General features: G+C 45.0%; 5 protein-coding genes, 4 long non-coding RNA genes and 1 other non-coding gene across 28 annotated transcripts; 5 read left to right on the forward strand and 5 right to left on the reverse strand.

The window, feature by feature from the left end:
* Positions 1–106,405: 106,405 nt before the first annotated feature.
* Positions 106,406–160,038, forward strand: SIM2 (SIM bHLH transcription factor 2). Of its 3 annotated transcripts, none has more exons than XM_024997028.2 (11): positions 106,406–107,198; positions 115,635–115,717; positions 118,714–118,803; positions 126,026–126,134; positions 129,794–129,879; positions 133,381–133,580; positions 140,390–140,496; positions 152,697–152,844; positions 154,243–154,411; positions 154,973–155,381; positions 157,569–158,277. In XM_024997028.2, the coding sequence occupies exons 1-11, from the start codon at positions 107,024–107,026 to the stop codon at positions 158,012–158,014; spliced, it is 2,022 nt and encodes a 673-aa protein (XP_024852796.1). In that variant the 5' UTR covers positions 106,406–107,023; the 3' UTR covers positions 158,015–158,277. The 3 variants fall into 3 exon arrangements, with proteins under 3 accessions (XP_024852796.1, XP_024852800.1, XP_015329618.2); XM_015474132.3 differs by having other exon boundaries at positions 106,411–107,198; positions 158,185–160,038; XM_024997032.2 differs by lacking the exon at positions 157,569–158,277 and having other exon boundaries at positions 106,408–107,198; positions 154,976–157,381.
* On the reverse strand, positions 156,026–157,574 carry LOC132346054 (uncharacterized). Its single transcript, XR_009495770.1, has 3 exons — positions 157,388–157,574; positions 156,323–156,525; positions 156,026–156,111 (listed from the first exon to the last, which is right to left on the reverse strand). It is a non-coding gene; the product is annotated as an uncharacterized lncRNA (long non-coding RNA).
* A 1,562-nt stretch (positions 160,039–161,600) lies between the features above and the next one.
* Positions 161,601–376,340, reverse strand: HLCS (holocarboxylase synthetase). Of its 2 annotated transcripts, none has more exons than XM_059889582.1 (11): positions 376,140–376,340; positions 350,696–350,833; positions 333,750–333,912; positions 331,985–332,922; positions 325,823–326,005; positions 293,541–293,812; positions 172,646–172,713; positions 170,970–171,130; positions 169,139–169,253; positions 166,738–166,951; positions 161,601–164,952 (listed from the first exon to the last, which is right to left on the reverse strand). In XM_059889582.1, the coding sequence occupies exons 1-11, from the start codon at positions 376,323–376,325 to the stop codon at positions 164,781–164,783; spliced, it is 2,610 nt and encodes an 869-aa protein (XP_059745565.1). In that variant the 5' UTR covers positions 376,326–376,340; the 3' UTR covers positions 161,601–164,780. The 2 variants fall into 2 exon arrangements, with proteins under 2 accessions (XP_059745565.1, XP_005202184.1); XM_005202127.5 differs by lacking the exon at positions 376,140–376,340 and adding an exon at positions 354,900–355,115.
* Positions 189,397–191,465, reverse strand: LOC112448077 (uncharacterized). The gene is made up of 2 exons (XR_003036443.2): positions 190,566–191,465; positions 189,397–189,938 (listed from the first exon to the last, which is right to left on the reverse strand). It is a non-coding gene; the product is annotated as an uncharacterized lncRNA (long non-coding RNA).
* On the forward strand, positions 365,088–369,791 carry LOC112448075 (uncharacterized). Its single transcript, XR_003036442.2, has 2 exons — positions 365,088–365,241; positions 369,485–369,791. It is a non-coding gene; the product is annotated as an uncharacterized lncRNA (long non-coding RNA).
* A 16,171-nt stretch (positions 376,341–392,511) lies between the features above and the next one.
* Positions 392,512–403,635, forward strand: RIPPLY3 (ripply transcriptional repressor 3). The gene is made up of 4 exons (XM_003585709.5): positions 392,512–392,867; positions 393,773–393,839; positions 398,257–398,324; positions 402,011–403,635. The coding sequence occupies exons 1-4, from the start codon at positions 392,764–392,766 to the stop codon at positions 402,309–402,311; spliced, it is 540 nt and encodes a 179-aa protein (XP_003585757.2). The 5' UTR covers positions 392,512–392,763; the 3' UTR covers positions 402,312–403,635.
* Positions 403,636–407,309: 3,674 nt separating this feature from the next.
* LOC112448285 (U6 spliceosomal RNA) lies at positions 407,310–407,416 on the reverse strand. Its single transcript, XR_003036656.1, has one exon. It is a non-coding gene; the product is annotated as a U6 spliceosomal RNA (small nuclear RNA).
* An 8,472-nt stretch (positions 407,417–415,888) lies between these two features.
* LOC132346063 (uncharacterized) lies at positions 415,889–416,473 on the forward strand. Its single transcript, XR_009495771.1, has 2 exons — positions 415,889–416,004; positions 416,158–416,473. It is a non-coding gene; the product is annotated as an uncharacterized lncRNA (long non-coding RNA).
* Positions 416,474–438,646: 22,173 nt separating this feature from the next.
* On the reverse strand, positions 438,647–451,361 carry PIGP (phosphatidylinositol glycan anchor biosynthesis class P). Of its 3 annotated transcripts, none has more exons than XM_010801718.3 (5): positions 450,964–451,361; positions 450,728–450,831; positions 441,874–441,946; positions 439,669–439,787; positions 438,647–438,843 (listed from the first exon to the last, which is right to left on the reverse strand). In XM_010801718.3, exons 2-5 carry the CDS (start codon positions 450,807–450,809, stop codon positions 438,731–438,733), a joined length of 387 nt encoding a protein of 128 aa, XP_010800020.1. In that variant the 5' UTR covers positions 450,810–450,831; positions 450,964–451,361; the 3' UTR covers positions 438,647–438,730.
* A 262-nt stretch (positions 451,362–451,623) lies between these two features.
* Positions 451,624–571,406, forward strand: TTC3 (tetratricopeptide repeat domain 3). Of its 14 annotated transcripts, none has more exons than XM_005202056.5 (46): positions 451,624–451,801; positions 464,287–464,435; positions 465,394–465,436; positions 465,744–465,894; positions 466,312–466,399; positions 467,980–468,033; positions 469,027–469,147; positions 471,200–471,285; positions 472,805–472,899; positions 474,072–474,134; positions 484,992–485,046; positions 492,949–493,111; positions 494,339–494,384; positions 495,384–495,504; positions 496,037–496,100; positions 498,231–498,291; positions 501,258–501,342; positions 507,406–507,540; positions 508,270–508,350; positions 510,443–510,555; positions 513,255–513,375; positions 515,787–515,909; positions 516,806–516,907; positions 518,440–518,532; positions 519,203–519,267; positions 520,262–520,398; positions 522,421–522,747; positions 525,586–525,837; positions 528,311–528,357; positions 529,333–529,389; positions 531,285–531,358; positions 532,633–532,797; positions 535,918–536,965; positions 538,448–538,513; positions 540,790–540,939; positions 551,453–551,592; positions 553,935–554,003; positions 554,718–554,814; positions 556,484–556,584; positions 559,126–559,216; positions 559,655–559,756; positions 561,647–561,984; positions 563,912–564,038; positions 564,210–564,344; positions 567,727–567,819; positions 569,922–571,406. In XM_005202056.5, exons 2-46 carry the CDS (start codon positions 464,298–464,300, stop codon positions 569,994–569,996), a joined length of 5,958 nt encoding a protein of 1,985 aa, XP_005202113.1. In that variant the 5' UTR covers positions 451,624–451,801; positions 464,287–464,297; the 3' UTR covers positions 569,997–571,406.
* Positions 571,407–576,716: the final 5,310 nt, after the last annotated feature.

A 576,716-nucleotide genomic window follows, 5' to 3' on the forward strand; every position in this document is an offset into this window, starting at 1 on the left:
GAATCCTCATGGACAGAGGAACCTGGTGGGCTACAGTCCATGGGATTGCAAAGAGTCGGACACGACTGAGCGACTAAGCTCATAAGCATGTGAGCCAATTCCTTAAAATATCTGTCTGTCTATCTATCTATCTCTTAGTCAGTGTTCTCCAGAGAAACAGAACAATGAGACACACAGACAGGCTCTTTTATTGTGCTTTGCTTTATTGCCCATCAAAGATATTGCGTGTGTTGGTAGGGGGAGTTGTTTGTTTTTACACACTGAAGGTTTGTGGCAGTCTTACACAGAAAGCAATTCTCTTGGTACCATTTTTCCAACAGCACTGGCTCACTTCCTGTCTCTGGGTCACATTTTGGTGCTTCTCACAATACTTCAAACTTGTTTATTATTATTATATGTGTTATGGTGATCAGTGATCTCTGGTGTTATTATTGTCGTTGTTTGGGGGCACCACAAACCGTGCCCCTATAAGATAAAAAACTTAATTGATGATGGTGTGTGTGTGTGTGTGTTCTGAATGCTCCACCAGTTGGCTTTTCCACATCTCTCTCTCTCCCCTCAGGTCTCCTAGTCCCAGAGACAAAACAATATTGAAATTAGGCTAATGAATAATCCTACAATGGCCTCTAAAGTGATCCAGAGAAAGGAACAGTCACATGTCTCTTACTTTAAATAAAAAATTAGAGATGATTAAGCTCAGTCAGGAAGACATGTCAAAAGGTGACATGGGCCAAAAGTTAGACCTCTTGTACCCAACAGCCAAGTTGTGACGGCAAAGAAAAAGTTCTTGAAGGAAACTGAAAGCGCTGCTCCAGTGAATACACAAATGATAAGAAAGCACCTCAGCCTTATTGTTGATCCAGAGAAAGTTTTAGTGGTCTGGACAGAAGATCGAACCAGCCATAGCATTGTGTGCATACTCAATCGCTCAGTCACGCCTGACTCCTTGCAAGCCCATGGACTGTAGCCTGCCAGTCTCCTCTATCCAGGGCATTCTCCAGGCTAGAATTCTGGAGTGGGTTGCCATGCCCTTCTCCAGGGGATCTTCCCGACCCAGCGATCAAACCCACATCTCTTGTATCTCCTGCACTGGCAGGCAGATTCTTTACCACTGAGCCACCTGGGGAGCCCGCAGCCATAGAATTCAGTTCAGTTCAGTTCAGTACAGTCGCTCAGTCGTGTCTGACTCTTTGCCCCATGGACTGCAGCACTCCAGGCCTCCCTGTCCATCACCAACTCCCAGAGTTTACTCAAACTCATTGTTTTAAGCCAAAGCCTCATCCAGAACAAGACCGTAACTCTCTCCAGTTTTGTGAGGGCTGAGAGAGGTGAAGAAGCTCAAGAAGGAAAGTTTGAAACCAGCAGAGGTTGGCTCATGAATTCTAAGGAAAGAAACTGTTTTTCCATGACTTAAAAGTACAAGGTAAGGCAGCAAATGCTGATGTATTTAGCAGTTGCAGCAAATTATCCAGAAAGATCTAGCTAAGATCATTAATGAAGGTGGCTACACTAAGCAAGAGATCTTCAATGAAGATGAAAGAACCTTATATTGGAAGGAGATGCCACCTAGGACTTCCATAGCTAGAGAGAAGGCAATGCCTGGCTTCAAAGCTTCAAAGAACAGCCCAATCCTCTTGTTGGGAGCTGATACAGCTAGTGGCTTTAAGTTGAAGCCAATACTCATTTAGCATTCCCAAAATCCTAAGGTCCTGAAGAATTATGCTCAATCTACTCTCCCCATGCTGTCTAGATGGAATAACAAAGCCTGGATGACAGCACGTCTACTTACAACCTGGCTTACTGAGTGCTTTAAGCCCACTGCCGAGACCTACTGCTCAGAAAAAAAATATTACTGCTCATTGACAATGCACCTGGTCGCCCAGGAGCTCTGATGGGGACGCACAATGAGGTTAATGTTGTTTTCCTGTCTGCCAACCCAGCAATACAGAATCCATTCTGCAGCCCGTGGATCAAGGAGCCATTTTGACTTTCGAGCCTTACTATTCAAGAAGCACACTTTGTAAGGCAACAACTGCCATAGATAAGTGATTCCTCAGATGGATCTGGGCCAAGTAAATGGAAACCTCTGGAAGGGATTCACCATTCTAGGTGCCATTAAGAACATTTGCGATTCATGGGAAGAGGTCAAAATATCAACATTGACAGGAGCGTGGAAGAAGTGATTCCAGCCCTCATGGGTGACTTTGAGGGGATTAAGACTTCAGCTAAGAAAGTAACTGCAGGTGGGGTGGAAATAACAAGAGAACTGGAATTAGAAACGGAGTCCAGGGAAGGGGGAGGGCGTGAGGAAGGAGAGGGTGAGACGAATGGAGAGAGTAGCATGGATACATATACACTACCATATGTAAAATAGTCAATGGGAGTTTGCTGTGTGACTCAGGGAACTCACACCGGGGCTCTGTAATAACCTAGAGGGGTGGGAAAGGGAGTGAGGTGGGAGGGAGGTCCCAGAGGGAAGGATCCATGTACACCTATGGCCAATTCATGTTGATGCATGGCAGAAATCAAACCAACACTGTAAAGCAATTATCCTTCAATTAAAAATAAATTTAAAAAAAGAAATGGAGTCTAAAGATGTGAAGTGCTGCAGTCTGACAATAAAACTTTAACAAATGAAGAGTTACTTCTTATGGATGAACAAAAACAGTAGTTTACTGCGATGGAATCTGCTCCTATGAAGATGCTGTGAAGATTGTTAAAATGACAACAAATAGCTTAGAATATTACATGAACTTAGTTGATAAAGAAGCATCGGGGTTTGAGAGGATTGATTCCAGTTTTGAAAGAAGTTCTACTGTTTATAAAATGCTATCGGCAGCATGACTTGCTCCAGAGAAAGCGTTCTTAAAAGGAAGAGTCAATTAACGCAGCTAATTTCATGGTTGTCTTATTTTAAGAAAATGCCATGCCCGCCCCAACCTTCAGCAACCACCACCGTGATCAGTCAGCAGCTATCAACATCCAGGCAAGGCCTTCCATCAGCAAAAGTATTATGATTTGCTGAAGACTCAGATGATAGCTAGTGATTTGTTTTTTTTTAAGCCATAAAGTATTTTTCAATTAGGTATGTGCATTGTTTTTTGACATAATGCTATTGCACACTTAATAGATTACAGAATAGTATAAACATATCTTTTCTACACACTGGGAAAACAAACAATTCATGTGACGCTTTATTGCAATATTTGCTTTATTTTGTTGGCCTGGAACCAAGCATGCTCTATGTCCAATATATTCCTGTATATAAACATATAGAAGATTTATTAGAGGAATTTGCTCGTGAGATTATGAAGGCTAAGTCAAGTCCCATGACCTGCCATCTGCAGGCTAGAGGCCCAGAAAAGCCAGGGGTGTAATTCCAGTCCAAGCCCAAAAGCCTGAGAACCAGGAGTGCTGATGCGGAAGGCCAGGAGCGCAGATTCGCCCTTCTTCTGCCTTTTTGTTCTGTTTGGACCCTCAGTGGATCGGGTGAGGCCCGCCTGCTCTGGTGAAGGCAATCAGCTTTACTCGGTCTACCAATTCAAAAGTGCTCTTTCAGAAACCCCCTCACAGATGCACCCAGAAAAATGTTTCACCAGCTCTTCTGGGCATCCGTTAGTCCAGTCAAGGTGACGCATACAATTTAGCATCACAATATATGAATACACATCCTACTCATTCTGGTTTTCTGGAGAACCCTGACTGATACGCTCTGACCAGCCTCCATAGAACAGCTGGGGAACATCAGTGCAAAGTCTGAGGAAGGATCTTGTCACTGACGCAGTGGGGATCTCCAAGAGCCCCGCCAGGCAGGCTGTCGAGGGCCAGAGAGACACACAGACCAAGTCAAGAGGCTTCAAACACGTAGTTCATTAGATCAACTCAGAACACGCAGCCAGAAGCAAGGGGAGAGGTCTGGGGGTGGTTGATTCCATCTGGGTCAGGTGCTGGTGGGGTGGGAGGACCATACGCCTGAATCCTGGGCCTCGCGGTGTTCACTCGACCCCTCCATCTGCCACGCCAGCCCTCCTCCTGATGGTGCGGTTACCGGGACCAGCCTACAGTCGAACCAGGAGGCTGAGCGGACGGTAAGTAACCTTGCTCTCTGAAGAATCAAAGGAGCGCATCCACTGAGCCAGTAGCTGCAGCTCATCCAGGAGCCTGTGAAGCAGCTGGGGGATTTACCTGCATTTTGAGCAGCTGAGCACACGCAGATGCAGAGAGAGTGACACCAGTGGGTGGCTGAGTTAAGACCTCGTGAATCCTGAATTCCTCGTGGATATTTTCTTCCATCCCTTCCAACTCCATTCAGTGCACAAGGTCTACTTTGTCTACGACTAATGGGTCTCACGGCTTCCCAGGTAGCGCTAGTGGTAAAGAACCCACTTGCCAATGCAGGAGACATAGGAGATGCGGGTTTGATCCCTGGGTTAGGAAGATCCCCTGGAGAATGGCGTGGCAACCCACTCCAGTGTCCTTGCCTGGAAAATCCCTACAGACAGAGGAGTCTGGCGAGTTATAGTCCATCATGTCGCAAAGAGTCAGTCATGACTGAGCGACTGAGCACACAGAGATGAAGGAAAAGCAAGTGGTTTTTATTTCATGAAGGTTAGAATCTGCCTTCAAAACATACCAGAAGCTGTGAATTTTTTTAAAATGATCATTTTTGAGCAGAGTGAAGACGTTTTAGAAGGTGACATTTGGGGAATTCCCTGGTGGTCCAGTGGTTAGGACTCTGCACTTTCACCAATGAGGGTGAGGGTTCGATCCCTGGTTAGGGAACTAAGATCTCCACAAGCCACATGGTGTAGCCAAAGGGGGGAGTGGGAAGCAACCTCATATAGAAAGTGACATTTCAACCAGGAAAATGGAATGCACTGGGCAGAGGAAGGGAAAGGGCAGCCCAGTGTGCTGAATGCTTACCAGGGATTCTAACCGGCCAGCGGGGGATGCGGAGGCGGGGTGGGGAGGAGAGCGAGGCAATGCAATAAATTTACAGAGAGAGACAGATGCATATGTAAGTTATAAATCTCAGAGAAGATAAATAAAAGATTAGGAGTGAGAAATGCGAAGGCTGAGAGGTGTTATCTGAATGAATACATTGAATGGAGAAAAAAATTCCACAACAGGATTAGCTAGAAAAATGCAACGTTCCCCCGCTTTAACCAAAGGAGGCAAGGATGTTCCAAAGAAATGTATTCCACTTGAGAATGGCCAGGGTAATTTTTCAGCAATGGAATCAGACATTTTTGAGGGGGGAAACCTAATAAATGGCCTCGCTGTCAGTGGTCAGAGGAGGTCTTTTGGAGGATGGAAAACAGAATCCAAAGGCAGGCATTGATTCCCCAGAGGAGAAAGGATAAAGCTGAGATGAAAATCAGGCCAGCACTGAGGGCTAAGCATTTGAATGTCCAAGGTCAACTTCAGTCTGCTAATTCCTGCCTCTCCTCCACTCAAGGACGGGTTCCAAGAGGCAGCCAGCAGCCCGCCAGCGTGGACCACTGAGTCTCCATCTGTTGTTGACCAACACAATCCGCTTGGCCTCAGACCAGGAATTTGACACACATTTCTTCCCAGGTGGCTCAGCGGTAAAGAATCTGCCTGCCAATGCAGGAGATTCTGGTTTGATCCTTGGGTGGGGAAGATCCCCTGGGGAAGGAAATGGTGACCCACTCCAGTATTCTTGTCTGGAAAATTCCAAGGAGAGGAGAGTCTGGTGGGCTACAGTTCACGGGGTCATAAAGAGCTGGACACGACTGAAGTGACTCACCACAGCACACACACAGCACAGCACAGCACCTCCAAGGAGAGGTTAGAGCTCTAGCAATGGAAGCTTCTCTGCAGTAACTTCCATGATCTTGAACATTAAACTTGGCAACAACTGATGCTGAGGCTGAAACTCCAATACTTTGGCCACCTGACTCGAAGAGCTGATTCATTAGGAATGACCCTGATGATGGAAAACAGCTGAAGGCAAAAGGAGAAGAGGGTGGCAGAGGATGAGATGGTTAGATAGCATCACCCACACAACGGCATGAATTTGAGCAAACTCCGGGAGATGGCGATGGACAGGGAAGCCTGGTGTGCCGTGGTCCACTGGGCTGCAAACAGCTGGACATGACTTACCGACTGAACAGCAACAAAGGCATACAGGACCTGCAGCTCCGGTCCCCTGTCCTCAGCCCCCGTGAAGTTAAAAGTGATAGCACAGCGCCTTGCCAAGGCCTTGAATGAGCTGTCAGCTCCTCAGTAGCAGCTGGAAGGTTACGAGGGCATCCTTTAATGACTCTTCGGGAATTCCCAAACCAGCTCGGTCCACACGGCGCAGGTCTTTACAGCCCCTTCCGGCCCTCCCGTGGTTGGAGCTGAGTTAAGAGTCTCAGCCAGGTTCCCCCTCCAGTCAAGCCTAAGCCCAGGGAAGAGAGTCAGAGATGCTGGGCTGGAAGGAGGATGGAAGGAAAACCCTTCTGTTACATGTAAGATGCAGGGAGAGCGGCCTCAAGGGTCCTGAACAGCCTTTGGGGGCCTGTCTGGCCACTCTCCACAGCAGCCCAGGCGGAATCCAGGTGTTTCCATAGACAAATCACTCCCATCGTGGATGTGATTGACAAGCTGGGGGTGGGGGCTGCAAGCCTCTAGGAGATGGTAGAGTCTCACTAGAAGTTAAGCCACAGGGCATCCCACCTCTGGCCGTCATCCTGGGTGGGTCCAGTGACACCTGATTCTTGCCATTCCTTCAGCTTCCCTCCACCAAAGAAATTCTACCTCCTGCTTTGAGGCCCACATGCTGACCTTGCCGTCCTAAAGCCTTCAGGAGAGAATCCTTGCTGGCCCCTCTGGCTCAGCTGTTTGTGGACAATCCCTGGTGTTTTGTTTGGCTTGTGGCTGTGTAACCCCAGGCTCTGCTTCCTCATCTCGTGGCGCTCTGCCTGGGCCTGTGTCTCTGTGTCTGCGTTTCTGTCTTCTTATAAGGACGCACTGGGAATTTTGGAGGCAGGGCCCACCTTAATCCAGGATGTTCTTACCTTCACTTGATCACATCTGCAAAGACCCTACAACCTGAAGCTCCTTTTGAGACAAGAATTTTATGAGCATACTACTCAATCCAGTGAAAGAAGCCAGAACATCTAACTTAGCAGGTATAGCCCACTTTTATTATATATCCCATCATCCTCCCCAGAGCACTCTGAAGTGACCAGGAGTCTCCCCTTTCCATTCCGTAAATCTGGTCCAGCACAGACAGGGCTCAGCTTTCACATAAAGGAGTTTTCCAGGTGACTGCAGGCAAGGACCTGTGTCAGCAGTGGCTCCTGGCAAGGCCGGTAGAGGGTGACTGTGGGAAGCCCCTCAGGACTTCTTCCGGGTGAAAGGGTGCATCGGCGTAACTTCTGGCTCTCTGCCCATCCCTCACTTTCCTTCCTGGATGGTGTGCTTGGAATGGGCCTGGGCAGGGAGAGATCCCCTCTTTGGAGTGTGCTGTACCTCTCCAGCACACCCCAGGTGGCTCAATGGGAAAGAACCTGCCTGCCCAGTGTAGAAGCTGCAGGAGACGTGGGTTCGATCCCTGGGTCGGGAAGATTCCCTGGAGGAGGGCATGGCAACCCACTTCAGTATTCCTGCCTGGAGAATCCCAGGGACAGAGGAGACTGGTGTGCTACAGTCCACGGGATGAGAAAGAGTTGGACAGAACTATAGCGACTGAGCACACACTCATATACCTCCGTGGGGTGGGGTAGGGACTGCCCAGATCCACCACACACCCCTCTGAAGTTGGACTTCGGTATTAGAGAACTTACTTACTCACAGCTCATCTTTATCTGTGGTTCAGTTATGAAGGTGGTCTTTGGGGTCCCTTACCCTTCATCTCATCTCTCAACTGGTTCAGAATGTGGGCAGGAAGGAACACGCTGTTCGGGGGGGAAACCCCAGACAGAGACACACACTGCTCACTTGTGTGTGTGTGTTAGTCACTAAGTCGTGTTCAACTCTGTGTGACCCCATGGACTGTAGCCTGCCAGGCTCCTCAGTCCATGGGATTCTGTAGGCAAGAATACTAGAGTGGGTTGCCACTCCCTTCTCCAGGGGACTTTCCCGAACCAGGGATCGAACCTGGGTGTCCTGCACTGGAATGTGGGTTCTTTACTGTCTGAGACACCAAGGAAGCCCACTTTTAACATCAGTCAACTTAGCACTTCACACACAGCCCACTCACATCAGTCCTTAACGTGCCAAAAAACATACCTGAGTCTGAAAAGTGCAGGGCCCGCCCCCAGTGAGCTTGAAGGCTCCATAAAGGGCCCAGGAGGGAATTGATTTCTCCTCCTGTTTTATTACTCCACAATAGCTGGTATGCACTCCAAATAAGGCAACAAAGGAACCAGGCCACGCTGGGGAAAGGAGTTTAAGAGAAAATCTGCCAAATGCCAGAAACTCTCAAAGGGGAGGAAGTAGCTGGCCACCCCCTGGGCTCCGGTTCACCGTCACAGGGTCAGTTTCTATACAGCAGGCTTCCACGACTATCTCTCTGCAGAGCTGTACAAACACGGCCAGCGTACTCTGTGCCCGTGGAAAGACCTGGATCAATAGGAGTAACAGGAGAATGAAGGGAAGAGGAAAAAAAGATTTTATCAAACCTATTTGCTTTAAAGATGCCCTAAAGACCTGCACAAACACACCTGCTTCTTCAGCGCCCGGCAGGAACAGAGCAAACATCTCTCCTTTAAAAGAAAGGGCAGAGAAGAGAGACACTACAGCTCCAGAGCCGGTCCCCCGGGTTAGGCACTCCCATCTTAGCAAGTGAGAGCAAGAAACCTAACCTTCGGGTCATGACGCGCTAAACATGAGCCCGTGATCACTGTAAAACCCTGATCACCAAAGGCTTCTAAGTTAGTTCTACATCATACTGGGGACGGTGTGGTGCCGGGGAGCCTTCAGCAACTGGACCTCTGGGGGAAAGGACCCTGATCTATAACATCTGCCAGTATCTGTGGTGTAAATACCCCACCGTAGCTGATTTCCAGCTCCCCGTGTGACTCATGGAAGGGAGATTTGGAGTTGTTGCCGATCCATGTTGACGCAACAAACACAAACCACATCTCAGCACAGGGAACCGGAAAAAGTACTAAAATGGTTAGGAAGTGATACGTTGTGAGGATTTATGACCTGTGTTTTAAATATCATTTATTTAATTGTAAGCATATACATTTTAATTTTTAATAGTGACTGTCCAATGATCAACTCACAAAAATCAACCCTAGTTGAAATAAGACGTTCAGCACACCACTGCCTAGGGACCTTTTTGGAAATACCAAGACCCCACCCCCACCTTATAAATGCCCAAGACATTGGTGGGGACCACACAGATTTTTAAAAGCTCACCAGTGTGGTTCCAATGGGCATCCTCCACTGAGACATTCTGATGCATCTCTACAGAAAGGAAACTGAGGTTCAGAGGTTTAAATGTCCCAGTTGATGCTTCACCAAGGTGGAGAATGACCATGACCATGAGTTAGGTGTCATTTCTTCCCCCAGGCCTTCCCACGATGGTTATGTGCAAGGAGGAGAGGTGGAGACAGAGGATGAGATGGTTGGATGTCATCATCGATTCAGTGGACGTTGTGCAAACTGCAGGAGACACTGAAGGACCGGGAAGCCTGGCGTGCTGAAGTCCACGGGGTCACAAAGAGTCAGACATGACTGAGCAACTGAACAGCAACAACATGTGTATACATATATATGTGGGCTTCCCTGGTGGCTCAGGTGGTAAAGAATCTGCCTGCAATGCAGGATTTGCAATTTCAGTCCTTAGGTCGGGAAGATCCCCTGGAGGAGGAAATGGCAACCAACTTCAGTATTCTTGCCTGGGAAATCCCATGGAGAGAGGAGCCTGGCGGCTACTGTTCACGGGGTCACAAAGAGTCGGACACAACTGAAGTGACTGAGCATGAGCATGCATGCATACATGTGTGTGTGTGTGTGTGTGTGTGTGTATTATTGAATATAGTTCCCTGTGCTATACGGGGGTAGGGGTAGTCCTCATTGGTTATCTGCTTTATATACAGTAGTTCAGTTCAGTTCAGTCACTCAGTCGTGTCCGACTCTCTGCGACCCCATGAATCGCAGCACGCCAGGCCTCCCTGTCCATCACCAACTCCCAGAGTTCACTCAGACTCACATCCATCGAATCAGTGATGCCATCCAGCCATCTCATCCTCTGTCGTCCCCTTCTCCTCCTGCCCCCAATCCCTCCCAGCATCAGTCTTTTCCAATGAGTCAACTCTTCACGTGAGGTGGCCAAAGTACTGGTGTTTCAGCTTTAGCATCATTCCCTCCAAAGAAATCCCAGGGCTGATCTCCTTCAGAATGGACTGGTTGGATCTCCTTGCGGTCCAAGGGACTCTCAAGAGTCTTCTCCAACACCACAGTTCAAAAGCATCAATTCTTTGGCACTCGGCCTTCTTCACAGTCCAAATCTCACATCCATACATGACCACAGGAAAAACCATAGCCTTGACTAGATGGACCTTTGTTGGCAAAGTAATGTCTCTGCTTTTGAATATGCTATCTAGGTTGGTCATAACTTTCCTTCCAAGGAGTAAGCGTCTTTTAATTTCATGGCTGCAGTCACCATCTGCAGTGATTTTGGAGCTCCAAAAAATAAAGTCTGACACTGTTTCCCCATCTATTTGCCATGAAGTGATGGGACCAGATGCCATGATCTTCGTTTTCTGAATGTTGAGCTTTAAGCCAACTCTTTCACTCTCCACTTTCACCTTCATCAAGAGGCTTTTTAGTTCCTCTTCCCTTTCTGCCATAAGAGTGGTGTCATCTGCATATTTGAGGTTATTGACATTTCTCCCGGCAATCTTCATTCCAGCTTGTGTTTCTTCCAGTCCAGCATTTCTCATGATGTACTCTGCATAGAAGTTAAATAAGCAGGGTTACAATATACAGCCTTGATGTACTCCTTTTCCTGTTTGGAACCAGTCTGTTGTTTCATGTCCAGTTCTAACTCTTGCTTCCTGACCTGCATACAGATTTCTCAAGAAGCAGGTCAGGTGGTCTGGTATTCCCATCTCTTGAAGAATTTTCCACAGTTTATTGTTATCCACACAGTCAAAGGCTTTGGCATAGTCAATAAAGCAGAAATAGATGTTTTTCTGGAACTCTCTTGCTTTTTCCATGATCCAGCAGATGTTGGCAATTTGATCTCTGGTTCCTCTGCCTTTTCTAAAACCAGCTTGAACATCAGGAAGTTCACGGTTCACATATTGCTGAAGCCTGGCTTGGAGAAGATGAGTGCAATTGTGCGGTAGTTTGAGCATTCTTTGGCATTGCCTTTCTTTGGGATTGGAATGAAAACTGACCTTTCTCAGTCCTGTGGCCACTGCTGAGTTTTCCAAATGTGCTGGCATATTGAGTGCAGCACTTTCACAGCATCATCTTTCAGGATTTGAAATAGCTCAACTGGAATTCCATCACGTCCACTAGCTTTGTTCGTAGTGACGCTTTCTAAGGCCCACTTGACTTCACATTCCAGGCTGTCTGGCTCTAGATGAGTGATCACCCCATCGTGATTATCTGGGTCGTGAAGATCTTTTTTGTACAGTTCTTCTGTTCATTCTTGCCACCTCTTCTTAACATCTTCTTCTTCTGTTGGGTCCATACTTTTTAGTTCCTCTTTGCTTTCTGCCATAAGGGTGGTGTCATCTGCATATCTGAGGTTATTGATATTTCTCCCGGCAATCTGGATTCCAGCTTGTGCTTCACCCAGCCTGGCATTTCGCATGATCTCCTCTGCATATAAGGTAAATAAGCTGTATATATTTATACAGCTGTATATTTATATATATATGACGTCCTTCTTTCCCAACAGAGTGACTCTGTCACTGTTTTGTAGATAAGTTCATTTGTGTCATTTTTTAGTCCCACGTACAATTAATGTCGTATTTGTCTTTGTCTGACTCTGCTTAGTAGGAATCTCTAGCTCCATCTATATTGCTGCAGAGGGCATTATTTCATTCCTTTTTATGGCTGAGTCGTGTCGGACACGACTGAGCGACTTCACTTTCACTTTTCACTTTCACGCATTGGAGAAGGCAATGGCAACCCACTCCAGTGTTCTAGCCTGGAGAATCCCAGGGACTGGGGAGCCTGGTGGGCTGCCGTCTATGGGGTCGCACAGAGTTGGACGCGACTGAAGTGACTTAGCATAGTGCAATATTTGAGTAGTGCAGTTTTTTGAGGTATTGACCCTTATGTTAGGAGTCATGCAGAAAATCTCACTTTTTAATTATTTAACAAGAGCAGAACTAAAGTTTACCTTTAGACTACCTATAGACGGCAGAGGATGAGATGTTGGATAGCATCACTGACTTGATGGACATGTGTTTGAGCAAGCTCTGGGAGCTGGTGATGGACAGGGAAGCCTGGCATGCTGCAGTCCATGGGATAGCAAAGAGTTGGACACAACCAAGTGACTGAACTGAACTGATCTATAAAAAAAGGGAGCTTAACAAAGCAATGCATAGGTAAGGAGACTAAAAGGAGACATCAGTGACTTCAAGCGTATTTTAAAACCAGCTCTGTATCTATCTTTATACAAACCATTTGTTAATAGCAAATGATTCTCATCTACTCACCCACAAAGGGCTGGCTGAGCTTGTAATGTTCAGTTAGTGGTTAGTTTAAGTTATTCTTTTTACTGAAAAAATGAAATTTGCTCTGGCTAGCAAGATTATGGGTGATTTTTATTCACAATGATTTACTCTTCTGCATTTTTCCTGAATTCTCTTCAGCAAGCAGAATGTCATAATGCCAGTATATATTGATACTTTTAAAATGTTTTTATGATCGGGGGAAGTTGACATTATTTAAAAAAAAAAAAACAAAATCTACTCTGTTTCTTTCTGCATGCAGGCTGTTCACCAATGCAGTCTGATTTCTCTCCCAAATATCCTAAAGAGAAGAGTGAGAGGTTTTAACTGAGCCTGCAGCTCCTTCAAACTTTCAGGGCTTTTCCTGACTCTTCCTGGGGAGTTGACGATAACTTCCTCTGAATTCCTGTGGGGTCCCCACGGGATAGGACATGGTTCCTGGCAACAGGTCCCAGGCCAGTTTCTCCCTCTCCTGCTGCTGGTTGAGAGAATGTCGCACTGTGAACCCCTTCTCCAAAGAGACGAAACCTGAGTTTCAGTGGCAGTGGGTCCAATTAAGCTGCTAAGAATGAGATCTGCCGATTCCAGCATCTCCCTGGTCCATCCTGAGAGGACATCCTTGCCTCGTCCTGTTCCTGCAGAGGAAGGGTTGGTAAGGGTGGTGGGGGGGCGGTGGTGGTTGACAGGGCTGGGGAGCCGAGTGGTCAGGGCAGTGGATGCTGGGCTGGGCTCAAGGCTCCTGCGTTTTTCCTTAGAACGAGCACACACCTTGTGTCACTTTCTCTTCCAGGCAGGCCAGACTCCATGAAAGCCTTTTCTTTCTACACCCTTAGCAGCTCTGGTCTCCAAAGCCACACAGATCCTAGCCCCCTTCTAAGCCACACTGATTAAAGCCCAGTTCTTTTTGTCCCAAAGCCTTTTTACTTTTGGCCGCACTGAGCCTTCCTTGCTCGTGTGTGGGCTTTCTTTAGTTGCACCTCTGGTTGTGACGCGTGGGCTTCTCACTGAGGTGGCTTCTCTTGTGGCAGAGTGCATCCTACGGGGCTCCGGGGCTTCAGTAGACGCAGCCCACGGGCCCAGGAGCTGTGGCTCGCCGGCCTGAAGCCCGATTCTAAGCCCGACTCCCCGACGCTGGATCTCCCTGTGGACGCCACGTCCAGTGGCAGGTTTCTCACCAGAACACTTCCACACCCACCCTCCTGACACACCTCACCCCACCCTGGGCAGGGGCCAGGGGGGCAAGGGGAAGGGGGCTCCTGCAGACGGCTGTGGAAGAGTCACATCAGAGACCCCTCTCATGTGTGCAAAAAGGGAACCCTCTTACACTGTTGGTGGGAATGCAAACTAGTACAGCCACTATGGAAAACAGAGTGGAGAGTCCTTAAAAAACTGGAAATAGAACTGCCATACGACCCAGCAATCCCACTGCTGGGCAGGCACACTGGGGAAACCAGAATTGAAAGAGACACGTGTACCCCAATGTTCATCGCAGCACTGCTTACAATAGCTAGGACATGGAAGCAACCTAGATGTCCATCGGCAGACAAGTGGGTAAGAAAGTTGTGTACATACACACAATGGAATATTACTCAGCTATTAAAAAGAATGCATTTGAATCAGTTCTAATGAGGTGGACGAAACTGGAGCCTATTATACAGAGTGAAAGTAAGTCAGAAAGAAAAACACCAATACAGTATATTAATACATATATATGGAATTTATAAAGACGGTAATGATGTGAGACAGCAAAAGAGATACAGACGTAAAGAACAGACTTTTGGACTCTGTGGGAGAAGGTGAGGGTGGGATGATTTCAGAGAATAGCATTGAAACATGTATATTACCATATGTGATCTATTTCACATAGATCACCAGTCTAGGTTTGATGCATGAGATAGGGTGCTCAGGGCTGGTGCACTGGGATGACCCAGAGGGATGGGATGGGGAGAGAGGTGGGTTCAGAATGGGGGACACATGTACACCCATGGCTGATTCATGTCAATGTATGGCAAAAACCACAACAATATTGTAAAATAATTAGCCTCCAGTTAAAGTATATAAAGTAATTTTTTTAAAAAAAAGAAAAGCAAAAAGTAAAAAAAAAAGAGACCCCTCTCCTGTCCCTATGGGATGTGTGTTTGGAGGAAATTCCATGACCTCTCAGGACCTCAGTGGCCTCACCAGCCAGCTGGTGACAGTGATGTTCACCCACAGATCAGTGTGATCAGATTTGAGAAGTTACTGCATATGGCTAATGGTGCCAATGTCAGAGGCTCCACCAATGCCCGAAAGGCACGTCTCCTTCCCTGTGGACCCCTCCTCTGGGGTCCCCTCTGTCCCCGCACAGGCATCATCCGTCATGTTTCCCTGATATCGGTAGGGTTGCCAGATAAAAAAACAGGACATCCGGTTCAACTTGAATTTCAAATAACAATTAACTTTCAGCATAAGTATACCCCGTGCAACATTTTTATTTGCTAAATCAGGCACCCTTAATTCAAGGAGAGAACGTGCTTCCTGGAGCAGGACACCAAGCCTGACTCACGCCTTCCCAACCCTCTCTCTCCCTCCCCAGCCTGGCACAACACCAGGCACACTCTCACACACTGGCCGACAGACATGAGACCCCAAAAGGGGCAGTCCTGCCCCCTAGAGGCTGTTTTGGAGAATGGAGGAGGCATTTTTGATTGGCACCATCAGGGAGCCACCACTTAATTGCTTCCCAGGAGGTGCTAGTGGTAAAGAGCCAGCCTGCCAATGCAAGAGACATAAGAGACTCGAACTTGGGTTCAGTCCCTGGGGTCGGGAAGATCCCCTGGAGGAGGGCATGGCAACCCACTCCAGTATTCTTTTCCTGGAGAATCCCCATGGACAGAGGAGCCTGGCGGGCTACAGTCCGTGGGGTCGCAAAGAGTCAGACATGACCAGAGCAACTTAGCACACGCACATCAGGGTGCAGGAGGCGACAGGGGAAAGGGCCCCCCCAAACATCTAAGGGATAGGAGCCAGGGACCCGTCAGGCACAGAACAACCCTCAGCAAAAAGTTGTCCCTGGCCCTACACACCATTCCTGCTTCTGAGTGTCTGAGCCTACCCGATGGGTAGGAGGATTAATTTAGTTACTTTTTGATAAAACACTAGACCATGGCACATAGTAATGCTATGTATAGATGCAATTAAATATACTCTTAATTTTTTAGAGCACAGAGGAATAAAAGAGGGTCTGCAACTACCCAGACGGGAGAAGCATGAGACGGGGGTGTGAGACCAGTATGCCCTTCAAGCAGAGGGCCCCAACTCTGGAGGGTCACCAGGTCAGCAGCATGTACCCCTTCCAAGGAGAGCTGGGCTCCCCTGCAACCCTCTCTTTACCTAAGGGGTTGCCTCGTCCTTACCCAGGCAGAGGGTAAAGCCCTTAGAGACCCCCAGTCAGCCGTGGGTGGTAACTGTCCCCTTGGGCAACTGAGGCTCCTGGACGGACGAGGAGGAGCATGTTGGGAAATAGTCTATGGCTGACTGTGCCTGGGGTGTCTTCTGAGGACTCCTGGGTGGCTAGGGTTAAAGGGCAGCATGTCTCTACCATCTGCCCTGGAGACACAGCAACTCTGAGGGGCCTCTGGAGCCAGGTGCCCCCCGAGGCAGCCCTCTGGTAACTCTCAGCTCCATCCTGCTTGTCCAGGCAGGTCCACAGCCACAGGCTGGCCTCTCAGAGCCAGGGTATCCTCTAAACAGCCCAGTGAGGGAGTCTATCAGGCTCTCTGCTCTGGGCTTCTTCCTTCTCTATTTCCCCGGGAAATAAGGACGCCATGTTTCTTTTTACCCATGCTCCTCAGGTCACCTCACATCCCAGGAAAACGCCTCATGTCTTCCCTTTTCAGGCAATGCCCCCTCTTCACTGCCTACAACGGGGAGCAAACTTTCTCTAAAGAGCCAGATGGTGACTATTTGGGACTTCGTAGGCTATAAGCGGGATCTCTGTCACAACTGTGAATGGGTGTGACTATGTTCCAATAAAACTTTATTGATAAAAACGTGCAAGGGGCCAGATTTGACCTGGAGGTCATACTTTACCAGTTGCTGGCCTTTGAGGTTAAGGAATGTAAAAGGGCAGAAGCTTTTCTGTTGGAATCCCTGAAGGACAGCACGGGCTCCCTTTCCATTTTCCTAGCTGAGTTGCTTGGGCTGTTCTTCATCTTTGAACCCCAAGGAAAGCAGGTAGGTCTCATACTGCTCTGCTGGTCAGAGCAGCCTCCAAAAGACTAACAAGACTTGTTCCTCTTTCCCTTCAAGTTCTTTGAAGCTCACCCTGCTGCTTGTTAAAAATCCAGAACCTCCCTTAGCGAGTGCGCTCCTCTCCGTGTGTTTTATGAACACTCGCGAACTGGCCCCATTTTGAAAGAGTTTTATTACTACCTCTTGCTGAGTGAATGCCAAGCCTGTCAAGATACAGGGAGAGGAGATTCAGTTCTTTTTGTTTTATAGAAAAGAACAATCTCCTGGGCCTACAGGCTTTCTGGTTCCTTCTTCAGTAGCCTGAGCAGACCAGCTCCAGTGGCTAACACCAGTGACCAAAGGACCTATCCCTGGGACAGAGCTGGGCCATCTGGAGATCTTGTTATGATAGAAGCAGTTCCAAATACTGAGGATCCCCGGGGCTTTGTGAATGTATTTTCTGACTGTTAGACAAAACAGCAGTGTTTCGAAGCCGAAGAAACACAGGGTCTCTTCCTATATGATAGATTATGTTTCCAAGGAGAGTTTGGGTCTTGCTTTAATTTAATCTGACGAACAAGGTTTGAAGCCAATGCTTTTCCCTCAAAGCAGAGTCTTTGGAATGGGACTTTAAAACCCCTTCAAGTGGCTTAGAGAGAGATTTTTTTCCCTGAGTTGAAGGACGTATTTGACATGTACTGAACAGGCTGGATTTCCTGAGTAGGTGATGTACAGCCTAGCAGGCGAATAAGAAAAGTCTGGAAATGATGATTTCCAAAGGACCTCTGAAAAGACAAGGAAGAAAGAGAGGAGCGGGCGGGGAAGGAGGCAATTTTTCACTTCCTAACTTCCCATATTCTTTTGTTTTCTGAACCACGCAACTCTAGTATCCAGAACCCCCTACCACGCTCCCCCACAAAAAAAGCTAATTTTAAAATAGTATAAGAATGAAACTGTTCACTGCCTCTGCAGTCCAGTTGGGCCCCTCGATCACCTCCTTTGCCCTGGGCAGGGGACTGCTGGTCCAAGCCTTGCTGGGCGTGGGGCTGAAGAGCAGCGCCCCCTGGAGGTGAGCTGTGTCCTAGCTCTGGTTTTAAGACGCTGCCTGGGCCTTACCCCAGTTCCAGTCAAAGGTATCCAGCAATTTTCAGAAACATTTAAATTTCCTGATTTATTGCTAAATGAGTTCTTCTAAGAACGGCCAATAGTTTCAGCAGGGCTGTATGGCCATCAAGGAGATCTCAGAGCCGTGAGGACAGAGGCAAGGAACTTGGGAGTCTCCAGGCCTAGATTCCATCTATCACAAAATGAGGACAAATCTCCAGTCTTGCGGACTTGTGAAGAGACGCCAGGGGATGCCCGGAAGTCCCTTAGTAGATCAGCTGCTGCCGCAGTTTACTCGCCCAATTCTGTCCGACTCTTCGCCACCCCATGGACTGTAGCCTGCCAGGCTCCCCTGTGCATGGGATTTCCCAGGTAAGAATCCTGGAGTGGGTTGCCACTTCCTTCTTCCAGAGAATCTTCCCAACCCAGGGATCGAACCCCGTGTCTCCTGCCTTGGCAGGCACGTTGTTTACCACTGGGTCACCGGGGAAACCCCAGGCAATGAGCAGGCTCTCAGTAAAAGAAGCTAACGCCAGCAGGGCCCTCGGAGGGAAGACCCCCGGGAAAAGAGCTCACGGCACCCTGCCCGCCCGCCCATCACATCCTGGTACCCGGCCTCTCCTGCTCGTGTGGCCCACAGGCTTGCTGGGTCCGCCAGCTCCCCAGCCATCCCAGGCCCCGCCCCTTCCGGTCCCCCCATAGCCAACCCTCCACGCCCCTCCCCAGAACGCCTGCCTTCCCAGGGCCCCACCGTGGCCTCCCTGGAGGCGGGAAGGGCTGAGGGGGTCGGAGTGGACTCCCGGGCCCCCCACACACTCGCACACCCAGAGGCCTGCAGAGTCCAGGCTGGTCTCCAGATGACTCCGGCAGAAAACAACCACAGCCAACCGGTGCTTAGGGAACAGAGGGGCTTTTGACCTAATTATTCCCCATCACTGGCCTCCATCGATCACCTTCTCCCGATAATTGCCCGCCGCCCCACATCTCTCGTGGGATAAATGGGGTGTGACGCTGAGAACCAGCAGTCCTCACTTTGCACACACTGGGCCTTTGTGGAAGAGGGTTTTGTTTACCGCCGTTAAAACGGAAGAAACACAACCAGGGGGTGCTGGGGAACAGGAGGCTCCTGAGGGGGTGAGCTGCTGGTAGAAGCTGAGCAGGGCCTGGACCCCGGGAGACCCCTGCCGCCTGGCTCAGACCCCACTCACTTGCTCACTCACTGGTGTTTGCACACCTTATCATTCCCTCCCTGACCCCAGCGTATGAGGACTTCCCCCTCCTGGCCTGGCACTCAAGGCTCCTCCACACGCCGCCCCTTAGCTCTCCGCTTCATCTCCCACCGGTCCCTCCAGTGGCCAGGCGGCCCTGTTCCAGCTCAGTCCACTATTTCCCGGCAGGACAGTGAATTGCCGCCTCGGCCCCTTCGCTTGGCTGGCGTGTCCCCACTCTGCCTTGCCTCCTCTGCCCTAACACCCACACACACGCTCTCCAGCTCTGTGTTGCCCTCTCTGGGGGTGGGCGCTTGCCCAGCCCCTCTGGACCTGCCAAGTACCCCCTCCATCCCACAGTGCTGCACTGGAGTGCCCCCTTTTCTGTTTCTCCTGGCCTCAGCCAGCCCGGGAACCCCGGGCCTTCGAGATCCCCGCATCGCGAGCACACCGCACGTGTGCAGAGCACATGCATCTGCATCTGGTGGCTGATGAAATAACCAGGCGACAGGTGCGTTCCCGTGACATTTACCCCACTGAGGCACTTCCTTTACAGAGCAGGCCCAGGCCTTCCACGCTCCTCCCTCTAAACCCATTGAGACACCTCTGAGCTGTCTGGGGCTCCCAAAGCTAGCCTAGCAAGAGGCTTCAGCAGCGAACTGGAGCCTCACCCTGACCGAGTCTGATTCCTCTGTGCCAAGAATCCCATGGATGGCTGACTGAGAAGAACATCTTGAAAATCAAACGCAAACAGAATGGGTTGGGACTTAATGGAGACCTTTTCATGGAACCCGACAGAGGACTCGCAAACTGACCTCTCCCCTCCTTACCTCTTCCCGTAGTCCCTCCAAACTGAGCTGATTGGACATCCTGGCCCATGTGGGTTCCCAGCCTCAGTGTGGGAGTCGATCAGCGTGGCTCGAGGAACCTTACAACTTGTGTGTTTATGACGTCTGCTGCTGCTGCTGCTGCTGCTGCTGCGTCGCTTCAGTCCTGTCCGACTCTGTGCGACCCATAGATGGCAGCCCACCAGGCTCCCCCGTTCCTGGGATTCTCCAGGCAAGAACACTGGAGTGGGTTGCCATTTCCTTCTCCAATGCGTGAAAGTGAAGTCGCTCAGTCGTGTCCAACTCTTAGTGACCCCATGGACTGCAGCCTACCAGGCTCCTCTGTCCATGGGATTTTCTAGGCAAAAGTACTGGAGTGGGGTGCCATTGCCTTCTCCGTTTATGACGTCTACGCTCCCCAAATCTGTGGTTCTCAACCCGGCCAGGGTGATCTCTGCCCCCAGGGGACAATGTCTGGAAACATTTGCGGTTATTACCACCCAGGGGGAGGGGAGGAGACATGCTGGGTGGAGGTGGGGGTGCTGCTATACACACCACAGTGCACAGAACAGCCCCCCTTTAAGAAGGACTCAGCCATAAATGTCCATTGTGCAGAGGGTGGGCGCCTTGCAAGAGTTCTGTAACACACGTAGGAAAAGATCACAGCGTGCGTTTTCTAGACGCCCCATCTGTTTGATTTGAACTCTGGGTTGACATCTTCTGCTGGTCTTCCTTGTCCAGGGAGCTGCCAACGTCATCCTGGAGGAACAGAGAGCAGGAGGAAACTTCTAACTTGGAGAGAAGCCCAAAGGTGCAGACACCATAAGGGCAAGTGACTCGGGATGCAGGCAGTCCGGGTGCGTTCCCGGGAGCCTTCTTTTGAAATTCAGAGCACTCCTTCAATCCAGCTCACAGGAAGCCTCCGGATGAAAGGTCGATGAGAGACGTGTAAAGAGAGTACTTTTGTTTCGAAGCTTACAGGGAAGGGCGGGGAATGTTCTGAACGGAGCCAAACCACACACACCTCTATTGGGCCGTGAAAAATGCGCACATCAACAGGACAAAATAATGCACGTGATTCAGCTTTTCAGGCGCACAGCACACATGGCTTACCCAACGAAATGTGAAGGCTTATTTGTTTAGTGGAAATTCTCAAAGAATGGCTCTGCCTGTTGCAACAAGTAGAACGTGTAGTGTAATTGTGCTGGAGTTTTTCAACACAGGATTTCTCTGTCTGACAATATTTGAACAGATGGTGTGTAGGCCAGCACCCATGACAGCGAGAGGCCCAAGCGGTTTCCAGCCTGAGACCTGGACCCGGACTCTCACTGTTGGCCGATGTGCTTATAGAGCTCGGCAAGCTCAGAGATCTTTCCTGCCTTCTGTGTCACTAAGATTCCAAAGGTCTTATTTTTGCTGACACTTTCTCTTGTCCTTTACCGACCGTATCTGTCAGGACTGCCTTCAGCTGAAAGTTACAGTGACCCTATCTAAGAGGGACTTGAGCAATAAAGACCCTCGATTCTATCTTGTCACAAGTGAGAAGTAGAAAACAGCAGGGTTGTTCTTGTGTGGCTCAGGCATGTCACTGAGGATTCTTTTCCTATTTTGTTGCTGTTGCTGGACTTCTGCTTATTGTTACTGTACAGTCACTCAGTCCTGTCCGACTCTTTGCAACCCCGTGGACTGCAGCACGCCAGGCTCCCCTGTCCTTCACTGTCTCCCAGAGTTTGCTCAAACTCGTATCCATTGAGTCAGCAATGCCATCCAACCATCTCATCCTCTGTTGTCCCCTTCTCCTCCCGCCTTCAATCTTTCCCAGCTTCAGGGTCTTTTCCAATGAGTCAGGTCTTCACATCAGGTGGCCAAAGTATTGGAGCTTCAGCTTCAGCATCTGCCCTTTCAATTAATATTCAAGATTGATTTCCTTTAGGATTGACTGGCTGGATCTCCTTGCTGTCCAAGGGACTCTCAAGAGTCTTCTCCAACATCACAGTCCAAAAGCATCAATTCTTCGGTGCTCAGCCTTCTTTGTTCTCAATGATTTAGATTTTCGTCCTCAAACACATCATCTTGTGGTCCTAAGATGTTGCTGCCGCTGTAAACACAACGTCTCAAACAGGAAAGAAAAGGTGGTCAAGGGCTTCCCGGCTGGTAGAGCGGTTAAGAACCCACCCGTGCATGCAGGAGACACAGGTTAATAGAGCCCTGGGCGGGGGAAGATTCCAGATGCCACAGAGCAGCTAAACCTGGGCGCCACGAATATGGCGCCGGTGCTCTAGAGCTGGCGAGCTGCAGCTACTGAAGCCTGCATGCCCTAGAGGCTGTGTTCCGCAATAAGAGAAGCCACCACAATGAGAAGCCCAAGCTCTGAAATTGGAGAGTAGCCCCCACTTGCCATAACTAGAGAAAGCCCACACGTCACAATGAAGACCAAGTACAACCAAAAATACATAAAATAATTAAAAAAAAAAAAAGTTGGTCGACATCCCTCATTGCCCAGGACTGAATGGAGGTTTCTCTGGCAGACTGGGACACATTGGCCCTCATTCATAGGGGGGCATCTCCTCCAGGAGTCCCAGCACACTGCCCTTGTGTCTTGGATCACACCCTCACCACTAGGCCAGTGCCTGGAAAGAGGCCCAGGACCCCGTCATGGTTCACCCCTTCCCCTGGCCTTGCCCACCACTCAGATAGAGTTGGTGTTCTATTGGCCAGAAAGAAAGCAAGGACCCAAACATCTGCCAGAGTGCTCCTGAAAAACTGGAATATCCCAATTAACCATATCTTACCAACTGAGTGAAGTCTGATGGACTACTCGTTCATTCATTGATTCGTTCGTTGAAAAAGTATGGGTTTTATGACCAACCCAGACAGCATATTAAAAAGCAGAGACATTACTTTGCCTACAAAGGTCTGTCTAGTCAAAGCTGTGGTTTTTCCAATGGTCATGTATGGGTGTGAGTTGAACTATAAAGAAAGCTGAGTGCCAAAGAACTGATGCTTTTGAACTGTGGTGTTGGAGAAGACTCTTGAGAGTCCCTTGGACTGCAAGAAGATCCAACCAGTCCATCCTAAAGAAAATCAGCCATGAATATTCATTGGAAAGACTGATGCTGAAGCTGAAACTCCAATACTTTGGCCACCTGATGGGAAGAACCGACTCATTTGAAAAGACCGTGATACTGAGAAAGATTGAGGGCAGGAGGAGAAGGGGATGACAGAGAATGAGATGGTTGGATGGCACCACCAACTCAATGGACATGAGTTTGAATAAACTCCTGGAGTTGGTGATGGACAGGGAGGCCTGGCGTGCTGCAGTCCATGGGGTCACAAGAGTCGGACACAACTGAGCGACTGAACTGAGGAAGCAGAAGGACAAGGAATTAACAGGATTTGACCAAGTGACTTATGACCACAATTAGTCTCCTGTGTTGGTCATCCCTCCCATTGTCCAGCATGGGACTCTCTGCTGCATCTTTCATTAACCATTTCTGGCTGGCAAACTGCCCTGTGGGCTTCCCTGGTGGCTCAGATGGTAAAGAATCCGCCTGCAATGCAGGAGACCCAGGGTCAATCCCTGGGTCAGGAAGATCCCCTGGAGAAGGGAATGGCTACCCACTCCAGTATTCTTACCTGGGAAATCCTCCATGGACAGAGGAGCCTGGTGGGCTACAGTCCATGGGGTCACAAAGAGTCAGACACGATTGAGCAACTTTCACTCATCAACTACCTTGTAGGAAGCTACAGAAACACTCCTGTCAACTGCTTCTTCAGGACTGAGCCCCCAGGAAAATGACTCAGCCTGTGAGCTCTAACCCCAAAATGGATCTAACTCTGTATATAGTACACACCACACACCGAGGGTCATCCTTTAAAATGCTTCAGAACAAGCCAGACTAACAAGCACCCCCCACACATGCACTTTTTGAATTAAAATAGTATAAAATCTAAGTTCCTATTTCCCCTGAATATAGCAGAGGAGACTCGGTAAATCTGATCTCTGTAATACTCCAGCCAAGGAGGAAAAACTCTGATGACCTGATATTCTATCTGTCAAAGTGAAGGAAATGACACAGAGCTTTTAATCAATATTTATGTAACACTCACCAAAAGCTGTACTTGCTGAAGTAAAATCTAACCTCTCTCTCTTTAAACACCTTTTACTTGTTATTCGGATAGGAAGTTATTCTTTCAGAATTAGCTACATCTGTCAACCCGGCATTCCTGGCTGCCACATATAAAGTCCCTACCATTTCCCACCTTCTCAATAACCTTCTCTTTAGCTTAGATTTTATTTATTTTTGACAACTCCCTGGGGTTTCCTGACAGGAGAAATCTTTAAGACGGAAGCAATATTGTTTTCACATTCAGAGCTACACTATTTTTTTATTGGTGTTTTCAACTCAGGAGAAGACAATGGGACAAATCCATGCCAAATGCAGTGAGTTTTTTTATTGTTATTATTAATAATAATAATTTACTTTAAACCTTAATGTTCCAAATCAACATTTACTTTAAACCTTAATGTTCCAACTTTCTTGTCTCTTTTGTCAGTTTAAGAGGCGCCCAGCGTGTGCTCAAATGTGTTTTCGTTGGATCGGCATAGGTTAGATCTCTTTGGCAGGAAAGCGTGGGGGAAGCAGATGAGAATCCATCAGAGTCTCTCTGTGCACAGCTCCATGGCCTTACTACCGTTGTTCAGTTCAGTTCAGTTCAGTTCAGTCGCTCAGTTGTGTCCGACTCTCTGCGACCCCATGAATCACAGCACACCAGGCCTCCCTGTCCATCTTTTCGTTATATTGCCATAAATTGATCAGAATGAATCTGTCCCCTTTCTGCCTCTGATCATGGCTTACAATCCATTATCAAAGACAGCATCAGCGACTCAATGGACATGAATTTGAGTCAACTCTGGGAGACAGTGGAAGACAGAGGAGCCTGGCGTGCTGCAGTCCGTAGGGTCACAATAAACAGCTGGACATGACTTAGCAACTTAACAGCAACTATCAAACACGGGGTTTTGAGCCTTAGTCCTTGGCTGAAAAACACAGATTATCTCCTCCTGCCTCTGACTTGTGCCTAATCCAGTGTCTGTAGCTCTCGCATCTGCCAAGGATACCCCTCCCTGTTATACTTAAACCCTATCATTCAAGTGACACAGAACTATTAGTAGTGAGGTTAGCCTTGGCGTCTCTCCAACAGAATTGCGCCCCTAAAGCAATGGCAGGGTTGAGATTTTCCTTACTTTCCTGGGGAGAACCTTACAGAGAGGGTCACAGTGTGTCTCTGGGGGAGGGTGGTCCTAAAAGAGGAGGATGGTTTGCGTACAAGAGAAAGGAAGAGTTTGATGAATTTGGCCTCAGAAGCTCTGATGTCCACATACCTCTGGCATTCCCTTTGGGGTTTTCTGGATGTCATCTGATCTAAGTGGAAATCAGAGAGGTAGAAACTGAGCTCTTGAAAGACCGAAAGCAAATGGATTGGGTGAGGTCTTAAATCAGCTTTTTCTTTTCTTTTCTTTTTTTTAACGAAATTGCAAACCACTCTGCCTGCTGCACAGACACAGCCGTTGCTAGGTTCTTGGTTGAAGAACCGCCCAGGCCCTAACTAGCAGGCTCCCTGTGATATAGTCCAGATTTAATTTTAAAATATATATTCTTTATTGTACCCTGCCTTGTTCCAGAAGGCGTTTAAGGCAGCTAGCTGAAATATATAATCATGAAAAGCTGATTCAACTTCTTATTTGGCAAAAGACGTCCTGCTGTAAATGGGGGGAGAAAATTTGAAATCCTTTTTCATTATAAAGTGAGTTATTTGAGGTGATTACCTTATTTTACAACAAACAGACATTTCCAGTAATTGAACACAGTTAAGTATCTGTCCAAAAATTTCCTTTGTACCTTGTAAATTATGGCTAATACTGCTAATATATAGTGTTTTCATTCCTTCTGAACCACCAGGAAATCTGATGTCATTGTATAGACCATGCAGAAGAAATGTTTAGCACAGGCGAGGCTGGACAGTCACCAAATTTGAATCACCTGAGGTTAGTGCTTTGCCTGTGGGATGAAGGGTCTTCAAGGGCTCTGACCCCTCTCAGGGTTATTTCATTTTATTTTATTCAACATTGAGGGGCACGGGTTTCTAATTTTTTCCTTCCACGAGTTACTTAAAATACCATGTTTCTGTGATTTATTAAAGTATTCCAATGTCATTCTTTTACATCAATTTAATAAATGAACTCTTGCCCGTATTCATAGCACAGAGCAGAGTCTGCACAGTCTCTGGCTGGCTTCAGTGGGGCCCCATGGCAGTCAGTTCCACTCTATTGGTCATTTCTGTCATTTCCTGAATTGATGGACAGGTTCTGGAGAAAGAAGGAGAGGAGAGATGCTATGGCGTTGGGTGGAGATGGACACCTTGGCTCAGGTGTGGGTGGGGCAACATCTGGACTCCGTGGTCCCCTCTGAGTGCCTGGTGTTTGAGGGGACACACTGCCCGCCAGCCCTCCATTATTCCTGCCTTATTCCTGAACAGACAACACCAGGTAAGCCAGGCTTAAGGAAGAGGTGACAGGGGCGGTCAGGGGGAGAGGAAGCGCTTTCCTGGGTGGGTGTTGGGCCCATTGGTGCTGAGGATGGCAGGGGGTCTTAGAAAGTGGTTCCAACCAGGCCTACATCCAACCATATTCAGGCCACCCGGAGGCTGCTGGAGCCCGGACTCTGGAGACTGTATCATCTGAGGTTGAGGGGTTTTTATTATTATTTTTGCTTGTTTAATAAAAGACAGAACAGGGACCTCCTTGGCAGTCCAGCAGTTAAGACTCTGCACTTCCAAAGCAAGGGATGCAAGTTCACCCCTGGTCAATGAACTAAGATCCCACATGCTGCAGGGCACGGCCAAAACTTATTTTAAAAAAAAAGTCATAAGAGTACATCAAGGAACAAAACAGAAAGAGGGAAGGACTCACAGGGGCCAACTTCTTTTTAGAGATCTTTCCTGATATCTTGAGCTCAGTGGGCCAGGGCAAGTGCTGAGGGACTCACACACAGAATTGCTCTGTGGAGGAGACACCATCATCCATGTTTTACAGATGAGGAAGCAAGACCCAGAGAAGCCAGGATGTTCTGAAGATCTGTTTGTTTTAATCAGTGGACCATAAAGAAGGTTGAACGTTGAAGAATTGATGCTTTTGAGTGGTGGTGCTGGAGAAGACTCTTGATAGTCCCTTGGACTGCAAGGATAACAAACAAGTCCATCCTAAAGGAAATTAACACTGAATTTTCACTGGAAGGACCGATGCTGAAGCTGAAGCTCCAATACTTTGGCCACCTGATGCAAAGAGCCGACTCATTGGAAAAGACTCTGAAGCTGGGAAAGATTGAGTGAAAGGTGCTCAGTCGTGTCCGACTGTTTGTGACCACATGGACTACACAGTCCATGGAATTCTCCAGGCCAGAATACTGAAGTGGGTAGCCTTTCCCTTCTCCAGAGGATCTTCCCAACCCAGGGATTGAACCCAGGTCTCCTGCATTGCAGGCAGATGCTTTACCAGCTGAGCCACAAGGGAAGCCCAGGGAAAATTAAAGGCAAAAGGAAAAGAGGGCTGCAGAGGCAGAGATGGTTGGATGGCATCACCAACTCGATGTACATGAATTTGAGCAAACTCCGGGAGTTGGTGATGGACAGGGAGGCCTGGCATGCTGCAGTCCATGGGGTCCCAAAAAGTCAAACACAACCTGCCAACTGAACAACAAAGCACAAAGACCCAGAAATGACTATGAGAGAGGAAGGAGTTTATACTCACAGCTTCTGAGAAGCAGGGGGCATGGGACACTGTGTAGGGTGACCCAGGGATGTGGTGGATCAGTCATGGGCAAAGGACAAGGGAAGAGAAGCTTGGTTCACAGCCTTTACTAGGGTTTTGCCGGGAGGCAGGGCAGGGCACAGCAAACAGTTTAGGATGGGTGAGTTTGAGTAACTACAGCAGGCTCTAGGCCATAGGGCTGTCCCTGATTGTCTGGATCCTGACTCTAGGGTAATTTAGAGTAGGGGAATATTGACACAGTCTGTGCCAGGTAGATGTAGGAGATGGTTAAGATGTGAGCTCTGGATTGGATGGTTTCTCTGTCAAAGACAGGCTTGCAGGGGAGCTGTTTACTGTCTGTAAGAATTAGCTGGGCTTCCCTGTTGGCTCTGTGGTGAAGAATCCACCTGCCAATGCAGGAGACACAGGTTTGATCCATGGGTCGGGAAGATCCCCTGGAGGAGGGCATGGCAATCCACTCTAGTATTCTTGCCCGGGAAATCCCACGGACAGAGGAGCCTGGCCAGCTATAGTCCATGGGGTCACATAAGAGTTGGACATGGTTTAGCGACTAAACAACAACAAAAAAGAATTAGCTAGCTCTGGGAGGAGCAGCCTCTCCAGGTTCAAGTCTCCAGATGCTGGAGCATCAAGAATACAGAAAACAGGAAAATACAGTCAATATGCAGCTAATAAGCGACAGAGCCAGGGTTCAGACCCAGGCTGCCTGAGTCCAGGCCCTTCATCGGATTCAACCTGTGAGAAGTTTCTCATCTCCCACCCCAGCCAGCTGCTGCTGCTGCTGCTTAATCACTTCAGTCGTGTCCGACACTTTGCGACCCCATGGACTGTAGTCCGCCAGGCTTCTCTGTCTATGGGATTCTCCAGGCAAGAATACTGGAGTGGGTAGCCATTCCCTCCTCTGGGGGATCTTCCTGACCCAGGAAGATCGAACCTAGGTCTCCTGCATTGCAGACAGATTCTTTACCAGCTGAGCCACCAGGGAAGCCCCAGCCAGCTAACAGGAGCCAACTAATCCTCAGGTCCTGCTCTTAGGAGCTTGTTTTGGTTAGAGAGTAAAAGTCAGAAGGAAAACATGAATATAAGATGAGATAATCTCCCCTGGAAAAGTCACTGCAGCAGAGCAAATGGTATTTTAAATGCTTCAGGGACATTTCTGTTTTTAAGGAGGCTCATGATTCATTTTTTCCCCTATAAATTATCAACAGTTTCCTTGGTTTCCTTTCTTCTTGCATCTTTGGGCCGGGGAGTCAGATTTACTAAGAACACGTCTGTTTAACCAATATTTACGTGTGTACCTGGAAAATTTCTGAGGCAGAAGTGGCTGTCGGAGCTTGAGTTTCTGGAGGGTTCTCCCACTTGCTGGAGCACCACCGCCCTGGCTGTCCTCTGTGCCACTGTCCACATGCAGGCCCACTGTCCCCATGACCAACACACACATGCACGGGTGTCTGCAGAGCCAACGAAACAAATGAGAAGCGTATCGGGAGAAACAAATGAGGGAGAGAGGTCTAGGTCAGCCCCACCTGACAAGACGTGTCATGGGGTTCTCCAGGCCAGAACACTGGAGCGGGTAGCCGTTCCCTTCTCCAGGGGATCTTCCCAACCCAGGGATCGAACCCAGGTCTCCCGCATTGCAGGCGAATTCTTTACCAGCTGAGCCACAAGAGAAGCCCATTCACACCTCAGATGTATTTAAAATTCTCCAGTAGCTATATAAAAAAGATAAAAATAAACAGATGAAGAAATATTTAGAAATCTGTTCTATTTAAACCTGATGTATCTGAAGCATTATCATTTCAACTCGTAATCATGTCAATATTTAAGATGCATTTAACAAAAATTATTAACGAGATATTTGACATTACTCTTTTCTTATGAAGTCTTTAAACCGGTGTGTATTTTACACTCACAGTATCTCTCAGTTCACACCAGCCACATTTCACACGCTGATATCACATCTCATGTGGCTGGTGGCTTTCACCCTGGATATAGAACGACAAGTACCAGGCCATTTGGCCTCACAGTTTTCTCCACTGATGTATGGGCCCTGGTTCAACACCTCCTTCAGCTAGTCTGCAGGTCTTTTTCAATGTTGTGATATGTAAGCAATCCCAGGTTTTGAAGATGTTCACATATCTTCATTTGTCTGAAGCATTTCCTCAGGACAGATTACAGGGAAGGTTTTAAAAGACTGTGTCATCACGCAGGTGACACTGGGCCTCACTCTCTGAGGGTTAAAACACCCATATCACGATAAGTGTACAACCTGTATTCTTGGCTTGTCCAGACCTGCCAGAAAGGACCCTCAAACCTCCTCAAAGCATGCCCCCTAAACTCTCCACCTAGGGAGAAGGATGTGGGCCTTTAAGGCCTCCCTGTGGCTTCATCTGTTTTTTTCTGCTCACTTTCCCTGCGCCCATCTTATGAGATATCTGTGGGCCAGTTCCCCACGCTAAGGGCCCAACTCGCACCTCTGGGCTGATGGAGGAACGGCAAAGTCATTCCCAGCTCTGCCACATGCGGGCCAAGCTCAGCACTGCCTTGGCTCCCGTGTCTCTGTCCACAGACACCAGAGCTGGGCAGGCCTAGAACATTCCAGAACCCACCCACTAGGACAGCTTTATTACGCTCAGGCAGACTGGAATATCTGCCAGCCCTTAACTGTGGATGAAATTAAAAGATGCTTACTCCTCAGAAGAAAAGTTATGATCGACATAGACAGCATATTAAAAAGCAGAGACATTACTTTGCCATCAAAGGTCCGTCTAATCAAGAATATGGTTTTTCCAGTGGTCATGTATGGATGTGAGAGTTGGACTGTAAAGAAAGCTGAGTGCCAAAGAATTGATACTTTTGAACTGTGGTGTTGGAGAAGACTCTTGAGAGTCCCTTGGACTGCAAGGAGATCTAACCAGTCCATCCTAAGGGAGATCAATCCTGAGTATTCATTGGATGGACTGATGCTGAAGCTGAAACTCCAATACTTTGGCCACCTGATGTGAAAAACTGACTCATTGGAAAAGCTGGGAAAGATTGAAGGCGGGAGGAAAAGGGGATGACAGAGAATGAGATGGTTGAATGGCATAACCAACTCAATGGACATGAGTTTGAGTAAACTCTGGGTGTTGGTGATGTACAGGAAGGCCTGGTGTGCTGCAGTCCATGGGGTTGCAAAGAGTCGGACATGACTGAGCGACTGAACTGAACTAAGTGTGAATGGGTTCTTTCCAAGGGAACTCTCTCAGGCCTCTAGACTCCCAGCCTCCTGACTCAACCACCCACGAGCTTCAGAAATGCCCAAAACCCATCTACGTCCTAGAGTGAGCCAGTTCAGGTTCTTGTTGCGTCCCCCACCACAGACCATTGACCCTCTATCTATTGGCAGTGACAAAGGGCTACCTGGAGATTTTGTGGGAAGGAGTATCAAGGGCATCTCTGTGTGCCCAAGGCTGATGAGGATGGAGAGACTCAAGGGGACAACTCAGAGCTGGGGTCAGATGCACTTAAGAATGTGGGAATGTTAGAGCAGGAGGGAGACTTGAGCTGGTGTATCAGTCAGTGTTGCTGCAGTAACAAACAGCCCCAAATTTTCCATGGCTACGACAGGAAAGACGTCTTTCTAGCTACATAACTGGGCCCACTGCTGTGGCACCGGTCTGCCCATCTTCTCATCCCAGGATACAGGCTCAAGCAGCAGCTTCTTCTGTCTCTCAAGGCAGAGGAAGAGAGCAGGAAAGAGGGCAGCTGCTTCTGCAGTGCCTCCTAGAAAGAGTTTGTGCCCACATGGGACTTAAGTCCATGGATTCATGTTCCATTGGCTGAAAGATACCCTGTGGATAAGCCCAAAGTCAGTGGGGCAGGGGGTCTAAACCTTTAACAGCGGAGGGAGAGTGATTAACTATGAACACCAAGTCTAAGTACCACAGACACCACATCCCCAATTCTGTTACACACCTGGGGAAACTGAGGCACAGTAAAAGAAAGTGGCTTGCCCAAGTCCACATGCCAGGTAAGAGCAGAACCAGGGCTAGCACGGAATCTCTGGTGATCAACCCAGTGTTCTTGATACTACCCTCAGAGTTTCCCAAAACTTATCCCTTGTGTTCCAAGGGATATCAATAAGGGTCTTTACTGTGAAACATCTCAGAGCCTTTTAATATGCCACTGAGAATTATGACTCTGCCAATCAAGGAAGTGGGTTCTAACTTTTTCTGATTTTTTTTTTTTTTTACCACAAAACCCACAGAACCAGCTGAAGAGCAGTTTGTACAGTGGCCCTACCAGGAACACACTTTGGGACACACAGCAACCCCACACCAGCTAATCAAAGGGACTCTAATTAGCCATCAAGAACTTGAGGTTTTATGTTGCTAAAAGGAATGTGTTAATATAACCTTCCTATAAATTCTTCAAAGCTTAGAAATAGACACAGCTCTCCATTTTTAGAAGGTTCACATAGCTTTGTGAGGCCATCATTAATTTTGATTATTTTTTCCACTTTCTTTTTTCAGTTGTAGCAGAAAATGTAATAAATGTAATGAAACTGATCTTCATAAAGTCTTTGGTGGATGAATCATAGGTCCCTGAAAATGTGTTTGCCTGTCTACAATGTCTTCTTTTTTTTTCTTTGATAAAAACAACAAATGTTACACATCACTTCTCAACAATAAAAATATGTTTCAACAAAATGAAAACGTGTGCTTTGGTGTGATAATGACGACACATGTCATTCTCGAGACATCTCGAGGAGTCATAAATGATCTCCAGTTGAGGCCATGGAACTATTCTGAAAAAAGCATGAGAATTAGATCATCTCAAATCATGAGAGTATTTCTTTCCATGATGAATCTTTTGATCTGTAACATATGTGAAATTAAAATCAATGTCACACAGTTTTAGATTTCCCCAAAGCCTTCAGAAAGTAAAAGCCTATTCAAATGGCTCCAAAATAAAACTATGAAATACACTGCAGTCACCCTTTAAAATAATTTTCTGACACACTCGAATAGATAGTAACTCAGGCCAGGAGGGACTTCCCTGGTGGCTCAGCCAGCAAAAAACCTGCTTGCGATGCAGGAGACCCAGGTTTGATCCCTGGGTTTGGAAGTCCACATGCTAGGTAACAGCAGAACCAGGGCTAGCACTCAATCTCTGGCAATCAACCCAGCATTCTTAATCCTACTCAGAGTTTTCCAAAAGAAGGAAATGGCAACCCACTCCAGTATTCTTGCCTGGAGAATCCTGTGGACAGAAGAGCCTGGCGGGGGTAGAGTCCATGGGGTTGCAAAGACTCAGACCCGACTGAGCGACTAAGCATACACACATGCAGGCCGGGAGGGTTGGCTCCTTTTTCCAAGGCTCTCAGGCAGGTAGCCCCAAAGATCACAAACTTTTGAAACAGAAGAAGCCTGAAAGCCACCAACCTGCTCACTTGGGACCTGGGTCCTCCCTGATAAGTCCCTCTAGGTCATAGCATGGGTCCCAGGACAGGCACCTTCCTTGGGATAGATCAGGTGGTACCAAACTATCCAACTACTTATTTGGCTGTGCTGGGTCTTCATTACTGTGCATGGGTTTTTCCTAGTCCCCTGATCAGGGATCAAACCCATATCCCCTGCATTGGCAAGCAGGTTCTTAACCACTAGATCACCAAGGGAGTCCCCAGAGCTGTTTGTTATGTGCAATCAAGACACAGCTTCCCTTAGGTTCCAACCCTTGGGGAAGGAGAAAGTGAGTCTAGTTCCTCTGTTCCATGACCATCCCTTCAAATACGTCAGGACCGCCATCTTCCTCCCAGTCTTCTCTTCTCCATGTCAAATACCGGCTGGTCCCAGGCTGCTCCTGGCATGAATGTCTCTAAGGCCCTTCAGCTGCTGGAGACAGACGTTAGCCTAAAGGAGCCTCATGCGTCCAGGACTCCAGACAGGGCAGAGACAACCGAGGGCTGCTGTACACCAGGAAGTGGGGACATGTGGCATCAGAGCCACATGGGGCTGGAGGGCCTTTGTCTTCTTCATCTCTCTGTGTCTCCATGACTGGGACCCACGCTGCTATGATGGGGACCAAACACTGGCTATGTGGGGATGTTTCTTCCTGCAGCAACGCTGACTCATATACCATCAGCATATAATATATGTACAACTTAGCTCACCAGTAGATCACATTCATAGATTTGCAAAATATTTCTATTACCATTCCAGGATGAAGTAGTTTGTCATTTTTACTGGGGGACTGAACCAAATCTAGAATTTCAGGTTGTTTTCTGATAGTATTGAAAATGTGTTTAAAATAATTAAATCTTTTCCACGTGGTGTCAAAATAAAAGTCCAGCCAAATTGTTGTCCTGTCAAAGTATAGACTTCTACAAATAATATACGGGTTTCTTTTCTCTCCAGGGCTCCCTTTGCATCCCAGACAATCGTGCTTCTACAACAGTTGAGAGAAGGAAGAAAAATCGTTTGGAGAAGAGAGTTTGGTCAGCCTTCCATCTCTGTCAGGGCCTGCTCGGGGAACCTACCGAATTTCATTCCATGATCCCAAAGGCTACCATGTCTCTGTCCCCACATCCATACCCGGGTGAGCTGGAGCCCTCTGCTAACTGCTGGGGTCTGCCACCTTCCAGCCTCCTTGGGGGACAGTGAGCCTTTGTTTTTGTGAAGGAGAAAATGATGTTTAATGAGACCACACACACCCTCAGCCTTCTCTGCCAGGGTCTCATCTTGAAGGACACAGTCAGGGCAGTGAAATGCAGTTGTCCTGGGCCCCCAGGAGCCCACTCACCTGAGGTCACAGCTCCCCCACAACCCCCACTCCTGCAGGGGTCACCTCGGGTCCCCGGGTACCCTGTCCCCCTGAAACTGGACTCCATGGGACATGACCGCAGGGAGTATTGGTAGCAACAAAACATAAGTCACTTGCTTTTCCTCCCTTCTTCTGGAAGCAGCCAGTCAATTAGCCATCTAACCGACGTGCTGGAAATTGCAACATGCTGAAATGTCTCGATGATTATCAAGGTCTCAGCATCAGCTTTGTCAGGAGAACCCTGAACTTGCCAAGGGGACACCCAAGATGCCAGCCTCCCTGCCCCACTCCACACATCCATTCTGTTTCCATAACAGCAAGTGTGATGGGGAAAAACCTTTTGTATCCTATTACAAGTTAATCAATAAAGGGCTGTTGCCTATAAGCTTAAATTACCCATAACGACTCATCTCTGGGAACCTGCCTCCCAGGTAATGAACATGAAGCTTCAATTTAAAAAATTAATTAATTAAAAAAAAATACCTTTGTTTAGCTCACAGGAAACCTGACTAGGCCCCACCTACAAATGCCTGTAGGAAGTAAGAAACTAACATATCCCCTCCGGAGGCTGATGGGAACCAGGAAGTGTTTGACTTTACGCTTCCCTTTTAGTATAAAAGGAGGCTGAAGTCTTAACTCAGGCAAGATGGTTCTTTGGGGGCCATGAGCTTGCTGTCTTCTCAGGTTGCTGGCTTTCCGAGTAAAGTCGTTATTCCTTGACCCAACAATTCATCTCTGAATTAATGGCCCATCTTGTGGCGACCAGCACACTCTCAGTCTCAGTAACACAAAGGCTGCAGAAACCAGCACCCTGGGCTCAGTGTGAATTTGATCACAATTACATCTCTCACTGGTGCTTATAAGCAATGAGGATTCAGCATGTCGAGCGTGTAAGGACAGGCTACTTGCTATGTTCCTATGTCCTGAAATAGGAAGGTTGCCCCAAAAACAAATACAGGGAGGAGGGTTCCCCGCCATCGTCCCCTGGGACCAGCCATCAGGAAGCTTTCGAAGCATCAACACATGTGTGTGCAGGCAGGTTCTGAAGCTGTGCCTCCCAGAATCCTTGTGCCACTCAGGACCCCTGGCATCTACCCGGCCTTGCCTGAGGGTGGTCTCCAGTCCTAAGTGGACTGACGTCCCATCCCGTCATGAGGCCCACATGCAAGAAACACCACTACCTGTACCCCATGGATGAGTTGCTTCAGCATGTTTGTGTATATAGTTACATCTTTAGACTTTATTGAGGTCATTACAAGAAGCAGCTCAATGAGAACGGCTTCTGCATTTGGGCGGATATCACTGTCAAGGGCAGGGCTCTATTTGTCACCCAGTGAGCCCAGTAGAGGTCCCAGGAAAGATTTAAATTTTTTAATGAATGTAATGCCACAGGGGAAAGGCCTTTGTGAAGATTGCAGGCTCCCCTCCTTCTGATAATGAATATTATGCAACCCAGTGGCTCCTAGGACATTTAGAGCCGCGGTCAAGGATAAGCCTTGGAATGGTCTGCTTACTATATCTGCTTCCTTCTCCTTTGCAAGGTCTTGGAGGTTTTTGTTGTTGATGCATTAACATCGCCATAATAAACCTAAACCAAATAATGTTATTTGGTTTGTGAACAGCAGATTCCAAGGTTTTTTGGAAGGAGATGGAGTATAAGTAAATAGAGCTAGATATTACTAGCTCCATAAATAAGCTTAGCCCTCCCTGTACGTCTGTAAGAATCCCCTGAAGTTTCAGGTCTGGAGACACCATCACAGCAAAACGGGTGGTCCTCATTAGTAAAAGTCGCCAAGACATTTGCAAATCATAGAAAAGTGGGGAGAAGGAAGCCCTATCACCTGAACATAGGAACTCTGATTTTGTGGCTGGAGGCCAAAGAGCAACAAGTCTCTTGAAAATGGCCATCTCCCCACCTAGTTCTGGGAAATGATGGAACAGGCTGCAGTACCTTCTCTAAGAAATATTTCCGTTTTTTAAATTAATTTATTTCTTTTTCACTGACCACGCAGTGCAGCATGTGGTATCCTAGTTCCCTGACCAGGGATCAAACTTTCTGCAGTGGAAGCAGAGTCTTAACCATGGACCCCCAGGGAAATCCCAAGAAACATTTTCTATAAGAGAATATGCCTACTTCATCCCTCCCCAAAATACTCATTTTTTGAAAATTCCTAGTTAGAAACGCTACATCATCACTGACTGAAAATAAAAGTTTCTCAAAGAAAAGACTGACAGATACAGGGAACAAGCTAGTCGTTACCAGTGGCAAGGGGGTAAGCAGGAGGACCCACACAGGGTAAGGAGGAAAAAGGGTTATTACAGGATTATATGAAATGAGGTGTGGGAAACTTTTGAAAACTGTAAACCACTATAGAATTTAAAGAATCTTTCCTTCAATTGAAAACTATAAAAAATGACTAAATAAAAAATATTTCCAGAAGGCAACTAGCATGCTAAAGCAGAAGTCTCTTAGGTTATTAGAGCTTGGTGGTTTCCCCTGTTTTCCGTGACATAACCAGGGGCTTCCCTGGTGGGTCAGATGGTAAAGAATCTGCCTGCAATGTGGGAGACCAGGGTTCAATCCCTGGGTGGGGAAGGTCCTCTGGAGAAGGGAAGAGCAACTCACTCCAGGATTCTAGCCTGCAAAATCCCATGGACAGAGGAGCCTGGCCGGCTACAATCCATGGGGTCGCAAAGAGTCAGACACAACTGAGTGACTTTCACTTCACTTCACTTCACCTAGTAAGTGGGCTTCCCAGGGGGTGCTAATGGTAAAGAATCCACCTGCCAATACAGGAGACATAAGAGATGTGAGTTTGATCCCTGGGTCGGGAAGCTCCCCTGGAGGAGGGCATGGCAACCCACTCCAGTATTCTTGCCTAGAGAATCCCATGGACAGAGGAGCCTGGTGGGCTACAGTCCAAAGGTTTGCAGAGTTGGACACAACTGAAGCGATTTATGGATTTTCCAGTGGTAATGTATGGATGTGAGAATTGGACTATAAAGAAGGCTGAGCCCCGAAGAATTGATGCTTTTGAACTGTGGTGTTGGAGAAGACTCTTGAGAGTCCCTTGGACTGTAAGGAGATCCCACCAGTCCATCCTAAAGGAGATCAGTCCTGGGTGTTCATTGGAGGGACTGATGTTGAAGCTGAAACTCCAATACTTTGGCCACCTGATGAGAAGAGCTGACTCATTTGAAAAGACCCTGACACTGGGAAAGATTGAGGGCAGGAGAAGAAGGGGACGACAGAGGATGAGATGGTTGGATGGCATCACCAACTAGATGGACATAGGTTTGGGTGGACTCCGGGAGTTGGTGATGGACAGGGAGGCCTGACGTGCTGTGATTCATGGGGTCGCAGAGTCAGGCACGACTGAGCAACTGAACTGAACTGAACTGAAGCAACTTAGCACACACCCAATATCTCACCCATCATCAATTACATAAGGATCTGGGGAGAGGCCTAAAATTATCCCACCCCCAGCTGAAGATATTTTCAGTTAAAGACAGGAGGAGGCTCCAAGGACCCAATTCTTCATGGTGTTAAATGATCCTCAGTGTTCTGTTAGATAACCAATAGTTCTAAGCTGCTCTGCCCTTAATTAGCTCTATGACCATGGAAATGTCCCTTTTCTTCTTGGCCTCCATTTCCTTATCTTTGAAAACAGAGACACGTCTTGGATGATCTTAACATCCTCTTTTATTCTGAGCCTGTTGCATCCTGGTGGAGCCAACCTTTTCTAGAATTGCCAGCAAGCGCCTCTTGCTTTCCTAAGGGGAGTAGTCAACAATGTCCACCAGGGGGCGCCTGGTTCACTGCAAGCTGTGGCCCTGGGGTTCCGGACACCCTGTGGGCAGGTGGGGTGACCCCAGCTTTCCCATCCAACCCTGGAAGGATTCCAGGCATCTAGGGATGGAAGGTCCTCCTAGGGGGTTAGGCTAGAATGGCATCATGTCCTCTACTAACCTGTTTGGCCATTTATCTCCACCTCTGAACAGCTGGTCTGGACATCTGTATTTCTGAAATTTCTGGTATTTGGTAATTTGGGACCAGCTGCCTATGTGAGAAGCTTTTCAGTTCATTCACTTCTGATCCATCAGAAGCCAAGAATCTAGGAGCTGGTTGAAGCTGGAAAAAAAAAAAAATCTGCCTCTTACCCTCAATCCCTGGGTGCTGAGATCTGGGCTCACGACCAGCATTTAGAGGGGGTGGTGATTTAGAGGGGTGGTCAAAGAGAGTCCTGGGCAATGGGAGGGGGGCAGGGGGCTGAGGATGGGGGTGTGTTGGTGCTGTTCTCCCAAGATGGCCTGAATGTCTCTCCACTCACGAAGGCTACAGTCAACCCTGGATAAAATATGGGGCTTTGGCCCCTCTATCTGTAGCTGGAACTCAAGCCACATGGGAATTCTCCAAGTATAAATACAATCAGACACAACATTCCCTGTGCTCCCAATGAAGTTTCTTGGATTCTTGGGACTGCTGTTTCTAAGGCTCTTGAAGAACTTCGCCAGCTCTGTAGAAGATGTTTCTTACAGATTGTTATTCCCTCAAAAATATATGTTGAAATTTCAGCCATTGGTACCTGTGAATGTGATGTTATTTGGAAACCGAGTCATTGCAGATGGAACTGGTTATGTTAAGGTGAGGTCATTCAGGTGGGTTTTCAATCCAACGTGCCCACTCAGTCGTGTCTGAGTCTTTGTGACCCCATGGACTGTAGCCTGCCAGGTTCCTCTGTTCATGGAATTTTTTTCAGGCAGGAATACTGGAGTGAGTAGCCATTTCCTTCTCCAGGGGATCTTCCCGACCCAGGAATTGAACCTGGGTCTCCTGCACGGCAGGCAGATTCTTCACCATCTGAGCTACCGGGGAAGCTCTTGGCTCTTACTAAACTGAACAAAAGGTAGCCCTGCCTATTATCTCCAAACTTCCTCCATGGACTGTTTTCCAGTCAACCCCTGCCCTTCCAACATCACCAACCTTTTCTTCTCCTCTGTTTCTTCCATTGCTTCTAAACAAAGATTGAAACAAATCATTAACCTTTATACATATTTTCTCTTCTTTCACTGTCAAAAATGTCAGTCTATGGTCATACTGGGTTGACTGGTGGCCCTACCAAAATTCACATCACCTGGAACCTAAGAATGTGACCTTAGCTTTGAATAACAGTTTTTGCCGACGTAATTGGGCTTCCCAGGTGGCTCAGCAATAAAGAATCTGCCTGCAATGCTGGAGACACAGGAGACTCGGGTTCGACCCTTGGGTCAGGAAGATCCCCTGGAGGAGGGCATGGCAACCCACCCCAGTATTCTTGCCTGGAGAATCCCGTGGACAGAGGAGCCTGGCGGGCTACAGTCCATGGGGTTGCAAAGAGTCGGACACGACTGAAGCGACTGAGCACACGTGCACACAGACATTATTAAGGTAAGCGTCTCAAGATGACATCATCCTCATTGTGGATGGTGGTGAGCCTGAAGCCCAATGACAGGTGTCCCTGGAAGAGTCAGAAAGGGAAAGAGCACAAGAAGAGACAGGGGGGAGAAGCACTGTATAGACAGAGGCGAAGGCTGAAGTGATGCATCCACAAGCCAAGGCGTGCCAGGGCCCACAGAGAGCTGGAAGAGGCAAGGAAGGACGCCTCCCTAAAGCCTTTAGGAGGAGCGTGGGGACTTCCTTGGTGGTCCAGTGGCTAAGAATCTGCCTTGCCATGCAGGGGATGCATGTTCGATCCCCAGTCAGGCAACAAAGATCCCAACATGCTGTGGAGCAGCTAAGCCTGAGTGTCACAGCTACTGAGCCTGCGCCACAACTAGAGAGTCCCTGCGTCACCGTGAAATGTCCGGATGCTGCAACTAAGACCTGGTGCCGCCAAATACATAAATAATTTTTGTAGAAAGGACTGTTGCTTCTTGACACCTGAGTTTCAGACTTTTGGTCTCCGTAACCGTGAGAGGATAAATTTCTGTTGTATTAAGGCACAGTGGCTTGTGGCCATCTGTGCAGCTGCCCCAGGAACCTGATATGATCCAAGAAGGTGTACAGTTGCTGCTCCCAGGTAGACCACTTCCCTTCCTGAAACACTCTCAACCTTGGCTGCAGAGACTATGCCCGCTCTTTTCCTTCCAGCACTAAACACGCACTGGCCAAGCGCCTACTCTGTGCCAGGCACACTGCAGGGCCCAGGGCTGCGGCTGCAGTGACGGGTGGTCCCTGCCCCAGGGAGCTTAGGTTCTTCTGCCAGTGCGCCTCTCCTCCTTGGGTCCTCCTCCCACTAACCGGGGCATATTCCCTGCTCCCTCTGCCCCGCAAAGCTTCTGTCACAAGAACAACCCCCGAATCTACAACTGTATCTTCTGCCTGTGTCTCCTAGCTTCCAGACCAGACCTGCCTCCTTTGGCTGCTCCGTGACTCCTCCTGGGGCCTCTGGAGATGGCAAATGCCCCCTTCCCTCTAAGCAGCTCTATCCCCATCTATATAACCCGGCTCTCCTGCAGAGTGCCCCTCGGCCTACAGGCAGGTACCTTGACACTCCTCCTGATGTCCCCATACCCAGGCCCGGCCCAGGCCTGCCCCGCCTCCTACCCTCCCCCTCCCGCCCGCCCCCGGCTCATCCCTTATCACCCCCTGTCCTCTGTGTGTCCCTCACACAGACTAGGAGTCTGAACGCCTCACTGTCACAGGCAGGCTTCCCATCAAAGACCCCTGATGGCCCTGGCCGGACTCCGGAATACCGTCTAGCTCCTTGGTGGGGGCAGCCACAGCCCTCCTTAAAGGGAGCCCAGCACACGTGCCCCTGAGGGCTTCCACCAACCTGGACCCTTCACATCCTTTAATACTCCCAGGCCTGTCCTCCCCTTGCCTCCCTGCCCAGAGCCCTCTAACTTCCCTCAATCCAGCCCTTCCAACCACCAGCCCAGCCTCAAGCTGGCCTCTACGGGGGACGGTGTTCTCTCCTTCCCCGGGATGCTGGTGAGGCCCTGGAGCAGGCTCTGACCTGTTGTCTGGGCCACGTCCCGTCTTCCACCTCCACATTCTCCGACCTGAACCTGGCGGGAGCCACGGCCACACCGCCGCCCACCCCTCCCAGCTGCCCCTACAGGAGCGGACCCAGCAACCAGCCTCAAGGTGGACGAGTCCCACCAAGAGCTGTGGAATCAGAACGGGCGAGTTCAGCTCTTGGGGCACATTTTATCCTCCTGCAAGTGAAGCATGATTCTCTTGAAGAAATGCGGGTCCACTGGTGAAGACTCCTTGCTTCCAGTGCAGGGGGCACAGGTTCAATCCCTGGTCGGAGAACTACGCTCCAGCACACCGCACCCTGCGGCCAAGGTGGAAAGAAGGTGACAAGCTCCGTGTGAGGATGAGAACTGTCCCCAGCAGACGATTTCCCACCCTCATCACCCAGACTGTCAAAGACTGCGCCCCCCACCCCAAGGCCTCCTGCTATGAGCTGAAATTCACATGTTGAAGTCCTAACCCCCCGACCTCGGACTATGACTGTCTTTGGACACGAAGTCATTGCAATTACACAGATGTCATTAATTAAGATGAGATCATCCTGAAGTATGGGGGCCCTTGATCCAAAATGACTGATGTCTATAAAAAGGGGAAATAGGACACAGACACACAGAGAGGGCAGACCCCATGAGGACGTAGGAAGCAGACCAACATCTACCAGCCAAAGAGAGGGCCTCAGAAGACACCCACCCTGCTGGCATCCTGATTTCAGACTTTTATCCTCCACCACTGCAAGGCATTTCTGTTACTGAAGTCACCCAGTTATGGAGGGACATTTACCAAATGTCCTTCCAACCCTCTGTCCTAAAGGGCTGCATTTGCTCCCAGGACCCTCAACAAGGGACGTGCTTAATTCCTAAAGGGCAGTTACCCAGCTCCAGTAGGGGCTAATTACCCGTCTTTTCATGGTGGGTTGGGGAAGGCAGGCGTGGAAGAGCCCTGTCTCCCCTCTTCCTTTGTCGTCCCCTTTTCTTCTGGGGTCCCTTGGGCATTTCTCCATCCAGCCAACACCAAGGGAAGGCCTGCCATATACAACAAGGCCTGCAGTATGCAAACATACCGCTGGCCCACGTGTTACACCCTGACGTGAAAAGACCAGTGCACCTTGGGAACCTCATCGTGATCCCATATGCCTGGCTAGCCAGTCGGCGCGTTTCCTCTGGACCCTGAGTCCAGCCCTGGCGTAGCAGTTGCCCATGAGAACACAAGTCTTCTTGGGTGCAGAGCATTATGTACAAATATCCCAACTTTATGCTGTTCTTCAAAGGAAAAGAGGAGATCCACTCCCCCTTCTCTTGGGAGGTTGCATCTCACAGAGGCAAAGAATGGACAGCATTTTCCCCAAAGGGTGGACTGGTGGTTCTTCCTGGGAGGCTCCTGGGCCCAGCAGTGGTGGGAGGCTCTGGCTGTGGGTCTTCACACCGGAGACCAGGCCAGAGAATGCGGGCTGGGATGACTGAGCCCTGGACCCCCGGCAGGGCAGGGGGTTAGGGCTGGACAGAAGGCCAGCAGGGAGCAGGGCCAGGGAGGGAGGGGGTCCAGATGAGCAGAGAGAGCCCAGCCCACCACCGTGCAGGCCTGGGGAGTCCTGGCCAGGACCCAGGAGGAGAGGAGGGTCCAGGATCTAGAAGCAGGCAGCTGGGCTGGGAGACGGCCACAGCAGGTCACAGGCCCGCAGTTCAGGAAGGGAACGTCAGACCTAGGTGGAGAGGGGGTGTTTGAGGGTGAGCAAGGCCAGGTCTCCCAAGGATAGACTGGGAAGCCCCCCAGCATGGGGGCAGTGGTCCCGAGAGCAGGACCTCAGCCTTGGCTCCTGGCCAGGATGAGAGAAAGGAACCGTGTCTCTGAAAATAAGAGGAAAGCCCACATTTCCAGAAGCAGACCGGCAGAAGCCGCGATTTGAGAGGCCAGCCTCCTGAATGGGGGGCAAGTGCTTTCCACCTGAGGTCAGGACCCAACTAGGACACGAGGGGACCACGGGAGGGATTGGGGGGGATGGGGGAGGGAAGGGCAGGTGCACCGAGCTCGGAGCGAGCAGGGCTGGGGGACCACACCAGCCCAAGGGCCGTGCTTTTGGAAGCCAAGCATTCTGATGGTCTTTGCACTGTCCCCAAATCCACTGACTTTCCCCAGACACTTCGACGACTTAGCACCAGCTCTCAGACTGCCTCTTCCACCCAGGCAACAATCTTCCGAGGCTCACAGGGGTTTGGAAAGCACTCTTACTGCCTAAGACTCTCAGGTTGCAGGACTGGTCAGCAGTCAACCCCCAGCCAACACAAGGCCAGCCTGGAGCGTAGGCGGCCCCGATCAGGAAGGGTTTTACTTGGTCTCCCATCTGAGGTCTTGGGAGAGGTGGAAAGGAGTGGGTGGTTGAGCAGGTGACCTGGAAAGGTGACCTGAGTTGATGTTTGAATTGTGAAAACCCATTAACCAGAAGACTAATGTTTAGCCTGCTGCTGCTGTTGATAAGAGCAGGGTGCTTGAAAGTTGCACCTTCTACCATTTTCTGAGCTGGAATAAAAAGAGGATCTTTGTTCCATCACTAAACAGACAAATTTGGGGTTTCATCCTTCAGTGAGTCTAATCAACCTACATAATTGTTCATCTTTCCCTGTAATTCTAAAACCAGAAAAAAGATGAAGAGAAGCCAGTTGTGACATTTAAAAGGATAAGGAATTGGCAGGAGTCACCTGCATTTTTGCAGTGTCTGCCTCCTCTTTCCCCTCCCCACCGTCCACTAGTCTATTTTGGAGAAGCGCAGGCAGGGGTCATTTGTGGATTAGAAATTTCATGACCCCACAGACTCAACAGCTAGAGTGAGCACAGTGAGTAAGAATGACTGCCTCTTAGTAAGTCTGAGAACCAGAAACCAACAAGAGAAATGGCCTCTTCTGCCTCTGGAGCCGGCTGTCTGAGGGATCGAGCAGCCAGACAGATGTTCCCCTGGACGTGAAGGCTGATCCTCCACGGTGACAGACACGCAGAGAATCCACGACACCCGGATGCGCCCCCTCCTCCAATAGGTTCCACAAGCGAGGGGGACCCTCATTGGTTCAGTCACCCGGATCCTGCTCACCAGGCTTTGCATGAGACACAGACACGGGCAATGAGGATGCGCTGGTGGAAATCTCCCCAGTCATCGGTGCCTGCGGTTGTTTTAAATTTTTTTTTTCCCCCAAGAAGGCCAGAAGCTAAACAGCAGGGCAGAAGACCCAGGGACCTGAGATCTTAGTCCCAGAAGCTGGCCCTGACCAACACCTGTGGGAGAAGCTCCCCATTGTTATTTCAGGCTGTCCTTGACTCTTCACCCCTGGGGTCCCTGAACCCCACCTGTGTGGATGGAATGTTTTGGAAGAATGAGAACTTGGGGGCCCTCCTTGGTGGTCCAGTGGTTAAGACTTGGCCTTCTTCCAGTGCAAGGGTGCAGCTTCCACCCCTGGTCGGGGAGCGAAGATCCCATGTGCCTCACAGTCAAAAAAACAAAACTTGAAACAGAAGCGAGAGTGCAACAAATTCCATAAAGACTTTAAAAACTGTCCAAGATTCAGAATGGGGAACACATGTACACCCGTGGCTGATTCATGTCAATGTATGGCAAAAACCACTACAATATTGTAAAGTACTTAGCCTCCAATTAAAATGAATAAATTTTTAAAAAGTCCAAGAATCTTTAAAAAAAAAAAGACAGAACTTGCTCGTTCCCCAACCCACTCTGCTCAGGGCCTGCACACAGCACTGCTTTGCACAGCGTGTCCCAAGGCAGATCCATGGGGCTGTGAGAAGAAGCTTTTGTCCCAAAGCTGCCAGGGAAGGGTTTGGCTTCCTGACCCACTTTTGGGACCCAAAGCCTCCGCAGAAAGTTCCAGGTGGGATCCTGGAGGCGGGGAAGCCAGCCAGGCTGCTGGGCCTGGGTGACCACTTAGTGACACCTTTGGGTGCTGGGGTTGCAGGGTCTGCCAGGAGCACCCTGGAAGGAGAACGCCATTCCCTCTGGCCCTCAGCTCATCCACCCCACCTCGGGCCTCTGTGGAGCCTCAGGGGGGTCCATCTGCTCTCTTACCCCACACCTCACATCCCACCTGAGCTCCCTGACCCAGGCCGGCCCCAGGGGAGGGGAGGAACCCTCCTTGGACACATAAAGGCCCGCAGGCTACTCCCTGGGAAAGAGCCCTGGGGCAGGTCGCTGATGCTCTCCAAGTTCCCCATCTCCTGCCTAATAAAGAACACCAGAGCCACCTCCGTCACGGTAAAAATCAGACAGCTGGAGCACACGACAGTTCTCAGGGCAGGGAACACAGAAAAGGCTTCCCTCCTCAAAGGCAGAAGAGGGCTCTTGGCTTCACTGCTTCTCAAGCCTGGGTGCTCCAGGTTTGCCCTCGGAACACAAAACCGGGCAGCGATTAAGGAATTAGGGTGTATATGAATGCATCACATGTATTTTATTTTATAATTATGCATATATTAGTGCATGTATCGGAGAAGACAATGGCACCCCACTCCAGTACTCTTGCCTGGAAAATCCCATGGACAGAGGAGCCATGGGCTGCAGTCCATGGGGTCACTAAGAGTTGGACACGACTGAGCGACTTCACTTTCACTTTTCACTTTCATGCATTGGAGAAGGAAATGGCAACCCACTCCAGTGTTCTTGCCTGGAGAATCCCAGGGACGGGGGAGCCTGGTGGGCTGCCGTCTGCGGGGTTGCACAGAGTCAGACACGACTGAAGCGACTTAGCAGCAGCAGCAGCAGCAGCAGCAGCAGCAGCAGCAGCAGCACATATATGTGGAATCTAGAAAAATGGTGCAGATGAACTTACCTGGAAAGAAGAAATAGAGACACAGATGTAGAGAGCGCAATTTCTGGCACTGTGGAGTAGCTGTAAGACTTTGGACCCATTTCATAACTTCCATGCCTCAGTTTCCTTGTGTATAAATTGGGATTATAATGATGTATTGGTAGTAAGCCCACTCAGGGTAATTGTGAGGAGGACATTTGTTCAGGAAAAGTGTTCAGAAGAGTACCTGGTATTTTTCCCCCCGAATTTTTGGCACGTATTGTACACCCTGAACAGCCACCAGCTCTCCATTTGATGCAGCTTGTGGGTGGATTCCAGAGGGCATGGGCTGGGGCAGCAAGGCTCTCTCCCTTCAGATCTCTGATGGCAACCATCCCCTTGGCCCTTCACAGGTCCATGTCCAGGAGATAGCAGGAGGAGTCCAAGGTTCCCCTTTTCGGAGCTACTAGAAAGGACTTGGAGCATGCGTTGAGCAGTCAGCAAAGGTGAGGGGCAGACTGCTCAGACCACCCAGGGTCTGAGGTCTGCGGCAGCTGCGGATGTCCATCTACGGATGGACACCACAGGTGAGCTTTAGTGGATGGTTTCAGGTGCTGGCAGTTGCTATTAAACTAGCATAATAAGAGCAAAATGTTTTCCAAAAGCAAGTGGAAACGTTTTCCGGGAGAATCTGGGGTTTCATCCGGACAGACATGTTGTGAGGTTTTTCATCAGCACTTCTCTGTGGAGGATCAAGACGTCAGGATGGACCCTCTCCACCTGCCCCCCAGACCTCACAGCTGGGCACCACTGCGTTGGTGCAAGCTTACAACGGCACCTGGCATTTTGTAAGCTCTCAATAACTGCTGGTTACGACTGCCATTGTTTTACTGGAGCATACCCTGAAGTAATTTTTCAAGATAGACTCCATGGAAGGGAAAACTTTGAGTCTTTTTTCATGTATGAGATGTCGTTATTTTGCCTTCTCATTTGATTGACAGGTTGTGAGATACAAAGTTCTATGTTTGAAATCACTTTCCTTCGGTGATTCAAAATCCTTTCCCTTGAAGGCATCGTCTCACTGTTTTCTCCCACCCAAGTACTAACCAGGCCCGACCCTGTTTAGCTGATGAGATCAGATGAGATCAGGCACATTCAGGGTGATCTGGCCACGGACTGTCTTCCTGTTTGCTAATATCCAGTGTTGCTAATGAGAAATTCCATGCAAATGTGATTCTTGTACCTTTGTATATAACTGTTTCTTGTATTTGTGACTTTTTAAGGTCTCCTCTTTATGTTTGGTGTTTGGAAAATTCACAAGGATGTGTCTAAGGGTGAAATTTGACCTCTTCAACTTGCCCAATATTTGTCGAACACTTTAGCTGAGCCTGTGTTTCTCTTCAGCTCTGAAAGACTTTAGATCAGATCAGATCAGTCGCTCAGTTGTGTCTGACTCTTTGCGACCCCATGAACCGCAGCACGCCTGAAAGACTTAAGTTCTGATAATTTCCTTTTATCATTTTTTCTGAATATTTCTTCCTTTCAATTTTCTTCTTTTGCACTTTTGGAACTCTCATCTGATAAAATACTGGACTTACTGCAAACTGGTACAGCCGCTATGGAGTACAGTGTGGAGATGCCTTAGAAAACTGGAAATAGAACTGCCATATGACCCAGCCTGAGCATACAAAACAAGGAAACCAGAACTGAGACACATGTACCCCAATGTTCACTGCAGCACTGTTAAAAATAGCTAGGACATGGAAGCCACCTAGATGTCCACTGGCAGGCGAATGGATAAGGAAGTTGTGGTACATATACACAACGGAATATTACTCAGCTATGAAAAAGAATAGGGGCTTCCCTGATAGTTCAGTTGGTAAAGAATTCGCCTGCAATGCAGGAGACTGCAGTTAGATTTCTGGGTCAGGAAGATAAAAAAGAATGCATTTGAATCTTTTCTAATGAGGTGGACAAAACTGGATCCTATCATACAGAGTGAAGTAAGTCAGAAACAGAAACACCAATACAGTATATTAACACATATATATGGAATTTAGAAGGATGGTAATGATGATCCTGTATGCAAGGGAGCAAAAGAGACACAGATGTAAAGAATAGACTTTTGGACTCTGTGGGAGAAGGGGAGGGTGGGATGATTTGAGAGAACAGCATTGAAGCATGTATATTACCATATATGAAATAGATGACCAGTGCAAGTTTGATGCATGAAGCAGGGCACTCAAAGCCAGTGCACTGGGATGACCCAGAGGGATGGGGGAGGGTGGTGGGAGGGGGGTTCAGGATGGGGGGACACATGTGCACCTGTGGGTGATTCATGTCAATGTATGGCAAGAACCACCACAATATTGTAAAGTAATTATCCTCCAATTAAAATAAATTAATTAATTTTTTAAAATACTGGACTTACTTAATTGATCTTCTATGTCATCTACATTTTCTTTCTTAATTTCCATCTTTTTATTCTGGAAGACTGCCTTTGTTGTTCCTTCCAAGTCTTTTATTACAGGTTTTATTTTGATAATAATAGTTTTCAATGTCAAGAACTCTTCCTTATTCTCTAAGTGCTCCTTTTTTCAGAGCAACTGTTCTCATTTTACAACTTTCAAAAACTGTGATACCTTCAAAAATTCCTCTAATATGCCTATTGGAAGGTTGGATACAAATTTTATTTTGAGTTCTTCTCTGTTGCCTAGTTTATCTATTCTTTCTCTTGCATTAGTTTTTTTTTTTTTTTTTTTTTAATTATCTAGGTCCTCCTGCTTGGCCCATTTCTCCTTGTAAAGTATGGTGCTCCTCAGTTGCCCTTCATATTTAGACACCAGAAGAGTTGGTTAGTGCAGGTAGCTATTTTCTCTGTTCTTTTTTTTTTTTTAACATCAAAAAAATAGTTGTAAATGTTTGTTAGAGATATTTTTTATTTTAATTGGCGGCTAATTACTTAACAATATTGTAAAGAGTCCCTTGGACTGCAAGGAGATCCAATCAGTCCATCCTAAAGGAAATCAGTCCTGAATATTCATTAAAAGGACTGATGCTGAAACTGAAACTCCAATACTTTGGCCATGTGATGCGAAGAACTGACTCATTGGAAAAGACCTTGATGCTGGGAAAGATTGAAGGCTGGAGGAGAAGGGGACGACAGAGGATGAGATGGTTGAATGGCATCACCGACTCAATGGACATGAGTTTGGGTAAACTCCGGGAGTTGGTGATGGACAGGGAGGCCTGGAGGGCTGCACTCCATGGGGTCGCAAAGAGTCGGACATGACTGAGGGACTGAACTGAACTGAACTGATTGCAGTGGTTTTTGCTGAACACTGACATGAATCAGCCTTGGGTGCATCTGTGTCCCCTGTCCTGAACCCCGCTCCCACCTCCCTCCCCACCCATCCCTCTGATCTGCTGCCTGGATAGGCTAGGTGGGAATTGGGAAGCACGGGTTCTCTCTTCTGTCGTATCTGTCACCTCTCCCCTTCTCCCCACAGAGACCACTCCCTCTTTCCCTCTACTGCATTCTTCTCCTCCCCAACCCCCCAGCAACTAGCCCGTCTAACAACCGCAGCAAGTCCACACCTACAGTGTGAGCCAGCCTAAAATATCTCCGCAAGGGCTTTGGTGTCGCTGGACCAGCTCCCACGGATACCCCCTTGGTGCCAGGTTATCTCCTTTCCCAGGTGCCCAGTAGATACATGTTGCCCGCCCAGTTGAATATCAGCATTTTGTGGATGGGGTACTAGAAGCCCTGAAGTTAATGCACCCAAGCAGCTCAAAGCAGCCCGTACAGTCTGCTGGTGTCTACACATCCCCTATCTAGAGGTGCCACGGTCTTCCTTTCCAGTACAAGGAGTCCATTTGGGACAGCGGCTCCTGGAGAACCACTATGGCACTGCCAGACTGTGGCGCAGTGGTAAAGAGTCCGCCTGCCAACGCATGCACAGGAGACGTGGGTTCGATCCCTGGGTCAGGAAGATTCCCTGGAGACGGAAACGGCAACCCCCTCCAGTATGCTTGCCTGGGAAATTCCGTGGACAGAGGAGCCTGGTGGCTCCTACAGTGCAGGGGGTGCAAAAGAGTCAGACAGGACTGAGTGACTGAGCAAGCACACAGCACGGACCACTGCAGGGCCACCCACAGGCATCACAGTGGATCCTGCGTTTTGAGATTTAAGGCACTGACATGGAATTTAATAAGACTCATCGTCCTAGATTCATGCCTGAAGCTGAAATGGTATTTTCATTTCTTTCTTCCTTTTCTGTGTAGTGGGATCTCAACAAACTGAGGGCTGGAGATAGACCTATTCCTAGGAGCCAGAAAACTATTTCGAATGGCCAACACATTCCTGTGACTAACATGTAAGATACTTGGATACATTTTCCACTCTGAGGAGGCTTCAGGGGGGACTGAGTACAGGTTAGTGACAATCAACAAACTAATTTACTATCAACTTTACTGTAGAATTACATTTCAAGCTGAACTCAGAAAGCAAGAGAAAGGATGCAGCTCCAAAACAATTTCCCAGCGAGTGAGTTTTTTTTTTTTAATCCATTGGTTTCAATGGCCATGGTAAATCAAGGACATTTTGAACTCTGTGCAACCAAAGAATTCAATGATCTGCAAGTCTTGTCCCACTTGACTAGTTCTCCAACTAAACTAGTTAACACCAGAGACTGAACCAAGCATGAGAGCCGTATCTGTCTTGCCTAGTTCTTTGTTCTGATTAAAAACACAAATATCTAAACTCAACCCCCAACCCCCTTATTATTAATTCATAGTATCCGTTTAACCACTACCGATAAGTTTTCCCACTCATTTTTTAAAACACAAGTTCAATTTAATTGTTCCAGGCTAAAAATATTCAGCTCCCAGCTTCTCCTAGAAACTGGAAGTTGAAGAATCCCTTTGTTTCTCCGAATGAGTTACTGTAATAATAATAATAATAAATTAGCACTACTGTATTACTTTCCTCAGTCAGTTCAGTTGCTTGATCATGTCCGACTCTCTGTGACCCCATGGACTGCAGCACTCCAGGCTTCCCTGTCCAGCAACAACTCCTGGAGCTTGCTCCAACTCAAGTCCATGGAGTCAGTGATGCCATCCAACCATCTCATCTTCTGTCGTTCCCTTCTCCTCCTGCCTTCAATCTTGCCCAGCATCAGGGTCTTTTCCAAGGAGTCAGTTCTTCACATCAGGTGGCTTCAGCTTCAGCATCAGTCCTTAATGTAAATATTCAGGACTGATTTCCTTTAGGACTGACTGGTTGGCTCTCTTTGCAGTCCAAGGGACTCTCAAGAGTCTTCTCCAAAACCACAGTTCAAAAGCATCAAGTCTTTGAAATTCTTTATAAAGCACTCAGCTTTCTTTACAGTCCGTATATAACTCTCACATCCATACATGACTACTTGAAAAAGCACAGTTTTGACTAGATGGATCTTTGTTGGCAAAGTAATGTCTCAGCTTTTTAATATGCTATGTAGGAATATTACTTTCCTAGAGCTTCCATAGAGTTGGACATGACTGAGCGACTGAACTGAACTGAACTGAGAGCTTCCATAACAAAGTACAACAAGCTGAGTGACTTAAAACAGCAGAAATTTATTCTCTCATGTTTTTTTAATTTAAATTTATCTATTTTAATTGGAGGCTAATTACTTTACAATATTGTATTGGTTTTGCCGTACATCAATAAGGGCCAGAAATCCAGAATTAAGTTGTGGGCGGGACTGACTTTTTCTTGGGGGCTCAAAGAGAATGCCCACTCATGCCTCTCTCCTCATTTCTGGTGGCTGCTGGCAATCCTTGGAATCCCCTGGCTTGTAGCAACATAGCTCCCATCACTGCCTCTATTGTCACGTGACTGTCTTCCCTCCACGTGTCTATGCCTTTACATGCTGGCTTCTGCTATATGTGTCTGTCCATTCTCTTCTTCCTATAACTTGCATCTTTTAATTACATCTGCAAAGACCCTATTTCCAAATAAGGTCACATTCCCAGGTGTCAGGGTTTAGGACTTGATCTTCTGGGAGGACCCAACCCACAACAACCGCCTACAAAGTCCCACGAACATTGGTCTGGTTACCCTGCAGGAGGTGGGCATCCAGGGCTATCAGACAAAAGCATCTTCAGGATACAAAAGCATCTTCAATCTTGATCCCAGGTCCTCAGTCTGTGACTATGCATACTGTTTCTAACAATGATGTAAGATCCTGAAGGAACTCAATCCTGAATATTCACTGGAAGGACTGATGCTGAGGCTGAAGCTCCAATACTTTGGGCACTTGATGCAAAGAGCTGACTCATTGGAAAAGACCCTGATGCTGGAAAAGATTGAAGGCAGGAGGAGAAGGGGATGGCAGAGAATGAGATGGTGGGATGTCATCACTGACTCAATGGACGTGAGTTTGGGTAAACTCCGGGAGTTGGTGATGGACAGGGAAGCCTAGCGTGCTGCAGTCCATGGGGTCCCAAGAGTTGGACACGACTGAGCGACTGAACAACAACAAGAACCCTAAAGATGGGTTATGTTGAAATCTGCGAAAGACCTCTAACTCTAGGACTCAGAAAACCCAGGAATCCAAGCTCTCAGTCCTGCTCCTGAAAGCAGCTCATTTTCTGGGCCATGAGGCTGTGTGGAGACGGCCCTGATGGTCTCCTGTCCATGGAATCAGCCCTGCAGATTTCCTCCGCAGCCTACAGAGCCATGTGCCATACGTCGTGCTGCTCTGAGCACCTAACAAACGGCAGGATGTGGCTTTGCATGGTAGTTTGAAATGATCAAAAAAATACATATTTACCAAAATATGAGCTGAACTAGGCCATCCGGATGCTGGGTGTCAATGCACCATGGATCAGTGTTTAACAGCCAGGGCCATTGGTTTCACAGAACTGATTCGAATGTTTCCAACCGTACAGGCAACGCAGGAAAAACTGGCACACAGATTGGCTTATAGGAAAACATTTAATGGAGAGGTAAAGAAAAAAAAAAAACGGAGTGCGAGGGGAGAAAAAGGCTAAAAGGAAAATAAATGTACAAGTGAAACTCTTTAAGTCTCACAAATCTGCAGGGATTTGTAACTCAGGAAAACCCTAAAGTGAAACACAAATCAAAAAGTGACCGAGAGCCATAATCCACATTCCTAAATAAGTTGTCTTTTCCGGTAATGAAAAAGAATAAGACTGTAAATATAAAATATCTCTCTCCATCGTTGTGGCTTCTTTCATTTCTTTCTTAAAATATTACAAAGCAAACAAATCCTGCATTCTAATCCATTATAAACCAGTTCCATATCTAATCAACTTGAAGCCAAAGCCATATGGGCTGTGCAAACATAAAAAAAAAAAAGTAATTCTAAGATAAGCAAAACAGGAAATTGGAGGTTGATGATGCTGAAACTGATATCCGAGTGGTAATCTGAGCAGTGAAGTCACTAAACCCTTCCTGCACCATAAACAGAGTTTCTCGGGGTGTGTTTCATTTTCCTTCCCTTGAGATTTGGCGGTGGGTTACACCAGTTAGTGAAAATCATCGTCTTTTGCTTTCTTACCCCCACATCGGCAGAATGTGTTGGGGGCACCAGGCGTGGCCATCTGCTCAGCTAAACGCTGTGTGGTCCACCCTTCAGCCGAAGCCCAGGGAAAAGGCAGATGGATCCACCTTGGTTTCCCAGTGTCTGCGAAAGCCAGTCTGCCTATCTAGACCAGGCTTATCAGCCACGGCTCTTGTCACACTTTGGCCAGGATTTGTCTGTCGTGGGCGGGCCATCCTGAGCGTTGTTGAATCTTTAGTCACACCCCCAGCCTCTACCCACTAGATGCCAGTAGCAATTCCTTCAGTCGTGATAATCAAAAATATTTCCAGCCATGGCCAGACAGGTCCCTGGGGAGCTGGGGCGGGGGGTGGACATGGGCAACAGAGAACCTCTTATTTAAAGGAACATTTGCTGGAAAGAGCTCAAATCATGCATTTCAGGAAGTGTTACTTCGTAAGACTTCACAGAGGGAATTAGCTATATGATGCTTTGAACTTGAATGTCACCTTCTGCATAAGACCTCCTCTGACTGCCCTATTAACTCTCACGTACTATTTCTGTTTGATCCCTGACTCGGGAAGATCCCCTGGAGAAGGAAATGGCCATCCACTCCAGTATTCTTGCCTGGAAAATCCCATGGACCGAGGAGCCTGGCGGGGCTACAGTCCAGGGGGGTGCAAAAGAGTCAGACACAACGTAACGACTAAATGACAGTTCAGTCAGTTCAGTCGCTCAGTTGTGTCGCTCTTTGCGACCCCATGAATCGCAGCACGCCAGGCCTCCCTGTCCATCACCAACTCCCGGAGTTCACTCAAACTCACGTCCATCGAGTCAGTGATGCCATCCAGCCATCTCATCCTCTGTCATCCCCTTCTCCTCCTGCCCCCAATCCCTCCCAGCATCAGAGTCTTTTCCAATGAGTCAACTCTTCGCATGAGGTGGCCAAAATACTGGAGTTTCAGCTTTAGCATCAGTCCTTCCAAAGAAATCTCAGGGCTGATCTCCTTCAGAATGGACTGGTTGGATCTCCTTGCAGTCCAAGGGACTCTCAAGAGTCTTCTCCAACACCACAGTTCAAAAGCATCAATTCTTCAGTGTTCAGCTTTCTTCACAGTCCAACTCACATCCATACAGCAGAAATAGATGTTTTTCTGGAACTCTCTTGCTTTTTCCATGATCCAGCAGATGTTGGCAATTTGATCTGCTCCCTCTGCCTTTTCTAAAACCAGCTTGAACATCTGGAAGTTCATGGTTCATGTATTGCTGAAGCCTGGCTTGGAGAATTTTGAGCATTACTTTACTAGCATGTGAGATGAGTGCAATTGTGCAGTAGTTTGAGCATTCTTTGGCATTGCCTTTCTTTGGGATTGGAATGAAAACTGACCTTTTCCAGTCCTGTGGCCACTGCTCAGTTTTCCAAATGTGCTGGCATATTGAGTGCAGCACTTTCACAGCATCATCTTTCAGGATTTGAAATAGCTCAACTGGAATTCCATCACCTCCACTAGCTTTGTTCATAGCAATGCTTTCTAAGGCCCACTTGACTTCACATTCCAGGATGTCTGGCTCTAGGTGAGTGATCACACCATCGTGATTATCTGGGTCGTGAAGATCTTTTTTTGTACAGTTCTTCTGTGTATTCTTGCTACCTCTTCTTAATATCTTCTGCTTCTGTTAGGTCCATACCATTTCTGTCCTTTATTAAGCCCATCTTTGCATGAAATGTTCCCTTGGTATCTCTAGTTTTCTTGAAGAGATCTCTAGTCTTTCCCATTCTGTTGTTTTCCTCTATTTCTTTGCATGGATTGCTGAGGAAGGCTTTCTTATCTCTTCTTGCTATTCTTTGGAACTCTGCATTCAGATGCTTATATCTTTCCTTTTCTCCTTTGCTTTTTGCTTCTCTTCTTTTCACAGCTATTTGTAAGGCCTCCTCAGACAGCCATTATGCTTTTTTGCATTTCTTTTCCAGGGGGATGGTCTTGATCCCTGTCTCCTGTACAATGTCACGAACCTCCGTCCATATTTCATCAGGCACTGTATCAGATCTAGGCCCTTAAATCTATTTCTCACTTCCACTGTATAATCATAAGGGATTTGATTTAGGTCATACCTGAATGGTCTAGTGGTTTTCCCCACTTTCTTCAATTTAAGTCTGAATTTGGCAATAAGGAGTTCATGATCTGCGCCACAGTCAGCTCCCGGTCTTGTTTTTACTGACTGTGTAGAGCTTCTCCATATTTGGCTGCAAAGAATATAATCAATCTGATTTTGGTGTTGACCATCTGGTGATGTCCACGTGTAGAGTCTTCTCTTGTGTTGTTGGAAGAGGGTGTTTGCTATAACTAGTGCGTTCTCTTGGCAAAACTCTATTAGCCTTTGCCCTGCTTCATTCCATATTCCAAGGCCAAATTTGCCTCTTACTCCAGGAGTTTCTTGACTTCCTACTTTTGCCTTCCAGTTCCCTATCATGAAAAGGACATCTTTTTTGGGTGTTAGTTCTAAAAGGTCTTGTAGGTCTTCATAGAACCATTCAACTTCAGCTTCTTCAGCATTACTGGTTGGGGCATAGGCTTGGATCACCATGATATTGAATGGTTTGCCTTGGAAATGAACAGAGATCATTCTGTCATTTTTGAGATTGCATCCAAGTACTGCATTTTGGACTCTTTTGTTGACCATGATGGCTACTCCATTTCTTCTAAGGGATTCCTGCCCGCAGTAGTAGATATAATGGTTATCTGAGTTAAATTAACCCATTCCAGTCCATTTCAGTTCGCTGATTCCTAGAATGTCGACATTCACTCTTGCCATCTCTTGTTTGACCACTTCCAATTTGCCTTGATTCATGGACCTGACATTCCAGGTTCCTATGCAATATTGCTCTTTACAGCATCAGACCTTGCTTCTATCACCAGTCACATCCACAACTGGGTGTTGATTTTGCTTTGGCTGCATCCCTTCATTCTTCCTGGAGTTATTTCCCCACTGATCTCCAGTAGCATATTGGGCACCTACCGACCCGGGGAGTTCCTCTTTCAGTATCCTATCATTTTGCCTTTTCATACTGTTCATGGGGTTCTCAAGGCAAGAATACTGAAGTGGTTTGCCATTCCCTTCTCCAGTGGACCACATTCTGTCAGACCTCTCCACCATGACCCGCCCTTCTTGGGTGTCCCCACAGGGCATGGCTTAGTTTCATTGAGTTAGACAAGGCTGTGGTCTGTGTGATCAGATTGGCTAGTTTTCTGTGATTATGGTTTCAGTGTGTCTGCCCTCTGATGCCTCTCGCAACACCTACCGTCTTACTTGGGTTTCTCTTACCTTGGACGTGGGGTATCTCTTCACGGCTGCTCCAGCAAAGCACAGCCACTGCTCCTTACCTTGAACAAGGGGTATCTCCTCACGGCCATCCCTCCTGACCTTGAACGTGGAGTAGCTCCTCTTGGCCCTCCTGCGCCCGTGCAGCCACTGCTGCTTGGACGTAGGGTTGCTCCTCTCGGCTGCCGCCCCTGACCTCAGACATGGGGTAGCTCCTCTCGGCCGCTGCCCCTGACCTTGGGCGAGGCGTAGCTCCTCTCAGCCACGCTTCTGCACAGTCCGTTGCAGCCAACACCTGCAACTATTTCTGTTACTTACTTATCATATTTAGTTTGATATTCTTTCTTGCCTGTTAGAATACATGCAATTCTGGGCACACAGTAGGTGCTTAAAATCAATGGTTCAATAAATGAATGGATGAAGGCCATTCCATATGGTGTAAACAATGATGAGATGTGTTCCCCACATAACCAGCATCACCAATGTGTTGGGTGAAGCAGCTCCAGGGTTTGTTGAGCCAGTGGGGCCACAGACCCAGGGGTCTTCCTTCTCAGTAGACACATGGGTGCCCCATGAGGACTCAGTCTGCGATGTGCCCACAGCATCCCCATCAGGAGTGCCATTTGTCACTCTGGGATGAGCCACAGTTTTTTTCCACTTCGGCTTCAGCACTGCAGAGGGTGGAGCTTGTCACAGGACACCCCTGCTTGGGTCACTGATGTCCTTACAGCAGAGGGTCTGTCAAGGGTTTCAGAGGGCAGCGTGGGGTTGTGAGCTCACCCCATGAGCCCGTCCCTTCCCCACCCTGCTGGTCAGGGTGAGAATGCCCGCCCCTCACCATCCCCCTGTGAGAGCCGACTGGAACAGCTCACAGAGTTAATCCCCAGCCTGACAGATCCAGGAAGACACTGATACCGCCAGTCAGGAAGTCACATGCCTCCTTCTGTTGGCACTTATTGAGCACCTTCTGTGTGCCAGCCCTGATACACTGAAATGGCCAATCAGGAAGTCACATTCCTCTTTTGTCGGCACTTATTAAACACCTTCTGTGTGCCAGCCCCTGCTAGAGGTGCTAAACTAACACAGCCCTGCCTACCCAACAGGAGACTTGCGGAAATTTGATTTATTTTTGGAGTTTTGATAGCTTCAGAGTCCTGGTCACAGAGGAAAACTCAATAAAGATCTTAAATTAAATTGCATGTTTGCGAGTGAGAACGAGAGGAAAAAAGAGGGAACATGAGTGAGAGAATTAGCTCCTGCTGTGCCCAGTGAAAGAAAGTGAAAGTGTCAGTCACTCAGTTGTGTCCAACTCTTTGTGACTCCATGGACTTTAGCCCACCAGGCTCCTCTGTCCATGGGATTCTCCAGACAATACTGGAGTGGGTTACCATGCCCTTCTCCAGGTATCTTCCTGACATAGGATCGAACCCAGGTCTCCAGCACTGCAGGCAGATTTTTTTTTACCATCTGAGCCACCAGGGAAGCCCCGCTGTGCCCAGTAGGACCATTAAGAAGCAAACCTCCATCCCTAGTTTATCCAACAATCATCCCCAACATTTCAGCAGGGAGAGAAAACAACTCATTTCCGTCTTTAGAGTCAGTACAGTATTGTTTTTTAATGTTTTAAACCCATAAACAAACAGCCCCATTTATATAAATGATCCATCTTCATCTCAAATGCCCATTTATGTTTCTTGGTCAAAATAAACCCAAAAAACCAAAACACTAAAGAGGATTTTGTGACCATTCCTTCAAACCTGAGAGGACAGAGGAGGCCTCAGCTTTCAGCTTTCAACTTACCTTGTTGGAAGGGGCTCTGACGTGGGTTAGGGTGTCACCAAGCACAGGAGAAAAAGTGGCTGGGAAGAGGAGTGTCCTGATGGAAACTCTAAGCAGGACATTGAAAAGTTCAGGAAAATCCTGAGTTGTCATAGCAAGATAGGTTTAATAACAGCCTCACAAGTAGGAAAGATCCACTGCAGAAGGGACTGGCAACCCACTCCAGTATTCTTGCCTGGAGAGTCCTACATTCAGAGGAGCCTGTTGGGCTGCAGTCTATGAGGTTGCAAAGAGTCGGACACGACTGAGTGACTAACGCTTTCACTTACAAGCATCCCCAAGTGAGAAACCCTTCCTCCCAATGACAGAGACTCCATTAAAATTTTTTTTTCATTTTATTTATTTATTTTTGTCTGTGCTGGGTCTTTGTTGCAGCTCGCAGGCTTTTCTCTAGTTGCAGCGAGCTGGGGCTACTCTCTGGTTGCGACGTGCAGGGGGTTCTCCTACTGGGGAACACAGGTTCTAGGCGCATGGGTTTCAGAAGTCGCAGCACGCCGGCTCTAGAGTGCAGGCTCAATAGCTGTGGCACATGGACTGGTGTCCCCTGCATTGGGAGGTGGATTCCTCTCCACTGCACCCCACCAGGAAAATCCACTTTTAAAAAATATTTATTTTCCATTTGAAGTATAGTTGATTAAGGATGCTGTGTTAGTTTCAGGCGGACGGCACAGTGATCCAGGTATACAGTATGCATGCATCTATTCTTTTTCAAATTCTTTTCCCATTCAGGTACAGAACATTGAGTAGCATTCCTTCTGCCATATAGGAGGTCCTTGTTGGCGGTCTATTGTAAATAGCTCTGCATATATACAGCCCATCCCAAACTCCCTAACTATCCCTCCCCCAGCACCACTCTCGCCACGTAACCGTAAGTCCATTCTCTGGGTCTGGAAATCTGTTTCTGTTTTGTAATTAAGTTTGTTTACATCACTTTTTAAAAGATTCCGCACATAAGCAATAGCATATGATGTTTGTCTTTCTCTAACTTTCTTCACTTAGTGTGATAGTCTTCAGGTCCATGCATGTTGCTGCAAATGGCGTTATTTCATTCTTTTTTGTGGCTGAGTAATATTCCATTGTGTTAGTACGTGTGAGAGACTCCATTTATGTAATTCCACAACTGTCTCTTTGAGAGTTTCCCAAATCATTTCCTTTAGGAGCCCACCCCAAGGACGCTAATTGAATTACCTTTTCCTTAACCTGCCAGAATTCCAGCTGCGGACTTAGGTCTCTGTTCACTGCCTAATTCTGAGGGACTGAAACGCCATTTCCAGCAGTGGACGCAGGTTTTGAACGCCTGCAGCACAAGCCTCTCTGAGGCACCGTCTTACGTCTGCTCCTGACACAGCCTTCGTGTGCCGCTGCAGATGCTTCTTGGCTATCTAATTCTGCCCCATTGTGTTTCCAAGGTGGAGGTGGAAGGGAATTTCAACACGCCATTCCGTCACATCCTGGCCAGAGAGCCACCTTTTGCCGTGTGCACAAAATCAGCCAGAAGCCAGTGCTGACAAGACTACCCAGTCACAAATGACTAAAGGAACAGACTCAAAGTAGCTTCATAAAAAAGAAACCACACATGCTCCATAAACATAGGTGGAATATTACGCAGCCACGAAAATGAAAGGCACAGAGTGGTACCCGCTGCCATGCTGATGAATCTTGAAGTCAAGAAGCCAGATGCAAAAGACCTCATATGGTATGATGGCATTTATATGAAATACCCAGAACAGGCAAATATATATAGAGAGATGGAAAGTGGTGGGGGTGCTGGGGAGAGAGAACGTGGTGCAACAGCTTAATTGGTTTCCTTTTGGGATGAGGAAAGTGTTGTGCAAGTAAACACAGGAGTGGTCGCACAGGATTGTGAATGTGCTAAGTGCCACTGAGTTTTCCATTTTAAAATGGTTACTATTAAGTTATGTGAATTTTGCCTCAATAAACATACACATACTTGTTACTGGCAACCTGAAAAGAGGCTGTAGTTTTAACCTTTTGGTGTCACCTGGGTGTTTTCTGTAAGTTGTATGTATGGCTTAATAACGAAATTCCTTCCATTATATACATAAGACACATCCCTGGATTTTGAATATATGTATATGTATATTTAATTTATATTGGCCTCACCATGTGGCTTGTGTAATCTTACTTCCCCACCAGGGATTGAACCCAGCCCCACTGAAGGGAAAGCATCAAGTCCTAACCAGTGGACCTCCAGGGAACTCCAGATACTTTTTTTTTTTTTTAAAGAGGAGTAACAATTGATGCAGGGGCTCAGTTTCTAATTCTCTGTCTGCAGTGGGGTCATACACTGACAAGTCTTGATAAGAATAATTTGCTCAAGGGGGAAAAAGAGCACAATTCCAGAACGTATGGAGCTCTCCTCTCTAAGACAAACATCATCAACTCAGCAATAGGGGTGCTGAGGGAAGAACGTTTATTTGGGGAGTGTCTCCACCACGCCTGCGCCCCCCGTGCGTGGATGTCCCTTTAGCAGCACGTGGTCGTGACGACAGACTTTGCTGATTGCCTTGCACATCTGTGTTAGGGCTAGGGTCTCGTTTCAGTGCTTGACAATCGACACGGGACGTCAGATGTCACAAGGCATTAAGTAAAACCCAAAAGAGAAAGATATTGGTACCATGTTTATTTGAAGTGCCAACAACTGCTTAATTGCAATTTTGTAGCAACAAACTATTGGCTGAGAGTTATGTTTATCAAACAGGTTCTTTGTTTCTGCCATTTCCAGGTAGTTGAGCCTCAAGTACCAAGGCTGTTCCTCCGAGGCTGGAGTCATTTCTCACTCGGGCTGCAGGGCAGATGGCATTTGGTGAGCAGCTCATCACAGGTCCTGCCAACGGACCCTGCTTTGTCTCACTGCTGCCCCAGGCTTCCGCCCTTCCTTGTTGTCAAGGAAGCTTGGGGCTCATCCCTCTGTTTTAGATGGAGGGCCACCACCGACTGTCCACCCTCGACTGTCCCAAAGCCGACTTCCCCAGTTTGGGACTCCTTCTGGGTTCTTGCTTCCTTCCCCTCCTACTCCTCTACCCCTTCTGCCATGGGATCAGGCGAGTCAGCCAAAGGGAGAGAAAAATCCAGAGAAGCCCACTCTACTGCTTTCCATCCAGAAACAGGAGAGTTGTGAACAGGGAGGGAGGTGACATAATTTGCAGGGTCCAGTGAAAAATAAGAATGCAGGGATGCTTATTCAAAACTTGTTGAGAATTTCAAGATGGTGCTATAAGAGCTTCAGAGCAAGGGCAGGTCCTGCTAAGCACAGGGCCCTTGGGGCCAAGCACAGGTCTAGGCCCCTGTTGCTGGTGAGGCAGTGCAAGAGGAAGGAAGGTTGAAACACAAGAAACTCTAGTTATTCAAGCCACGTCCTGAGTTAAGGGGACCCAAGTACCAGGAACAGTACCCAAGACAGGGTAGATTGGAATAAACCAAGATGGGACATCCCAGCGGAGAAGTCAGCTGTGGGTAACAGAACTGCCCCTGACCTTGAGTTGCCCAACAGCCCCACTGCCCAGCCTCCTGGCACAGCAAGTCCAGCAGAGACAACCTCTCCCATTTTCTGCCAAACAAAAGTCCCAAGAGACACTGATGGACCCAGCTTCAGGCAAGGGTCCATCCCTGAACCAGCTACTATGGCCAGGGGACCAGGGACTCTGAATGGTCAAGTCTGGGTCACATGCTCCACCCATGCAGTCTGGAGAGGGTAGGGCACCTCGATTGGCAGCTCCAACAGAAATCACAGGGAATAAGGGCTGGTTTCCAAAGGCAAAGTGTATGCTGCAACCAGAAGGGCAATGGAAAGGTGTGTTCAATCCAAAAAAAAAAAAAAAACAAATAAAGCCAACCACAACAACTCAAGCTAAATTATACAAAAATGAAATTTAATTGCATGAAAAATTGGGAATCCTGAGTAGGGTTAGCCTCAGAGAGCCCAGGAACTCACATATAACACCAGAACTCCTACCTATCTGGTTAACTATTCATCCATCCATCCATCCACCCACCTGTCCATCTGTCTTTCTCACGGTCCTGCTTCTATCTATGTATTATTAAGGCACAAGGCTCTGAAGCCAAACTACTGAGGTTCAAGTCCAGATTCCATAACTTATAGGTGTGTGGCCTTAGGGCAATTTACTTAAACCCTCTGAACCTCAGTTTCTCCATCTGCAAAATGGGTATAATAAACTATCTCATAAGACTGATGTGGGGATTAATGGAATTATTCTTGTAAAGTACTGAGAACAGCATCTGAAAAAGTGAAAGTTGCTCAGTCCGTGGACTGTAGCCCATCAGGCTCCTCTGTCCATAGGATTCTCCAGGCAAGAATACTGGAGTGGGTTGCCATGCCCTCCTCGAGGGGTCTTCCCAACCCTTTCTTTCACTTATGACTTTTTATTTTTATTTATTTTTATTTTTTTAAAATTTTTTAATATTAATTTTATTTTATTTTTAAACTTTACATAATTGTATTAGTTTTGCCAAATATCAAAATGAATCCACCACAGGTATACTCACTTACTTATCCAGCTTTTATAGGCATTGGCATCCAGATGTGTTCCATACCAGCTTTGTCCACCATGTTGCCAAAACCAGATGTGCAGGCAGACACTCAGCAAGACAGTTGTCAAAATTCTGAAAAACAGAGAAATGAGCTGTCATCTCAGAAAAGGGGAATGATTGTGCTTAGGCTGCCCGCCAGCCCTATTATTCTGCAACTATTTGAAAGATAATATGGAGAACATTACAGGTGCCATCCATATTTTCCTTTTCCGTTTGGCTTATGAGTTTGTTCATTCAGTCGCTTAGTCGTGTCCGACTCCTTGCAACCTCGTGGATTGCAGCACACCAGGCTGGCTTGACCTTCACTATCTACCGGAGTTTCCTCAATTTCATGTCCATTGAGTTGGGAATGCCATCCAGCCATCTCACCCACTGTGTCTTATGAGTTGGCCCTCATCAACTAAGAGAAAAGAACAGCCCAAGGTCGCTGTCATTAGCAACAATACAGATTGCCACTCTAGACAGCACTGATTCACCATGCACCAGCTCCTCTTCCTAGCACAGAACTATGTTAACATTTTTGGAGGCTTTCCTTGACTCACGCTCATCCCTCCCTCACCTCCATTTACCAGCTTCTTTTCCCTGCCCTAGAGTAAAGTTGTTGAAGCCTGAAACGCCCATGCTCTGGTTCAGGAGTTAAATGGCTCATCCCTAGAATGTTCACAAGGTGAGGAATATCAGTAATGCCCTCTCCTTTCTCCCAGTCTCCCACCCTTCCCCCAAGTCCAAGTCTAGCACAAGGGCTAACTCTGGATTCTGGGTCTGCACCGGAAGGTAAGTTGGGCCTTGGGGTATGCCCTCTCCCCTAGTCCACACGTGAGCTTGCCTCTGCCTCTTGGCACAAACACAGACCCAAGTTTGCCTTCTGGAGACCACAGTCCCAGAGAGAGATCAGGGTCAGAATCAGACTCCACCAGCAGGAGTAGAAAGTCAGCCGTCTAGAGCCCTATCAGCTCGAGGCTCTGGATCTCTAGGGTAATCTCAAGAGCACCCTTCCATGAATTAGAGAACTGGATGAATGAGGGGAGAGGATACCCAAAAAAGTCTTCACACCAAAACTTTCAACACACCGGACTGAAACCATCTGTGCACACACCTTTCTGCTGGCCCCTGCATCTCTGCCCCTTCCTGAGACCTGCTCAGTCTTCTCTTTTCCGATAACTTTCCTCTTTCCTAGATTAGTTTGATGAAAGTGAAAGAGGAGAGGGGGAAAGTTGGCTCAAAGCTCAACATTCAGAAAACTAAGATCATGGCATCCAGTCCCATCACTTCATGGCAACTAGATGGGGAAACAGTGGAAACAGTGACTGACTTTATTTTCCTGGGCTCCAAAATCACTGCAGATGGTGACTGTAGCCATGAAATTAAGAGACGCTTACTCCTTGGAAGGAAAGTTATGTCCAACCTAGACAGCATATTAAAAAGCAGAGACATTACCTTGTCAACAAAGGTCCATCTAGTCAAGGCTATGGTTTTTCCTGTGGTCATGTATGGATGTGAGAGTTGGACTGTGAAGAAAGCTGAGTGCCAAAGAATTGATGCTTTTGAACTACGGTGTTGGAGAAGACTCTTGAGATTCCCTTGGACTGCAAGGAGATCCAACCAGTCCATCCTAAAGGAGATCAGTCCTGGGTGTTCACTGGAGGGACTGATGCTAAAGCTGAAACTCCAATACTTTGGCCACCTCACGCGAAGAGTTGACTCATTTGAAAAGACCCTGATGCTGGGAAAGATTGAGGGCAGGAGGAGAAGGGGATGACAGAGGATGAGATGGCTGGATGGCATCACCAACTCTATGGACATGAGTTTGGGTAAACTCTGGGAGTTGGTGACGGACAGGGAGGCCTGGTGTGCTGCGGTTCACAAAGTGGCAAAGAATCAGACACGACTGAGTGACTGAACTGAACTGAGATCAGTTTTTCTCTCCAAAGCTTTATCCCTCCCTATTTGATGTCCCAGAGCTGGATCTAAAAGAAAGATGTGCAGACATTTCTTCTCTACCTCAACCTCAGCTTCGCCATTGTACACCATGTCCCCTGCTGGCCCCCTGCCAACGCACATACACCTGACAATTGACAAAGGTAGGCATCTTTGCCACTGGAGACCAGTGGCATTTGCAAAGGTTATTGCTCTTACAGTAAACTGTGTAGCCCAGGGACAGTCACCTTGTGGGCTTCTTTATTCATGAATCCTCAGGATGGATGGGTGACAGTTCCTCCTTCTGAGCCTTTCTTATATATGTTTACAGTAGTTTCTGAAGTACATCCTTAATCAAAGGGGCCATGACTCGTTGACACATCTTTGGAATATTACTGAGTAACTCATTAAAATGTTAATAGCTTCTGTCCAGATATATTGATCTTGATGTCAACTCTTCTTGGAATAATAAATAAAGTTGAGTCTTTAAATTTTATCTTTCAACCGTGCTGAGTGATAAGTGAGCAAAGGAGTGTCTGAGGGGAAATACGTTACTTGGAGGCCTCCAGGTGGACTAGGATCAAATAAAGAGGGATCTTTAAGTGCTGTGATGAAAAATCTCACGGCAGGCCGAGTCAAGCTCCAACCCAGAGTAAGGGAAAATACCCAAAATCCACCACGGACCATGTTTTTTTCCCCAAGATGTTTCTAGGTAAACCAATCAACAAGGATGATTTGGGGGGACTTCCCTGGTGGTCCAGTGGTTAAGAATCCACCTTGCAATGCAGGGGATACAGGCTCAATCCCTGATCCAGGAACTAACCTCCCACATGCTGCAGGACAAACTGACCTGTGAGCTGCTACTAGAGATCCTGCATGATAAAGAAGATTCTTTGTGTGCCAATTAAGACCCAATTCAGCCAAATAAATAAATAAATATTTTTTAAAAACCCAAGAATGATTTTATACCAACTACCTGCGCCAGGCTCCTCTGTCCATGGATTTTCCAGGCAAGAATACTGGAGTCAGTAGCCATTCCCTTCTCTAGGAGATCTTCCTGACCCTGGGATTGAACCTGGGTTTCCTGCACTGCAGGCGAACTCTTTACCATCTGAGCCACCAGAGAAGCCCTAAATAAATAAAACTGAGAGAAAAAAACAAAAAAACAAAAAAACACGTGGATGATTTTGGATCAACAACCTGACAAATACCTCCTGGCTTTCCCAAGTGTTCTCAGTGATGGAGATCTGGGCAACTTCAGACTGAGAGGGGCCAGCGGTCCAGGAGCCATCCTGTTTCCCGAGAGCAAAGTCCAGGGAGGGTGTGCCCTGGTGCTCCGACCACTGACTCATTACTCTCAGGCTCTCCCACCCCTCTCTTTCTACCTTTTTGATCTTTGAACACACCATATTCATATCACACTCCTAACCTCCCTCTGCCTTCTGCCTGGAAAGGTTCTTTGGGTCTCAGGTGTTCCCAAGGCTGTGGAAGGCTGGCTCCTTCCTGCCAGTCAGCTCTCAACCCACCTGTCCTTCCTGGAGATGCTTCCTGGATTTCCCATCCTCCAACATGCCCTTCATCCGCAATCTAAACCTTCCCTAATGAGAACCCGCCCAATTTTAAATGCCACACCCTTCTCTGAAGTCATCCTTGCTCTTGGTCCACTTGATTTTGCACGTTTCCTCCCAGGAGAGTGAACAGGGACTCTGTGTCTATCTGATCCGTCACTGTAACCCCAGCCTCTCATCTGGGCCAGGGACATAGTAAGCCCTCAGTCAATACTGGTTGAATAAATGAGGAGTTCCCTAAAACAAGGAAGAGATCCTGGGATGCCCAGAAGGCAATTAAGCTGAAAGGGGCTCCACTAAGCAAAGCGGGAGAGAGGCTGGGAAGGGACCAGTGTGGAAAAATCCACAGGCGATGTTTCCTACTCAGAGGATGGGGAGGAGGAAGGGATTTGTTTGGAATGCACACCAAAAACTCCAATGGAAAAAAAAAAAGAACAACTCCAGTGACTACTTGGAGCTCAAGTCAAGAGGGAAAAATCCTTCACGTGGCTCCGTGACCTGGGACTTGAGTGCCATGGTTTAAAGACCTGCTTGAACCTTAAGTCAATGTTTCCAGAACAAACACCCACAACCCAAAGTGGCCAGGACCACTGACACATCACCCTGCTCTCTCGGGCTGGGGCAAGTTCTGGGACATTATTATCATTTCTGACGATCCCGCCATCCCAGCCCTGGCCGCTCTGATACCCATCAATGGGCCCATTCAGATGGAGCTCCGTTTTGCATATTATTCTTAATAAACATTCATAGTACAAGCCATAATGGCCCTTTCAAGGCTGCTGCTTTGAATGCATGTTAACAACAGAGTGTCTTTGTGTACTTACATGTAAAAATACACTGGCCACCCTGTTGATATGCGGCATATATATTTATAAATATTTATCACTGAGTCACGGCTGACATTTTCAAAAGGCTGCATTTGAACTAGGACCTTGGTTTTTTTTCTGTCTCCCGAGCCGAGGGGCCAGACGAGGTTAATTAATCCAATTTTGCCTAATAATGTGCGGGTAATGATCTCCATGCCCTGGTTTTATTTGTCAAGGGGGAGGGGCCCCAAGGAAGGAGGGGTTTCCCAACTCCAGGCTTGATCTCCAGCCAGCCTGGGGCGATGGAAACGTGCCCCCGGCACCTTCTGGGGAAGCAAGAAAGAGAAGAAGCCAGTCGCACATAAAATCCAGGGCCCTGGACATGGGTTATTCCCCGGGGAAGGGATAAAGTGACCTAATGAGTTTCTCTCCCGATTCTGTCCCCAGAATCTGTCCCCGAGCCCCTGGGAGATTCCGATGACTCAGACATGACATTCCAAATGCACTCAGATGGACTGGGATGAAACTCCTTGCTCTTTGTAATGTGGTTGATATGAGAACACTTGCACCCCTGGCTAGGACAAAACATGTATTGGCTCTGATAAGGACTGGCTGACAGAAATACCTGTTTTTAGAGAAAAAAAAAAAAAAACTGGGGGAGGAGGGAGGTAGAGTGCGTGGTGTAAATGCTTTGACCTCCTGCGCTGGGTTGGTTCACAAATCACTGTGCACTGAAGACCCTTCTGCAAATCTCTCCATTTCCCCCAGAAGGGCTTCCTGCTGTGTGCATTTTGATCCCTGTTCAGATTCATCTCCTAATTCTTGAAGCTGAGCAGCATCTAGGAATGGACACAGTCTTGCAAGGAGGTCTTCAAAGTGTGTCTAAATCCCTTGAATGCTTGCTCATCTCTACTCATCTCCAGTTGGGGTCTCGGTTTTGCTTGGGTACTGCAGGTGCCTCTCTCTTCCCTGTGATGTCCCACTGGGGTCTCAGGAATCCTCTTTGCCCACCCCTGCTCTCCTTCCCCAGGTGGCCTCCCAGCTCTCAGAACAGACCTCACAGATGATAGCTCCAAGCTCATTCTGCCTGGTCACCTCCAGGTTTCCCCTATCCAGCTCTATGGGTTCAGGAAGCTTCCCTATCCCCACACTACCCTCCACCCTCACTCACCTCCATCAGGCAAACCTGGGCTGCCAAATCCCAACACAACAGTCCCACTTAACCCTGACTGACCAAAACCTAAGAAGAGCAGTGTTCTATCAATACTTTAAAAAAAAGTCAAACACAGGCACCAGATTAGATTTTAAGTCATCTGTTCTTTGGATCACCTCTGTGCGACGGAGGCTCATTCTTCATGAGGCTTAAGTAACAGATGTCTTAACACACCCTCACAAATGGCGTGACTGCCCAGAGGGTATTCACCCCACCCGTGTTCTCTTCCTTATGCTCTATGGCCAGGAAAACAGCAATGGACTTGAAGTCAGAAACCTGGGGGAAAAAATCCCAACTTTGCTGCCTAAAAGCTGCATGACCTGACTGTGGGCACATTACCTAACCTGTATGAAACAGAGGTTATAAACTTATTCCACAGGATCATGGTGAGTTCTGAATAAGACAACTTAAGGAAGCACCCAGAGGGACTTCCCTGGTGGTCCAGTGGTTAAGATTCTGCTTTTCCAATGCAGGGAGTGCAGGTTTGATCCCTGGTCCAGGAACTAAGATCCCACAAGTAGGGTGGCCCGTTTAAAAAAGAAAAGAAAGCACCCAGCATGGAGCCAGGCCATAGTAAGTTCTCAGTTCTCAATAAAACATTGAAGAGATCACTGAAGGAGGAAGTCAAATCTAGAAATGCCTTTATTTTTGTTACTTAAAATCAGATTCAATAACACTTCGAGAGTGCCAGCAGCTAAGACTTAACTCATAAAGCTGATGTTGTTCAATCAGTCGTGTCCAACTCTTTGCGGCCCCATGGACTGCAGCACGCCAGCTTCCCTGTCCTTCAGCATCTTTCAGAGCTGGCTCAAACTCATGTCCATTGAGTCGGTTATGCCATCCAACCATCTCATCCTCTGTGACCCCCTTCTCTTCCTGCCCTCAATCTTTCCCAGCATCAGGGTCTCTTCCAAAGAATCAGCTCTTCGAATCAGGTGGCCAAAGTATTGGAGCTTCAGCTTTATGGACTCAGTGAAAAAAAAAAAAGAGAGAGAGAGAGATGAAATGCTCACTGCAGGGCCCAGGGGCTGACTCCTCTCTGACAGGGAAGGAGTTGCATGTGGCAACTGGTTGTAGAGGGGAGTTAGCTCCCCAAGGGGTAGTCATAGACCAAGGGGAAGGAGGAGATGAGAGGCAGAGGGATGATGAGCGGCTTCTCTCTCTCCATCCGGGGAACTGGACTGAGAAACAGTGATATCCCACAGAGCTGAAAAGCACATGGGCTGACCCACTACGGTAAGTTCCCTACGAGCCTTTCAAGTTGTGAACTTTCACAGACGAGAATGCGCATTCTATCAGCGTCAGGCATGAGTGACATTGCCGCTCGCCCTCCGTCTCCGAGAGCTGACCATCCTTCAGCTCTGCCATCTCCCACCTCCGCCCCCTCCTCCAGTCAGTCAGTCAGTCTTCTTGCCCCTTCACTCAACGCCAGCCCCTGTGTGCCAGCTGTTGTACTGTGCCACTGTACTTTCCAAGGTACTGTACTGTAAGATTTAAATGCTTTCTTCATGTGTTTTTTGGAATGTTCATTGGAAGGACTGATGTTGAAGCTGAAATTCCAATACTTTGGCCACCTGATGCAAGGAGCTGACTTATTGGAAAAGACCCTGATGCTGGGAAAGATTGAAGGTGAGAGGAAAAGGGGGCAACAGAGGATGAGATAGTTGGATGGCATCACCGACTCAATGGACATGAGTTTGAGTAAGCTCCAGGAGTGGGCGATGGACAGGGAGGCCTGGCATGCTGCAGTCCATGGGGTCGCAAAGAGTCAGACATGACTTAGCGACTGAACTGAACTGAACTGTTTTTACGTATTATTTGTAGAGTGAAGTACTATATAGCGACCGTATTAGTTGGGTACCTAGGCTAACTTTGTTGGACTTAAACAAACGTGCTCTTGGAACAGAACTTGTTTGTATGCAGGGGACTACTGTGGTTCTGTCTTCACATCGACACCTTGCTTCCCACCCTCCTCGCCTCCACTCCCCCTTCCCTCACTCACTGCCCTGAGACTACACCTCCCCTCCATAAAAAAGCATTAATACTGAATCTTGGCTTTAGGCTCAATTTCTTAGGGAAACTGGACCAAGACAGGTTGTTTTAAAGAGGCACATGCTGAAGAGCAGGGGGAAGGGCTCCTGAATTGAGACTGTGAAGGAGACAGGTTGAGACTGTTCGTGAGTCCATTCAGTTGATTTCATTAAACCGCCTGGTTCACATGGAGCAATGGACTGAATGTCTGTATTCGTCCCCCTGCCACCCCCAAACTCACCTGCTGAAAGCCGTCTCCAGTGTGGAGGTATTGGGAAGGAGGACCTCAAGGAGGTAATTAGGTCATGAGGGTGGAGCCGTCATGAATAGGATTAGTGCCCTTTTAAGAAGAGTCACCAGAGAAGGCACGGCACCCCACTCCAGTACTCTTGCCTGGAAACTCCCATGGATGGAGGAGCCTGGTAGGCTGCAGCCCATGGGGTCACTAAGAGTCGGACACGACTGAGCGAATTCCCTTTCACTTTCCACTTTCATGCATTGGAGAAGGAAATGGCAACCCACTCCAGTGTTCTTGCCTTGAGAATCCCAGGGATGGAGGAGCCTGATGGGCTGCCGTCTATGGGGTCGCACAGAGTGGGACATGACTGAAGCAACTTAGCAGCAGCAGCAGCAGCAGCAGCAAGAAGAGTCACAGGGAGTTCCCTGGTGGTCCAGTGGTTAAGAATCTGCCTTGGAATGCAGGGGGTGTGGGTTCGATCCCTGGTCAGAAAACTAAGATCCCACATGGCTTGGAGCAACTAAGCCCTTGCATCGTAATTACTGAGCCAGAGAGCCCGCTAATGTCTGTGCACCGCAAATAAAGATCTCGTGTGATGCAACTAAGAGCCAGTGCAGCAAACAACCAAATATATTCACAAAAGAGCTTGCTCTCGCTCTCTTTCTGCCTCATGAGGACACAGCAAGAAGGGAGCCTTCTCCAGTCTGGGAAATAGGCTCTCACCAGGAATCCAGCTGCCCAGCCCTTTTGGCCTCAAGAACTATGAGAAGTAAATTTCTGTTGTTGAAGCCTGGGAGCCCAAGCTGACTAAGACATGCAGTCACACCAGTTACCCCTTGAAGTCCATGTCCTCAGAAAAGCAGGGACATCAGGCCGTGGGCCCCACCTGCCAGCTCACCTTGCTGGCTCTGGATGGCCCCACAGGGATGGTCTTGGAAACCCCGTTCCCAGCCCCTTTGCCTGAGGCTGAATCTTCTTTAGCTGCTCAAGCTCAGCCAGAAAACCCAATCAAGGGCAAAGCATCAGACCTTTTCTCTTCTTAGCCTGGCGTTATTTTTATTTACTTTTTTATTGGAGTATAATTGCTTTACAATGCTATGTTAGTTTCTGCTGTACAATGAAGTGAATCAGCTATTTGCATACATATATCCCCTCCCTCTAAAGCCTCCCTGCTTCCCTCCCACCCATCTAGGTCATCACAGAGCACCAAACTGAGCTCCCTGTGCTACACCTTGTACTATTGTTAAATAATTAATACAGATGTGGTCATGAGCAAAAGAGTTTGACTCTCATGCTGTGATGAAAATATGGTCAGATCAAGGTCGATGAGTCAGGGGGACAGGCAGACGGCCTGCCCTTTGCACACACCTACTCTCTCACTCTCTTTTTCCTCTGAAGTAGGCTGATCCACAACAGGGATTTCATCTTAATTTTGTTCCTGGAAGAATTCGCAAGATCACAAGCCCAGCTGTGCTCCTTCTTGGCCAGGCCCCATTCACCATCCCACAAAAAGAGGGAAGAGCACGGCTCCTTTTAAAAGAAGCCAATTGAGGCCTCTCGTAAGTAAACTTGGGCTTCCCAGGTGGCCCTAGTGGTAAAGAATTTGCCTGCAGTGCAGGTGGAGGTGGGGGGGGAGCGTTGATCTCTGGGTCAGGAACATCTCCTAGAGAAGGAAATGGCAAAACCCATTCCAGTATTCTTGCCTGGGAAATCCCATGAACAGAGGAGCCTGGCGGGCTACAGTCCATGGGGTACAGAGTCAGACACGACTGGGCATCTGAACACAATAAGTAAACTAGCAATTAAATCCAGAAGCCAGTAGATAATTCCTTTAACAATAAAAACAGTAGCACATACCTTAGATATAGCACCACACCTTTTCAAAATTCTTTTTCAGGTGTTGTTCAGTTTGACTGTAACTACAGAAGCCACAAACCTACGTAGCAGTTTTGTATTGAGTTGAACCATATGACCAGTTTTGTAATTCAAAAATGGTTGAATGTGTTTCAAATACACTGAACAGTGTATTTTGACAACCAATGTCAAAATTCCGTCTGACAGCCAATGTCAAAATTCTGTGTATTTGACAGCCAATGTCAAAATTCTGTAAGAGAAAGCAACATTAGTAAGCAAGAGGCCTTGAGAAGGTCAGGGCTAGAAAAAGAGATGCAGAAAAGGAAGAGAAATGGGCATTAAATTAAACGGTACCAACAATTACCTCTTTTCTTAGTAATAAGAGTTCAGTGTGGTTTTGAGGTTTGAAATTTAATCTGTATTCCTTCAACCAAATAATCTTATTCCTACAATTAACACATTTTAAAGTGGGTATTTAACAAGTACTTGGTGACTGATGAATGGACACGAAGGTCAACATCAGGAAGAGGGCTACCAGCACTCCAAAATGAAAGGGTTGAGAGTAAAAACATGGCTTGTTTGTCTAAGTGATGGTGGGGCTTAAGCAATCGTGGTTTCTAATGCAGAATAATTTGTCAGGTGACCTTGAATGAGACTGTTAACCCTCTTCTTGTTGCTATGAGAAAGGGGGATAATACTTATTCCATACAGGGCAGTGCTGAAGGGGTAAACATGATTGATCACTGTGAGTTCGGGGACGGAAGACGGTGTAATAAATACTAATTATAATAACCGTTCCTGGCTTGTAAGAAAAATGCCTCCTTTTAAAAAAGGAAGGAAGGAAAGAAAAATTCCACACAAAGAGGGTCTCATGGGGAAGTCATAGGGTGTCATGGCCTTATGCTCTTCAGAATAAATCTAAAGGGTAAAAGGCTTGGTTACAGTTCACAACAGTCAGAGAAGGTCGAAAATATTCTTTTAAAAAATTCTCCTTCCATAAATGCATTTCACATTTTGGTGATCAAACTTGCACAGTTTTAGATTAATATATCAGATTATATTAATTGCAATTAATTAATTGTTCATAAGCACACATCTTCATAAATGCTAAATAAAAAGCATTCAAAATGTAAATTTCATAAATTCGCCTCCTACGATAGCTCAGCTATACATGAGTATGTGTGTGTGTTCAGTTGCTCAGTTGCGTCTGGCTCTTTGTGACCCCATGCCCTGTAGCCTGCCAGGCTCCTCTTGTCCATGGAATTTTCCAGGCAAAATACTGGAGTGGGTTGCCACATCCTACTCCAGGGGACCTTCCTGACTCCGGGATTGAACCTGCATCTCCTGCACTGCAGGCAGATTCTTAGGCACTGCACCACCCAAGAAGCCCCTCAGCTATACGTTGTGGTGTGTATTTCATCAGCACCCCCTGGGCCTCTTGTGGATGGTTGTATTCTTTTTCTTTTTTTCTTTCAATTTTTATTGGACTATAGTTGCTTTACAATGCTGTTATTTTCTGCTGTACAGCCGAGTAAACCAGCCATACATTATCTTGAATGGATTTCTTCATGCAACCGTGGCTTCCAATCATACGTACTCAAACATCCCATAGCGCAATCTCAAAACAATGGGAACAACACCTGAATTTTCAAGATGAATTTTCCAACCCTTTAGGTTCTCCCCCCTCAGCTTTTTGGGTCCCCCCTGTTTCTCCCTGACGCTGCACAAGGTTTATAGGGCTTCCAGCCCAAACAGAACATGCTCTACAGGGAAGGGGGCTGATTGGTTTAGTTTGCGGGCAGCCCCGTAAGGGGTGGTAATCGACACTGTAACGTATGACATGTTGCGTTCCTTCATCTTGCAGCTGTAATTGAATACACATGAACCACCCCCCGCCCCCACTGCACTGGTGACCCCGGAGTGTGCCACACACCTGGAAGTAGTGAGGTTCAATTAATGTGTCACCGCCACTAATAGCGGCTACCAGTGAGAACCACCAGCAGCCGGGGCACAAAGCCGAGAGCAGGGCGGCGTAAACCCCAGGAGCGCCACTCCCCAGCTGAGCTGCCCTGCACCAGCTCTTAAAACCTGGTTTTCCCAGGAAAACGATTTGCTTTTAATTACTCCAATTAATTTTACCTAATGGCTTTGCTCATCACTCACTCAAAGAGTTATTTTGGGGCCAACGTACCAAGTCAATGGAAAGGAAATGACAATGGCTCGAGTAAATTTCCGTGATAACACTTTTTAATAAAGAAACAGATGAGAGATTGAATATGATTTGAAAGGCGGGACTCGAGCTGAGGAAATGCAGAATTAGCATGACGAATTCCACCCCTTCTTTCTTTGGCTCCTTCCCTGAGTATTCGCAGAGTGCTTATGACGGTCCAGGGACCCTGCAGGGATTAGTGCGGAGGGGTCTCTGCCTCCCCAGAACCCAGGGCCTTGGGGTGAGTCAGAGCAGTTATGGGGCCCCAGGGCCAGGAGGCAGAGGAGAGGCAGTTGGAGCGAGTGGCCGCCTGCCTGCAGGTCTGGGGGTGCTCCAGGAGGAAGCAACACCTGAGCTCAAGGAGGAGTTGGAGTTCACCAGGGAAGGGGGAAGGGAGAGAAGAGTTTTTCGGGGCAAAACCTCACATGTGGAGACACGGGAGGCCAGAGAGAAATTGAAATAACCCGGTGGGCTTCCCAAGTGGTGCTAGTGGTAAAGAACCCACCTGCCATGCAGGAGACATGAAGATCCCCTGGAGGAGGGCATGGCTACCCACTCCAGTTTTCTTGCCTGGAGAATCCCTGTGCACAGAGGAGCCTGGCGGGCTACAGTCCACAGGGTCACAAAGAGTTGGACAAGACTGAGCAACTTATCCAGCACGCACGCACGCATGCACAGGCGACAAAGAAGGGGCCAAGCTGAGGTGGGGGGTGGGGGTCTTTGCTGGAAGAACGTGAGGGGGAGGACCCAGGCGAGAGCTGCCACCTCCTAGTCTTCTGGAAGACGAGAGTTTGGGCTTCAGTGTCAGAGTCTAGTTACACTTTTTCCACAGCCAAATAGCCTTTCTCTTTCTTAAATACACACACACACACACACAGTGGGGGGAGCACTAACATTAGAACTCAAAAAGAAGGCAAGACTACAATTTTGATATATCCTTGAAAGAAAAGTATATTGCATTGTATTTGCTAAATTTCATTTAATCTAAATTAATTAATTTAGTTAATTGCAGCGATTTCTGAAACAGTGAAAATAACACCAAAGCTGGACAGCAGCCCTGTTCTACAGAAGGCGCCAACTGAGTTTCCCTGACCACTCTCTACTCCTCCTTGTCTGTGGCCACGCCCAGGCAGCTGTCACTCTGACCACGCCCAGTCCTCATTGGCTGTGACCACGCCCAGGCAGCTGTCACTCTGACCACGCCCTGTCCTCATTGGCTGTGACCACGCCCAAGGCAGCTGTCACTCTGACCACGCCCAGTCCTCGAGGGCCCTGGCCACGCCCATGCTTTCTTCTTTCCCAACAAATACACAGCCCTGTCATTTTGCTGACTGGCAAGGACTGCTTGGTTCCTGGCCTTGGGCTCCCCTGTGACACAGCAGGGGTGTAACCCAGATAAGTGTGCACGTTAGCGTGCTGGTTGACCTCCAAGGAGAACAGGCCTCCAGGAACCCCCGCTCGCTCTCTGATCCACTCCTGGCCCTTAAGTCGCCTGAGGAGGAAGGCCTCCTCCATCTAGGAGCCAGCCTGGGTGTCCCTAGACATGGAGGTCGTGTAGGTGTGCTTATGGGTGAACCTCTGGGCTGGAGTGCAGACGTGTTTATCGCTACACCCTCCTCACATCCCTCCAAAGTGGCAGAAAAGGCAGGAGAACCAAGGAGTGTCTCCCAAGGACAAAAAGGTCAGGAGAAGAAGCATCAGAAGAGAAGAATTTGTGAGGTGAATACTGACTGGAAAAATGGTACCTGACTTAGCAGGAGGGAGAAAGATGGCCCCTGCCCGCTGGAGGGAGGTGGTGGGAGGGTCGTCATAAGAGACAAAATGATCCCTTCAGAGCTGTGGAAAGGCTCAGGACTTGGGGCAGGCAGTTACTTCTGAAGGCGAGGGTGCCATGCCACGTTGGAAACCGGAGGACAGGTGCGGGAGTGGTGGGGCCCACAGGCCCGCTCCTCCAGTGCATGTTTGTGGTTCTGCACCCGAATGGCCTGCTACCCACCTTGTCTTGGAATGTCTGCTCTCTGCCCACCCCTTTAGGATACTAGAAGTTTCCTCAGTGACTGGTTGAACCAGAGACTCAGAGCACCAGACTCAGTGGAGGGCTAGCACACTCACCCCTTCTAATGGCATTGCAAAGTGTGGGGTAGCCTTGGAGGGGATGGCCTTCCTGAATTGGTAGGGTGGAATTCATAGTTTGCCCCTTTCAAATCTGGTGAGCTGGGACTTCTCTGGAAATCCAGGTATTAACACTCTGAGCTTCCACTGAAGAGTGTGCAGTGTTCCATCCCTGGTCAGGAACTAAGATCCCACATGTCATGGGGTGCAGCCAAAAAAAAAACCCTGCTGAGCTGACTGCTCTCTCACCTGGATCCCCACATGTTAACATGCAAGGGAACTTTCTAGCCTCTGAGAGCGGAGGAGTTTTGTGTAGGGGCTTGCAGGAGAAAAGAACAAGAGAAGGGTGAGAAAAGTGGAGGAACCAGCTGAAAACTACCTCTCCCTGTCTGCTGAGCTGATGTGCGTGTCAGTGGAGAGTTGTGTTGAGACCCAGCCCGGGCGATGTGCCTTCAGAGCCCCATTGTGGGGCTTCCCTAGTGTTCTCGTTGTTAAGAATACACCTGCCAAGGCAGGGAACATAGGTTCAATCCCTGATCTAGGAAGACACCACGTAGTTCAAGGCAGCTAAGCACAGGCTTCTCACTGTGGTGGCTTCTCCTGTTGCCGAGCACAGGCTCCAGGGCACTGGGGCTTCAGTAGTTGTGGTTCCAGCCTCTAGATCAAGGCCCAGTAGTTGTGGCACACGAGCTGAGTTGCCCTGTGCCATGTAGGATCCTCTTGGACCGTGGATGGAACCCATGTCTCCTGCATTTGCAGGCAGACTCTTTACCACTGAGCCACCAGGGAAGCCCATGGCCAAATTTTTTTTGCACAGAATTACCAGATTGGCTAAAATTTAAAGGACTGACAGTACCGAGTGTTGCCAAAGATTGGAGCAACTAGAAGTCTCACATTGCTAGTGGGAGACGTAAGATGTTACAACCACGTTGGAAAACGTGTGGCAGTGTTTACTAAACTAAACCCACAGGCTCTCTGTCCCAGTGGATCCATTGGAAAACGTGTGGCAGTGTTTACTAAACTAAACCCACAGGCTCTCTGTCCCAGCGGATCCACTCTTGCACATACACCCAAGGATGCAGGTACTTGGGTGCACAAAACACACACAAAACAGTTCATGGCAGCTGTATTCACAATAGCCCAAGGTAGCAAACAACCCAAATGTCCACTAAGAGTTGAAATGAATTTGTAAATGATCTGATATATATACAACAGAATGCTGGGGAAAATTGAAGGCAAAAGGAGAAAAGGGCTGCAGGGGATGAGATGGTTAGATATCATTACTGACTCATTGGACATGAATTTGAGCAAACTCCAGAAGATAGTGAAGGACAGGGAAGCCTGGAGTGCTGCAGTCCATGGGGCCATAAAGAGTCAGACCCGACTTAGCAACCGAACAACAAAAACTAGCAAACTATTTCTAAAAGCAAAAACATCTCACAAGCATAATGTTGAACAAAAGAAGTCATACCCTAAAGAGTACACAGTGTGAGACTCCATCTATGTGAAATTCAAGAACAGGCAAAGCAGATCTACAGTGAGAAGAGTAGTTACTTTTCAGGATGGTTTGAGAGTGGCGTGGGTGAGTGAGCCTGCTGGGGAGTTAGATATGTTCTATAGCTTGATCTCAGTGGTGTTTACAGAGAGATATACAAATAGAGATCATTGTCAAGTTGTTTGCTTAACTTTGGTGTACTTTATGTAATTTAAACCTCAATGAAAAATGAAGGGGAGATTGCTCAGACATCTCCTGTCTGGTTTGGGTTCTTCTGGAGGCAGATCCTGAGACTGAGACTGGAGGCATGTGGTTTATTATTTCAGAGGTAAAAAAACAATTGTGAGATAATAGAAAATACGTATATTGGTCTCTCCCCTCCATTCCTGGCCCAGAGCTCCTGAAACCCTTGTAATTTCTTGGGTGATGGGAGTGTCTTTTGTTCTAAGTGGGTGGGCTTCTGGATGAGGGCTGGTTACAGAAAGAACAAATTGTGGTTAGAAGCTGGGGATTTTCAGCCCTGCACCCCCAGTCTCTTGAGAAGGGAGAAGGGCTATAAATGGAATTAAAGATGGATCATACTCATATGATGAAGCCTCCATAAAAATCCCCAAATCCCAAAAGTACAGGGTTTGGAGAGCTTCCGGGTTGATGAACATTATGACGTGAAAACTCTGCCCCTTCCCACTTGCCTCAAGCCTGCGTATCTCTTGGCTGTTCATCTGTATCCTTCATCATGTCCTTTAACACACTGGTAAATGTAACTTAGTGTTTCCCTGAGTTCTGTGAGCCTCTCTAGCAGATTAATCAGACAGGCAGGGGGTGTCATGGGTACCTCTGATCTGTAGCCAAATCAGACAGCAGTTGTAGGTAACCTGGGGTCCCACCACTTACAACTGGCCTCTGATGTAGCATAGGAGCAGTCTCATGGGACTGAGCCCTTAGCCTGTGGAATCTGATATTATCTAGGCAGATAGTTCGGAGAAGGCAATGGCAACCCACTCCAGCACTCTTGCCTGGAGAATCCCATGGACAGAGGAGCCTGGAGGGCTGCAGTCCATGGGGTCGCAAAGAGTTGGACACGACTGAGCACACAGCCCAGGGAGGTAGTAGGTTGTAGGACACCCAGCTGGGGTAGCAGAGAATTGCTTGGTGGTGAGCAAACTACCTCCCTGACACTCTATGATTGGCTCTTAGAATCATTTCCTCACAGGTAGCAAGGAAAGGAGTTACAGGAATGATACAAGGTGAACTGTGGAACCAGCTCTCATGGTTGGTCATTGGGCTTAACTCCTCAAGGAAACTTGGGGAAACTTGCAGAACACACACAGAATTATCCCATCTAAGCGGGGAGGGAGCTGGGGTATTTATACACCTACTCCATGGAGTCAGAACTCAAGGGCAACCAGGGCCAGGTGCAGTGTCCTGGCACTTCTGGCCTGAAGGCTGGTGGGGCGGGTGAGCCCTCAGGCAGAAGGAAGTCAGACAGAGCACACAGAGGGACAACGACGAGGCCCTGACAACACCTGTCACACTCTCATATCATACAAGTCACACTGATAGTGCCCAAAGAGAATTTGTGTGTGTGTGAGTCTGTGTGCTCAGCTGTGTTTGACTCTTTGTGACCCCCTGGGCTGCAGTCTCCAAGTCTTCTCCATCCATGGAATTTTCCAGGCAAAACTACTGGAGTGGGTCGCCATTTCCCCCTCCAGAGGATGTTCCCAACCCAGGGATCGAACCTGCGTCTCCTGCATTGACAAGCGGATTCTTTACTACTGTGCCACCTAGGAAGAGAATTTACCGTGACAAAAAATAAACTGAATTCCCAGAGGATCTTGAAATAAATGTGTACTTAAGTCCATCACATCTGCGACATTGGAAAGGCAGAGGTACAAATGTGCTTTCGAGAAACATCATTCGTGAAATCTCAGGGCCTCCTGGAGGGTCTCAGGCCCCGAGTAGTCCATGTATCAGCTACTGGTGCTCTTTCTATTATGAAGTGAGCCAGCTGCCCCCTCCAAGCCAGAGCTGCTAGGGCCAGGGAGCTGGGGAGGGAGGCATCTTGATGGCTTGATCACTAGATGATAAAGACACATTTTGGTATTATCAAAGTCTGAATTAAATGGGTACCCCAAATGATTATTGGGGCTTCCATGGTGACTCAGACGGTAAAGAATCTGCCTGCAATGCAGGAGCAGGTTCAATCCCTGGGTTGGGAAGATCCCCTGGATAAGTAAATGGCTACCCCCTCTAGTATTCTTGTCTGGAGAATCCCGTGGACAGAGGAGCCTAATGGGCTACAGTCCATGGGGTTGCAAAGGGTTGGACACCACTGAGGTAGTCGCCATTTAAAACACAGTCGTGGATTTTCCTGGTGGTTCAGTTGTTAAAAATCCTCCTGCCAAGGCAGGGGACATGGGTTCGATTTCTGGTCCAGGAAGATCTCACATGCTGTGGAGCATCTAAGCCTGTGCACCTCAGCTACTGAGATCGTGTGCCCTAGAGCCTGGGCTCTGCAACAAGAGAAGCCCCCACAATGAGAAGCCGGCACAGCTCAACTAGCGAGTAGCCCCTGCTCGCCACAACTAGAGAAAGCCCATTCACTGCAGTGAAGATCCAGTGCAGTCAAAAATAAATAAATTAAAAAAAAAATACAGTCACTTTGAAGAATCTCTTCAGATAAGTCGGGTTGGTTCTCAGGACAGTTCCACACTTAAGTCTTAGATGATCCCGGGGGCTTCTGCTCCCTGTCTTCCCACTCTGGTTGCTCCTTTTCCTGGTGTTAGTGATGCCCTAGCAATGATTCCACCCCTGTTCCATCCAGTCTGGTTCCCAGTCCCGTGACCTATATCTACACAGGCCCCTCCCCTCAGGGACCCAGTGCCTAGCACTGAACAACAACCCCCCTCCAACAGACACAGAAATATTCACCCCTCACCCATTCCCCATTGGGCTGCAAGAGGGGACGTCTAGGGCTCCATCCAGGGCTCAGTGCCTGGTCACCTTCTCTCTTCCCATCCCCACATGCTGCAGGCTTCGGTGTTTTGTCTACACAAAGAAGCCATTCTCCCGTCTGGGTTGTGGACCAAATGCGAGACCCCAGGAGGGGCCCCACTGCTTGACTGTACATGTGGGTTCCATGCACACATGACCTCGATCCATTCCTCTTCCAGCAAAATTCGATTTGACAACAGCCCAAGGTCTCTTCTCGCTAATGAGTCTTTTCTTCCGCTGGTCACGTCCAAAGAGAGCAGCATCCCCCGGTGCCTGTTTTGTCTGTTAAAGAATCTTTTTCTCCTTCCCAACTCTCTATTCGTGCACTGTGAACCCAAAGGGAATTTCTCTTTATGATGTCTAATCAAATGCAGAAATAAGAGAGAAATCTTGAACCCGCCGGAGAGCAGGGTTGGATACGCAATGAAACAGGATGGGAGACACCATCTATGCAGACACAGGGACAAGGGGAAAACAGAAAAGGACGAGCACTCAGGGTGACAGCCAAGGAGCCGAAGTGAGAATGACGTGGGTGGGACACTGATGGTAACCATCTAAGCAGCATCCCCGGCGCCCGAGTTGTAGCAGCGGGACCTGGGCGGGGTGCATATAAGCCTTTCAGTTCAGTCCCTCAGTCATGTCTGACTCTGCGACCCCATGGACTGCCGCACGCCAGGCCTCCCTGTCCATTGTCAACTCCCGGAGTTTACTCAAACTCACGTCCATTGAGTCGGTGATGCCATCCAACCATCTCATCTTCTGTCGTCCCCTTCTCCTGCCCTCAATCTTTCCCAGCATCAGGGTCTTTTCAAATTAGTCAGTTCTTCGCATCAGGTGGCCAAAGTATTGGAATTTCAGCTTCAACATCAGTCCTTCCAATGAATATTCAGGATATTTACCACCCACCCCCCACCATTTCTGGAAGTCCATAAAGCAAGAGGACTCTGACACTGGCCAGAACCTCCATGAGGCCTGACTCAGTTTATGTGGCCCCCTGATCTGCCCAGATCGAACCTGGGTCTCCTGCATTGGCAGGCGGATTCTTTACCCTCTGAGCCCCCAGGGAAGCCCTTGTTCCCTGGAGCAGTGGTTAAACACAACCTCAAGCTGTGGCCGGCTGGGTAATGACCCACCTGTGTTTTCTCCTCTCCCTTTTGGCCCCACTCCCCTTCGCCCTCACTCTGGCTTCCCTGGGATTGTACTACCATCCCCACCCCCAGAAAAGTATTTGCACACAGGTTGTGCTGCAGGCTGTTTTCTGCGGCACCTGGACAAGCTTTGCCCCAGCAAACCGGCACCCTCAGCACCACAGTGAGGAGCTGGACCCTGGGATATAAACTACGCCTACCCAGTCGGACCTGGGTTTGATCCCTGGCTGGGGAAGATCCCCTGGAAAGGGAATGGCAACCCACTCCAGTTCTCCTGCCTGGAGAGTCCCCATGGGCAGAAGAGCCTGGCGGGCTACAGTCCATGGGGTTGCAAAGAGTGGGACACGACTTAGCAACTAAACAACAATGAAAACAACTGGGAACAAACTGGGTAGGTGTTTGTTTATATCCTGATCTCATCCGTTTCCTGGAACTGGGTGTTTGAGGCATAGTCATCTATATCCATTTCCCAGGATGTGACGAATTGTAACAAAGGACCACACACTGAATGGCTTCAAACAACCAACATTTATTCGCTCATAGTTCTGGAGGACAGAGGTCAGAGGTCAAGGCCCTGGCAGGGCTGTGCTCCCTCCCAGGATCCCGGGGGAGAAGCTCTCCTCTCCTCTTCGAGCCTCTGGGGGTGGACAGGCCCTCCTCGGCCTCCTTGGCTTGTGGACGCATCCCTCCGTCTCTGCCCCCATCTTCCCGTCGTTGCTCCCTCTGTGCATCTGCCTGCCCCCTCTGCCTCTGTCCCTTAAGGACCCTCGTGATGGCATTTAGGGCCCACCTGGATAATCACTGCAGATGGTGACTGCAGCCATGAAATTAAAAGACACTTACTCCTTGGAAGGAAAGTTATGACCTAGACAGCATATTAAAAAGCAGAGATTACTTTGCCAACAAAGGTCCGTCTAGTCAAGGCTATGGTTTTTCTACTAGTCATGTATGGATGTGAAAGTTGGACTGTAAAGAAAGCTGAGCACCGAAGAATTGATGCTTTTGAACTGTGGTGTTGGAGAAGACTCTTGAGAGTCCCTTGGACTGCAGGGAGATGCCACCAGTCCATCCTAAAGGAGATCAGTCCTGAGTGTTCACTGGTAGGACTGATGTTGAAGCTGAAACTCCAATACTTTAGCCACCTGATGCGAAGAGCCGACTCATTTGAAAAGACCCTGATGCTGGGAAAGATTGAAGGCAGGAGGAGAAGGGGACGACAGAAGATGAGATGGTTGGATGGCATCACCAACTCGATGGACATGAGTTTGGGTAAACTCTGGGAGTTGGTGATGGACAGGGAGGCCTGGTGTGCTGCAGTCCATGGGGTCGCAAAGAGTCGGACACAACTGAGCAACTGAACTGAACTGAACTGGATGATCCAGGATGACGGTCTCCTCTCAAGATGCTGAACTTACACCTTCAAAATCCTTTTACCAAACATGGTCTCACTCACAGGTTCAAGGGACTAAAATGTCAACATATCTTGAGGTGGGTGGCATTTTCCAATCGCCCGAAGAATTGAAGCTTTTGAACTGTGGTGTTGGAGAAGACTCTTGAGAGTCCCCTGGACTGCAAGGAGATCCAAGCAGTCCATCCTAAAGGGAATCAGCATCCTCCCGCTTCTGGTTGGAATACACAATAAAGAGAAAGAAATTTTAAAAATCCAGTGAAATGCTAACCTTATCACCAAACAGTTCTAGGGAGAAGCATGAGCAGGAAAGAAGTGTGAATGTTTCCATTTCTGGGGCCATCTAGGGCACAGGAGAGACCCCACTTTCAATCTTCATGTCAACATGCGTTATTTCTTTCTCGAGAGAAACAAAACGGAATAATCCAGCATCGCCGGGTAGAGGAGCTCAGAAGCGCAAGAGCCAGGGCTGGCTGCCCACACCTGGCCCTTGGCAGTGGGGTCCCCCCACGCACCACCCCCCTTGCCTCCCACCAGCTCATTTCGGCTCCTCTGGGCCTGAAAGACCCCAGCCCTACCATAGCTGGAGTGGAACTGTCAGTCCCCTCATTTAAAACCCATCTGCGAGAGGCTCATAAATCACACCCTCGGAAAACTCACTCCTCATTATAACTCAGCAGAGAACAGCTCTGTTCAGAGATTTAAATAAATATGAGCACATAGTTAAGTTGGTTGTTTTTTCAGTGGGGGGTTCTATGTAAGGGGATTTTTGCGTCATATTCTTTCAGCTGTTCATGTTAATAGAGCCAGGAATAATGACAGGCCTGTCTCCACATGCAGCCATCCCTACTGTTGATTAAGCAAGTGGCCACTGAATACTTAATGTGATTTCAGGGGAGCCAAAAAGGTCCCCCAATAACTCTCTCCCTTCTGACCCTGCAAAACAACTCTGTCAATGTCCCAAATTCTACAATTAGAGCTTCCTTCCTTTGGGCTTCTGTTGTGGCTCAACTGATAAAGAATCTGCCTGTGATGCGGAAGACCTGGGTTCCATCCCTGGGTTGGGAAGATCCCCTGGAGAAGGGAAAGGCTACCCACTCCAGTATTCCGGCCTGGAGAATTCCATGGACTGTATAGTCCATGAGGTCGCAAAGAATCAGACACAACTGAGCGACTTTCACTTTCACTTTTCTTTGGACTGCCCCTGGTCAAAACTGATACCACGGGACTTCCCTGGCGGTCCAGTAGTTAAGATTCTGCCCTTCCAACGTAGGGGCTGCAGGTCTGATCCCTGGTTGGGAAACTAAGACCCCACATGCCACGTGGCCTGAACAAATTAAAAAAACAAAAAGCCACACTGGTGTCACTAACAAGGGGCCATGCGGTTTTTTTATTTGGCTATGCCAGGTCTTAGTTGCAGCATGTGGGATCTAGTTCCCTGACCAGGGATTGAACCTAGGCTCCCTGCACTGGGAGCTCAGAGTCTTAGCCACCGGACCACCAGGGGAGTCCCCTGCTGGGGACTATTAAGCAGGGTTCACGTACACATTTATCCTAGCATTTCCTCAGAGCAAGGGTTACGGTGGCCGTGCAGGATAATCCCCTGGGTGGACAGGGAGCCACGATTGAGGGGAAGGTGAAGAATCAAACGCAAGACTGAATCCCGGAGGAGGTCCCTGTGATTCTAATTTCACACATGAATGTATGAAGTGCCTACCTTGTGTCCAGGGAGCTGTTCCATCCTCAGGACCACCTGTGGGGTAGGGACCAAGGCTCTTCCATTTATGAGCAGCGTTGGGTGTAAGTCCATGTTTTCCCACCTAAAGTGACACCCAACAAGTTACCAAGGTGTATATTCCTTGTTGAGGTAAGTTCCACAAAAGAACAGTCTCCACACTCTGAGCAAGTAGGTGTGTTGGGGCTGACCTGCTTCACAAGATCTATTCACAGAACAGACAGATGGACACCCAAAGGAACGCTGAATCTAAGAGGGGGCTGGGAAGAAGAGAGGGAACTGGGGGTCTCCAGTTTTCTGACCAGAAGCTGAGCAGGAATCACCAAGAATGAGGACAGGAATGGGCAGGAGCTGGCTGGAAGGCCAGGAGGGAGACAAGGCTGGTGTAACCAGGAATCTGAGTGGTGGAAACTGACCTGAACCATGGCAACAGGGAGTGGGTGGGGCTGTCCTGAGGTAGGGTGTGTGTGTGTGTACTCAGTCAGGTCTTGCTCTTTGCGACCCCATGAACGGTAGCCCGCCAGGCTCCTCTGTCCATGGGATCTTCCAGGCAAGGATACTGAAGGAGGTTGCCATCTCCTTCTCCAGGGGATCTTCCCAACCCAAGGATCAAACCAGCATCTCCTGCATTGGCAGGCAGATTCTTTACCACTGAACCACCTGGGAAGCCCCAGAGAGGGACCCAAATCTGAGATTCTCACCCAAAAAAACTCTGAATAATTCCAAGGTGAACTGTATGGACAAGAGGGAGCTTCCCCATCTGTTTGGCAAAAGCAGGCGTAGATCCTCTTTGGCGGGAAGGCTTCTCAGGTTAGTCTGCAGGAATCCTACAAATTAAAATTCAGCACAAACAAAATCAACAAATATTTGCAAGTCACTATGAACAAAAGCTAACAGAAACAAGAAGCAACAGCTGTAGGTCCCCAAGGACAACAGATCTTTCTATTGTAGCAACAGCATGCAGAATTGTGAAAAATAAAACATCTAAAAAAAGGATACACTTATAATTTATGAATAAACAACAGGAAAATATTAAATATCAGTTGGTAGAATCGGGGAAAAACACACAGAACTTTTCAAATTAATAACATAACTGTTGGATAAAAAACTAAACTCAGTGGGTGTGTTAAACAGTAGATCACACTGTTAAAGAGAGCGTTCATGAATTGGAAAATATATCTGAATAACCTTTCTAGAATTTAGCAGAGTCAGAGGGATAAAGATATGAAAAAGTATAAAAGAGATAGAAAAAGAACAAGATCTAGCACAGAGCTTGGCACACCTCAGCCTGTGTGTCAAATCCAGCTGGCCACCTGCTTTTAATAAATAAAGTTTTAATGGCATCACCACACAAATTTGATTGTGTGTTGCCTATGGCTTTTTTCACAATACAATAGAGCTGTGTATTGGAGACAAAGATCTTATGGCCTCCAAAGCCTAAAATATTTACTCAGTGGCCTTTTATAGAAAAAAAAATGCCCCTGGACTAGTACATACATGACTGGGAACCCAGGAGGAAAATATAATATTTTAAAATATAATGACTACATTTTCTAGAACTGTTTAAAACATGTAGCCACATTGCCAGAAAGTACAATATATTCCAAGTAGGATAATTAAAAAGACTCATGTTTGCAGGATGGATTGAACTGTGTCCCTCAAAGATTCATCCAAGTCCTCAACCTCAATACCTGTGAACATGACCTTATTTGGAAACGGGGTCTCTGCAAATGCAGCCAAGTTAAGGTCTTGAATGATATCATCCTGAATTTGAGATGGGTGCTAAATTCAATTGCTAAGTGTCCTTACAAGGAAAAAGGAGAAAGAGAGAGAAGGGAAGGGTACCAGGGGGCTCAGTGGTAAAGAGTCCATCTGAAATACAGGAGATGCAGGAGATGCGAGTTTGATCCCTGGGTAGAGGAGATTCCCCTGGGGGAGGAAATGGCAACCCACTCCAGTATTCATGCCTGGAAAATCCCATGGACAGAGGAGCCTGATGGGCTACAGTCTGTGGAATCACAACGAGTCAGACCCAACTGAGCACATGCACACACACACATACACACACACACACACACACACACACACACACACACACACAAGCAGTGATACAGATGCCAGGAAGGCCGTGTGAAGACAGAGGCAGAGACTAGAATGATGTAGCCACAAGCCAAGGGATGCTTGGAGCCATCTGAAGCTGGACAGAGCAAGGAAAGAGCCCTCTCTAGAGCCTTTGGAGGGAATGCAGCTCTGCCCACACCTTGATTTTGGATTCTATCCTTCAAAACTATGAGAAAATAAATTTTTGTTGTTTCAAGCCACCAAGTTTCTGGTCTTTTGTTATCGCAGTCCCTGGCAACTAACGGATTTTGTTTAGTGTGGAAGAATAAAGATGACTCCAAGTTGTTTGGCATTCTCCATACCAAGAGATGATATTATCTCCCCTCTTCTTGAATCTGTGTGTTGGCCTGTGACTGTCTTAACCAATAGAATATGGCAGGAGACTTCAGAAACCCTGGCAGATTTGTGTTGGCCTGTGACTGTCTTAACCAACAGAATATGGCAGGAGACTTCAGAAACCCTGGCAGATTTTGCTTTTATGCTTCTGGGAGCCTTGACCTGCCTCATAGAGGTGCAGCCACCTGCTGAAAAGAGCCCATGGAGAAGCCAGAGGAGAGAGAGGGAGGCCCTGGGCCTTAATGGAGAAAGAAAGAAAGGCCCCGCTGTCCACCATTCCAGCCAGCCCAGCTGTCTAGACGTCCCAGCCACCCAACACTTTGGAGCTGGCTTCTTGCTTTGCCCCGCTCCTGTCCCCTTCCACAAGCCCGGTTCTCAAAATGAGAACCTCTCATGCCTTCTCAACCCCAAGGAACTTCTCCAGAGAAAGTCCTGCCCAGAAGGTCCTATCACAGGTGAGTGAGCCGTCTCGGTTGTCCCAGCCCAGTCGAGCCCCAAGAGGAGTGCAGTCCTAGACAGCAGAAGAACCACCCAGCTGATCCCAGTCACTTCACAGAATCACAAGCAGATGAGGCATTGACAAATTTGAAAAAGAGATGTCCCTACAGATATAGGAACTGCAGGCCAAACAAAGCAGAGACGAATGGCTGGTTCTTCATTCCTATTCTCAGTAGATGAACTTATAATAATAAACTCTTAGACATGTATGAGTAGGAAATTTACAGGCAAAGTTAACTCTTGGGTCTTAGTATCGTATGACTCTAGTTTTGTCAACCATATACAAGGAGTGTATTATTATTATCATCATTCACCTCTTTGGTACCGATGTAGATAAAACTACTAATCAAATAAAACTAAACCCATCCAGACAGTGTATTAAAAAGCAGAGACATTACTTTGTTTACAAAGTTTCGTCTAGTCAAAGCTACGGTTTTTCTACTACTAGTCATGTATGGATGTAAGAGTTGGACTATAAAGAAAGCTGAGTGCCAAAGAATTGATGCTTTTGAACTGTGGTGTTGGAGAAGACTCTTGAGAGTCCCTTGGACTGCAAGGAGATCAAATCAGTCAATCCTAAAGGAGATCAGTCCTGAATATTCATTGGAAGGACTGATGCTGAAGCTGAAACTCCAATACTTTGGCCACCTGATGCGAAGAACTGACTCATTGGAAAAGACCCTGATGTTGGGAAAGATTGAAGGTGGGAGGAGAAGGGGATGACAGAGGATGAGATGGTTGGATGGCATCACTGACTCAATGGACATGAGTTTGAGTAAATTCCGGGAGTTGGTGATGGACAGGGAGGCCTGGCGTGTTGCAGTCCATGGGGTCACAAAGAGTCGGACACAACTGAGCAACTGAACTAAATGAAACATCAAATGAATAAATACTGAGTCTAAAAAATTAGTAAAACAAACTCACATGGTTAAATATGTGCCTCAGGACCAGAAACCTGCCTTCTTGAAGCCTGACCACCAGATGGAACTGTAGAAGTGAAATGGCATCTCACTTTGGGTAATCATACACACCTCATCTCATAGTCAGAAAGGAAAAAACACATTGTACCTGAGAGAAACAAACAAAACAGGGTCAGGGAAATAAAAGAAATCTTGAGCCTTTCCTGTAAGTTACTTCTGCTGTTGCTGCTGCTAAGTCGCTTCAGTCGTGTCTGACTCTGTGTGACCCCATAGATGGCAGCCCACCAGGCTCCCCCGTGTAAGTTACTAGCTACCTAGCAAAAACAACTTTCTCCCAGACTTCTGCAATGCTGCTGCTTGGAGATTTGTCAGGACCTTTGTGGATATGACAATCATGTGATAAATTTGCTATTTTTCTGCCATGCACAGACCAACTGTAATCTCAGTAACTTTGGTAATTTTGAGAATTTTTTTACCTTTAGATACATGTATATTTTTTTGATGATCTAATCCTTTTAGCCCGTGGAGATTCTTAACAGATCTTTTTCAAGTAGACTTCTTTTCTAAATACTTTTGTCTCCAAATCTTCCATTTGTGGAGTCCCCAAACTCAGGCAAAGCAGGCAGAGCAGAAGGTGAGAGCAGAAACCTGGATGGAAAATAGAAGAATTAAGTGAACATCTATATGTTGAACAGCTGTCTCTCCCACTTAAGTTCCCAGAAAACTGGAATGAGGTGCATTTTCCCCAGACAAGAAATGGGAGGATTTGACCAAAAAGAAACTAAATGGCCCTAGTTAAAACAATTATGGGCCTTCCCTGGTAGCTCAGCTGGTAAAGAATCCACCTGCAATGCAGGAGACCCTGGTTTGATTCCTGAGTTGGGAAGATCCCTGGGAGAAGGGTTAGGCTACCCACTCCAGTATTCTTGGGCTTCCCTGGTAGCTCAGCTGGTAAAGAATCTGCCCACAATATGGCGGACCTGGGTTCGATCCCTGGGTTGGAAAGATCCCCCGGAGGAGGGAATAGCAACCCACTCCAGTTCTTGCCTGGAGAATCCCATGGACAGAGGAGCTTGGTGGGCTACAGCCTATGGAGTCACAAAGAGTCAAACACGACTGAGCGACTAATGCATACACACACGAAATGATTATCGATACTCATAGCTGGGGCCCCCAGAGAAAAAGCCGAATAGCTTCTCAACCGCCCCACATGGAAGCCCAGCTGCCCACATGTGCTTCCAAACAGCTTAGAACTTTCAATCAGACCCATTCTCTGATCTGGCCAAGATCTCTTCCTCTTCTTTGTTTGTTTGCTTTGCTTTCTGTTTTTGTTCTATGCTCCATTTTTGTCTTATCATTGACACTGTCCTCTAACATCAGGTTACAGGTTTGGTTTTTTTTCTAGCATTCTAACATGACGTGGCCTCTAACATGATAGGTAGAAAACAAATCAACAGGGGAAAAAAGAGATATATGTGAGCAGCAGAATCAGAGCAGTAAGCGGTGTACTCCCAAATTCCAAGAACTTCAGTGAGTAACCTTACCTGGACACGTAAGTAGTTAGTTTATCTTGAGATGAAATTATCCTGATTCAGTGTTAGTCGCTCAGTTGTGTCCGACTCTTTGTGACCCCATGGACCACAGACCACCAGGCTCATCTGTCCATGGGATTCCCCAGGCAAGAATACTGGAGCAGGTTGCCATTCCCTTCTCCAGGGGATCTTCCTGACCCAGGGATCGAACCCGGGTCTCTGGCACTGCAGGCAGATTCTTTACTTCCTGAGCCACTAGGGAAGCCCATTGTGATTCAGAGTGGGCCCTAAATTCCATGACTGGCCTCCTTATAGGAAGAGAGGAGGACACAGAGACACACAGGAAGAGACCCTGTGAGAATGGAGCCAGCGATCAGGGTTTTGCAGCTACAAATCCAGGAATGCTTGGAGCCACCAGAAGATGGAAGAGGCATGGAAGGATTCTTCCTGAGAGCTTTCAGAGGGAGCATGGCCCTCATGACATCTTGATACCTGATCTCCAGAACTGCAGGGGAATAAATTTCTATTGTTTTTAAGCCACCAAGTTTGTGGTAATTTGTTACAGCAATGCCAGGAAACTAACGCAAGCCATACTGCTAGAGATGCAAAAAATTAGAATCCCAGGCCTGCAAGAGAGGAGGGGCCTTGAGGCTTTCTGAGGCTCGGGACTGATAAAAGCTTTCAACTGAGACCTCAGGTCTATACCCTGAGAGAAAGGGAAATCAGATTTAGTCTGAACACTGGACCAGATCGCAAGCATGAACAATGCAAAAACATTCATACGAAACATGTGGAGCTCACTGTAAGATCTAACATAGGTATAACTGGAGTGGGGGCAAGATGATGGAGGGGATAAAGAGGGGTGATATTTGAAGATAGACTGAGAATTTTCTAAAATGACAAGAGACATCAAACCACAGAGTCAAGCATGATTAAATAACTACAACAAAAAAAGAGCATTTCTAGGCAAATCAGTAAAACTAATGAAAACCAAAGACAATGCCTTCTATTAGCCATTGATGATGAGGTGACCTTTGATGAAATCCATAATTTCATCAGAGGTTTACAACATGACATATCCTAATTCTATCCTGGCTTCCTTTATAGACAGTATAGTCAAATACTTTTACACAGAGATTTCCCCCTGTTAACCTGTTTGCTTACCTCAGATTTATTTATACTACTGTATTTTAGCACCTCATCCACGTTCTTTATTATCATTCTTGTCCTTCATGATTGGCAGTTTGATTTCTTTCGGTATCTGGTTGAATCTAAAGACCCACACTTTCACAGCATCTAATGATTCCTTTCTATTTCTATTACATTGCATTCACGAAGTCTATGATCCTCTTTCACCATTTTCTACTGACTTTCCAAAATTAATTAGGGAGGGATGCAATAAAATATTCAAAGACTTCGACAAAGCCCACTGAACAAGCAAAGAACACAGTCTGCTGAAACTGTTCTGTGGACCAGCAGGGACCACCACCAGACAAAAGCTCAGAAAGCTCCTCCAACAGCTGATGCCCCTGAGGCCCGGTGTGATGGGTCACATACAGTGTGGGAGTAGAGGATGCACAAAGTCAAATGCATGAATCTGTGCTCAGCTAGAGAGTCCTATCCCCAGTGACCCCAGGGCAGCTGCAATTGGCAGCTGAGATATTATTTCTCCAGAAGCACAAGCCTCCCTCCTCAATATGCAAGTCCTCATTTCCTACCAGGACTCAAGTAGTAGAATGGGGTAGACATGGAAATCCCTGTGGATATTCACTTCCTCATTTCAAGTAATTGACATTCAACCTATGTATCTTTCAACTCAGAGTACATAGGGACATGCGAGCATTTTATTTTATGGTTATATCTATAGCCTTTTAGCATTTGATGCTGTGAGTTGAACTCATGTTTAATGCATAAACTCAGGGAAAATCTGGTTGATAGGATAGATTGCTAATAGATTTAAGGAATCATTTCTAGTTATCAAGCTAGACTCAGAAGAGCGGAAACTCTCTCCAAATAAATGAATAAGTGGCAAGTCCTTTACAAACTGAATAACTCAGCAAGTACTCGACAGGAAAGGAAAAGCTCTCCGAGTGAGTAATCTTGGCTTTCGCTCATGCTCCTCCTGACCCATTAAATTATACAAGGGCATCAGTCATTGAAAGCTAAAATTAACACCTATGGGTCCTGCCAGAGAGCTCTGATATCTCCAGTGGGAACTTTCCGTGCACTTGTGACAGGCCAACAGCCATTGGTGTTGCCATGGGGAAAAAATAAGAATTGAGTTTCCTGCCTTGGTTTTTCCAGCAACTGCCAAGTGGGCAGTCTGCTTGGCCTTTGGCAATAACTCTGCTCTGGTAACACTGACTCAACCAATATTTACTGGCCATCTACTACACGACCAGTACAATGCTGGGAGCTAGGGGTAAAGAGGGGCACAGGACGGACGGAGCATGCACCCCAGGTCCAGGAGGCCTGAGCCCCTAGACCAGCCCCAGTACTCATCCGCCACATGGTTCAGGCAGATCCTAGGCACTGGAAGAGTTCCCAGTGAAAGTCACACTCCACACCGAGTGAGTAAGAGCTGGATTAAACTCCAGTTCTGTCCCTTACCAGCTGTGTGGCCCGTCTCTGTGGTCATTTAGAAACAGCCAGAAAGGCAGAAGTAGTTGGGATGGCTGAGTTAAAACGGTAATCTGATTATAATTTCTGCCTGGTTATAATTTCTTTTTTTCTTTAATTGGAGAGTAATTTTCATATAACTAAATAGTATATACAAGTTTTAAGTATGCAGCTTGATGAATTTTTCACATGAATCTCATGTAACCATCACCCAGATCAAGATCCAGAACATTCCCAACACCCAGGAGATACAATTTCTAAAGGGAAAATGTCAAAAGTCAAATCTCAGGACCTCTGTTAAGTCCCCACAATCAGTGCTACCAACCACAGGGCTGTTTTCTGACTAGCTGTTGTTGTTTAGCCACTCAGTCATGTCCAATTTTTTTGCAGTCCCACGCACTGTAGCCTGACCGTGGGATTTCCCAGGCAAGAGCAGAGATGAGCTTATAGTCTTATCTTTCTAGTGACCAAGTCCACTTATTATAAACTAGTCTGCTGGACATAAGGGTACAGATGAAACCTGTAAATGCAGCTTGGAACAGTTTGAATGTGTACTGAGCTAACTGACCAATATAGGATGAAATCTATAATCTTGCCCTATTCTTAACACCAGACTCAAATGTACTAGTTACCCAGGCCAGATTCTCCTTGCTATAAAATTTACACAATATCGCTTCCCTCACAGCTCAGTTGGTAAAGAATTCACCTGCAACGCAGAGGACCCCAGTTCGATTCCTGGGTCAAGAAGATCCGCTGGAGAAGGGATAAGCTACCCACTCCAGTATTCTTGGGCTCTCCTGGTGGCTCAGTTGGTAAAGAATCCACCTGCAATGCGGGAGGCCTGGGTTCGATCCATGGGTTGGGAAGATCCCCTAGAGAAGGGAAAACTACCCACTCCAGTATTCTGGCCTGGAGAATTCCATGGACTCTACAGTCCATGGGGTCAGAAACAGTTGGACACAACTGAGCAAATTTCACTTTCAAAATTGTTACAGGAACAAAATAAAAGTTGGAGGGACATTATTCATCGTAGCCAAAAGGTGGAAACAAAACACACGATCATCAACAAACAGATAAAGAAAATGTGGACTTCCCGAGCAGTCCAGTGGCTAAGACTCCATGCTCCCATGCGGGGGGCCTGAGTTTGATCCCAGTCAGAGAACTAGATCCCATGTGCTGCAACTAAGAGTTTGAATGCTGTAACTAATAGATTCTGTATGCCACAACTACAGACCCCACATGCTGCAACAAACTGAGGATTCCAAGTGCCAAAAATAAGAGCTGGTACAGTCAAATAAATAAAATATTTTTAAAAAAGAAAGTGTGGTATATCCATACAATGGAATATTATTTGACCATAAAAAAGAATGAAGTCCTGATACACGCTACAACGTCGATGAACTGTGAAAAGATCATGCTAATTGGAAGAGGCCAGACACATAAGACCACATGCTATAGGATTCTATTCATGTGAGAGTCTAGAAATGCAGAGAAAGAAAGTAGGTTAGTGGTTGCTTTGTGCTACTGGTAGGGGTGGGAGGATTGGGAGTTAATAGCTAGTGGGGTTTCTTTTGGAGGTGATAAAAGTGTTCTAAAACTGATTTGTGAGGATGATTGCACATATAGGAGGATATATACTAAAAACCACTGAACTGTACACTTCACATGGGTGAATCATATGTTTTTGCTGTTGTTCAGTCACTAAGTCATGTCCAGTTCTTTGTGACTCCAAGGACTGCAGCACACCGGTCTCCTCTGTCCTCCACTATCTCTCAGAGTTGCTCAAATTCATGTCCATTGAGTTGGTGATGCTAATCAACCATCTCATTGTGTCACCCCCTTCTCCTTTTGCCTTCGATCTTTCCCAGCATCAGGGTCTTTTCCAATGAGTTGGCTTTTCCCATCAGGTGGCCAAAGCATTGGAGCTTCAGCTGAAGCTCCAGTCCTTCCAATTCAAGGTTGAGATGGGCTTCCCCGGTGGCTCAGATGGAAAAGAATCTGCCTGTAATGCAGGAGACCTAGGTTCAATCCCTGGGCTGGGAAGATCCCCCAGAGAAGGAAATGACAACCCACTCCAGTATACTTGCCTGGAGAATCCCATGGGCAGAGGAGCCTGGCAGGCTACAGTCCAGAGGGTCACAAAGAACTGGACACGACTGAATGACTACACATTCACTTTCTTTTTCCTTTAGGGTTGACTGGTTTGAATTATATGGTACCTGATTTTAGTTAAAAATCACAACCCTGTTAAAGGTAGCTATTATCCCCATTGTACAGATCACAAAACCAAGGCTTAGAGAGAAACCAAACTAGATGTGACACGAAAGCTTGCATTCTTAACCATTATGCAAGAACTCATTTAAAGAAAAACTAACAACAACAAAAAAAGCTTATTGTCATATTAGAAATCATTTCCATACGACAAATGACGAGAAACAGAAGTTCTAGCTTAAAAGCTATGAACATTTCTAAGGTCCTTGATACACATTAGTAGGCCAGATTCTCACAGGCAGGCAGAATGGACTGACTCCACGGCAGGGACTCTTACCAAGTGAATGCGTGGCTGGGTGCCTGGCACACTGTGGCCCCCCAGGAATGTCTCCTGAATGAGTAACAGCCTGTCTGCAAGCAGGAGAGAGGGAGGCCTCCCCAGTTCAAAGAAGGACAGTCCTTCTGAAGCATAATGTACAAGCTACTTCTAAGTGAGGCCAGCCCTAGACTACTTATAATAGCCAGCACCTGGAATACGCAGCCGACCTATCTGTTGCAGCCACCTTCACACGCCAGGTGACTCATCACACAGGCTCCTGGTTTAGCTGACTGTGAAGAGGTAAAAAACGACCTAATAAAGTGTGCCGCAGTGCATGTGGGTGAGCACGAATGGCCTAGAGACTGCAGCTGTTCTTTCCGTGAGTAGTTCAGTGGGAGCAGTCTTTAGTGAGCTCGAGGGCTTCTGTCTGGATTGTTTCATACGTACACTGCCCTGGTAAATGCTGGTTCTCCATACAAATATTAGCAGCTCACATACTGTCACAGTCTACGAGAGCCCAAGGTAAGTCAGGCTGTAAACCCCATGCCTTCGGAAGCTGCATTAGCCAGTGTAGGCTACTACACAGCCTCGACAAGCCCTGCCCTACAAACCTTTGGACCTCAATGAACTGCTTTTTCCTGCAGAGCCAAGTCTGGTAGCAACAGAGTCTGTCTTGAGAATTTCACCACCAAGATACCAACCTGTGGGACATCATCTGACTGTGGGTATGTTCCAATGGGTTCATTCAATCTTTCACTCTATCACATGGGATTTTTCACCATCTTTATTCCCCCTTTAAGAAAAAAAAAAAAGCCCAAACCCTATGGGTATTAAAGATGCCCATTTTAGTGCTACTTTACGCACCTCGTGGACTACACTTTGTAGGAGTCTTTAAAAGGACAGAATTATACTTTGTATTTTCAATACAGGAAATATCTAGAGAAAATGGAGGTCCCCTTCGGCTCATACTCCACAGGTGGCTCTCACATTCATGAAGCTCTATCAGATCCTCCTGGCACTGTCAAAGGAAGGCAGGGAGGCAGTCTTACCCAACCAGACCTTAATGGTTTTATTTATTCCACATGGTCAAAAAAACATGTTCGAACATAACTTGCCATAATTTTTCTGGTGATTTCTATGCATCACTTTTTAATTATGAATAATGTTTTCAGAGGCACTCCTGAGAAATTTTACCCAAGGTTCCCTTGACAACCAACCTCATAAAGTATCGAAAGTGAAGCTGCTTCCATGACCAACAGGGAACATCAACTTTAAAGCATAGATTCCTCAAAGATCCATTACTCATCTTTGCTGAGAATGAATCTCAGATTCACAAGTGCAAAGGGTCTCAGAGAAATTCAGATCCACCCACATAACTAACAAAATATATTTACTGTCAAACAAGGTTCAAAGAATTTTTGTACAAAAATAAATTTCCTAGCTTTTACTTGGAGCATTTTTTCTTTTTTTCTAGCAAGGGATTTTCTCTGTGTGTCTAAATTATTGCCTTTCTATCCTCTGCTGAAAGTCGTCAGTTTTTATAGGATGTGCTGTGGCCATGGCAGGAAGAATCCTTTCCTCTTGACTCAATCCAGGCCACTCAGAAATTTAAATGTTTGTGCATGTTAATGAGCACGAATTTCCCTTTCTGGGGTTTACTTAGGAAAATCCAAGTAACTCCTGGATCTCAAACGACTAAGTAAGAAAGGTCCAAGCACAGGTAAAGGACAGTGGGGTGGGGTTGGCCTGGGAATTCCAGCACTTTGCAGGTGCAGCTTCCCTGGCTTCCACTTTCCTTCCTTTGTCAGAGTTGACAGCTTCTGCAAAAAGAACGATGCAGACATCAAGCTGAACTGAAACGTAAATAGGTCAATTAGCTTTCAATGGAGCACTCTTTATGTGGGTTAGACAGGGAGGTACTTTCTGGTCAATTACTTTAAGTAGACATCAATAAACACTAAAATTATTTGTGCACCGGGAGTCATGGCGCTGGACTTTTTCCCTCCCTGGTCCTCAACTCTCCAGGAAGTAAAGCAAATTCATACAGGAGCTTTGCAGTGCTCACTGCGGATATTTAAGGCGTTCAACAAGTGTTTTCGGTTATCACTTTTGGTCTAGACCGCGCGGTGAGAGCCCCCGAAAGACGTGGAACCTGACGCCTGTTGTCTCGCCAGGTCGCCAGACCACGCTCCAACGACTGCGTTCACCACCGCGCATTTCTCTCCCCATGCCTGCTTGTATTTATTCAAAAGTTAGATTTCGCAATAAACTCCTAGCGCCCCCCCACCCACCCCTCGCCCCATGCCAGCTCATGGCTTAGCAATCAATGGGAACGCTCCAGAATGAAATGCAAGATTGAAACTAAGTCTCACACCACTGGAAGAAAAGCGTAATTAGCTTCGATCGGAGCGGAGTAGCATTTGCACAACTCCACGCAGCCACTGCGCACACTCACACCCTGATCGCCCCTGCCGTCAGAGGGAAAGCGACAACAAAGTACCCTTGAACTTGAAAATCCGCCGGTGCCCGAGGGCTCGCCTGGTTCAAAAGCTTCTCGGGGATAAAAACTGAGAATTCCGTAGTCAGATTAAATAATGTCTTTGTCTGCACCCTTTGGTCGAAAAGAACGTCGGTGCTGTAACCAAGATTTTTTGTTTGTTTCTGCTCTCAAAAAAACGAAGACGGTGCTGGAGTTGGGGCCAAAAATAGTCCCAAACCGCAGTTTGAATTCACCCTGTAGTTTATCCGCTAACCGATACTTTTGCCAGGGAAAATACTCTTGAACTGAGAAAAAGTGTTATGTGAAAAAGTCCCCATTTATGCGAAAACGTGCTCCTCCTCCTGGGTATTTGTTCTGGCAACTAAAAGGAATTCTGTCTTGGGGCAGTTAAGAGGGGGCGAGGGACGGCGTAGGGGAGTCGCACCTCCCTCCTCAATCGGGGTACCACGCCGGACCTCCCTCCCAGAAGGCGGAACCGCCAGCCTGAAAACCCGACTCCGGATCCGGGCTGCGGACGAGCGCGCGAACCGGGGACGGCTCAGGGATCTTTGGCGAAGCCGAGATGAAAGTACTGGCCTGTTTCCACCAGACTTCCATCCATCAACACGCGCGGGCTCTCACCCTCTCCCCAGACCTCACGCGGACCCCAGATCCCTCCTTTCCACGACGAAAGGCTCTGGGGAGAGGGTCAGACCGAGTACGGGGAGGATGAGAGGAGGGCACGATGAGAGGCGGGCACGCGCTGGACAACGCCCGCATCCCTCACGCACGCCTGTGAGCGTCCCGCACACCTCCCAGCGCGCACAGCCTCAAGCGCTCCAGCTCCGCGCAGGCTTCCCTCCTTGCAAACGCGGGCCCTGACCGGTTGTAGGCTGCGCCCCCGCTGTGAGCGCAGCGCGCAGGTTTGCTCCAGGGCTTCCTCGTGCTTTGCGCCCCCAACCCCCTGCCCAAGTGTACTGACACCACCTCCCCGTGCGCGCGGGTCTGCCACTGTTCGCAGAGCCCTGTACCCTCCGCGTTGACTCAGCCTCTCCTGCGGCCGTGCGCATTGCGCCCCCTTCTGCCAACCTGCCCACGGCCGGGTTTGTAACCACGCGGGCGGTCCCGAGGCTCTGACCCCGCAAAGGGCGGGAACCCCATCGCAAAGTCCAGCCGCAAGGATCTCTTTCCGGGCCCGCACCTAGAGTAGGAGTCCCGAGTCCCTTCTGCGGAATTCAGATGATCTCTGGTGACGGGCATGCGTGAAGCTCGGCCTGTGGCTCTGAAGGGGAACAGCAACTTCCAAAACCAGATTTCCTCCTGCGTACCCTGCGAGATAGGGTGCGGTCCCCTACCGGGTGCCCACCCCCCAGCCTTTCTGCAGTCCGGCTTTAGCGTCCGAAACCTCAGACGCGGGATAGCTCTCTGCTTTAGGCGTCGCCACCTTCTCCTCCTGGGATGGAAGAGTGTATTCCCGGACACACACACCTCTCAGGAAACCCGCCTTCCATGCTAGCCCTTAAAATGAAAGAAAAAAAAAAAAATTTGCGCGAAGCAGGAAGACGATCACGCCCCGGGTTGGGGCGGCCGCGCGCGCTCAGGCCAGGCTAGAGAGAGCGGGTTCTGCCTGCCCGCCCACCCGCTGGCCTTGTGGAACTTTACTAAACCACGAATGAACGAGCGTACCTCTTCCTACAGATTTGTTTAGATCAGGCCGGTTTCCCTCCATGTTCGCTTCGCTGTGCAAATAGTCCCTTGTTAATTAAATATTAATAAAACGACTTTGTGTCCTCAAAAGTATTTTAAGAGCCTTATATTATAGTCAGGCTTACGTTAAAGGTTGGCGATTACTATTACTACGCGCTAGGGAAAAAAACTGCTTTCTTCGATGTGCAAAAATTGTCTCTGGTGGGGAGATTCGGGTTTTGTTTTTTTTTAAGGAAGAGTTTTGGCTGATGTTTTTGAAAGGAGGTTTCAGCGCTGTCGTTAATGAACTAATTGGTTTTCGGATTTCAAGGCGGTCTGTAACTGGTATACCTATTGAGGAATTTCAGTTTACACCGGACTGGTAAGACTCCTCCAGCACAAGGGTTTCCAGACGCGATCGCGGGCCCGCTGGAGGCGAAAAGCGAGGTTTTGCCCGGGAGTCGATAGGCCGCCTCTCCTCGAACCAGGATTTTGAGGCGACGTTTCTGTTAAGCCGGGGCGAGAGCACGCTGGGAGTGTGTTTCGCAGGCTTCGTGCCGCTGGGCCGTGGAAGGGTGGGAGGAGGCCAGGGCTGGACATTCAGCGCCCCTCTCCTTCGGCTGGGATTCCTGGCGGGTCGCTGAGCGCCGCGTGCGCTCCCACAGGACCCTTGCGCTCTCCCCAGGGCACTGGATGTCTGTGTGCACCGCGAGGGTGCCAAAGCGCCGTGCACCTTCTCAGAGAGAGGGGAGAAATCGAGGCTAGGTCTGGGAGGCAGGGAAGGAATGCAGAAGCAAGGGCTCCCCTCACCATCCCACCCCCACCCCCAGGTAAAATTAGAAGCAGCGTGTGGCCGTGTCTCCAAACCTGACCGCGGCTTCAGTGGCTCGCCGCGGCCCTCGCTGGGGACTGTGCTAATCACTGTAATTACTAGTGGCACTGATTTTGACCCCTAAATGCATTCGCCTTGAGGGAGGGAGAGAAGCAGGCAGCAGCTACTCTTTTCCTTGGATAGGTGGTCCCCTCTAGCACGCAATCCAAGAACCAAGTCCAAGAAGGACAGCGCTCTTTTCGGATTTCCAGGAGGCAGAGTCAGCCTTGAGCAGGCGGGGATAGGCGACTGGGAGATGGGACTAATCCCCCGCTGGGTGGTGCCTCCTTCCCTCCCCCCTCCCACCCAGGAGAGCCACTTAGGACACACACCCAGCGGAGGACCGAACACTCAAGCACCAAGGGACCCCAGGACCCCGTGCACGAGGGCGGATCTGTCCTAGTTACTGAGACATAATCAGATAATCAGAAAGAAGCCGACAAACTCCAAAGCAAACACTTTTCTCCTTCGGGGTAGCTACCAGTGAAATAACGTATTAAAAGCAAAACAAAAGGCAACTTCTCTCTTTTCACTACTTGGGAATGAGTGAGCAGAGTGAGTTACTGTCTGGGCTTCTCGAAGAATGAATAACATCATGAAATTGCTCTGGATACCTGGAATTACTTTTATACGACAGGGTAACATTGTAATTGTTGTCCGATCCTTTCTGGGAGGAGCAATGAGCCCAGGAAAAGTTGGTGACATCTCCATTGTCTTCCAATGGAAAGGAAGTGAAAAATCGAAGGGAAAGGAGTGAAAAATCGAAGTACGTTTTTTGGATAGCTCAGACCAAAAACACCTGGCAGCCATGAAATAGTTATATATGTGAGGACGAACCCGAGCTGGATTTTCTGGAGTAACAGCATCGTGCTAATCGCCTGTGTAGACAAAGGCTTTATAAACCGAAGAGGTTCACACCTCGGTCGTCCCGGGTTTTCTGCTGGCTAAGCTTGTCGGGCGGTTGGCGTTCTCCCTAAACACCGCTTCAGAGATTTCAACTCCCTCCTCCAAATCGAGTGCGAGGCCTTCGAGAAGTCCTCTCCTCCCCGCCTCCTTAAGGACAAAGTCTTTGATCCCCTTCTGCCCCCGCAGCAGCCCATCCCTGGTGGAACGTCTGCGCGTTTCCGCCTTGATCTCACGCGAAAGTCGGTTTCCGCGGGGGATGGGCCGCAGGTAGGGGCCGGGCGCGGCCTGGAGGAGAAACAGTTGCGGAGCATCTGAAGCGGAAAATCCAAGCAGATGTGGGTCGGCGGGGCCCCTCCCCCTTCCTCTCCGGGCCTCAATTTCTTCCAGATCAGTTTCCTAATGGAAAATTTCTAAGAGGTGTTGGGGGCGGGGGGGGGGGGCGGCGTGCAGAGGCGTGCTCGTGCGCCTCGGAGTGCGCCTAAGCTCTGGAAGCAGGACAGGCGGGGACTGGTGGCGCCCCCCAAGCAGGCCCCCGGCAAGCGCGGCAGAAGTTTCTTGGACTCGAGGTGTCCCACCTGCCCTCTTCCGGGCCCCCAGCCTCCACACATTCCAGACTCTGCCCACTCCTTCCGGGCCAGGAGGACTGTTTCTGGGTGATGCCCGCGACAGTGGGGTCTTTCGTTGCCCCTGCGAGCCCGTCTCTGTGCTCTGAGCGACGCGCTCGGCTCTGAAAACAGACGAGGAGGGACTCCCTGCCCCCCAGGAGCCGTGGAGCAAGGAATATGTACTGGGTGTCCCCGCCGGCAGCCGCCGGCTGACATTGCAGTTAGCGCGGGGTTAGTGCTTTTCCCAATTTACAGAGAGCTTCTATCCTGTGGGTGCCGTCCCAAGTGTCTCCTGGGCCCCAGGTTTTTCCCTTCGGTGGGGAGTGCCCTGGGACCACCTCGGCTAGGCTCAGGGGTCCCTCCTTCGCCATCCCACGCAGACAGCTCTAGGCTTCCCCGCTGGGGAAACCCCGAGGTCTGCGCCGAAGTACTTTAAGTTATTTCGGGGCTGCTGTGTGAGAGTCCAGGCCCGTCACCGCGCGGTGTGTGCGTGTGCGTTTTGAATGAATATATTGCGGGTGGGGGTGATACAGTGCCCGCTTGGACGTTTGCTAGGGCAGACTGTGGTCCCAGACAGGACCCCACAATCCCCCGTGTGCAAATCTTCAATCGCCCCGCTATGCTACATCTCACACCACACGATGCGAACCTGTATCACCAGCGCCCACTGTGCAGACCGGGTATTGACATCTCCAGGACCGTTTCCCGTAAAATCCGGGAACTTTGGTTTCAGGAACGTTTCTGTTCCTGTTACCTTGTTGAACTTCTCCCACTTCCACTTATCCATGTTTCTGCGATCCGGGTAATCCCTTTCAAGCTCAGACGGAATTCTCCCGGGTCCATAATTGAGGATCGGAAATCGTGGGGGTGATGGGAAGCCTTAAATCCCCCCCGAAGCCAGGAAGGTGCCTGAGCGCACTCGGGGCGCGGCCTGTGCTAGGGCGGCGGGGCCCAGCGGGCAGTTCGTCCCCTCCTGGAGCCCCTTCTCCCAGAAAGCGGGGGACCACCGCTGTCCGCGCAACCGGATGCGGGATTCCCGGCCCAGAAGCGGGCCGGGTGGTGTCTTGAGTTTGGGCACTGCCTAACCGCGCCGCTCGCGCGACGGCCCGACCCTCTGCGCTCACGGCTGGAAACAGGAAAGCGCTCCTGGATCCGAGACCCCAAAGAAAAGGGCTAGTTCCTTCGTGCGCCGGGCACTTGTTTGGTAGCAGGCCACCAACTCCGAAACTCCATTGGCTCGATGGTTTCGAGTAAGACCACGGCTGTGGGTTCCGCGGGACGCTGGAGCAGGCGGGGGCCAAGACGCGGTCTGCGCACCCTGTCCCGCCCACCGAGGCAGCTACGGCGTCTCCAACGCCATGGAACTTCTGACCTTCAAAGGGGTCCCTGGAAAAAGTCAGGGGCGCCTGCAGCCGACTAGGTGGCCGAAGGGCCTGCCCTCCAGACCCCGGGGAGGGAGGCAAGTTCCAGGTCACTGTACGGCAGTGGTCGCGCTGAGTAGGCTGCTCCCAGGCCAGGGAAGAGAAGCCACCAAGGACGGAGATCCTAGAGCCTGGCCCCGCGACTCCGGAGTCTCCCCTCCCGAGCTGACCTCTGGATCGGGGTGCACCTTACAGCCCCAAGTCCACAGCCTCAGCACGTGGCCGAGGGACCCCAGGATCCGTTGCCCTGCGTCCACTGCGGCTGCCCTCTGACCCCGCGCGCCAGGAAGAGTCCTCCTAGTGCCTGCGTCCACACCGCGTCCAGAAGGTTCAGGCTTCTGGAAGGGATGGGGGTGTGTGCGACCTTCGCGACCAGGGTACTTAGGAGGACCCCCGGGGTTGCAGGCAGGGGGTTGGGATGGGAGGGGATACGAGAGGAGGTCCAGGCTGGCCCTGAGGGAAAGCGCGCAGGAGTCCTATGCCCCGCGGCCGGCCGCGTCTCCGAGGGCGCCTCCCTATTCCGGCCTGCCTCCTGCCCGCATCACCTCGGCCCCAGCAACGCTCGTCCGATGCGCCTCCCTCGGTGCCCGTCGCCCCCCGCAGCACCCGCTCCAGCTGCGCTTCCCTGAAATTCCTGCTGCTCTGGATCGGGCTTCGAGAGCGGCTACCGGTGAACCCCGTTCTCTCCGCCGCCCAGGGCAAGGCCTCAGCGGTAGGTTCGGCTCCCCCCACCAGGCCCCTCTTTCCGTGCGATCCGCGCATCTCCGCGGCCTCCGACCCCTCCAGGGCAGGCGCTAATCTTTGGCTCTCGCGTTTCGAGGAGAGAAAGGGAAGAAGGGTCACTTCCGAGCCTCATTCGCGCCGTTTCCTGAGATGGGGGGCACTGGGGGGAGGCGCTTTTCTTCCCCCTCTGGCCTCCCCGCCACACTTTCGGCTCTCCCTGCGAACTGGGGAGAAGCGGGGGCCCCGCACGGCCTCGGGGACTCATCCTCCACCGCGGGGCACTCGGGTCGCGCCTCCCTGTAGTTACCCGGGAGCCACCGAGAAGGTCCCGGCACCCCTTTCCCCCTCCTTCGTCCTCCAGCGCCCCCCCCATCCCCCGCCCCGGTGTCCAGGTCCCGCGACCCGCTCGCCCGAGCCCGTCCCCGCCGCGCGCCCCGGGCACTCACCGCCACTTCCTCGAGGCCCGGAGCGCCCGGGTCTCTCCCGGGAGAGTCCCTGGAGGCGGAGGCGCGCCTGTGACTCCGGGGCCGCGGCGGGGTCTGGAGGCGAGGTTGCCCGCCCCCGCCCCCGCCGCGGTCCCTCCTCCCCCCCTCTTTCCGCCCCCCCTCCCCACTTCCCCGGGCCGCGGCGCCCGAGCGCTCCGCCCGAAGGCGGGTCCGCCATAAACAAACGCGTCTCGGCCGCACGTGGACCGCGGAACTTCTGCGCCTGGCGGCAGATCGCGGGCTCCGGGCGCCGCAGCTGCGGGCACAGGGTACCGCCAGGGAGGGCAAGCGAGCGCTCCCGGGCCGGGCCCAGCCGCCTCCGCTCCCCCTCCGCCCCATGGCTCCTCGGCCGCCGCCGCCCGTGCCGCCCTCCAGTCCGGAGGGGCCTCGCGGCAGCGGGTACAAACACTCTGTCAAGGACTAAAAGCACAGCACCGCCGCTTCCTCGCCGGCCACTCTCCAGCCCTGGAAGGAAAGCCCGCGCGGCCCAGGGAAACGAGAGGGAAGGAAGGCAGAGTGCGGCCGAAGCGAGCGGGAGCCGGGGCTCCGGTTCGCCGCGGGACAGTTCGGCCCGGAGGAGGCTGCGCCCCGGGGCGGCGGCGGCGGCGGGCGGAGCGCGGGGCGGCGCCGCCGGGTTGCGCCGACCTCCCGGCCCGCGCGGCTGCAGAGAGGCGCCCCGGTGTCCCCCGGGTCGGCCCCACGCACCTGCTGGCGCGGCCGGCGCCCCCGACCCCCACTGCCAGGTATCCCGCGCCCCCTTCCCCATAGCCGCCGCTGCAGCCGGAGCGCGGCTCCGCGGGCCTGGAGCACCGCCGGGTCTAATATGCCCGGAGCCGAGGCGCGATGAAGGAGAAGTCCAAGAATGCGGCCAAGACCAGGAGGGAGAAGGAAAATGGCGAGTTTTACGAGCTGGCCAAGCTGCTCCCGCTACCATCGGCCATCACCTCGCAGTTGGACAAGGCGTCCATCATCCGACTCACCACGAGCTACCTGAAGATGCGCGCCGTCTTTCCCGAAGGTGAGAGGCCCGCAGGTGGGCGGCCGGGAGCTCTAGGAGGCCCAAACCGGAGCCGGAGCTCTCCCGGAGGGGCGGCTTTAGTTTCCCGGGCCGCTGCCGGAACATCTGGCGGAGGTCGCCGAGGGGAACTTCGGCTCCTCCTGGAGTTGAGGGGCCAGGGGCCTGGTGCGCAGACTACCAGACCATCCTCTGGCCCAGGACTGGAGAGGGACGAACCAGGAATCGCTGCATGAGTGTGCGAGTCCAGCCTGGCCTTCTTTCCTTTCCTCTTTCCCTTCTTCGTTTCTTTAACTCCTCTTTTATTTTTTCTTTTTTACTTCTCTTTGCGTGAAGGGGGAAGGGCAGTGTACCCCGGCGGGAACTGAAGGGTGTTTGCTGGTCGCAGCTGGGAGAGACTGGAGTACATATCGGGAGGCCCTGCAGGCCGAGCTCCCAGCAGAGCACCTGGGGAGCCTGGGGCTCAGACTCGGGCCTCCCCGGTTGTCTGTTCTCTGCTGAGCTTTCTCGGTGCTGGGATTCCAGAGGTCAGGGTGGGAGAGACCCCGCTCAAGGAGGTGAGCCCAGATGAGGCAGGAGAGACAGAGGGAGGTGGTTCGTTTGGAAGTGGCAGGCGGGCCTGAGCAGTCTTCTTTTCTAGATTGGAATTAACAAGCCCAGGAGGGGCAGGTGCCCTGGTGGTCAAGGGTCACCAGGACCCTCCAGTCCTGGCAGGCCCTCCGTGATCAGACATGGTGGTCCACTGGGCAGGGCACTCCCTGCCCCAACCGGCCTGTGGGTGCGTCGCGGGCACCTCTGGGCTGGAAGAGGCCTGATCACCGCAGCGGCCCTTTTGGCGTCCCTGTAAATCTGAACCGATGCCTTTCTGGCGTCTCTGTGCCCAGCCACAGGGGCTGCGGCCTGGCAGAAGGGATTAGGACCCTTGTCTGAGACTCTGCTCTGGAGTCTGAGGGGCACAACCCCCACAGAGACCTGCAGGCCTCGGTGTCCCAAGAGCTCCGCCAGGACTAGGGAGATGCCTTCGGCCACAGGGCACAGGAAAGGATCGAGGCAGCGTCGCGACAGGTGTCCCTCCAGCAAAGAGCACCTCTGTTAAGGCGGTTCCAGGCCAGGTGATCGACCTGAAGTCGGTAAACCCGACCTTTGTATGGTGGGTGCCCCTGAGCCTGCTGTTTGGCATCGTCTCTGGGTCTTAAGCTGCCTTTCACACCGCCTCCTGCGTGGAGTGCGGAGGGCCTGTCCTCGGGCTCCGCAGCAGGCGGCTTGGAGCCCAGCACCACACAGGACGCAGAGCCCAGAGGACTGGAAGCGGTGGCCTGTCCCCGCCGGCGGGCGCCCTGTGCCTTCCAGCTGCGCCGTGCAGCCGACTGGCGCGTTTCTGCCAGGATCAGGAGCCCGTGAGACCTGACCGCCAGAACCCCAAGCTCTTAGAAGGGAAAGTTCTTTTCCTTTCCCACCAACCCCCCCACCCAGAGGCCCCCAACTCAACTCGACTCCTCCCTTTGGGAGCTTCAGTGGCCGGCGGGTAGTGATCACTCATCTTGTCCATCTTCCACCGAAGTAGAGATGATTCCTCGCCTGCTGAAGTTTCAGTGAAAGTTAGAGGAGAATTAGGTTTTGTAAAAGCCGAGTCTCCTTCCAACCCAGGGAGGAGGGATGGCAACTGGTTTGCCATAGTGAGCCGGTCAGTAATCCGCACGCTACAAAGCAGGTGCGGAGTCCAGACGGGACGGAAGCCTCCTCTCCCGTCCCAAGGTTAAATGATTTTCAAGCAAGTCAGAACTGAGTTAGAGGTTCGGAGAAAGGGGTAACTTGCAGGCCATTCATTGTTTGGCGATTTCCAGGAAAGCAGGTTACAAATTGGGAACTGGTGGGTGGACTGCTGCTGCAAGTACTTCAACTAAGGCTGCAGGTTTCAGCTCTGGCAAGCAAGTCTCCAGGCCTTGGGGCCCAGAATGTCTTGGCCCTGAGGCTGAACGAGATAAAGAACCCGCCTGCCAATGCAGGAGACTGGAGTTTGATCCCTCAGGTTGGGAAGATCCCCTGGAGGAGGGCATGGCAACCCACTCCAGCATTCTTGCCAGGGAAAATCCTATGGACAGAGGAGCCTGGCGGGCTGCAGTCCGTGGGGTCACAGAAGAGTCGGACAGGACTGAGACGACGGAGCGTAGAGCTGGCTGCAGGGATGGGTGGGCTGCGGTCTGGCCCCTGAGCACAGGCCCTGGTGTTTTGTTCCTAGTGATCTGTGCATCTCCTGGAGGTGTCGGGGCGGGGGTGGGGGGGGACCATCCAGATTGGAACTCCAGGAGGGGTCGGGGATTGCAGTTTGGTCCTAGAGTTTGGTAAATAGTACTGGACCTATGGGGGGTCCCAGTTCATCCAAAATGGGGAGCAGGAGGAGGTCTACCCCAGCGGTCCAGCAGTGATGATGCTGGGGTCCTGGCCTGCCTCGTGGGCGGCAGCCTGGGGGACTCCTCCCTGGGCTCAGAGACTGGGCCCTGCTGCTCTGGTGGCGACACTACACCCTACCCCAACCCCAAGTGAGTCTGGGACTGGAGGGGTGCCTAGGGCAGAGAAAAGGATGAGTTTAGAAAGACCTCAACTGTGCAAAATGACTGGTTCCCCTCTCCGGTAGCTCAGAAGGGCGGGGAGTTTGGAAGTAGCACCCGAAATCAATTTAAGGTGTTCCGGAGGGACCGCTGGGAGGTGGTACGGGGTTGCGATGGGGGCTGGTGGAACCGAGAGGGGTCTCGAGGCAGGCTTTAGTGAGGTTTCAGGACCACCCCAGTCCTGCGACGTGGTGGGAGCTCCAGGATCTGCTCCAGGTCTCAGGGCAAATGGAAAGATACGGAAACACCCTCGCTGTTGGGTGGCCTGGGAGCAGGCGGGATCCCCAGGTGAAGAAAAATCTAGAGACCACATTAGGACTAAGGGAGTTAGCACATGAATAGCACAGGCTGAAGGAACCACGGGGATCCTCAGACTAACGCTTTGCATTTGAGGAAATTGAGGCCAGAGCGGGACGGGCTTTCCCCAGATCCCCTTTGACCTGGCGAGGACCAGGCAGGTGGTGCCCGCTGCGGGCACGGAGGCCAGTACTGGAGAGGCCGCCGGGCCTCAGTTCTGTTCATCCTGAGACCGCAGGGTGGAAGGAGAGAAAGAGGAGACACCCCAGCATGGGGACAGGGGGAGGCAACTGGAACCAGGTAGACACTCCCAGGGGAGGCCAGTCTGCAAGCTGGACGGTGCTGGCAGCCCAGACAGCCGGTCCAAGGCTCGACGCTGTCGGGCTGCCCTGCTGGGCCTTGGTTTTCTTGTCTGTAAAATGGGCCCATCAGCAACTCCATGGCTGCGCAAGGTTCCTGGGATGCTGGGGTGTGAGGAGGCAGGCCAAGCAGGTGGAGGTGTTCCTCCTCCAGTCTGCATCCTTCCCGTGAGCTTGCTGCCTTCCCCTGCCCCAGCCATATGTGGCTTGAATGCTGTCGGCCCTACTGGGCAGACTTCTGGGACCCACCGCCTGGAGTTGGAAGAGGAGTGGTTTTCAGGGTCCCCACCAGTTCTTCCCCTTTAACTGCAAGCTGAGAAGTGGTGAGGTAGATGGGCAGGCAAGAGGGCAAGGGAGCCAGGCCGGCTTTGGCAGGGACTCAGAATCAAAAGCTTAGTGGGTGGGAAGGCCAGGTGCTCCCAGGGAGCAGGGTCTACCTGGCCTGTTATCACTGTGCCCTTCCCTTCAGGGGAAGGGGGGTGGCTTTGGAAACACAGAAGTACCTCGGGTGGGCCATCACTGCGTGTGACCACGCTAGGCAGGATGTATTCTGCTGTTTGGTGATCCGTGCTGGGCCTGGGGAGGCTGGGGTCGGAGCTGGGAGAGCTTGGGGTGGCCAGTCACTAGGGTTAGGCCCCCTTCCCTGGAGCCGGGGTTCCCAGGGAGTGGCCTCCTTCTGGACACTTGTCCAGAAACTCTTGCAGAAGAGACTGGCTTCACGTCCCCAGTTGAGGAGCGGAGCTGGAAACAGGCTGGTTATGGGGAGAGAACAGAGACCCTCCTCCCACCACCCGCCCCCCAAGACCCCAGACAGGTGTGAGCGCATGAGAGAGGCAGGGACCACAGCACACGTGACAACCTTTTACTCCAGAGAAGTGAGCTTGTCACACGCACAGTTAAGTGGGGTTGGAGGCCTGTGTTATTCCAGTGGCCGGATTTGTCTGGGTTTGGGTTCAGGCAGAACCTTTCCCGCCCACCCAGCCCCGCCACACCTGAGTGCCAAGGGGAGGGTTGGGGTGGGGGACGTCCTAGAAACAGTTGCTGGGGATGGAAACGCTTTGATTTAGAGGCTTTGGTAAGGAGAAACACGCCCTAAACTGACCTGGGGTCACAGATCCAAGGCCTTTCTCTACTGCAGCCCGAAATAGTGTAGGGTGTTTTTTTTTTTTAAGTAGACATATTTTTTTAGAAGAAAGTGGGTTTTTACAACCCTCTCTCTCGATCTCTACTTGGAAGTTTGCCAGGATGTGCTCGAGGTCTGGGAGAGGACGCTCACAGAGCAGGAGACTCCGGCGGGTGATGGGAACACCAGAGATGCAGGGCCCAGGTGGTTGGGGGCGCTCAGATTCACCTCTGAGGGGTTGACCAGTGCTCTAGAACGGCTGGGGGGCTCCGGGGTGCGCACTCAGAAGCCTGGCGGGGCATGCGCTGGCCATGAGGCCTTACCACCCCCCCATCCTTCAAGGGTAGACATCAGACAAGGTTCAAGGTCGCTGGTCGCTTCCAGTTGTCTGTGGTCTGAACGAGGTACAACGCTGACTCTTGGCCAAGTAGGACAGGCTGGAAGCCCCCCTTCCCCTACCCCGACCCAGAGCCAGGCTCTGGGACCTCTCTACCAAGCGCTCCCCTCAATACCCACTCTCCTCCGCTGTGCAGCTGTTGGTTTAGAAGAGAGTTCTAGGGCCTGGATTTTCAGGGAGCCCAGTGACAATGAACCATTCCAAGGCTGGGAAAGAACTGAATTACCCCCATTTTCGGTACCCAAGGTTGCGCTGGGGGAACTGTGAGAATCACCGTCGGTCAGGAAGTTCTTATCCAAGTCTGGACCCATTTATTTGTCACTGAATACAGTGGGTTCTGCTCCTGGATCCAGAGGAGCAGATCCAACTGCCTCCTTTGGGTCTCCACGTGTGTGTCCCTTCATCTGAGAGGGTGAGACCCGATCCCTCTGCGAGGGAACCCCTCCAGTCTCCCGCCTCAGCAAGGAATCCACTTACTTATGTGATCTGATGTTTATGGCCTATGACCTGCACCCAGGCACAGCTGGTGCCTTTTCAAAAGTTGTATGTTGACTGACTACCTGAGCACCCAGAGAGGAGAGACCATATTTAGGTAGCTTCTGTGGCGGGCTTGCCAAGTGGCTCAGATGGTAAAAAAAAAAAAAAAAAATCTGCCTGCAATGCAGGAGACCAGGGTTCAGTCCTTGGATTGGGAAGATCCCCTGGAGAAGGAAATAGCAACCCACTTTAGTATTCTTGCCTGGGAAATCCCATGGACAGAGGAGCTTGGCGGGCTGCAGTCCATGGGGTCACAAAGAGTCACACAAGACTGAGCGACTAATGACTAACACTGGCAGGCTGGGCCTGGCAGGGTTGAAACCAAATAGCCCGCTGAGTGTGGGTACAAGGTCACCCACAGATCTTTGGAGGCAGGGGGAGAAAGGGGATACCTGTCTCCCTTTCCCTGTGACCTTGTGGCTGACCGCCCCCCCCCCAAAATGGCCTAGCCATCTAGATTCCCAGCATCAGACAGTGCCCCCCGCTGCCGACACACGTAGGGCACTCGGACCCCAAACCCTGGTTGGAAACCACAGGCCAGGTTGGGAACCCCATTTGCTCCAGTCATTGGTATGGTTGCAGGGATTTCCCAGAATCAGGCAAGACAGACCGCCAACGACATAAACCTGGAGGAGCTCAGCCCAGCCTTTTCTTACACTCTTCCCTCATTTTTCTAACAAACGAAGCTTTTTGTCAGATCCAAATAAAGACCACATATCCAGCACCTCACTTTTTCAGGAGTATATATGGCTTTATGGTAACGAGATGATTTTTTTTTTGGTTACAAACCTTACCTTCTTTAGTCTCTGCATCCAGCCCAAAGTAGATTTTTATGGGCCCAGGGAAAAGGCCTCGTGCACAGCGGTTTCTAATGGAAGAGCTGGCAGCCCCATCACCCTGTGAGGTGGCCTGGGGGCAGGGAAGTTCGAGGAGAGCCTCCCACCGCCCACCCCGTCATGCCAGGTCCAAATCTCCCCTGGCAAAGCAAAGACGTGGAGAAACCGAGAAATCGTAGGAAACGTTATAATAAGAGGACAGGCTCTGCTGATGTATCCAGCTATTTGAATTACACAGAAAGTTGGCCTGTGTAGCCAGTGCACTTTGGTGTGTGAGGCTGGAAGGCTTTGGGGAGACCCAGGGAGTCTGGTGTGGGGGGCTCATTCCCAAAGGTGCAGATTTCCCCACGTCTCTCAGACCCAGGCGTTCTGAGGAGTGAGGGCCAGGGACTGTGCCCACTGTCCACAGAGAGCCAGGCAGAGGTGGCCTGGCCCAGACCGGGGAACAGGACCAGGAGCGGGCTAAAGGACAGTTTAGCAGCTGCGTTTGCCGACTGGCGGACATCAGAATTCCTGGACCCTGATTACACTTTTTTTTTTATTTAAACCCCCAAGGACTTCAAATGTTGGTTCTTTCCATTTCTGGTTAAAGGAAGTAAATGCCAGCACCAGCAGGCTCTCGGGTCTTGGGGAGGAAGGCCCTACCGATGGCCCTGTACTGTGGTCACCGTGGTCATCCTTGGGGATGGGGTCGACGGGGGTTTCCTGAGGTTAAAGAGACACCCCATTCCACTCTGAGGTGGGGTCTGGGGAGTTGGGTGGGAGTGGTGATGGTATTTGGGAGATCGGGCTATGCGGAAATGAACCAATTCCTTATGGGGAGATCAGGATAAACCTCCAAGGAGACATAAAGGCCATACCTTTCTTAGTTGCTTGGTAGAATTGGCCGGTAGAGGGGTCTCCAGCGTCTCTGGGGGACCCTGGGCCTGGAGGTGCTCTGGGCCCTGCAGCACCCAGGCACTGGGGGGGGGGGGTGCGTTTTCTGCCTGCTGGGATTGAAAGTTCCAGAAGCTGCGGTGCTCCTGGTGCCCCGCAGGGACAGCAGGGAGACCCAAGTGCCTGCGCACCACTCAGGGGGACTGTCCTGGGAGTGGTCCTCGGATTCGCTCTGGCCCGGGTCGGGCCCACACTCCCGGGAGCTGCAGCCAGGGGGCCAGTCTGCCCTGGAGGAAGGGGACGCCCTCTGACCCAGAGACAAGACCCCAGCTCATCTTGTAAGGTCGCAGTTTAGGTGGGAGGGAGTGGGGTCCTAGGACAGCGGTGACCGGCCTTCGCCACGTCACATCGGCACCAGCCTCGGCGATCGCTGGAGGGTTTCAGGCCAGGCCACCGGCAGGAAGGACTCCAGGGAGCGGCTTGGGGGTCCCTCTGAGCTGGCACTTAGCGCTGCAATCTCACCGGGCTTTCCTGCTTCCTGCAGAGAAAGCCTGGAAGCCCCCGGGGTCACAGCGGCTGAGCCGAGGGCACTCGAGAAGGGTATTCTGCTGAGCAGGGCTGCCTTTCCCCTGGTGCACTTTCTGCAACTCCAGTGGCCTTCCCAGAGGTTGTGGGGAGCCACCGGAAGCTTTGGGGGACAGTTAAGAAGCGGAGGGGCTGCAAGACCCCGATTGTGTGACAACAAACACTTCCCAGGTTTGTCTAGTATATACACAGCCCTCCCGGCCCTCAGGCCATCCCCTGCCCCGCCCCCAGCTGTTGGGGAGTTAGGAGTTCACCTTGGGGAAGCCCCCAGGAACCCCTTTCCAGGTTGGGGCTCCTGGATTGGAAGAAGGTCAGTGCTTCTGGGGCCTGTGAGGGGGTTGCTGAAAAGTCAGGGAGTTGGGAGGATTCCAGGAGATTGAAAAAGATTTTTTTAAAAAAACCAGAAAAGCCGCCTCTAAGATGGCCAGGGCTCTAAGTGTGGGCTGCTCTGTCTTTGGGAAAATACATAGCTGCCAGCTTCGCAGGGGAGGGAGAAAGGAGGTACCTTTGGAGGTAATATTTACTGGTTGAATCCATATCCCCATTTGGATAGGAGGATGGCCGATTTCAAAGGAGATTAGATTACCTTGTGGCATGTCAAATAAAACGGCAATTTCAGAGCGGTGAGCCTCCGGGCGACCCAGAGGAGCTGCCTACGGGCCAGGTGGCCTTGGACCTGGAGGCCTCTGTGGGAATTTCTCCTCTGCCCTCTTTTCTTTTTGATCGAAGGCCAAGGAAGGGGTGACTGGGGGCGGGCCCTGGGGGCGGAGGTCGCTGGCTGGGTGCTGCCGTTTACCGGTTTGCTTTGGTTCCCGTCCAGGTTTAGGAGACGCGTGGGGACAGCCCAGCCGCGCGGGGCCCCTGGACGGTGTCGCCAAGGAGCTGGGATCGCACTTGCTGCAGGTAGTGGGGTCGCCACGCAAGGGGAGGGGGAGGTGAAGCACTGTGCCCCCCAAGGCCCTGCGCCCCATGGGGCCTCCCTTCCGACCTGCCACGCCAGTCTTGGAGGGGGCTCCCTTCTCAGGGAGCCTCTGGAGGGTCCATTGACCAACCCCCAGGCTGAAGAGGACAACAATGATCAGACTTCGGGCCAATAGACTCCCCATAACTCCTCTTCTGGGGAGGAGGACTCCAGGGCCCCATGTGGGTTCTGCACAGCCAGTGCAACCTCGGGTTGGCCCCCCCATGAACCCCACACCTAGCCTCCTTTCAATTCCTGCCCCCAGGACTCTCTAGCCCTTGAGACCTAGGGGAAGGGTGAAGTCCTCTACAACCTGATTTTCCTCAGTACACTGTTTTGGAGCGCTTGCTCTGTGCCTGACACCCTGCCAGGCTCTGGAGCCAGAGAAGGAAGGCGCAAGGACACTCTAAGCCAGAGAGAGGGAGCAATGAAGTGCTTGATGCTTGGGTGTGTGTCTGGAGAAGTTGCAGTCGAGACAGCATCCATAACTGAATCTCAGCAGTTGACGGCAGAGGACCGGTTCACTGCCGGGCCCAGATTCTATTCTAAATCTACTATATCATCTCTTGGCTTAGAAGTGTGTTCTATTTTTAACTGCATTTTTTTCAGAGGAAGCAGTCGAGGCACAGAAAGGTTAAGCCGCAGGCCTGAGGTCACACCACACCGGGCGGAGCCTTGTTCCACCCGAGTGGTCCAGCTCTTAAGTGGGGGCAGCTCAGGACATGGTGCGGCGCCCCTGGCTTACCGAGGAAGCCCTGACTTGGTCTGTGGTCCGCCGCTTAGCGCCCCCAGCCCGCAGCCATTCAGCCAGGGGCTGTTAAACCGCCCTGACCTCGGGTTTCCCCCCCGCGGTGTCTGGGGCCGGGGCAGAGTGACCAGGCGCACGACCGGCCACTTCCAAGTCCGGGGCTGGCGCTAGGTGGGGACAGCAAGTCCTGGTGTCTCAGAGTCTTTCAAATGCCCTTTACAGAGCCTCATCAACGACCCGATTCATTCCCCCCTCCCGTCATTTGTCTCTGCCACCGAAAAATGCCTACCGAGAGCTATTTTGCATTTCCTCCTTCTATTTTGTGTTTTCTTAAAAAAAAAAAAAAAAGTTGGCTTCGAAACTCAGGGACTTAGGTCCGCGCTTCGAAAAAGCAGATCTGTTCAAAACTCTTTTGCCCCCAGATGCCCTAGTGTGATTTTTTTTTTTTTTTTAAACGCACGCGCTGGGGAAGAGAAGCTCCCGGGATATGTTTGAAACCCGAGGCGTTTCCAACATAGAGCCAGCGGTGCGCGAGCCCGCCCGGGAATGGCGCTGTTGGAGCCCTTTCCCCTGCGCGCTGCCTCCACGCTCACGTCCAGCGCCGCGCGCGGTATTTTGCGTGCTTGATGCTCCTTCATATTACAAGGGACACTAATATCAGGGACAACTAAGTGCCAAGGAGCGCCACTGAAAACCTGGCGGCAAAGTCAAAGCCAAGTTTCTCCACTGTACATTTATTTAATTCCGAAGTGTGTCTGTGGATGGGCGGCTTTGCAGTTAATATACATGCAAACGCATTAGGTCATTTGCAGCTCTGAAGGCAGAACCAACATTTTCCATTAAGAGTATTATTTTTTAAGCTACTACTGGCAACGTTCAGAATTTAATTATGATACAACTTTTTTTCTTTTCCTCATACAGCCGCTATTATTTCATTTCGTGATTTTTGGAGTTAAGCATGCAAAATGGGCGAACATGGTGATAACTTTAGAAATTGCTAGTTCATATCTTTGAAAAAGAGTTTAGTTGGTGAAATATTTCGTAGCTGATTTAGAAACATGAAAGTCGGGCTCTTGATCAAGGTGTTGATTTCAACCTCAGCACAAGGAAAGTTAATGATAGTTCAGTTGGCAAAGAAGTTTTTGCAGCAAAACTGTATTTGAGACAGCCGAATGTAAGGATATCTTTCAAGTTTCACTTCTATATTCTTTTTTAGGCAACCCCCCCTCCAAAGAGGGGGCGGATTTAGAAAAACCAAAGGTAATCTGGTTTCAATTACATGCTGTAAAAATAGAATTTGTGGCCAGAAATTAATTTGGAATATTTTTTATGGGGGCGACGTTGTGGGTTGTATGGGTCTTTCACCAACTTTATTGCTTTTCTTTGGTTCTGGATCTAAAATATGAATGGGTAAATAAAATGCAGTTTCCTTTTTCAAAAATAATTTAGTCCCTTTATCCTAGCCACACATAAATGCAATCATTACCTTTCATTTGACTTAATTACATCTTATAATTTTACTTTATTTTTTTGAGGGCTAGCCAGCTTTGGCAAAAATCAGAATATCCTTTGGGTGGTTTTAATTGTTCAGAAATTGATCCTTCTTCTCCCTGAATTTTGCAAAGGTCGTTTGATCTCTTGCAAATTCTAAATAATTAATTCTGTAGACATAGTCTGTTAAAAATAACTGGGTATTTTCTTTTATTTTCTGGGGAGTGGGAGGGTTCAGAATTTATTATTCAAATGGTACTTAGGGATAACTAGAAAATTGTGGCAAATAAAGCATATGTTCTAGTGGTTTAAACGGCTGCCAATTATGACATAAAATGGTCTATACAGTGGTAGATTTTCCCCTAAGTACCATAGAACTCCGGATTTGTGCTAAGTGCTAAAATAACCCCAACAATAAAGCTACTACGTTTAAACTGAGCTTGATAGGAATTCTCAAATGTTTTGCATGATTTTTGTGATGTAGATGTAAGGCTGTTTTTAAAGTCCTTTAAAAGTATTTGAGAGCCTGGCTGGGGAACGAAACCTAACGTCTGTCTCACGGCTCCAGGGCTCCTCTTTTACGTTTAACCGTATACGTTGATTATAATATTTTATACATTGCTCCATCCCAGTGACCGTATGATGACCAGCTTTAACTCTAACCTATCGTCTCTTACCCTGATGCTTTTTCTTTTACAGACTTTGGATGGATTTGTTTTTGTGGTAGCATCTGATGGCAAAATCATGTATATTTCGGAAACAGCTTCTGTACATTTAGGCTTGTCCCAGGTGGGTATCATCTAATTTTATGTACAATTAAAATAATAAATTAAGCGTTGGCGGATCTTGACAGCCTTGAAAATGAGTCTGTCCAAGATTCTGCTTTTGTGTATGAACCTAATCCAAAATTGCAAAATCGTTCTTTTTTTTCCCGCCGACAGGCTAGGTTTTTCTTCTCCGTGTTACATTTCACTTTTCCACTTTCTTTTTCCTTTGGGGCTAATGCCTAGTAATATCTTTGCAACAGTCAGCTTTGTCTGTTCGCCTGGATTCTGCTTATACTGTAAAGCTCCCTGCCACTAACAAGAACTTCACAAAGGGAGATTTTTCAGGGCACGCTTGATGGTCTACATGTGGTATTGTGAGTTGCTATGAAAGAAAGAGGCAAGCTGATGTAGAACGTGGATTTTATGCAGAATGTGCTTTGGGGAGAGAGAAAAGGGGGGTAGATTTATGAGTGTTCACATGGAATTCAGGGTAATTTTTCCTGAGTTTTTCCAGTTCAGTGGTCGTTTCAGTAAAGCATTTTATATGCTTGTGATAGAAACTCATAAAACTCAGTTTACTACTGTTTTTTTGCACAGCAAGGTCCTGGTTTCTTTAGAACATTTGAATATTACCGATTTTCCTGGAGCCATCTTCTAAAAAGGAGGTCATTCCCTAGAGGAGAGAGGGGCACTCGGTTTTATCTATCCCCGTCAAGCCAAGGGTTTGGTGGAGGATTTGGCTGCTTTCTGGGCTGTGGCCAGTCTGGATTACGGGGGAGTCTACTGATGGTTGCCCATTTACATTTCTGATTTAACAAGCCTGGATCATGGTTCTAAGAGTCACACTGTTTAATACATGTAGGGGCTAAATATTTCTTTACATTGTGAGTGATCGGAGTGCTTTTTTTCATTACAACTGAAGACACACCAGAATTAATTAGATACAGGAAATAGGCTCCCAGGAGGCAGATGAATAATCTGTGTTGCACCACTCTCCTCCTGTAGTTAAGCCAAAGTAAAACATGCCAATTAAAGTGGCTTGAGTTTTCTCATTGAAAAACAGAATTACCAATTTGGAAACCTGCATCTGGTATATTCTTTTTTTTTCTTCTGCCAAGATGTTTCTTAAACTTTCCATTTGTTTACAGCCTTCTTTCCCAGTGGATGTACATCCTTAGCCAGGTCCAAGGGGGTTTCTGTGCCTGTATATTTCTTCTGCAGAGTCTTCTAAAATGAATCACATATTAAAATTGTCCAGTATTTTCTGTTCTCTTCCTCTTCTCTTCTTTTATGATACCAGGCCTCCCAGATAAGATTTAATAAGGTTTTTGACTCTTTGACCTATGTGACTCATGGGATTAGTGTACTGGTAGAATGGGAAACACTATCGGAAATATGAAGTTTTCTCTTTTTATCTTTTCTAGGGTTGTTATTCTCTGAATTTTCACCTTATTAATCTCTGAATGGTTAGAATTATTTAAGACCCTTTAGTTGGACCCAGCCTGGTTTCTACTCCTGACTTGATCTGTGGCTGAGTGCCCTTGATCAGATTTCTTTTTTTTTTTTTCAGATTTCTTAACTTTTTAAATGTAACTTACAATAACTTTTGATTAGCCTTATAATAATGTCACAAACAAGACAAAACGTTTCGCATACTTTTTAAAAATTTATTTTTAATTGGAGAATAATTGCTTTACAGTGTTGTGCTGATTTTTGCCATATAACGTGAATCAGCCATAAGTGTACACGTCACCTCCCCCTTGAACCTCCTTCCCACCCCCACCCATTTCACATACTTTTAAAATGATTGGCCAAATATACTTTAAACTGGTTAGAATCACTTTAACTGAACATTAAATTCAGATCTGAGCTCCCTAGCAGCCAAAGCAAAAAAGGAAATGCATTTAGTTGTATGGTTTTCATTGTCTGATAAGGGTTGGCAGTTAATCTCTCTGAACCATAATTTAAATAAGAAAGCAACGCCTACTGTACCGCTTCTTTAGAATCACGGTGAAAATCATACCAAAGGCCCATCTTGTGTGATTTATAAACTATAGGGAGCTACACAAAGCCAAGCAGTATCACAGCTAGAACTGCACTTCAATTAGCATCCTTTGGTGGGCACATATTAGGGATACTTAGTCATGGGAAATGTCCTGACACATCAAAAGGCTCTACCAGTGTACATACCAGGGCATTCCAGTTCATCCCATCAGGCTGTTCTGTCTGGCATCCTATATCCTTCTGTCATTTTTCTCTTTTCATATGGGAAATAAAAATGATTGGTTTTGAACACGATAATTAAAAATGACCAAAATACTGGCTAGGTAACATATACAGCTCGTGTTCATGATAAACGCCACAAATGGAAATCTAATCAGAATCACAATTTAAACTATATTTCCTCTCAGTCATAACGCAGACATAAAAGTTTGTATATCATAATTTTGAAAGGGGAGGGAGTTACACGCTACCATTTTCCAAGAAAGCTGTAGAGATGCCTTTTGTCTGTATGTTGCCCAGAGAAGTGTCCATTTCAAGTAAGTCAAACTGAGCGTCTCTGAGCCTGGCTGATTTTTTTCTGATCTCCTGGCGGGACTATCCCAGTGTCAGCCTCCAGCTACAAAAACACTTTCCCGGCGACGTCTGGGGAGTGTTTCATGGTGAACTGTTTAAATAAGCAACAACAAACTTTCCCCTCAAATTTACCTCCTGTTCACGATTAACTCTGCAGAAGGAAACCTAGGCCGAATCACAAAGTGTATTTTTTTATGTCTTCTTAAATAGTAAAATAAGGTATTGAAAATAATGTCAAACACCCAACTTCTCTTTAAAAAAATGTTTGCACCTTTTGGATTATTTTTATTAGTGGTAACAACTCAGACAAATATATCAAACATGAAAACTTAAAATAGGCCTCAAGATTTTTTAAATCACCAGAGATAAAAGTGTTGATAAAATTTTACCCACTAGTCAAGAGTAACCTTTTAAAAAGGTTTTCTGATGAATAAGGGTGATAATAGCTTATATTTACACTATGCCCTCTGTGTTCCCAGAAGTTTCAGTTACTCTCAATAATAATTTTTCTTTAAGTAATGACTCTTTCACCTTAATTTGGGGGTTAAAATCTATGTTAGCAGCTCCTAGGAAATATAAACTCCTAGGTTTGCCATAATTGTGTGATAATTCGTAGCAAAGTGTTTTGTTTTTTTTAATCTACACTATCTAAATAACTGAATTATCTGAGAGTATAAAAATGATTCTTTATGTGTTAATAAACCCATCCCAGTTCAAAGCCCTTTATTAAACTTTTTTAAAAGCACATATTGGAGTAAGTCTACTTCATTTGGCAGAGTTTATTCATTTATTTTTGCTTTTGAATTAGTAAATGTGGCCATCCTTGCTTTCAGACTTTGGTACCAAAAAAATGACAGAGAGGACCCCCAAATTCAAATTATCTCCTCAGCCCATAATTCAAGTGTTGGGGGGAAAAAGTCAGGCTTCGACTTGAAATTCTATTTGGTATATGCCACGCTCATAATCCAAAGTAATTCGTGAAGACAAACTTACATCTGCTTGGAAGAGGTAGAGTTGAGGAAGCACTCCTTATCTGCCAAGTTTATTAAATGATTTAGTTTCACGGTTTTTTGATTAATTAACTTACATTTGAAGCAGGAAAAAAGCCTTGCATACCTGCTGTGTATTTCTTCAAACATTTTAAAGTATCCTTGCGGTTTAAGTTTCCTTACCAAAGTTGCATATGGTATGTAACATCTAGGTAACTAACATGCATTCTCACATAATATAAATACGTATGAAATAGCCGTTCACAAGCTACACAAAGGAAAATGTAATATTTGAGAGTGTGGCCGGAAGCACAACTGTAAAAATAACCATGGTGTTGTTTGGAGCCATAAGACTTAATCCTTTCACTTTTGAAATAAAGAGAAAGAACAGCGTTTAATGTTTGTTGACATAACTTGAACTCTGAAACCCAAACCATTTTATTTTAAAATGCTTAATTTACCATAGTCAGCAAAACACCCAAAGCAGAGCAATGTGTATTTCCAGAGTACTAGGTGAGTTTCCCCTCCGACCCAGAATATATCCATTTAGAGCTGTATTTATCATATGCAGTTCTCTTGGCAGGAAGAAAAGCTATTCAGCAAAACATAAAAAAGCTCTTAGAAGGAAAGCAATTCATTTTGTAGTTAGCTGGGTTTTACAAATACTAAAATATCACATTGAGGGTCTGTTTTAATAAGGTTGATGTATGAGAGCTGGGAGTTTTATAGAGACAACCATAATTTTCTTTTTTTTTCTGGTGAGGTAGTCACATTTCTTTCAACATTCAAAAGCACGAATAGATATCTCAATACAGGAAACACCATGTCAACCATAATTTTGAGTCAAGGTCAGCACTGTTTTATCATTCCCAAATTTGTTCTTTAAAAACATTTCCGTGATTTGAAGACTGTTTTACTTCCTAGACAGCCTTAGAGGTTTATCACGAACCTGAGTGTACAGAAAACCAAGCTTTTTCATTCATGGACTGCACTATTCTCATTCTCCAAAGGCATGCGATGAGAACAGGCTCTTTGGGAACAGATGAAGCTACTTCGGGGATTAAAACACAAATCAAATCCCTGTGAGCCCAGATGCAAGTCCTTTTGCAAATGTATGAAGATGTTTCTCTACAAAGACATCAGTTACTTTTTCTAAAAGCAAACTCCAAGCAAACCAGAGTTGTCATTTTTCTCTAAAAACCCGGGTTAAGGGAGAAATGATAGGCTAACACACACACACACACACACACACACACACACACACGCTATTTATTTTTTCATTTTTAAAAATAGGCCACTGGAATTGTGAATCCTTTAAAGAAAAAAATAGCTTTCTTATTGATTAGCCTCCATTACTCCCCACCTGACAGAATCTCTAGGGCTGCCCTCAGGAAACAGCTGACTTGAGTGTTGCTGGTTTGTTTAAACTTTTAAAAGATTAACAGGACTGACTTAAAAGAAGGATATTTCATTTTTACTCTTTTATTTTTAACGAAGTCATGTACTAACTTTTTAAAAATAAAACTTGGCACAGAGTAGGTTCTTGTCTTTTTTTTTAATATCTGTGGCTGTGTTGGGTCTTAGTTGCGGCATGCAGGATCTTTAGTTGAAGCATGTGGGATCTAGCTCCCCATCAGGAAATTGAACCCAGGCCCCCTGCACTGGGAGCTCGGGGTCCTTAGCCGCTGGACCACCAGGGAAGGCCCTGACAGAGTAACTTTCTACATAGGCAAATATCCATTTGGGTCATCAGGAAAGTGCCAGGTTGGGGAGGTAGAGAGGGAGGCTTTCTGTTAGCAGATTCTCTCTATTGGTCTTTATAATGTTGGGGAAAACATTCCACGAATAATACAGAAAGTAGAACTGAGAAAACCATTTTTTTAGGGACCAAGATTACTTAGCGGACCAGAAACATAATTTGTTCTGAATAAAAAGACAACTCTTAAACATCTCAACACGTTGGAGAAAGTGGGTGGGAAGAGTCGGTTGAACCCCTTCCCCTCTCTGGTGCCCCCCTAGTTTGATGATGGCCTTGACCCTGGTTTGGAACGGTAGCTCCCGGGAGAACCTCTCCTTTAAACCACTTGCTGGGGCTGCACAAGGGGGCGCCGTCGGGGCTCCCCTTTTCAGAAGGTCTCTGCTCTGATTAAGAACAGCCACGAAGGGGTGGTTGGGACAGGCCTGCCTTTGCTGTCAGATGGCGCCCTCTCCCCTGGGGGCAGGGCCGAGAAGGTTCCTCAGACCCACCTAAGGTTCTGTGCCACCCAAAGGCAGTTAGTTCCTCACCTCTCTGCGTCTTCCCGCACTGGGCTGTGGGGCTCCCACTGGCTGTAGTAGAAATACCACCACCGCCCCAGGGGCCCTGACCGATAGATACCAGGTGCGTTGATTCGCTAACCTGGCCTGCACTGTCAATCTCTGAAAGAGGATCCGCCACCACTGCTCCAAAAGGTGGTAGCTTTTGGAACATTCTATATTACGGCCCATCTTCCGATGGGAGAGCGGGCCCAGGTCCTGAGGATCTCTGTCATCCCCTATCGTGACACTTGTGTTCGGGAGAACAATCCAGAAGTTCTCAAGGTTAGGATCTGTGAGTCATCTACAGGGACCTCTGTGGAAAGACAGTGACTGTGGTACTTTCCTGGGGAGGCCCATGCCTAAATGCAAAAAGCCGAGTCTGATCCAGCAGGGACATGGCCTCCAGGCCTGCGTGGGCTCCTCCCTGGGGTGTGTCTGGAAGTAGGTGGTGTGTGAATATCAGGGGAGCAGCCCTCAGGTCACGTGGCTCACTGGAGTGGTCCACCCCCTCCCAGAGGTCACTCAGCCAACCAGCAGCACCCACAAGTGGGAACCATGGGGTTAACACAGTGATCCTGGACCAGACGCATTTCTGGCCATGTGAAGGAGGCCTGGCGGTGGTCCCAGGGGAAGGACCCTGTTGGGGAGAGTTGTCCTTAATCAAAGGGAGCCCCCAGGTTTCTCCTCTCAGCCCCTGAGGTCAGGAGCTGTCTGCTCTGGGCGTCTCCTGGCTACCTATTCCCGAGGGCAGCAGGTCAAGGATGCGCGTGGCTCCGGTCTGATTTTTCTTTTTTTTTTTTCCCAAGATTTATTTATTTATTTTACTTATTTTATTTATTTCTGGCTGTGCTGGGTCTTCATTGCTATGTGCAGGCTTCTTGCTGCAGTAGCTTCTCTTCCTGTGGAGAACAGGCTCCAGAGCACCCGCTCAGTAGTCGTGGGCTTAGTTGCTCTGAGGCATGTGGGATATTCCCAGACCAGGGATCGAAGCTGTGTCCCCCGCATTGGCAAACAGTTTCTTAACCTCTGCACCACCAGGGAAGCCCCTTCAGTCTGATTTAAGGTACCTCCCGTGTGAAGGATGCTGCCCAGACTGGGAGGGTCCCTCGATCCATGGTGCACCTTTTCCATCCTTCATTCTACTTCCTCCTGCTTGGGACTCTCCTGGCCCTTTTGGGAGACAGTTGAGTGCTGACTGAAAAAAGGCAAACGTTTCTGTCGGGGTCGGGGGTGGGGAGGGCGTGGGTTGTAAGCTGAGAACAAGGTCCTGCTTCCCCCTGGAGGGTGCACACCTGTGATACAACTTCACCTCCTCCCTCCCCACCTCCCCAAAGTCCTAGAGAAGATTCCTGACCCTTCCCCCTTTCCTTTCCATGGCAGGTGGAGCTCACGGGCAACAGCATTTATGAGTATATCCATCCTTCCGACCATGATGAGATGACTGCTGTCCTGGCAGCTCACCAGCCTCTTCACCATCATTTGCTCCAAGGTATTTCCTTCGGACGAAAAGAAACCAGAATGAACTCCAGACGATGCTCTTTGTTATGACCTAAGGGCTCTGTTTCCCACACTGCCCATCCAGGGTCCCTCCAGCAAACATGCAGTGTCCACGGAATAGGGGTTTGCTCTTATGCCTCTGTCCTTTAAAGCAATACTGCTGATCTCCTTTCATGTGCTGGAGACTGTGAGAGGTGCAGAGCAGGAGACAGAGAACAGTGGTCCAAACCTTCCCCCCTAAGGTGCTCCTGGTTTAGAAAGCCAACAACCCAGGTCTAGATCTGGGCTTCTTAACCACAGGGTCTGAGGATAAAACTAGGGGAGACCATGAAATTGCATGAGATAAGTACATCTATTCCCTATTTAGTTGAGACCTAGCGTTTCCTTTGCCTGTAGACTGTAGACAGCAAGCCATCTTACTATCACTAATACCTGTGGCTTTGACTACAACAGAAATCACAGGTATTTTCACTTCATGTTATAGTTGTTGCAGGTATTTAAACATATTGGTTATGCTCACCACTGCTTTGAAATTGCAGGAGTTGTGATTCTGTTGCGGGATCTTGTTATTTTATGTGTTAATAAAGTAGCACATTTATAGCCCACTGTGATAAGCACCCTTAGACTAGATGTGGCATGGCTGTTCCATGGACAATGTGGAACCAGTCTTCACACAAAAGACTCCTTAATTTACAACTGCTACACGTGCTAGGAAGACACAGAAAGACTTCATACAAGGGCCCTGGCCTTGTAATTCCTTCCCATGGTCCAATGAGATCAACCAGTATGCTGACCAATATGTCACTTGTCTGCTTTGGGCTATGGAATTCCAACTCAGCCAAAATTCCACAGTGAGATAAAATGCCAAAGAAGAAGTGTCAAATGTGATGAGAATGGGGTAGCCAGCTACAGGGGGAAAGAAAATGGATTCCATTCTTACTGCTTCTTCCTGGGATGGGTCCTTCTAAGGCTAGGAGAGAACACAGACCAGCACTCTCAGTTTTAAAACCGCTTGCAGATCCAGCTCTGCGGCCCTCCTGTTTTAGCCCCAGAAATAGTCACCATGAGTCCACCAAGCATGGACACTGGTAAGCTGGTTTCTGAGATGAGATGGGGCCTTAATTGTAGCTGTGACCTCTGGTGCTTAAGTCCTTGGAAATGGTCTGGCTGCATAAATGAACAGGAATACAACTCTAAAGAAGTAATTTCTAACAAAATGAGAGCTAGAAGAGCACGCTGCTGCTGAATCTAGTGCTTTCCCTGTGCGGTTGTTTAAAGTTGGACAATGACCGCTGGAATCTTAAGAGAATCCCTCAGAACGTTATGTTGTGTGTGTTTGTTTTAATTGAAGTATAGGGGCTCACAATGTTAAGTTTCAGGTGACAGCAAAGTGATAACGCTTTTATATATATTCTTTGTCAGATTCTTTTTCACTACAGGCTTTTACAAGATATTGGATGTGTTATTGTTTTAAAAATTACAGTGAGTTGATTGCAGGGGAGTGGGCTTTCCGCCATTAGCTCTGGTTTCATTTTACCTTCCATGCCTTTAAAAAGTGTTTGGACAATGACAGTAAATGAGAGTTGGGATTATGGCGAGACACATCCAGTTTCCCCGTGGGGTTCACGTCTGAGGTGAGCCAACAACACAGTAGGAGTGGGTCTGGGAGAGGTGGGGTCTGTGTGGGACTCATTTCCACAGCCAACCGAGTGTTCAGGCTTTGAGGTTCACAAGCGGTTAGTTTTCTCCCCGATTTCTCATCTTCAGAGTTATTTTTTGGGGTCTGAACTGATCTCATTGTTTTATGGTAATTGTGTGAGACGTGGGGCTCTCCCCCAAACTGTATAATTTCCGGGGGTGATGTTTTTTAGACCTGAGCATGGAAACGTGACAGACTGGCCGCCATGTTAAAGGGAAGCTCCCCGGCCCCAGCCTGGGCGGAGGAATTATGGGTAAACGTGAAAGCCCCACCCACTGGGGGAGTCGGGGCCTCTGAGGCGACTGGGAGGGGCACAAGGCATTCCATTCCCCGTGGTGACCTTTCTTTAAAAATTAATTTATTAACCACCACCAAATGGCTGTTTATTTAGAGTGGACTGACCTCACTCTCACCCGGGGCGAGGACGCTCTACCGTCCGTGCCCAGAGAGCTGATGTCCGCTCAGTAAGGCGGAGGGTGTTTCCTCAGGTTGTTTAGTCACCTCAGTCGTATCCGACTGTGAGACCCCCATGGACTGTAGCCCGCCAGGCTCCTGCATCCATGGGATTTCCCAGGCAAGAATCCTAGAGTGGGTAGCCATTTCCTTCTCCAAGAGATCTTCCCAACGCAGGGATTGAACCCAAGTCTCCTGCGTTGGCAGGTGGATTCTTTGCCACTGAGCCACATGGGAAGCCCGTTTTCTTGGGGGATGTCTGCATTTGTAATAGTAAGGTGGAGATTTGTGTGTGAGGGCTTGGAAGGGAATGAAGGAAAGGCTTGGGCAGCCAGAGAAGGAGTGGGTGGGGAGCGGGGTCCACCCAGTGCTGTAACTCAGGGAGAACGCTTTGATCAGGCCCAGTGGGTTCACTGGGCCGTGTGCCCAGTCCCATGTGGCTGGGCAGTCCTGGTGCCCATGGTCATGGGCACACTGGTGGGAGGCACCCTGGGGCTGGCTCCCTCTGCCAAAGAAAAGCCTGCACTTCTGAGTCCTGGTCAGATGCGGGAAGTCAGATGCTTCTAAGCTACCAGGCAGGCACAGCACCAGCCCGGGGCTGGCCAAGGCAATTCTCTGGGCACCAGGCCTCTCCATGGCTGCCACAGGGACCACAGGCAGGTTGAGCTGGGCAGGGTCCCTACACAGAGGTTCTCACCTTGGCCCCAGGCTGGTGTTTCCGAGGTTCTTGGGATGGCCATGTTTCCGGAGCACATGGAAGCCACACAGGGCCAGGCTAGTCTCCTCAACCCACTGGAGGCCTGAAAGTGAAAGTGTTAGTCTCTCAGTCGTGTCCGACTGTTTACGACCCCATGGACTGTGTAACCTGCCAGGTTCCTCTGTCCATGGAATTCTCCAGGCAGGATCCCTTCTCCAAGGGATCCTCCCAACCCAGGGATTGAACCTGGTTCTCCCGCATTGCAGGTGGATTCTTTACCTTCTGAGCCACCAACCAGGGCCTCAGTTCAGTTCAGTCGCTCAGTCGTGTCCGACTCTTTGCGACCCCATGAGTCACAGCATGCCAGGCCTCCTTGTCTATCACCAACTCCCAGAGTTCACTTAGGCTCATGTCCATTGAGTCGGTGATGCCATCCAGCCATCTCATCCTCTGTCATCCCCTTTTCCTCCTGCCTCCAATCCCTCCCAGCATCAGAGTCTTTTCCAATGAGTCAACTCTTCGCATGAGGTGGCCAAAGTACTGGAGTTTCAGCTTTAGCATCATTCCTTCCAAAGAACATCCAGGACTGATCTCCATTAGAATGGACTGGTTGGATCTCCTTGCAGTCCAAGGGACTTTTCCTGGTCACCAGCAAAAGTGCTCTGGCTGGGGGTCTGGGCGGCCCTGAGCGGAGGACTCTAGATGCTGGATCCGGCCCTGAGGGTTTATTGAGAGCCTGGGGATGAAGTCAGGGAAAACATTGTGGGACAGTTTGCCAACCTAACCTCCTGCCTGCTTTCAGAGTATGAGATCGAGAGGTCATTCTTTCTTCGAATGAAGTGTGTCTTGGCGAAAAGAAACGCTGGCTTGACATGCAGTGGATACAAGGTACCCAGCCTCGGGGCTCACAGGTAGAGAGGGGGCGGTGGAGGGTCTTCACTGTGCTTTGTGTTTTGCTTCACATTCAGGAATATCTGCAGACAGGCAGGTGGGGGGACCTAAGCGTTCTATACCGCCTAATGTAGAACTTTCTAGGGACACTACTCGTAGCAAATGCGAAAGCTGGCGTTTTACAAGGACATCCCAGGCAGGCTGGATTGCATTGTCTGAGACCAGGAATACATGGAGCTAAGGGTAATATTTGGCTTTGGCACCTGCAGGTTCTACTCTGCACACAGGGCAGTCCCTCTAGAGTAGCCACATCTAGACTTTGTCCTGCCGCAGAGAAAAGGATCCTAAGCCCATCACTCTGGAGCGAAAGGTGGACAGGAGCCTTTTTATTTTTTCAGGTTTTTCACTTTGTATCGGGGTGTAGCCAGTTAACAATGTTAAGATAGTTTCAGGTGAACCAGTGAATTGATACAGCCATTCGTATACATGTATCCCTTCTCCCCCAGATTCCCCTCCCATCCAGGCTGCCACATGACGTTGAGCAGAATTCCCTGTGTTGTACAGTAGGACCTTATTGATTATCCATTTTAAATATGGCAGTGTGTACATGTCATCCCAAACGCCCTAACTATCCCTTCAGAAAGGAGCCTTTTTGCAGGAGAATTTGTATAAAAGGAGGGAGGGGTGAAGTGAAAAGAGAGGGGATGGTTTTGTGCCTTTGTCCTCTCTTTCTGGAATACCCTTCTCCCTTCCTCTCCATCCCAGGGTCTGCCTTTCCCCAGCCTCTCCTCAGCCCCCTCCTTTGAGCCTCACTCCTAGCTCCTCCCTTTGACCTTCACCTCAAGCTTATTTCATAATCTGGGCAATGAGTTTCATATCTGCTGTCCCAGCACCCCAGCCTCAGAGATGGGAGCCTCCAGCACTGCCCTACACATAGTAGCTATTCTTCTGGAGACTTGGGTCCTGAGTTGTTTCTGACTCTTCTTACCCATCCGACTGGCTCATCTTAAGTAAAACCCATCACCCACCTTGTCCTCAATTTCCTCATCAGTAAAATGGGAGAATAGGTTTCATGGGTAAGGTTTGTTCCAGCTCCAAAGACTGAGTGCATTTGGGAATACTGGAGGAAAGTTTTTGAAAAGAGAATATTTTAGCTGCTCATCACTACTGTTAGGATGATCTTGAGCCTTTCAAGATTTTACTGACTGTAACTTACGTAAATGCTTCCAATATTGAGGTTTAAAGCTGTGCGCATGTTTCAGTTTGACATCTGCCACTCTACAAACACTTGCTTGTATACGGTTCTTGGCTAGAACAGATGTTAATAGAAGGGTTTCTCTATAGCCACTCTGAATTTTTGCTTATTGTTGTTGTTGTGCAGTCGCTCAGTCATGTCTGACTCTCTGTGACCCCATGGACTGCAGCACGCCAGGCTTCCCTGTCCTTCATTATCTCCCGAAGTTTGCTCAAACTCATGTCCATTGAGTTGGTGATGCCATCCGACCGTCTTCCTCTGTCACACCCTTCTCCTCCTGCCCTCTATCTTTCCAAGCATCAGAGTCTTTTCCAGTGACTTGACTGTTCGCATCAGGTGCCCAAAGTATTGGAACTTCAGCTTCAGTATCAGTCCTTCCAATGAATACTTGGTGTTGATTTCCTTTCGGATTGACTGGTTTGATCTCCCTGCTGTCTAAGGGACTCTCAAGAGTCTTCTCCAGCACCACAGTTCTGAAGCATCAATTCTTGGCACTCAACCTTCTTTATGATCCAACTTTCACATCCCTACATGTACGTGAACTTGAAGTCGCTCAGTCGTGTCCAACTCTTTGCAACCCCATGGACTGTAGCCTACCAGGCTCCTCTGTCCATGGGATTTTCCAGGCAATAGTACTGGAGTGGATTGCCATTTCCTTCTCCAAGGGATCTTCCCAACCCAGGGGTCGAACCTGGGTCTCCCACATTGTAGACAGACGCTTTACCATCTGAGCCACCAGGGAAGTCCCTACATGACTACTGGAAAAATTATAGCTTTGACTATATGGACCTTTGTCAGCAAAGTGGTGTCTCTGGTTTTTAATATGCTGCCTAGGTTTATCATAGCTTTTCTTCCAAGAAACAACCATCTTTTTTTGCTTATTACCAGTAGATAAAATCTTAAATTATAAATAAGGTAAATAGGGACTTCCTTGATGGTCCGGTAGTTAAGAATCCATCTTCCAGGACAGGAGATGCAGGTTTGATTCCTGGTCAGGAAACTAAGATCTCACACACTGTGGGGCAACTAAACCGACATTCCACAACTAAGACCCAGCACAGCCAAATCAATAAATATTTCCAAAAAATAAATAAGGTAAAATTTAAAATGAGGACTTTTTGCACTGAAAGAATTCTTCATTTACTGGAGTGATATAGTTTGTCAAATTAAATCAATGTCAAGTTAACAGTTGCCAAGTTCATCCTCATCAGGGGGTGATAAGCATAAGAATCATTACTGAAATAAACATTATGGAACAAAAAGTTCAGTTCAGTTGCTAAGTTATGTCCAACTCTTTGCAACCCCATGGACTACAGTATACCAGGCTTCCCTGTCTATCACCAACTCCCAGAGCTTGCTCAAACTCATGTCCATCAAGTCAGTGATGCCATCCAACCATCTCGTTCTCTGTCATCCCCTTCTCCTCCCGCCTTCAGTCTTTCCCAGAATCAGGATCTTTTCCGATGAGTCAGTTCTCATCAGGTGGTCAAAGTATTGGAACTTCAGCTTCAGCATCAGTCCTTCCAATAATATTCAGGACTGATTTCCTTTAGGATGGACTGGTTGGATCTCCTTGCAGTCCAAGGGACTCCCAAGAGTCTTCTCCAACACCACAGTTCAAAAGCATCAATTCTTTGGCGCTTAGCTTTCTTTATAGTCCAACTCTCACATCCATACATAACTATTGGAGAAACCATAGCTTCCCAAAATGTCTTTGTGTGCCATCTAATTGCAACTTGGCCCTGAGTTAAAGTGAAAGTGCTAGACACTCAGTCGTGTCTGACTCTGCAACTCCATGGACTGTAGTCTGCCAGGCTCCTCTGTTCATGGACTTCTCCAGGTGAGAATACTGGAGTGAGTTGCCATTTCCTTCTCCAGGAGATCTTCCTGACCCGGGGATCAAACCTGGGTCTTCTGCATTGCAGGTGGATTCTTTACCATCTGAGCCACAGGGGAAGCCTGTTAATTATGCCTAAATCCATTTTGCAGTACATTAGAATCCCCTCTTGTGGAGTTACCTAAGCATAGTCAATTACATAAGACAAACCTTATATTTAATTATGATATTACCTCCTAAGAAAGAAGCAGAGTTCATTTCTTCCAAGCAGTGAATCAGGCATCTGTCAGCATGTTGGCCACGGGGCTCAGTAGAGGCTGGGCTCGGGGATATTCCAGCTCATTCCAGAAAGCAAGCAGGCCCAGAGTCAGGAAGGTATGAGGCTGACCCTGCCTCTCTTTCCCAGGTCATCCATTGCAGCGGCTACCTGAAGATCAGGCAGTATATGCTGGACATGTCCCTGTACGACTCGTGCTACCAGATCGTGGGGCTGGTGGCTGTGGGCCAGTCGCTGCCGCCCAGCGCCATCACCGAGATCAAGCTGCATAGCAACATGTTCATGTTCAGGGCCAGCCTCGACCTGAAGCTGATATTCTTGGATTCCAGGTGAGTCTGGCACCTGCTGCAGCAAAGTTCCGGAAGATTCTGATGGTGGAAACCAGACCCTGGAAGCTACACTATTAAACCAAAATGTAACAAGCAGGAAGCCATACTCAGAATGCGAATTAGAAAGAGATTTAGTGAAAAGAAGTGAAGAATTGAAAGAATTAGTATCAGCCTTAATATTCAGGAGTGACTGGCTTCTCCAGCTTATAGGTACTTGTTTTTTTGTTTATATTTTCATTATCTCACTGGAGTTTGAACTGGAAGTACGTGTTGTAGGCAACAGCCTTTTCTGCAGGCCCGCAATGTCAGGATTCTGCCTCATATCTCCGTCAAGTTGGTAGGACATTAAAACAAACAGAAAGTTTCCACTCTGAGTGGTGTGTGTTGCGGGAGGCCTTCCAGCGCCAGCTGGCGGGAAGCCAGGCTCTGACGGTCACCACAGGACGGGGCAGCAGGCAGAGAGGTGGCCTTCGCCTGGGGAAGAGCTTTGGGCTCAGCTCCACAGGCAGCTTTCGGGGCCTGGGCTGGGAGGCCATCTCCAGTGGATGGGGAGGGGGCACTGCAGCCCCCAGACTGTTTGCCACTGGGCAAAGCCCAGCGATTTGAGAATCTCTTCTCAGAGAGAGGAGGGAAGGTGGACGGGGCAGAGGCACTGACCTGTTGTCTTGCTCGGCCTGGGGGAGCCTGCTGGCAGGGGGAGGCCTGAGGGGGACACTCCCTGGGCTTCCATTTTCTTCATTCACTCGGCTGCCCACGGGGCTGTTAAGGAAAGATGAAACTAGATGGTAGATGGGAAGTGTTTGTAAAAGGAAAAAATCTGATATACCTGCAAGGTGAGTCATCTTGCTTCCTGGCCTTTTAGATACCTCGGCTGTACAGACAGGAACAAGTGGTCAGAGACCCCACTCCTGACTTTTGGTGTGTGTAGCTGAGCTTTCTTGGAGAAAAATTAATATATATGTATATACACTTACGGCACTAGTGTATATATGCACATATGGTAATAGTGGTGAAGATCCCGCCTGCCATGCAGGAGACATAAGAGATATGGGTTTGATCCCTGGATCAGGAAGATCCCCTGGAGGAGGGCATGGCAACCCACTGTAGTATTCTTATCTGGAGAATCCCATGGACAGAGGAGCCTGGCAGGTGACAGTCCATAGGGTTGCAGAGTCAGACCCAACTGAAGTGACTTAGCAAGCAGGCATGCACATATATGTATGTGTATATAAATACACATATGTATAGCACATTTTCCCTGTATGTCTTGAAGCTAGGATTTATTGATTTTTTCCACTTCTTTTTTTAAAAGATTTGTTAAAATTTACAGCAGTTGTAGCGCACAGGCTTAGTAGCCCTGAGACGTGTGGGATCTTCCCAAACCAGGGATCGAACCCATGTCCCCTGCATTGGCAGGCAGATTCTTAACCACTGGACCACCAGGGAGGTCTTTTTTCCACTTTTAAAACATTGCAGTAAAATATACATAACATAAACTTGATCATTTTACCCATTCATGGAATAAAAGTAAACTTACTTGGCTAAGGATGGGAGATGAAGACATTAATTAGTTTAGTTACTCATAAATGCATCTCAGAACCACTCAGAGGTAGAGGCATGGCAAGGCATGGCCTTACAAAGTCGTCATCATGCTCCCAGAAACTCTAAGCCAAAGAGGAAACAACTCCTTGGGGGAAGGATGCCGGCGGGATGCTGCCCGGGGATGTTTCCCTGCAGTAAAGATGGGAGCACCTGCAGGGGAGGAGCCAGGCGTGGGGTAGACAGCACCACCCACAGTGACAGAGCAGCTCTCTCTAGACTTAGGAACCACTTCTAAAAGGGACTTCCTTCCCTGGTGGTCCGGTGATTAAGATTCCATGCTCCCAATGCAGGGGGTATGGATTCGATTCCTAGTTAGAAAACTAATATCCTTGCATTCTGCAAAACATAGCCAAAAAGACCAAAAAAAAGTGGACTGCAAGAAAATCCACTGGCTGTGTTTATTATTGTAGAAATTTGGGAGAATATGACAGGTTTCTCCTTTGTTTTGTTTCCCACTTTTAGCCATCCTGGGGAAGGCCTCTGAAGCTCAGTGAATTCTCTAGAAGAGGAAAGAGGGGTGTTTCCCCAGAGGAGAGAGTTCGGGTCTTCTCGAGCTGTTCCATCCACACAGCTCTGACACGGGAGGGACAAAGGGAAGGCTTTATGGAAGAGGGTGTGCGACCTTAGCTCAGAGGCCGGCTTCCTCCCGAAGGGACCTCAGATGCGAGTTTTCCTCTGCTTTGGGGTGTGAGGGCCAGGCCCCTGAGTGGGTTGAAAGCAAGGGGGTCATGCCAAGGAAGACTTCCTGTCTCTATAGGAAGCTCTTCTTGCCAAGTACAAGGAAACGTCTAGCAAAGCCTTGAGGTGCTTCTGAACCCCAGCCACCCAGGAGGTCCTTAAGATGGTCTGAAATTTGCCGGGAAATTCTTCACACTCTGGCCTTCAGGTGGTTGTAGCAGTTGAAAGGCCACTGGGCCGGGGGACAGAGGAGCCGGCCCAGTGCTGGGTGGGCAGCAGAATGGCCTGGTGGTGTGACATCACTTCCTACATCCAAACCCCAGAAGCCACAGAGAGGGGTTGGCCTGAAGCCCAGTAGCTCTAAAGTCACAAGGGCCAGGGTGGTGGGCCTCTTGGAGGGGGCCCAGCCGCCCCCCACCCACCCACCCAGCATAATCCCAGAGAAAACTGAACTCGACAAAACCTGAAATTCGGTTCATAGGGGTTTTGTGGTATTTCACTTTGAAACTGTAGCTGGTGCTTTTGCTAAGGATGGGTGAACCCGACGATGTTTGGGGTTTGGCAAATCCCCCTGACAGGTCTTCAGACACTAGAGGGTTGGAAAAAACCAAGAAGGCATGCTGCCAAAGCCTTCCCTTCCCTTTAATTTTTTAAAGCCAGCGTGTACTTTGATGAGAAACTTAATACATGTGTTTCTGATTCATTTACACGTTCGGGACCGTTGTTCTGAAACTTTACGTCTAACGGGTCTGGGAATCCTCTTTCATCCCCACACGGTAGAGATGCCTGGTTTTCTTCTTGGGTGGGGGGAGCCAGACGTCTCAATTTTCCTGCCACACAGAGGCAGACTCCAGTGGGGCCTGAAGTTCTAGGTGGCCCTCGGACAGGTCCCCCGGGCCCTGAGAGGCTCTGGCTTGTGCAAATTCCCTTTCTACCCACCTCGAGCCCCATCTCCTTCCTGCCCTGGAGGAACACCATGGAAATGTGTACACCAAATAGTGAATGATTCCAGGGAAATATGAGGCTCACAGAGATTTACGACCCGAAGCCCATGCAGAGCTCAACAGAAAGGGGAGCGGGTTAGGGAATGAAAGTGAGGTCAAATTTCCCCATTTAATTTACAACTAGCGTTTCAGATCCGGGCCAGCAGGGCCCCCAGTCCGTGCCACCCTCAGTCCCCACTTACTTCTCCCCGTGGCCTCACCGCCCTTGGAATCTCCTCTCGTCCCCTTCTTTCATCTGTTCTTGAATATCTGTCACCAAGATGTTGGGGCCACCTCCTCCTGGGACGTGGTTCCCAACACAGTTGCTCAAGGCCTGGGAGTCAATATCACAGCCACATGCAGTTCTTACCTGCGAGTGGAGCCATCCATGTGCTAGTGATGATGCCATCGTGGGAGCTGGGAACTACTCTTCTTCAAAGAGCTAAAGTGGGAAATCAGTATGCCTGAGGCTTAATGAAAATAAGAACAAAGTAGGGGCGTATAAGCACCAGGAGAGTGTTTTCATGTCCACGGTGAGCTTAAGGCTTGCTTTCAGTCACAACAGTTTGGGATATTGTTTTACTATTTCTGGGGGCTCTAAGACAGTCCTCCATTGATAAAGAGGCCTCAGTGTCTCCATTATTCCCCATATCTCATCCATCGGAATCACCCCATCATAGCATTATCACCCTGAGACCAGCTGTGCCAGTTAACTGTCCAGTGTGGACGGGAGGGTTACAGGTTTGCACACGCAATAGGCGAGATGTGAAATCAACCCAAGTGTCCATCATTAGGTGAAAGGATAAACAAAATGTAGTGTCTACATAAAGTAGAATGTTACACAACCATTAAAAGGAATGACATTCTGATAGATGCTATGGCAGGAACGAACCGTGAGAGCATGTTAAGTGAAAAAGAAGCCAGAAGCAAAAGGTCAAATATTATATCCCTCCTCTTAGATGAAATTTCTAGAGTAGACAAATACACAGAGATAGAAAGTAGAAGAGAAATTGCCAGGGACTTGGGGAGGGGAAGGGGGGAATCGTTGTTTAATGGATACAGTTTCTGTTCTGGGTGGTGAAAAGTTCTGGAAGTGGAAGTGGTGATGGTCATTGTGAATTGTACCCTTTAATATGGTTAAAATGGTAAATTTTATGTTGTGCATATTTTAACTACAAGGATTTTTAAAGGATTCACAGTAATTTTTAAAACGTTCTCTTTCCCAAAAGCCCTAGCGAGAGGACATTTTCTCACCTTGGCAGCTTCTGATATTAGTAACAAGTTCACTCTTTTTTAAAAAAATATATATATATTTATTTATTAATGTATTTATCCATTTGGCTGCACCAGGTCTTAGTGGTGGCACGTGGGATCTAGTTCCCTGACCCCGGATGGAACCCAGGCTCCTTGCATTTGGGAGTGCAGTGGTTAGCCACTGGACCATGAGGGAAGTACCAACAAGTTCACTGTTAAACATCCTCTGATAAGCTTTACTCTGAAAACGGATACAGTCTTCAGTTCAGTTCAGTCGCTCAGTCGTGTCCGACTCTTTGGGACCCCATGAATCACAGCACACCAGGCCTCCCTGTCCATCACCAACTCCCAGAGTTCACTCAAACTCATGTCCATCGAGTCAGTGATGCCATCCAGCCATCTCATCCTCTGTCATCCCCTTCTCCTCTTGCCCCCAATCCCTCCCAGCATCAGACTCTTTTCCAATGAGTCAACACTTCGCATGAGGTGGCCAGAGTACTAGAGCTTCAGCTTTAGCATCATTCCTTCCAAAGAAATCCCAGGGCTGATCACCTTCAGAATGGACTGGTTGGATCTCCTTGCAGTCCAAGGGACTCTCAAGAGTCTTCTCCAACACCACAGTTCAAAAGCATCAATTCTTTGGCACTCAGCCTTCTTCACAGTCCAACTCTCACATCCATACATGACCACAGGAAAAACCATAGCCTTGACTAGACGAACCTTTGTTGGCAAAGTAATGTCTCTGCTTTTGAATATGCTATCTAGGTTGGTCATAACTTTTCTTCCAAGGAGTAAGCGTCTTTTAATTTCATGGCTGCAGTCACCATCTGCAGTGATTTTGGAGCCCAGAAAAATAAAGTCTGACACTGTTTCCACTGTTCCTGCTTCTATTTGCCATGAAGTGATGGGACCAGATGCCATGATCTTCGTTTTCCGAATGTTGAGCTTTAAGCCAACTTTTTCACTCTCCACTTGGACTTTCATCAAGAGGCTCTTTAGTTCCTCTTCACTTTCTGCCATAAGGGTGGTGTCATCTGCATATCTGAGGTTATTGATATTTCTCCCAGCAATCTTGATTCCAGCTTGTGCTTCTTCCAGCCCAGCGTTTCTCATGATGTACTCTGCATATAAGTTAAATAAGCAGGGTGACAATATGCAGCCTTGACGTACTCCTTTTCCTATTTGGAACCAGTCTGTTGTTCCATGTCCAGTTCTAACTGTTGCTTCCTAACCTGCATATAGGTTTCTCAAGAGGCAGATCAGGTGGTCTGGTATTCCCATATCTTTCAGAATTTTCCACAGTTTGTTGTGATCCACACAAAGGCTTTGGCATAGTCAGTAAAGCAGAAATAGATGTTTTTCTGGAATTCTCTTGCTTTTTCGATGACCCAGCAATTTCGATGATGTTGGCAATTTGATCTCTGGTTCCTCTGCCTTTTCTAAAACCAGCTTGAACATCTGGAAGTTCACAGTTCACGTATTGCTGAAGCCTGGCTTGGAGAATTCTGATCGTTACTTTGCTAGCGTGTGAGATGAGGGCAATTGTGCAGTAGTTTGAGCATTCTTTGGCATTGCCTTTCTTTGGGATTAGAATGAAAACTGACCTTTTCCAGTCCTGTGGCCACTGCTGAGTTTTGATACAGTTTTAAGTCATTCCAAATCTTTTTTTTTTTTTTTTAGCACCTCCTGCAGTTGCTTGCTTAAGACTGTTATTGAAACTCTTAAATATTCTACAGATTTCAGAAAATAACTCCTTTTTTATAATTTTATTTATTTTTATTTTTGTCTGCTCTGGGTCTTTGTTGCTGCATGGGCTTTTCTCTCATTGTGGCAAGTGGGAGCTGGTCTTCATTGTGGTGCACAGGCTTGGGCTCCAGGCATGCAGGCTTCAGTCCTTGCGGCTCTCAAACTCTAGTGCACAGGCTCAACAGTTGTGGTGCACAGGCTTAGTTCCTTAGAGACATGTGGGACCTTCCCACATGGGACCAGGGATTGAACCCATGTCTCCTACCTTGGCAGGCAGATTCCTATCCACTGAGCCACCAGCAAAGCCCCCAAACCTTCTTCTAACTAGTAGTTTCAGAAGGACATTCCTGCTCATGAAGAGTGTGGCATCCTGCAGCAGGCTGGAGTTCATAGACTTCCTTCCTGTAAAGAAGATCATACTTAGTTTCCAACATCAACAACTTCACCAAGCCGTTTCAAATGATTGGTTGGCAAAACTGACATTAGTGTAAATGAAAGGCAATCTCAGGGCTGTATAACTCACCGGGAGCTGCCGTCCTCCCCTAGGGTGACGGAGCTGACCGGGTACGAGCCTCAGGACCTGATTGAGAAGACCCTGTACCATCACGTGCACGGCTGTGACGTCTTCCACCTCCGCTACGCGCACCACCTCCGTGAGTACCACGTCACCCTGGCCGGGAGCCCTGGCAGCTGGGAAGGGGCGCCACACAGTGGGGACGGTACCCGGGCAGCCAGGAGGGGGCGCCACAGAGTCCGGAAGGTGCCCTGGTTTGCTGCAGTGACTCCCCATCCCGTACACACGGATCTGAGGCCTCAGATCTGTCTCTGGGCAGCCCTGGATTTCAGCACAGCCCCTTGTCAGCTCTCAAACATCTAAGGAATCCCTGGCAGGTGTGGGATGGCTGCTGGAGTATGGATGTGGAACCTCAATTGCTCTGGATGGCCATCTGGATGCCAGTTATGGATAACAACCAAAGCAGAAGAACTGATCACTTACAGGGAACTTACTACCATCCAGCTCTAGTTTAAGGGATTAAATACGTTACCAAGCCAGTGAGGGAGGTTCTTATGTGCGTGATCCTCCTTTTACTGTTGAGAACATTGAGGTTCAGAGAGGTTGCCCATGGTCACACAGCAAAGAGGGGGCAGAGCTGGGTGCTGAATCCAGCGAATTTGGTCTCCAATGGCTGGGAAGCTCAGGGAGACCACAGGTTCCTAGGATGGGAGAAATTCATATGGAAAGAGAAAATAAACAGTACTCCATTTGCAAATGGAGGCGGTTTGGGGACCATACAATGGGAGGGTGGGGGCGCTATTCACTTAAATGTCTAGACAAGTATCGCTTTCTTTTCTAGAATCCAAATTGAGGCAGCAGATAACTGGGATGGAGTAGAATACCTTATCCCCCCAGTGTCTACCCCTGCCACGCTGATGGCCGGTTCAGAGGTGCTTGTTCGTGGGGGTGAAGAGGGCTGGGGAAGCCAGAGATGCTGTGACACGGCCCCAGTGGCACATCCTGTTTCTTGCTGTGTGAGGAGGACTGAGAGGTGTCAGAGGACAGGTTGCTGGGGTGGGCCGGAGGTGGACGGTGGGTCTAGGGGCTGCCTGGCCATTTGGTGACAACTGGGACCTGGTCAGCCCGGCAAATGCTAGGGTGTCGCTGTTCTTTTGTCCTGAGTCACTCAGGGCAGAGACGCGTGATGACCGGGACATTGGCTGGGCAGACCCGTCGCTTCTTCCTGTTCCTCGTTAAGTCACGTGGAAAGAACTCTACCTGCTCAGAGACACGGAACTGTGAGCAGGCTTTTCTTTATTTTAGTACAAATGGCCAATCATGCTCTCGTATAAACACCCCTGACCTTCTTAAAGCCCGGCTTGGTAGGAAGCAGCTGCCTAATATTGGGATGGGTTTTTAGGTCGGAGTCACTGATTCAGGAGCCAGATGGCTTCCTTGTGCAAACAGGGTGGGAAGTGTCCAATACAGAGTGAGATCTTTGAGGGCCTGTACGGGCAGGCAGTAGAGGGGAGCAGTGGGGAGTATGTGCTCTGGAGCAAGGAGAGTGGACTGGGACGTGGAAGACATTGTGCACCACGAAGCAATCTAGAAGGGAGGACAGCTGGGGACAGGGGACCAAAGGGGAGCGTTCACACCTCCACACCGCCCCACTGACCATTGTTGGGATATCCGAGGGGAAGCCCCAGCCCTGGGGTTCCCAGCCCCATCTCCCTGAGACAGGAGGGCTTGGGAGCCTCTCTCTGCAGCATAGGAGTTAACAGTAAATCCTTGAATTACATGGAGGGAGAGTTGTTCCCCAAAGAGTGGAAGCAAGTTGGGAAATCTGACCTGGAAATGCAGAGAGAGGAAGCTAACAGAATTAAAAGTCTTTGTTTTAAATACCATTTTTTAATATCTCTCACACTGCCTAGCTAACAGAGGGGAGCAGGGGATTTTTCAGGCAGAATAAATTCAACTCGGGCTTTGGAAACTGGCCATGGTGGTGGCCAGTAGGAGGCTCCCAGGTTCCCCAATGTGGACCGAATGCGTTTCACCTATCGAACCTGAGGGCCATTGGGCCAGGTGGGCCGGGTGGGCCAGGAGGTGGAGAGGCCTGTGGGTGGGACTGGCCCCCCCTGGGCCTGTTGGGCACTCTGGTCTTCAGTGGTTCTAACCACTCGATGGGTCTCCAGCATGTCCACCAGGAGCCCCTGGTCTTCCCCAGCTCATGTGACTTCCCAGAACCGGAAGAGGGTGTGTTTGTGAGGTCTCCTGCGATTCACGTGATGAGTTCACCTTCCTTCATTTGGAATGGGGATTTCCAGACCTTGCGGTTATCAAAGGGACCCTGAGAGGGAAGGTGCACCCAGGCATCTCAGAGACACGCAGAAAAGGTGGAGGGTTTACATACCAGAGGGAGAACGGCTTTCTTTCCCAAATGAGCTGTAGAATTGGTCAATCAAAGACGGAGAACAGCGGTATTGACAGTGATTGCTGTGTGACTCCGACCTTCACTGTGGCCGAGAAGCCTCTGCAGAGGCAGGAGGCCCAGAGCAGGGGGCAGCGGGCCCCGGGGTGGACGGGTGTGGCCTCAGATCCAACCCGGCTCCCCTCCACCAGCTTCCCTGCACCCCATATCAGTGTGTCAGCAAAGTGGCAGCCCAGGCTCCTACCCACACACGGGGCAAAGGTGGGTCTCAGCCTTGGCTCCAGCCTTGGGACCCACCCCCCTCCAGACGCCCCCTCCCAGCAGCCAGGACACCACCCTGAAGGTCACTGACCCTCAGAGCTGGAGCTTTGGATGAGGAACGCGATGATGGTCCTCAACCGGGGCAGGTGTTTGGAGGCAGGTCTTCGTAGAGCTCGGGCGATGCTGAACGTGTGGTCCCCGAGGCCTCGCTCTCTTTCCTGGGCTTCCTGTTCCCACCTCTCCACCCCCAGGAAGGCTTGGCGTTGCCTTACCTTCCTTAAACTCCAGAAGCTGAGTTAGGTCCAAGGGCAGCAGGTTATCTAGACGGTCGCCAAAGCAGGGTAGTGAGTGGGAAGGACCTGCGGAAGGGAGGGAGCCCCTGAGGGAGGCAGCATGTCAGCCGGCGTTGCTGACGGGCCCTCCATGCCCCGGGGACCCTAAGCCGGGTAGGACCCCTGCCCCTGGTGGGTGCTGAGGGGAGAGGGGGTGCAGGTACTTACACCCCGGCAGGCATCAGCCAGGCACTCTTGGGATGTCGAGTCTGCCTGCTTATCTGTCCTCTGTCAGCATGGGCTCGGCCTAAGAAGGGCCAGGAGTGGGGGGTCTGGGAGGAGGGGAGGGGGGTCTGGGGAGTAGGGGGGACCACCAGGGAGGAAGAGGGGGGTCTCTGGGAGTTTCTGGTGCGTCGGCCCACGTGACGGTCCTCTCTCCACAGCGTCTGCTCAGCTTCCCCACTCCCTGGCCTCATGGTCCTCTCTCCGCAAGCTGCCCTCGCTTCCTGCGCAGGCCGGTCTCCTCGCTCACTCTCTCTCTCTGTCTCTGTCTGTCTGTCTCTCTCTCTCTCTCTCTCGGGGGGACAGGCCCTTACCGCCCCAGGTCCCCGTCAGGTGGGGGAGTGTTCTCCACACACGAGCTCCCGAGGCCAGGCTGAGGCGCGCCACCCCTGGGCCCGGGCTCGGGGAGGTGCCCCTGGGCTGGGCTGGGCTCTTTCTGACGGCTTGCCCTCCTCTCGGCTCCCGCATGGACTGCATGAGTCAGCCCTGACAGAACTCCACCGACTGGGCGAGGAGCCGCACAAGAGTGTTTTCTCACTGAGCTGGAGGCCAGAAGTCAAGGTCGGGGGTCACGGGGCTGGGTTCTGTCCTCTCTCCTTGGCGTGTGGATGCTCGGACGTTTTCTCCCTATGTCCTCCTCCTGTGTCTGGGTCGCTTTCTCCTCTCTTCTTTCTGAGGACCTGGTCACATGGGGTCAGGCTCTCCCATGTGACTTCATGTTATCCGATCACCTCTTTAAAGGCCCTGTCTCCAGACAGTCATGTTTGTGATGCTGGGGTTGGGATGTCAACATGTGAACTTGTCAGTCAGGGGGACACAATTCAGCCCATGAAAAGGGCTTCTTTTCAGTGTCTCTGTGTCCTCGCCTGGGGGGTGGGCACAGTTCTGTTCCCACTGGACACCCTGGCTTGGGGAGGACAGGAGAGGAGACGGAGGAGGTGGGATGCGTCCCTTCACCAGGTAACATTTTGGTCGTGTCTCCGGCCGCTCTGGTGGCTCAGCGGCCCAGCCGACCTCCCGCCCTGCAGGCTCCCCACGAGTCCCCATGATGGCCCCTGGGGATGGGGCTTCGGGTCCTTCAGTCCAGCCACACCCAGAGCTGCCCTGGGGGCTGCCTGGGACCTGGGCGGCCACTTGGCTTTGGCTGCTTCTCCCCTAGCCGCCGTAGCTGAACGCGGCCACAGTGACCCTCTCGCTGGGCCCCTCAGGCCTCCAAGGCCCCTGGGGGAGCCGCTTCCTGTGAGATGCACGGACCTTCTGTCTTTGCAGTTCATGAGGTAATTCAGCTTGGGAAGAAAATTAACAGCTGTGGACACCCAGGACCAAAGGAGGTCACCCTCTGGTTCTCCCAGGTCAAGCTGTCTCCTCCATACTGCGATCCGAAACCGAGGAGCCAGGCGCAGGGCTCTGCTAGAGGCCTGATCGGACGTCATGAACGGAGGCTCTAGAGGACCGTGGTCAGCCATACGGTTTTCACACATTCTTCAAAATATTATCTTAACCGGGAGCAGGAGTCCACAGTCTGAAGAAAGCACAGCCCCTAAAGACAGAATCAACGCCTTCCAGAAACACAGCCTTGCGAGGAGTAGCAGGGCTGGCCAGTGTGGTTCTGGGGAGCTCGGCCTTCCAGAGGGCCTGAGACAAGGGGGCAGGGATGGCCCCAGCACCTCACGGCACTTCAGCCTGTGGTCAGTGGGGTCCTGGGCATTCCCAGCTGAGCTTTCCAAGGGAGACTGTGCCAGTGCTCCCCCTAGAACATTCTGTGAGGGGGTCCTCTAGGGCAGGGGTCCCCAACCTCTGTGATCTAATGCCTGATGATCTGAGGTGGAGCTGATGTAATAAAAATAGAAATAAAGTGCACAATAAATGTGATATACTTGAATCATCACAAAATCATCTCCTCCACTCCGCCTCAGTTTGTGGAAAAAATGTCTTCCACAAAACTGGTCCCTGATGCTCAAAGGTTGGGGACCGCTGTTCCAGGGGCTTCTCTGGGAAATGTCTTGGGCCCTCCTGGCTCGTTCCCCTCACTGCCTCCTGGTGGCTGAGGGGCAGTCCTGCAGCCCCATTACAGGGCCGTGGGGACAGGCTCCCCAGCTGGAGCTTGCCCCCTTGCTGCCTTCGTGAAGCATTTGGGGACTCTTTCTTGTATGTGGGGGGCTTGACCTGCAGGTCCTGGAGGTGGGCAGGGGGCAGCCTGGTGCACAGGTGGGGCAGGGATCAATACTGGTAGACCCGAAGGTGTGTGTCAAGGGACACTGAGCAGAGTTCTTGTGGACACAGTGTTTAGGACGAACCTAATGTCTGCATAGCTGTTCATCCAAAGTAGTGGAGAATCTCACCTACTTCCCTAGGGAGGCGCCTGTCCAGAGTGGGCCAAGCCCCAATGCCAAAGAGAACACAGGCTGTGTCCAACCATCAAAACATTTCAGTGTTCCGAAAAGGCTTTGAAGCCTTAACACGTGGAACATATTTCAAGCAACTGTCATAACAAAATTATAAAGCCTTTGACCGTGTGGATCACAACATATTGTGGAAAATTCTTCAAGTGATGGGAATACCAGACCACCTGGCCTGCCTCCTGCATACAGAGAAATCTGTATGCAGGTCAAGAAGCAACAGTTAGAACTGGACAAGGAACAACAGACTGGTTCCAAATCGGGAAAGGAATACGTCAAGGCTGTATAGCGTCACCCTGCTTATTTAACTTCTATGCAGAGTACATCATGAGAAACGCTGGGCTGGATGAAGCACAAGCTGGAATCAAAATTGCCAGGAGAAATATCATAACTTCACATATGCAGATGACACCACCCTTATGGCAGAAAGCGAAGAACTAAAGAGCCTTTTGATGAAAGTGAAAGAGGAGAGTGAAAAAGTTGGCTTAAAGCTCAACATTCAGAAAACTAAGATCATGGCATCTGGTCCCATCACTTCATGGCAGATAGATGGGCAAACAATGGAAACAGTGACAGACTTTATTTTGGGGGGATCCAAAATCATTGCAGATGATGACTGCAGCCATGAAATTAAAATATGCTTGCTCCTTGGAAGAAAAGTTATGACCAACCTAGACAGCATATTAAAAAGCAGAGACATTACTTTACCAACAAAGGTCCATCTAGTCAAGGCTATGGTTTTTCCAGTAGTCATGTGTGGATGTGACAGTTGGACTATAAAGAAAGCTGAGTGCCAAAGAATTGATGCTTTTGAACTGTGGTGTTGGAGAAGACTCTTGAGAGTGGCTTGGACTGCAAGGAGATCCAATTAGTCAATACTAAAGGAAATCAGTCCTGAATATTCATTGGAAGCTGAAACTCCAATATTTTGGCCACCTGGTGCGAAGAACTGACTCATTGGAAAAGACCCTGATGCTGGGAAAGATTGAAGGCAGGAGGAGAAGAGGATGACAGAGGATGAGATGGTTGGATAGCATCACTGACTTGATGGACATGAGTTTGAGCAAGCTGCGGGGGGTTGGTGATCCACAGGGAAGCCTGGCATACTGCAGTCCATGGGGTCGCAATGGGTTGGACACGACTGAGCGGCTGAACTGAGATAAGGCAACTGGTGTAGACCTGTGGAGAACACACTAAATGACACACAAGAGTCATAGACTCAAATGCAGGCATGTAACATGAATGTATGAACGGGCTCAGGGAAAGAGAGTGGAGCTTATGGTCAACTGGAGAACATATGACCCACCCAAGGGTGTTCTGGTCGTAACGGCAACTCTGTGCCATCAACATAGCGTGTCTGTGGACACGTGTCCATGGGATGTCAGCTGGTCTTCAGATAGAAGATACACTTGAGGGCTTCCCTGGTGGCTCAGTGGTAAAGAATCCCATCCGCCAGTGCAGGAGACACAGGTTCGATCCCTGATCTGGGAAGATCCCTTAATTGATGTGGAGCAGTGAAGCCTTCGTGCCACAACTTCTGCGCCTATCCTCTGGAGCTTGCAAGCCGTAACTGCTGAAGCCTTCGAGCTCTAGAACCCATGCTCTGCAACAAGAGAACCCGCTGCAGTGAGAGGCCTGCACGCCACCACCGGAGAGTAGCCACATGTAGAGAAAAGCCCGCACTGCCACAAAGATCCAACGCGGCCAAAAAACACATAAATAAAACTGGTTTTACACTTAAAGGAGTACTCCAATTTCCAGTGAGGACTTTAGATTGATGTTCCGGGGAGATTGGCTTCTGCTGCTGGCTTCTCTGGCCTCTGGACTGAAACGGACAACGGAGCTTAACTCACACACAGATCCCTTCCATATGCTGCCCTCCAAGCAGAGTCTGGAGGTTGAAGCAGCTCTGCCTTGCTGACGAAGGTGTGGGGAGCCCATGCCTTAACTGGGAGCCATGAGCCAGGAAACAGGAAGTAATCTAGAAAGCACAGTGCCGTCTACATGCCGCCCTGCCCCCCGGGAGCAGTTTCGGGCGTTTATAGGTGTGACCCGATGGGTCTGTGGAGCCTGTCCTCTGTGCTGTCTCACTGTGCAGATGTTGCATGGTGTGGCCTTCTGGAAGTTCCTCCCGCCGCCCGCCCCCTGCCCCCTGAACTTTACAGATCTTCTTACCAACCAGACTGCCTCCAGCAGCAGGTGTAGAGCAGTGGGGTGTTGGGGGGCATGTGGGCACACCGAGACCCGCTCCCCTAAGGACCACGTGGCTTGTCCTCAGTCTTGCCATCTGCAGTCTCCCTGGGGCCCCATTGGCAGCAGAGACTGAGAGTCCAGAAGAACACGGGGACCGCACTTACATCTTCCCCACGGGGGTGGTTTAGTCTTCCGTGGCAGCAGTAAAAAGTGAAAGTGGTAGTGACTCCGTCGTGTCCCACTCTTTGTGACCCCATGGACTGGGGCCCGCCAGGCTCCTCTGTCCACGGGATTTCACAGGCAAGAATACCGGGGTGGATTGCCATTTCTTTTTCCAAGGGATCTCCCCACCCAGGGATCGAAACCGAGTCTACCGCATTGCGGCCGTAACCAAACAGCAAAACCGAGTAGCATGAAGTAACAGAAACGTCTTGCCTCACAGTCCTGGAGGCCAGAAGTCCCACGTCACGGCGTCGGCAGGGCCGGCTTTCCTCTGGAGCTTCTGGGGTCAGAGCCTTCCTGCCTCCTCCAGGTTTTGGTGGCTGCTGGCATCCCTGGCTGGTGGCCTCCTACTCCGTCCTCTGCCTTCGTCTCCCTCTGTGGGTCTGTGTCTTGTCCTTTCTGTCTCCTACAGGGACACGTTATTAAATTTACTGCCCTCCTCCTAATCCAGAATGATAACATCCTTAAGATCCTTATTTACATCTACAAAGACGCTTTTCCCGGGTATGAGTCACATTCACAGGTTCTTGAATTTAGAATATAGAATATATCTTTTTAAGGGGATGCTATTCAACCCATGACAGGTGGTAAAGTGAAGTGAAAGTCCCACTCAGTCGTGTCTGAGTCTTCTCGACCCTGTGGACTATAGTCCACCAGGCTCCTCTGTACGTGGAATGCTCCAGGCCAGAATACCGGAGTGGGTAGCTGTTCCCTTCTCCAGCAGATCTTCCCAACCCAGGAATTGAACTGGGGCCTCCTGCACTGCAGGCAGATTCTTTACCAGCTGAGCCACCAGGGAAGCCCACAGTGTCACTGGCATCCTTTTAGCTCTTAAAATTCAAAACAGAAATGGAACTTATGCTTGTGGCCAAAGTTTACTTTCCTTCCAGAGGCCAGCTCATTGACCTGGCTCTGCCTCCAGGGAAAATTCTGGAAGCAGGAGGAGTTCTGGAGGAACCAGGAAGGCTATCTGTCTTTCTGGATAGAGCATTTGTGGAACCGAAAGTTCTATTCCTAAGTGGCCTTGGAAAACCGTGACCATTGGCTCTCATCTGGACATGGGTCTCCTGATGTGGGAGACACTGCAGCCCAGATGGAGGGGCAGCTGAAGGCTTTGGGGACATCTCCCCCCGACCCCCACGAACCACCACAGTTAGCAGGGCCTTACACCATAGCCCTCACCTGGGCAACTGTCATATGGCTGATGCAGTCCGACAGATTAGATGAGGAGCTCCAACAAACCAGGAACGTTGTAACTAAGTATCTAGGATTTCAACTTATATCAATATGTTGATTATCAGCATGAGTCACAGAGAAGAAAAAAAGTTTTTTTTTTTAAACATATACCTATGTTTGTTTGGTCTCTGTACCTAAGTTTAATCTTAGCAGAATCAGGAAGGGTCAGAGCTAATAAAACAGCTGCAAATTCTGCCGTTTGAATCCTCATCTAAAACAGTTGGGATAAATATTCTAATATTCATCGTATCTAGCTTAAGGTGATTATGAGGAGATTTTTAGGAATATTGTAAGGATTAAGGGGAAGCCTAAAGTATAAGATAAGAAAAAGGAAAAGTATACTGTCATAGTCCCAGGGGCTTTATAGATACTGCAAGGAATAGATTTCAAAGCCAAAGAGATTAACGAGCGTTTCAGTTGAAGAAGGAATGACACCTCAGGAAATCCACAGACAGGCCCTCAGTTTGACCCTGTGGCCTCTCTTTGGGGGGCCATGAACAAATTGTTAACTGAGTTTCCTCTGTGCGTTGGCTCACACCCATCCCTGTAAGTAGCTTTGCAGAACCTTTGAAAGGCCCACTGCCCCATCCTGCCTCAGCAGGCCTGGAGAAACGAGAGTCAGAGCACCTGGCTTGGGCCTCAGCCATGCTCTCAAGCTGTGTTAGCCCTGGTTTCCTGGTGATGCCCACCTGCCATGGTGTAGGGGAATAAATGAGGCAGTGCATGAGAAAATGAGCTGGAACTAGAAACCTTGTATTTTGTTCTTCAAATAGTAACCCTTTGGACTTCCCTGGAAGTCCAGTGGCTAAGACTCCACACTTCCACTGCAGGGGGCATAGGTTCGGTCCCTGATCTGGGAACTAAGATTCCCTGTGCCCAGCCCCAAAATAAAAACATAAAAAAGCGATCCTCAGAAAGAAGCGCTGGAAAGACTCTCTTCTTACCTACTACCTTGGGCTGTACTCTTCAGCGTGGGATCTTGTTCCTGCCCACTGAGCCCACTGAGGTGCAGACATTAAGCCCGGGAGGGAAGGAGTTGGCCTCTGTGCTATACCAGAGCTCAGCCTCGGCTTCTGGGCCGGACGGTGGTTACTCGTTTGTCCCTGGCTTCATCCCTAAGGAGTGGGGATACTCATAGACCTTGTATTTTCACTTCCCACTCCCACACAGACTGTTTGCCTACATGAAAAATAAGTTTTCCTTCTGTTTTTAAAACTTAACACCCCGTGCTTGTTGGAAATTTAGAGAATCAGGAAGAGAAAATGAAAATTGCCTGTAATTGTATCAGTCTGATAAGTGCGAGCTGGTATGTACAGAGCCCTTCACGCACGTCTGCCATGGTTCTAAATCTTCATGTAGATGCTCTAACCCTCACAGCACCCAGTGGGGTAGGAACTGTGACTGTCTTTCTGTTGCTGCTGCTGCTGCTGCTAAGTCACTTCAGTCGTGTCTGACTCTGTGCGACCCCATAGACGGCAGCACACCAGGCTCCCCCATCCCTGGGATTCTCCAGGCAAGAACACTGGAGTGGGTTGCCATTTCCTTCTCCAGTGCATGAAAATGAAAGTGAAGTTGCTCGGTCGTGTCTGACTCTTCGAGACCCCATGGACTGCAGCCCACCAGGCTCCTCCATCCATGGGATTTTCCAGGCAAGAGTACTGGAGTGGGGTGCCATTGCCTTCTCCTGTGACAACCAGGGTAACTCAGGGAGTTAGTAACTTGCTCAGGATCATACAGTTAGCTGTGTGTGAGTGTGTGCACATACTTTTTCATAATTAGAATTATACTCTATGCAGTTCTGAGTCTTGTCTTTTCTTTATTTAACATTATATCATACATATTCCCTATCACATGATAAATTCTTACCCATCATCATTTGGCTGTGTCTTTGGGTCTCCCATTGCGGTACACGGGCTTAGTTGCCCCAAGGCATGTAGGGTCTTAGTTCCCCGACCAGGGATCGAACCCATAATCCACTGCATTGGAAGGCAGATTATTAACCACTGAACCACCAGGGAAGTTCCCTCAGTCATCATTCTAATGGCTGCTTGGTACTCCACAATTTATTTATCCTCCTCCCTGTTATCAGAGAGTTACCTCTCTCTCCCTTTTCTCCTGAAATCTAAGCAGGACTACAAGGGATCTCTGGGCCCTTGAGTCTTTGCCACGGGAACCTCACTGATTCCTCTCCCCCCTGACCCCCACAGCCCCGCCTCCCTGCACCCCTGAAGGCCCTGCGGAGAACCAGTGCAGTGTAGGAGTCCCTGGAGGCTTGACAAGTGGTTCTCCAGCAGTCCAGAGTCTGCAGCCTTGCGGAGAAGATGGGTCCACAGGCCCAATTTTCAGCAACTTCATAGCCGTGTAGGGGTCTCTCCTATCTGAGCAACATGGGAAATTCATGGGCCGAGGGAGAACTAGGGTTAACGTGAGTGCTTGCTCAGTCGCGTCCCACTCTCTGCAGCCATGTGGACTGGCTCCCCTGTCTATGGGATTTCCCAGGCAGGAATACTGGAAAGTATAAATGGCAATAGACTAACAGACAGAGCACACCCTGTGCACACACACAAGTTCTGGGGAGCAGCGAAGATCCCTTTCTTGAACGCACTTAACTTACTGCTGTGTTTAAATAACTACATCACTCCCCATTCCTTATACCTATTAAGAGTTCCAGGGATTTTAGCATAATTATGGCATTTTGGAAACTAAAAAGCAAAACCAGTTTTATCCCTCTGCCAGGTGACAGTGTTGTCTGGGGACTGATGCTTCTCCCGGTGAAAGCAGTTAAATTAGAGCTCTTCACACGGGAGGGGAGAGGCTGCTCCGTGGGCCCCATAAAATTGGAAGCGAAAACCCTGCGTGTGTGCGTGTGTGTGTGTGTGAGTGCACGCACACGCGCATGCATCCTCCTTTGGAGAAAGCTCACACCCTTTGTCAAGTTCTCAAAGGTGTCCTCGGCCCCAGAAAGGTCTGGAACCGGAGCTCGAGGTCGTCCGCGGGGGGCAGCCTCTGCACGGGCGGGTCCGGCTAACCGTCCCTCGGGACTCCTGTCCCCTTGTGCTTGCAGTGCTGGTGAAGGGCCAGGTCACCACCAAGTACTACCGGCTGCTGTCCAAGCTGGGCGGCTGGGTGTGGGTGCAGAGCTACGCCACCGTCGTGCACAACAGCCGCTCGTCCCGGCCGCACTGCATCGTGAGTGTCAATTATGTCCTCACGTAAGTCAGACGTATTTGTTTCTCTCCTTGCTCTCTCCTTCCCACCGCCCTACCCCCCGCCACCCCATCCTGCATCCAATCGGTCCTATACGCTCCATCTCTCCCTCCCTGTCTCTTTCTGGAACTGTTCATTTGTCTCCTGCTCTGTTCTATTGGACAGTCTGGTTGTCTGGGAGGTTCTGAACGATTTTTGTGTCAGCATCGAGGGCAGCGGTGGGAACATGCTCCTGCCCTGGACACAGCGGCCCCGGGTGCGGGGATGTGAGCGGCAGAGGGCGAGCAGGCGATGCCACCCTATCTTGAACACGACAGAAAGGGGGTGCACATCCCAGACCGAGAATACAAAGATAACACTCTCTGGGACCACTAACATTCGGGCCATCATGCTTGCTCCTCCCACTTTTTCCATGTCTGCCTATACAGCCTGTCGTAAATGGTAATGAATATTTACTGCCTTTAAGTCCTCAGAAGTTAAGTTCAGTGGCAGTTAAGACCGTCAGAAGCCACAGGACACAAGTCTACCTGGAACCAAATATTACTTCTGCCCGCCATGCTGTTACGTGCTATCTCTCTTTGTACCCAGCTCTGACCTTGAGCTCCATGTTCCCCCAGACACAGCCTGCACGGGGTCCTCTCGTGTCTTTCTGTCTGATGCAGTGAGGTTTGGGGCTCTCTGTTCTTTCACAGAATGATTGTCAGGTTGCTTGGGGTTTGGGCGAGGGGAGTGTTGGGAGGTGGGTGTTTGGTTTTTTTTTTGTTTGTTTGTTTGTTTGAGGCAGAGTGATTTTAGCAGAACTGTAGGGAAGAAAGCATTTTGGTCCCGTGATGATTCTTCCTGAGCCAACTTGCATGGGCTGGGGCTGGTCCTTGGGGCAACTTCCCCTCCCATGAGTGTGCCAGTGCCTGGCTGGCTCTTCAGGGCAGAAATGGGTCCCAAATGTGGAAGTGGACGAGGCTAGAAGCCAGGCTCCGGGACCCTCAAGGGACCCCTATTTACCTCCCTGGTGCTAAATAGGGAAGCAGCCGGGCCACAGACACTCAGTTGATCACGAGCGGTTTCTGCCTTTTCCTTGTTGCCCTGACATCCTGCCTCGTGGTGCATGGTGTCCCCAGGAAACGTGCCTGGGGGCCCCGTTAGGTGGGAGAGAGCTATTCCATGCTCCCTGTCTTCCTGCCACGGAACACCGGGCTCGCTCAGCATCTCCTGGGGTCTCCAAACCCGAGGCTGCAGGTGGCTTTTTACAATGAGGGGAGGGGGGCCACCCCTCAAAGCCCAGCACATCCGCTTAGTGCAGTGACACGAAGGAGCTTCTCAAATGAACTCGCCCCAGGAACGGGCCTGGGAGGGCGTCCCTCCTCGTGGCCCATGGACATGACCTGTCCCGTCTGGCTCCTCAGGGACATCGAGTACAAGGAATTGCAGCTGTCCCTGGACCAGGTGTCCACGTCCAAGTCCCAGGACTCCTGGAGGACCGCCTTGCCTACCTCACAAGAAACTAGGAAGTTAGCTAAGCCCAAAAACACGAAGATGAAGACGAAGCTGAGAGCAAACCCTTACCCCGCACAGGTAACAGCCACCACCCGCCAGGGCTCGGGGCACCTGAATGAAGTGTGAGGCCTCGGCCGCGTTCAGGGGTCTCTCTGCCTGGGAGTTTCTCTGGGGGAGGCAAAGTCCCTCTGGCCGTCCTGCCCCCAGGGTAGAGAGTCGGCCTGGGGGACACAGGCCAAGCTGATGGCCAGGTGAGTGAGTCAGATCTTGGAGACAGAAGACTCCCTCAGAGAGGCTGATCAGAGTCCGTGCAGTCGGGGCTCAGGACTCTGGGGCCCCATGTTTCCAGAGCGTTTTTGTCTGGAATGGAAACACTTCCATCTCTTTTTTTAAAAAAGGCTTTTGCAAGCTCTCCGAAGGTGCAAGTGGCTTGTGTTGTCACTTGGGGGTGAGGCGATCTCTTTCCACGCGGGGTGGGGGTAGTAGGGGGTTCCCCGGAGGGCTGTCGGCCGGCCGCCTGTCCCATGTGGGACCGCGCCAGTGGCCCTGGGACACCGGCAGGCACCATGGGGTGGGCAGGCAGCTTGCCGCCGGCCGCCTGCCCCGGCAGGCCCTTCATCTGTCTTCTTTGCTTGGCAGCAGTACGGCTCGTTCCAAATGGACAAACTGGAGTGCGGCCAGCTCGGAAGCTGGAGGGCCAGCCCCCCTGCCCACGGCCCAGCTCCCCCAGAACAGCAGCTCCATTCAGAAGGCGGCGACCTTCTGTACGCCCCGTCCTACGGCCTGCCCTTCTCCTACCACTATGGACCCTTCCCTCTAGACTCTCACGTCTTCAGCAGCAAGAAGCCTGTGCTGCCGGCCAAGTTCGGGCAGCCCCAGGGACCCCCGTGCGAGGTGGCGCGCTTTCTTCTGAGCACCCTGCCAGCCGGCGGCGAGTGCCAGTGGCACTACGCCAGCCCCATAGTGCCCGGCAGCCCGTCTCCGGCTAAGAGCTTTTCCGAGCCGCCGGTGAACCCTGCTCGGCACAGCCTGATGCCAAACTACGAAGGTGGGTCCTGTTTACACGAGGGGTGCGGGCAGGACAGTGGACGGAAGTGGCGGTGGGTGGCAGACGGAGAAAGGATGCCCAGGCTCTGGGCAAACACGCCTTTCCTTCTGCCTCTGAGCGGGAGTGGCCGTGCCTTCCCGCCCTCACTGCGAGCGCTTCCCGAGGCTGCGACCATGCCCATGCGCCTCATGGGCACCAGGGACGGTGGAGATGGGGTGTTGGGCCACCCTCCCTAAAAGTCCCGGACCCCCTTTGCTCCCTAAAAGGGAGGCAACGTGATTTTCCTATATGGTTTCCCAGGTGGTGCTAGTGGTTAAAAAAAAAAAAAAATCTACCTGCCAGTGCAGGAGACACAAAAGATGCAGGTTCGATCCCTGGGCTGGGAAGATTCCCCTGGAGAAGGAAATGGCAACCCACTCCAGTATTCTTGCTCTGGGGAAATCCCATGGACAGAGGAGCCGGGCGGGCTATGGTCCATGGGGCCACAGAGGGTCGGACATGACTGAGCAGTTTAGCACAGCACATGTATCCCGAGAACCCCCAAGTGTATTTATTTTATGATTACTTTCTACTCCACCCCAACATGAACATGAGACACTATTGGTTTTCTTCTCATGCCAGTTTTCAAAGCGTGGGAAGCAGTGGTGGAAAATCACGGGCTCAGGGACAGAAATGCCGATGCCCACCCTAAGGCAAATAGCACAGGTCCTCCAGGACTCAGTTTCTTCATCTGTAAGATGGGAGCAAGAGCCATGAGGATCATACCTACCACAGGGCTTGGCAGGCAGACAGGATTGGCCATCCAGCGAGCAGCCAAGCAGAGGTCCTCTGTGGAGGTTTCACCAGCTGCCCCCAGGCCCAGAGAGGCCCCTGCTTCCTTCCCAGGGCAACCCCAGGCAGAGGGTAGGAGGAGGGGGTGGAGGGTTAGCTGCCGCTCAGACCTGAGACTGTAGAGACTGTAGAGCAGGTTTGTGCAAGAGTCCCGCAGGACCACTGAAGGCTGGGGGGACATTACAAGCCCCCAGAAGAGTGACCTGCCTGGTGTCCCCTCCTCTCCTTCGCTCTTTGGAGGCAGGTCGGGCTCTGCTGCTCCCACGGCTGCTGAGCAAACTTCTTGCCCTGTGCTGTGCCCGTCTTCACAAGCCTTTGAGATACAGAAGAAGAGGGCTAGTGACATTCTCGGAGATTACCAGGACGTGTTTTTTAAAAGTAACCAGTTCAGAAAACAATATGCCAGCAACCAGGGCAGGGCAGGCCTGAGATTTGCATTCCTAATAACCATCAGTGCACTGGGTCCCCCAAATAACCACAGCAGGGATTTCCTTGGCACAGCCCGGGGAAAGAAAAAGCAAAGGGATTGTCCTAACTGGTTATTACCCACTGGAGAGGGGACTTGAAAGAATTACTTTTCTTTGTGTGGGGGTGTTGACCAATGAGATAAAACAGTATTTGATTTTTTTTTTCTCATTGCTATTGTGGAAGTGAAAGAGGTTAATAACCACTTCATTTGCCAGATACTTGGTAAAAACTGGACCAGAGGTGCTAATTGGGGGCAATTTGTAATCGATTTCCTAGTCTTTTTGATATTAAAGGAAGACAGGATGTCTGAAGGTTTAAAAGTGGGAAGGGGAGCTAACTGATTCTAGACCGTCTAATTGGTGATGCTGGTTATGACATTAATTAGGACAGTACTAAAGGGAGCAGGGTGATTACCACTCCACCCTCCCCACTGAGGGAAACGCAAAACACACAAACAAAAAAAATCGTGGCCGACTGGGGCCACCTAAGAATAGGGCCGGGGGAAAGAAGCCTGTAGACCAATGCTGTCCAGCATGGTGGCCACCAGCCCCGGGTGGCCAGTGCGGTGAGAGGGGGTCCTAGCGTCTCCCCCGCGTTTGGAAGGCAGAAAGGAAGACCGCCTTATCTGCTTTTTATACTGCTCACACACTGAACTAATCTTCGGCTCTGTAGCATTAAATCAAGGCTCTTGCTAACATTAAGTCCACCTGTTTCTCTTCACTGCTTCCTGCGGCTCCTAGAACAGGCCACTTGGATCTTGCGATTGGACTTGGCGGAGTGCGGGCGGCTCCGGGCGGGTGGCGGCCCCAGGCCCCCCGGGGGGGTGTCGCTTGGGGCGGGCCCCCTCCTCCCCCGCGCGGGCGTCTAACGTGTCGCCTGTCCCCGCAGCGCCCGCCGCCGCGCGCAGGTTCGGCGAGGACACCGCGCCGCCGCCGCCGCCGCCGAGCTTCCCGAGCTGCGGCCACTACCGCGAGGAGCCGGCGCCGGGCCCGGCCAAGGCCGCCCGGCAGGCCGCCCGGGACGGGGCGCGGCTGGCGCTGGGCCGCGCGCCCCCCGAGTGCTGCGCGCCGCCGGCCCCCGCGCCCCCGGGCGCGCCCGCGCAGCTGCCGCTGGTGCTGCTCAACTACCACCGCGTGCTGGCGCGGCGCGGGCCGCTGGGGGGCGCGGCGCCCGGCACCCCCGGCCTGGCCGGCGGCCCCGGCGCCCCCGAGGCGGCGGGCGGCGCGCTGCGAGCCCGGGCCCCCGGCCCCGCCGGCCCCGCCGCCGCCCCGCCGCCGGGCGCGCCGCGGCCACACTATCTGGGCGCCTCGGTCATCATCACCAACGGCAGGTGACCCTCCCGGCCGCCCGCGCGGAGAAGCCATAGGCCGGCCTCCTGGGCTCCCTGCCTCACCGAGTCCACGGGGCCGAGCTGTGTATGCACGGTTTAAATTAATTTATACAGAGACGACTATTTTACTAGAACTCCGCCGCCGACTTCTAGATTTTTTTTTTTAAACCGTAGATGCCATAAACGCCCACGTAGAGGACAGAAGCGGCGACGTCTGGGACACCCTGACCGCCCGACGTTTTGTTCTCCAAGAGCTGGGTTTTCTGAAAAGGCGACCGCCCAAGGGTGGCCCCAACTACTCCGTCCTTGGGGGGGACTTGGTTTTCTCGCCTTGAAATCAGGCCTGCGCGCCCCCGATGCTCAGTAGCAGACCCGCTTTTGGCGGGGGGCGGGGTGGGGGGCGTGGAGAAGGCAATGGCACCCCACTCCAGTGCTCTTTCCTGGAAAATCCCATGGACGGAGGAGCCTGGTAGGCTGCAGTCCATGGGGTCGCTAGGAGTCGGACACGACTGAGAGACTTCACTTTCCCTTTTCACTTTCATGCATTGGAGAAGGAAATGGCAACCCACTCCAGTGTTCTTGCCTGGAGAATCCCAGGGACGGCGGAGCCTGGTGGGCTGCCGTCTATGGGGTCGCACAGAGTCGGACACGACTGAAGTGACTTAGCAGGGGTGGGGGGCGGGTAGCAGTTGTAATATCTCCAGACACCCTCCATTTTGCGAAGGTCACCCCACCCGAAGATGGTCAGATAGATGGGCCAGCCCGGGAAGCCTCCTGTGTTCATTGCCCTTTAGGTTTTTAAGTCAACGGCAGAATGTGATGATTTAAGTTCCCTGAATGCAGGACAACTCCGCAGTTTTCAAGTCATTCATGAGTCTCATGAAACGTTTTTGTTTGAATTTAACCCTTGAATATAAACATCGACAAGCCGAGACCAAGGGGGTGAATGTGGATGTACGTCTCAAGTGCATTCACAAAGTTTTTATTCCCTCCCAACCTCGTGAACTCTTGAGAATAGCACCTTCAGAATATATTGAATAGGCATTAAATGCAAATATATATATATATAGCCAAATATTTTATGAGAGTGACAGGTGGATGATTTCCGTGCCCAGTGGATTGGCTACCCCTGTCAAGTCTGATGACAAGCAAAGTCCCTCTGGCCCACACAGACCTGTAATTCCCTAGGCTCGTGTTTGCTACAAGTAGTGCTAATAAAGTTAGATAAATTGCATGTGCAATATGGAAACTTGTCAGTGGACTGCGCCTCGCGGAAGAAAACATGCTAAAGGGATGTAACGAAAATAATGTACACGTCTTCAGCATTTTCTGCATTTTCTACAGAGTAAGAAAACTCCATATGAACATGTCATGTGTGTAACAGGTGAACAGGAATCTTTTTATAAAGCACCAGCAGTGTTTTTAAAATAAACTCCCATTAATTTTTATTTTTATACTTTTGCTTCAAGATTTCCCTGTTTAAAAATCCTTTCATGGCTCCAAAGTGGATCAATGCATTGAACCACACTTTTTCAATCTGCTACTCACTATAAACGCTCCCTCATTTTGCTGCTTTTTCAAAGATGGTTTACTTTTAGGAAACTATGTCCACCTTTCAGCGTGGAAAATTTGTTCACCAATGTCTCCAGCTCACTGTTCCTTGAATCCGCGTGCACCTACATGTACTGTTCTCAAAATGTGAAAGGACCTGCCGCCCAGCCAGTGCCACTCTGAGGCCCTGCCTGCTTCCCTGGGATGGGTCAGTTGCCTTAGGGTCCAGTTTGCAAATTTAGGAACATGTGTTTTGCAGTGAAGAGGCGAGGTCAGAAGAATCCAGTGCGTACACCTCTACACGCTTAGCCACAACTCATGAGCAGCTTGCTCTGAGTGTAGATACACAGAAAATAAGCCTGGGGTAATGTTTTTATGCTGTCAAGACCCATAATTAAACCCATGATTCCTGGAAGGTGCAGGTTTGATGAGCAGGAGATTCACTTGACGTTTTTCAATAAAGTACCATAAAATACATTTGTGTCTTATCTTGTTATTAATCATTGGGGGCTGTATAAAATAAATACAACTGTGAGGACTTCCGGAGCAATTTAAGACCAGATGTTACTGTTCGCAAAGAAAACTGTTACAGATTTATAAACCTTAACATAAATAGGCTTAATGATGAGGGTATGTGTACTTGAAAAATAAAATGTGTACTAGGAAAAACTTCCTTGCCTAAACAATGCAGTTTTCATAACCTAGAACATGAAGGAGGATCCCATGCAAGCTGGCTTCCAGGCGGACAGCAGCTCTGTGCAGAGTTAGCAGGGCAGTTACTACGGCAACCTGACATTGTTACCTCCATCTTTTAGTCTGCACATTTAAGCTTGGGGATGTTGTTTCTCAACTTCGTGAGGCTCTGGAAGAGAAAGCATGTTAATAGATACGCATGCCTTTCACAGAAGAAGAAAAATGCAGTGGTTCCTAACATGTTGACATAAAAATGCCAGATGAAATGGATTTCAAGAATAAGCCCAGTTCAAGACTGGTTTGGCCCTCCTTCCACTGGGCCTCCAAGGGAACGGAATTCCTTTATGTTCTTGGAAGCCCTTTCTAGAAAAGCCATTCCATTCATACCTTTGTAGAGAAGCGAACAGGGTGTGAAGTGCTGCTCTGAGGAAATCTGTAAAAGCCTGTATTTTCTGCTCCCTCACCCCCACCCCTTTGATCATATTAAGTCCAACGGCCATGTCTTCCTCCCTTGGATCCTAAGGATGGGAGAGGTTTACTCCATCAATGAATCCTGTATAAAGTATACTGTAGTTTATGATGGCTCAGACAGTAAAGAACCTTCCTATAATACAGGAGACCTGGGTTTGATTCCCTGGAGAAAGGAATGGCTACCCACTCCAGTATTCTTGCCTGGAGAATTCCACGGGCAGAGGAGCCTGGCGGGCTACAGTTCATGGGGTCACAAAGAGTTGGACATGACTGAGCAACTAACACTTTCAAGACGGTTAGGTAGACTGTGGGGGCTGCTACAGATAAAAGAAAAATTTCAAATAAATTCCATAAAATTACTGTGGAAATTTTAGTGAATTGTAGCCCTTGAGTTATCAAAGATGCATTATTCAAGCTATTCCTAAACTTAAGTATGATAAATAAGATTGAAATCTTGGGGAAGAACTGTGGAAACAAAAGTCAAGTAGTTCTCACAAAATAGGAAGAACAATTGGACAAGAACAGAACATGTTCTTATATTAAACTTGTTAAAATTTTTAAACTAAAAAATTTACATTATTAAATGTATTTCTCACTTTAATTAAATTTTTTTGAACTTTTGGGATTTGCTGACTTTCATTCTTTGGAGTAATATGACTTGTCTTTTGTATGATACATAACACATTTTTCACAACTACATTTTTAAAAAAGCAACCAGCTTCTTAATACTTACATATACCTATTCCTTCTGATGTAAAACTATTTATTTTTTAAAATGTTTAAATGTGAATTAAAAAAAATATTGTAACCGAAAGGAATTGCTTATTTTGACGAATGAAACATGGTAAAAATAAAAAATAAGCCCAAACTACAGAGAAGGTCTCAAAGTTTATTTTGGTAGACTTGCTTTTTATAGGCATCGGTTTAAAGTGATTATGTTTCAGAGATGAGTCCTTGAAAAACTAAAAATGCAGAGGTTTAACGCTTTATTTCAAATATGCATAGTAGTTAGGAATACCGATTTCTCAATTCTTTGCCCATTAAGACCAAACAGACCTACAGAACGTAAGCCTAAAACGTCTCCTTTATGGATTCTGAAACGGCTGGCTGAGGCTGGCTTCTCTCCTGGTTCCCAGACTCGAGGGTGAGGGGTGCCCACGTAGTCCTCCCCGTGTGTGTAGGTGGTGGGGGTGGGGGCAGGGTTGGAGGTGCATGGTACCCCAGGCCTGGTCCTGCGGACCCACCCCTCCTTGGACCACTTGCTCCCACACCTGGCAGTCTGCTATGCTGTAGCAGAGAGCCCCTGGGGGACACAGATCCTTCCGACTGTGCCCCAGCACTGTACATGCTGCCAGGATGACCAGTGCCAAGGAGTGTTGCGGGGGCAGGGGAGGGGCACAGAAAGCCCAGCTATGGCTGGGTCCTATTTTAGAATTCCTCTGAAATTTGCTACCAGCCCCGAGGGGTTGCCGTCCTTCCTGCCTTTCACGTAACTCGGTAGATGCTCAATGCGCAGCCTCTACGCTAGGGCACAATTCAAATATCCCAAAGCACATGCCAATCCTGAGTTTAGGTGCTATGTTTTAAAGATTAAGAGGAAAACTCGAAGTTCTCGTTAAGACTTTAAAGCTCCTTGAGATCCTAGATCGCTGGGTGCATAAACTGCACCCAAATTAACAAGTGCAGTATAGCAAGTTTTCCTAATGCTAACAGCTGTAAGCAAAATGCCTTTATTCAGCTGTTCTATAGGAAGCAGAATTTCAAAAGTCTTTGGTTCATCTGAGGCAAAGTCAGGTTTATGCAAAACGCAGCATCTGCTCCAAGTCTATTTTGCCTCCCTCAAGACAACTGGGTGTCGGCACAAGTAAGAAATAAGAACAGTCTTGAAAGCGCAGGAGCAAAGCGATACGCCCAGAGCATCTCCATCTGCTGTGACATGGCCACACTTCATTAGTTTTAATTTACCAAAAGGAAATTAAATGATAACATTATTTTTTCCCTAAAGCAGACTGTCTAGAGTAGGACTTCAGCTTAAAACAAATCATAGCATGTTTTTCATTAAATAACCCCCCAAAGAAATGCAAAAAGTTAACGATGGCAGCTCTGAGAGATGGCTTGCCTTATATTACAGAGTTTGAGAAGTCAAACTTGCAACATTAGCCTGAGAACTTTCTTCTTAATGATATTTTGCAGATGCCCTCTCCAGGGTGAGTCCATTTGGTAAATTTGGGGTGCTGTGGACTTCAAACTTTTATTTAGACTTGGGCATTTAGGAAAGAGTGTTTTGTTTTGTTAAGAAAAATAATTCTAGTTGAAGCCTTATTTGTAAAATATGACTTCTGAAATCTTTTCAAGTTACATTTCCAAAACATACATATTGGGTTAGTGTACTTGACTAAACATGTTATTTTTTTCCATCTACGGGGTTGCCTGTGCCTGGCTAAAGGTAGACAGATTTTTATACCGAAAACCGCAACTTTCTGGAGTTAGCCTGACCGGTTAAAGCTGGAGAAAGACAGTGCTAGGGCACAATAAGGGAGTTCTGTTCAGAGCTGAGAGCCTCATCAACTTTTCTTCTCACTAATTTCAGTTGGGATTGGCAGGAAGAGAGAAAAGCGGACAAAAAGTGGCCTCTTCGGGCTGAAAAGCAATGTGTTATGAGTCTCAAGTTCAGTGGAGATAAGAGTTACATGGAAAAAGCATGGAATACATCTGGAAAGAGCAAATGCATATCAAAAGGCTTCCTTTCTTTTGTTCTTTCATAGAGATTCATAGGGCATCAGATTTTGAACATCTTCTTTTAAGACTTCACACACACACACACACACACACACACACACACACACACGTGCGCGCGCGCGCTCTTAACTGACGGTATGCAATAGCAATAACTTTTTTTGGCAATGTGAAAAGGGGGCAAAAAACTGTGACTTAGCAATAAAATGCCATGTACGTCTATACTGTGTACGTCTATACAGTCCTGCAGGAATGCTCTATATTTCAAAGCAAGCCCGCAGCTGGCTTAAAGCTCCAAATCCTCCTTTGCATGTGGTATGAGAGGGAGACTTCATCTCCAGCTGTTGGAGCCAAATCACCCACCCTCACATCCAAGCAATTACCTAATCAATGCTTTAAGGATCTTGAACTTGATCCCATCACGGCAGAATAGTCCATCAATTTAAAGTTAGGAAAGCTCATTAATTAATGTCAAAGTAATGAACTGATTCCTTCTACGAGGTCATTACAGCCAGAGCTGCGAGGGTGCCTCTGTAGCCATGTAGACACTGCTATTGGACCACAAACCACCAGGCTGAGAATAAGGCTTAGAAACCTACCTTCTCTTTTCTTCACTAAACAAACAAAAAATGATGACTAAGGACCAGTGTATGTTCCTATAGGAAAACATCTCCCTGGATTCTTGTAAACAGTGTTACCATACTCCTAACTCACCAATGACCAGGGCCTGAAAGCTTTTAAAAAAATTTTTTTAATAGTCTACGGATAAAGATCTTCACTGGGCTTCCCAGGTGGCTAGTGGCAAATAATCCACCTGCCATTGCAGGATATGCAAGAGAGGCAATACCTGGGCCGGGAAGATCCCCTGGAGGAGGGCATGGCAACCCACTCCAGTATCCTTGCCTGGAGAATCCCACGGACAGAGGAGCCTGGTGAGCTACAGTCCGTGGGGTTGCAAAGAGTCGGACGTGACTGAGCACGCACAAAGATCTCCTCTACTGGGAAAACGTGAATTATTCCATTGCTGTTTCCATGTAAAAACTTTTTTTTTTTTGCCAATTAACACACATCCAATTTCAAGAGGGGAGAACAAATCTCATATCTATGGCAGGTCTTTACCTGAACTAAATCTTTTCAGTGATCGACCCTCTACCCTGAACAAAATTTAAGAATGAACAGGTTAATTGGAGGAAAAAAAATCATCAACAACTCTGATTTAGTTTTTCCGGCTCCACGGGCTAGGAAAGGCGACAGAAATCCAAGGGGAAGCCTCCCGCTCAGTTCTGCCCTTCAGTCTGTCCGTCAGTCCCCAGCCGGGACTACTGCTGTTTGGGGACGATGAGGTTTCTCAGCATGTCGAAGGAGTTGCCGTCGGGATGCACCGTGACCACATCACCGTCTTCCTGGTGGACCAGAAGGAACCCGGAGTCATCCAGGCCAGCTATCCACGCCTGTGGTCCCTCAGCGCTTCCCAGGCAGACTTGCTGAGCGCTGAAAAGGAAGAACAGCCCTCGGTCACTGGGGCATGTGAGAGGCAGCGGAGGCTTGAGATGATTAGTTAAGTCCGTTATAGCAAAGGATTCGGGGCTGGCGGGAGAGAGGAGGCTGGGCTGGATACAGTTAAAATGCATCTGGGTCTGAGCTCTGCCTTTCACTGGTCCCGCGTGAACTGTCTCAGTGACTACAAGAATATAACCAAGTCCAATAGGGAGTTAGGAGCTGCTTCTCCTGCAAACACTGTCACTCCTAATTCTGAACATCCAGAAGGATTTTTTTGCGCCACTTCCTTCACTCTCTAGCACTTTAAAGAAACACTGCAACCCTCCAGGCTTTTTGGCTGAGATAAGATTGGCCTCTTTCTAGCTGTTCTGAAAAGAAGACTTTTATTGAGTTGGGGTGCATCAATTATAAGTTAAATGCATGCTAATTTGACTTGTTTTCAATATTTTTCCAAATGCACCTACTGAGTTATAGCCTTAACAGTTTTAAATGTATAGAAGCTGCACCTCCCCCATTTTTATTTTGAAGAATTTCAGACCGACAGAAAAGCGGGAACATAGTACAACAAACCTCACGTGCCCTCTTCACTTACACTCACTGATAACACTTTCCACGTTTGCAGTTCTTCCTCAGTGTGCGTGCGCACACGCTCTTTTATGCGGGGTGGAGGGGGGTTCCTGATATTTAAAAATAAGTTGTAGGCATCATGACACTTTAAATATTTCGGCAAGTATAAGAATAATCTTCTTAAATCCAGAATATCATTATCACTCTCAAGAAATGTGATCTTGACACATTATTGATTATCTGTCCCTGTGCAAAAGTCCCCATCATCCCATTAATGTCTTCTGTGGGTACTCTCTCCCTTCCAGGATCTGATTATGAACCTCATATTGCATTCAGCTGTCATGCCTCGTGAGTCTTCTTTAATCTCAAAAATCTCCTACCTTCTCTTTGTTTCTAAGACCTTGACATTGCTAAAAGGTAGAGGCCCCTATTGGTCAGCATCAGTACTTTTCAAACTAAGGTGCCTGAAAGCTTGCTGGAGCCCTCGTTAAAACAGGAATGCTGGGCCCCAGCCCCAGGGGAGGAGTCAAGAATTTGCATTTCTGCATGTACATTACCATACATAAAATAGACAGCCTAGTGGGAAACTGCTCTATAACACAGGGAGCTCAACATGGTGCTCGGTGACAACCTAGAGGGTGGGTGGGGGGGGGGAGGTTCAAGAGGGACGGGACATATGTATACCTGTGGGATACATAGGTATGCATACAACATGAATGTTGTACGGGAGGAACCAGCACAACATTGCAAAGCAATTATCCTCCAAATAAAAAATTTTTAATTAAAGAAACAGAAGTTAGCAAAGGAGAAAAACAGAATTTGAACACAGAAAAAAAAAAAATTTGTGTTTCTAACAAAGTTCTCAGGTCAGGCTGAGGCTGGGAGGTCTCCCTTTGAAAATGATAGTTACCAAGAATGTTCCCCAATTTAAGATTTGCCTGATGCCTCACAATCAGATTCGGTTTAAACACACACTGGGGCAGGAAAGCCTTCAGTGATGCAGTGTCCTTCCCAGCGCGTCCCACCTGGAGGCACGGGATTGCCCGTTTGTCCCCATTCTTGGTGACGCTCACTCAAGGTGGTATCCCCCAGGTTTATCCATCAGTCAAAGAGGATTACCCAGACCTGTGTTTATTTTCTTGCTTTAAGATGTTAAACTATTGCCTTAGTAAAGGGATTTTAAGAGGATGCAGACAAGCCAGCACTGACCTGTGTACCCAGTACTTATAGTAGAGAGGAAGAACGCCGTTGGGCCCCTGGTCCTGAAACACGTCAATCAGCTTCTCCAGCACGGTCACCGTTCGGGCGATGAGACAGTCGGCTCTCAGGGGCTGTAGCTGTGCCCCATGTTCCTTATTGTATTCTGTGATGAGATCATTGATGCATATGGTAGGGTTGCTGTTCGTCACGTTAAATCCACAGCCTGAACGGAGAGAAACGATGGACAAGGTGAGCAGCTCAACCTACTGAGACATCACACGTCTCTCTCGACTGCCTGGATAAAGTTACAGCTTTTACGCTCAACTTGCTGCTTTCTTGTCCTCATTTCGAGTTTTTTTTTTTTTTTTTTGTCTCTGGCCAATTAGAGAAGGACTTATATCTCAGAGTCCATCTTTCTTTTTCATCCTTCCCTTACTATCCTCATCAAACCAGAGCCATTCCAAATGTATTACACATCAGTTGGAAAAGAAAAAAAAAGCAAGTCACATTGGATTCAATTAAGCAGAAAGGGATGAACAGGACAAAACAGAGTTGCTTCTTAAATGATACTTCCTGTGGTCTAGCCAAGAATTGGAGCTCAGTGCTGAACCAGATATAAAATAAAATCTCTTGTTTCTTTTTCTACTTGAATAACAGAACACATGCTTGAAAATAAAGAATTTTATTCAGGTCTTAAGGAATAAACTCTGGATTCAGAGACTTCCAACCTCGATCATGGCATAACCCCAAACACATCTTTTAATGCTTTATCCTTGCAAGTCTTTGGTGCTAGGGTTACATTGTTGGCAGAGAGCCAACCCACGTTCAGTGGCTCTTTCACAGGCCCCTAAACCAAGGCTTCAGGAGAGAGTTACCGGCTTATCTCTGTCGTTACTTAACACCGCTGTTCTCTACCGGCTGGGGGTGAGGGGGGTCTTCAGAAAAGCTGAGACTTAGTTTTCAACAGGGCCTGAATCAGCCTCAAAGAGGGCTTCAATAAGAAGTGAAATACTGCAAGAACTAGGCAAGTGAGCCGACCATCTTTCCAGGGCCTCTGAGAAGAAAAGTTCCCAAATACTTGTCTTAGATAGACAACAGTACTTTTTGATAAATGTTCTGAGCTGTTTTCGGTATGAAGGGAAGGCTTGGCTGGCCCAAGGTTGTTGTTATTTTTTTTTAATATACTGGCTACTAAAATACAAACCAGTGTAAATGACACCTGGGGAAAAAAACAACTACAAAGCAGGGAAGACTTTGCAGTCATTCGTTCGCACTTTCACCAACAAGACACAACAGCGGAGTACCTGTGCCGGTACACGGCATTCACCTAAGCGTCTGCAGCGCTGAAAAACTCCCGTGTACCCAGAAAGTGCACGGTCCTGGGAAAAGAGCCACGTGGACTGCTGTCAGCTTAGGCTGTGTCTTTCTAAGGACCAGCAGGCGCCACTGATGGTGACTTCTTGAATCTTTCCCCAAAGATGCCCTCTGTGCCCCCTGCTCACCTCCCACGGCCTTAAGACGTCAATAAAAGCTATGGATTCTATCAGAAGCAAGTTTCGTTTCCCCTCACTGACAGAGAGTTCCTCAGCTCCCTGAAGCCATCATTTGTCCCTATTCAGAACCTCTGTATCCAGCCCAGTTACTCATTTACACATGGGAGACGGAGCTTGGAGGGGAGGAAATAACTTCCCTCGAATAACACTGCCAGTTGGCAGCAGCGCTGGAAACACACGCCGTGTCTTCTCTGGCTGGCACTGCCCACACACCATCACACGTTTTCTGTCCACTGCTGATTTCTGAACCCCACTCCAGTTCCTCTGGGCATTAGGGAGAAGGTGATGCTTGGATGATCAGGGACACCTAGGACTTCTCGAACTGCTTCTGAATCCACCCCCTTGACTGATGAGGAAGTGCTGAGGTGAAACGGGGAATCTTTACCTCACCCTGACCAGCCTGGAGTGTCTTCTGAAGGTCAAAAAGAAGGCAAATTTTCCATGGCCTGGGAAGGTCAGATTAAGAATGCAAGGACACCCATCCTTGAAATCAACTTTTCTTTTCTTATTACCAAGCAACAAAGTGGATATTTTCATCATGTCTAATTCAACAAGAAGCGGGAGTGTAGAGAGGTGTAAGAAAACGCCTGTTTGATGAGATACCCATGTGGTGGTTTCCACGGCCAGAGGTACAAATGCTAAACTCTCTGAAAGGCTTTCTACCCACCTGGCCTGTTCTGCATACATATTGTGTTCTGTAAGTCAAAGCTCAAAGAAAAAGAAATCCCAGATGATAATCCACTCCCCTCAATGGAGCCATGTGTGAGCCATTTTATTTCTATAATCTAAAAATTATAGAACTAATTAATAGGACTATTAATCTAAAAATTCTGGGGGTAAGGGCTTTAAGAACTTACCAATAAGTATATAGAATGTTTCTCCCATAAGTGTTGAGTTAACCAAAACTCCACCAAGCTTCATGAGGTCACTGTAATAAATATCATTGGGCCACTTCACTCGCAAATTGATGTCCTAAAAGGAGAATCTGCGAATTAATCAAGCAGTCTCAAGACACAAAGGGACTGGGAGAGGTCATCCAACTTAAAAAAGAAAACACTGGGACGACCCAGAGGGAGGGTAGGGGAGGGAGGAGGGAGGAGGGTTCAGGATGGGGAACATGGGTATACCTGTGGCGGATTCATTTCGATATTTGGCAAAACTAATACAATATTGTAAAGTTTAAAAATAAAATAAAATTAAAAAAAGAAAACACAAAGATGAGCAGAATATTCTAGAAACGGGCAGGAATAGGGAGTCTCGTGCTCTCTTCTTTTTCAGACAGCCGATAACCTCTTTGGAGCAATACTTGGAGTATTAAAGTTCCCCGCGGGGCTAGAGGAAGGAGACCTAAAGAACACAGGAATCTCAGTCTCCTCTCCCTCATCACTGTGTGCCGCCATCAGAAACACTCTGAAGACACCCATCTTGGGAATTAAATTGATTATCCCAAGATCCATAACCACAGCACAGGGGACCATCATGTGCTAGGGAGGAGGGCGGGGGGGTGGGGTGGGGTGGGGGTGGGGCTTAAGGCAGGGAACAATACTCTTGGGGGCTCTTTTTCCTTAAGGACCTCCTGCTCCAGAGTGAAGGATGGTCCTGAACCAACCAGAGTCAAGCAGAAATGTCTTGAGTAGAATGCTATGGAGATACACAGGAGCAACGCATTTTACTGAGTCATATCACATCATGCATGGATGTGAGAGTCGGACTATAAAGAAAGCTGAGCACCGAAGAATTGATGCTTTTGAACTGTGGTGATGGAGAAGACTCTTGAGAGTCCCTTGGACTGCAAGGAGGTCCAACCAGTCCATCCTAAAGGAGATCAGTCCTGGGTGTTCATTGGAAGGACTGATGCTGAAGCTGAAGCTCTAATACTTTGGCCACCTGATGTGAAGAGCTGACTCACTGGAAAAGACCCTGATGCTGAGAAAGATTGAAGGCAGGAGGAGAAGGGGACAACAGAGAATGAGATGGCTGGATGGCATCACCGACTCAATGGGCATGAGTTTGGGTAAATTCCAGGAGTTGGTGATGGACAGGGAGGCCTGGTGTGCTGTGGTCCATGGGGTTGCAAAGAGTCGGACACAACTGAGTAACTGAACTGAACTGACTGATTAGAGGATACTGAGTTTATTAGTCTCCATGAAGTGCCAGCAGTCAACCTGGGTAACAGAAACAGAGCGGTCCAGTGGCCGGGGCAAGGCTGCCTGTGCCCTCTGGGGAATGGCCCACGAGTAGACACTGCCTTGAACTGGGCCACCTGGAACCCCACCTCCTGCCATGACTGTGAAGTTGAGGCACACAGACTGGGTGCCCGAGGTTTGTTTAGGCCTATAAAAAAAAGTCTTTTCACCAGAAAACACGATGGATAAATAGACTCACCCAGTCCAATGTGCTTCAGTCAAAAAGAAAGAAAAGGAAAAGAAAGGCCTGCCTTTACTAGGACATTGGACACATCTCTCAACAGCACAGAAGGGAAATTCTGGGAAATGAACACATTCCAGCAAGCCCGAAGCTGCTATCAAACACTTTTAAAACTCCAGGAGCTCTCTGCTGCCAGCTTTACAAAAAGCAGGCTGAGGCTCCACGCACAGCAGTCATTCAGACACGCACACACACTACAAACACGCCTAAACAGAGATGTGCGTGCATGGCAGGGGTGTATCAGTGATGAACTGCACATACCTGGTACCCGGGGATGGATCTTACCGCCTCTACGACGGCCAGGGACATCAGATGCTGGACAAACGGAATCCTCTGTCCCAGCGCGGATCTCAGTGGGATGCAGACCAGCAGGGTGGAAAGGGCGCATCCCAAGGGGCTCAGCCAAGCATTCTTTCCCCGCCCTGGAACACAAGCCCCGTCAGGAAACTGGCCAGCCTGCCCTGTGAGCAGACTGAGGTGCACATAATGCCAGAAAAAATGTGGAGGGCTCAGAAACACAAATGGAGGATCTGTCCCGCTGGAACAAACCAGGACTGATGAAAACGCCTGGAGATTCTGGGGTTAACTCAACAATAGAGAAGCTGTTTAAAATCTGAAGCTCTGTGGCTGAACAAGTTCCCGATAATTAGCATAATGTTCTGCCTCATATCATCCATGCTTTGATGATTCAAAGTCTTACACAGTGTCTGAACCTCACTCTCGGTTTAATTCTCACCATAAGGCAACTCAGGCAGAAACAGAGACAGTGGGGAAACTGGACCGAACCTACACTGATCCAGGAGAGGTCCTGGAAGCCACGTTTTTTAGAAGTGATCTCAATTGTGATGGTCTCACAAAACCATTGAATTGTACACTTTAAGTGGGGGGACTGGATGGTATATGACTCACAGCTTGCTGTTATTTATTTATTTATTTTTTAAAGGAAGCTGAATTTGAAAAATGATTCCTGATATTAACCCTTGAGTTATTTTTCTTAAAAAAGAAGTTGAGGAAATAAAAGAGAGAGTATACATCTCTCAAAAGAGAGGTATAACATAATTTCTTCCCTGGCTCTTTGTTTTTTTTTTTAAACTACCTTATTGAGCACCACAGCCTCGAATAATATTTTTTTCTTTCTTTGAGTTATGTTCAAAAGACATGCTCAGGAGAAAGAAGTGGAAACAGTGGATTTCTCATTTCATTGCTTCTTCTGGAAAGGGTATAAGAGCCTCTGAGAGTTAAAAGTTGGGGGTCTGCCTGGTACTTGCTGGGGGTGGGGAGGGGCAGGGGACAGTGGCCCACGTATGACCCCTGAGCAGGAATAATCTGCTTGCAGCTGGACCCCAAGTGGATTCTGGGAGGATGTGGGCTCCTTCCTCTGAAGGTCAGCAGCAGGTGGAAGCTCTGGACAGCCCTCTGCTCCTTGGTGGGCACTCAGTGAATAGGCACTGCCCACTGATCGAGGGCCCACTCCATGCAAACTCCAGTGCCAGCCAGGGTGGGGGCTGGCAGATGAAAGACATGTGACACTCGGTCTAGACACGGAAGGCACCTCCCAGAGAACCTTCGGGAAAATAAATGCCTCTCTAACATAGTTATTATTCACAAACGGCAACGCATTTGTGACACGAACGGCAATGTGTCAGGAAGAGGAATTTACAAGATGTAGGTTAAAGAACATTAAAACAATCACAGGCGGTTGTCAAGTGATTTAATAAACATCTTGGTTGGAGGGTACACTTGAATTCTACTGAAGTTCAGTCTTCTAATCAATTTCCCTTCCTCTTCCTCCATTTTAGGGCAATGTGAAAACAAACAACTTCTGACTTGAGTCAGCTCGAGGATCAGCACATGCAATCAATTGGCCCTCTGGCCACGAGAGAGTCACAGATTTTAGAAAACAAAAACAACAGAAACAGTAACAAAAGATGACTGACCTTTGCCCTGCGTCTGGCGGACTGCGATGGCTATTAAACCCATTTCCTGCGGCATCTCAAACATCAACCTGCAAACGATGGGAAAGACCGGTGAGCCAGAACTGGGACAGGACGTGGGAGCCTCCGGCTCAAGGTGGGGGACGCTGCTTGCTTCCATTCGCGAAAGTGTTAGTAAGCAAGGGCCGTCTTCCGGGTTTCAAGGGATACTGAGCCCATTCCCAGCTTCTAGAGTGAGAATGATGGGAAAGGGATGCAGGAAACACCATTTAATAAGGAAAAAAAGGTGGGCTCGGGGGTGGGGCACGTGTACCTGCCCAAGCTATCATTCAGTTTATCCAAGACATTGTTAGGTTATATTTCTTCAGAATATCCTATCAAATTCCTCCTTCCCCCGGTGGTGTCCCCTTCTGCGAGTGACAACTAGCAATTCCTGACATTTGTTTCTACTTAGGGCGTGTTTCTGTCTGCACACTGGAGCATAATCATAACAGAAGTTTCTGATTATTCAGAAAACTAATATGGTGGCAATAAAGCCGTTTAAAAGACACACTATCCCCCGAGAACTAATTATGTTTTAACTATAGTAAATAAATCTACACCTTCTGAGAACTCAGGAGAACCTTGGATCCTTTTAGGCTTGAGTTCGGCTTTTAAAATGGTTTTTATTTAAAAGAATACAAACTTCCCTTTGGGGGAAGGGTAGAAATGTGCACTGTATCTCCAGCAAAAGAGTCAACATAAACTTTTTTTTCCCCCAAGAAAAGGAAAGCGGGGGTGGGGGGGAAACCCTCACTCTGAGAATTTCCTCAGCTCCATTCTACCTGTTTAACTCACAGGGGGAAGGTTTTCCTCTGCATTCCCAGGAAATGAGCAGGCATAGCTCTCGGTGCCTGCTAAGTCGCTTCAGTCGTGTCTGCCTCTTTGCGACCCCATGGACTGTAGCCCGCCAGGCTCCTCTGTCCCTGGGATTCTCCAGGCAAGAATCCTGGAGTGGGTTGCCGCGCCCTTCTCTAGGGGATCTTCCCAACCCAGGGATCGAACCTGTGGTCTCCTGCACTGGCAGGCGGGTTCTTTCCCACTAGTGCCACCTGGGAAGCCCCCTAGCTCTCAGTAGGACTTGTTAAAGTCAAAAATCAGACCCGTCAGTGCAGCCGCCAGGATGTCTCTGAAATACTTTCTGGGCGTGAGGGTAGTAGCAGGGCGGAGGTGACAGTGAGGTGGTACTCTGTTCAGAGGGTGGGTTCCAGAGCACCCCTGCGCTGAGAAGAGGGACCACGCTCAGAAAGCGCTTCCTCCTCTGTCTGGCTCGGGGAACGGAGTGGAGCGTTAGACACAGTGAGAAAAGTAGAATACTTAAAGGCCAAAACACCCAGAGCGCCTCTCTGTGACCCTGGCGGGCAGAGCCTCGTGGTGCCCAGGTGCGGTGAGGGGGAGCCCTTGGCTGGCTAAGAAGAGCCTGGCCACCCGGGGCAAGGGCCGGGCCGGGCCAACAGGCACAGGGCATGCCAGCGAGCAGGCAGCCCCCTTGTCTGGGTGCCAAGCCCACTTCCATCTCACATGAAATACAGCTCCAGAGGTATTTCTCTTGGACACCATGAATAACCCATTGAGATCGGCTCTGCTTATACGCTGCTGGGCTCCAAGAATAAAGCGTCCTTTTCTTGCGTGGAAAATCCAAAGAAGGAAGCTTTGTCCACGCGGGGAGATAACATTGTCTTCTCTGGCTCAGCAGAAACCCAGCTACCTTCACCTAGGCTCCGAAGGCTGCTGGGCTCTGGGGTAGGGGGGCAACACCTAACAAAGTTTTCTATGCAAAGGGGATTGGGGGGGTGGTGATTTTGCATGTGTGAGTAGATTGCAAAGGCTCTTTCCATCTCGGATGTTCTGTAAATAAATAGGTAGATGGTAGACAGTCATGTCTAGAGCCAGCCACGGTGATGGTGGAATTAGGCATGGGGAGGTGGGAAGGTTCAGAAACCAAACACAGGCTTCCAGAACAAAGAAAAATGATGAAGGGAACATACGCACTAAACTACTGGAGGCTTGGCAGCAGTGCACAGGGCATATTGATGAGAAGACTGAGCTTGTGAAGCTGAAGGCCAAGAGGAAATTCTGCGAGGAGGGAAACAATGAATGGGGCGGGCGGGGGGATGGGGAATGCTTAGTTTGAGCCAGGTGAAGACGGCTAGGTTTATTTGTGCGATCTGAGATAGCTCTGGGGGCAGAACCACACGGCTCACGGTCCACAAAGAAGCATTTATGAACTTTGGCAAAATGGAAAATTTGCATCTCCGAAGGTGGAGTCGCTAGGTTGCCTTAGCAGAAAGGAGACACCCTAAATGCATTTCTAACCCGAGCTGATGTTGTTCTGACAAAAGGAAAGAGAAAAAGGGGGGGAAGGCGGGGAGCAGGTTACATAACAACACCTCCCCACCTCTGTGGTTTTTTTCTTTGTTGGAAAAGGCTGTTTGGTAAACGGTTCCTGTGATCAGCAGCCAGGGGCAGGCACTGGGTACCACCGGGACACGGGAGGAGACTGCTCTGTTTTGGTACACTTCCCTTCTAGCTCAGTGGTAAAGAATCCGCCTGCCAATTCAGAAGACACAGGTTTGGTCCACAGGGCGGGAAGATCCCCGGGAGGAGGAAATGGCAATCTACTCCAGTATGCTTGCCTAGGGGGTCCCATGGGCAGAGGAGCCCGGTGGGTTATCCTCCACGGGGTCACTAGAGAGTCAGACACGACTTAGCAACTAAACAACAGCAGCTTCGGGCTGAAATACGCGGAGCCCCAAGGCTCACCTGGCAAACAGGACAGGGCCAGGGACACCTTGTTACTGAGGACATCGCAGTTCCGGCTGCGTGCTCTGCCAGCCAGAACCCCCCGAATGTCACGTGGCTGTGGGAGTTAAGTTTCAATATTTAAAACTAACCTAGAAGACAGACCAGGATAAGCTGGTGAAAGTTTAGGGTGAACAGAAGTTTATATTCAGAGTCAAATCAATCTACTTTGAGGATTCAAACCTAAAGACATAGTCCACACTCACCACAGTGCTATGAAAGTGAAAGTTTGGAAAAAACATAAGAGTTCACTGGGGAAATGAGGCCGGTGGGACAATCTGCAGTCATCATAAATGATAATTATGAAGATTACATAACAACACAGAAAAATGCTTGCAATAAATTTTCAATTTTAAAAAACAGGATATGAAACCCACATACACTTGTACCCCAACTGTGTAAAATTCACAGAAAAGCAAGGGAGGGAGATTCGGCAAAAGAATAATTGTGGCTATATTAGGATGATTTTATTTTTTAAACTTTCTTTAAGGTGACTGCTTACCTGTTTTTTTTTTATTTTATTTTTAATTAGAGGATAATTGCTTTACAGTTTGTGTTGGTTTCTGCCGTACAACATGAATCAGCCACAGGTACACACCTGTCCCCTCCCTCTTGAACCCCCCTCCCACCTCCCACCTCCCACCCCATCCCACCCCTCAAGGTTGTCACTGGGCACCAGGTTGAGCTCCCTGTATTACACGCAACTTCCCGTTAGCTAGCTATCTTACATGTGGTAATGTATATATATCAGTGCCACGTTCTCAGTTCAGCCCACCCTCTCCTTTCCCCACTGTATTCCTGCCCTGCAAATAGATTCATCAGTACCATTTTTCCAGATTCCATATATGTGTGTTAATATACGACATTTGTTTTTCTCATTCCACCTCACTAGAAGTGACTCAAATTCATTCCTTTTGATGGCTGAGTGACATTCCATTATATATATATACACACACACCACAACCTCTTTATCCACTGATGACTGCTTGCATTTAATTTGAGAAGCATTTTTGAAAAATTTGGGGGAAAGAAACATGGTTTTTATGTTTAGATATAATATTTGTTGGCAACCCACTCCAGTATTCTTGCCTGGAGAATCCCATGGACAGAGGAGCCTGGAGGGCTACTGTCCACTGGGTCTCAAAGAGTCAGACACAACTGAAGTGACTTAGCACACATTCGTAATATTTGTAAATATGTCAAAGAATAGGACTAAAAGACCAGCTTTAAAAATAAGATAATAACAGTCACCTGTAGCATCCATTTTATTATAACCAATGAACAAGACTTTATTTAATTTGTAACTAAAGAGCAGAAATTCTTAAAACCAGTCTGTTCATCTGCAATGGGAGCCTTAAAATTTTTATACCTTCTCACCCAGTGACTATATCCCTAAGATTGAATTCTAAGGAGTATTCAGACAGGGAAGCAATAATTAAGGGTCACAGCTATTTCCTCACAGCACTGCACAGTGAAAAAAATCATAAATAGTACATACAGCCCACAATAGAGGAAAGAAAAAAAATCATAGTATCCCCAACATGAAAAAATATCATAACGCCATCAGTGATACAGGCAAATGCCCGCTGAACACCATTAGAAGATTTAAAGAGTGTGGAAATTCCTACATGCAGCATGATTCCACAGGTGCTTTAAAATATACTTTTAAAAATTATTAGGAAATATACCAAAATATTAGCTGTGGTTACTTTAAGTTATGAGTGTAGTTACTGGAAAAACACAGGAAAGTACAAAGCAGAAAAGTCATCCAAAGAAGTCCTTCTTAGAAATGTATATTCTTCTATACTTTTCGTCTTAAAAATACGACACACACACATACACACACACAATATATTATACAAAATATTTTCTGATGATTGGAAGGATTGCTCATTTTGGATCTTCTTTCTTTCTTTCTTATTAATCTTTGGCTACACCAACCAGGGAACGCATGCCCTATGCAGTGAAAGCAGAGTCTTAACCAATGGACCACCAGGGAAGCCCCTGAACTCTTAAAATGAAGTAGATATTTAGTTATGGACATTTTTATTTTGTTGGTAATAAAAAAAAAAGGCTTAAAAACAGCATCATGATATGATCCCACCTATGTAAGCTATGTACTCCTATGTGCATTCTTAGACAAACACAGGACACCTATTAACGTTGGCTACCTCCAGAAGGCGGATGTAGAATGATACCACGGTTTTAGTTTCTTCATTGTGCTCTTCTGCGTAATCTCTGGGAGTTAAGATTCCAAGTGGTTTTTAGTTTCATTATATTTGTGCAAATTTTCCACTATTTCTATACTTGGAGTGCATTCATTTCATCATCAGGGGAAAAAAAATGGTTTTTCAAATGTAGTACATTGGGAACACCAACCGTTATATCTGAGCATCACTGTTTTTAAAAAAAAAGTTCAAAAGCTAAAATTTAAGGATTTTAAAAAAAAGTTTCACTCTAAAAGTACAATCAATTTTTTAAAAAGTTGCCTTCTATTCAAGAATGCACAGTATCGCTTTTGGAAAGAAAATGAATAGTGTTTTCTGTTCCCAAGAACGTGCATACTGGAGCGAGGAGGGTGACATGCTCTGACATGCTCAGGGAGATGGTCTAGGGTGAAAGATGCTGGACCCTGGACCAGCGGCTTCAGAATGGAGAGCCAGGCATTCAGGGGCCAAGCGGAGACCAGCAGTCCCAGAGGAGCACGGGGTTATCGAGGGACCAGGGGGTTATTGCTCCTGGCGGGAAAGGAAAGGTTCCACTTGAGACATGTCACGACAGAGGTGACTCAGGAAATGGGACAGGTCCGGATTTGAACCCCAGTGTTGACATGAACTAACATGGAGTGACGGGCTCCTCCTCTCTCCATCTCTCGGTCGCCTAGGAAACGGAACACCTGGCGCGGTCTCAGGCTCCCTAAGAAGGAAGCGTGAAGATACACAAGATGCTCTGTCACAGCGTCGGTGCTTAAACCTTCCTCTTGGTTGTAGATCCCAGAACTTCGTACTTCCAGCACAGAGGAAGGCTTTGCATTTCCTCCTCTTGGGGTAAGGAGGGTGGTCAAGGAGAAGGAGAGGAGAAGAAGGCGTAGAACAAGTCTGTTTTTGGACCGTTCACAAAGTCTAGAGGTAACGTCTCTTCCCCGAACCTCTCGCCCCCTCTCCCATCTCTCTTACACACACATACTAACCTGATCTGAAGCCGGGCTAAAAAGCGTTTAGATTAACACAGCTGGGTTGCAAAAAATCTTCATTTCCAGTTTGAGGGACTCCGAACTCACTTAGCAAAGGTATAAACAGTTGGTTGAACTAGCTATTTGACTTTTTAAAGATAATACGTTTTTAGGTTATTGCTTTTAGAGATGACACATTTGTATGTTACTGCTTACAAATAATTGTGGTCAGTGACACACACAGGCACAGCAGTGTTACTACTGTAGTTCTTCTGTTATCTTCTGGGTTTGACATTTAAAGCTACCCATCATCAATCTACCTTTCTGGAATGCTATTAAAGAAGTAAGCTCTAGATCATTTTCCCTTAGCCGTGTTTGGTGTATAATATAACAGGAGGAGCACTTATTTCAGTTACAGGCAAAGTGGGAATGTGGACTGCCCAAGAGTAGAACCATCACGCCTCCCCTGGGTGCGCCCCAGAAGCAGAGGCCCCACCTGTCCTCCTGTTGAAGGATGTCTGGGGTCAGCTGCTCTGGTAGGCTTCCATATCTCCTAGCATCCCAGGCACTCATAGGTTTTTATCTAATCTTCTCCATTTCCAACCTCATACAGAGCAGCATCCATTCTACTGCCAAATCACTTAACTGCTCACGGGGAGGGCGTCCTGTGGACTCAGCTTTCAGACTGAGGCACCTTCCTAGTCCATCAAGCATTTATTGTCTTTGGTCTGTATTACTCAAGATAAACTCAAACCATTGTTTCTTACCCCTGATATTGCTCCATAAATACCAGATGTCTGAGCATCACCTCCATGGACAGAGGAGCCTGGCAGGCTACAGTCCATGGGGTCAAAAAGAGAGAGACATGATTTAGCGAGTAAACAGCAACAACAGTAACGATTTCACCTGCAACCTTAGACCAATGCTGTTATAGAACTCACAGGGGGCATCCCTGATGGCTCAGTGGTAAAGAACCTGCCTGCAATGCAGGAGATGCAGCTTTGATCCCTGGTTGCAGAAGAGCCCCTGCAGGAGGAAATGGCAATACACTCCAGTATTCTTGCCTGGAAGAGTCCATGGACAGAGGAGCCTGACAGGCTATAGTCGATGGAGTCACAAAAAGAGTTGAACGTGACTTCGTGACTAAACAACAACAACCTCTCAGGCCCAGTTTCCAAGGCAGTCCTGATCCTAGATCCTCAGCATAACATTGCCACCACACATGGGAACTCAGACCATGTCCTAACCCCTCCACTAGGAGTCCCCAGATCACAGCAAGCATCTTCTCAACGCTCCTCTCAGGCTGATCAGAGTCCATCATCTTCAACTGGAGCCATCATCATGGCTCACTTACCCCAACAGAGGGCCTTTTGTTTGGAAACGCGGCTGCCATTTCAGAACATGGACTGACTCATCTTGACCATAAGGAAAGCAGACATCTGGGAATCATTTTCCTGAAGGCACTGTAGACCTTTCAGCTTGGTCACCTGGAATCAATGCTGATTTTCTACACTACAAGTCACCCTTTACAGGCATTATCTCATCTACGCTTTACAAGTCAGATGAGGACACAGTCTTGGAAAGGCGAAACCACTTCTCTGAGGCCACGGAGCCAGCATATCAGGGATTCAAGTTCTGGTTGGTTCTAAGGCCCATGATCTTTTGTTCTTCGTTTTGCTTTCAACCTTTTACTTTGAATAAAACCAGACTCACAGAAAACTTGTGAGGATACTGTATGATGAACTCCTACCTGCCCTTCCACCCAGCATCACCGACTCGACGGACATGAGTTTGGGTAAACTCCAGGAGTTGGTGAGGGACAGGGAAGCCTGGTGTGCTGCAGTCCATGGGGTCACTGAGAGTCAGACACGACTGAGTGACTGAACTGAACTGAACTTCACCCAGCACCCAGATTTCCCAAATGTTGACTTTTTTACCACATAGGATACTCCATAGTCTGTCCATAATTGTTTTTTCCAAACTATGTGAGAGTAAGTTGCAGCCATAATGTCTCTTTATCCCTATATTCTTCGGTGTATCTTTCCGAAAAAGTAAGGGTATGATTTAACATTAACCAACATACAATGATCAAAATCAAGAACTTGACATTGGCACAACACTGTTATCGAACTCGGGGATCAGCAAACTTTTTTCTGTAAAGACTAGACAGTAAATATTATATAGTCTTTTGTGAGCCACACTGTTTCCATGGCAACTATTCAACCCTTCTGTCTAAGCACAAAAGCAACTATACACAACATGTAAATACGTCTGGCTGTGTTTCGATGAAATTTTACTGACACAGAAATCTGAATTTCATATAATGCTTGTGTCACAATCTAGAATTTATTTTAATTAATAGACTCTATTTTTTGAGTGGCTTTAGGTTTATTTAAAAAAAAAAAAAAATCAGGGACTTCCCTGGGGGTCCAGTAGTTGGCACTCCGAGCTCCCACCGTAGGGGACACCGGGTGAATCCCTGGTTGGGGAACTAAGACCCCTGCACGCCACACAGTGTGACCAAAACAACAACGACGACGAGACCCTGAAGAATGAAAGAAAGACTGAGCAGAACGCACAGGGTTCCATATACTCCCGCAACCACACCCCAGCGGGTTTCCCTATAATTAACATCTTATGTCAGCGTGGTACATCTCCTATCATCGTGGCTGTTGTTCAGTCACTCAGGCACGTCCGACTCTTTGCAACCACGTGGACTGCAGCACTTCAGGCTCCCCTGTCCTTCACTATCTCCTGGGGTTTGCTCAAATTCATGTCTTGGGTGTATGATGCCATCTCATCCTCTGTCACCCCCTTCTCCTCTTGCCCTAGGTCTCTTCCAGCACAGGATCTTAGCGACTAAACAACCACCACCTTCTCAATGCCCCGCGTCAGGAAGCACCTGGTGTTGCCGGCCCCAGGACTGGTGCGTTACCGTTGACCCACTTGGGTAAGGTGGGGTGTGCGAGGGGGTTTCCACCGCCAAGCTGCCAGTTTCCCACTGTAGTTAATTAAGTACTTGTGGGGAGACAAATATCCCATTTCCCATGAAATTTAATCTACTAGTCTTAGCATCTGTAGATGATGATTTTATTCACATCAGTTATTTATTGGATGCTGCTAAAGAGTGGTTTCTCTGACTCCATCATTTCCTCCAGGTGTACTTGTTGCAAGCTACTATAAGGAAGAGCTTTTTATTCTCCTCGCACATGCTTTTCTTTCTTCCTTTCTAGCAGAGTGAACTTGTGGAGTCTTCTTTATTCCGTAGATTTTTCCTATCATTGTTTATTTTCATGCCCCTATTACCCCAGATTTGGCAAGTAGAAGCTTCTTCAAGCTGATGTCTGTCTGCTGCTGACAAAGCCCTGTCATCTTTCAGCACTTCCTTACTTTTTGGCAATAAGAAGAGGTTCCACACCCATCCTGAACTTTCCCAGGACCAGCCCAGGACCTGGTCTTTTCTCCAAGGAGCTATAGTTCCTTTTAGAGGAGAATGGTGTTTAAAAAACAAATCTGGGTGTTAGGAAAGAACAAAAAAGTGCATATGTTTCCTTCCTTTTTTTCCATCTGTCCAGCCATCCTAAAACCCATGAATTAAAAAAAAAACCCAACACCATTAATTAATTGAAAATTCTCAGTTCCAACCCAACAGCACCAGGTCCATTTTACTCTCCTTTATTTTATTATTTTATTTCACTTTGTTTTGCCACACTGAGCAGCAGGTGGGATCCTAGTTCCCCAACCAGGGTTGGAAACTGCAGCCCCTGCATTGAAAGCATGGAATCTTAACCACTGGGCCTCCAGGGAAGTTCCTCTTCTCCCCCTTTCTGTATTTGTAACCTCCTTCTCAAATAATGAGAAATCTGGCTCCCATTATCTCAAATATATTTACTTATTTGCTCAACACTCTGACACACAGAAAGTGGTTTCAGAATTGCTGACCTGTGCTACTGTGAAGAACAAATGCACTAACTAGGCTTCTCCAGGTCTTGTCTTTAGCCTGAGGGTATATAGTCAGCGACTGTGCTTTAAAGTTCATAGGGTTTGTTCTTTTTCTCTTTTACCCGAGCGCAGCTATGTTAGTCTTCAGAAACAAGGTGAGGTTGAACTGCACTTTTGTGTTCCATCACAGGGTCACCCTGCCATTCCTGTTTCTTTATTCTTTAACTTGATCCCAAGAGTTAAAACTGTACAGAAAAGGAAACTCTGAGAAGTGTCACTTTCCTCCCACTTATTCCTTCTACTTAAGTCTTCCCATCAAACTTCTTTCTACAATTAACAATTCAGCTAGTCTTAGTTTCCGGTTTATTGTTCTCGTGATTCTTTCTGAACACGGGAACAGATAACTGCATATTTTTCTTTCTCGTGCTCCCTTACAGAAAGTCACCACTTTGTCAGTGATTATTTTCTTGTGTTTGGCCATGCGGAATCAGATTTTAGTTCCCTGACCAGGGACTGAACCTGTGCCCTTGGACAGAACTGACATCTTGGGGTGTTGAGTTGTCCTGTCTAGGAGCAAGGAATGGCTTATATCTGTTCATAGGTATACTTTTTCTGAAAAGTTATGAAAATTTATATTCAAGAGTAAAATCAAAATGGGGTCCTTTTTTAAGAATGGAAATAGTGTCGTCCTAAATGTTTAAAAACCAAACACCACCACGCTTGCTCCAAAGTCCATTACGTCTGCGGCGCGTGTCTGCAGAGGTATTCTTCCCTGCTCTATACACGTTCAGTCTCAAACATTCTATTCTTTCCTAACTAGATTTACATAAAGCACTGTAATAAGCAGTTTCCTTGCCTGCAGAGCCAAGTGGCTGCTGAAACATCTGGGCAGACAAAGCAACGTGAAGGTAATGAATTTCTTCCTCTAGAAAGGGAGGCTCCACCCTGCCACTTAAAGGCCCTTCCTGGGCACTGGTTTTTCCACCCCAAGATGGTTGCCATTTCAAGGGTAATTACAAGGAAGAAATCTCTGCCCCTGCCAGCTGGCCCCCAAACCACTGATCCTTTCACCACCCTGCTGCCCTAGATGTCACCCTTCTCCCCTCTCGTGCTCAGACCTCTCTCTGGAGCCTCTCATGCACCCCACCCCGCAGAGAGCAAGCAGCGTGCCAGAGCTTGCTCGACCAGGAAGCTTAGCACCAGCTTAACTCTTCACTCAATGGGACAAGGGGCCTCTTTCTTTAATGCAGGGCTTTGCTCCATGATATGCTGGGTATATCGTCCCCATGAACCAAACCTGGTGCAGAGTCCAATTCTAGAACAGATTTTCCTTCAAATGGTCATTTTCCAGCCCCCTGCTTCCCCAATCCAACTCTGTTGACCCGAGATTGGTTTCTGCTTGGGCTCCTTGCTAGTAGAACATTTTATAGCCTGCTCCCTTACTGAATTCTTAGTTTGTTTTGTCATTGATTCTCTAAGGTTTCCCAGGTATGCTATCATATCAGCTGCAAGGAGAGATAGTTTTACTTCTCTCTCCATTTTGGTGGCTGTTATTTTCTCATAAAGCCATATTGGGCTCTTTTACGACCCCTGGACTGTAGCCCACCAGGCTCCTCTGTCCATGGGACTTCCCAGGCAAGAATACTAGAGTGGTTTGCCATCTCCTCCTCCAGGGGATCTTCCCGACCTAGGGATCGAACCAGTGGCTCCTGCTTTGGCAGGCAGACTCTTTACCACTGAGCAACCAGAGAAGCCCTTTCTCAGTTTGTATGCTTCTAATTGACTACTCTTGTCCGTCTGAATTGGCCAACATTTCTAGGATGATGTTAAACGGAAGTGCGGGTTGTTGACTAGAACTGCCCTTGTTCCTGTCTCATTGAGTAGAACACGAGCTTTAGGTCTCAGAGCATCTCACTCCCTCTTTCCCAGCGCTGGGACTCAGTCTCTACTCACACAGATTCTCCAGGGGGTTCTGGGAGATACTATTTCATCCCTTGTCCCTTCAGACCCAGGGGTGACAAGGGATTCCTTCTGCGGCATCTCTAGAGACCCTCCACACATAAAGCCTATCACCCTCCCTCACCTCCACAAGCTTTCCCATCGCCTCAGCTGGACTCTGTCTGTGGTCCTTGTGACTGCCCATCCCCACCACGTGCCCAGGGCAGTGGAGGTACAGTATTCTCAACCCTAAGTCATCAGGACGCTTGTGCGTGGAGAGGAGAAGGCACACAGATGAAACGTCAGCCTTCCTAGGGTTTGTCGTGAAAACACTCCTCTCCTGGTATCCTTGTCTTCATCCCCTACCTCTTAAAAAGGAAGCGCTTTCTCGGGCTTCCCTGGTGGTCTCGTGGTTAGCAAGCTGCCTTGCAATGCAGAGGACAGCGGTTCGATCCCCGGTTCGGGAGAATCCTGCCTGCCACGGGGGAACTGAGCCCGTGAGCCACAGCTGCTGAGGCCACGGGCAGCAGCTACTGAAGCCAGGCTCCACAACAAGAGACCCCACGGCAGTGAGAAGGCCGCGCGCTGCAACTCGAGAGGCGCTGCTGCTCATCGCAGCCGGAGAAAGCCCACATCCAGCGATTAAGACCCAGTGCAACTACAACTAAATATTAAAAAAAAAAAAGAATTTCCTTGCTTTAAAAATAAAGTGCTTCTCATTTGATAACTTTTGAGTTTCACTGTCCTTTTATTTTGCTGGACATTTCAGAATCAATCTTCTGCATATGTTTATATATGCTTTTCTATTTAAACTTCTTTTTTTTTTTTTAAATCTAAAAAACATAGTACCATACCGCCAAAGGTGTTAGGAAACATGCTCAAATAAGGACGGGCTCCAAAGACTGCTCTGCCAACAAAATGCCAGTAAAATCTGAAACCCGGGTTCAGACACACTGGGAGCGTTCCAAAATTTAAAACTTAAAGAACTTCTTTATTCCAGTAAATCAGCTTCCCTGTGAATACCATCAAAATCCTATGCTTTAATGAGTGAGGGAATATCAGAGGAAGGGGTGGAGAAGGAAAGGATTTGGACGAGTATGAAATTTAATTTAAAAACTATTATGAGGAGTTTAATTTCCCCCTCCCCCAACTAAATACATAAATCTTTCCCATGCATTTTCTTTGTTTCCTTTTCCTTTGAAAAAACTTTTTTTAAAGGCATCCTGAACCATCTGAAACCATAACAGAGTACGTCCAACAGGGCGGAGTTTTTAATAATAAATACAGTTACTGGATTCCTGTTAATTAAAATGCCATGTTAGATATATGGAAGATATATGCGAAGAAACGTTACATAATGGTGTGTTCTCATTGAATGTTTAATCAAACCAAGGAGAAAAAGACCTCGGCAGCAAGGACAGTCAGCAACACAAGGCCATGCGGGCCATCTAAGTCCTAGGGACAATAAGAGGCATCAAGAGTAAGGGGGAGATGGCTCACTTCCTGAAGGGTAGAGTCGGGGGACAGAGGACAAGGCACATGGATTGCATTTAAAGATGTGAACACGTGTGGAAACTAAGCTGGCCTTGGTTGGTGGGCACTAGGGCACTGTCACTTCTGCTCCAAGCCCTGATGTAACTCGGGATGCTCTTCTAAGGGCGTCTCCCAGGTGGGATGGGGCACCATTGTCAGTGAGTTCAGTTGCTCAGTCGTGTCTGACTCTTTGCAACCCCATGGACCACAGCACGCCAGGCCTGCCTGTCCATCATCAACTCCCAGAGTTTACTCAAACTCATGTCCACTGAGTCAGTGATGCCATCCAACCATTTCGTCCTCTGTCATCCCCCTCTCCTCCTGTCCTCAGTCTTTCCCAGCATCAGGGTCTTCTCCAACGAGTCAGTTCTCTGCACATCAGGTGGCCTAAGTATCGGAGTTTCAGTCAATACTTTTCAGCCAATACCATTTTCATCTTAGCAGAAAACTGGCAATGGAGTGTCTGCCTTTGAGAGAGTGCCAGGCCATTCCAGCTCCAGCACAACCACCATTTAGGGGGCACTTGGTTCGACCAGCCTGAGGGGCTGCTGGAGCAGGGATCCTCTACCACAGTGGGGATCACAGAAAACCCAACGTAGGTGCTTTTGCTGGGGGGGGGGTGCATCCCTGGGGTCACCTGTCTATGCCAAGTCCCTGTCCCTGTGCATAAAACTGGGCTTTATCTCTTCACAGGGCCCTGGGAGGAAGGAACAGGTCACCCTGCATGGGCACCCTGAGCAGAGTACCGAGCACACTGCAGTCTTTAGTTAACCCACTGGGATAAGAGATGGACCACTCCCCACAGTGAGCCCTCAAGGAGAGCTGGCAACTTGAGCGCTCTGGATTAACACAGGCATTCTCCACCCAAGGTGCTCTCTCATAAAGACATTCTGGAAAAAGAGGAATCATCTGATGTCTCCTTCTTACATCACTGACTGTAAAGAAGATTAAGAGAAAAGACCCTGGAAACACCTGATAAAGCCATCCAGGGCTGCCTAACGCTGGTGCTCATCATCCCCAGGCCGATTAAGGCCAAGACTGGCTGTGCTGAAGACAAGACCAGAAACCATTTCTGCTGTTATCTAGTTAGTACAGTTCAGTCACTCAGTCGTGTCCGACTCTTTGCGACCCCATGGACTGCAGCACACCAGGCTTCCCTGTCTATCACCAACTCCCGGAGCTTACTCAAATTCATGTCCATCAAGTCGGTGATGCCATCCAACCATCTCATCCTCTGTCATCCCCTTCTCCTCCCGCCTTCAATCTTTCCCAGCATCATGGTCTTTTCAAATGAGTCAGTCCTTCCCATCATCAGGTGGCCAAAGTACTGGAGTTTCAGCTTCAACATCAGTCCTTCCAATGATATTCAGGACTGATTTCCTTTAGGATGGACTGGTTGGATCTCCTTGCTGTCCAAGGGACTCTCAAGAGTGACCTAGTTAATGGTGTCCATTAACTATGAGGGTTGTCAGGGTTCCCAGTGGATCCTAGCAGCCCAGCGTATATTTCTTTGACTGTTATAGCTCGGCTTGCCTGGAGTTGGGTCACAGGTTTTTCTGTTTCCGTTCTGTTGCATGCACTCAACTCCGTCTAGTGAGCTGTTTGGTCATCACGCCCCATAAGACCATGGCATCTCCTAGGGATGGCACTTGGTCTTCCTGAAGCGGTACTGTGCACACGTCCCCTCTGCAACCATCCTAAATGCCTGCACAATGCACCTCGAGGGACACACACACAGCCAGCCAATCTGCAGGATACCTCGGACGATGACCCACCACGCCCAGTGACCTGGGTCCACATGCTGCTGGGACACATAGGCGCAGAGCAAAGCAGCGGAGCACGCAGGACCAGAGTTGGTTCTTCTGCGGATCATGGTATCGACAGAACCTCGGACCTGCTGCTCACGCTGCTCCAGCGAATGACCCTCAGGCGAGCCAAGAGCGGTGGGCTGAACTTAGCATCCTAATGAAATGGAGATTGCTGGTGTGCCTCCATGTAATGAAGCTGCCTGGAACTTCTCAGACCGCTTTTTACGATAAGCATTAAAAGGCAAGGAGGAAGACGAAAGTTCCCCCTGCAGACCCCGTCTGTAACGGGGGGCTAAGGAGGCCTTCAGGGCGGGGTCTGGGAGAGAGGTTTATGGACTGGGTTACAGTCGGAGGTCATTATAGAAAAGGAGTGTGTTATTAAAAGTATCCTGAAGTTATAAAAACTCAGAGGATTTTTTAGCGAGGATGAATAACATCTTTGGTAAAGATGAAGTCATGATACTCTGGAGCAGGGGCGGGAGCTCTGATTGCAGTCACCCCTTTTCCTATAAACTGGGGTGCAGCCGTATGCAGTTCTTGCTGGCAGTGGATTTTGTTGTTTTTGCAGGGCAGTGTGAGGAGTATATTCTTCGAAAAAGAAAGTTCTAGTGGGTATGAGAGAGTCCCTCCAGTTAGCAAATGAATGCATCGATTGTCCTATTAGAAAAGGGCAACAAAACAGTCCATTTCCTACAGCCATGCACGCCATCTGACATGACCTGCTTTTTCTTCTTAAACACTTCCACACCACCTCCTCCAGTAATTGTCAAAAAGAGAATGAAAATGTTGAGTCAGACAACGGTAGTCTGGTGTGGTGGGGAAAAAGTCTTCTAATACAGTTCTACTTCTTACAAATGAATTCAGTTAACTAAAGTATGCTAAAAAAAAAAAAATGACTGGGCTTAAACTACGAAAGTAATTTAAATATTTTGCCTATAATTTTGTCTGTGCCCATCAACAGAGGAAATTCCAATTTAACCTCTGTCCAGATAGTAATCGTAAATTCTAAATTCATGGCGGTTAAATTAATATTTTCCCTTAACAATGGTTAGAGGTATGCAGGATTTTTAATTTATGAAAGTAATCATACTATATAGGTAGTTTGGAAAACAGAAATGAAAGCTTTAATTATTTATCCTAACAACTATTATTACTTTCCCATATTTCCCATATTTTCTAGTCCTTTCATGCATGTACGTTTCAAAGGTTTTAATCTTCTAACTATAATTTAATGGCTCTGGCCATTTCTCTACATTGTTAGTCTTTCTGTTGATGGATAACATTCCCAGTGATTGTGTACTATTTATTTAATTATAAATTAAATTACTGATTGTGTACTATTCCTATTTGATTATAAATCTTCCAGAGGATGGATTTTCGCATATACCTGACTATTTCTAGATTACTAGAAGTAGGATTATTGGGTCAAAGAATATGATCTTTGATTCCTGATGCCTACTTCCAAATTGCTTTTTGAAAGGATTTTCCAATTTGCATGTCCACCAAGATTTAAAACAAGATTTAAGAGTATCCATACCTGTTTTATTATATCTCTGCCCATCTTGAAAAACATGGGTTTTTGTTTGGGTTCTGTGTTTTTTTTTTTTCTGGTGGCTAATTTAGTGGGTGAAAAATGAAGTTCAAGGAATTGTAAAGTAGGGCCCTATGATGTCATCTTGGCTCCTATATTCAGAGTAAAGACAAAAATAATCGCAATGACATAGTCCGTGTTTGGCTGCTTTTCTCTGAGTCTTATGTTTCTACTCATCCACAAAGAAAGATCCAGAAGGCAGCAGGAATGTTCCAATCTGGTCTGTCAAGACTCAGACAAGCAAGGGGGGCTGTCTGCACTGGAACGAGGGTCAGGCGATGCTGTATAACCCTTCTGGCAAGCCGTCAATTCCTCAGCCTGCAGAACGCTTGAGTTTCCAGAAGCACAAGATGGTAATTCTGGTGTTCTCTCCATTTAAAAACAATTACGGAGTCAGCAGAATTGTTGAAGTGGCACTGGCTTGGCTTCTGTTTTTTTAAAAAGCAACGAATTCAGGTGTTGGACAGTGTGCTTTGTAAATAGAATAAAATGAAGTAATAAATTAAGGTGTGCCTTTGTTTGAGCTTGCTTATATTTAAAGTGGGTTAAATATAACTTCTTGGAGATCTTCTGGAACATGAATCATAGTAGAAGAGATTTCACACTGGGAAAAAATAGCAAGGTATGGGCTTGTCCAAAACAAAATCCATACATACCTTGCTGTGCCTTGGGTAACTCTTAAAAAATACTCGATTATAAATAAATTTCAGACATAGAGCAACTAGCAAAAACTGTGTAAGGAGCCCCCACGCCACACTGTCTGTGTCCACACTGCTAAGCCCTTTAACTCTTGCAGACTGGAATGGCACGCCCAGCCCTCCCAGCCCGCCTCCGGGCCAGGCACCCAGTCCCCCGCAGCAGCCAGTGACTCTCAGCGAGGCAGCTTTGAGCGTTTGCGAGAAGCATCGCCTTCAGCTGCCAAATTCCTGCTGGGTCGGCCAAGAGGTATGAACCAAAAATGAAAAAAACATGAAGGATTTGTTTTTTAAAAGCAATACATCAAACATAAAAAGAGCTCTTTTGTAGGAGAATTTTCGCTGTGGGAGCCAGAGGGGAGACGATCGTTTGCCCTCCCAGGAGGAAGCAGTCTGACCTCACCTGCGACTTTTCTCTTCCAGTGTGGATTTTTCTCACCCCATTAAATGTAACCTATTCTAGGTTGGGTTTGCACCGTATGAGAGAAATAGAGAGTGATGGGGAAACCGCCAACGGCCAGGCTGGGGCTCAGACCAGCACCACCTGGGCACCCTGGAAGGCCGGCCCTCTCGGGGCACGTGAGCAGGGCGGGGGGGCTACGGGGCCACGTGAGCAGGGGGCTACGGGGCCACGTGGAGTGCGGCTGCGTCACAAGGGCCTGTTTGCGAGAAGCACAAGGATTCAGTTTCCGTGGCTTCAGAAACCTTGTGGGGAGCACCCCCCCCCCCGAAGAAAAAAACATCTTTGCAAAGGGAAGAGAAAAAAGCAAAGAGGGGGGAAAGGATGAAAAAAACGCCAGGTTAGAAAGGGTGTTCTCACATCACTTAGAAAGGGCCACTTGGAATGGATGGAGCAGGTTTCCGCAGTGACTCCCCCACCACCCCAGAGGAAAAGCGGCAAAATAAAAGCAGTGTCCAGGAAGGCACGGCGCAGCCGTGTAAAGGCAGGAGCGTGCGCCTTGACACCCAGGCTGCCTGTGGCCAAGGCACGCAGGACTATGCTGCGCGGAGCAGGAAAAGGCAGTCTCGTTGCCGGGTCCCTAAATCCCCATCCCATTAGCCAGGTGCCCAGAGTGAAACCTGCAAAAGGACCCTGGTTAAATCACCGGGCGGCCACTCCACCGGCGCCCAGAGCTAATCCCTGGGGGCCGGCAGCCTTTTTTTTTTTTTGGTCACAAGGCACGAAGACGAAGCTTGCTCTGGGACCAGCTGCCACCTGCTGACAAACAGCTGGTTGTTATAGGGCAGAGGACTGGGTGGAGCCACAGGAAATCACTGCCATTCCTCTGGTTTTGACAGACCTGCAACAGTGACGCTTTCCTGGGATTCCCGCCGAGGAGGAGCCTCATCTGCAACTGGTTTCATTCCATCAGCCCAGGTGAGCCCCTGCTGGTGATCTCATTCAATCCTCAGGACGCGGCTCCACATTGGGGAACAGTATTGATCTTAATGCAACCCCACTTGCAGATGGAGAAGCTGAAGTTACTCATTCAGAGTCACAGAGCTAGCACAAGGCATGCCTGGTATGTGAGTGCCAGGTCCCTTCAGTCATGTCTGATTCTTTGTGACCCTATGGACCGCAGCCTGCCAGGATCCTCTGTCCATGGGACTCTCCAGGCACCAGTACTGGAGTGGGATGCCGTGCCCTCCTCCACAGGATCTTCTCGACCCAGGGACCAAACCCCGTTCTCTTAAGTCTCCTGCATTGGCAGATGGGTTCTTTACCACTAGCGCCACCTGGGGAAGCCTGGTAGCCACATCAAATAAATGCTCTCAAATAATGAAACCTACAGCTATTGTCTCATCTCAGAACCATGGCACTATTAAGACACGTGGTGCTTCTTGGAACTACAGCCAAGGGAGGGAAAAGGAAGATGGCGGAAAGCCTCCGGGAAGAGAAGCCTTCTCACAATCTGTTAAGAACACCCCGAGGCTCGTGCCCATCAGAGGGTTCACGAAAACACAGGATAACAGGGTGCATCCTCACTAGTGCATTCGAGTTACTCCAAGAAGCAAAACACTGAGTAAGCCCAGAGATAGGTTAAGGTAGTATTTTTATATTGAAACAAATACACACGAGAATTACGGAGTAGAAATCATGGAAAATTTGCGAAAATGTTGAACATAAATCAGACTCCAAAGAAATATGCCTGCAGTGAGAAAAGACACTGTTAGAACAAATGGTCGGTTTCTCTTGTCTCCGATATTTCCAGCCAAGAATCCTGGGCAACTTCATAACCTCTGTGAGCCTCAGGTTCGTCAGCTATCAAATGGGGGTAACTGCTGCCTCATTCATAGGGGTGCTATGAGGGTCCGCTAAGTTAGGACCTACATGGACAGACAGCTGGAGCCCATGACATGCCTATGTAAAAAGCAGCTTGCTTTTCCATAGAATGTGTTCTCCAGCTCACCCTAGATGCAAACGGGGCCGCCCATTGTGGACTCCCTGGAACAACTTTTCCCAAGGGGCAAGCTCCTTAAGCTCCTTGGGTCACATCGGCCTGGATACGTCCAGTTCAGCGAATGCGGACTACGTGCCAGGCCCTCATCCAGGCTCTAGATGGGTTGTTACAGTGAAAATGCTCTGTCCTTGCTCCCGACGAAGCACTCCTGTTAGGGGAGAGGGGTGGGCATGGCAGTGAGGGGGTGGTGTGCAAATTAACAGGTAAATACAAGATTGTCAACGTGGTTAAAATAAAAGAGTGACAGGGAAAGAAAGGGACAGGGACAGGGTGTTGTTTTTGTGTTGAAAGGTCAAGCAAGACTCTGCTGATCAGACCTTTGATAGACCGCAGAAGGGCAGTGAGAGAGTTCGCCGAGAAGGTGTCTGAAAGAGGAGAGCTCAGGCAGTGTGGACAGGAAGGCCAAAGGCGCAGAACCGTCAGAGGAAGAACAAAGTGACCAAGGTGCTAAGTGCGTTTTGCAGGGGAAGGCATGTGAGCTGGGGGTGCAGGGGGGCATGTGAGCTGGGGGTGCAGGGGAAGGCATGTGAGCTGGGGGTGCAGGGGGGCATGTGAGCTGGGGGGTGCAGGGGGGCATGTGAGCTGGGGGGTGCAGGGGAAGGCATGTGAGCTGGGGGGTGCAGGGGGGCATGTGAGCTGGGGGTGCAGGGGGGCATGTGAGCTGGGGGGTGCAGGGGGGCATGTGAGCTGGGGGGTGCAGGGGAAGGCATGTGAGCTGGGGGGTGCAGGGGGGCATGTGAGCTGGGGGGTGCAGGGGGGCATGTGAGCTGGGGGGTGCAGGGGAAGGCATGTGAGCTGGGGGTGCAGGGGGGCATGTGAGCTGGGGGTGCAGGGGGGCATGTGAGCTGGGGGGTGCGAGGGGGCATGTGAGCTGGGGGTGCGGGGGGGCATGTGAGCTGGGGGGTGCAGGGGGGCATGTGAGCTGGGGGGTGCAGGGGGGCATGTGAGCTGGGGGGTGCAGGGGGGCATGTGAGCTGGGGGGTGCAGGGGGGCATGTGAGCTGGGGGGTGCAGGGGGAGGCATGTGAGCTGGGGGGTGCAGGGGGGCATGTGAGCTGGGGGGTGCAGGGGGAGGCATGTGAGCTGGGGGGTGCAGGGGAAGGCATGTGAGCTGGGGGGTGCAGGGGAAGGCATGTGAGCTGGGGGGTACAGGGGGGCATGGAGAAGGCAGGTTAGGGCTTTGTGGGTCTGGATTCCGGATTTTTATACTGAATAAAGGAAGCAGCAATCCTGAGGCCTTCTAAGCAGAAAGATGATAAGTCTGATTTGTGTTTAAAAGGACTCACATGGCGGTCAGGCTTCCCAGGTGGAGCTAGTGGTAAAGAACCCACCTGCCAGTGAGGAGATTTAAGAGACCCAGGTTTGATCCAGGGGTTGGGAAGATCCCTTGGAGAAGGAAATGGGAACCCACTCCAGTATTCTTTTTTTTTAATTAATTTATTTTAATTGGAGGCTAATTACAATATTGTAGTGGTTTTTGCCATACATTGACATGAATCAGCCATGGATGTACATGCGTCCCCTATCCTGAACCCCCCTCCCACCTCCCTCCCACTGCAGTATTCTTGCCTGGAGAATCTCATGGATAGACAGCCTGGTGGGCTATGGTCCTTGGGGTCTCAAACAGTCAGGCACGACTGAAGCAACTTAGCGTGACTTAGCATGCACACACTCATTTGGGAACCATTATTGTGGAGATGGTACTTACAGCCCTGAGACCAGACCATGAAAGGTCAGCAGGGGAGTGAGTAAGTCCAGCGAAAGGAAGACATCTGACTTTGCTTCTCTGGCTGAGGCGCCAGGCTAAGACTTTAGAAACCCCTGATTTCTTTTTAAAACCACAAAGCATGGAAACAGTGGGATGTCATCACACCTGGGCTGCAAACATGGAAAAAAAGGTAGAACTGCGTCTCCTGTTCGGAGAAGGCAATGGCACCCCACTCCAGTACTCTTGCCTGGAAAATCCCATGGACAGAGGAGCCTGGTGGGCTGCAGTCCATGGGGTTGCGAAGAGTTGGACACGACTGAGCGACTTCACTTTCACTTTTCACTTTCATGCACTGGAGAAGGAAATGGCAACCCACTCCACTGTTCTTGCCTGGAGAATCCCAGGGATGGCAGAGCCTGGTGGGCTGCCCTCTCTGGGGTCGCACAGAGTCGGACACGACTGAAGTGACTTAGCAGCAGCAGCAGCAGCGTCTCTTGTTATGCTTAAGAAATATGGATGGTGCTCAGTGACAAGCATCTGTGAACTCGTGGGCACAGCAGGGCTGGAAGGAATTGGAAACACAGGGGTCTCCTCCAGAGCAGCTCATGCCTTCAAACACAGTTTAATATATTCAAAATGGGAGCAAATGATGACAGTATGCAGATGCCAAAGTACTAACAACCTTTGACACAAATTACTGAAATCGACAGCTTCCCTGGTGGCTCAATGGTCAAGAATCTGCCTGCTGAAGACACAAGCTGGATCAGGAAGATCCCCTTGGAGGAGGAAATGACAACCCACTCCAGTATTTCTTGTGTATGAAATCCCATGGCCAGAGAAGCCTGGCAGGCTATATAGTCCATGGGGTTGCAAAGAGTTGGACACAAGTAAATGCATGTGCGCTGAAATCGACTTCACAGTTTCTGTGCCACACACACTGCCAAGCATATAGTACATACTTCACACACATACGAAGAATGACTATGGATGTTTCTAACCGAAGCTAGGAAATTTGGGACCGTGATTCCTTTATGGCTCAATAAACAAATTATTATTTCATGAGAGACAAACGTCTGAAAGTCCCACATGGTTCAAGCCCTTTCTTTCACAGAATGAGACATACTGCCTTGGGTAGTAATAACTGGTGAGCGAACCCTGGAACAAATGAGGGCATGGTTCTTGCCATTCATCTCTCCCCCAGCCTGGGATAATGCCCTGTGCAGAGCAAATACCTAATAAATCTAAATGCATGTCTAATGAATGAGTGGATAAATATTCATTAAAAATTAACTCGACAGTTAATTTAGGTCACTCACTGGAAAAAAGAAAAACAGGAAAACTAGAAAAGTATCTTTTTAATTTAAAAGGTTAATTAAGGACAAGGTTTTAAAAAAATATTTTGGTGGCTTAAGTAAACTGAGCACAACTGGGGTTCAAAACAGCTGCAATTAGTAACTCTGAAAACATTCCATTATGTTCCACAAATTAGAAAAAGGGGGAAAACTGCCTGATTCACTTCATGATTCTAGAATAATCTCAGTTCTAAGTAAGTAAGCAAGAAAAAAAAAAAAGAGGCCCTCTTCACTTATAAACATTGATGTGAAAATTCTAAATGAGATGCTGGCTAACCAAATTCAATGGTGCATCTTATGTATAATACATGGTAATCAAGTAGTGTTCATCCTAGAAATGCAAGGATGGTTTAATGTCAGAAAAAAATTTATCAGTGTAATCCATCATAAGGAGGAAAATCATGAGACATTCTCAGTAGATACAGAAAAGACGTGATAAATGTCAATAGGTCTAGGTCAATTCTCCAAATGACCTATTAGTCAGATGATCAATTTCCTGAATTTACAAAATTTTCTGGTAAAAGCATGTTTCTTTTTACTATTAAGATATGACAGCAATTTGATGACAATCTCTCAACACTATTTGTAAATTAAGGCTGTGACACTCAAAGACAGTATTTTGTGCTATGTCTAAAATCTTCTAATCTGGCATAAAATAAATTTTCTGCAACAGAATGGGGAACAATGTCAGAAAACAGGGTTGGTTCCATGTCCACAGTTCTTTTAATAGCATTTAAAAGACCAAAATTTTATAAATATTATGAAAACTGTTTTTTCCTAGTTTTGGCTTATATATGTATATTTTTATAAGTGGCGCAATGGGATGAGGAAGCATACTAAAAGCCAGCACGCTGCTTCTCAGTCGCTCAGTCGTGTCTGACTCTGCAACCCTGTGAACTGGAGCCTGCCAGGCTCCTCTGTTCACGGAATTTTCCAGGCAAGGATACTGGAATAAGTTGCCATTTCCTTCTCCCGGGGATCTTCCGGATCCAGGGATCGAACCGTCATCTCCTGCATTGGCAGGCGGATTCTTTACAACTGAGCCACCTGGGAAGCCCCAAGTCGGTATGCTACGCATCATTTAACGAGTTGCTTGTGTAAAAAGCTCTATGTTAATACCGTTGCCCATTTTAACATGAAATGAAGTATTAAAGGCATCTGCACTCCTTCCTGGTGTGCATGTCATCAGTTTCTCAGAGTCAGAGCCAGTCCAGCACATGAATGAATGAAAAGGCAGACAAGGGGAAAGCTGCTAACGGAACTCAGTGACATATATCTTGACACGTCACACAAAATCTCATCCTATCCTTCTGCCTACATTCTGAATTGTGTTCCTTCATATTCATTACTTAGCAATTACTTATTGAGAATGCATAAAGATAACACTAGTTTCCAGGGGACAAGAAGTACAACAGTAAACAGAACAGGCGTAATCCTGGAAGGAGGCAGATATTAAACAAACATACAAATAAATACATTACATATTAGGTAAGGAGGTAAGAGAAGGAGTAGTGGATGCTGTCTTCTGTTTTATAAAGGATGGACAGGAGAGGCCTCTCTCATAAGGTGATGTGTGAACAGAGATCTGAAGGAAACACGAGCAGGCAAGGTATTTGGGAGAGGAATGGTCTAGGCAGGGGAGGACCTGAGTTAGGGAGTGTGCTTGCCATTTCTGAGGCCTCACACCTATGTGTGCATATGTGTGTCTAGGAGAAAGGGATGTAAAACTTCTGAGCAGGTAAGAACTATGGGTTTTCACTGAGCACAGTATTTCTGAGGCCCATGCATGCTGTTGCATGTACTAATATTCTGCACCTTTAACTTGCTGAGAAGTATCCCAGCAACCTGTCTGTCAATTACAACTTAACAAATATTTGGGTTTCCTGTTTGGAGCTATTATGAATGAAGCTGCCACGAACAACCATGTACAAGTCTTTGTGTGGACTGTTTTCACTTGTCTGGGGCAAATCCCCAGGAGTAATGTTGCTGGGTCGTATGGTGAGTGTATGTTAACTTCATATTTCCAGAATGTTTTCAGAACTGTGAGAATCCAAACATCAGGTAATGTAAAGTTGAAAGCCATCACTTTAGAGTTGATATTTAAAGCAGGGGGCCAGGGTACACACCGCAATGCTCATGCCCCTTACCATGCTGTGGTCAGCTTGAACTAAAACAGTAGTCTCCCCAACATTTCTGATCTGAAAGAATTTGGGTTCCTATCCCTAATGGGGCTCACAGGGTTCAGTACAACTCTTGTCTGGATCTGCCAGCTTTCTAAGGACCAAAAACCTGGACTTTATGAATCAGAGTCCCAGATTCAGCCCAGGAAGTAACTCCAGTTTCAAAATCTCAGTTCTCAAATTTGAGAAGAGGGCAACACAGTAATTAGCCCAAATCACAGGGCTGTGCAACCAATTACAGTAGAATGGTAAGTTCAGTGGTGGCTACAATTCCTTTACTTTGGGCTGTGGATTCTGTCCACCACTTTTGCAAGGAGAGAACAATGTTGAAGGAAAGAATCGAGATTCAAACCTTGAAGTCAGTTCTTCGTGAAGCACTTGAAGCTGCTGTGGCCATATCATCAGTGGGGGCATTTGCCTCGGTGGAAATTTCTGCTGTGGCTGTAGTACATGGATAGTTAATTCAGAGGGATGAAGCTGGCAGGAAATGGTATTTGGCTGGACATATTCACACAGCAGAGTTAAAGACTGGTAAGTCACTGTTAAACCATGAAAGCCTGAATAATCATTCGTGTGATGCACGCCAGCCCAAACACACCCAGTTCACAACAGAGACACATCATTTTTCAACCTGCAACAACCTACAAGAAATTGATTTCAGTAGTTGCTGCCCTGTGACATCTCAGAAATCAGATTCTCGTACATAATTAGGTCCCTGGGCAATCATCTGAGTCACATTCTGTTGTAACAATGGGGAGGGGGTATGATAGTCCAGAAAAAGAAAAAGCCAATTCAATCTTAACGATGAAAGTAATTTGAAAGAAAGAAAAAAGGTCTCATTTCAAGGCACATTCCTATCACATCTGCAAAGTTCTTAGCACTATATGCCTGCCATGTGGTAAAAGTGCTTAATCAATGGCACTTAATATTATTTTATTATTATTAATGTTTCCAGCAGGAATTCACCCCTCACTGAGTCTATTAATTTCTCCTGTTGGTCAAGATATGCACAAAAATTTAGTAAAATTTAACATATGGACTTGCTTCATTGTGAATAATTGTTTCCTATATTAAAAATTGCAAGTACATTGATTTTCACTTGTACTTTTTTTTACAATAATGTCATATATAGGGTATAAATGGCCTTCAACAACAGTATGTTATATTTATAATAGGTATAATGCAAAGTACATAAAAATAAAATTATACATTAATGGTAGCAAATAATATTCTTTTCCAAAAATTGTGATTCATCAGGGTATGCTAACATTAGCTCAAACAATTCCAAGTGCAATGCACAAGTCCAAGGCTAGTCAGGTGGCTGTCCTCCAAGTGGTGACTCAGGGGCAAGCCTTTCCCAACTTGTGACACCACCATTTTCCCACAGGACCTCCAAGATCACAGTGGAGCGGGAGAGTGGGAGACTCCTCTGGGCCAGGCCTGGAACATGCACACTTCACATCCATCCCGAACCCTGGCCACCCACACAACACCAACCCGGCTGAAAGGAGGTGTGTGTGCCCAGGAGGGAAATGAAACACGGTTAGGAGTCATGTAATATTTCCTCTGCCACAAATATTCTCTACATATACAATTGACATTTGCCTTGGATTTCACTCATGTTTACCTGCAACTTTTGAATGATGCCTTACTTACTCATGACTAGAAAAAGCTGATGAGTGGCCACTGTTATTACCATCTTACAGATAAAGAAACTGAAGCTTGTAGAAGTCATTTAGTGTTAGTCAAATAGTGGTTGCCTGGGGCTAGACTACTGTTCATGGGATTCTCATCACCAACTTAGATAGCATATTAAAAAGTAGAGACATTACTTTACCAACAAAGGTCCACCTTGTCAAAGCTATGGTTCTTCCAGTAGTCATGTATGGATGTGGGAGTTGGACCATAAAGAAAACTGAGCACCAAAGAATTGATGCTTTTGAACTGTGGTGTTGGAGAAGACTCTTGAGAGTCCCTTGGACTGCAAGGAGATCCAACCAGTACATCCTAAAGGAAATCAGTCCTGAATATTCATTGGAAGGACTGATGCTGAAGCTGAAACTCCAATACTTTGGCCACCTGATGCAAAGACCTGATTCATTGGAAAGGACCCTGATGCTGGGAAAGATTGAAGGTGGAAGGAGAAGGGGACGACAGAGGATGAGATGGTTGGATGGCATCACCAACCTGATGGACTGAGTTTGAGCAAGCTCTGGGAGTTGGTGATGGACAGGGAAGCCTGGTGTGCTGCAGTCCATGGGGTCACAAAGAGTTGGACACGACTGAGCGATTGAACTGAACTGATACGTCTGTCATAGCTTTCCTTCCAAGGAGCAAGCATCTTTTAATTTTCATGGCTGCAGTCATCTACAGTGATTTTGGAGCCCAAGAAAATAAAGTCTGTCAGTGTTTCCGTTGTTTCCCCTTCTATTTGCCATGAAGTGATGAGACCAGATGCAATGATCTTAGTTTTTTGAATGCTGTGTTTTGATTTATAAAAGAAGTAGCTTTTTGTAGTACAAAACGAAGTAGGTCACAGGCTAACAGAGTTTTGTCAAGAGAACGCACTGGTCATAGCAAACACCCTCTTCCAACAGCACAAGAGATGACTCTACACATGGTCATCACCAGATGGTCAATACCAAAATCAGATTCATTATATTCTTTGCAGCCTTAGATGGAGAAGCTCTATACAGTCAGCAAAAACAAGACCAGGAGCTGACTGTGGCTCAGATCATGAACTCCTTATTGCCAAATTCAGACTTAAATTAAAGAAAGTAGGGAAAACCACCAGACCATACAGGTATGACCTAAATCAAATCCCTTATGACTATACAGTAGAAGTGACAAATAGATTCAAGGGACTAGATCTTACAGAGTGCCTGAAGAACTGTGGATGGAGGTTTGTGACATTGTACAGGAGGCGGTGATCAAGACCATTCCAAAGAAAAAGAAACAAAAAGAAAGAAAAAGGCAAAATGCTTCTCTGAAGAGGCCTTACAAATAGCTGAGAAAAGAAGAGAAGTGAAAGGCAAAGGAGAGAAGGAAAGATATACCCATTTGAATGCAGAGTTCCAAAGAATATCACAGAGAGACAAGAAAGCCTTCCGCAGTGATCAATGCAAAGAAATAGAGGAAAACAATAGAATGGGAAAGACTAGAGGTCTCTTTAAGAAAATACCAAGGGAACATTTCATGCAAAGATGAGCACAATAAAGGACAGAAATGGTATGGACTGAACAGAAGCAGAAGATATTAAGAAGAGGTGGCAAGAATACACAGAAGAACTGTACAAAAAAGATCTTCACAACCCAGATAATCACGATGGTGTGATCACTCACCTAGAGCCAGACATCCTGAAATGTGAAGTAAAGTGGGCCTTAGGAAGCATCACTATGAACAAAGCTAGTGGAGGTGATGGAATTCCAGTTGAACGATTTCAAATCTTAAAGATGATGCTGTGAAAGTGCTGCACTTAATATGCCAGCAAATCTGGAAAACACAGCAGTGGCCACAGGACTGGAAAAGGTCAGTTTTCATTCCAATCCCAAAGAAAGGCAATGCCAAAGAATGCTCAAACTCCCACACAATTGCACTCACTCTCACACGCTAGTAAAGTAATGATAAAAAGTCTCCAAGCCAGGCTTCAGCAATATGTGAACCGTGAACCTCCAGATGTTCAAGCTGGTTTTAGAAAAGGCAGAGGAACCACAGATCAAATTGCCAACATGTGTTGGATCATCAAAAAAGCAAGAGAGTTCCAGAAAAACATCTATTTCTGCTTTATTGACTATGCCAAAGCCTTTGACTGTGTGGGCAACAATAAACTGTGAAAAATTCTTCAAGAGATGGGAATACCAGACCACCTGATATGCCTCCTGAGAAATCTGTGTGCAGGTCAAGAAACAACAGTTAGAACTGGACATGGAACAACAGACTGGTTCCAAATCCAGAAAGGAGTATGTCATGGCGATATACTGTCACTCTGCTTATTTAACTTATATGCAGAGTATATCATGAGAAATGCTGGGCTGGAAGAAGCACAAGCTGGAATCAAGACTGCCAGGAGAGAGATTAATAACCTCAGATGTGCAGATGACACCATACTTATGGTAAAAAGCAAAGAAGAACTAAAGAGCCTCTTGATGAAGGTGAAAGAGGAGAGGGAAAAGGTTGCTTAAAACTCAACATTCAGAAAACTAAGATCATGGCATCTGGTCCCATCACTTCATGGCAAATAGATGGGCAAACAATGGAAACAGTGACAGATTTTTGGGAAGGAGGGGGGCTCCAAAATCATTGCAGATGGTGACTGCAGCCATGAAATTAAAAGACACTTGCTCTTTGGAAGAAAAGCTATGATCAACCTAGACAGCATATTCAAAAGCAGAGACGTTACTTTGCCAACAAAGGTGCATCTAGTCAAGGCTGTGGTTTTTCCAGTAGTCACATATGGATGTGAGAGTTGGACTGTGAAGAAAGCTGAGCACTGAAGAACTGATGCTTTTGAACTGTGGTGTTGGAGAAGACTCTTGAGAGTCCCTTGGACTGCAAGGAGATCCAACCAGTCCATCCTAAAGGAGATTAGTCCTGAGTGTTCATTGGAAGGACTGATGATGAAGGTGAAACTCCAATACTTTGGGCACCTGATGTGAAGCACTGACTCACTTGAAAAGACCCTGATGCTGGGAAAGATTGAAGGCGGGAGGAGAGGGGACAACAGAGGATGAGATGGTTGGATGGCATCACCGACTTGATGGACATGAGTTTGGGTAAACTCTGGGAGTTGGTGATGGACAGAGAGGCCTGGTGTGCTGCAGTTCATGGCGTCACAAAGAGTCAAACACCACTGAGCAACTGAACTGAACTGAATATTAGTTATTTCAGGGAGTGTTTGGAAAATAAAATAGGAATATGACAACAAACCCAAAATGTGACCTCCAATTCTTATTTTGGAGATGCAGACATAAGTACAGGCATGGGTAAGTATGATTGAATTGAAAATGAAGGATGTGAGAAAAGAACTCTGTGCAGAGTCAAGTTCCTAACCTTATGAAAGTGAAAGTGAAGGTCACTCAGTCGTGTCCGACTCTTTACGGCTTTATGGTCTATACAGTCCATGGAATTCTCCAGGCCAGAACACTGGAGCAGGTAGACTTTCCCTTCTCCAGGAGAATCTACCCAACCCAGGGATTGAACCCAGGTCTCCCACATTGCAGGCAGACTCTTTACCAGCTGAGCCACAAGGGATGCCCTTATACATTGAACTAAAAGTGAATCCCACACCTAACATTGGTTGTCATGGTGACAGTGAGCAGGCTGGAACTTGAAGATAGGCCTGGACACACTGCTAGGAATCCAAAGGCCAAGGTACCCAGAGCTTGCCATAGAAGTAGCTATCCTGCACACCAGCCTTTAATGACAAGATGATCTTCTCGATATAAAAGTTAAAGCACCACCATAGAGAATGAGGTGCATGCTGGTTGGCCAGGAGCCAGGCAGATAAACTGCCCACAGCCTCCTTCTCCATATTCTGTGTCTAGCATCAATATTTCCACATTGAGGATGGAACAGATTTTCCTAGCATTTAATGTCATGCTTTCTCCTTTCAGAACAAGGAAGCATGTGTAGTATTAAATCTGGATTCCAGAGACCCTGGCATGGGGTGACCTAGTGTCCAGAAGTTTATTGCCAAGGTTCCAGTTTATGCCCACCAGGCCCAGAGCAAAGTTCCGGATGAGCCAGCAGCTTTTGGCTCCAGTGGGTTTTGGCTGCAGTAACGATCTGGTGACTGATTTACTCCACCCTTTCAGTTCTTTACTCTTCATCAAAATAATTCTGCACAAATCATTTCCATGTTTCCAAAGCAAAAGTTGGGGGGAGAAAAACCACAAGTTAAAAAATAAAAGATCCTGCAAACAGGGAAGGATTTGCTCTCCAACAGTCGTTTCAGGAAACCATCAGGTGGAATTAAGCGATAAAATGGGCAGTTTGGTCTTGACTTCCCATCAGAAACAAGGCTGCACACCCACACAGACACACACGTCCACTCCCAGGCGACGCCCCGCACCGGACCATGGGCTTCCACTGAGACCGAATTCCTGTCAGGAGGGCGGTTTCCTTTTTGCTATGCCAACATGATGCTTCATTACACCAAGACACAGAATGCTCCAATCTGCCAGGTAAGTGGAGGGATTGGGGGCAGGAGGAGAAGGGGACGACAGAGGATGAGATGGCTGGATGGCATAACCAACTCGATGGACATGAGTTTGAGTGAACTCCGGGAGTTGGTGATGGACAGGGAGGCCTGGTGTGCTGCGATTCATGGGGTCACAGAGTCGGACACGACTGAGTGACTGAACTGAACATTTAAAATGCTGAGCATTTCCGTCTTAAGTGAGCGTGCGCTCTACCAAGCTCTTCCCATGGCGAGGCTCCACAAGGCCCATTAGTTCTTCCTGGGCAGTCCCCCAGCTCAGTGCAACGCTCCCAGCAGGTGCTGTAACTGTCAACTCATTGACATGTGACATTTTGGGGCTTCCCTGGTGGCTCAGATAGTAAAGAATCCACAGGAGACCTGGGTTCAATCCCTGGGTCAGGAAAATCCCCTGAAGAAGGGAATGACAACCTATTCTAGTATTCTTACCTGGGGAATTTCATGGACACAGGAGCCTGGCAGGCTACAGTCCATGGGGTCACAAAGAGTCGGACACAACCGAGCGACTAACATTTTAGTGTGACGCTGCATCGCCAACAAGGGCATGGGGAGCTGCCTCCACTTTTGCTGATCACCAGAAAGAATTTCAAGCCACTTGAGGTAAGTAAATCTAGTTTACTCATTGGAATCAGTAAAGATGCTAGGTTTGTCATAAGCCATCAGAGGCAAGGCTCACTCGCCGAGAAGTAATCAAGGCAGTTTGAGGACTTCACAGTGGACCTTCCTACTGAAATTACTGGCCCTGAACCACAGAAATGTTGAAATGAAACATCCCACCCTCAGTTCCTCCAATTAAATGGGGGGACCTGGAAGTCCATCCTGAAGGAGATCAGCCCTGGGATTTCTTTGGAAGGAATGATACTAAAGCTGAAACTCCAGTACTTTGGCCACCTCATGTGAAGAGTTGACTCATTGGAAAAGACTCTGATGCTGGGAGGGATTGGGGGCAGGAGGAGAAGAGGACGACAGAGGATGAGATGGCTGGATGGCATCACTGACTCGATGGACGTGAGTCTCAATGAACTCGGGGACTTGGTGATGGACAGGGAGGCCTGGTGTGCTGCGATTCATGGGGTCGCAAAGAGTCGGACATGACTGAGCGACTGATCTGATCTGATCTGATCTGGAAGGTCTTATGACTAAATGAGGAGTCACACTGAGCTAAGCTCCTCCTGCACTGACCCACTCTGTATACCATGGTCCTTAATGTGCATTAGAGTCTCCTGGCCAGAATTTAAAAGAAGTACTTATATTTTCTACTTATTAAATGCTGCAATATTAGATCGCATTTCTAGGAAAATATTGGCTTGCCCAATATAAAATATCTACCAACCCCACCAGGCTTTAGTATGGGGACCATTGGCCTTCGCAGGTGGCGCAATGGTAAAGAATCCGCCTGCTGACGCAAGAGACTTTAGAGACACGGGTTGGGAAGATCCCCTGGAACAGGAAATGGCAGCCCACTCCAGTATTCTCGCCTGGAAAATTCCAGGGACAGAGGAGCCTGGTGGGCTATAGTCCATGGGGTCGCAAAGAGTCAGACGCGACTGGGCCACTGGGCACTAAGATCACAAGCACAAATGTGATCATTAAAATAAATACCGATCTTGGCTATAAGAAATGAGTCAACTAAAAGCAACCCAATCCTGATGTTCAATAATACCACCTCAGATTTGAACAGTACTTGACACTTTGCAAACTGTTTCTATATTAGATCTTCCTAATAGCTTGCCCGGGTAGGTGGGGCTACAATCACCTCCATTTTGCAGTGGAACAACTTGCAGTGAGGAGAGACATAGACAGGCCTCAAAGCCAGTGAGAAATTCTAACTTTGGCCACATGGTTCTGTACAATGGCCATCGGCAGGCCTCAGCCATGCAGGAAATGGGGCAACAAGAGATTGCTTTTAATACCAAAGAAAGTCAGTGTGATGGCCACTTGGGGAAATATGAAGTTGGGAAAGATAAAAAGATGCCTCCAAATTTTAAAGGAAAAAAAAATCCAATCTCGATGAACCTTCACGACTCCATCATCAATAAAAGCAACACTCGGGGATCCCCCGGACCTGTGTCAGGCCCAGGCCTGTGTCTGGCCTCATCTCAGGCCGTGCAGACATCTGGGCCCGGCTGCGGGTTCTATGTTTATGGGAGGCGGGTGAGGACATGACCACCTAGGCCCCGGGGCGGGTTAAGCAGCCTGATTGAACGTCGCTGCTAATTAAGGGCCCCTGTCATCTGGCAGGACCGCCGGGGTACCTTCTGCACTTGTTCATGACCACAGCACCTCACTCAGAAATTAACTCTTGATGAGTGCAGACAGGGGCCCAGCTGGTCCTCCGAGTCCTGCCAAGCAGATAAATGAAATGTAATCAGGATGCTGCTGACTGCCAAGAGAAGAGGGGCTCTCCGTGACCTCTTGGTGAAACCCAGAGTCTACTTTCAGCGTGACTTAATTCTCTGCACTAGAGACACTTAATGCAGCCAGGAATGGTGTGAATAGGCCCGTGGCCACAGGGAGGGCACTGGGAAGTCCATCCTCAAATGTCCACTTTATTAAGTATAAGCTAAAAGAATAAAGAGGCAGTGCAGGAGAATCTAATTTTCAATTGGCAGATACTTTCTCTAGGAGAGAGGTGCTATTTTCTTCATGACTCTTCACAGGTCTGGGGACGATGGTGGCTTGTTACAGTTTGCAAATTGTAGAATCATTTCGCTTGGGTTTAAAATGTCGAACACTCATTTTTCTAGCACTTGTGCAGGAACGCTTGCCCCTAAGTTCTGTTTAAAAAGAGGAAAGTAGTGGTTATTACTGCCTGGGCCTTCCAGACACAGAAACTAGATAGAGAGATACATTCTGGCTTGCACAGCAAAGCTGCAGCTCGGGGCAGGAGACTAGAATCCAGGAGTCTCGCACCTCGGTTTTGGACACTCTGGTCAGAGCGTTCGCCACCACTTTATTTCAGAAAGTCAACGTGTAGCAGGTGATGATGGGGAGGGCGTGGGGCCAGGAGACTGGACAGCGAGCAGGGTCGCAGCCTCACTGCACCGGCCCCTGGAGAACGACTCCACGGGTGGCTCCTGCATGTGACATACTCCTTGAGAAGGGACGAGAAAGGCAGGCTGCAGACCATGGCTCCAGACCACAAGGAAGATGCGTCTCTCTATGACTTCCGAAAGGCACGGAGACGGCCTCCAAAGAAAAGGATGAAATGACGGCAAGAGTCATCTTTTGCTAACACATCTAAAAAGTGGTGACTGGGCCGGAAGCAAAGGGAAAATGAAGAAATGGGCAGGAAAGGCATTTGATGCCCTGATAAAACATTTTAAAAAACTAAAAAGGTGTTGGGGAGAAACTGTAACAACTCCCAAAGGACTAAAGGTGGAGGTGGGGTAAGGTGGGAGGAGTCAGGAAAGGTACTCAATTGCTTGAGAGAATGTCATGGTTTCCTACTGGCGCACAGCAAAGCAACCCCACACTGAGCAGCCCAAGGGCTTCTCAGGTGGCACTAGTGGTAAAGAAGCGGTCTGCCAATGCAGGAGATAAGAGATGTGGGTTTGATCCCTAGGTCGGGAAGATCCCCTGGAGAAAGGCATGGCAACCCACTTCAGTAATCTTGCCATGGACAGAGGGGCCTGGTGGGCTACAGTTCACAGGGTTGCAAAGAGTCGGTCGGACACAAATGAAGTGACTAGCATACATGAACAGCTTAAAACTACACACAGCAACCGTCTCCTAGTTTCTGGGAATCAAGAGTCTGGGAGTGGCTCAGTTGGCTACTTTTAGCTCAATAGCCCCAGGTGTCAGCTACGGAATGGTCATCGCAAGGCTTGACTGGGGAGGGTTCCCTTCCAAGCTCACTTTCATGGGCGCCGGGAGGTCTCAGCTTCCCATGAAAGCGAACAATCTTTTTCTGCCATGTGGGCCTCCCCATCGGACTAGTCACTGCCCATTAGCTTGCTCCTCCCTTAGTGACAACTCCAAAAGACAGAGAGGGTGAGAAAAAGCTAGCAGGACAGAAGTCACGGTCTTTTTTGTAACGTAACCTCAGAAGTGATGTTCCATTACTTTGTCATATTTGGTTTGTTAAATGCGAGCCATGAGGTCCAGCCCACACTCAAGTAGTGGGGCTTACAGAAGAGCATGAAGACCCGAAGGCAGATCACTGGGATCATCCCAAAGGCAGCTTACCAAAGAGATTCCTTACTCCTTGGATAAACCTAGAGAGGCACTCTTCCACAGTGAGCCTCTACAGCTCAGTCACTCTGCTGTGTCCAGCTCTTTTTGACCCCATGGACTGCAGCGCTCTCCAGACTATATGATTAGGCTATGCCAGGAGAAATCTCAATAACCTCAGATATGCAGATGACACCACACTTATGGCAGAAAGTGAAGAACTAAACCTCTTGATGAAAGTGAAAGAGGAAAGTGAAAATGTTGGCTTAAAACTCAACATTCAGAAAACTAAGATTATGACATCTGGTCCCATCACTCACTTCATGGCAAATAGATGGGGAAACAATGGAAACAGTGAGAGATTTTATTTTGGGGGGCTCCAAAATGACTGCAGATGGTGACTGCAGCCATGAAATTAAAAGACGCTTGCTATTTGGAAGAAAAGCTATGACCAACCTAGACAGCATATTAAAAAGCAAGAGACATTACTTTGCCAACAAAGGTCCATCTAGTCAAAGCTATGGTTTTTCCAGTAGTCATGTATGGATGTGAGAGTTGGACTATAAAGAAAGCTGAGCGCCAAAGAATTGATGCTTTTGAACTGTGGTGTTGGAGAACACTCTTGAGAGTCCCTTGGACTGCAAGGAGATCCAACCAGTCCATCCTAAAGGAAATCAGTCCTAAATATTCACTGGAAGGACTGATGCTAAAGCTGAAACTCCAATACCTTGGCCACCTGATGCAAAGAACTGATTCCTTTGGGAAAGACCCTGATGCTGGGAAAGATTGAAGGCGGGAGGAGAGGGGACAACAGAGGATAAGATGGTTGGATGGCATCACCGACTCAATGGACATGAGTTTGGGTAAGCTCCAGGAGTTGATGATGAACAGGGAGGTCTGGTGTGCTGCAGTCCTTGGGGTCACAAAGAGTCAGACACAACTAAGCAACTGAACTGAACTAATCAGCATTATCATCTTCACATTCATCATTTATTCTCACACCGCAAGGACATCTTCAGTGAAGGTGTGGAGTTTTAAATTTAAGGAAAACGGGGTACACATGCCAGACTGATGTTGCTGTTTAAACACAGCTTCCCAAAACTGGCTGTCCAGAGTGCTGTCAGAGGCTCTTCCTTTCGTGTGATCTGCCCACGGACTACAGTGCCCCCTGAGGGCTCAGCTCTGCACCCTTCCAGAAGAGTCTGTACCAAGATATACATCCATCCTCACAGTAACAACCACTAGTGTTTGCTGAGAGTGCATGATAGCCAAGTACTGAGTCCAGACTTTACATCCATCACCACCATTCATCCTTACAACGACCTTCTCTAGAGATGAGAAAGTGCGATGTCGAGCAGGAGAATTTCCCATTGTCAGGAATCCATCAATTAGTGTACTTAGTGCTGAGCAGGTCCTGGGCAATTAGTTACCTATTGCATTAAGGTAGACAGACGAGAAGAAACTGAATGACTGTATTATGTGCATACCACATGACCGTACACTTTTAAAAATCAGTGAAAAATTATTAGAATAAAATTAAACTTAGTAAGTAAAGTGAAAGTCACTCAGTTGTGTCTGACTCTCTGCGACCTCATGGACTGGGGCCTGCCAGGCTGTTCTGTCCACGGAATTTCCAGGCCAGAACACTGGAGTGGGTTGCCATTCCTTCTCCAGGGGATCTTCCTGACCCAGGGATCAAACCTGGGTCTCCCGCATCGCAGGCGGATTCTTTACCATCTGAGCCACCAGGGAAGCCCAAACTTAGTCAAGTATTATATAAAATTAGAATACAGAGAAACTAAGTGTTCCTGTATGACTATGTACTAGCAGTAACTAAAAAACAGATTTTATGATAACCCATTGTAGAAAATCTAGGAAATGTAAGAAAGTAAGACTAAGACATGAAGTTACTTGTGATTCTACCACCAAAAGGTATTTTGGAACATACCTTTTAGCCTTTTTTCTATATTGTATGAGAGTGTGAATATATCATATCTTTTAAAAATTATTGTTGTACTATAGTGGCTGAATATACCACTTTTTCCATGTTATACAACATTGGGAGTGTTTTTCATATATTAATGATCCCCCCCCCCCCCCAAAAATCAGTTTTAAATGGCTACCATCATATTATTCTAATCTAATTTTTAAAAACTATTTCCTTGTATTCCTTTAATGGGTCAAAACCGCCAGAACTATGGTCCTCTGTTTCTCATTTCCTGCCTTTTAAAAAATTATTTGAATATCCATTTTTAATTTTTCTACTGACTTTTCAGCTACATTCTTTTACTTTTTGAAGTGGCTACCCCAAGGATTATAATATACACTATAATTTTTCATAGTCCACTTACAGTCAATATTGTACCATTTCCTGTAAAATATAGAAAACTTGCAACAATAGGTCCATATCTATTTTTATGGTTGTTATATGTACCATATCTACAAATGTTATAAGCCCCACAACATACTTATAATTTTTGCTTTATATAGTTGAATGGTTAATAAAGAAATTGAGGCAGAAAAGCACAAACAAAAAGCCAGTATTTCGTATTTACCTCAATATTCACGATATCCAATGCTTTTAATTTTTCTGGAAGGATCTGAGTTTCTACCTGGTGTCGTGTTCCTTTGCCTTTAACATCGGGAAGTACAGCTCTGTTGGTGGTAAATTGTCATCATTTTCTTTACATGAAAAGGTCCTTATTTTCCCTTCATTCTTCTTTAAAAATTTTGTTTTGTGGTAAAATACATATGACAAAGAATTCACCACTTAATCCATTTTTAAAGGTATAATTCAGTGGCATTAGGTACATTCTTGTACAACAGTCAGTACCTCCGACCTCTGAACTCTGTCATCATCCCAATCTCTTCATTCTGGAAGAATCCTTTTACTGGACATAACAGTTTTCTTTCAGAGCTTGACAGACACTCTTCTGGCTTGCATGTCTTCTGAAGGCAGCCACTGATTGGCTGGGGTTCCCCTGTATTCTTCCCCTCTTGCTGCTTTCAAGCTTTGTGCTTTACCTCTGGTTTTCAAGAGGTTGAAAGAGTCAGCATGGGCTTTTTGTATTTACCTGATGTTCCTTCACCACCTTGCATATGTAAACTCCTATTCTGCATAGAATTTTGAGAAAGTTTAGCTTTTATTACTTCTAAGATTGTTTCCTGTTCCATCTTCACTCTCCTCTGTCATTTCCTTTTGTCAGTAAAGTCCACCCAGCATATTTCGAACTTCAGATATTGTACTGTCAGTTCTACCAATTCTATTTTTTAAGTCACTTCTGTGTCACTAATGGGATACCTTGTCTGTTCCTTCACTGTGGGCACTACTGTTTTACATCATTTAGCACAGTTATTCATCTTGGGCTTGGACTCAGTTGATTTTCCTTTCTTCTGAGAGAGTGCTCTACTTTCTTGGTCTGTTAGTTGTTGAGTATTTTATCTTCATGTCCTAGACATGATGAGTGTTAAATTGTATAGATTCTGGATTTTGTTACCTTTCTTTAATGAGTGCTGTTTGTTTTGTTTGGCAATTATTGAATTAATGTTTATATAAGAAACAATGGCATTGTGCTGATGTAGGAGAAAGTCTTTATTGGTAAGAGATGTGTGTCAAAGTCTTTAGAGGTGACGTGTAAAGATGTTTTAAGGACTTTCAAATGTTCTATACAAACCAAGAAATAAAGAGGGCTTCCCTAGTGGCTCAGTGGTAAAGAATCTGCCTGTCAATCCAGGAGACAAGGGTTTGATCCCTGGTCCAGGAAGATCCCACATGCTGTGCAGCAGCTAAGCCGGCGTACCACAATTATTGAGCCTGTGCTCTAGAACCCGGGAGCTGCAACTCCTGAGCCCATGCCCACTAGAGCCCGAGCTCCACAGCAAGAGAAGCCTGAGAACGCCAATGAAGAGCAGCCCTGCTCTACACAGTTAGACAAAAGCCCACTCGGGCAGCAATGAAGACCCAGGATGGCCAAAATTTAGTAAATAAAGAGATATCTTTTGAAAAAGAAACAAAATAAATGGGAAAAAAGGACAAAACAGAAACTAGGTGTTGGACATACCAGTGCACGCGGTATTGTGTTCTTCAACTCTCCCGTGTGTGTAAATTTGTTCATAATGAAAGTCTGCAGGAAAAATTCTAGTTCACTCTTTCACATGGTGTGACTTTAAACCTGGGATTACACTCAGACGAAAGTGATTTTTGCGGTCACTCTTGTAATGATATCTAGGTGACAAGCCACTGGCACTGTCTACTCTGAAAGTGACTTAGAAAATAGTAATCAGTAGGTAATTCTTGTCCTTCAAAATTCTCAACAACGTGTTGACTCAAGACATTGGGAAAATAAAACGCGGTACATCTAAGAAGGCTGACTAGGACCACTGCATGCAAGTGAGGTTTCAATGCTATTAATTCACTTATTCACAAATTGGCCTGTAATATGTCAGGTGTTGGGTTAAGCACTGGGGATAAATTCCAGCCCTCAAGGAGCTACAGTGTCATCAGAAAGAGAAGAAAATAGGCCACGACAAGTAGTGGAATAAATAGGATGATTAGCCATGAAATTAAAAGACACTTGCTCCTTGGAAGAAAAGCTATGACAAACCTCGACAGTATATTAAAAACCAGAGACATTACTTTGCCAACAAAGGTCCATAGAATCAAAGCTATGGTTTTTCTAGTAGTCATGTACAGATGTGAGAGTTAGACCATAATGAAGGCTGAGAGCAGAGGAATTGATGCTTTTGAACTATTGTGTTGGAGAAGACTCTCGAGAGTCCCTTGGACAGCAAGGAGATCAAGCCAGTCATTCCTAAAGGAAATCAACCCTGAATATTCATTGGAAGGACTGACGCTAAAGCTGAAGCTCCAATATTTTAGCTACCTGATTTGAAGGGCCAACTCATTGGAAAAGGTCCTGATGCTGGGAAAGATTGAGGGTAAGAGAAGGGGACAACAGAGGATGATATGGTTGGATAGCATCATTGACTCAGTGGCCATGAATTTGAGCAAACTCCAGGAGTTGGTGATGGACAGGGAAGCCTGGCGTGCTACAGTCCACGGGGTTGCAAAGAGTCGGACATGACTAAGTGACTGAACTGAACTGAACTGTACTAGAAAGCTGAGTCCACAGGACGCCCTCCCCGTGAGCAGTTAAGTGATTTGGCAGTAGAGTGGATGCTGCTCTGTTTGAGGTTGGAAATGGAGAAGATTAGATAAAAACCTATGAGTGCCTGGGATGCTAGGAGATATGGAAGCCTACCAGAGCAGCTGATCCCAGACATCCTTCAACAGGAGGACAGGTGGGGCCTCTGCTTCTGGGGCGCACCCAGGGGAGGCGTGATGGTTCTACTCTTGGGCAGTCCACATTCCCACTTTGCCTCTAACTGAAATAAGTGCTCCTCCTGTTATATTATACACCAAACACGGCTAAAGGAAAATGATCTAGAGCTTACTTATTATTTGACAGCATTCCAGAAGGGTAGATTGATGATGGGTAGCTTTAAATGTCAAACCCAGAAGATAACAGAAGAACTACAGTAGTAACACTGCTGTGCCTGTGTGTGTCACTGACCACAATTATTTGTAAGCAGTAACATACAAATGTGTCATCTCTAAGAGCAATAACCTAAAAACGTATTGTCTTTAAAAAGTCAAATAGCTACTTCAACCGTTTATAGCTTTACTAACTGAAGGATAGGGAAGCCTGGCGTGCTGCAGTTGCAATGAGTCAGACACGACTGAGCAACCGAACAAGAAAGTTAACTGGAGAGCAAAACTAGAAGGAGTAAGAGGAAAGGGGGAAAAAAGCAGCAGCAGCACTGTGATAGGGGAGTTACCACTCAGATCTACAAGAAAATCCAGTTGACTGACAACCTCCAGCCCCTCCCAGGATACAGTGCAGTTCCAGGCCCACACATTAGTTAAACAGCCAGAGTTTAGTAAAAATAATAATAATGATAAATCCCCATCACCCATGGTCTTCCTGGTCCCCACCAGTACTTTAGATAACTGTGATGCTCACCTAGGTCTCAGTTCTGATGACCTAATATTAGATAACAAACCACCCCAACAGATAGGGGCTTAAACAATCCCATCAATCAGTTTGCTCACAGATCTGTGATCTGGGAAGACGTGAGCAGTAGTGTCATCTGGGGAGGCCACAGTGGATGTACAGGAGGAACGAGCAAGATGGCGCATGCACACGACTGGCTGGTTGGTGCCCGCTGAGAATTCAGCTGAAGCTGAACCAAGAACTTGGCTCTCCAGAGAGTGATATGGGCTTTCTCACACCATGATGACTGGGTTCAAGAGCAAGTGTCCTGAGAGACAAGAAGTGGAAGTCACCAATCTTCCGAAGCCTGGGCCCAGAAATCAGTACCGTGTCTCTTGTACCAGATTCTATTGGCCCAAGCAGTCAGAGCCCACCCACACCGGAGGAGAGGTACAAACCCCACCTAGCCAAAGGAGGACCTATCCTGGCCACATTCTCTTATTTTAGGCTACTTAGGAAGTGAAAAGGTGTATTTACCTCGAACCAGAGTATACACGTACACATCAACAGTCACTCAGTGTGGCATTTGTGACCTCGAGTTTGGTAACAAATCAGGGACTCTCCTCACCAAGTCAAAGAAGGCTTTGGGAATGAATGTACCTTGTCTTCCAGCATAACAGCAAAACTGACAAAAGTCTCCTTAACTAAAACCCAATGATATTCATTCATTCATTTATAGAAATGACTACATGTTATCTTAGGAGCTGCAGGGAAGACAGAGTTAACCAAATATGGTCATTAAATTCAAATTCCCAATCTAGCAGGGAGCTAAAGACACATACAACTAACTCGGGCTTCCCTGGTGGCTCAGCAATAAAGAATCTGTCTGCATTTCAGGAACTGCAGGAGACCTGGGTTTGATCCCTGAGTCAGGAACATGCCCTGGAGGAGGGCATGGCACCCTACTCCAGTATTCTTGCCTGGAGAATCCCATGGACAGAGGAGCCCGGTGAGTTGCAGTCCGCAGGGTCACAAAGAGTCGGACACGACTAAAGTGACTCAGCACGCACACACCCACAATTCCCTCTGATGGGATGGAAATCATGGATGCCAAGAGTGAGCAAAGCCCAAGGACCCAAGCAGCGAAGGTAGAGGGCGCGGCCATCCCCTACATCCACCCAGAAGGAGTCCACTCGTGTCTCCATCTCTCTCTGTCACCTCTTCAAGGGCTGAGGGGCAGAAAAGGCCGAGTACCAGGGAAGCCACAGCAGCTAGTGTGGATTGGCCACTCACCAGATGGCTAGAGAGAGATGACTACACACCCCGGAGTCTTGGTTTCTTAACCTGTAAAACCAGAGGGCTGAGGAAGAATTTGTGGAGGTCCCTTCTTTCTCTGAAGTTCTGTGATTTTTTTTCCACTGGTCTGAAATGGCTGGGGTGCCGAGAGCATTGGACAGGTCCTTCCACCCTACTATGGTCACTCTGCAGAGTAAGTAGGTACCTGCAAGACATACAAGCTAGCCTCATGCACACAGGGACAGATGTCCCTCGACAAAGGACAAGGGGCCTGTATAGTCAGGTCAAGGTGAAAACTCAGTCTTAGACAATCAACTGGACCTAAAATCTATTTATTAGATGTTTCCTGCCTCTAACCTTTTTAGAGTCTGCTCATAAAGTTATTTCATACAGAGGGAAGAAAAGATCTACCTTCTCTGGTATTATTTATAATTTTTATAACATATAGTGTGCTAACAACATTTTACACTTGAATATCCCTTATTTTATTCATGCTATATTTTATCCTTTGACTTCTGATCAATTATTAGTTATATAATAAGACTGCATAATACTGAAATCTACAAAGTTACCTTATCATTTTAAATTTTAAAGTAAGTTTTAAAATTGTGATGTGAGGGTTCATAAGCTCCCAAATGCACGTTAACTCTCATTATTTTGACTTCAATTGTTTGCTTAAATTGTTAAGAAAATTATTTTCTCAACAAACAAATACTATTTTTCAAATAAGTGAGTTGAAAATGAGAAATTATATATGAGTGAGTGAGTGAGTGAAGTCGCTCAGTCGTGTCTGACTCTTTGCAACCCCATGGACTGTAGCCCACCGGGCTCCTCCGCCCATGGGATTCTCCAGACAAGAATACTGGAGTGAGTTGCCATTTCTTTCTCCAAATTATATATGAAAGAGCAAGCAAAAGACCAGAAAAGATGGGAAAAGAAAATTATTTTTAAAAGATAAAGAAAATTATTCAAGTGTTCATTTCTGACTTTTCTCTCAAAAATCAAAACAAAGCATATACACACAGAGTCTTGAATTTCCATTTTCAGGCAAAACTCAAATATATTTGCAAATACATAAACTTGATGGGTGATTCTGCTGCAGCTAAGAATATTTCTTTACTGGATTATAAATTTAGTCAGAATTCCAGGGTACAACCTACTTTATGATACTAAGCAACGCAAACACACTGCCAAACAACTGATGTTTTAATATTCTAACTTCCATTTCTTCCACAACATAATTTCCTGTAATAATCTCTCTCATGCCTGAGGTCCAAAGACATTCTTATTTATGATATTCAGGTCAGTATGCCATTAGCAGGAACATGTATTCTTCAAAGACTGGGCTTTTAGAATGAGTCCTGAAAGCATTCTACCATCACTGCTTTGTGGTAGAAAGTATTCTACCACACAGGGATAATGTACAAAAGCAAATTTTAAAGAAAATGGTTGTAACGCGATTTTTAGTTAAAAGCATTGGGAGATCGAGTAATATGCCAATTTCTTTCAAATATCGCCAACATTTGATGCCAACACAATTACAAGTTGGAAAAATGTATAATGAATGAGGCAGCTCATAATTTCCCTTAGAATATGTATGCACAACACATTAAGTGGCATAAAGAGCAAAGAGTCATGGCAAATGTTGAAACCTTAAATCTGTGAATCGTTGCTTTAGGGCATTTGAGTCAAACTCCATCATCTGGAAGTGGCTAACAATACGAATATTAGGTCATGAGCTGTTTTAGAAACACCTGCAAACCTTCACCTAATGAGGTGAATAAACAACAGCTTCATGTTTCTCATCAAATAAGAAAACTTAACAGGTTTAATAATATAATAATATATTAAAGTTAATAATAAAGTTAGAACCCTGAATAAATGAAAATACTCACATGGAGAGGGTTTCCTCCCAGATTTTGCTGTTCAGCTCTGCCAGCTCCCTCACCTAAAGCCACCTGGTAGAAAAATGTGCCCCCTTATTCTAGGTTGGCATGAGTTTTTCCAGAGTATGGCTTATTTTGATAATCTTAGGAGGCTCAGAAAGAATAAAGTTTTCTTTGATGTCCCCCTTCCCCATCCACCCCACCCCCCAGCACACTTCACACCCACAACCTAGGTCAGGAAAAAGATGCTACTCAAAATCCCAAATTCCATCCCATGGAAAGTACCAGCTCAGGCAAAGGTAGGAACATGAATGGATGACTTACCAGGCTCCCCCTCTACTCTAAAATCAATTGTTTGAAAGGGAAAGGGGTAGTCGCTCAGTTGTGTCTGACTCTTTGTGACCCCATGGACTGTAGCCCACTAGGCTAGTTTGTCCATGGAATTATCCAGGCAAGAATACTGGAGTGGGTAGCCATTCCCTTCTCCAGGGGATCTTCCCAACCCAGGGATCGAACCCAGGTCTCCTGCATTGCAGGCAGATTCTTTACCTTCTGAGCCACCAGGGAAGCCCAGATGTATACTAATACTTTCTCCCCAAAAGGGTTATACTTTCATTTTCTTCCAACTAGGGTTGCCAGATTTTGCAAAGAAAAATACAGAATGTCCATGCTCACTTTGGCAATACATATACTAAAAACACGGAATGTCTAGATAAATGTGAATTTCAGATAAACAGAAGGTAAGTTATTAGTAAAGTATGTTCCAAATTTAAACTACTCAATCCATGGATGAACATGAATAGGATGTCTGTATTCGTTGTCTATTCAATTCAGGACACTTGTGTAGGGTTTTAAGTTTTGGGCAAATTGTTTTTCCTTAACTCAGGGAGCTCAAATATGCGATGGTCAAGACTATCAGAATTCACCTGCTGTGCGAGAAACACTGGCTGCAGCGCTCACGGCTGGTGCCCCAGGTCACATAACCACTCGTAGCCTGTTTCCACATCTGTAAAAAGGAGTGGATACCACTGCATCTGACTCGCTGTGAGGGATTACTGAAAAAACTGTGTCAAGTACCAGCACAGTACTTAGGAAGCATTTGATAACCTCCATGTTAATATGTTCTCATTACTACTGTGGTAGTCACTGTTATTTCGCTACTTTGCATGAAGTTTTGAATTGTTCAATACCACCCTGAAACCACAGACTAGTCACTTAGATTACATTACCTCCTCGCATTTAGCCTGTCTAGAGATAAAGCCAAGGCTCTAGCTGGGCCCAAGGATGTACAGTTCTGCATGTGAGTTGATATGGCCAGCAGAATGTGTTGATAGAGATAATGATCTATCTCAAATATTTATTTTGGAAATGGAGAGATTAAAGTTTCCCAGATGACAATAGTGGAAAAGAATCTGCCTGCCAATGCAGGAGACGTAAGAGATGCTGGTTTGATCCCTAGGTCAGGAAGATCCCTTGGATGAGGGCATGGCAACCCACTCCAGTATTCTTGCCTGGAGAATCCCACGGACAGAGAAGCCTGTCAGGCTACAGTCCATGGGGTCGTAGAGTCGGGCACAACTGAAGCGACTTGGCACGCACGCATGGAGATATGAATACACAGCTTTGACTGGTACACACAGAGTCTCGATCCACTAAATCCTAAATGCATACAAACGCATTTATTTAATAAAAGAGAACCCGTTTTTCCACATTAGAGTTCAATGTTTCAGAACCAGCCGATGCTCCACCTGACAAATTTCAGAAACAGAGATGACAGTGTCTGGGTCACAAGCACGTAACAGATTATGCCCCAGGAAGAAGGTGAGAGTCACAATTCAACTTGCTTTATCAATAGCCACAACTACACGTAAGGATAGCAAACTTCCTTTCCCCAGACGCTATACTGGTGTGAGGGATGGCCTGGCACTGGAGCGAGGCAGCAGGACCCGAGCTGACCCCAGAGGAGGGTCAGAACACGCCTGCAGTCTCACATGTCACAAGGACGCTGCCAACCGCAAGAAGGCCACAGCTGCCCGTCATCTAAGCGCCCCCACGCCCCTGCTTTTTGCTCTATATCCCCAGGTGTGAGAGAAATAGGTGTGAGAGAAAATGTTTCCTTTTCCATGATTAGTAACCTTTCTCAAAAAGTCAGAGAGTTACACTGATTACTCAAGCAAAGGATCAGAGAAGTCAGCTGTTGCCACTGCTCAGATCTCGGTAAGACTTCCATTAGCGAAAATTATAGCTGGCTTTCCTCCTTCCTGGCAATCATTCAGGGCGACCTTGTTTGGCTGCTCTACGCCATGGCTGTCGTAGGAACTTTCCAGAGCGAAGAGTTGATACAGATAAAGATTAGATTAAAATCAAAGAGTAAGCATTACATGAAAGGACACAGCACATACCGTATTATCTCCAAAATGAAAAGGACTACTCACTTGGAGTCCTTTGAAATAAAGGTAGATTATAAACATCTTATTTTCCTAGCATTTGAAATTACTCTGGACTTGGTGTTTGTGTCTTTGCTAAGTCTGGACTTAACTGGGGTTTCTATGCCCTTCCCTATAAGAACTGAATCTTTTCTCCCAATGACCCTGCATTTGCTTTAATTTGATCTTCTAGGTTTATGGTATTTTCATCTTCTAGAAGCCATTGCTTGCGCCAAAGTCGTGATCAGTTCTCCAACATCTGTCTGACTGTGGCTCAAGATTTTTAAATCTTAAAAAAGAAGAAGAATTCAAATCTCTTCATTCTCAAACGCTCACCTACTCTGCACCCACAGGGTCTTTCTCTCCCTCATCCCCCTCCACCTCCATCCCCACCCACCTCCCTGGGGCTTCTTGTCTTTAACACCATACAATCCCCTGAATAAAGGAGATTGGAGTTTTGTTACCAGCGAAACGAACTTTACATGGAGACGTCCAAATTGTGTGGATTTGATATAAGCTTCTTTGAAAAAGTACTCCTCCATTATGGGGAATGTTTATGCCTCAAAAGAAGATTCTGTGTTCTGTTGTGTCAGAAGCTTTCAAAGTGCAATTGTTCAATTTGCAAACTGCAATCGGTTAACCAAGCTAAACTTAATTAGTCCAACGATCCTCCGGCCCACATCAAACCCCACCGTTTGATGTATTCTGCGAGGTGTCCGAGCCGCCTCCAGCTGTCTAAGTGCCACAATGAAAAGGCAGCTAGGCTTAGGTCTGGGAACTGAAATGAGCTGTTCTAAGTGGAGCTTTTCTTCCATTTTCTGAGGCTGCACTGCTCTGACCTTCTCCAAATCAATCCTTTGCGGATTAACATGTAAAGCAGTGTCGAATTAATTTCAGAAAGGGAATATGAGATCAGCCTAGGATCATACAAAACATCTAACTCCTAAATACACTAATGCTTCCAGCCATTCAATGAGAAGCTGTCAATAAAGGGAAAAAAGTCGGACGGGGCCGGGGGGAGGGGGGCCAAAAGGATTTGAAGGTTGGAGCAATCTATCAGACGAGTTAGCACATTGCCTACTTTTGTGGCATGGCTAATGCATTCCTCTAGAAGTTAATCCTATTTCTAAAGACCCTTCCGCTAGGAGCACATAGGCTGTGATGAATGAGAACTAAAATGCATTAAAATTCTCAACAACTTCACCAAAAGGCACACTATTAGATTCTAAGTGTCTACAATAAGACGGTTCATTAAAAGTGCTGGTCTCAAAGAACCCGCTTTTGTCCCTACACACTAGGGAGAGGGGGTCCAGCGTGTCACTTGTGACACCTGCAGCCAAAATATTTTTACATCAGGTTGTCCGAGTAATCGCATGAGAACCACATGAAACGGCAGGGGAAGGCCCTTTTCCACGGGCTGGCTTAAATACCGTGATTATGTGCCTCCACTCAGGAAGGATGCACGTTTCCATGGCATTAGCCACACAACGGTGTCATTAAACCCACTTTTAAAAAATCAGACATGAAAGAGCACTTATTCATTTTGCCTTGAAGAAGCCGCAGTGTTTGAACACTTCTCTTTTTCTCCCATTGTATTTTGCTTGTACTCAATTAAGAGATAATTAAGCCATTTATCACGATGTAGTCCAGGCTGAGCATTTATACAGGCACTGAGTACAGCTTTTCTTACAGGACTAGGAGAAATGACATCTGGATAACTTAGTTTTCAGTCCCTGTCAACATATATAGGAAAAGGCTGCACTACCCTCTAGAATGACTGAAACAAATTACAAAGCAAAGCCTAACACCAGAAATGCCAAGAATGAAACACTTGAGATGCTAAGAAATGGAGCAGAAGCAGCAGGTGAGGAGGTTCTGAGAGATAACACCACAGAGGAGCGGCGCATGCATGCAGGCTCTGTCATGTCCAACTCCTTGCGACCTCATGGGCTGTATGGCCCACCAGGCTTCTCTCTCTGTGGGACTCTCCAGGCAAGAATACGGGAGTGGGTTGCTGTTTCCTCCTCCAGGGGATCTTCCCAACCCAAGAATCAAACCATGTTTCCTGCATTGACAGGCGGATTCTTTACCACTGAGCCACCAGGGAAGCTCCACAGAGGAGATGTTAATAAAGCAATTACCATTTCAAAAAAAAAAACAACAGAGGAGGGAAGCACACCTAGAAACCCACGCAAAGTATTTGTTACGCGAGTGAATGAATGAATGGAGTCGACCTCCGTAGTTAGTTCAGTTTAGTCGTTCAGTTGTATCCGACTCTTTGCGACCCCATGGACAGCAGCACGCCAGGCCTTCCTGTCCATCACCAACTCCCAGAGTTTACTCAAACTCATATCCATTGATTCGGTGATACTATCTAACCATCTCATCCTCTGCCATCCGCTTATCCTCCCACCTTCAATCTTTCCCAGCATCAGGGTCTTTTCAAATGAGTCAGCTCTTCGCATCAGGTGGCCAAAGTACTGGAGTTTCAGCTTCAACATCAGTCCTTCCAATGAACACTCAGGACTGATTTCCTTTAGGATGGACTGGTTGGATCTCCTTGCAGTCCAAGGGATACTCAAGAGTCTTCTCCAGCACCACAGTTCTAAAGCATAGCAATACAATCATTCATGTTTTGCAAAAATTCTTCCTTGATGTGAACACAAGGTTCAGCAGAGGCCAGGACACCTAAGCAGATGGAAGAAAAGCAGAGATAAAGGTATGATGACGTCTACTTTGTTTCAGTGCTTTGGAATTTACGTAGTAGTAGAGATGGAGGTATGATCATGTCCACTTTGTTTCAGCGCTTTGGAATCTACGTACTAGTAGTGAAAGTCCCTCAGTCATGTCTGACTCTTTGCGACCCCATGGACTATACAGCCCATGGAATTCTCCAGGCCAGAATACTGGAGTGAGTAGCTGGTCCCTTCTCCAGGGGATCTTCCCAACCCACGGATCACACCCAGGTCTCCCGAGTTGCAGGCGGATTCTTTACCAGCTGAGCCACTAGGGAAGCCCACCTACATAGTAAGTGCTGCATTTATTCTTTTGTATATATTAAATATTATACTGAGGGGGAGGCCGCAGGGGGCGGGGCCTGGAGGGGGCGGAGCAGGGCCCGGGAGCCGAGCAGCCTGGCAACGGCGGTGGCGCCTGGACCCCGAGAGTTTCCAGTATGGCCTCAGCACCAACTTAAAAAAAAAATAAATAAATAAATAAATATTATACTGAAAAATTGGAGATTAATAGTCATTCCCTCTGACCTTTAATTTTTGCATAAGCATCTATCACTTCTTTGTAATTCAATCCTACAATAAACCATTTCTCATTCCAAAGTATATTGCATCTGAACATAATAACAATCATGGTTATGACCTTCAAATAAGCACCTGTTTTACAAAACTTATCTCTAATCCTCACAATCCTTCAGGTAGGTGGCATCCTTGTTTTACAGATGAGACGCCTGAACCTCAGAAGGGGCAAGTTCACTGCTCAATCCTCATTTAATGGATGAAGCACAGGCTGCATAAGGCCTATCTGACCTGATAGGGTTTTTGGGTTTTTTTTAAATAAATTTTTCAGTTTGGAATAATTTTACATTTACATTGTTTTTTTAAGATATGGCAACCACAGTGATTTTCTTTGTGCTGAGTTTAGTGCACCAGTCCTTATACACAGGCCCTCTCCAATCAAATTAACAACTTGTTTGGGGATATATAGATAAAGACTTGTATGTAGATACAGTATCTAGACATTACTATGAATCTTCTCTTGCAGTATTACAAAAATATGGCTAAATAGGGCAATTATCCATACCTAGAAAACATCCAGGAAATGGAAGAAAATCTAATTGTTTATGTTTACTCATAGCAAGATAATATTTTTTTTAAGTAACTTTTTTGAAAGTATCAATAAAAATAGCACTTAATCCAGAATAAGTTTAAATGAAATGAAAACACCCAAGTAAACTTAATGTATCACTTCCTAGACCACCTGTTCTATAGGTCAAGACACAGCCACACAGGTTTTCTTGAACTACGAGCCAGGACTCCTCTGCCATTTTTTTTTTTAAAGGCCTGCTAAACACAATCATGACTAATAGCTTTTTAATCTGATCTAAGACTCCACTGATCGCAGTACACATGCCAATTTCAGAAGGGTTAAAATGTGTGTTTTAGAAGTGGTGAAACAGTAATCAAGTTAAGCCCAAGCCAACCAAAACCACATTTCCTATTTATTCGGATAATGATGCCAGGCAGAGAGTAAGAACTAGGCAAACATTTACTGAATCGATGGATGGTCTGGGAGGCGATATTCATCTGTAAATAGGAAATTGCTTGCAGCCTCCTGACAAACTGTCTTCTTTCCCCTCAGCACCTGTCCATGCCATCACCCTCTACCATCTCCTTTCGTGAAGAAAAATCAGTTCACTGATAATGGATACCGCTTCACTGTACATGATCATTTCCATGTCAACTAGAAATACTTATTTAACTTTCCTCAAGGATTCAAGGGGACGTAGTAAATCACTTCATGTACTGTGGACTTGAAAATACGTGTAGGTGTGAACTGGGTCTGTGGTAAGACTGACAATGGCCCATTTACCAGCTTCAGATGCACAGGAGGTCTTGGTGCTCTCTCCCTACATCTGCCTGTCTCTATTTCTGTGTGGGTCAGGGAGACAGCAGCTGAGCGAGTACACACAAACGTGCTTCATGGCAAGACTTTCTACATCTCCTACTCCCGGATCGACAGAGTCAGCGTAAATTACACCCACCTAGGTTTTTGTCTTTGCATCATCTAGATAAATGCACTGGAACTACATAGACCCGGGCTGTTTAGCTATTTCTCCCTCTCGTCCAAAGAGGACAAAACTCAATTTGTTGTCTGTGTATCTAACACTATGACATCAAGAAAAACGAAAGACAGCACAGACACCACGCTTGCTGGAGAGTCAGCAAGAAGGATTCAGGGCAATAAATACAGTAGGTAATAAAATACCATCACTTCTCAACATAAACAACAGGGACAATGTCAGGTTGTCAGAAATTCATTGACGAGCAACTAAAACTGCAGGCTCCCTGCAGTGGAGAGAAATCTTCTTACGGTGTAACCAGGAGAACTGGGAGTTCTTCGTGAAAGCCCACTAACAAGCCGTCAGAGGCATCTCAGCAAACGGCCCACAGTCTGCTGACCCTCTGCCCTCCTCCTCAAGTTTCCCTGCCAAGCTATCAGATGCCATATGGTACGGTTAAGGCCAAGTCTGATGCCACCTCGGCAATCTCATGCAGGGGCTCCTGTGCTCAGATGCTCGATTATGTCTGACTCGTTGTGACCCCATGTGCTGTACAGCCCGCCAGGCTCCTCTGTCCATGGATTTCCCAGGCAACAATACTGGAGGGGGTTGCCGTTTCCTCCTCCATAGAGAGGATCTTCCCAACCCAGGGATTGAACCCACGTCTCTTATGTCTCCTGAACTGGTGTGTGAGATCAGCCCTGGGATTTCTTTGGAAGGAATGATGCTAAAGCTGAAACTCCAGTACTTTGGCCACCTCATGCGAAGAGTTGACTCATTGGAAAAGACTCTGATGCTGGGAGGGATTGGGGGCAGGAGGAGAAGGGGACGGCAGAGGATGAGATGGCTGGATGGCATCACTGACTCGATGGACGTGAGTCTGAGTGAACTCCAGGAGTTGGTGATGGACAGGGAGGCCTGGTGTGCTGCGATTCATGGGGTTGCAAAGAGTTGGACACGACTGAGTGACTGAACTGACTGACTGAACTGAAGACAATCTGAAAGCACACTGGGGCCTGTGAAGCCTTGCTACCAAACACCAGCAGGAGCCCATCTGACGTAGGAGAGGAGACTGATCAGCTTGTTGCAGATGGACGTGCACAGAGGAAATGCGGAGCATCCCAGAAAGAGGGAGGAGGGAGCCACTTATCCCAAGTCTGGGCTAGCGCTGACTGATGCTAAGTGGGTGGTTATGGGTGGAAACGTGTTCACAGTTGGACCATCAAGAAGGCTGAGTACCAAAGAATTGATGATTTTAAACTGTGGTGTTGGAGAAGAGTCTTGAGAGTCCCTTGGACTGCAAGGAGATCCAACCAGTCAACCCTAAAGGAAATCAACCCAGAATATTCACTGAAAGGACTGATGCTGAAGCTGAAGCTCCAATGCTTTGGCCACACGATGCAAAGAACTGTCTCACTGGAAAAGACCCTCGTGCTGGGAAAGATAGAAGGCAGGAGGAGAAGGGGGTAACAGAGGATGAGATGGTTGGATGGCATCATTGACTCAATGGACATGGGTTTGAGCAAACTCTGGGAGATAGTGAAGGACAGGGAAGCCTAGCATGCTGCAGCCCGAGTCACAAAGAGTGAGACACAAGTTAGCGACTAAACAACAACAATGGTCTACTTAGCAATTTTTTCTTGCTTTCTAATTACAACATATAACATAATACTATATTTTTACTATCAGCAAAACCAATTCACATTAGTAGGGCTTCTTCCATCCACTAGAGTTAAATTTTTTAAGTGGATAAGCAATTAACGGTGTCAAGTAGATTAAAATTGATCCCTAGCATAAAAGTTGTGATCAATAAAAAACAATCTGTAAATCTGATTGCATAAATCCTTTTACTTAAGTCCACCATAAGCATAATTTTCAGGATCACTCCTTTGATCTCACCTACTGAAAAGGAAAATGCAATAAAATTATTTACTATGGAGCTTCGTTTCCAGAAGAAGACAATATGGCCTATTTAGAAATTTTGAAATATTTGTGGAAGACAAACGTGCGATTATCAGACCATGCTGCTAATCACGGAAAATGTGTCATTAAAAAGCCCCTTGGGTCTAGCCAAGCTCTGAAACTAGTATAAAAAAAATGCTCTCGAAAATGCAGCGTGCCTTATTTAACTGGTTCCAGCAGCCCCTGGCTGGTTTATGGTTTGGCAACTTTATATGTTGTCCTCTGGCTTCCCGCTAGGAGGATTTAGCTAACTCACCCATCATCCATTTCTTAGCTGTGCATCTGTTGCCAGTTCTACTGAATGCCTGTGAAACTTCAAACAACACACCAACAATCCCACTGACTGTTTTATGTTCCAGAAAGTGGATCTTGTTGGTTAGTTTGCTTAAGAAGCATGTCGGTGTTCAACTCTCCATTCTTTTTCTCCTCAGTTTCTCCTTCCGCCTATTACATCAACCAACCTGAGGACGTCTCTACTCAGTTCAGCAGCAACTGTTATATCTTCTCTTGTCTATCAGTTCAGTTCAGTCGCTCAGTCGTGTCCAACTCTGTGACCCCATGGACTGCAGCACGCCAGGCCTCCCTGTCCATCACCAAGTCCCAGAGTTTACTCAGATTCATGTCCATTGAGTTGGTGATGCCATCCAACCATCTCATCCTCTGTCGTCCCCTTCTCCTCCTGCCTTCAATCTTTCCTAGCATCAGGGTCTTTTCAAATGAGTCAGTTCTTCACATCAAGTAGCCAAAGTATTGGAGTTTCAGCTTCAACATCAGTCCTTCCAATGAATATTTAGGACTGATCTCCTTTAGGATGGACTGGTTGGATCTCCTTGCAGTCCAAGGGACTCTCAAGAGTCTTCTCCAACATCACAGTTCAAAAGCACCAATTCTTTGGCGCCCAGTTTTCTTTATAGTCCAACTCTCGCATCCATACATGACCACTGGAAAAACCAGTAGTCTATAGTCTATAATCTCTTGTCTATAGATTCATTCTAAAAGCTGATGAATACCAACTTTCACTTAATGAAGCTGAAAGATGCTGTGTTCTGACCCCTGGAGCCTCCGGAAGGAACACGGTCTTGATAGCACTTTGATTTTAGACTTCTAGTCTCAGGAACTGTGAGTGAATAAATTTCTATTGTTGTAAGGCCCCCAGTTTGTGGCAATTTGTTGTAACAGCTGTAAGAAACTGATACATATGTCCACATTTTACTAAGCTCTTCATCACAGTACATGCACTGGCCACTTCCTTTCTCTTCCAGAGGTTTTCCTCCTGGAGGGCTCTGTCTCATTCTTCAGGACTCGGAATGGGTGAACCTTGGCCTGCTTTTTCATTGTCTTCTCAGGAACTCCTTCGCTGATTTTCTAAATTGGACCCACTGTTTCCTGGATATCGTGATTCTATCCTTCTTGGCTTCCTTTCTTATTTTTCCAAAGCATTGGAGGCAGCTCTTCATCTCATGTTCATTCCTTATGTGCTTTTTTTTTAATTTCTAAGAAAGGGTATGGATATAAGCTCAGTTTTTGCAAATAACCTGTAAGATTATGTGTCTGTTCAAGTTATATATACACTGAAAATGCAACTGAAATGTTTAAAAGATGAGTATAAAATAAATGTGACCAATGCAAAAAACAAAAAGTATCCTCAAGTAACTTCCTGAGAAAAGATATTCATCACACTGGCTTTCTGAGACTCTCAGCATAGTATCCCAAATCTCTTTACCTGTCTTTAAATTTAATTGATCACTTGGGTGGAAATGACTATAGACCTGAAATCATCTTCCCGGACTTCCTTGGTGGTCAGGTGGCTAAGACTCTTCACTCCCAATGCAGGGAGCCACAGTTCAATCCCTGGTCAAGGAACTAGATCCCATATGCTGCAATGAAAAATCCCTCATGCCACAGCTGAAAAACATGCCACATTCCACAACTAAGACTTGGTGTGGCCAAACAATAAATATTTTTTTAAAAAATCACCTTCCCTCAGAACTGTCCTCAAAACTAGCACTACTAATTCTCATTTGCTTATAGTTATCTATATTTATCCCTCACTTACAATTTTTATCCTACTCCCTTTATCCATGGTTCCCTAAGGATTTCACAATGGTATGTCATAGCTAGATGTATCTACATACATGTATTTTAGGTCCACTAAAATCCACTCTGCCTGGCTGTATGTAGTGTCTTTCAACGTCAAGAGCCCTGTGCTCACGTATGATTTATCTGGAAAGTCCCTCCCCTCCCTGGCCCCCTTTTCTCTGGTCTCCCATATGGATTGCGGGGGCTATCACAATAGAACATGCTGCGATGATGGAAGTTTCCCATAAATCTGCACTGCCCAGTAGCTGTTATATACATATGGCCACTGAGCAACTGAAATGAGACTAGTGTCACCGAGGAACTGATTTTTTAATTTAGTTTCTATTTAAGGCACATACAGCTACTGAGGTCAGTTAGACCTTTTGGGCTTATCTTCTACATGTCTCCTATCTCCTCCCATATTCCCTGTATCCCTATATTCCCTCCCATATTCCCTATTTCATATTTTCAGTCCTTATCTAAAACATTTTCCTGACTACATCTTTATCTAGCCTCTTTATTAATACTTAAAAACTGTGGCAGTCATGATACATTTCCAATATTGTAGCTCTTTTTATTCCCCCTGGCTTTCGGGGGATCTTAGTTCCCTGACCAGGAATCAAACACGAGGCCCAGCGGTGAAAGCACTGAAATTCTAACCACTGAACCCCCAGGGAATTCCCTGTAACTCTTTAATAGAATATGATTCTTGTTTCAAGGATGAAATGACTGCAGATTCACATCCTAATTAGATGTTTTCAAATTCTATTCATTTCCTTGAATTAGCTATTTTTCCTTAGTAGTCGGTTTTCCTGTTTATCTTGGCCTTTTTCATTGTAAGCTTTAATAACATTTCTTGGTAATCCTTGGTTTTCCATTCATACTCAAACTTGAGGTAATAAAAAGATCGACATGTGTTAGGACACAATTCTCCAGGAACATTTTCATATTTTTGCACAATCCAGGTATTCACAGCGAAGAGAACGGGCCGATTTGATTCAAGAATGACTGGATAAAATAAATGTCTTGGTGCACAGCAGCTACACCTCAGTAAAAAAAAATAATAAAGTAAAAAGGTAAAAAGAAAATATGCCTTGGAAGGTAGTGGTAGTAAGTACATTGCTCCAGAGGGATGTAGGTCTATCTCCCTGGACCGTTTGTGTACATTTCAGGTTAGTGAAACCCTAGTGACTTCCTTCCCCTTCCTCCTGCTGCCCCCTTCCCTCCCCTTCCCCAGGGGAAGGTTTGCTTATATTCCAGTAAAGTATATCTCCCCTCCCTCCTAGGGAAGGAGGGACAGGTGTGCCAGCCGCCCTATAGGAGGCCCCAGTCTCCTAATGCAGGAATTCCTCTCCTGTGGTACCCCCCAGCTGCACATGCAGACTGTTAAGAGTGTGGCCCCCTCCCTGCCAAATTCCTAATGTTGAAATCCGAACCACCAGTGTCTTAGAAGGCAGCTATATTTGGAGACAAGGTCTTTACAGGTGTGATGAGGCCCTCAATCTAGTATGACTGATGTCCTTATAAGATTAAATCTGGACACACAGAGGGAGGGCAAGGGGAAGACACAGAAGCAGATGGGCACCCGCAACCAAAGACAGAAGACCTCCCCCGCTGGCTCTCAGAAGGAACCAGGCCCGCCCACACCCTGATCTTGGACTTCTGGCCTGTGAAACTGTGAGAAAATAAATTTCCGCAGTTTAAGCTGCTCAGCCAGGAAGGGGCTTCCCAGGTAGCACTAGTGGTAAAGAACTGGCCTGCCAATGCAGGAGACATTAAGATGTGGGTTCTGTCCTTGAGTTGGGAAGATCCCGTGGAGGAGGGCATGGCAATCAATCCACTCCAGTAGTCTTGCCTGGAGAATCCCACGCACAGAGGAGCCTGGTGGGCTACGGTCCATGGGGTCGCAAAGAGTTGGACATGACTGAAATGATTTAGCACACACACAGCCAGGAATACTTCAGAATAGAAGCCCTGGCAAATTAATTCACAGGGTAACACCATCATCTTACTGCATCAGCCATGGGGCTTGAGCACTAAGAAGCTTTGTAACACAAGGTCTATTCTCTGATCCAGAAACTTCATGTTTCTTGTCAAAGAAATATGTGTATGCTCAGTCACATGCGACTCTTTGCCACCCCATGGACTGTAGCCTGCCAGGCTCCTCTGTCCATGGGATTTCCCAGGCAAGAATACTGGAGTGGGTTGCCATTTCTTCCTCCAGACGATCTTATGGATGCAGGGATCAAATCTGTGTCTCCTGCAGCTCCTGCACTAGCAGCAGATTCTTCACCACTGAGCCACCTGGGAAGCCCTTATCAAAGTATATTTATATCTCTAAATAGATAGATGCTGCTTTGAGGTACCAATACCATACTGACTGCCCTAGCTATCACCTGTGTGTGTGTGTGTGTGTGTGTGTGCGTGCTCAGCTGTGTCTGACTCGTGACCTCAGGGGCTCTACCTGCCAGGCTCCTCTGTCCTCGGGATTCTCCAGGCAAGAATACTGGACTGGGTTGCCATTTCCTTCTCCAGGGGATCTTCCCAACCCAGGGGTCGAACCTGCGTCTCTTGTGCCTCCTGCACTGGCAGGTGATTCCTCACCACTGTGCCACCTGGGAAGCCAGTTATCACCTAAAGTCATTCAATTTCTTTATAAAAATAAATATTTTATTCTGGGCAAAACTACATGCCATTTCTGCACTGGGGGTACAGGAAAGGCATACTGACAAGTGGGCATATAACTGAACCCTATGCTTCCAGAATAGACACATCCCAAGTCCAGGGCTTATGAGGACTCTGATGGGGACCCCCTCCACAGCGGCAGAGCTCCATGGGTACCCTAGGCTGCACCAGCCATGATCCCTCCATCTGCTTTCCATCTTCTAGAAAATGGCTTAATACTCATCTGCTGATAACCATCACTCACTTTCTTTAACGTTGTTGACATTTAACTTTTACTCTCATACGGTTATTTCAGTGGGGGCTCAAGAAGGGGATATGATGAACACATGTGCAGACTGCCATCCTCAACTAGAAGTGCTGACAGTTTTTCTTGAATCTTCTTTCTTGTTATTAAGAGACCCAGAGTTATCTTAACTATAATTTACATTCTCAAATAGTTAAATGAACAGGTTATGACTTCCCTGATGGTACCCTGATGTTGGGAAAGATTGAAGGTGGGAGGAGAAGGGGTCAACAGAGGATGAGATGGTTGGACGGCATCACCGACTCGATAAGCATGAGTTTGAGCAAGCTCTGGGAGTTGGTGATTCAGGGAAGCCTGGCGTGCTGCCGTCCATGGAGTCGCAAAGAGTCGGACACGATTGAGCAACTGAATTGATTCGGATCCCTTTCTGCTCAAAAGATCTGGAATCAGACCCTGACTATCATGCCTGCAGTGTGTCCTCCTTCATCTCCAGGTCTTAGTAATCCAGTAATGTTCTAAGGTGTGGCACTGTCCAGGACGTCTGCGTCAAGCTGTATGCCATGCCATACTGTTAGTGAACTTTCACAACACCATGTATGAAATCCTTGTCATTACTGCCGTTTAACAAGTGAGGGAGCTTGTCCAAGGTTACACAGTTAGCCACACAAGTGGGATCCCATTCTGCTCTACTGCCTCCTGAGAGAAGTTTATACCATGAAGATCAGACAAAGTATTCTACAGGGAGAAAGGTGAGAAATGGAGACAGTAGAGGGTCTAGTAGTCATTCATGATGAGCAACGAAACTGAACTGAACTGATGGTGCAGTGGGTAAGAATCCGCCTGTCAACGCAGGGGACATGGCTTCGATCCCCAGTCTGGGAAGACCTCACAGATGGCGGGGCAGTTAAGCCCATTCACCACAACTGCTGACCTGTGCCACAGCTTTAGACCCCGAGCTCCACAATAAGAGAAGCCACCTTGATGAGAAGCTGGCGCACCGCACCTAGAGAGCAGCCCTGCTCGCCACAGCTGAAGAAAGCCCGCGACCAGCAACAAAGACTCAACACCACCAGAAGGACATAAATAAGTATTATTAAAATTATTTTTCAAAGCTACTTTTCAAATGCTATTGAAAATTTTTAAGGAAAATTGAAGAAATAGCAATCTTTGAGAATAATCTAATGGTAGGAAAGACTGCAGAGATGGAGTTCTTTTATCAAAAGAACTATTGGAAACTGAAAAATACTATATTCAGGTATTAAGTTTTCTGGATTTAGGCTTCTTAGCAGATGGAAGGAAATGTATTTTAAACTTTAGAAAACTACCTCTGCTTACATTCTGTTGCAGAACCGGTCCCTGAAGCATCGGCTCTCAGAACTCTCACTAGGAACGCTCCCCAGTGACTTGACCTCTCCTAATAGCGTCAAGATAATGGATTAGACGTTAAGACAAGCAGCCTGAGATACACAACACAACCGTGCTTTTACAGCTCCGATTTTCTGCTTTTCTACCACTACAGTGGAAGGGGGAAAACTCCTCGCAATTCGCTGAGAGATGTGTTCTTGCACATAAGTGGGCATTTGGGCTCAAGCAAGGAAGTCCCAGGCAGACAGGTGACTGCTGCTATACGTGCATAGGCACCTCTTATCTGTATTCGGTCTACTGTTTGGCAAATGGCCTTCTGGCTTTGATGTGATCACAGCTATGACCTAATGAAAGGGCAAGAAGGTGAGGGAAATACCTGATGAGGAGGAAGAGGCAGGAAGGAAGAGGACACGAGGACTGACCTCACTGTCTATGTGAATGGACTCCCAGCAGGCAGAGTGTCACACCAGAGAACCCTGACGAAGAACCGAGTGCAGAGCACACGTGACTCAGTTAATGTTTGAAGAGCTGGTTAAATATGAACCATTAAAAAAGTGATGCAGGAGCTCCCCAACCTCACCTGCAGCCTAGACAAGGATTCCTGGGGTCCTGACCGAGCGACTGAAAGGAAGAACATAATATGGAAACATCTACAGCAAAAAGAAGAGGATGGGACATTAGCCAAGCAAGGAGGATAAAAACGAAGGGACACATTCCAAAATAAGAAAGAAAGTGGTAAAGGATCCAAAGACTCTCACAGCAAAATTACTACAGCTTTAAATAACTGAAATTATTGCATCTTGATTAATATTTCCAGTGATCAAAATTAGCCCACAAACTGTGGACTTAAGTTTTGAGAAGAAAAGATTGTCCCTCACATATCTGTCCAGAATGGAGAGAATTTGCTGGTATTTGGTTATTTATCATTAGACACATGTTGGCTCTTCATGAATACTTAGTAGTCACACAGCTTCTTCACATTGACAAGTTTTCTGATTCCAAATGTGGAAGTGAGTTTGCTTCTCTAGTTGTAAGTGCATGTGTTTGAGCAAGCTCCGGGAGTTGGTGATGGACAGGGTCTATGGGGTTGCAAAGAGCCGGACACGACTGAGCGACTGAACCAAACTGAGCATGGGTGTGCCCAAGTATGGGAGCAGATTGTGGCCACTTATGAAGAGACTCTTCCAGCAAATACTTCTATGGCTTCATATTCTGGGTTCAACACCAAATTTTCAGGTTAAGAAACAAAAATACCTTCTTAAAGGAAAAGAGTAATTATCCGAGTGCAATTGCCTGGGATCAAGGATTCGTGGAGCACCAACTTGCCCAGTGGAAAGCCTCTCAGAGAGACCACTATCTTCCATGCCTGGATGAAAGCCTTCAGCCTCGTCTTACCCATCCTCAGGGTCCTGGCTTTATGGGACCCTGTGGGGAACCCAAGGGTTGGGGAAGAACCACTTCCAACAGAGCAGCCAACTGCTTCCAAGATTTAAAGCCAGGAGATTTCAAGGCGTCTGACTCAGATATCAGTAACACAACTTATGGTTTTGTCTTTCCCAAATATTGTGACAAAGACTTTAATTTCATATTATGTCAAGAGTCTTCTGGAGCCAAGAAGCTTTCCAGCACTGAAGACTCCTATATGAATCCCACAGAAATCCAACAGCAAAAGCAGCAATCAGAGCTATCACCTTTGGGGTCAAAATTTTGATTAAAACCAACTGACGGTGCAAACGTATTTTATTAGCAGTCAGATTAAATCCAGAGCATGTGTCAAAGCTGTAAAGTCGCAATTTCTCCAGATTACAGTTGGAAGTAGTCAGTTTGTAACTCGGCCCCTCCCAAGCCCATAAGCCCAAAACACAGTTCAGACGGCCTCACTGGACTACAGGGTGCTATCCTGCTTGGGGCAAGACGGTGGGAGCGGGGAGGGGGTGCTCCTTTCTCCGGAGCCTCACTCCCCCAGCAGGGCCATGCCAGGGCACCCTGCTCCCACGTGTTTATGGACCTGGGCATCTCCCAACCCAGCGCCGGGATCAGCTGCCACCAGAGTCCGGTGTTCCTGTCCGCCCTGCGTCAGCTGTTCCTGGGCAGACAGGCCCCTGGAGCAGGCTAATTAGCTACCGTAAAGATGTCATGTTTTGCCAGGGGTAATCAGTACCAGGTCATTTTTAGACATGAAAATATCTCCTCGGGCGTGTAAGAGCTGGTGCCCTCTTTCTGTGGGCGTCCCCTACTTCAGTCACAGTTACAAAGAACTGATTTCCAATTTGTTAAAAAAAAATCCAAGCAGGAGTCACCTGGCTTATATTCACCCCCTAGCCCACCATGCCCACATCTAAGCTGCCTTCTTACTCAATAAGGCCATTCGAACATGCCCACGACCTCTTGCCAACTCCTAACCCCCACGCCACCGTCTGTCTTCTCATCCTGACCACGCTTTGCTTGATTTAGTGACGCAGTTTCCAAAACACCCCCAAGTCAATCCACCACTCCTCTGAGCCACTGTCACAAGACTTTTCTGGAACAAGGCCCTGCCCCACACTCAGAGGGCAAGCCTCCACAAGGCAAGCCTTCTATCCAGGCAAATTAATCTGCTGCTCCTCTTGCAAAACAGGATCAAGAACTACATTTACCCTAAGGCTAAGATAGGAATACTATCTTGCTTACTAGCTCAGTGAAAATCCTACTGCTTAAAAAAAAAAGGCAGTAAGTTTAAGGAAAGTGCTCATCACTTTTTTCTTAAGTACCAGTCAGGAACTATATCAAAAATGTTTGCTGAATAGTGATAAATGTACACAAACTGAATGGACCTTGATGTTCTCAGCACTGGAGTTTGATCTGCTTATTGTTCAAAAAGTTATTTATAAAGGTTCTGTGAAGCATTACAAAAACTACGCACTATGTTTTACAAATTTTTATAATCTTATGATCCTTTTAAATGGAAACCTTTAGTACACAACTCAAAATAACTCCAATACAAATTACAGACATTTAAAAATGCAACACAAAAGACAGCATCTTGGCCAAGTCTATGTCAGGAAGAGCCCAAACAGAATAAAAGAGGCTGAGGGTGAATTATAAATCCCAGTTTAAAAAAAAAAATCTATTAATCAAGAGAGCATTAATGTTTAATTTACCTCCTGGCTGCCAGTATCACAACTCTGTAACCTCAAACACACAAAATTATCAGCAGAAATGGAATGATACTTGTTATTGTTTTTTTTTAATTCTTTCCCAGAAACGTTAGTTCATAGAAGAACATACAAGATCCCCAGCAGTCACATGGGAAGAAATGAGTGGTAATTTTTACACGTTGGAAGAGTTGGTTTTTCATAAAAGTATAATTTTAAAGAAATGTGCAAGTCAGCTGCAATCACGAACCTTGTGTCAAGCTCAATAATGAAAGCCACTTTTGTCTTCATGGGCTCAGCCCTCGTCGAAACCCTGATATGAGGCTGAGCTAACCAAGTTCTCACACTGAGGGGTGTGGGGTCGGGGTAAGGGAAGAGCAACAAAATATAAATTGAAAACAAAATGAATATGTTTCCTGAAACAAAGCCAAAATCTGAAATAATCCTTAGGTAATGACCATTTAGGCAGTTGATAGTTTTCCAAGTTTTTCTTTCCACACTTTCTAAGTAACATGGGAATCTGGGCCAATTTTAAAGCCAGAGATTACTTAGGACTATTTTTAGGTCATTTCATCCCATTTTTAGTTGATGAGTATAACCGAGGCTGCAGTTTTCATTTCAAAGCTGCAGAGGAGGACATGTCTAAGTGCTCCCCGCACCAGCGACAGGATGCAAGCAAGCCCGCACCCTCCCAGGACGCTGACCAGGGATGTTCCGCCTCCCTTCCTGCTGTCAGCTTCTTAGTAATACAAGCTGTTCTTCCTTCAGTGGTGTGGGTTAATCACGGCCCACCCTCCCCACAAATGTATGTCTATGCCCCGATACCCAGACTGTGTGAATATCTCCTTACTTGGAAAAAGGGTCTTGGGAGATGTAATTAAGGATCTTGAGGTGAGATTCCCAGGGTGGGCTCTAGATCCAATGACATATGTCCTTTTGAACCAGAGGAGAAGGAGACAGACACAGAGGAGACGGTCACGTGAAAACGAAGTCAGAGACTGGAATGATGAGTCTGCCAGCCATAGAATACCAGGAACTACCAGAGGCTGACAGATGCAAAATCCCGCCCCCTAGAACCTCGGAGGATGCGCGCCCCTGCACACACCCTGATGAGGGCCTTCTGGCCTCCAGGACTGGGAGAGAGCAACTTTCTGTTGTTGAAGCCACCCAGCTTGTGGTCACGGTTGCAGCAGCCACAAGAAACAAATACAGTCTGGATACATAGGTAAACTCTTCTTATTTCTAAGCAGCAAAGAATATGACAGGAACAGGGACCAACTTCCCAACTGAAGCATTTGGTCTCTACAGTTAAATTAAATGAAACTGGACGTAGACATCGCTTCACAGATTCAAAGCTCCACAAAAACGAATAGTTGAAAAGACACAAGAGGTTGATGGACAGAATTAGCAGGTTCACTTCAAGGGGGAAAAAAAAAAAAAAAACAGACCCGATTTTCAGTATGGCTTTACTAAATATGGATTGAAAGGGAGAAGGCTTGTTTCAGTCAAAGGCGGATGGGTCTTTCAGAAATAAACCTGCAATAGCTGACCGTCTTCTTTAGAATCACATCTCAGAAAGCAGGTTAGGAAGACGCCTGACTCTAAGGTCTCACTCACACACATTTCTTTTTTTTAATTAATTTTTTACTGGAGCATAGTTGCTTTCCAATGCTGTGTTACTTTCTGCTGTACAACAAAGTGAATCAGCTTTATGTTTACATATGCCCCCTCTTTTTTGGATTTCCCTCCCAACGTAGTCACCACAGAGCGCTGAACAGAGTTCCCAGTAGGTTCTTATTTATTATCTGTTTTATACACAGTATCAATCGTGTATCTCCCAATTCACCCCACGCTTCCCCTTTGCTCCTTGGTCTCCATGCATTTGTTCTTTCCATCTGTGTCTCCATTTCTGCTTTGCAGATAAGATCATCTATACCATTTTTCTAGATTCCACATTGAGCGACTTCACTTTGACTTTTCACTTTCATGCATCGGAGAAGGAAATGGCAACCCACTCCAGTGTTCTTGCCTGGAGAATCCCAGGGACGGGGGAGCCTGGTGGGCTGCCGTCTATGGGGTCACACAGAGTCGGACACGACTGAAGCGATTTAGCAGCAGCAGCAGCAGCAGATTCTACATACATGCATTAATTTATAATATTTGCTTCTCTCTTTCTGACTTACTTCACTCTATATGACAGCCTCTAGGTCCATCTACATCTCTGAAAACGGCATTACTTTGTTCCTTTTTATGGCTGAGTGATATTCCATTGTATACATGTAGCACATCTTCCTATCTATTCCTCTGTTGAGGGACATGTATGCTGCTCCCCAGTCCAAGCTACTGTAAACAGTGCTGCAATGAACACTGTGGTACATGTGTCTTTTGGAATTATGGTTTTCTCTGCATATATGCCCAGGAGTAGGATCATATGTTAATTTTATTTTCAGTTTTTTAAGGCACCTCCATACTGTTCTCCACAGTAGCTTTATCAATTTACATTCCCACCAACAGAGTAAGAGTCAACATTTATTATATAGAGATTTTTTGATGATGGCCATTCTGACTGGTGTACAGTGATAATTCATTACTCACACACATTTAGAGATGACTCATTATTTTGTGAGAATTTGCTTTCCTTTCTGTACAGAAACACAAACCATACTTCTGCTTTATTATAGAGTATAATTCTCAAAAGGAGCTCAAAGAAAAATTAGACTTACAGATAGAGAAAACAAACTAGTGGTTAGTTACCAAAGGGCAGAGAGGAAGGGGAGAAGGAAATTAAGGGTATGAGGTTAAGAGACACAGACTACTGTGTGTAAAACAGATAAGCCACAAAGATGTACAGCACAGGGAATCACAGCCATTATCTTGTAATAATTTTTAATGGAGTACCATCTGTAAAAATACTGAGTCAGTATGCTCCAACCTGAAACTAACATTATAAATCAACTTTACTTCAACTTTTTAAAAGGGGGGTGGGTGGAAGAGACAGCTCAGGGAAGAAAGAACCACGAGAAGAGAGATAGCAGGAGGGGACCAGGGAACGCCGAAGGGGACAAGACCTACGTAACAAGGGAGAAGATCCCTGAAGACAACGTTCGCGGTGTGGGCAAAGGAAACTAACAGACACGTCACACAAAAGACCTAACTCAAAAGTTCATGGGAAGATGGTCCAGCTCACTATTGATATTTTACACGCATGTTTTGAATTTTTCACACTGTTTTAAGATACAATAGATACCTCACAGTGATAGGGAGATGGTGAAGGACAGGGAAGCCTGGCGTGCGGCAGTTCAGTGTCGCAAAGAGGAGACACGACTTAGTGACTGAACAGCAAGACACTTCATACCCGGTTACTGACCTATAACAGTGTTATAAGTGTTTTCCAAGCCAGCTACATTTACACAAAGACGACTCAAAATGCCTACTGACTCGAATGATAAATCGTAATGGTAACATTTATTTCACTGAATGCCAAGACTACTGAATAAGAAAAGTTTTATTTAGCTTATAAATGGTCCACATATAATCTGCTAGCACAACTTTACAAGTGCTTTCTGTAGGTGGTGGGGGTGGTGGGGGAGAGCTTCAACATATAAACAAACTCTCATCTTCAATAAGATTCCATTTCTGTAAAAGGTTGGATGGATCTTATATAGCTCATAAACAGACAAAACATTAAAGTATAAATCAAAGGTATCCCTCAATTTGCCAAAAATATTTAAACTCAGCTTATACTTAAATTTTAATGGATAGAATGTGTCAACAAAGAGTATTCTGTTGGCTTTCTGATGTCATTGTTTCATCAGCAAACAAAAAAATAAGCCACTGTACAAATATTAGGAACAATGTATAATGTGTGTAAAGATCTAGAGTTCATAGCCCCAAACCATCAGTACATTACTTATTATTACAGTTATTTACAGTAATAAGACGCTATGTAGGAGGATCAAGTTAATGTCCTCCATCCCCATGTTTTCTAAAAGTCATATAATGCAACTTCTTTGGAAGGCAAGAGGATTTAACCAGCGCTTAAACACTAAGGCAAGGGCTATACAATACCGCAGCTAAGAACACAGGCTTCTGCTTTGGGATCTGTCTCTGGTTGTTGTTACGTCGCTAAGTCGTGTCTGACTCTCTACAACCCCATGAACTGCAGCACGCCAGGCTTCCCTGTCCTTCACCATCTCCCACAGCTTGCTCAAACTCCTGTCTGTTGAGTCCGTGATGCCATCCAACCATCTCATCCTCAGTCACCCCCTTCTCCTCCTGCCCTTAGTCCTTTCCCTGTCTTTGGTACACACAGCACTACTGCCTTTAAGACCGTGGACAAATTACATCACCTTCGTTGCAGTCTTTCCATCTGTAACAAGGTATGATGAAAGCACGAGGCAGAAGGCCTGGTCCGTGGTGGGTGAATACGAATGTTAGCTGTGCCCCTTAGCTGGCTTGGCTCTGTTCCGCAGCTGAGGTTAGGCTTGGCACCCTAGAAACGCTGTCATTGGTAACACAAGGTCATCAAGTAAGAATGCGAGTACCAGTCTTGAAAGTCTGCTGATCCTGAACTCTCATACATGGCTGATTGGAAATCGGTTTGTCAGACTGAGTGGAAAACTATTCAGGCTGACATATGAATACCTTACAACACAGCAATTGCACTCTTAGGTATATACTCAACAGAGATGATTATATATGTTCGCCAAAAGAACCAGACTGTTCGTAACAGCACTATTCATAAAAATCCCAAACAGGAGACAACCTGAATGCTTGTCAATAGTAGAACAGATAAGCAACTTGTGGGGCATTCACCAGATGGAGTATTAACAGCAATTTTTTGTGGTTTAGTCGGCTCCAACTCTTTTGCAACTCCATGGAATATAGCCTGCCAGGCTCCCTGCCCATGGAATTCTCCAGACAAGAATACTGGAGTGAGTTGCCATTTCCTTCTCCAGGGGATCATCCTGACCCAGGGACTGAACTCTCATCTCCTGGACTGGCAGGCGGTTCTTTACCATTGAACCACCAGGGAAGCCCATTAACAGCAATAAGGATCAACAAACTAAGCCATGCAGTGACAGATGGACCAGTACAAAACTAGGCAAAATTATGATAGCGCTAGAAGTTCGGATAGAGCGCCTTAGCAGAGAACAGTGACCACAGGGACCATGATGGGCGCGTCTGGGGAGCTAGACGGCACTATTCCTTGATCTGGTTACATGTACTAGTTTAACCTGTAAAAACTCAAGTGCTGCCCTTTAGGACATGTATCCTTTTCTGTGTACATGATGTACTTCACAAGGTACTTAGATACTCAGTCTTGCCTCACTCTTTGCAATCCCATGGACTGTAGCCCACCAGGCTCCTCTGCCCATGGGACTCTCCAGGCAAAAATACTGGAGTGGGTTGCCATTCCCTTCTCCAGGGGATCTTCCCGACCCAGGGATCGAAGCTGGGTCTTCCACATTGCGAGGTAGATTCTTTACCATCTGAGCCACCATGGAAGCCCTGTATTTTGTTCGCTAAAGCTCTTTAACAACATCTACCTCTACTGCTGACAGAAACACGAAGTCTGCACCCTGTTCAAGGGCATGTACCCAGGACAGTCCAACCACTCGAATCCCTGGCCCTGAATGCCAGAGACCTACATCAGCCTAACCACGTGTCAAGAGGGTACAGGCCTCTCCCACGCAGTTCTAAGCCTGGCATCACTCTGTTGTTTTTCACATGATTGAAACTGGGTGCTTTTCCCTGGCATAATTCTCCTCTTCTAGACTTTGGCTATCATCTATACGGAAGGAATCTTCAGATGAAAGACAAGCCTTGGGACAAAAGAGCTGACAGCAAATTCTTCCACTAAACAATCTTACCTGATGCAACTCATTTAAAATAAGTGTCCACAAGCTTTCGCATACATATATATAAATGGTATGCATCATATACATCTTAGAAAACTTGGGAATTTTTGCCTAACTGAAAAATTCATGACATTTTGACTCCACTTGTTTGATTTAGTATGAACAGAATGCTAGATTCTAATTTTTAAAAAAATAGATGTGCAACAAGCAATAAAGATTTACTGTACAGCACAGGGAACTATAGTCAGTATCTTATAATAACCTACAATGGTAAATAATCTGAAAAATAATACACGTGTAACGGAATCACCTTGCTGTGCACTTGAAACATAATAAGTCAACTATACTTCAATAACGGAGAAGGCAATGGCAACCCACTCCAGTACTTTTGCCTGGAAAATCCCATGGACGGAGGAGCCTGGTGGGCTGCAGTTCATGGGGTCGCGAAGAGTCGGACACGACTGAGCGACTTCACTTTCACTTTTCACTTTTCACTTTCATGCATTGGAGCAGGAAATGGCAACCCACTCCAGTGTTCTTGCCTGGAGAATCCCAGGGACGGGGAAGCCTGGTGGGCTGCCATCTATGGGGTCGCACAGAGTCAGACACGACTGAAGTGACTTAGCAGCATACTTCAATAAGGGCTTTCCTGGTGCCTCAGCTGGTAAAGAATCCACCCGCAGTGCAGGAGACCTGGGTTTGCTCTCCAGTCTGGAGAAGGGAAAGGCTACCCACTCCAGTATTCTGGCCTAGAGAATTCCATGGACTGTGTAGTCCATGGGGTTGCAAAGAGTCGGACATGACTGAGCAACTTTCACTACACTTCAATAAAATATATATATTATGAAAAAATAAAATGTGTCCACAAAAAAGATACACTCTTAAGTTTGATCCTTAAAAGAATTATTTATATACAACTAAAGTGAATGCTAGCAATTTACAGAAATTTCTAATTATTAGGCATACATCATGCCATATCAACCTGAGTAAAATTTATGAAGTATATATGAGATGTTATTTTAAAATAGGAAGCACATAAAAGATTGTTCTCTGAAATTTTGTACATTCAATTGTGAAACATCAAAATGACTACTTCTTTGCACCACCATGCATCAGAAATAATTCCTTTTTAAAGTAAACATATCATCATACAAGAATATTTCCGTCCATAATGCTCCCTCCCATAGGGATTTTGAGAGTAGTGAGAGTGCTCGGGACGATCCTGTAATGTGGAGACACGTCATTCCAGATTTGTCCAAACCCACAGAATGGATCACACAAAGAGAGAGCCCTAATGTAAGTGATGTGCTTATAATGACGATAATGTATCAATCAGTACAGATGTACCACCCTGAGATGTTAATAAGGAGAGAACTCGAACAGGGGAGGGGAGGAGAGGCAGTGTTAGGGGGAACTCTGTACCTTCGTTCAATTTCGCTCTAAACCTAAAACGGCTCCCAGAAAAGAAAGCTGTTGGTTAAAATACAAAACAGGATAAAGAATGCTTCTTCCAGCTCTTAAGATTTCTACATTTCCCTTTGCTGACTTTACAGGAAACACTCCACTGAAAACACAAAGGCAGCAGAAAAGGACAAAAGCTCTCACACATCTTCAAGGGTTTACCATTATACACACAAACATGCTTCACCTGTTATCAGTCACTATAGAGACACAATTTTAAAAATTTATTATGGAGCCTAATTACCTTGGTTTGGTTTGGGTTTTTGTGTGTGTGTGTGTGTGTGTTTTTTCAACTGGGCTGGCATACTGCTCTTGTGTGTAAGAAAATATAAAACAAAGTGTATTCAAATAAAAGCGAGAATGAGGGTTGACTTTAATACCTCAGGGAGGAATCCGATCGATTGGGTCCATAAGGAAAGATGTATGCGTAAGGTGCTCCCTAATTACGACTGCTTTGGTGGGCGGCGGCAGCGGTGGTGAAACAGATGTTGCAGACCTATTAAAGAAGGGGTTTCAAACATCTGCTTACAATTTGAAGGCAATTGTAAATACAGCAGAGAAGGTCAATTGGACCAATTAAGGCTGATGTGCAAATCCACCACTGCAGGTTTCTTTTCAAGCTTACATGGACTTGATTTTTTATGCTTCTATTTTCTTCAACCACAATTTTTTCTTTTTAAACACAGGAAATGGGTTTAATAACAACTTTTGTCCATTTTGTGATTTCAAAAAAAAAAAAAAAAAACGAGCAACAAACTTTCTGTTCAAGGCATTAACTGCACACTCTTCTTTCATGAGGACTCTTTGGGTCTCCTCTCCTTCCCCCCGACCTCACCGCCTGCTACTCAGCTCCCTGCAAAGGGGGTCCCGGGGAGGTGACAAATAACTAGAAGGAACAAGGGCAAGTGTCCCGTCCAGAACCAGTACCAAGACATGCAATTTAACAGGGCTCTTAGCTTCGCTGACATTGCCACCTGGAGCAATTTGCTATTTCTATCATAGGCATCTCCACCACCCTTAATTAGAAAAATCATGAAAATCAGGCCACTAGTAAAACACTGGCAAATGTTTCTCTCCGTACTCTTAAGTATGCAAAACCTAAAATTGTCCCTCGGTATGAAAAGATAACACCAGTCGGAGATAATACGAGGAAAAGATTTCGCAGGCAATTCTAGGCAGTGTTCCAAAGACCAACACGTCTTCTCTCCTCAAAGGCTGGCCTGGGGCGCAGTAAGACCCAGGGGGAGGTGAAAGGTCAGCGAACAGGCAAGGTTTCCATCCGAAATGTTAAATAGGTAATTTTTCTTAAAGCTGAAAGTTTAATAGTTTGATTTTTAGGGTCACTCAGTAGATATAAGGGGCTTCCCTGGTGGCTCAGGGGTGAAGAATCCGCCTGCCAGTGCAGAGATTGCAGGTTTAATTCCTGGGTCAGGAAGATCCCCTGGAGAAGGAAATGGCAACCCACTCCAGTTATTTTGCCTGGGAAATTCCATAGACAGAGGAGCCAGGCAGGCTACAGCCCATGGGGTCGCAAACAGCTGCACACAACTGAGAGACTAAGCAACAGCAACAACAAAGTAGACAGAAATGTCCGAATAGCCCAGGAGACAGAAGGGCCTGCTCTGGTGGGAAGAAGAACTAAACCTGACTTCCTTTTCTCCTTGGAACAAAAATTTTTGGTGGCCCATACCACTATTTATTCTGTTTATAAAGAGAGGGAAAAAGACAAGCTTAAGCAGACCTAGATTCAACTTCAAATCCTGTACTTTCTAGCTGAGGGACCTCAAGGTGTGTTTCCCCATCTATGAAACGGCAATACTGCCGCCTCCTAAAGCTTTAAATGGCAGGACTGGGTACCATTCAAGATGGCGGAGAAGGAGGCGGACGTGGAGTGCATCTCTCTGCACAGATGCGTCAGAGCAACATCGACAGAACACAGGCCAGAGCTTTAAATGTTGACACACAGTAGGCACTCAACAAATGTTGGGTTTCTGCCCTCCTCCTGAGCCCTGTACGATCTCCAAAGACACTTCTAGGAGCCTGGGCCTGTGTTCCCAAGAAGTGGGACGGAGGACAATTCTCTCGAGTTTATCTGGGGGGAAGGTCTATTCAGTTTTTGTGCTTCTGAGGCTGTTGTAGCTTTGTTTTGGGGAAAACAAAAAAAGAGACTGGAGGGGCTTCCCTGATGGCTCAGTGGTAAGGAATCCGCCTGCCAATGCAGGAGACGTCGGTTCAATCCCTGATCTGGGAAGATCTCAGAGAAAAGAAAGAAAAAAAAATAGACAAGGTTAAAAACAAAATAGAGACTGCACTGGATGACGAAAGTATGCAGTTAAGTTCTAAAGAAGAATCCTTTAGGGAACAGGATGGGAAGGAATATCAGTAAGGACAAAGAAAGTTCTGAAGGGAAGTCAATAACACACAGAAATCTAACTTGAGAAAGAACTTTCTCTTATGTTCCCTTTTTGCTTTTCAACCTTGAGGCTCAGCTCACTCAGGTCTGAGCAAGAATAAAGAGTTCTGCTTGTCTAAACAGCTGCTAAATCTGAAAGCAAACAGCTCAACTCTTGTGCTTCTTCAGCAGCATTCCTGTCAATAAGCCCGTCTTTGCTCGACTGGTGCAACAATGCCAGATTGAGGCACCCGCTCATCTCTGCCCAGCATAAGGGGATTTTCAAAAGGCCATTCTAACAACCGCTCTCGCAATTTCTGCAGCCTTTTCAAAAACACAAAAATCGAATTCATTTGGCTCACTGTTTCAGCTCTCCAGCTCAAACTGATTTTAAAATTTCCCTTTTGCAAATACTGACGTTGGGAACACCATCGCTGCCTCAATATAAAATTATTGTAGTTTTCTCTTTTGCAACAAATCATCGTTGTTTTAGCAGTGGAAAACTTCAGGCAGAAACCTTAAGAAATACTACCTGGGGTTCAGAATCTACAAACAGCACCAGATGCCAGAAATCTTTTCAACACCAAAGTTGCAAGGGCAAAAGTTTCTTTTTATAAAAAAAAAATCAAGTGTTTAGCACAGGACACGGTATAAAAAGTGACCAATTAATAAATTACAACTGGTATTCATAAAAGCACAAATCTAGTATAAACTCATCTCTATGAATCATTTAAAGGAATCTCAGTGCTAACAGCATCAGCACAGAAATTTATAGTAAGCATGAACAGTAAATACAAATATATTTATGTTTTATACATTATTATAGTAGATATAAATAGTATCATTTATTATCCTAATTGGTCTTAATTCACTAAAGTTGCACATTAAGCTAAGTAATTGTTATCTAAAGTACTTCAATTTTTTAATAAGCCTGAAGTAATTTTTAAAACTAAAATAACCCTCAGGTTGAAACTCCAAATAATTGTAGTATTACTGAGCTAGAAAGAAAAAAAAACAGCATAAAGAAAATCCTTTAATATTCCATATGCCTAAAACACTTAATTCTTTCAGTTGGATTTCTTCCTGTTGACAGCAGCAATACATATTCACAGAAGAATTTTTTTAACATTAAAAAAAAAATCACAAGGAGTGGAGGGGGTCCTCCCATAATTCCATTTCCCACAGAGACCTGTCTTTAATATTAATATCCTCAGGTAAACTTTTCTCACCTTCTTTCAATTTATGCACAAACCATATTTCTTTATTTTTTTAAAACAAAACTTGGGTCATACCCTGGGTATTGTTTTTCTGATCTGTTCTTATGGGTTTTCTTGTTTTTAACAGCTATACATATAGTTCTAACAAACTATACAGTTAATCAAATGCATATAAAATTTAACCTATTATTTGTAGTCACTGAGACTTCCTCTGTTTTTCCATATTATACATAGCGGAAAAATGAACATGCAGACATATATTTAAATCTCTGTGCCCACTGCGTCTTCTTGGTTTAAATTCCTACAAATTGAATTATCACAATATATGTACATTTTCAGGCATGTGTTACACAAGATGTACCAGAAAGTTTATATTAATTCTGTACCAACAGTAAGAGAATGCCTTTTCACCCACACCTTTGCTCAAATAATTTTTTAATCTTTACAATTTGGGCTGCAAGAAATTATGTCTTTCCCTACATTTATTAATAATGATATTCAGATGCTTTCCCATATTTTGACTGACCACCTGCTTCCATTGGGAATTCACTTCCTTTACCCATTTTTTAACTGAAAAACTTTTTGTTTATTGAAAATATTAATCCTTTCACTAGTACCTATTGTGCCAAATATTTTTCTCCATTGGCCACCCATTTCACAGTGTTGCTTTGCATACAGAAATTTATTACTATACAGAATCCTATCTTTTTCTTTTAACATTTTTCTTTGGATTTGGGGACCGAGCAAGGACTTTCCTATGCCAAAAGCAAATAAACAGGAGGTTTTACATATTGAACTAATATTGGGAGGGCAATGATTTTGATTGCAGTGATTGAGAGGGCAAAACACAGCTAAGGAAAGAAAGAAGCAATCCCAAGGGAGTGAGAAAGAGGTGAGAAGGCTTCTAAAAATAACATTTGGCAGACATCGGCTAAATGCAAGTCTAATTTGCCTCTTAGTTAATGAAGGAGAAAATGGAGATGGTGAAGGAATAAAAGGTCCATTCTCAAATGGTAATAATAAAATCCCTTCTGAAGACAATAACAACATTCTTGTTATACACCGAAATCTAATCCTAAAATAATAAAGAATATATTGATATAACAGCACTGTGAATAAATTCCATTTAAGCTGTGTTATTCTAACAATGACCCAGAAAATGTTGGAACTGAAGGAGTTTGCTACGTGCCCAGTTTGGGAGGACCATACCCACTTGGAGAAGCACAGGGTCTCGGTAGCATACCTGGAAAAGGCCTTTCTGTCTGCAATCAATTAATCAATAATTATGCACCAAGAGGCTAACTTGTACATTGTTTATGATGAGATCATACATAAACACAAGTGCATGTAAGCTAAATTTTACTTATTTCAAAAAGTTTTAGAAATCTATAAAACTCGGTTCATTTTTCTAGTCTTTAAACAGTATCATAATCCCATCAGGCTCCAACAGAAAAGAATGAGTCTGGCAGCTTTTTGGCCAAGCCCCTGCACCTCCCTCCTGTGGGAGGAGATGGAACCTGTGGGAAGTCTGGGTGGGAGGAAGCCAGAGACTTGCCCAGACCAAGAAACTACAACCTCTTGGGGGGTTGGGGGTCGGGGGCAGAGCAAGAGATTCCCAGAGCTTTCTCCCCAGACTCTACTGGCTCTGTCTGCCTTCACTTTCTTTCCTTTAAAAAAAAAAAAATTTTTTTTAATTAATTTTTTTTGGCTAACACCAGGTCTTAATGTGGCAAGCAAGATCTTTATCTTCATTGCAGCATGCAAACTCTTAAGCTGCAGCATGTACAATTTAGTTCCCTGGCCAAGGTTCGAGCCCAGCTTCCCTGCATTGGGAGCCCAGAGCCTCAGCCACTGAATCACCAGGGACATACCTGCCTTTGATTTCTACTCTCTGAGCTCTACCCTCCAACTTTCTCCTTAGCAGATACACTTCTCTGCTCAAGTTTACCCAAGTCTTAACATCTAAAACACTCGGCAGTTCCTGACACAAAGTAAAAATTAAAACCCAGGAGAGACAGCTTTGATGCCAAAATGTCCCTAGCCCCAAAGTGTGCTTACCCTGTTAAAGAGCGACCTTGGGTCAGCTCTTTCTCTCCCAGGACATTCACAGGGTTTTACACTTCATTTCGTTCCTCTCACTTCTCTTCATGGTCAATGCCACTCCCTAAAATGGGTATCTAATGGGAGAGATGATGAGGCAAAGTAGAGGCGAGAACAGCCTTCTACATTTCAGAAACATGGATTTTAAAAAGCAAAAATTAGGGAAAAAACAAACATACCACATTTTTTGGCATAGGTAATTTTTTCTAAGTTTTTTAAAAGTTAACGTTATATAGTACAGTGCCACCCGATGACACTCATAGAGTAAAAATGCTTCTGAGGGTGCTATTCACCCTCATACAGCATTCTTTTATGAAGATAAGAAGAATAATTTTCTTTTATTTAAGTGCTTCCATTTTTAATCTGTAACTAGTTTAACAGAGCAGATTTTATCCTTTGCTGCTTGTCATTTTAAGGAAAAACTTTAACCGCGATAAATGGTGTTTTTCCCTCAGTCATATCCAACTATTTGCGACCCTATGGACTGCAGCCCGCCAGGCTCCTCTGTCCATGGAATTCTCCACGGTAAGAATACTGGGGTGAGTAGCCATTCCCATCTCCAGGGGATCTTCCCGACCCAGGGATAGAACCTAGGTCTCCTGCATTATAGGAGGATTCTTTACTGTCTAAGCCACCAGAGAAGCCGTAAGTGAGGTTATCAGAAAACTACCCATAAGCTCTTCTAGACTATCTGGGTTACCAGCCACCTGAGACTGGAGGTTCATCCCTTCCTCCAGCTCCCTCTGAAACTAGAAGTCTCCTCTCCTGGCAGAAAGGGCCACCCTCCCCTCTCCCCACTTCCTGCGGGCTCACGACAACATCTGTAAATAGCCATAACCCTGTCCTATTGCTCAGGGCCAGGCCATCTGCTGCCCACTAACAAGAGGGCTCTCACTTGTCTTTAGGAAGTCAGAGCAAGAGGTAATCAGAGTCCTTCCCCAGGATGTGTACTCACTTCCTGCCAGCACGGTGCCAGGTCACCTCTCCCACAAGTACCAGAGATGGGGGACCTGGAACAGTGGCTAGTAAGCTTCCTTCTGCATCATCCCCAGTGGCCTAGGGACCCTCACCAAGTCCTGGCACACAACAAGTGTATTCTGCAAAGGGACCAGCCTCGGGCACAGACATCTAAGTCCTCATATTGTGCATCTTTTAAAACATAGTTTTATTGATTTTTTTTTTGGCTGTGCTGGGTCTCCGTTGCGACGTGAGCTTTTTCTCTAGTTGTGGGGAGCGGGGCTACTCTCTAGTCGCAGTGTGCAGACTTCTCACTACAGTGGCTTTAGGGCGAGGGGGCTCAGTAGTTGGGGCTCCCGGGCTCTAGAGCACAGGCTCAGTAGTTGTGGCTCACGGGCTGAGTTGCTCCACGGCATGTGGGATCTTCCTGATCGAGGACTGAACCTGAGTCTCCTGCGATGGCAGGCGGATTCTTTACCACCGAGCACCAGGGAAGCCCTTTATGCCTCATTATTCATTCCCACCATGCTTTCAGTATTTTCCCCCGACCATTGTATCTCCACCACTGCTTCTCCTCTTGTCCCTCTCAATTTTAATTCAGGATCTGATCGATTTTAGCACACTTATCAATTGTCTTAAATAACTTCTGGGACAGAGAAGGGCAGAAGAAAGGGAGGGAAAGAAAGGAAGAGACAAGAAGAGCACAAATTCTCTAACTTCCAAACACAAGCATAACGGTCTTACACATTCTGTAGCCTTTCTAGAACACAGCACATACCATGGCTGCAAAAGTCTCATGATTAATGAGGATTGAAAATGTCCTAAAATCTTCTAACTGGGGCAAAACATCTTTCCAAGAGGGCATGTAAGCACGAACAGTTCTAAGAGGAAAATCCCCCAGAGCTTCAACTTTCCATCTGCGTTCTTTCCTAAAACAAGTCTGTTTCAGAATGGACTTGGAGTCTGGGCATATAAACCTCCGTTGAAACTCCTGTCTCCCTCCCACATGACAAGAAAAGGAATACCTCTCACTGTGCGCCGTGTGTGCTTAGTGGCTCAGCTGTGTCTGACTCTTTGTAACCCCGTGGACTGTAGCCCGTCAGTCTCATCTGTCCACAGGATTCTCCAGGCAAGATACTGGAGTGGGTTGACATTCCCTTCTCCAGGGGATCTTCCCAAACCAGGGATCAAACCCAGGTCTCCCGAGTTGCAGGCAGATTCTTTGCCGTCTGAGCCACCAGGGAAGTCCATGAACACTGCAGTGGGTACTTCCTGACCCAGGAATTGAACCAGGGTCTCCAGCATTGCAGGCAGATTCTTTACCAGCTGAGCTACCTCTCACCCTCCCTGGGTCTAACTGTGGCACAGGCCAGGATGTAAAAAACAACCATAGGGATAGAGAAGGGGTAATGCAAACACTGATGTCACTAAAAGGGAGCTTTTAATCAAACCCCATAAACAAGAGAGTGTTCCCCATCTTAGACACACTTTGCAAACTGTAGCATTTAGTAATGACGCATTTTGATCCATGCTACATTGTTCCTGTCCCAGGTGTATTCCAGAGACTGGCAAAGGGAATGCAAACAACTTCACTTATCAATCTTGCCTCTTCCATGACCTAGCTGATATCCAAGAACACTTTACTCCTATAAAAATAACAGAGAGAACTATTTAAGATGGGGGTACATTGTTTCATTCATGGGACAAAATGCATTTCTCGCCTGTTTCAGTTCAGTTCAGTCACTCAGTCATGTCCGACTCTTTGTGACCCCATGGACTGCAGCACGCCAGGCCTCCCTGTCCATCACCAACTCCCGGAGTTTACCCAACTCATGTCCATTGAGTCAGTGATGCCATCTAACCATCTCTTCTTCTGTTGTCCCCTTCTCCTCCTGCCTTCAATCTTTCCCAGCATCAGAGTATTTTCCAATGAGTCAGTTCTTCGCATCAGGTGGCCAAAGTATTGGAGTTTCAGCTTCAACATCAGTCCTTCCAATGAACATTCGGGACTAATTTCCTTTAGGATGGACTGGTTGGATCTCCTTGTTGTCCAAGGGACTCTCAAGAGTCTTCTCCAACACCACAATTCAAAAGTATCAATTCTTCGGCACTCAGCTTTCTTTATAGTCCATCTCTCACATCCGTACATGACTCCTAGAGTCGGACATGAATGAGCAACTAACACACACTTCAAAAATTGGAAGAGGTAAATCTGTACCTCAAGTGTCTTATGAAAGTACATTTAAAATATAGGAAAAAAGAAAATTATTTTGTTTAAAAAGGGTATAATATTATGAGGATGTGTGAAAATTAACTATTTCAATTTTCTCAACTATTCTCAAGTAAATTAAAGTAGGTATATCTAAGAAACCCATTAATAGGTATAATAGTAACAATTTGATAAGTCATAATGAAGTCTTGTAGGCACAATCAGATGTTAATACAGTGAATGATTCTAATGACTAGTAAAAATCTTTTCATAAATCAAGTGATTTCCAGTTCTTTGCATTCAACAAAACTGAAGGAGGATCTCAGTTATTAACTGACAAATCAGCAAAAATAATTACTGATGAGAGAGAATGTAATTTTCAGCATATAACTTGAAAATATTTCTTAAAAAATGAGTGAGAGTGCTATATAAGAAAAAAAAAAAAAATCTTCCATTCCCATCCACTTTCACATAAAAAAAGTACAAGAAATTTTCTCACTGGTTACATACATTTGAAAAAAAAAAAGATTTTAATGCTAAACTCTCTTATTCTATCAATAAGTCATGTACATCCAGAGATGAACTAACTGAATGAAACTATCCCATCCATTCCATTCAGGGATAGATTTCCAGTAAAAATTTGGTTATACTTAATAAGCATTTGTCAAAATTTACAATGTATTTGTTTCTGATATACTGTATACCATTGACAACTGCAAAGAGAACTCAATCCAGAATTTTCTTATTCTTAGAGCTTTTGTTCACAGAAAAGTACATGTTTTTGTTGCAGGGAAAGAGACTAGTGTGATCAGTAAGACTTTCAAGCATAAAAATGTTTTAGATGAGCATAACATTCTTTAAGGGCGGGCTTCCCTGGTGGTCCAGTGATTAAGAATCCACCTTGCAAAGCAAGGGTCACGGGTTCGATTTTTGGTCCAGGAAGATCCCACATGACTCAGGGCAACTAAGCCCATGGCGAACTACTGAGCCCACGAGCCACAACTGCTGAAATGTGCAGGCCTAAAAAGCCTGTGCTTTGTAACTAGAGAGGCCACCACGATGAGAAGCCTGTGCACTACAACCAGAGAGAAGCCTCTGCTCACCGCACCTGGAGAAAGCTGCATGCAGCAACACAGACCCAGCACGGACAAAAATAATTAACAACTTAAAAAAATAAAATAATGCACAGTCAAGGTCCAACAGTCTCTTTCTTAAAAAGAAAAAAAAAAAATTCTTTGAGGGAACTGGAATGGAAATGAGCTCTAGGAGATAAAACCACAATATAAAATTAAGACTATCAAAGAAGAGTTTCATATATTAATACTTTTTAGTGGATGAGGTAGGCCTATACATACATAAATTCACTAGAGAAATTTTAGAAAGAGATACTACTCTTTTGAACATCAACATTTGTCATATTCTCTGCAATTACTTAAAATTTTGGTGAAAACTGTAAGCTCTCTGCTTAAACACATGTAAGAGGATCTCTAGATTTCCAAAATTATTTCAGGGGTACACAAGTGAGAAAGCTAAAACACTGCTGCAGTAACAACATCCCTCTTCTCTACCATGGAGACAGATGCTCACTGTGTTCCCACCCGAGGCAGGCACACACCAGGCATAGCGAGGGACACTTAGGAAGATGCCCTGGTCAAAGCAACAGTTGCGGTAAGCATCAGAAGGAGATGTAGACTGTCTGGATCCTCAGAGCTCTGCAGAAGGCGTGACTTCTTGGGATTGCACTGACAAGCAACATTTCGGAACAGAAGTGGAATTCCAGCAGCATCTTAGGGCATAAGGGACTCGGGGTGGGGGGCAGGGGGAATCAGACAGAAAGTAGTCCCTTCCCACCACGCGAGAGGAAGGTGCCAGCTTCCCTCCTGTCTGTGAGAGTAGGGCGAATAATTTGAACAGTTCAACGAGGGGAAAGAAAGCTTAATAAGAGATACCACATGGATGAAGCCGATGTCACAAGGTAGACCCCTAGAGAAGAGGTCCTCCCTGGGTGCAGGACAGCCCCCAGGGCACATTTCAGAACTTTATTTATTTTTGCTGGTCACAATGACTAGAATTCAGCGCTCAGAGGGCCCAGGTCCTCACACTGTCCTGCAGCCAGCGACCACTCTCGCACCCACTGAAACAAGGGTCTAATGTCCCTCTGGCTACTCATGTAGATGTAAAAGTGAAAGTCGCTCAGTCGTGTCTGACTCTTTGTGACTCCATGGCTATGCAGTCCATGGAATTCTCCAAGCCAGAATCCTGGAGTGGGTAGCCTTTCCCTTCTCCAGGGGATCTTCCCAACCCAGGGATTGAATCCAGGTCTCCTGCATTACAGGTGGATTCTTTAGCAGTTGAGCCAAGTAGATGTAAAACCTGCTCACAATTATCTGATATTAGAAAATGATTGCATTTTTACATAAAAACAAAAAGTACTTTCTGTACAGTTTTATTATGGTCTGAATTTTCCAAGGATGTTACCATCATATAAATCAGTGGAGGAAAGATAAAGTCCAAAGTACAGGGTTGTTGCCTTCATGAAAAATCTTGTCATCCAAGGCAACACCACTCATGGTGTCTGAATTATTCGATGCAACACATATTTATGCGTCTAAACAGCAGTCAACAGATTTGCATACGGTGTCTAACTACTTCATGTTTTCTTCAACAGTCAGATATGAACATATATTAAGATGCATAATATTTTACCTTAACTATTTGCTTCTTTTTTCTCTTTTTATTATGCTTAGAACATTACACTGACTTTTTAAAACTATGTCTTGTAGGTTGGTTATACGGTCTATGAATTTAACTTCAAGAGGTTAAACATGGCATTATAAAATATCTGTAAAAAAATCGAGGTATGGACATGGTACAACATAAAGGATCCTTTCACTTACGCGAAGCAAAAGAAGCCAAATACAACACAATTCTGTAAAGCAACTATCTTTCAATTAAAAAATAAATTTTTTTTTTTTAAAAAACAGAAGTTAAACGAAAAAAGGTCACATGTTATATGATTTCATTTGTGTGAAATATCCAGATTAGGCAAATCCCTGGTGGCTCAGATGATAAAGAGTCAGCCTACAATGTGGGGGATGGGGGTTCGATCCCTGGGCCAGGAAGATCTCCTGGTGAAAGAAATGCAAACCACTCCAGTATTCTTGCCTGGAAAAATTCCATGGACAGAGGAACCCGGTGGGCTACAGTCCTTGAGGTCGAAAAGAGTGAGACATGACTGAGCGACTAACACACAGAAAGAAGCAAAAGGTAAAGAGAGGTCGCCGAGGGCTAGAATTGGGGCGGAGACAGGGTGGGACGGGAAGTGACCGTCAATGGGTGCCGGGTTTCTTTCTCTCTGGGGCGGGGGGTTAAAAACATAAACGGGTTGTAGTGATGTTTGCACACGTGCAGATATACTGAAACCCACTGAATCAACTGTATACTTTCAGTGTTGAATTGTAAATTGTATCTCCAAAAAAATCTGCTTTATGAAAAAAAGAGAAGTATGGGTCTGATAGAGTTGGAAACCACTACTCTCTGGGTCACTGACATGGAAGACCAGGCAGGCCAGGACACCCTGGTGGGACTCCTGCATCGTTACACGGTCCTGTGAGGTGACCGAGCACTGCTGGGATTTAGATTGGGGACAGCTTCAGTTTTAAAAGACAGACGAATGGCAATAATCGTAGGTGAGACTTTCTAAAATAGAATCTGTCTCAGATTACAAGTGAATACCACAGCTTCTACGGGTCAGAGAGACATAAATAACATATCCCATACCCATAGTAGTAGTTTTTTGAAACCCTCCAGACCCAATTAACACACTGAAAAAGCATTAGAACATAACCCGCTCTAGGAAGTATATCATCAGGCAACATAACACAGTCCCCACAGCAACAAAAAGAAAAATGGAAAAAAAATACAGCAATGCCCAAATAGCGCCCACCACCAATAATCACCTAGTTAAGAGAAAACCACATCTAGGCATCATGTTCCCTCACCTCCAGTTATGAGGTGGGTAGGAGCCAGAGCACGAAATGGCTAATGTATTTTGAAATCAGAAAACCAAAGGAACTCAGATTTACCAGGACGTGAAACCACACACACAGACACAGACGCACACACACAGATACAACCCATGCACTTTTTCCACATGGTATCATACTTTGATTACCTTAAATATATTAACTTATTAATATAGGCCATTTGCACTTTGCATGTGTGCGTTTGTGTTAATTGCAAAGTCGTGTCTGACTCTTTGTGACCCTGTGGACTGTAGCCCACCAGGCTCCTCTGTCCATGGGGATTCTCCAGGCAAGAATCCTGGAGTGGGTTGCCATGCCCTCCTCCAGGGGATCTTCCCAACCCAGGGATTGAACCTGGGTCTCCCACATTGCAGGCAGATTCTTTACTGTCTGAGTCACCAGGGAAGTCCCTCCACTTTGCACGGTACTCAAGCAAACTGAAGCTCATCCATGTAGGAACTGTGTCCCCAGCAACCACGCTAAGTGAGGTCACTGTTCTGACATGCACCCATTCCAATCATCACGGTGCCGTGCAAAGCAAGGGAGCCTGTACTGAAAACAGGCCAAACGAGGTTTTTAAAAGTCTTCACGCTGATACGGGAATTCACTGAAAACCTGGTCCAGGATGACCTACTTCTTTTTCCAAACTGCCCTTTCATACCCCAGGCACACAAGGTATTCCATTTCCACACGGTTGCTTCAGCGATCCTCCAGAACGGGACAACGGATGACAATTCTATGAACATTTTCTCCTTCCCTTTATTTAACCTTTCTTCCCTTCCCACCCCATCCCAAAGGTGGAGATGTGAAGAGAGAGGGCAGAGGTGGGGTGGGAGAAACACAGAGAACCTCTGTCTCCCTGTTATGCCCTTGCGTCACACCAGCCCTGTCCCTCGGAACGCTTGATGATTCACGTTATCTGTGCCTTTATCTGCGTGTACTTGAGGGAGCCAGCCGGGTCCTTGGTGAGACCAGCCAGCCTGGGCAGGGCCTTGGGGAAACAGTGAGCTGTAGTGCCAAGGCCCCAGCATCCATCCTGCTTTGCTTGCCCACCCCGAACCTGCTGGGGCTCTCTGCCTTCCACCCCACACTGGCTTTTCGGGGGGCCCACGTGTCGACCGCATCATACAAGTTCCCCGAGTCAAAGCAGAGTGGCCCTGTTTTACTTTTTAATTTTTTTTAACTAAAGCACAGTTGATCTACAGTGTTGTGCCAATCTCTGCTGTACAGCAAAGTGACTCAGTTACATGTGTGTGTGTTGGTCGCTCCATCGTGTCCGACTCTTTGCAACCCCACAGACTGTAGCCCGCCAGGCTCCTCTGTCCAGGGGATTCTCCAGGCAAGAATACTGGAGTCGGTTGCCATGCTCTCCTCCAGGGGGTCTTCCCAACCCAGGGACTGAACCCTGGTCTCCTGCACTGCAGGCAGATTCTTTACCGTTTCAGCTACAGGGAAGTCCTGTTACACACAGATATTCCTTTTTAAATGCTCTTTTCCATTACAGCTTATCACAGGATACTGAGTTTAGTTCCCTGTGTACAGTAGGACCTTGGTGTCGATCCATCCTGCACAGAACATTCACATCTGCTAGCCCCGAACTCCCAGTCCTTCCCTCCCCTCCCCTCCTCCCCTGGGACCACAGGTCTGTCCCCTGTGTCTGCGAGTCTGTTTCTGTTCAAGCGTGCCATATGTCAGATCCCATCTATACCTGATATATGGTATTTGTCTTTCTCTTTCTGACTTAATTCACTTAGTATGATGCATCCATGTTACTGCAAATGGCATTATTTCATTCTTTTTAATGACCGAGTGATATTCCATTGTATATCAGAATGGCCCTGTTTTGTCTTATCTTTTCCTGAAAATCCCAGTTCATAGCTGGCTGTTAATTATTTTGGGGTCCTGGGTGTTTTTTTAATTATTATTTATTTGGAGAAGGGAATGGCAACCCACTCCAGCATTCTTGCTTGGAGAATCTCACAGACCAGAGGGGCCTGGTGGGCTACAGTCCATGGGGTCGCGAAGAGTCAGACACAACTAAGCAACTAACACACGTGCCCACACACACACACACATTTAATGTATTATTGTATTTTACACATTTTCATTAAGCTTTCTATAAAAATCTCACTCAGTACCCTTAAACTTAAGAATTCGTACCAAAAGCACGGCTAACTCTCCACATCCTGTCTTCTCCTTTCTCATGCTTTTAATTATTTAATCCATGCGGAATTTTTGATACATCTCCAAATGACAAAAAATTCCAAACGTAGCTACTGGCTAAGAAGCCTTACTTGAAATATAAAGTTGGGACGCTTTCCCTAACCACCAGGCCTCGTTTCTAAGTGGAACCGGGACTGGCAAAAGCGAGGTTGGAAAGATCCACCTCGAATAAAAACATACGCGGATGGAGGGAAACAATCACAGCAGCCCGAAAGGCGTCTGTGGATGCACGCACTCGCTCGACAAACATCTCCTGGGCCCCTGCCGTGCCGGGTGTGAGAGTCAACAAGCCCCTGATCTTAAGTTTGCATTTTTAGAGGGAACAGTAAACAAAATCTGGAGACCAGGAAGAAGCGTGAGCCGAGGAGGGTGCCTGGGGTGAGGCGGCATCAGGAAACCACGGTGGGGACATCTGAGCAGAGGACCACGGGGAGACAGAGGGCAGGCCCTGCCCGCGTGCGGCCGGCCTTCCAGTGAGGGGGCCAGGTGTGCGCCAAAGGTCTATACCACAGCCACGTGTCCAGCGACCCTGCTCAGGAACCCTCCTCACCAGCCGCCTTCTCTGGCTGAGAATTCCCGAACAAGGCTGAGGTCCACTGGACTGGACTTCCCGTAGGGTTGGTGGCTTGACCCTTATTGCCTCTGTGTGGCAGGTTTCAGGTCAGAATGAGCAGGACAAGAATGTGTGAGCACCGTTCATTCACACACCCGTGTGCCTTCTATGTAATATTTGTAGAGTGTGTGTGTGTGCTCAGTTGCTCATGTCATGTCTGACTCTTCTGCAACCCCATGGACTGTGGCCTGGCAGCCTCCTCTGTCCATGGGATTTTCCAGACAAGAATACTGGAGTGAGTTGCCATTGCCTCCTCCAGGGGATCTTCGAGACCAGGGATCAGATCTGCGTCTCTTGCGTCTCCTGTATTGGCAGGCTGATTCTTTACCACTGCGCCACCTGGGGTGCGCAATAATTGTCGGGGGAGGGGTAAACGTCCTTGGAGCACCTGGGATCAAATTCAGTGTTGATTTCATCTTATTCTGAGTAGGCATAATTCTCCCTGGTTTTTCAGATGAGGAAACCGAACACAGAGAAGTCATGTGACTTCCCCACGGTCATGCAGGCAGTCAGTGGTGGAGCAGGACTCAAGCCAGGCTCATCCAACTCCAAACTCATGCCCTCTTGGAAAGCTAAGGTCCTCCCCCAGTAGGCCACCTAAGACAAAGTTTGAATTCATGAGGTGGGGAGGGTGAGTCAGATCGGTGCGCTGGGGGAAAGCTGCTCAGGTCTCATTGTTAACTACACCCCCAAGTCCAAGTTTCACTTGGAGATATTCAAATTTTAATCATAAGCTCTTTTTCAAGCTTAAATACACTAAGTCAAATCACAGCTTCAGCTTTATTGTACAATGAAAAGAGGCTGAAGGGACAGGCAATAAATAAAAAGGAAAAACTATTTCTCTTAGAAATTCACCTGATACGGGGATTATTGCATTTTTCAAACCATGTCTAGTTTAGACATGTCACATCTGGCATGATAGATGCTGTGTATGAATGGAAACAAATTTAGAGTAATAAATGTTTCCCAGTGTTAAAATAAACACCTCAGCGGTTCAGATTCTAGCCAGGCAATTTCTCCGCAGTAGGAAGCACTTACCTACTTTAACACTCTGCTACTTAGAAATTATCACTCAATCAATTACCGTCCACATGGGTTTATTTTTACAGAGAGCTTCAATAAAATGAGTGTGAAAATAAGTTAAACACATTCTATTCATTTTCTCAATTTTTCACCTCTCCCCATGGTGGATATGTTGACAGAAAAATTACTTCATTTTATTTCAACAGACATTTATGGAATGCTGACCAGGTTCTGTGCTGAGGGCTCAGAGACAGGATATGACAAAGAGGAATGAAATGTGGTCCCGTGTCGTTAAGGATTGTAGGTAACCTACCTTATAACACTGGCTGTGTCTCTACAGCTCAAATAAGGGCACATCGAGGAAAATTCTGGGCTGCACAACCTCAGCAGCTCCCTCTTTCTGCCCCCAACCCCTAACCCCCTGCACTTTGCACAGCTGATTTACCTGTGCTTGGCTGTTGATGCTGTTTGGCCCTGTCTGACTCTTCGTGTTTGGTCAGAGCTGCTAGTCTACGTGGTCTGTCAAGCTACTCTCTGCTGCTTCGAGACGTGGAAATAACTTTTCATCAAGAGATGTTTGTTTATTATATTGTATTTTTAAAGAGTACATGCCTGTTAAATCATTTCTGACATATAGTTCTGAATTTCTGTACCACCTATCTTTTTATTTAATAACAGCTTTATTGAGATATAATTGAAATGCCACAAATTCACCCATTTAAAGTGTGAGATTCAGTGGTCTTAGTATAGTCAGAGTTAGACAAACATCACAATTAATTCCAGAACATTTTCACCCCCAAAATGTTTCATTTCAACCCCCAAAAGAAACCACTTAACCCTTAGTAATTACAACCCAATTCACCAACCTATCCCCGGGCAACCACTCATTTACTCTGTATCTCTATGGATTCGTCTGTTCTGGGCATTTCACATAAAAGAAACCATACGATATGTGGTCTCTGGTGTCTGACTTCTTCCACGTAGCATAATGTTTTCATGGTTCATCCATGCTTTATCACCTATTAGCACCTCATTCGTTTTTATGCCTTAATAATATTCCATTGTACAAACAGACCACATTTTATTTAATCCTTTCATTCTGGGAGTCTAAATTTTTGGCATAGGGCTTCCCTTCTGGCTCAGCTAGTAAGGAGTCTGCCTGCAATGCGGGAAACCTGGGTTTGATCCCTGGGTTGGGAAGATCCCCTGGAGAAGGGAAAGGCTACCCACTCCAGTATTCTGGCCTGGGGAATTCCATGGACTAGTTCATGGGGTCACAAAGAGTCAGACACGACTGAGTGACTTTCACTTTCAGGCAGAGGGTGTCTACATGATCAGCCCCCAACAAAAACTCCGGGTATCTAGTGAGTGGTAGGCAGCATTTTGGATCTGTTGCCACTGCTCACTGCTGGAGGAATTAAGTGTGTCCTGTGTGAACTGTCGAGGAAGCAATGGCCACCCACTTCAGCATCTTTGGCTGGAGAAATCCCACGGACCAAGGAGCCTGGCAGGCTACAGTCCCTGGGGTCACAAAGAGTCAGATACAACTGAGCGCACGTGTCCACCGTGTGCACTCCTGGGGAGACACCTGGAAGTCTGTGCCTGGCGTCCTCCAGGCTTCCCCCCGTGCCTCTTCCCTTTGCTGATTTGTTTTGGGTCCTTCTGTTGCAATAAATCACAGCCATGAGTATGTCCGCATGTCCTGTGTGTCCTTCTGGGGAACCAGTGAATCTGGGGGTGGTCTTGGAAGCCCCAGGTATAATAACTGTACCAAAGTTAACTTCTTGCTTTTGACAAATATACTATGACTGTGTCAGATCTTAACATAAGGGGAATCTGGGTGAGAATCTTATGGGAATTCTATTTTTGCATAACCCGTAAGTATCTCAGAAAACAATTGTTTTAAAAGGTGAAGTACTCTTTCTTACCCCACAAGTAATGCACATCTATGGCACAAAATTTGGAAAAGACAGAGAAGCATAAAAAATAAAAATAAAATTCCGAAGGCTTGCCCCCTTCCCAAGAAAAAGTCAGTTATAAAGTAGCAACACTCTCTAATGAGGTGGATACACCAAGAGCCTGTTATACAGAGTGAAGTAAGTCAGAAAGAGAAAACCAAATATCACATAGTAATCCATATATATGGACTCTAGAAAGATGGTACTCATGAACCCATTTGCAGGACTGCAAATGAGACACACAGAGAGAGCAGACGTGTGCACACAGTGGGGGAAGGAGAGGGTGGGAGGAATGAAGAGAGCGGCATGGAAACATACACACTGTCATATGTACAATAGAGAGCCGGGAGGATTTGCTGTGTGACTCAGGGAGTTCGAACTGGGGCTCTGTGACAACCTAGAGGGGTGGGATAGGGTAGGGAGGTTCAAGAGGGAGGGGACACATATGAATGGTTTCCCCCATGGCTGATTCATGTTGCTGTATGGCAGAAACCAACACAATATTGTAAGGCGATTATCCTTCAATTAAAAATAAATAAATTTTAACAACAACAACAAAAAAAACACCTCTCCGCCCTCATAGATTCCTCACCAACCAGTCACTTTCCCCAGGTCACGGAGAAATAGTTTAGGGTAAGACCACAGTAATGCTCGTGGGGAAGCAGGTTTTAGGAAAGGTATGTTACCTTGACGGGGCTCACCAGTTTTATTCGTCACACTTCAGCTGCAGATAATAATACAGCCCTTTTAAAAATAAATATTATTTCCTGAAAAGAATGATGGCAAAATGAAGGGTAAAGCAACAGAGTTCATACAGAAGCTACAGCATCCTGGGATAGGCAGGAACATAAAATAAGACAACATGGTTTTAAACAGGAGTTGATTCTTGTTGTGCCAGAAAAAAAAGAAACAGTTCAAGAAATGTTGTGTGGTCTGTCAAAAGGAGTCGGAGAGTTACCCTGAACAGGGTACCACTGGGCAAATCTGGGGCACTCTGAGCACCAAAGTCAATAATGACATGCAGTACATTATAAACCACTGAATCAAACAGAAATCCACATGTATGTGCTGACACAAATAAATAAACAGATACAGAACGAGAGAGAAGGCTATTTCCTACACTGAATGTCAACAAATAAAAGTCAAAGGAATGATTTACAAGTTTGCTGTTTTGCCACCTGATGTGTGCACGAGTCATAAGAAAACAATTAGGTGAAAGTTTGATACTAGCCTGAAAGCATCTCCCCGTCCATTACTTATTTGATACAAAAGGAAAATGGCACTCTGTGTACACCATGCTCACCAAGGGATGAAGTCTATCTTGCAGGTACAGGACGCCTGGCCTCCAGTGCCTCCTGGTGAGCTGTTCTGAGGACACAACATTACATGTGCTGTGTTTCTGCCCCAAACTGTCCGAATCAAATCCAGGATTCCTCAAAATGTCAGTGCCGTCTATGGCGAAGGCAGGCTGGGGTAATGCTCCAGGTTTCAGGAGACTCTGGAGACCTGATAAAGTAAATGTGACTGGGTGATCCTGGAACAGGGAGAATTCTCCAGGCAAGAATACTGGAGTGGGTAGCCATTCCCTTCTCCAGGGGATCTTCCCGACCCAGGAATTGAACCCTTGTCTCCTGCATTGCAGGCAGATTCTTCACCATCTGAGCCACCAGGGAAGCAAAACCAGGCAGTAAGCCAAACGGGAGGCTGCCACTGTATGGGCTTCCCAGGCGGTGCTAGTGGTAAACAATTCGCCTGCCCTGGAGGGCTACAGTCCATCGGGTCGTAAAGGGTCGGACACCACTGAAGCAACTTAGCATTCACGGCGTCTGTGAAGAGGGGACATAACAGAAGAGACAGTAACATCTCAGGATGGTGGCTAAGGGGACACTTCCAAACAACAGTTGGTGCACAGGCCTAGAAGAAGGTTGTCGGAAAGGAAAACTGGAACCAATAAACGCATTCAAGCATTTTGAAAATAACATTAATAAGTTATATGTGTGTACACATACAATTTAGCGGGTTTTAGTATATTCTCAAAGTTGAGCATTTTTATTGGGTTTGCCTCATAGCTTAGTTGGCAAAGAATCTGCCTGCAATGCAGGAGACTTGGGTTCGATTCCCAGGTCAGGAAGATCCCCTGGAGAAGGGCATGGCAACTCACTCCAGTATTCTTGCCTGGAGAATCCCATGGACAGAGAAACCTGGTGGGCTACGGTCCATGGGACCGCAAAGAGTCAGACATGACTGAGCAACTAAACCACAACCATGACCACCACCAGCTCCTCCCAAAATAACCCCAAACCCATTATCAATCAACTCCTATTTCCCCAAACCGCCAACCCCTGGCAACTACTAATTTTACTTTCTGTCTCTATAAATTGGCCTACTCTGGGCATTTCACATAAATGGAATCATACAATATGCAATCTTTTGTGACAGACTTCTTTCACTTAGCATGATGTTTCCAAGGTTCATCCAGGCTATATTACATGTCAGTACCTTATCTCTTTCCATGGCTAAATACTATTCTGCCCTCCTCCAGGGGATCTTCATACAAAAGGATCAAATCCAGGTCTCCTGCACTGCAGGTGGATTCTTTACTGTCTGAGACACCAGGGAAGCCCATTGTATGGACAGACCACATTTTGTTGATCCATTCATCTGCGGGGTTGCTTTCTCATTGGCTATTATGAATAATGCTGCTACAAATATCCACATACAAGTTCCTATGTGGACATATATATCTCTTGGGTTGATACCTAGAAGTAGAAATGCTGGGTCAAATGATAAAACGTTAGTCACTCAGAGGTGTCCGACTCTTTGCGACCCTATGGACTGTAAGCCCACCAGGTTCCTCTGTCCATGGGATTCTCTGCTCCAGAGGATCTTCAGAACCCAGGGATTGAACCCAGCTCTCTCATATAGCAGGCAGATTCTTTACCATCTGAGCCACCAGGGAAGCCCATATATATATATACTGCAGGGTCATATAGGAACTCTATGCTTAATCTTTTGAGGAACCTCCAGACTTTACCAAGATGTTGCAACTCTTTTACATTCCCGACAGCAGTATAAGAAGGTTCCAATTTCTCCACGTCTTCAACACTTATTATTTTGTGTCTTTTCCAGAACAGCCATGGTACCTTGCTGCGGTTTTGACTTCCATTTCCCTGGTGGCCAATAACATCTCTTCATGTGCTTTACAGGCAGATCTGTCTTCCCTCACAAAACGTTCTAAGAATTTATGCACTCTTTCAAATTTCACGTTTTGCCTCCCTTGTTCAGAAACGCTTGGCAGGTGCGTCTCTCACCCTCTCCCTCCCTGCAGTGAGCTTGCCTGCCTCACAGTCAAAGCCTGGGTGACCATCCCACTCACAGCTGGCTAACAAGCCCTACAGAGCCTGTAACTCAGCTTCCCGACCAGAGGCGGATGAAAGAAGCTCTAATCAAGTACTTGTAAGTTTGACAGACCAGGAAAGGAAAGAGCGAAAAGATCTGGGGCCTTGCCAAAGTGAAAGCAATTCAGGGGTGGCTGAAAGGGAGCCTCAGGGTCTCTGGACTCTTCTTTCCACCAACCCATGCCACGCCACTAATACCAACACTTGCCATTTCTTCACTGCCACAAAACTCCCCAAATCCCACATGAGCCAAAACTGTACACGCAGTCATGAATGCGAGGGCTCGTTAACTCTCCCATATCCGGTGTGGCATGGATACGCGTGCTCTCCCGTATCCGGCGCGGCATGGGTGCACGTGCTCTCCCGCATCTGGCGTGGCACGGATGCGCATGCTCTCCTGTATCCCGTGGCATGGATACGCGTGCTCTCCCGCATCCGGCGTGGCATGGCAATGCGTGCTCTCCCATATCCGACGTGGCATGGCACAAGTGGGGAAAAAAGGTAAGAGCCAAGTGGCTGTCCTCTCTGGTGTGCTAAGGGTTGGGACTTTCGAGATTTGGGGAATGTAAAGCCTGCGAATTTTTGAGGAAAAGGGGACATAGTCAGATTGGCCCTTAAAAGGCTCACTCAAGCGACAGTGTCCCTGAACGCCATACAGATATATTTTTCTCCAGCAAAGTTATGAAAACAGAAAATTACTGTAAAACAGCACCGAGACTTGCTCACGATTCTCTTTTTATTTCTCCTGGGAGAACTTTTTGCTGCTCAAGACCCAGCAGCCCATCTGAACCCAATATGATGTGGTAAAAAAAATGCTAACCATGTCACATGGAACTCTTTGCGCCCCAAAGCAGTGATCTTTGAACCTAGGGCTTGCATGCCGTCAAATGAACTGAGAAAAAAAAAAAGAAAACCAACTATGAAAGCTTTGCATATTTTTAACTTGACATATAAATTTCGGTAGTTCCAACAGATGGAATTTCTGATTGGGTAGACACTGACATTTTAAATAAAACTATTACACTGCAATTTTTAAAATGTAGTCAAAGGAATTGAAGTACCATAGCAATGCGTTACCCATTATCATCAGTTTTAAAAGTGCAGAAATAAACTTTTTAGGCAGCAGAAGTTTTCATTCATTTTCTTCTTCAACAAAATTTTACTTCACCCTCAAAATTTCACCTTAACAATCATTTTATGTTTGACAGTCTTAACCTCCCTGATTTACATGTTTACAAATTGTAAAACTATGTAAACATAAGCATTTTAGTTATTTTCCACAACCATAAGCTCTAAGAACTAAAATGTTTTTATTGTGGATTGATTTCTAGGTACAATTATTGATAGTAAAGAACTGACCAAAATACAACTGTTTCAAATGTTCATAAAAATATTACACATATAAACTTCAAATCCATTGAAAAAACAAGTCTTTCAGAGATGAATAGGTCTTCTTTTTTTCAATTGGATCCATGAATGAATATTACTTACTCTTAGAATGAGACAGGGATCAAAGTCAATTCTACTCCTACTTTCCATTTTTTAGAGGTAAACGCTAAGAAACCTTATTCACATACATTAGTACAAGGCAATACAAGGAATGTTATTATAGCAGTGTCACTCAATTCTTTAAATTCCTTCCAACGTATGTGTCAAAAATCACACCCTTATCTATCACCCAAAGGTATTTTTAATGATCTTTCAGCTGACAGATTGGTTAGTCTCGCCTTCAGTTTACTCTAAAGAATTGGAAACCAGCTGACATGCAACAGGAATGGCTACCCAGTGTGTTACTTGTTTTCTGAGACCAATATTTCACACCGTCCCTTTGTTTGCCACCCCAGAGGTTGTTCCATCTCAGACAAGGCTCATCCATCGTCAGATTACGGATGGATGAAAAGGGCAGTTATGAAGGGGAGACTGGGAGAATAAAACAGGCCTGATCCCCAACCACAGGCATTTTCTCGAGCGAACAATTTCAGGGAAGTGCCCCGATGAAAGTTGAGGGTCTAAAAACTAAACTGTCCACCACATATACCCCAAAATGCAACCCCCAGATTAAAGACCACCGCCCCAGGCATATGCCTGCACCTGCAGATTCCTGGGTCTTCCACTCTGCTCAAACCTTGAACTGGAAGCTTTGTTCCCATCAAAAGCAAGAGACAGGATAGGGACGGCTTCCTTAGTGGCTCAGCAGTAAAGAATCTGCCTGCCAGTGCCGGAGGCATGGGCTTGATCCCTGATCTGGGCAGATCCCACATGCCACAGAGCAACTAAGTGTGTGCCCCACAACTACTGAGGCTGTGCTCTGTAGCCCGGGAACCGCAACTGTGGAGCCCGCGCGCTACAACTACTGAAGACGGTGTGCCCTAAAGCCTGTGCCCTGCGACAAGGAAAGCCACTGCGCTAAGTCCGCACGCTGCAACTAAAGAGTGGCCCGGCTCTTTGCAACTAGAGAAAAGCCTGCACAGCAATGAAGGCCCAGCACAGCCAATAAGAAAACAAATGAGTAATTAAAAAAAAAAAAGAAATTTCAAAAAAAAGCATAGGGAAGCAGGAATGAAGCAAAGGTAAAAGAAGATGGGAAATGTTAGGAAACTGGAAAGAACAAGAAGAAAAATGTTCAACAGAGAAAAGACCTGCAAATCAGAACCCTGCCACGTGCGTGCCACACCAAGTCCATCAAATTAAGTTCGCCTTTTCACTAGCCCCTTCCCAGCTCCCGCTTCTCCCTGGAAGTGCCCACAGAGCCTCTGCTGCTTTTCGCACTTGTTTCGTTTCTTCGTTGTTGCCGTTGTTTTCAAAGCAAAGGGATATCATTTCAACCCAAGCTTTTTCCAAACACACAGTAAGATATGATGGAAACCCCGGAATCTTCCATCACTACTGAGCCTTACTCTTCTGATACAGTCTAATAACTCACAATTATTCCCTGTCATGTGCACTTTAGATGGCATCGGCTGCCACACAGGTTTTTAATACACAGCAAGCAGGTGGCCCTAGCATTCTCTCCTGCATCTCACATCTGGTATTGTACTCCATATAAGGTGCTGAGTCCGATTTTTTAATAAAAATATGGCTTAAGCTTGTAAAAGTTCAAGTAAAATATACCTCTAAAACTGCTGTATTTAATTTCCAGCCATGAAAGTCTAAAATTATTGTAAAATAATACTCAACCTTTTTCATAGATCCGTTCAATGAAGCTTAAAACTACTTTCCTTTCAGAAAGGAAAAGCGCTTCATAACTAACAGCTTCTTGAATTCACATGTGCTGTCTTACTTTTGTGAGCCTGAATTGTAGAAATTTTATAACCTTTCAATCTGGACAAAATTAGTTTGGTTAGTAGCATAAAGTAATAATACCTTGAAGTTTCTGGATAATGGCTGGGGGAAGGGAATGGTAGAAGAAAGGGCAGAAATGCTTACAGTTAAATCAATAACCCTTGACTTGGAGAAATTCGTCTTTTTTCAAAAACGAAATTTAAGATTTAAAAGGAGATACATTCAGAAATAAATATACTAACAAATGCCGATGATTATAAACACCATCTTATAATTAAAGAAATAACCATTTCAACCATATTACACTTTATATGACCTTGGTGTCGAAGTGTGTTGACAAAAATGGTATAGATTTCTGCAAGTTCAAGATGTATTCCTGTATCAGACCAAGCGCAAGTTACTGCAGTAGTCTAGGTCCCCTTCTGTCTGTGAAAGGTGGACTCCCTCTAATCTACATAACTATTTTCAGGATTTGAGCAAATCCATAGCGGAAATACAGGGATCCCATTCCTTCGATCATAAACTCCTCAAAACCAATCTTGCTCTAAGGCAGCTGGTTCTAAATCAAAAGGTAACTTTCATTTCCTTTAAATAATCCAGTTTCATCTTTAACCATCATCTTCAACCACAGATTTTTAAATTGTTACTAAATTGGGTAACCCAGTGGTATTAGATGCTGGCTATAAAACAAAGCCAAGAACTTGAGTAGTTTTTTTTTTTTTTTTTTTAAGTGTTCTGCTCTAATGAATTTACTCAATAATAAACATTTCTCTAAAGAACTTTCATCCGAGTGTTTCATTTTTCTATTTTCTTTTTTGGGGGGTGGGGGTGGTTACTATCACCTAGTAAGATGCAAGAATCACCCCACCAGCCTTTGTAGGGAAACCGGGTCTCTCCAAGCCCAAGGGAAAACGAAATTGTATATCCACTAGGTTGGCAGGCAGTTTAACAAAGGCCGTCCAAACTAAAGACACGAGGGTGAGGACCCAGTTCCCACAGGAGAGAGACCCTGCACAAGTCCACAGTGAGCAGTGCGCCACAGCCACTGTGACACGGACTCGAGGAGCAAAAGGTGGAGACCAGCTGGCTATCCACTGAGAAGATAATCGCTAAACAGAGTAGCAGGCTCTCGGTGCGGAGTGGCATGCAGTCATTTACAGGAATGCGCTATATGGATATACGATAACAGGAAGGCTGGGCCACAGGAGGATGAAGTAGCACAAACAGAACAGCCCGCCCGGATCTGGTCTCCCCTTCCAGGCTGTGCTCCGCCTCCCCTCACCCTCCTCCTCTCAGGCAGGCTGGCTGGGAGCTCCTGGCAACGGGAGGTGAGAGTGGGCCACTGCAGCCAAGTGTCCTTACGAGAAAATTCTGGCCCTCTTTCTCCACCCTGTTGCCCTTCTTGCCGGCTGAAATGGCAGTGACCAGACTGACCTAAGAGGCTACACGTGAAAGATGACAAGCCACTGTCGGCCTGGGACCCTGAGTGACCGCGTGGAAGACTGCAGCCCAAAGGCCTGAACTAGATATCCTGGACTACCACCTAAGGAAGAACTGAAGGCTTTTCTTTTAAAACCAAATCATTGTTGGGTCTCTAGGTATCTAGCAACTTAATCTTTTATCCCAGTGCAGATAAAAAGATACGGTAAGGGTTTTAAAGATACAGTGAGGGTTTTAATAACCTTTAAATAATACTATATTTAAAAGTCCTAAAGAAAGACAAATCGACCTCCCAACAGTGAAGTTGGAATAAGGAATGGGAGGGTGGGGAGAAAGGAGACAAACAGGACTAGGGTGGTTGTTAATATTAGTTGTAATTTTCAGTTTTATGAAAAGCAAACATATTCACATGTTGCTTGTATAATTGAAAGCTGATAACAATCGACAGATGGTCCCTGACTAACGATGGCTCAACTTACAATTTTTTCACTTTACAATGGTGCCAGAGCAATATGCACTCAGCAGAAACGGTGCTTCAGATTCTGAACTCTTAGCCTTTCCTGAGCCAGCAATGTGCAGTACAACTCTCTTCTGTATATTGGGAAGGAGCAGCGAACCACAGCTCCCAGTCACCTACATGATCATGAGGGCAAATGACTGAGACACTGAGAACCAATCTGTATCCAGACAACCACCCCCCTTTTCACCTCCATATAATATTCCATGGGCTTCCCCAGTGGAACCTGCCCGCAATGCAGGAGACACGGGTTCCACCCCTGGGTCAGACAGATCCCCTGGAGGAGGAAACGGCAACCCACTCCAGGATTCTTGCCTGGAGAATCCCACGGACAGAGGAGCCTGGTGGGCCACAGTCCACGGGGCCGCAAAAGAGTTGGACAAGACTGAGTACACGAGACACACACACACGTAGTATTCCATAAATTACATGAGATCTTCAGTGCTTCGTTATAAAATGGTCTTTGTATTCGATGACTCTGCCCAACGGTAGGCTAACCTAAGTGCCTTGAGCACTGTGAAGCTGGGGTGAAGAACCAAGGGTGCGCCCCTCCGCCTCCTGAGAACAGGGAGGTTTGGAGCAGCCCTCCCTCTCTCTCGGCTGCAGTTTCTTCCCATGGAAAATCGAGAGACTATATACGTTGTACCTGAGCACTGTACCTAGGATTCAAGCCTCAGCTGAAATGTTCTATGGGGAAAATGACGACTTTTTTTTTTTTTCAACAATCTGAGTCAATTTATTAATGGAAAGATATTTTACATGAGTTCCCTTCAGCCATCTCGTGATGTACCAGAAATAAATTTTCACTTTCCAATTTATTTCTTTCCTAAGGATTACCCATGCTCACTGCATTTTGTGTTTTCAAAATGTCCTTTGCTTTTCAAAAAGCAATATGAGAACACAAGACATACTTAAGAAGTTTCATAAAACTCAGAGAGAAAAAATTCTACCTTCAGTAATTCTCATCTATACCAGGTACACTTAGTCTTATGACATTATCCACCCCATGGAAAAGTTGCTCTCTGATACACTGAATCCTTATTTTGTGAATACTTCACTTCAAACTTGCTGACATCCTTAATCTTGTGTTTATATCAGCTGAGTTAAAACCACAGCTCTCAGAACTTCAGCAGTACCTCGGGGATCAAATCCAACACTCTTATTTAAAAAAAAAAAAAGGAGGGAGCTGGGATCATTTTATGAACAAGGGAATTTAACTTCTGGGGGAAACCTAGATTGTTGCTTCAGAATCTTTTACGAGTAGAGCAGGAGTAAGAACGGTAGAGAGCCCACCTTTAAAATAAAACCTGTGAACCCTATACATGACAGGTTCAAATTGCACAGAATCTGAACAGAAAAAGTTGTTCACCATGGTTTTAAAATTAATTCCACACTGAAGCATGTGTGTTTTTTCATTTAAGAGACGCCAGAAACTGATACTGAAGAACTGTCAGTGGCAAGATCCGGCGGCTTTTGTTTTTCTCCCCAGGGCTGCAGTAAGGGGCACAGCCTCTGGCCACCACGGGCCTGCATTCAAACCCCATGGCCTCTCCAAGAAGCTCGCACCTGGATCTGTGAGGCTCCTTAGATGCCCACCAGGCTTCCCAGGCCACGCCAGTGGTAAAGAACCCGCCTGCCAACGCAGGGGACATAAGAGATGCGGATTCCATCCCTGGGTCAGGAAGATCCCCTGGAGGAGGGCATGGGAAGCCACTCCAGTATTCTTGCCTGGAGAATCCCACAGAAAGAGGAGCCTGGCAGGCTACAGTCCATGGGGCCGCAAAGAGTCGGACACGACTGAGTGACACAGCACGCGGGCACATGCACTCGAGGCTCCTTATTACCAGAGGGACATGCGGACCAGTAGAAGAGAATATACAAGAAGTTCTTACCAGTGGGCACCGTACACAGTGTTAGCAAATGCAACTGCTATGCTCTCATGGCTAGCAGCTATTGACAGGAGCTCATTTTTTTTTAAGGTATTATCCTATGAGCAAACTTTTCCTTCTCATTTCTTAAAATACCTACCCAGATGATTATTAATTACCCCTAAAAAATAAGCAGAAACTTAAAGAGGGGCCGCAGGACAAAATATCATATTAGGGAAAACATCTTAAGGACTGAATGACAAGAAGACTTTTCAGTAAAAGTATGAGCCGGAGATACAGAAGACGAAAATGCAAACACTAAGAAAAGAAAGCTAACTGTTCGTGGGTTCACTGTGACAGTTTTAAGGGACCCGGGCAGAAGGGTCTGGAAAATAGCATCTTAGGGAGAGAAATTGGCACCTACCCTCCACCTCTGGCTAGAGCCTTGGAGAGGTTCTTTTGAGCAATTATGGAGTAAAATTACATCAGAATATACAGTAATGAGAATATTTTAAATAATGAGAACACTGCTAATTACATCTTCCCATTTTAACAGGAGGTCAAAGACTTTACTGCAACCCTGAGACACTCGGGGTGCCCAGCAGGGAGCCTCCTATTCCACACACACTTGTAAAGGCCAAGACAGCAGGCGGGATGATATGAGGTGTGAGAAATGAAAACTTTATGTGCAGACAAATTTAGATTTTTTAAATATTTTCACTAGGGGCATAAATAGAAAGAAATTAGACCACTGGGATTTCAGAAAATGAGAATACAGACTGTGATTTTTATTTTAAATTTTAGTACTGAGAATACCCAATACCAAAGGAGTAAATAACTCAGCTAGTCACAAAAAGTAACACTTTAGTCTTAACTGCATACTTTTCGTGTACCTCAAAGCCATTCTGTTCAAGGGAGAAAATGGTGAGGATTCAAGTAAAAGAAAGAAGAAAAATGTATGTACATAGGAAACAACATATATTTCCTTTTATGAGGTGGCTTTGACATACACCTGGGGATACAGAGGTTACACAGATCCAGTTTTCATCAATTTAAAATCATTTAAAATATACTATCATGGATATTTTTTAAAATCTTCCACAGTAATTTACTTGTTATAAAAATATTGGTAACAGCTCATGCAGCTTAATATCAAAAACCCAAACAACTCAATCCAAAAAGTGGGCAGAAAGTCCAAACAGACATTTCTCCAAAGAAGACATACACATGAGAAGATGCTCAATATCACAAATTGTTAAGAGAAATGCAAATCAAAACTATAATGAGCTATCACCTCATGGGAGTCAGGATGCCCATCATCAAAAAAATCTATAAACAATAAATGCTGGAGAGAATGTAGAGAAAAGGGAATCCTCCTACACCATTGGTGGGAATGTAAACTGGTACAGCCACTATGGAGAACAGTAAGCAGATTCCTTAAAAAACTAGAGCTACCATATGATCCAGCAATCCCACTGGGCATACAACCAGAGAAAACCATAATGCTAAAGGTTACATGCAACTCCTTGTTCACTGAAGTACTATTTACAATAGCCAGGACATGGAAGCAATCTAAATGTCCATCAGCAGAGAAATGGATCAAGAAGATGTGGTACATACCTAAAACGGAATATTACTCGGGCCACTAAAAAGAATTAAATAATGCCATTTGCAGTAACATGGATGGTCCTAGTGATTGTCATGCTGAGTGAAGTCAGACAGAGGAAAACAAATATCATATGACATCACTTTTATGCGAATCTAAAATAATAGTACAAATGAACCTACTTACAAAACAGAAATTGAGTCACAGGTTTAGAAAACAAATTTATGGTAACAAGGGGGAAAGGAGTGGGGGATAAACTGGGAGATTGGGACTGACATATATACACTACCATATATAAAAGATAACTAATAAGAATCTATTGTATAGCACTGGGAACTCTATTCGATACTCTGTAATGATCTATATGGGAATGGAATCTAGATGAGAGTGGATATATGTAAATGTATGGCTGATTCACTTTGCTGTACAGTAGAAACTAACACAACTTCGTAAATCAACTACACGGCAATAAAAAATTAATTTAAAAATACTGATATGATATGTTACAGCAAATATGAAGTTTTAGGACCAGAGTGAGTCTACCATTAATATTCTATCCACCCACTTATTACTTTATGCATTCCAGCATGAACTACGGATATCCCCTCCTTGATAATTAAGCCAGCACTTAACTAGAGCTCAATATTTTCGTTTTTATATAAAATTTATCTGGAATGATTTTTATTATAAGATCTGCTGGGGTTCGGAAAATGTATACACCTATTTTACCTGTTTTGTTAAAAACAAAACAAAACAAAATATTACTATTAGTCAAGGTGTTCCTCTGGGTTTTTCCCAGCTGATGTCCACCCCATCCCCCAGAGACAATCAATCTTCTGAGCTCCTCCCACCACAGAATAGACTTGCTGGTTCTAGAACTTCGTAAAACGGAGGCATACAGCAGGTACTATTTTGTGAAGGCTTCCCTGACTGTGCATAAAATTTTCAAAACTGGCTCAAGTTGATGCATGTATCAGTAGTCTGTTCTTAGTCTGTTTCAAGATAATCACGATGGTGTGATCACTCACCTAGAGCCAGACATCCTGGAATGTGAAGTCAAATGGGCCTTAGAAAGCATCACTACGAACAAAGCTAGTGGAGGTGATGGAATTCCAGTGGAGCTATTTCAAATCCTGAAAGATGATGCTGTGAAAGTGCTGCACTCAATATGCCAGCAAATTTGGAAAACTCAGCAGTGGCCACAGGACTGGAAAAGGTCAGTTTTCATTCCAATCCCAAAGAAAGGCAATGCCAAAGAATGCTCAAACTACCACATAATTGCACTCATCTCACACGCTAGTAAAGTCATGCTCAAAATTCTCCAAGCTAGGCTTCAGCAATATGTGAACTGTGAACTTCCAGATGTTCAAGCTGGTTTTAGAAAAGGCAGAGGAACTAGAGATCAAATTGCCAACATCTGCTGGATCATGGAAAAAGCAAGAGAGTTCCAGAAAAACATCTATTTCTGCTTTATTGACTATGCCAAAGCCTTTGACTGTGTGGATCACAATCAACTGTGGAAAATTCTTCAAGAGATGGGAATACCAGACCACCTGACCTGCCTCTTGAGAAATCTGTATGCAGGTCAGGAAGCAACAGTTAGAACTGGACATGGAACAACAGACTGGTTCCAAATAGGAAAAGGAGTATGTCAAGGCTGTATATTGTCACGCTGTTTATTTAACTTATATGCAGAGTACATCATGAGAATCGCTGGGCTGGAAGAAGCACAAGCTGGAATCAAGATTGCTGGGAGAAATATCAATAATCTCAGATATGCAGATGACAGCACCCTTATGGCAGAAACTGAAGAGGAACTAAAAAGCCTCTTGACAAAAGTGAAAGAGGAGAGTGAAAAAGTTGGCTTAGAGCTCAACGTTCAGAAAACGAAGATCATGGCATCTGGTACCATCACTTCATGGGAAATAGATAGGGAAACAGTGGAAACAGTGTCAGACTTTATTTTGGGGGGCTCCAAAATCACTGCAGATGGTGACTGCAGCCATGAAATTAAAAAATGCTTCTCCTTGGAAGAAAAGTTATGACCAACCTAGATAGCATATTCAAAAGCAGAGACATTACTTTGCCAACAAAGGTCCGTCTAGTCAAGGCTATGGTTTTTCCAGTGGTCATGTATGGATGTGAGAGTTGGACTATGAAGAAAGCTGAGTGCCGAAGAATTGATGCTTTTGAACTGTGGTGTTGGAGAAGACTCTTGAGAGTCCCTTGGACGGCAAGGATCCAACCAGTCCATTCTGAAGGAGATCAGCCCTGGGATTTCTTTGGAAGGAATGATGCTAAAACTGAAACTCCAGTCCTTTGGCCACCTCATGCGAAGAGTTGACTCATTGGAGAAGACTCTGATGCTGGGAGGGATTGGGGTCAGGAGGAGAAGGGGACGACAGAGGATGAGATGGCTGGATGGCATCACGGACTCGATGGACGTGAGTTTGAGTGAACTCCTGGAGATGGTGATGGACAGGGAGGCCTGGCGTGCTGCGATTCACGGGGTCGCAAAGAGTCGGACACGACTGAGCAACTGAACTGAATATTCAATTGTATGAATATGCTACAGTGTATCCCATCCATTCTTCTGCTTATGGCCTTCTGGGTTGTTTCCAGATTTTGACTATTACAAATAAAACTGCTGCGAATGATGATGGACAATTTTTTGCACAGACACATACTTTCGTTTGTCTTGGGTAAACAACTAGCAGTCAGACTGCTGGGTCCGAAGGAAAATGCATGTTTGCTCTTAGAAAACAAACAGCCAGGCCTTTTTGTCAAGGTGGTCATAGAATTTTACACTCCCACTGATGATGTGATGTTTGGGAACTGTGAGTTGTTCCATAACCTTGCCAATATTTATTGTGGTTTTTCGCTATTCTGGTGGGTGTGCATATCTCATGGTTTTAATTTGCATTTTTCTGAAGACAGAAAATGTTGAGAAATGTTTATGTGCTTATCTGGCTGCTGGCATTCTTATTTGTGTGAAGTATTGCTCCAATATTTTAATTGGGCTGTTTGTCATTTTGTTACTGAGTTGTAGAAGTTCTTTATAACATTGGCAATATCAGCTTTTATAATATATATGTTTTGAAAATATTGTCTCCCAGTGTGACTTGAGTATTCATCTTTTATTAGTATCTTTCGATGAGCAGAATATTTTCATTTTTGAGAAGTCTAGTTTATCAATTTTTTTTTCTTTAATGATTACTGCTTTCTCTAACCAGTTTTTGAAACCTTTGACCACTCTCAGGTCATGGAGATTATTATTTTCCTTTAAAAGCTTTATAATTTTAGCTTTTGTGTGAAGGTCTATGATTCATCTCAAACCAAGTTTAATGTATGATGTGAGGTAGGAGTCAAAACTCATTTATTTTCCTATATGAGCAGATATCTAATATGCCAGCACTGTTCTTGAAAACCCTTTCCATTCTCCACTGGACTGCATGGATGTCTGTATCAAAAATCAAATGGCCAATTAAGGGCAGGTCTATTTCTGGGGTATTCTGCTCTACTGATCTATTTTTTTTTTATTAATTCCAATATCATCCAACTTTATCACAGATCTACAGTATATCTTAAAAGTCACATATGACTTCAAGTTTGTTCTTATTCAAAGTTATTTTCTCAATTGTAGACCTCTTACATTCTTATGTAAATTTTATAAACAGTTCATATATTTCTACTAAAGCTCCTGCTATGGTTTTGACTAAATTTGCAACTGAATTTATAAGTCAATTTAAAGCAAACTGGAATCTTAACAACATTGAATCTTCAGATACATGATCATGGTATCTTTATTTATTGAGATCTTCCTTAATCTCAAAATATTTTCTACTTTTTCTTGGGATCTCTTTCTTGATCCATAGATTTAGATGTGTGTTACTTAATTTTGAAATACTTTTGATCTTCCTAGATACATTTTTGTCGCTAACTTCTAATTTACTTCCATTGTAGACAGAGAGTATGCTCTATGTGATTTCACGTTATTTTCACAGAGACTTGTTTTGTCTCCCTTGGTGAATATACCATGTGCGCCTAAAAAGAACATGAAGTCAGCTGGGGGGAGCGCTCTATAAACACCCATTACGTGCAAGTGGTGGACAGTGCTACTCAGATCCTCTTTCATGATTTTTGTTTAGGTGTTTCATTAGCTATTAAAAAAGTGGTGTAAAATTCTTCAACAATGATTGTGGACTTGTGTATTTTTCTCTTTAACTCTGTTGATTTTTGCAACATGTGTTTTGAAGCTCTCTTATTAGGTGAACACACACCTAATCTGTTTTATATCTGTTCAATGAATTGATGCTTTTATCATTCTGAAATATCCTTCTTTTGCTTTCCTAATTCTTTGTCTCAAAGTCTGCTTTATTGGATAACAAAGTCATATCTTTCTTATCCTTTTATAAGAAAGGTATATCTTTTCTTATCCTTTTACTTTCAACCTATCTGTCTCTATAATTAAAGTGTTTCTCAAAGACAATATATGCTGAGGTCTTGCTTATTTCTTTAAAAGTCCATTCTGACTTAGTCCATTATCCTTTAATGATGGTTTATTACCATTTTGTTCATTTTTTTTCCTTTCTATTTTTTTGCCTCACTATTCCTTTCTTATCTTTTGTATTATTTTTTGCTGCCTTCTTTTAGATTATTTGGATATTTTATCTATTGGCTTATTGGATATAACTCTTTGTCATGCTTTTAGTGGTTACTCTAAAGATTACAATAGGGACGAATAGAGAAAGTAGCATCAACATACATATACTATCAGATGTAAGATGGATAGCTGGTGGGAAGTTGCAGTGTAACACAGGGAGCCCTGTCTACACTCTGGGATGAGCTGGAGGGATCGGATGGGGACAGAGGAAGGAGGCGAAGGAGGTAGAAGATGTATGTATAATTATGGCTGATTTGAGTTTTTTTTTTTTTTTTTTTTTAGAAAACCACTAAGAAATTAGACATGCCAGTGAGTCTGATTTCTTTCTGTAACAAAATTAGTATATAAGTACATGTTAGAAATGTGGGGGGCACAGTATATTAGGATTTCAGCAAGACATCTGTTAGAGGTCTAATACAGTATTGGGGGCTAAGAATTAAGGCTTGAGACAAATCTTGTAAGTGCTGCTTCCTCCACTTAACTCTTTATGTGGCTCTGATCAAGCCATTTAAATTCTCTAGACAAGTGAAAGTCGCTCAGTCGGGTCCAACTCTTTGTGACTCCGTGGACTATACAGTCCGTGGAATTCTCCAGGCCAGAATCCTGAAGTGAGTAGCTTTTCCCTTCTCCAGGGGAATCTTCCCAACCCAGGGATCGAACCCAAGTCTCCCACATTGCAGGCGGATTCTTTACCAGCTGAGCACAAGAGAATCAATAGTGCCCTCATCTCTTAAAGTGGAAAGTATAATAGAATCTATATTTCATGGGGTCTCAGTAAAGACTGAATAGAGAAAACGCACACTACCTGCCATGGAGTAAACGCCGTATTAATGTCAGCTATTATTACTGCTAAAGCGTAACATCTCTGTGGACAAAAGATAAAATAATGTAAAATGATTATATGACAGTGATAAAATACTATGAATAATAAGAAATATTACTTGCCTCATCCTGTTCAACTTCTATCTATGTCTGCTTTTGTTTTATAATTTTCCAATTATCCTCTAGGAAAAAAATACTGCAATGGGGTCACTAACAGTTTTGTATAAATCTGTTGGCTCAAAAAATATGCTTATCATTTATAACAGGAAAACATGAAAAATAACAACAATGCATTCATAGGAGACTGTGCAAATAAATTATGATCAACCTATATGTAGCCCATGAAAAAGATATTTTTAGGCCATTTGATTAAGAAACGTTTATTTCATATACAATATAATCACAATTTTACAAGTGTGTGTAGGAGGATAAAAGACTAGTATAAGTAGATACAGCAAAGGTTAATATAATCTTTTATAAGAGATGATTTTCATCTCATTATAAATTACTGCATTTCCAAGTTCTCTATAATGAATAAGAATTCTTCTTATAGTTGAAAAATATTTTGATAAAAATAAAATAGAGTAGTTTTATGCACCATGACTGGCTTTCTATCACGGTTTCTGGTCCTTCAGACCCAAAGCTTTGATCTCCAACAAGGCTGAGCACCAAAGATGGCTAAGTCCTTGGACAGCAAGGAGATCTAACCAGTCCATCCTAAAGGAAATCAGATATGAATATTCATTGGAGGGACTGATGCTGAAGCTGAACTCCAGTACTTTGGCCACCTGATGTGAAGAACTGACTCATTTGAAAAGACCCTGATGCTGGGAAAGATTGAAGGTGGGAGGAGAAGGAGATGACAGAGGATGAGATGGTTGGATGGAATCGTCGACTGAATGGACATGAGCTTGAATAAGCTCTGGGAGATAGTGAAGGACGGGGAAGCCTGGTGTGCTGCAGTCCATGGGGTCACAAAATCAGACACAACTGAATGACTGAACAACAATGGAGATATAAAGAAATGTTTATTAAGGAAGATGCTTAGAGAAAAGATGGCATGGGGATTAAAAAGGGCCATACTAACTATCTTTAAATATCTTAAACTATCTTACCTAATTAACAAATATCTTAACTATCATTTGGGGGAAATTGGATCCATGGCCAGATTTCCTTTTTGAAATGAGATGGGTTTTAAAAGACCCATCCTGGAAGACAGCACTATGCTAAGATGACTGGAATGAACTACCCCAAGTTATAAGAACCCAACACATATCCATTAACTGAACAAATGGAAGGAGTCTGGTCACCATCAGGTGCTCTGACACACCCAAAACAGTGCAAAGGGTGTTTGAGAACTAAGGAGCGGGGGCTTCCCTGATAGCTCAGTTGGTAAAGAATCTGCCTGCAATGCAGGAAACTCCGGTTCAATTCCTGGTTTGAGAAAATCCTCTGGAGAAGGGATAGGCTACCCACTCCAGTATTCTGGGGCTTCCCTTGGGGCTCAACTGGTAGAGAATCCACCTGCCAATGCAGGAGACCAAAGTTCAATCCCTGGGTTGGGAAGATCCCAGGAGAAAGGAATGGCTACCCACTCTAGTACTCTGGCCTGGAGAATTCAGACATCTCTCAGATCAAAGAGTTCTGTGACATACTCTTGGTCTGATTTCAGGCGTGAACGTGAAAGTTGCTCAGTCATGTCTGACTCTTTTCGACCCCATGGAATAGTCCACGGAGTTCTTCAGGCCAGAATACTGGAGAGGGTAGCCGTTCCCTTCTCCAGGGGATCTTCCCAACCCAGGGATCAAACCCAGGTCTCCCTCATTGCAGGTGGATTCTTTACTAGCTGAGCCACCAGGGACGTCAAATGTTCATCCTATCCCAATTATGAAAACTCCATGCTGAAAAGTGTTGGTCTGTTTCATGGCAGTTTTCCAAGTGCCAGAAAAAAGTGAAACTGAAAAGATCATCTTATAATCTTACAAGGATGAGTTGTCTCTACCCAGCTAGAGGGAGTTCTCCAAGAAGACTTCTAAGGACCCTGAACACTGGGAGGCACTTACACACAGCACCAAAAAGAAGAGATGAGAAGGCAAGGCAAGGGAGCAGAAGGGAGCCAAACCTGAACCAAGACCTACAGGAAGTGTTTTAAATGACCTTCTAAACCAAAACCGATTTCCTGTAAGATGAGCTCCACATTCTAGACTCACAACACTGGTTGGCAGCAACCAACTTTCTCATATCACCTCTGCAGGTAACAAAGGACGTCAAAAATCAAATGACATTTCCTTTGGTTAAAATTTTTAAAAGAGAAGGTGCCACAGCATCTTTTCAGAAGTAGGATGGAGACTAAAGATTACAAATTTGAAACTCCAGGAAGGAAGGGAGAAAGCGACAACTTGTTTAAATCCTCCAGTTCAAACTCCCCACCATTGTTCAAGCAAACGTGACCCACACTCCTATTCAGGACAGTTTCTACACCATATTGTGATCCAAACAAGCTTTAATGAAATCTCAAAATCTGAAATGTTAGACAAGACCTCACCTGGGACAACTGCAAACCTGCCAAGCTCCTCCTCTGCCATTTCCACCACTGCCTCCCACCCACTGTGCCTCCCTGCCCACTCCTAAGGCTTCTGTGAATGGAGGAACACCCACCACAGCTCTCTACTCCATGGTATTATCCCTTCTTAGAGTCTGGGTGTTTGAAATGGAAGCAATTCCAGCAGAGATTTTTCCTCTCAAATACCATTCAACACTTTGCCAACAAAAGTACATATAGTCAAAGCTATGGTTTTTCCAGTAGTCATGTACAGATGTGAGAGTTGGACCATAAAGAAGGCTGAGTACTGAAGGATTGATGCTTTTGAATTGTGGCAATGGAGAAGACTTCTGAGAGTCCCTTAGACAGCAAGGAGATCAAGCCAGTCCATCCTAAAGGAAATCAACCCTGAATATTCATCGGAAGGTCTAATGCTAAAGCTGAAACTCCAGTACTTTGGCCACCTGATACAAAGAGCAGACTCACTGGAAAAGACCCTGATGCTGGGAAAGATTGAGGGCAAGAGGAGAAGGGAGCAGCAGAGGATGAGATGGTTGGATGGCATCACTGACTCAATGGACATGACTCTGAGCAAACTCCAGGAGACAGTAAAGGACAGGGAAGCCTAGGGTGCTGAAGTCCATGGGACCGCAAAGAGTTGGACACAACTGAGTGACTGAACAACAACTAATTGGAGACATCTGAATAACCACCTGGATAATCAGCCCCAGGGACAAAAGCTGCTTAATTTTAACAAGGGCACCAAACCTACCCAGGTTTCTCTGGGTTCCAGAAGGGAGCCACAGTTACTCAGTTACCATGTTTATTAGTCTGGAGAAGTCAGGAAACACTGAATGATGCTGAGTGTTATGAAAAATACACAGAGGTTTTGACGTGGTATCTAAACAACCAAAGAAACATGGCGTAATCCACTTGGATTACACAATCTCCTGCAGAAGGCTGAAAGAACTTACCTCAAAAGAGAAGAACTTAAGTCTCCATTGCCTTAAATCCTTTTGGAATGAGGCTGGGTATAAAGAGACCAACCAGTCAGCCTGCCATTTAGATATAAGATGTGGGAGAGTTACTCCCCAGTCATCAGGGCCTGAGTGATCATTGCAAAGGTTTTGGCCAGTGGTCTTGACACCCGTGGAGAATCCACCTGCCAACACAGGAGATGCAGAAGACATCCTTGGTTTAAGAAGATCCCCTGGAGAAGGCAATGGCTACCGACCCCAGTATTTTTGCCTGGGAAATCCCAGGGACAGAGGAGCCTGGTGGGCTACAGTGCATGCGGCCACGGACTTGACTGAGAAGCTGCACACATTGACACCCAGGCACTGGGAACCTAGACTCCAATAAGACTTCCCAGTCCCATCTGCACAGCAGGATATTTCATTTAAAGGGGGTTTTTGGCTTTGAAAAGGAAAGAAAATGAAGCTGTGGATCTACTACAACCTTACCCTTTTACAGAGGCCCAGAGACGTTGAGTGCTTTACCCAACGTCACACAGATAGTACGTCAAAACGGCACAAAGTTTCAGCCCAAGTTTCCAGGGTTGTTGAACACCATTCAATGCCGTTCACCATTACTTACATTTTGAAGTAAGTTCTCTGTACTCACATGATCTAATTTTAACGGTGAAAACCCCATTGGCATCCAGGTGACCTCTAGAAAAAGAGGTGAGTGCAGACCTTACCGTAACTCCTTCCCCTTCTCTTGTCTTCTCTACCCTTCTCACATCTCAAGGAAATACCTCCCTGCCAAGCAATGACTTCATCACTCTCCTTCTCGCTAATTTGAATACTCTTGTGGGAGAGCCAAACAAAAAATGAAAATGATGAATGACTCCTTGTGCAACGCAGAAAAAATGTGGTGTTTGGGATCTCGACGTGATGGAATACCCCTCATGCAGAAACAGAACATGCTTCTGTCCAAAACAAAGATGCAGAAACGAGAGTATTTCAGAGCTCCAAGGGCGTCTGGCCAAATGGTAAGTGTGCAGAAGACTTTAAAGGGCCAGATGAAAGCAAATCAACCCTCACCTCCAGAACAGGTAAGTGTTTTATTTGAAAGAAAAACAGAAGTTTTTCTAAGTTTTTCACAAAGCCAAGTCAGGGGAGAAACGGTAGAAGGGGAGAGGGATGCTAAAAAGGGGAAAAGAAAAATATCTGCTTGATTATCCAACGCTTTCACCGATTTTTACCAAGATGAGTTTTTTAACCCAGAGCTCAGCCTTCATCTTCTCATCACATACACACAGGTAAGCGGTCACACTGCAATTATCATGAACACTAAATTCTAATGATATTTAAAATCTTTTCCACACAGGAGTTAATGTTAATTCATAGACTGAATTTTGTGGGTTTTCTGTGTTTAGAGAGGTTTTTAAATTAATCACATATTTGAGGTATAAAACGATGTAAAATTAAGGTGCACATGTTAATTCACCACATTTATATTCTGTAATGTCCTTGCCACTGCAGCAATAATTAGCAGTTCAATCATGTGACCTAATTATCATTTCTTTTTAGTGGCTGGAATAATTAGATTCTGGTCTCTTCCAAGTCTGATGATTATAATGCAATATTGTTGTCTACATCCACTGTACTGCACATAAGATCTCTACTCAGTGCAAATCTGTATCCTTAAGAAACAAACCCCCATCCTCCAGCTCCTGATAACCACTTCTTTACTGTGTTTATGAGTCTGGCTTTTTTTAAGATTCCACATACAAGCGATATCAGACGGTACTTGTCTTCCTCTGTCTAACTGACCTCACTTGGCATAATGTCCTCAAGGTCTAGCCATACTGCTCTATAATCAAGTTTTTAAAATGCTATTTTCTTGTCATACATTTCTTGCTGCATTAGAACCTCGGATCATATCCTCAATCTTCATTTTTGCTATTTCCAGAGAGGTGGCCATCAGCCGTCTCCATATGAGAAAAGCGCTCATCTTAGTTGACAGGCAGAGAGGAGTTTTAAACCAGCACTTGCTGGCTGACCTGTTCCATGTCAGAAGCTGTCCCACAGGCTGTTTATGCTTCCCTTTGACCTCTGAGACATGACTGGCTCTCCTGAATGGGCATCAGTACCATTTAGCCATTTTTTTTACAATGAGAAGTCATGAAATTTGCCCCAGGCCAGTAGCCAGTGAAACTCCACTGCCTGTTCTGCTGTCAGTATCCCATGCTGGCCCAGGGTACAAGCTCACTCTGGATGCCCCAACATCATCTAAATGGCCCTGTTGCTAACAAATAACTCCTTTGCACTTTACAACGATAGCAGAAAACATCCCACGCGTCAGAAGACTCAACTCCCTTCTAAACTACAGTCAAAACTCTTGGTTTTCTACCTAAGGTAAATCTGGACTGAGATTTTTAAGGGACCTCCATACGGTTCTCCATAGTGGCTGTACCAATTTATGTTCCAACCAACCTTGTCTCCACACCCTCTACAGCATTTACTGTTTCTGGATTTTTGGAGGAGGGCCATTCTGGCTGGAGGGAGGTGATATTACATTGGAGTCTGCTTTTTTTAAAGAAATAAATTTATTTATTTTTAATTGGGGGATAATCGATTTACAATATAGTATTGGTTTCTCCCATACACCAACATATTGTTAGCCGGCTATACCCCAATACAAAGCAAATAGTTTATAAGGATAAAAAAAAATCTGGACTGAGATTAAAAAAAGAAAACTTTTGTCACATTTATTGCCTTTTCCAGCCCCAAACCTTGCTTTACCTTGTGCCATCTTCTGTGGTCCTTTATTAGTGTTTAAATATAACCAATAAGAGACATTCATACTAAATCAAAGACAGTATAAAACAAGCAATTCTGCAGAGTAACACATATCTGAGATGTTTGAGGAAAATCAAGAGAATGAAACAGTATCAAATCCATGCATTCTGATTGACACAACAGGTCTGGAGGAAGATACAGATAATACACAAGGCAAACCCATGGGACTAATAAATACCTTCAGACTGTTGAAGTTTTGGCTCTTTTGAATTGACTATCATTTTCATATGTCACAAGAGTCAATTAAGTCAAATAATCGTAAGGATTAAGATTTAAATAAAGAGAAAGTTCGATTTAAAAACGAGAGCATGAACTGGCTATACATGTTGTAAGGGAACCATAAAGAATCAACTATGTTTTCTCATCTTTCCAGAAAAGCTGAACTCAACACATTTTTTGCAAAACAGTAACCACTGAGGAGCCATTGTGCTTCTGGTACAATGAGAAAAAATTGTCAAAATCTTCAATAAAAACTCCACCCCAAGGAAACACACATCAAGAACTCAAGTCAAGCTGACAATGATTTGCTTCACTGATGCGCACAGCACCGCCACCGGAAGAATGCATTGGTCAAAAAAGGAATCATATCTAAAATTTAAGGAATAATGAGAATTCAACAACATGAGCTATGCACTAAGAGCTTAGCAGACATTTTACATACACCCTCACCCTATGCTGGAGCTGAATGGGGGCTCCTGGAAGGAAAGTCCCACATCTACTGTATTCCCCACTGGGTCTCTGAGCCTAGTGTGGAGTCCTGCACACAGCTGGTGCTGAAGAGAAATTAGCTGAGGGATTGAACTGGGAAAGAAAAGAGAAGTTAAAGAACTGAGACTATTACCAGCTACTTCACATAGACAAGGAAGTGGAAGCTTGAAAGGTTACTGATTTGCCTGAGGTTACTCATGCGGCAAATGGTGGACCTGCAATTCCAACCCAGGGCAGCAATATTCCACATTAAGCTCTAAGCCCCTAGGTCAACCAAGATATTCGATCCTCAGTCATGGGAAATGAGTGAGCACAGGAACCTAGGCAGTTTCTGGAAATACACAGGGTCTGTGCTGCGCTGCGCTGTGCTTCAGTCCAACTGTCTGTGACCCTGTGGACTGCAAACAGCCAGGCTCCTCTGTCCATGGGGATTCTCCAGGCAAGAACACTGGAGTAGGTTGCTATGCCCTCCTCAGGGGGAATCTTCCCAACCCAGGGATCGAATCCTGATCTCCCACATTGCAGGTGGATTCTTAATCCATCTGAACCACCAAGGGAAGCTCACCATAGGATCTAGGTTTACCAAAAAGTCTGGTATACCCTTGAAAGATTAAGACTGCCACCCACCACTGAGAACATGCAAAAGACTGTGCTTTGAGTTTGGAGGAGGGTCCAGGGAAAGAGCTTCCAAACACCGCAGACTGTCCCTGAAGTGTTTCATCACTCAACAAGGCATCGGCTTGATGGTCACTTTCAGTCTCGCTTTTCTATACAGTAAAATGTGGGGACCTTTCAGGTTGTTAAACGTTGTTCAACATGGAGAGAGAGAGGCAGAAAGAAGGTCCAGTTCTAGTGAAAATGCTATCTAAATAGAACACGCTGTCATCATCACAGAATGGCAAGCATCATAAGTTTGCCCTACTGAAAAAAATAAAATCAGTTAAAAAATGTAAACTAAACATCCCCAAACACTAACAATTAATATGGAAACATTTCTGGAAAACAATAGATCATTTTATCATTTGATTCCAGGAGTTTCGCATGTGAAAGGCTAACTTATTCAGGTGTTGAGTTGAGACCAAGAAAACAAAAGCATTTGATAGAGAACTGGCTAGAATAACTCTTCAGTCATGACCAGCGGAGTCAAAGGCTGGAATGTGTGAACCTTAATTTAGAAGTAAACATTAAAATGAAGGTCTCTTTAAATTCTCCAATAATTTTCACTTTAAAAGTACCAAGTTGGTCCATAAAAAAGCTCACGCTAATTTATTTCAAAGCAATCAACTTCTTAAAAACCCTTTATTTCACAATTAGGCTAACATCACATTAATTTGGGACACTTACCAACGTATTTATCCCTTGCTCATTACCTATGTGCGCATTAAGAGTACACCGATAACACAATACAGGCATTAATATGTAAAACATCAACAAAAGCCATCTGGAAAGCTAATGAATAATCAAGGGATTTCAAATTAAACTACAGAATTTTCCCTTAGAATCTTTAGGACAACACTGTCAAGTTCAATCTATTCATTTCGCCTCCAGAATCAATTTTTCAAACTTTATGACAGGTCTAATCGCTTCCACCTGTGTCTCTAGCTTGACTCTTGACTGGCATGCTACCAGCCAGGGTGGAAATGTAGACAAAGACCCCTATTAGGATCCGGCTGTTTCTCTACTGTGAGGTCACTCAGCCATTAAATTAGTTCCAGCCCAGTTTCTGTCCTCTCAGGCCTCCACTTGTGAGGAGGAGGGTGCGCAGTAGAGCGAGTTAGGGGAGCAGAGTCAGAAGAGAAGAAAAGCGGAAAGAGATGTTAGGGGCTGACTAGACACGTATGCGAAGGGCGGAAGGAGATGTGAGGGGTTGACAAGACACGTATGTGAAAGATGCAAGGAGATGTTAGGGCTGACTGGACACGTCTGTGAAGGGCGGAGGAGATGTTAGGGGTTGACAAGACACGTATGTGAAAGATGCGAGGAGATGTTAGGGCTGACTGGACACGTCTGTGAAGGGCGGAGGAGATGTTACGAGGCTGACTCGACACGTATGCGGAAGGCGGAAGGAGATGGTAGGGCTGATGGGCCACGTATGCGGAGGGCGGAAGGAGATGCTAGGGCTGATGGGACACGTATGCGGAAGGCGGAAGGAGATATTAGGGGTTGTGGACCACGTATGCAGAGAGGTGAAAACCTGGGACTGGCCCCAGACTGTGACACAAAACACAGTATCTTTCTTAAACGATGCTGGCTCTTCTCCCCTGTGCGATTTCCCCCAAATACGTTGTAGCGACTTGAGGTTTCTCCTTGTCTTTCCCTCCACTTGGAGAAAGTCCACCGTCTCCCATACAAGGTTTCCTCAAAGGACGCTGAAGCTAGTTCACAGAACCATTTCGGCCCTCTAAACGCCTTGGAGGTTACTGAGAGCCAGGAAGGTGGGTAGAGTATAGGATTCTGACTCCAGGATCACTCCATTCAGAGGAGCTGGGGTGCTGCTGATGCCCAGATTGCAGAACCGAGGTGAGCAAGGGCCAAGAGGGTGAGAATGCCAAGGTCACAGAGCTAGCTGGTGATGAAACCTTCAGGTCCAGTGTTTCTCTCTACTAGACAGTGAGCTTTACGCGTGATACAGAAACTGCTCCAAAAACTTCACTGATCAGTCTGCTCCTCACCCAGAGCAATGTTATGTGCTGTGACCACTTCTCTCTGTCTGCCCAAACTCCAAGGCTCAAACCAAGAAGAGGTGCACAGACGTGTGTGCATGAACTGAGTGTGCCCTGGGAACCACTTCCTCCAGGGCACTGTGAGGTTAGGGCAGTACACTCCCCGCTTTCTCTCCCCAGTGCCTAACACAGGGCCTAGCATACAGCAAGCACTCCATAAATGCTTACTCCACGTAGGATGAAGGCAAACTTAAGCGTGAAAAATCAAGGGACTTCAACAATGGTAAGAAAATAAACCTACTTATCCATGGGCGGAGGAGCCTGGTGGGCTGCAGTCCATGGGGTCCCGAAGAGTCGGACACGACTGAGCGACTTCACTTTCACTTTTTACTTTCATGCGTTGGAGAAGGAAATGGCAACCCACTCCAGTATTCTTGCCTGGAGAATCCCAGGGACAGAGGAGCCTAATGGGCTGCCGTCTATGGGGTCGCACAGAGTCGGACACTACTGAAGCGACTTAGCAGCAGCAGCAGCAGCAGCAGCAGCAGCAGCAGCAACAAAGAAATCTAAATTATTCTTTACAAATAAAAAACAAACAGTCCATGTGTGGCCAGTTCATCCAGGATATATACAAGGATGCAAAGAGAATCAGTATGAATGAGTTCATCTGTCTCCCCACACACTGGCTTCACACCTAAGTTGTTTCAATCTCTGATCAGTGAACTATGGGTCAAATAAAAGACAACCGCACAATTACCATAATGGCTCAGTTACCCTAAGCCTGCGCTCCAAGGTCTAGTTTTCCCCTTCCTGCCTTCCCTAGGGCTGATGGTCAATCAATGCTTATCACGAGATTCCACTAAATGTGCAGCGCTCTGGACCAAACCAGGTCAGAGTCAGCACCTGGAGGCACTTGTCCAGCAGTGAGGAGGGCTGAGCACTGGCCGATCCACACCCCCTTGTCTGGGACCCCACCACCAGCAGCAGCTCACATCTTCAAACGGCGTCCCAGGTCTGCAGCCACAGGACTGACCACGGAACACAGTGAAGGTTCCCTGGTCCAGACGCAGGACTACACCCATGGCCCTGGTGGGACTCTTCCCAACCAGCTGAGCTAACTGGTCACAAGAAAAGCTCCCAGAAAATAACTCAGGGGGAAAAAAAAGATTGTCTAAGTGAACCGAAGTCAGAATTTACCCTGTGTTATCCTGACCATCAGGTAGAAAATGCATTTCGTGGTTAGATCAGATCAGATCAGATCAGTCGCTCAGTCGTGTCCAACTCTTTGCGACCCCATGAATCGCAGCACGCCAGGCCTCCCTGTCCAACATCAACTCCCGGAGTTCACCGAGACTCACGTCCATCGAGTCAGTGATGCCATCCAGTCATCTCATCCTCTGTCATCCCCTTCTCCTCTTGCCCCCAATCCCTCCCAGCATCAGAGTCTTTTCCAATGAGTCAATTCTTTGCATGAGGTGGCCAAAGTACTGGAGTTTCAGCTTTAGCATCATTTCTTCCAAAGAAATCCCAGGGCCGATCTCCTTCAGAATGGACTGGTTGGATCTCCTTGCAGTCCAAGGGACTCTCAAGAATCTTCTCCAACACCACAGTTCAAAAGCATCAAATACATGTTAACCAAAAAAAAAAAAAGCCTGGGGTAGGGGATTCAGGGTGAAACTAACCTCTTCCAACCAGACTTGGTTGGGTGGCTTGCCATGTCAGACTATCCGGGAAACAGCGCTCACTCTTGTGGTTTTTGCTCTTTATTACTGGAGGGCGAGTCCTCAGGGCCATCAAACACCTTGACGTTATCAGCAAGCCACTCCCGCCTTTCCCTCTGCTGCTCCTTGTCCTCAGAGCTCCTTCCCTTCTACAGAACCACTGGCCAAGCTTTAACTGGGGCAGGAGGTGATGGTGGTGGTGGTTCACGGCTTCAAGACCAGTCTGCTCCCCTGACAGGAGATCAAATGAAAGCTTCCAGTGCTACCTCAGTGTCACAGCAGCTTAAGCTGGGCTTGTGGTCAAAGAAGCACACATAACCTCCAACAATCTGTCCAAAGAAAAAGGTCCAAATCCTCCTGGATTTATAACAACATAAGAAAGTTACCTCTAACGACACTGAATAAGCAGCGAAATAAAACCAGAGTTACCTGAAAATAACTGTTTCCAACTATGATTTTAACTTTTGCAAGCAATGGGGCCATCATGATGTATTATACTTCTTAAAGGCCTTCTGCTAATTTTTTAGCAGCCTGACAAACACAAAGTACAAACGGAAGTTAGAAAGACTTCTAACTGCCCTCTAATATCTGCCCTCTTCTCCTCCTGGTTAACAGAAACCTAATTTTCAGTAGATGCATCGATGCCAAGTACAAAGATGGCATTTATTTCCTCATCATCCTTGGAGGTAACTATGGTCATGTTCTAGCCCTGGGAGATGAACAAACACACCATGAGCAACTTCTGAAAGAGCCCATATGTGGACCGCCCCAACTTACACTCTCCTTTGCTCACCAGGTAAAATGAGAGAGAATATAAAAGCTTGGGTTACCTCTTGGCACCCACCCTAGGAAGGTACCCACAAGCCCTCTTGGTAACACACTGCCCACTGCCCAAACCCAGCAACCATAATCTCAATGTTTCAAGATTGCCCCAATACAAAATACTCTTCACTATTGTCCACAAAAATGGTCTGGAAGTGCCAATGTTTTTCTATCTGAATTTCACCCAAATACTTTTTGTTAAATATTGTCTGATTTTTTATTTGGCAGATATGATTAGAATGGGTCACCTTTTCGATATAATAGTGTACACTAGAGTAGCAAAAGATTATCACAGAGTTTGTACAAGCAAGTAATAATCGCTCCATACAAATACAGGGTTTTTTGTCTCTATGGGAACACCAAGGATTGGGGAGTGGAGGCAGGAGACGATGGCAACACTGAAAGAAAAAAAACAATACAAAACAACTCGGGAGACAAGACCTATTCATTGCCATTGCTCATATTCCCCTTTCGACTTTGTCTCCTCACTGCTAGGTCCCCTATAGTAATGCTGTTTCTACATCCTGTACATACACTAAAACTGCCGTTTCCATGACTGAGCATGAGAGTCACGAAATCCTAAAATTATCTCATCACCTTATATCAACATACTAGCAAATTCCAGAAATCATTGTTCAGAAGAAAAGCCAAAATATTTCCATACGTTCCATATGCTGAATTACACATCTGCCTAATTATGCGGTTCCACAGGTGAAAGTGCCCAGAAACCATGAAGGGGGTGGGGGATTCTGCAGTCTTAGCATTCCTCAAATTTTAGTCCCATGTTGAAGGAAGATGCTTTTCTTATTCATGCCCTCTATAACCCTACTTTTTAAACAACATAAAAGTATTAATTAATAGAGACTAATTTGGAGTTTAAAATGAACCTTTCATCTGTTTCCCATTGTTTAACCTTTAATCAAAGTCCATGAAACAGAAGAAATAAGAAGGAAAACTTGAAATAAGACTGAATTTCCAACATCCCAATGGGATTAGAGAGTGCTTTAAAATAGCAACATACCAAAACAGGTAAGTACAAAGCTCCTGTTTATTTCAACCGAACACAGCTTACATGTTCAAATTTGCTATGCTAATAACTCCGCAAACATCTTAAACTGGTTATAACATCTCAACACTGGTTACAACAGAGTAAACTGGCAACATGAACAATAGCGCCACCTGTCAAACACCTTTTTTTCATAATATTCTTTTTCCCAAAGACATGAACGGTCAGATTAAAGGAAGACAGACACAAGGCACAGAAGTCCCTCATTCTTTAAAACACAGATCTCTGACCCAAGAATTTTAATTTCTCTATCTACAGACGGGTGTATTGCTAGTGGTATATTAAAGAGTTATCGCTCTAATCTTCATGATTAAGTTATGAATAAGCTATTGCTTTAAGCATAGCATTAGGTTATTGCTCTAAATCTTCCTCCCTCTCCCTGAGCACTGGTTGGAGAGAACCATCAAGATACCTGGGGTCCTCCAAGCAAATATAGAAACCAGCCTGGCCAGGACTTACCCGTCCAGAAGATTCATTGTGGTGGGCGTTACTTCGGCAAACAGAATGACTTTCCCAAGCTTCTTTGTCTTCAGGTTTTGTCGGTAAATCTCGAAGTCAAAGTTTTCTGATGAGCAGGACTCTGTGTCAGTCACCACGGGTATGGCGGATGGGGTGATTTCTATTTCAGATGTGTAGGATGAAATGAATTTCAGGGAGACTTTGCTGGATCTTATTACTCCTTCAGGATCCACATGTTTCCCCAGCCACTGCACAAGAGGACCCCAGATTTCCTGTGCCATAAAGAAATAAGTGGGAAGGTCATAATTTGGTATTACATTAGATGATGGTAGCTTTCCCTTAAAATGCCACTTTGGTAAGAGAAGTACTTCCTAATTCATGACCAATAAAAGCTAGGTTAACATATTCTGAACGTAAAAACTATCATACAATAGACAATGACTACACTAAGTATGGACTTCCAGGTGGCTCAGTGGGAAAGAATCCGCCTGCCAGTGCAAGAGATTTGGGTTCAATCAATCCCTGGGTGAGGAAGATCCCCTGGAGAAGGAAATGCCAACCCACTCCAGTATTCTTGCCTGGAGAATTCCATGGACAGAGGAGCCTGGCAGGCTACAGTCCGTGGGGTCACAAAAGAATCAGACATGACTGAGCAACTAAACAACAACACTAAGTATACCTATATTATAAAAATATGAACTGGTTCAGAAAGCAAGATCCAGGGAAATAGGCACATTTCTATCCTACACTAGATCCTAAATTCTCAAAAGTCCTTCCTTTCCAGTTCTAGAGTTCATGAGTGATCCTCTAGGCCTCTATGGAGGCCTCAGTTTTCATTCCAATCCCAAAGAAAGGCAATGCCAAAGAATGCTCAAACTACCGCACAATTGCACTTATCTCACACGTTAGTAAAGTAATGCTCAAAATTCTCCAAGCCAGGCTTCAGCAATACGTGAACCGTGAACTTCCTGATGTTCAAGCTGATTTTAGAAAAGGCAGAGGAACCAGAGATCAAATTGCCAACATCCGCTGGATCATGGAAAAAGCAAGAGAGTTCCAGAAAAACATCTATTTCTGCTTTATTGACTATGCCAAAGCCTTTGACTGTGTGGATCACAATCAACTGTGGAAAATTCTTCAAGAGATGGGGATACCAGACCACCTGACCTGCCTCTTGAGAAATCTGTATGCAGGTCAGGAAGCAACAGTTAGAGCTGGACATGGAACAACAGACTGGTTCCAAATAGGAAAAGGAGTACGTCAAGGCTGTATATTGTTACCCTGCTTATTTAACTTCTATGCAGAGTACATCATGACAAATGCTGGGCTGGAAGAAGCACAAGCTGGAATCAAGATTGCTGGGAGAAATCTCAATAACCTCAGATATGCAGATGACACCACCCTTATGGCAGAAAGTGAAGAGGAACTCAAAAGCCTCTTGATGAAAGTGAAAGTGGAGAGTGAAAGAGTTGGCTTAAAGCTCAACATTCAGAAAACGAAGATCATGGCTTCCGGTCCCATCACTTCATGGGAAATAGATGGAGGAACAGTGGAAACAGTGTCAGACTTTATTTTTGGGGGCTCCAAAATCACTGCAGATGGTGACTGCAGCCATGAAATTAAAAGACACTTACTCCTTGGAAGGAAAGTTATGACCAACCTAGATAGCATATTCAAGGGCAGAGACATTACTTTGCCAACAAAGGTTCGTCTAGTCAAGTTTTTCCTGTATGGATATGAGAGTTGGACTGTGAAGAAGGCTGAGCGCCGAAGAATTGATGCTTTTGAACTGTGGTGTTGGAGAAGACTCTTGAGAGTCCCTTGGACTGCAAGGAGATCCAACCAGTCCATTCTGAAGGAGATCAGCCCTGGGATTTCTTTGGAAGGAATGATGCTAAAGCTGAAACTCCAGTACTTTGGCCACCTCATGCAAAGAGTTGACTCATTGGAAAAGTCTCTGATGCTGGGAGGGATTGGGGGCAGGAGGAGAAGGGGACGACAGAGGATGAGATGGCTGGATGGCATCGCTGACTCGATGGACGTGAGTCCGAGTGAACTCTGGGAGTTGGTGATAGACAGGGAGGCCTGGCGTGCTGCGATTCATGGGGTCGCAAAGAGTCAGACACAACTGAGCGACTGAACTGAACTGAGGCCTCTATGCATTTTACAGAAAGTTTTTAACCTTATACTTCCACCCCTCAAAGAAATTCATTATCTGGGAAAATAAAGCCTAGGTGAAAAGTCACAGGAGACAAAGTACTAAGATACTAGAGCATTCCCTCTCGGCCTCTGCAGGACCTCCACCTCGTCTCGTAGACAAGCTGACCACCACCAGCCACTGACAGGTCACTAACAGTGAAAGGAATGGGGTACCCAAGATGCTTTCGCTTTACTCCAAATGCAGTCCATGGAGGGGAAGACAGAAGTCCAGTACTTACAACCTAACCTAGTACCGAACTCTCTATCCTACCTCCCAAGAAGCTGCAACTTCCTCTTGGACCCTGGGAGACCTGGGGCCTCCCCCTGGGGTGGAGCATCAGGGGATTCAGGTGGGGAAGGCAGCATCCCAAGGGGCTAGCACAAAACATATTAAAATCTGCTACAGGAAGTGCTGATCTGAACTCCTGGGCCCTCTTCACACAAATGCCAGGCACTTCCTAAGAGGAGGCCTTCTGTTAGCACCCGGGGTCTGTCCCAGAGCTCTGCATGCCTAAGAGAAACACCTTCAAAGATGAAATTTCATTTAACTAAATTCACTTGATGAACCTTTAAAACTCAGTTCCCCTTTGCAGAAAACACAGAGGCTAGAGGAAGAAGTTAAATGGCTTCAGAAGGAAGTGATCAGAAGAAATCCAGAGGGCGAGACATTTTATAGCACAAGAATCTTCAAGTGTGTGTGTGTGAAAACAAATCTGAATTTGCTTGAACACATTCAACAGCTGGATGTTATAAGGGCACCGCACAAGCTAAAGATACGTCAGTGGATAGGTTAAATCACGCGCACACAGAGAGAGAGATGTAAAGTAATCTGAAAAATAAACACTTCTTAACTAACTTGGTTTTCATTAATTCAAGCAGGGAGGTAAACAGTTACTCAACAGGTGTAGGTAATGTGATTCCTCTCTATTCAAAGTCAATGAAAGTCAAACCAAAAAGAAACAGCCAGCACCAGGTAGAACTTTCAGAACAGGAAGAAAGCAGGGAACCACTTCTGGAGCAAATTATCCAATTGGCCATCTACGCATCATTCATCTAATAAACTGTTTTTGAAAGCAACACATAGAGACGTACAAATATGCAAAAGAAATTAAAATTTGAGTAGGCAAGGTACAGGAGGTTTTTATTTTTAATCTTATACTTCTTTCATATAATCTTTCAGGACTTAATCAGGGCAAAGTAAGTTACTCAGAAAAAAAGAGAATCTAAAAAGACACAAAATGAGGTGAGGAACCTCTTAAGAAATATACCTATATACCATCTATAATTCTCCTAAATTTTTATATTCACTATAGTCAAATGCAACTTGTAGCCATCCAGTAAAACTAAGTACACAAGGGTAGTATTTAGGCTCCCCCCCTCCCCCGCCCCTATTGTCCTTGGACAAGAGATACAATTCTGGCCACAAGAAATATCAAAGTTACTACCTGTTTGAAGAAATTCCACCTGCTATATGCTATAAAAGGACATATGTTACAATGATGACTTAAGAGCTGCAGAAGTAGCTGCTAACACATATAAGGAAAAGGAATTAATTAACGAATCTTGGCTTAACTCTACCAATGACCACTAAGAGAGAGAATAGAAATGCTATTGAAGAAAAAAGTTTGGATCATATATATCAAGGCAAATGGTCAGACATGAGTAGTAGTAACAATCCTCTACCCCTCAAATCTACCTGAATCTTTAAACACAAACTACCAGAGAGCGCAAAAATGTCACCGCTTTCAGGAAGACTGACCCACAGCCTGTCTAGGTTAGGACTATCCTTCATAAACTTAATGACTTTATAGCACTTTTCAAACTGTAATTCCATAGTTTGTACAACTATTTACTCAATGTCCCACTGTTTTGCTAGAATAGAACATAAGCTCCATAAAGACAACAAATGTGTGTTTCTGTCTTGCTCCCAACTGTATCCATGGCACCTGGTACCAAGTGGATATTGCATGCTTAATAAGCATTCATTGTATAAATGCACATTAAATTCCATACCAAAATAAAGTCCCACAAGTAATAGACATAAATAGGTATATCCAAGAGGGAAAACCCAGAAACGGCAATGATAAGAGATAGCCTTGAAATGGATATAATATGCATCAAAAAGAAATGTGAAATTGTTAAATTAGTTCTGTTGAAAATAAAACAACTGCTATCAAATTCCACCCCAATGAAATTCATAAAAACCTTCTAATTAATGTTATTTTTTTAACATTTGAACTTCAAGAATTTAGTATTTACTTTTCTCTAAGATTTCAGGCTAATTAAATACAATTTAAGTGGAACCAAAAACAACGTTTTATAGTCACATAAATGCTGGCCCCTTTGAATTCACCACAGCACTAGGAAAACACTAGCTATTCTCAAGGAAGGTGAATGTGCCTGTTTCCTACTGGGACATGTCGCACACAATATGAAAACCCCAAGGAATCCCCCCCAAAAAGTACTAGAACTAGTAACTTGGTTTTCAGCAAGGTTGCAAAATACAAGGTCAATATAAAAACTGGGTTTATTTCTAGCCATGAATATCTGAAGCCTAAATTTTATTTAAACATCATTTTCAATGGCATCAATAGATGTGAAACATTTAGGAATAAATTAAAATATGTGCCAGACCTGTACACTGCAAACTATGAAACACTGAAAACTTAAAGAAGTCCTAAATAACTGAAGAGATATACTATGTTCATGGATTAGAACATTCAATATTATTAAGACATCAATGCTTCTCCAATTTGATCTACAGATTTGATGCAATTCCCATCAAAGTCTTAACAAGCTTTCTTTTGTAGACATTGATAAGCTATTTCTAAAACTTAAACAGAAATAGAATAGGCCTAGAATGATCAAAACAATTTGGGGAAGAAAAAAAGAAGATTTCCATTATCTGACTTCAAGACATTATAAAGCTACAGTAATCAAGACAGTATGGTATTGGCTTGGTGGTGGTAGTGGTGGTTTAGTCACTAAGTCATGTCCAACTCTTATGACCCCATGGACCATATCGGGCTCTTCTATCCATGAGATTTGCCAGGCAAGAACACTGCAATGGGTTGCCATTTCCTTCTCCAGGGAGAATTCCTGACCAGGGATCATAGGTGGCTTCTTTACCACTGAATCACCAGGGAACCCCACTGTATTGGCTTACAGATAGACTGCTGCTGCTAAGTCACTTCAGTCGTGTCCAACTTTGTGTGACCCCACAGACGGCAGCCCACCAGGGTCCCCCGTCCCTGGGATTCTCCAGGCAAGAACACTGGAGTGGGTTGCTATTTCCTTCTCCAATGCATGAAAGTGAAAAGTCAAAGTGAAGTCACTCAGTCGTGTCCGACTCTCAGCGACCCCATGGACTGCAGCCTTCCGGGGTCCTCCATCCATGGGATTTTCCAGGCAAGAGTGCTGGAGTGGGGTGCCATTGCCTTCTCCGTACAGATAGACATACATTACTAAAAACAGAATAAAGTCCAGAAATAGGGCCACATACGTATGTTCAATTGATTTTCAACAAGGTAATTCACCTGAAAAACAATCATCTTTTCAATACATGGTACTAAAACAAGGGAACATATGCAAAAAAAAAAAAAGAAAACCACCAAAATTTAATCCTTACAGGTATACTAAAATTAACTTGAATCATAGACCTATATGTAAGCTCTCTCTCTATATATATATACACACACACACATATATATACATATATATATATATATATACATATAACCTATACGTAAATAAATGTAATGCTATAAAACGAATAAAATAGAGGAGGAAATTTTCTGATCTTAGAATCAGATCAGATCAGATCAGTCGCTCAGTCGTGTCCGACTCTTTGCGACCCCATGAATCACAGCACGCCAGGCCTCCCTGTCCATCACCAACTCCTGGAGTTCACTCAGACTCACGTCCATCGAGTCAGCGATGCCATCCAGCCATCTCATCCTCTGTCGTCCCCTTCTCCTCCTGCCCCCAATCCCTCCCAGCATCAGAGACTTTTCCAATGAGTCAACTCTTTGCATGAGGTGGCCAAAGTACTGGAGTTTCAGCTTTAGCATCATTCCTTCCAAAGAAATCCCAGGGCTGATCTCCTTCAGAATGAACTGGTTGGATCTCCTTGCAGTCCAAGGGACTCTCAAGAGTCTTCTCCAACACCACAGTTCAAAAGCATCAATTCTTCGGCGCTCAGCCTTCTTCACAGTCCAACTCTCACATCCATACATGACCACAGGAAAAACCATAGCCTTGACTAGACGAACCTTTGTTGGCAAAGTAATGTCTCTGCCCTTGAATATGCTATCTAGGTTGGTCATAACTTTCCTTCCAAGGAGTAAGCATCTTTTAATTTCATGGCTGCAGTCACCATCTGTAGTGATTTTGGAGCCCAGAAAAATAAAGTCTGACACTGTTTCCACTGTTTCTCCATCTATTTCCCATGAAATGGTGGGACCGGAAGCCATGATCTTCGTTTTCTGAATGTTGGGCTTTAAGCCAACTTTTTCACTCTCAACTTTCACTTTCATCAAGAGGCTTTTGAGTTCCTCTTCACTTTCTGCCATAAGGGTGGTGTCATCTGCATATCTGAGGTGATTGAGATTTCTCCTGGCAATCTTGATTCCAGCTTGTGTTTCTTCCAGTCCAGCGTTTCTCATGATGTACTCTGCATATAAGTTAAATAAACAGGGTGACAATATACAGCCCTGACATACTCCTTTTCCTATTTGGAACCAGTCTGTTGTTCCATGTCCAGTTCTAACTGTTGCTTCCTGACCTGCATACAGGTTTCTCAAGAGGCAGATCAGGTGGTCTGGTATTCCCATCTCTTGAAGAATTTTCCACAGTTGATTGTGATCCACACAGTCAAAGGCTTTGGCATAGTCAATAAAGCAGAAATCGATGTTTTTCTGGAACTCTCTTGCTTTTTCTATAATCCAGCGGATGTTGGCAATTTGATCTCTGGTTCCTCTGCCTTTTCTGAAACCAGCTTGATATTAATAAATCTTTTCTATGAAAGAAAGGAGTATGAACTCCCAAAGAAAAAAAGAACTAGACTTTATAAAAATTAAGAACCCTAAGAACTGCTGCCATTCAAGGATTAATGTTAAGAAAAATGAGAAGACAATAACCTGAGAGTAACTATTCTTAATACACATATCTGACAAAGGACTTGTATCCAGAATGCAAAACAACAACAACAAAAAGAAACACTTAAAAAAATGATTTTATTTATTTTTGGCTGTGTCGAGTGGGGGCTACTCTAGTTGCGCTGCTCAGCCCCTCACTGTGGCGGCGTCTCTGCTGGAGCACGGGCTCTGGGGCATGTGGGCTCAGCAGCTGCGGCTCCCAGGCTCTAGAGCACAGGGGTAGTCCTAGAGGCGCATGGGCGTACCTGCTCCTCGGCATGTGGCATCTTCCCAGATCAGGGATCAAACCTGCGTCTCCTGCATTGGCATGTAGATTCTTTATCACTGAGACACCAGGAAAGCACTCCAAAAGCACTCTTAAACATAATTAGAAGAAAACAATTCAACTTAGAACAGCAGCAAAAAGATTTGAAAAGACGTTACCCAAAAGAAAATATCAGATAGCCAAAAAGCACATTAAAAGTGCTCGGCATTGTTTATCACCAGGGAAATACAAAGTAAAACCATCGGATACCTCTACAAACCCATTAGAATGGTTAAATTTCTTAGTTCTGACAGTATCTAGTGTTGGCAAAGATGTGAAGTAACTGAAACTCTCATACATTACTGATGGGAAAATAAAATGGTACAACAATTTTGGAATGCAATTTGGCAGTTTATCAAATTAAACATACACATGCCATATGATCCAGAAATTCGATTCCTAGGAAATTAACCAAGAGAAATGAAAACACACATCAACGCAAAGACCTGATTGTGAATGACCATAGAACCTTTACTCATAATAGCAAGAAAAAAAATGCAAACAACCCAATGTCCACTAACAGGAAAACAGATAAATAAGTCACAGCAGATCCATACATTGGAACACTACTCAGCAATAATGACCTACTCAGACAGGCAACAAAATGGATGAATCTCAAAAACATAAGTCTGATTAAAACTAAAATTAAAAAAGACAAAAGAGTATGTATTGTGTGATTCAACTTATGTGAAGTACTGGAAAGGACCAATCTAATTGATAATGATAGAAAGCAGATGAGTGATTGCCCAAGGATGAGCATGGGGATGGGAGAGTAGACGAGAACCGAATGAGAAACAGAACAAGAGAATTTTGTGGGATTCTGGAAATGTTCATCTTCAATGACAGTTACTCCAGCATGTATGTATATCAAATCCTACACACAAATAAGTACATTTCCTTGAATATCAGCCACACCCAGCAACATCCTTAGGCAACACTAAACAGCAACTAAAATCCACAAGACTCTGTATCCATTAATGTCCAATAAGAACACCATTGTCTCTAGTTCTGACGAAATGCTTAAATTCACATTTAGTGAAAATACACGTAAGTGACTATTCCATAGTTAACATATTGTAACATCTGATACATGGGGTACAACTAAGATCAGAGATGTCCAGTATGCTATGTCCAGGTATGTTACAGCCATTCCACCCCCTCCCTTGTCTTATCTGCTAAATTTTATCCACCTAGCAAGACTCAGTGGGTGAAACAGCCATCCCTCTAACTCAGCATTGGATTCAAAATACTTATTACCATCTCTGCGTTCTGTGCTCCTTTTCCCAAGAAACACTAAATAATTGATCTTAACCTTTAAAGGTTTTCAATCTAGGAGACACATTTGCCCCACTGTAAATAATCAGATTAGTTGCGCTTCAGCCATAACATTGTAAGTTGCTAGGCAACATTATAAATTTATGAGTGGGTAAATCAGAAAAAATGAATCTACAAAGACACAGAATACAAGTTTTTTTAAAGGATGTTTCCATTCTCAAACATCAGAGTACACAGGAGTAGAAGAATTTATTTTTAAAAATTCTTACTACTGGTATTTTACAAACAAAATATTCCCAGACAATTTCACATTCAGTCAGTGTCTTCACACAAGTGATGAAGGCACACAGCATAGAAGATTTTTACAATCAAAAGACGATACTCCTGGAAATTCCCTGGTGGTCCAGTGGTTAGGGCTTCGTGCTTCCACTGCAGGAGGCATGAACTCTATCCCTGGTCAGGGAACTAAGATCCCACAAGCCTCAAAGCATGGCAAAAAAAAAAAAAAGACACTCTTGAAAAAGCAAGACTGTTTTTGGTCCTGATCTCATTTAAAGCAAGGATTGTTCATGCAGCAGCCTTCAGGGTAAACTTTTATTCTGACACCAGAACCAAGCAGAGCAAAGCCTCAGGCAGGGTCTGAGACGAGTGTATTCCTCCTTAGGTGACTGGTCCCCCGTGAAGACCCTTCTGCTGTCTCAACTGCAACTGACCCACTGCAGTCTGATGGCAGTCGGATTCTTCCTTGGAAGGCACTGCTCTCCTGATTGGATGCCCAAGGCCCCCGCCTTCCTGCACCCCCAAATATGCTCAGTCACTGATCCAACACTGTCACCCCCAGAATAAATGGGCCTTCAGGGCTTGTAGCTTCAGTGACTCGCTCCTGAAAGCAGTCTGTCCCCACAAGCATCCAGGTAACTGTCACCCACAGACACCCAAGGGCCAAAATGACCCGATACACGAAACATCTCTGAAAGAAATGGACACACTTTCCCATACGTGCTCCTGGCCCAGGAGCACAACCCTCATTATGTGGGGACACACTCTCCAGCTGGACTCTTGGCTGCCACCTCTTCTAAGCATCTGGGATTGAGACCATCCACCTCAGCCCCAGCATGAAATCTGGAACCAAGCCAGCAAGATCTCCTGTGGGGCCCCTGATGATGCTTCTTTCCAGTTAGGTCCCCAAGTAATAATTCATCAGAGTGCTTCTGGCAATGCTGATTCTCAAATACAATGGGTCCAGTTTGGCAGTTCCTCAAAACGTTAAACAGTATCAACATATAAGCCAGCCATCTCCGAGCATATACTCAAAAGAGTGGGAAGCAGAAGCTTCCTCAAACACATACCTCAGCAACACCGATGTTCAGAGCAACATTGTTCACGATGGTCAAAAGGTAGAAACAACGCACATCAGTCAAAAGATGGACAGATGGTTAAACAAAATGTGGTGTGTGTACATATATACATAAAATACTCCACAGCATGCATGTGTGCATATATATATATATATATATATATATATATTCCAGTGTCTGTGATACATATATATGTAAATACTCCAGTGTGTGTGTGTGTACATATATACATAAAATACTCCACTGCAGTTCAGTTCAGTCGCTCAGTCGTGTCCGACTCTTTGCAATCATGTGTGCAAATATTCCAGTGTGTGTGTGTATATATATATATATGTGTAAATACTCCAGTGTGTGTATATATATATATATATATATACATAAAATACTCCAGTGTGTGTGTGTACATATATACATAAAATACTCCACTGCATGTATGCGTACATATAAATATTCCAGTGTGTGTATATATACACAAAATACATATATATAAATATTCTAGTGTGTGTGTATATATATATATAATATATATAAATATTCCAGTGTGTGTGTGTGTATATATATATAAATAAAATACTTCAGTATGTGTATGTGTACATATATACATAAAATACTCCAGTGTGTGTGCATATATATACAGACACACTAGAATATATATATGCACACACACTGGAGTATTTTATGTATATATGTACACACGCACACACATATATATATTGGAGAAGGCGATGGCACCCCACTCCAGTACCCTTGCCTGGAAAATCCCATGGACGGAGGAGCCTGGTGGGCTGCAGTCCATGGGGCTGCTAAGAGTCAGACATGACTGAGCGACTTCACTTTCACTTTTCACTTTCATGCATTGGAGAAGGAAATGGCAACCCACTCCAGTGTTCTTGCCTGGAGAATCCCAGGGACGAGGGAGCCTGGTGGGCTGCCATCTATGGGGTCGCACAGAGTCGGACACGACTGAAGCGACTAAGCAGCAGCAGCATATATATATAAAAAATACTCCTGTGTGTGTGTGTATACACACACACACACACACACACACACACACATATATATAAAATACCCCAGTGCATGTACATGTATTATTCAAGCATAAAAAGAAATCAAGTTCTAATAGACACTATGGCATAAATGAACCTTGAAAATATTATGCTAAGTGAAAGAGGCCAGACAGAAAAGGACAAATATTGTATGATTCCACTTTTGTGAAACATCTAGAAAAAGTAAATTCATAGAAACAGCAAGTAGAATAGAGGTTACCAGGAGCTGAGTGGAGAGAAAATGAGAAGTTATTGATTAATGGGTATAGAGTTTCTGTTTGGGGTGATGAGAAAGTTTCCAGAATAGTGGAATGGTTGCAGTGTGAGAGTAATTAACGGCACTGAACAGTACAGCTGAAAATAGTTAAAATAACAAATTTGACGTTCAGTTCAGTCTCTCAGTCGTGTCCAACTCTTTGCGACCCGATGGGCTGCAGCACGCCAGGCTTCCCTGTCCTTCACCAACTCCCAGAGTTTACCCAAACTCACATCCATTGAGTCGGTAGTGCCATCCAACCATCTCATCCTCTGTCATCTCCTTCTCCCGCCTTCAGTCTTTCCCAGCATCAGGGCCTTTTCAAATGAGTCAGCCCTTCGCATCAGGTGGCTAATGTATTAGAGTTTTGGCCTCAACATCAGTCCTTCCAATGAACACTCAGAACTGATCTCCTTTAGAATGGACTTGTTGGATCTCCTTGCAGTCCAAGGGACTCTCAGGAGTGTTCTCCAACACCACAGTTCAAAAGCATCAATTCTTCGGTGCTCAGCCTTCTTTATGGTCCTACTCTCACATTCATACGTGACTACTGGAAAAAGCATAGCTTTTGACTATATGGACCTTTGTCGGCAAAGTAATGTCTCTGCTTTTTAATATGCTGTCTAGGTTGGTCATAACTTTCCTGCCAAGGAGTAAGCGTTTTTTAATTTCATGGCTGCAGTCACCATCTGCACTGATTTTGGATCCCAAATAAATAAAAGTCTGTCACTGTTCCCACTGTTTCCCCATTTATTTGCCATGAAACTTGACAATAAAGTTTACCAAAAAATTTTAAAAGAGAAGGGGATCAAGATCTCAAGCTGTATTCTCCCCAGAAGCTTCTGGTCTTCTCTGCAGCCAGGCCACTGCCTGCTGCCAAATTGCCCTGCATAAGATGAAGTGGAGAGGCAGCCATGTAGCTATGGGGTTGGTAGATGGGCGGAGCCCTGACAATGCTTTTCCCAGGGTTCCTCCTTGCCTTACCCATAAATCACCAAGGGAAGCCACTAGAGTGACTTCTCACAAGTCTTTTCCCGAGTAACTTTTCACCTAGGCAGACAAATGATTGGCAGTGTCTCTCGTGGAATGATTTTAGGTTGTCTCCATCAGGCACTAGGCTACATCCACCGTATGGAAGTGCTCACTCACTCCATGCAGAGCACTGGGCCTTTAGACAAGGATCCCAACCCTCACTAGCAATGCCACAGCACTATTATCACCATCTACGGAAGAAGAAATGGAACCTCAGATATTCCAAACCACAAAGTCAGTAAGTCACAGAGCTGGAATTTGAAACCACAAAACCAAATCTGGCTCCTAAATCATTGCTCTAATTTCTATCCCACCATCCTCAGTAAGAAGAGCTAACCCAAAATGAAGCAACATAGGAGAAGCCTGTTTACTGTAATCAAAATATCGCAGAGAGTCGGACACGACTGAGCGACTGATCTGATCTGATCTGAAGGCATCACAAAGAAAGATATAAACTCAATATAATATGCAACTATGAAGTAGTGATAAAACAGATATGGTTTGGAGCTGAGGTGGCGTGGGAGGGAGAGTGGGTGGTGGGCAAGGATTAGAATGTTTGGTAAGAGAAACCTGAATCTGAAGAAGTTTGGGTCAACCGTGCCTCCTTCAGTTCAGTTCAGTTGCTCAGTCATATCCGACTCTTTGCAACCCCAAGAATACAGCATGCCAGGCTTCCCTGTCCATCACCAACTCCCCTGGAGCTTGCTCAAACTCATGTCCATCAAGTCGGTGATGCCATCCAACCATCTCATCCTCTGTCATTCCCTTCTCTCCTGCCTTCAATGTTTCCCAGCATCAGGGTGTTTTCCAATGAGTCAGTTCTTCGCATCAGGTGGCCAAAATATCGGAGCATCATCTTCCGCATCAGTCCTTCCAATGAATATTCAGGGCTGATTTCCTTTAGGACGGACTGGTTTGATCTCCTTGCAATCCAAGGGACTCTCAACAAGTGTTCTCCAATACCACAGTTCAAAAGCATCAAATTTTTCGGCACTCAGCTTTCTTTATTACCCAACTCACACATCCATACAGGACCACTGGAAAAACCATAGCTTCGACTAGACGGACCTTTGACACCACAGTTCAAAAGCATCAGTTCTTCAGTGTTCAGCTTTCTTTATGGTCCAGCTCTCACATCCATACAGAACTACTGGAAAAACCATAGCTTTGACTAGACGGACCTTTGCAGCAAAGTAATGTCTCTGCTTTTTAATATGCTATCTGGGTTGGTCATAGCTTTTCTTTCCAGGAGTAAACGTCTTTTAATTTCATGGCTACTCAGGCAAGCCCAGATGAGGACATTTTCACAAAGAAACAAAATTTTTATCATTTAAGTGAACTACCCGTTCATTGCTCTCTGGTTTCAGCGAGAAAGAGATGGCATATCCTAGAGTTCAAGGGAAGGGCTACTTAAGGAACTGTGGGCAGAGATAAGAGAATCAAAGCAGCAGGGCTGGGGAACACCTGGACCAGCGACAGGCCCAGAGGAGGAGCAGAGGAGACGGCACCCACAGGGGCTGTGAGCAGAGAGGGTAGAGAAGAACCCCTCCACCTCTCTCACCCACTGCCAGCACAACCAGGGCCTGGGAAGGCACCCAGAGAACAAGTGGACAGTGTAAACTGGACAGTGGCCAACACAAGTGCTGAGAGTGGACACAACCGCTTTCATCAGACCCAAGTTCGAATGGTAACTCCACAGCACCAAAGGATTTATGACGAAGGGCATCCGAGATCCAAATCCCAGGCATGGGGGGGCTCCTCCCCTGAGTCAAACTTGTCACGGTCACTTCCGGTCCCCAAGGCCTGGGACACAGTAGGCACTCAATAAATGTCTGTTAAAACCTGTATTCCCTTTATTATGTAAAAGTTTCTCTCAGGCTCAGGCTCTGAAAGGCCACGGGTTTACTGCATTTTTTGTTACCTGCCAACTAGCGAAGACCACAAAAGGCTGGGGTGGACCCATAAAACAGAGGTAATGAATAAGTCATTTCTAACAAGGCTGGTTTTATAGGCATCACACCTCTGCTGGGCCAAATGGGCTCATTTTAGAGGTGAAATCTATTCTGCGAGTGCGGAGACCAAAAAAAAAAGAGAGAGAGAGAGCCGTGGGCGGCACTAAAAGAAAAGGGAGGCGTTCTGGGTCGGCGCTCAACCACAGCTCCTACTCCAGAGGCGCTAACTTCCACTGACGGGGCCCGTGGGTTTGGGGTTCAACATCCGTAGAAATCTCCAGAGCCTTCATTAAGCCTTGCCGGTGTAAAACGCCCGCCATTTGTCCGAGGCCAACACAAACAGGCTCCTAACGGAGTTAGGAGTGTTGGCTGGGAAGCCAAGAAAGCTCCGGGTGGGAGCCCAGGCCGCAAGCTGGAACGCGAGTGGGGCGGCCCATCGCGCCTCACCCTGCGGGGGCACGTTCTGACTGGCGCACACGCACGTAGGCACGTACACGCACGCATGCGCACATATAGATGTGACCATTCCCCACCTCAGCCATGTTGGGGCGAGCAGCGGGTCTAGAGCCCTAGGTCCAGGGCTGCTTTTTTTTTTTTTTTTGAATCATCAGAAGGCCCCCCACCCCGCTCCCGCAACTCATCCCAAACTACGTGCCTGTCATTCGCAGCCTGGCTTTGACCTCTCTGGAGCGCTGTGTGTGGGAGCAGGAGATAACCAGCACAGAATTGCCCACAGCTCTGCTCCAGACTAGCTGGGAGGCTTTCTTTTTAGAACGAGAAAATCCCCAGCTCCCCTTTCACCTTTAACATTCAAGAGTGAGTGTTTTGTCCCAAATGCTAAATGCTCAAGTTAAAACTGGAACATCCTCTCTAGGATTCCAAAATTAAAATACACATGTTGCCTGCAAAGAAGAGAGGTGGCCAGTATGAGGACGATTCAGGGAAGGCAGAGAGAGTTTTCTACTCCAGTCCATTTATTTTAGCAAAACCTCATTTGGTCAACTGTTTTTGTACATGACACTGGAAAATTCAGAGAGTCCCAGAGGATATTACATTGGAGGGGAAAAAAAGGGCCTGTGAAGGCATTCCCTTCTGCCCTACAAGGAGAGGACGGACAAATTCGCAAGCAAGCATTCCAAGGAGACAGTCTAAAATCTGCATTTTAGGAAGCCTTACTAGTTGATGGGAAGGAGCCGCTAGCTGATGAGCCAGTGTGTACTTAGTTATAGTTTCTAAACTGGAAAGCACTTTAATAACAGATAAACTATTGCAACTTTTTTCTGAAGCTCCATCTTTCCAGTCTTGCTCTGGGGTACATCAACAGCTGATTCTTTTAAACTGTTTAATGTGATGTTAATGAAGCCCCCAACACACCTGGATAAAGGGTGACAGCTAGATTGAACCAGGCAGCCAATCTGAGCCTGGTGGGCTGTTTACTGTTGGCCTGTCCCCCAAGGCTTGTCGGCTCTCCCAGACACAGGAATGGAAGATGTGTTTCACCATACTTCAGTGAGAAATGCCAAAACATTTTTTAAGTTTTCAAACAAAACACACTTATTAAATGCCTACTACAGGCAAAATACTGGAAAAGGGATACAAAGATTAACAACATATGGTCCTTGCCTTCAAATGATCTTGTATTACAGTTTAATAGGGTAGACAGATATTCATAACTACAACCGCATTTGTGCACCACCCCCCCACCACCAAATTTTAACCTTCATATAAAAGTAAGCAGTCAGATCTAAGGTGCCAGTATTGGGATGGGAAACTGAAAGAAAAATTGTAAATCCTGTATACATAACATGGTCATCACTGGAATTTTCCTGGATCAGGGTTGAGAAGTCCTATGCTGAGCATAAAAGATCAACTAGTTGTCCTCAAAGCATGTGGCTCTGAGGTGCTTTATGTTCCATAATTTAGAACTTTTTAAAGATATATTCTAAAAATTTTCTACTTGCTGGCCCATTGTGAGGATCGGATGTGCCCATAGTCCAGTACAGCAATGACCAGCTATCCAGAACCATTACAAACCAGTAGGCTACTGGTTTTACTTCAAATAAAGAAAACAAGCCCAGGTCCAAATGGAAATTAGTGGCACTCTCTTATCAACTCCTAGAAACAAAAATGTGGTAGCCTCATACTGTCATAAATAACTTAAGTTCTATGCTCTGTGTTAACTTGAAGACACACATCTTTTGAAAAACAAACTCTATCAATAAATTGTGGTAAAACGTTAACCAGTGGTGAATCTACTAGGTAAAAGTTACATGAGATTTGTGTACTATTTTTCACCCTTTCTTTACTTATTTTTTTAAACAAAAAGTTGAGGAGAAACAAAGGGATTTGCTCCAAAAGCTCTCTAAGGCCTCTGCCAGTTCCAACATTCACTGGATGTTTTTGTTCTGCTGTTAATCCTGGAATCATCAAAGACACAGCCTTTGCTTAAAAGGAGAAAAAAAACAAACAATCATCAAGAATACCTTCTAGCACCCGCATCTTAGTTGGATCAGCACAACCCTTCACGCAGTCTGCATGAGGGCTAGGTTGCAAAGGTCACTTCAGGCAAGAACACCTCCCTGAAAAACCTGATTTTGACTGTCACAGGCTGTGCCTCCAGAGGCCCGGAGCTCGAGCAGTCCAAGCGAAGGACGTTCTTTCCTGAGCACAAACCCCAGTGCGTTTCATGAAGCCTTTCAGTATACGTGGAATCAGTGTATTAATAACAGCTTATTGGCACCGAATGAAAAACACACAAGTCTTAATCTTAGGTCTTGAATTGGGTCCAGGTTCTACGTAATAGCTGGCTGGAAGGGATACAGCCGTAAGCATTGCTTGGTGACTGGAGGCTGTGTAGTGAGACCTGAGTTCTGAAACCAGGATTGGTAGCTTAGCAAAATTTACTGGTTGTAGAAAAAAGTAAACTTGCCTCTAGGGAGGTGAGCTCAGCCGCACCATTCTGACAGCAGCCCCTGGTGGCCAGTTTAGTAAAAAGTATTGGCTCCGATGCAGAAAGTTCCGACCTTGCCTTAATGAAGGTTGCTACAAGCAGACGGGCCATTCTAGGTGACAGCTGGGCAGTGATTAGGGAAGCAGCAAAAGTCCAAACTAAGGTGTGCCTGTGAGTCACATAAACTCATCCACATCACTAGGGTTCCTGTCACTTGCATTAACAACAACAACGAAAACAGGAATATTGCCCTTTGAAAATAAGATGAATATGAAAATTTATTTTTAAAGGGCAAGATAATAACATGAGGCAGATAATACTTACCTGGGTTTGAAAGTTACATTCCTTAATTATGTAGAAAACCTTTAAATATGCAAGGCACGTGGACTCCTACACAAAATAAAACATACCCTGTCTACTTCCCTACACAGTGGGACTCTTCCCTACACCCAGTGCTCTTAATTTCCACACATGCCAAGGAATTCCTACTGTACTATCGGGAATCACTCATATGGCAGAAGTTTCTAGAAGATGCTGCTATCATTCATTCAGGGAATAATAATCAAGATAGTAATACGTGAAGTCTGATCTCCAGTGCCACAGACTCACACCCCGTCACTGGATATAAATAGAAAAATGTTCAGAGGCTGACCGTTGGCTTCAAAGGCAGATAGCCGTAGGAAGTAGAAGCCACAAGCTTCAAGCCGACTTCATCGTAAGGTGCACACACTGCATCCTCAGCCATGAGAGAACAATCTGGAAACAATCTGCTGGGCAGCTGCTCTCATCAACAAACTGTTTATTGTAAGAAAGTGGCTGGGTCAAAGGCTAAACATCAACCCGAACCGAAAGCATACAAGCAAAAATCAATAGCGTCCGTGCTAAAGGAAACCCAGGACTTCACAGAAAAGAGGGAGCAAGAAACTTGTGTTTAGTTCTGAAAGGATGGCACTCACATATCTCAATGTGCAGGGCTGTTCTGCATGATATTACAAATGGTTACTTACTATCTTCAGAACAGGAGCTCAAATATGGCACTTAAAACATACGGAAATCAATTTTACAGATCACTTCCCAAAAAAAGTTACAACAGCTTATATCTAGTTGCTTCCATCTTGCATTTGTTTTATAAAAGGATCAACACGCTTAAACACAATGCTGCTGCTGCTGCTAAGTCACTTCAGTTGTGCCCAACTCTGTGCGACCCCATAGACGGCAGCCCACCAGGCTCCCCCGTCCCTGGAATTCTCCAGGCAAGAACACTGGAATGGGTTGCCATTTCCTTCTCCAATGCATGAAAGTGAAAAGTGAAAGTGAAGTCGCTCAGTCGTGTCCGACCCTCAGCGACCCCATGGACTGCAGCCTTCCAGGCTCCTCCATCCATGGGATTTTCCAGGCAAGAGTACTGGAGTGGGGTGCCATTGCCTTCTCCAACTTAAACACAATACGTAGATAATATAACCCATCTTTTAAAAAGCCTGTTTAGTAATTGGATTACTGACTGGTATATAAGAAATTATGTGAAGGAATTGTATTATTTTAGGTGTGACAGTGAAATTCCACTGCTTATATTTTTAAACAGAGTTCTTATCTTTTAAAGACACACACTAAATATTTACAGATGAGAGATCTGCTCGGGGATCTGGGTAAAAAGCTACACATACAGGAGGAGAAGTGGGTAGGAATAGATAAAATGAGATTGGCCAGAATGGAAAACTGTGAAGCAGAGTGCTGAATACATACGGCATCTTTACATTATTTTGTTTACTTTTGTATATTTGAAACTTTCTATGTGGTTATTTTACTTGGGTGCATGGTTCAACAGTCGTTACGAAAGGAAAAATGTTTTCTTAAATAGAAGTATTAACCCACCAGTGCAAATTCATTATTTCACCATAAGGATATGTATAGAGAAGGACAGAGATGGTGAAGATGGTGAAGGACAGGGAAGCCTGGCGTGCTGCAGTCCATGGGGTCTCAAAGAGTAGGAAAGGACTGAGCGACTGAACAGCAACAAAAAAGGATATATATACACCCCAGGATTATTAAGTGTCCAACATGGTTGTTTTCAAGCCGGTATCTGATACGAAGCTGTTAAATTCTAAGTCAAACAGTGGAGAAGTAGAACGAGACGTTGCGTACATCCCCACTGTGTTCATGACCCACCAAGCCGGAATCTGACAGAAACGATACCACAAGAAGGCATGCCACAGTTGACCTGCGCCACGGGCTGGGAGGACAAACAGGAACTGGTGAGAAAACCCAACCGACAGAAATGACGGGACCAGGCTGTGTTTGAAAACAGGCAGTTTGGCACACAGACTTTGAAAACACAACTTGTTTGTAAACCTGAGGCTCCTACATATTGCACTGTTAATTCTTAAACTAACAGGAAAAGTAATTAGAGAAAGAGCCTGAGATGAAATAAAGCAGAAAGCAAAACACGCTTTCATTATGCTTAAAGTAACTGAAAAGTATCTATCAATGACTTCAAACTGCTCCAGTATAAAGATGAAATGGTACTAATCACAAATTCTTTTTTTTTAAACCAACTTTGTGAATAATCACAAATTCTTACCAAAGAATGCTTTCAAAGGAACTGTTTTAAAAGTTAAAAAAAAATTTTTTTTTTTTTTTTTTTTTAAATTTTTCTCATCGTTGCTTTGCTGGGTCCAGCATAAATACTACAGAGCCCTGGAAAGGATGTGAAAGGTCATTTCATCTACCCTCCCCAGACAGCAGAGAGAGGGTTTGGTAATGAGGACTCAGAGTCCTTTAAAAAGTCATCTTAAAAAAAAAAAAAAATCCATCTTTTGTGACAAACTCACTAGGCCAATCTTGAGACACAAAACTAATTCCACCCGCATGAAGGGAAAATACATGCAGAGAGGAGAATCTTCAAAAGTACGGACCTTTAACCCTTACAGCATTTTATGGGCTGAAAAGCCACAGAAAAACTCATGTATTTCAAGTTGTCTATGGAAGCCCACAATCTAGAGTAATAATCTAGGCCATTCTAGGCAGAGAGAGCCTGGACATTCCCCACTCCCCCACCCACAGAAAAAATGAACCATCGTTTTTAAATTTATGAAACCACAATTTGATGTTTTCTTTTAAAAGATGTATTTCCGTATTTATTGAGATTAACAACAGGAAGGGGAATGACTGGTGCCATCACTCAGTTACTCCCTAATAACTGCTATATGTGGGATTCATTTTTCCTCAGACAAGAAGACAATTTGTCAAATACTTTCCTACGACAAAGAAAAGCAAACCTTTACAAGTATTCTTAAAAAAAACCTTCATTTTTAATTTTTTAAACTTTTGTTTTGCTCCTGGAAGCCAAGTCGATTTAAACTAACATTTTTACAGTTCAGGGTTCAGAAAAGACTCGTGGTTAGTGATACTGACTAATAGCCCAGCAAGGTGTTGCCAGTTCCATACTGGGCAATGCTGGTGACGGTGGCATTTCACTTTGAAAGAGATCTTATTGGGGAACTTATCGTGGAGGTGCAGGAGCTGACTAACGCAGTCCTTCTCTTTGCCAATCACCCCTCTCTCTCCATACTTCAACAGAGGAGACAGCCCAAAATAATGTTGTGAAGCTTCATGTATCAGTGGGAAAGCCCATCTCATTTTTAGCAGCATTATATACATAGCATAAATGCTTATGTATTATAACCTAAGTCTTCACTCATCCTCGGGAATAAGTGGGAAAAAGACCTCTCCACCAAGGAAGATCCTAATTCAGCAGCATTTTCTTTTAAAGTTTTAGTGAAAGCAATTCATATGCTAAAACTGAAAGACTTGAATGCCCCTAAAAAACATCAAGTAAAACAAGTAGTATAAAGGCTCAGAATTACTGCCATTTAAAACCAAGTTCATAGCGGCCATGTGTGAGGGGTCAATTCCCTAGAATTGTCTATAAGGGATAGTATCTCCAACAATTAAGAACAAAATTATAATCTACACACTGGTATTTCTCCCACTGCTTATATCATTAAATATATCATTATCAAAACAAAGCCTGAAAACATTTTAAGAGACAAACATACTCACAAAGCAAGCAAAGGGACCACGCAGAACTGAACGTCTGAGGAACATACAGGACCCGGAAGGCTGTAGGTAGCCCAGCGGTGCCTGGACAAGATGCATTTTACTCATAGGCAACCACTGAGGGGCAGAGACGGGAACGCCATCAACAAAGAGAACAGCATTCTCTTCTCATCTCCAAGAGAAAGAGACTGATGGACAGACAGACTGACCCTTGGCCAAGCTTTCCTGTTGGTGACCTGGTTGGCTTTGGTGAAGAAGCCTGAGAAAAGGCACCCAGGACTGACCCAGCCTCCCCCGCTGAGACGCGCCCAGGGGAACACCATCACCCAGAACCCGGGGTGTCGTGGCCCTTCCCGCGAACGCAGTGGAAACAGAGGCTCAAACAGGCCAGCCGGGTCCACAACCGCCTGGCGGCCTTGAAACTTCAGAAACACTTAGAAACATTTTCTCCAGACGGCACAATCCTCCGAGCAACATTCCCAGATTATCAGCATGAATGGAAAACAAAATGCCATTCCCCAGCCATAATTCACATCCCGGAAAACTGAACTAGAACATTCATCAAAAACGGGATTCGGGCCCCCGAGCCCTGCATTCCTGCACCGCCTGGCAGCTTCGGTGGCCGGGAGAGCCAGGCTCTGACAGTGCTGCTGCAACCACGGTGCCTACCTCAGTCCTGGCCTCTGGCCCCTCATCTGACCACCAGGGGGGCCCTTTGATCGTGTGGGAGATGGTACTCATGCCCTGGGACGTTATTTTTACAGACTTGGGAGACAGAAATCTGTTCTTTGCAGAACGTTGCAAGCCTTCTGAGAGACAGCTTCAATCGACTTCCCCAGGAGAGGAAGGCCGTCCCCCATACCCGCTCACACATGGCAGCTATTAGGGAGCTGCTGCAGAAGGCAGAAAGCATTTGGTCCGGGAGGACTTTTTCTTCCACGAGAGCCTGTTTCCCATCCACAAATCTGCCCAACTGCACGAGCGCTGGATATAAATAGTCTTGAGGAAATAAAACTACCCCCTCTCTCTCCATCTCTCAACAGGGTCCTGTCCCCGCTAGGACACTGCGGAAAAGGTGCCCCCTCCAACCCGCCACCCTTGCCCCCTCCCAGTAAGGCAGCCAGAGCCGCACCGCAGGGCAAACGCGGGGACCACAGGGCAAATGCGGGGACCACACCAGCTCAAAGTGGAGAGCGACCACACTGGTGCCCATCTGCATTTCCCCCAGCATGTTATCAAGTCTCTGCCTTGACTGTGAGCAGAAGAATTCGCCCCGGAGTCACTTGGAAACTGGCTTGTGGAAACAAGATTCAAGTAAAAATACAGCACATCCAGTAGCTGAAAAGCCTCTCCCCACCCCAACCACCCACCCACCGCCAAAAAAAAAATGAAGGCAGCTCAGGAAAACATCCCACGTATTATTCCTTTTGCATTTCAATGTCAGACTCGTCATGTTGCCTTTGCCGTAGGTATTAGGTTTGATAACAGGAAGTCGGTTAAAACTAACAAAAAAATTTTTCCAGTTGGAGGTGAAGGGCAAAGGAAGAAAGAAAGGAGAGAAAGGGGTCTATGAAAGACCCTTAAAAACCTCCCCAGCTATAAAAGCTTTTAAAGGTTGGCTTTAATCTGCCAGCTGCTCTTTGGCTGTTGCCATATTGTAAAACGGCCGCCTCAACACCGCATCAACCACATGTCAAAAGCTATTCAGCGTGCACCTGGAATTCCGAGCTCCTCTCGAATGTGGACCTCTCAAAATTATTTTTTAAGCTGTATTTTAGAGGGGCACTAGACGTTTCCCTCTCCTGTGTGTACATTCGATTCAGAACTAGGATTAAAGGTGCAGGGAGGGAAGATTCCATGACAAATAACTATGCCAAAACCAAAGTTGTTTTTTTTTTTCCTTTTAATTGGAGAATTCTAATTAACTCAAAAAAACACATGAGACCCTTCACTGCTCCACAATCCAGTTTGCTCCTCAGAGGGGCAAGGACCCCCTCCGTGCCCTCCCCCGACTGGCAGGGCCATGTGAGACTCCGATGAGATCCGGACATGGAAAGGCACTACTACAAAGCACGCGAGCAAGATGAGAAACCATCTTCTTGTTTTTCAGAAACTTGCAGAGCAAGGACTCGGAAGCACTCAGGTGTTTGCAGAATGAAGCAGTCTGCGAGAGGAGGGGGTAACACCACGTGACCTGACTTAGTCCAAGTTTCTTCATAAAGCACCCAGCGTCGAAAACGGAATGCCCCAGGTGGAAGGGCAATACAGCTTTTTGACATATTTCACAAGTATTGACACTATCTTTATCGACAATACCTGGGACTTCTCTGGTGGTCCAGTGGTTAAGAATCTGCCTTCCAATGCAGGGGATGTGGGTTCGAGCCCTAGTCAGGGAACTAAAATCCCATATGTGGGGGCTGGAAGGGGGGGCAACTAAGCCTGATCTCTGCATTTAAAGAGACACCCTAGTGCTACAAGGAAGCCCCATCACAGTCAAAATAAAAAAGTAATTTAAAAAAAATGCCTGTTTGCAGTGAGGGGGGACAGGGAAATGTGTCAACCACAAATAATCTAGGCTTAAAATCAAAATGGAATGTTACACCATCTTTTAAGCACACGTGATCCACCCTACAACTCCACACCACGGAAGCTGCACACACCAACAACACGGTGATGTTTTTGCCCAGTTTCTTTAATAAGAAACCCAGTTGTCACTTCTGGTTATGCTTACATCTTGAGCCCCCGAGGAGAAGGAGCCCCACACCCTCTGGCAGGATGCCTGCTGAGGCTTGGCCTGCTTCCCACACTCGGGGTGCCATCATGACACTAGCTCTGAGCCGTGAGGAAGGCCCAGAAGTAACCCCAGCTTGCTTGTCTCAGAAAGAACCCCATGCTCCCCAGCCCCAAGTGGCGATGTCCCAGGATGAGAGGACAGGTCAGGTCCTCCTCGGCTGCTGCCCTGTGCAGAGAGCGGTGCACAGTCCCAAGCCCCCTCGATTGCTCCAGGGAGGCAGTGGGTGGCGAGGGGGTGGGGGATGGGCGACAGTTCTGTCCCACCCTGTCCAAATCAACCAGCTGCCCCTCTCAACACTAACCCCTGTGACTCCACGGCACAGAGAGGGGGAGTGTGCCTTCTTTCTGCCGTTTCCTTGGCAGAGATTGAAAATAGCAGCAGAGCCCAGAGAAATGGAAACAAGAGGGTGAACTTCTGGACCAACCGGACTTTAGGTCCTGCCAGGGAAAGCACTGTGGCTTTTCTGTAAAGTCGGCATCGCTCACGAACACACTGGTGCCTCCCTCCCCCCGACCCCGTGCAGGAAAGGTGTATCCTGGCTAACTCCTGGTCACCACCAGTGCTGGGAGGCTGTGGTGGCCTTGGACCCTGGGGCGCCCCAGTGGTGCTTGACCCTTGGGCTGTAGCCACTCCTCCGGAGAGGAAGTGATCTGTTTGCAAGCATTCACTACATAGATGCCCGCACACATGTGGTCTCCTTTGACTAATGGTTCAAAACAGTTTGACGGTCAAGAAACTGCTAGGTCCCGGCAGGGGTCGGTGGGGGGGGGCTCTAGAATGAGGAACGACCACCAGGAACATCTTCCAGTCATTGAGCGAGAGGATTGCTGAGGCCCAGAGATGCACACGTGCTGAGCTGGGGGCTTAAACCAACAAGCAGCAGCCAGAGTAGAGGCATTTACTAACAAACTCAAATCCTTTTTGAATAACTAATGCGGGTGTCAAATATCAAACAAACTATCAACTCCTACACAAGAGTACTTGCCCTTTCTTATTAAAAATATTAATCATTACTGCTGGGAGAAATTGAAGGCGGGAGGAGAAGGGGATGACAGAGGATGAGATGGTTGGATGGCATCAACGACTTGATGGACATGAGTTTGGGTGGACTCCAGGAGTTGGTGATGGACAGGGAGGCCTGGCGTGCTGCAGTCCAGGGGGGTCACAGAGAGTCAGACACGACTGAGCGACTGAGCTGAACTGAACTGATTAATGATATTGTAACAACACTTTTAAAAATAATTTTCTTTTATTTACTTCTGTCCGTGCTGCGTCTTTGTTGCTGTGGGGGCTTCTCTCAAGCTGGGACGATCGGGCACGCCACACTCTACTTGCGCTGCTGGGTTTCTCATTGTGGCGGCTCCTCCTGTTGTGGAGGATAGGCTCTAGAGCTCAGACTTCAGCAGGTGTGGCCCGTGGGCTCAGTACTTGTGGCTCCTGGGCTCCAGACCACAGATTCCATAGCTGTGGGCCCGGGCTCAGTTGCTGTGCAGCATGTGGGATCTTCCCTGGATCAGGGATCGAACTGAGTCTCCTGCATTGGCAGGCTGATTCTTTACCACTGAACCACCAGGGAAGCCCCAAGTCCTTGGCCTTTTAACATTCAAGTTTTGACCTCTTATGGGATGCCTTCAAAGTCCAATGACATACAGTGATTTGGTTTTTTAAAATCTTTAATAACTGGTTTTGCTCATTATAAAAATAATACATGTCTGTAATAGAATCCCAGACCACCTGACCTGTCTCTTGAGAAATCTGCATGCAGATCAGGAAGCAACAGTTAGGATTGAACATGGAACAACAGACTGGTTCCAAATAGGAAAAGGAGTATGTCAAGGCTGTATATTGTCACCCTGTTTATTTAACTTATATGCAGAGTACATCATGAGAAACGCTGGGCTGGAGGAAGTACAAGCTGGAATCAAGATTGCTGGGAGAAATATCAATAACCTCAGATATGCAGATGACACCATCCTTATGAAAGAAAGTGAAGAACTAAAAAGCCTCTTGATGAAAGTGAAAGAGGAGCGTGAAAAAGTTGGCTTAAAGCTCAACATTCAGAAAACTAAGATCATGGCATCTGGTCCTGCCACTTCATGGCAAATAAATGGGGAAACAGTGGAAACAGTGGCAGACTTTATTTTTTTGGGCTCCAAAATCACTGCAGATGGTGACTGCAGCTATGAAATTAAAAGACGCTTGCTCCTTGGAAGGAAAGTTATGACCAACCTAGACAGCTTATTAAAAAGCAGAGATATTATTTTGCCAACAAAGGTCCGTCTGGTCAAGGCTATGGTTTTTCCAGTGGTCATGTAAAGATGTGAGAGTTGGATTATAAAGAAAGCTGAGCGCTAAAGAATTTATGCTTTTGAAAGGTGGTGTTGGAGAAGACTCTTGAGAGTCCCTTGGCCTGCAAGGAGATCCAACCAATCCATACTAAAAGAGATCAATCGTGAGTGTTCATTGGAAGGACTGATGCTAAAGCTCAAACTCCAGTACTTTGGCCACCTGATGCGAAGATCTCACTCATTTGAAAAGACCCCGATTCTGGGAAAGATTGAAGGCAGGAGGAGAAGGGGACAACAGAGGATGAGATGGTTGGATGGCATCACTGACTCAGTGGACATGAGTTTGGGTAAACTCTGGGAGTTGGTGATGGACAGGGAGGCCTGGCATTCTGCAGCGCATGGGGTCGGGGTCGCAAAGAGTCGGACACATCTGAGCGACTGAACAGAACAGAATTATGTGGAACATAAAAAGATTTTTTTTAACATTTAATAAAATCAGCATTAAGTCCCAAACCCAGAAATATACCCCCATATGTATTCCTTCCAGCCTTTTTTTCCTGTGGACGTATGCATGTGGTGTACAGGTGCTCACACAAGATGTAACGTCATAATTCTGCAGAGAACTGAATTTCAGTCCTGCCCCCAGCGGATTTGCTTAAATGGGAAGACCTTGTGCAGATAAGTTCAGCTGGGCCACCCAGAGTCTGCACCTCCGCGGAACCTCGCCTCTGCGTGGTGTCATGCATGGTGACACCCATGAAGTCATACGTGACCAGATTTTATAGCGGAAATCACATGCTACTATGGTGTCTGGGTGTCAACGAAGGTCTCAGAAACACACTTCTAGCAAATGCCAAGGGTCGGCTGTACCTCGGGTGAGTGTTTTTTCCTACTTGGATCATGTGTTATTTTTTTCCATTTATATCAGTGCAATATGGAAACACATAGGTACCTCATAAATCTTCTGTGCTATTTGCTACAAAGAGTGAGTGTCCAGGCACCAAACTGTATAAACACAGCTGGTATGCAGTAAAACTATTTAGATAGCCAGTGTGTTTATTTTGTTCTTTCATAGGCCATCCTACGGTCCCACCTAGTACACACAGTAAATGTTCAGTGAAAGGTGAATATTATTAACTGTGACTCTGAAATAATTTCTATGGGCCCAAAAGAAAAGTGCCAGCAAAACGACTGAATTACACTATGCAACACTGATGTCGAGAGAGAGGAAAAAAAAAAATCAAATCGCTGCCTGCTCACCAGGAAGCCTGGCTCAGCAGCGACACCGTGTGGTCAGAGATCTCAGATTCCCAACAGCACAGAGTATTTTACAGGAAGAGGGAAGCAGGGTCTACGGGCATCTAATCCCAAAGGCAGGTGAGAAACCGAAGGATGAGTCATGTGTAACAGATGGTGGATACCAGGATCCTCCCGTTGTCACTTATCTCCATGCCGAGCAATGAGATCTATTAAGAAAGAAAACCAAACAGAGAGTACAGTCCCATTCTGTTCCCAGTCCGTCATCCGGATCTTTGCCACGAAGCACCAGCGCCATGACCGAGGTGTTCCAAGACGTCTCCAGTTCAGCATCAGAGGAGGAGCCGGGGGACTCGCCCAGAAGGACCATCACAGCCACCTTCACATTCATTTGCACAATAATCCTTCGGAGAACTTGTATTGCAGAAAAACACACGCTAACACCCTGAATTCCTGCGTCTCCTTCTACAGCAGACTCAAGGTCTTCTAAGAGGAATTAATGACCACTAAAAAATGAGGAGTCACACGACAGTCACGTGCTCACTCAAGCCTTCCCAAAGGAAAGGAGAATCCAGAGTGCAGAACGCAGGAGGGAAAGTAGTCCCCAGGACAGACACCCAAGACCCATCAGACCGAGTGCAGGACTCAAAATGAGAAACGAACATTTCTCAGAACTCCTCTTTCTCAAAGATATATAGTAAAGGTCGGCATGCGGTCCGTGCAGAATGTTTGTGTATGTGTATATAAATCAAATATCTGCTTCCCTGGTGGCTCAGATGGTAAAGAATCTGCCTGCAATACAGGAGACCCGGGTTTGATCCCTGGCTCAGGAAGATCCCGTGGAAAAGGGAATGGCTACCCACTCCAGTATTCTTGCCTGGAGAATTTCGTGGACAGAGAGCCTGGCAGGCTACAGTAGTCCATGGGGGTCGCAAAGAGTTGGACACAACTGAGCAATTAACACTTTCACTTTTACATTCGTTTTCACATTGTTCAACCTGTGCATCCCCACGGTTTGTTGAGTCGTTGTTATTGTTCAGTTGGTAAGTCATGTCCGACTCTTTGTGAACCCCATGGACTGCCACACGGAAGGCTTCCCTGTCGTCAGTGGGGGTTACCAATCAATAGGAGAAAATGGAACTCCCATCCCCAGGCAGTTAAAAGAACCAGGAGAACAAAAATATGAAGCATCTTCTGTGTATTGTAATATACACAGTTCAGTTCAGTCACTCAGTCGTGTCTGACTCTTTGCGACCCCGTGGACTGCAGCACGCCAGGCTTCCCTGTCCAGCACCAACTCCCAAGGTTTACTCAGACTCATGTCCATCGGGTTGGTGATGCCATCCAACCATCTCATCCTCTGCTGTTACCTTCTTCTCCCGCCTTCCATCTTTCCCAGCATCAGGGTCTTTTCAAATGAGTCAGCTCTTTGCATCAGGTGGCCAAAGTATTGGAGTTTCAGCCCATACACAGACAAATATGTAAAACCTAAGGTTGTGCCCATCCTAAAGAAGACACGGGAAAAGCTAGACTTCCAAACCTCGGCTCACAGGGGATTAAGACAAGAGCAGGTGACTTTCCACTGCTACGTCCAAGAGTCAAGAGGCTCAAGTCCCAAGATTGGCACGGTCAGAACTCATGGGAAAGTTCAGAGGGCACTGCCAGGGCCAGCCTGGGTCTGTCTCCCTCCCTGACCTTGGAGCAGGCAGGCACCACTCACGAGTCCAGCCTCAGCCCTCCACGCTCAGGAAAGGAGAGGGAGAGATCTAGAAGGGTGACACCCACATTCTAGAGGACGAGAAACCCTCACCCCAAGACCCCGCCCCATTCCTCCAACGTGGCGGCTTTCCTGTTGTTCTGTCGCTCAGTCGTGTCCAACTCACTGCGACCCCCTGGACTGGAGCATCCCAGGCTTCCCTGTTCTTCACTGTCTCCCAGAGTTTGCCCAAATTCATGTCCGTTGAATCGGTGATGCCATCCATCTCACCCTCTGTCGCCCCCTTCCTATCCTGCCCTCAATCTTTCCCAGCATTAAGATCTTTTCCAATGAGCTGGCTCTTCACATCAGGTGACCAAAGCATTGGAGCTTCAGTTTCAGCATCAGCATCATTCCTTCCAATGAATATTCAGAGTTGATTTCCTTTCGGATTGATTGGTTTGATCTTCTTGCAGTCCAAGGGACTTTGAAGAGTCTTCTCCAGCACCACAATTCAAAAGCATCAATTTTTTGGCGCTCAGCCTTCTTTATGGTCCAACTCTCACATTCATACATGACTACTAGAAAAACCACAGCTTTGATTATATGGACCTTTGTCAGCAGAGTGATGTCTCTGCTTTTTAATAAGCTTTCTAGGTTTGTCATAGCTTTCTATAGTTGTATCTATGAGTTGAAGCTCAGAGGACTGGCTTTATTTCAACACTTAAACTCACAAAATGGAGCTGATGCTTTGCCTTCTGTTAACTTAACATATAAAACAGAGATAAATGATGTGGAGCTTTGAGGTCTGAGATGAAAGTGCAAACAAAAGTCCTAACATTATCCTCAAGAGCACCCATTAAGAAGAGGGCTGACTGCCTAAAATCTGTGTAATGAAAATGCAATGAATGCTTCTTAAGTGAAAAAAAAAAAATTAACCATTGCTATAGTTTAAATTTTGGGGGGAATTCTCTGACTATCCAGCAGTTAAGACTCCAAACTTCCACTAAAGGAAGTGCAGGTTCGGTCTTTGGTCAGGAAACTAAGATCCTGCATGCCGCGCAGCACAGCCAAAAATAGAAGAAAAAAAAAGCAAGAAAATGCAATGAATGTTTCTTAGATGAAAAAAAAAATTCATCCATTGCTATAGTTACAATTTTTTATTTTTTTATTAAAAACGTCACTTAGTCCTTTTATCCTCGGCACCAGGAACTTATTAGGCACATTATACACTCTTAACTCATTCAATCTCCCAACAACAACAATAATAACATAATAGTAACAATAATAATTGCGCTAAAGTTTAAATAATACAATTTACACAAAAGTTTCATAGGTATGATTTCACGTAGTCCTCAAATAATCCCACAAGGTATCCGAATCCTAAACGCTGTCAGATTTTCTACCTGTCTCCTCCAGCTGACATTCCCACCCAGAAAACTCACAGCTCTAGTCTCTGCCAAAAAGTAAGTTGGCCAAGGGACAGAGGACAACGCAAAAGAGAATTCCTCAGGGAATTTCCAACAGTTAGGACTCCGAGCTTCCACTGCCCACGGCCTGGGTTCAAATCCTTGGTCATGGAACTAAGATCCCACAGGCTGTACCCGGGGCTTAAACAAGACAACAAACAAACAAAAAAACACCCAAGAGAAAACGGAGAGCATTCTTCCTCCTTTGGAAATGTTGGTGCAGAGGGTAAAATTTGCTCTTTTCGAGGGAAAGCAGGTAAGTTTAGAGTAACCTGGACTATCAGCTATTTGCTGAAACTACACAGTTATGTCACTAAACTCACAAGTTTACCTACCGAGGAAGAGACAGACCCACAAAATAATACGCCGCAAGTAATAAGAGAGGAACAGCTTCACAAAGCCAAGGGATTGCTGAAAAGACGCACCCGAAGAACCTGGCGTAAACGGAGACAGAAGGCCAAGAAAAACTCTGAATGCGTTCCCAGCGCCATGGCATTTTCCTTTTAGACCCAGAGCCCCCTTTGCCACAAGATGGCAGGCGTCAGCACAAAAGAAACGAGTTGTGGTTTTCCCACCCAAAGATCCCCTGAGAAAGGCCCAAATGAAAACAAAGGCTTTTAATCCCAACTGAATACACTGTGCTTTCCAAATACACTCCTGACACAGAAAACAGTGAGCTTCCCCCGCTCAAGTGGAAAGGGCGATAACTTAAGAGACTTAACACCCTCTAAACTCCAGTGTTCTCCCTCTGCTTTATAGAAACCCCCAAAAAAAACATCAGTTATACTTGGACAATTTTCATGTGATTTCCAAACCCAAAGTCAAAAGAGAAACAGAAAATGAAAACAGAAATCAAGGATGTCCTTGGTGGTCCGGTGGTTAAGAACCTGCCTGCCAGTGCAGGGGACACGGGTTCGATTCCTGGTCCGGGAAGATCCCACATGCTGCGGGGCAACCACTAGGCCCTTGAGCTGCAACAAGAGAAGCCCCTGCAATGAGAAGCCCACACGCTAAACCGAAGAGTAACCCCCACTCGCTGCAACTAAAGACCCAGCAAAGCCAAAAATAAATGAATAAGCATTAAAAAAAAAAAAAGAAATCAAAATTGAAACCCCCAGCCACACAACAACTAGGGGACGGGTCACCATTCTGAAGAAGGGCATCTGAGGGGGTCCTTCCCCACCACACACTCACCTCGGTCGCCGTCAGCAGGTAAAGAGGCGTTAAGGCAGGAGCTTGCTTTGCGTCGCAGCTTAGGCCCAGCGTCGTCAGGATCTCCGTAAGGACTTCGTATCTTCTAAAGTTGCTTGATTTAAGCAGGTTAAAATCCTCTTGTGTTTGCACTACTGGAGAGCTGGGAGGTAGTTCCAAGTGCACCTGAGACGGAAAAGACAGCACCTCATAAATCAGAGGCGCTGAGGGACGTAAGGAAAAGCAGTGTCTTTACTAGTTTTTCTGAAAACGGGAACATGCGTTCTTCTCATTATCAACACTATATAAACCTGGAGCCTGGGCGTTTGGAAAAGAGCAACAAGCAGTGAAAAGATTCAAGGGAGCCCATTAAAATCACGGCTGTGGATGAATGGAGAGAGAAATAAACACGACCATCTGCCTTCCCTGGTGGCTCAGACAGTGAAGAATCTGCCTGCAGTGTGCGAGACCCGGGTTCAATTCCAGGGTTGGGAAGAGTCCCTGGAAAAGGAAATGGCAACCGCCTCCTGTATTCTTGCCTGGGAAATCCCATGGATGGAGGAGCCTGGCAGGCTAACAGTCCATGGGGTCGCAAAGAGTCGGACACGACTATGTGACTACCACTTCACTTCACTTCACCATGTGTAAAATAGAGAGCCGGTGGGAATTTGCTGTGTGACTCAGGGAGCCCAAACTGGGGCTCTGTGACAACCTAGCAGGGTGGGATGGGGTGGGAGGGGTAGGGAGGTTCAAGAGGGGACATATGTACACCCATGGCTGATTCAAGTTGCTGTATGGCAGAAACCAACACAATATTGTAAGGCAATTATCCTTCAATTAAAAATAAGTAAATTTTTTAAAAGAACTATGAAACTTTGCCTTAGAGATATTTAACCTAATAAATTCTTACTGATGGGAAAAAAAATTGTGGCTGTGAAGGCTAAAAAGATCTGCACTAAATGACCATGGATAGTAATTTTCCAGGTCCCAAATTTTATCACTAGTCAGTCACAGGACCTCGGACAAGTCCTTAACATGGTTATAGAACCAAGCATTTAGGAAAATGGATCTGCTGAGAACCCAAATATAGTTGCTGCTGCAAGGAGGGCACAGTGAGCCATGCTTGAAGCTCCTGTTCTACCTACTGGTCCTACCACCTAACTGCCGGGGATGGCAGTGGCCTAATTCACCTCTTGAAGAGTGTTGGTGATGGGGTGGGAGGGAGAGGAGGGAACATGTGTTCAGTTCAGTTCAGTCGCTTAGTCATGTCTGACTCTTTGCAACCCCATGAACCGCAGCACGCCAGGCCTCCCTGTCCATCACCAACACCCAGAGTTTACCCAAACTCATGTCCATTAACTCAGTGATGCCATCCAACCATCTAATCCTCTATCATCCCCTTCTCTTCCTGCCCTCAATCTTTCCCAGCATCAGGGTCTTTTCAAATGAGTCAGCTCTTTGCATCAGGTGGCCAAAGTATCGGAGTTTCAGCTTCAACATCAGTCCTTCCAATGAACACCCAGGACTGATCTCCTTTAGGATGGACTGGTTGGATCTCCTTGCAGTCCAAGGGACTCTCAAAGACTTAGGGCTTCATGTATATATTTAGTTCAGGCTTTGTTGTAAAGTGAAAATTAGAGGAGTTCCACCCATCAGTAGTCTGTGTCTTGGTGTGAAGGAACATACTGGGACTTCTGGCTGCCTTGAACTAGAACTTTCATATCAATGGTCTGTGTCCTGATATGAAGGAATGTACTAGAACGTCTAACTCTCTTGAAATCTGATTTTAACTGAGCATTAGTACCTCGACGACACCAGAATATTGAGGACCAGAAGAGCAACCTGAGCATGTTATTCTCATTTGCTTTTGCCAGGAACAGCTGTGAGTTTCTGTTGCCAGCAGAACTCCCAGCCTTATGTTATAAGAACATCATAAAAAGCCTAGTGGCAGCCTTCAGGCAACTTAAAATCTCTCAATCCCCACTCAAACCTTAACCAGAACAAAAATACTGCCCAAATACCCTGACCAAAACAATGCACTTGTGGAAAGTTGAAGCCAATCTAAAAAGGCTCGCAGAACTGTCCAGTTCCCACATTCCATCGGGTCAGCTGAGGGCGGCCCGCTTCACCCACGACTGAGCCTGATGCCCACTACCAGCGGTCCCCAACCTTTTTTGGCACTAGGGATCATCTTCACGGAAGACAATTTTTCCACGGGGTGTTGGGGGAGGGGGGCAGGTCCGGGGTGATTCAAGCACACTGCATTTATTCTATTCTGATTCCATCAACTCCACCTCAGATCATCAGGCATTAGATCCTGGGGGCTAGGGACCCCTGCCTTAAACCACCCTGGAGGAGGGAGAAGGCAGAAGATGACATCCTTTAAGGCATCTGAATCCCACTGCATGTCCTCTATGTTGCTACCCAAGGGTGTGCCTCTCCTCTCCAGGGGACAAGGCTGGTGCCGGGACGGACGGTCAGCAAGGCGGTGGGTCACGTTTCATCCAGGTGACCATGTGACTGTCCGGAGATTACCTCTTGCAGGCGGCAGATATCAAATGAGCAAGCTCTGTCTTCACCTGGGGCTGTGGGTGGTGGGGGGTGGAGGGTGGTGGTGCGTGGTGCATGAGTGTTAATGGTACATGTGCCCCCTGCACAAAGCAAGTACTCTGGGGGGCTGTTACTGAAGTCGCTGTCACAGGGGGGAGATGTGGCGAAGGAAGAGGAGAGCTCCCCCTAGGAGCGGGCCTCGGGATTGCAGGAGGTGAAGGAAAGCATGGACATTGTGAAGGGCTACTGTCAGTTTCTGGAGAAGGAAATGGCAACCCACTCCAGTGTTCTTGCCTGGAGAATCCCATGGACAGGGAAGCCTGGTAGGCTGCAGTCCGTGGGGTCGCACAGAGTCGGACACGACTGAAGCGACTTGGCGGCAGCGGACTGTCAGTTTCAAGATGAGGTGTTTCTACAATGGAGACGGGTCTTCCCTGGTGGCTCAGAGAGTAAAGAATCTGCCCGCAATGTGGGATACCTGGGTTCGATCCCTGGGGTTGGGGAGATTCCCCTGGAGAAGGGAATCGCAGTTCACTCTGGTAGTCTTGCCTGGAGAATCCCCATGGACAGAGGAGCCTGGAGGGCTGCAGTCCATGGGGTCGCAAAGAGTTACACATGACTCAGAGAGTAACACGCATACACAGTGGAGACAAGAAGAGAGGCCACGTCTGCCCCTGTACCTCGCTCCACAAAAAAGGCCACCGGGGCGCGTGCTAGCCACACTCACCCTCATGGTCCTCTGCGGTTTGCGACCCATGTCTCGCCCTCCAGCTGTAATGATGTTACCACAGCAATGGGCCCATTTCAGTAACTTGGCTTTGTCTAAAATTAAGGCATTTAGACCAGACCCAAAGCTTTAGTCAAAGCTTTGGTTTTTAGTCATGTATGGATGTGAGAGTTGGACTGTGAAGAAAGCTGAGCACCAAAGAATTGATGCTTTCGAACTGTGGTGTTGGAGAAGACTCTTGAGAGTCCCTTGGACAGCAAGCTCAATAAGGACACAGAATACTTCAAATCCATTTCACAAGCTCTACTTGGACAACTTCATGCCAACGTCCTGGTTCAGTTGATAATCGAGTGTCGGCCTTAATCCACAGCCTTAAAATTTTTCCTGCATGTCTGGTCAGGAGAGCGGTACACCAAGATTGCCTTTTTCTGCATGACGATGAATGCCCAAGGCATTAACTAGTTCCCCGGCCGTGAGACCACCACCTACTGTGCAGCTGTGGTTTGCCCTTGAAGCCCTCCTCTTACTGGGTTACATCAATGCTCCATTTACTACAAAGATGAAGACTGTGAAATTGAACAGGCAAAGAGGAAACGAACCAGCCTGTGCTCATATTTATTGGTTGATCTCGGCAGTGCGGTAGTGACACAGGCCTGAGGAGCAAACAATACTTGGGCACACAGAGAGTGGAAGTCATTTAAAATCAAAAATGACATTCTAATCCTCTGAATCTCATTTTTGAAGCTGCATCATATTGCCTTTTTTTCCTAGGGCAGTGCATGCAGTATCAAATTTTATGACAGTGATGGGGTCAATTTAAATGGTGCAGCAGGCAGATTTGCTATGTAACTCGGAGCAATGGATCGCCACAGTGCCGAATCAATTTTCTAGTACAAGTCTATGCACCAGGGTGGTAAAATTCACTACTCGAAGCTGAAATACAGCTCTAGGAAGTCAGGTTTTTAAGTGGATTTTCTGAGAATGCGCAGTTACTATAGTTACCATATTTGCAGAGAAAAAAAAGAGGAGCATTTATTAGGCCTCCAAAAACGAATTCATGGGATTTGCAGCCCACATGAAATCAGCTTGGGTTGTACATGTTTATCTGGCCTGATGGTCAGATTTCTTCATTATATGCATCTATAATCTTCATTATATACATCTATATACAATTCAAGAAGTATTACCTTAAGAACGAGTGAGTGAACTTCAGAATAGTAAAGAAACAAGTATTTGTCCCCTTGAAGAATGTTTGATCAGAAAACCCAAGAGACTTAATTTGTAGGAGAGCTGGAGAGAGACACAGCATATGAAATGAAAAGAAGCCACACCAAAATAGAAGGCAACAATTCTCTGACTCAAAAAAAGATCCGTATAATAAAACAAAATCTGTTACCCTCATCCTGGGAACCATTCTGGGCAAAAGAGCCACATCTACTTAGTTTTCTCATTAGATCACAAATCCTTAAGGATAAGAGTTCACCTAAACTCTAACAAAAGCTTTCGTCCAAAGGTATTAAAAGATCTGCAGTAAATGATCAGGAATTCTGAAGCAGTCTATCCTGCTACCTACCATTTGTTTAACAAACAAACAAAAAGCTAAAAGGGGAACATGGGGGAAAAAGACAGCTCTGGCGCCAAAGGCACCCCCTAAGGACGGGAAGGGAAGTAGCATTTTCCTTTCATCTCTGTTTCCGTTTTCTTCTTACTTATGTATTTGTGTGTGTGTATGTGTTAAGTCCCTTCAGTCGTGTCCGACTCTCTGCAATCCCACAAACTGTAGCCCACCAGCCGCCTCTGTCCTTGGGATTTCCCAAGCAAGAATACTGAAATAGGTCGCCATTTCCTTCTCCAGGGGGATCTCCCCCACTCGGGGATCAAACCCGGGCCTCTTATGTCTCCTGCATTGGCAGGCGGGTTCTTTACCACTAGCACCACCACCTATGTAATAATTTGCCAGAAATCACTTCAAGATCACTTCACTTATTTGAACTTGTGCTCAGCACTTAGATTTTAAGAGTGACAAATCATAAAGGAACTAAGGATTTAAAGGTGTTTTCAACACAGTATCCCAGCAGTGGGTGAGTGTCCAGGCACATCCCTGACATCAACTACAACATTTTAACATGATAGACACTACTGTTGGGAATCACCACCCCAAGGTGCTCAATTCCCTACATTAAATAACAGTTTGAGTTTATTAACTAGAGTGTTTTGAGGCAAGAGAGTGAACTGACAGATTTTAGAAAGAGTATTACCAACCAGAGGAGAAGGGGGCAGCAGAGGATGAGATGGTTGGATGGCATCACTGACTCAATGGACATGACTGTGAGCAAACTCTGGGAGATGGTGAAGAACAGGGAAGCCTGGCGTGGCTGCAGTCCAGGAGGTCACAAAGAGTCGAACATGACTGAGTGACTGGACAATATAACCAGTATACAGTTTAAAACAAGTAAGAAGCTTTGGCTAACCCTTGGTTAACCAGCAGTCTTTAATTAGCCTTAGCTAGTAAAGAATCTGCCCACAATGCGGGAGACCTACAATCAATCCCTGGATTGGGACGATCCCCTGGAGAAGGGAAAGGCTACCCACTCCAGGATTCTGGCCTGGAGAATTCCATGGACCGTGTAGTCCATGGGGTCACAAAGAGTCACACACGGCTGAAGGACTTTCACTTCCATTCTCTCCTCCATCACAAGCCTTTCGGTGAAACAGGATACAGGACAGCCCACATCTCAACCTGCAACTCACCAGTGGCAAAAATTCCCCGGATAAGGACAGAAGTACCCTACCCACACGGCACACAGACCCTTTAGTTACCCCTTCAGGAACCTTCAGGAGCCATGTCCCATCAAGAGACCCAAAGACCCGGCTGCCAGCTTCCGTACCTGGCAAAGAACAGCTTCTCCTCCGTGAATCCCGAAAGGCACTTGCACCACAAGCCTGTCCCCATCCTCACTGTCCAGGTGGCCGTGGAGCTTGCTGGGGTCGAGCGGCTCCCCGGGCCCCTCCTCATAAACGCAGCCACTGCTCAGGATGCTGAGCCTCAGCAGGCTCCCGTCTGCCTTGCAGAAAACCAAGCTCTGGACCGTGTCCTGCAGCGGGGACTTGCTGGTCACCCGGAAGCCAGGCAGCGTGAAGGACGACGCCAGGGCCAGCACCTTCCCTCCCTGAGAAAGATAGGCCATGAACCTCCGGGACAGGTCCTCGGGGACGGGCTCCCCGGTGGCGATGACCAGCAGCAGACAGTTGTCTGGCCACGGGTCCCTGAGAGCGTTTTCTGGAGGCAGGTGGTACAGAGTGTAACAGTCCGTGTCCACACAGTCGGCCAGGGCAGATCGGACCTGCTGGAGCCTGTCCTGGCCATCCCGAGAGTCAGAGCCCACGTAAAGGAGGATGTTGGGGGCCTTGCCCATGACATTGACCCTCCTCTCATCCCTCTCGGGGCGGAGGTCATCGTCGAGGCCCTCCAAACCGCTGCTGTAGTCGTACGGGAGATCTGGAATGTTCTCTGCAGAGGCAAACCTGACGGATTCAATGGTGCTGTTCTCAAGCTCCAAACACTCATGGCAGCTGGACAGATGGAGGGGACAGTGCTCAATGGAGCCCACGCCTCTGTCACCGTCCATGGCTGGCTCACTGCCCCCAGGGGCCCCGCCTGGCCCCCTTGTGGATACAGAACCAGGAGACTGGGGGTCCTCCATAGTGTCGGGCTCAGGAGGGTTCCTCTCAATACAAGATTCAGGGTCAGGCTGCAGGAGCTGGGCTGGCAGGTCTGAGGCCTGACCCTTAAGTTCCTTTAGGGCAGAGTCCTGCAAGTGGACAGCTAAAGGGAAGAGAAAAGACAGCCCATCAACCCTCTGCCTTGCCTCACATCTCAGTGCAAAACCTCGGGGCCTTGTCTGTACCGCAAGACCTCCATTCCACGCAGCTCACATCACCTTCTAACTCTGCGGCCTCCGTGGGATCCACATAACCGCTCCCCACCCCCCACCCCCCGGTTAGAAGGGTACCCCTGAGAGTCCCCAGTGAAACTGCAGAATTTCCACACCTTTCCCATACAGATCAGAAAACCTCAGACCCTCGTATTGATTGGTGAACAGTTGGAGTTTCAGAGAGGTGACTGTGTCCACTTGCTTACAGATTCAGTTGTGTGGGTGTCAATCTTTTATGAGATAGTGATTCTAAGAAACAAGGTGCAGGGCCTCCCCAGTGGCTCAGCAGGAAGGAATCCACCTGCCAACGCAGGAAACTTGGGTTCGATCCCTGGGTCGGGATGATCCCCTGGAGAAGGAAATGGTAACCCACCGCAGTTTTGTTGCCTGGAGAATCCCCATGGACAGAAGAGTCTTGGCGGGCTGCAGCCCATGAGGTTGCAGAGTCGGACATGACTTAGCGACCATACCACCAGTGTTGCCCTTACTGCTAAGTGCTGCTAAGTCACTTCAGTCATGTCCGACTCTGTGTGACGCCATAGACGGCAGCCCATCAGGCTCCCCCGTCCCTGGGATTCTCCAGGCAAGAACACTGGAATGGGGTGCCATTGCCTTCTCTGTGTTGCCCTTAAGTCATACCAAACAGGAGTGCTCGATCGTCCTTAAGCTTGTTAAGGATGGCATCCTGCTATGATGAACATTTCCCCAAGTTACTTACACACGATCTTCTGGGGTATCAGTCCATTAGCCATCTGGAGTCTATCTTCCAGGAATGCCACCCCTAGCTTGCTGAAGTCATCCACACTTGCTTTGGCGATTAATTGATAAGGATCCCCAGGTCGGCAAGCTAACGGCAAACAGCAGTCAGACCACTTCACAATCTGAGATAGAGTGGGCGAAGGAAGGTGAAGAAAGGGTGAGATTTTTCTTCCTTAAAATAACCAGATACTTTACTTTTCCCTTCAGCTCCCACCACAGTCAAACCCAAAGGGTTACTGGATGTTACATTTTAACATCAAAGTTGTCCTGACTGGAACATTCTCATCTCTCCCTGACAACAGGGCTTACAAAGCACTAGACACAAATGCTCTCATTTCAAAGTATCATTGAGGGCTTCCCTGGTGGCTCACTGGTAGAGAATCCACCTGCCAATGAAGGACAAACGGGTTCAATCCCTGGTCCAAAAATACCCCACATGCCAAGGAGCAACTGAGCCCATGCGCCACAACTACTGAAGTCCGAGGGCCCTTGAGCCTCTGCTCTGCAACAAGAGAAGCCACTGCAATGAGAAGCCCACACGCTGCAGCTGAAGAGCGGCCCCCACTCGCCACAACTAGAGAAAAGCCCGCACAGCAACAAAGGCCCGATGCAGGCAAAACTAAGTAAACGAAATTTTTTAAAAAGTAATTCAAGTATTGGACTTCCCTGGTGGTTCAGTGGTTAAGACTCTGCGCTTCCAATGCGGGGTGGGCTTGATCCCTGGGTGGGCAACGAGGATTCCACATCCTTCAAGCACAGCCAATAATAGTAACAGTAATTGAAGTCATATACTGCTTTTCAAGGGACTGAAGGGGAAAGGGCCACTCCCCAGACACTGGGAAAATCCGCTCTTCAGTAATAGGAACACAGTAACTCCACAGTATCCATGATGTAAACAGATCATGTTCACATCATGATACATACATACAAATCATACTACAGAATTTCTTAAAGTCAGGTCCAAGACCCAAGGCAACAGAAGTCCCCTGGGAACACGTGAAAACTCATATTCCTGGGTACCACTCTCTGTCTGAGCGGGAAGTGAGAGCAGCTGTGACCGACTCTCCTGAGCGCCCGCCTGTCGCAATGCACACTTCCACCACAAGGGGGCCAGGGAAAAGGAGAGACAGGAAAGGGAGACAAAGCTCAGGCCTTAAAGCTTTCCAGCATTCATCAAAGAACTGGAAACTGGAACAGGCAGAAGGGGAGTTCCCTTGGGGCCGGGAGCCTGGCTAAGGAGTCCAAGGTCTGGGTCTGGTTAAACGCAGCTAATTGTCGCTGTCTGTCCTTAGGTTAAGTCTCAGAACCTCTGAAGTCTCTGCTTATTCGTTTATAAAACAGGAATAATGGGGGTACCCATCGTGTTACAGGTTCATTATGCTAATGAGATTAAAAGTTAATGTCATGCCCCCAGTCAAAAGCTTGGGACGGAAAATGTGTCTGTGTTAGTCGCTCAGTCATGTCCGACTCTTTGCGGCCCCATGGACTGTACCCACCAGGATCCTCTGTCCATGGGATTCTCCAGGCAAGAATACTAGAGTGGGATGCCATTTCCTCCTCCAGGGGATCTTCCCGACCCAGAGATCAAACCCAGGTTTCCTGCATTGCAGGCAGATTCTTTGCCATCTGAACCACCAGGGAACAGAAAAAGTGCTCAATAAATGGCAGCTGCTATTACTAGACATTATGAATTTGACTTTAAAAGCAATACTGAATATTTGATTTGTCGTGTGTGCATGCTTACTCACGTCTGACTCTTTGCCACCCTATGAACTGTACCCCACCAGGCTTCTCTGTCCATGCAATTCTCCAGGCAAGAACACTGGAGAGCGTTGCCATTTCCTCTTCCAGGGGATCTTCCTGATTCAGGGATCGAACCCGCATCTCCTGTGTTTCCTGCATTGGCAGGTGAATTCTATAACACTGACCCACCTGGGAAGACCCACTGAATACAATGGTCCTTCTCTAAGATACCATGAATAATTTCCCTACTTGCGAAAATCTTCTCAGGAACATACTGCCCCCTCTTCCTGAAAATGCTGTATAAATAAATTTAATGCTGTATAAATAAATAAATTTAAAAATCATCTTAAAAGCACTGGAGAAGTGATGAGATAATGAACTTCTGAGCCAAATGCGAGGATAAATCCTGAACCTACAGAGATAAAAGGAATTCCCACAAGTCACTTCTGCCCTAAGTATACTTGCCCATCCAGGACACTTAGGGTTTAAAAGTCAGGGTCCAACAGGCATCAAGATAGACATATAGATCAACGGAATAGAACTGAGAATATAGAAATAAATGTATCTATTTGAAGACAATTCATTTTGGACAAGGTTGCCAAACAACTCAAGGGGAAAGAATAATCTTTTCAACAAATGGTGCTGGTAGAACTGGACATCCACATGCAAAGAATGAAGATGGATCCCAATGCCAGACCATGTATCACCAGGTATAAAAATTAATTCAAAAGGAATCAAATCCTTAATAAGAGCTAAAACTACAAAATTCTTAAAAGAAAACATAGATGTAAATCATCATGATGTTGAATCAGGCACTGGTTCCTCAGGTAACACACCAAAAGTACAAGCAAAAAAAGAAAAAATATATATAAACTGGACTTCATCAAAATGTGCTTCAAAGAACACTTTGTGAAAGGACATTGACAAAATGGGAGAAAACATTTGCAAATCATGTAACCAATCAGTAAGAGATCTGTATCCACAATATATAAAGAATTCCCACAACTCAACAATAAAAAGACAAACATCTAATTTTTTAAATGGGCAAATAATCTGAACAAACATTTCTCCAAAGAAAATACACAAGTGGCAGCAGCACTTGAAAAGATTCTCAAAATCATCTGTTGTTCAGTTCAGTTCAGTCGCTCAGTCGCGTCCAACTCTTTGTGACCCATGAATCGCGGCACGCCAGGCCTCCCTGTCCATCACCATCTCCCAGAGTTCACTCAGACTCACGTCCATTGAGTCAGTGATGCCATCCAGCCATCTCATCCTCTGTCGTCCCCTTCTCATCCTGCCCCCAATCCTTCCCAGCATCAGAGTCTTTTCCAATGAGTCAACTCTTCACATGAGGTGGCCAAAGTACTGGAGTTTCAGCTTTAGCATCATTCCTTCCAAAGAACACCCAGGGCTGATCTCCTTTAGAACGGACTGGTTGGATCTCCTTGCAGTCCAAGGGACTCTCAAGAGTCTTCTCCAACACCACACTTCAAAAGCATCAATTCTTCAGCGCTCAGCCTTCTTCACAGTCCAACTCTCGCATCCACACAAGACCACAGGAAAAACCATAGCCTTGACTAGATGGACCTTTGTTGGCAAAGTAATGTCTCTGCTTTTCAATATGCTATCTAGGTTGGTCATAACTTTTCTACCAAGGAGTAAGTGTCTTCTAATTTCATGGCTGCAGTCACCATCTGCAGTGATTTTGGAGCCTAAAAAAATAAAGTCTGACACTGTTTCCACTGTTTCCCCATCTATTTCCCATGAAGTGATGGGACCGGATGCCATGATCTTCGTTTTCTGAATGTTGAGCTTTAAGCCAACTTTTTCACTCTCCACTTTCACTTTCATCAAGAGGCTTTTGAGTTCCTCTTCACTTTCTGCCATAAGGGTGGTGTCATCTGCATCTCTGAGGTTATTGATATTTCTCCTGGCAATCTTGATTCCAGCTTGTGTTTCTTCCAGTCCAGCGTTTCTCATGATGTACTCTGCATAGAAGTTAAATAAGCAGGGTGACAATATACAGCCTTGATGTACTCCTTTTCCTATTTAGAACCAGTCTGTTGTTTCATGTCCAGTTCTAACTGTTGCTTCCTGACCTGCATATAGGTTTCTCAAGAGGCAGGTCAGGTGGTCTGGTATCCCCATCTCTTGAAGAATTTTCCAGAGTTTATTGTGATCCACACAGTCAAAGGCTTTGGCATAGTCAATAAAGCAGAAATAGATGTTTTCCTGGAACTTTCTTACTTTTTCGATGATCCAGCGGATGTTGGCAATCTGACCTCTGGTTCCTCTGCCTTTTCTAAAACCAGCTTGAACATCTGAAAGTTCATGGTTCTATTGCTGAAGACTGACTTGGAGAATTTTGAGCATTACTTTCCTAGCATGTGAGATGAGTGCAATTGTGCAGTAGTTTGAGCATTCTTTCGCATTGCCTTTCTTTGGGATTGGAATGAAAACTGACCTTTTCCAGTCCTATGGCCACTGCTGAGTTTTCCAAATTTGCTGGCAAATTGAGTGCAGCACTTTCACAGCATCATTTTTCAGGATTTGAAACAGCTCAACTGGAATCACCTCCACTAGCTTTGTTCATAGTGATGCTTTCTTAGGCCCACTTGACTTCACATTCCAGGATGTCTGGCTCTAGGTGAGTGATCACACCATCGTGATTATCTTGGTCGTGCAGATCTTTTTTGTACAGTTCTTCTGTGTATTCCTGCCACCTCTTCTTAATATCTTCTGCTTCTGTTAGGTCCATACCATTTCTGTCCTTTATCGAGCCCATCTTTGCATGAAATGTTCCCTTGGTATCTCTAATTTTCTAGAAATCAGCGAACTAAAATGGACTGGAATGGGTGAATTTAACTCAGATGACCATTATATCTACTACTGAGGGCAGGAATCCCTTAGAAGAAATGGAGTAGCCATCATGGTCAACAAAAGAGTCTGAAATGCAGTACTTGGATGCAATCTAAAAAATGACAGAATGATTTCTGTTCGTTTCCAAGGCAAACCATTGAATATCACAGTAATCCAAGTCTATGCCCCAACCAGTAACACTAAAGAAGCTGAACGGTCCCATGAAGACCTACAAGACCTTTTAGAACTAACATCCAAAAAAGATGTCCTTTTCATTATAGGGAACTGGAATGCAAAAGTAGGAAGTCAAGAAACACCTGGAGTAAGAGGCAAATCTGGCCTTGGAATACGGAATGAAGCAGGGCAAAGGCTAATAGAGTTTTGCCAAGAGAACTCACTGGTCATAGCAAACACCCGCTTCCAACAACACAAGAGATGACTCTCCACATGGACATCACCAGATGGTCAACACCGAAATCAGATTGATTATATTCTTTGCAGCCAAATATGGAGAAACTCTATATAGTCAGCAAAAACAAGACCGGGAGCTGACTGTGGCTCAGATCATGAGCTCCTTATTGCCAAATTCAGAGTTAAATTGAAGAAAAGTAGGGAAAACCACTAGACCATTCAGGTATGACCTAAATCAAATCCCTTATGATTATACAGTGGAAGTGAGAAATAGATTTAAGGGCCTAGATCTGATAGATAGAGTGCCTGATGAACTATGGAATGAGGTTCGTGACATTGTACAGGAGACAGGGATCAAGACCATCCCCATGGAAAAGAAATGCAAAAAAGCAAAATGGCTGTCTGGGGAGGCCTTACAAATAGCTGTGAAAAGAAGAGAAGCGAAAAGCAAAGGAGAAAAGGAAAGATATAAGCATCTGAATGCAGAGTTCCAAAGAATAGCAAGGAGACATAAGAAAGCCTTCCTCAGTGATCAATGCAAAGAAATAGAGGAATATACTTAAGAGAACTAAAAACATATGTCTGCACACAAAACCTGTACACAAGTAGCAGCATTATTCATCACAGTCAAAGTGTGGAAACACCCCAAGTGTTCACCTATATTGTGCTAAGTCTAGGAAGCCAGTTATTAAAAGGTCACATATTGAATGATTCTGTTTATATAAAAAATCAAAATGGAAAGATCTATAGAGTTAACAAGTAGATTAGTGGTTGCCAGCGACAGAATGCTGAGGAGTGACTGATGGGAATCAGAGAAGAATGCTAATGGGTATGTAGTTTCTTTTGGGGTATGAAAATGTTCCGGAATTAGTCATGACTGTACAGCTGCTAAATTGTAAATAAACACTTTAAAAGGATGATGTGAATTATATATCAATTTAAAAAAAAAAATTCTGGAGTCCTCTAATGTCTAACCCTACTCCACAAAATCTTTACTCCTTAAGATTTCACTTCTCTCCTTAAAAGAGAATTCAAATTAAATTTAACTTTGCTCCTTAGACAAACAGTCATTCTAAAAGCTGAGAAACATTGTCTTAGAGGTAAAAATAATAAACACAAATATTTACTATCAACAGGCTGAAACCCACTACTCAGTCTAGAGTATCTGCAGAAAGAGAAACCTCAGAATTCTCTTTTAGCTCTACATGTAGGTTTCCCTCACAACTGCAGGAGTCACAGGCTCCATCCCTGGGTGGGGAAGATCCCCTGGAAACGGAAATGGCAATCCACTCCAGTTTTCTTCCCTGGGAAATCTCATGGACAGAGGAGCCTGGCAGGCTACAGTCTGTGGGGTTGCAGACTCAGACACAACTGAGCAACTGAGCTCACATACACTCGACTGACTGCACCTGACATACACCTCTGCACAGGTTCACCTGGAGGGTGGGTCTGACCCTTGCAGGCTTCAGTACAATTCTGCATTTCAAATACAATCCAGTCTACAATCCAGACAAAGATCTAGCTGATTTCCAGCTCGGAGAATGCAGGAAGGATGTCAGCTCTGGAGAATGAGAAGATAAACGACCACCTCGGTGACAGCTGACTTTTCTGATGAGGGTGAATGGGAAACAGGAAAAGGAGCAATGCAACCCCCCTGCCGGAGACTAAAAGCATCTTTGTTCTCAGCATTACATCGGGGAGAATGATGGGAGATGTTCAGCTACTGGAGACCCAGCCTAGGATTTAGTTGTTCAGATCTTGACGTAGCACCCGGCTACCACGAGCACCAGCATGGAGCTGGAGCTCAAAGTAGGCACTAGGTGTAAAAGGAGCCAACAATCAAATCCTCACGCCTGGGAGGAGAGCCACAGGAAGTAAACAAAGCAAGGGGAAGGACAGGAAGTGGCCAGAGAACAATATACACACTCATCCCTGATCAAGTTTCTAAACCCAGCCAGCTGTTTCCTCACCTAAATGCGTTTCCTTTTTCTAGGAACCTGGTCCGTGAGCCACAGACCATGCAAACTCCTCCAGCAGCACCGTGGCCCCATCAAAGCAAAGCCACACAGTCACTAAATGCAAACAGTCTGCTTCCCTTTTGCACTTTGAGATGGAGACAAAGAGGCAGAGAAAGAAAGGGGAACGCAAGCCAAAGGCTCACTCCCAAAGATCAAAGCCAAGGAAGGCCCGGTCAGCCCAAAACAAAGGGATTTCCTCGCCCATGCAGAAAGCCCTTCCGAAACCCAAGCTCGCGACTTGAGGCTACAATGATCACAGCAAAGGCAGTGATGTGTCTTCTCCACTCAGTTCAGTTCAGTCGCTCAGTCGTGTCCAACACTCTGCGACCCCATGGACTGCAGCATGCCAGGCTTCCCCATCCATCACCAACTCATGTCCATTGAGTCAGTGATGCCATCCAACCATCTCATCCTCTGTTGTCCCCTTCTCCTCCCGCCTTAAGTCTTTCCCATCATCAGGGTCTTTCCCAGTGAGTCAGTTCTTCGCCTCAGGTGGCCAAAGGATTGGAGTTTCAGCTTCAGCATCAGTCCTTCCAATGAATATTCAGGACTGATTTCCTTTAGGATGGACTGGTTGGATCTCCTTGCAGTCCAAGGGACTCTCAAGAGTCTTCTCCAACACCACAGTTGAAAAGCATCAGTTCTTCGGCGTTCAGCTTTATAGTCCAACTCTCACATCCATACGTGACCACTGGAAAAACCATAGCTTTGACTAGACGGACCTTTGGTGGCAAAGTAATGTCTCTGCTCCACTCACCTCAATACAAATGTGCACACGGAAGGGGATCCTGGGGCCAAGGGCGCTGGGTTAAACCCACTTCAGTGAACTACCCCTCCCAAGGCTGCCTGCAGCGGGTGCTGAGCTGAAGCTCTGCAGCTAATGGGAGGATGGGAATCTTAACAACTAGCCAGGTGATGGTTAATCTTATGTGCCAACAGTATCCGGATACCACAGTATCTGGATATTTGGCCAAACATCATTTCAGTGGTGACTGTGAAGATATTTTTCAGATGTGGTCAACATTTTAAATGATTTCACTTCGAGTAAAGTAGATCATCCTCCTGTAACACAGGTGAGCCTTGTTACAGTTACAGCTGAAGGCCCTACAAGAAAAAGACTGTGGTTCCCAGAGGAAGAGGGAATTCTGCTTCTAGACTGGCTTCAGACTCAAGCTGCAACATCTATTCTGCAGGAGTTTCCAGCCTCTGGCCTGCCCTGCAGATTTGGGACTCCCCAGACTCCACAACTGGGCTTCCCCAATGGCTCAGTGGTAAAGAATTCACCTGTAATGCAGGAGACGTGGGTTTGATCTCTGGGTGGGGAAGATCCCCTGGGGAAGGAAATGGCAACCTACTCCAGTATTGTTGCCTGGAAAAAATCCAAAGGACAGAGGAGCCTGGCTACAGTCCATGGGGTCAATGCATAAGCACAGACTCCACAATCACATAAGCCAGTTCCTTAAAATAAACCTTTCTTTCTGTCTTTCTCTCCCTTCCCCCACTACTTCTCTGTCTCCCTCCCTCCCTATATATGTGTGTGTGTGTGTGTATATATAATCTGCACACACACACACACACACCCCCTATTCTGTTTCACAAGAGAACCCAGATAAACACAAGTTATCATTAGTGAGCCTGGGTAAGATCAATGTCACTGCTTCAACACTGCTAATTTTTTGGCTCTCATTTCTCTTCTCCCAATTCAGTGTAATTACATGTTAGGTTTTTTAAACATCTAGTAATGAACAGATTGAAAGAGAGCTAGACACACAAAGATGTGAAGATCTGAAACCAGGACAGTCAGGGGAAGAGGTTATTTCCTACTTTCAGCTACTCTCCGTGCCTTTTGGGTTTGGGAACAAAGGATATAGCAGGACTACAGAATTTGTTTTCACTATTTAGCAAGGTACTATGACGTGTGGCACTTTTAAAAGAAGTGGATTGGAAAACCAAGTTAACAGTATAAGGGATATGATAAGTCCACCCACAACAAGCAACAGTTGAAATGATAAAGTGACCCTGATGAGACCTAAGATGGATCTGCAAAACCATAACTGACCAGAAAACCCAGTGAAAAGGGTGGTCTCGGTGTTCTAATTCGCTGAATAACTGAGAGCTAATCAGAAAATAACAGAAATACCTTGCTGCTATAACTTTTTTTTTTTTTGGCCACACTGCACAGCATGCAGGATCTCAGTCCCCTCATCAGGGGTCAAACCTACACCCCCCACAGTGGAAGGTTAGACCGCCAGGGAGGTCCCTGTCATAACCGTTTTCTATTATGTGTGTTATTTAGAAGCCCGATAAGCATGTGAGGCCCAGCATCTACAGGGTACTATATTAGCATCCACAATTTTTCACTTTATATCCCTGTCCACCCCCCATGTTGGTAAGCCGACAAAGAACAGAAGTTTTAACAGACATCCCCAGAATGTCTCTTCCACCATGTCCCATGAGGCAGACAAATCACTAAGCTGAGCCCAGATTCAAGGGAGGGATATAAAATTCCACTTGTCCATTAAGAGGAAGGAATCTGCAGCCACCTTAAACCAAATCTATAACACGGGTTTCAGCCAGCTCATTCACTCCTCCACTCCGTGTAGAAATGGCACGTCCTGAGACGGCCGTGTTCTCTCTGCCTGGTCCCTGCATGGGAAAGAAGCATGGAGCAGACCCAGCTTGAAAGAGCAACCAGAGACCTGCTCAGCCTCATGTGTGACATGAGCAAAAAACGAAGATTTGCTTTTAGAAACCACAGAAATTCTGAGGTCACCTGTTCATTCCAGCCAAGCTGACTTCAACAATGTGCAAAACTGCATTCTTTAAAATAGGGGCCCCTCTACCAGCCCCTCCTGCCATAATCCCCATCTCCAGGAATGACCCCCAATCCACCCAAAAATCCATCATCATCTCCTAAAAAAGCTCCTAACTCTGTCTCCACACCTCTCCTCCCTGCTACCAATACTCTGCAAGGTTCATCTCTTCCCACACAGGGTACAATCCATTCCAGGTTTGCCTCCCCCAGATCCGGTCTCCAATCTGCCTGCATTATGATCTTTAACATACGAATCTGCTCATTCTGCTTTAAAAAAGAAAAAGAAATGTTTTAGCCTGCTGTCCACAGGATAAAGTCCAAATTCCCAATTAGTGTATATAAACCTTTATAATCCGTGTACCCTATGTATTTGCCATACTATTAAAGAACATTTAATTCTGGTACATAGAAAACCAGAAAAACAAATAGCATGAATTTCATGGATATTGTCAGTCACTTTTAAGATGTGATGAAGACAAGCAAAAGGAACATATGTGTGCTAAACACTGATAAAAAGAACAAAACAGAAAACAGTATTGCTCCCAAGCAGAAAATCAAGGATGGACCAAGTAAATCCTAGGTAATAGTAAGACACGGATCTGCCACCTCCCAACTGACCACCTCCCAGTTAAAAAGTGAAAGTGAAAGTCACTCAGTTGTGGCTAAGTCACTTCAGTCGTGACCGACTCTTCATGACCTCATGGACTGTAGTCCACCAGGCTCCTCTGTCCATGGGACTCTCCAGGCAAGAATGCTGGAGTGGGTTGCCATGCCATCCTCCAGGGGATCTTCCCAACCCAGGGATCAAACCTGGGTCTCCTGCATTGCAGGAAGATTCTTTACCATCTAAGCCACCAGGGAAGCTCCAGTTGACAGTTATGTCATCCCTAAATCAGCCACCCATTAGGGTTCCATGCCTATTCTGCCTAGAAACAGGTAAAACACACAGCTTCTCTGCAGGTCACTGGTAAGCCCCAGCTCTTCCAGACACCCTGACATCCTGAATCTCCCCAACAGAGCAAGCGTGTGCTGGCCACAGGCAGCCTCCACCTGCAGAGTCCCTGTGACGGTATCCTCGGCGGGCAGCCGATGTGGCAGACAGAGGCAGAATGTGTGAACCTTGCCTAGCTCAGGATTCAGGTGTGCAGTCCTTCCACCCCTCAGGAGCCCCATTCCAAGTGTTAACAGAACCCAGAACTGTTTCTTGCTTATATTTTGAGTTAATTTAATAGACTGTGCAATTTGAGCATCTTAACTTGGTCTGAGAGCCTCTCTACTCTGTGAGCACTGGGTAATGTGACCATTTGGTAAAGTTGGTAATGTTTGGTAATGGAAAGCTATCACTGGTAGTGTTGACTGGTAATGTTCTGGAAAGTTATCACTGCACCAGTGTAATTTGATGCACCACAGGGTCACAAAATGAGTTGGACATGACTTAGCAACTAAACTAAAATAACAATACTCCAGCCACACCTTCGGAGAAGGCAATGGCACCCCACTCCAGTACTCTTGCCTGGAAAATCCCAGGGGCAGAGGAGCCTGGCAGGCTGCAGTCCATGGGGTCACGAAGAGTTGGACACGACTGAGCGACTTCACTTTCACTTTTCACTTCCATGCATTGGAGAAGGAAATGGCAACCCACTCCAGTGTTCTTGCCTGGACAATCCCAGGGACAGGGGAGCCTGGTGGGCTGCCGTCTATGGGGTCGCACAGAGTCGGACACGACTGAAGCGACTTAGCAGCAGCAGCAGCCACACCTTTCCCCTCTGGCCTTCCCCTGACCCACTTTGTCAACTCATGTTAATTAGACTCCAATTGGGAGTTCCCTTCTGGTCCAGGGGTTTAAGACTGCCTTCCAAAGCAGGGGACCTGGGCTCGATCCGTTGTCGGGAAACTATTAATAAGATCCCTTGTGCCACGAGAGCTTCCCCGGTGGCTCAGCTGATAACAAACCTGCCTGCAATGCAGAAGACCCTGGTTCGATCCTTGGGTCAAGACGATCCCCTGGAGAAAGGATAGGCTAACCACTCCAGTATTCTTGGGCTACCCAGGTGGCCCAGATGGTAAAGAATCGGCCTGCAATGCAGGAGACCTGGGTTGGGAAGATCCCCTGGTGAAGGGAATGGCCACCTACAGCAGTATTCTTGCCTGGAGAATTCCATAGACAGAGGAGCCTGGCGGGAAACAGTCCATGAGGTCTCAAAGAGTCAGACATGACTGAGCGACTTTCACTTCACTTTGTGCCATGAAGCAACTAAGCCTACACACTGCAATGAAGAGCCAATGCAGCCAAAAACAAATTTTAAAAAACTGTTTAATTAGACTTCAATTGTCCCCAAGTACAAACGCTCTGTGTGCCTCCGTACCTGCCTAGAAAGCCCTTTCCTCCTCCTTCACCTAATTCTTATTTTTCCTTAAAACCTCAGCTGTTGTGCCCACCCTGAAAGTCCTTCCTGACATCACCCCATCTGGATAGGTTCACCATCTTCCCCTGTACTTGCTTTCCCAGAGCACTTATCACAGTGAACTTTAATTGTTCATTTACTTAGCTGTCTTCTCCCCTCACACTGTGAGCTCCTTAAGATGACTGTGACTCTCATTTCTGAATGCATTTTTTTCCTTTAAGTCTTTATTGAATTTGTTACAATATTGCTTCTGTCTTACCGTTTTGGTTTTTTGGCCACAAGGCACAGGGAATCTTAGCTCCCAGACCAGGAACTGAATCCACACTAGTCTTAACCACTGGGCTGCCAGGAAAGTCCCTCTGAGTGTTCCTTTCATCTTCAAATGACATACATCCAGCCCTAGAACATAATCTGACACATAGCAGGCACTCAATAGCCCTTGGATGCATGCATGAAGGCCTTTACAGAATGCAAAGAACATGAGTGAATTTTCTGCAACAAAAAAACTGTGTAAGTTCTTTGGGTCACCAACTCTTACTAAACAGGACTGCTAATATAAGCACAGAAGACACTCAAAATTGAGCTGAATCTGCCATGACTCATTGGTATCTCTTATGGCACTTATGAAATAACTAGGAATACTGTTCAATAAATATCTGTTAGTGAAAGAATGACTAAGTGAAAATATGAATGTGTGAATGCTACAGTTTTTAAACTGACTTCCTGAAATTCATTTTTTTTATTGTCAGGGGGTCTGTAGAATGACCACAAAGGAGATATTAAAAATCCGCAAAGGTGCCATTTTTCAATAGCTGTAGGAGTGGTACTGTCCTAAAAATGGGAAAGAATTTTATCAAGTTCAAAAGTCTTTCCTCAATAACATATTTGCTATTAAATATCTTAGGGTCCTATCAAATTCAAATGACTTGAGAGTTAGGTGAAATACATAGATTCATGAACACCCCCAAGCTGCAAAATCCCATTAAGCAATAAACCTGAATGGGAACAGCAGACGTAGGAGACAGAGACCTGTGAAATCAACTCCTTTTTTAAGATCTGAAGTCCAGTTTACAAAACAGAGCTGTGTAAGTTCTTTGGGTTATCAACTCTTGGGTCATCTGAGCAATAAATAGCCATGGTGGTTCAAAATATGGCTCTAGACAGCTCTAGCTCCTGGTTGCAAAATCCACTAAACTCTCTGATCACAAATAAGATGACTTAACTGGAGAGTACCCTTGGTGGATAGGCATCTTTTTGCCCCCAGAATTAAGTAACCACTGCGATATTCCAGTGTTGGTAGTCCAGTAGTAAGAATCTGCCTGCCAATGCAGAGGGCACAAGCTTGATTCTTGGTCTGGGAGCTAAGATTCCACATGTTGCAGGGCAACTACGCCCGTGCGCCCCACAACTACTGAGCCCAAGCACCCTGGAACCCACGCTCCACAACGAGAGAAGTCGCCTCAAAGAGAAGCCCTCACCCGCCGCGGCTAGAAAGTAGCCCCCCACTCGCCGCAACTAGAGAAAGGCTCAAGCACAGCCAAAAGTATATAATTTATCTAAAAATTTTAAAAGCTCTGTAGGTTTTTGAAGGAGGAGGGCATGACAACCCACTCCAGTATTCTTGCCTGGAGAAGCCCTATGGACTGAGGAGCCTGGTGGGCTACAGTCCATGGGGTCACAAAGAGACGAACACGACTGAGCGACTAAACACAGCACAGGTGATTTAAAATAATAAAAAGAATTAGGTAACAGCCATGAGGAGAGATCTTAAATCGACCTTAGAAGGTAAACTAAATGAGAGAGCTGCGGCAGAAATGTTAATCATCTCCCAACATCTAGTCTTTCTTTCTCCCTTGTAGGAACAGAACTCCAGGTCTTCACAGAATCCATGGCTGCCCAGCTACGGACTGCATTTCTCCACCTCCCTCCAGCTGGGAGACATGTGATGTGAAGCTCCTGGATGATAGCCTCAAAGAGGAAGTGCGTTGGTCCCCACCTTCCCTGTCTTTCTCTATTCTGAGGGCTGGAATGCAGATCAGGTTAGGGGGTGGGGGTCGGGGTTGGGTAGCAGGAGCCCAGCCTCCACCAAGACAGAGAACAGGATGATGGCAGAGGGCAGGCAGCCTAGCAACAGGGCAGAAAGGGGCTGGGTCCCTGGGTGGCCTTCCAGAGCAGGACCTTCCCCCTCAGAGACAAGTTCGCGTCTACCTTGTCTGAAGCACTACGGGCTAGGCATCACTCGTTACAACAGCTTAGCCTGGACCTTGGGCTTCCCTGATGGCTCAGACAGTAAAGACTCTGCCTGCGATGTGGGAGACCTAGGTTCGATCCCTGGGTCGGGAAGATCCCCTGGAGGAGGGCATGGCAACCCACTCCAGTATTCTTGCCTGGAGATTCCCATGGACGGAGGAGTCTGGGGGGCTACAGTCCCTGGGGTCGCAAAGAGTCGGACACAACTGAGTGACTTTAACAACAGCCTGTACCTTACCTAATACAGTAACCATGTTCCTTAAGATACTATGTGTATAGAGATACACATTAGGCAACAATGACCCATGAAAATTAAGATCACAGTGGGTCATACTTTTGTGTTAAAAAAGGAATCTGTGCATATGTGATATTTTATATAGTTGCAATATTTTAGAAATTTTGGCACAGATTTTAAGTTGAAATCTTACTAGATATATACACCATTAGAATACATAAGAAAACTTCAGAGACCTCCCTGGTGGTCCCGCAGGTAAGACTTCACCTTGCAATGCAGAAAGCGCAGGTTCTATCCCTGGTCGGGGACTAAGATCCCATACCCCTTGTGGCCAAGAGACAAAAACATGAAACAGAAGCAATATTACAACACATTCAATAAAGACACTAAAAAATGGTTGATGTCAAAAAAAAAAAACTTTAACCTTTAATCATATAACTTCGATTTTCTTCTCTTTAAAAATGACCATAATATAAAACTGTAAGCACTAGAGGTAATAAAACACCAAGCAGGGGCTCAATAAATGGTATGATTATTATCCTAAGTATATATACAGCTTAATAAACAGCAGGAACTGGCAGGACAAAAATGTCATGTCCTAGCACACTAGGTTACTGTCAGACCACCACCTGCAAAACTCTAAATCCCTCCTGAGCCCCAAACAGAGGAGAGGTTCCTGCTCTCCTTTACTTTTTCCTATCTGCTCTTATTTCCATCCACCTTGAGTTCTAGTCAATTATTTCCAGTCTTATTTCTCTCTTCCTTTTCATTCATCCCAACACAATGTCTTCAAGACAGTGTTGTGAGATGGAGGTCCAGTGGCCATGGGTGTCTTCAGCAAAACACCTCCTGGATTGTTCACGCCACAGGCAGGAAGCATACAATGGGTGAGTGAGGGCAGAAAGGACTCACCCCAGATGCCAGCAGAAGCAGCTATAAGCGGGTGGGGGCTGGGAAGGAGTTAGAGTCAGGCACCCATGAGCCTGAGAGGTGACAGCCCCGGGGAGAAGGCATCCATTGAGAGCTTACACCAGAGGCTGTGTGTCCAGAAAGATGACAGGCCGTCTCAAGGAAAACCCACAAAGGAGACCCAAGACATGATCATGCCATTTTCAGATTCAACAAAAAGATAATGAAGAGGAGGATGCAATGAGGAGGAATGGAAGGGAAGGAATAAAATCTGGGACGTGTGGACAGTGGATTTAGCAGAAAGAAAGGAATTAGCAGAACTAGTCACTGACTGGCAGGAAGGAGGCAGGAGGAGGGGAAAGGACCCACAGGCTGGAGTGTTCATCTGAGATTTTCTTTTTTTTTCATCCAGGAAATAAATACAAACGACCGGTTTGGGACACGTTACTGAGTTTGAAGTGCCTTCAGAATACTCAGGGTGAGACGTCCAGGAGAACTCAGTGATAGAAATGAGCTGATTTGGGCAGCAAGAAGCTGTGGGGCTGGACTAGATGACCTAGGGAGAGACCTGAGCGCTGCTGCCCAGTAACATACCACAAGCCAGAGACACAGCTTAAACACAGGTAGCGCTTTTTTTTTGGCTGTATCATGCAGCATGTACGATCTTAGTTCCCGAACTAGGGACCTAAGTGCCCCTACAGTGGAAGCATGGAGTCTTAACCACTGAACCACCAGGGAAGTCCCCAAATATAGATATATAAATAGATATACAGATATATGTATGTATGTATTTGGATATATATGTATTTGGCTGCACAGAATCTTAGTTCCCTAACCAGGGATCCAACCTGGGCCCCAGCAGTAAAAGCACTGGGTCCAAACCACTGGACTACCAGTGTCCCTACTAATATATTTTTATCTAACCCAAAATAGGGCTTCCCTGATAGCTCAGTTGATAAAGAATCTGCCTGCAATGCAGGAGACCTGGGTTCGATCTCTGGGTTGGGAAGATTCCCTGGAGAAGGAAATGGCAACCCACTTCAGTATTCTTGCCTGGAGAATTCCAGGGACAGAGGAGCCCGGTGGGCTACAGCCCATGGGGTCACAAAGAGTCAGACCAGACTGAGCAACTTGACACTTTCACTTTCAACCCGAAATATCCAAAAAGAAAGCAAATCAGGCAAGCCAAGAAAGAGCACTCATGTAAAATAACAAATTCAGTTTTGATAATGGTTGACAAATGACAAACACGGTACTCACAGTTTCCGAAGAGGATGCCGGTGTCTGTAAATTCTCACCTTGCACCCAAATGCTCTCTGTCACAAAGGCGATGTGCTCTGCTTCAAGTATAAAAGGAGATACCAGGAACAGGGCCCATTTGTTTAAGTCATCAATGGACTGGATGGAGGGAAAGAAACACAATTCAATAGAGGATTCAGTATGACTTCAAAAACAACTGTCCCTTATATTAACATCTAGGACGTCCTCGCCTTTGTAATTCCAGGTGGCATATACATTAAGGCCATCCGATGCTCTCCTGTACACTGCATTAACTCACATTTTTTTGTTGTTGAGCTGAAAGTTGCTCAGTTGTGTCTGACTCTTTGTGACCCCATGAACTACACAGTCCATGGGATTCTCCAGGCCAGAATACTGAAGTGGGTAGCCTTTCCCTTCTCCAGGGGATCTTCCCGACCCAGGTATCGAACCAGGGTTTCCTGCGTTGCAAGCTTGATTCTTTACCAACTGAATTCTAGTTGTTGCGCTGTGACCATATAAATAGCTGCAAAATCCCATGGACAGAGGAGCCTGGCAGGCTACAGTCCAAGGGGTCGCAAAAGAGTTGGACACGACTGAGCGACTAAACAACAAAGAACAACATCCTTCAGTGACCCATGACAGCTTTCACTTCTTCTGTTACTTGTTAGGGCTTCCCTGGTAGCTCAGTCGGTAAAGAATCTGCCTGCAGTGCAGGAGACCAGTGTTCATCCAAGCAATTAATTCTGAAGCTTATTCCCACCATTTCTTACTGCCGAGCACATGTAGGAGTTTTCCAAATTACTATTTTGAAGTACATTTAAAGGTGAGGTGGCTCAGAAGTACATGCTCGTCAGCAGAAGCTTGTTACTGACAGTTGCCCAAAGAGCTGTTCTTCCATCTCCTCCAGCCGTGACAGCGTCAAGATCAGTTAGCAGATGGGCTATGATCACTGACTTCTGCTTGCCCCCTGAAATCTCTCTAGAAAGACTGTACATTAATGTTAAAAGGCTTTAAGACAAGGCACATCCAGAGCAGAAAAAGCTGAAAGCTAAAGTTGCAAGTGGGGTGCCTTCTCATCATCACCCACCCCCAAAAAGGGCATTTGGGTCAAGTTCCATAGGGTTACTTGTCAGTTCAAACCTGCCCTTGCTGGGAAGATTGGAAAGTTATTTTCACGGGTCCTAGTAACCTGGCACAAAGCAGAAGCTTAATAAATATCTGTTGAACCAATCAGTGAATGAAAATGAGAGAGAATAACTCCTATGGGTAAACGTAATTATTTGATGGTAGTTAAAAACAAAAACCAGGTTGTAGGAACTTGCCTGGTGGTCCAATGGTTAGGAATCCACCGGCCAATGCAGAGGACAAGCGTTTGAGCCCTGGTCCGGGAAGATCCCACACGCCTTGGGGCAACTAAGCCCGAGGAACCACAACCACTGAAGCCCACACACCTTAGAGACCGTGCTGTGCAGCAAGAGAAGTCACCACAACTAGAGTAGCCCCTACTCACTGAAACTGAGGAGCAGACCCCACTCGCTTGCAACTATAGAAAGCCCGAACAGCAATGAAGACTCAGTGCAGCCAAAAATAAGTAAAAATTTTTTAAAAGAGCAAAATAATTTAAAAGATTGTCCACTTTACCCATAGAAAATATGTACATTAAACAAAAAGCTTCAAAGTTCCAGTTTGTATAAACTATCTTTGGTGATACTTAATTCTTGCAGGACCTTTGATTACATAAACATACACATATGGTACTTTTATGCATCTGATTTTAAGTATATAAAATACGGAGACCGCAAAGGCATAAGATTCAGTTCTGTAAAGTTACTTCGGCCCAGGGAGACTGACAATAAGGTATCCATTGAACCAAATCATCAGCCCCACGGTATTTTCAGTCTTAAAATAACAGTAGCTAATCATAAATAACCAAACTTCCCAATTGCAGGCTTCAAACAGAGCTTAATTAAGCCCAGCAACCACTACTTTATTCAGTGAAACATTGAGTAACTATTACAGGTCAAGCTGCTAAGCCAAACAGACCCAATTTCTAGGGAGAAAAAGATAAAAATTGGACATAATGAAAAATAATTTTTAAAAGAATATATATATATAACTGAATCACTTTGCTGTACAGCAGAAATTAACACAACATTGTATATCAACTATACTTCAATTTTTAAAACATGAAAATAAAAATGAGGACTTCCCCTGTGGTCGAGTGGCCAAGACTCCGCACTCCCAATGCAGGTGGCCCAGGTTCCATCCCTGGTATAGGAACTAGATCCCACATGCCAAAAGGAAGGATCCCACATACTACAAAGAAGATCAAAGATCCTGTGTATTTCAACTAAGACCCAGCACAGCCAAATAAATAGTTTTTTAATGAAAAAAATAAACCTCACAATGAAAAAAAAGATAAAAACTGGAATTTCATATTTGAATTTGAATTTCATATTTGAAAGGCAACTTAAAGTCTATGAGGATACAGAGCTAACTGGTCACATCTAGTGTGGACTAGGGGACATCTCTGTGAAATAGTGATTTCTGGGCAAAGCTCTAAGAAGGACAGCAAACAAAAACCCAAAAGCCCAAAACCTGTTTAGCCCAGGTACCCCTAAACCCAGCTAGAGCAGTAAGCAAGGGCTGAAAAGCTTTAGTTAACAGTTATCAAAGTTAACAGAAGCCCAATGAAGTCATGGAGATGTGCAAAAGTAAAACTGTCTCCCAAGAAAACTAAAGACATTTGCATCTCACTTCTCATTATTTTTGGATGTTCAAAATTTCTACTCTAAATTTTTAAGTAAATGAATCCAGTTTGGAAACCACTACTTATAAAAGAAGGGCTTCCCAGGTGGCTCAGCAGTAAAGTATCTGCCTGAAATGCAGGAGACGCAGGTTTGATACCTGGGTCAAGAAGATGGCAACCCACTCCAGTATTCTTGCCTGGAGAATCCCATGGACAAGAGGAGCCTGCAGTCCAAGGGGTGGCAAAGAGTCAAACACGACTTAGCAGCAACAAATTATAGAAAAATCCACCCTTGCATTTTTCATTATCATCTTTCTCAATCAGGATTCCTTAAAAGAATTAAGCCGTCCTTCGCTCAGGAATCTACTGAATGTAATGAATGAACATCTAGGTGATATTAGACACCCACTCTCTCAGAACTGACAAAAATCACTCATATTCTGTGTTATATAGTATATCAACAAGAATGGGTATTTTTGATTTGTAGCAGCAAAGTACAATGGCATACCTAAGCATAACCCCAACAAAATATTCAAACCTGGGATAAGAGTTTAATTTCCGCACACTTTTACACACACAAAGAAAAACTCATTTTAATGCCAAGAGTGATCCAACTTTTCACGAGGAAGAGCAAAGAGCAAGAAACCATTAAAAGCAAAACACTTTTAAATGTTAATGACAGCAATATGGGTGATGTCCATGGCAATCTGCACAGCACTGCCCTCGCAAGCTCACTTCCAATAGCTGAGTGGAAAGAACTATTGTTCTGCAGAGATTAAAGCAACGGCCGCCCCAGGTCATCCTGTGAGTGACAGGGCCGGCTGAACTTGTACTTTAGGCTAAGTATTCGGCCAAGGCGACCGGACTGCATGCAAACCGAAAGCAAAAAGATGCAAAGATTAAAGAGTAGGTGCCCGGATTGGTACATGACGCAACTGACAGGAGCTGGGGGCAGGGCACTTTTTGTCACCACGGAAACAGGCGACAGAAAGCTGAGGATTTTGCTGTGCGTCTCTGGAGTCGGGTTCACCACATCTCCGGCCCAGGGCAGGCGAGAGACGATGGAGGGACTCGAGGCGGGCGCTGCTCAGGGGCTAATCGACTCTGCACAGGTACAGGGGTACACGCCGCTTCGGCACCGCCAAGACCCAGGCGTCCGGACCCTCGCGCGGGCACCGCGTGGACAGGTGATCCGATCGGTTTCTGGCCCGATATTCCGGGCTCCCGAGGGTATCGCGTGCAGGGCAGGCCCCGAAGCTGGTCCTCCCGGGACCCCACGGCCTCTCGAGGCCTCCAGGCAAGCGGAAGGGGCCCGCTGGCCGCACACACCAGGGCCGATCGCGGGGTCCGGGCTGGGGGGCGCTCCCGGCTCCCTGCCAGCCCCGCGGCCGCGTGCCTCCGACCGAGCCTGACCCCGGCCCCTCACCACCGGCCGCGCACCCAGCGCCCGCCCACCTGGCTCTCGCCGACACAGAAGACCCGGCCGCCACGGCTAAGGCACACGCGGGAGCCCCGGGGCGGTGCGGCCGCGCTGCAGAAGGTGAAGGAGCAGCGCGAGGCGCGCAGCCGCTGCACCGTGGCGCGCACGAGCGCGGCCGGCCCGCGCCCCCAGCGCGCCCACAGGTACAGGTAGCACAGCGTGATGAGCATGGCCGGCCGGCCGGCGGCGGCAGAGCGCGGGCCCGGGACGCTTGCACTACCGGCCGGCCCTCCCGACCCCGCCCTCCCGGCCCGCCCCCACCGAGCGGCCCGCCCCCACCGAGAGGCCCTCCGGCCCCGCCTCCGCCCCGTCCCGGCCCGACCCCGCCCTCCCATCGGCCTCCCCGCGAGCGCCCGAGCGCCCGGCCCCGCCCTCCCATCCGCCCCGCCCGTGCACTCGAGCGCCCGGCCCCGCCCTCTGGCCGGCCCCGCCTCCCGCCCTAGAGAGCGCCCGACCCCTCCCGCCTTACCACCCTCCCGCCGGCCCCGCCCTCCTGCCTAAGCACCCGGCCCCGCCCTCTCGTCGGCCACGCCCTCCCCCGCCCGGCCACGCCCTCCCGCCGGCCCACCTCTCCCGCCGGCCCCCATCTCCCGCCGACCGGAAGAGGCCGCGCCGCCGGAAGAGCCCGCGGGGTAGTTGGGGAGGGTGATGGAGGACGTGTTGATGGAGGGAGAAGGGCGGCTGGAACCAGAGGGAGGGAGGCCTGTGGGGAGGGCGGTTATGGAGGGAGAAGACAGGCAGTGCCAGGAGAGGTGAGTGGAAAGGGACCGGGGAAGGCCACTCTGGGGGGAGGCTGGGGGGCAACGTAAAGGAGGAAGAAGGCAGACGGCGCAGTAGGCTGGGGACCAAGGGGAAGCCCAGTGGCTGCCTGGCCGGGTTAAGCCAGAGTCCAGCCGTCCACCCTTGAGGGTTCGGACGCAGATTGAGGAAGGGGCTGATTAACCAGCGCCATACAAAAATAGGGAAGCCTTGCGTACTGCATCCACGGGGTCGCGAAAGAGTCCGACACGACTTAGCGACTGAACATTATCAGGGCCCAAAGTGGGTTGATACACACCAGCCATCCAGTCCAAGTGGGAAAAGACGAGACTTTTTATTAGATTATACGACGACTTCATCTCACACACTAGCAAAGTAATGCTCAAAATTCTCCAAGACAGGCTTCTACAGGAACTTCCAGATGTTCAAGCTGGGTTTAGAAAAGGCAGAGGAATCAGAGATCAAATTGCCAACATCCGTTGGATCATCAAAAAAGCAAGAGAGTGCCAGAAAAACACCTGCTTTATTGATTATGCCAAAGCCTTTGACTGTACAGATCACAACAAACTGTGGAAAATTCTTCAAGAGATGGGAATACCAGACCACCCCACCTGCCTCCTGAGAAATCTGTATGCAGGTCAAGAAGCAACATTTAGAACTGGACATGGAACAAAAGACTGGTTCAAAATTGGGAAAGGAGTATGAAATGCTGGACTGGATGAAGCACAAGCTGGAATCAAGATTGCTGAAAGAAATATCAATAACCTCAGATACGCAGATGACACGAGAACTAAAGAGCCTTTTGATGAAAGAGGAGAGTGAAAAAGCTGACTTAAAACTCACATTCAAAAAACTAAGATCATGGCATCTGGTCCCATCACTTCATGGCATATAGATGGGGAAACGATGGAAACAGTGACAGACTATTTTCTTGGACTCCAAAATCACTGCCGATGGTGACTGCAGCCATGAAATCAAAAGACACTTGCTCCTTGGAAGAAAAGCTATGATCAACCTGCTGCTGCTGCTGCTAAGTTGCTTCAGTCGTGTCCGACTCTATGCAACCCCATAGACGGCAGCCCACCAGGCTCCCCCGTCCCTGGGATTCTCCAGGCAAGAACACTGGAGTGGGTTGTCATTTCCTTCTCCAGTGCATGAAAGTGAAAAGTGAAAGTGAAGTCACTCAGTTTTGTCCTGTCCGACTCTTCGCGACCCCATGGACTGCAGCCTACCAGGCTCCTCCGCCCGTGTGATTTTCCAGGCAAGAGTAGACAGCACATTTAAAAGTGGAGACATCATTACTTTGCCAGCAAAGGTCCATCTAGTCAAAGCTATGGTTTGACCAGTCATCATGTATGGATGTGAGAATTGGACTATAAAGAAAGCTGAGGGCCAAAGAATTGGTGCTTTTGAACTGTGGTCACCTGATGTGAAGAACTGACTCATTGGGAAGACCCTGATGCTGGAAAAGATTGAGGGCAGGAGGAGAAGGGGGCAGTAGAGGATGACATGGTTGGATGGTATCACCGACTCGATGGACATGAATTTAAGCAAGCTCTGGGAGTTGGTGATGGACAGAGAAGCCTGGCGTGCTGCAGTCCACGGGATCGCAGAGTGGGACACAGCTGAGCAACTGAACTGAACTACACCTTCAAGCAAAAGGAATTTTAAGATAAAAGACATAAATTCACACAATGCAATAATAATATGTATTTCTGGACTCTTTTAGAATAAAGACAGGAAACAAGTGGAAGACAGAAGAGCACTACAAGGTGGCCTGCTGTTCTTAAATATGTGGGTCACCAGCCTAACTATGAGCATCCTATGACCAAGAGAGAAAGGGAAGCAGGATTCAATGTTCCTGTCCCCTCAGAGAATCATGGTGGCCCCTAAACCTGACAGGTTTCTCCCCTGGAACTTCATCTTTTTTTAAAGGCAGTATGTAAAGAACAGCGTCCTCAGCTCAAGTAGAGCAGAGGTTTTCTCTGTGTTACTTCCTGCCCCCACCTTTGCTGTAAATGGAGGGCAGATTGCAGGGAGGCCACTCCCAAGTCTGTCTTAATCCAGGGGCTTATTTTTAACATACCTGAACATTCATCTGCTTTAAAATAGCAGCATAGGGACTTACTGGTGATCCAGTGGCTAAGACTCTGCACTTCCAATGCAGAGGGCCCAGGTTCGGTCCCTGGTCAGGGAACTGGATCCCTCATGCCGCCACTAAGACCCAACGAAGTCAAATAAATTTTAAAAAACAGCAGTATAGGGATTTCCCTGGTGGTACAGTGGATAAGAATTTGCCTGCCAATGCAGGGGGCTTGGGTTGGACCCCTGGTCCAGTAAGATTCCACCTACCACCAGGGCAACTAAGCCCAATAGGGAGCCACCATCTACTGAAGCCTGTGTGCCTAGAGCCTGTGTGCAGCAACCAGAGAAGCCACCACAATGAGAAGCCTTCGCGTTGCAATGACAAGTAGCCCCCACTTGGTGCAACTGAAGAAAGCCTGTGCACAGCAACAAAGACCCAGTGCAGACAAAATTAATTAACTCAATTAGAATCATTTAACCAAGTGACTAACCCTAATGCTTTATTAGAAGAGCTCGTCAAATAGCCTTCTTGGAGTTTGCTAAATTCTGGCTCAGCTAGAAATGCAGAGGTCACCTCATCTACCTGAAGGTCACAAGTAGCCCGAGTTTTTTCAAGTTCCTCAAGAACTTTGTGCCCTCTGCTTCCCACAGACACCGTAACTCCATCTGGCCAGATGAGAACTTCAGAGGTTTGCACTTAGATGCTTTAGGATGTCAGGGTCTCAGAAAACATCTTAAGAGGGACTTCTCTGGTGGTCCAGTGGTTAAGAATCCACCTTCCAGTGCAAGGGACAAGAGTTCCATCCCTGGTTAGGGAACTAAGATCCCACGTGCTGCAGGCCAGCTGAGCCCTTGTGTTGCAAGTAGAGAAGCCTGTATGTCCCAACAAAGACCCAGTACAGCCAAAAAAAAAAAATTTTTTTTAAAGCAATGTGGTAAAATATGAGGATCTGCCAGTTCTGGGTTACAAAGCATGGGGACCATAAGGGACAGGATGAACTGAGAAGAGGGTAAGGTTCCTCTGAACCACTGAATTGAAGACCAGTGATACCATTCACACCCAGGAAGGAACTCAGTAAGGGAGGTAAAGAGGAATAAGAGAAGTCACACAATAAGCCCCATTTATGATCCCATGTAAAATGATGGAAAGGGCTCAGAAAGGAGCTTAGCTCATCATCCCCAGACAGCAAAGGGGAAGGATGCAAAACTAAGATATCAGGGATCGTACTGGGTATACGTGATTCATGTCGTGTAGCCCCTCACTACTCAAAATGTGGTCCTTGGCTGTATCAGGATCACAGGGGCCTTGCTGTAAATGCAGAATCCTAAGCCCCACCCCAGAACCACTGAATCAGCATCTGCACTTGAAGAAAATCCCCAGGTGATTCACAGAGTTCAAGAAGCAGTGCTAAAGTCACCTCTGTCATTCCCTGCATCTGGGTAGTCTTAGACAAAGCTGTTATTTAAATCTTGCTAATTAGCAAATGCCCAGGCCCAAACCAACCACCACCACTACCCTTGCTCAAAAGTTAATTTTGTACCGTATGATCCAGCCGTCCCACTCCTAGGAGAGTATAATTCAAAGATACATGCACCCCAGTATTCACCAAAGCACTGTTTACAATAGCCAAGACTTGGAAGCAACCTGAACGTCCACGAGAGATGAATGGATAAAGATATGGTACATATACACAATGGAATAGTATTCAGCCATTAAATGCCTTTTGCAACAACATAGATAGACCTAGACATTATCATACGAAGTGAGGTAAGTGAAAGACAAATATCCTAAGATATCATTTATACGAAAAAAGATATAAAGTTATTTACAAAGCAGAAACAGACATGCAGTTAGAAACAAAAATTTTTGTTAATTTGAGTCCCAGTATTTGAAAAGGTTTATTCCAAATAGGAAAAATTTATATTAAATGCCTTTTGAATTTCCCTAAATGATTTCTTATTATACAGTGAAGCTGAGAAATTTATTACATTAATGGCATTTTATTTTGGTAAAAGTGAAGTTGCTCAGTCGTGTCCAACTCTTTGCGACCCCATGGACTGTGGCCTACCAGGTTCCACTGTCCATGGGATTTTCCAGGCAAGAATACTGGAGTGGGTTGCCATTTCCTTCTCCAGGAGATCTTCCCGACCCAGGGATTGAACCCAGGTCTCCCACATTGTAGGCAGATGCTTTACTGTCTTGAGCCATCAGGGAAGACCTATTTTTTTTTTTTTTTGGTAAACTTTGCTTATTTTTCTACTGTTATTACTGCTTCTAAAGTTTTATATTTATCAAAAGGACTCTACACCAGAGTTGTCTGTAATTAAAAATATAGATGACAGTAAAGACAAGATGTGAACTGTGACCCAAGAATTAAGTTTTCACATAAACCTATGATGATGACACATGTAATGCGTCATTATATCTTAATTATATAATTAATAGCTACCTGTGGCACAGTGGTAAAGAATCCATCAGCAATGCAGGAGCCATGGGTTTGATCCCTGGGTTAGGAAGGTTCTCTAGCGAAGGAAATAGCAACCCACTCCAGTATTCTTGCCTGAGAAATCCCATGGACAGAGGAGCCTGGCGGGCTACAGGCCATGGGGTGGCAAAGAGTCAAAGTCAGACACTAAACAACAACAAATACTAAGATAACAGCTAACTACCTGATCTTTCCACAGTAAAAATAAACCATGACTATTATAGGTCAAGATAACACTGACTAGGAGAATCAACTGAATTTATTTACTATAAATCTTGCAACAATATGAAACATATATAAAATTGCCAAGAAAATGTTACTGTATTTTTAAAGAAAAAATCAGTTTTAAGATAAGGTTGTGAAAGTGGCTCAGTTGTGTCCGACTCTTTGAGACCTCATGGACTATACAGTCCATGGACTTCTCCAGGCCAGAATCCTGGAGTGGGTAGCCTTTCCCTTCAGGGGATCTTCCCGACCCAGTAATCAAACCAGGGTCTTAACTGCATTGCAGGCGGATTCTTTACCAACTGAGCTATCAATACTAATTGAAACCGGAATTCAGCAGAGCGTCACTAAAGATTATCGAGGAAAGAGACACTCTCCAAAGGGAATGGGAAAGAAGGTTGCTTCCAAAGTCAGAACAATGAGATAGAAAACAATAGAATAACACATTCAAAATATTGAGGGAACTAGCTCAACCTAAAACTGTTGACCTCCCCAAACGATCACTCAAGTAGAGCACCAAAAAAAAAAGATGTTTTCCGAAATGTGACCTCAGACTTCAGCTGACTACATACAGTCTCACTAGAGGATGTACTTTAGGAGGAAGATGGATGGATGGATGGATGGATGGATGGATGGAGATGTGGCATACGAGAATCAAGAGAGAAGAACGATAAAGTTTTCAGAATAAAGAATATTTTTGTGACCTCAGATAGGGGAGGACTAGTCGATCAAGATACCAAAACCAGAAGTTAAAGAAAAAAAGATTGATACATAAAATTAAAAACATCTATTAAGACACTATGGCTTTCCAGGTGGCTCCTGCCAAGCAGGAGTGAAAGTGAAAGTCGCTCAATCACGTCCAACTCTTTGCGATCCCATGGACTATACAGTCCATGGAATTCTCCAGGCCAGAATCCTGGAGTGGGTAGCCTTTCTCTTCTCCAGGGATCCAGGGATCAAACCCAGGTCTCCCACATTGCAGGCGGATTCTTTACCATCTGAGCCACAAGGGAAGCCAAGCAAGAGACTTAGGTTCAGTCTCTGGGTCAGGAAGATACCCTGGAGGAGGAAATGGCAACCCACCCCAGGATTCTTGCCTGGGAAATCCCATGGACAGAGAAGCCTGGCGGGCTACAGTCCATGGGTCACAAAGAGTCCAGGGGGACACAACTGAGCTCACATGCACATTAAGACACTATGAGAAAGACACAGTTCTAGAATGAAAAAGGTATTTGCAAAACACAAATCCTCAATAAAGATTCACTCCCTAGCCTATAATAAAGAATTCCAGGGACTTCCCTGGCAGTCCAGTGGTTATGACTCAGCCCTTCCACTGCATGGGGCTCAGGTTCAATCGCTGGTGGGAGAACTAGAATCCCTCATGCTGCCTGGCGTGGCCAAAAGAACAAAATTCCAAATCAGTAAGAAAAAGTCAGGGAAAAAAAGGGGGTGGTGGGGAGGTGTGCTAAAGACTTGAATAAGCTCTTCAAAAAAGCCATTTGGCAAATAAAAGGTGCTCAGGACTCCCCTGGTGGTCGAGTAGCTAAGACTGTGGTCTCAGTGCAAGGGGCCCAGATTCAATCCCTGGTCAAGAAACCAGATCTGACCTGCTACGACTAAGAGTTCATGTGCCGCAACCAAAGAACCCGCCTGCCGTCATGAAGAGTGAAGATCCCACATGCCGCAACAAGGACCAGCGCAGCCAAATAAGAAAAATAAATATTTAAAAAATAAATTTAAGAGGGAATGGTGGCAGACAGTGCAGGGTGTGCCACTTTGAGCCCCAAGGACAGCCATTTGCACCCAGATCAGATAAGCTAGGACTGCAGAGTTCAAGCACACCCACAGAGCTGCCGCAGGATGGCATCAAGATCTCCAGGGCAAACAGCCGGCTCTGGAAACACACCAAGCCTACTCCCATAGACAAAGGGGGCTTCTAACAGTGTCTGGACGGCAGCAGAACCTCACTAATTCACTCCTGTTTCAAGGAACAGTAATGAAAATCTAAAGTTAAAAACTAGAGTCTAAATGCAATGTGGTAAGTAAAGAAGTGCTATGTGATATCCTGAACTGGATCTGAAACAGCAAAAGAACTGTAGTAGAAAAACTGGTGAAATCTGAAGTCTGTAGTTAATAGTATTGTGCTAATGTTAATGTATGTGGTTTGATAAACCCATGGTTGTATAAGATATTAACACTGGAGGAAGCTGAGCAAATGAACTCTGTACTATTTTTGCAACTTTGTGGTAAGTCCAGAAGTATTTCAGAATAAGTTATGAAAATCAAAGGATGACTGTCCACTGAATTTCACTGGCATTTTTTCCCCCTTTCCCTAACTGGCCATGTCATCTTAAGGACATCATTTCATCTCTCTGGACCCTGGTTTTCCAACTGTTTAAAAAAAAGCAGAAGGGAGACAAACCAGATCATCTCTAACTTCCCCTTCAAGCGCTAAAATTCTCAAAAAAATCCTAATACATTTACACCGTGATTCAATTTGCAAGGATTTGACTAGCAGTGACCTCATTTACCTCCATATCCCTGGGGTTTAGCACTGTGACAGCACAGTAGATGCTCCACAAACATTTCCTGACGCTAAACTGGCTCCTGACTTCGGTTTGTAAAGTGAAGTAAAACTGTTACCTCTTTCGCCCAGTTGGCCACTAGAGAGCGGAGTACTCACAAAATTTTCTCCATAGAAAGCAAACTTGTCTTCATCCAGCAGAGGGGAATGGTCCTTTATATCCCAGGCGCATAATAAAAGTTTTCCTGGTTGGGGAGGGGAGTCACCATCTGTGAAGAGTCACCTGCCCATCAGACAGGACCAGGACCGGCAGCTGGGCTGGTCAGTACCATAAGTTTCCAGAACTAACAATGCCACGCTCCTTCAGAAAGCCCTTAGCAGCCTCAAAAGTCTAAACCACCTCAGTGGATCAGAGACTACACCACAAAGAGATGAGCTGCCCCTCTCCCCCTCCAAGCACCAAGTTTGTCTTCTGAGCAATTCTGTCCCGTTTTCTGAAAAATCTCACTTTTAGAGGACGAGTTATTGGGGTCAAACGAATGAATGGGGAAACGGACTAAAACCATTACACTTTAAATGAGAAAAGGAATTCCCTGGTGGTCGAATAGTTAGGGCTGTGGGATTTCACTGCCGGGATTCGGGTTCAATCAGGGAACTAAGATCCTGCAAGCCACACAGCCAGGCCAAAAAAAAATTTTTTTTTAATGAAATGAGAAAGATTATTGGCAGCGCATCTCCCCACCCAGCCCAGGGCCCATCCAGGGCATATCTGAGCAATGAGAAGGGGCCAAGAAAGAACCAAGGGACAGGCAGACGGGCATCAAGGGACAACTGGAAGAGCAAAGGGACTGAAGGGTCAGAAGCTGAAGGGGCCCTAAGCCAGAGAGCTCTGGGAGTGTGCGTGGCATCCAGCAAAACACAGGTGAAGATGACTTAAAAGGCAGACTCACGTATACATACCTACAAGTGGATAAACAAGGTCTTACGGTATAGCAGAGAACTATATTCAGTATCCTATGATAAACCATAATGGAAAAGAATATTAAAAAAAAAAATTAAGGACTTCCCGGGCAGGCTAGTGCTTAAGACTTCACCTTCCAGGGCAGGGGGTTCAGGTTCAATCCCTGGCTGGGGAACTAAGATCCACATGCCTCGAGGCCAAAAAAATCAAAACAAAAGCAATATTGTACCAAATTCAATAAAGACTTTAAAATGGTCCACATCAAAAAATGTTATTAAAAAAGAATCTCCAAGTGTATAGAATCATAAAGATCATAAAACCAAGACATATCTTGGTTATGCATATCCAGTTATGCATATCACTGCATATCATGCAGCACTGCAATTATATGAAAATTCAAGAGTCATGCTTGTACCAATCCTAAGTTTCATGGATCTTCCCCCAAAACAAACAAAACAGACTCAGCCTGAAATGGCAGACACTGCAGTAACACCCAGGACAGTCAGGTCCTCTCCTTGTGGCTGAAAGTGCCACAAAAAGGGGCCGATGAATCACATCATAATTTTCTCTTTTCTCTCAGCCAACCTGAACATTTTCCCCTGGGAACTGCAACTTAGTGATTAGAGAAAGCCAAACCCTGCTCAAAAGGGAGGGGGTAAAAGTCATATACCTGTTATAAAGCATTGCTACTGGAAATTTCATGAGTCTGAAAGGGAAGTTCCATGGAAAGAGTGGATGGGGAAGCCAGGAGCTGTCATACAGCCCCTCACATCCCCAGCCTGGACTTTGCTTCCCGGTTTTCACTGCATTTGGTTCCCATAGAGGTACCACTACCAGGCTCCTCAGAGGCAAGGCTGCAATGTCCCCTTGTTAATCTCCCTTGCTCTGCAATCAACCTTGGATTTTTAAAAGGCCTCTATGCAAACCCTGCTTCTTCATCCCCAGAGCTTTAAGTCTATAAGAAAATAACAGTAAATCTGGTGGGGGAAAAAAAGAGAAATTCAGAGTGTAGAAAAGCAAGAAGCCATCTCAGGAACCACAGGGCCCTGAAGGGAGAAAAGAGCCATCTCCTGGAGAAGCCAAGGGCAGCGAATGCTGCCGAATTGGAACTTGGGACACAGCGCGCAGAGAGCAAGACTGCAGGCTGGAAGGCAGCCTGCACCCAGCCACCCATCAGGCATCTTGAAAACAGCAAAAGCCGGAGAGCAGGCCGCGATGGAACGACTGGTTTCTATAAATAAGTCTCTCTAGGTGGAGATCAAACAGCAAGATCAAAGGTAGGAAATCCGAGCCCTTGCTTGCCAACCCACGCGGGGCGCCCCAGCCCTTTACCTGGTTAAGAGGGAGCCCTCAGTAACAGGTGCCTGTGGGCCAAGCCCCGGGACCCCGCGGCCAGTGCACCCGATTGCGGCGGGGGGGGCGGGGGGGTAGAGTTGGGGCAGAGGCTTCCCCCCAAGGACAGAGCAGGTGGCTGCAGGGGCTTGGGAAGCAGGCCGTGGGAAAGGCCGGGTGGAGATCCCCCTTGGTTGGGGCCCCGCTGCCCGGCACAACCCCAAATCCTGCCCGCTGCTCCGGCCTCCGCTGACCACATTGGCTGGGGCTTCTGGACGCTCCAGAGCACCGTTCCCACTGCCCTCCTCCGTCCCCCTTTCCGCATCGATCACCGCCTGGCCCACCCCAGCATCCTCCTACCTGAAACCCTGAAATATTAGCTCAGGCCTTCAATGTTACTGGGCTTCACTGGTAGCTCCGCTGGTAAAGAATCCGCCTGCAATGCAGGAGACCTGGGTTCGATACCTGGATTGGGAAGATCCCCTGGAGAAGGGCAAGGCTACCCACTCCAGGATTCTGGCCTGCAGAGTTCCATGGACAGTCCACGGAATTGCAGAGTTCGACACGACTGAGCAACTTTCACTTTCAATGTCACTATGTCACCTCCGGGGGTGGCACAGGCCGCCTTCCAGCTGCCCTGCAACTCTGCTCGCCCACATTGCCCTTGCGGGTCCAGGGTGTCTGCCTGCCCTGGAGACGTGTGTAAGCCCTGGGGACGGGGACCCGGATCTGTGTTCCCAGCTCACAGTGAGGGTGGCCGAAGCTTTTGCTGAATGAAGGAGAGAGGAGAGGCGCCGCATAGGGATCCCCTCGGTAGGATGTTGGCTGAAGGAGGTGGACAGTAGAGAGCTGAACTTGTTTACTCAGTGGATTGCTGTTCCTCCCTGGCATTACTCCTCCTTTCAGTACAACTGAGAGCTGGATGTATTAACTAAGTCTTCCTTTACTAAGAGCAATAGGAGATTTCCATTGTTTCCCTAGAGTATGGTCCCTGCGTGGTAGGTCTCTTCAGTAGTGTCCAGCTCTTTCTGACCCCATGGACTGCTCCTCTGTCCGTGGGATTCTCCAGGCAAGAATACTGGAGTGGGTTGCCATTTCATTCTCCAGGGGATCTTCCAGACCTAGGGATCGAACCCTTCTCTCTTACAGTTCCTGCATTGGCAGGGGGATTCTTTACATCACCTGGGAAGCCCACCCTAGGATGAAGGAGCCTTAATTCTGCCATCTGAACCCTTCTGAACCCTTCCAACACAGCATTTTCAAACAAGGACTGGAGGTTTCCTCCTCTTTGGGGAAACAGGGAATTCATTATTGGGGGTTATGGGGGGAAGTGGACTGACACCTGGGATCGATTAGATACCCACAAAGGGGAAAGCAGTTGTCTCGACCTCCAGGGAAGTGCTTAGGGATGGTCCAAGGAATAAACTCCAGGTCAGAGAAAACCTCAAGCTGAGATCTCCACCACACCCGATACATTTTGACAGCTACAAAATAGTCCATGTTTGAGTATCCATGATCTGTTTAGCCATTCCTCTGGGTTTTTTTTGTTGTTGTTGTTTTTTGGTCAGGCCAATCGAGGGGCTTGGGATCTTAGTTCCCCACCAGTGATTGAAACAGGGCCTAGGCAGTGAAAGCACTGAGTCCTAACCACTGGACTGCCAGGGAGCTCCCAGGGACTACTGTAGAATGTGCACACTTAAGTCGCTTCCTGTACAAAAGTTTTCTCCACATCCTCACTAATACTTACTAATACTTGTTTTTTATGATAGCCTTTCTGACAGGTGAGAGGTGATATATCACCATGGGTCACTGTTTGTTTATTTAGTGAGTGAAATCGCTCAGTGTGTCCGACTCTTTGCGACCCCGTGGACTGTAGCCCACCGGGCTCCACTGTCCATGGGATTCTCCAGGCAAGAATACTGGAGTGGGTTGCCATTTCCTTCTCCAGGGGATCTTCCCGACCCAGGGATCAAACAGGTCTCCTGCATGTTTACCATCTGAGCCACCAGGGAATTGTTTGTTTAGGGGTTGTTGTTTTTGTTTTGTTTTTTTTTTTTGCCTTACCGCCCAGCGTGCAGCATCCTCCTTCCCCAACCAGGAATTGAATCCGTGCCCTCTGCAATGGGTGTGCAGAGTCTTACCACTGGACCACCAGGGAAGTCCCTCATTGTGGTTCTGATTTAGAATTCCCTGAAGATTAGTGATATAGAACATTTTTGCATAAGTCTATTGGTCATCTGTATGTCTTTGGAAAAACGTCTATTTCTAAAGTCCTCTGCCCATTTTTTAAACACTTTTTTTTTAATGTTGAATTCTGTTTTTTTTTTTTTTTTGAGGACCCAAGTTACTACTATACCGTCAAAAAAATAAACTGTGGAATCAACCTCTGGGGCTATAATCACTGTATCACAGTGTCACTCATTTGGCTCTGGGTGTACAATACGAAGCACCTGCAGCTTAATATGCATTCACTTAGATATTAACTCCTTATAGACATATTGTTTGCAAATATCTTCTCCATTCCGTAGGCTATTTTCTCCTTTTGTCGATAGTTTCCTTCATTGTGCTAATGTCCACTGCCATTTTTCAACTTTGGTATTACTGTATTTCCTACTGATTTTATGGGTTCTTTATATTGGGTTGGCCGAAAAGTTCATTCAGGTTTTTCCATAAGCTGTCATAATGTTATATTAAGGGCGTCAACGCTGGGCTGGTATATAGTTGTGGCTTTTTTTTTTTTAAATTTAGCTGTATGGGTTCTTAGATGCAGCACACAGGCTCTCCAGTTGTGGTGAGGGCTCCAGAGCATGCAGGCTTCAGGAGCTGCACTGCTCTGGGTTCAGTTGCACAAGGAAGCTTTGTTCCCCAACTAGGGATTGAACCCAAGCCCCCTGCACTACAGGGCAGACTCTACCAGTGAGCCACCAGGGTAGTCCCTGCTTATGGCACATTTTTAATCAGTTTAACATTTGCCTTTTAATTTTAAGATGATTTTTGAGGTATCAATTTTACATTTCAATTAAATAAAACCTCAATTTTTTTCATGACATTTACCATTGCTTTTATGTTTAAAGTCATCCCCAATTTCCCAAACTATAAATATTCCCTAGTAGTTATAATTTTTAAATGGTTACCTTTCAGATTAGCCATCATCTTGAAGGCCTCTTCCAATTAGAAAATTGTATGGTTTCTTGATTTTTATCTACATTGCTATTTTCAAATTCAACATGCAAAAACAGTAGACACCAGTGATGTTTTCAACTGCAACACATTCAAAAGAATTTCCAGTAACATATGTAAGGTACAAAATCTAGTAATAACATGAATATTATGTACCTAGCCCTCATTAAGAACTAGATTATTGCCAAATGAGCTTGATAGCTTACTGAAACTGCATTCATATAAAATCCTAGACTTTTTCTTTTTAAAAAAATCACTAATCCTAGACTTCCTTGGTGATCCAGTGGTTAAGAGTCTGTGCTTCCACCGCAGGAGGCGGAAGTTTGATCCACCATCCAGGGAAGTAAGATCCCACATGTCATGCACGTGGCCAAGACAAAACAAACAAAAAAAGTCACTGGTCCTAATTCTAGCCGTACTTTTGCTGCTGACATTTGAAACCAATGTCAACAGGTTTACTCCTGTTAAATTGTATCCTGTTGACCTGTGCCCCTTGGATTTAGTCAACTAGGACCTGCCATCCTAACTATTAACTACCTTCCAAGTTTACATCACCCATGAAATGCAGCACCTCCCCTGGAGAAGCTTGAAAATCAAATAAAATGAAGTGATAAACTGGTAAACACTCCATCCTGGCTATCCCTCTTTAAAGTATTACAATGCACATTAAAAGAAAAAAGAAAGAAATTATTGCCAACAATGCTATACTTCTTACCTACCTGCTATACTCCCTGCCTAACTATCCTCAATTTTATATATATATATATATTTTTTTTTTAATTCATTTTTATTTATTTGGCTGCACAGGGTCTTAGCTGTGGTATGTGGGATCCAGTTCCCCAACCAGGGATCAAACCCAGGGCCCCAGCATTGAGAGATGAGAGTCTTAGCCACTGGACCACCAGGGCAGTCCCTCAATTTTATATTTTTATTTACTTTGTTTTTAAAAATTTTACTATAAGGACTTCCCTGGTGGCCCAGTGGTTAACAATTCGCCTGCCGTTTCAGAAAACACAGGTTTGATCCCTGGTCTGGGAAGATCCCACATGCCATGGAGCAACTAAGCCCGTGTGCCACAACTTCTGAGCCCCCGCTGCGAAGCCTGCGAGCCACAACTACCGAAGCCCGTGTGCCTGGAGCCTGAGCTCTGCAACAGGAGAAGCCCCCGCAACGGGAAGGCCTCCAACCATAACACAGAGTAGCCCCGCTCGCCGCAACTAGAGCAAGCCCACGGACAGTAAGGAAGACCCAGTGCAGCCAAAAATCAATGAGTAAATCCATAAACTTAATAAAAGAAAATCTTAATACAAATAAATACGTCCCTAAAAGCTCAAGTTTTTTAGCTTCAAAAATATTATTCAAAAAGGAACCTTCTAAGCCTTGTCACTAATTGTTTCTAAGCTTCACACATATAACTGTGCGTGTGCCCTAAGCCATTTCAGTTGTGTCCGACTCTGTGACCCTATGAACTGTAGCCCGCCAGGCTCCTCTGTCCATGGGATTTTCCAGACAAGAATACAGGAGCAGGTTGCCATTTCCCTCTCCAGAGGTTCTTCCCAACCCAGGGATCGAACCCTTGTCTCCTGTGTCCCCAGCATTGCAGAAAGATTCTTTACCCACTGAGCCACCTGGGAAGCCGCATAATTTTGCATAGCTGGACTTTATTCATTTTCACTGCTATATAATATTCTGTTCTACCATAGATTGTTTAGCCATTGTCCTGTTGATGGACACTGGGTTATTTCCAGTTCATTTGCTCTGACAAGTAATGCTGCTCTGAACATTCCCTTACTTGCCTCTCTGGAGTCCATGTTGAAGCATTTCTCTGGGAACACACCTACTTAGGATAGGAGATACTGGATCAAGTTAATGTTGAGTGTTAAAAACATAACACTAAGCGGTTTTCCAAAGTAGTTAAAGCAATTTACACTCCCATTACTAGCAGTTTTTATTTCAACTCAGTATCTTTTAGGCCAAATACTCTTTCTTTTTTAGATTTCTACTAATGTTCACAGCTATCTTGCAGAGTCATGAGGTTCCTGAACACAAAGCATCACATTGTGTTTCTTAGCCAGAAGAATCCTCCGGAGGCACAAATCCCTTATTGTCCAAAGTCTAGATTTAGGTCATGGTGGTTTGGATTAGACCCATGAGTCCTAGGACAAGGGTAGAGAAGTTGCTCACCGAAAAAGTCTGCTGGAAACCCCCCCACGCTATGCTTACAGCAGCCGTTTTGGGATAGCAAGGCCCCTGCCATAGTGCGGGGAGTTTCCCAGGACTGGGAGAGCCCTTTGCATGAGCAGCTGCTTTTAAAATCTCCTGCTATTTGTAGCTCTGTTCTCTCACCTCCCATGGTTACTTACAACCTTCTATTTAAATCAACCACTCTTAGCATCTTGAATTACTACTCTCTTATTAAAGGCTTTAAAAACACTGGCACTCTTTGATTTGGTATTCCTAATTCTGGGCATTTATACTAAAAATGGTGACAAAAGAAAGAACTTCTATTCGTAAAGATGTTGATAGCATCATTGTTTGTAAGAATGATTTTTTAAATTGGAAAATTTAATGTTCAACAATAGAGAACATATAGTGTAAATTGTAGCATATCCAGTTCAATGGTACAAAGCAAAACAGAGACTTTTTTTTCTTCCCCGAACCTTTTGAGATTAAGTTGCAGAAATCTTGACTCTTCACCCACAAATACTTTAGGGATTATTTCCTAAGAACGAGAAGGCTCTCTTAGGTAACCAACCTACGATGATTAAGTTCAGAAAATTAACATAGATCCAATGCTAACATCTACGACCGAGTCCATATTCACATTTTGCCAATTGTTCCAATAACATCCTTTATGCAACATTTTTCCCACTTCAAAGTTACACCTTTTCATTGGAGTTGTCATGTCTCTTTATTCCTCTTTACTCTGGAACAGTTCCCTAATCTTTGTCTTTCGTGACTTAGACTTTATTTTTTTGGACTAAGCCAGGTCTTAATTGCAGTATGTGGGATCTAGTTCCCTGACCAAGGATCAAACCCAACCCCCCTCATTGGGAGCATGGAGTCTTAACCATTGGACCAACAGAGAAGATCCACAACATAAACATGTTTTTAAAAATCAGGCCCATGGAGAAGGAAATGGCAACCCACTCCAGTATTCTAGCCTAGAAAATCCATGGGTAGAGGAGCCTGGCAGCTATAGTCCATAGAGTCCCAAGAGTCAGACACAACTTTGTGGAAGTTTCCCATTTAACTAATGGAAATATCTCTGGAAGTTTCATGAATGTATTAAGGGTACGTAAGATGAAAGGTACTCTGGTCTGTGGTTCATTCAATGCAGTATTTCTTTCCCCGCATTTTTGCTTCTTTTCTTTCCAACTTTCTTTCCCCTCTCCCCTCCCTCTTTCCTTCGTGTGCTTCCAATACCATGCATCCCTTCCCACTTATAAACAGATTAAGGAAATATTTTCCCAGTTGTTCAAATAAAGTCTAGTGATTACTCTTAAAAAAAGAATCAGGCCCATTACTTTGTAGTCTGTCCTTCAATTTTAGTTTGTCTGATGTTAACCCAGGATGCTTCCCTAGTAGCTCAGATGGTAAAGCATCCGCCTACAATGCAGGAGACCGGGTTCGATCCCTGGGTTGGAAAGATCCCCTGGAGAAGAAAATGGCAACCCACTCCAGTATTCTTGCCTGGAGAATTCCACAGACAGAGGAGCCTGGCGGGCTACAGACCATGGAGTCGCAAAGAGTCAGACACGACTGAGCGACTGACACACACACCCCATGATCCAATTCAAGTTATGCATATTTGGCACTTTTTTTACGTCATTCTCTGCGGTGCTGATTTTGATCACATGGTTAAGGTGGTATTCGCCAAATTTTCCCACTATAAAGCTTCCTTTTTTCTCTTTGTAATTATTAAATAATCTGTGGAATGATCCTTTGAGACTGTGTAATAAGTATTTTTTTATACTGGAGACTGAGGGGTTACAGTCCATGGAATCACAAAGAGTCAGATGACTGAGTGACTAACACTCACTTTCACTGAGTGAGCTACTTCTCCAAGGAACTTTGGAGAATGGGATTTAGAACCAAAATACGAACACTAGGAATGCTTAGGGCCACTGGGGCGGCCCTGGTCCCAAAGTTCTTTCAGCGGGCAGATCTGGGAACGGGAGCCCAGTCCACAGAGCTCTCCCTGGCCTTCCTTCCTCCAGACTTGCACCACTTTCTCCCCGCAAGACTCCTCGCTCTCAGCAATGCCGTGATAGTGCCTAATTTGCTTAATCCCAAAATACACAGAAAATACTTTCAGAATTGCCAGAAAAGGCCATGGCTGGATGGCATCACTGACACGATGGACGTGAATCTGGGTGAACTCCGGGAGTTGGTGATGGACAGGGAGGCCTGGCGTGCTGCGATTCATGGGGTCGCAAAGAGTCCGACACGACTGAGCGACTGAACTGAACTGAACTGAACTGAACTAAGTGCAGTTCAAATTTTGTCTTTTGTTTGCTTGTTTACACACAGAAAGCATATAGTCAAGAGTTTTGTTCAACACAGACAAAACACAAACTTAAGGTTACCAAAGGGGAAGGAGGAGAAACTGGGAGTTTGGAATTAACATATACACATTCTCTCTCTTTAGTAGCTAAGTCATATTCGACTCTCCTGACCCCATGGACTGTAGCCTGCCAGGCTCCTCTGTCCATGGGATTCTCAAGGCAAGAAGACTGGAGTGGGTTGCCATTTCCTCCTCCACATATACACACTACTATATATAAAATTTGATAAATGGGACTTTCCTGGGGGGTCCAGTGTTTAAGCATTTGCCATGCAATGCAGAGGACACAGTTTCAATCTATACTGCCTTGAAGGAAGGCCAGGCATGTTCAAGTGCCAGGCACACTCAAGCCAGAAGTCTTAATAGTTAAAACACAAGAAAATACATATGGAGTCCAAATCTTGTTACATGAAGTCAGGGAGTTAATGGTCCTTGAAGAAGAGCATTTATGCATGTAGCCAAGACAGGAATTAAAGGTGTAAGGTGAAAGAAACTTGGTGAAAGGGGACATTATGCTGAAACCTGAGATGAATCATATTTTAATATAAAGTAAGTGGAAGTGTCACTCGCTCAGTCCTGTCTGGCTTTGCAACCCCATGGACTGAAGCCTGCCAGTCTCCTCTGTCCATGGAATTTTTCAGGCAAGGATACTGGAGTGAGTTGCCATGACTTTCTCCAGGGGATCTTCCCCACCCAGGGATCTAACCAGATCTCCTGCATTGCAGGCAGATTCTTTGCTGTTTGAGTCGCTAGGAAAGTTCCCATTTAGTGTACATCACCACCATATGACAATCACCCAGTTAGACAATCTAGGGTCAAATAACTAATGATGTAAGCCTTGATGTCTTCCCAAAAGTGAGGAAAAAGACAGTCTTCTCCCCACTTTTTTTTTGGAAACAACATTATTTTTTAAAGGCTTTTTGGGAGCAGTTTCATGTTCACAGAAAAATTGAGAAGGTACAAAAATTGTTCATATACCCTTCCCCCTCTCCATGCATAGCCTCCCCCACAACTTTTGCTTTGATTATACAAATATAGCCCTCTTTGTTCTTAGGGCTGCAAGCCCTTGCCTGCCCACCAGTATCTCACACAGGCGTCCTATGCTAATAAACTGTGTTCATCTCTTTGCCTCATGCTGAAATCTTTCCACAAGGAGACAAAAGAACGTAAGAGATTCAGTAAGTCCTGACACCAGGGCAGTCAGTCAGTCAGTTCAGTCCCTCAGCCGTGTCCGACTCTCTGCAACCCCGTGGACTGCAGCACGCCAGGCCTCCCTGTCCATCACCAATTCTTCGGTTTCCATGAAATGACAGTGGGTTCCAGTCCCCTCCTCAACCAGGGATTAACAAAGCTCCGTCTAGTCAAACCTATGGTCTTTAAAGTAGTCGTGTATGGATGTGAGAGTTGGACTATAAAGAAAGCTCAGCACCAAAGAATTGATGCTTTTGAACTGTGGTGTTGGAGAAGGCCCTTGAGAGTCCCTTGGACTGCAAGGAGATCCAACCAGTACATACTAAAAGAAATCAATCCTGAATATTCATTGGAAAGACTGATGCTGAAGCTGAAACTCCAATACTTTGGCCACCTGATGCGAAAAACTGACTTATTTGAAAAGACCCTGATGCTGGGAAAGACTGAAGGCAGGAAAAGGGGATGACAAAGGATGAGATGGCTGGATGGCATCACCGACTCAATGGACAGGAGTTTGAGTAAACTCCGGGAGTTGGTGATAGACAGGGAAGCCTGGTGTGCTGCAGTCCATGGGGTCGCAAAGACTCGACATGACTGAGCAACTGAATTGAACAGTTGTGTTGTTGGTTTTTTTACCCTTGCATCTGGATCGTGGGTCATTAGAAAGCCTCTGCCCACTCGCAGGTTCCAGAAAAACTCGTCCCCGCTTGCTAGCTGCGGCTGGACCGGTTCAGTTGCCGCCCCTAATCCATGAGTCTGAGCGCCCCTGCAGCGAACACAGGGGGCGGGACCGGCACACTGGAGCTTCGGGCCGCGCGTGCGCACTGGCGAGCGGGCCGTGCCAGCCGGGGCTCCGCAGCGGGAGGCGCGCGAGTGCCGCGGGGCCCCTGCCCGGCCTCGGCGGAAACTCCGCCCCTCTCGCTGGCTGCGGCGGCTCAGCCGGCTCAACCCCGGTGCGCCCCCGCGACCCCGACCAAAGACGAACGAGGCCCTCGGAGGGGCGGCGACCAGCCTATCCCACCCGACACCCTCCCTGACGGGTGCGGCGCCCCAGATACTTCTGAAGGGGGCAGGCCGGGCGGCTTCTCCGCCTGAACGTCGCCCTCCTGACCCGCCGCCGCGCGCTGCGCCCCCTCGTGGCCAGGCAGCCGCTGTGCAGGCTGGGCTTGCGGACCGCCCGGGCTTCCGCCGGGCCCCGGGGCGGCCGCAGCGTGGGAGCTGGACCGCGCCCAGTGCAGCTCAGCTCTGGTCAGCCGTGTCGGACTCTCTGCGACCCCCTGGACCGCAGGACGCCAGGCTTCCCGGTCCATTACCAACTCCCGGGGTTTACTCAGACTCAAGTCCATCGAGTCGGTGATGCCATCCAACCATCTCATCCTCTGTCGTCCCCTTCTCCTCCCGCCCTCAATCTTTCCCAGCATCAGGGTCTTTTCCAATGAGTCCCTTCTTTGCAACAGCGGACCGGATTCAGGAGAGACAAAAAAAAAAAAAACCCGCGGATGCTTCTCATCCAGGAGACGTCTCTCCCCACCGCCTACCCGTTGTGGGCCTTTTAGCTCTTTAACCCCTCCTTCCCGCAGCCCGCCAGTCTCACCCCCTTACTCCATCCAGCCTTATATGCCCTCCTGGAAAGATGTTGAGCAAAAATAAGAGGCCCTCCGCTTGCCTCCTCTGGTCTCACCCCGACGAACACCGAATGTGGATACGTGGGGGTCTTTGCTAACATCAACAACCGGTTCTTCGATTTTCTGCCCACCATATCAGACGCCAGCCGCGAATCCGGGTACCCAGGCTACGGGGCATTTCTGAAGCCCGGCCAGACGAAAAGGCCCACAGGTTCCCACCATCCAGCTCCCGGTTTGATAATTTGCTAGAACACAGAAAGCAGCCAAGCGCTGTACTTACTGTTTCCGGTGAGAGATGCTCAGAAGCAGGAGGTGGGGGAGGCAGACGGTCCAAGCCCTCTCCGGGTTGCCCTCTCGGTAGCGCTTCCCAAGGGTTTTTATAGAGGTTTCTTTGAAGCAGGTCAGGAGAAAGTGCCAAACCTCTTTGGTTGGCTCCTCTGGACCCCCATCCCCCATCCCAAGCCATTTAGAAGTTCGCCAATTATCACCTCATTAGCATAAACTTTGATAGGCTTGAAAGGGGCTCATTATGAATAACAGAGACTCTCTTAACACAGAGGGAAATTCCAAGGATTTTAGGAGATCAGTGACAGGAATTAGGGACAAAGGCCAAATTTTTTTTTATTATTATACCTCAAATCCTTAACCCAAATAAATCATGAGAAAAACGTTAGACAGATTCTGTCAAAGTCAGCCGTTGGAAGAATTGGAGAACTTCACAGGCAAGAGGATCTTAAGGAAATGGTTAAATGTAATGTGGTATCTAGATGGAATCTTGGGATGAAGAAAGGACATCAGGGAAAACGAGATCTGAATAAAGTAGGGATTATAGCTTCTAAAGAATGTTCCAACTACTGGGCTTCCCTCCTAGCTCAGTTGGTAAAGAATCCACTTACAAGGCAGGAGACCTGGGTTCGATCCCTAAAGATAGAGAAGGAAGCCTAGGAAACTTTGGGGACCCACTCTAAGTTAATGATCGCTCAAGAAATCTCTTGGAAAGTAGGCTTGTTTAATTATAAAACCATAAACAAAACCACAAGATACGCTCCAGGCCATTACATGGAAGAATGTCACCACCCTTCTACTAATACGATAATCCTAGTTTGACCACATAGGGTCACACAAATTAGGGCCCTCCCTAATTTGAAGTAGGAATTAATGATGTATGTGGTGGTGGTTTAGTCTAAGTCGTGTCCAACTCTTGCGACCTCATGGACTGTAGCCTGCTAGACACCTCTGTCCATGGGATTCTCCAGGCCAGAATACCTGAATGAGTTGCCATTTCTTTCTCCAGGGGATCTTCCCCTGGACTGGGCGTGCTGCAGTCCAGTTCAGTTCAATCGCTCAGTCATGCCCGGCTCTTCGAGACCCCATGGACTGCAGCACGCCAGGCTTCCCTGTCCATCACCAACTCCTGGAGCTTGCTCAAACTCATGTCCATCGAGTCGGTGATGCCATCCGACCACCTCATCCTCTGTCGTCCCCTTCTCCCCCTGCCTTCAATCTTTCCCAACATCAGGGTCTTTTCCACTGAGTCAGTCCTTCACATCAGGTGGCCAAAGCAGTGGAGTTTCAGCTTCAGCATCAGTCTTTCCAGTGAATATTCAGGACTGATTTCCTTTAGGATAGGCTGATTGGATCTCCTTGCAGTCCAAGGTACTCTCAAGAGTCTTCTCCAACACCACAGTTCAAAAGCATCAATTTTTTAGTGCTCAGCTTTCTTTATGGTCCAACTCTCACATCCATACATGACTACTGGAAAGACCATAGCCTTGACTAGATGGACCTTTGTTGGCAAAGTAAGATCGCTGCTTTTTAATATGCTGTCTACGTTGATGATAGCTTTTCTTCCAAGGAACAAGCATCTTTTAATTTCATGGCTGCAGTCACCATCTGTAATGATTTTGGGGCCCAAAAAAATAAAATCTGCCACTGTTTACACTGTTTCCCTATCTCTTTGCCATGAAGTGATGGGACTGGATGCCATGATCTTACTTTTCTGAATGTTGAGCTTTAAGCCAACTTTTTTCACTCTCCTCTTTCACTTTCATCAACAGGCTCTTTAGTTCTTCTTCACTTTCTGCCATAAGGGTGGTGTCATCTGCATATCTGAGGTTATTGATATTTCTCCAGGCAATCTTGATTCCAGCTTGTGCTTCCTCCAGCCCTGCATTTCACATGATGTTCTCTGCATATAAGCTAAATAAGCAGGGTGACAATATACAACCTTGACGTACTCTTTTCCCAATTTGGAACCTGTCTGTTGTTCCATGTCCAGTTTTAACTGTTGCTTCTTGACCTGGATACAGATTTCTCAGGAGACAGATCAGGTGTTCTGGTATTCCCATATCTTTAAGAATTTTCCATGATTTGTTGTGATCCACAACAGTCAAAGATTTTGGCATAGTCAATAAAGAAGTAGATGTTTTTCTGGAACTCTAGTAAGAAGTAGATGTTTTTCTGGAACTCTAGTTCTTCTTCAATGATCTGGTGGATGTTGCTGCAGTCCATAGAGTCTCAAAGAGTCGGACAGGACTGAGTGACTGAACAATAGCAACAATAGAGCTACCGCTTCATAGTGCTTCCAGTTTTTGAGAATTGGACATAAAGAAGGCTGAGTGCTGAAGAATTGACTCTAGAGCCTGACCCACCTATGTAAGCTGACCAGTGGAGACCCCTGAGAAAGTTGCAAACTCTTCATTTAAAAGGTGACACCCAATCTCACAGATGCCTCCTACTGTTCATCACAGGGAATGGGCAGTGAGCTGGGCAAATGTACTCATCTTTATTTCAAAGGTTTGGAAAACACTGCATTTCCAGGCCATAGATTCCAAGGGTTGTCTTCCTTTTTCTCCTTATACTCTCCTTGTTCCTCTCTTAACTCCTTTGAAATCTGCGTCCATCAGAGTGGTCTCCCTTTTCGGGGAGTTCACTGATGGCCCGGGGTTAGGATGCAGCACTTTCGCTGCCATAACCCCGGGTTCAGTCCCTGGTCAGTGTTCTCAGCTTTCAACAGCATAATAACCCAGAGGGTCAAAGGAAACAAGGGAGGCCTGAATTTCGACTTCGAGTAGAAGCAGAATTTCAACATGACTGGGAGCCTGGATGGTGTCATTTGAGGACAATCAGAATGAACTCTGGGTCTGGCTGCCACCAGCGCCCAGCACAATATAGGACAAATTGTGGCTGGCCCCTGGACTATCAGATCAGATCCAACAGGTGACGGGGTGAGGTGGGGTGGGGAGGGGTGCCTATCTTCCATCTGGCATGCTTGCTAAGCTCCTTTAAAAAGAAAACCACAGACCCAAAATGGCGTCACTGGTGCTAAAAGCCCATGATACCAAACCCAGCTTTCATACCCAGCCTAATTGTAGTTTTGACTTTCCTCGGAAATGTGATCTTAGCCAACCAATTTGGAATTTTCTGGTCAGCGCCAGTGAGGTCATCAGTCTTTCAGACTCACCTTGCTCCCCCTGAGGAAGAAGGGGGGATCAGCATGATAAAACCATTGCCTAGACACTTCCCTGGTGATACAGAAGTTAAGACTCAGGGGACACCAGTTCAATCCTGGGTCATGGAACTAAGTTGCCATGGAGTGACACCAAAAAAATAAACACTTGCGTTTCTGTTTTCCCCCCAAAATGTTCTCAACTGAAAATAATCCTTTCTTTTCTTTTGCTCATAGCTCTCCTGTCCCACTCTTCTTCTAATAAAAACCCTCCATTTTGTACGATTCTATGGAGTGCCCACCCTTCTAGCTTCCAGACAAGGCACAGCGTACTAAGTGAAACACGTAATTAAGCCAATTAGATCTATTGACTTGGTTGGGTTTTTTAACATGCTAAAGTCTAGAGAGAGCCCTTGTGAGTTCATGTCTAACTCCTGATTTTCTGGGTGACCTTGAGGAAATTATTTAAAATTGTATTTTTTTTTTACTAAATTTCTTTCAAAATTTGAATATAAAATTTCTAATATAGGCCTGAATTTGAGCAAACTCCAAGAGACAGTGAAGGACCGAGGAGCCTGGCTTGCTGCAGTCTGTGGGGTAGCAGAGAGTCAGACACGACTCAGCGATAAACAACAATGTAGGCACAAAAGCATGTCTGTCTTGTTGGCCGCCCAACCCCAGCGCTAGAAGGAGTGTGTCAAACACAGGAAGTATTACATGATTATTGAAGAAGGAAATAGAATAGATAATAGAGATGCAAAAAGATATGGAAGTGAACCTTGAACTGTTCTGGGAAAAAATGACTTAACATCTCCATGATTTCGGTTCTTCACCTGTCAAATGTGGATAATACTACTCTCTCTCTTGTAAGTCTATGTGGACCAAGTGAATTAATATTCTTAAACCACAATGCCAGGCACATAATGGATGCTCAGTAAAAGTTAGCCAAAGTTAAGACGACTACATTAGCTAGTATTAGTGTGAGGGCAGGCCATTTCCTGAGCTTCTGTCATCTCGCTTCTGAAATGGAGAGGACCCAGAAATTGATACCACAGGCCACTTCCAGCTCAGGATCTGGGGTGTGGCTTCCCTCATATTGCACGCCAAACTCTATCTATATTTATCAGTTCAGTTCAGTTGCTCAGTCATGTCCGACTCTTTGAGACCCCACGGACTGCAGCACGCCAGGCTTCCCTGTCCATCATCAAAACCCAGAGCTTGCTCAAACTCATGTCCATCGAGCCGGAGATGCCATCCGACAATCTCATCCTCTGTCATCCTCTTCTCCTCCTGCCTTCAATCTTCCCCAGCATCAGGATCTTTTTAAATGAGTCAGTTCTTCGCATCAGGTGGCCAAAGTATTGGAGCTTCAGCTTCAACATCAGTCCTTCCAATGAATATTTAGGACTGATTTCCTTTAGGATGGACTGGTTGGATCTCCTTGCAGTCCAAGGGACTCTCAAGAGTCTTCTCCAACACCACAGTTTAAAAGCACCAATGCTTCGGTGCTCAGCTTTCTTTATAGTCCAACTCTCACATCCATACATGACCACGGGAAAAACCATAGCTTTGACTAGACGGACCTTTGTCAGCAAAGTAATGCCTCTCCTTTTTAATATGCTATCTAGGTTGGTCATAGCTTTTCTTCCAAGGAACAAGCATCTTTTAATTTCATGGCTGCAGTCACCATCTGTAATGATTTTGGAGCCCAAGAAAATAAAATCTGTCACTGTTTCCATTGTTTCTCCATCCATTTGCCATGAAGTGATGGGACTGGATGTCGTGATCTTTGTTTTTTGAATGTCAACTTTTAAGTCAGCTTTTTCACTCTCCTCTTTCACTTTTATCAAGAGGCTCTTTAGTTCCTCTTCACTTTCTGCCTGAAGGGTGGTGTCATCTGCATTTCTGAGGTTATTGATATTTCTCCTGGCAGTCTTAATTCCAACTTGTGCTTCATCCAGCCCAGCATTTCACATAATGTACTCTGCACACAAGTTAAATAAGCAGGGTGACAATATACAGTCTTGACATACTCCTTTCCTAGTTTTGAACCATCTGTATTGATGTCATTTTTTTTTCACACAGCACTAGAAAGACGTAGGCAACATGTAACTACGTGATTCTTTGTCCTCTTACAGACACAATTAATAGAGTGAATCTTACGGTTTCCCTGGTGGTCCAGTGGTTAAGAATCCATCTTGCAATGCAAGGGACATGGGTTCCATCCCTGATCTGGGAAGATCCCATATGCCTCGGGGCAACTAAACCCCTCACAGCAACTGCCGAGCCTGCGCTCTAGATAGAGCTCAGGAGTCGCAACTGCTGAAGGCTGTGTGCCTAGAGCCTGTGCTCTGCCACAAGAGAAACCGCTGAAGTGAGAAGCCCGAGCACGGCAACTAGAAAGAGTTGAGTAGCTCCAGCCTGCTGCAACTAGAGAAAATCCCAAGCAGCAACCATGACCCAGCACAGCTCAAAATAAATAAATGAATGAATGAGTCTTTTTTTAAAAAAGTAAGTGAATCTTAGATCCAACTATGGAGGACATATTTGGGACTTCCTAGTGGTTGAATGGTTAGTTCTCAGTGCTTCCTCTTCGGGGGGCACTTGATCAGAGAACTAAGATCCTGCAAGCCATGGGGTGAGCCTGCCACTTCCAAAAAAATAGGCTCCATTGAGGATGTATTCGTTTCCTGGGGCTGCCATAATGAATTAACATCAACTGGGTGGCCTAAAATAACAGAAGAAATCGAGGTATCTGCGTTTCTTCATCCTGGAGGCTCTCCTGGATTTGGGTTGCTGCACAGTCCTGGGCATTCCCCCGCTTGATGTGTTATTCGAGAATCTGCCTCTGTCTTCACACCTCCTTCCTGTGTCTCTGCTTCAGGTCTCTCTCTGCCTTTCTCTTACAAGGAAACCCATTGCTGGATTTAGTGTTTACTCTAAATCTAATTACATCTGCAAAGACCCTGTTTCTAAGTAAGGTCACATTCACAGATGCTGGGGTAAGAACTTGGACATATCTTTTGGGGCAACTATTTGATCCTCTTTAAGTGGAATACCACCCTGTTTTCTTTGGGGACAGCCTGAAGTGAGATCCTATTTTTTTATCACCTGCCACATGTGGCTAAAACATTGCTTTCTGTATTCTCTCGCTTTGGATGTTAGGTCAGCATACATAATTAAATTAGACCACTGCTAAGTTTTTCCTTCATTTCCTGCAGAAGCTACACACTCTCCAGCACCTTCTATATTGTTGTAAACACCAGGATATAGTAGTGAACACAAATAGAATTTTTGCCTTCATGGAGATGACATCCTACTGGGAGAGGCAGACAATAAATAAAAGATTTTTTAAATAGTATATTAATATAAAAATATAATATGTATTCTAGAGGCTACATCGGAGAAGGCGATGGTACCCCACTCCAGTACTCTTGCCTGGAAAATCCCATGGACGGAGGAGCCCAGTAGGCTGCAGTCCGTGGGGTTGCTCAGAGTCGGACAGGACTGAGCGACTTCACCTTCACTTTTCACTTTCATGCATTGGAGAAGGAAATGGCAACCCACTCCAGTATTCTTGCCTATAGAATCCCAGGGACAGGGGAGCCTGGTGGGCTGCCGTCTCTGGGGTCGCACAGAGTCGGACACGACTGAAGCGACTTAGCAGCAGCAGCAGCAGCAGAGGCTACATACACCCCAGTGTTCACAGCTACATAATTTATAATTGCCAAGGTATGGAAACAAGCTAAGTGTCCATGAATAGATGAATGGATAAAGATGTGGTGTGTGTTCATGCTCCCTAAGTCGTGTTTGACTCATTGCCACCTCACAGACTATAGTCCACCAGGCTCCTCTGTCCATGTGATTTTCCCAGCAAGAATACTGGAGTGGGGAGACAGTTCCTTCTCCAGGAGATCTACCTGACCCAAGGATCAAACTTATGACTTCTGCACTGCAGGCAGATTCTTTACCATTGAGCTGCCTGGGAAGCCACGATGGAATATTACTCAGCCACGAAAAATGAAAAGTTGCCATTTGCAACAATGTGAATGGAATTGGAAGGCATTATGTAGAAGACTCTTGAGAGTTCCTTGGACTGCAAGGAGATCCAACCAGTCCATCCTAAAGGAGACCAGTCCTGGGTGTTCTTTGGAAGGACTGATGCTAAAGCTGAAACTCCAATACTTTGGCCACCTCATGAGAAGAGTTGACTCATTGGAAAAGACCCTGATGCTGGGAGGGATTGTGGGCAGTAGGAGAAGGGGAAAACAGAGGATGAGATGGCTGGATGGCATCACCAACTCGATGGACACGAGTTTGTGTGAACTCCAGGAGTTGGTGATGGACAGGGAGGCCTGGCATGCTGTGATTCATGGGGTCGCAAAGAGTCGGACAGGACTGGACGACTGAACTGAAGTGACTGATGCTAAGTGAAATAAGTCAGATGGAGAGACAGATACTGTGTGATACCAGTTATATGTGGAATCTTAAAAAAATACAACAAACTAGTGAATAAAACAAAAAAGAAGTAGATTCACACACACATACACACACACACACACATATATATATAAAACTCGTGGTTACCAGCGGGGGGAAGGGAACAGGATGGGGAAAAATAGGTGCAGAGGGGGAATAAAAGGGTTATTATGGGATTATATGAAATCATGTGTGTGAAACTTTTGAAAATGTTAAAGCACTATAGAATTTTTTTAGAAGAAGCCAATAATAGTATGCTAAATGTGGCGCTTACTATGGACAAAAATAAAGCAGGTGAAGAAAGAGGACAGACAATGCTGAGGGATGTGTTTGTGTGTGTGAGAGAAAGAAAGAGAGAGATGATTTACACACATGTCCAGGGAAAGCATCACCCTCAGGGGACACTTGAGGAAAGTCTTGAGGAAGATAAGAGGCAGGTTCACGCAGGAGGTGAGTGTGTCTGGGATGTTCCTGGTCTACAAATAGTCCAGAGGCCAGGGGTTTTAGAGGGAGGGATGGAAGTAGATGAGATCTGAGAGGCAAAGGGTGTGGGGGGAGGCCAATCAGGGTCTTGTGGCCATTGATCTGGTCTGGATTTAATGCAGGGAGTATCTGGGGACGGTTCCAGTGTCCAGACATCAGTTATCATGTGCTTGAGCCATGGATGTCCACAGTCACGGAGGGAAGCTTGGTTACTAAATGTTTTCCCCACTCCCACCTTGAACACAAATTTCATGTTAATTTTTATTTTTCAAAAGCAAACTCAAAAAAAAAAAAAAGCAAACTCAAGGACTTCCCTGGTGGTCCAGTGGTAAGTTTCTGAGTTTCCAATGCAGGGGGCACAGGTTTGAACCCTGGTAGGGGACTAAGATCCCACATAAGGTTCAGCCACAAATTAAAAAATAACAATAAAAATAAATTTAAAAAAAGAAAGCAAACGCAAGGCTTAAACTAAGAATTCAAACCAAACATATTTCATCTAGCAATCTCACTTCTGAGTATATACCCGAAATAATTAAAAGCGGGGACTTGTGAAGGCTGTTCATTGCAGTATCATTCACAGTAGCCGAAAGACAGAAGCAACCCAAGCGTTCACTGACACATGAATGGGTAAAAGAATAATATTCAATGGAATATTACATGGCCTTGAAAAGGAAGGATATTCTGACACTTGCTACAACGTAGATGAACCCAGAAGACTGTTAAAGAAACAAAATTTGAGTACACTTTAAAGATCTTCTTGATTTTATTCAAGGATTTATGAATCAGCATCCAACCTAGAAGATAAAAAAGAGCTCTGAGGAGCTGTACACAATAAAAGACTTTTACAGGCAGAAGGGAGCAGAAACAAGGAAGTTAATGGGGCACCAAGCAGATTGGTTGTGGCAGGTGCCCTTCCTTCAGGGGATGGCAGGGTCTGTGAGGCAGGTGACCTCACTACTCCTGAGCAGATGACTCCTGATTGACTGGTTTAAAAGATCCCATTTCTGAAGGAGGCCAGACTCTAATTGTCTTAGTTTGGCAACATGTGGCTTAGCAGAAGTGACTCCATATGGGGTCTCTTGTGTTGTTTTTCTAAGATTTTTTTTTCTTTTTTTGGTTGGAGCATTTTTGACATCTTTATTGAGTTTGTTACAATGTTGCTCCTGTTGTTTATTTGTTTGTTTGTAAAGTTTATTTATTTTGGCTGCCCTGGGTTTTCATTGGGCTTCCCTCATAGCTGTTAGTAAAGTATCTGCCTGCTTCAATTCCTGGGTCCGGAAGATCTGCTGGAGAAGGGATAGGCTACCCACTCCAGTATTCTTGGGCTTCCCTGGTGGCTCAGCTGGTAAAGAATCCGCCTGCAATGGGGGAGACCTGGGTTCGATCCCTGGGTTGGGAAGATCCCCTGGAGAAGGGAAAGGCTACCCACTCCAGGATTCTGGTCTGGAGAATTCCATGGATAGTCCATGGAGTTGCAAAGAGTCGCACACGACTGAGAGACTTCCACTTCACTGGGTCTTCATTGCTTTTTGAGGGCTTTCTCTAGTTGGGGCGAATGGGAGCCACTCTGTTTCAGAGCATGGGCTTCTCAATGCAGCGGCTTCTCTTATTGCAGAGCACAGGCCCAGGTACCCCGTACTTGCAGTGCCCCTGCCCAGTTGTTCCGTGGCATGTGGAATCTTCCGGACCAGGGACTGAACCTGTGTCCCCTGCATTGGCAGGCAGATTCTTCTTCACTGCACCACCAAGGAAGTCTTTGCCTCTCTTTTCTGTTTTGGTTTCTTGGCCCTGAGGTACTGTGGGATCCTAGCTCCCTCACTAGGGATGGAACCCACACCCTGGCACCCCACCCGCTAATCCCTGGCACTGGAAGGTGAAATCTCAACCACTGGACCATCAGGGAGGCCCTTGTCTCCTGGCTCAGATGGTAAAGAATCTGCCTGCAGTGCGGGAGACTGGGGTTCAGTCCCTGGGTTGGGAAGATCCCTTGGAGGAGGAAATGGCCACCCACTCCAGTATTCTTTCCTGGAGAATCCCATGGACAGAGGAACCTGGCAGGCTATAGTCCATGGGGTTGCAAAGAGTCAGACACAACTGAACGACTACTATAACAGGGTATTATGCTAAGTGAAATAAGACAGTCACTAAAGGACAAATCGGAGAAGGCAATGGCATCCCACTCCAGTACTCTTGCCTGGAAAATTCCATGGACGGAGGAGCCTGGAAGGCTGCAGTCCGTGGGGTCACTGAGGGTTGGACACGACTGAGCGACTTCACTTTCACTTTTCACTTTCATGCACTGGAGAAGGAAATGGCACCCCACTCCAGTGTTCTTGCCTGGAGAATCCCAGGGACAGGGGAGCCTGGTGGGCTGCTATCTATGGGGTCACACAGAGTTGGACACGACTGAAGTGACTTAGCAGCAGCAAAGGACAAATACATGACCCACTTACATGAAGTACATAGAATCGTCAACTCTTAGAACAGAAAGGGAGAAATGGGGTTATTATTTAATGGGTGCAGAGTTTGTTTGGAATGATGAAGAGGTTCTGGAGTTGGATGATGGTGATGGGTGCATAAAAATGTGAATGTATTTAATACCACTGAAGTGTATACTTAAAAATGGTTAAAATGGTAATTTTTAAGGACTTCCCTGGCAGTCCAGTTGTTAAGACTCCACACTCTCAGTGCAGGGGTATTGGTTCGATCCCTGGTTGGGGAAGTAAGATGACACAGGAGCAGCCAAAATTAAAAAAAAAAAAAAAAAAAAAAGGTGTAATTTAGTTATATGTCTTGCCATGATTTCAAAAAACAAAAATTAATTGTTAAATATATATATATATATACATTTGTTTTCCATGAAACAAATTGTTTCTGAAGATACAAATATGTGTATTTTTTGTCTCCAAAAAATCTTTCAGAAACTTCATCAACAGCACTAACAGCATCTTGTAATTCCAAAATCGAATTTCAGAGGAACAGAGTGCTCTGTGGACTGGGTAACAGGAAATAGATTCTGCCTAAACAGAAGGAAAGGAAATGGTCACTTCCCTGCTTGTCTTCAACACTGTTTATGTAAAAATATTCTGCCCTCTTAGATGTTTTGACTTTTGGTATCCTCCTCCTAGGCAAGCCGGAAACCCTGAGGGTTAACATCTTTACCCTTTGTTTTCAAGGAACAGCTGAAAGTCAGCATTTGAAAAAGAAATTTTAATTGAAGAGAGCAGAACTAGAAACAGAATCTCAATATTATTTAGTTCCCACACTACCTCTCAGGCAGGAATTTGCATACTTGAAGTTATACAAATTTTCCCAGTTTATAAACTTTGGGCCTAATTATGTTTAAGATTTCTATATCTTTCATCAAATGCTTCCTCTCTCATAAAGATCTTTCTTGGATCCAAAAAAGTTTAAGAGATACTATAACATACTGAGTAACACAAAAGCCCTTTAAATTCCCAATTATCTCACCAGCACTGTATTTCTTTCCCAGTATTTTAATTCCTTTACTTGAAAAAAATTAAAAAATAAAAACTTTTTTTCTGTATTTCCAATGAATTTACTTTTTATTACATTATTTTCATCAAAAGCATGCATAATTTTCAAACTATGGTTTGTATAGTTCTATACACTCCACCTCATTGAGGGTTGAGTATCTGCATAAGCTTTTTTTGTTTAATTTTTTAAATGAAGTATAGTTGATTTAGGGGCTTCCCCAGTGGCTCTGGCAGGAAAGAACCCATCGGCAAAGCAGGAGACACAGGAGACTCAGTTTTGATCTCTGGGTTGGGTTGGGAAGATCCCCTGGAGAAGGAAATGGCAACGCACCCCAGTATTCTTGCCTGGAAAATCCAGTGGACACAGGAGTCTGGCGGGCTATAGTCCATGGGGTCGCAAAAGAGTCAGTACAGCAAAGTGATTCAGTTATACATATTCTTTTTCATTTATATACTTTTTATAGTTTTCTGTGCTGTACAATAAGTCCTTGCTGGTTATTTATTTTATATATAGTAATGTGTGTATGTTAATCCCAACCTCCTAATTTATCCCTTCCCTCCCTTTCCCTTGGTAACCATCAGTTTGTTTTCTATGTTTGTGGTCATATTTCTGTTTTGTATGTAACTTTATTTGTATCATTGTTTTAGATTCCAAATATGAGTGATATCGTATGATGTTTCCCTTTGCCTTACTTCATTTAGTATGATCAGCTCTAGGTCTATCTGTGTTGCTGCAAATGGCACTATTTTGTTCTTTTTTATAGCTGAGTAATGGTCCATTGTGTGTGTGTACCACATCTTTTTTATCCATTTGTCTGTCAGTGGACATTCAGGTTGCTTCCATGTCTTGGCTATTATAAATACAGCTGCAATGAACATTGGGGTGCGTGTATCTTTTCGAATTATGGCTTTCTCTAGTCTAAATAAACTTCTGGGAACTCTTGTGAAAAGAATACTTGCCTAGGGCTTCCCTGGTGGCTCAGTGGTAAGAAGCTGCTTGCCACTGCGGGGGACACAGGTTCGATCTCTGGCCCTATAAGAGCTCACATGCCACAGAGCTACCAAGCCCGTTACCACCACTATCGAGCCTGTGCTCTGCGGCCCAGGAACCCCAACTACTGAGCCCACGCACTGCAACTACCGGAGCCTCTGCACCCCTAGAGCCCTGGCTCCACAACAAGAGAAGTTACCGAAATGAGAAGCCCCCAGAATGAGAAGCCCACAGACCACGGCTAGAGAAAAGGCCTCACAGCCACGAACAGCCAGAACACCCCAAAATAAATAAATATATAAAATAAAATTATATGAAAAAAGAGTACTTGCCTATTAGTGCCCAGGTATTCATTCATTCAATATTTATTGATGTCAATACAAACTGATATTATTTATTGTATATTTTGGCTTATAACCTAATACTGCTTTATTTGGTTGTTCAAATTGTTCCAGCCTTGGCTACTGTGCTCCTGCAGGTGCTGGGCAGAAAGAAAAACAAAACAAAAAAGACAAAACTTAGTAGGGGCGAGGATAAATTCAGAGTTTGAGATGAACAGATACACACTACTATATATACAGTAGATAAGCAACAAAGACCTACTGTATAGCACAGGGAAATATACTCAATATTTTGTAGTAATGTGGAAGGGGAAAGAATCTGAAAAATAATGTATATTAGATTAATTAGATTAAATCACATTGCTGTACATTTGAAACTAACACAACATTGAAAATCAACTATAATCCAATTAAAAAAAACTGAGTATCTAGTGTGTGCAGGTACTGTCTTGGGTCCTTTTGCCCTTTAAATTTATTTTTTTGGCATTTGGTTAGTCTCTTACCAGACAGTGACTTTACACCAGTTATCTAATCTCTCTCAATTTTAATTTCTTAATCTGTAAAATGGGAATCATGCCTGTTTGCAGGGTTGGGGTAAAAATTAAATGTATAACTTATAAAATTAATACATGCTCCACTAAAGGACAAATGATTCCCATTATACAAGCTGGGAATAATCACATCCATAGAGACAGAATGGTGGTTATCACAGCTGGGAGGAAGGAGGAATGGGAAGTTATGTTTTATGAGTACAGTTTCTGTTCACGACAGTGAAAACGTTCTGGGGACGGAGGCCGGTGACGGCTGCACAGCAGTGTGTCTATCTAGTGCCACCGAATTATATTTGAAAATGCTTCAACTGGTAAATTTTATGTTATGTATAGTTTAGCTTAGAGTCAAAGCTATGGTTTTTCCAGTAGTCATGTATGGATATGAGAGCTGGATCATAAAGAAGGCTGAGCACTAAAGAACTGACGCTTTTGAACTGTGGTGTTGGAGAGGACTCTTGAGAGTTCCTTGGACTGCAGGGAGATCAAACCAGTCAATGCTAAAGGAAATCATCCCTGAATATTCATTGGAAGGACTGATCCTGAAGCTGATGGTCCAATAATTTAACCATCTGATTCAAAGAGCCAACTCATTAGAAAAGACCCTGATGCTGGGAAAGACTGAAGGCTGGAGGAGAAGGGGACAACAGAGGATGACATGGTTGGATGGCATCACCAACTCAATGGTCATAAATTTGAGCAAACTCTGGGAGATAGTGAAGGACAGGGAAGCCTGGTGAGCTGCAGTCCAAGGGGTCACAAAGAGTTGGACCTGACTTAACGAGTAAACAACAACATATTTTACCACATACACAGAAGTAATATAGTCTCATTGTGGAAAATTTAGAAAACATTTAAAAAGGTTAAAATTCTTAGAAATGTCAGTACTCAGTGGCCACATCTACTCTGCCATTTGTATCTTCCCTTTATAAAATCTTTCTGTGTTGGTAGGTTGTCTGCCCCCTTCTTTAATTAGGTTTCATTATTGTCATAACCGGTTGCTCTTAAGAAAAGAACATGTGCAAATGTTACTGAAAAGTATGTGTGTCATCTTCAAATTGGTCATCAGTGGTCTGGTCATCACCTTCTTTTAGGTTCAGTTACTCTTCACTTCCAGGGTCCATTTGTTCCCATTTCTTTGTGATCAGTTCTCAGAATCGTGGCAGCTCGTATCCTGGGTACCGGCTGGTCATCATGTAGTTAAGTTCCCCACCTGGTGTTTCAGTATCTATATAACAGCTCACAGGATACGGCTCAGAATATTATCTATAGACCTTGAGAAAGAACTAAAGGTCCTTGACTGTGCTTAATGACTACATTATTATCATTTGGTCTCCTTTGACTGTTTTCCTTTGTTTCAGCATTTTCTCACTTCTTTGATGATTCTTTGACTAAAGTCTTCCACAGGCAAAAGGCAGGCAGAAGACATGGTGAGGGAGCAAGGACCACACAATCCTGCTCCGTTTCAGAAACATTTTAATCTCTGAAGCTCTTTGATTGAAAAAAACCAAAAAACAAAAAACCCATTACTGTAAGTCAGGGGGCTTCCCTGGTGGCTCAAATGGTCAAGAATCTGACTTCAGTGAAGGAGACCTGGGTTCCATCCCTGGGTCGGGAAGATCCCCTGGAGAAGGAAAAGGAAACCCACTCCAGTATTCTTGCCTGGAGGATTCCATGGACAGAGGAGTCTGGTGGGCTAGAGTCCATGGGATAGGAAACTAACTTGCACTTTTTTCACTTTCACTGCAAGCCACAGAATGGAGGCTGGCGTTCTCAGAGGCGGCGGGGATCGGGCGTCTGTAAGCGAGGGGCCTGAGTCTAGGCTGGCCACCTTTAGGTTCTTTCGCGGGGCCCTGCTGATGAAACAGCACTCCTGCCCTAGCGCTGGGGACCGCGACAGCCACGCCCCCGAGAGCCCTGCAGCCGGGCCAGGTGTTCCCAGGGCTCGCGCACCTTCCCGGCCCATCGAGGCGCTTTCTGTGCCGGGGCTGGAGCTATCCCGAGGAAAATCGTACCCAGTTCCGTTCAGTTCAGTCGCTCAGTCGTGTCCGACTCTTTGCGACCCATGGACTGCAGCACGCCAGGCCTCCCTGTCCATCACCAACTCCCAGAGTTTACCCAAACTCATGTCCATCGAGTCCATGATGCCATCCAACCATCTCATCCTCTGTCGTCTCCTTCTCCTCCAGCCTTTAATCTTTCCCAGCATCAGGGTCTTTTCAAATGAGTCAGCTCTTCGCATCAGGTGGCCAAAGTATTGGAGTTTCAGCTTCAGCATCAGTCTCCTTCCAATGAATATTGAGGACGGATTTCCATTAGGCTTTCCTGTGGCTCAGCTGGTAAATAGCACCCACTCCCAGAAAAAGCCACCTCCGGTCCCAAGGCCTCCCAGGCGAGAAGGGTGCGAGAGGTCTGTCGGCTGCCTTCCGCCGCCTGGAAGCGAAGCTGCAGCCCCATCGCCAGTTTCCGCATCCCAGTCGGTGCGTCCCCGGCGCCCGCGGTCCAGCCCCGAAGGCAGGGCGGGTCCACAGGCTTGGGTAACCGCTCCTCCCGCCCCAGCCCCGAACCCCGCGGCCGCTTTAACAGCCGTGGACGTGAGAATTTTCCACCAATCTGGAGACCTAGATGCTGGCGCAGGAGCCAAAACCCGAGGGCCGCGGAGACGCCAGAAGGGCGAGAAGCCAGGGATCCCGCCTTTCCAGCACCGGGAGGGGGAGACCCCTGGGCGAAGACCGCCCCCCCCGTGCCCACCACGTGCCCCCCTCTTGCCCCCCTCTCCAGGCGTCCCGGGTCACTTCCCGCCGTCCCCTCCCCAGCTTCCTCGCCCCTGCCCCTGGCGACCCTCCCGGGGTTTCCTTTGTCCCCCGCCCCCACGCCCTTGCCCCCTGGGCGTCCCGAGTCCGCTCCTTGGCCTGGTCCCCCCGCCTCCCATGACCTTCGCTCGTCCCCTCCCGGAGTTTCTCCGGTGTGCACCCCACCCTCTCCCGGGTCTCCTTGTCCCCTCCCCGCCCCGCCCCCGTTTTTAAACCTGGCGCCGAGCGCGCGGGTCGGGGAGCGCCCTCGCCGGAGCGGTTAAAGGCGCGGCAGATCGCGGGCGCCGCGTCTTCCGAGGGCATCATGAGACCCGAGGCGGCGGCCGGAGCCCCGGAGGAGCGGGGACGCGTCTGTCACTGCGTCGGGGACGGTCCCCGGGGACCACCGGCGCCGCGCGGGCCCGAGAGGTGAGGGCGTCCCCGCGGCGCGTGGGTGCGGGCAAGGCAGGCAGGATGCTCCGGCCGCGCTGATCACGGGGTGACCAGGCGGAACCCTGGAGCCCGACGGCGACGCCCCGCAAGTTCCTAGGCGTGAGACGGGGACGCAGAATCTTCTCGGCTCCTGAGCTCCGTTCCCAACTGGGGAGGCCCCAGAGGCGGCCGGCAGTGGACCAAAGCTTCCGTTTCTAGATCTGGAACCCACCGAGCTGGCCGCTGAGCGAGCCCTGCGGGGGGCAGGGGGTGGGTCGCGTCCTGTTGACCGGCACATCCTTGGTGATATTCTTTGTTTGCCCCGTGCTTGGGGTTCAGCGTTCGCTGTTCCGGCGGTGCGGGGCGTGGGGTGGGGGATACCAGCCCCTTTTAAGGTAGTCAAGTTAAAATCAAATTAGCAGGGGAGGTGGAGAAGGGGCTGGTGGCCAGGCGGTCAGAGAGGAGAAACTCAGTCCCGCTTTTTTTGCCTGGTAAAACTCTGCAGACTGGTCTCTGGAGTCCTGATCTTTCAGTAGTCAGGGAGATGAGGTTGAAATGAATAGGCGACCAAGTAGCCAGCTACAGTGGGGAGAACGAACTGAAGAATCCAGCCAGGATGGGAGAGAAATTTCTCAACTAATGTGTATCAGATTTGGGAGTTCTCAAAGCCCGGTGAAGGCAGAGAACTGGAAATGTGGCAGGAGAAACACACACACACACACACACACACACACACACACACACAGCACAGGCTTAACGCACAGACTGAGAACTTGAAAGAACATTCTGGTGTGTCCAGTGACATTTAGGCAGACGTTAGAAATGATTAGAGTGATAACTCTTATGATCCAGCTTTAAAAGCAGAAAATGCTGTGGTTCACTCTTGGTCCCTGTCCTTCCAGCCAAACTCCATGGAGACCTTGGACCCTGACCCCTCAGGAAGCTGAGCCCACCAGAACTGGAAGTGAGGTAAGGTCAGTGTGTGGGCCTTGTAGATACCAACCGGTTGGCCAGAAAGCGGCACCATCTCTACAATGAAGGGACCAGGAGAGGCCTCCTCGGCCAGTCCCTCCCTGGGTCATCTAACGCAGAATTGCCTTGGGGTCTGGGAGTGGGCACCCTGCCGGTCAGGTGTTGATGGGGTCTGACTCAGACACGGATTGGCTCTGGCTTGCTTCTGTTTCTTGAAAAGCAATGCCATGATGGCAGAACTGTTTCAAGGACATCGTAAAAGGTTTCTTCCATATTGCGTTTTTCTTCCCCCTGGTAACACAGCAGGTAGTGGGGAGAGAAGGCCTTGGTCCCCCTCAAATTAGAGAAAAGATGAGCACAGGCTCAAAAGATTAGCACCAGTCTGGTGCCCTAGTGCAAATATGGGCAGAGCTCTGTCTGGAGGGCCCAGAAGGTGCAGTGAAGTCTCCACCTGCCATTTGACTCTTTCTGAAACTTTGGGCCCTGTCTGCAAGTGCTCCTAAGTCATGCTTTCTGAGCAAACACACTCCAGCTGAGGGCTTTGGAGGGCAAGATTAATCGCCACCACTATTCTTTTGTCTCCTGCATTGGTAACTAAAGTGCTTTATACTTACTGGAGTAATGACTTGCTTTCATAGAATTCACCTGTCCTTTGTCATATTTTAAAGTATAAATGGCTGACTTTTAAAGTGCCAGAATTAATCAGGCTAGGAAGGACCATTAGGTAACACTTATGGCAGAGTGTGCAGTTATTTCTAGTCTGATAAGAAACTCAGGTTCAGACTTCTCTGGCATTTTGATATTTAGATTCCTTCATTAAATTAGTCTGAATAATGGGAGTTTTAATTCAGTTACTATTTAAAGAGTGAAGCAAATCAAATCTATATTAAATGAATGCGGAATATAATTTTTTCTTGCCCCCAATTATTCTTACCTGCAATAACTAGATAATGGGAAGTAATTCCTTCTCTTGCATCCAAACTTAAGTTTGTAAGCATAAGATTTTAAAAAGTGCTTGGGAGAAAAAATTATCCAATTTTCTTTTAAATGAAAAATATGTGCAGTCTACCAGTTGTTTGCAAGAATAAAAAATACAGCACACTTTCCTAGTGTAAGGTAGTCCTGTTTTCTATTATGATGAGAAGGTCATTGGTGAGAAAAAAAATGAAGATTACTGGCAGAAAAATGTTAAGCTACAGCAGCTTTCTATGGATCATCCACAAGGCACATGGATTTTTTTGCGGGGGAGTGGGGTGGGGTGGGGTGGAGAGTGGGTGTTCGCAAGAGCTGTAGAGCTCAGCTGCCCGGCTCCCCACTGGCCAGCTGTTTGCAGGGTCCGATTGGCCGGACAGAGAGGTCAGTGGCGAACGACCCCCCATACCGCTCTGGGTTCCCGGGAGCCCCGGCCAGGTGAGCGCAAGCAGGAGAGGCGAGGGCCGGCTTCTTACTCAGCAGCGCCCCCTCCCGACAAAGAGGGAGAATTGTTCGGCTCCTGAGCTATGCTGTATGTTTCTTTTTTAAAAACTGTCTTTTAATTTATTTATTGGCCGCTCTGGGTCTTCGTTGCTTTGCGCAGTCTTTCTCTAGTTGAGGCTAGCGGGGACTACTTTTTGCTGTGGTGCACGGGCCTTCCCACTGAGGTGACTCCTTTCGTTGCAGAGCCCAGTTGTCTCGGTTAGTTGCATGCAATTCGTAGGCTCTAGAGCCGGGTAGTTTTGGCATAAGGGCTTAGTTGTTCTGCAGCATATGGGATCATCCCGGACCAGGGACTGAACGATACCCCCTGTCTTGCAAGGCGTATTCTTTTTTTTTTTTTTTTTTGCAAGGCGTATTCTTAACCACTGGAAGCCCTGTTTGTATTTCTTGAGAAATGTCATTGGCCTGGGACGTTAGGGGTGGGGGTGGAGGGGACTACTGCCTAGGGACCTGAACTGCAGGTCAGCGGACCAAAATTAGAATACAATCTGAAGTCAAGGGAAAGTCGCAAACCCCTGAGCAGGGCGGGGTCACTCTCCCCCATTTGATGTCCCTTTCCACTAAACAACAGCAATAATTACAAAAGAGCTTAGCGCAGACGTGACTTCCTGGAACCACCCCCCTCCCCCGACCTGCGTCGCACCCCCCCCCCCCCCCCCCCCCCCCCCCCCGCCAAACAGTGAACTTCATTATGGAACAGATTTTGTTCCAAAGACCCTCATTATTTCCCTTAGCTCAACATAGCATGTTATTAAAATAAGGCTGATAAAATGTCAAGGAGGCTTATGATTTCGGGTCTTCCTGTTAAGATTTTTGTTTTGTTTGTTTCCTGGTTTTTATTTGTTTTGTTTTAGCTGCGTGGTTTGAAGGGATCTTTGTTCCTCGACCAGGGATTTAACCTGAGCCCATGGACGCGAAAGCGTGGAGTCCTAACCTACCCAGGGAATAACCACGTTTAAGTTTTTAACTCAGTCTGAGTTATGTGCTCTGTATGGTGTAAGATAAGGGCCCAGTTTGCAGGTGGTTATTCAGTTTTCTCAACACCGTTTATTGAAAAGACTGTCCTTTGCCCGTTATATATTTTTGGGCCCCTTGTTATGAATTAATTGATGATAAATGCATGAATTTATTTCTGGGCTCTCTAATCTGTCCCGTTGATCTATGTGTCTGTATTTAAGCCAATAGCTTTTTGATACTGTTTTGACTACTGTTTTTTATTTTGATCGACTATTGTTTTGCTCATTATAGCTTTGTAATATACTAATAGTTTGAAACCAAGAAATGTGATGGTTCAAGCTTGTCATCCTTTCTTAAGATTGCTTTGGCTGTTCAGGGCCTGCACCGAGAGCAGTGTCTTACCTTTCAAATGCTATGCATGTCCTTGGGAACCTGTCTTCCTCTTCCCTTCTGGTTGGTGTTGCATGCATGCTAAGTTGCTTCATTTGTGTCTTGACTCTGTATGATCCTGTGGACTGGAGTCCACCAGGGTCCTCTGTTCAAGGGATTCTCCAGGCGAGAATACTGGAGGGGGTTGTCGTGCCTTCCTCCAGGGGATCTTGCTGATGCAGGGATCAAGCCCACGACTCTTATGTCTCATGCATTGGCAGGTGGGTTCTTTACCGCTAATGCCACCTGGAAAGCCCCTTGGTTGGTGTTACTTGAGTTCAAATCTCTGTCACCTCTTGCCAGAGACCTCCAAGCCCTTACCTCACCAATCTATGCTATTCGCTGCTTCCAGCAGCCACCGTGATCCTTAAAATACAGAGCTCATTGTTGAACCCCTAGCTCAGAAATCATTAATGGTCTTGAATTCTGTCTCCAGAATGAAACCTAGACTCAGTCATGTGTTTTCAAGGTGTTCAGTATCCAGATTCAACTTCCTGTTGAGCCCTTTTGCCAGGGCAGTTTCTCATTCATTTCACACTGGGCTCTACCTTTCCCTACCTATGCTGTCTATTTTCCTGACCCTCAGAATCGGATGCTCTGCTCCACCGTGGATGGGTGGATGGGCCCAGAACTGAATACCCAAGTGCTATTGATGTCTCTGCCAGGCTCCCAATGAGTCCTTTCCTGATCTCCCTCCTTGCTTAAAATAGTGAGCATCTTACTGCTTGATGCTTTTATAGTGTGTTTATTTGCCTCCATGTGTGTCTTTCCCCATTAGATTTTAAAATGTGTGAAGTGGGGGCCTGTGTCCAACTCATCTTTCCGTCTTGGGACCCCTCACAGTGCTGGGACATTGTGACAACTGTCAAAGGAAGGGGAGCTCATCAGTATTCTATTCAGTTGTTTAAATTGTCTCTAAAATTGGAACCGATCCTAACAAGTGCAGGCTGTGCACACATGGGTGCTCAGTCGTGTCTGACTCTTTGCAACCCCGTGGACTAGGCTCCCATGGGAGTTCCCACTAGGCTCCGTGGGATTTCCCAGGCAATCATACTGGAGTGAGTTGCCATTTCCTACACCTGGGATCGTCCCGAGCCAGGGATCACACCCTCATCTCTTGCATCTCAGGAACTGGAAGGCAGGTTCTTTACCACTGCAGCACCTGGGAAGGCCCAAGTGCAGGCTGCTGCTGCTGCTGCTGCTAAGTCGCTTCAGTCGTGTCCGACTCTGTGCGACCCCAGAGATGGCAGCCCACCAGGCTCCCCCATCCCTGAGATTCTCCAGGCAAGAACACTGCCATTTCCTTCTCCAGTGCATGAAAGTGAAAAGTGAAAGTGAAGTCGCTCAGTCGTGTCCGACTCTTGGCGACCCCATGGACTGCAGCCTACCAGGCTCCTCCGTCCATGGGATTTTCCAGGCAGGAGTACTGGAGTGGGGTGCCATCGCCTTCTCCGAAGTGCAGGCTACTTACATTTTATTTTTAAAGGCTTCAGGGTGCTCCTTTCAAAGGATTCTTGACTGTGTCTGTGTTTGTATGTGTCTGTCCTTGCAGCTTGAGCCTGCGGGTGATCAAGAAACCTTTGGATCGAAGGGGGCCTTTGGGTTTCAGCATCCTGTCAGGTAATATCTAACTTCACCATAGAAATATATCATTCCTTTTAATATAAGCTTCAGTACACTTTAGTGTCTTCAAGTGTATACATTTTCAAAAATTGAAAATAATTCAGTGTATTTCCCAACATTATTTGGTTATGATTACTCTAGGGAACTTCAAGAATATTCTGTTGGATATCTAGAATTTATTCATTTATTTATTCAGTGTTTCAGTTGCAAGTTGAAATTGGCGTCTTTTTTTTATATCTATACTTTAAAATATATATTTATTTATTTACTGGCTGTGCTGGATCTTAGTTGCAGCTTATGGGATTTAGTTTCCTGCCCGGGGATCGACCCGGGTCCCCTGCTTTGGGAGCTGGGAATCTTAGCTAGGAAAATCCCCTGTGTTGATACTTTTTGTCTATGTCTCTCATTATACATTTTTCCATGCGTTTAATTGCATGTGACTTGTATATGTATATATCTGCTTATTCACTTAGATATTTAGGTTCCTTTCTATTTTCTCCCAGGATATAAGTTAATATATTGCCTAGTGCAAAATAGACCTCCTAACTGTGGGCGTGGAGAAAACGAGGGGCTGGGTGGATGCTGTACTGTGGTTGAACCTCTGCCGTCTCAGTAGTTCTGTTGACAATGATCGGGACCATCACTGCTCTAAGCCTTTTAAGTTTCATTTTAGGCAAGTGGTTCGTTCTCAGCATTTCTGTTCCTCTGTGTGCCTCTCTCTATTTCTCTCAGCCTCTCTCTCTCCAGCTGTCATTTCCTTCATCAAAGTAAACCTAGCCTGTGCTGTCACCTCTCGGCAGAGTATTGTTACCCTGGTTAGCCTGGAATTAGAGGCATTAATAAAACCTAAAGCTGTGAAAAGAAGAGAAGTGAAAAGCAAAGGAGAAAAGGAAAGATATAAACATCTGAATGCAGAGTTCCAAAGAAGAGCAAGAAGAGATAAGAAAGCCTTCTTCAGCGATCAATGCAAAGAAATAGAGGAAAACAACAGAATGGGAAAGACTAGGGATCTCTTCAAGAAAATCAGAGATACCAAAGGAACATTTCATGCAAAGATGGGCTCGATAAAGGACAGAAATGGTATGGACCTAATAGAAGCAGAAGATATTAAGAAGAGATGGCAAGAATACACAGAAGAACTGTACAAAAAAGATCTTCACGACCCAGGTAATCACGATGGTGTGATCACTCACCTAGAGCCAGACATCCTGGAATGTGAAGTCAAGTGGGCCTTAGAAAGCATCAGTACGAACAAAGCTAGTGGAAGTGATGGAATTCCAGTGGAGCTATTCCAAATCCTGAAAGATGATGCTGTGAAAGTGCTGCACTCAATATGCCAGCAAATTTGGAAAACTCAGCAGTGGCCACAGGACTGGAAAAGGTCAGTTTTCATTCCAATCCCAAAGAAAGGCAATGCCAAAGAATGCTCAAACTACCGCACAATTGCACTCATCTCACTCGCTAGTAAAGTAATGCTCAAAATTCTCCAAGCCAGGCTTCAGCAATATGTGAACCGTGAACTTCCTGATTTTCAAGCTGGTTTTAGAAAAGGTAGAGGAACCAGAGATCAAATTGCCAACATCTGCTGGATCATGGAAAAAGCAAGAGAGTTCCAGAAAAACATCGATTTCTGCTTTATTGACTATGCCAAAGCCTTTGACTGTGTGGATCACAATAAACTGTGGAAAGTTCTGAAAGAGATGGGAATACCAGACCACCTGATCTGCCTCTTGAGAAATTTGTATGCAGATCAGGAAGCAACAGTTAGAACTGAACATGGAACAACAGACTGGTTCCAAATAGGAAAAGGAGTATGTCAAGGCTGTATATTGTCACCCTGTTTATTTAACTTATATGCAGAGTACATCATGAGAAACGCTGAACTGGAAGAAACACAAGCTGGAATCAAGATTGCAGGAAGAAATATCAATAACCTCAGATATGCAGATGACACCACCCTTATGGCAGAAAGTGAAGAGGAACTCAAAAGCCTCTTGATGAAAGTGAAAGTGGAGAGTGAAAAAATTGGCTTAAAGCTCAACATTCAGAAAACGAAGATCATGGCATCCGGTCCCATCACTTCATGGGAAATAGATGGGGAAACAGTGGAAACAGTGTCAGACTTTATTTTTCTGGGCTCCAAAATCACTACAGATGGTGACTGCAGCCATGAAATTAAAAGATGCTTACTCCTTGGAAGGAAAGTTATGACCAACCTAGATAGCATATTGAAAAGCAGAGACATTACTTTGCCAACAAAGGTCCGTCTAGTCAAGGCTATGGTTTTTCCTGTGGTCATGCATGGGTGTGAGAGTTGGACTGTGAAGAAGGCTGAGCACCGAAGAATTGATGCTTTTGAACTGTGGTGTTGGAGAAGACTCTTGAGAGTCCCTTGGACTGCAAGGAGATCCAACCAGTCCATTCTGAAGGAGATCAGCCCTGGGATTTCTTTGGAAGGAATGATGCTAAAGCTGAAACTCCAGTACCTTGGCCACCTCATGCGAAGAGTTGACTCATTGGAAAAGACTCTGATGCTGGGAGGGATTGGGGGCAAGAGGAGAAGGGGACGACAGAGGATGAGATGGCTGGATGGCATCACTGACTCGTTGGACGTGAGTCTGAATGATCTCCGGGAGTTGGTGATGGACAGGGAGGCCTGGCATGCTGCGATTCATGGGGTCGCAAAGAGTTGGACATGACTGAGTGACTGATCTGATCTGATCTGATTTGAAAGATAGTAACTGCTGGAGATGAAATTTCGAGCCCCTCAGACTGATCAAAGAGTGATTTGGGGATAAAGGACATTCTCCTGGTGTTTCACACCATAGTCTTCAGTTCTTGTAGAATCCCTGCAAGTGCAGTGCAGGTCGCTCAGTCGTGTCCGACTCTTTGCGACCCCGTGGACTATACAGTCCATGGAATTCTCCAGGCCAGAATACTGGAGTGGGTAGCCTCTCCCTTCTCCAGGGGATCTTCCCAACCCAGGGATGGAACCCAAGTCTCCCACATTGCAGGCAGATTCTTTACCAGCTGAGCCAGGCAGATTCTTTACCAACTGAGCTATCAGGGAAGCCCCAGAATCACTGAGGAAGCTTTAAAAATACTAATGTGGGGTGATTCCTCTGGGGATTCTGGAGAAAACTCAGTCATGTCTGACTCTTTGCGACCTCTCTCCATGGGATTTCCCAGGGAGGAATACTGGAGTGGGTTGCCATGCCTTTCTCCAGGGGATCTTCCCGACTCAGGGATTGAACCCAGGCCTCTCACTTTGCAGGCAGATTCTTTACCGTCCGAGCTACCAGGGAAGCCCCAAAAGAGCAGGTTTCGGGATTTTTGTTTGTTCCGGGTCTGGCAGCATGTGGGATTTTAGTTCCCCTACCAGGGATCCAAGCAGCGCCCCCCTGCAGTGGAAGCGCAGCCTTAACCACTGGCTGTCCCGGGGAGTCCTCGGTAGCTCATTTCTGACCTAGAATGGGGTTCATCACCAGGTGCCCCCACTTGCTCAGTTTTGTGTCCTGTGCGCAGAATAAAAAAAAAAAAACAAAAAACAATGCTGTCCACACTGAAGGCAAAATGAGAGAGGAAGATTGGGCGTTAGCTGCTTCTAAAGAAAAGGCTCCTCTCAGTGCGGTTGAAAACTGTCTTCAGGCTGACTAACGGTGTACTTGTTTCTTTAATCTCAGACTCTACTTGCCCATTTCTAAGCGTCAAGAGTATCTGCAGAGCTCCGGGGAGAAGGTGCTGGCCAGTTTCCCCGTGCAAGCCACCATCCACTTCTACAATGACGAGTCTGAGTCAGAGGAGGAGCTGGAGGAAGACACCCAGCTCTCCGCCCTGCAGCGCGAGGAGGTGGCAGATGGCTCAGAGAGGAAGGCCAGAGATGGGGCCGCAAACCCGGCGCGGCGGCCCGGGGGCCTCGATGGGAAGGGTCCACCCCCCGACGCTGACTCCCCCGAGGCCGCTGCCTGCCCCTCATGCGTGTGAGTCTGTCTCTCCTGCACCTGCCCACCTCGCACGTGCCCTGAGGACAGCCCTGCGGGACAGTTGCCCCAGGACACTTCACGTTTCCACTGGGCATACAAGGACTTGACTGCCTTTGGCCAGCACCCCGCTGGCCCCCAGGACTTGGCTTTTACTCATCCTCCTCCGAGTGATTCTTTGCATCTCATTCATAGCTTCGAGAGAGGATTCTAGATCCAAGATGTTTGCATTAATGCAGGTTGTTACCCGGTAGGGCCGGCCTTCAAAGCACACCCAGCAGTGTCACTGTGCCGATTAAATGACAAATCATTCCATATTGATTAGTACCCCACCCTTGCCTCTCACTTAACCTGAGACCCCTCATTTGGCTACGTCCACATTTGTAAACAAAGGTCCCAGCAGTCAAAGCTATGGTTTCTCTGGTAGTCATGTACAGATGTGAGAATTGGACCGTGAAGAAAATTGAGTGCCAAAGAATTGATGCTTTTGAACTCTGGTGCTGGAGAAGACTCTTGAGAGTCCCTTGGACTGCAAGGAGATCCAACCAGTCCATCCTAAAGGAAATCAGTCCTGAATATTCATTGGAAGGACTGATGCTGAAGTTGAAACTCCAATACTTTGGCCACCTGATGTGAAGAACTGACTCATTAGAAAAGACCCTGATGCTGGGAAAAGATTGAAGGCAGGAGGAGAAGGGGGTGACAGAGGATGAGATGGTTGGATGGCATCACCAACTCAATGGACATGAGTTTGGGCAAACTCTGGGAGATAGCGAAGGACAGGGAAGCCTAGGGTGCTAGAGTCCAGGGGGTTGCAGAGAGTCAGACATGACTGAGTGACTGAACAACAACAACCACTTTTATAAAAATGATTTATTTTTCAAGGTTGATGTGGTTGTTTAGGCATTCTGAAAAAAAAGTTTATGAAAAGCACATTAACACACTGAATAATTTCCATAAGAGTAACAAAAATAAAAGATCAGAATTTGGGGATGGGAGACCATTCTGGATAAAAATGTTTATGATTCTTGTCTAAGGGCTGTGTGTATGAACAGAAGAGCTTACTAGCTCTTCACTGGGGACTGCTTTGGGCTTTTTACTTAAATAACAAAACACTGTTTTCAATCGAAGTGCTTAATGTAATATTATTTTCAGGTTTTTATTTTTAATGACCAGATGAGTGTATTTGTCAAAGTTTTTTATGGAACTATTTTACATGTGATTGTCTTCCTAGTTTCTACCTGAAATAAATATTTTGAAAGACAAAATCATTGGATAATCACCTTCTCTTTGACATTTTACATTAAATCAGTGCCTGCTTTAAAGTTTTTAAGTTTGTCAGGATTTTTCTATGTTTAACTCTTCAATTTATATTTGTGTTTTTTAGGAATGCAGGAAAAGTATAAAAATGAAAGTAAAATGGCCTATAACCTCGATGCTCAAATAAGTCATTAATATTAAACAATAGGAGACACATGCAAATATTCTAACAATCCAAACAGTACTGAAAAATGTCTGCTGTAAAGTAAAAGTCACCTTCTCCTATCTTCCTCTTTCTCTGTCCAAAGGTAGCCAACATCTGGGTTTTTTGGGGTTTTTTTGCTCTTTCTCTTGAAAGAAATACTTAAAATTTTTCTTTAAAAATGTTTTTTTAATGTTTTTATTTTAGTTTTATTGTCTTACTTACTGTCTAAATAACCTTTTTCCAATCTTAACGATTCCTTTGGGCATTATTTGGTAGGCTTCCCTGGTGGCTCAGACAGTGAAGACTCTGCCCGCAATGTGAGAGACCCAGGTTCGGTTCCTGGTTCGAGAAGATCCCCTGGAGGAGGAAGTGGCAACCAGCTCCAGAATTCTTGCCTGGAAAATCCCTGGCGGGCTACAGTGCTTTAGGTCACAAGGAGTTGGACACAACTGAGCAACTCTCTCTCACACACACGGAGCTTATTTTAGAAAGGATTTAAGATGACTTTCTCTTTATCTAGTTAACTAGAAGTCTTACTCTTATTCTCCCTCCCTGTGATGTTTGGGATGCAGCTTAAGTCATCATGTTTGGCTTTGTGTTGCTTTTCTAATAAATCCATTTTACTGAGAAAAAAATCTGGCCCAATCACCTGTTTACCTTGAAGAAACCAAACCTAGCCCTCAGGGCACCAGAATTTTAAATGTGCCGCATGGTCAACTTTCCTTAAATTGCTTAGCATATGGCCAGCTGAGTGCAAATGTGGAAAATAAAGACCCTGTAGCCACGGCAGTAACGGTGTCACAGGCTCTGTGAGTGCATGAGGGTGTTTGTGATGCGGGAGATGGTGGCCTTGGGGCTCCTATGTTCTTGCTGGTGACTGTGGTTTGGCTCACAAAGGCTCAAACCTGAATGAGTTCCCCACTTTTGATCATGTGTCCCTAGCATTAAAAAAGCAGCTGAGGGGAGGGGAAAATAAATTAGGAGTTTGGAATTAACCTATACACACTAGTTCAGTCGTGTCTGACACTTTGGGACCCCATGGACTAGCCCGCCAGGCTCCTCTGTCCATGGGATTTCCAGGCCTATCGCCCACAGTCTCAATTTCCCTTCATTTACCAAAAAAAAAAAAAAAAAAAAATCCAATTGATGGTATTTTCTAAAATCTGCATTTCCCCTTCAGTTTATTTCCTGCAATAGCTTGCCTAATAATGATGCAGTTTGTAAATGACCATCTTTCTACCTTTCCTCTGGAATCTTACTAATCAAAGTACCCACCCCAGCAATGGTTACACTTGCCAGGTTTCCATAAAGTGTATTATTTTGAATAAGTAATTTATGCTTGAGGCCAACTACCCTGACACATCTCTCTTTTCATGGCTCACAGAAAGTAGCTCCGAATGAATCTTGCAAATACCACAAGCTGAAACATGCTGGAAACATTTTTGAACTCTCACCCAGCAGTACTGCAAACCTCCCACACTGAATAGTTTGTTGTAATCTGTGTTTCTCCAAATTTCTACCACATTTTCATTGAGTCTTCCAACCCGTCTGCTAACAAAAGAATGCATTTCATTTTGTTGCTGTATTGTTTTCTGTTTACTATGTTAACCAGTTTTAAATAGGAAGAAAAAGTATTATCCCAGTGGTGTGCTTCTTTTTGCACTTCTGTGTTAAAGTCTGTACTTAGTGGCTCTGTCGTGTCCGACTCTCTGTGACCCTGTGGACTGTAGCCCGCCAGGCTCCTCTGTCCATGAAATTCTCCAGGCAAGAATACTGGATTGGGTTGCCATTCCCGTCTCCAGGGATCTTCCCGACCCAGGGCTCAAACCCAGGTCTCCCGCATTGCCGGCAGATGCTTTACCGTCTGAGCCACCAAGGAAGCCCAAGATCTCTTAAACAAGAGATCACAAAACAATCTGCTAAACGTTTATCATTAAGTTTGATGAAATTTTGTAAAATACTAGATTGAGAATCTCATAGTCTTAAACATATGGTCATTATATCTAAGGTATAAAATATGCTTTGAGGTTCACTGATAATGTTAATTCAATTATTTTTTAATTGAGTATAATTGATGCTATGTTAGTTTGGGCGTACACCATAATCAGTTATTCTTCTTGAAAATTTCAATTGTTTTGCCATCTTTTCATCTAATCTTTCTACCTTGATAATGTAGAAGATGAGGTTATGATGAAGGTGTTTTTCAGCCTTGCTATTATCTTGTGGTTTGCTTGTACTTGCATTTCTTGTACTGTTTTCAATCCAATTTCTGGGGCAGAAATTGTTTTTTTATGTGTGTTATAACTCACATATTCTAAAATTTACCCTTTTAAAGTATACATCCCACTTTTAGTATATTTACAAAGTTCCACAACCATCTCCTCTAATTCCAGAATATTTTCATTATTCCCCAAAGAGAACCATTTCCATTGTCAGTCAGTCTCATTCCCCCCAACCCTTCCAGTCCCTGACACCTACTAAGCTACTTTCTGTCTCTCTGTATTTCTTTTTGTTATTATTGTTTTTTTTTTTAATTGGAGTCTAATTGATTTACAATGTTGTGTTAATTTCTGCTGTAGAGCAAAGTGAGTCAGTCACACATTTACATAAATCTACTCTTTTTTCCATTCTTTTCCCATATAGGTCATTATGGAGTACTGAGTAGAGTTCCCTGTGCTGTACGGAAGGTCCTTACTAGTCATCTGTTTTACACATAGCAGCGTATATATATATCGGAGAAGGCAATGGCAACCCACCCAGTACTCTTGCCTGGAAAATCCCATGGACGGAGGACCCTGGTAGGCTGCAGTCCATGGGGTCTAGAAGAGTCGACTCAACTGAGCGATGAGCGACTTCACTTTCACTTTTCACTTTCCTGCATTGGAGAAGGAAATGGCAACCCACTCCAGCGTTCTTGCCTGGAGAATCCCAGGGATGGCGGAGCCTGGTGGGCTGCTGTCTATGGGGTCGCACAGAGTCGGACACGACTGAAGCGACTTAGCAGCAGCAGCAGTGTGTATATATGGGGCTTCCCAGGTGTTGCTAGTGGTAAAGAACCCATCTGCCAATGCAGGAGACATCAGAGACGCAGGTTTGATTCCTAGGTTTAATTCCTTCTTCCCTGGAGGAAGGCATGACAACCCACTCCAGTATTCTTGCTTGGAGAATCCCATGGACAGAGGAGCCTGGTGGGCTGCAGTCCATAGTGTTGCAAAGAGCGACTGAGTGACTTAGCAGCAGCGGCAGTGTATATATGTCAATCCCAATCTCCCCATCCATCCTTTTTCTCCTCTCCCTCTGGCAACCACCAATTTGCTTTCTACTCTGTGACTCTATCTCTGTCCTGTAAATAAGTTCTTTTGTACCATTTAAAAAAATTCTACATATAAGTGACATCACATGTTTGTCTTTTTCTGCCTGACCTACTTAACTCAGCACGACAATCTCCAGATCCATCCTTGCTACTGCAAATAGCAGTATCTTATTCTTTTTCATGGCTGAGTAATATTCCATCGCACATATGCACCACATCCTTTTTAGAATGTGGAATGCTTCACAGATTCGCATGTCCTCCTTGCCCAGGGGCCGTGGTAATCTTTTCTGTATCATTCTGGTTTTAATATATGTGCTGCTGAAGCAAGCGCTCTCTGGATTTTTTTTCCTAAATATTTGATGCAAATGGGACCTTACACATGTGACCTTTTGTGGCCGGCTTCTTTCATTTAGCATAACGTTTACAAGAGTCATCATGTTGCAGCGTGTGTCGCTATTTGGCCGAATATTTCATTGTATGGATAGACCATGTTTTATTGACCTGATCATCAGCTGATGGACATTTTGTTGTTGCATTATTTCCCACGGATCCCTTGGCATCCTCCCCTGGGCTCTATGTACCCATGTACAAGCCCCTCACCTTGGTTATACTCTACTGGACTTTAATCCAGCTACTTTGGCTCAAGGAAAAAGCATTCTGAATAAGGAAATAAGCAAAACCTTTTTTGCAAATTTCTGCAGTTGGCCAAGCTCCCCCCATGCCAACTGCCCCCTCCCCTTTTCAGTATCTGATTCACATCACATGACTCACGGTGCATTTTCAGTACAACTGTCTTCATGCAGGGAGAACCAAATATTTGTTATCATGGAAAGCTACAAAGAACTAATATATGTACTATCAAAGCCCATAGGCCCAGGGGATTTACTTTTCAGGACTTGGTATTAAATTCTAGTGGAAAGTGAAAGTTAAGTCGCTCAGTCATGTCCGACTCTTTGCGACCCCGTGGACTGTAGCCCACCAGGCTCCTCCATCCATGGGATTCTCCAGGCAAGAGTACTGGAGTGGGTTGCCATTTCCTTCTCCAGGGGATCTTCCCGACCCAGGGACTGAACCCAGGTCTCCTGCATTAGAGGCAAACGCTTTAATCTCTGAGCCACCAGGGAAGCCCAAATCCTAAATGGGCTTCATACAAAAAAAAAATTGAAGACTTTATTTTAGGTAGATTTTAAATAGAGGCATAAAGCTGCTTTCTGAAATTATATAAAATATTTCATTTCTCTTTATATTCCAGAGGTCTATTTGATGAGCACAATTTTTTAGAGGCAATTTCATAGCAATTTTATTATGAGTATTATATTAATAAATAAAAGCATCCCTTCTTCCTTACCCCCCTCTTTTTTTTTTTTTTTTTGGCTCTGCTATGTGGCTCATAAGATCTTAGTTCCCCAACGAGATCCCCAGCCACCTCAGTGAAAGCACAGCATCCTAACCACTGGGATGCCAGGGAATTCCTTCCCTTCCCTTGATAAAAAAAAAAAAAAAATCAAGCTAACTTTTTAATGTAATTATTATTATTTTTTGCCAAGTGGGCATGCAGGATCTTAGTTCCTAGACCAGGGATCAAACCCGAATCCGCTGCAGTAGAAACATGAAGTTGAAATCACCAGGGAAGTCCCAGTGTAAACTTCCTATTGAAAATAATACTCCTTGGAAGGAAAGTTATGACGAACCTAGACAGCATATTAAAAAGCAGAGACGTTACTTTGTCAACAAAGGTTAGTCTGGTCAAGGCTATGGTTTTTCCAGTAGTCATGTATGGATGTGAGAGTTGGACTATAAAGAAAGCTGAGCACCGAAGAATTGATGCTTTTGAACTGTGGTGTTGGAGAAGACTCTTGAGAGTCCCTTGGACTGCAAGGAGATCCAACCAGTCCATCCTAAAGGAGATCAGTCCTGAATAGTCATCGGAAGGACTGATGCTGAAGCTGAAACTCCAATATTTTGGCCACTTGATTCGAAGAGCTGACTGATTTGAAAAGACCCTGATGTTGGGAAAGATTAAGGGCAGGAGGAGAAGGGAACAACAGAAGATGAGATGGTTGGATGGCATAACCGACTCAAAGGACATGGGTTTGGGTGGACTCCGGGAGTTGGTGATGGACAGGGAGGACTGGCATGCTGCAGTTCGTGGGGTCGCAAAGAATCGGACACAACTGAGTGACTGAACTGAACTGAAGAACTTCTAATCACATAAACTTGATACATTTTTGCAAAGTTAATATGCTCATGCAAACAGCACCCCAATAAAAAATAACAGAAGCCCAGGACAGCCCTTGTAATTGCTCCTGGTCCCCACCACCTCCAGCACTTATGGATTCCCCTTGCCTGGTTCTGAACTTGCAATCAGTGGACTCACACATGGGCTCTTTTTTATCTGGCTTCTCACCTTAGCATTGCACTGTGACTTCATTCAGAGTGTTGCAGTTGTAGATGGCTACTTCTCAGTGCTGAATAAGACCCCGATTGTGTGAATAAACCACTATTTCCTCATCCCTTCTCCAGCTGATGAGTACTGGCTCAGTTTCCAGTTTGGACCTATTAGAAATAACACTGTTTTGACCATTCGTGTATATGGCGATTGGTAGATGGACGGGCCCATTTCCACTGTGGGTGTAGAAATGAAAGCAAGAGCACACTTTGAGTCCACCCTGCATGCGTCTGGTCTCTTTCAGCCAGAAAATAGTTTAAGAACTGGGGAAAGGGAGGCAGAGAGCAAGAAGTTCTAAAGAAAAAAGATGAGATGACAACAAGGCTTTTTTTTTTTTTTCCCTTTGAGATCTTTAAAGATGGGCTGGAACTCAGAGGCGCTTGTTGGGGCCAGCAAGTGACCATAGTCAGTGGGATCTTCATTCTTCCTGAGTTGGAATTCTGTAATGTGATTTAGGAGTTTATTTCATTAGAGAATGGGACATGCAATGGAAATGTGAGGGGAGACCTAGGACTCACAATTCCTTCAACAAATTGAAAGAGAAGAAAATTTAAGAACTCTTTTCTGCAGATTTTGAGACGTTTTCAGAAACTTACTAAGCTTTCGACAAAGCTCTTGAACTCGTTTCATTCCTTTACATACAGAGGAAATCCAATTACAGAGTCAACCCTGAGAACAGAACCCGAAACCCAAAAAACGCTCTCTTTCTAGCAGTGAGCCGGGCCCCTTCCCTACCTCCCTGCCTTGGTCTCTGGGCAGCTTCCCTGATTTGGAATTAACTACACGAATCGCAGGCCACAGGTCCCTACTCTTATCTGTTTCTGTAGCACACACCTTGCTGTGTGAATTATACAGACTCTACTAAGATGTTTCCATCATTTTATTTTGGACTCTTGAACAAGCAGCTGAACTCAGAGGTATTTGTTCTAGCAGTTTACTTTAATCACCTTTTTTTTGGTGGCAGGAAAATGATATCTCTGAATATGAGGAAAAGTACACTATACAGAAATATCACAGGGAGGAGGTGGAAGAAGACGGCAGAGGAGGAAGATGGAGAGATCACCAAGTGAAAGAAAGTGAAGTCACTCAGTCGTGTCCGACTCTTCTCGACCCCATGGCCTGTAGCCTATCAGGCTCCTCCGTCCATGGGATTTTCCAGGCAAGAGTGCTGGAGTGGATTGCCATTTCCTTTTCCAGGGGATCTTCCCGACCCAGGAATCGAACCTGGGTCTCCTGCATTGCAGGCAGATGCTTTACCATATGAGCCACCAGGGAAGCCAGCCTGGAGAGATCACCAGCCCCCTGACAAATACATCAAAAACTCATCAAGATACTGCAACAGCTCCTACAGCAGAAGACCCTAGGCCTCCAGGGGGGCAAGCTGAGCTCCTGGGAATGAGAAATAAAACCAATATTATAAAGCAATCATCAATCAATTAAAAATAAATAAATATTTTTAAAAAAGAAATATCAGAGGGAGAATTTTCTACTTTCCTGCAGGGCATTAGTCACTGACTCACTTTTGTAGAATTACTGGTGAAAGACCAATGCATGAATAGGTGATTTTTTATGATGATCATGAAAATAATGGATGCTTATAAAAATTGCCTTTGAGGTTGCTGGGCAAGTCTAAAATACAGTATTATTTTAATATTTCATTATGTCCCTAAACGGTAACCCTTACAAGCCAATTTTATTTTATAGTTTTAGATATTTCAAAAAAGATGCTCCATGTCATTATTCCTTACAGAAATGCAAATTAAAACCACAATGAGATACTGTCATTAGAATTTTTAATTCTAATAAATTAAATTGTGATAAAATTCTAATAAATTAAATTGTGATAAAAACCTATCACAATTTTTTTTTGAAATTGAAATTTTTAGAAATTTTTTAGAATTTTTTTTACAATATTGTGCTAGTTTCAGGTGTATAGCAAAGTGATTGAGTTTTCTGTTTATATATATATTCTTTTCAGATTGTTTTCCATTATACATTATTACAAGATAAGGAATATATCTCCTTGTGCTGTACAGTAAGTCCTTGCTGGTTATCTATTTTATATATAGGAGTGTATATGTTAATTCCACACTCCTAATTTATCCCTTCCCCTCTTCCACTTTGATAAACATAAGTTTGTCTTCTATGTGTGTGGATCTGTTTCTGTTTTTTAAATAAATTCATTTCTATTATTTTTCAGATTCCACATATATGTGATGCGATAGAAAATGTGTCTCTCTGTCTTATTTGCTTCACTCTTAGTGTGATCATCTCTAGCTCCATCCATGTTGCTGCAAATGGCAAAATGTCATCCGTTTTTATGACTGAGTATTATTCCACTGCATACATGTACCACATCTTCATTTATCCGTAGAGGGACACTTAGGTTGCTTCCACATCTAGGCTATTGTAAATAGCCACTGTGAACACTGAGGAATGCATTGTTTTAAGTTAGAGTTTTCTCTGGATATATGCCCAGGAGTGGGATTGCTGGATCACATGGTAACTCTGTTTTTCGTTTTTTAAGGAATTTCCATACTGTTCTCCACAACAGTGTAGGAAGGTTTCCTTTTCTCTACCCTCCCCAGCATGTATTATTTGTAGACGTTTTGATGATGGCCACAGAATGGTTACTATTTCTGTAAGATAATAACAAGTGTTGTCAGTAGTGTGGATAGACTGAAAACCTCATGCATCACTGGTGGGAATGTAAATTAGCTAACAGTTTGGGAAACAGTTTGGCAGGTTCATTAAAAAGTGAAAGTGAAAGTCGCTCAGTCGTGTCCGACTCTTTGCGACCCCATGGACTGTACAGTCCACGGAATTCTCCAGGCCAGAATACTGCAGTGGGTGGCCTTTCCCTTCTCCAGGGGGTCTTCCCAACCCAGGGATAGAATCTAGGTCTCCCACATTGTGGGCAGATTCTTTACCAGCTGATCCACAAGGAAAGCCCTTCACTAAAAAGTTTAACAAAACTTTACCATACATTCTAACAGTTCCATTCCTTGGAATCTATCCAGGAGAAATGAAAGCATTTGTCTACTCAAAGACTTGTACATGAATGTTCATAGCAGTTTTATTCATAATAACTCCAAACTGGGAACAATCCAAATTGATAGATATATCAACTGGTGAATGGATAAATAAAATATGAGACACCCATGTAATGGGACATTATCGAGCAATAGAAGGAATGCAATGAAGTTTTAACACAGGCTAAGACATGAATGGATCTTGAAAATGTCATGCTAAGTGAAAGAAACAAGATACAACAGATTACACTGTGTGATTCCATTTATATAAGAAAATGCAAATTTATAGTAACAAAAAGCAGAACTGGTTGCTTCGTGCTGGCAGTGGGAACAGGGATTAACTGTAAATGGGCACAAGGAAACTTTTAGCAGTGATAGAGATGTTCTAAAGTTGGATGATGGTGATTGTTGAACATTTCTATTAATTTACTAAAATCATTGAATTGTTTAGTGCCAACGCGTGACTCTATAGTATTTAAATTGCATACCAATAAAGTTGTTTTAAACAGCTTAAGCTCTTCTATTATAACCATATTTGTGTCTTCTTTAGCCACGGAACCACTAAATGAATTATACAATCTCTTTTTGGCATAACAAAATTCACTTTGAAAAGTGACGTAAAGAATCAAAGCTCTAAAGAAGCCCTTTGGTTTCCTCTTTGGCACTCTTAGCTTTTGACTTTCCTGGGTTTATCAAGGTTCCTGTCTTTCGCACACTTGCAGTGACCTCTGAACCATCCATCACATAAACGTAAAGAGGTCCCAGGTGGGCTTTCAGGATGAGGACTTCAATTTCAAAGTAAGACATGACAGGAAGACCAGTTGCTGAGATCCAGGTCGTCATTAGGCTAGATACTTCTGAGTCTCTTAAATTATTTAAACTCAAGATGATGCTATTGAACAACATACTCTGGCCAATACCCAGATTTAAGTGAAGTGTAAGACTTCAGTTATCAACAATACGAATGAATAATGGTCCCCAGCTGTCATAATTTGGGGTCTCTCCAGGTACCTCGAACAGTATAGCTGCAAATTCAGAAGTTTTACATAGTTTTCTACAAGATGCTGCTGCCCCCTGGCAATAGTTACAGCTACCATGGGGATCATTAAAAGATATTTTTTAATGTTTCCTTGGAAGTACATTTCCTATCAACATACAACAGATACAGAAAAGTGAGCAAATTATAAGCGTGTGAGGAATTTTCAAAAACAACACACCTTTTGAAACTCTGGCCAATTTAAGAAAAAGAAGATTTTCACCACCCCAGAAGCCCCCTCTTATGATCCTTCCCAGCTACCACATTCACTCTCTTCCTCAAAAACAATCACTATTTGGATTTCAAATACCATAGATTCGTTTTGCACCCCGACCCAGCTTTTTGTTTCGGCTGTGCGGCATGTGGGATCTTAGTTCCCCAACCAGGCGTCAAACTTGTGCCCTCTGCATGAGGAGCATGGAGTCTTGACCTCTGGATCACCTGGGAAGTCCCCCTTTTTGCCCAATTTTGAACTTTATATAAATGGAATCAGTATATGCTCATTTGCCTCTAGTTTCTTTTACTCCACGTGAGTCACCAACTGTTCTTTTCTATTGCGGGAACATATCACTACTTATTTATCCCTTCTATTGTTGATGGAATTCTGGATTGCTTCCAGTTTTGGGGCTAATATGAACAGAACAGCTATGAGCATTTTTGCATATGTCTTTTGCTTACAAGCGTGTACATCTCTGGTGAGTAGATATTTGGGAATGGTCGCTGGGTCATAGGGTATGTGTATAGTTAGCCTGAGTATAAATCACTGGATTTGTTAAAATCTAGAAAGCCACTTGAAGTGATTTCAGAGTAAACACTCCTAAATGCAGAAATTTCCTAAATATAAACACACGTTCATTCTTCTTCAGACTTGACCTGAGCAAACAGTCTCATAGGTGGGACAATTGAATATCAGTCACGAAGTTACTGGACTGTGATCTCGCACAAACATAACTTCTCAGGACGTGTCTCCTGTGGGTTTCAACCCTCAGGAAATGAGGCCACCCTGAACATCCTGGCATTCCTGCAAGCTCCCAGGTGGGATCTGGAGGAGCAAAGTTTCCATCTTGCTATAGCTTTGATCTGCAAGAAAGCCGTGTTTGTTCAATTTCCTCCTGCAGCCTGAAAACCAATTTATTTTGAGAGGTTTTAAAAAGTTCAGGGCAATTATTATTATTTTCAATTTTTTCCCCATCCATTTGCCATGAAATGATGGGACTGGATGCCATGATCTTAGTTTTTTGAGTGTTGAGTTTTAACCCAACTTTTTCTACTCTCCTCTTTCAACACCTAAAGTGAAGATCTGACTCATTGGAAAAGACCCTGATGCTGGGAAAGATTGAAGGCAGGAGGAGAAGGGGACGCCAGAGGATGAGATGGTTGGATGGCATCACCGACTCAATGGACATGAGTTTGAGCAAGCTCCGGGATTTGGTGATGGACAGGGAGGCCTGGAGTGCTGCAGTCCATGGGGTCACAAAGAGTCGGACATGACTGAGTGACTGAACATCATCAACAAAGATTATTATTATTTTGGCTGCACTGTGAGGCATGTGGGATCCTAGTTCCCTGACCTGGGATTGAACCCACACCCCCTATATTGGAAGTGGTGGTGGTGGTTTAGTCATTAAGTCATGTCCGACTCTTGCGACCCCATGGACTGTAGCCGGCCAGGCTCCTCTGTCCATGGGATTCTCCAGGAGAGAATACTGGCATGGGTTGCCATTTCCTTCTCCACTTACATTGGAAGTGCAGACTCTTAACCATCGGGCCACCAGGGAAGTCCCCTCCAAGGTAATTATTACCACAAGAAAGCAGGCTGAGTCTTCCAGTTCTTAGGGGGCACTTTGCTATTCTTCTGGAGCTCCGTGGCTGTCTCCAAGGAGGGTTCTAGGCTCTTGCACATGACCAGTTCTGGGGTAGCTGTGAGCTCATAAACTGGCCCATGTGATAGCCCGCCCCTGACTGCCCACCTTGACAGTTGAGGTCAAGCCAGGGAACCCTGGTTCACCACGCTATGCTACACAGCCCAGGTGAGTCTTAGAAATCCAGAGGCTCTGCCTGCAGGGAATGGGACTTCCCAGGGAGCATCCACGTCAGGTTCACCTCCTGGTCTTTGGACTGAGTGTCCACCTGGGCTGGGAGAAAACTTTCTATGAACACAGGGGATCCTCTGGCTTCCCACCTGCCCTCGGGAAGTTGAGGGATTCACCAGAATCCCCACACCTTGAGGTTTTTTAACACCCTAATGGACTGGGTGGTAGAGATGTCTGTTTCTTTTTCTTTCAGCTTCTCTTTTTATTTGGATTCTGTTGTTGTTTCACCTTTCTGAGTCTGAGAGGTACTTTGTTAGCACACAGAGGAACGGCTTCCTGAAGAGTGTCCATTGTCTTTGCAATCAGATGGTAAGTGGTGACTACATTTTTTCTTTCCCAACAGACCTTTTTCTTGTCCCCAAGAGAGCGGCTGTAGCCCTAGCGTTCATCGTCAAGAGAAGTTATCATATGTGCTTGACTTTCCACTTGCCTTTTCTGTTTTTGCTTTAAAAATTGCCACAGGACTTCCCTGGTGGTGCAGCGGATGAGAATCCGCCTGCCAGTTCAGGGGTCAGAGGTTTGATCCCTGGTCCAGGAAGATCCCACACGCTGTGTGGCAACGAAGCCCACACTCCATAACTACTGAAGTCTGAGTGCCTAGAGCCTGTGCTCTGCAACAAGAGATGCCACTGCAATAAGTGAGAAGCTTGTGCACCCCAATGAAGAGTTGCTCCCACTTATAGCAACTAGAGAAAGTCCTTGCAAAGCAACGAAGACCCAATGCAGCCAAAAATAATACATAAATAAATTTATTAAAAATTGCCACAATTTTTTACTTTCTCATTTGCCAGAGGTTGTGTTCTCCAAGCTCAGATGGGCTTCCTGAATTCAGTCACACTTCTTGTAGTTTTTCTTTTTCCCTCTTTTTTGTTGCCCCGAGGCATGCGGGATCCCTGATCAGGGATGGAACCCACAGCTGCTGCAGTGGAAGTGCAGCCTTAACTACTGGACTGCCAGGGAAGTCCCTTCTTGTTTTGATGAACTGTGGCCATGTTCTACAATTTTGCCATGTTCTAAACTTCTGCCTTTCCCGGGGCCGTTTGCTGCAGTGAGTTTTGAGGATGTTTCCCAAAGTTTCCGCACACTATGAGGGGATGTTGGACCAGACAGCTCTGCTCCAATGGTTCAGTGCAGTTCAGTCGCTCAGTCGTGTCTGACTCTTTGCGACCCCATAGACTGCAGCACGCCAGGCTTCCCTGTCCATCACCAACTTCCAGAGTTTACTCAAACTCATGTCCATTGAGTCGGTGATGTCATCCCCTTCTTGTCATCCCCTTCTCCTCCCATCTTTAATCTTGCCCAGCATCAGGGTCTTTTCTGATCAGTCAGTTCTTCGCATCAGGTGGCCAAAATATTGGAGTTTCAGCTTCAGCATCAGTCCTTCCAATGAATATTCAGGACTGATTTCCTTTAGGATGGACTGGTTAGAGCTCCTTGCAGTCCAAGGGACTTTCAAGAGTCTTCAACACCACAGTTCAAAAGCATCAATTTTTTGCTGTTCAGTGACACTCAAATGCTAGCCAGGGCCAGATCCATCCTCGGAGAGTTCACGGTGCCTTCAGCGCCTGCACCCTCCTGCCTCCGCTTACCCCCTTCTCCCTCCTGCCCCCTGCACTTGCATCCTGCAGCTGCCTGGTGGTCCTTCTCTGGCTCCTTCTGCCACCCTGGGAGAAAGCGTGCTTCCTGCCTGAACTTGCCATCACCTCCTCCTCCTGTCCTGAGGCCCCTGGGTCCAGCCCCCTCCTCTCCGCTCATTTCTCTCTGTCCTGTGTGTTTTGCCCACAACAGTTCTCCCAGTCCTCAAAGAGTTCTGTTGCCTTATCTGCACTGTGGGTTTATATCCGGGCCTGGTCTCTTTTGAAGTCACCTGCCCCTGAGCAGCAGGGGCCAACCTCTGGAAGCCCGACTAGAGTGGACTCTGCCGCCCCAGTCTCCCCTCTGCCCCCAGCCCTTCAGGTTCTGTCTCTGCTTCTGGCCTGAGTTCCTGCTAGGCTCCCCCTGGGGCCCCCTGTGTCTAGGTAAGTGTCACTTAGGTACCAACTCACTCGCAGAGGGCCAATGACTGCCAGCCTTATCCCGCCTAAACCAGACCTCCAGGCTCTCTGAGTCTCCCTGCAGGTAACCCCCCTCCCTCACCCAGGTCAATGCCCTCCCCTTTATGAAAACATGGGGCCTCTCCCGACAGCATGTAGGACCTTAGTTCTCTGACCAGAGATTGAAGCCTCATCCCTTGCGTTGGAAGGCATCGTCTTAGCCACCGGCCTGCTGCGGAAGTCTTGGGTCAACGGCCCTTGGGTGGAGTTTCCAGATGGGGTCCTCAAAAGGAGTCTGGTCAGCGATGAGAGGGGCCAGCAGGCCGAGCAGCGGGAACAGGATGGGCCAAGAGAAGCTTGGCTGCCACCTGGGCTGCCACCTTGGCTGCCCCGAACCTGCCCGGGGGGTGAGAGCACTGCTGAGTCACCCCCGGGCCCCTGCCCCGCACCCGCCTGGGGGTGAGAGCGCTGCTGAGTCACCCCCGGGCCCCGCTGTCCCCCATGATGCCTGCAGGCTTCACCACCTGCACTCAGCCCCTCGGCCAGCAGTGACCAACCCCCAACCCCAGCACCACCCAGGGGATCCCTCTTTGCTACAGACCCTGCTTTATTACGGGGCTTTCCAAGTGGCACTAGTGGTAAAGAACTAGCCTGCCAGTGCAGGAGATGTAAGAGACGCAGGTTCTGGCAACCCACTCCAGTATTCTTGCCTGGAGAATCCCACAGACAGAGGAGCCTGGTGGGCTGCAGTCCACAGTGTCCACCAGAGTCAGACACGACTGATGTAACTTAGCGTGCACTCCTTTATTATTAATGATTGCTTATTCAACCACTCAAATCATTTACTAAAAATAGACTGAACCCCTACTAAAAGGTAGAATGATACCTGGCACACAGGGACATGTGGTGAATAGACAGACGAGGTCCTTGCCTGCCTTGGAGCTCACGGTCAAGGGGGGTCAAGCCAGTGATTCTCTTAGTGGGGTCTGTGGACACAGGGCCAGGCCAGAACGTTCGTGTTACTGGTCTCAGACAAGGTAGTACTGAACTTGACAGGTGTTTTTAGTAACTTCTCTAGCTCATTGACTAATTTTATATTTGTTTAGTTTTTTAAAAAAAAACAACAGCCTCTCGTTTATCTTTTTTCCATTTTGTTTTTCTAGTAAGCATTTTTATATTTTACAAGTTCAGTTCAGTTCAGTTCTGTTCAGTCCCGTTCAGTCGCTCAGTTGTGTCTGACTCTTGCGACCCCATGGACCGCAGCACGCCAGGCCTCCCCGTCCATCACCAACTTCCGGAGTTTACCCAAACTCATGTCCATTGGTGATGCCATCCCAAACATCTCATCCTCTGTAGTCCCCTTCTCCTCCTGCCCTCAATCTTTCCCAGCATCAGGGTCTTTTCAAATGAGTCAGCTCTTCGCATCAGGTGGCCAAGGTATTGGCGTTTCAGCTTCAACATCAGTCCTTCCAATGTAGAGATGTACAATGGGCTAGAAATTTAGAAAAAGTCATCCCCCATTCGAGAAAATTTGAGAAGCATTTCTCTGAACAATAAATTGCAATTCCTGCCATGAAGAACATGAAGGAGAATAACAAGGAAACCTGGTTTAAGGAAGGTGGGATCTGATGGGACCTGAAGGGTGAGGAGGAACCAACCAGGCAAAGAGCAGAGGAAGCTTTCCAGGCAAGGGGACAGCCTGTGCAAAGGCCCTGGGGTGAGAGAATCAGGAGGCCTGACATAGGACGGAAGTCAACAGAGCTGGAGCAGAAGGAGCAAGGGGAGATGGTGGGAGGTGGGGCCTGATCACTTGGGTGCCTTCAAGAGGCCCCGAGAAGACACCACAGTGTCTTAGGGAAAAGAGTGACGTGTCTGGCTTATGAGGAAGCAGTGGGTTGAACACAGTGGGAGAGGCTGAGGAAGCCAGCCAGGAGGCAAGTAGTTCAGTCAGCAACTGCACCCGGGGGGTCAGTGTCCACAGGGTTCCAGGAGGGCTTGCTCCTGTGCAGATGTGGGGTGAACACACGTGGCATCAGCACTTCCTACCTGCCCCTCACAGGTAACACACATCAGACCCACAAAGTCACTGTGACAGCAATATCTCAGCTGAAATCCAATCTGGAGACAGAGGTTTTCAGATCAGTTTCTTGGAGCATGCAAACACTTTTATTTAAAAAAAAAAAATTTTTTTTTTTGGTTGCACTGTGAGGTTTGCAGGATCAGTTCTCTGACCAGGATTGAACCTGTGCCCTTGGCAGTGAAAGTGCTGAGTCTTAACCACTGGAACACCTGGAATTCCCCAAACCCCAGTGTTTTTGGCCTCACCATGGCGTGCAGGATCTTAGTTCCCTGACCCGGGATCTAATCCTTGCTCGCTGCAGTGGAGTCTTAACCACTGGACTGCCAGGGAACTTCCCCAAACCCTTTTAAAAGAAACTTCTTGTGCCTTGGCCACTTACTGATTGAGACAAGATGCTGCCAAGGTGAAATCTGATTTAAAGAAGGCTTTCCTCAAAGATACTCTATTTTTCAACTAAGAAAACAAGCTGAAGAATGGAGAAGGGACTTGATTCAAATTCAGAATTTTTCTGAAACGTCAGAGGAGAGACTGGGTAATAGAAAAGTTGGCTGAGTGCCTTTCTATCCCTTGATGTTTGTGTTTCCACAACTGGGTGATAATAGGCGCCCTGAACAATGATGTGAAGATGCTATAAACTTCCAAAGTATCTTGTAAATCACTAAAAGGAATATTTAATGATTTTAGCATAACTTTATGAATTGTGAGTATTTTTTTGGCTCTGAGTCTTGTGGGATCTTAATTTCCCAATCAGGGATGGAACCCAGGCCCTCTGCAGTGCAAGCATTGAGTCCTAACCACTGGACCACTAGGGAATTCCCAGAATTGTAATGTCTGCATTCATTTTTTTTTTTTTAATGAAAGCTATAATTGAGACCCTTTTAACAGGAGGGTCTGTAAGTCTTCAGTAATTTGCATATATCTGTCATCGGATGGCTGTACTTCTTCTCTCTGCACTCTGCTGCACCAGCAGAGAAGAGTTTGCCAGGCCGTTGTCACCAAGGCTGCGGCACCCTAGTTCCCAGGCGTGGACCAGGGGTCCTTAGATCCTGCATCGTCTTAGTTCCTTAGAGCAGGCATGGAGCCCGGGTCCACGAAGTCAAAGTGTGGAGTCTTAACCACTGGGCTACAGGGAATTTCCTAAAGGGAATTTTAAAAATAGCTTTGAAAATGCAAGTCATGTCTTACAAATAAGTGACTTCTTTGTCTTAGGCCTGCCAGGGAATTTCCTGAAGGGAATTTTCGAAATAAGTTTGAAAATTTGAGTCACGCCTTACAAATAAGTGATTTCTTTGCCCTGGGCCTGCCACAAAGCTCTTCATAGACAGTTTCTTCCTTTTTTTTCCCCCCACTACGTTTGCTTTATGTATTCTTTTTTTCTTGACCTTTTCCTCTTTTTTAAAAAGTTTATTTTATTGTTTAGTATAGTTGATTTACAATGTTGTATTAAATTCTGCTGTACAGAAAAGTGACTCAGCTATACAAATGTACATATGTATATTCTTTCTCATGTTCTTTTCTGTCATGGTTTATCACAGGTTATTGAATATAGTTTCCTATGCTATACAGTAGGACCTTGTGGTTTATCCATTATATACACAATAGTTTATTGTTGTTGAGTCACTAAGTCCTGTCTGACTCTGCAACCCGATGGCTCTAGCCCACCAGGCTCCTCCATTCATGGCATTTCCCAGGCAAGAATACTGAGTGGGTTGCCATTCCCTTCTCCAGGGGATCTTCCCGAACCAGGGATCAAATCCATGTCTCCCGCATTGGCAGGTGGATTCTTTACCACTGAAACACCAGGGAAGCCTAGATAATAGTTTATATCTGCTAATACCAGACACCCAATCCGTCCCTTCCTCACCTCCTACCAACCCACCTTGGCTACCAGAAGTCTATTCTCTTCATAGAAGTTTGCTTATTAAATAAGTCTAAGTAAATTCCTGTCAACTATCCAAGCCATACTTTATAATTTCTTTGAATTTATTTCATTATTCTAAAAATGATCATAGAAGACCCATTATCACTTTTTTAAATAATTAGAGCTTAAAATGCATATTAAATGAATGAATAGGCTGTCAGTACATTATGTGGACAAGTAAACAGTCGTGATTTGCTGTTCTTGTTACTGTTTAGTCTCTAAGTTGTGTCTGACTCTTTGTGACACCATGGACGGTAGCCTGCCAAGCTCCTCTGTCCATGGGCTTTCCAGGAAAGACAGGGTTGCCATTTCCTTCTCCAGGATATCTTCCCAGACCTGGGATCTAGCCTGTGTCTCCTGCATTGGCAAGAGAGTTTTTTACCACTGAGCTACCAGGGAAGCCCCCCGCTTTGTGGCAGGAGTGTAAAATTTCAGCTTCTTCCCCAGCAATGTGGCAATCCAAGGAGAATATGAGCTTTTAAGAAAATTTATATCCCTTACCCTTTTATAGAAAAAGGAAATGGCAACCCACTCCAGTACTCTTGCCTGGAGAATCCCATGGAGGGAGGAGCCTGGTAGGCTATAGTCCATGGGGTCACAAAGAGTCGGACACGACTGAGCGACTTCACTTCACTTCACCCTTTTATAAGTATTTCCTTAAGACAGAATAAGAGATAAGGACAAATATGTTTATACACAGATAAAAGAAGAGGGTGACAGAGGATGTGATGGTTGGGTGGTATCACGGATTCAATGGACATGAACTTGGGCAAGCTCCAGGAGATGGTGAGGGACAGGAAAGCCTGGCATGCTGCAGTCCATGGGATTGTGAAGAGGTGGATGCAACTCAGCGACTGAACAATAACAACATTTTCTATAATAATAATATTTACCAAAAAATGAAAACGTAGAATCATCCTAAAAGTCAGTAATAGAGAATTTTACAATATAAATTATGGTGCATCCATATGACATAATGTTGTGCAATTGTTAAATGCTCATGTGCTGTTTGAAAAAGGAGGCAAAATTATATTTACATCATGATCCTTATTTGTTAAACCCACAATACACGTATTCTTGAAAAGAAAGTTGAAAGTCAAGTCGCTCAGTCGTGTCCGACTCTTGTGACCCCGTGGACTGTAGCCCACCAGGCTCCTCTGTCCATGGGATTCTCCAGGCAAGAATACTGGAGTGGGTTGCCATTTCCTTCTCCAGGGGATCTTCCTGACCCAGGGATCGAACCCAGGTCTCCTTGCATTGCGGGCAGACGCTTTAACCTCTGAGCCACCTTAGAAGAGCTTATAGAAACTGTTTAATGTAATTATTCTGGAGTGATGGATTATGGGTAATTTTTGTTGTTTCTACAATTTCTTTAAAAACTATTCATTTCAATGAAGTCCAATTTATCTATTTTTTTTTGTTTGTATTTTTTAGGTTCTATTTAAGAAATCTTTGCTAAACCCAAAGTCATTACTATTTTCCCATAAGACTTACATTAGAAGTTTTGTAGTTTGGATTTTTTCTTTCTTTTTTTTTTTGGCCATCTAGCACAGCTAGTAAGATCGTAGTTCCTCATTCAGGGATTGAACCTGCGCCCTTGGCAGTGAAAGCGTAGAGTTCTAACCACTGGACAGCCAGGGACTTCCTTGTTTTCTATAGTTTTAAAATTCTCTACAATGAATATGTATTTTTTTAAAAATAAGTGATACTTATTAGAAATAACAATGAAAATATTTAAGCCATCAGTCCTTAGATATCAATTCATATCCATTACTTATATGGATTAAAAATTCTATAGTCATGAAATAACCTTAGTCAAAATATTTTAGACTTTTAATCAAGGCTATTTCTAATGTAGTTTATTGATTCATAGAATTTGTGGTTAATGGGGTCTTCAGTACCTTTCAATCATGTATTTGCTCATAGCATTTTCACGATTAATCCAACATGAAAAATCTGATTTAGCCCAATGCACTAGCTACCACTAATCTTACTGGTGACAAGAAAGTCCTGATAAGCATAGGTTGGAGAGGTGAAGATGAGGGCAAGTTTGGGATTTAACTTCACTGAAACCATTTTCTTTGAGGGATTGGATATCTGATCTGATTTCGTTTACTTCAGATCTTTGAACAAATCATTACCCAGGGATGTTAGGTAGGGAAGGAGTTAAGCACTGCTTGATTTAGGATTTGTTTTGGAATCACTTATCTACCTGGCTGTTGAGAACAATAAACATTTTCTAAATACCTAGAGGAATGAAAGTAGATTGCTTTCTAGTAAGAAAGTGGCAGGCGAAACTTGGTTACTTCTCTATATCATTCAGATGAATGTTTGAGCAAAAAAAAAAAAAACCCTCAAACCAAAACAAAGCATAAAAGTTTCCTTTTAAATTGGTCATCATCTGTACCTGGTGTGTGGCCCTCTCAGACTTCTAAGATGACCTATGAAAAATATTTATTTTGTAAAAATAAAGTTCAAAAAGGCAAAGATATCATCAACTTAGACCAAACACTCAATAACTTCTGCAAATGGATTGTCAATAGGCATTGACATATACACATTCCTCATTTTGGCTAGGGAGGGGTAGTTATTCTCAAGGTTAAGTAAAGGTCACCTCTCTCTGCCAACTGCCACTCAGTGGTGATGGAGAAGTAAAGGCTGGAATTGGGTGCCTGGAAGTTTCACTTAAGCAAATGGCCCCAGTCTGTCTGTTCACTCAGGTCATTTTGTTAGTTTTCCCATAATTGTACTAGATCCGTAGTCAAGTGAACCGACAGATTCATCACTGATAGAATCTCTGAGCTGGGTTGACAGTTCTTTAATCTGTGCCTTCATGGCCAGAGGCCATTATTTCTAATTGCCTTTCACTCTTTCATCTATTTTTCATACACATTAAATTTAATCTTCACATTCAGTGATGACCGGGAATTTGATCTGAAGCAGCTACTGAACTATGTTCATAAACTTCAGTAGCTTCAAAAAAAAAATTTAAAGGGCTCATCAAAATTCAAAAGTAGAAAACAAATAGAAGTGGCTTTCTAGTGATTTAAGGTTGCTACAAGATCTTTGGGTTGATAATTCTAATTAAAAAAAAAAAATTGGGGGCCACACAGAGAAGCGTGTAGGATCTTAGTTCCCTGACTAGGACTCGAACCTGCATCTCCTTCATTAGAAGTATGGAATCTTAACCACTGGCCCACCAGGGAAGTCCCTGTGTTGATAATCCTAAATATTTAGGTTCTCAAATGATATGGCTCCTTGAAAGAAGAAAAGGAGTGTGCCTCTCTTTCATTGCACTTTCAAAATAATTTTACGGAGGACACTGTTGATGATTCCAGATAGGAACCTCTGAACTTTTTCTTTTACATTTATCAACTCTATACTTCGCTCTTCTGTGCTAGGAACTGAGGACCCAAAGTGAATCAGACAAGTCCCCTCGGAGAAAAATAGTGGGAGCAAAATATGTGTGTGGACCAGTGTGTCTAGCCCAGAGGACATCCCGAGAGGGAGGCAAGCAGGTCTGGGTGTGGCTGGGGAGCAGCAGGGAGCACTGTGGAGCAGGGTCCGTGAATCCCAGGGGTTTCCCCTAATCCGCCTGATTCAACCCTCAGGATTATCCAGAAGCAGGTCTGTCCATCCCGCAGGTGAGAATACTGAGGTTCAGGGAGTGAACTCTCCAAGATCCCCCCACACCAAGTAGAAGGTGAAGCCAGGACCTGAGAACTGGTGTCCAGATGGGTTCTAATCCAAAGCTCAAACTCTTTTTTTAAAAAATATTTTATTTTTTTTTTGACTACACTGGTCTTCATTGCTGTGAGTGGGCTATTCTCTTGCTGCAATTTTTGGGCTTCCTGTTGCAGGGGCCTCTCTTGTTGCCTGGCACAAGCTCGAGGATGCATGGGCTTCAGCAGCTGTGGCACAGGCATTTATTTGCCCCGAGACATGTGAGATCTTTGCAGCCCAGGGGTTGAACCTGTGCCCACTGCCTTGGCAGATTCTTTTTTTTTTTTGTAAAAGAAAATTTACTTTTAATTGGAGGAGAATTGCTTTACAATATTGTGCTGATTTCTGCCATGCATCAACATGAATCAGCCACAAGTACGCACACCCATGTCCCCTCCCGCCTCCCTCCCCATCCCACCCTTCTCAGTTGTCACAGAGCCCCTGTTTGAGTTCCCTAAGTCAGACAGCAAATTCCCATTGGCTATCTATCTTACATATGGTATTGTAAGTCTCCATGTTGCTCTCTCCTTACATCTCACCCTCTCCTCCCCTCTCCCCGTGTCCGTAACTCTGTTCTCTATGTCTATTGGCAGGCAGATTCTTAACCACTGAGTCACCAGGGAAGCCCCTGAGGTGACTTCTTACGGCAGCCACTACTACAGTGATGACAAGAACTGGTGGACATGAAGCAAAAGTATGGTGGTGATCCCAATGAGGAAAAACAGGACACAGAGTCATGATCATCATCACATGAGGGCCTACTGTGTGCCGGGCAGGTTTATTTTTATTTATTTTTAAAATATTTATTCACTTATTTGGTTGCTTGGGGTCTTAGTTGAAGCACATGGGATCTTTCAGTTGTGGTGTGCCAACTCTTAGTTGGGTCACGTGGGGTCTAGTTCCCTCTTGTTCAGTCACTGAATCATGTCTGACTCTTTACAACCCCATGGGCTGCAGCATGCCAGGCTTTCCTGTCCTTCACTATCTCCGAGTTTGCTCAAACTCATTGTCCATCGAATCGGTGATGCCATCCAACCATATCATCCTCTGTCATCCCCTTCTCCTCCAACCTTCAATCTTTCCCAGCATCAGGGTATTTTTCAATGAATTAGTTCTTCCCATTAGGTGGCCAAAGTATTGGAGTTTCAGCTTCAGCTGTCTGTCCTTCCAATGAATATTCAGGGTTGATTTCCTTTAGGATGGACTGGTCTGATCTCCTTGCTGTCCAAGAGACTCTCAAGAGTCTTTTCTAGTTCAGTGATTAGGGATGAAACCCAGGGTCCCTGAATTGGGAATATGAAATCTTAGCCACTGAACCACCAGGGAAATCTGAAGCATTGTTTTAAGTACATTATATAGCCAACGTTATACAGTTGGTGTTGTTTTACTCTTAGAGAAACTAGGGCTCAGAAAAGTCAATGACACACCCCAGGTGACTCTGGCTGGAAATAGCAGAGCTGGGCTTTGTTTACTTCGCTTCTTGGAAGTTGGTCATTCGAATGTGTATTTAGTCCCTGTTTGGATATAACATCGAACTTTATTAATATTCAAATTTGAAAATTAAAGCTACCTATTATTCTTATATTTTCTATATAAATATTTTAAAATATTTATTTGTGTGCCGTGTTGGGTCTTAGTTGTGGCATGTGAACTCATACACATGGCCTGCGGAGTCTTAGCTTTCTGACCAGGGATCAAACCCAGGCCCCCTGCATTGGGAGTGTGGAGTCTTAGCTATTGAGCCATCAGGGAAGTCCCTCTTTTATTTTCTATAGTGAAAAAAAGTGGGACAAGCAGTGATTACCGTGCCACATTCAGGCAACTTACTCATTTTTGCAGCTACAGATTTACCAAAAAAAAAAAAAAAAGAGAGAGAGAGAGAGAAAATACAGTGTCTTTCTCAGGGAGAACAGACCAGCACAGGTGAAAGCCTCCTTTGGTGGGAGATGTGCACACGTGGGTGTTTAGGGGGGAGGTAGCGTGAAGGGAAGACAAGAGGTTTCCGAGTAGAAGCACCTCCGTAGCCTGGAGACCATCCCTACCATGGCATTTTGTTTCAAAGGCCCACCATCTCTCCACATGTGGCTCACGGTCCATTCCCATCAGACTCTCCAAGGATACCTGTTAAAACATGCAGATTCCAAGGACTTTCAGGCTCACTAGAGCTGGGAACCTGCATTTTAGCAGCTCCTTAGGTGTTCTCGGCCCCTTCAGAGGTTGAGGATAGACATCCCACGCCATCTGGCAATTGGCAGACTATTCCAGCAGGAAAAGACGAGGTCTCTGTGCCTAGACCTTGAAGGGAAGCGTAAGGTTCAGGTGCGGCTGTGGGTGAAAGTGAAAGTGAAGTCACTCAGTCGTGTCCGACTCTTTGCGACCCCATGGACTGTAGCCTACCAGGCTACTTTGTCCGTGGGATTTTCCAGGCAATAGTACTGGAGTGGATTGCCATTTCCTTCTCCAGGGGATCTCCCACATTGTAGACAGACACTTTACCCAACAACACTGGCTGTGGTTGGGCAACACAGAATATTAGCAACAGTGACTGAAACAAGGAGGAAGGGGACCTCGCCACGTCTGCGTCCAGGCCTGGGCCGTTCAGAGCTGGAATGGTGCCACGACTCGGATCCTTTCTTTTTGTTCTGCTGCTGGGTGGCTTCTGTTCTATGGTCCAAGGGGACGCCTTGGTTTCCCATCGTTAAAATCCCCATGCTGGGCACTAGGATTGAGGAGGGATGAAGAAGCGATGCTCCTTCCTTGAAAGGCAGTTTACGGAAGTTGCACACACTCCCTCCCCTTCCATCCTGGGCATTGCCCAGAAAACCCCCAGCTGCCCTGCCTGTCTGAGAGCTTTGTTCTGGGTTACCACGTGGAACCATTTTGGAGGCAGCTGGGTGGGGGCAGATGCAGAAACTCCTGTGGCCGGGTGGGTGTCCCACCCCAGGGGTGATGCCTGCCTGTGTTGAGATGGGGAGTAATGGCAGCCCCCAGGGTGGGGGCCTTGAATGGAGTGGTCAGTTGGGTCAGGTGGACACTCAGTGCAAGACACATGAGCCCAGGGTCATCTTTCGGTCAGGTTGGGAGAGGGTGGGACAATGGTAGAGATGGCAAATACCATGGACTAAAAGCCAGTATTTTCTCCCATTTTCTTTTTTAAAGTTTTTTTGTTCATTTAGTTTTGGCTCTGCTGGGTCCTCATTGGTGCCAGCAGACTTTCTCTAGTTGTGGCGGGTGGGGGCTCCTCTGTAGTTGTGATACGCGGGCTTCTCATTGTGGTGGCTTCTCTTGTGGAGTACACGCTCTAGGGCATGTGGACTTCAGTCGCTGTAGCACGTGGGCTCAGAAGTTGTAGTGCATGGGCTTAGTTGCTCAGCATCGTGGGATCTTCCGGCACCAGGGATCGAACCCACGTCTCCTGCACTGGCAGATGGATTCTTTCACCCCTGAGCCACCAGGAAAGCTCTTTTTTCTTGTATAGAATAAGGGATTAACAGTCGAGGGAGGGTGAGGAAGGCCCCCCACCAAATAATCCCGAAATTCTTGTCAGTGATGGACAGTGGGAAACCAGAACACGTTTAGCCAGATTCGGGAAAATGGAACACTGTGACATTTCATATGCTCCAAACGTGAGGAACATCTCGCACCCTGCTGTATTAGCCAGGGTTCTCCGGGTAAACAGAACTGAGAGGATGTGCCTAGAAACATCAGAGATTTACTGTGGGTGGGAATCGGCTCATGTGATGATAAGGGCTGAGATGTGCCACAGTCTGCCATCTGTAAACTGCAGAACCAGAAAGTGGGTGGTGTGGATGATGCTTGCCTATGCTGGGGGCAGGCGGAACGTCGTCTGAGCAAATGCTAAGCGTTTCCAGAAACAGCCTCACGGACAGACCCAGAAATAGTGTTTTACTAGTTTTCTGGGCATGCCTTAGCCCAGCCAAGTGGACACAAAATTATCCATCCCACCAGCTTAAGGGTAGTAGGTGATGTTAAATGAGTTAAAAGGAGTGTGTAAATCGATAGAATCTTTTTTGGAGATTAGTCTGGAGTCGTATGTTAAGTGTCTTTAAAATGTTCAAGACAGAGAATTCTCTGGTGATCTAGGGGTTAGGACTGAGCACTTTCACTGCCGAGGGCACAGGTTCAATCCTTGGTTGGGGAACTAAGATCCCACAAGCTATGTGGTGCGGCCAAAAAAAAAAAAAGTTCACTCCTTTTTGACCCTGTAATAATTCCAATAGAAAGAATCTAGCTCAGGGGCACACTTCCTCAAAGATATCTGCTGTTTTGATTATTTAAAATGGGAGAAACAAGGGGGTAGGTGGGAGGGAGGCTCAAGAGGGAGGAGAAGTATTTATACTTACAGCCGATTCACAATGTTGTACAGCAGAAACCAACACAAAAATGTAATTATTCTCCAACTGAAAATTACAAAAATATTTTTTTAAAACTGGTAGTTCAAGATCAAGCAAAATAAGAATTAAGTACTTGGGACTGAATAAAGTGATGAGGATGATGACAAAAAATAAAATAAAATAGGGACAAACAGGATACCACCTAAGTGGCTAGTGTGGAGGGACTATGGTCTTTCTTCACATTTCTGCCTCAGTGACTGAGACACTTTTGCCTTCCTGGAGAACTGGGGAAAAGGCTTCTCTTTGATCGCTACTCCTTACCCTCACAATGTGTATTAGTCGCTCAGTCATGTCCAACTCTGTGCAGCCCCATGGACTGCAGCCAGCCAGGCTCCTCTGTCTGAGGAATTCTCCAGGCAAGAAGACTGGAGTGGGTTGCCATTGCCCTCTCCCCGTATCTTCCTGATCCAGGGATCAAACCTGGGTCTTCTGAATTGCAGGTGGATTCTTTACCATCTGAGCCATCAGGGACAGGGGCAATTTAGCTGATGGTGGAAACAGGCCAAGGCTACTGACCGAGCACCAGCTGTCTGCTCTCTGCCTGGACCGCCCAGGTTGCTGCAAAGCACACGCCCTCCTGCACGCAGCTGGTCTCACCAAGCCTCCAGATCTGCACACCCACCCCCGCTCACATCAGCTGTAGGGATGAGAGCTTGGTTTGGGCTTCAGGCTTATAATGTGGATGTATGCTGTATCTTTAGTCCTGTCGGGTGCTTCTCCTTCTCAGAAGGGTGCTGAGGGGTGACTGTGCTTCCTGGGAGGTGCGTGCCATCCCAGGAGCATCGCCAAGAACAGGGAGAAGAGGCGGGGCTGGGAGCCCAAGCGTCCAAAGGCGGGAGGGGCTATGCAGTTTGGCAGCAGCTGCCGCAGGCTGACTCACAGCTGCCCCTCTGCTGTGCGGGGGTGGGGCCCAGAACAGGCTGAATAACACAATCGGCACAATTGGTGTGTGAGTCACTGTGAGGCTGGCGTCATCAGCCCTGGCCACGTGACCCTCTGCGACCGTGGCCCGCCCCAAGCAGAGCTTGGACACTCTGGATTTGCAGAAATAGCCCAAGACAGGCATCGAAGTACTGGAAAGAGTTTTTCCTCTGGGTCATGGGAACAGAAGAAATCTTGGCCTACGAATGCGCTTGTTCAGGAACGACAACTGTGTTTTCTCTACAGTCATCATTTCTGACACTGTGGCTCCCTAGGTCCCTGAGGTTTCCATCACATCTCTGGCACACCTGGGACTTTTGTGGTGATGGGGTATGGTGTGGGGAGCGAGTATTTAGTCCTGGTCATCAATCCATACTGGTGACCCCAAGACACCAGCCATCCCTGGGTATCCAGCCCCACTTGGTGGCTATCTCAAAGTGCTGTCCTTTGGATAATGCACTTTTGTTGTCGCTTTTGACTTAGACTAGGCTTCCCTGGTGGGCTCAGACGGTAAAGAATCTTCCTACAATGAGGGACACCTGAGTTTGATCTCTGGGTTGGGAAGATCCCCTGGAGGAGGGCATGGCAACTCACTCCAGTATTCTTGCCTGGAGAATTCCCATGGACAGAGGAACCTGGTGGGCTCACAAAGTCCACGGGGTTGCAAGGAGTTGGACATGACTGAGTGACTAAGCAGCAGCAACAACAACATATTACAACAACATCCCAATTAGAAAGCGTGGGATAAATAAATTTCTGCCCACTTCCAGGTAGTAAATAGGGCCACATGCTAAGTCCCTTCAGTTGTGTCCGACTCTTTTGCAACCCCACAGACTGTGGCGTGCCAGGCTCCTCCGCCCATGGGGTTCTCTAGGCAAGAATACTGGCGTGGGTTGCCATTCCCTTCTCCAGGAGATCTTCCTGACCCAGGGATCGAACCTGCATCTCGTGTCTCCTGCATTGGCAAGCAGGTTCTTTACTGCTAGTGCCACCTGGGAAGCCCAGACAGGGCCAACAGTTAACCCAATTAGGGTTTTTTAAAAAAATGTTATTTATGGCTGTTATTTATGGCTTCTTTGCAAGGAGTGATGTTAAAGCTCAAACTCCAGTACTTTGGCTACCTCATGCAAAGAATTGACTCATTGGAAAAGACTCCGATGCTGGGAGGGATTGGGGGCAGGAGGAGAAGGGGTCGACAGAGGATGAGATGGCTGGATGGCATCACCGACTCAATGGACGTGAGTCTGGGTGAACTCCAGGAGTTGGTGATGGATAGGGAGGCCTGGCGTGCTGCGACTCATGGGGTCGCAAAGAGTCAGACACGACTGAGAGACTGAACTGAACTGAACTGAACTGATGGCCGCTCTGGGTCTTCATTGCTGAGTGGGCTTTCTCAGGTTGCTCCTCTCTAGTCACGGTGCGGGGGCTTCTTCTCACAGTGGCTTCTCTTATTGCGGGCGTGGGCTCCAGGTGCTTGGACTTCAGTAGTTGCGCACGTGGGCTCAGCAGTTGTGACACAGGGGTCCAGTTGTCCCGCAATCTTCCCATGTCTCCTGTGTTGGCAGGTGGATTCTTTACCACTGAGCCACCAGGAAAGCCCCTTCCAGTTAGGTTTTATGCTGAGTGATCTGAGCGTCTGACAACTGCCCAGCCTGCTCCGAAAGCTGGGAAGACAAATCAGGAACTGCTTCTTTTCAGCCATGCTCCCCCATGTTCCCCACAGCTGCACAGCAGTTACTGACAAGTAGGGGACAGTACCATCCAGTATGCTGGGTTCTGAGGTAACTCCTGCAGCAGTTGACTTAGTTGGGTTTTCTAAGGCAAGGTGCTAGTAATATGCTATGTCCTTCTGACTTTTTGAAAAAGTCCAATATACAAAACATGTGTGCTAAGTCATCTCAGTCATGTCTGACTCTTTGCGACCCCATGGACTGTAGCCCAGCAGGTTCCTCTGTCCATGGAATGTTTCAGGCAAGAATACTGGGGTAGGTTGCCACTTCCTTCCCCAGGGGATCTTCTCAACCCAGGGATCGAACCTGGGTCTCCTGCATTGGCAGATGGTGGATTTTGTACCACTGAGCCACCGGGGAAGCCCTTATATACATTTTTGGCCAACTCTGTTTGCTTAAGGAGTCAGACTTGTTCTAATGAAAGCCTTGGCAGCAGAAAATCCAAGCTCCTGGTGGAGACCCTTCCGACTAAAGGAGGGTGGGTCAAGAAATAAGGGAGGGCAGTATTTTGGATTTAAATGCTGTTGGCTTTTCATAGGTAGTTTCATATTTGAACTTCTAACTCTCACTGCGGATCTAATTGCTGGAGGGGGTCTTGTTAAAATCACAACGTTTTCTTCTGATAGATATTTTCTATTTGGAATATTTCACGTTATGTTCAGCTGACTGCAAAACACAGGGTTTTCCCAACGTTTTCTTTATGACATGCAGCAGGCCAGTGCATCAGACATCATGGCCCTATAACTGAAGCAACACTGTTACAAAATACACATCTGTCAGCCCCAGGCTCCCCTGAAGGCAGAGCCTGCAACAGAGGCCTGTGTAGGCAGGCTGTCTGCAAAGCGACACTAGGGAGGAGGAGATAGAAAGGGAGCAAGACAAAGAGGACCAGCTCACCCCGAGTTCACCGTTGCCACGGTAACCGCAGCTCAGGCTCACCCGGCCTGCCTGGAGCTCAGGAAAGGCGGCTTAGAACCAGCTCTGCTGCTGCTGCTAAGTCACCTCAGTTGTGTCCGACTCTGTGCGACCCCAGAGACGGCAGCCCACCAGGCTTCCCCACCCTAGGATTCTCCAGGCAAGAACACTGGAGTGGGTTGCCATTTCCTTCTCCGATGCAGGAAAGTGAAAAGTGAAAGTGAAGTCGCTCAGTGGTGTCCGACCCTCAGCGACCCAATGGACTGCAGCCTCCCAGGCTCCTCCATCCATGGGATTTTCCAAGCAAGAGTACTGGAGAACCAGCTCTAGGGGAGCCTAACGCCTGCCCACGTGTCCTGTGGGCGTCAACTCCCTCCGCTTCCAGGGGGAGCGGTCAGGTGGCACCTGTGTGGACCTGGTCAGAGCAGCTTCAGTGGCCCCAGTAAGAGGTGGGACAGAGACGATCCCAAGTGACCACAAGAGGTGTTCAATCAAGCTATTAACCAAGTGCAATGCATTCTGCTATAATGTATTCTACTCGAGTACACACACATACACACACACACACACATTTGAGTTGAGGTCCACTAACCAGTGGTTCTCCAAGTGCAGTCTTTTCAGGGGGTGAAAAGTGAAAGTGTTGGTTGCTCAGTCCTGTCCGACTCTTTGCGGCCCCACGGACTGTAGCCCTCCAGGCTCCTCTGTCCATGGGGGTTCTCTAGGCAAGAATTCTGGAAGTGACATTATCAGAGAAATGCAAATCAAAATCACAATGAGGTACCATCTCACGCCGGTCAGAATGGCTGCTATCAAAAAGTCTACAAACAATAAATGCTGGTGTGGAGAAAAGGGAACCCTCCTACACTGTTGGTGGGAATGCAAACTAGTACAGCCACTATGGAGAACAGTGTGGAGATTCCTTAAAAAACTGGAAATAGAACTGCCATATGACCCAGCAATCCCACTGCTGGGCATACACACCGAGAAAACCAGAACTGAAAGAGACACGTGTACCCCAATGTTCATCGCAGCACTATTAAAAATAGCTAGGACATGGAAGCAACATAGATGTCCACAGGCAGATGAATGGATAAGAAAGCTGTGGTACATACACACATGGAATATTACTCAGTCCGTTCTAATTATTTGAGTCCGTTCTAATGAGGCGGATGAAACTGGAGTCTATTATACAGAGTGAAGTAAGCCAGAAAAAAAAAACACCAATACAGTATATTAACACACACACACACACACACATATATAATTTAGAAAGATGGTAACAATGACCCTATATGTGAGTCAGCAAAAGAGACACAGATACAAAGAACAGACTTTTGGACTCTGTGGAAGAAGGTGAGGGTGGGATGATTTCAGAGAACAGCACTGAAGCATGTATATTACCACATGTGAAACAGATTGCCAGGCCAGGTTCGATGCATGAGACAGGGCCCTCAAAGCCCGTGCACTGGGACGACCCAGAGGGATGGGATGGGGAAGGAGGTGGGAGGGGGGTTTGGGACAGTGGGACACAGGTACACCCATGGCTGATTCATGTCAATATATGGCAAAACCCACTACAATATTGTAAAGTAATTAGCCTCCAATTATAATAAATTTATTTAAAAAAATACTGGAAGTGAAAGTGAAGTGAAAGGCACTCAGTCGTGTCCAACTCTTTCGACCCCATGGACTGTAGCCCCCCAGGTTCCTCTGTCAATGGGATTCTCCAGGCAAGAATACCGGAGTGGGTAGCCTAGCCCTTCTCCAGGGGATCTTCCAGACCCAGGAATCGAACCTGAGTCTCCTGCATTGCCGGCAGATTCTTTACTGAAGAATACTGGAGTGGGTTGCCATTTCCTTCCTCAGTGGATCTTCCTGACCCAGAGATTGAACCTGCCTCTCTGAGTCTCCTGAATTGCAGGTGGCTTCCTTATCCCTGAGCCATTGGGGAAGCCCTTTCAGGGGGTCTGTAAGGTCAAAACCATTTTCGTAATAACATTAAGATGCTATTTGTCTTCTTCACACATTCTGAGTGTTCGGTGGAATCTTCCAGAGGTTTAGGGCATGTGGTATCAGAACAGATTGCAGATGCAGGTCTGAGAACCCAGCTGTCTGTCTTTAAGCCAGATGCTAAATAGCTTCACAAAAATGTAAAACAATTCTACTCATCTCACTAAATTTGTTCTGGAAAATATAGTTATTTTTTTAAATAAAGTATTAAATACAACAAAATTTAATAGGCTTATTATTTATAAACCAATACTTTTAACATTTCTATTTTCATTTCTAAATGTAATCCACGTACACAAAATATCTTTGGGTCTTTACCCAAATATAAAGGAGTCTTGAGATTTAAAAAGAGGAGGGAGAGAAAATAAAAAAGGCTGAGAATCACTGCACTAAACTGATCGTGACCTTCAAAAGAATCACAGCCCATAGTTTGGTCGGGAGAGGACAGCTCTGTTAACTGCCACTCTCTCTTCCAAAGTGAATGGCCATTCCCCTGGCTGACCCCAGGCTCAGTCAAGTCCAGTTGGTGAAGGCAGAAGTTCCGATCCTGGCTGCAAGTTATAAGCATCTGGGAGATGTTAAAGATTACCCCAGCCTGTGCCCCAGCTCAGACCAATGAGTCAAAATCTCTGGGGATGGGACACAGTACTGCTCTTTTGTTGTGGTTTAGTCACTCAGTCATGTCCGACTCTCTGTGACCCCATGGTCGACAGCCCTCCAGGCTCCTCTGTCCATGGGATTCTCCAGGCAAGAATACTGGAGTGGGTGGCCATTTCCTTCTCCAGGGGGGTCTTCCCAACCCAGGGACTGAACCCATACCTCCTGCATCTCCTGTATTGCAGTTAAGAGTCTTTCCACTGAGCCCCAGGGAAGCCTCTCCTAGTTCACTCCACTATTCTAATGTTTATCACCGTAGGTTAGTTTTTCCTGATTCTGACCTCCATATAAATGGCATCACACAGTATACACGTACTCTGTTATGTCTGGCTTTTTATGCCCAACACTGTGTCTGTGATGTTCACTCATGTTGCTAGGTAGAGCAGTAATTTTTCGTGTTTGCAGGGCTGTGTGGTTTTCCACTGTATAAACAGGACACAGTTTATCGACCACTCTACCCCTGACAGAGTTGGCTGGTCCCTTCAAACTGCTCTTAAGTGTGGTGACATGCCCTTACCATAAACTGACTTGGGAACTGGGACTCACTAGAGAACAGAAACAGCACCTTCAGAGCATCCAGCTCACGCCTCTACAAGGCAGGGATAAGGCTGCTAAGTCACTGCTAAGTCGCTTCAGTCGTGTCCGAGTCTGTGCAACCCCACAGACGGCAGCCGACCAGGCTCTGCCGTCCCTGGGATTCTCCAGGCAAGAACACTGGAGTGGGTTGCCATTTCCTTCTTCAATGCATGAAAGTGAAAAGTGAAAGTGAAGTCACTCAGTTGTGTCTGACTCTAGCGACTCCATGGGCTGCAGCCTACCAGGCTCCTCCATCCATGGGATTTTCCAGGCAAGAGTACTGGAGTGGGGTGCCACTGCCTTCTCCAGAACTTACATGTCAGTATGAAAGTTCTAGTTTTCCCAACTATTGAAAATTAGTAGTTTTTCTTTTCTTTCCTGTTTGTAGTAAAGCATAGTTAAATTTGCATAAGTGAAAAAGTGTCTCCAAACTGGTGTAGAGATTTAAGTTATCGAAAGTTACGTGGCCTTGAATACTGGATGAATTTAGATTTGGTCCCACTGGCCAACTGTGAGTACACTCTTGCTAAATTGCGTATGGTTTGTTTTTTCAAACTTACTTCCATCTAAAATTCTTCACCTTATGTGAGACATACCCAGACACTAGTGTGGCATGTGTGCGTGCCAAGTCGCCTCAGTTGTGTCTGACCCTTGTGACCCTGTGCACTTGTAGCCTGCCAGGTCTGTCTGCCTTTGGGATTCTCCAGTCAAGAATACTGGAGTGGGTTGCCATTCCCTTCTTCAGGGGATCTTTCTGACCCAGGGATTGAACCCCAGTCTCTTTACATCTCCTGCATTGGCAGGCAAGCTTTTTATACCACTAGCACCACCTGGGACGCCCCGGCAGAGTTACTCAAACTAATGTGTATACCAAATCCTCCAACCCCTTCAAGAGTACTTCCCCAAATCTGCTTGATTCAGTGGAAGGCACGATCATCTCCTCAGTTCCTTAACTCAAAAAGACCTAGGAGTGACCCTTGATCCACAACTCCTCTCGTGACCTGCCTACCCTGAACCACCAGATCCAGCTGTGTCACCAACAAATGCTACAAAGCTACCCATTCCTCCCCAGCCCGACTGCCACCCCTCTGCAAGCACTTCCTGCCTGGACTAACGTAATAGTCTCCTGACCAGTCTCCTTACGTCCACAGTCTTGCCCCACCCCAAGTCCTCCTCTGAATCCAGCCTCCATTCACTACCCAGTGGCTTTTATATATATATATATTTTTTTTTTTTTGGCTGGGCCTTGTGGCTCGTGGGATCTTAGTTCCCCAGGGACTGAACCTGCACCCTTTGCAGTGAAAGTGCAAGAGTCCTAACCACAGGACTGCCAGGGACCTCCCCCGAGTGGCTTTTAAAGACACAGATCGGGCCACGTCACTCTTCCTTAAAACCTCCCGATGGTTCAGTATCTAAAGTGCCTCACACCCATCATAGTGACAGGTAAACCTGACATCTCACTTGGTCCCACACAATGCTCACGCCCTCCCGCAGCAAGCAAGCACAAGGCCCCCTGCTGGCCTGCGGGCCGTTCGACACAACAAGCTCCTTCAACCGGCAGGTCTCTGCCCTGGCTGTTCAGTACAGAAAGCTCCTTCCTGCCCTGCTCATATTCCTAAATGACGACTGATTCTGCCGATCAAATCTCAACCCCAGCTGTCTCCTCTCAGCAGCCCTCCCTGACCACCCACGTAGTTGTCCCTTAGACACATTAAATGTCTCCTCCAAAGTCTGAGAGTTTGAATTTTGGGCTTCGAAGAACAAACAGTGGGGAGGATATAACTGCCCTTTGAAAATTACAACGTGAATGCCTTTTTGCCATATAGTAATGCAATATTTCTTCTGTCCATTAGTAACTACTATTTGATAACATTTATAATATTATTAGAACTTAATATAAAAGAAGTTCAACCTACTTTTTTTTTTTTTTACATTTCAACACTGGATATTAATCCAAAAGACAGTCTAAATTAGTATGGTTCAAACCTTTATGTCAAAAATTTATAATAAATGTTTGGTATTAGTCCACATACAATTAAGTTCTTGGTGTAAAGTTATTTAGCTTCAAGAAAGAACATTTGGTTTACTTCACTAATAGGAATATCTCTTAGTGCTGGGATGGCCTCTTCTTGGTCTTTCTTGTGCTGCTGGTTTTTGGCATAGTTATCTGTAAGAAGACAGAAGGCTCTGTTTATCCAAGTAATCTCTTCAACAGTCTCTGTGCTTGTGGAGACCCACCATGTAGTGTACTGGGCTAACGTTTGGATAAGGACAAATACCCTGTGTGATGTAATTAAAAGGCCCCTCAAATCCTCTTTTTAGAAGAAATGTCCCAATTAGAATAAAAACCAGCAAAGCACTTTTTGCAACCTCTAACTTGGATAAGAAATTGTTTCATTCAACTGTACAATGATGATTCAAGTCCCATCGCACATTGCTCACAGAAACAGAATTACACCAACACCCCAAAACTATGAAACTATTTGGTACAATCCTTCATATAAACTTTACAATTTCCCCTCTTTGTACAAACTGTCTATCTGCTGTAATTCCAACCAAACATGCAGGGAACACAGTAGGTTACCTGTGACTCTTCTGACCACATAACTGTGTCTGGGGTACACAGTGACCCCGAGGACACCCTCCCCCCGCCACCCAAGTTCTTCCTCCCAGACAGAGTCTGCAGGGACCTCTTCTGTCATTCCTGGATCTGCACAGCCTGTTTAGGATGACAGAAATTTCTCGCAGAGTTTCCAGGGAACACATTACATATTTGTGGCTGTTAACTAGCGCTATTAAACAGTGTTTTCACAAAAGCTTATTTGTGCCCTGTGACCACTTTCTCTGGTGTAACTGTTGATCTATTTCTCAAAGGTCCTTTCTACTGCGACCATGTGTCACTTGCCGTAGCCTGCTTTTGGTCGCTTCTCTTGATAAAAGTGTTAATACCTGCTCCTGCCTCCCCTAGCAGTTTCCTCGGATGTAAATTTACCTGTGATATTATGAATGGAGTCAAGTGGAGAGGTACTCATCATGTTTATTCCAAATAAGAGGACGTAACCGATGACTATGGTAATGAGGAGATACACAGGCAGAGCAACGGCCCAATACCTGCAGAAGAGAATGTTAAAACAGGCAACAGACTTCACAGAAAGCTGCAGTTCTCAAGAGTCCATCACCAAGTTAACACACTTTTAAAGTTTATCTTTTGGCTATGGTGGGTCTTCACTGCTACACTTGGCCTTTCTCTAGTTGTGGAAAGTGGGCTTCTCTTGTTTTCGGGCACGGGAGCTGTTTCTTTTGGCGTTTACCTCCTCTTTTCTATACAACATTCTCATATCATTCATTGCTTCTTGATTTGTTTTCAACTTCAGATATTTTCTCTGAACTTGGTAATATGGACATGAAAATGTTTATATAAATAACGTTTGCAACTGAGCACCGTAATATATTATTATTTTACGTCTTGTACAATTTTTTGTAGTAGTTACCACTTTTAGTCTGTTTGCTTGGTTTTCCATGTGCCTATCAATAATCAATCCTCAAATTCTCTGACAGATTCTAATATGCCTCTTGATACTTTTAGGCATGTCAAATGCTCTCATGTTTTATTGGTGTGTAATTTCTTTCTTTCTTGCCATTTTCTCTTTCTGGAACTTCTAAGACTTGGATTTTTTGCTGTTTTACTTCTCTCATCTTGTCTCTATTTTCTGTTTTGCTATACTCTAATGGCACCCCACTCCAGTACTCTTGCTTGGAAAATCCCATGGACGGAGGAGCCTGTTAGGCTGCAATCCATGGGGTCACGAAGAGTAGGACACGACTGAGCGACTTCCCTTTCACTTTTCTCTTTCCTGCACTGGAGAAGGAAATGGCAGCCCACTCCAGTGTTCTTGCCTGGAGAATCCCAGGGACGGGGGAGCCTGGTGGGCTGCCGTCTATGGGGTCACACAGAGTCGGACACGACTGAAGTGACTTAGCATAGCATAGCATAGCATTCTACTTTCTGGAGATCACTTTCGGTGTTTCTTCTAAATGTTCAATTAAAATGTTAATTTTGGTTATCATAGTTATAATTTCTATGCAGTAATTCTCTGAACATTTTTTATTTATAGCATTCTGTTGCTTCATAGTTATACTCTTTTCTTATCGCTGAGGATTTTGTTAACGTTTTCTTTTGTTCTTTGCATTATCTCCATTTCTTTCAAGTTTCTTTTGCTTTTTCTCTTTTATTTCATTTTAGAGGCTTTATGTCTGGTAAGTTGTGGTTGTCCACTCACATTTACATATGAAGTACGGGGAGAGGACATGTCGGGGGAAACATTAAAGAAATACAGATGAAGTACTAACAAGTTAACTGGAAACACTGTGCGTATGCGGCCTACAATGGCCAACTGATGACCCTCACTACGGGAGACCTGGTCATTGCCCTGGTGGACCTCTCGTTTTCAGAAGCCTTTGAGCCAGCTTTCTCAGGGAGGACCCTCCGATCTTGCTGGGAGGAGGTGGGAGGTAGGACAGGTGCTTGGGAGGACTCACACTTCAGCAAAGCAGATTCTCACTTATTCCTGTTTTCAGTAAGGTGCCTACACAGACCTAGAGTACCCCAGATTACAGGCTCAATTCAGTCTTTCCAGAGTGTAAAACTCCTTCTGCAGGGGAGGGTTTGTCTCTCAGCTTTAAAGGCTGAGGAGGATTGGAGGGCCAAATGCTCTTTAAACACTGTTTCAGCCTGAACAAGAAATACAATGTAAAGAGGTAGCCACACTTCCAATGTCTGGGCCTCTGTGTGTGGGCACAGAGGCTCTGGCTGCCTCCTGCATGACTGACGTGGGACAGTGGGAATTAAGTCAGGTACCTCTCTACCTGTCTGCAATCCACTTCCCAGATTTTATTGATACATCTCTCCTGTCCCTTTATTTGCTCCTGTGGGTTTATATTTTAACAATTATTTTTTATTATAGGCTTATTTTATGAAGATTTTGGAAGGAAGTGGAGATAGAGATGTACATTCAGCCCACCATCTTTAAGCAGAAACATATCAATAATGATTTTTTAAAGCTTTACGTTTCTATATGGTTATGTGCAGATCTTAAAAGATTAAATATAAGATTTGAAAAAGTCTTGAGGAAAAATCTGATCCTTCAAAACAACACTGATATACTCTCACTTTATTTAAGAAATATATTAAACTTACTTTTGAGGCCAATAAGTTAAGCCTAAGGAGTTTAGCCAAGATTCAGGAACAAAAGCCCACACAAGATACAGTACTGCAGAAGAGGGGGAAAACAAAAAAGGAAAAAAGGTCAGTAAGGCATGCATCTGATTTATCAAGATTCAAGTAAAAAAAGGTCCTTTGAACGTTCCTTGATTAACTGAGAAATGACTTTTTCCTCCTTATTTGTACCATTTCTGTAACACTTTGCACAATTACTTTCTACGAGTTTTTTTTTTTTTCCTTTAGCCATGGACTTTATTGTTTCAATATCTACAACTATTATTCTATACACAAAGTTTAATTTTTTACAAAATCCTATACTCCACATTGCTAGGTCACTTACTCTCCCTTTTACGGCACATTTCCATCAGAACTATTTTCCCAAATCACAATCTGCCTGACTGTGTGCCGCTGCTGTTCAGTTGCTAAGTTGTGTCTGGCTCTTTGTGATGCCATGGACTGTAGCCCACCATCTCCTCTGTCCATGAGATTTCCCGGGCAAGACCTACTAGTCATTTTAAAAAACTGTGGTTAAAAAACCATAAACACCATTTGAAAGCGTAATGTTCAGTAGTGTTAAATATATTTGCACTGCTGTTAAACATATTTCTGGAATTTTTTCATCGTGTGAATCTGAAACTCTATACCAACTAAACAAGTCTTACTTAAAACAAGTATGTCTTAATTCATGTGAAAGAGGAGTGAAAAAGCTGGCTTAAAACTCAGCATTCAAAAAACTTAAGATCATGGCATCGGTCCCATCACTTCATGGCAAATAGATGAGGAAACAATGGAAACAGTGACAGACTTTATTTTCTTGGGCTCCAAAATCACTGCAGATGGTGACTGCAACCATGAAATTAAAAGATGTTTGCTTCTTGGGATAAAAGCTATGACAAACCTAGACAGCATATTAAAAAGCAGAGACATTACTTTACTGACAAAGGTTTGTGTAGTCAAAGCTATGGTTTTTCCAGTAGTCATGTATGGGTGAGAGAGCTGGACCATAAAGAAAGTTGAGCACCAAAGAATTGATGCTTTTGACCTGTGGTCTTGGAGAACTCTTTTAGAGTCCCTCGGACTGCAAGGAGATCAAACCAGTCCATCCTAAAGGAAATCAGTCCTAAATACTCATTGGAAGGACTGATGCTGAAGCTGAAGCTCCAAAACCTTGGCCACCTGATACGAAGAACTGACTCACTGGAAAAGATCTTGATGCTGGCAAAGATTGAAGGCGGGAGGAGAAGGGGACAACAAAGGATGAGATGGTTTGGATGGCATCGCCAACCTGAAGGACATGAGACTGAGCAAACTCCGGGAGCTGGTGACGGACAGGGAGGCCTGGCATGCTGCAGTCCATGGGGTCGCAAAGAGTCGGACATGACTGAGCAACTGAACTGATGTTTTAATTTATGCAATTCACACTTAACCCATACTATTTACAAAAATATGTCTTAACTCATACTATTTTAATCAATTTAAGGGCAGAAATTATGCCTTAAGAACTGCTGTAATTCTTATAGCACCTAGCAATTTTCTTTATATGCAGTAGGTATTCTACACTTCATTCCTACAGGGTTGAAACAACAACAGACAATTAGTGGCGTAAAGGTGAATTTATCTACCCTGTTCTGATTCATGACATGCTTTATCTCCTAGAGCACAGTCTTATTGCCACGTCAAGTTTCTGTGGCCTTTACTGCTGTATCTGTTATAACAACAGCCAACCTCTGAGCACTCACTTTGGGCTAAGCACACTTCTAAGCACTTTGTCATTGTTGTTGAATTGCTAAGTCATGTCTGATTCTTTTGAGAGCTCATGGACTGCAGCCAACCAGGTTCTTCTGTCCATGGGATTTCCCTAGGCAAGAATACTGGAGTGGGTTGCCATTTCCTTCTCCAGGGGATCTTTCCAACCCAGGGATTGAACTTGGATCCCATGCATTGGCAGATTCTTCACCACTGAGCCACCAGGAAAGCCCTCTGAGCACTTTACATGTATTATTTCATTTCCTCAAAACAATCCTAGGAGGTATTATGTTAGTTTTACAGATGAGGAACTGGTATCTTGGACATGTTACGTCATGTTCAAGTGTTATCATTAAGTCATGTCTGACTCTTTGCAAGCCCATGGACTGTAGCTCACCAGGCTCTTCTGTCCATGGAATTCTACAGACAAGAACACTGGGGATCTTCCTGACTCACGGATTGAACCCAGGTCTTCTGCTTTGCAGGCAGATTTTTTACCATCTGGGCCAGCAGGGAAGCCCTGCCCAAGTGCCAGAGACAAATTTCAAACCACCTGTCTCAACTATGATAAAAGATTAACATTTTTTTCAACAGATATGTATTACAGAATTCTGTATGTCAAAGTGTGAGACAATGGTGAACCCGAAAGAGATGGCCTCTGCCCTCCCCAAGCAGAGGACCAGAGATGAGTAAACTGCTATTTTCAATACACTGTGGTAAGTGCTAATGAGCAAGTAACAGCAGATGATACGGGAGCACATAAGGCGGCCCTCAGCCCACGGTGGTGGTGATGGAAGTGATGTGAATGGTCAGCAAAGATTTCCTGGAGGAAGTCATTAAGCTGGGGCCTGAAGGATGAATGGGGGTTAGGCAGATGAAAATGCTAATGGCTGGGCTTGCAGTTGTGAGGAAGGAAGGAAATATTAATAACGAGAAAACTGTGTTCCTGGCCACGAGCTGCAGCGAGAGTGTTAGGAATAAAAGAGAGTGTGGTGGTGGATGGCAGAAGGAAAAGCTGGAAAGGATTGGGCTTGCAACTCAAGATTTCAAGGTTAATGAAATACAAATAGTGGCAAAAACACAAGGCAAATTCATAAACGGAAATAACTTGCTTAAACTAATTAAATGAATGACTATTTATTGTACATCTGCTATATGCTAGGTGCTATGAAAAGGTCAAGGCTCCAAAGAAAAATGAAACGTGGTGTCTATCCTCACAAGTCCTGTGGGCGAAAGACATGAGCCAGATGCAGTGGCAGGAACCTCCTTAGCACTGTCTTATGTGACCCCTCTCAGACCCTTCTGAAGTGTGTGCCAAGATTATTCCTTACTCACAGATGAAAAAAACTAAGTCATGGGGAATTTAAGTCACTTGCCCGAGGTCTCAAAGCTAACAGTTACTGAGATGGAACAAGAACTCAGGGCATGTGTTCACCCATGGCCTGTTCCTCCCAGGCAGGAGTCAGAGCACTGGTTAACAGCATGAAGGGGAAGCAACGTATCTGGGGAACCCCAGGCAGCCTGGAGTGGCTGGGGCATACAGTGGGAGGCTCTGAGCAGTGAGAAACCAGCTGGAAATGTGAATGGGTCCCAGATCATGAAGACTGTGGGCAAGGAACGTGAACTTTATGTTTTGGGCAAGGGGAATAATTGAGTATTTCTGGAAGATTCCCTGGAGGTGTAAATGGCAACCCACTCTAGTACTCTTGCTGAGGAAATCCCATGGACCGAGGAGCCTGGCGGGCTACAGTCCATGGGGTTGCAAAGAGTCGGACATGACTGAACACGCACCCACCCACCCATACACCAAGAGAAATAACTACCCAGGTTCCAGAGGTTTTCATCTGGGGAGTTCAGGCCTGGATCTCAAGCGTGCTGCTGTGAGAGCTGCGTCTAAGATGTTTCTGTGGAGGAGGAGAGGCCCCAGCAAGCGCAATAGCAGGAGCAGATGAACAAGGTGGGGGAGGAGAAGAAGTGCAAGCAAAGAGGACTCCCAGGCTTTCAGAGTGGCGTCTAGTAATTCCAACCTTGAAGATTCTCCACACTGCACTGTGAGATTTCCCCCCAAATACCGATCAGATGGCATCACTTGCCAGTTTTGAACTTTGATGGCTTTAGAATAAAATCCAAAGTCCTTCCTAGGCTTTGCAAGAACTTAAAACGACCAGGCTCCTGCCTGCCCCTCCAAGGTCCAGTCCTTACACACTACGCTTCAGCTCCAGATGGCGTCTCATGTCTGCACTTCACACAACCTTCAGAAGCAGGGTAACTCAGCTTGTAGTGAGCGCTATCTGCCTGAAATGTTCTTCCTCTGACTCTTTCAGTGCATTTGGTTCCTTAGCTTGCTTCCTGTCTTGGCTCAAACATCACCTGCAGAAAGGCTTTCCCCAATCGCTTGCTCTTCAGCTGTGTCCCACCCGCACGCCATACCCTCTTACTCCCTTGCCATTTCTCTTTATTTCCTTCAAAGCCATTACCACAGTCTACAACTACGGTTATGGATGGAATATTTGTGCCCCTCCCCCTAAATGATTACATTGAAACCCTAATCCCCAATGTGGTGGATTTGGAGGCAGGGCCTTTGAGAGGCAGTTAGGTATAGATGAGGTCATGAGGGACAGGCGCCATCATGGGATTAGTGTCCTCGTGAGACCCGGAAGAGATCAGAGCTGTGCGCTCTTGTCCTCCACCATGTGAGGACACAACAAGAAAGTGACAGTCTGTAAACCACATCAGGGCCTTCACCAAGAACCCAATCATGCTGGCATCCAGATCTTGGACTTCCTGCCTCCAGAGCTGAGAAATAAATGTCTATTGTTTAAGCTACCTTGTCACAGCCTAAACAGATTAAGACAATTAGCTTTTTTTTTTTTTTTAAGTTAATTATTTAATTTATTTGGCTCTGTCTGGTCTGGGTCTTACTCCCTGGAAGACCTTACTCCTTGGAAGGAAAGTTATGACCAATCTAGATAGCATATTCAAAAGCAGAGACATTACTTTGCCAACAAAGGTTCGTCTAGTCAAGGCTATGGTTTTTCCTGTGGTCATGTATGGATGTGAGAGTTGGACTGTGAAGAAGGCTGAGCGCCGAAGAACTGATGCTTTTAAACTGTGGTGTTGGAGAAGACTCTTGAGAGTTCCATGGACTGCAAGGAGATCCAACCAGTCCATTCTAAAGGAGATCAGCCCTGGGATTTCTTTGGAAGGAATGAGGCTAAAGCTGAAACTCCAGTACTTTGGCCACCTCATGCGAAGAGCTGACTCACTGGAAAAGACTCTGATGCTGGGAGGGATTGGGGGCAGGAGGAGAAGGGGACGACAGAGGATGAGATGGCTGGATGGCATCACTGACTCGATGGACGTGAGTCTGAGTGAACTCCGGGAGTTGGTGATGGACAGGGAGGCCTGGCGTGCTGTGATTCATGGGGTCACAAAGAGTCGGACACGACTGAGCGACTGATCTGATCTGGTCTGGGTCTTAGTTGAGGCGCACTGGCTTCACTGCTTCGTGGCACATGGGATCTTCGTTCCCTAAGCAGGGGATTGTGCCCTGCATTGGAAGGATTATTAACCACTGGACCGCCAGGGAAGTCCCTACAATTAGCTTTTAAATTCAGTAAATATTTCAACATACAGAGAGACTCATGTAACCCCTGTGCACCTACCACTGTGTTTTATTAAAGCTGCTGGGTACTGGCTTCTCACCTCCCTGATTACTTTCTGCCTCCCTGTCTCAGGTTTAATGACTTCCATCAATTCCTTCAAACCACTGGCATCGTTAGGCTTTTGCATTGGATGTTCTCTGTCTGAGAGGCTCTTTCTCAACATTGCCATGGCAACTCTCATTTTTTGTGTCTGTGCCTAAAACTCATCTGTCAGTGAGGCACCTCCTGACAGCTGTACTTATAACAGCAAGCTGCTTCCATTCCTTACCCTCTTTCTTGCTTAATTTCTCCCCAAGGTACACACTATCATCTGACATTCTATATGTTTTACTTATGTAAATTGTCCATTGACCATCTCCCTCCCAGCAGAATGCAGACTCTGAGAGCAGGAAATCTGGGGCTGTGCTGCTCATCTCTGGTCAGTAACAGTGCCCAGCACATTGTAAGCACAAAAGAAAAATTTGTGGAATTAATTTCTGGTTGTGCAATAAATGCTGGAGAGGGTGCGGAGAAAAAGGAACCCTCTTACCCTGTTGGTGGAAATGCAAACTAGTACAGCCACTATGGAGAACAGTGTGGAGAGTCCTTAAAAAACTGGAAATAGAACTGCCATACAACCCAGCAATCCCACTGCTGGGCATACAAACCAAGGAAACCAGAATTGAAAGAGATACATGTACCCCAATGTTCATCACAGCACTGTTTACAATAGCCAGGAAATGGAAGCAACCTAGATGTCCATCGGCAGACGAACGTATAAGAAAGTTGTGGTACATATACACAATGGAATATTACTCAGCTATTAAAAAGAATGCATTTGAATCAGTTCTAATGAGGTGGATGAAACTGGAGCCTATTATACAGAGTGAATTAAGTCAGAAAGAAAAACACCAATACAGTACACTAACACATATATATGGAATTTAGAAAGATGGTAACGATGACCGTATATATGAGACAGCAAAAGAGACACAGAAGTAAAGAACAGACTGTTGTACTCTGTGGGAGAAGGCGAGGGTGTGATGATTTCAGAGAATAGCATTGAAACATGTAGATTATCATATGTGAAACAGATCGCCAGTCCAGGTTCGATGCATGAGGCAAGGTGCTCAGGGATGGTGCACTGGATGACCCTGAGGGATGGGATGGGGAGGGAGAGTCAGGATGGGTAACACATGTACACCCATGGCCAATTCATGTGAATGTATGGCAAAAACCACCACAATATTGTAAAGTAATTAGCCTCCAATTAAAAAAAAAAATTTGTGATTGTGGGTCCTGTTGGAGTTAAGTCTTATTAAAGTCATTGCTTTTATTTATCTGTATGGTTTCTAATCCTTCAAATACTCTATAGAACACAGATTTGCAAAAATGATGATATTGATGATAACAATCAGAGTCACAGCTAAGGTTTAATTGGGCTTCCCTGGTGGCTCAGATAGTAAAGAATCTGCCTGCAATGCAGGAGACCCAGGTTCAATGCCTGGGTTAGGAAATTCCCCTGGAGAAGGGAATGGCAACCCACTCCAGTGAAGTACAGGTAGCCCCCACTTTTTGAAAGTCCACTTTATGCCATTTTGCTCTTAGAAAAGACCTACAATAGTACGTTTTCTTTAACCAAAGGAAATCTGAAGAGGATTTTTGCTTCTACTAAAAAACTTTTCTGCATCTGTTTTGCAGGGAGCTGTGGTAGAAGCAGTGCGCACCCAGAGCAGGTAGAGTGGCTCGTCCGAGCTCCTTTCCCAGGGCTACACTCAGCATCTTAGCGTCAAGCCGCCACAGCTTTGAACTGTGTCTGTGAGCATCTTTACCTGAACTAAGTATCTTTATCAAATTGAGTATATGAGCTCAAGTTTTGTGCGTTAGCAAATGTGCTCTTCATTTTATACCATTTTGGCTCGCCAAGGTTTCATAAGAATGTGTGTGTCTGAAAGTCGCTTAGTTGTACCTGACTCTTTGCCCACCAAGCTCCTCTCTCCATGGAATTCTCCAGGCAAGAATACTGGAGTGGGTAAGCCATTCTCTTCTCCAAGGGCTCTTCTTGACCCTGGGATCAAACCCAGGTCTCCTGCATTGCAGGCAGATTCTTTACCATCCAAGCCACCTCTAGTTTTGCAGGGGAAAGCTGTACTTACTGTTCCTACGCTACATATTCCTTTAAGTGCTCTGCATAAATGATGGCAATTTATCTTTACAACAGACATAGAGGGCCAGAACAGTGACATCAACCCAGTATGCCGGCATTGAAATTTTAGCTGTATCATTTACCAGTGGTGTGACCTTGGGCACATTATTTAAGCCCCATGTGCTCAATATTCTCATCTGAAAATGAAGACACTAATGACAATTTCTATCTCACAGGACTGTCTCATGCTTCCTTAGCTTTTAATAGACATGTTCACCCTTCCACAGATGAAGCATCTGAAGAATTGAAGATGCAAACAGTCCTCCACAAAGCAAATCTGTGGAGGAGTCAGGATTTGGACTCAAGCTATAACTTCTTCATAGACTGCCCTAGGCAACAGCTTGGTTGCCTATACTGATGCAGTTAGTGTTCAGAAGCACGGCCACTCCATCTGCCTGGTGTCCACAAAATTCTAAAAAGTTCTGGGCATCCACTTTTCTCCCTAATTCTCAGATCCTTCTGGGGAGAGACATGAGGCCTGCTGTATGACTCTGGAAATATGGTGTCTTAAAGAACAAGCTTTCTTATCTGTAAAATGAGACCATATGAGGACTGACTGAGATCCAGGATGGACTTCTGGAGCCTGATTCCTGTTCCTCCCAAACTCCCACAGCTGCACTGGGGCCACACCAGATTACTCCTTTCCAAACCTCACCATGCTTCCCTTCAAGGCCTTCCCACTTCTTCCTTCTTACTGTAGGAGATAAAGTCCCTGGGAGAAAAATTAACTCTGACTTTCTTTTTTTGGCTGCACTGCCTCAGTGCCTTATCCTTGTGACGAGGAATCGAACCTGAGCCTTGGCTGTGAGAGCGCAAGAGTCTTAACCACCAGACTGCCAGAATTGCCAAATTCCCTGAATTTCCATTTTGATTTCTTATCTCTTCATTAGGTTCCCAAGGCACGTATCAACTGAGATACTATTAACTGAGATTTAATCCTCTATCTTGTCCACAAAACCAAGACCTTCTTAAGGGCAGGGATCAGGTTTCATTTCCTCTGCAATCCTTCCTGGTGAGGCATTTTTAAAGATCTGTTGAGATTAAATCTTTCAGGCTCATGTCTGGCATGTAGAACACGCTGAAGAGACAAGAGGTCTCTTCAGGTTTTCTCAAAAAGAGACAAAGGTTGAAAGAATCACAGTTCATGTGTACACATTCTACTAACAAACGGAATAATTTCCTTGTCCTTTAACATCAGAGACAGGCCCTGGCCATCCATCAGGAGAGTACTTACTGAAGCCAAATTGGGAGCTTAAGAAAAGAACAAAGCCATAAATCGCTCTTTCTGGCAACGGCGACGGTGAATTTTCCACCATTTTCCCCGTGGCTTTAGATATGCTGTGGGGGGAAAACAAAAACAAGTTATCTGTCAGTGATCCACTCATTTTCACTATGGGTCTATTATAATCTCACCGCTTTGCTATGGGCACAGCCTCTGCGTTTCTCCAGTAAACCAAACAGGATACACACCTGCTTGCACACGTGCACACAATCACCCAAACGTTGCCTGCACGAGCAACCAGACCCCCAACCTCACGTGCGCGCGCACACAAGCAACGGGCTAAAGCGCGCACTTCCTGCAGTGGGGGGTGGGGGGTGGCACTGAACGCCACCCCAACTCTGCAGGCTTCGCCTCAATAAGAACAGGGAAGAAAGGGCAAGGACGGATGGGGGGGCCCGCGCCCAAGCGCCCTCCCGCCTGGGCCTCGACACCCAGAACTGGGCCCTGCCGTCTCATAGGTCAATTTTCTCATTCGAGTTGCCCCCGGGTTGCGGGGTGGCCCTCGACCTTGGGTCCTCCAAGCGCCGACTCCCCCAGCGGCACGTTCGGCCACCTCAGGGCCGAGGCCTCGGCGCAGGCGCGGACTAGGGGAGCCGCAGGAGGGCGAAAGAGGACAAACAGCGAACCGCCTGGTCGCCACGGAAACCCTGCCCGCGCGCAAGCGCACCGCGACGCGGGTCAGTCAGCAGCTCGAGAGCGCGGGGGCGAGCGGGAAATCGCGGGGCTCGCAGCGGGGGGCGGGGCGGGGCGTGCGCGACGGCGCATGTGCGTTGCGGCTCACGTGACGCACGTTCCCCGCCCCACTGCCGCCGCCCGGCCGCTAGCGCCCACCCGCCCGCCCGGCGGCTGACGTGGAGAGCCTGTGGAGGCGGCGGCTGCGGCTGCCCGCGTCCGAGGCTCGCGGGCTGCGAGCCCCGGTGAGTGCACACCTGGCGCGCGGCGGGGCTGCCGGATGTGTCAGCTTGTCGCGCAGCAGCCGAGATGGCCGGGGCGAGAGGCCCTCCACACCCCCGCCGGGGGTGTGTGGTGAGTGTGGGTGTGTGCGCGTCGCCCCGCGTCGTTGGCTGTGGTGCCTGTAGTGTGTGTATGAGGGGTGGATGGTGCCGGTTCGGGGTGTGTGTATGTGTGTGTGGCCGCTGTCGTCGGCCCCAGTAGGTGTGTCTTTTTTGTCTGATTTCCCTGTTCTGCAAGTGGGGGTCCTTCGGGGCTCCTGTGCGAAGGTGGGAGAAGCCCTTGTGTGTGTGCGCGTCCCCAGGCCGCCCACGCGCCCTCGTCGCCGTCGGTGCGTGGGTGACACCCCCGCTAGCCTTGTGGGGGTCCGACGGCCCGAGCGCGCGTGGACACGCGAGATGTCTGCCCTCGCGGCCCCTTTGTGTCGGTGTCGATTCTTCCCGGCCCGGGCGTGGACGCCCCGGCTGTGTGGGTGCCCCCTCCGCCTTGGTGTCACAGCCCCTCTCTTGGGGTGCTCGCCCCCCCCCCAACCCTCCCCGCGCGCGTGGCCGCGCCGCCTGCAGTCGTGACCGACCCCCTTGCAGCAGCGCCCGCGCGGGGGTGCGTCCTCTCGTGTCCCCGCGCGCCTGGGTCCTAGTGAGTGCGTGGTCGCCGGGGTGCGAGTTTTCGTTCGAGAGTGTTGGTGAACGTTGTTGCACGCCCCCCTCCCCCGTGTTTTGCGTTCTTTACAAATGCGCCACCTGTTTTCGAGAGAATGGCTGCCGAGTGCGGGGAGGGGGTCGGGGGAGGGAGACTTGAACGCTGTGCTCGCTGCGCTTCTTCGAAGCATCCTCTCCCCTATCTCCCATCGCTAATGGGAAGAGGCGGGGACAGCCGGGGGGTCCGGCTAGCGGCTCCGTAGTGTTTAGGATGTCCAGTGTGGCCTGTCGGAACAGCCTGTTCTGGGGACGGAATAAGGGACCAGAGGCCAAAAATGGACCTAAGGCGTAGGTGAATGTTGTTTGGTACCCGTGTGGCGTACCATTTTTAGAGGCCTCCTAAGATGTCCAAAGATCTTCGATGGCAGACTCCTTCCAAAAAATATATGTATACGCGACAGCTGGGCAAATACGTTCTAGCCAATCCTAGGCGTTCTTGATGGTACTTAACGGTTCACATAAGTGTTTTGTGGCGTTCACATAAATGACCTCTTTTGGTTTCTGCCCAGGGTCCTGGCGATAGAAACAAGGTAGACAGCTTACAGGTTTCAATCCTCCTTTGGGAGCAATTTCCTCATAATTACAGCTCTGGTTAGGTACATTTTGTATTGCAGGAAATTTGCGTTTTATCCTAAGGGATATGGGATTTATTACAAGGCTTCACAGGGAAGGAAACTTCAAACATATTAGAAACCCAGCTGCTCCTCTTGGTTGTCAAAGGTTCGTGCTCTGCGCTCAAGGGCTGCGTTTTTGGTCTCTGTTTCTCCCTGTTCATTTGCTCAGTTTTCTTACTCTTGCCTCATTTTCTGGCATTTTGTTTCTTTTCAATTTCTGGAAGGTTTCAGACGTAGAATACAGAGTGGGATCTAACCAGTTCATGACTGAGATTTACAGATGTAATTATTTTGCCGAATTTACTTCAGATCCTCTTTTTAGTTTAAAGAACTAAAATTGCAAAATATGGAGGTGCTCTCATTCCCGCCTCTCTTTTCCTAGCGGTAGTCACCGTGTTTAGGTTTGTGTATATTTCCTTGCATATTTTATACTTTGATCACGGTGAATCCATTAACAATATATAGTGTTGTTTTTTAGTGTGTATTTTAAACTTTAATGGTATTAAACAATATGTGTCTTTTTGCAACTTGCTTTTTTCGATCAGCATCCCATTTTCAGATTTACATGTGAATAAATTGGATAATTGTGTTTGGTTCATTTTAATTGCTGATATAGAATTCCATTGTATGAATATACCATAATTTACTGATCCGTTTACTAATCCGTTTTCCTACCGATGGACTCTGAAGGTTTTTGACTCTAAAAACAGTCCTGCTTTGAACATCCTTGTATTTGTCTGCTTTGTGCACGTTTGGAAATTTCTTGAGAAAATACACCTAATAGTGGGTTTTGCTGCATAGTAGGATGTATGCATCTTCAATGTAACCAAATATCACAGAAGCTCTCAAAGTGCTTACACTAACTCATCACTCTGAGTGGTACTGAGTGAAGACACCCATTTCCTCACACTATTGCTAAACCCTTTATGTTACCTGACTTACATTTTTGCCTCCTCTTTACTGACCAGCTTCCTTATAACTTTAACTTGCAGCTGAATTTGCCTACAGCCGCCTTGGCTTCTGCTCTAGCCCTGTGTAAAGCCTATGGGTTCCTCTCTCAGAGCTGACTCAATCTTTTATCTCATTCGGTTCTCATAAAACTAATTGCAGTGAACATTTATTTTGTACCTAATGTACTTCCTATGGTTGATGTAAGATAAAGATTTCCATGGTATGTTAGATGTACCTCTCTAGTGGCAGGTGAGGTGATTTAATTATTTTTTGCATATGATGAATGGGTTTTAAAAAATCTTTTTTCCTCTTTAATGTACTACTTATACTTAATGCTTTCAAAATATGTGTAACATATATACAAGTTGTGAAGCAAGGCAATAAAATGAACGCCTCTCAACCCACCACTCAATCCAAGAATCAAAATGACCGATTTTGAATGTTACCATCCCCAGGGTGACTTCTATTGAATTGTGTGTCATTCCTTGTATTTTAAAAATAATTTTATCAAATATGTGTATATCCCTCAACAGTGTATTGTATGGTTTCTATTGTTTTTGAATTTTACAGTTTGTTGGGCTGGCTTATTTCACTCAGTGTTATGTTTTTGAGAGTCACTGATATTCAGATAGACATCTCATTAATTTTCATGGCTGTGTAATATTCTGTTGGAGAATATAACACAGTGTATGTACTCTTCTGTTGATGAACATTTTGGTTGTTTCTAGGTTTTGCTATTTTGAAGATTCTTATATATTTCTTCTGGTACACAGTTGCAAGAATTTGTCTGCTTTTCACACTGGGATATATGCCTTCCAGGGAAGTAATAAAAATTTTCTGAGGGGTATTTGGGCACAAGTGATATTAATGAATCAATTTGTAGATACTAAATTCCACGTGTATCCTTTCCTAAAATTGGTAATGCCTGAAGCCTGTGATAGAAACTTCCTCTTGGCTCTACTTGCCCACCTCCCCCTTCAGAGTAGCATTTCTGCCTTAAATTAGGAAGGCATACCACTTACTTGCATGGAATCTTATCAGGGTAACGTCCCAATTGAAAAACTCTCCATGGAACAAAAGGATAATTTAAAATACATGCAGCTATAGTGTTAGGAAACACTTCTTTTAATGCAGACACTTTCCATCTCCTCAAGAGCTGCGTTTCCAATAAAGTGTAACTTTTATGTTTAATTATCAGCATTATGTAGGGTTTCCCAGGTGATGGTAGTGGTGAAGAATCTGTCTTCTAATGCTGGGGGTGTAAGAGACGCAGGTTCAAGCCCTGGGCAGGGAATATCCTCTGGGGGAGGGCATGGCAACCTACTCCAGTATTCTTGCCTGGAGAATCCCGTGGACACAGGAGCCTGGTGGGCTACCGTCCATAGGGTCACAAAGAGTGGGACACAACTGAAGTGACTTAGAGTGCACACACACAAACACATCAGCATATATACTAGTTACCTTTTGATGAACTCGATGCTGTAATAATTACAACATTTTAAACCAGTGATATGTCAGTGTTATTTTAAAATGTCACTGTGATACTCTAGCAATTAAACTTAGGACTGAAATTTTTTAGATGTCATTTAAAGTATGAGTGTAATCTTTAATAGCATTTATTGTGGTTCATCAGTAAAAAGAATGTTGAAATACCACTGTGGTAAGCTATTTACTAGAAGTGGAATTGCTGGACTGTGGGGTATGAATATATGGTTCAACTATAAAATGACACCAAATTGTTTTCTGAAGTGGTTGTACCAGCTTATGCTTTGGTGAGCTATTTTGTCAATTTATATACTTTGATTAGCATTGTGTTAAGATTTACAGTTGATCTATATCCTTTGCAACACTTGTTACTTGTCAAACTTCTTAATATTTGCCAAATGGATATGAAATGTGCATTGTGGTTTTAATGTGCATTTATTGATTGTTAATGACTTTGAACATCTTTTCCTTTGTCTGTGAACCATCTATCTCCCTTTTATTCACAAAAAGGAAATTGATCGTTCACACACAGACACACACACAAATACCTGGTCATATCTCTCACCCACTTTTCTGTTGGGTTCTCTTTTAAAACTGTAACAGGTAACAGTAATCGTTTATTAGGAATATACATTGTAAATATCTTATTCCAGTTCGTGGTCTTTTTGCACTTTATGGTGTGTTTTGGTGAACAGAAGTTCTTAATTTCAAGGTAATCTAATCGGAAATTTACAATGCCCTGGGATCATCAAGACATTCTCCTGTGTTTCTCTTTAAAAATTTTTAAATGATGCCTTTCACATTTAAGTTGGTAATCCATCTGGTACTGATTTTTGTATATGGTGTGAGTTAATGATCCACACTCATTTTTCCCTCCATGTGGCTACAGTTGACCACATACCATGTATTGAATTGGCTCTCTGTTCACCAGTGATCTGCTGAACCACCTTTTTTTACATGTTTAGTTTCTATATGCATGGATCTGTTTCTGATTCTCCTTTCTGTACCACTTGTCCACCTGTCTATCTGTTGATAGCACACTGTCATGATTATTAATGCTGTAGTTTTACCTGACATCTTGATGTTTGGGGGGCACTTGAGTCTTAGCTGTTTTTGTAAGAATCTTGTCATATGGCAGAAGAAGCTTTTCAGGAATGAATTGGAATGATTAAAATCAGTTTGGAGAGATTTGAAATCTTTAAGATTTTGAGGTATGTATTTCCATTTATTTAGGTTTCTAATGACTTTGATACAGTTTTGTGAATTTTTCCTTACAGATCTAACAGTTTTTAAATGTTGATTCTGATGTTTCTAGGAGTTTTGTTGCTGTTACAAATGATGCTTTTTAGATTCTGTTTCCTGTTTGTTAATAGAAATTTATGGATTTTTTTACACTGAACTTTAGTCATTCACTTGATAAACACTTATTCTGATATATTTTCTATAATTCTTTTGGGTTTTCTATGTGGATAATTATATCACTTGCAAATAGTGACACTTTTGGTTCTCCTTTCCTTTCCAATTTTCCTTAATTTTTTTTTTCTTGGCTTATTATGCTGGCACACTTCTAGATCTATGTTTGATGGATGTGATTATGGTTATTAGAAGTGATTTATAGTGAGCATACATGTTTGTTCTTGATTTCAAAAAGAATGTTTTCCCCTTAAAAATGTTTGTTATGAGTTTCTGTAGACAGTCTTTACTAAGTTAGGGAAGTCGTCATTTGCCTATTTTGTCACATGCTTCTCTGCGTCTGTTGACAGTATCTTGTGGATTTTCTCCTTTAATACACTAAGTGTAGTGGTTCCAATTTATATATTTAAAAATTCTTAATTCTCTCTTACATTTGTTCTTAAGATAGATGTAAGTTGACTTTGATGGGTTGTCTTTTTGTGAACTGGATGAAGTTTGCTAGTATTTTATTTAGATTTTTGCATCTGTTGATGAATGAAATCACCTGTCATTTTTTTTCTTGACTATCTTGTCTGGTTTTGGTGTTCAGGTTACACTGCTTTATGCCAGGTACAGTGATTCATTTTTTTTCTCTTCTCTGGACAGTTTGGATTGGAGTAATTTGTTTCTTAAAAGCTTGGTGGCATTTACCTGTGAGATCGTTTGGATCTAATTTTTTGTGTGGAAGGATTGTAAATTATAGATAGGTTAGTAGTAATTAGCAATTGAATAGTAATAAGACTTCAGCTTTTCAGCTTTTAGTGAGTTTTGTAAATTTTATTTATTTTTTAAATTAACTTTTTGTTGGAATATAGTTGATTTACAGTGTGATAAATTTTAGAAATTTTTTTCAACAAATTTATTTTCATCAGGTTCAGGGTACTGTCTTAATTCCCATTTTAATCGTTTATTTGTAGTTATCTTCCCTTTCTCATATTGGATGTTATTTGTGACTTTTTTCATTAATTTTGCCAAAAGTTTATCTATCTTATTAATCTTGGCAGAGGATGAATTTTTGGTCTATTAATATTTTGTTCTATTATATTTTTAGTCTTTTTCTCCTTTATGATTTCCTTCCTTTTCCTTCTTTTAGTTTATTTATTTATTTTGAGCATGCAAATATTTATTGATACAATCTTCACCAGAGGCACACTTTATTTTTAATTGATAAAAATAACAAAGGTTTTTCTAAACTGTTGATAAAGAAGATTTTCTTTGATTTTATTATTTTCTAACCTAAACTGCATGATTAGCTTACTACTTTTCAGCCATTCCGGTTTTCTACTATGAGCATGTAAAGCTATGTAATTCTTCAAAGTTCATTTTTGCTTTACATAATATGGTTTAATTTATGCCACTTTGATTAAGTTTTAAATTTAAACAAAATTAAAATTTCTATTTTGATTTCTTTGACTTACATCTTTGAGAGTTTTCTTTAAAATATGTGTTTTAAAATTTCCAAATATTTCTTCATTTTCCTTTTTGTTCATTTCTTAGTTGTGTTGTCAGGGAATGTAGTGTGTATTTTTCTTAAAACATTTGTTTGTCCTTCTTCATGGCTTTGTACATAGGGAATTATAATTCTTCTGTGTGTACTTGTGAAGAATTTATATCTCTCTAGTTATGTATCTGTTAGATCAAACTTAAAAATTGTGTTTCCGGTTGTCTATATTAATTTTCATTTGTTTGACCTAGCATGAGAGAAATGCGTTTCAATCTTCCACTGTTACCTTCTTACAGACTCTGTAGTTCTATCAGTTTTTCTTATATGTATTTTGAGACTATTTTATCTGATACTTGCAAGCTAAGCATTGTTTTCCTAGTGGGTTGATGCTTTTCTCTTATGTTGTGGTTCTTCCTATGCCTAATTTTGTTTTTTTGTCTTTTAGGGTCTGTTTTGTCTGTCCCGCCTTTCTTTTGGTGGTAGTTTACATGGATTAACCTTTTTTCTTCATTTTCCTGTCCTTTTTTTATGTCCTTAGATTTTAGGTGTCTCTTAAGAATGTATTACTAGATTTTTTAAAAAATACAGTCAGATAGTTTATGATTTTTAATTGGTATTTTTAGAAGTTAGTTCAAGTCTCTTGGTGGTCAACTCTTTTTTTTTAATCTGAAATTAGTTTTATTTTACCCTTGTTCTTGAGAGAGAATTTTGATAGGTATACAGTTCTTAGGTTGATGCTTTGCTTTCTGTTCATGTGTAAAGATGTTATTCTACTTGCAAAGTCTGCTACCAGTTTTATTTATGGTGATTTGAAGAAAATACTTTTCATCTCGCTGCATTGAATTTTCTGTCTTTGGGATTACACCTTTACATCTGAGTCTAGATAGCGATTACTTTTTTTTATCCTATTTTGGATACATGTGTTTCTTGATTCAAAATACTGTCTTTCATGAAGTCTAGAAGATTCTGAGCCATGTATTATTTAAACATTTTCTCTTTGATTTTATCTACTTTCTCCTTCCCAAGATTTAAGTGGATATATGTATGTATGTATGTGTTTCCAAATCACTTATTTTTCATCTTTTATATTTTTAACTTGTGTCTTTGGCAGAACTTAAAATGCTGGATAATTTAATCAGGCACATGTTCTTTTTTATCAGTTTTCTTGACGGTGCCTAATCATCTCGTCAATCCATCTGTTTTATTTATTTTTAACAATTATACTTTTAATTTTTAAAAGTATCACTCCATTCTTTTTAGCTATACCCAGTCTCCTGTTGCTTGCTCATTTTTTTTTTTTTTTGAATCTGTAGATCTTCTATAGACTGGCGACCCCCATGTCTGATGTCCTTAGGGATCTAAATTTATTGCTTGTTTTTTCTGTTATCTCCCTCATGGTGGGTTGTCACCTCCTGTGCTTGGAGATTTTCAGTTATGAACTCTTCCTTGATTGCTCTTTCTCTCTGGGAATTCTCAGAGTCTGAGTTGAGATACTTTCCTTCTGATAGGGCTTGTGTCAGCGTTGGCTGGGAGCTGTCCGTGGGACCCCCTTTTAGTCTCTCACTTTGCTCCTGGCCCACGGCTCCATGTCCCATGTTGTTCTTGTCATCTTGACTGTGAGGTTTAGTTTCTAGATAGAGGTTTGTTGCTTTGGGGGGAAAAGTGACTTTAAATGTTCCCTATTTCTGTGAGCTCAGTAATATTAAAAAAAATTTAGCATCCACTTTGTTTTGCAGTCATGAAATGCCCCATTGGTTCATCATAACTGATGGGATCAGAAGTCCTTTACACTTGTATTAAATTTTTGTAGTATGTTCATTTTAGTTTGTATCAGGAAAAAGTTCTGTAAGATTTCTTGGTGATAACAAATTTTCTATTAAAACAAGTTTATATCTAAGTTGAAAGTTGAGTTATTCTAAATCAAAATATTAAATAGGTAACAGCACAGTTGGCAGGTGGATTTGGCAAAGCTTTCTACTTTGGGGTGTGTGAATTAAAACTTTGGAAAACAGTGAGATAGAGAATAAAGGTGTGTAGGGCACAGTGTACCGTTTGGACCCATAGTGAACCTACAGAGAGAAATTGTGAATGACCAAACTGTGAACATTGCTGTCAAAATGTTGGGAGCAGGATGCTCAGAGAAGAGGTGTAAAAATAAACTTGGTGGTAGTGAGAAGTTCAGGAAATGCTTCCTGGAATCGAGTAATAAGGACTGGTAGGCATTCTGGTTGCAGATGAGGTTTGTTTAGAAATGACAGGCAGCTGGGTGGGACTGGCTTCTGCATTATGTCGTGGAGTGACTAGAGAAATGCAGGAACAGAACCACAAAACAGAACCACTTCTGTGCTGTAGTAGGGAGTTTGGTCTTTATTCTGAAGATAAAGAGAAGTTAGAGTTAAGTGTAAAATTTTATGATCAGAGTTTTAGGGGATGCCAAGATCGAAGGTAAGTCACCAGTTAGGAGGCTGCTTGTTCAAGTAGTTCAGAGAAGAGATGAAGCCTCAGCCAGGGCAGTGGCCCTGGGCACGAAGAGTTGTACGTGTGCTAATTTGGGTTTCCTAGAGGAGTTGAAATGACAGGACTCTGTGGTCACTTTGGTTATGAATGTTGAAGGAGACTGGGGAGTCTAGATTGACCTCCAGATTTGGGTAACCAGGTGGCATGTAGAGCAGTTTACCGGTAACATACAGAAAGAGGAAAGAACTTGGTTTCATTTGTTCTTGAGGAAAAGGATGTTTGATTTTGAACTCACTGAATCTGAGAGGCTTGTGGGATGTCTTGGTTAAGATCCAGTAGCGGTTGACAGGGAGAGTCTAGAAGTGTATGAGTTATAACCCAGCGTGGAGAGATTTGAGAGTCTTAACTGCATTTTTAGTCATGGTTTGCTAAAATAGTGGGTTATGAGACCATTTACAGCAGTACATAGATAAAAAAATTTTTAATAGGAATATATGCTAATATGTCTGAAAAACATAAGCTGTACTTCCAACTTATAATAACACGGGTGCTACCACTTAGGCCAAGTGAGCCCAGTAAAAAAGAAATACTAAGAAAATAAAGTACATGTGACTTGTGGAAATGGCAAAACTTGTGGTGAAGCTATGCACATAATGAAAGTTCAGAAAGCGCTATTGTAAGCCATGGGTGTGGAGAGAGTAAGCATGAGAAGAAGAGACAGTTGACCTTTGGGTGGCGGGGAATGGAGAAGAAGCGCCCATGGAGACTGAGGAAGAGCAGCCAGAAGAATAGGAGGAGGACCAGGAGAAGATGGTCTTTGGAGTCCAGATGAAGAGTTCTGAGGAGGAGGAAGTGGTCCACAGCGTCAAGTAAGTTGTAAGCTGAAAAGTGCTTTTGGACGTAGCTATTAAGGGAGACCATTTAGTTGGAGGCATCCACATAGTGGATTAAAAAATACTCGTCTAGTATGTTAGTCATAGCTGATGTTCATAGCATTTCCTATACGTCATGTGCTAGTAAACGCACTTGACATATGTTAACTGGTTAATCAAATAGGTAGTATTGCTGTCCTCATTTAATAAATAGGAAACAAACACCTCAAGAGGTTAAGTAACTCATCCCAGATCACACACTCAGGAAATGGGAGAGCCAGGATTCAAGCCCAGGCAGTCTGGTTCCAGAGTCCATGCTGTTAACCACTATGCCGCATTGCCTCTCTGGTTAAAACAGAATAGAAAATAACAATAACACCATTGCCGTAATTATGGTGCGGTGGGTGTAGGGCATGGTATCGGTGAGCTATGCCAGGCTGGGGGTGACCAGCATGGTGTCACAGTGGCTCAGTCTGACACTCATGAGCACATTAATTGCATCCGATGCCGTGATGGTGACAGACAGTTCTTGGCTCTTTCTGTATTTATATACAAAAAACACTTGTTAAGAAAAATGAGTTTAAACGTGTATGTGTTTCCCAGAATAGCATATGTCCCATATCATGTGCCATACCTTGGGTGCTAAAATGACTTTTTATTTTTTTCAATCATTGTTTGCTTTTGGAGTTAAATTCTCTAAATGGGAAATACTGGTCACCCAGAACAAGTCAGAAGGTTCCAGACATTGTAGTTATTCAGTCTACTGGAAAAGATCAGTAACAACTTCACTAAAGCGTTTCCTTGGTGGAAGTGGAAGCCCAACATTAGGAAACTGAAAATGAAGGAGAATGGAGCATTTGAATGGGACGAAAAAAAGCATTCTTGATGAAGGTGAAAAACATCTGTGGTAAGAGACCGAGGAGACCTGAGCCATGATGACTCTTGGCTGGGGTCAGCAAGGAGCTGATCAGAGTTACAGATTTAGAAACTGGTTTAGACCTGGGCAGTGATCCAAGATGTGGCCTTGTGAATGAAGAGCTTAGGTGAGGAGGGCAGCAAGGTGCACTTTAGTTGAGGAGGTGGTCGCACTGCAATGGTTGGGTCCTGAAGGGCTGTCCATGCCCACCTTAGTGTGGCTGGAATGATGACCGGAGGAGAGAGGAGAGCACCGTGAGCTAGTTGCTGGTGTTCTTTAACACGGCAGCAGCCAGGAGGCAGCTCGATCCATGACAAGGAAACGTAACCTAGTGAAATACAGCGTTTGAGAGGAGACCATAGAGTCCGAAGACCTAGGTTTGATTCCCCCCAAGCTTGGTGATCTTGGGCGGATTAGTTTTGCTGTGAATGTTTTCATCTGTACAGTGACGATGGTGATACTTGTACCTGCAGAGAGTTGCTGTGAGTGTTGATGAGGTGGTGCACGCAAAACGCTTGGCACATCGTGTGACAAATGGTACCAACAGTTTGCTATGAAGGTGGTTATTGTTCTTCACTTCTGATATTGTGAGGTGGTTGTACAGCAAGTGGAACATGAAAAGGATTAATTAAAGAAACAGATGTATTTTCCAAGGGCTGATGGTGGTCTTGGTTAGGAAAAAAGAAACTTGGTTTATCCTAACAATAGTGGGATAGTAGTGGTGAAGTGAAAAGATTAAAAAGCACTGTTAATAATGGTGCTGGTGATGCTCAAAGAGGAAAGTCATTCTTTGGAGAAGAGTTAGAAGTAATAAAATACTGAGTTCTTTTCAGTGATAGTTAGGTTTTGTACCAGTTCTCTGACAGCTATACCTTTTTATGACTGAACTTGCTTCAGGAAAAAAAAAACTTGAGTCTGCAACTCCAGCCCTCTGCCCCTCTATTGAAATAGTTATTTTAAAAATGTGGTTGTTGGTAACATGAGGGGTTTGCCCACTGTTGCAGTCTAGCAGTGCTTACCTGCGTTGCAGTAGTTTAGAGAATAAGGAGCAGTGAGTGCTGGGAAGGTCTGGATGTGGCTGTAGGAATTAAGAGGTGGGCACGCTCTCCCTGTACCACTTCAGCTCTGCCCCTGTGCCCAGGACAGAAACACACAGTTCGGTCTGGATAGGCAACCATTCTTTCAGTGGATCAAGATTTAGTTCTAGTCAGGAGGTGGAGAATGTGGCAAGAGTTCGTGTATGATGAAATAGCGTATTTCATAGATGCAGTAAAAGCAAATGGAGTTAAAGGGCAGTGGTGGAAAGATGTTTTTTGTTCACTTATTGAACTCATTGTTTGAGGACTTAGCACATGCTAGGAGCATACAAAGATGAAATAAGCTGCCCTTAATTATCTTCCATCTAAAGGAGACATGTAAACAGTTAAATTCAGAGATGGTGACTCTTTGAACCTAAAGAAAAGAAACAGATTAAACTGATGGTTGAAGAGAGTCATGGCAGAGACTAGCAAATGAGGGTGAGACTCTTCCAGAGCTCAGTGTTCTCATCAGAGTTGCTTCCTGGAGGCATAAGTTCCAAGTATTTATCAAACATACCGCAGAAGCTAGGAAAACTGCTCATATCATCTCAAATGATTTCATTGTTGATTTGAGTTTGTGTTGTGTCCTTAGGGTGGTGTACCATGGCCGATTTTCCCCAGGGAAATTTTGCAGATTATGCCTTGTTAGAAGATTGCCCTTATGTGGATGATTGTATCTTTGCCCCTGAGTTTATGTCCAGTGATTATGTTCGTGTGACTCAGCTTTACTGTGATGGAGTGGTAAGTAGATTTCTTAACTTTTTTTTTTTTTCTTGGCCTTATTGCACCACATGCCAGATCTTAGTTCCCCGACCAGGGATTGAACACATGACCTCTGCATTGGATGTACAGTCTTAACCACTGGACTGTCAGGGAAGTTCCCTTAACTTTTTATTTTTAATATAGTGTCTTCTTAAAGTTTTTTTTTAAATTGAGATATAATTGACATGACATTAGTTTCAGATGTACAACATAATGATTCAACATACGTATATATTGTGAGATCAACACAGTAAGTCCAGTTACCGTCCATCTCTACAACATAGTTATACATTGTTTTTCTTCTTGTGAGAACCTTAAAGATTTCCTGTGCTACTTGAAATTTTACAGGGAGGTATATATAGTTTCTGCAGGGGTCGTTTCAGACAAGAGAGCAGGCAGTGCCTCACCAGGGGATATGTGCAGTGCTGCTGAAAGCTTGTTTTCTGCCTGGAGGTGAGCAAGGCTCTCAGGGGAGACCCATAGAAACAGACTGGGGGAAGCCCTGTGAGAAAAGGCTGAAAGACACATCGGTTGAAGATGTGTTGAAAATGTGTAAGTAAATGTACCGAAAGTTTTTAGTTTAGTACTGATTGCCCTTACATCAAGAACTGGGGACTTCCCTGGTGGTCCAGTGGTTAAGAGTCCGCTTGCCAGTGCAGGGGACATGGGTTCGATCCCTGTTCCAGGAAGATCTCACCTGCTGTGGGGCAGCTAAGCCCGCATGCCACAGCTACTGAAGCCTGGGCACCCTAGAGTCTGTGCTCTGCCAGAGAGGCCACTGCGAAGAAAAGCCCGTGCACCACAACTAGAGAAAAGTATGTGTGCAGCAGTGGAGACCCAGTGCAACCAAAAGTAAATAAATAAAGTTTTAAGAAATGGAGAACTGCACTTCTGCATTTTACTAGATACAAATCAAAAGAATTCTTTTCCTTTTTAGGGTAGACAGTATAAAGATTATGCCCAAACTGAGGGAAACTTAGGTGAGTACATTGATATTTTAATTTTGTTGAAACAACTTCTACAGGATGTTCATATGTTCACATCAACATAATAGACGTATATCTTTAAGAGAATTTATTCTTTGCTGTTCTTTTTCACTAGAAATTAAAAAATCCTTTGTTAAATAGTTTTAGCTGACATTTAGATATTCTTAACATCCAACAGATTCAGGTATTTTATCCATTCATTTCTTACCTTTCCATATCCATTTTTGTCTTTTCCCTTAACAGTGTTGATTCATTCCAAAACAAGGCACAAAATATTAATTTAAAACTTTTTTTTATTAAGAATTTGACATCTGCACTCTGTGGTGTAGTCAACCTATTTCTGTCCTGCAAGATTACTGTGATGCCATTAAAGTCCACATCTTCTGGCCACTTCTGTTTCAACGTCAGCAGAGCTCTATAATAACACGGATGCACTCCTGTGTAAGGACCAGGTGAGTTACTGTCTGTTAAACCATTCTGTATGAACAGTGGTAAGCGTGTTGCCTTACCACTGAGGGATGCCAAGTACAATGGAAGGCTTATGTCTCATTCTTATATACTGTTCAACTCTACTTTTGTTTAATAGAGTGGAAAAAGTTAATACTGGGATTTGGATACGAATGAATAATCTTGGTGATTTAATGAAATTGAAGAGCATACTTGTTTATAAATACAAGCATTATAGTACAGAAGAAAGAAAAAGGTGTAATATTTTGTCTACTTAATAAATAGCTTGTTATTACCTAGAGGAAAGAAATAGAATTTTTATTCCAATAGTTTAAATTGAGGTATAACATAGTCAAGTGTAAAATTTAATGAATTTTTATATATGAAAACATAATCTTTTAAAAAATAAATTTGTCTTTAAGCGGTTCTCATGCTTGTGAGATAAGTTTGAAGAAATTACAGCAGCTTGAACTGATGGAAGATATTGTGGATTTGGCAAAGAAAGTTGTGGTAAGATATAGAATGTATATCCCACCCCCCTATTTCAGGAATATAAATATTTATATGGTATCAGGCCCATGCTACTAATTTATAGTGGCTAACAGGAATGGTTTTAGTTTTGGTTAACCTGAGTTTACTTTGCCAACAAAGGTCCCTATAGTCAAAGCTATGGTTTTTCCAGTAGTCATGTATGGATGTCTCAGAGTTGGACCATAAAGAAAGCTGAGTGCTGAAGAATTCATGCTTTTGAACTGTAGTGTTGGAGAAGACTCTTGCAAGTCCCTTTGGGGACTGCAAGGAGATCCAACCAGTCCATCCTAAAGGAAATCAGTCCTGAATATTCATTGAAAGGACTAATGCTGAAGCTCTGGTATTTGGCCACCTGATGCAAAGAACTGACTCATTGGAAAAGACCCTGATGCTGGAAAAGATTGAGGGCAAGAAGAGAAGGGGACGACAGAGGATGAGATAGTTGGATGTTATCACTCATTCAATGGACATGAGTCTGAACAAACTGGGAAATAGCAAAGGACAGGGAAGCCTGGCGAGAGGCAGTTCATGAAGGTTGCAAAGAGTCAGACATGACTGAGCTACTAAGCACAGCACAGCACAGCACAGCACAACCTGAGCTTATTCTGCTATGCAAGAGTTCATGCTGTGTATTTCAGAGGTTAGGTAGATGGCTGTTTTCATGGTTCTGAAGTGACATGATGAGAACTAGGCTGGCTCCATTTCTTTAAAGAATAGAAATTAGAATTTGTCACAAATGAAAGTGTGCTCCTGGTTTACAGAAACCTTTGTCACAGGTTCTAAAAGTGACAGATTCTTTTTTGTAACATAAAATCATGTCATTGTCACCACCACCACAACAAATATTTTTTCTTTGGGATAAACTTTATCATGTCAGATTTGAGGAGTTATCTGTGTACTACACTGAAAGGTTTTGTGTTTTTTTTTCCCTTGAAAGCCATTAATAACTTTTCTTACTTCATTTGGTTATGGGGCCAAGTGTTTTTCTTGCAAATTCTGATTGCAAACTTAAATTTAGAAAGGGCATTCTGATATTTATTTCCTATAGATAATCCTTTGCAATAATTTATATAAGCCAATGAATTTTATAAAAAGATTTTTAGGTGTAATGAACTTTAAAATCAGTACATCTAAAAGTTACACTTAATCATTTTATTATTAGAACCCTGTGTAAGACTGTTTCTGACTTGATTCAGGGTCCTTAAGAGGTCAGTTGGGCATAATACTGCTCTGGGAAGTGGACTACTGGTACATACGGTGGTTTTTAGTTGTTCAGTTGTGTCCAACTCTTTGCGAGCCCATGGACGGAGGAGCCCACCAGGCTCCTCCGTCCATGGGATTTCCCAGGCAAGAATACTGGAGTGGGTTGCCATTTCCTTCTCCAGGGGATCTACCTGACTCAGGGATCTCCTGCCTGGCAGGCGGATTCTCTACTACTGAGCCACCTGGAAAGCCCTGTACATACAGTAGTATTCCTAAAATGTAGAATTTTTTTTATTCACTAGAAAATTAAAGTATAATTGGCCAGATAAAAAAAAATGTTTTTTTTTGTTTTGCAGAATGATACATTCTTTATCGGAGGCTTATTGAGAATTGGCTATAAAATAGAGAATGTAAGTGTCAACATGAGAATCCAGCACTGTGAATAAGTGGCAGTTATTCATATGTAGCATTTAGTCGTATGGATTTCTATATTTTGCTTAAGCAGTCTCCTTATTTGGGTGGTTTGTATCATTTTCATTTTTTCCCCCCATAGCTTTTTTTTTTTTTTTGCAATTTGATTGTTTTTTCTCTTTTGTTTATCTGTCATATATTCTCTTCCAAATGAAATTACTAGGTCCCTGGTGTGGACATTTTTCGGTATATGATTACTGGATAATCTCATTCTGTGGGATCTTGGTTGCTCGGCCAGGGATTGAACCTGGGCCCTCAGCAGTGAGGCTGCAGAGTCCTAACCACTGGACTGCCAGGGAATTTCTGACAGATACATGTTTCCCTTAAGCCTGACACCAGCACTGATAACTCCACTATTTCTGAAGTCTTTTCAGACATTAGAAGTATGATAACATTTCTGTGAACCCTTGACCCTTGATGAAGGTCATCGCACTGAGCGCTTATTTGTCCAGGCATGCACTCCTCTTGTTGTATATATGCTTATTCTTCTCTCTGCCAAAGACCATTTAAAATACATAGTACCTTTTGTGAACCTTAATCTGTACCTTTAATTTTGAGGTAAGGATGGAAGTCCTAGTGTAGATGAGACCTGAGAACCCTCGTTCACCTTTGTTATTGGACTCTGCTGCTCCCCAGGGCAGCCTCTGGCCAGGTTGTAGACCTCAGCTTCCTGTTCTGTAATCACTGCAGCAGCATTTTGAGCTCTGAGGGTGGCCTGAGGTTCCCTGAAGATGTAACATATGTGAGTCTATGGTCTCTGTTAACTTGTGCGCTGGGGTCTAGCTATTCTAGGTTGCATGCCAGAGTAATGAAAATATGTTTTCCAAGTTTTTATTAAGAATATGAAATGCTATATAAGAGAAATTTATAATGCCACATGTAAACTTATAATTAATACATAAATCACATTTTCACCCCTCTTTTTGAAACAGAAAATCTTGGCAATGGAAGAAGCTTTGAATTGGGTGAAATACACAGGCGATGTAACAATTTTATCTAAATTAGGAGCAGTTGATAATTGTTGGCGTATGTTAAGTATTTTCTTTACTGAATGTAAGTATAAATGCTTTAAATTGTTACTTGACTTAGTTTTATAAAGGTATTATTTTGGAAAGTAGAATGCATGGCTATGTGATTTTGTGTTTATCTTAGGATTTTTAAACATGTTTTTTTCTCTTGTGCATAAGAGAAAAGACTGGATAAGAGAACTTTAACCCTGTAGTTAATTTTATTTTGTATTTCCTATATTGATGATTTGTGTGACTATATATTTTTTAAACATCCTACCAAGTGGATGCTATGAGTTATTATGTATAATAACCAAAGAAAGACTCCACACTGGGGTTCATGTATTTTCATTCATAAGAGAAATAAGTAACTGAGCTAAGACCATAATTTTCATTTTTCTGATGAATCTGTTACTTTGAGGTATGATGAAACTGCCTTATATATTTTTTACCTTGTGAAATATTTTTCTCTAAAGCATTTGAATGTTAGCAGTGTTCTTATCAGTCAGTTCAGTTCAGTCGCTCAGTCATATCCGACTCTTTGCGACCCCATGAATCGCAGCACGCCAGGCCTCCCTGTCCAACACCAACTCCGGTAGTTCACTCAGACTCACATCCATCGAGTCAGTGATGCCATCCAGCCATCTCATCCTCTGTCGTCCCCTTCTCCTCTTGCCCCCAATCCCTCCCAGCATCAGAGTCTTTTCCAATGAGTCAACTCTTCACATGGGGTGGCCAAAGTACTGGAGTTTCAGCTTCAGCATCATTCCCTCCAAAGAAATCCCAGGGCTGATCTCCTTCAGAATGGACTGGTTGGATCTCCTTGCAGTCCAAGGGACTCTCAAGAGTCTTCTCCAACACCACAGTTCAAAAGCATCAATTCTTCGGCACTCAGCTTTCTTCACAGTCCAACTCTCAAATCCATACATGAACACAGGAAAAACCATAGTGTTTTTATAGGGATCTTGAAACAGGAAGTACTTGACTCTTCAGTTGATGGTGACTGATTATTTGCCATTTCTGCTGAGTAGAGGGCATACTTTGTACTCTTGACCTGGGTGTTAGAAATTAAGCTTAAATATGAAGACAGGTTTTCCTGATATTTATTAGATGCTGGGCTGTATTACATGAGTAGAGGTGGTTCTCTTTGTTGTTTTGGAAGCCTTTAATTATAGGCTAGATTTTATGGTGAAATTAGACGACCAGTATCATGTATTGGGCGTCTGTTGTTGGACTTGTTTCTGACACTTTCTGTGTGCTCTTTTCTTTATAATAGCCCTGCAAGGTAGCTGCTGTGATCCTATTTTAGAAATGAGTAAACTTTGAGAGGTTAAATGATACTGCTTTCGTCTGTTAAGTAGTAGAACCTAAATAAGAAGTTAGGTCTCTCTGATCCCAAAGTTCAGGTTTTTGTTCTATAATCTTATTCTGTCCCCATCATCTTCTAAAATTCTTCAGTGTTAAGTTTTAGGTACTACTTTGCCTTGGAAATGAATATGTTTGGCTGGAGGCATAATTATAGTTTTGTTGCAATAAAATTATTTACCACTTATTAATAAAATCTTTTTTATAGAACAACTTAAAATATAGAAAATGAGGTCTCGTAAACTTTTAACATAAATGTTGGTTATTACCTACTGCGTTTGAATTAGTTTATTACATTTTTATGAGAATGTTTCAAAAAATGTCTGATTTTGACTTGAGAGTTATAATGTTGAAATAAGATGTTAAAAAAATTTTTTTATATTAAATATATCTTAGAAAGTAGTTTCCCAGGCTTTTGTTTTCAGAAATTTTAGTTGAACTTTGTGCTGGGTACACTGTAGCTCAGTGTTATTAAATTGACTTGAGTAATTATGAGGCCTGATTGGAATGTGTTAGGACAGAGCACTGTTACCTACAATTAGAACTAGAGTAATAATAAGCTAGAAATAAGGTCAATTAGATTCATGGCAAGCAATGAATCCAATGTTTTCTGAAACAGTTTATCAGTTGTTTAACTTTACAGACTCACATACCTCGCCTAAGAGTGAGAACATTAACAATACCAATTTTTTTAATACATTTTTTCTCACTCTCTCCTAAAAATAACATTTAGACAAGTATCACATAACTAAAGTTGTAACAGAAAACTGCAGTTTGCTTGAAGAATTTAAAACTCAAAGTTGTGCGGAGTGTCTAGAGGTGAGAATAAATAATTATTTGTAAGTATATTTTGAGATTTGTTTGTTAGAACTTTTATTAATATTCAGGGGAAATTTCAGTATTGGCTCAGATGGTAAAGAATCTGCCTGCAATATGGGAGACGTGGGTTCGATCTCTGGGTTTGGAAGATCCCCTGGAGGAGGGCATGACAACTCACTTCAGTATTCTTGCCTGGAGAATCCCCATGGTCAGAGGAGCCTGGCAGGCTACAGTCCACAGGGTTGCGAAGAGTCGGACATGACTGAACAACTGAGCACACAGCACATCTGAATATAAGAAGGACTACTGTAGAATTTGATAACATATTTGAGAGAGGTTTTTAGTAAATTTTGATTAGAATTGGTTTTGGAAGAGGAAGACATCTTGATGAGAATTTTAAAATTTTTTTAATTTTAATTTACTTATTTTAGGCTGCACTGGTTGGGCTTTCTGTGGTTGTGGCGAGCAGGCTTCTCGTTGCAAACCACAGGCTTCAGTGCCTGTCTAAAGCAAACAGGCTGTATAGGTTTCAGTGGTTGCAGCGGGTGGACTTCGGTCATTGTGGTTCACGGGCTCTGGAGCGCAGGCTCACCCGCTGTGGCATGTGGGCTTGGTTGCCCCTAGGTACACGGGATCTTCCCAGACCAGGAACTAACCAGTGTCCCCTGCCTTGGGAGGCGGATTCCCAACCTCTGGACAACCAGAGAAGTCCCAGAATTTTATGTTAAAGATTTTAAAAGTTAATTGAAAATTGAAGCTTGATTTTTTTTTTAAATTTAATTTAAAAGGCTTTTAATTAATTGAGAGAGTATGATTTTCTTTGGGACCAGTTTTATTGACATGTAATTCATATGTCATACAATTTACCCAGAGAAAATAAGATTTTAACAATCAAATTTTTAGAAAAGGATTTAGGAAATTATTTTTCCATTCATGATATAATCCAGTAAATAATAGTTTATTTTGAAAATTTGAATGTTTCCGTTGAAATTTTAGTTATAGCTATAGCATATTTGATTTCATGCCCTTTTTTCCTGCGTTTTGTTTTTATTTCATCTTTGCTAACTTTGTCACCTCATTTTTTGAGGGGCAGTTAGTCTAATCAACATTTTTTAAGCTCTTACGTTTATTGAATAGTATCACATTTTCTAGCCTAAAATTAAAATTCTGCCTTAAATCTATTTTTTTTTCTGCTATGCAGGCATAATGTATATTTAAGAGTGGACCTGCCAAATATGGTACACAGGGGATTAATGGTTCATATTATTCATAATGTAGTGGTTTTGTTTACTTTTTAATATTCTTTTTTAACAAAGTTAGCCCTGAGTCATTAGAGACAGGCTTCTTTAAATGTGTATGTCAAAATACTGGGTATTGAATTCTCGTTTTCTACATAAGTAATCCCCCAGATTATTTTTGACTTCTAAGATAAAAACCCAGAACCATTTTCCATAGGTTTTTGGGTTCCTGATTCTTTTTGAATGTAATTGATGACTCTTCTTTTACTTTGATTTCTCAGCAAGGAGAACTAATGAAAATGAAAGGAAATGAAGAGTTTTCCAAAGAAAGATATGATATAGCTATTATCTATTACACCAGAGCCATTGAATGTAGGTAAGAGCAAAATGGAATATTGAGACCCTTTCTATGTGGCAGATCACGTTAGAATGCTAGTCAGTATGAAAGAAACACAAGATGAGGAACTGGAGAGTATCTTCAGTTTGCTGTGCAGAATGTTTTCTCACCCGTAGGTATAAGAAACATGAGGTGAACTGAATAGATGAACTTAAGTTATATAAGTTAAGCCTGTTAGGCAAAATTTTGAATTTGCTTCTATCCTGCCCCAATTTGTTCCCAAGCTTTCTAGTACAGGGTCATCTGTTTTTTCTTGGACTCATTTTCCCTTCTTCTAATTCCTTCCAAATTATTGACTGATAAGAAAGAATTAGTTACTAATTCTTTACTAATTAGTTAACTAATTAGTTACTAGATGTCACCCATTCAGGGATTTGTGCTTTCTATGAGGGAACTTTTAAAGGATAAAAGTTGGGATTGTTGAGAGAGTACATGTGTTCTGCCTTATCTTCTATTTGTCCAGCTGCTAGAATTTTGTAGCATTCTTACACGTGTGCCTCACTTGGTTCTTACTGACATCTTTGCTGGGCCACCTAATGCTGTAGCAGCCTTAGGAGGGTGTGCTGTAGACAGCTGCACTCTTTCCAGATGTACCCATCGCCACAGGGAATGAGTGAATCGAGGTAGCAAACCACATTTGGAAGGTTGCCTGTCTGCTCTAGGAGAGGTGGAGATAATATAGGTGAAGTAAGAGGTGGAAATAAGAGGTGGAATAAGATAAAACCAAATGGGACAAAGCTTGAAGTCACACTGTTTAAATTACGGTTGCAGTTTACAGATGTCCTTTGTCAAAGTGGTACAGTTCTGATTTACATAGAAGTGTTCTGTCCTCTTCAGTGACAACATGCTTGTAGTTCGCTAGATTTTAATGTCTCATTTGATCCTCTCAGCAGCCCCAAGAGCGTAACAGAAAAAGCAAAACTTTTAGTCTTCATTTTGAATACAGAGAAGTTGAGTTGATTTGAACAAGCCCTTCAGGAAGTGAAGGAACCAGGACTTAGCCAGTTAGGACTCCAAATCCTATATTCATTTCTGCTATGCCAAACAGATATGAAGATTTTGAAAATTTTTTCTTGCATTATGATTTCTGTGTTATGTTCTTATTTTAAATGTAATGTTCTTCACTGATGAAACACTATTTTTTTTTAAAGGCCTGAAAATCACCTGCTTTATGGTAACCGAGCTCTTTGTTTTCTTCGTACTGGACAATTCAGGTAAATTGCTTAGAGTGCTTAATCACTCAGCTGTTATGCTAAATACCTATATTTGAGAAATGTTTCTGTTTGCAGTTATGCCAGAAAATCCTTCAGTAGTTCTTTGGCAGAAATAGTTAAATGGTTAAAGAGAGCTCTGTAGGTTTTATATATAAAAACAGCAATGACAGAAACTGATTTTTTTAATAGAGTGGATAGCATATGCTTTGCATTATTTTAAGCACTTGAAGTAGGTTATTTAATTCTCAACAGCACATTTAATAGGGCTTCCCAGGTGGCTCAGTGGTAAAGAATCCGCCTGCCAATGCAGGAGATGTGGGTTCAATCCCTGGGCTGGGAAGATCCCCTGGAAGAGGAAATGGCAACCCACTCCAGTATTTTTACCTGGGAAATCCTATGGACAGAGGAGCCTGGCGGGCTACAGTCCATGGGGTTACAGAGAGTCAGACACAACTGAGCGACTTGGTGTATTTAATAGGTTAGATAATGTTATTTTCCATATTTTACGTGTGGATAAACTCATACCATTAGTAATTGTGAATTTCGTTCTACCCTGCTCCATTTTTTTTCAAGCTGTGATGTAGTGATGCCAAGATTCAAACACAGCTCTTACCTGATGATGTATAATCTATGTTTATAACACCTATAATATATTATCTTCTTTTGCTCTTAGCTAATCTGTATAGTTCTGGAACAATTCTTGCTGTATTTGTTTCTTCTGTATAAGTATGACTAAAACTAAGTAAATGTCCTTCATAAAGAAAAGAAAAGTTTAATGATTTAACTATGGGAGTGAAATTGTAATTAATTCTTAGTTCCTCATGTTGAAGTGAGCTAGTATTTATTAGTTGAGAAAGATTGTTGACAGCGCCCCCATGATTTTATTGTCTCTCAGCTTACAGTTTTTAGAACTTAAATATTAAGTGTGAATGTTGAGCAGTGTAGACTGTTAAATTTAACTGTGTCTTACAGGATTCCTTCTGGAATACATCCATTCAGTAGAAAAATACTAAAAACAAACTAAAAAACCACGTTAGAGGCTGGGATCCTCAGAATAAAGCTGCGTAGGCGTAAGGTCCTGCTTAGTTATTAGTTATAATTCCTATTTGCATCTTGCCTTTCTGTTGCCCAAAATAAAAAGAGAATACCTTGCAAGTTATAGAATTCTCACTATATATGAAGAAAGAGGACACCAGTTTCTCAGGGGAAACTGTTTTCCTGATGTTTGGTTCCGGAAGAAATTTCTTCTATGATTTACAAGTAATATGAACTGAGTGATGGGGTAGAGAACAATCTCAGCAGCATTCCTGTTCAGAGTAAAAGAAACACACCCTGAGAGTGCAGTTTTGGTTTTCATCAATAGTTTTTGAAATTAAGATTCTTATAAGAGCAGAGAGTCTGCTGTCAGTTGTTTTCCAGGGAGAGTACTTGCATTGAAGTGTGGGAGGTGGGAGCGGGGAGTATGGTGTATTCCAAGTATACAGTTTTCAAAAATAACATTTATGTTTTTCTTTTATTATAAACAGAACACTTTCTCATGGTAGAAAATTTGGAAAATACAAGAGTTTAAAAAGAAGAAAATAAAAAATCACCTCCTCGGAGAATACCGCTGTATTAACGTTATGCAGCTTTTAAATGGCTTAAGCCGTGGATAACCGAGGCTATCTAGTCTAGAGGAATGGATGGGCTTGACACAGTCTTCCATCAGTACCACTGTCCTCAACTGGTTCTGGCAAGAAATGGGCTGCACATGTCTTTAGGTTACTGCCTCTGGCTAGGTCCAGACTTGCAGATATCCTGTGCTGTTTAAAGGCCATTCTGTATGTTCTTAAGGTGAATAGCTTGGCTGGCAACTTGGCTAGCCTCTTGTGAAAATCGAGGCGCCTATCTGAAACTTCAGAGTGGGTCGAAGGTCATCCCCTCTGCATAGGGGATCCCTTGGAGCTGAGAGGCAAATGAGGGGTTCTGCCTTCTTTTGTGAGTGTTAAATGCGAGACACTCAAGTAGGAGCCTGCTGAAACTCTGCTCTGAAGGAGGTGCATCAAAGCCAGGTAGCCTGGTGAGGTCAAGGTCAAGATCAAGAGTAGGGTTGTGCATCCATCCTTGTACCTCCCAGCTGACGGTCTAGCTTTGTGGGTCAACACCATAGCAGTTTCCTGTAGAGGCAGGTCAGCACCATTTCCTTGTTAGGCAATCACCAGTATGTGCTGGATGCTTGTTTAATGTCAGAAGCATGATGCCACCCTGATTTTACTGGTGTTTGCCACCTCATTCACTATTTACATGACTTGCTCAGTAATGGAGGGATAATGTTTCCTGAACCTGCAGTGCACGTAACTCCTTATCAAGTGAGTAGATGATATGACTTCAGAAAAGAACACACTGCCAGCGATTCAGATGTGTCCTTGACCTAGGAGGACCCATGCCATTTAGCTGAGTTACCAGGGTTGAGAGGTGTTGAAGCCCTCGTCTCTGAGGGCTGGTAGATCTGTCATGGGAGTCTGGCTGAGCAGCTGAGGGTGAAGCATATAGCCTCCCTGGCACTGTTTTGAGTGCTTTTCCTGTATTAACTCATAAAAGCCTCCCAGCCCTGTGAGATAGGTGCTGCTGGGTCTTTCTTGATGAGGAACCTGAGGCCCGGGCGGTTAAGCAGTGTCCTCAGATACTCACTGGGTGGGTGTGAACCCAGGTGGATGCACAGTCTCTACGATTAATCACCATGCACAGGTGATGATAGGCTCAAACAGCAATGTGAAAGTTGAAAAAAATTAATGATCTAAATAGTCAATAAACATGATTATCCTTACAGGACATGCAGATTAAAAACTGTGAGTCTCTCTTTCGTACCCATTAGATTGGCAAACATTTTAAAACCTCATAGCACCAAGTGTTTAAGAGGACGTGGAACAAAGGAAACTTTCATACTCGGCCGGAGAAATGTGTAAATCGGTGCAGTCACTGTGGAGAGCCGTGTGGCAAGGTGAAGACGTGTACTCTCCTGCCCGCTTCTGGGCTACCCGAGAAGATGTGTGCAAGCCTTCATTAGAGCGTTATGGTTAAGAGTAAAGAAATGGAAACCACCTAAAAGTCCATCTATAGGGAATGGATAAAATGAATTATGGTATATTCATACAATGGAATGCTGTGCAGCAGTTAAAATGAATGCAGTGTTGAGTGAAAAAGCAAGTTGCAGAATGATTTGTACGGTATGATGCCATTTATGTGATGTTTTGAAATGTGCAAAATGATATGCATATGCATAATTAATGCATAGTATGTATTAACAGTGACTTTGAAGTGCACGGGCATGTTAAAATACCAATGGAGTGGCTGTCTCTGGGGAGGGAGGGAGGACAATGGATTGGAGCTGGGAAAGATGGTTCACAATGGATGTCACCTGTGACAAACCTGGCAAGAAGATCTGAAGTAAATATGGCAAAATGTTAAGGTCTTGCTAAGCTGGTACATGGGTATTGATTATGTTAATGTTATTCTCTGTACTGTTACGTATATTTGATACAAAGTGTAATTAACAATGCACATAAGATGAAACACCAAGCATTAGGATAAAGTAAGTGAAAAATAATCTTGAAAGGGGAGAAATACAAATATTTTAAGGCCGGTTTGGCTGGGAGCCTGAGGTGAGGTATTTGTGGGGAAAATGTTTCACTCAGAAATGGTCAGCGTGGTGGCGGAGGTTTTAATGCCATGTAGTCAGTTTCTAAATCTGACCACCTTTGGGTGGATACAGGTGAGGCCAAGAGCCAGTCAGAACCCTTACCATTCTCCAGAGGTGTGCCGCTCCAGGAAACCCGGGACGGGGCTGGGGTGAGGGAGGGGAGGGCAGGCTTGTGCTCCCTGCCAGCCTTTCACGCTGCGCCTGTGGGCGGTGCATCCCAGAGTGCCTGGCTGGGATGAGATGTCCGTTATCTTCTGGTCTTCTATAAGTCCCCGTTTTAAATAGAATTTGAGAGGTCGAGGGCATCTTAGAGTGATGCTTTTAATTGAGGTAATTTGAAATTTTCAGATTAGAACAGAATCTAGAAAAAGCAATCAGGCATCTATAGCCTCTGTGGTTGCAATAGTTATACAAGGTAGATGATTAGGGTTACTGTTTAATTCATTCTCAGTGGGACTCGCGTGTGGAAATTTGAATTCTTTGGTGGGATGGAATAAACTGTGTAATAGGAAATTAATTGGAAAAGGGGAAAGCTTAGTCTTGGATATTTTAAATTTACTTGGGAAGAGTATAGAATTTTAAAACTTGGTGTTTACTCTGATCCTTTGGTATTTAACTACACTTAGATGGTATTCCCTTCTATTAGCTCCCAACTTGTGAATAATATGAGGCAGCTAGATTTTAAATGATTGTGTGTGTGTTTCTGAACACATGTGTGTGAGGTGTAAATCAAGTAAATTGTATGTTTTTGTGAGAATTTTCAAAAATCTTAGTGTATGTGGGGCGTTTTTAGTGTATTGGTTGATGAATTATTCCTCACTCTGTTCTCTTACTTGTATGATCTCTATTTTGCTTAAAAAAAATGCTGAATTTGCTTTTGAAGGAAATAGTTACTTTATCAGTCTTATTTGAGGTGCACCCCTTTTTAAAACACAGTAACAAATGCACATCATAAAAAATTAAAAGAGAACAAAAGGATAAACTGAAAACTCTTGCCCACCTGAGACCCCTGCCCTAATCCCTTTCTTCAGATCCTTATGCATTTCAGTAATATTTTATGCCTTTATGAACACTTACTACTTTGAACCAGATGAAGTTGCCATTTTTATAAGTCAGAATAAGGCATTTTCATTTGGTTCAGTATAATGTATGTGTCTTTTGTTTTAACATGGATAAGAGCATATTATACACTCTGTTGTACATCTTGCTTCTTTTAATATTTAAATGTTGGAGTTGTTGCACATCAGTGAATACTGACATCTACCCCAGTTTTTATTCATGGCTGCATAGTGTTTTACTGTGTATTAGTTTGTATTAGAACATAGCTTATTTCCAGTTTAAAAAGTTAGCTAAAACTATGTAATATCCTTTTATGTTTAACACTCCGATTCAAGTATACATAGATGTATAGGATAAATTCCTAACAAGAATTTATTTTACTTGGATGAAAGAACATATGTAATTTTACTTCCAGACACTAACTTTTGATTTAAAATGTATGTGTGATTAATAGTCACTGCATATTTGACAGTAACTGACCATTCCATCTGAATCCTGCTTTTGTTGCTTCATTGTGAGATCGAGAAACTTGGGGACTAAAAATGTTATTTCTTTGTGATCTGGTCAGGCCCTGAAAGTGACGATTTGCCATAAGGGGGAAAGATGATAACTCTTCTGGGCATTCAAAGTTCTCACATACGTAGGTGTTGTGGTTTGAGAAAGTCAGTTAATAGCATCTCCTTCCCCTCCCAAGTCCAGAACTATTACTGCACATTGAAATCACTCGAGCTTTGAAGAAATCCACCCCAGTTACCCCTCCAAGTTCTCATTTAATTGGGCATCGGGCTTTTTTAGAAGCCTCCCAGGTACTACTAATGTGCAGCCAGGATTGCCCACTGGTCTAGAGAAAGTGTGGGCTGACATTAGAAGGGGAGCTGGGACTGAGCTTTGTGGGACAGAGAAAGTGGCCGATGAGAGAAGGATGAAGCTGCACAGGAGACTCCTACGAGGTTCGCCAGAGAGCTAGGAGGAGAGTCAGTGTAGGATCCTGGAAGCGAGTGAGAGAGTGGCCAACAGGGCCTGTTGCTGGGAAGCCCTTTGGAACTTGAGTTTAGTTCTATGGACACCTTCTAGTCCCTAGGGAGAGCTGTCAGCGGGAAGCTTGGCACAGATGCCAGGCCTGAGTGGGCTCAGAAGTGAGGATGAGGAGATGGAGGCAGCCAGCACAGGCAGCTGGTGAAGGCATTCAGGCAGAGAGGATGGGAGAGTTTTGCCATTGTATTCAGGTGATTTTGGCTGCAAATAATAGAGATCTCTTAATTCAGCTGGTTTAAATGGGGAAGAAAACTTACTTGATCCAAGAGTTCCAGAAGACGGTCCTAGGGTTGTGTATGTAGTGACTCGACAATGCCATCAAAGACCTAGTGGTTTTTTTCCAGCCCCACCGTATGACTTGGACCTCAGACTGCCCACCCCCTCAGGATGGCAGGAGGGCTTCTGTAATTCAAATACCACATTGGACATTACACCCTCCCGCAGAAGGGTGACTCTTGTACTATGCAAAAGAAAAACTGTAATACACATATTGAGAAGTGTACAGTTCATAAGTGTGCAGGTTGAATTTTTCAGATGCAAATAACCATACCCAGCATCCAGATCACAACCCCAGTACCCCGGAAGTCACCCTTGTTCCCCCTCAGTCACTGCCCACTTCCTCCCCCAGGATAACTCCTGTCCTGACTTCTGACACCATAGGTTGGTTTTGCCTGCTTTGTGCAATATAAACAGAATCATGTGATCCGTGCTCTTTATGTCTGGTTTTCAGCATTGTGTTTGAGACCCATGTTGTTGCATGTAGTTGTGAAGTGTTCATCTATTGCATGAATATACCACGTTTTATCCATTCTATTGTTGATGGGCATTTGGGGGTTTCTAGTACTTTTACAGATAGTGTCATTGTGAACATGTCTTCATTTCTGTTAAGTATGTAATAAAGGAGTGGCATTGCTGGGACAGGAGCGTGTGCTTATGCTCAGCTGTGCACATAATTTGCACCCTGGTTGCATCATTTTACACTCCTGCCAGCAGCACATGAGAGTTTCAGTTCCACGTCCTCACTAACACTTATTATTTTGTGTCATTTCATTTAGACATTCTGCTGAGTGTGTGGTGATATGATGCTGTGATTTTAATTTGCATTTCCTTAAGTTAATTTAGGAGGTTTAAGTTGAACATTTGTTTATCATATGCTTATTGACTACTCAGATATCTTTTGTGAAGTGCCTGTGTTGAGTCTTTTTTATTTTTCTCTTTTGAGTTGAATGTTTTATTAGTAGGTTTTTAAAAAATATTCTGGATAGGAGTCATTGGTCAAAATATGAATATTACAAATGCCTTCTCATGCTCTGTGGCTTGCCTTTTTTGCTTTCTTCCCATGAATGCAAGTAGTAATTTTAATGTACTACAATTTATCAATTTTTTTCCTTTATGGTAAGCACTTTTTGTGTTCTGATTATAATCTTTGCCTACTCTGCAAAATATTCTTTGTTTTCTAAAAGCTTGACCGATTATTGGTATTTAAATCTCCTGTCCATCTGGGGAACCCCAGGTGGCGCTAGTGGTACAGAACCCACCTGCCAATGCAGGAGACATAAGACACAGGTTTGATCTCTTGGTTGGAAAGATCCCTGGAGAAAGGCATGGCAACCCACTCCAGTATTCTTGCCTGGCGAATCCATGGACAGAGGAGCCTGGTGGGCTACAGTCCATGGGGTGGCAGAGAGTCGGACTCGACTGAGATATGCCATGATCCGTCTGGAGGTGTTTTTTTGTATGAGGTAGGGGTCAAGGTTCATTTGAATGTCCAGTTGACCCAGCCCTATTATTTTTTTCTTCTGGCCTTTGTTTTTGGGCCCAGGATCACCCCCCTCCCCCACTCCAGGGCCAGCCTTGGTGGAGCTGCTATTCCCAGGGCAAGAGAGGGGGGCTCCCCCTGCCTCTGAGGGACATGGCCAGAGTAGGGTGCCTCGTTGCACCCACCCTCGCCTTCTTGTGGAGCCTGTGAGTGGAGCTCAGACTGCTTCTTGCTGCTCCCTAGTCGTGCTCCTCTTGAGGTCACCCAGAACCTGGTCTTCCCTGCAAGCTCAGACTGCTTCCCAGCATAGCCAACCCCCCTCAGCCCTGCCTCTCCTTGCTTCTTGGGCCCCTGTTTGGGAGCCCTCCCCTGGTCTGATCCTCTCCCCCAGCTTCACCTCTGCCCTGAGGCCTCCAGAGCAGCTCTGCTGAGACAGCCCCTTGGTGTCTCTTTCCTGTGCTGGAGACCATAGGCCTCTGCCCTGTCCTCCAGCCCTCACAGGCCCTCGGCCTCTGACTCAGGAACCCTTGCTCTCCCTGCCCCTCCTCTCTACCTCCGGGGTGTCCACTCTCTGTCCCCCAGACTCTGTGCACGCTCTGTTCTCTCTACCTGGGACACTTTTTCCCAGCATCACAGGGTTCCCTCCCTCCCTTTATTAGAGTTTCAGCACAAATATCACCTCCTCCTAGAAGCCTGCCCTGACCCTTTTTCCTGATAATCGACTCTCTCCACCTCATTAGCTTTCATATGGCTTGGAAATCACTTGTTTTTTATTTCCATATTATCTGTCTCCCACTGGGATATTAGCCCCAAGAGGGCGGGGCTGTGTCCAGTTTGTCTACACTGTGTCCATAACACTGCGCCCGTATGCCCATATGTAGCAAGTGCTCAAGAAGTGGGTGGGTGGGTGGATGATAGAGGAGGAGGAGGACTTTTGGCTTCTCCATTTGCTTGCAGGCCTCCCCCCCAACCCTCCAACTTTTTTGTGCTGCTGCCTCTGCTCTGCCTCCGATGTGTATATGGAAGACACATTTACTCACGCATTCGTTCACTCAGTGTTTGAACGTATAAAGAATGCATCAGCATCTCTGCGTAGCAGGCTCTGCACCACTGCAGGGATATGGAAGAGACCCCTCAGCCGACCCAGCCCCATCTTTTCCGAGCGTGTTTTCTCTGTGCACTGCAGCGTTAGCTTTGTCATGCAGATCGGGGGACTGTATCAGGATCTGTAAGGGTCTGTTTCTGATTTCTGTATCCTCTTGTGTTTGTCAGGCCGTCTATCTTTAGATAGCTTTCGAACTTTATCTTTAAAAAAATGTGTATATGGTCTTTTAATAGGTATTGATGTTTGGTAGAATAAGTTACCTAGTTTTATTCTTTGTAATCCTTTTGTTTGTTTTTTGGTGGTCTTTGTAATCGGTCTTTAAGAGTGAGCTGTCCCCTCAGTTCTGGGTCACACCTGAACTGTGTATCCCTAGACCACTCAGTGCAGAGTAGGTTTGCGATGATTGGCTTAAACTTACTAGAAATTATCTCTAAGTCTTGGAGGTGGACCCTCACAACACGTGTCTAGCAGTCAGAAGAGGAGGTTAGCTGCTGGGTAAATTGCCAATAGTGTTTGCTTAGGGTTTGAGACATTTATTTATTTTTACTTGCTTTTTAAAAGATGAGCAATCTGAGCAGATTAAAAGTCAGTAGGAAGTTGCATGACAACATGAATGTACTTCATACCACTGAATTTTACATTTGAAATGATTCATGGGGTAAATTATGTGTGTTTTACCACAATAAAACATACTGATAGGGTAAATTCCTGAAATGGAATGTGTGATTTTACAGGAGAGAGAAGGGATGATTGATACTGTAAGAATGGGTAGTTACATGGCACAAGTGGAGGAGTCAGCCACAGGAGGAGGAAGAAACTTTCATTGTAAGGGAGAAAAGTTAGGGCTAGATTGAGAGAGTTCTCTTTGATATGTTCAGTTTACTCATTGAAATAGGAGCAAAGCTCATCGGCTGAAAGGGAGTTGGCAGGAAAGGACCCAAGTTTTTTTTTTCTTTTGACCACTCTGCGAGGCATACGGGGTCTCAGTTCTCTGACGAGGCATCAAACCCATGCCCCCCTGCATTGGAAGTGCAGAGTTTTAACCACTGGACCACCAGGGAAGTCCTGGAAACGACATAAGATTTGAAATGGTCATTTAACAAAATTAGAGAGTAATTTGATCTAGAATGTTGGTTAACACCGTTGAAGACCCCTTTGGGCCTTCCTGAGTAAGTAGTACTCAGGAAGTACTGCTAAGTATCCTGAGTAAGTAGTACTCCTGGTGTGCTCTGCCGTGTTTTTTCTCTGGTAGTACTTGGCTCCCTACATGTGGTCCTGGAGAAAGCAGGAAGCAGGGCTCGTCCAGAATTGGGTTTTGCCGTAGAGCAAGGTGTAAACATAGGGACAAAGAAGTATGCAGCTGCATCATGGGAATATGAAATGAGGAACCAGCGAATCTTAAGATAGATCAATAAGGAGGTTTAAAAAAGAGAGAAAATGGGTAAGCCAGTGAGGTGAGCACCCTGAGAAGCTAGTAGGAATAGCTGAATAAGTAGGATGAAAGGAGCTATGATATCAGGGGAAAGAGTGGGATGCCTGAATTAATGATTTTGGGCTCTGAACAGTTTTGAGCAGTGGTAAAGGGAGGGTGGTGGTGGATGGCTGAGCTGGACAGAGGAGGCCATTGATTGTAAGGAAACTATGAGAGACCTGGTGTTAGACCTTAGTACTCGACAGTTTACAGTGTACTATGCTTTAGCATAGTATCTGAAAACAGGAAAAACCAAAATTGTCATCTTAAAGATGAGAAAGTGACCCTAAACAGGTTAATTACTTCCTATCCGCCCCAGTGAGAGTTGGTGATGGCGCTGGACTTAACCTCATGTCCCAACTTATGCTCTGTCCATTATAGCTTAGCCAGTATGTTACGTGAAATATCTGGGACTTTTATTCTCTAAGATCAGAAGTCTTGCTGACAGTACTACATAGTACCAAAAAAACTCCATGTGAGTAATAGTAAGTTAGGGATAGGTGAGATGTAGATAGTTGTGTGCAGGAAACACTCCAGAAATATTGAAAGTAGCTATTCTTAGGTAATTGTGATTGTGACTCTGGGTGACTTTTTTCCTTTGTTTTGCTTTTCTGTATTTTCCAAATTTCCTATAATGGACATATATAGACTAAAAAACTAGATTGTATATGGAAAATTAAAGTACAAATAGATAAGCACTATATAATACCCTTTGAAAAATTTGATTATTTTATTTCCTTTTCCTTTAGAAATGCACTTGGTGATGGAAAGAGAGCTACCATTCTGAAGAACAATTGGACAAAGGTAGGTTTCTTTCCTGCTTTACTTTGGCTAAACAGTGCTGTACAACTTTTAAAAGTCTGTTTACAGGATATAAATCCCTAGTAGAAGTGCTGGATGAAATTACATGGAGCTCAGCAGCATGGCAGGGGAACCTTCAGTTCCATAATCAGAGAGGACCCGCAGCCCAGCGGTAAGGGCCAAGCATGTCTGTCAGGGACAGGCTGCCCCTAGAGCTCGTGAGCACACCTGAGTGGTTCAGGTGTCAGCATCCGCACATTGTGGAAGGATTAAGGACCTGACTGTGGAAAATGAGGCTTAAGACTCAGAAGGAGTGCCTGGAGACTAGCTTTGTAATCTTAAGGTGGGAAAGGATTTCTTTACCTACATATGCAGGTCAGAGAAGGAAAAAACTCATAATTATCTCAAGCTTAAAGTTTTTTGAATGTTGGGACACCATAAATGAAATTATAGTCTGGGAGGAGATAGTTTGTCGTATGTAGAACAGAAATAACTTGATAGGACTTACATTCAAAATATGCGAAGAACAAAAAGAAACTCAGTAGAAAATGGGCCCATGAAATAAGCATTTCAGAGATGAGGAAACCTGAATGGGTGATAGGAAAAAAACTATTGTGCTTCCTAGTAATTAAAATTGTAAAGAAATAGAAACCAAGAGAGCCTAATAAAGAACCTCCAGATATACCCACATGTACACCCCACAAGTGGGAAAAACAGTGATATTGTTTGGGTTCTTCAAATTGGTGAAAGTTAGAGACTGATAGTCCTGAGTATTGGTAGCGTGTTTGCTAACAGGAGCTCTCGGTAAGCCTGTGGGGTGTGAGTTGGTCGCAGCCGCCTTGGAGAGCTCTGCTGTGCCTGTGTTGTAATTGATTCCAAGGGCGTGTACTCCACAAACATTCTTGCCTATGTGTATGTGGTGAGACGTGCAAGCTTGGTCACTGCAGTATGGTATTAATGACACAGAACTGCAAATACCTGAGTACACATTAATAAAGCAGTGGATCAGTGTGGTATTTTCATTTAGTCAAAGTTATTACTGTGATCCCTCTGATCAGCCCCCTGTGTGCCTTTAGCCATGCCTCCCCTTTGCCCTCTGTCAGCCCTGTCTGCCTCGCTGTGCTCACGCGCACTAGGTCCACTCCCACTGCGTGCTTGCTCTTCCCTCTGCCAGGATCAGACTGCCTTGCCCAGAGCCCGAGCGAGCTCCCTTGCTTCCTTTCCTCCTCCACTGAGAGTTCTCTTTTCTGTGACCTGCCCTGAGCAAACCTGGTCCTTCCTAGACATTTGCTTATTTTTCTCTGCTTTATCTTTTTACTTCTTAGCGTTTAACATGATTGCATATATGTATGTTGTTTAAGTTGTGTTCTTATTTGTGTGTGCTTTAGTAATAACGTGAGCTCCGTAAGGACAGGTTTTTTGTTTGGTTCATTTCTGAATCGTCTGCCTGAGAAGCTGCCCAGCACATAGCAGGCATTCATAGTAAATATTTTATGAATGAATGAGTTGAAATGAGTTATTGGCTACCAATAATTATAGATTTAAAAAACAGTATTTACATATTTGTTTTTAAACCAGAATGAATAGAATCGTAGACTTTTAGAGCCCCCAAATTATGATTCAGATAGCCTAGGAGTGTATCTGAGTCTGGGGATTATAAAATTCTCCAGGTGAATTTCTGCATCCAGATATTGGAGTCACTTCTTAAATGCCTTATTTTCTAGATTAAGAAATTAAGTCCCAGAAGGGTAAAGTGACTTACTTTCTGTAAGGTGTCATTGCAAGTACGAGACAAAAATGAACTGAGAATCCAGCTTTAGATAGGCTTCTGTTTGAAGGTGATCTGTTTGTTGCCGTTTTCATTATGAGTTGCTGTTGTAGTTGAAGCATAATCTTTGCTGATCACTGAACTTGGCATTTGGCAGGTGCTATGTAAATTTACTTACAGAATGAATGGATGCTAGTGTTCATAATACTGAAACTTAGACCATGATACTGATTTTCCAGAGGTAACTTGCTAGTTCAGTCTATTATCAACTTAGAAAAAGTATACCAAAACTTTCTTTAAAAAAATTAAATAGTAATTAAGCAGGGTATAATATTCAATGCAAATGTTTAAGCCTGTGTTCTTTTGACTCTTTTTTTTTGCCTGTGTTGACAGGTCTGCTATTTTTCCTTTGTAAATAATCTTTGCTTTTCCTAGGTGTTTGAGGATCTTCTCATTGTCTTTAACATTTGGCAATTTTATTGCAAATAAATTGTATTGTCTGGGAGGAATTTTCTTTAAATTTATCATTCTTGGGATAGCTTGGTTTCTAAAATCTGAGGATTCATGTCTTTCAGCATTTCTGGAATATTTTCACCCTTAGCCATTTGAATGTTGCCTCCTCTCCAGTTTATTCTTGCAAAACTTCCATTAGATAGATGCTATATATGTATGCTATCTTTCATACGTCTTAAATCAAAACTTTCTCAATTACATTGAAGACTTTATGTAGAATGTTTATTCCTGGTTTAACTTATCAAACAAAATATTCATTCTTTTTTTTTTTAAGACTTTTTTAGAGCAGTTTTAGGTTCATAGCAAAATTAAGAGGAAGGTCCAGAGAAGTTTTGTTAATTCCCTGCCCCACACTTGCATAGTCTCCTCCATTATCGGCATCCCCCAAAAGAGATATCCATCTGTGAAAACCGATGAACCTACGTGGACATGTCATAATCACCAAAAGTCCATAGTTGGTCTTAGGGTTCACTCCCTAAGTGGACTTTCTGTGGGTTTGAACAAATGTATAATGACCTGTGTTTCACCATTGTGGTTCATAGAGTATTTTCACTGCCCTGAAATCCTCTGATCTGCCTATCCATCCTTCCTCCCAAATTGTGGCAACCATTGGTCTCCTTACTGTTCCCATAGTTTTACTTTTTCCAGAATGTCATATAGGTGGAAATATATGATGTATAGCCTTCTCAGACTGGCTTCTTTCACTTAGTAATATGCATTTAAGTTTCCTCCATGTCTTTTCATAGCTTGATAGGTATTTCTTTTTAGCACTGAAAAATATTACATTGTCTGGATATATTACAGTTCATTCACCTCCTGAAGAACATCTCGATTGTTTCCAAGGTTTGGTGGTTATGAATAAAGCTGCTATAAACATCTATATGCAGGTTTTTGTGTGGACATACATTTTCAGCTCCTTTGGGTAAATACCAAGGAGTGCAATTGCTGGATCATATGATAAGAATATGTTGTTGTTGTTGCTTTTTTTGAAAACTAAAAAACTTATGGTTGCCAAACCGTCTTCCAAAGGAGCTATACCATTTTGCATTTACACCGGCAGTGAATGGGAGTTCTTGTTGCTCCACGTCCTCCCAGCATTTAGTGTTGTCAGTGTCCTGAATTTTGGCTGTTCTGATAGATTCGTAGTGGTATCTTATTATTTTAATTTGCATTTCCTTGATGACATGAGACGTGAAGGATCTTTTCATATATTTATTTGCCACTGTATATCTTCCTTGATGAGGCGTCTGTTAAGGTCTTTGGCTCATTTTTTAACTGGTTGTTTTCTTATTTCTTAAGAGTTCTCTGTATATTTTGGATAACAGCCCTTTATCAGCTATATTTTTTGCAAATATTTTCTTCTTCAGAAGGCAAGATCCGAGCTTGTCTTCTCATTTTCTTGATGTTTCTTTCACAGAGTGTAAGTTTTCATTTTAATCAAGTCCAGTTTATCAATTATTTCTTTCATGAATCATGCCTTTGGTGTATCTAAAAAGTCATCACCATACCCGGTGTCATCTAGTTTTTCCCCTGTGCTCTCCTCTAGGAGTTTGTGGTCTGTGATCTATTCTGAGTTGATTTTTTGTCTGGATTCATTTTTTTGCGTGTAGATGTCCAGTTCCAGTATCATTTGTTGAAAAGACTGTCTTTGTTCCATTGTATTGTCTTTGTTTCTTTGTCAAAGATCAGTTGACTGTTTATGTGGGTTCCCTTATTTTTTTTTTTAATTGGGAATTTTTTGATAGTTGCAAAAGTTACTTGTGTAGGTAAAAAACACAACTCCCTAGTACTATTCAGAAAATTTCAGTATTCAGAAAATTTGGTAACTGTATATTGAGGTCATTTATCATTTTGTTTTACCAAAAAGGAGTGCTCATTGAAGGCTATTTTAAACTTAAAAAACCAAAGTAGACTGTACAGGGTGCATTCTTTTATCAGAGTCCATTTATGAACCTGAGTCTATTGAGTCTAGGATATAAGCCTGTATAGGTGGGTAGTCTGTAGATTTCTGTGTGAGGGTGGGCCAATTTTTCTTCCTTTTTTCCAGATAGAGAAAACTGGTACAATGTCAGTTGTCCTAAACATATTTTAATTTTTAAATGATATATTTTTTCATTATTTTTCATTGAGGTATAGTTGATTTATGATTACTGTACATACTTTTAGGCTTAAGAGATGTTGAATCATTGTATCCTAAAGAGTGAGAATTTTTACAGTATAGTCACTGAATATTTGTTGGTATTTCTGTGTGCATTGTCTTTTGGTGTATTTATACAGGATACAAACCAATAGCCTCACAAATGTCCTCAAGGACTTTTTAATATTGAGGAGTATGTTAGGACTCTCTTCGTTTGGGAGTGACAAAACCAACTCAGATTTGGCATAAGTGGAAGAGGGAAGTTATTGGCTCATGTATGGTTGGATGGTAGTTCAGGCATGGTTGGATCCAGATCTGTGTACACGTTATGTTTCTCAGTGGTGCTTCCCTGTTTGTATCACTTTTAGTCTTTTCTTTCTTTGTTCCATTTTACCTAGATTTTTATTGCTGTGTCAAGTCCACAAATTCTTCTGTTATGTCTAATCTGCCTTTATTTCCATCTAATTTATTTTTCATCTGAATGCTGTAGCAGTCATTTCTAGAATTTCAGTTTGAATATTTCTTATATAATTCATGTCTTTACTTAATATATTCTATTTTTTCCTTAGTGTCTTGAACGTATGAAATATATTATCTAGAGCTGTTTTAATGTCCTTGTCTGCTAATCCTGTCATCTGTGTCATTTCTGGATTGTTTTCAATGGATTGATTTTTCTTTTCATTATAGATCACATTTTCCTTCTTTGCATACCTAGTAATTTTTGATTGGATGCCAGACATTGTGAATTTTACCTTGTTTGGTCCTAATATTTTTTTGTTTTCTGTAAATATTTTTGAGTTTTGTTTTGAGATGCAGTAAAGCTACTTGGAAAACAGATTCTTTGGAGTATTGTTTTAGGCTTTGTTGGGTGATATCATAGTGGTATTTGTTCTTGGGCTAATTTTTTCTCCACAACTGAGACCAAACTCTGTTGAGTACTGCACTTAATAACTCCCACGAATTATGTTTTCCGCTCTGGTTGGTGGGAACAGGAATTACTCCTGGCCCTATATGAGTGCTGACTGTTGTTCCTTTTAGTCTTTTCAAGTGGTGCTTTACCTGGCTTGGGTAGTGGCTGCACATGCATGTACTGATTGATACTCAGCTGAAGACTCAAGGGGGACCCTCTGAAATCTCTGGAGTCCTCTGTCCAGCTCTGTCCTCTCTGGTCCTGTGCCCCGTGAACTTGTGCTGCCTTGGCTTTCCTGTCTTCACTGAGGTTGTGGTCTCTCCCTGGGTTCCGTCTACCTGTGCTGTGGCTAAGAAACACTCCCGCAGTAAGTGGTAACAACCAGAGAGCTTTCTGTGTTTCTCATCTCTCAGCAATCACTTTCTTCTGTTGCCTGATATCCAGTGTCTAGCAAACCTTTGTTTCATGTACTTTGTCTTACTTTTAAGCAAGAGGGTATATCCAATCCTTGATCTATTTTGATCACAGGCGGCAATTAGAGAATAGGTGCTCGGCTTCATTTTGAAACAGTGGGAGCCCCAGACTGGTATCCTAGTAACTGTTCTGTTAACGTTTCTAGTGGAAAGTTTCTAGTAACTTTTCTAGTGGAAAGAGAGCTTCTGTTAGTATTTATATAGTATAACTGGGGGGTGCCTCAGACTGATCCTAATTGAGCCATGTGCCCACCTGTGGTTCAGTTACTGTTAATGGTACATATCTGTTGGCCAGTCTCCTGGGTCACAGCTTCACTTCTTCCCTGCCAGCCCTTGTTGAGATGTGGGCATTACTACGTGGAGTAGTGACGTGATGGCACGTAAGAAGGAAGAGATACTAGGCAGATAAACAGTGTGTGTGATAGAGAATGAGATAATGTCACAGAAGAGCAAAACTGTCATAGTTCGATTCAAGAAACTTTCTGAGATACCTTTCATTGAAGCTTCATTCAAACAACTTCAGCACAGAGATCTGAATAAACTCCCTTCTCATCTGATAGAAGTTACACTGGGTTTTACAGAGCTTAGGGAAAAGAACCCAGTAGAAGATGGGTGGAAATGAAGTGTTTTCTATAAATTTAGTAGGTGAGGTTTATAATCTCCCATAATTTCCTATGCTGTGATTTTTTTTTTTTAATGCCGCTATATAAAGTTTGAGGTCGGTTTATGCTTAGTGGATAGAATTTTGGTCTTGTAGCATAACTGTGAGATCTATCTTCCTGCCTTTGGAGGAAAAGCAGAGTGTAACCAAATGCTGAATTGGGGGTCATTGAGCTGAACCTGAAGAGCCTGCTTAGGAAATGCTCTGGACCTCTCCGGTTGGGTTGGTGCAGCAAAGTGGGATTGTGTATGCACCAAACCTACGTCAACATAGGTCTGCTGGTGGTTTCTTGCTGCTTTTAGTGAAAAACTCATCTTTCTTAAAAGGATCATTTATTTCTGATTTCATATTTTCTAATAGAATCAGAATGTTCTTTGTAAAATGTGTAGTTAAAGAGGAAAGAGCTCTGGACCTGGAGTCCTAAGATCCAAGTTCTTTGGCTTGTCTCTAAATAAATGTGGCATTAGGCCAGTTCAAGCCTCTCACACTTGTAAATCACTTCTTAAATGGAGATATCAAGCTAAAATGGGACTTTGGTTTGGGGGTAGCTAAAAGAGGGGTTGTCTGAATTAGCCCTCGTTTTGGTAATATTAACTTTCTGGATTAAAATGTTCAAGCTTGATACTGATTTCCCAAAACACATAAATTAAGGGACCAGCCAGAACTATGATTCGGTAGCAAAAAAAGAAAAGAAACAACCTGATCATTGGAATTAAAGAGTAAGTCAGTGGTTTTTGGATCTTTTCTTAAAGCCGAGGACTATACTTAGAGATAAAATAATTAAAAGCTGATTAAGAAAGATGGGAGTAATATATGCACCCCTTATCTGTGCCCATGCTCTTCACAGGGGTCGAAAGACTACTGCACAAGCTGATTGTTCCTTCCAGCTCTAAAACTCTTGATTTCAAAAGTGTAGAGAATGTGGGTGCGTGTATATATATGGCTGAGTCCTTTTGCTGTTCACGTGAAACTACCACAACATTGTTAGTCGGCTATACCCCAATACAAAATAAAAAGTTTAAAGTTAATAAAATATATAGGCAATATAATGACTTAGAGACTATTATTGCCTAAAAACATTTTGAAAAAAATTAAGTTATTCATTTATAATGAATTACTTTTATACTTTATTTGGCATAAAATAATGTCTTTTACATACAGTAAAGGTTGAATTGTTATCTTTGGGGTGGATACAAAAATCTCTTAAGCAAAAACACTGATCTCTACAGTCAGTTGTTAAAAATTGTTATTCGTAGCTTTTCATCTAACTCATTTAGGTAATTTTATTTCCTGAGAGGTATTAACATTTTCATTTATTTTTTATTAAGAAGATCCTAGTGTAACATTTCAAGTAACTAACCAGTTTTCAAGCAAAATATTTTTTCATTAAATTTTCTTTAAGTATATTTTTGAGAAAAAATTGAATTTATCTTTTTGGAACAGGGTCATTATCGTTATTGTGCTGCTCTTTCTATGCTGGGGGAATATGACTGGGCCCTGCAAGCAAACATAAAAGCTCAAAAACTCTGTAAAAATGACCCTGAGGGAATCAAGGATCTAATTCAGCAGCATGTAAAGTTACAAAAACAAATAGAAGACCTGCAAGGTATTTCACCTAAGATTCTTTTGGTTACAGTCGAATTCCCTTAAAAACTTTCAAAGGTGGGTTTCTTGGATTAATGGAGGACCATAAATCAGTTCTCAGAAGATTTGTACTTATATTTTATGTTATCTTGGTCAGCTCACTTAAATTTTTCATTTGTATTCATGTAGAATTCTGTTAGTATTATATTCCAGTTGGTAATAATAAATGATTTGTACTTTTTATTTGAAATAGCAACAAATTATTTATTCTTCTATAGAAAAATATGCTTTCTTGAAATTTTGAATGAAGGAAAACCTTTTGAAACAAAGTTTTAAATTTCTTCCTCCATTATTATAGTTATTTCCTAAAGAAAAGGCCCTTCAGTAGTGTTGTTTGTTTTTGCACCAAGTTTGTGACTAATTCTGTAGCATGCTGAATGTGTGTGTATACATAGGTACATCAGAAATTAGTGTGCAGGCTGGGAACTCCAGGTTTTCATTCTGCCCTTGTTTTCCCTCCTGAGTCATTTTGCTCCCTCCAGTGCCTGAAATCACCTTACTCAGCGTAGAGTCCTTTCCTGTTCTTTCTTCTGTGAGTAGTTAGTGTCTCACGAAGCTGAGCCCAGCAGTTCTGTTTCACTGTCAGATGTTGTCATCCAACAGGACACGTTTATCAGATTGTGAGCTCCTCGAAGACAGGTACCATCTCTGATTGAGATTATACATTGCTGCATCTACTCAATGATCACATGTAATGGGATGTCAAATAAGGTTTGTGTAGCATCTTGTGGAGAAGGCAATGGCACCCCACTCCAGTACTCTTGCCTGGAAAATCCCATGGATGGAGGAGCCTGGTAGGCTGCAGTCCATGCGGTCGCTAGGAGTCGGACACGACTGAGTGACTTCACTTTCACTTTTCACTTTCATGCATTGGAGAAGGAGATGGCAACCCACTCCAGTGTTCTTGCCTGGAGAATCCCAGGGACGGCGGAGCCTGGTGGGCTGCCGTCTATGGGGTTGCACAAAGTCGGACACAACTGAAGTGACTTAGCAGCAGCAGCAGCAGCAGCATCTTATTGACATCGTTCTAAAACTAAAAACATACGGAAGTGTAAAATTGCCTAGGTTTATTTTTCAGTTCCCTAAATTTGATAGTCTTATTGTTAGCCTAAAAGAAATGTGAAAATATTTTAAAGTATGTGTTGCCAATCCACTGATTATTGTGTGTGTGTGTGGTTCATTTTTGTAGGTCAAACACCAGCTAGTAATCCAGTCAAAGCCTTCTGTGAAAGCAGGTGAGTTAATGTCAGATCAGTAGCTGTTACTTGGAGTGGTTTTGCTCTGTGAGTTCGAGTTGCTTTCTGATGCTTTAGTATATAATAGCAACCACAATAAAGTTGGGAATGGAAGGACAAGAGGAGGTTTTATTTTACTGATTTTAATATTTTTTTATTTGGCTGCCCCAGATCTTAGTTGCGGCATGCAGACTTTTTAATTACATCATGTGGAATCTAGTTTGCTGACCAGGAATCGAACCTAGGACCCCTGCAATTGAAAGTGCAGAGTCTTGGTCACTGGACCACCAGGGAAATCCCAAGAGGAGATTTTAAAGTGTGTTTGTAAGATTAGGTGATGACCTGTGATTTGTTTTGCCGAGCTATTTGCATATATGTGTACTGGAGATCCATAGCCTAAGCCCATGGGGAGGAGGTGTGAAGTGTTAAGAAGACATAACTGTGCTTCGGTGGCACCAGTTTTGGGCATGAGGGTCCTGGCAGCAGAGACCAGGGGCACAATCTGTGCCGTTCACCCCTCACCTCCATCCCAGAAGCATCCACCTCCAGCCTCCTTATACCTTTTCAAAAAAAGGCTGAGGCACTCCTGTTAGAAGTAGGCAGCAGATAGATTTGAGCTCATTTTCTTCTGCTCATAAGAAAACAAACAGCAGTCAGGATTCTACGTTTTTTTATTTGGCAGTTAAAATAGATTAAACTTTACCCACATGCTTGGGATGTTGAAGCTGTTAAATTTATAACGAGACTTACTTATTTTAATATTAGAAACCAGTATACATTTCTTGAGTTGTTCTTTATCTATTTTGAGGTTTTAATGCCAAATTTAAAGCAATATTTATATAAAAACCCAATCTCAGAGGTAGAGGTTCTTTTTGAAGCTATTACTTTGCTTTTGAGGAAAAAAGGCTATACTTGCTAAAATCTCCTTGTTTGAAGGATAACTTTTAAAAAATACTAATCAATAGAAATAAAATTATTATTTCTTTTATTACCGCTCAGGGCCTACATACCTAGTTTATCAGCACCTGCATTTAGTACTTCACTTAACTTTGTGGAAACTGAAAAAAATTTCAGAAAAACTAACCACGAAATGGCAAACGGTGGTAATCAGAATCCAAAGGTAAGCTCAGTTAAAAACCAAGACTAAAATTATTTTGAGTATGGATAGTCTCATATTTTATAGTACTATTTTTGTGATAATGGAAACTAACAGGTGTCTCTAAGCCTATAGCCCGGCTCTGTGCTCAGTGTCCCAGATGACCTGTGTCAGTTTTCTTCTGACCTGTAATGTACTCAAAGGTCAAGTTCACATTTATATTTCTTTCCGGGGCTTGAGGGGGGAAAAAAGGGAATTGTGTTTTGGACTTAGATGGGCATTAAAGGGAACTTTCCCAATTCACCATATAATTCTTTTGTTGTTAATAATGAAAGTCTCAAAGAGGCTATATTCAGTTTGGGAGAGGAGCATAAGGAAAGAGGTGATAGGATTAATTCAGCATTTATTGTGCAGTACTTACCATTTTGTTGATTTATTCATTTGGTAAAGCTGAGTATTTTAGGTGCTTAGATAAATTCTGTTCTACTTAATTATTTAGCTGTTCATGGCTGTATTTTTTTTTTCTTAAGTCTCAGTAATTTTATTTTCATGGTAGGTGGTAGATGAAGCTCTGAAAGTAGATGATTGTGACTGTCATCCTGAATTTGTACCGCCATCAAGTGAGTTTTTTCCCCTTCTGTAAGTTTTTGCTGAATTCATGTAGTGTTGCCTAGGCTTCTACATGCTAAAATTCGCAAAAGCCTCACTTATATTTGCTGTTGTTCTCCTTTTACTTTGCAGTGCTTCTGAGTCTAGAAAAAAATGGGAATATTTATTTGAAATAAATGCTCAGTCTTTTCATATTACTTAATAAATTTAATTTTGGAAATCCAGGTAAAGGTATGGAAAGGAAAAATGATGCTCTCTTGGTCTGCTACCTAATTTCCACTAGGCCAGTGTTTCTTTCCTTATGTACCCCCTGCTCTCAGAGCTGTTTCTCCTTTCATGAAACTTTAATACTTCAGATACCATTTGTCTGTTTTATGTTCTGTATGTACATGTGTGCTTTATATATAAAAACAGATTTTTTTCATCTTCCAGTAACCAATTCCAACTTTTTGGGGGGAGATGTCACCCCTAAGTATATGTTGAGAATGCATATACTTTAATACTACTTTATTTAAATTATATGTGTTTAGTGCATTCATTTATTTGTGCATCTAGAAAACATGGAGACACACAGCAGACCTCATCTACTTGGTGTCTTAAGAAATGAAAGATTTCAGAAAAGCAAATACTCATGCCACATTTTTTCTCAGTGTCCCTTTATACTTCCTGCTTCTGAAGGAAGTCATTCTGAAGTGGATTTCATTCTTCTCTGTCTTTTAAAACAAAGTTTGAGAGAATTCAGATTTTCTCGATGGTTCAAAGTTGTGGTTATACACACATTACTTCCTCAAGCTTTCATGAGCTCCTTCCAGAGCTATTGTGGTGAGATGGTTGACCTTCTAGTTAGTGATCCTGTTGGCCTCTTTTCTTTCACTAGTTTTTTTGTTCCTTTATTTTTCCTGCAGTCATTTCGGTCTTTTACTTCCTGCAGCTCTATCTTCTCTTAGGCTCCAGTGCTGCATATCCAACCACTTACTACTAGTTAGCACTATAGCACAGATATAAAGGGGGGAAACACAGGGGCCTGCCTTACCTGATGTGACTTTATGGCATATGCAAAATATTTGAAAATAAAACTTCTTCTATAAAAACAGCTTTTAATTTATTAATATTTCTTAGGCCATTATTAGATCATTTAAATCATTTAAATACTGTTCATAGTTCTGCATCTATGTTCAAAGAAATTGAGGTCCCAGAATTAGATTAATTAAATTTAGCCCTACGTCACCCAGTAGAAATCAAACTGGAACTCTTCTTTCTAGAAGTCTCTGGTTTTCTGAGGCCCCCAGAGCTGAGGCTGTCAGCCCCTCCCTCGTACATAGCTGACTTGCTTCTCCCAAAGCTTCCTTCAGACGCACCTCCTCCCTACCTGTGCTCTCCTCTGCACAACTGTGTACAGTGTGTACAGTGGTGCCCTGCTCCTCCTGAGGAGGTCAAGGCTGAGCTGCAGAGCTGGGGAGTCAGAAGCACTGGGCATGCACACATTCACACCACCTGCCCCTTTCAGCCTGTCCTTACTTAACCCCCTCAATCACACAGGTTTGCCTAGTGCTGCTTAAAATGAACTCCATTTGGTCCATTCTATGTAAAATCCTACTTGTTACCTTAAACACAGATGCTGCATCCCTCCTGATGCCTTTCCCAGTCACTCCAATTTACTTGATTTTCCCTTCTAGGAATTACCAAGAGCAGTTACTATGGGATTAATATTTCAATAACAACATAGAATCTTCTTTTTTTTCTTAGTGGGGATTGTTATTTAATTACTGAAGTGACTGTCTTTTCTTCCCATATGATTATAAACTCCCTGAGAATAGAAACTATAGCCTGAGAAACAAGAAAAAAAAGCAACTATAGCCTTCTATATCTCTTCTATATCTATCTTTCTTGTAAACTATATCTCTTCTGTATCTACTGTAGGGTTAAATGATAATCATCATTATAATTTATTCTTACAGTAATTTTATAGCATACATAGAGAAACATTATCAGTAGCTTTTTTTTTTAATAGCTTACCTGTTAGACTCACAATATTGCTCCCTTTGCTTTATTATTCCAATTTACATTTTTAAAAAACTTTACTTTTAAGTTTGTAGATTTTTACATACAGATTTCAGGAACAAATACTTTTGTATTCACAGGTCAGCCTCCAAAATATAAAGGGAAACAAAAATCTCGAAACAATGAATTGGAGAAGTTCAGGTACGTTTCTTTTTTTTTTTTTTTCCAGGTACGTTTCTTATCTTTTTTTTTTTTTTCCTTTTGCTTTATTTTGTTTCCATAATGTCCACCTCCCAAGAAGAAAGGAAAAATCTCTTTCAAGTAGTAGCTACTTTTGCATGTGTGTATTATGATAAGTACATCTCTTTCAAATGTCTAGGCATGTCTTTAGAAGAAGATGATTTTTGGCTAAAGGATTTTTTAATCCTGAATGTTAATTGACTGAGAGTCATATAATAGATATTGCAGCATTAATTTTCTAAGATTTCAAAGTACATGCTCATAAGAGGAAGAGGAAGGCATATTCAGATAACTGTAAATATTTGATCTCCTTCACTGTTCGCTTGCTTTCACCTGTCTCTCAGTTCCTTCTCTAGTGCCTTTCTTTAGAAATCGCTGTTAATCATTTCTTGACCATCTGAAAACTAACTCTGCGTGCCCTGACATGGCTGTATGTGTATTCACAGGCCCTTTTGAGTCATTATCCCATTAGAGGAAAGGATTTACTAATAAACCAACCACTTACAAAATTGGTTCTACCAAGCATTTCCCCCAGTTAACAGTAGGAACTCTTGGCACCAATCTTTATAGTTAATCTCCCATTACGTACAGCGATGTAAATTGATGGCAAAGTGAAAGCGTAAATCTTATAGTAGATACAGAAATTCATGAAAACAATGAAAATGATGCTGGTGAAACTGCAAAGCCTTCCTTGCCACAGTTCCACTAGTCTTCAGTTTTCTCTTTGTATCTGAAGGCTGATTCCTTGATAGGTGCTTCAAGGAGAATGAATATCATTTGAATATCATAGCATTAAGAGAAATTAGTAAAGTACCATTTTTTGATGCTTCTACCAAAGTTAAATACAAAGCAAAGCCATAGTGCCTTATGTTATTCTCTTATTTGTTAGAAAAGCCCTGGGTCTTCCTCCTCACCCCTCTTCTCTCAGCACAAAAAGAAATCAAAACCCAGTACATGTTTATTCTTTGAATGCATACAGTTTCAACCCATTGTGTTAAAGATAACTCGATTTTCCTGATATTTGGTTTCTGTTTTCAAACTGAATACTCTTCTTGATTATATCTATTTCATGAGGTTATTAAATAATAAAGTGGATGGTGGTTTGGTGGTTTAGTCGCTAAGTCGTGTCCGACTCTATGACCTCATGGGCTGTAGTCCACCAGCTCCACTATCCATGGAGTTTCCCAGGCAAGAATACTGGAGTGGGTTGCCATTTTCCTTCTCCAGGGGATCTTCCTGACCCAGGAATTGAACCCAGGCCTTCTGCATTGCAGGCAGATTCTTTACCAACTGAGCTATAAGGGAAGCCCAAGTAGGACAACCACATAAAATTCTTAGAGCCCTGGAACATAGTAAATGTTCAATACAGTGGAACTGTCATCATTGTTAACACTATCATTTTCATTGTTAGAACCATTCTGGCCTCTAGCTTGCCTTTATCTCTTCTAAAATGCCTTGACTACCTTCCCATATCAGACCATGGATATCTACATTCTTCATTTTCATGGCTGTAGGATATTTCATGAAATAGATGTTATGTGAAGGAGGAAATTTCTTGAGTAGGAATTGCCATCAAAGGGCATGTGTAACTATCTTTGCCGTATTTTCCTCTCAGAAAATGAGCAGTGTTCATACTGGTACTGAGCTACTAGAGGGTATGGTATAAGAAGGATGTTTATAGATTTGGTCCATGTCCCCAGTTCCTGGCACAGAGCTCCTAGGACCCTTGGAGTTTCCTGAGTGAAGAGAGAGTCTTTGGTTACTTCCAAAAGACTTTGGAGCTCCTTCCTCCCTCCTTGAGTTTATACTCATAAGGTGACTCAAGGTTGGGCCCCTGTCTTCAAGATCGAGGGTGGTCACCAAAAAGATAAAACGTGTGATTGGTTGGAACTTTCAGCACCCCCCACCCCCCAATCTTTTGGGAGGGGAAGGGAGCTAGAAATTGAGTTTAGTCACGAGTGTCCAGTGATTTAATCATTCATGCCTGTGTAATGAGACCTCAATAAGAACGTCTAAACACAGGGGTTAAGGAGCTTCTGGGTTGGTGACTACATGGAGATGGCGGGGAGAGTGACTCGGGGGCAGTGTGAAAGCAGCATGGTGCTTCTCCCCCCACACCTTCCCTGAGTCTTTTCCACTGAGCTGCTCCTGACCTCTGTCCTTTACGATTAACTGATAACCATAAGTAAAGTGCTTTCCTGAGTTCTGTGGGTTGTCCTCAGGAATAGTTGAACCTTAGGGGTGGTCACAGGAACCCCTGAATTTGTAATCAGTGGGGCATAAGCATGGGTAGCCTGGGTACCCCATTGTGGCTGAAGTGAGGGCAGCCTTGTGGGACTGAGCTTGTAACCTGTGGGGCCTGAGTTACTAACTCTGTAGCTGGTGTTAGAATTGAATTGTTGGACTCTTAGTTGATGTTGCAGAATTGGTGTGGAAAATCACAGGTATTTGGTTTCAAAGCGCCACACATTTGGAGTCACAACTGGTGTCAGAAAACACCGACTTTAGGCTCAGCCTTTCTGAAATGTTTCTGTCTTTGTTTGATTTTCGCATAAGATGGAGCATCTTTGCGGTATTTATTGAACACACTGATTGTCTCAGGAGTTTGTTGTTATTGATGACTTACATTTGTAATAACTTGGTGATCAGTGTAAATCCCAAATTTCTTTTTTTTTTTTTAAGCTGTTCTTCCATAATGTCTGTATAATGAGTTCCTCTGGTCCTCCTTCCCCTCTAATTTAATAGGGGTTTTATTAAACTTAGAAGTTACTTGGCAGAGAATCAGCATCTTGGTAATATTTCTGTTTAGGAATTTGTGACTCTCCATTTGCTCAATGTTTGATAGGACTTTCAGTAAATAATAGTATTTTCCTTTATATAAGCAGGATTGTTTTAAAATAATTCACAACAGTACTTTTCTCTTTTAGCCCTGGTTCACAAGAAACTTTACCAGTAGATTTAAAAAACATCTTGGAGAAACAGTTTTCTAAATCTTCCAGAGCCGCACACCAGGTAAAGGCAGAGACTTTGCTAATGGAAAAGAGACTCTCTGAACATAACATTTTGTCACTTGAATAAGTCTAATCACGTACCACTCTTTAAGTTTTTGGGTTTTTCTAATGTAATTTTAGTTATGGACATAGAATTTAATAGATAATTGCTAAGAGACCAAACTATCATTAAATTTAAGTTTTAACTTGGTAATTATGTGAACCTGAGATTTAACTAATGGTTAATACTGCACAAGTGTTTGTTTCCAAAAGATTTAAAAGGAAGAAGCAAGTCTTTCCAAAGATGTAAAGCTTTGGCGATCTTTGCTTCCCAAAGTTTTTAACTTTTAAGTTAAATAATTTTAAAAGGTTTAAATACCTGCAGTTTTATTACACCTACCATAAAATCTTAAAGGAGCAAACGTTTTATTCTTTGATTTATCAGATAACTGTATATAAAATTCTTTCTATGATATTGAATAATAAAAAATGTACATTAAGGGGGAAGAAATGAATAAGCAGAGCACAGAGGATTTCTCAGGCTGTGAAAATCCTTTGTCTGATAGTATAGATGATGGATACATTATGCACTTGTCTGAGCCTGTAGAATGTACACCAAGAGTGAGCCATAGATAGGGTTCACAGGTAAGCTGTGGGCTTCGGATGATTATGTGGTGTCAGTGTTGGTTAATCCTTGGTTTAAGAAAAAAAAAAACAACTGTATGTCATTCTGATGAGTGATACTGATAGTGGGGAAGCTGTGCATTTAAGGGAACAAGAAGTTTGTGGAAATCTTGGTGCCTCCCTCTTAGGTTTTTTTATAAACCTAAAACTGCTATCAAAACATTTTTAAAAAATGCAAGGGATACAGCTAAAAGATTACTTTGAAGGGAATTTGTCAAGCTGAATGCATGTATTAAAAGAACAGAGACATTTATGTATTTACTTGTTTATTGCTGCAGCATGTGGGATCTTTGGTTCCCTGACCAGGGATCGAACTCTGACTTCTTGGATTGAAAGTGTGGAGCCTTAATCACTGGACCACCAGGGGATTTCCAAGACTTTTAAATTAGTGACACTTTCCTCTCAAGAACAAGGGGAAAAAAAAACAACGAAAAGAGAGAGTAAAAGGAAATAACAAAGTAGAAAATAATGAAATGAGCCTCTCAACTTCTGAGATGGCCCACAGTCTGTGGAGTGTGTTTCTCTCTAAATAAGTCTTGGTTCAGTTCAGTCACTCAGTCATGTCCGACTCTTGGTGACCCCATGAATTGCAGCATGCCAGGCCTCCCTGTCCATCACCAACTCCTGGAGTTCACACAAACTAATGTCCATCGAGTCGATGATGCCATCCAGCCATCTCATCCTCTGTCGTCCCCTTCTCCTCCTGCCTCCAATCCCTCCCAGCTTCAGTCTTTTCCAATGAGTCAACTCTTCGAATGAGGTAGCCAAAGTATTGGAGTTTCAGCTTTAGCATCAGTCCTTCCAAAGAACACCCAGGGCTGATCTCCTTTAGAATGGACTGGAATAAGTCTACTTCTCACCTATTAAAAGAAAAAGAAAGTAATGAAATGGAACAACACATAAAGGATCCACAGAGCTAAAAGTTGACTCTTGGTCTTTGACAACATAAATAAAATTTACACACCAGTAACCCACTCCAGTACTCTTGCCTGGAAAGTCCCATGGATGGAGGAGCCTGGTAGGCTGCAGTCCATGGGGTCGCTAAGAGTCAGACGTGACTGAGCGACTTCACTTTCATGCATTGGAGAAGGAAATGGCAACCCACTCCAGTGTTCTTGCCTGGAGAATCCCAGGGACGGGGGAGCCTGGTGGGCTGCTGTCTATGGGGTCGCACAGAGTTGGACACGACTGAAGCGACTTAGCAGCAGCAGCATGGAAACTAAACTGTGGTGTTGGAGAAGACTCTTGAGAGTCCCTTGGACTGCAAGGAGGTCAAACCAGTCAATCCTAAAGGAAATCAACCCTAAATATTCATTGGAAGGACTTGATGCTGAATCTCCAATACTTAAGCCACCTGATGTGAAGAGCGGATTCATCAGAAAACACCCTGATGCTGGGAAAGATTGAAGGCAGGAGAAGGGGGTGACAGAGGATGAGATGGTTGAATGGCATCACTGACTCAGTGGACATGAGTTTGAGTAAACTCCAGGAGTTGGTGTTGGACAGGGAAGCCTGGCATGCTGCAGTCCATGGGGTCACAAAGAGTTGGACATGACTGAGCAACTGAACAACAGCAGTGGACACTGATGGGTTTCTCAGGTGATGCTAGTGGTAAAGAATCTGCCTGCCAATGTAGGAGATGCAAGAGACTTAGGTTCTGTTTCTGGGTTGGGAAGATCCTCTGGAGAAGAAAATGGCAACTCACTCCAGTAGTCTTGCCTGGAAAATTCCCTGGGGCCACAAAGAGTTGGAAAGGACTGAGCACACATGGACTGATCAAAGAAGATACAATAAAGCAGTTTCAAGAATGGAAAAGGTACATTACTTACAGACTCTTTAATATTACAATTACTATATCAAAATACTATTATGAACATTATACCAAGAAATTTGAAAATGTATATAGATGAAATAGACAAATGTCTAGAAAAATCCAGCTTATAAAAACTCACTCAGAAAGAAATAGAAACTTTAACAGAATCTGTGGATTACAACAAATTGTGGAAAATTCTTAAAGAGATGAGAACACCAGACCACCTTACCTGCCTCCTGAGAAATCTGTATGCAGGTCAAGAAGCAACAGTTAGAACCAGACACGGAATGATGGACTGGTTCATAATTGGGAAAGAAGTATGTCAAGGCTGTATATTGTCACCCTGCTTATTTAACTTATGAGCAGAGTACATCATGCGAAATGCTGGGCTGGATGAAGCTTAAGCTGAAATCAAGATTGCCTGGAGAGAGATATCAATAACCTCATATATTCAGATAATACCACCCTTATGGCAGAAAGCAACAAGGAACTAAAGACCTCTTGTTGAAGGTGAAAGAGGAAAGTGAAAAAACTGGCTTAAAATTCAACATTCAGAAAAACAAAAATCATGGCATCTGGTCCCATCAAAAGAACAAAGTTGGTGGACTTAACACTATCCATTATTTATTTCAAAGAGAAAGTGAAGTCACTCAGTTGTATCCGACTCTTTGCAACCCTGTGGACTGTAGCCCGCCAGGCTTCTCCATCCATGGGATTTTGCCAGCAAGAATACTGGAGTGGGTTGCCATTTCCTTCTCCAGGGGATCTTTCCGACCCAGCAGTGGAACCTGCGTCTCCTGCATTGCAGGCAGGCACTTTACTGTCTGAGCCACTAGGGAAGCCCTGGTCCCATCACTACTGGTCCTATCAATTCATGTCAAATAGATGGGGAAACAATGGAAACAGTGACCAACCTATATTTTCCTGGGCTCCACAATCACTGCAGACAGTAAGTGCAGCCATGAAATTTAAAAGACACTTGCTCCTTGGAAGAAAAGCTGTGACAAACCTGGACAGCATGTTAGAAAGTAGAGACATTACTTTGCTGACAAAGGTCCGTCTAGTCAATGCTATGGTTTTTCCAGTAGTCATGTATGGATGTGAGAGCTGGACTGTGAAAAAGGCTGGGCGCTGAAGAATTGATGCTTTTGAACTGTGGTGTTGGAGAAGACTCTTGAGAGTCCCCTGGACTGCAAGAACATCAAACCAGTCCATCCTAAAGGAAATCAACCCTAAATCTTCATTGGAAGGACTGATGTTGAAGCTGAAGCTCCAATACTGTGGCCATCTGATGCGAGAGCTGACTCCTTGGAAAAGACCCTGATGCTGGGAAAGATTGAAGGTAGGAGGGAGGAGAAGGGGACAACAGAGGATGAGATGGTTGGATGGCATCACTGACTCGATGGATAAGAGTGTAAGCAGACCCCAGGAAATGGTGAAAGACAGGAAAGCCTGGTGTGCTGTAGTCCATGGGGTCGCAAAGAGTCAGACGCAACTGAACAACAACAGAATCCAGAATTTCCAGAACCAATCATAATTAGTCACTATTCCAGTCATTGAATACCTATAGACTTATTTTTGGTGAAAAGTTGTTTGTTTTGGTTAAATGTGATTCATAGAAGTCTGCTTTGACAATTCAGTGCTCTATGTAAATATAGGTCTGTTTCTTCTAAAATAAAATACTGGATTTAAATCCCCCCCAAATGAATATTAACATGGAACACAATACTTATTTCCATATGTCAGTCATTTAAAAATTCTTTTATCTATTTTAGGTATATATGACATTTCTTTTTAAGGTCTGTTGGAATGAAGCAAGTTTCAAGCATTTTTAATGTTTCCTAATCAGTTTCAACAGCTTTCTAATTAGTTGCGTGAAAGCATTTTTAGAATTTCTAATAGTGTTTAAATTGTCGCTTTATTTTGAGTTTACTGATCTTAAAGACTGAGGGACTTAAATATTAAAGACAGTTTGTAAAGACAAAAGATTGCTTAAATAAAAATGATAGTTATTTTTGAGCCTTCATTTGTTTAACACACTTTTACTTAGGCCCCTGTGTATGCCGAGGCCTGGCAGTGCCGTTCAGCCCACTCATGGAGCTTTCAGTACAGACCACTAACTTGTATTGAGAGGGTTAATTTCCAATGGAAACATAAGGCAAATGCATCTGTTTTCTAGAATGAAAGATGGAATGGAATTAGTTCATTCAAGGCTAATAAACTAATATGTGTGCAGATAGCACATCATCTTCTGTAAGTGTTAAAATTCTTATTATAACATAAATATGGCTGTTGTTGAGCTATTTAAATACTGTATTGCAAACACTAAGTTTATGTGAGACCTGCTCTTTTCTATGTGTATTCAGGGGTAAAATTCTCTTAAACTTTGATTCATTGGACAAAAAGCAATAGGTAGCTTTGTTTGTCAGAGAAGGCAATGGCAACTCACTCCAGTATTCTTGCCTGGAAAATCCCATGGATGGAGAAGCCTGGTGGGCTGCAGTCCATGGGGTCGCTAAGAGTCGGGCACAACTGAGCGACTTCACTTTCCCTTTTCACTTTCATGCATTGGAGAAGAAAATGGCAACCCACTCCAGTGTTCTTGCCTGGAGAATCCCAGGGATGGGGGAGCCTGGTGGGCTGCCGTCTATAGGGTCGCACAGAGTCGGACACAACTGAAGTGACTTAGCAGCAGCAGCAGCTTTGTTTGTGACCAGACTTTTTCCCTCTGTGTGTTTTGGATCCTCATTGTTAGACAGTGAGGAATGTCATGCACATATTTGCATTTTCTGCTCCAGTGAATGGCGTACACATGTATGTCAAGACGTGAGGAGATGTAAGTTTAGCCTGTAGTCTTATTTCTCCAGTCTTCATACAACTTTTCTGGCCTATAGCTATTGCCATGTAACTGAAATCTGAATTCAGATTATAATGTATATGCTCATGTATATTCAGATTATAAAGTTTTTCTTGCTTTATTTCAGGATGCATTATAGCTTTTTTTTTTTTTTTTTTGCTCTTCCCTTTGCATTTAACCTAGTATTATAATATCTCTCCCAATAATTCTAATTATATTCAAGTACATGTTAGGCGGGAATAGAGCTACTGATTAAAAGTAGCCATTTCTTGCTGAGAATTAGGGTTTGTTTCAGGACATGAGGGCAGTTGTTGAAATCTGATAGTGACCCGTAAATTGATTGCTTGTTCTTACTTGTCTAATTGTTCAAGTCTCAGCCAAATAATATACTCACTTAAATGATGGCTAATGTTCTCCATTTGTGCTGTTAAAACTTCCAAACACTGTCTGTCTAGTCTGGTAAAGAGAACACGGCTTAGTATTAGAAAGTGAACCACCCTTTCCTGTCATGGGCAGCACTGGAAACATTGGAATTAAGATGTGAAGCTGTATGTTTTAATTTCTGCTTTAATGGTGGTATGCTGAAAAAGGACTATAATGCATAAAGGTTAGCTTTGCATATTTTATGATCAGTTATAAGGTATAACTGCTTAATGATGAACTTTGGCATCTTATGTTTTAGACTAAACATGCATAGCTCTAGACTACTGAAATAGAATTTCTTTTTGCAGGATTTTGCTAATATAATGAAAATGTTGAGAAGTTTAATTCAGGATGGCTACACGGCCTTGCTGGAGCAGCGCTGCCGCAGCGCCGCCCAAGCCTTCACAGAGTTGCTCAACGGTTTAGATCCTCAAAAAATAAAGGTAAAATCACCTCCGGGTGATTTGTTTATCAGTGCTGACGCATTTCAGAGGAATGTAGACGAGAATCAAAACTTTGGTTGGTTTCGTTGTTTTACTGTATCTTAGACCGTTCTGAGATTGGCTGAACCTACTCCAGGTTGTGAGAAGCAGATAATGCTCTGATTGAGCCTCTATGGTTGCCCTATACAGCCCGGGTTTAAACTCTCATTGCTCTATAGTTGGTGTTCGTTAGAGATCTTGGCCTTTTCTCTTTATTAGAGTACAAAATCAAGGATTTGGACTCACTTTAGTCATGTCTTTTCATCTACAAAGAGAGTATTGGCTAGGTAAATAGTTTTTGTGGGGTTGTGAGAAAGCAAATACTGAGTTGACCCTAAAAGTTTGTTTGAGTTTTTCATAAGATGGTATGGCAAAACCCGAATGGACTTTATGGCTAACCCAAGAATGTAGTCTATTACTTTTCCCATTTTTATGCAGAAGAATATGATACCAATTTTTCTACTATGAACCATGTTCAAGTAATTGTGATACAGGGGTTCTGTGTTTTAAACACTTCATAGCAATATAATTGCATATCTTTGCAAAATATGTTTTCTAATTCTGTTTGGCCTTGACCCAGTAGCAATTAGATTGTTTACACTTCTTTTACTGTTGTGGTTATCGTATTAATATGGTATAAATTGGGCAGAATTATGTTCAGATATTTAACAAGAGGATTTTTATTGACAGCAATTAAACCTGGCCATGATTAACTACGTGTTAGTAGTCTACGGACTTGCCATTTCACTCCTTGGAATAGGACAGCCCGAGGTAAGACTTATAACAGTGATAATAGACTGTTAAAATACGCCATTAACTTTAGAAGGTATGTTAAAATAGTTTTCCCCTCTTGGCTTATTTCCTTCTGAGTACTTTTTTTCTCTTCCAGTTTTACTGAGATAATTGACATACAGCTTTGTATAATTTTAAGGTGTACAGCATAATGATCTGACTGATGTAAATCATGTGATGATTAGCACAGTAAGTTTAGGGAGTGCTGTCTGTGTACTTTCTTGATAATTTTTTCTACACTTGATCTTGGCCAAAAGGCTGAGAAGCGATGATAATTTTTTCTGAAATGCCTAAATTTAATTTAGTTTGTGGTATTTTTTTTAAAAGAAAATTTAGTTTGTATTTCCATTAGAAAAAAGTTATGCCAGGTCACCAATGGGAATCTACTTTTTATTCATATAAAAAGTAAAGGACCTGATGTGTCATGATAGATTTTGGAAATACATCGAGGGAAAAAGGCAAGTTGGAAATGTAGTAAACAATGTGATACCACTTCTGTACAATTTGGAATATTTACAGAGCGAAGTATATATTGCTTATGGCTACCTGCATCTTGTAAAAGAAAAAAAAAATACATGAACTAGCCTTATATATCAAGTTTAAGATAATGGTTGCATTTAGTGATAGAAGAAAGGAGTTGGACTCGGGAGGTTAAAAAAGGAGAGTTCAGCTTTGTGTTATACTGTTTTATTTTTAAAAACATACTTAAAATGCTAATATTAATAGCTCTTAGTTCTGGATAGCAAGTATCTGGGGTATTCTATTATTTCCCAGAGTTCGGGCTTCCCATAACAGCATGCAGTCAGGGTATGGGTGTGAGCACTGGTGTCCATGACTCATGGTCCTTTAGTGTGCTCCTGGAAAGCTTACATACCTGCACCTCCCAGCGTTATACTCCGCTTTCCATGGTGTTGGATTTTTGAAAAAAAGTAGAAATGGTTCTATAATTAACCTCAGGTAGGAGTTACCCTGTGTACCAACTTAGGTTCCAAGCTTCCTAGGCTAGATGAGGCTTAACCCTAACAGCTACCTAATGAGGTTCACTCTCTGAGTGGTCCACAGAGCCTGAGGGTCGTTTCCCCCACGACAGGCTGCTTCCCTTGTCCTGATGTGGCAGATTCATGTCTTCCATTAGGGACTCTCTGACTCTGTTTTCTGGTAGATTTTTGAAGCCAGAACGACATGTTCTCAACAGAGTAATAATAAATATCATATTTTGCTTCATCAGAATTGAAGAAATAGTTTATTACATTTTTAACTTACTTTGGTTTAATTTTGATTAAAAAAAAAAAACAGAGTGATAGAACTTAAATGAATGATAGACATTTAAAAGAATTTCATCAATCAGAGTATCTCCAGAAGGAATTGATGTATTTACTCCAGAGAAGCCCTTGCTTTGGAATGCCTCCTTTAGAACTGGCTTCAGAGCTTCTTATTAACTCCATTCTGTAGTGACATTTCCTTTATCACCCACAATGGAGTGACAGCCAGTATTACTTTGAGCTAAATATCTTTTGGATTTTTCCCAAAACAAAATTCATTCAAAGCCCAGAGGCTTCCACTGTTGAGAATTGTCAAAAGAATGTATTTTAAGTTCTAAATTTTTACTAAATAGCTGTTTTTAAGACACAGCATTTGTCTTATGTCACAAAACATTGTGGCAACATTATTGGAATTCCTGTGACTCTAAGGGAGCAGTGCTTACTAGGATACATGTTATAGTACCTTTGCATCCACATCAGTCTTTTTGCCATGAGCTTATGCCTTTTTTAGCCAGCACACACTGGGTCCTGTGTGTGTGTTAGTAAATGCTCATTTGGTGCATTGCCTGTGTTCAGTGCCAACTTCTCATTCCAGAGCTGGATCATTTTGGTTCTGTGTCTGAGTATCCATATGGCCATATTTTATGTAATTGCTAAGAAAATGAAATGCAGAAGGTGTAATTTTGCCATAGAAATTTTTGGGTATACAGTTGTTCTTAATATCACACAAAAAGAATCAACCTTCAGGTAAAATCTGTTCCCAGCGTTTCTTTCTGTGTAAGTGATCACTGTTCTCATTGCTGCCGAAGGAGTTATCTGAAGCTGAAAACCAGTTCAAGAGGATGATTGAACACTACCCCAATGAGGGGCTTGATTGCTTGGCCTACTGTGGAATTGGAAAAGTGTATTTGAAAAAAAACAGGTTAGTGGAAGCTACACTACATTATGCTCTAGGGTGGCAACTCATTTGAAGTCTCATGGGATGATGATCCCTGTTCTGGAATGATTTTGACATCTTCTACATACTGTGATAATTGTGTTTACTTTGAGGACTGGCATTTCAATATTAATTATTAAAGTCAACAATTCAGTTACTAGTGCTTTCTAATTTTGAATCTAATAAGAAACTCATTAATAATGTGGCACAAGAAGTTTTATATTGTATGTTTTGGTGTATGTCATTTATAAATTGTGACTGAATTGATATAAATTAATGGTTTACATTACCCCTTCATGGATCACAGCCTTGTTGTGGTGAAGGGGCTTGTTTACTCAGTGAAGCTATGAGCCATGCTGTGCAGGGTCACCCAAGGACAACAAGGACAGATCATAGTTAAGAGTTCTGACAAAATGTGGTCCACTGGAGGAGGGAATGGCAAACCACTCCAGTATTCTACTTCTCCTTCACTGATTACTTGAAAACCTTTGACTGTGTGAATCACAACAAACCGTGGGAAATTCTTTAAAGATGGAAATACCACATCACCTTACCTGTCTCCTGAGAAACCTATGTGCAGGTCAATAAACAACAGTTAGAACCTTACATGGAACAGCTGACTGGTTCAAAATTGGGAAAGGAGTATGACAAGGCTGTATTTTTGTCACCCTGTTTATATAACTTACCTGCAGAGTCAGTTCAGTTTAATCCCTCAGTCGTGTCCAACTCTTTGCTACCCCATGGACTGCGGCACGCCAGGCCTCCCTGTCCATCACCAACTACCGGAGCTTGCTCAAACTCAAGTCCATCGAGTTGGTGATGCCATCCAACCATCTCCTCCTCTGTCGTCTCCTTCTCCTCCTGCCTTCAATCTACATACAGAGTACATCATGCGAAATGCCAGGCTGGATAAATCACAAGCTGGAATCAAGACTGCTGGGAGAAATATCAACAATCTCAGATATGCAGATGATACCACTCTTAATGGCAGAAAATGAAGAGGAACTAAAGAGCCTCTTAATGAGGGTGAAAGAGGAGAGTGAGAAAGCTGGCTTAAAGCTCAACTTTAAAAAAAAAACTAAGGAAGGTCGTGGCATCCAGTCCCATCACTTCATGGCAAATAGAAGGGGAAAAGTGAAAGCAGTGACAGATTTTATTTTCTTAGGCTCCAAAATCACTGCAGACGGTGACTGCAACCATGAAATTAAAAGATGCTTGCACCTTGAAAGGAGACCTATGACAACCTAGACAGTGTATTAAGCAAAGACACTTTGCTGACAAAGGTCCGTATAGTCAAAGCTATGATTTTTCCAGTAGTCATGCATGGATCCAAGAGTTGGACTGTAAAGAAGGCTGAGTGCCAAAGAATTGATGCTTTTGAATTGTTCTGGAGAAGACCCTTGAGAGTCCCTTGGACGGTGAGCAGATCAAACCAGTCAATCCTAAAGGAAAATTCAACCCTGAATATTCATTGGAAGGACTGATTCTGAAACTGATAAAGAATCAGAGGTAGTGAGGATTTTGCAGTCATCTCCACGGTAATAACAAATGCAATTAATTTGAAAGTTTAGCATAAGTTGTTTAGGACACACCCGTTTAATGCAGTGACCACATGTACATATTCACTAGATCTAGGAAAATAACAAATATGTAACATCATGGAGGTTGTGATAAGTGAAGAAGTCTTTTACCATTTTGAAAGTCATTTAAAATTTTTAAAAATTTTATTGAAGTATAATTGATTTACAATGTTGTGGAAAGGCTTTTAAATTTTAATTTCAAAATAATACAGTTTGGCATCCAGTGACCAATAAGCTAGCTGGATTTTTGCTGTTGTAATGTGTAGTCTCTGGTTTAAAGTCTTGCTGTTTATAACCGTCTTACGGTGGTTGGTGGTCTAGCATTTCTGTAGGTGAAGTCATCTGTGCAAAGGTAAAAATGACTTCTTCAATTGGAAGATGGTTTCAAGATTGAAGAACAGGAAACCTTTTGCTTCTGTAGTCTAACAAGAATAGAGACTGGGAGAACCTTATAATTCATTATTCTAATATTCTTTGGTTGAATGAACTTTGGGAATCTATTGGTATTTTTTTTTAACTGTAAATTGGCACTAAAACATATCACATTTATAGTAAAACAAGTTTACATACACATTTGTTGTGTTAAAATAATAACTGCTTTATAGCTGAAGAAAGATGTCCAGAATACACACGCTCTTTAACAGTTTTATAGCAGAGAGATTTTATTATAGCCATTTTAAATGAATCAAGTTAAAAAAAAATTTCCCCGTTTATGATTAATTAGTTGAAATGGATCTATGATGTTGCACTACAAGGACCTCCTTTAATTAGATTAGTAAATTAAATAAAAATGGAACAACCAAATTTGTTCAATTTTCTGTGTTAATTGTGGAAAACTTTAAAAAATAAATTACAGCTTAAAACTAGTGTGCACCTACCATAGTAAAACCAGTGTCCTGGTACATTTGTGTTTAATTTATATTACTTTTGTAACAAAGAGTGATAATGTCTTGGTTTTTTGAAGAAAATATGGGTTACCATGAATATTTCTGTGCAGTGATTTGTCAAATGTACTCTTCCTGGTAAGCTTGAAATCTCTGTGCCTTGTGGGGAGTGGAAATTCATGTCTCATCTTTAATACCTTCTTCGTAATTCTGACTTTAGATTTTTAGAAGCTCTTAATCATTTTGAGAAAGCAAGAACCTTGATCTGTCGTCTTCCTGGAGTGTTAACTTGGCCCACAAGTAATGTGGTTATTGAGGAGACTCAGCCAGGGAAGATAAAGGTAATTATTTCTGTAGAGCTTCTTACTAACCATAAAAGCTCATTTGCACTCCTGTGATCTTGACTCAGGTATAAGATGACACTCTGTCCTCAGCTCCTTCATTTCCCCTTTAAAAACTGGTGGAGTCACCAACATTTATTTGGCATTTCCTATTTGCCTATCATACACCTTCCATTTATCATTACCTGTACCTCTTCTAGCAACCCTATGTGATGAGCACTGTGATTATTCCCATTTGACAGATGAGGAAGATTATGTTTAGACAGATTTAGTGATGAGTTCCGGAGAAGGCAATGGCACCCCACTCCAGTACTCTTGCCTGGGGTCGCTAAGAGTCGGACACAACTGAGCAACTTCCTTTCACTTTTCACTTTCATGCACTGGAGAAGGAAATGGCAACCCACTCCAGTGTTCTTGCCTGGAGAATCCCGGGGACGGGGGAGCCTGGTGGGCTGCCATCTATAGGGTTGCACAGAGTCGGACATGACTGAAGTGACTTGACAGCAGCCGCAGTGATGAGTTCAAGATTAAACAGCTCGGAAATGGTGGAGCTGGGACTTGAATCCAGGCATTCTGGCTAGAGTGCACTGTTGTGTGCTGGTTGTACTTAGAGAAGGATTTCACATGATTGTTTCCTTATAATTTCTGTAGTTATTGACACTGAAGACCTAAAAAGTATAAATTGGTCTCATATCCAGAATCATGGGGTGCTTTGCCAGTTCTAGAAAGACTAAATCATGTAACTTGACTGGGATAGGCTGTAACTTGTGGTGAGCCCTGATGTATACTCAGAACTTGCTTTTAACTAAAGCTTTTACAAGCACAGGCATCAACTCTTACTCTAAAAGTAGCTGAAAGATCTGCATAGGAGTATCTGCCAACAGCTTGTATAAATAGATGATAAATGTGCAAAGTGTTTTCAACAATTAGCCATCAGAGAAATGCAAATGAGAACAGGGTACCATTTCACACCCATTAGGGTGGCTGTAATCAAAAAGACAATACAAGTGTTGGCAAGGATGTGGAGAAATCAGAACCCCCATACATTGCTATAAAATTTAAAATGGTGGAGCTGCTTTGGAAAACAGTCTGGCAGTTCTTCATTGGTTAAAGATAGAGTTACCAAATGGCTGAGCAGTTTCAGTCCTAAATATACTCAGAGACAGGAATACATAAGTTCTCCCGAAAACTTAAACATAAATGTTCATAGTAGCATTATTAAAAATAGTCAAAAAGTGGAAAGAACTCAAAGGCTATTAGCTGATGAATGGTTAAATAAAATGTGGTGTATCCATGTAACACATTTGGCCATAAAAAGGAGTGAAGTAATGATACATGCTACAACATAGATGAACCTTGAAAATGTTACACTGAGTGAAAGAATCCAGGTACGAAATGCCAGATACTGTGTGATTCTGTTTATCTGGAATCTCCACAGTAGGACTTTTTTCTTTGGGGGCTACACCATGTAGCATGTGGGATCTTAGTTGCCCAACCAGGGATCGAACCTGTGCCCCCTGCAATGGAATCACACAGAGTGTTAACAACTGGACCTCCAATGAAGTGCTCACAATAGGAAAATCTATATTTGAAGGCAGATAGTATATTAGTGATTGTCAGGGGATAGGGGACTGAGGAAAGATGAGGGATTACTCATGGGTATGGGATTTCTTGTTGAGTGGTGAAAATGTTTTAAATTTAGGCTATGGTGATGGTTACATGACTCCGAATATACTAACAAACCACTGAACTATACACTTTAAGTGCATGAATTGTATGGTACATGAATTATATATGAACAAAACTGTTATAAGAAATAAAACAGAGGGACTGTTGGATTTTCCTCTCTTTATTCTGGACTGGGATGGAGGCATTGGAACTATTGATACTGATAACAGTGAACCATCCTGGGAAGCCTGGCATGAGTGTCGGGGACTTCGGTGGCAGTGGTGTAACTCTTCAGGGGATGGGCAAGCACAAGTTCCGGGGTTCAGGGAGGAGGAGGAATGTCAGTAGGGGTGGGAGGATGTCCCAGGTGAAGTGACCCTGGGCAGAAAGTGGAGTCCTAAGGCTAATTCTACCTCATTAGGCGCCTCTGAATGCTTAAAGGAGGTTTTTAAGAGGTATGTATTGTAAAATGAGGTTTGAGGATTACAACAAAGGATAAGGTTTTGATTCAGTCTGAAATTCTGAAAATTTTTTGTTCAGTCCTTTTCTTCCATTCTTTTCTCAGCATGTCTCTGTATCAGCCTCTCTCCAGGAGGAAAAACTTTATAAGTTGTATGTAGTTTCTTGGCTAAAAGGCATTTGGTCCTTTGTGTGCTGAAAATATTTTAATGGCAAGAGATTATTGAAAGAATTTGATTGATGAATTAGTGTTGTCATATCATTTTTGTTTACTTTTGTTGTAGATGCTGTTAGAGAAATTTGTTGAAGAATGCAGGTTCCCTCCAGTGCCGGATGCCACTTGTTGCTATCAGAAGTGCCATGGATATTCCAAAATCCAGATATATATAACTGATCCAGACTTTAAGGTACAGAATGAGGGTATACCGGGACATGAACTTGCTGAATTGTGCCTGAAAATGGTTTCAGAACAAATTCTTTAGTTGGAGCCCCCCAAGTTCTCTGACTTGCTGGTAGCTTCACATCCTCTTGTCTGCCTCCTCCCCTGACTTCAGTCTGCAGCACCTCACTTGGGGACCCAGAGTCGTTGACATAAACACCGAGGGCAGTGGTGGTGACCTGAGAAGGCAGGCTAGCTAAGTCCATTTCCGCCTTCTAGCCACCACTTCGTGTAACTGCCTGCTCCTTAGGAGCACAGGAAGCACTGTGAGGTAATTACCCTGATTTGCTGCAGTTCTAGTTTCTTATTTAATTTGAATCCAGGAATCTGAAGAATTGAAATCTAGGAACCAATCTGATCACTGAATAACCCCTAACCTAAATCTGAGACTGAGTCTGGCAGTTAATTGAGTGAATAGAACACTGCACCTTAGTTTATTCAAGAAAATAGAAGCTGCCTGCTGCCCTGGTTAGTAGTTCAGATGAAATAAAGTTTATAAAGTATTTGATATTTTGTAAACCACTCCAGTATCCTCTCCTGGAACACCCCCATGCACAGAGGAGCCTGGTGGGCTGCAGTCCATGGGGTCACAAAGAGTCGGGCACAGCTGAGCGACTAACACTTTCACTTTCAAAGGAATACACAACTGTAAATTGTGGAAATGAATGTCAGTCAAGCTCAGTGTTTTCAGCGCTAGGCAGTCTGGGGTATGGAACTACTGTACTCCCTGGGAGGAAATGTGACATCTAGTTATGTCTGCCAGGTGAATGCAAACACGTCTCTATCTTATTATGTGTTGTGGATGTGAAAGTGTGTATGTAGACATTTTTAAGATGTGAATTAAAAATTGTTTTAAAACTCCAGGGTTTTATACGGATCAGCTGTTGCCAGTATTGTAAAATAGAATTTCACATGAACTGCTGGAAGAAGTTAAAAACAACAACCTTCAATGATAAAATTGACAAGGTAAGACTAACAAGATTTTCTGGATTTTTTAGTATGCTTATTGTATATTGATTTTTCTTCCCCGAGAATCTTCAAGAAAAGTCTTAAGTGAATATGAATTTCTCTGTGTGAGACATAATTAGAAGGTATTAAAAGTTTTAATGATAAAGTACAAAGTTTTTGTTTTTCATTTATACAAGTGTAAAGGCAATAACCATAGAGGCTTTTAATAAATTGTTGAACCGCCCCCTTTTATGTTGGGAATGTATGATCAGAAATAAATTATTTCATGTTATGATGTAGAATTAGGGCCTCAAATTTTTTATTTCCTAAAAAAGTTTGAGATAATTTGTATTAAGAAATCAACTTAAATTTTGTGCTGCCATATTTGGTTGGAGTTTCTCTTAATTAGTGAGATAACTATGTTAATTACCATTAGCCAGATATACTTTGAGAGCAGTCATAGTTTAATAATCTTCATTCATAGACTTTGTTTCTTATTCATATAAACTATGGACTTAAAAAAAATAACCTTATTCTACACTACTTTTAGCCTCTTGAGAAAAGAATAAGGTGGTTGTGCTAGGTGAATGTTAGCAGAAGTAATATTCAAGTCTAGTAAAAATAAATTCTCATATTTTACACATTTTCCTGTTGTTATCTAGAGGTGTGATGATGTGACCAAATAACTGTTGCCGTTGAGTCGCTCGTGCTGTCTTTGTCTCACTTCAGTTGAGCTTCTCTAGCTATACCCTCAGGGCGGTGGCGCTGTAGCTCAGACGGCAAAGAATCCACCTGCAATGCAGGAGACCCGGGTTCGATCCCTGGGTCGGGCAGATCCTCTGGAGAAGGGCATGGCAACCTACTCCAGTATTCTTGCCTGGAGAATCCCAGGGACAGGGGAGCCTGGTGGGCTACAGTCCATGGGGTCACAAAGAGTTGGACAAAATTGCCACTACCACCACCAGCTATACCCATGCCCTTAGTGGTCCTAACCATTCCCCTGAGTGGAAGTACCCTCGGTATATTAGCTTTCACTAGGGTGCCTTGAAGTAACTCGAATGTCTCATGACTTAAAGTAAGAAAGGCTTGTTTCTTGCTTCCATTACTTGTCTTGCAGTTTTGCAGTTGTTGTCCAGGATTGGGCAATGGCAGCTCTGGTCTGTGGGGCTGTGGACTTTGTTTCTTTTTTTGTTTTTTTTTGTTTTTTTTGGACTTTGTTTCTAACTTAATTGAGGTTGAAGAGTGACTGGGACATGTTCTTGTGATCTAGAGGAAAGAGCAGTGGCCAGTCCACTCAGTGTTTCTTAAAGCTTTGGTGTGGATGGTAGCACACGTCAGGGCAGCTCACCTTACATGACCAAGCAAGTCAGGCGGACAGCCCTGCAGCTGGATGCTCTGGAAATCAGATGACAGTGAGAAGGGACTTTGCAGTGCCTCCTGAAGAAGGTTTTAGATCATATTTTGACTGTTCCTTGGTTAAAATGGCATACATGTGTACATTTATGCCAAGATGTAACCCCTCTCCCCGCTCCCATTTTTAAATCAAATAGGATTTTCTGCAAGGAATCTGTCTTACTCCTGATTGTGAAGGAATCATTTCAAAGATTATCATCTTCAGCAGTGGTGGTCAAGTTAAATGTGAAGTAAGTAGACACTGGGGAAATCTCATTAAATAGATAACCAAAATGCTTATACCTTATAAAATATGAGACGTAAATTTATAGAACTTAAACTATTTGGATCTTGCATTTTCCAGGAACGAAATAGTTACTTAATATAAGAAATTATAGGAAATAATAGGATGTAAGAATGCTGCTTCTCTTTTTTTTTTTTTAAAGAATGATTCTTTGCAATTAAGGATTCTAGTGTTCTTTTGTCTCCTAAAAGGCAAAGGAGGTTTTTTGCATTTCAGTTTTACTGATTTTACTCCTTTTGATAACCTTGTTTTTTAAATTTCCAGTAAACTTTTTGGTATTGACAAGGTGGGGGATCTTAGGGAGGGAGGGAGGGTCTTGAGCTGCACTATGTGGGAGCTATAGGAGTGGGTTGTTTTAATGACATCTGTCATTCATTTGATCTGCTTACTCTTAATTTTTTTCAACCTTCTTTAACTGTGTGTACTCTCTTGTTCTTCTTTTCAGTAAATTGTGTTGCTAAAGTGTTCTGGGCTTTTGTTTGGGTCAGAGTATCATTACTGTTCTCTATCAATTTGGATGTTGACTATGCTTTTGAAATGCGTATTAAACTTGTGATTTTATGCTTAATGTCGTGGGAGCATGAGACAAATTTTAGATGTCTCTGTTTTATTTAAAGTTTGAACACAAGGTCATTAAAGAAAAGGTTCCTCCAAGACCTATTCTGAAACAGAAATGTTCTAGGTAAGATTTTTAATAATCAGATTAATAATGTCCATTAGAATATGATTCTATTAAACACACATTTCTAAATAATGCTGTTTTAAAAATTGGCTCAGCACACATATCCAAATAAGTAGTTTTGAAGTGAATTTTATAGGTATTTATAACTTTCAAGACAACCTTGAATAGTTAAATGCTAAAAACTTGAATAAGAAGCATTATTTAGTGATTGAATTTATAAGTAAAATTATGACATTTGAACTGTGAAATGACATGTTCAGTAGATTTGGCATTTGGATAAAAATTACATACTTAGCTCTCAGCTGTTTATACTTTAATTCCAAAAACGTCTTTCCTTTTGTTCTCTTCAGCAAACATTTGAACCAGTGACTCTCTCTCACCCTGAAATACTCAATGAACTGTCAAAATTAATCACTTTTCTGTTATCTTCTTGTTCAAATAATTCAATCCTTTTTTCTTTTCTTTTTTGCCCTGCTTTTTGTTTTCCGTTTTAAGAAGTTATTTTTTTTATCATTGGTGACCAAGAAAAAGCAAAAGAAAAGATGAATTATTTGTTGAAGAGAATTTCTTGTAGCCATATTGACCAAATTTGAGTCTTATGGATCATTATTGGGTTATGAAAATGATATTTTACTGTGCAAATGAGTATTTACATGTATTAACTTGCATAGTAATTTTTTACTATTCCTCTTTACTCTAATGGTATCTTCTATACATGGGGATAATATGTGTATGATCTATATATGCATCCTTAATTAGAAATCACTTAGTCATTGATGTTCTTGTTTTTATGAAACAAGTACACTTGTTTTGATTGAATTGACCATGTGTCAAAAGTTTTTGATATTGAACAGAGGATGTAGTCCCAAGTTCTAACTAAAAAAGAAAACTTCTAGTTTATTGTTTGGAAAATGGCTTCTACAATAGGCAAAGGAAAGTAGTTGATTGAGTTCATAACAAAGGTGAATTGTCATTAATTATAATTATTTATCAGCCTAGAGAAGTTGAGGCTGAAAGAAGACAAAAAATTGAAGCGAAAGCTCCAAAAAAAGGAAGCAAAAAAATTAGCACAAGAAAGACTGGAAGAGGACTTAAGGGAAAGTAACCCACCAAAAACTGAAGAGCAGAGAGGTATGCTGGGAGTCTGATGCGTGATGAGAATCATATATTCTTGCTTAAAAGTGTGTATACAAATATTCATCTTGTTGGGCTTTATGTTAATAGTTAAATTGAATTGAAATTTAGATTTCCCTTGGTATTTTAATACTATCACCATCTTTTGATTACCCTGAGATGGGGAGGGGAGTGGTGTAAGGAACGTTGAATTTATAAGTAATATACAGGGATTGAAAACACTTTGCTGCCACTTAGGGCAAATTGTCTCAGTTCCCTTATCTCCAAAGTGAACGTGAAAATAGTATTTCAAATTCCACACATATGTTTGAACTGTAAATTAGCCACTGATTATCTGAAGTATGCTGCTTCACATAGAGAAGCAGTTCATATGAGATGCCAGAGAGATTACTTCGTGTTTTATGCTCATCTTATCAGCATTCCCTGATCAACATGGGAGCAGTCTCAGTGATTTACTGTCCCTGTGGACACATTTACTTTCAAGTTTTGTGTTTTTTTAATGTATGGTTTCAGGTGTACAACATAATGATTTGATATTTCTATATATTGCAAAATGATTACCACAATAAATCCAGTTAACATCCACCACCATACATACAGAATTTTTTTTTCATGATGAGAACTTTCAAGGTCTACATGCAAATACATGAAACAGTATTATTAACTATAGTCATTGTACTGTGCACTATATCCCCAGGACTCCTTTCAGTTTTGAGTTAAATTATTCTCATTTTCTACTCTGATGACTGTTGCCAGCATTAATATTTCCTCTTGATGTTTTTGTTTTTCATCTTGTTGTGGTTTAGTCATTAAGTCATGTGTAACTCTTTGCACCCCCATGAACTGCAGCATACCAGGCTTCCCTGTCCTTTACTGTCTCCCAGAGTTTGCTCAGACTCACGTCCATTGAGTCAGTGATGCCATCCAACCGTCTCATCCTCTGTCACCTGCTTCTCCTCCTGCCCTCAATCATTCCCAGCATCAGGGTCTTTTCCAAAGAGTCGGCTCTTTGCATCAGGTGGCCAGAGTATTAGAGTTTTCAGCATCAATCCTTCTAATGAATATTCAGATTTGATTTCCTTTAGGATTGACTGGTTATTCCATTAATGTTTCAGAAATCAATCAGAACTGTCTTTTCTACTGAAAAAAAATTTTAGGGAACATCATTTACTTTATATATTTTTTGTATTTGTATGTTTATTTACTGTATTAGCGTCAAGAGGTTAAATGACCACTTTGGGGGGGAAATGCCTGGGCAGGAAGATGCACTTTTGAGATACTGCGATCAGTAACTCCACAGGTCTATGATTGAGGATTCAACAGTAAGATAGATAACACATTTATCCAAATTCAACCAAATATTGTTTTTATACTTGAAGCAATGATCCCTTCAACTCCAGGGGAAAAAAAAAAGCTTTACATTCATGCCTGAAACATATTTATTCAATGTAAAATCTGAGTAGTCGATAAGGCTCAGTTAAGATTGTTGAGGAAAGTAACCTTATTTTAGAGGAACTAAGTTTTTAGATACTACATGAGTGGTACCAGTGAAGGAAATAAGATACTTGATATGTTTGATTTACTGTGAAGTTTCATGTCTTTTAAAGGCACTTTTAAAGTTAAATACTTTATATATCTAATTTAAAAGTTCTTAGGTTATTTAAAACAACATAAAGAATACATCTGAGTCACAGATTATATTGCTATGTAATTCCCTAGTGGCCCAGACAGTAAAGAATTTGCCAGCAACGCAGGAGATGGGGGTTTGATCCTTGGGTTGGGAGTATCCCCTGGGGAAGGGAACGGCTACATAATCTGGTATTCTTGCCAGAGAATATCATGGATAGAGGACCCTAGCAAGGCTACAGTCCACAGGGTCTCAAAGAGTAAGATACAACTGAGTAACTAGCACTTTAACTTCACTTTCACACACAATGTTAGGTTAAATTTTTCAGAGTTCATGTTTTTGCAAATTGGTCCTCTTTCTCCTTTTTACTGACCACTGTTATTCATCCTTAGAAACTATCAACCATGTCCAAAGTTGCCAGTTCCTTGATGACAGAATTCTGCAGTGCATAAAGCAGTACGCTGACAAGATTAAGTCCGGGATACTGAATACTTCCAAGCTTCTCAAAGAATTGCTTTCTTGGAAGGTTTTAACCACAGAAGACTACACAACGTGTTTTTCTAGCAGAAATTTCCTGAATGAAGCAGTGGACTATGTCATTCGTCATTTGATCCAAGAAAAGAATAGAGTAAAGACAAGGGTATTTCTGCATGTTTTGAGTGAGCTTAAAGAAGTGGACCCAAAACTAGCCACCTGGATCCAGAAACTGAATAGCTTTGGTATGTCTCTTAATTGTAGAGATGCAGTTTCGTAGGAGGATAAATACAGACTTCTGAATCCTTCTTCTTTTTACTATCATTTATGACTTTTTAAAATGTAGAACTACAAATTTGTATGGTTAAAAAATACTGTTTCCTGAAGTTCACAATTTTTAGGTTACCTTATAGATAGGTTGACTTTCCTGGTGACACTTTTCCTGGTAAAGTGTCTGCCTACAGTGCGGGAGATCCAGGTTCAGTCCCTGGGTCGGGAACATCTCCTAGAGAAGGAAATGGCAACCTACTCCAGTATTCTTGCCTGGAAAATCCCATGGACAGAGGAACCTGTTAGGCTACAGTCCATGGGGTTGCAAAGAGTTGGACATGACTGAGCGACTTCACTTTCTTTGTATAGAAAGGTTACCTTGTGCTTTTGTGAAATATGTCAACACAGCAAAGTCCAGTCAGTAAGAAAGTCCAGTCCTGTGTTATGCTCAACTATTGTCAGTGTGTTAATTTTGTGACTACTAGGCACTCCCCTGGGTGAATAGCACCCCTTGGAGTCAGCTGCACAGGGGTGCCCTCTGGGGTTGTGAAGAGTTTGGAGGGGAGAGTGGGATGGAGCTATGGATGATTGGTTAGGATGCCTATGGCAGATCTGTATCTAAGGATCAAGAGAAATGTCCTGGGGCTGACCTTCAGCAGTGTGAATCACAGGGTCATAAAACTCTGGTGCTCTGTCCTGATTTTCCTAGTTTGGTTGAGGAAGAACCTTCGAGCAGGCTCTTTACCAGACCTACTCAGGGACCATGGAATGCAGCGGTAGAGAAAGCTGCCGACTGACCCTAGAGGATGGGGTCCTTGAGCATCCACCATGGCCTTGTTTGTCCCGGTGACCGAGGTGGCCACTTCCTAACCCAGTAGACGGTTCAGTCGGCAGCTGTTGGGTAAAAGGCTAGCAGGAGCCGTAGCAGCGGCCTGTAGAGATTGCTGGCCTGACCTGCCTTAGAGACGGGAGCTGATGGAACACTAGGGTTTCAGAGAATATACTACTAAGTGTCTGTCAGTGGAGACAGAGCGAGGTGGCAGTACTCGGTGTGGTTGGTAACTAATGTTGCTGCTGTGGACATGTGTCTCCATGGGTTCCTGGCCCCATAAAACTATCCTAAGTGATGCTGCCATTAGTGTCTACTAAACAGACAAGGAAATGATAAAATTTTTTATATTTCTTACTTTAATTTGCTTTATTTAACAAAGATTAATTTAAATTGGGCAGGAGCGGGGTTAACATTTCAGTACTAGGTGTGATCTGCTGCCTTCCTCTTATTGAGCACATGCTCTGATGTGAGCTCTATTTGGAGATTTGAATGTGGTATTTCTTCATCCGTGATTCCCTTAAACCTTGTATCATGTGTGTATTTTACATGGTCGCTGATTCTCGTGTTTAAATACACTGATATGTAACATGACCTCTGCAAAGCTGTTGCGACTGGAAGGCTCAGCCGTCTCGGGTAGTTTTGACTTGGCAGTCTCTGCTTCATTTGCAGACTGAAAGCCTGTGACCCGTCCAGTGTTAGAGACGTAGGGGGAGAGAGCAGAGCCAGTCCTTGCTTTTGGTGGCTGTGTTAGCACGCAGCAGGGGCTCACCTCCTTTCAGTAGTAGTGCCTGAGGGTGCAGCCACCCCTTTCTCTGGAGTTGTCGAAGCGGGAGGAAGATTGAGAATAGTGACCACCTGAAATTCTCATGAGGAGGGTAAGGGGCCACGGTGTTCGAGGGGATAAGGTGCATTCTTGAAGGTGTTGGATGAAGAGTTCACCCATTTTTTGTTTTAAAGGCATTTGGGAAGTTCCATATATCATTGATGTTTTGTTATTATAGAATATACGTAGAAAAGCATTGTAAAATCTAGCTAGCTTGTACTAATTTGAATGAAAATCATTATGAAGTAGTGAAAAGTTACTGTTGTATTTTTAAAGGAATTTAACGCCTTTAAAAATTCCTTTTCTGGGCCTTGCCTGGTGGTCCAGTGGTGAAGACTCCATGCTCCTAGGTTCAATTCCTGGTCAGGAAACTAGATCCCTCATGCCATAACTAAGACTCAGCACAGCCAAATAAATAAGAATAAATACTAAAAAATTCCTTCTTTTCCTAAGTCTAATAAAAATAGCTAGAATAATAGAAGCCTTTGGCCCACCTTTTTCAACTAATAGGTAAGAATTACTGTATTTAGCATATTCATGTGAATATGAATCTCTTTAGGACTGCTCTCAAGCCATAGAAACTGATGGAAAGACATTCAGTTTCTTCTTTGTGGGTCGTTCTCTCATCTTTCTGACCTCTGCTTTCCCAGATATTAGAGTACTATAGTGGCTGCCACATAGCTAAATTGTTGTGTAATCATTGGAGGCAGCTCCTCATCCCATGTTCATTCCTTATGTGCTTTTTTTTTTTTAATCTCTAAGAAAGGGTATGGACATAAGCTCACTTTTTGCAAATAACCTATAAAATTATGTGTCTGTTGAGTTATATATACAATGAAAATGCAACTGAATAAGTTTAAAAGATGAGTATAAAATAAATGTGATCAATGCAATTATTAAAAAAAAATAGAATAATAGAAGCCTTTGGCCCACCTTTTTCAACTAATAGGTAAGAATTACTGTATTTAGCATATTCATGTGAAATGGTATTTCTGAAATCCATAATAGCTTGAATAAGTTTATTCTCAAGTGTTTAAATGTTTTCACTGAAAATGTAAGCAAACTATAATAGAACTGCTTTCCAAGATGTGAAACTGAATATAATTTTATAGCAAATAATCCTCCCTTCTTCTGACTTGGGTTTTGTTTTTATTATAGGCTTAGATGCCACAGGACCTTTCTTTTCTCGTTATGGGGCTCCTCTTAAGGAGCTTGATTTTAGCATCATGACTTTTCTCTGGAATGAGAAATACGGTCATAAGCTAGGCTCTATAGAAGGAAAGCAACTTGATTATTTCTATGAGCCTACATCACTGAAGGAAGCGCGGTGTTTAATATGGCTGCTAGAAGAACACAGAGACAAGTTCCCAGCACTGCATAATGCCTTGGACGAGTTCTTTGATATAATGGGTATGTGGACAGTTTCGATTTGTGTCTAAGGAAAAAGTCTTCAAAAGATATAGCTTACTTAGATACTTAACAAAGAAAATAATGAAAATCATTATGCTACATCTGGCTTATTTGGGGAAGTTAGTATTAAGAACAGTGATTTTTTTCATATACTAAAGCCCTTTTACTCTATGGATCTCAGTGTTGTCAAGACACTCAGATGGATACGTTACATGGACTGTTCTCATTGTAGGTGTTTTGACAGTTGTCATGACAAAGGTTATATATATATTAAAGGGATGGAGTTTCTTAGGAAATGGTTTGATTTGTAGCATTCAAGGAAACATTGGCCTGCAGAAGGAGGCAGTGTTTGCAGAATCTAGAACAGATAACATATCTGCTGTGGTGGGAAGAGCCTAGAGCTGGGAATCAGAAAAGGAGGCTGTGGCCCAGCTACACCCCTAACTCAGTTCATCAGAAATCTTTTACTGCTGCTTCAACACCTTGTGCTAGGTGTGATAACAGGGAACTCAGAAATGCTTACGCTGGTCCTTGCCCTCAGGACCTTATGTTTAGAAAAAGGAGTAAAATGAATATACAGGTAACTGTAATATGGGAGAAGAGAGGGCCAGGAAAAGTGCTGAGGGGTTCCGCTCCTCGGGAAGAGGAAATTCTTGGTGCAGGGGTAGAGTTCCACGCCCGGCTGTGAACACGGAAGTGGATTTGACAGTTGGCATCCAGAATGAGACACGTTCTTCAATTCGGAATTTAAATTTGTTATCTTTGGTACTACATATATCTCTTAGGATACTGTCTCTCCCTGCCTTCTTCCTTTTCCCTTCTCATCAGACGTCTGCTTTATGTATTGCCAGGAGTTAGACTTTCAAATTTCATGCTGTTTGTTTTAAAGGGTACGTGAAAAGGTTTTGGCCTTGTACTAAAGAGTTACACATTATGAAATTCAGATACAGTATAAGGAACTGAAAGCTTACTTTTGTTGTGGTTCTTAGAGAGCACACTCAGATATAGGTGGCTTTATTTTCCAGGGACACTGCTTCATGACTGGGGGTAACATGCTTCTTGATATCCTGGATTGATTGCACTCAGCCTGCTCCTGCTGGGAATAAAATGCTTTTCTGGGACTGAGCTTACAAAACTTGATGCATGTTTGGATCGCACAGGACAATTCTAAAGGACACAATTCCCTTACATTGTGCATTTTCTCTGGTTCTTGTGTTCTGTGCCTGAAATACCCAATCCATCCAGCTGTGACAGTTTCTCTGCTCTCAGTCATAGGGTTGCAAGCCACCAACCAAATGACCAGCCAGCAGATTTTCAAGTTCACTACCTCTGCCTCTCATCCTTACCCCAACATTTTCAATTTTATCTCCTTTCATTTAAAGGAACAATTACATTGGTTAAAAACTTTTCAAAATCCACTGATCTTATAAATTAACAGTGCTCAATAACATCACCAGAGCTGTGATAATTGGGAGACCCAAACTCTCTCTTGGATCCCGTGTGCAAATTCTCTCTTGGAATGGTTTAAGCCGCATGAGATTTATCCCAGATAATAATGCTTTATGTATTGTTTTCAAGCAGGAAATGCTGAAATTGGTCTCGACCCTTCCTCTTGCCTTTTACCCCTTTTATCTAGTTTGTTGTCAAGTCAAGTAAGCTGTATTCTTGATCTGCCCTTCCCTGTCCATCTCCATTTCCCTAGGCCAGGATCTTAATAACCTTTCTATGATCTCAGTAGTCTCTAACAGGTCTCCATGCCTCTGACCCTCCCACTCCAAACCTTTCTCTCACACTGCTTCTGCTGACTCTTCTAGAACATCTGTCTGATCCTCTTTAAGTATTCTGTTGGGGAAACACTTCTTTTGCCTGCAGGTTGAAGTCAGTGTCTGTCTGGGCTCAGTAGTGTGCTCCCTTCTCCCCGCAGAATGTACACCTCACTTCCTGCTGTGCCCAAACCTGCCTTGTGCTGTCCCTGCTCACATCCCAGCCTCTTGCTTGCTCATCCGAAGTCCTCTGTTCCCAACAGCCCTCCCTGACCCTTCCTTGGGCTGTTCCCCTTGAAGACTTCATTCTTCTGTCAGCTTTGTTTCACTGCATTTACTGTGGCCTTTAGCACACTGCGCTGTGGTGTTTGCCTCTCTTGTGTAGTTTGCAGAACATGAGCTTATTGATGGCAGGGACTTCTCTATACATTTCTGTATTCCGAGCACCTAGCATGCATAGAGTTTGGTATCTAGAAAAAAGTCAAGTTGTACTAAGTTAGATTGAAATTTTGTGATTCTTAGTAGTTGGTTTTCCACTGAGTCAGCCATTTTGCTCTTGGTTTCTAAACTGAACTGCGTCAAAGCCACATAAGGAGTAGGATGTAGTGGATGTTAGTAGTATCTGGGGTGGTTTTCTTTAAGGACTTCGTGTATCGTACTGCAGTGTAAACCTTTCGTTTCCTTACAAAACCATCTGTATCTTCTAACAGACAGCCGCTGCACTGTATTAAGGAAACAGGACAGTGGTGACGTGCCAGTAAGTTATCCCGTCATTTTCAATGTCATATTCTAATTTGTGTCAGCCAGAGGAGGAGAGGAGGACCCAATGTTTTTTTGTATCCCAGGAGGCACTCCAGAACCACATCTGGAGGACTTCGGGGGAACATGGCAATTTTCTTAGAAAGGGTAATCCCAGTCTTCCTCTTGGAACAACAGTCAGCACACTGCAGCTTAAATTAGACAGTGTCCATAAATTTTCACAACTAATGAATGTTAATCATAGACATAGGAAGGGAGTTTTTGAGTCATCTGATGGCATAAAAATGAAATGTTACCTTGTAATGATTAAAATTGTGTTTTGTTCTGTAAGGAAAACAAATGGACTTTGAGTGGCTTATAATTGAGCTTAAAAAGTTAAAATAATTCCAGAGCTGTCTTCCTTAAGTAGTTTGTGGCAGTTTTTGAACAGAGACATACTTGTTTAATGATTTTTTTAGGATCAAGTTATCTATACTTAAAATTTTGTCTTCGTTCAGTCAGATCCTATCTGGCTGACTGTGGAAGCACAGATGACATGACCCCATGGGAAGTTAGATGCTGCTTCTAATTTCACTGTTGGTCCCCTGGTGTCTGGCCAAGTGCAAAATGTCTAGTTTGGTTAGTAAAGGAAAATCATTAAAATATGATAAGCACATAGCTGGAATTACTTTATGAATCTCATCAATTACATGAAATGGCATAAACCTTGTTGAAAATGAGTACCAGTATATTAAGTTGGAACGATTAATTTTAGTTATATAGCATTAGGTGTCATTTAGCATTTTTCTTATTTTCTATTATAAATCAAAACAGTGGGGCTTAACACACTAAAGTGTTAATTTTTGGTAAACATTTTATGTACTTCAACTTAGGACCAGTCTATGAAAATCAAAATGGTATCTTTATGATATATGGTAGCTTCATAATATTATTATTTGAGTGTTCAGTAATTTTTTTTTTTTTTACTTTTTAGTTTAATTCTACCAAGATAAAAAACAAAGGCAAGAAAAAGAAGCCAAAAGATTCAAAGGTATGGAGTATTTTCTCTGTTGATTCTTAATTGAGTTTATAAATTCGAGAATTAACTAGTTATTGGGATATTTTGAAGAACTTGGTAGAGAAAGACTTTCTAGGCTTTAAAGATGTTTTGCTAGTTTTCTACATTTTGAGGAAGTTTAAGTTTCATGTTGTATGTAATTCTTAATAGAGACTATTACCCTTTTCATTTTCTAGGTTTTTCCTAGTGAAATCATTGTCGTAATGTAGCACTTTTTATGGCTGTTCCTCAGTGTGAGCAGGGCTGCTTTGAGATCAGGCAGACCTGGGTTCTTAACCTTGGTTCTACTAATTACTGTTTTTATTATCTCTGTGACCTTGGGCAAATTGACTTCCCTGTACCCTCATGTCATATCTGTATAACAAGACATGATGCATATTATTATTAATTAATGGAATTATTACCTAAATATTCAAAGTAAAAATGCTGAGACTTCCCTGGTGGTCCAGTGGTTAAGCCTTCACTTTCCATTGCCCGGAGAGAGGATTCAGTCCCTGGTTGGGCAGCTAAGATCCCACATGCCTTGTGGCCAAAAAACACCAGAACATGAACAACAGGAGCCAGTATTATAACAAATTCAATAAAAACTTAAAAAAAAAAAAAAAGCTAAATACTAACCATCATGACAGAGTCTCAGAATGGATAGACTCCTTCCTTCCACTCACCTAAAGCTCTGCTTCAAGCCTGTGAGATGACTGGGGCATTACTTTTAAGTCTTATGGTGAGTTCTTAATGGCTATCACACATTTGCAGGATTAAATGGGAGGCAGGGGTTGAAAATTAGGGGCAGCATATGAGTAGCTTATGGCAGAAAGTGAAGAGGAACTAAAAAGCCTCTCGATGAAAGTGAAAGAGGAGAGTGAAAAAGTTGGCTTAAAGCTCAACATTCAGAAAACGAAGATCATGGCATCCGGTCCCATCACTTCATGGGAAATAGATGGGGAAACAGTGGAAACAGTGTCAGACTTGATTTTCTGGGGCTCCAAAATCACTGCAGATGGTGACTACAGCCATGAAATTAAAAGATGCTTACTGCTTGGAAGGAAAGTTATGACCAACCTAGATAGCATATTCAAAAGCAGAGACATTACTTTGCCAACAAAGGTCCATCTAGTCAAGGCTATGGTCTTTCCAGTGGTCATGCATGGATGGATGTGAGAGTTGGACTGTGAAGAAAGCTGAGTGCCGAAGAACTGATGCTTCTGAACTGTGGTGTTGGAGAAGACTCCTGAGAGTCCCTTGGACTGCCAGGAGATCCAACCAGTCCATTCTAAAGGAGATCAGCCCTGGGATTTCTTTGGAAGGAATGATGCTAAAGCTGAAACTCCAGTACTTTGGCCACCTCATGCGAAGAGTTGACTCATTGGAAAAGACTCTGATGCTGGGAGGGATTGGGGGCAGGAGGAAAAGGGGACGACAGAGGATGAGATGGCTGGATGGCATCATCAACTCGATGGACGTGAGTCTGAGTGAACTCCGGGAGTTGGTGATGGACAGGGAGGCCTGGCGTGCTGCAATTCATGGGGTGGCAAAGAGTCAGACACGACTGAGTGACTGAACTGAACTGAAGAGTAGCTTAAAAGTTCCAGTACAACTTTTGTTTTTATCTTTGACTATATGTCTGTAGTTTATCTAAAATGAGAGTTTCCACAGTGATAGTGTAAAATTTTTTGGAGTTTTAGAAACTATCTAAATGTTAGCTTGTGCCTATTTTTGGCTGTTGAAAATTTAATTACTGTATGTCCCTGTTCACAAGAAAATTTAGATAAGTCATATATATTGGCAATTTTTGTGCATATTTATATGAGCATTCATCAGTTTTAGTGGTAAAGGTGGAAAATCATTGTCATTTTTGTTTTTTAAACCAGCCTATGTTAGTTGGATCTGGAACACCTTCAGTCACACCAAACAATGAGACTGTCACTTCAGGTGAAGACCATATGTAAGCACAGTCTGAAAATTTTTGCTTTTGTTTTAACTTAAAAGGTATATTAATCTGTGTCCTTTAAACTTGTCTTTTTTTTTATTTCCCTGACTTCTCTGCCTGAAGACATGCATCTGTTATAAACCTGATATGACCCATTGTGGTTGATTTATATAATGTGGGCTGTCAGTGTTAAGAATTGATATAAACTGTATTAAAATCAGAGGGTTGATAACATTCATTTGATAAGGTTGAGAACTTACTGTGTGCAGGATACTGTTGGAAAATCCTAGAAAATACTCTCTAAAATGTTTAGTGAAGAGAATGTCCTGTTGATAATTACTAGGAAGATATTTTGGAGGCTGTATGTGATATTATGGTTCAGCCTTAGGTATTAGCAATTTCCAGTGGATCTGGTTGTTGAAACTGAGTTTTTAAGAGACAGGTAGATACAAGAAATAAAACTAGTAAGTAGCAGTAAGTTTTTTATATCATATTCCTTTATGGACCAAAGACCCACAAATTTTTCCTGCCGCATTTCTTAAATGAGTTGTAGTAACAGTTGTTTTGCATATTTTTGTGGACTCTTTCAGACTCTTTGATTGGGGGAATTGTTTTAAGTTTAAATAATAGCAGCCTATATTTTGATAGCACTTATGTGGCAGGCACTGTTTTAAGAGCTTTTTATGTATATATAAACTCATCTAATCCATTCTTCTTTCTTGGAGATAAATACTATTATATGCATTTTACACGTAAGGAAGCTCAGATACAGTGCAGTTGACTGTGCCCAAGGACACAAAGCTCCTACACAGCAGAGCCAGAGTTTAAACCAGCAGTCCAGTTTAGAGCCCACACTCAACGGTACTCCAGCTTTGCAGAGTGCTAGACTCTTACACTCTTTAAAAAAAATTTTTTTTTAAGTACCTTTTACCAGTCTCAATCTCACTTTAACTTAAATTGATCACCATTGTAATAAAACCTTTCATTTTGCTTTTTAACATGTTACAATTAATGCAACATTGATTTTTTTTTCTAAACCAGAAGTTTTTAAAAAAATTACTCTTGATAGCATGAGTAAGTAATTATTAATAAAAGAATTTACTCAGCACTCAGGTATCTCTTGACTAAAGTTGTGGAAAGTTAACTTTTCTGCATTAAATTCTCTGCTAGTGTGTGTTTGCATCCAAAAGTTGAATAATATGCTATCTTTATTCCAATTTAAATGTTATTCTGGGTCACCTAGAAGTTTATTATTCACGAGAAAATCATTTGTTTGTTTGTTTTATCAGCAAACGCAGTTTAAGTTCTGCGGGCCCCTTTGTAGTGCCTGATCACCTTCGGCAGGATATAGAAGAATTTGAAGCTCTGTATGAACAGCATAGTAATGAGTATGTTGTCCGTAATAAGAAGCTGTGGGACATAAACCCAAAACAGAAATGTTCAACTCTATACGAGTAAGTGTCTTAACATTCCAACTGTTACACTGAGGCTGTCAGTAAAAGATCTTAAGTTGTTTTAAATTTGTGTCCCTTTCTATTAAAAGAATCTGTGTTTGGCTTACAAACTCTGGGGAAGAAAAGTATTTCTATGGCTTTTGGTCATGTATTACACAAAGTTAATTGGAGATTTTTAACTATTAAAGATTTTTTTTAGAACCCTAATGTTTATTAGTTGCGTCAGTTTGTGCTGCTAATGTAGATTCTTTGTATTTCCAAAACTGTCCTAGTGTGTCCTGATAGGAATGATAAATGAAGCTTCCAGCCATAATCTTTTATCATGAATTCCACAGTATATATTGGACAAGGAATAGTATGATTATTTGCTCTCATTGTCTTTATGTTGATACGATATGTTCATATGTTGTTTGGTGTGTCCTAAGCCCAGTGACACTTCATGTGGCTTGGTGAAGTGTTACCCTTCACTGGGAAGGGATACCAGAATCTGGTGACTACTGCTGAGAGAGCTGTCCAGCTGGGATGTAGTACAGATACAGAGCCCTGTATTGTATTGTATTGTACTGAAAACTTGGCCTCCTGACATTCATCTAGGAAAAGATTTCCTTTTAAGAAACTGTGGGCTGAATTACATTTGGTTTGAAAATGTGAATGTGAAACTAACACTAGGGGACTTCCCTTGTGGTCCAGTAAGGTTAGGACTCTGCAGGGGGCACAGGTGTGATCCTTGGTCAGGGAACCAAGATCCCACATGCTGTGTGGCCAAAGGAAAAAAAAAAGAAAGAAATTAACACTAAAGTCAAGTCTGAGTGGGGTGGATAGAGTAATAGAGTTCAGGAAAATCTAAAAAGCATTTGCTTTTCTTTTTTTTTTTTAAGCTTGGGATTAATAAGTAGTACATGATGCTTTCTTTAGGGAAAAAAAGTGAGGGGCTGAGATCTGCAATAGAAAATTAATTTGTAAGCGAACTCCTGGAAAACCCATCACTCATCTGTAATTTGGTTATTTTTTCTATTTTTCTCAGTTGCATTATTCCTCTTCAGTTTAGTTACATGCCCTTGGATCCCTCTTCATAGTTTTTCTTCAGAGTTGAAGTGCTGAACAAATCATACTCCCAGAGAACTGGATGACAACCTGGAATCAGCTGTAAAACTATACTGTTACTGTTGTTCAGTCACTCAGTTGTGTCCGACCCTTTACGATCCCATGGACTATAGTCGTCAGGCTCCTCTGTCCCCGGGGTTCTCTAGGCAAGAGTACTGGAGTGGGTACACATTTCCTTCTCCAGGGGCCTATACTAGTATTTCTTAAAACATGCTAGACTTTGCTTCAAGCATCTGAACTGAAGCTAAACTGTAGTTTTCAGGAGTTTGCATCTTAAAGACTACATTACCTTTATAAGTGGGAAGAAATTAAGTAACTTTATGAGAAGAAAATAGGTTGATTTGTGTATTTTGAAATGGAGTTTATATCTTATAATAGGAGAAAGTCAAGAAGTTACAGGAAGTCACACCTCAGAACTTAATTCTTTCTTTGAATTTTCAAAAATAAACACGTAATGATCATTAGTTTGAAGATTATTTTTTAATTGGCCAATGGATAAAAGAAAAATGAAACTAAACTTTTGTATCTGAAAAGAATATTGAGTAGAAAGCATAACAGACATGGAGTTAAGAATATTGGGATAACTGCTTTTTTAATTGACTTAAATATTTTACTTTAAAGTAGGGGATTGGACTGATTTGTTTTCAGTGACCCCCTTCGTTCTAATATTTTATGATACAGATAGTTGAAGTATATGGTATTCTGCATTCAGATAGTATATGGTATTATACTATACTATTATAGTATATGGTATTATACTATACATTGCAGATAGTATATCTGTTATGCAAGTAGTATATGGTCTTCTGCATTCAGTTTTTCCTAAAACAATTCTTTAATGGTGTTAATTAGTCAAGATTTATTAACTAGTTAAAGTGGAAGGTTTCAAAAAGAAAGTAGAAAATGTGATCCTAGCATGCAGCTTACAGATAGCAGGAGAGTGAAATTGATCGTAGGTTGAATCACAGTGTGTTGCAAATAAAAATAACTTTGTGAAATAAGATTCATGTTTTTTCTCCATGTCAGTTTTTGCCTACCAAAAAGAACATGGTGGTTCTTACTTGCTTGTCATGCTTTCTTCCAAGAAAGAGGCAGTTGGGTCCTGATCTTTAATCTGCTTCTTGAAAAAAAGCGAAAGGAATCATGAGCATGGAGAAAACAGTGGTTTTTCAAAGGGACACACCTGGAGCACTAGGACGGGAATGCCTTCTGAAATATTTTCCCCATTTCTACCGCTTGGCCCCGTGCCGACAGTGACGTACACGGGTACTGTGGCAGTCCATCAAGGGCCGTTGAAGACACTTATAATGGTCATCGTTCAATTATGAAAATCATATATCTGCTAAGGGGCTAATACCCAAAATGTATGAAGAACTGAGGCAACTCAGTAGCAAAAAAAAAAAAAAAAATTCAGCGTAGAAATGGGCAGAAGATTTGAATAAACATTTTCCCAAAGACATACAGATGGCCAGCAGGTACATGAAAAGATATTCCAAAGACTTCCTTGGCAGTCCAGTGATTCTCCGCACTTCTAATGCAGGAGGCATGGGTTTGATCCGTGGTCAGGAAGCTAGATCCACATGCTGCAAATAAAGATCTCACATGCCACAACTAAGACTGCTGCTGCTAAGTCGCTTCAGTCGTGTCCGACTCTGCGACCCCATAGACGGCAGTCCTAGCCAAATAAATAATTTTTTTAATCCAAAAGCAAGTATTAAAATATATATACATATTTTGAATAATTAATCACAGCTTATAAAAAATAACTTTTTAGTCTTTTTTTCCAATTTAAAAGGATTATTTTCTGGGGAGTAAACTTAATTTTATTTATAGTATAATTGATTACAGTTAGCCTTTCTCAGATTTAATATGAGTATAATATTTTTGTTGAGAAGATGTTCAGGTCAGTTAGAAATGAAGTAATATTTTGCTTTGGGGGAAATTTTGAGAAATATTTTCTTCAGAAAAGCATGTGTAAGTACTTCCTTAAAATAACATAAGTATTTTCTTGCCTAGTTATTTCTCTCAGTTGTTGGAGGAACATGGTCCCTTGGACATGAGTAACAAAATGTTTTCTGAAGAATATGAGTTCTTCCCAGAAGAAACTCAACAGATACTAGAAAAAGCAGGAGGCTTGAAAGCGTTTCTCCTGGGATGTCCTCGTTTTGTTGTGATTGATAACTGTATCGCATTGAAGAAAGTTGCATTACGGCTCAAGAAAAAGAGAAAGAAGAAAAACATTAAAACAAAAGTAGAAGAAATTTCAAAAACAGGAGAGTATTTACGAGTTAAACTACCACTGAATCCAACTGCTAGGGAATTTAAACCAGATGTAAAGTCCAAACCAGTGTCTGACTTACCTTCAGCACCAGCTTCTGAGGACATGAAGCCTCAGCCTGCACCTGCTAATTCTCCCCAATCAGCTCGTGACACTGGGAAGCCAAAACCAGTTTTCGATAATTCTTCCAGATCAGTTTCTGAGGATGAGAAGCCCAAAGGGATGTCTTCTGATTCTCCCAGGCCAGTCTTTGAGGATACCGGTCACAAGCCGGTCTCCTCTAATTCTCCCAAACCAGTTCCTGAGGAAGTGAAAGCGACCTATTGGCCTCGACCCCAGTTGGTCACAGGATACTGTACATATCTTCCCTTTCGGGGATTTGACATTACCCAGACTCCACCAGCCTTCATCAGTGTGTTACCGACTTTGCCCCAGTATAGCATTTACACCCCTCTGGCCAGTGTTCCTACTGAGTATCACCTGCAAAGACCAATACCAGTGGTGCCGTCTTTTGTAGCCAGTGACATAACGGAAGTGCATTTTGAGGCTCATCATTTCAGTGCTGAGAATGCCCCTGGTACCCAGATTGCCTCCGAAACACAGATCCTTGAGGAATCTTTGGAAACACCAGTGAAGTCAGAGTGCAGCTATGATGGTGCTGATATAGTCCAGAGTGAGGCTAGCAGAAACGATGACTACTGTGGCGATTCTGCCAAATGGGAAGTAAATCCAGAAAGCACCAATGAAGTAACAAATATTCCATGTACACAAGTGGTTGCTGTACAGGTAAGACTAAAGTGAGAAAGTCTTCTTGATATCAAAGTTAAATTTCCCTCTTAATTTTTCATTGTCATTGTATTTACTAAAATCCTTTAAAATAATGGACTTTATGAACCCTTTTGTAGGGCATGACTGGTAATGCCAGAAGGAATTTTGAAGTGTAGTAAGCAATACCCTTCATCCTATCCAAGTTTTGCACCAGTTGAGACATAAAGCAGTAGAATCAGCAGATGGAGCCAAAGCACCGCCTTGATAATTAATAAAAGTGCAGTAGGATGATGTGGCTCTTTTCTCTAGAGAGTGTGTGTCCCAAGACTGAAACCCACGACTTAGCAGCTTCCCTGCCTCGTTCACAGCAGTGCTGGACTAGAAGGCCTTCCAGCTTGGGTGCTTGCCCCCAAGACAGTGCAAGGAGGAGGAACGGGAAAATGTGCTCTCTGCACAGGCAGCTCCCAAGAGAAAGAGAAAAAGAAAAGAAAGTCAGGGCTGCACACGCCCAGTTTCTCCTCTCAAACCAGCAGGGGAGTGAGGGAGACACAGGACACAACCAGATGGAGAGCAATGAGGGATATGAGTAAATGTTCCTTCCTAGCAAGCTCAAGAATAAGGTTTCTCTGTCAGGTCAGATCAGATCAGTCGCTCAGTCATGTCCAACTCTTTGCGACCCCATGAATCGCAGCACGCCAGACCTCCCTGTCCAACACCAACTCCCGGAGTTCACTGAGACTCACGTCCATCGAGTCAGTGATGCCATCCAGCCATCTCATCCTCTGTCGTCCCCTTCTCCTCTTGCCCCCAATCCCTCCCAGCATCAGTGTCTTTTCCAATGAGTCAACTCTTCGCATGAGGTGGCCAAAGTACTGGAGTTTCAGCTTTAGCATCATTCCTTCCAAAGAAATCCCAGGGCTGATCTCCTTCAGAATGGACTGGTTGGATCTCCTTGCGGTCCAAGGGACTCTCAAAAGAGTCTTCTCCAACACCACAGTTCAAAAGCATCAATTCTTCAGCGCTCAGCCTTCTTCACAGTCCAACTCTCACATCCATACGTGACCACAAGAAGAACCATAGCCTTGACTAGACAAACCTTTGTTGGCAAAGTAATGTCTTTGCTTTTGAATATGCTATCTAGGTTGGTTATAACTTTCCTTCCAAATTCATACAATTTCTCTGTAGTTAGCTTTATAAAGCATGAATGCATGAAACCGTTATTGGTTATCCTGCTACTCATTAAGTTTTTTAAAAGCTTTCTAGAAAGCTTTGAAAAATTATGTTAAGAGTAATGAACCAAAATAATTTTCACTTTTACAAGTTCCAAATGATACTCTTTCCTGTTACAAACATTTGTAGAAAGCATAGAATGTTATCTAAACTGGCAAAAAAATTAAAACCTTGAAAGAATTATAGGCATGTTTCAAAATGTTATCAAATGATGAATTTATTTTACTAGAGCGTTTGAGACAGATTGAATGTGTTTGTTTTGCCCCAAAGGTGTCTTGGAATATAACACATCAGGAAGTCAATACTGAGCCATATGGTCCTTTTGAGGCACAACAGGTGAGTCAGAACTGTATTAAACTGTTGAAAGTTTTAATTTTCATTACTTTAAATGGGAATTATGAACTTAGAACTATTTTGAAGCAAGTTATTCCATATAAAACATCACAGAATAAGCCTTGTTATTTAGTCACCAAGTCATGTCTGATTCTCTTTGACCCCATGGCTCCTCTGTCCATGGAATTTCAGGCAAGCATACTGGAATGGGTTGCCATTTCCTCCTCCAGAGGATCTTCTCCACTCAGGGATTGAACCTGCATCTCCTGCATTGGCAGGCAGATTCTTTACTGCTGAGCCACCAGGGAAGTAGAATAAGCTTTAGAACATAACAAAAAAATTATTTTATTTTTATTGTTCAGATTTGGAAAAAAAGAGGCAACGTTTTTTTTTTTATCTTAACAGCTTTATTGTTTTAACGGGTATAATGAGCTTGTATTTATAAATAAAAGCTTATTCACATGAATAATACAGAAATTATAAAAATCTTAAACACTTTAAGGATGATTCAATTAGAAAATTTATTAATATAAGTACTGTGTGATAGATCTTTAAGGGAAAAGTCATTGGATCAACTCCATAGATGCTGAAAAGGTATTGCATAAAATTCAAGTTTTTTTCTTGACTTAAAACTCATAATCAAATGAGAATAGCTGAATACTTCTCAGCATGCTTTTATCTTTCCCTTTTAAGCCAAACCCCATCATCCTGCTTAAATATTGTATATCATCATTAATATTTATTATTATCCTGGAGATATTGGTTGATAAAAGTAGATAAGAGAAAAAAATAAAATTTTAAAGGTGGACGTGTAAAATATCATTATTTATAGAGGCCAAGACTGTGTCCCTGTAAAATCCAAAATGATCAATCAAAAACCAATACCAAAATGTAAGAGAATTTAGAAACACAAATGGATAAAATACCTTTCTGTACGTAAACAACCCATTGCAAAACATAGTAAAGGAAAAGATTTCATTCTCAGTAGTATCAAAAAATGTATTATCTTGTGAAAGAAAACTTTGAAATGCTACTGAGAGACACACAGAATACTTAAGTAAATGAGAAATGTGCAGTGTGCTTGAATAGGAAGACCTAGTATTATAGGGATTGGCTTTCTAAAGATTTTAATTTAACACAGTCTCAAAACAGACATGAATAGAATGCATGTTATCTTTTGCTACATAACAATGTCTCTGTCAGCAGTTTAGGGCATATGAATTAATGCATATTACCAAGCTGCAGTGTGATTCTTTTGCTGAATTGAGAATTAAAATAGAAATAACTAAGATCTGAAACCATAAAGGCTTGCTCATGGGTTCATCATCTAGTTGATTATTTAAACATGGACTGTATTCATAGTGCCAAACTTTCAGTCTGGACGACATAAACAGCAGACTGGTGTGTGTGGTCAGCTTGGCCATAGTTCACAGTTCTCTGACAATGAACAAAATTTCAGAACCTCAGTTCCCTGCCTTTGTGCACTTGGGAGATGCTAACGTGCTGCATGAGGTTCAGGGGGTGGGAAAGGCGGGCCAGGTGTGAGCGCCTGGCTGAGATTCCCAGGCCTGGCTGCCGGAGCCCTCGTAGCTGGGCGGAGCAGTTGCCTGCAGCTGAGAGGAGCTGCCAGCATCTGACAGGTGCTCCGTTCACAACAAGTGTGTGACTGACTGCTGCCCGTCTCGGCAGGATGCAAGGCTTACAAATACATAAACGCTGCCTATCGCTTGCCAGCATTTCACAGTACAGTATGACTTCTGTTTGCTTTTTTTTAAAGCTGTCCAGGAGACAGTTACATAACTGAAAATAATTTTGTGGTAATATTTTAAGTCATCTTTTAAAAATAATCAGCAACCGTCTATTTGAAATGCTATAAAAGTAGGGCCAAAACTAATATGTCCTATTTATATCTAATGCATGCATAATATTTGCAGTTCTTAAAGCCAATAAATAGTTCTTGATGTTAATTGTGGAGGATGACAGTCATATCAGACTATTTAATACTAAACCCTTCTAAAACAAATATTCAGAGCTAATTATGGTGCATATTGGAAAGTTTCCTTATGAATTCCAGTAATATGAATAACTTTTTTAAAAAAGAGCTGACTTTGCTAAACAATGTAAGAGATTTTAAATTCTTGAATTATTGTGACGTTTTCCTTGTAAATTTTCATCTGCCTTATATCCCCTTTTGTTTATCTGAAGAGACATTTCAGAACAAGATCAGAAACAGGCTTTTAAAACTACTTTTAACAGGTAATTTTGTATTGTATTTGTAGGGGGGTATTTCACAGGTTGAAAAGGAGTACCAGGTTTTACAAGAGCAGCTTAAGGAAGCATGTGAAAATTATGAACACAGCAATGTCAAGGGCTCAGAAGAAACCAAGGACTTGGAAGAAAAGTTGAAAAGGAATGTTGAAGAAAATAAGGTAATCCTGTCTGAAACCTCTTTTCAGTAGCATGCGGCATCATTCACAGAATTGTGCTTGTGTAGCCTCTGTTAGCTGAGCTACTGCGTTGTTGACTAAACAAAGGATTCTTTTTCACTGTTGCCTGTTTCACAGTTTTTATGACGTTAGAGTGACAGTGTTTTTATTTGCAGTGTTTTACAACTTCTCCAAGTTGTCGTGTAAGAAAAGGGCTGTGAATCTGAATTTTCATTTATCTGTAACTTGGTTTCCTTGATTAGCTAAAACTATTTCCTGGTAAATTCCAAGTTAAATTCTTCTTTATAGTGCGAGTAGTGGTGTAGCACTAGAGGTTCCATATGTGAGGCCTGGAGACAGACAGACTGGGTTCAGATCCAGGCTTAATTCTACACTAGTTCTGTTCTTGGGCAGACTGGTGCGTGTGGTGTATGTGTAACGTCTCTGCTTTAGTTCTGTAGTTTGGGTAATAATTGCTCCCATTTTATGCGGTTAGATTATTACTCTTTTTTTAATTTTCAGATTTGTTTTATTGCTGCACGTGGGCTTTCTCTGGTTGTGGAGAACAGGGGCTACTCTCAATTGTGGTGCACAGGCTTCTCACTGTGGTCGCAGCACACAGGCTCTAGGGCACAGGTGTTGTGGCGCACCAGCTTAGTTGCTCCGCAGCATGTGGAATCGTCCTGGACCAGAGACTGAACCCATGTCCCCTGCGTTAGCAGGTAGATTCTTATCCACTGTACCACCAGGGAAGTCCTCATTGTGGTTTTGATTTGCATTTATCTCATGAAGAGTAATATTGAGCATCTTTTTATGTGCCTGTTGGCCATCTTAATGTTTTCTTTGGGAAAATGTCTATTCAGGTCTTTTGCCTATTGTTTAATTAGGTTGTAAAAACCGAAGTCTTTGTACAGAGATGAAAAGGGTCTGTTAGTCCGTTTAAGAAAGGAAGAATTTGTTCTAGAAGTCTGAGTCATTAGCTGAGGTCACATATTAAATAGAAGAAAATTAGCTGTGGGACCTTAATCAATAAACTTACTTGTTGAGATTTAAGTATACCCAGAAGAAAAGGGTTGTTTCGTAGAGGTGACCTTTATCTCACTCCTTAGGACATGTTTTCACTTGGGATGAGACGGGAGATTTTAAAAATTAGAAGGAACCAACCTTTCTGCTCAGTTGCCCAGTTGAACGAAATCTTCCTGATTAGGAAGAGGGGAAAATGAGCGAAAATAAAACCTTTCACAGAGACTGAGAATGCTAATTTGGATAAGCTACTTGGGGGACTTAATAAAACATTGTTGTAAACTTCGTATTGTGTCAGGAAAATTCAGGTTTAATAAACCTGTATGAGAATGCCTGTGTCCACCCAATTAAGTGATGCAGACAGATGCAGACACAACCACTTGATTTGTGGTGGTCATCTGGTGAGTGAGGGCTTCCCTGATAGCTCAGTTGGTAAAGAATCTGCTTGCAATGCAGAAGACCCTGGGTTGGGATGATCCGCTGGAGAAGGGATAGGCTCCCCACTCCAGTATTCCTGGACTTCCTTGTGGCTCAGCTGGTAAAGAATCCGCCTGCCAGGTCATGGAGACCTGGGTTCAATCCCTGGGTTGGGAAAATGCCCTGGAGAAGGGAAAGACTACCCACTCCAGTATTCTGGCCTGGAGAATTCCATGGACTCCATAGTTCATGGGATTGCAAAGAGATGGACACAACTGAGCGACTTTCACTTTCACATTTCACTTTCTGGTGAGTGAGGTTCCTTTCTTTCTGGTAGAGTCTTGTCCAGCTTTATAAGCTCCTGGTTTGACTGGGTCCTGTGTTTGTGCAGTTCATCAAGACTTCTTTGTACACAGGACCAAGAAATGTACAGTAAATGAGCACCCAGGGAGGAGGGCTGTGAGAGAGCAGCAGCTTTGATCAGTGGGCTTGGGCTCTTGACCTACTTCTTAACTTTGCTGAGACTCTGGGCCTGGTTCCATGGGGTTGTGCTTAAGAGTAGTCAGTCCATTTTTTAAAAGGAGCCATTATTTAGTCCCTCAAATTGCAGACCTGTTAGGTTAGTACACTTTCCATGCAAAATGTATACCTGTTTCCTTTCAGGATAAATTGTTTCACCTGAGTTCCTTAAGTTGTTTATAGAAAAGAGCAAGTGAGATTTAGCTGTGATTTTATGTATTAATTACGATTATGCTCATAATTCACTTGGAGAAAAATCTTGTATAAATATAAATTTTTACTTTTGTTGATCTTTCCCTTGGCCTTTGACTCTCTCAATCACTAAGGTTATAAGTTAGTATTTTTACTTAAATTTTGATTCCACATTTAGCTATAATTAGATGCAGCTTTATAGAGAAGAGAGAGGCAACCTGTAGCAAACCATCCTTAAGAACTTGGGCAGTACAGTCAGACTGCCTGACTGGTGACCCCAGCCCCACCACTTAGTGGCTTTGGCACCTAAAATAATTTACTCAGTCTCTTTGACCCTCAGTTTCCTCATTAATAATACAATCTGTACTTCATAGTTTTGTGAGGACTCACAGCGGGTGATTGAAAAGGGATTGGGGAGTGGCTCAAGATAAGTATAGTAGGGGAAAGAATTGCCCCACCCAGAATGCTGTAGTGCCTTGTTGAGAAAAATAACTTATTTACAAAGCATTTGAAGAATGCTGAGCATTTACAAAGCATCAGTAAAGATCTGGGCTAGCTATTGTGTGTAGCTGATGGAGTATGATTTTCATGAGCTAGAAATGGCCTTTAATAATTAGCCTAGCTAATTCTCTATTCCCTGCCAGAGGAAAATAGCAATTCTAAAGCCAGAGTCTCCTGTTGTTCTTAAAGTACCCTTGTTCGTAGTGAAGCAACAATCAGAACTAGACATGGAACAACAGACTGGTTCCAAATAGGAAAAGGAGTACGTCAAGGTTGTATATTGTCACCCTGCTTATATAACTTATATGCAGAGTACATCATGAGAAACGCTGGGTTGGATGAAGTACAAGCTGGAATCAAGATTTCCAGGAGAAATATCAATAACCTCAGATAGGCAGATGACACCACCCTTTTGACAGAAAGTGAAGAACTAAAAAGCCTCTTGATGGAAGTGAAAGAGGAGAGTGGAAAAGTTGGCTTAAAACTCAACATTCAGAAAACTAAGATCATGGCATCTGATCCCATCACTTCATGGCAAAAAGATGGGGAAACAGTGGAAACAGTAACGAAGTTTATTGTGGGGGGCTCCAAAAATCACTGTAGATGGTGATTGCAGCCATGAAATTAAAAGACGCTTGCTCCTTGGAAGGAAAGTTATGACCAACCTAGATAGCATATTCAAAAGCAGAAATATTACTTTGCCAACAGAGGTCCACCTAGTCAAAGCTATGTTTTTTCCAGTGGTCATGTATGGATGTCCCAGAGTTGGACTGTGAAGAAAGCTGAGTGCCAAAGAATTGATACTTTTGAACTGTGGTGCTGGAGAAGACTCTTGAGAGTCCCTTGGACTGCAGGGAGATCCAACCAGTCCATCCTAAAGGAAATCAGTCCTGAATATCCATTGAAAGGACTGATGCTGAAGTTGAAACTCCAATACTTTGGCTGCCCGATGTGAAGAACTAACTCATTTGAAAAGACCCTGATGTTGGGAAAGATTGAGGGCAGGAGGAGAAGGGGATGACAGAGGATGAGATGGCTGGATGGCATCACCAACTCAATGGACATGAGTTTGAGTAAACTCCGGGAGCTGGTGGTGGACAGGGAGGCCTCGTGTGCTGCAGTCCATGGGGTTGCAAAGAGTCAGATATGACTGAGCGACTGAAATGAACCGAACTGAACTTGGAACTGACAGGTCATAACTGGTTGCCGTATTGCTCAGGGGCATATGTTCTCTCTCTTAAAAATTCTTTATTATTATTATTATTATTTGCTATACTGGGTCTTCATTGCTGCACGGGCTTTCTTTAATTGCAGCAAGTGGGGGCTACTCTCTAGTTGTGTACGCGGGCTTCTCATCGTAGTGGCTTCTCGTGTTGCGGAGCGAGGGCTCCAGTAGTTGTGGTTCCTGGGCTCCAGAGCACAGGCTTGTTATTTTTGGCACACAGACTTAGTTGCCTTGAGGTATGTCGGGTCTTCCTGGACCAGGGATCAAACCAATGTCCCCTGCATTGCAAGGCGATTCTTAACCACTGGACCACCAGGGAAGCCTTCTGTTTTGTTTTATTAAGGTAAAGTTCACATTTAACCACTATAAAGTATACAGTTCAGTTGTTTTCAGTATATTCACCATGTCATATAATCACCACCACCATCTAATGCCAGAGTTGTTTTCATCACTCCACAAAGAAGCTGTATTCCCATTAGCTGTATTCACTCCCCATCTTTTGAAGGTCATATGTTCTTAAGGTGCTTTAATGAGATTTGCTTATAGCTAAGATGGGTATTTAGTTAGCATTGACTCTTAAAACAGTCAAAATAATTTTGGCCTAGATGAATTTATGGAGTAGAATCTGAAACTTTGTGTTGTTTCAACAGAATCTTCGGTTCCTGCCTACCCAAACTTCCTCAGCCCACATCTGCAGAGAGGTGTGGTCCTGTTCAGTCATGGTCCTTGCCAAGCTCAGCTCTTTTCTAATCTAGCATTTATGGAGCTCCTGTTATGTGCCGTACTCAGTTGTAAATGTTTTAGCTGTATTATTTTATTAAATCTGAAAGCAATTCTAGTGCACTAATGTTCCAGTTTGTAGCATTGTCTCCATTTTACTGATGAGGAAATGGAGGCTGGACTCACTAAGGTGTCTTGCTCCAAGTTGCACCAGCAGTAAGCAGGAGAACAGGTGGTGAGCGTCAGGCTCCAGATCCATTAAGAGAATGTTGGTCCCACAGTCAGTTGAAAAATATTTCCCAGCACTCCATGAGCAGTGTATCAGTTAACTGATGCCACAGTAATGCTGAGGAAAAATCTCTGACACATGACAATAAATATCACCTGTGCGAGTCTGTGAGTTAGCCGATCCTGATTGAGCTTGGCTGGACGGCTTCACCTTTGGATCAGCTAGGGCTCCACTGTTCTTGGCTGTGCTTGCTCATGTATTGGGGTCATCTGGCTATAGACCCATCTACAGTGGCTGCAGCAGGGGCAACTCCTTCTTTTCCGTGTGTCTTTCATCTTCCAGTGTGAGTCCAAGGCCAAGCAAGAACCAGCCCTGCTTGCTAATACCCCATCAGGCATAGCAAGTCCCATAGCCGGCTGAGGATCAAGGGGTGGGGAAAGGCTCGCTCCTGAGTGAAGGGAACTCCAGCGTCCCATGACGGGGAGGGTATAGATGTAGGGAGGGTGCAGGATGGGCTGTGTGTGCCATCCCTCTGCCACAGTCGGTTTGTGCTGTGTGTAACTCATGAACACTCACATGAACACTCACCACGAGCTTGAAACCCCCCTGTGGTTGGTTGTTCCTCCATCTCCAGCTTCTTCTTTGCCAGTTCTCTGCATCGTCCTGTACACTTAAAGGGTAGTGGAGCTTGTCCTGTGGTTTTCTCACTTCTGGACCTCTTCCCAGCACTGCCTTCCTCCTCATCCCCATGCCTGGCTCACCCGTCATCCTTTGGGTCCAACTCAGGAATCACTCTGTGGAGCAAGCAGTCACTGACAGAACCTCAGCCTTGGTTAGAGGCCTTTGTTAATGCAGTAGTGATAATGACCACGTCACTGTATTGGACAGCAATTGTCATTTTGTTAACATCTTTATTGAGATGTAGTTCACATGGCATAGAATTCACCCCTTTAAAGTGTGTGGTCAGTGTTTCCAGTATAGGCCGAGGATCAAGTATAGGCACAGAGTTGTGTAGCCATCACTGCACCCCACGTTTAGAACATTTTTATCACCCCAGAAGAAGTCTAACCACTGCTAGTCACTCACTCCCTGTTCTCCCTCCCTCCCTCAGCCCTTGGCAACCACTGATTTACTCTGTGGATTTGCCCATTCTGGGTGTTTTGTATAAATGGCATCACACTTAACTATACGTGGTCTTTTGTGAGTGCCTTCTTTCACTTAGCTTAACGTTTTCAAGGTCCACCCACGTACATCGGTCCATGTAACATGGATCAGTGCTTCATTCCTTTTTACTGCTGAATAATATTCCGTCGTATGCCGTTTCACATTTTATTAACCCATTCATCTGTAAATGAACATTTGAATTCTTTTCATTTTTTGATTGTTACAAATAACACGAATATCTGAGTACAAGTTTTTGTGTGGACACATGTTTTCATTTCTTCTGGATATATACCTAGGAATGGAAATGCTAGGTCATCTGTTAACTCCATATGTAAGAGTTTGAGAAACTACCAGACTATTCTAAAACAGACGCACCATCTTATATTCCCACCAGCAGTGTATAAGGGATCCAATCTCTCTGTGTTCTCATTAACACTTTCTATCATCCATCTTTTTTATTTTAGCTCTTCTAATGAGTGTAAAGTGGTTGTAGTTTTGATTTGTGTTTCCCCAAAGGCTAATGGTGTTGAGCATCTTATATGTGTTTAATGTCTATTTTTATATATGTGGAAAGTGTGAGACATGTCTGTTTTAATCCTTTGCCCACTTGTTAATTGGATTTTTTGTTTTTTATATTGAATTAAGAGTCTATATATATATATACACACACACACACTTACGTATATATGTATTCTGGGTACAAATTTCTTATCAAATACATCATTTAGAAATATTTTCACTCATCTTCCCATATTTGCAGATTTACTTCTCCTATGCCCCATTCTGTGGGTTGTCTTTTTCACTTTCTTGATGTTATCATTTGCAACACATAAATTCTAAATTTTCACTATAGTCGAGTTTCTATAATTTTTTTTTTTGGTTTCTTATGCTTTTGATGTCATAGGTGAGAAACCACTGTCAAACCCAAGATCAGCAATATTTACTCCTGTGCTCTATAGAATTTTATAGTTTTAGCTCCCCCACTTAGGCCTGTGATCCACTTTGAGTTTATTTTTGTGTATGGTATAGTAATTATCTTTCATGCATATTTCCCCCACTATCATCCCCCTGAGAATGAGGACTGTTTCTTAGCCATCCATGGATCTCAGTGTGCAGACTAGGAGCTCTGCCAGTGTTACCCAACAGCGTGTACTTGGGCCCCTACAGAACTGAGTTCACTGAATTGTGTCTTCATATTCCATCAGCCTACAGGAAGGTCATCAGGCCTGTACGTCCTGTGACGATTGTTACTTTATTTACTGCTAGTATGTGGTGGAAAATAGCACTCATTCTTTCATTTGACAGATATTTATATTGGATGCTCCTTAAGCGCCAGGCTCTGTGCTGATCTTCCAGGACTTTTATGTAGCACCCTCTTTGTGAGGCCAGGTAAGCATGGTGGTCACCTCCGTCACAGTAGTGACTCAGCAAATTCAAGATCAGCAGGGTTGCCGCAAGGGAAGTGTGAGATGGTCTGTTCCCAGGCTGCAGGAAATGTTACCGAACTGTTGAACCTCTTCTTCCTAAAAACAGTTGGCCTGCACATCTCAAGGCCGCTGAAGTCAAACCTACTCCTGAGGCAGGACTTAAAATTCATGAGAGACCTGGGCTGGTCAGAGGTACATTCATGGTATTGAATCTGCTTGCCAGGAACATCCGAAAACCCTGGTGTCTAAAGCTGATGAGGGCGGAATGTTCTAAGTAGGTGCCCGTTTTGACTCGAAGCCATTATTTCCCAGGGAATCTGTGTAGCTTGGCTCCAGGGTACCCTGTCCTCTCTGAAGAAGGAGACCCTGAGTTTCTATGGCTGAACCCTTGTCGTCAGTGACCTGGCCACATTCTAAGCCTAAGCAGGAAGGTCAGATTATAGGGAACCTGGTCAGAGGTGGGACGTGAAAGGGTCCCTAAAGCAAAAATGAAATTGAGATACCACTAAGCAGTCGTTGATACTAGTAGAATTTCAAACTGGAAAATAGTGAAGTTTAAATTTCCTTTTTTATTTCTTGTAAATACTGCTCCATCCTAACTTGTACAGTAATTGTTAGAAATAGTAGTCCAGAGTATATTTTATTTATAAATGACTGGCATTTACAGGCATGTGCACTACCGTCTCTGGGGTCGCACAGAGTCGGACACGACTGAAGCGACTTAGCAGCAGCAGCAGCAGCAGCAGCACTACCTGTCTGCTAACACTGAAGAGATGACACTTTGAAACACTGGAATTAAACTTTTAGAGAATTCGTAGGTTCCGAAGAAGTTTCAAAAGGCAGCCCTTACGTAAGATAGCTGACGGAGAAGGCTGTGTTTCAGGTGGTGGTATACCTAGCCATCCAGAGCCTCAGGATACAGCGTTTCATTTCTCTTTGTCACATGGCCTGAAATTCTGACAGATATCGCAGCCCCATAGCCTTTATCACCAGGCAGAGATAACACATTTGTATTTTAAGAAGCAAACAAACAAGTATTGGACTTGCCAAATAAAACATGTGTGCTGACTCTGTGTAGATTAGAGAATCACTTAAGCTAAAGAGTGAAGTGTGAATACTTCCAGGCGAGTCGACGTGGATCTTTGTAGTACTGTGCTGCTGTCAGGCTCACTCTGAGTGAGAGATTGAAAAGGAAGGAGAGGAGAGACGTTGTGAAGTGTGCCTGGGTGCTGGGCAGGCCCTCGACTGGGGGGTGCTTAAGTCAGGGGTCCAGAGAAACTTGAGGGTGCAGAGTAAAGAAGGGCCCTCAGTGGGTGAAACTGAGTACCAGAAGAAAGGCGGGAGGCTGTGAAGATGGACATGAATCTTTTCAAACCTGTCTCAGAGGGTAGCCTTCGCTTTCCTCTTTGTCTCTTCAGCATCGCATGTTCTGCCCCAGCACCCCAGTGGAGATTTATTTCTTCCTCAGTCAAATAGACTCATGGTCTGGGAATGTGCCCTCTTTAACACTGTAGACCTCATTTTGTTCAGCTTACAAATGGAACTGAGAGCTTCTTGGAAGAGAAATGTTGGCTGTTTAACTGATGTTTCTAATATAACTTTCTATGGGGAAGTGCATTCCAAGTTACAGCCAATGAACTAGTGAATAGACTTTGAAATTGTAGTATGTTAATAGGTGGGAGTTTCCCGCGTTGGGAAAGGTGTTTGGGGAGCAAAACACACCTGACTTGATGGTGTGCTAACCTGTGCTAGAAGAGCCAGTTGGCAAATGTGTAAATCAGCAGGACTTAGAAATACGTTACTCCTTTCTCTGTGGTTGTGTTGAAAGGTGGTTATTTGTTATTTCAATTTAGTATTTTATTCCTTGGATGTATAGTCTTTGTCAGACACCTATAAACTTCTTCTCTGTCCCATCAAAATAATTGCAGGTTCAAAATTATTGAGTTCTTAATATATATTTTATTGTTTACTCAAATTTATTTAAAAATACTTATCTAGGTTGATTTCTCTCCTGTATATCTTCCATAGTCTCCTGTTTCGTTAACAGAATTTTGTTTAGTTATTCATCCAGGGTAGAGATTCTGTCGCCTTCCACTTTACATCATATATCCACATGGACACACGGTCTTGTTATCCATCCTAGTCTTCTAAAGTGTCCTTTATTTCTTTTTATCATCCCTTTAGTTACCTCTGTCATCCTCATTGTCTCTCACCTGGGCTACTGCAGTGAGATTTTATCTTCTTCTAATACAGAGTATTTGACATTAAAGGTTATAATTCCTAATGGGCTGTGAAGTCAGTTTAGTGATGGTGACTAAAATTGTTCTTAATAATAGAAATAAAAATATAGGAAAACATCTCAGAAAGTAAGGGCAGCGTTTTCAGCTCTGTGTGTATATAGATGCATACATGTATGTACTAAATGCTGGGGATCATGATTAAAATGTATTTGCTGTTGTGGGTCACAATAAGAAAGTATCAGAGAAAGTCAAGAAAACGAGAAAGCTGCTGTTCTTGTCTAACCTTTATGTACCCTCTTTCCCCTGATCTGCCTCTGTGTCTTTCAGTTATTTTTCTAAAATAAGAATCTCATCATCTCACAGCCCTGCTGAAGAGCTATCACTGGCTTCCTGTTGTCTGCAGGATGAGGTCCACACTCCTCAGCATTGCTCATAAGGCCCCTGATCATTTTATCCCAAGGTGTCCCAGGCGCCTGAGGTCCTAACATCCACCTCGTACTATTCCGTACAGACATGCCTTTCTCTTCTAACCTTCTGTCTCTCCATGCCCACTACTTGGAATCCATTCTCTATGTGACAGCCCCATCTCTGAAGACAGAGATCAAATTGCACTGATTTGGAGAATCCCGCCATGTCTCTGCCTGTCCTCACTTGAGGGCTGAGGCTATGTATTATGTGACTTCATGTCCCAAGCTCGGCCGGGGTAGCCGTACAGCCAGCTCCTGAGTGTGTGTTCCGAGGAACTGTAGTCATTGGTTAAGCTAGTTCACCACCCCAACACTAGTCTCTCGGGCTCTTTTTAAAAAGAAGAAAAAGTAAATCTTTCCATTTATTTAGATACTTTCTAAAATGTTTTTAGATCTCAAAGACAGAACTAGATTGGTTCCTTGAAGATTTGAACAAGGAAATTAAAAAATGGGAACAGGAGAAAAAAGAAATCCAAGAAAGACTAAAGGCACTGAAGAAGAAAATGAAAAAGGTGTTAAATGCCAGCAAAATGTGAGTAACACTTGAAAGAAAATGATTTTCATTTATTTTTAATTTGGGTATATTTTGGGTTATTTTATCCTTTCTGGTATTCAGTTTCAGACTGTCAAGTAAAGTGAAAATTTTAAGACAGTGTTCTCATTTCATTTTAAAGAACATCTGTTGGGAATTATCTCACCTACAGCTTTTTCTAAACCTCTCATATTTATACATAAATAAAAGTAGGACTGCAAGTCCAAGAAGTTACTTCCGGTCTGAACACCACCTCTTTCTCTGAACATTATCTTTGACCCCTTTTCTTTGTTGTAAAATGAGGGGATTTGTCTAGATTTAAACTTCTGTCCAGCACCAAGATTCTGTGGTGATCATTTTATTTATTACTTCCACCCTGAATCTTTAAATTAGTAAAATTTGGTCCTATAATACGAAGGATTCAGTAATATACATTCAGGCAGTTGTCAGATGGGCTAGGTTTGTTTTAAGATTCTGTGCAATCCATTCCTAACCCCTGTTTCCATAAATAATTGTATGACTCCTCAGCTTAATTGCTACCTACTGTTGAACAAAATACCTGAAGCTTGCTGGCTTAAATTAACTTAATTTTAATTTGATCCGGATCTTTCATTCTGGGCTGTCTTGGCTGGGCCACCCTTCTACTGGTCTTGTCAGTGGTTCCCCCTGTGGCTGCGTTTAGTTGGGAGTTGGCTGAAATATTTTGGCCTCTTTCTCTCTATGCAGTTTCAGGGCTTCTTCCTCTCCACGTGACTTCTTCATGTGACTTTTATCTCCAGCACAGTAGCCACACCTCCTGTGTGATGGCTAAGAGCTTCCAAGAGTGCATAGGTAGAAGCTGCCAGGCCCTCTGAAGCTTCAGGCCCGGAACCATCAACATCACTTCTGCCACATTTTGTTGTTTTGGGCAAGTTGCAGGCCTGGTCCAGATTGAAGGGCATTAATAAGGGGAGGCGTGGTTCTCTGGGGGCTCCACTGGCCACACTCACTGTTCAGGGCATTTATGTTTTGTCCACTTGCTGTGCCCCGTGGTCAGGTGAATTTCATTGTGAGTATTGCTAACTTTAACCTTTGGACAGTTTTTAAGTAGTCATTTATAAAGCATGATGAAATGGAAAATACTGCATATGTCATGTAATTTTGATTTTGCTCAAAGTTTCATTAGAAGAACACATTTATGGAAATCTAAAAAGCTTTTTACCTCTTACTGTTTGAGCAAGTACAGTCTTAATTTTTAAGTTACTCAAAAATTCTGAAGTATTTATATTTTAATTTTTTCATATGTTCAGTTCAGACATACTGTCAAACTAGACTAAATGAAACTGAGACTGTTGATAAAATTTTTTTCTGTGGTATCATAAAAATCATTTCTGCTGAGGAATAATCTTTTTATTGTCTTTTCCCTTTATTAGTGTATTTCTTTGCCTTTTTCTGTTGTAGTTTAAAGATAGGCTATCGGCTTCTTTATGCTTTTTGTACTTTCCAAAAAAAGCTAAATTTTTATATTTAGATCTTAAAACTTTTTGGCTCTTTTAGAGAACAACAAAGGTATATGAGGTTATTTCATTGATTTTTCTACGCTTTAGATCACAGTTGATATTCATTAAGAAATGAATGGTCACGAGGAGCTTATGGTTGGTGCAGTGATACAAGTCAGAGATAATTGTTGAAGGAAGGCAGAAATTCCATGACAAGCTACCCAGTGTTGAAAACTTAGAGGAACTGTTTTACAAAAGAGGTGAAATGGGATTTAAATTGGTAGTTTGTAGAAACGGGTTTTTAGCCAGTAGAGATGACTAAAAAGGTGTGAAAGGAGAGCATGAAAGAGACAGAACCCTCTTGGTACAGGGCATTGCTTATTAAGAGTCAAAGATTTACACACTTTGTTTTGAAGAATTATCCTACTGTGTGCATGCGCGCATGCAGATTCGCGCGTGTGTATCTGTGTGTAATTGGACTTCAGTTTCTGGCTTAAAAAATAGAAGGCTGTTTTCATTTTGAGTGAGAACCTATGTTACACTGGTGATGACCCAACACCTTATTCTTCTGTCTTAAGTTGAACCAACCACCTGGATGGAGGTGCTCCTGACACAGAACTGAGACGGGGTCTGTGCTATAGACACACAACGCAGAGTGAAGAAAAGGCGATCTGCCCTCTAGGTGTAGAAGGGAAATTTTTCCAAAAGGAAAAGGACCCAAATTCTTTGCCTATTTAGAAGATACTAGAAATGAAATATAAAGAAATCAAGAAATGTTTGCATGGATGTAGAATTTACTGTGTGAGATTGTGCTTTTAAAAATCTTTGAAAATTGATTGAAATTTGGTGATTATGCTTTTGCAGGTATACGCAGGAAAATGATGGAAAGGAAAAGGCACTTGAATTACTTCTGGATCAGTCCCTTGAAATCAGGCAAATTAAGCTTAAATTTATTTTTGTATCTATTATATTCTTAATATCAGAGGCACAGTCTAAATATAGTTAGACATCCAAATATATTTTTGCTTATATGTTTCTTTTAAATAATTGTTTCTCTTTAAAAAAATTCTGTTTTATTATTAATATTTAAATAAATTTATTCTTTATTTTTATGATTTCTACTTTTATTTCTCATTGTCAGTATAAAAAGCCCTGAATTTAGCATTGTTCATTACTCTTCATTTCCTTTGAATTAACCTGAAACTAAAAATGTATTTTAAAAACTTAGGTTACTTGAAATAACAGTCTCAGCTATTGTAGTTCATTGTTCTACAATTAAAGAATTATTAAAGAATGTTTGTTTTGAGCCTATAAAAAGCTTTCCTTTTAATCTTTACTACTGCAAATAATGTTTGTACATACTGGAAGCCAGTATGTAAAGTTTATTAACATGATCAGGTTAAACTTCACCTAACTTCATAAAAATGGGGAACCCATTTCACAGCATTCCCACCAAGTAACTTACTTTTAATTTCTCATTTTCTTTGATCGTTTGCAGAGGGCACATATGAGTCTTGTATTAAGTAGCCAAATGTTGGGCAAGAAGTTTCTCTGGAAGATGTTCTATTATCTGTTTGTGGCATGATTGTGAGCTCGCTGGTTATGTTTTTTTCAGTTAGTTTTTTTTGTTTTCTTTAATATTTGCAGTAATACATTTACAAATGAGAAAATGAAAATAGAAGAGAGTATAAAGAAAGGGAAAGAGCATTATGAAGAGAGTCTTCAAAGGGCTGTGGATGCAGAGGTGAGTCCGGAGTACTCGGTGACTGACAGATTCGGCAGGGTGTCATTTGTTTACTCCGCGTTTAATTACACATGAGCAGGACAACATTGCTGGGAAGTGTGGAGGCTGAGGGGTATCCTTTCACCCATAATCCTGCCTCCATGAAACAACCACTCTCTCCTTGCCTATAACTTTAAATTTTTTTACCTTTATGCTTATCTTATGATAGAGTGTACACCATGTTTTGTGACTAGCTTTCCTTATTTAACACAATTCAGTCATTTTCAATGCTCTGTACTTTTAATGGCTTCATTATATTTAATCAAGTGATGTACCATGAAGTAGCCAACCAAAAAACCTATTTGCCAGTGCTGGAAAAGGAACTTGGAAATAATATACTTATTAAGAATATATACTCTCTTTCCTCCCCCTGGAAGAATATATACTAAAGTCAGTATACTATATGAGAAATTACTGAGACAAAAATAATTATCTCTGGCTATATTCTATTGAATTCCTGAAACATGGTTGCCTTTGTTTTTCTAATTTGCAAAGTAAATGTTGTTTATTAGTAAATGTGTCTATGATTATTTTAGAAACGTAAGGAAGAGCTTAACTCATGCAGTCTGTAAACATGGGTCTTTAAAAGAAATGTCAGCTATGCAGCTGCGTTTCTAAAGGAAGGAAGGAAAAAAGAGTGCCAGTGTTTACTTCTGCTTTGTGGACCCTTTTCCTGCATCTCTGTCCCCAAGTCACTCAGTTCCCCCATTTAACAAGCAGTTTTGCCTGGTGGGCCCTGTCAAGATTACTGACACCTGAATTAAAGCAACGCCAGTCTACATTTTCTGCAGTGACTTTGACACAAATGGCCAGTTGGCTTGTGTGGGGAACCAGAGTCTAAAGTTTTCAAAACTTACCCTTGCTGGTAATAACTTACCCTGAGCTGTGCAGCAGCACCCTGCTGTGTGCCCGTCCTCTGTGTGATAGCTTGCCTCTGCTTGTCCCAGACTCCACTCCATCCCCTCCTCCCCTCCCATTCATCTGCTTCCCAGGCCTTTAAATTCCATAGGTGCAGCCTTGGTACTGTTCTGCAGGGTCCTGGCTCTCTGCTTACTGTGGTCAGCACCTTAGATTATGCACACCAGGTGTATACTTTCAGGTAACCTAGCTCCGTGCTTCTGTATGGCTTGAGCAGTAAGCCTTGTGGAAAGTTTCATAACTAAGAAAGTATCACTCTAGGAATATAATTTTACTATCACTTTGTTATTCTAAAGTTTATTTTTTAGTTAATTAATTTTGGGCTGTGCTGAGTCTTGCTGCATGTGGGCTTTCTCTAATTGCCCCAAGCAGGGGTGTCTCTTGGTGGGGAACATAGGCTTTGGAAGTTCACGCTTCAGTAGTTGCAGCACACAGGCTCAGCAGTTGTCGTGCACAGGCCCAGTTGCCCCAAGGCATGTGGAATCCTCACAAAACCCACGGGTCAAACCTATGTCCCCGGCAATGGCCAGTGGACCACCAGAGTAGTCCGAAAAGTTTTAGTTCAGGTTCACTTGAGAGAAATGATAGTTCAATTCTGGTCACTCTTCTGATCATATGTCATTTAAGGAGAAACTTGAAAGTGGTTTAGAATGCTTTCATAGCTTTAAAATAGTTTGTTTGAAAATGCTTACAGTCTCTCATCTAATGGTAGGTATCTGTGCTTGAAAACTGGAAGGACATGGAAGTGTGTAAGTTACAGAGCATGGAGTCACAAGCCGAAAGGTTTCTCAAGAATCTGAAGCTAATGAGCAGGTACTGTGGTGTCACAGGTGTCTTTCCACAATTGTTATTGAGGAAATAAAGATTAGGGCTGATTGGAGGAAAAATTATATTCAGTTCAGTTCAGTCGCTCAGTCGTGTCCAGCTCTTTGTGACTGCATGGACTGCACCACGCCAGGCCTCCCTGTCCATCACCAACTCCCAGAGTTTACTCAGACTCATGTCCATTGAGTTGGTGATGCCATCCAACCATCTCATCCTCTGTCATCTCCTTCTCCTCCTGCCTTCAATCTTTCCCGGCATCAGGGTCTTTTCAAATGAGTCAGTTCTTCCCATCAGGTGGCCAAAGTATTGGAGTTTCCGCTTCAACATCAGTCCTTCCAGTGAATATTCAGGACTGATTTCCTTTAGGGTAGACTGTTTCAATCTCCTTGCAGTCCACAGGGCTTTATTTTTAATAGTTATTATAATTAACGCATGTTCAATCATGGGAAAATCAAAACATATCAAGAAAATGATAAATTATCCTAATTCTGAATTGAGCTGTAACTAGTTAATTTAGTTTTGGGGTAAATCCATTAAGGTTTGGGGGAAAAAAAAAGGAAAATTTATATATAGTTTTTCACTAAGTAATATATGGTGGTGGTTTAGTTGCTAAGTCATATCTGACACTTTGTGACCCCATAGTTTGGGAACCTACTAGGCTCCTCTGTCCATGGGATTCTCCAGGCAAGAATACTGGAGTGGGTTGCCATGCCCTCCTCCAGGAGATCTTCCCAACCCAGGAATCGAACCTAGGTCTCCTACATTGCAGGCATATTCTTTACTGACTGAGCTAAAAGGGAAGCCCAAGCAGTATATAGGAAACTCATTTTCATATCAGTAATTACATTTCTCCAACCTAATTTTAAAAGGTTGAATAGTAGTCCAGTGTACGACCGTGTCATGATTTATTAAATAGCACTGTAGTGGGAAAGCTGGGTTGTTTGCACATTTTGCTATTCAAAGCTGCACTGGGGCAGATATCCTTATAGCTAAATTATTAGTCATTTCCATGCAATGAATAAATTCCTGGAATGAAGATCACATTTTTGAGGCTTTTCAACAGTTGCCTTCCATAAGAATAGTTACTTAACAGTCTAACCAGTAGAGTGTGGGAATGTTGCTTTTAAAGATATTTACATATGGTCATGTTTTTCAACTTCCCTGGTGGCTCAGACTGTAAAACGTCTGCCTACAACGCAGGAGACCCGGGTTCAATCCCTGGGTCGGGAAGATCTCCTGGAGAAGGAAATGGCAACCCACTCCAGTATTCTTGCCTGGAAAATCCCATGAACAGAGGAGCCTTGTAGGCTCCAGTCCACGGGGTCGCAAAATTGGACACGACTGAGTGACTTCTCTTTCTTTCACTTTTCTTTCATTTTTCAACTCTCCATGATCTATACCTGTTTTTGTTTATTTTGCTTTCTTTTTGGAATAAGGTTTACCATGAGAATCCAGAGAGTCTCCTTCAGTCTAGATTTAGCACTTTTCTATATGGATTTTTGCACATTACTTTTCATCTGATTCTTTTATCATATTCCACACACAGGTTTTAACTTTTTAATTCCTAGTGTTTTTTGATTTAAATTTCAAACCCTCAGTGTTGAACCAGAGATTGTACAGGTCATGGAAAAGCAATTTTAATGTACAGTTCTTTTTTTTTCTTCTTTTTTCAAGATTAAGTTTTTTTCACATCAGAAAACCTTTCTGATTAAAGGTAAACTGGTATGCTGATTCAGATTACAGGACTAATACAGCTGAGGTGAGATCGTGTGGTGTTCAGTAGCCAGTGTGCAGCACGCCAAGGGGTCTGGATTGTCGTGCATCTGGGAAACAGAGATCTCAGGCCTCACTTTATCTAATAGCATTGACTCCTTAGTAAGCCTCATGGTATACAGATGGTCTTTCTTAGGGGGTCTGTGCTAACTCTGCTCATTCCACCAAAGGGTGGCAAAAGAGGAAAGCCATGAAAGCAGTGTTCTGGTTCTTCTTTAAGATGTATGAGAACAGACATAACCACGGATTGGTGGTGGTGATCTCAATTGGAGTAGAAAACTTGTCTGTCACTTTCAGTAAACCAGATTCATGAGGTGCTAAGAAGTTTAATGTAGCCTGTTAGACCCCACCCTTTGTTTTACAATGAAGTAGGGATGAAGGTTTTATTGGAATGTATCCAGGCTGCCAACTTTTGGTTTGTTTTCGATGCTAAGATAGCCTTTGATGTTAAATAGGAAGATACCAACTGAAGAATTGTCTAATCTTCAAATCTGAGGAGAGAAGGTAAAATTCAGGAGAATATATGCTCTCTGTCCACCAGTTTTGGGCTTCGGGTTAGATCAGTTGATAATATTTCCTAAAGTGTAGTGACTTTGTAAGATACACAGTTCTTTAAAAATCATCTTTTTTGCTATGTGTGCATGATCATATTTCTCTCATTATCTTTAAATGTTTATTTTCATTTGTACTTTAGTGCTTTCAGTTTTTAAGTCTTCAAGTGAACATCAGCAGTTTTATGTTTTTCTCTTCTCTCAGTGATTCGGCAGCGTATTCTGACATGGACTCAGACATACATTCATGGGAATCGTTTCTTTCTGATGTTAGAGAAGAAATTGAGAAAGCAAAGGTAAGTTATATGGTATTTTACCATTCTGTCAAAATCTGTCTGATGGTTATAACTCTAAAAGAGGTAGTGTCATACTGAAACTTTCTTTTTTGGGCTGTTAAAGACTTTTTTTGTTGTAATTAAGAATTTTTCATGAAAGAAACATTATCTTAACTATTTAAGCTCAGCCCTTGATAAGATAGCAAAGTTATGTTTAATAAGGCTTAGAGCATTCTAATTAATAGAGTAATATTAGAGTTAATTAGTTAGAATTAACAGTTCTAGTTATTTTGAACTTCTTCCTTTCAAGAAGTAACCTTGCATCCTAGTTATATTTCTTGGGAAATGATTGAACATTTGTTATATATGTATAGTAAGGGGGAAAACAGTATTAATGGACAGTTGTGGTTTTCCTTAGAATTTGTTAGAAAAACTTAACACTTTCTTTTCTACCTACAGTCTCAGTTTGAAGAACAAATTCAGGCAATTAAATATGGTTCTCAGCTCAGTGAACTTCCTAAAGTGCAGATTTCTGAGCTTTCATTTCCTACCTGTAACACGGTGAGTCTGTTACATCTCTTTTTTTTCTTTTTTGAAGGAAACAGAACCAAAAAGGAGTGAGGCACAATTTCTTTAATAACTGGCCAAAAGTAGTTTGTTGTTACTGGTTTGGGAGTGGGCGTGAGCTGGGTGAATAATTACCTTACTGTTTTCATCAGGTGCTAGGTGAAGCCTTCATCAGAGTGGCTCTCGTTCACCCCTCACCCCATGACCCTTCCGTCTATGCGTTCAGCCTCAACTAAGGTAGTAGGCTCTGGAGCTGCAGTCAGAAGCTGATCTTGAAAGTGTTTTTCTTCTCAATACTATGCACTCTTAATATTCAAATTTACTGTGGATTCATCTGCAAAAATAGAAATAAAAAAAGATTTAAAACATTAAAAAGGTTAGCCACCTTGAACTGAGTAAAATATTCTATTGAGCACCAGTGTTTTCAAGTTCTTACAACACATACAGAGGGGGAAAAGCATGAGATCTCAGTAGAATATTTTACTGTTAATTTTTAATTCTAGCTTACGTGATTTTATAAATGACTCAAAAGAATTTTAAAATTGAAAACCTTGGGAACTCTCAGTGTGCCAGGGGCTTGAATGATAAGAACCCCTAAAAACGGCTTACTGTGTGTGTCACATCTCTGCTGTTCATTCGTCGGATATTTAGTGGTGATCAGGATTAGATGCGGTCTGTGCCCTCAGAATGCACATGGGTTTGGGAGTGACTTCAAGCCCATAATTATAAGCAAAGTGCTCCAAGAACATAGAATGCCATGGCAGCAGAAGTTAGGGGGAACTAACTTAACCCCGAGGCTTAGGCCTTGGCAGAAGCTCCCTTGCTGGAGGTCTCAGTGAGCCAGAGATCTGGAATAGTTCACCATGCAGAAGGAAGGAGAGAGAGTGTGTGTGTGCGCGCGCGTGAGGAGGGCTGTGTGGTGTGAAGTTTCAGGGTCAAAATGTTCAGATGGAGGAAATAGCACATTTGGAGGCTAGAAAAAGAACACCTTTCACAGCTGTGAAAGAAGTTCACTAAGACAAAGGGGACTGTAGGGAAAAGATTGTGATACTGTACCCACAGGCCAGAACAAAGGGAGCCTTATTCCATAAGGTGTGCTCCGCAGTGTGGACTTCCCCTCAGGTCACTGAGCAGCCAGTGTAGGTTTCCAGTTAGGAAATGACGTCAGCCTGACTGCAGTGTGGAGACCTGGTGGGACAGGGGCCCGCGCAAGGGATGTGCAGCGGATCGGGTGCAGCTAGCTGTCCCTGCTGGGCCCGGTGAGAGGGGCAGCGGGGCTGGAGGGAGGAGAGCCGTCCAGTGTTCAGGTGGTCAGCTGAAAGAGGCGCTGTCTTTGCGGTCAGGGCTCAGCGTGAGTGTGTCAGGGAGTGGACGCCAGATCTGGTCTGTGTCAGGTGGCACCAGAGGAAGAGCAGGTGAGGAAGCCTGCCCGGAGGCTGCGTTTGCAGACACAGAGCTTGAGTGCCCTTGGAATCACCCAAGGGAAGCTGCCTGTTAGGAGGTTTGGATCTCGGGAAGGTATTCTAGACTGGAATCGTTTAAAAAGGGGGTATTATTCGCAACAAGCACGCAGTCATGGAGGTGTGAGAGAGGGTAGCCTGGGGTGCAGACTGGAGCTCTGACAACATGAGGGGCCTCAGCCCTTCGATGTGGACCGCAGAGCTTCTGGGAGAGCCCAGCAGGGCCTGGCAGTGTGGAGCCCTGAACAGCTTGTTTTGAGAGAGACAGTTACCAGTGACTTCTAAGGACAACAACATTTAATTTGTTATAGTTCAAGTTCTGTGCACTTCAGCAAGCAGGATTCATTATAGTTGCGCTTAATCATTAGTCTTTGTTCATGGATCTAACTCTTAGTGATCAGCTTTTGTGGTGTATTCCTCCCAGATTCATCCTAAATTACTTCCTGAGTCTTCAGGCCAGGATGGTCAAGGTCCCTCCACTTCTACAAGTCATGGGACCGGAGACCAGACAGCAGCTCCCGAGGAGTCAAGTCTGGGCTCTGCAGCTGACAGCCCAGTGGAGTTGCCCTCCTGCAGTCAGAAAGCCCCCCAGCTGCCAGAGCATGAGGGTGCTGGCCAGGCAACTGGGCCAGAACCAGGCCCAGTGGCTGATCAGAAGTTACCTGCTGCTCCAGAGCGTGCCACTCATTCAAGCCAGTCTCCAAAGAAGCCGTTCAATAGCATTATTGAGCACCTGTTGGTGGTGTTCCCGTGTTACAGCAGGTACGAATCTAAAATGTCAGCAGCACTGCTAAATGCTTTATTGAACTGATGTTTCCTGATCAGATAACAGTTTGGCCAATTAGGAGCTGAAGTAGGACCGTGCAATTATTTTACTCAGAAGGACAAGCATTGCATTTGTCTTCCTTTCGTAAACATAAAAGTGAGCATTTTCAAACAGATTAATCCACATTCATCAGAACCCATGGCAGTTTGCTAAGATTTGGGTGAACTCAGTAACGTGCTCCAGCACTAATTATGGAATCAATAAATGAACTTCAAACATTAGTTTTATATTTTGGGGGGAAAAAAACTCACATATATCAAAGAAGGCAGCAGCCACTTACACTTTGTTGAACAGTCCCTCTGATTTGTTAGAGGTGTGAGGTGAAGAGACTGGATACGGTTTGCCAGTGAGTAAGGTGTGTGAGCATGTTGTAGAGGGAGAGGTAGGGAGAGCTGCTTTACAATGTGTGTTAGTATCTGCTGTAAATAAACAACGTGAATCAGTTAGACACACACATGTATCCACTCCTATAGATTCTTTTCCATGTGGGTCATTTCAAAGTATTGAGTAGAGCTCCCTGTGCTGCGTAGTAGGTCCTTATTAATTATCTGCTTTATGTATAGTAGCGTGTATATGTCAATCCTAATGTCCCAGTTTATCCATCCCCCCTTCCCCCCAAGGTAACCATAAGTTTCACATCTGTGACTCTTTCTGTTTTGTAAGTTCATTTGTACCGTTTTTTTAGTTTCTGCCTATAAGCAATGCCCTACGATGTTTGTCTTTCTCTGACTGACGTCACTCAGTAGGACAGCCTCGAGGTCCATCCATGTTGCTGCAGATGGGGAGAGCTGCTTTTTAACTAAGGCAGCCAGAGTCATCAGTTGGGCACTTCCGTAGTGCTCCTGCATTGACCTCTGACCTCACTCTCCAGATGGGTACGAGGGGGCAGAGGGACTCCTTGTCTCAGGCCAGAGGGAGGTGAAGTGGAGGGAATGTCTCAGGGATACATCACAGAAGAGAGGAGTCCACATCCAGGAATGATCCTCCACACCTCCCGTGTTACTTCTGTCTTTGACACAGTATTAGTCATAGTCTCTGGGATGAACTTCTGAAACACAGTGGTTAATTATGATTGGCCAGAATTAATGTTTTGCATTTGTCAGTGGAGCCCTGGCCACTTGGAAGTAAGTGTATCTTGTCTGCACGTAGACATATTTAGCCTAAGTTTGAGAAGCATTTTAAGTTCTCTTAAGAGCAATTACCACGCAAGTTAGAAAAAATAGTCAAGTTGTAATTACCAGAAGTACCTTACGAATAAAATTGTTTGCCGTCCTGTCTAAATTTGGCAGAATAAACATATGTTGCTTATGTTAACTTGCTTTTCTGCAAGTTAAAGCATATGAGGTATTAGTGCTGTAGATACCAAGCTCCTGTTGATTAATGATATAATCACATCTACTGCTACCTATGAAAAATACAGGAAAACTTTGAAAACTTTGTCAGTTAGATTTTTAAAGGGAGGAAGTAAAAAAATAGTTTGTTCTTAGAGATTTTATTGATTTCAAGTCAGATCCAGTGGTGTGTGATCATTCAGTGATTTTGCTTAAAGCTACAGTATGTCCAGGCTCTTAAGAAGTCAGGTTTCTAAGTAGGGAAGGAGATCTGAAGTGGATCTGTCAGGTACACTATTACTTTGAAAATCTATTAAAACAAATATTTTAGGAATAATGTTGAAATTTTCATAATGCTTTTTTTTTGGAAGAGTGATTTAGCTGCTTTTACATACAGTTACTGTTGTTTACAAATGAATTATTTGTGTATTTGATTTCATTTCTTTTCAGCTGCTGGGTTGATACTGGACATAATATTTCTTCACAGTAGAAAACTTTGACTTTGTCTTGACTTCCCCACTTTCCCTTTCAGCACGGAGCTTGCTGGTTTTATTAAAAAAGTTAGAAACAAAAACAAGACCTCTCTGTCTGGATTGAGTATTGACGAAATTGTGCAAAGAGTGACAGAACACGTCCTTGATGAAGAAAGAAAGAAAAAGGTCAGTGTTTCATTTAAATTCATTATATACTCCACTTTCTTCCTATTTATTTATAAAATGTGAGAATTGTGGGATAAAATGCTTCCAACAAAAGATGGGGAGCAATGCAGTAGACAGTGTGCACGTTTTGAGTGACTGAACTTGCTTCCCTGCTGTACATTCTGGCCGCAGCCAAGTCCAGGAAAGGGCTGGAGGCTGTCTGCACCCAGCTCTGCTGTTGCTGTGCCCAGGGCTGCCCAGGACCCGCCCTCCATGCCTGTCGGAGCATCGCCCGAAACCAGGGGGCCGAGGACCGAGGACGTCCCTGTGAGTGCTGTGTGCATGACTGTGGCGTTCCCTCTGTTCTGTGAAGAGCGGAAAGAAAACAGCTGTTAGTCCATGATGTAGCCTCATGTTTTTCTTTTCTCGATGGACTTTCTTTGAGCTTCCGTTAGAAGCCACGTTTAGGTGACTTGAGTGTTCGGTTAGAGGAGCCAGTGACTAGCGAGGTTCTCCCCACTGTTGTAGGGACTTCAGGGCCCCTGCATGTGGGGACAAGAGGTGCAGTGGCCACACCATGGACATGGGGCCTGTAGACGGTCAGATCCGTTCCTCACGTCAAGTGTGAATAGTTGGCAGAATTCATTTTTGGCCGGTTTTCTTCTAGGCGACCATAGGCTTTGGAATCACACGAAGTTGGTTTCATCGCTAACAGCACTGTGAGCTGGGATCATATCTGCTTGTTGTGGTTGTTGTCTGATGAAGTCCTGTGGTGGGGTTAGCAGGGCCACGTGCTGTTCCCGGAACAGACTGGCTGCTTCCCTCTTCTCCCCATCACGTGCCTGGGGACGGGGGTTGGGGGCATGCTGAAATGGGCTGAGGTTGCTCTTATTTGATATAATCATTTAAATTGTTTATTGTCCTTTTAGACAATGAGAATGTTAGTTACATAGAACTTTCTATAAAATACCATTATATCTATGATCTCAGTTGATAAGGTATTATAACTGCCTTTATGAATGAGGAAACCAAGGCACTGATGACTCATGCTTCTGGCCGGCGTTCCTTCCTTTGATTTGTGTGTGCGGCGTGTAATCCCCTGTCCTCGCCCACACGGACCTCACACACTGGGGACCATGAGTAGGCGCTGAACATGTGGGTGGTAGGAAGGCGGGCCCCTGGGTGGCTCCCAGCCGTGGGCCCCAGGAGGATTCTGGCGTGGATCACATCTTCCCCTTCTGTCCAACTTCAGGTGAAAGTACAATGAGAAGAGCTGTAGGCAGAGTGGGGTCGGCAGGACTGCACGGAGAGCGCTGGTTCGCTGACCCGACCTGGGCTGTGCCTCCTTCTGTGAACCTGTTTTTGTCCCTCCCATACATTTTCACTTTCCACCAGCCTTCAGAGATTTTCCTCGTCACATACACTTGGGTGCCCGAGGGTACCCCCCACCGCCGCCACCACTGAGAAAGCTTATACCGTGCAGAGCATTCCTGCCAAGCAGGAATCCTCTCCCTCTCAGGGGTGTTCCAGCTGGTTATGTGCTCTCTGGTCCAACAACCAGACCAGCTTCTCAGCATTCTCACTGATTTGTGTGTGAGTGTGTGTGTGTGTGCACATGCACACTCGCACACTTATTGGCCACACCAAGATAGACCATAATCACCTTTCAAGGTGAGATTACTTTCTGCTTCACGGTTCATGGTAATAAAGATGTGAAAGCTGACTTATAAGAAAAATATGTATTGAAACCAGGACTTAATTTGCTAATCATAGGTTGTTTTTTTTTTTTTTTAAGTAACAATGTTTTGTATTTTTAACCACAAAACCACAGAAGTAATGTGGTTCTTAATAGAAGGTCCAAATAAAAAGAACATATAAAGAACCCAAAACCCACCCTCTAAGGGTAACCGGTATTATTATCATATTGGTATGCATTTTTTCTGAACTCTTTTTTTTTATGTGTGTATATGTGAATATAGTCAAAACCATGTACATGCATTTGTTTTCTTTTTACTTTTTCACTTAGAAATACATTGTGCTGAATTATCATGTTGGGAAGTAATAGCTGTCTTTTTTTCTCAACTTTGTGCTGTGCTGTGGTTAGTCACTCAGTTGTGTCCGACTCCCTGCAGCCCCATGGATTGTAGCTCCCCAGGCCCCTCTGTCCATAGGAGAGTCTCCAGGCAAGAATACTGGAGTGGGTTGCCATGCCCTCCCCCAGGGGATCTTCCCAACCCAGGGATTGAGCACAGGCCTCCTACATTGGAAAGTGGCAGGTCAAGGCCACCTTGCAGAGGCCTTGACCTGCCATTTCCCCCAGGGCTCTTGCCTCCAGTTTTCCCAGACCCTTCCGTAGGGGCCACAGAGGGGAGGGGAGGGGAGTGAGATCGCATCTGTCCCATCACTGCCTGGTGCCTGGTGGTGGCTGCAGTGCCCTGAGAGGGACAGAAAACCCTGTTCAGCAGTTCAGGGATTCACAGCCTTTAGGCGCTGCCCCGACCCTACTCCCTGGCCATCACCCACTGCCGGGGCTGCATTCACTCACTTTCTGACAGTTCCTGGAGCCTCCCTTTGGGGCCAGGTTCCTCGCTGGCTGATAAGAACACACGGAAGCAAAGCCATTTCCTGCCTTCAGGGTGCTCAGAGTTAAGAGGAGGGAGTGAGAGTCGAGGAGAAGGCCACGGCGTAGGGCGGGTGCTGGGGTCTGCAGGGAGGTCGTGGTGCCTGGAGTCCTAGGGTGGCACCGGCTCTGCTTCCACACGAGAATGCTATCTGTATCCTCAGACTGAGTGTTGGGGCCAGGAGCCCTCCCACTCACCTATGTCCCCTGACAGGGATATTGCTGAATGAGCCATCAGTTTGTTTTGATTTGATTTATGCAAGTAATCCACATTGATAGAAACTTTAGAAAAATAGCAAAGAAAAAGTTAAATCTGTCAACCCAAAGTAGCCAGTCACCATCATTAACATTTTATATCTTTCCAGATTCTTTTCTAGGCATCTCTATATACAGACATTCTCTCTCTGTTTAAAAACTTAAATTATATAATCATATGATACCTACTGTTTTGTTAGCCAACTATTATTCAGAGAGCTTTTGGGACCAGCTTTCTATACCTGGTGGCTCAGATGATAAAGCACCTGCCTACAATGCTAGAGACCCAGGTTCGAGCCCTGGGTCAGGAAGATCCCCTGGAGGAGGGCATGACAACCCAGTCCAGTATTTTTGCCTGGAAAATCCCATGGACGGAGGATCCTGGCCAGTTCATGGGGTCGCAAAGAGTTGGACACGACTGAGCGACTTCACTTTCACCTTCTGTACCAAGGATTACAGAATTCCATCAGGATTTTAATCAGCCTCACGATAATCCATAGTGTAGAGGTGTCATAATTTGTTACTGTCTCCAGCTGTTAGATAATTAGATGAATAGTTAATTTGTAATATGCAGCTAGTACCATACTTCAGGTATGGAATGGGATAAATAGGTATTTGTAGTATTTTAACTGTGAGTGAGTTAACTGTATAAATCATGATTTTTATTTGAGAAAATGAAAACTTTGTTTTTTCCTAAGAAATATTCAAAAAATAAGTTGTTCCCTCAGTCTGCTTAACTGTAATTGAGAATAATTTGCACCCTGTGCTGCAAAAGTTTTGGAAAGCCAGTTGTGGGAAGAGTCCTTTATTACTGGGATACATCTGTTTCCACAGGTGTCCTGCGCAAATTCCTGTGAAATGTGCCGAGAAGTATTCAAGTCCAAACACGTGCGTGAGCTGCAGTGTGGGCACAGGCTTCACAAGGGGGTGAGAGTTCCCTGTGGCTGTTTGCACGCTGCGCATCCTGACTGGAGTGTTTAGAAAAGAGAAAGGGACTTTTTCCCCTAGACTTCAGCCCTTGCATTTTCCAAGCAAATTCCAAGTGTGCTCATGTGTGTGGCCGTTGTCTCCCTCCCGTAGACTGTGCTGTGGGGAGGGGGGTGGACGCCGGGCCTCTGGCGCGCTCTGCATGGTCCTCTCCGTGTCTGGTGGGGAGCACACTCGGCTCTCTCAGTCACTAAAATTCAAAGAGCGTGATTTCCTTACAAGCTCTTACACGCACTGTCAAACAGATAGATGGTGAAATAGCTTGTTGGTTTAGTGCAGTGTGTGAAGTAAGTTTAACACTTGAAAGAAGAGAAAGGAAACCTGACGGGCTCCATTGCCTGGGGGATTCTGGCTTGGGCCCCTCCGGGATGGGCGTTAGCTGTTCTGGGGTTTTGGGTGCTGTGAGCACTCATCCTGCTCCCCAGCTGCTGGATTAGAGCCCGTCCCGTCTCTGCCCTGTGAGTGTATGAATCCCTGAGAGAAGGGGCGCACACTCTGTGTGTGCCTGCGTGCACTCAGTCATGTCTGACTCCTTGTGACCCTGTGGGCTGTAGCCCACCAGGCTCCTCTGTCTATGGAATTCTCCAGGCAAGAATACTGGAGGGGGTTGCCATGCCCTGCTCCACGGGATCTTCTCGACCCAGGGATCAAACCCGCGTCTCTTGAGTTTCCTGCATTGGCAGGCGGGTTCTTTACCACTCATGCCGCCGGAGTCCAGGCCAACTACATTCTCTCATGTGCCTGTCTTCTTCCTGGGCGGGGGTCCTGCCTGGCCTCTGAGCTTACCACACTTAGCTCCGTAGCGGCAGCAGGCCAGCCACTGTGTGTGTGCAGACTGGGGAGGGACAAGGAACAAGACCAGGAAGACAAGGGGAGTCCAAGGGCCCGGAAAGTGCCGGCCTCCAGCAGTCAGGGCAGCTGAAGCACAGACTGGACTGGAGCGGAGCAGGAAGGGGAGGCACAGTCAGGCCCCAAGGCTTCACAGTCACATCCTGAGGTGCAATTCCTTGTTCCTGGGGCTTGGTCCAGACCCCTGCCCTGAGCAGGCTCCGGTGTCGCTGGGTGTTGAGTGGCTCAAGGTCCCCGTGGACGTCACAGGTGATAGCTTACAGTGAACAGGGTCACATTCATGGCCTCTGAAGGAGAGAATTTGGTTTCCAGGCCATAGATGAGGTTTGATCACTCAGAGGTTTTGTGTAGCAGAGTTTTATTACAGTGAAAAAGGGACACAGAAAGCTTCTGACATAGACCTCAGAAGGGGGTAGAGTGCCCTCCCCATTTGTCTTAGCAAGGCCTTGTATACTTTTTCAGTTGGTTACTAACAATAGAGAGGTCTTACCTCTTCATAACTCTTAAGATAACAAGTTTAATCAGAAGGTTCTTGTTCTTAACAAGAAACACGTCTTCAAACAAGATACAGTGTTGTTACATAATCATTAGTGCAGAGTTTAAGGAAAAACAAAGGGCTTCCCTGATAGCTCAGTTGGTAAAGAATCCACCTGCAATGCAGGAGACTGTAGTTTGATTCCTGGGTCGGGAAGATACCCTGGAGAAGGGATAGGCTACCCACTCCAGTATTCCTGGGCTTCCCTGGTGGCTCAGCTGGTAAAGAATCCTCCTGCAGTTCAGGAGACCTGGGTTCGATCCCTGGATTGGGAAGATCCCCTGGAGATGGGAAAGGCTACCCACTCCAGTAGTATGGCCTGGAGAATTCCATGGATTGAATAGACCATGGGGTCACAAAGAGTTGGACACGACAGCAACTTTCACTCTCACTTTTAAGGAAAAACATCCCCTAAGCAAGATGACTTGTTTTGTTGTGTAATCATCAGCTCTGGGCTTAAAAAACATCTTATAAGATGAAGGAATGTAAACAAAAAACACTCTCCCTTTCTCCTCCTCAAGGGTCCCAGACTCCTTAACCTGCCTAAGAGAGTCACTCTCTCAGGGTGGAGTCTCCGTGTCTGCTGAGGCAAATGGCGCGGGAGAGCTGAGGTCCCCAGGCTCCTAAAGGGCCAGCTGATTGTCTTCTCTCATTTCAGTGCTTCAAGCAGTGGCTGAAGAGCCAGCGCACCTGCCCAGCCTGCCTGGGTCACGACCTCCTGTCAGAGGAGTAGCTGCCTTGCTGGAGGAGGCCCGCCTGCTATTCTCGGCAGCTACAGTTCACGCTGGAGATATGCTGCTTGTTGAGTTGGAAGACTAGCAGTGTACTCCCTTTAGTATCAAAAGCAGACACCTGAAGCTTCTTTGCACTCTGTGTTGCAGTGCTAATAAATGGAACTCTTTAATACAGCTGAGAGTAAGTAATTTCCCAACTCTTGACTAGATATATAGTAATCGCCAAGTGGTGGCTGATAAAATCACGTGTAACCGCTTCCTTCTGTTGTTGGGGCTGCTGCAGAGGCGCGCTCTGAGATGGAAGGAAAAGACAGTGAGTGCCTCAAAGCAGAACTCGATTATCAGCATCCTTGGCCTGCTAAAGTGCCCCCGGGAAAAGGTTTTTGAGATTGGTATTCCTGAACTTATGCCTACATTTTCCCTCAGAGATTCTGTGTTTTAAAAAATGAGCTTAAGCAGACTACCTTTTAATAGGTTGTAATGTTAATATTGGCTGATTTCAGACCAGAAGATTCAAGTCTCCTATTCATGTGATTTTTCATTTCATTATTTTTTCTCCCCAGTAGATTTGTAAGTGCTTGTTTTCCATCTTTCAAAGACACAATGATTTTTGAAAATCAGTTACAAAACCCTTGCTAACATCAGCCAAGACTTCTTAACCCCTGAAGTCGAGGCTCCCTCATCATCATCCCACCCCCGGGTCTGGAGCAGACTGTTTTGAATACCTTAGTGTTCTCGTTAGTGACCTTTGTCTGCCTCTCTGAGTTAGACAACAAGCGTTTGGGTATCTGTCTGGCACACAGCGGCAGCTGAGGGAAACAGTCACCATCATTCCCTTTCCTTACCCCACCACCAAAAAGAGACACTTGTATAATTAGACAGTCCTGAGATGTTGCTGTTCCAGTCGTTCGTGTTTGACATTGTGTAGAGTAATGCATGCACTCATGTACTGTAGCCTGAGAACAAAACCGCAGCTGCGTTAGACAAACTGCTTCTCTTCAGTGACTTACAGACAGCAGTAGACATAGAACCGTGAATTACGGGCGCCTTCCATCTCTCTCAAACTAGAAGGATCAAAAAGTGTTTTCCCACGCGTTCTCTGTTTCCCTCAGAAGTTCAGAGCCCCAGGTTCACGCGCTGACGCAGTCGCCTCCGTCTGCTTTGCTTCTCCCTCGGTTTTGACGTCTTAGTGCATAGACGCTCATTCCATATTTTGAAGCAGGTCCCGAAAACATTGTCTGCATGTTCAGAATAACTGAGGACTTGCAGATACGAAGGTATACAGGCGCAGCGGGAAAGGAGAACAGCTGGAGAGTGAGAGGATGTGTTCATGGCATAACCTCAAACTGTTAACTTGTGAACATGCCTTCCACGTGTCCTGTGTCGAAATAAAGAGCGTTCTAAAATAATAGCCGTGTTATCCATTCTTTATCTAATTTAAAGCATTCTGCTTGAAAATTCAAGACATATATTATGCTACCAATTTAAAAGGTGATTCGTTTGGACAGAAGAGCCACTGTACATCTGAGGAGTTTAACCAAGAGTTCAAGGACATTTTCAAAACTGGATCAAAGTATCCTTTTGCTTAATTAAGTAGAGGTTGCTAAACTCAAGTTCACAAGATTGGCTGTTGAAATCTGTGAATGGAAAGACTAGACAGAGATGATAGAGTTTACTGTTCTAGGCTAGGATGAGAGGTTTTTCAGGCGAATACGTATGAGAGTGTCGAAGTTAATCAGATTGCATTTCTCACTGTTGATCTCTGTGAGGCACTTGCGGAGGGTTAGGGTTAGCAGACTTCTGGTTCACACCAAAATGACCTTGATACAGGGTCCTGTCCTGGACCCTGTGGCATGGACCAGATATTCCCGGGGATGATTTAGGTTGGACCAGCTTTTAGGGACCTTTTGGTCCTTGTGGATACAGGGCTACTGAGGCTGGTGAGAAAGGGCTCCCTGATAGAGGACCTTCTAGTCTGCCAAGCACTAAGAGATGATCCAGGAGAGCCAGTGTTACCAGTCTCTGTCTTTAGTCCGATAGCGTTTAATTCAGAATAGTGTATAACTTTGAGCAGTAACTATTCTTAAGAGCTTGGATTATTTTCCCTGCTGAAAAGTTCATGCTATACATAGGGCATAATCCAATACAAAATTGAAATGTTACCCTAGCATTGTAAAACGTTACCACCTTTTAAAAATTTTAATTGGAGGATAATTAAAATATTGTGATGGTTCTTGTTATACATTACTACATTTTTAAGGTGATTTCAAAGACTAGAAGCAGGTGGGCCAGGCGACCACAACACAAGGCAGAAGCAGTGAAATACTTTTAGGCAGCTTCCATCAGATGACACGCTCCGGAGAAACGGAGTAAAGAAAACAGGTAAGAGAGGTAATAGCAGAGGTGGAAATCCCTTTCATCGTCATGTGAAGTACTTGCTGATGCAGCTGATAAAAAGCAAAGACAGTAAAGTCCTTGTAAAGTAAAGACTGTGTAAAGTAAAAGTAAAGACGGGAAGCCTTGTCAAAATGAAGACCAAAAACATCTCCAACATAACCCTTCTTGAAAGAAATAGGAACTGCTTTTCAGGCGTTTTAACTTGAATCAAACTTAATTAATAAAGGTTAATCATCAAGCCTTATTCAAAGAATAATTTTAAAAAGAATGCATCACCGTAGCTAACCCCCTTTTCCTCTTCACCCCGACGTGATCTGCTTAGAGGGCACGCCCACCTTCGTGTAGCCACATACCTTCAGTGCTTTGCTGAGAAGGTGGGCCCACCTGGACGCCAGTGAGAACAGCTGTGTACTGAGCACCTGCTGTGTGCTAGGCCCTGGGCACAGCATCCTGGTACAGCAGTGAAGGAGGGACACGGACTCCATGGAACTCGTCCTGCAGTTACAGACGGTAAACAAATTCAGACTGTAACTTGGTGCCGAGGAGGACTTTAAAGAAGCATCAAGGGAGGTATACACATGAATAATAAAATCCCTGTAAAGCGGTTAGCACAGTACCTAGCACATGAACCTATGACAAAGGGGATCCAGTAACTATTACTCTGGTCAGGGTCTGGAAGTTGGACAAGGAGAGAGCTTGGTAGTCTTGTATAAGAAGTTTCATTAGATTTTCTTGTTCAGTTGCTAAGTCTTGTCTGTCTCTGCAACCCCAGGGACTGCATGCAGCACAGCAGGCTTCCCGGTCTGTCACTATCTCCCGGAGTTTACTCAGACTCATGTCCATTGAGTCAGTGATGCCATCCAACCATCTCATCCTCTCTCGTCCCCTTCTCCTCCTGCCCTCAATCTTTCCGAGCATCAGAGTCTTTTCCAATGAGTCGGCTCTTTGCATTAGGTGGCCAGAGTATTGCAGCTTCAGCATGTTCAGGGTTGCTTTTCATTAGATTAGGAAGCCTGGATTGTGGAACGTAGTCAAGTAGAAAAAAGGAGAAGAAATCCGATCACCTCAAAGTCATTTTGAAAAATAACAGCTTTGTTCCTGAGATCTCCCTAAGTTGACTTTGGCTACATCATGATTCCATAGTGAAGGATGATCTCACCTGTGGCTGTCCCATTACCTGGAGGAGCAGTTTTGAGGTAGCTTTTCTGTTCAGTTTGGGTTTAGGCCCAGAGCTCTGTGCCTAGCTTAGCAGGGGTCTTGTGTTGACATGGTGGAGGCCTGGGCAGGTTCATCCCACTGGAGGAGGCATGTGACCCCAGCTCCCCTGTTTGGGGGGAGGACTGTTACTGTCATCGCCCCCAGTTTACATAGTCTCTTCTGGTTGGATGGCGTCACTGACTCGATGGACGTGAGTTTGAGCAAGCTCCAGGAATTGATGATGGACCGGGAAACCTGGCGTGCTGCAGTCCAGGGGGTCACAAAGGGTTGGACACGACTGAGCAACTGAATTGATTTATCCCTTAAAGGAACAAGAATGACAAAATATTTAGCCAAAATCTAGAAATTAAACAACACTAGTAAACTACAAAATCCTAATGAGACAATCATCAATAATCAGAAAAAAAAGCTTTTGTCTACATTAAGAATACTAATTTTGGGTACACATACAGGAGAAAGTCAGCCTTAACCTCACACCATACACCGACATAGTTCCCAATGGATAGGTTCCAGTGGTCCTAAGTGTGAAAAATGAAATAGTTTTTCTACAGAAAACAAATCTTGTCCTTAGCAAAGATTTACTAGGATCTAAGTGCTAGCCATGAAGATAAAAATCTGATAAATTGGGTATTGTTACAATTAATGACTCTTACCAAGTCAAGCTGTGAAGTCGAGGAAGCTTGTAATACTTCCAACAAAGGTTCCAAGATGTATAAAAAAATGTGTCATTAACGAAAAATACACAATATACTTAGAAATGCAAGATTTGAATAGGCTGTTCACAACTATCCAATGGTTAATAGGCATTTCGATAGCCAGGTGTGTTTCTGTCATCAAATACAAATTAAAACCAGTAACATCCTGCAGATACCCACCAGGATGGCTGAAAGTAAAAAAGACAACTAATCCTGTAGTGCCCAAGGACACAGTCCCCAGGCACACACTTAGAAACACGTGCCGCGGTGCAAGTGCTTCATACTTGGCTTCACGCACAATAGCCTCAAACTGGAAACCACCCAAGCATCCCTCGATGTAAAATGCACAGGCCGTGGCCTCTTCACACAGTGGAATGATTGTCAGCAACGAGATGAAGGGACTGCTGCCTCACACAGCTACACAGAGGGTTCTCACAGACAGAACTGAGCCAAAGCAGCCCAACAAAATGGAGCTCCACTTAACGTGACTTCAGAGAACTGGAAGCTGGTGGCAGAGGGCAGTTAGCTGTGAGGCGATGCTGCTGACAGGGAAAGGCTGGAAGGGCGCTCTCATCTTCGGCTGAGCCGTGCTTACGTAAATTCGTGGAGCTATATGTTAAAAGAATGCACTTTCCTGTCGTCGTTTTCCATAAAACTAAACCTTTCAAAACACAAGAACAAGACGATACGCCTGGCCCCTGGAGGCAGTGATAACTGTCGGCCCTGCGGTGCTCCTGGGGAAGTTGGCCTCCCCCTTCCCACACACAGCGGCCCCTCACAGCTATGAGACTCCATTCCTGCTGAGGCCTGGAGCGACCTGAAGGCCCCACTGTGGGGCACGTGCCCCCTCCTGGGGTTGCTGGTTCCCGCAGCCTGCCAGTGGGCACCTCGGCATGCCAGTGGGCCTTTGGGAAGTCACTCTGGAAGGTAGGCAGGAGTGAGCCTGATGCCAACTGGTTATTGCTGCTGAGTCAAGAGGAAGAAAGCTGGACCACACCTTACTAGGAAGGTAGTGCCAGCCGTCTTGGCGTTGCCTGGTACCAGCCGGGAGGACCATCCTTCTTGGCATGGGTGAGGTCTGAGGTACTGGAGTCTGCCCCAACTGGCCCCAGTAACAGGAGCCAGTTGTTCACTTTTCAGCACTTCTGTGAGCTGGCTGTTAAACACAACTACTGTTAAGAGTTGAATTACATAAGCTTACAGTGAAATTACATATATATATTTAAAGGCAATTACTTCCTAATTACTGCAGTTTATTACTTATGCTTTGCCAGTTACTGATATATCCAGTGTCTATACCCAACCCTGTCCTGTTGTGTCACATAGATACCTTAAGATTTACATAGGTGTCACATGGGTGGCTTGAAATCGGCTATTGGCGGGAGTATTTACACCACAGAAATCGGCAAATGCTACATATAACTCCTTCCCCCTCCCCAAAGCATCTGTGAAGGAGGAGTCTTGTGTAGCAGAAGCAGCCTGCCTAGTGAACGCTTCTCATGTCACAGTTGCCATGGTGATCAGGGGACTTTGACACGTAGCCCTTTGAAATGCTTTAGGCTGAAAGAGCTTCTCCCCTCAGCTGTGTTGGCTGGGGGTCCTCACTCTCAGTCCTGTGGGTGTGTGCTGCCCCTGCCCACACAGACCCCATCCCGGGTGGTCTCCCCTTTGGCTGTCATCCAGGAGAGAAGACTCAGGTCACTGTGGAGCCCGGGCCTGCAGGGGCAGAGGCCCTGAGTCCACCTACCCCGCAGCAGCTTTGCTTCCCCATCCCCCAGCCCTGCCGCAGCTCCCCTGCTGAAACCTAGAAGACCCCTTCTTACTCTGGTGGGGGCCCTGCCTTGGGAGCGTGCAGGTGAATGCAAGAGCAGGTGTAGCAGACGGGAAACAGCCATGAGGACAGTCCAAGCTAGAGGCCACAGACACATCCTCTGTCCCTTGAAGTTGGGCCAGCCCTCAGCCTGGCCACGGGAGCCTTCACAGTTGAGCAGTTGGTGTTGATGACCCGGGCCTCTGCAGCAGGATATTTCAAAGAGAAAGTCTTCCTCTTCGTAACATGTATTTTTGTGTCAAACAAGTGTCATGGTTTTCGGCAAATACCTTGGGATTTGAGTGAATAAATACCATTCTGTTTTCAAACTTTTCTTTCTCCATTTTTCAGAAGTTAGGTGCAAAGGCATTCTGCCTAATTCTTTTGAGCCCTCTGGTTCAATTTATGTTTATTTGGTGTGATAGAAAGGTCTAAATTTAGATCTCTCTCCTCCCCATTCCAAGAAACCTGCACCAGCTCCAAGCTGTGCTGTCCCGAAGTGCCACCCGTCCCAGTGGGTTGAGCCAGCAGCCTCTGAGAAAAGGAAGCGCCTGAACAGATCGACATGGTGCTCAGACGCTGGCGGCTGCCCCAGCGCC

Source organism: Bos taurus, chromosome 1 (assembly GCF_002263795.3).
Source record: "Bos taurus isolate L1 Dominette 01449 registration number 42190680 breed Hereford chromosome 1, ARS-UCD2.0, whole genome shotgun sequence".
In the NCBI taxonomy this organism is placed as follows: Eukaryota; Metazoa; Chordata; class Mammalia; order Artiodactyla; family Bovidae; genus Bos; species Bos taurus.

Bases quoted from the DNA above. Each gene is read 5' to 3' on its own strand.
- SIM2 (XM_024997028.2), top strand. From the start codon at position 107,024: ATGAAGGAGAAGTCCAAGAATGCGGCCAAGACCAGGAGGGAGAAGGAA. The intron at 115,718-118,713 runs GTAGTGGGGTCG...TTTCTTTTACAG, and splicing joins TGGGATCGCACTTGCTGCAG to ACTTTGGATGGATTTGTTTT. The intron at 155,382-157,568 runs GTGGGTCCTGTT...CTGTCCCCGCAG, and splicing joins CCTGATGCCAAACTACGAAG to CGCCCGCCGCCGCGCGCAGG.
- HLCS (XM_005202127.5), bottom strand. From the start codon at position 355,094: ATGCTCATCACGCTGTGCTACCTGTACCTGTGGGCGCGCTGGGGGCGC. The intron at 350,834-354,899 runs GTGGGCGGGCGC...CCCTCCATCCAG, and splicing joins TCTGTGTCGGCGAGAGCCAG to TCCATTGATGACTTAAACAA. The intron at 333,913-350,695 runs GTGAGTACCGTG...ACTCTATCTCAG, and splicing joins CGGCATCCTCTTCGGAAACT to ATTGTGAAGTGGTCTGACTG.
- RIPPLY3 (XM_003585709.5), top strand. From the start codon at position 392,764: ATGAGACCCGAGGCGGCGGCCGGAGCCCCGGAGGAGCGGGGACGCGTC. The intron at 392,868-393,772 runs GTGAGGGCGTCC...CTGTCCTTCCAG, and splicing joins GCGCCGCGCGGGCCCGAGAG to CCAAACTCCATGGAGACCTT. The intron at 393,840-398,256 runs GTAAGGTCAGTG...CTGTCCTTGCAG, and splicing joins CCACCAGAACTGGAAGTGAG to CTTGAGCCTGCGGGTGATCA.
- PIGP (XM_010801718.3), bottom strand. From the start codon at position 450,809: ATGGTGGAAAATTCACCGTCGCCGTTGCCAGAAAGAGCGATTTATGGC. The intron at 439,788-441,873 runs GTAAGTTTAATA...TCTCTTCTGCAG, and splicing joins TTAACTTATTGGCCTCAAAA to GTATTGGGCCGTTGCTCTGC. The intron at 438,844-439,668 runs GTAAATTTACAT...GTCTTCTTACAG, and splicing joins CTCCATTCATAATATCACAG to ATAACTATGCCAAAAACCAG.
- TTC3 (XM_024999711.2), top strand. From the start codon at position 462,561: ATGGGACGAAAAAAAGCATTCTTGATGAAGGTGAAAAACATCTGTG. The intron at 496,101-498,230 runs GTGAGTTTTTTC...TTGTATTCACAG, and splicing joins TGAATTTGTACCGCCATCAA to GTCAGCCTCCAAAATATAAA. The intron at 536,966-538,447 runs GTAAGACTAAAG...TTTGCCCCAAAG, and splicing joins CACAAGTGGTTGCTGTACAG to GTGTCTTGGAATATAACACA.